Source organism: Ciconia boyciana, chromosome 17 (assembly GCF_034638445.1).
Source record: "Ciconia boyciana chromosome 17, ASM3463844v1, whole genome shotgun sequence".
NCBI lineage: Eukaryota > Metazoa > Chordata > Aves > Ciconiiformes > Ciconiidae > Ciconia > Ciconia boyciana.
This window is the reverse complement of record NC_132950.1, coordinates 5,315,474-5,874,184: the sequence shown is the minus strand read 5'-3', so window position 1 is coordinate 5,874,184 and position 558,711 is coordinate 5,315,474. Positions and strand designations below refer to the sequence as shown.

The following is a 558,711-nucleotide window of genomic DNA, read 5'->3' as shown; positions in this document are numbered from 1 at the left end:
GGCAGAACAGGAACACTATTTTGTGTGTCTTGCTGGTGATAATTCTGTCTAGACTCTCCTGTTTGTCATTTTTCACAGCAACTTGACTTCTCTGACTCTCATTCACACAGTGATCAAAAACGAGCGCCAGTCTTTTCTGCAGGATTGCTGCCTAGTCAACTCTATTTCTGCATCCTGCATGTGAACAGTTCATTATTCCTGCCTAGATGTAGAATCCAGTACTTATCTCTATTAAATTGCATCCTATTTCTTCCAAACCATTTCTCCAATTTGTCAAAATCATTCTGAGAGAAATAGAGAGATTGTTAAGGTCCCTTGGAAAACATGGAGTGTAGTAACACGGCCCTGAATTTCAGCTTGAACCTTGCCAGGTTGAATGTTTCGCTTGGATCTATGCCTGTCTCACCTTGCTCTGTAACACCTAAAAGCAAAATGTGGCCCCAGTGAGGGGTATTTTCACAAGCTGAGACACAGGCTGCCTCTTCAAAGCATACAGGTGTGCAAACAATGTCCTGAACACTGGGAAACATACTGCTATGGTTGCAGAACCACTGCTCAGGCTGCTCTCTCTGCATGCAAACCTCAGCCCATGCTGAAGTCCTTGCATGGTATTGCAACGTCCCTCTTCAGCTTGGCCGAAGTACCAAAACCTATGAGCACTGCAAGCAAAAGCAAAGACTCCAAAACTGGACCAAAGACTTAGGAAATAGCTACTCAAATGGACTCCTAAACTGACAGTCAGGATCTGCTGAATGGGCACCTGCCAGCCTGTCTGCTGGTACTTCTCCTAATGGGTTCACTTTTCTATATACAACAGGCAGCAGCAGTACAGCTGCAGCTGAGAGCCCCTATGGATATGGGTAAGACAAAGGAGGAGGAGTCTTTTATTAGATCTGCTTTAGAGTACACAAATCTTTGCATTAGGAACAGGAACATCAGACTCCAGGTGAATGAAGGCTGAGGTCACATATTGTCTGTCCCCTTGTTTGCACCCTCCTCTGCTCTAAAAATGCCAAGGGCCCCTCTGCCGCACTGTTCATAACATACATTTAAAAAGGAGCAGCCTGGCTGGAACAGACTCTGCTAACTCCAAGCTCTGAAGAAGCATGTAATGCTCAAATGCTTATCTATCTGTTGTGTTTGGACCTGCTGGATGATCTTATAGAAGCCATTTCCTCCTCTGTGAGTTTTCCCACATGCACATAAGACGACGCACCAGCTGCAAGCAGTATCACCAGTGGCAGTAACCGTACAGCCCAAGCTGAGCATGTATGGGCTGTCCCCCTTGCTCAAGCATCTGAATGCATCGCATTTTTTGTTTTCTTGACACCCCTGTGAAGGTGGGAGGAGAAATTTTCCCATCTCTCAAGCTGGAAAACTTGAGCAGAAAGAGATTTAACAATCCACCCATGGTTAGTCATAAGCAGGAGGCCACTTGGGGAACTAATACTATTTCTTAGTCAGGGGAGATTTTAAGTGTCGATGATCTGTGAAATGTTTGCCTTGAATTTCCTTTGGACCCAGCACAGAGCAGTATCTTATTCAAAAGCTGTATTTAAGAATGGCAATGAACTTTATTAGGTGTGTGCCGACAGCTTCACGGACACCCTCAATAAGAAAAGCAATCGGATTCCGAGCAATACGATACCTTGTGCATAGCAACAAGCCAGCTGGCTCTGAAAACCGTTTTCTCATGCAGACCTCATCAAAAAATGAAATGAGAAAATAAGTAGACAGGACTAGGCAGGGAATTCTCCTGCCCTTGTGCCCCAAGGGGAGTATATCCAAACTAATAGGCCTTTTCCACTGCTAATGACTCAGTGAAGATGTGGGAGACACAGGGCACATCATCACCTGGTGTAAATCAGTGTGTACCTGGAGATACTGCAGGAACAACATCAGATTACATTCATCTTAGTGTACAGCCCATCTTACCAGGGAGCCCACCTTCCCGTAGCACTGGGTTAAGCCAAAATCACCCTGGGAGTCCCTGGACCCTACCTGGCTCTCTGCTGGGAGGTATGCATAAGGATAGGGATGCTATTCAAAGCCTCCAGTTCAAAAGCCACACAGTGTTGTATTGCTACTGGTAAAATCCTTACCAATGCCAAATCATCCAGCATTGGGACTTCCACGCTCCTCTCTTGGGTTCAGCGATTGCCTGGAGAAAAGCTGAATTGAGACTGGCAGAGGAGAGATGCATGAGGGAAAAACAAGTGCTGTGATGGGATCAGCGGGCTGGAAGGGACTAAGAAAAGGTGCAAGAGACCCTGAGGTGTGCAAAGGGAGAAAAAAGGATAGATGTATGGGTGTGGGAGAGAAAAATGAGAGATAAACAAGGGATACAAAGTTTTCATGTCAGAATCCTCCGTGAGGGCAGATTTATCTGCCTTCTTTCTCTAGAAAATTCATTAGGCATTTGTGCCTCCCTCTTCTCCCTGGCAACATGCTCTAGCTTTGTCCAGGAACGAAACGGTAATTCATGCCCATGCGCTCTCCTCTCCCAACAACCGTGAAACAATATAGCATCCTCCCACCCCAGCTCTGCTCTTTGTCTCAGGCTTCTGCAAGGGGCTGATGGGGACCAGCATTCTGGGAGTCTGCAGATATTCCCTGAGGAATTTGCAGGACAAACAGCAGAAACTCTCTGGTCATGCCACAGGTTGGTGTGAGATCTGACCCATGGGTGAGCAGCATAAATGCATCCCTGGGAACAAGAGGGAAGAGGCTCCAGGACAGGCATGGTCTCTAGTTAGCTTGGATAATTTATCTATAACTCAAACTAAAGGAAATTGAAGTGGCCTGTACCAACATTGCTTAATTTGCCAATGAACTGGCTATGGAAAGAGATAAGAAATAAGCTCTGAAATCTTAAAAGAAGCCAGGAAAATACAGATGTGAAGACCAGCCAAAATAAAGCCAAATGCATGTTTGTGAGCCGATAAGATTCTGAACACTTCTTTCAGCAGCTGATAGCCAGAGGTATCAACAAGGTAGACAGATTAAATTCCTACAGGCATTAATTAAAAGAAGTCTGATGAGGAGAGAAATTAAGGCCCAAACACCGAGCAGAAATAACTGTTGTTTTTCCTCTTCAGAGAATGTTTAGCTCCAAACAACTGCTGTGGGGGGGGAAAAAAGCTTGTGGATGTAAGGTGTGAGAGGCAGATGGAAGATGTGGAAACACATCATGAAAGGATAAGGGCAACAACCTAGCTGAAACAAAAATAATATTAGAGTTAATCTGGTGGTGGTGAAACAGTAATGAAGAAAGACGAGAAGAAGCTGTCCACTGTGGGCACCCTACAAAAATGTGAATATAGAAAATGCAGTGAAATCCCAAAGATTTCAGGGGCCCAGGTATGAGATTCCCAAGACAAAAGAGAGTTCAGCAAAGCATCTCCTAGTATTCAGCTCCTCTGTGGGAAGAGATGGAGGAAGGCACAAGCACGGTGTGATTATAGCTGAAACAGAAGAACAGGAACCTGCTGAGATCGGTCACGCAGCTCTGTGTGTATAGAGCTCAGGAGAAAGGAAAAAAATCTCTGTTTATGGATTCTCACCTGCTTATAAAATTGGCTGTAGGGAGCCAGTGTGTGCTTTGTGCATAGCTGGCCAAGCAGGGATGTGTGGAGCAGATGTCCCATGGGCCTGAAGACATCTCTAGGCACTGCCACCCCATGACTATACAGCCAGAGAGACCTGAGAGGAGGAATAACCTTGTGATTAAGGCATGAGCTTGGGGATCGGCACATCCTGAGCAGACTCCTGGTTCTCCCACAGATGCTAGGTAGAAGAAAGGACTTGGGGTAAGTTGTTTGCCCTAGTTTCCTTTCCTAATGAAATAAAAGTGCTCTTCTCCTATGCTTCATCCTACTCATTTTCTTTCATACCAAATATTCTTTGTCTCTTAGTTGGTACATGCACGGTACCAGGACATGTCTGGACCCTATGTTGAAGCAAACAGGGCTTCCTACACCTGAAAGATTTGTGGCTGCCAAATTTATTATTCCACCTGCTGCAATGGCACAGGAGGGTAGCGATTTTGTCTCTGCTTCCCTATAACATTCGTGTGGGTCAGTGCTTTTCTGACAGAAAACCCAGCTTGTGTGGAAGTGCGTTGATTCACATTTAGCTGCAATCCTGTTTCCTCTGGAAGACACATCTAGCTGAAGCCAGACCGATTCCACCCACCACAACGCAGCACAGCTGACGTCTTGTGGCAGTCCCTTGAGGACACATCTCCAGAAAAAGAATCACACAGCTGCTCATCTCAGCTCCCAAAGTCACCACTTCTCTCCCCCCCGCCCGCCTTTTTTTCCTTTTTTACTTTGCTTTATTTACATCATTTTTCCCCCAACAGGTTGACAGAGCAGCGAATGCTTCGTGGCAGGGAGGGATGATACGGCAAAAGACTCACAAAACACTCAAGTGTCTTAGAAACACCCATACTTTGCAGCTACTGCACCGAACCCATGATCACATTATAATGCAGCTGCAATGTGCTACAGATTAAACACCAACTTTGAAGTTCACATGAGTGAAATGTCAGCTCAGGGGTTGATTTCATTCACCTGACATTCCTGTTAATAACAATGCCTAATTAGAAAGGCTTTTAAGCATCCGTTACATTAATTTAACGTGAAAATCTCATGGAGCTTTATTGGAATTTTTTTCCCCTGTAAAATTAACCCTGCAGGCTTGTTACACATGTTTTCATTAGGGACTGTGAGCAGTGGGGATATTTGATGAATTAGAATCAGCCCCTTAGTCTTTGAGTTTAACTTTGTATTCCAAGTTCTTTCATGCTGATAAAGCCCTGATTTGATTTCCGCCCCCCCCCATTAGTTTTAATACGTGCTACAGACTCCTCACACTGTGGCTGAGGGCTAGAAATCCAAATTCACTGCTGCCAATTTCCATGCAATGCAGAACAAAAGCCTGTAGTTCACAGCCTTTCATACCAACTGGTGCTAAATTCTGGTCTGCGGACCTGCTCTGCTTCATGGAGCACTTGCCGCTCACATGGCTTTTCTTCCGCACTTCCAGCTGCCAAGCCTTCTTTAGAGGAGCTGAAAAGCCATGATAGGGTTGCCCCAGTATTCTTTTCCTTTCTAAGTGTGATAGATGCTATCTTAGCCAGGACTGAGGCTTCTACCGCTAAGGGCACAGAGTGCTCCAGCAGGAGCTATAATATCAACCTCCTTTGCAGGGAGGGGAAGAACAGAGGCTATTAAGAGATCATACGCTCCACGGCTCAGCGGAGAAAGGGACTAGTAGTCCTAATGGCCTCCACGTTACACAGACCACTCATGCTCTTGCCAGAGTTTCAAACTGACTGCAATTATGCATGGCTTGGCCAAGTGCCCATGGGACAAGTCTGATGCAAGTCCCCTTTGAAAGCTCTTCTATACCTTGAGAGCCTACACCTTTGAAGAACGTCCTAGGTTATTTCTAGCACTGGGATTCATTAAACTGTGTTATTATGTTAAAGTTTGGACCTCCATTGAACCTCCCAGCTTGCTAGAACACCGAATACACTAGAATGATTTTAATGATGGATCCACTCGGGGATTTGAGGAAGAAAAGTTGGAGGAACAGAGGCAAACACTTGACTGGCATAAATCTATGGAATTGTTTGACATCCAGTGGAAATCTGACATGAAGCCAACTCCCCTGTCACACAGACTGTGTTACTAAAATTGAACCTAAATGGCAAAAGAATCACACTGTCACGGTGATGGAGGAGAACATACACATCACCTTGTTCTCTAGCAAGCCACTGCAGGATGGTTTCCCTCGTTATATTTTATACTGCTGCAGCTTCGCCAGATCTACAATTCCCAGCTGATTTCACCTCTCCCCATAGCAAACTACCCTATTGCCTAATGCAACAGATGTAAGAATATTTTTCTGATAACCACAGAGATTTCTCCTCTTATTAAGACTTTCCCTTGAGTCACTGAACATTAATATTACCCATCTGTGGTATTTATTCTATTTCAATATGCAGACACTTATCATGTCCCTCCTAGTTGTCACTTTGCCAAGCTGCACATAATTAGACTTTTTAAATTTTTCCTCATTAATCAGACCCTTTGAACTCCCCCTACCCCCAATAATTTTGTTGCTCTTTCTTGAACTTCCTAAGTTTGTCAATACCCATCTCATAATGAGGTGTGCAGAACTGAATGCAATATTACAGCTGTCTCGCAGAGAAAGGGAGTATGACCCCTGCCTCTCTGCATATAGTGCCATCAGTCTTCTTCTGCAGCCACAGCACATCTAATCTTTTCCCCCCTACAATCCCCAGATCCCTTCTGATCATCTTCTGGCTCCGAAGTCCTCCCAGGCTCTGTTGAAGATGACGGAGATCTTTTCTGCCAGCTCAGTTCCCTGCGACCTCCATCCTACCACTCATCATACAGATCAAGTTATTAACTCAGAACCCAGTTGGCAGAAAAAGGGATATACAAGGATAGGAAATGAAAGGCACGCAGAGATTCTGTATGCAAGTTTAGCTCCTCTGTACGCTATTGCATTGGCATTGCCTAAGAAACTAGTTCAGTTTGCTCCCTGCTGAGAATTTGTTTCTGGAAACCTGTCCTGCCTAATTTCCTAGACTTTCCAAAGCTGTACCCTTTGAAAAACAGGCTCCTCAGCTCCCCTCTCTCTCAAACTGCCCTCTACAAAATAGCTTTTCCTTGATCCTTCCCAACTGCTCAGTAACTGCTGCCTGGGTTAACCTCTTTCTTGCTGTCATGGGGCAAAATCCACCCACTGCTCTACATAGAAGCAGGCTTGGGCCAAGAACCATCAAACCTGATGTGAAGCCTCTATTTGGATTGAGACAGTGAGTGAGATTTCAGCTGAATAAGATCTGGCTGTAATTTCCTATTAGGAGGCTGTTGGCATCTGCTGAGAAAATTTTGGCACACCCCCCCCCCCAGGTCTGACAAAGGCCACCAGGACTGGAGCTCCCTCTTGCTAAGAACAGACAGAGGCTGTAAAAGGATTAGGAGTGGTCTGGAAATTCTGCTATTAGAATAGCTTTGGAGTCTAGAATTGGATAAAAAGCACTGAAACTCAGGCTGGCTGGGTTTCCCTGTCATTTACATCCTTCTGATGATGCTGTCTCTCATCCCTGTGGATGCTCTATGTTGAGATTTCTTAGAGGCTGAATCTCACCACCTGAGCTGACAACGCTTTATCTCAGCAGCTCAGCCAAGCAAGAGGACTCAAAGCAGGTGACAAAGGCTGAGATGTGCCTGCTAATAACGTGCATGCTGCTTTTCCATAGGATGGCAGGGCCTGAAAAGTGACAGACTAAAAAAAGCTTAAATCTAAAAAAACCCCTGACCCACAAATTACCTAACACATCTTCAGTCATTTGGAAGGGGAAAGGAAGCCTATTTCTGAGGATTTCCCCCAAATCAGAGAAGAAAAGAGGTGTAGGGGCATGTCAGAAGTAAAAGATGCTGAGAGATGAGAGAGCAGGAATAATCCAGAGGCTGAGCTTCTCATATGGGACATAAACCTCTGAGTTCAACTCCTGGCACAGCCCGTTCCCTGCCTGTAGAATAGAGATGCTGATACTACGTAGGACAAATCTACCTAAGATGGGAGGAGATGGCTTAGCAGAACCTCCCACTCACTAACAACAGAAGGTAGGAGGACATCCCTCCCCCCAGGAACTCCCAAAGCCTTCCCAGCTCCTGCACAGCCAAGCAAGGCTGGCTTTCAGGGAGACAAAAAGGCAATTCACTGCCTGCTTGCCAAGGGGCTGGAGGTCCGCAAGGCAAAGGATTAGTGCTGTGGGAAGCTCAATGATCTGAGAGCGGTGAGGGGCTGCACAAGGCTTTTTGCTCTTGCTGCACTGGAGAATGGGGTAATGATAGCGTGGCTGCTCGTGTTTGTCAGCTAGCACAGTGGCAGCCCCGGACTGGGTTTTCTTAGGCCTGTCTTCTCCCAGCAGGCTGTGAAGGGATTTACATAATAACGTGCCTATTTTAACTTTGCTTCATTGACTCCTGACAAGATACAATATTTTTGATTAAACAGCTTCCTAGGAAGGAGCTGCTGCCTTAAACCGCTCACACTCTCTCTGACCCCATGCGATCTCATTAGCGGTCCCCTAGACACCATCTGACGGCATCTTAAATTCCTCTTTTCCTTATTCCTCTAAACGAGCTCTTCAGGGTAGGGCAGGGCCCTCCCTACTGCTGTGCAGTGTCCAGCTCTGCAGGACCTAACTCTGGCCAGGGCATTCTGTCACTGCCGTGCCATCAGCCCTTCTGCCTTTCCGACCCCATTAGTCCTGAGGCCGGCTTTCTCTCCAGCTGCTTTCCTTGCTCAGTCCTTCTTCTCCTTTCTTCCTCTATCAATCTTTGATCTGCCTTTTCAGTTTCTCTTTATCTCATACCATCTGTCTCTTTCTTTTCTGCCTTCTTTTTTTCCTTCCTCTACTGACCAGCCCAACAGAGACAGATAAATCTCTCAAGCCAAGGAGACCATGTCCTCCATATATATTTGTGCGACAGTCAGATGCTACAGCGACAAAGATCAAATCACCAGCTAGCTCGACAGAGAGATTCAATAAAAGCAGAGAGTTATATTGATAGGAACAAGGCAAATGGATAGTTTTGATTTTAGTAGATTATTGACTGCTCAATAGAGGCAAAAAAAGTCTTCCCAGCAGCATGGCTTAGAGAGAACTCTTCCTGATGCAACACGGCCAAACAAGAGGAGTGAAATATGAGACAGGGAGCATTCGGTGGCATGTCTGACAGTCCCATCATCTGCGTGAGGAATGGTCCTCCCTGCCGGATGAACCACTCATAATACATAGGAAAAAAGATGAGATCTGCTTTCAGCTAAGCCTGAAGCGAGCTGTGCTGTGCAGAGCATCAGGGCGCACTCCCACGTAACTCCCTTGTTACATTCTGGCATCAGAGAAAGACTCCCCGTCTCTCAGAAGAGTCCCATCAGTGTGGAGACGGCTGGTCTAAACCAACGCAGAACTATACAGGAGGCAGGGTGGTGTTTCTCTTCAATCTGACTCTAAATACAGTGTGTGTCTGATACTTACACGGCACTCGTGAATCACCATGGTCTCCGAATGGCTGATACTCTGCAGTGAACATATCCTCACTGCTCTTTTGCCTGTTTAATGTTAGGAACCTGTGGGATGTGCACATCATTCCCAGAGGAATCTGGGTCAGGGCAAGAAATCATCTTTGGTTATGGCTCTTTACTGTCCAAATCACTCAGTGCAGCTAACTCTACATTCCCCCATGATCACATTTTGCACACACATTATCTGCTTACAGTCCTTCTGTAAGAGAGGAAGAAATTCTGATGCAAAGCTCAGACAGCAAGAGTTTACCTGCAAACACATGCCCAGAGGAGGCTCATGCACACAGTGAAAGTTGGGGAGGTAAGGTCTGCATAAGGGAACATCAGGTATGAGGCTACAGGTAGTATCAAACCCCACAATGCACATCAGACTTGGAGAATCAAGACCCAGGAAGATCTGTCTTACTATGATGTTTCCCCTAAAACATTCATGGGAAAGTTGGTGCATTTCACCTCTTCCACATCAACCAGTGTCAACTGCAATAACCTACTGGGCAGCAGATCCAGTGTCCAGCAGGCTTTCAGACCTTCCAGTCTCTCCAGCTCTCTTCCAGCCTACCCTCCCCATCAGCCTGGCAGCCCAGCCAACCACAGACCCACGCTTCTTGCTGAGGGATGGGATGGAAGGGAGCAGATGGAGGAAAGTAGTCGATTCATCCTCACCTGTGTAGATAGGCCTGGGTCACCTGGGAGCTAATGGGATACAGGTGCCCTGTTCCCATCTTATAGGGCTGCTGGCCAGCAGATACTTATGGGCATCTGGCTGTGTCTCCTCTCACTGAGTGCCACCACGTGGGTTGTGTTTAGCTCTGGGAGACAATGTCGCAGTGGGACAGTGAGTATGGTCACCAAACACATGGACACCTTGAGCTTTTCCAGCCATGCAGACCAGATTAGCAGCTCAGCTCCAGCCAAGTCCCTGAATGTCCCCCGAGCACCTGCGGGGCCTGCTGAAAACAGCCAGGAAATCACAGGAGCGGCTTCAAATTTGTATTGTGCATCAGACCAGGTTTCATGCTAGGGAATGACCTGCAAACAGCAGCCTGGCAGAAGGATGCGGGTTGACCTCCAAACTCAGTGGCTCACCCAGCCCTGAACAGGAGCAACCAGAACAGAGGAGCACGGATCAAATCACTTCACCCCAAGACCAGCAAGAAGCGGCAGGGGAATTAGGGAGTATTAAATAAACAAAAATGACAGGAGGTTGCTAAAGCATCTGTCTGAGAGCCTGGAACACTGCAGACGGGGTCAGGAGTGATGCGGAGCCGTCTAGTGCATTGAACAGGATTAATTGCAGCACCAGCAGGCTGAAAAGCTGGGAAGGGGGCATAAGTATGGGGTGTGAAGGATATTTCAGCGCTCTCTGCTTAATTTTAGCCAATTAGCACTCATCCGAGGAAGGGGGGAACTGTTAAGCACCAAATAACAAGAGTGTGAGCTCAAGTGTGAATGGGTACAAGCAGGAACAGAGCGCACCACTTTCAGCAGCATCTATGTCAATATTCAGAAAGGGAAAAACACCATGAAATTATTTCCTCTGCATTATGGGAAAGGAAGGAAATCTTACAGTACAAACACACTAATGGGCTACACAGGGATCTGAAGGAGGATCGTTGAGGTATTAGAGCAGGCTGCATTAGGGGAAAAAAGAGCAAGAAAAGAAACAGGATTTTCAGGGAGATTTCATCCAAATCGATTAAGTGAGAAATGTAAAGGGGCAGCATTCCACAGGGATGGAGCCGGTGATTGGCCCACGCAAGTCCCGACAGAGAAAAGCACTCAAAATGCATGATGGAAAGTAAGCACATGGCTGACATGTTTCCTTCGGTCAGAGGCCAGAAGAGACCATGGAGAGAAAAGTTTCTCCTATGCTAATCCTCTGCACAAACCTATGAAGCCTCCCTTATCTTCCTTCACATCCCTCCTTAAAAATCACTGCTACTGCAATGCCTATAAAACACCGACAGTGTCTTAGCAGCTAGTGCAGCAGGACCAAAGCTTATCACAGTAATCAGATACTGGGTATCACTGTTCCCACGTGCAAGTCCATGTGTTCTTTGTGTTGACTTGCCTGTCATCTCAAACTAAGCTCTTTTGGATGGAAACTGTCTTTATGTTCAAAATAGGGTACAGGAGGGGGGTTCATGTCCCCAGCGTGAGGCAAGGAAACACAGCATACGAGCTCTCCGCAGACAAGGGAGGGATGCTGCCACAAACAGAATTCAGAATGCAAAATTGTGGCCAGGATGAAAGTAGGTCCAGAGGGAAACAGACAGCACAGAAGGCCTCCAAAAGCATCAGATAGAGATTGTCACTCAAATTCTGCGTGTTTCTCTTGCATCAAGATATTTCTGATTTCCTCCCCCTGGAAAAGCAAACAAAACACTTATCCCTGTTTTCATATTTCCCTCTTCTTAGAAAAGAAATGAAAACTCAGACCAGGACAGGAAAAAAGCATCTGAAATGGCCAAATCCAGTTTTTTAAAATGCATTACTAAAAAAACCCATGTAAGTCAGGGGGGAAGGTTCATTAAAAGCAGCTCCTGACTGCTCCCAACTAACCTCAGTGGACAAACTTTTGAGTAAGATGGGACAGAGACGAGGAAGCTGCACTCTGGAAAGTGATTTCATCTGTCTCAGTGGATCCACGGGTAACACTGGCTCGGTTTACAGCTGAAAGTCTGGACAAGATTGTAATCATGGGCCTAAGGAAAAAAACCCCTTCTTTCTCACTTGTTTATTTTCAATATAAAATTATCTGAAAAGTGCCAAAGAGACTGGGAGTCAGCTCCCACTGTCCTCTGTCCCATGTAGATGTGCAGAACCAGCATCTCTCACGTGAATAAAATGGCAGGTCTGTGGGGATCCTGATTCTGCCTACGCATAACTTACTGCCATCGTGCAGAATAGCGAGGTCTCTGCAGAGGTCTTGTCAGCATTAGGGTTGTATTTTGGCACCTCTGGCTCTGAAATCTCTCAGGACTGACTACGGAAGAAAGCACTATTTTTACATGTACTATTTCTGGTTGTGTTTTCTGTCAAGTATTCACAAAATAGGTGACAGAAGGTTTGTAAATGATTAATAGGTGTTTTAATGAATGACTAATCAATGCTTACAGACTACTATAAAGCCCAAACAGTCAATAGGTTGCTTATAATATTCTGTAATACCTTCTCCTGACTTGCTTATAATCACCTGCTAAATTATGCTACTCATGTCTATAATGCCTATTAATCATTTATTAATCTTTTATAAGCCACTTGCAAATGAAACCATAATATAAACCGTGAGATCCTTTTCCTTCTGCCATCCATGAGCATCACACTTTCTGAGGGTTTAGGGAAGTGCCCGTCAAGAAGAGACAGGATTTGAGCCGAAAACTAAGTCTTTGCAGCACTGCTGGGCTATGGGTAATTCACCACCTTCTGCAGGATTTGAGAGGAGAGTGGGAATAGCAAGGGCAACTGATAGTTTTGTGGTTCAGATGATGTCAAAGTGGTGTTCAGAAAAGATGAAATAGTCACGCACACAAAAGCTTCAGGAAGAAAATCCTCACAGAGAGAGAGGGAGGAATTAACTTCAAGGCTTAAAGCAAGGAAAGGAAAAAAATATCATATCTGTAAGGACAGAGGATTGAAGCAAATGGACCACAGGTAGGTGAAAATAACCGAAAATCGTTCCAAGTAATCACAGTAAAATCAAAAGATGCTCTGGCACAAAGCAAGTATGAGAAAAAGAATTGGTAATACAACAGTCACATATTTCTCCCCTCAGATAGGACCAATTTTTATAAAAATATATACGTTTTCACAAGATCATACCAGGTTAGTTGGAGCCATGAGAAGCTGCCTCTGCTTTGTCACTAGATCCCCAGAGCTGACAGCTAGAGGCTGCCATTAAATTCTCTTTCCAATTACAATGCAATTACTTACAACAACCCGTTTTTAACCACTTCCAGTGCAAAGCTCTACACGATGTGTTACAACAGGATTCATCTCGACCATCTCACCACCTCCTCAGGACTACGCTGTGGAAATCCCTCTCCCGTCCCATGCCTATGGAGGCAGTCCAGAGGACACAGCCAGCGGCTGCAGGTTGAATCAGGCAATTTATCCAAATAGCCCCAGCGAGGAGGCTTTAAGCAGCGCCTGAGCTGTTAAACTGCCCTGCCTGGCCTCTTTTTGCCTGTCTGCCTGTAGACAGCTATTGCCTCTTGGCTGTTTCTTGTTACATCTTTGTACAGCACCTAGCGCTGCCCCACCCCACCAAGCTGGGACTGCTCAGTGCAACTGGAAGGATTGAAGAAGCCTCAGGAAAGGCAGAGACACAGAAAAATCAACTGAGGGGTAGGAGAAAGCATTGAACCTGCTTTCACATGGCTTCCCGTGTGCAAATTTTCCAGGGCCTAATAATGTTGTTTAGCTCCAAAGACTGCCTTTTCTTCAACAGGACACTAATTCAGATCTTTCCCTTCTGCCCATTTTCACCAAGCATGTAGGAATTTCACCTCTCTGAGCTCTTCAGCGCTCTTTCAAATTTGTTTCAAAACCATCAGGTTCTAAAAATTCGTATACATGGGGTGTGCCAAGCAGGCACACATGCACATGAAGTTGATTCTAAACCCTCATTTCCTTTGAGCAAAACCTACAGCCTGGCCCCAGCCTTGGGGAGCTGTCTCACTTTTAGGCCAATGCTCTCAAAACTGCCCAAGAGGCCACCAAATCCTCTTATTTCTTGCTGAGCAGCAGAGAAGGTTCATTAAGTAGGTGTCATCATGTGCTGCTCCTTCGTGATCCAGAAGATCCTTGTGGTATGAAATGCCATAATTAACTTGCATTAATTTCATTCCCTCGTTTCATGCCCTGCTCCTTTCTATCCCCCAGGTTGGCTTTGGGTGCTCCGCTGTGTCACCTACTGGAGGCATGAGCTTGCAGCAGCAAGTACTGTGAGGAGAAAAAGAAATCTTAGTGAGTCTAAATTAAAAAAAAAAAATACAATCCCCTTGATCAGTATGCCTGTCATTTTAGTGGCATTAAATACATTAAAATAGGATCTGCACACCAACTTAATTAAATGAGCCAATTGAAAGTTGCTGCCAAGTATTAGTTTAAGGTAGAAAATACACTTATTTTGGAGCTTATGCAGATTGAATTTGTAGGGCCTTGTGGGAAATGCTAAGCATTTTTTTTGGAAGACTCACAGTTTGGAAATTTATTGCGGTGATCTGAATTTTGTTTCATTACGAGTGTCAAGCACAATCACAGTTAGAAGAAGCCTCTTGGCTGCTTCCCAGGTTACAACATCCCTTTTAAATTGATCTTTTCTTCAAAAGTACTGCTGAAACGTATCTGGCTATCAGCGCCCAGGGGCAGATGACGTGGATTTGCCCACCGAAGAGGCATTTCAGGCTCTGAAAACAGAACAATTATGGTATTAAATGAGAGATGATATTTTGTGTCCAGCATCATTGTTTGATCTTCGCTCTTAGGTGATGTGGGGCCAGCTGCAATGTGATTACTGAAATGGAGCGCCTGGAACATGTAGCAAAGCTCATAATTTATTCTGGGCCTTTCTTATCCATGTAACACTGCAATCAAGAATTAGTTGAATAGCAGAACAATTGATTTGAAACTATTTCCGTAAATCAAACCACCAATTTCAGCTTGCTGTCGGTTTTACCCGGAGATGTGTCACCTCATTGTCAGTTGTCTGGAGGCGCAGCAGGAACCAAGGCTGCCTCAGCTGCGTTTAAAAGTTGGGGAAAAGGTGATTTTAGAGGCAGACCTGTGCAGTCAGGGTTTCAAGCAAGCCATTAGAAGAAATGCTTTTTTAGCTGGACTAAGACTTTTCCTCTAACAAAATTAAACCACTTTGCCTCTGCGTTTTCTTACTGAAACATTTCTTTGACACGGAATGAAAGTGGTTATTATTTTTGAGTAATATATTTTAAGATCTGGGTGTGGTTTTCTTAATGGGAAATTTAGGAAGCCTTTAAATACGTTGTTCCAAACTGATGAGTGGAAATGTTTCACTTCACAAATATCAGATGCTTTGATTTTTTTCTGATGTTTCATTTCCACTCCACTCTGAAAAGAACAATTTGGGGTATTCAGCAGGACTAAATGACTAAAGTCCTCATTGATGGCATTTTTCTCAGCTTTTAGTATTTTGATAAAATTTCAAAACTGGGAGGCTGGTAGGTGGAAATCAAGGGAAAAATCTCTCTAATGCTTTTTTTCCTATGTTCTTCATTAGGCAGCAGCCTGCAATTTTCACTTTAAGAAAGTTCTGAATGAAAACTTCACTCGGCTCTTAGCTACCTTGCCTGAGACAAGCAAGAGCGGTGATCTCTGTTTTAGACACCCTGACAAAGATCCACAGAAATTAGGAATGGCTCAGCTCCTCAGAGCAATGCCCAGCCCCAAAGGGAGCACAAAGTTGAGGGGTGGCTTCCAATGCAGATTTCGGCAGATCTGTGCTGTCTGCAGTCTCCCGATGGTGTGAAGACCAGGGAGGCATCTCGGGGACAGCCTTCCCCAGAGGTCACAAGCACCTTGTCAGGCAGAGAAGATCACAGCTGATGATTATTTGTGAGGAATAACTCACACACTTTGATCCTGCCCACCCTGCTCTTCCAGCATCGCTTCCAGCCTCTGTTCAGCTTTGCCTGATTCAAATCAGGCACCTAGAGGTTAGAGAGTTCTGTTGCTCCTAATTAATCACCTCCTGAGCTTACTTGTCTTTGCTGCCCTGAAGAACATTTAACAAGCACAGCTCACTTAGCTGATTTGCAGAACAGTGCTGGTAGAGTAGTCGTCCAAATGCCAGGTAGCCAAGCCAGGCAGTGTTTAGAGGACGGCTGGTCTGAGGATGCCACAGTCCACCAGCCTGGTTAGCACTGGCCGCATGCTGGCAAAGATTGGCTGCTCAGATCACCATCGGGAAGCTCAGGGATGATCCCTGCTGCCGAGGGCCGCGAGGGTGCTGTAGGCTGAGGTCTCCACCAGAATGGGACACTTGAAAGGTGAAAACTGAGCTCCAGACATCCTCAAGCCAGCCCCATGGCTGTGCACATCATGGTGAGTGCTGGGCTTTAGGTGACCTCACTCCATCTTCTTTCCATTAGGCAGCTGAGACATCACACTGTGGCAGAGCCAGCTGAGAGATCTCTGCTGCCTCTGAGCAAACCTCTGCTCAGGCTGAGTTTGCCTCACATCTCATTCACAGGAGCTAGGCCCAGACTGCCCCATCCTCCCCTAACCACCTGCTCAAAAATATCCATGCCGCAATGAAAACTTGCCTCAAAGGGATGACAGGAAGGCTAGCAGTGCACCCAGCCACCCCGCTCATGGGAGCCAGGGGAAAGCAGACGTCAGCCAAGCAGGGCCGCTGTTGGGCTGGATGTGCGTTGCTTGCACAGAGCTGGCTCTGCCAGGGACAAGCCACCCACCGCAAGGGACACGCTGTCCAGCTGGCTTCCCACTGCTCACCAAAGCTTACATGTCACGGTTTGGCTAAGTGGCTCTCTAGCTCTCTCACTTTTTGTCTTATAGTGCCCTGTCAGATGCACAGACAAACCATCTAGTCATGCTGCAGGACACAGTTTATAAAGAAATATAAAGAATTTCCATCTGTGATATCTCCCTGTCCCTATCTCTTCAACCATCCATCTCTTCTCCCAGCTGGATGAGAGTTATCAGGCTAAATACAGGTTTCTACATGGTAAATGTTTACCCTGCTCGAGTCACCTTGGGAGTCACAAAAGCGCCTGTCATTGCTAGCAGAGATGGGAGAGTGATAGCTCTTCTCTAAAGTGGGCATCTGCAGCTGGGCACATGAATCAGACCCTCAAAGTGCCCATTTTTCTCTACAGAGTACCCAGGGAGTGTGAGCAGATGGATCAGAGGGAGATGCTGACACTGCAAGGGTCTGAGGTTGTGTGTGATGTATCCCACCTTCTGCCCTTACCTACTCCCATCTCTACTGCCCTGTCTGCCACTAGCTGCCTGTCAAAAAGCAACTGGACATAGTCTTGGAAGACAAAATCCATCATGGGCTACCAAGAACCAGGGGAGCACCTCCAGCTCAGCACATCCTGCAAATCACTAGAGCCTGGGAGAGCCTCCTGGGTGGACTGCTCCCTTTCTATGCTCTCCCCAGAGCAGCTGCTGCTGGCCACTGCAGGAAGAGCATGTGGTGGGACTCAGTAGGTCCCTTCACACGCTCTGCCATGGAGATCCCCTGGCTCACCCAGTGATCTGTGCCTGCATCCTCAGAACTACACCCGTCTCTCTCCACACTTGATCCCTTTTCTTCTTCCCTTCTTTTGTGTAAAGCAGAAGTCATCCAAGAATCTCAGAACTGTTCTCTAGCCCTGACACACACTGTGTTCAAACACCATGAGGGCAGGGTTCAGGCATACCGATGGTATAAAACAAGCATTGTTCACTGCAACCTCCAAACCCTGTGCAGTTCTGGGAAGAGTTCGGGATCCCTCCATGGTGATCTCTCAGGCTAGGATCTGGCACGAGGACCAGTGCAGCAGCAATGCAGAGAAGCTCTTCTTGGACAAAAAGCTCCTCACACCCTGGGATAGGGAAGGCACATGTAACCTGCTTAGTGCTGGCTTTAGAAAATGAGCAACCTGGAGAGTTGCACGAAACCTCTACACGTGGGGATCCTCCCCACCCAGGTTAAATAAAGTACCACAAGGGCTGACCCAGCTCCAGCCATGTCAAAGGAATCCCATGTATCCTAGAGAAGTCTAACAAGCTTGTTCTTACATTACCAGGACAGCCAACAAGGAAATGATGGACAAGAGGAAGAATTAGAGAGTGAAGAAGGTTATGCAAAAGAAACCCAGGGCAAGGCACAGTAAAATCCCATAGCTGTGTCCTTTCTCCTTGTTCTTTACCTCTCAGGTCTCTGCCAGTCCTTTTTTCCCTTCTTTGCGCCTCTTTTCCCTGACTAAGCCCCACCAGAGACATACTCTTATAGTGCTGAGAGGTAGGTTATCTTCACTTCACTGTCTGCTGACCCCTCAAGGGAAAAGCCAACTTCAAGCCAGGTAGAAAACCAGAAGTAGCTCCTTTGATCCCACCTCTACTGTCTGGGTTTAGTCCTCCAACCAGCTCAGCATATTTGTTTTAACTACTTACTGTTTTAACTACTTACGCTGATAAATGGTTTCTCTGCTTGCCATGGGTGAGCGAGCACAACTGCTCATTCCAGGCCCAAAGAAAACGTGCAGAGAAACCGTAAGATTGTGTACTGACCTTTCAGACAATATGCATGCTAGTAAATACCAGCCAGCCTCTCGAATATTAAACAAGCCACAGTCAGCCCTGCATTTCCTATTACCCCAAAGTCCTTCAGACTGCATCTTGAGTCCAGCCCTGCATATGCAATGACCTGCCATTTCTTATACTTCTCTTTCACGTTGGACTTCAGGGGGTTGTCCAGCCCTAACGCAGTGACTTTCTGAATTGAATCCTGTCACAACTGCCACTAGTTCCACCACAGTGGTGAACAGTGCAGAACAGCCACTAGCAGCATGAAACCCCTGTGAGACCCCATCTGTATTGTCCAACATCACTCAACATTGTGCAGTTGTTCCAAGACTTGCTGCAAAGCTCAGGACTCTACCCTCTTTCCTGGAAAACCCTTCAATGGCTGCCCAAAATCTTCATTGTATTTTCCCATCATTACCTCAGAGAACTAGGTTAGTATGGACCAACAGGGACTCCAGAGCATCACAGAGAGGGGAACTTTGCAGAACACATTTTCCCAACTCTTGTACTTTGAGACCTTTAGACAATCCTCCCATGTGGGAGTCATTATAACAGGATCTATCCTCACTACAGAGTCACAGTCCACCCCAGGACACCTGCAGGTCTCATCCAGACCTGCATGTTATGCCACGTGTCATGTTATACCCATGCCATGCTATATACCGGGTGTCATTTCTATCTATGCCTGTTCTCTCTGCAGTGGGCTTATAGTAGCCAAGAAATGGCTTGATGTCCACAAATGAAACAAGTCCACTCAGAGTAGAGTTGGCACTGAATTTTGCTGCAGCTTTTTAAAACTCTAGTTAGTCTTTTTTCCCAGTTGTGTGCTCTGATTTCTACGGTTTGTGCAATCAGGTAGGCTGGAAAACAGAAAACAGGACCAAAGCTCAGGATTACCCTTGGGGAGATGGCTCCCCATTTGCCCATATGACCTCTTTGTGGCTTCCCAGACACCTGTTGCTGTTCCCTGTAATTTGTCGCAGACAATGTTTTATTGATGAGTGTCAGCATCTCCTCCTTGCTGGCGCTGACGGATGCTGTGCCATCTCATCTTTATGCCAGGCACCCCTTGGCCCATGAGCGATCTCACACGCAGCCTCCCTCTCATGGCTGGTCCTGACCTTCCCCACGTGGGACTGAATAAGAATTACACAGGGGTAGGAGGCTCTTCTGAGAGCAAGCTAATTTCTACAAAGGGTGGATATGAACTCGGAGAGAGCCCCCCACCGCCTCCCCCTCTCCGCTCTGTCCATTGGTACATGGCTCCCATGCCATTCACAGCAAGGAATGCACATGCAGAAGCAGGGTCAGCTCTGCTGACCGGCGATAGAACCTGCAGAAACAGCCTTGGATCTGGGACACGCAACATGCTCCCGGGGAAAACAAAAGCAAACAGCAACCCCCAGCACCCAGCGCAGCTCTCAGCCAGAGATCTCCACTCGCCAATTAGATTTCCCCCACCAATTTGTACAGGGAAAGACGAAGAGGAAATGCCAGATGCTGCTGGGCATGCGGAACAGATTCGATGCGTGCGTTTAAAGCACTAATAACTCCCTTCCTGCTGAAAGAGGGAAAAGACTTTCTCTTAATCCCTCCTTGCATCAGTAATCAGAGAGAGGAGCAGATGGTGCCAGAAATACAGTAATATGCCCATTAAAATAACCTCAGTAGCTGATGAGTTAGCACCAGGCCCCATGCAGCAAACACCTTTATGAGAGCCTCGCTCCAGCAGAAAACAGTGGCTCATGCAATGAGGCTGAGGAAATAAGAACTCACTGGGAATGACCTAGCTACATTTCAACAGTAAGGCCAGAGCTCTCACCCATAAACTCTTTGCTAGCAGATGGGCTCGGCAAGATTTGCCCTCCAGGCACATCTACACAAGGTGCATGTCCCATTCTCCCCCTCACTGACACTAGCCTGTGCCCAGATGGACTCCATGTCTCCCAGCTGAGCAGTGAGCATCTCCAGCACTGCTGCTGGGCTTTCCAGAGTCCATTCGTCCCTCAAGAGGAACAAGCAGATGGACAAGAGGCTTTCCAATGATGGATTTCTCTTCTACAATTCCCAGCATAAGGCCCGTACATAAGCAACCCTCTTTCAATCAGATACAAGTCATACCATTAATTTCTCAGTGGATTTGCAAGTTTTTGTCCTACTGCATCTGTCCACAAATTATATTCTTCTACATGGACCATCTGAGCATTTTCCTGCAAGTTTTCTATGGCACTCATAAAGAAAAATAGAAGTGTCAGCAGTCACCACACTGCTGACCTTTCAGTCTTGCATGGGCAACCTATCTGTTCCTGGACACAAAGTACTGATGTTTAAATCACACCACTTGTCTTGGCTGCGATGGACATAGGAACCAGCCACTACTGGGGGCAAAACCACTTTTACTATTCAAGGTCTTCATTTACAGTGGGAGTGCTGCCATCTCCTAAACCAGCATTTGAAAAGCAGCACCCTACAGTCCAGGTAACAGCCTGCATTCTTCTTTCTCTTTCTCTGACCTCATAAATCTTCCCGGCAAAATTTCCATCCAAATAGATGTGCTCCCACAAACATTTATGCCAAGTCACACTTATGCCAAGCAGTGTGTCTCAACAGAAAAGCAATGCATCCAAAATATTGCAACAACTCCAGCTTTGTGCCTCTAGAAGGGTGAACATTTCTTTATCATTAATTAACTCTTTATATGACATGACATTTATTTCATTATCTCACTGAATGTCACTGTCCAATTATCTCATCCCCAAGGAATGGGACCTAATTAACCAAGACAAGTAAACTGAACTTTAGCAACCTTCCTCTCCTGTAAATAAGTTGCTAGTACGTAATTACTCAGCAATAACTACCTCGTTAAAGCTTGAATAAAGATTCCTTCTTCCTTCTTTGTCTTTATTTTTAAAGACATTTCTAACTCATCTATTTCCATTTTGCTTGTCACAATGTCTCAGAAATCTGTAGGGTCAAAGCATGTTGCCTTCCAGCATCAACTGTATGGAAGTGGTCATACATAACAATACCTCTCCTTCCATGGCTAATAGACACCAGTTTGCTCATGGGGCAATGGAAGCTTTCCAGTGGCTGAAGAAAAGGCGTGCTAGCCTAAATTTGTGTCTATAACCCAGGTGATGCCCCACTCACCTGCTGGATAGACTCACAACCACCTCACTTCCCGATCAGCTGAATTCAGCTGCAAGAGGTATTAACTGCACAGAAAGCAGGAGGTTTCTTTTCAGCTCACTGTCTGCCCTCTAGGAGTCTGATTTGGTTGAGCATGTTAGAAATCTGAAAATACCCCTCCTTTCTTCATTGTATCTTTCCCAATTGCATGTTTTAGCTTTTTCAGTAGCAAAGGACCCCCTTCGCCCTTACCGAACTGCAGAAGGTCTGGAGCAGAGCTGCATCTCCATCAGCTGATACATCCCTTCTCTGAACTGCGCTGCTCTGAGATGTAACTCTAGGCCACCCTGGCACGACCACCCATGCAACTACAAAGGACAGAGGGAAAATTAATAACTCTCCCCAAGCTGATGCAGTGTGCAGCCCTTCGCTTGCAAACAGGTTATTTTCTTTGATTTTTTTTTCCACAGGTAGCATGCTGGGGCTATATTTTACACGGTACCTGATTTGAAACACAGAGATGAAGGGTCGTGAGATGAAAGGGAAGCATTAATCTCGCATGTTGCCTCAGCATCACAATAAATTTCATCCCTTGATTGCTTTTGCTCTTGGCTGGAGGTCAGCATTTTCAGGGAGGAATTCTCCCAAAAAAGACATTGTACAGGTACAGGAGCACTAATGTACCACTGCCCAAACCTGCATCCTGCCTGATAGTGCAAGGGTTTTCCCATGCCAGTGCAGACACACTTGGGAGACATCCCACAGGCTTGGGAGCAAGCCTTCCACAAACCAAGGCTGCACATCCCAAATTTCTCATTATTATGTTTGGCTTTACAGGGGACTGTACTTTTAAGCGGCTTCGCCAATAGCCATCTGAAACTGGCTGCTGCAATATGTGGAGGCTCACACATGGCATTGCTGAGCAGGCACAACGTGGGCACGGGCCTGGCCGGGTCTCTCCTGGCTCCCAGCTCTGAGCGATTGCTGAATGCTGCAGCTCTCCCCTCTTAGTGCAACACGAGGCAGCCTGGAGCCGTCACAGACAGAGCAGTCTCATAAACACCCCAGCCTTCCTCACCCATGCCACGCTGAGCTCCCAGTTAATGGGATTCAGAATAAATCATCAAAGACCATTTAATATCTGCCTTAAAAACCACCTCTCTACCTGTGTGGATCTTAAGGAGGCCAAAGGCACAAGATCATTCTCAGCAGGCGTCAAGCAGCAACAAGAGGAAGATCTGCCTAAACCCCCTCTCGGGTCATCTCCCACCTTGGGGATACGCTGCTGATCCACAGCATGCCAAGGGCTCCACTGCCCAGAGGAGCACTGGGAGTGAGCACTACAGGCTCACTCCCAAAGAGGCACCAATGGCAGGATCGGTCCTTGCTTGGCACTGCTTGCAATGGAGACCACTGGTTGCCTGGAGCACAAAAGTGTGTGATCTCAGAGCAGGATCCACAGAAGACAGAAAGAAAAGACCATTTAGACGGTGCTGCTACCTAGCAATGACTAATGACCAAACGCTGCTCTTGAGCAGGGGTGCAAAGGGAGGAGGTACCAGTTCTCCTCCCAGTTCCATTTATTTATTATTATTTTGTTATATATTTTCTCCTGGTGGGAAGCACAGTCATCTGTGATGATGTAAAGCACGTGCATGATGGCTGCTAGCATTGCTGGGATGGCAGGGTCAGCGTGATCAGATCTCTACATATGTTATTTCCTTGTTCTTCAGCTTAATGGGGCGTTCCACTTTATTATTGTATTTTTTTTTTAATTTTATAAGACATGTTTCATTAAATCTGAATTATGGCAATTCAGGGAAAGAAATTAGCCCATTAAAATTACAATGAAAACATCTTCTATAAAAGGCTGTCAACTGCCATTTCTGCTCTGCTGGGTGGAGAAATAAGGAGGAGAGAGAAATGTGACATCTCTGAGCGGGGACAGCACCTGCGAAAGGGGGATCTGTCTGCCAGGTGCTCTGGAACAGGAGCCCCTCTCGGGGGGAGCTAAAGGTCTCCTGGGGGCTGACTGATTTTTCATCAAAAGGCCTATTTCAGGTCTTTCAAAAGAGCTAAGAGAAAAGAGGAGTGTTGTCCTACATTCATGTTGGGTCTCACTTCCTTCTGACCAGCCAGACAGCAGAAAGGAGCGGGCAATTTCTGCTTGGATTTCCCTCCTGCAATGCCCCAGCAAGGCCTGAAGCCATGGCGATGTGCGCTGGAACTACAGCACCCTGGGGTTTTATGGAAGGGAGAAAGTTTTGTGCTGGAGAACAAGCACAGGCCCTGGCAGTCAGGGAACTGGAAGCAAGGAGTATCCCAAAAGCCTCATTCAGGAAGGTTTTGCACTTTTCTTTGAAACAGATTGCTCTTCCTCTTGTCAGAGACAGCTTGTACCACCAGGCCCAGGCTCAGGTGCTCCCATACATCACTTTGTTCCTTCTGCAGCAATGACATCCTCAGAGGAGGAAAGACATTTTGTTAGAAGTAAAAATGGAAAGAAAAATAAACCCCCTTAAAGCTCACTCATTTATGGTTATGTGGGGTAGAAAGCTCAGATCTATTCTCCAGTCCAACTGCTGTGTGATTACTGCTGCTGTCCTAAACTCTCCACGCCCTCTGAGCAAAATAGTGCTGCACCTCTCTGTGCTTTTCAGCAACATAGCAAAGGTATTAGCTGGAGGAAAAAAAAAGTCTGCCTGCAAGGGAATAAAGGTCAGTTCTGTTGAAATTAAATAGATTTTGAGACTGCATGTCAATTAGACACATACAAAAGAAACTAATAAAGTTAATCCACTAAACTGGAAAGCTCTGATAAAGCAGCCCTGTAAGATACATAGAAAGAAGGTGGGGAGGGGCTGGTAAACAGAAAGAGAAGTGAGGAACGGAATAAAAGAAAATACAGAAGAAGAAATAATGAGTAAAAGAGGAGACAGAGATAAATGTGATATTCATTCCTGAAAAGGTAAAAGCAAATGAAATGAGATCAGGATGAAAGGCAGAACCCAAATAATCCAAAATACGCAGTTCTGCTGTGTCGAACATAAGAAGGGAGAAGGTTTCTTCTTCATAGACGAGATAATTGTCTTAAGAGCCCAGGAGAGTGGATCTGTGTTTGAAAAAGAGCACAGTGGCAGGGGCAAGAGGAGGAGGGGATGCCTGTGTGGGGAGAGACTAGCCTGACCTCCTACATCCCGGGTACTTGTGCACCTGCCCGGGCAAAGAGCAACCACCACATCAGCACCCATCAGGTGAGATACACCTGCTGAGTCCGGGGTCCATCTGTTAGTGACACAGCCTTGTCTGACAGGCTACTTAGGACAGAAATGGGCAGATCCAGTAGTTCAGGTGCTCCTTTCCAGTGCAGTGCTGTACAGACACCGGTAACAATCTCCAGTCTCATGGATGCTCTTTGGTGAAGCAACGATCTGTACAACCCACAGATCCACGCATTGGACACATATGACCCATTCAACAGGGATCACTGCAGTGGCTGATCTTCAACCATCCCACAAGGAGCTGCTGAGGACACCAGAAAATCTAGCTCTGGTCAAAATGTTAACATGGGAAGCTGAAAATCTGGCTCTGGTTTTATTACTGATGCTTCTGAAGGCCAGCAAATGCTTGTTTGAAAATCTGCCCTCTCTGTCACCTTGCCTTCCAATTCTTTGATTTTTTTAAAGTGAAGATGACGCACTTAGACTCTAAGAGCACTTAGTCCTTGAAAGTCTGTTTCACAGTGGTAACTGCCTTTGTCCATTTGATCACCGATATGCAATAAAATTCAGTAGCAGTTTACGTGCATTGGGGAAATATGCTTGTAAAAGTCCCATTACAGTTTATTGGATGCTTTTTGCTTCCTTCTGCGGTTGAGGAAGAGTGGAAATTGTTCTGCTTAATGTATACACAGTAGATCAGGGTATGACAAGAGAGTTCAGCCACATCTGGGAAGCAGTGCCTTGCACACCACTCATGCAAGCAGACTTTCTACCAGCTGAAATGGCCTGAACTGGGAAACAGTGTGGTCTGAATTGTCAACCAAGGTAAAGTGGTTGCTCCACTGAAGCATTGCATCAGACCCGAGGGCAACTTAGATGGATCTTAGCCCAATATGGTCATGGATCCAGCATGGATCTTAACGCAGCATGGACAGAACTTGAGGGAATGACTGAACGGTGTAGGACAAGACTTCAGATGTCACAGAAAAGCTGCTGTTACATGACACAGCGTCATACCAGCCCTCAGTCTATATATCATACTTCCAAGTGAAACCATGGAGCTGGCTCCAACTCGCAGTTGACCTAAGATGGACCTAAGATGGCAACGTCAGTCAACCCTTAGATCAACTTTAATTTCTTCTGCCTATTTTATCTTTCCACAAAACTGACTGGCCCTAAAAAACTCTCCATCATTTCCTTTAGAGGAGTCTAGTCCAGGATTTGAAGAAGCAAACAGTTCACTCATGTTTTCTCCACCCTTTAGAAGCTGCCTCCAGCCCAGATCCTACCCTTGATTTGGCAATGCTTCTGGACAGAGGCCAGAATATGCTGGCTGGAGGTACGGTTCACCCAGTGAATGGATACCCTGCCTTGTCTTTCCACTTTTATTTTACTGTTGCAATTGGTACTGTGCTGCAGGGCATTTCCTGGGTTTAATGAACATCAGGTGGGCCTTCCGCCTGACGGTTCATTAGTGCCTCCCAACAGAGAGAGCACCACACTGAAGTCGTTATTGCTTTGTTACATGCACCACTGAAGGATTTCCATATGGAGATGTAGTCAGTTGAGGTGACCCTGAAAACATCATACGCCAAACAGAAGACATATGAAAGAGCATCAGGGAATTTGGTACCGTTAGCCTGGTGTCTCCGATCCAGCTTCAAGAATGGAGTGGAGGCCATGTGGCCGACGCTGTCCTGAGATTTCAGGAGCCTCACAGAGGCCATTGCATTGAATCAATTGTGTTTCTCAATGAGTTCTTACCCGTGGCACAGCCAAGACTCTTCGAGCTGTGGTCAGCAAAGAGCCTCCTGGGTACATCAGCCCAGATGCGAGAACTGAGGGGATAAGGGATTCTTTTAGTGAGATTCTAAATGTGGATTTCCAGTGGAAGAAAGAGAAGGAGAGTATAACACTTCACTGCAAGAGGCAAGCATCTCTCTGAGTGGCTCATTAGGAGAAAAGAAGGCCGATTAAAGCTGGAATCAAAGAACTGCAATACTAATGTTATAAATATATGTGCAAAGTGGTCCTCTAGCCTCACTCTCACACACCGGGTTTCTGTTCTCCCTTGCCTCTTTTAAAAGGAGAGAGAAGAACAGGCTGAGTAATAAGGCTACAGAAAAACAGAACCATCTCCAGAGAAAGAAATACATTTTGTTTAAACTCATTTTCCTATTTTTCTCCCCCCCCCCCCGAATTTTGACACTTAACTTTTCCCCTTTTCCTGTTTACTGTTTTAAATATAAAGTTTCTGCTTTCAAAACACCTTCTCTCTGTTTCCCCCCTCTCCTTTTTATTAATCTCAAAACAAGGGAGCAAGCAGGTTCTCAGCTCCTCCAGTGAGGGAAATGTTCAGTTCGAATTTTCTCATCAAAACCTGGTAGGTGTTTATCTGATTTTTGTCACACACACTACTTAGGCCAAAGCATGTCTGAGGAGGCATATTCATGATGTATATCAATATATGTTTATTGCAATGGCTTCCTCACCCTTTATTACTTTGCTCCTCTCTCTGGAAGAACTTTATTCAGCTTTACCCACCATTGCAAGCACTGCATCAACCCCAGGTTCAAATCAGAGTAGCACAGATGTGTAATAGGAACTGGCTACAAGAGAGCTGAAAGGGAGCCCTTGGGTACCAAACACCCGAGGTGCCTTGTACCTGACCAGGAGCATCCCAGTTTGGCGCAGTGAAGGAGCGGTGCTGGCAAAGCGAGCCTGGCGCTTCCAGCCAGGCCTGAAGCAGGAGGAGAGGACATGCCAGGCAGCCCCCTGAAGGGCAGCGCTTTAACACTGACGCAGAGTCATGTATGCTGTTGGGGAAAGGAAAAACAGGGGAAGGTAGTTTCTATTTGTTCCTGGAGAGGCACACTGCAAAACTACAAATGCTACTACTTTGCCCTGCATCTGTATCTCACAGACAGAAACACATGCACATACCCCGATGGGAAATTGGTGCTGCACTTATTACTTGCCATCTGCAAATGGCACCACGTGTCTTAGCAGGTAGTGGTGTGCATCTGGCATGGAGCAACCAAACATCCCCCTGGCCTGAGACATCAAGGCATGATCAGACCCAGATGCGTTGGGAAGATGCACCAGAAAGGACTGCAGGAGTGTGGAAAGGAAACACACAACTACGTCGTATGCCCTAGCATCTCTACCCACCCAGGGCGGAGTGTGGGGAAGCCCTGACACCCTTTTCCCGGTAAACTTGCACCTGTAATGGATGCTCTGGCAAGGCAGCATCTCACAGCAAATTAGAGAGCACTGACATCTGGAATGTAGCCTGAATCTAAAATATATATATTTAGCACCCCAAATGCAAAAGCATGACCCATTATTTACTAACTCGGGCCATGTTAATAAAGATAATACATAATTATTGCTGAACTAGTTCAATGTAAAAGTTCCCACAGTTATAAACATATCACATTTCTCCTCTGTTTGATGTCCTAATTACAAGTATCACCGTCCATCTGAGTTAGACCTAGATTAAGGCTCTGCTTGCATTTAAAGTAGCTGTTAGCACTGCTTAATAGTGAGAGATGACTAATTGGCCATCATGTTGGTGATGAATGAAGCTGAGATGCAAGGCAGTGCATGAAAATTACGCATGATTATTGCCAAAAATTAGACTGAAGGAAAAAAAACCATGTACACACCCCCCCATCACCCTCTTTGAACACCGAGGTTGATCCGAAACCCACCAACAGCTCTGAATACAAGTGGAGATGGGTTCATACTGTAGCAGGCAGCTGAGTGTCCCGTGTTCATCCCTGGCCTGGACTCACGCTCCTCCACCCTTTTCACACATGGTGGGGTGTGCTTATCATTGCAGGTGTGAAAGAAGCTGTTTGTCACACTGCAGCTGGTTCCTTCCCCACCATTGCCACAGAGTAATAATCTTGTCACATCTCGCAAGTTAAACGTGGTTTATCCAACTCTCCATGCGGCAGTGGCATCACAGTGGGCATCCCTCTTCCCTTCCAGGCTGTGGTGAAGTAGCTCCCCTGTGTGCTGTCAGGGCGTGTGTGTTGTTGCAGGTGCTACTTTTCCGTGGAAACAGAAAAAACAAGGCCCTGACTGCATCAGCTCATTAAAGGCTCAGTGCTGTGGGGAGCTAAGGGTATCAGCAAGGCAAGGACTGGTGAGAGAAGTAGTATCTTTCATTAACCTAGCAAGAAAGCTAACAAGCTTACAGGCACGTGAGGCAGATAAGGAGAAACCAGCCTGCTGCTTCTCACAGCTGTATCAGCTCCTCTGATGAAATTCATAAGCACTCTTCACAAGGGTGGGAAGGGGCTTTTAAGGCTATTGTGCGTGTAAGATACTCAGACTCGCTTCTTCCCAACCTGTTATTTCTAAGGCTACATCCACCTCTTTGGTCGCCAATGGTCAGTGCTCAGCTGTTAAAGCACCTTTGTGTTCAACCCTCGAGGTGGCTGCATTTCAGCTCAGGCTGGACAGTTTTGAAGGCTTTTTACTGTGACATGTTCACAAGTGCAAGTAGTACTCAGCGCAGTGAAGCCTTGCTTTTTTACTGGAGCACATGCTATGCAATGAATTGGTAATAATAATACACATTTCTGTCTCACCTACTCTCTCACCCCCTCCAAAATGACCAGCAGCACTTCTTCCCCTGTCTCTCCCAGTTTCCTGATATAAAGCGGCTTCAGATTAAACTTAAAGAACTTGCTACTGAAGCTAAGAAAAGGCTTTGCTCTACCTTGGTCTCATTGTTGGGACACTGGTGACTGCAGATATGCCTGATTAAGGTGGGAGGCCGGGACTGGACCACTCCATGCAAAACGTAAGGTTCAGAACATGAAACCATCTGTTCAGAACATGAAAACAACAAAATCTTCTTTGGGAAATTTCTAAGCTGACTTCTAGCTTGGACGTTCGGCCAGGCAAGTCTGGGATGTGTGATAAGAACCTGTAGCCTAAATTTTTACCTACTCCAGCAGCTCATGAAGAGAAGTTGCCAAAATGCATCACAGGAGGTAAAGTTTGCATGGCAGGAGTCTTAATTCTCTCTGGTGCATTGGCTCAATAAGACCAACCAGTGGAAACTGATATTTCCCAAACAAAATTATGGACGCTTGGCCAGGGTTGTTTCAGTTGATTTTTGGAATCAAGCTGTGAACTTTTGCTGAGGGACATCCTCCCTGTTGATGGTTTTTGACATCTTTTCACAGCAAACCCCCGGTTCAGAAACGGATGGGGAAAGGGGTCAGTTTTCTTATTAGAGAGTTCCTGCAAACACTTTCCACAGGAGAAAGGGCTTTGGGTTGAGAAACCAACAAGTGAGTCCATTAAACGTTCCACGTAATGCAACTGTTGATATAACGGGGCCCAAGATGCCTGAAACTGTCCCGGCGCTCTCCTCATCCATGTGTCACGTTGTTCCTGGTTGAAGTCTCACCCATCAGTGCACAGGCCAGCACTGGATGTGTGCTATTCTCCCGCACAGCGTGCTGCTCTCTCAAATGTACTGAGCTCGTGCTTGGGCAAGGTTTAAGGAGTGCTGTCAGCACTGCAGGGTTGCCCATGTTTCAGTCTGAGGCAACTAGCTTGTTGTGACCACCCAGAGTTGATTTAAAGAGGATGCAGACGTACAATGGAGTGCTACGTACAAGTCTTTATATCTATGTGGGGCACTTTTTGCTGGTGTGTGCAAGTGGGAAAGAAAAATGGTCATGACATCAGTATCCCTTGGGGCTGCTACAGTCCATGCTAGATGCCAGCCCACGTGAGATGCGCTTAACGGTCCCCAATCGTCTGAAAATTCATAAAACTCCAAAATTATCCTAATGGCAAATATACATCTTAAAAAAGCCCTTGCTTCTCACAGTCCTTTCATGCATTGCTTGGCAGTCAGTTTGTCCCCAGGATACGAGGAAGCATCTGTGTCTGTAGGGTGGGTGTGGGAGGAAACTGGCTTACCCATGAAAATGTTGCCAATTGCACCTTTTATTTCACACATTTAGCCACTGAGATGAAACAAAACTGTGTAGAAAAACTAATTTCATCTGCTGCACAATACCATTATTACCATAATCTAGTATAAAAGGGTGAACTTCACAGCACTGGTAAATACATTATGAGAGTCATTTAAGATCCCGGCTCAACAGCTGAGCATACAGAGAGGTTCACATTTTTGCAAACAAGGGCTTACGAAACTAACGCCTTCTCCCTGCTATGATCTAGACACTTTAGCTCAGACTTACCTGAGGAATAATGAAACACCTGAGCACACTGTTCCTTTTTTTCCAGTCTTGATTTTAAATATTTCTGTCTCTCCACCCTACCTATAGCCTGGAACTGCATCTTCTTCAGTATGGCAGCAAGGAAACTGCAGGAGGATAAGAGAGAAGACCTCGTCTATTCCTGCCTCTGCCACCAGTTGCCTTGCCAGACTTGAGAAAAACACTTTACCATGTCTGCCTAGCTGCATAGCACCCCGGGGCTCTCGCTCTCTGTTTGTACAACATGTAATGCAGGGGGGGAAAGCGCTGTCAAAAGGTGCCTGCAGCTGAAAGCATGCTAGTAATTAGTAATAGCCCATGGCCCCCCGGCTCCAGGCTCAGCACATCATCTGTCAGCTCAGCGGCCAGGGTGCACTTCTCTGCCCAGACAGTCTCTCTTCCAGGACAAGAACCAGAATGGCAAAATACGGGGCAAGTTGTGACAACCGGATGGCGACGTGTAAGCACACACCAGTTTATCCAGGGGCTACATTTTTCCTCATTGCTTCAAATGAAATAGTAAGTTTCTAGCAAAAGCTTTTATATGGAAACATTTTTCATTGCCCTTCCACCAGCCAGTATCACACCATATTTTTCTTATTCCCTGAGCTGTATCCAGGGGGTATTTTCCACACCTCCGCATGCCACAGACTGACTGGTGAACTGTGTATGTCTGATACCTCAGAATCCCAGAATCACAGAATCGTATAGGTTGGATCGTACATCACACTGAGCTTATGGTTTCCCTACAGTTTCCCTAAATCTTTTCTCCAGCTCAGCAGGGAATCCTCATCAATCATACTTTCTGCAAGGGTCAGTTCCTGACCCATCTGACCTCAGCCACCCGCCACGTGACAACACATTAACACTGCTGTTCAGGGGTGGTGCCCCGAAGGGCTCCCGAGACTGAAGCAGACTTGTGTGCTCACCAGAGTTAACTCTGAGATTAAAAGCAGAATTCAAACTAGCCAGATTTGGGCCTGTTTACAGACAGTGGTCACTCCTACAGAATGTATTAAAGGCACGATTGCCTAGTGGAGTTAAACTTTTTGCCCCCAACTCAAAATCTCCCAGGAGGGGTGTGAACTCCTCTGAAAATGTCACATCTGGAGGTTGCAGTACAGCACAGGTGAACTTGCTTTTCTTAAGCACCTTTTATGTACGCTGCAGAAGTACACAGCCCTCTGGGAGACTGCAGCACACAGCGAAAGCCACTGGGTCTTAGTCATCTGACTTCACTGAATATTGGCCCCAGTTAATCTTGTGTTGAAGATGATCTTTGAAGTACCAATCATACAAAAATCGACTTTATGTTTGAAGGACAAATGCAAAGTCTCTCTTACTGTCCTTTTATAACACACACTCCATCACACCAGACACAACCACTCCTGTCAAATATTGTAGTTTAAATAGCTCTGTTGGTAAATGATAAATACAAGAGCATACATTTGGATAACCTTACACCCTGGAGAGAAGATGGTGCCCTGGATTTATTGTTACAATGTTTAATATTGCTTCATTTTGTCCAAAGAGAAATACTGGAGTTGTTCATAAAGGTGAACCCTGTAAATCAATAAAGACATTCTTGGTAAGCCTGATTTTTAGCTGGGAAAGATTTTAGCCACATAGCTAAGAGGTGCAGAGGGGGGGAAGCTGTTTTTTTCCAAAAATGAAAAAAGAGCACAGCACGGAGAGAAGTGCTTTCTGCTTCAGGTGCCAAGAGATGGTAAGTCTGCTGGTCTGGAATACCTTCCCACAGGTTGTCAAACTCCCATGGTGTTCAGAGGCAGCAGCGCACAGCAAAAAGCACCAGAAGCAGGGGAATCCTTCCAGAACAGACCTCTGAGCTTGCCTGAATTTCTCTAACAGCAGCGCTGAGTTTCATCGCTCTATGCTCACGAGTCTGACCTGGTCGCGGCTGCAGCTCAAGCCAGGGTGGAGCACCCTAGTCCTGCTTTCCAAACGTCTCGCGTTGGCTGCATTATTGCAACAGAGGCCTCTGCACGTAAGCCCCGTGAGTAGGCAAGCTCCGGGGGATGTGCTGCTCTCTTAGAGAAGCATTCGTACACCGGTTTCCTCTCCTCAAGAGGAAGGCTGCTGGCTGGGATCTCGCCATGGGCACCAGTGGGAAGCCTCTCACAAGCTGAGCATTCCCACCCAGATTCCACCCACCAAAGGCGGGACGTCCTTTGCTATTCAGTTCAGAAGGTGAAAACATGAATGTAAACTCAGACCAGCATTTGATGAGCTAGGGAGCAGCGGCTGTTGATAAGTCTATCCTGGAAACTAGTGGAAGAGTTTCTAATTGTATTCCTACAGCTTGTTTATGTTGGACTTCACTGCTTGCTTCTTTGAACTGCCTTGATTTTGAAGGTTTGTTTGGGGTTTTTTGTTGTTTTTCTAATAAGCTATGTACTGCAATTTATTCTGTATCACAGAAACCGGAGAAACATCTCTGAGAGAAAGACAAGTCATGCAAAGAATGACTCAGACGTACATCCTATCCTGCAGAGAAGAACAATGCTTGTGCCAGTGCAGCAGAGCCTGCTAAAATCTGTAACAAGGCTGCTGGAAAACAAGAAGAAGGTTGGACAAGTTATAGAAACAGAAGCCAAACCCTCTGATCAAAGAATCGAATTAGAGACAAGAAAGGAAGAGAGAACTGGCTGACAGTCAACCAGACGCCCTGCGGGACTTGGAGAAAACAATTTAATCTCTCTTTGCTTCAGCTCCCCATCCGTAAAATGGCTATTGGCCACCTTATTCGTTTAGTCTATGGGAGGCTAGGGTCAGAGACGGTCTCTCATTATATGTCTGCACACTTCCTAGCCAAGTGAATCCTGTATTTCTATGAAGGTAAATAAAGAAGAAATTATTGAACACCAGGACAGGTAAATCAAATTTCTAAATGGTTTTGTGTTTCACTGTTAACTGCCTGTGAGCTCTTACTGAAGCTTTTTCAACTGGGGAAACATTCTGGACCTCTTTTTCCCATGAGACACACTGATGTAGTTGGAGCTAGGGCCTTTGAGCCTTACAAAATCCCTCTCCCCTTCCTCACCCCTACTTCTGTGAAACCTGCGTGGGCATCATCCCTTTTAAGACAATTACCCCTCCATCAAACAGGGCTGAAATTGGCTGGGATGTGCAGAAGTTGGTGAGTTGGACATGCAGCTGCACAACCTATTTCCAGGGAAAACAAACTCAAAATCAAGCCGGCTGGAGCAAAGCCAAACCAACTCTCCCATCTCAATCAGCAGATCAGTTAATGTCCTCTAAACAGTCCTGTCTCCTTTCCCATACAGTTTAAGTCCAAGGGGAATTATATCACCAGGTAAATGAGAAGACAATCTGGTTTTGATTTTTATTCACTCTCCATCACCTTAGCTGCCTTAATACACCGAGGACCCAGTGGCTGTATGCTGAGACTGAAATATTTAAATGGCATCTGAAACACAAATATTAACAGGGAGAGGAACTGTTCCCTGGAATAGCTGACTACAGAGCAGTGCTAATTCTCCGTCACTTAGATCCAAACCAGAAGAGCATAGGAGCAGCCACAACTTACCAGACTCAGTGCAGAGGTCAGTCACTGAGCTTTTCTGAGCTTGACGGGTGCCAGAGGCCAGAGCAGAGCAACACACAGGTTCTTTCTGATCGGATAACCTACAGGACTGACTCTTTCTCATACAGAGTCTCTGTTGCACTAGTATCAACCCTGGGAGATGAACTTGCACCACTCTTGGAGGCCACTAGAGAAATACACAGTAGAAAAGCACGAGACCCATGACTAGGATTTCAAGCCAAAACTGCATCATTTATGGCAACACAACCAGTCTGACCACAGGGTTTTCTAGATAACAGAAGAAAACTCTTTGTCATCCCACGCTCTTAAAGAGTTCATCCGCAACTGAATCCCTCCCACAGGCTGCCCAGCTTCCGCAAGCTGCCACCTCAGATGGGCAGCCCATTTCCAGGGACACAGAAACCCTGCTGCCCTGGCCGTGGTCTCAGGGTGATGGGCTCTGTCTCCGGCATGGGGATGTTTGGTCTGACACAGCTGCTGTACACACGAGGGAGCCTGGCACTCAACGCGTTAATGCAGATCCCTGCTGGAGACCATTCATCGATGTTGATAGCAGTCCACAAGATTCTTAACCTCTGTCTAATACTGTCACGCTGAATAGATGGTTTGCCCTCGTGTTTGCAGCTTTCACTGCCTTGTCACGTAATATCTTCAGGGGCCAGAGGCCACACCGCTGCTTCTATCAATCCAGCTGCGTGCCCTGCCTTATTGCATTAGTCCTTTACATCTCTGTCAGACTCTGGTAGGCAGTCAAGGATGTTTACTGATATCCGCTGCACAGTCAATCTCAGAGTGATCTCGGTATCTATGACCCCCCTCTTTACAAATCACATTGGTTGAAGGCTATAATTATGGGATATAATTAGAAGTGGAGTTTCATTTAATGGAGGCAGCAACATGTCAAGCGCCCCAAGAGTCCACCAAGCTGCAAGCTATGATTCCTCCTCACTCCCCTCTGCTGCTGCTGCTGTTTTGGAGCACATAAAATGACTGTTGCACTGAGGATGACCTAGATGATGCTGATGATCCTCCTTCAGATGTTGTATCTCCAGCTAAGAAGTAAAGCTCTAAACATGAATTTGGCCCATCATGACACCTATCAGATCTTACAAGCCAATGGATTGAATCCACTGGCTTTCAACTATTCCCATAGTAGGATCCCTCCCTTTTCCAAGCAAGCCTGTCCAACTGCCATGTACACTCAGTGCATGCATTTTTACTCCCTTCCCAGATTGCGAATTCAAGAAGAAATTAATATGGCAGTAGAGAAAAGTTCCCTGTATATGAAGGCATGGAAGATGATACAGTCTTTGTTATATTAATTGTCTTGAGAGAGGTTTGTTCTACCTCTTGACAATCCTCCAGTAGCAAACAAGCTCTGGGGACGACTCAGGGTACCTATGAATTTAGCTGTAAAATCTTTGGGAAGATGGAGTGCAGTCTTCATCTCTTGATCAACCTAAACCTTTCATGTCCTGGTAGATTCTAAAGCCAATCTTCTCTGGACTATCAGCACTACAAAAAGAAATCATTACCATGGAGCAGGAGCAAAATCCAAAGCAGAAAAGAACAAAAAGTACCTGTGAGAAAGGTGACAACAAACCAACCCAGTCAGCATATATTCCTCCTACACTGCACCACCCAAATGTCCAGCCCTGAATCACCAGGGCATAGTGAAAGGCCTCGGCAGCCTTTTGGATGTAGTCAATCTTTGGCCTTTCTGTGCAGCAGGCAGTAACAAGCGCTATGATTACTGAGATACGAGCCCTTGTCAGCCACGGGGATGAGAGCAGCAATGACTCTTGCACCACCTGGGAAACAGCAGTGAGTCCTTTCAACAGCACCACTGGTAACTGCTAGGAGGGACGTACTCATCACCAGGCCGTTGTGCCACCCAGGTCCTGGGACCTAGCTCCTCTCTGGGCACGGGAGCCAACACAACTCAGCCGTCCACAGCTGCCTGGGAACCAACATGTGCCAGCACAGGGCTCAAAAGTGCTGAGGCAACTCTAATGGGAAATGGCAGCAGTCAGACTATGGAAAAAGCCAGTAGGGTCTTTGTTCTGAGATAATTGGAGGACACAAGGAGCCAAGATCATTTCTCATCAAGTAAAAGAAGTGAAGAGCACATTCCTAATTCAATTGGTGTCAACAGGAATTCAGCTCCTATTCAGGCATTTGAAGTGGTGAAACTGCACCAGGAATTTGCTTTGCAGCCTGGGCAAGGAGCAGACGGACATGACGTATTTAAGTCCCAAGTGCAGCAATGAAGGGCATGCGAATACCATTACCCATTTGGAAATCTTTGGGGTGTCTTTGGACAAAGATAATGAGAGAAATTCAAAAGACAGCACTGACTGCACCTTTGACTGGCATTTGTTTACTTTTGTGCCTCTGAATAAAAACCACCAAGGGAAGAAATACAACCACCGCTGATCACTGCCAGAGAGAGATTCCCAAGGGCTGTCTCATAAGCAGTTTGAGTGGTGCAACCTGAAGAGCGAGCTGGAAAGAACCAACCCCAGCAAAGGTGTTTCTTGAGAGACCTGTCTTGCTCTGATGAAATAATTCCGGCCAACACTGGGCTCCAATCAAAGGAGAATTTTGGAAGCAGTTTCCCAGCCATCTTGTGTGATAATCCAGCTCTCTTTCCTTCACCCTGACAGAGCAGAGACTGGAGAAAATGATGAGGATTTTATAGCTCTCTGCGGTAAGCAGTTAATAACTCTCTGAGGCTATAGATCTGGGCTCCACTGCAAAGCTGGAATAATTCACAATAAAATATGACTTTTCATTTATCACTCTGACACTTAATAAATACTTCCTGGTGAAGCCCACAAAAGAGGAAGAGAAGGAGGGAGGGAGGCATCCCATGTTTGTGGTCACCAGGTGCTTTCAGTGAACATGGCACATGGTGAAGGACAGTGAGAGACCAACCGGGAAACACAGGCCTGGGACCTATTAGATGAATGGAGTGATGAGACCTCAGCTTAATAGGGATTCTTTTTGTCCACAGCCATCCTAAGAGGCCCCTTCTGAGCTCAGGCAACGCTGCTGTGGACACTGATGTTGTATAATACTGATAATGATGGATGAAGGGTGCAAATACCAAAGCAAACTGGTGTGTGGCCCTTTCTCCTCTCTTGTGCTGCCATCACCCCACTGCCACCACACGAGGAGGGCTGGTGCATCCCGTGGTCTGCATGCCGATGGCCCTGTGTGCCAGCCTGCTTCTGCAGCCACCTTTGCTTGGGTATGGAAGTGCCTCATGGACATACATCGTCATGTTGCTGCAGAGAGGCAGGAAAACATTGTCTGTGTTCTTCAGGAAAGGAAATAAACCTGAGGCAGAAACTTGCCCTGAGAGAACCAACAGCAATTTTCCTGGGGCATCTCTCAAAGTCCTCCAGCAGGTGGGCTAGCTCTGCCAAGAACATGTCTCTGCTTCCTCTGCAGGCACGAGCGATTCCCACTGATGTGCAACCTGAGATCTCGTGCCTCCAAATCCCACCTAGCCCCAGAAAGAAGTGGGAGCTTACCCTCAGAGAATGGAAAGTAAGCCAGCAAGTATCTCTAGCAGGAGCTGCTGTTTGCTCGAAGCCCCAGCTCCCTTGGAAACCACAGCTGCCTCCAAGGTGAGCAGCAGTGTTCCCACGCTGCCCACGTGCCGCGGGTCTGCCAGCAGGTTTGCTCCCAGGGCAGGCACTTGCTGCATGGGAGAAGCCTGCATCCACTTGTAGTTTCTCTCTGCTGGATTCCCTTTGCCTTGAGCTGTCAGTGGAAACAGCACAGACACCTGCCTTTGTAAATCAGATAGTGAGGCATGGTTCACTATGACATACAAAGCAAGGGATATTGGTGGGAACTAGATTTGCCTGTGGCTCTTTTATGTGGTTGCTTTGCAGATGGTCTGCCCACTGCCTCACATCTTCTTGAAGGCCTTTTTATCTACATAGATGCAATTTCCTTTTCAGTTCCTTGCATCTACACACTTTAGCAGATGATCAATGGAAGAGACCCTCATCTTCCCACACCCTGAAGAGGCCTGTAGCAGCTGCTGCCGTATTCACACAAAACACTGATGGACCACAGAGCCGCAGAGGTCCCTGGTTCCCCCCTCCCATCCCTAGCTGTTCCTCTCAGAGCGACGGCGTCCTGGTTTAGCTGAAGAGCTCAACCCTACAGGGGGGAGGTGAGGATATTGCTATATTGCTCTAAACACTCTGGGAGTGTTTTAGCAACAGAGGCAAACAACAAACATTATCCTGTGCACAATATCGACTCAGTTAATTGGCAAGTGAGGTGTTGGACTGGCCTCCTGCTTGGCTTAAATTGTATATGCACCAAACACTGTCTCCGCTTATCATGCTGTCAGTGGGAAAGGCTCCATACAGGGTAATCACATGCTGTTGCAAACTCAGTGCTCGGTAAAGCTGCAAATCAAAAGAAAATAGCAGACAAACAAAGAGGGGAGATGGGAGGGGTGGAGGGGCCAAACTGGAGAACACGATCAAACTCGCAGCCTGCAACTGTAGTTGCCCCTTCTGGGAGCTCAAGGATTAATGAGAAACTTCTTTGAGTTGGTCTGAGGTTCACGTATGGTGGCTACAGGCAGACCGAGCAGAAATGAACAGGAAGGAGAGAGCTGGGGAGCTGCATGAGTGAGTCTCATATCTTTCAGCCCTGGTGCTAACGGGAGAGGGGAGAGCTGGCGCTGGGGAGTAGCATAGTGGAAGAAAGAGGATGTTCTGCCACTGCCTTCTCGCATAACCTTGGGAAAGTCACTGGTACTTCCTTTGCCACAATCCCCACACAGCAAATGAGCATTGCTCCTTCCTGTGTCTCTCCCTGCTGCTTACTGCTTAAGGACCAGGTTTTCTAAGACAATACAGACCCCTGAGGATGCATGTGTGTGCCCAGAAGTATTTAAAATTGTTCTATGCAATTATGTGCCTAACTCACTTGGGTCTTGTCCCACTTCAGTGCAATCTCAGGCATCCACATGCCCCTCCAAATCTGACCCTCAGACTCTCTGAGGCAGCAAATTGTCTCTTACTATAACTGTCTGTATAAATATGTGTCTGTGTATGCATGCACACACACATTGCTGGCTCGTGGCATGGCACAGGTAACCAAAGAGCTACAGAGGTCTAAAACTAAAAGCTGTCTCCCAGGAGGTCTCAGGCCTGTAGCCACCTTGCAGTTTCTTATTGCAGGTGCAATATTGCATCTTGGCTACAAAACTGTGGATCTGATTGTCTTCCCACTTTGCACCCAGGCCACATGAGACCTTGCCTTTCCTGCCTGCCAGCGGTCAGGAGTTGGGCAGGGCCATGCTGATGGCCCTGGCACTTGTTGACTATCTAGAAGGGTAACTGAGTGCTCCGGGCCAGCAGACACTTCTCAGGAGCTAGAGTCACACAGAAGCACAAGCAGATCGAGGGGAGGAAAATCAGCTTGTAACCTCTTCAGCCCTGACCTGGGAGAAACAAAACAAAACCCACACACAACCCACATGCATTAGCAGTATGGACGGTGGCTGTCAGAGGGGGTTAATGAACCAGCTGCTCAATTCCCTTGCAGACAGGCATTTAATTTATAGCTGCCAGAAAATCCCACACATTTAGAGATCACATCCTTGGTGGAAGTGGTGTCACATCAAAGAAGCACAGGGCAATCTGGCCACTGGGGACAAGGCTGCTCTCCACGATACCAACTCCATTAAACACCTCTCCCCCAGCTCTGTACATGCCAGAAAATGTAGGGAGTTCAGGGCAGTGAAAATTTACACTCTCGGCTCTGACAGCCGCTTTGGCTAGAGTTTAGGCATGTTTGCTAGGGAGGTATTTGGACAAGGGTGTTAGCTTTTCTGTAAGCTCATGTTCAAAAAGGATGACAAAGAGGGGGAAAAAGCATGTGGGTGAGAGCAATCCATAACGCTGGAGCCAGGCCACATGGCCGGCAGGCGTATTTAATGTACAGATTAGTTCTTCACTTGAAAGCTGCAAACTTAATTTGTTAGTACAGGACTTACTCTCTGCCTTTGTGTATACTGTGTCTAACCCCAGTTCCCAAGTTCATCTGGAAAGCAGACGTTTCCATTAGCAGCGCTTAAAACTCGGCTCTGTCAGCACTTCCACTACAAGTTTGGAGGAGTTAACTCCCCATAAAGCATCCGCTCCCAGCTGGAACACAGCATACAAGAGGGGGAGATATATCTGCATAAGTCCCATTAGCGCTTAACGTTCGTTATCTCCTGGGCCCTGTAGTTGGAAAACACCTCCTGAGCCCAGTGCAGGAGCCAACATACTTACCAGATTTACTTTGCAGACATTTGGCTGGGGATTTTACTTAAGGTTTAACTCGATTGGCAGACATTGTTTTTCCGGATGGCTTCTGTTCCAGCTCTAGGTTTCTGTAAAGCAAGTATGAGATGCATTGGCAGAGTGTGCCGGGTGTTAATTACCAGCTACAAGCACACCCTCACATGCAATAAGATTTTTCATTCACAATCTGGAATGGAATAATGATGCAAGCAGAGCACCAGGTTGTGGAGAAGGGTGTTTTCTTCATACCTGCCATCAAATTGGATGAGAGTTAGGGAGCCAAGTGGGGAGAGCAGAGAAAAGGCTCTTTAGCATCAGTACAGCAGGGAGGAATAGACTTAGGAGAACACCATGACTCAAACTAAACACACAGCTTCATGTGTGTGATCATCTGCTGCAGAGTGAGCTGCACACTGGTACCCTATGAAAACCCGCCCAGGAAAGCACGGGATGCTACAAATCCAGGCAGATTCATTGCAGATATTCTAAGATTCTGGCTCCCCAACAGCCCTGCTGTTCCTCACAGCCCTTTATTTTGCTTTGTTTTGTGTTTTTCAGTTTAATGAGGAACAAGGACATGAACTATAGCCCACAGTGCATACATTCCTTAGACCCACTGCCTGCAGGCCAGGCAAATTTGGGAAGGCAGTACCTTATATGAACTTCCGCGTGAAGAAACAGGGGATCTATCCATACAGGAGCAATGTGAAAGCTCGGACTGGTTCACAGCAGAGAGGGAGCTGCTTCAATTCCAGGCAGAGAGAGGAAAGCAAGGAACAACCACAGCACTTTATCTACCAAACATTTCTGTGTCTCACATTAAATTGGATTTTTTCAGAGTCCGCATCTCCCTCCCTAGGAGTCAAGGTTGGAAACATCCTTCTGAGAAATGCCGACAGAGGCAAAGAGAAATCCAGAGATATTTCAGCATCACTGGTGGGGTTTCAAGGCTGCAGCAGAATTTCTCTCTCCTCTCCCTCCTACCCTTATCTCTAAAGCTCTTCATGTTGTGTAGAGCCCAGGACCTTGTGAATCCTAGAGCAGAAAATGATTAGGGAGCATCACCAGCAACAAGACTCTCATTAAAGATCCCTCATGTCCACATCTTGGAGCAGGCAGAGACAAATCTCTGGGAGCCTGCCAGCACATGGGGCAGGCTTTCCTTGAGATTCCTGGCTGGATGTTGAACTTCTCCTCCCTTTGCCAGTGTGATTACTGCTTGAGAGCAGAGAACACACTTCTCTCTGCCTTGCTTTTGGGAGGTCTCTTCCCAAGGGCAGCAGGGGAGAGAGGCAGAGAGGGAGAATTGGCTATTTATGTTGGCTCACACGAAGCCTCCCAAAACCTTTGTTCAGGCTGGAGGGAATGAGACTTCCACGGTCCTGCTAAGCACTCAGAGCTAAGTTTGAAGTCGTGGTGCTTAGAGTGGGACATTAAGTTGGATAAAGCAAAGGACAAGGAACAGGAGCTCCAGAAGCAAAGATGGTGTGTGTCGTACAGCAGTGCCTTAGAAATAACCAGGCTGAAGGGAACGCACTTCCACTGTGCTAGGAGCTGTACAAAAGACAAGCTCTGCTCCAAAGAGCTTGCAGTCAAAACAAATGAGGCAGGGCAGGGGGACAGGCAATAGGAAACCACAGAAATCAGGAAGGTCACTTCGGTGCTGCAAAGCGTATTGCGAGCCTCTGAATGATCCACTCCAGCCATGCACGCAGGGCTACTCACAAACCCAAGCAGGATTTAGGCCAGTCCATTACCAGGAAGAGAAACCTTTAAGAAAAAAACTTATCAATTGCTATTAACTCATTAGACGGCCCTCTTTGAGACACAGGTGTTAGAAGATGTGAAATATCATTTTTTGAGAAGAAATAAACTCAGTCCCTGCTCTCAGCATCTGTTTCTGTGCTGGATTTTTCTTCCTGCAGCTCCAGGTCTCCTGAACTTTGCTGGAGATGCTGCCTATTTTTAACCTGTCTTGGCACTTATGTTATCGTTCATGTCAGAATGAGGCCAGGCATTAAATATATCTTTCCACCAAAACTTCCCAGATTTTGTTAATTTAGGCATTCTAGTGTGATGCCTACCACACTTAGGGGAGCACTCAAGAATGAATGTCTCAGTCCTGCACTGAGACCAGACTCCTGCCTCCGAAGCAAGGGGAAGTTTCCTGCATGCACATGTACACAGCATGTGCTATTGCAAGGGAAGCTCCTGTTCCTGAGGACTATTTCTGTCACCTGCACAAGTCTCACTGTGTTTCAGGGGCCTCAATATTTATGTGTCACCAATTTGTCAGCTGCCCTGTAACATCTGCTACGGGTAGTAAATCAATACATGGCATTAGCACAGCCCAGTACCACACCTTTTCATATTAAAACCTCTCTAGATTCCAAGGCTAAGAGGTACTGAGAGCTTCCAAGGAAATTCCAGTGGTCTTGTATAATACTTACCAGCCTGACAGACTAATTGCCCTATAATTCAAACACAATTGCAATCTATACTGGAAGCGATTATATGCAGATGACTGGGGTGACTCTCATTTCCTCTACGATTTCTTCTGAGCCTTTTTTTCCGGTATCAATTCCATTGAAAAAAAAGTCTTGGAAATTATTAACACACAAAACCACATTTTATTAAAGCTTATTTTAGGAACTGCATGTTAAATCCACATATAGGCACAAAGGCTCATGAGGTATCACTCCTCCCGTTTAAGGTCTCAATACAAAAGCCTTCCTGCATTGCCTTCTGGGAATCATGCCAGCCAAGAGCCTGAGAAATGGTGTAGTAATAAAAAGGTAACACGATGTATCGTAAATTATACACAGGATGGGACTGATGAGGGAGGTGGTGAGTGTATTTGTCTTTCACCCCTTGCAATGAGCTCGAACACTGCCTAAGGTCTCTTGCCTACAAGAACTTGGGAGGAGACTTCTTACTCTGCTTTGCACCTGCAAGACTCCTCTGCAGAGGCATAGGCTGAGTCTTCCCCACACCAGAGAAGCAACGCTAATGGGGAGCAGCCCTTCGCTCACTGTGGCTGGAAACTCCCTCCAGGGTGAATGAAGCATGCCACGCACCAGCCCGCCCGAAGCTGCACATGACACAGAGCTCTGCTCATCTCCTCCCATGCCATCTCCTAGATGGTGACCTGCAACAGCTCAGGAGAGGACACACGTCTTGTCCCATCAGCTCTGCTACAGGGGAGATGCCCTGCAGCAGATAGCCTGGATGAACATCCCAATGTACTGGACGCACGAGGCAGCCCTCTGTGCCTGCCTTTCACACAAGTGTTACCCCAGGAGGAGGATGCCAGGACCCCCCCGCCGTGCACACAGACACACAGACACCCTGCCTATCTGCAAGAGAATTGCTCAGCAGCGAGATAACCCAGCTGTACACAGAAAGGAGACAATTAGAAATGCCTAGCAAAAAGGATTTGCCTCTAAATTATTATTTACAAAATATGCCAATCCCTCGCAGCTTAATTTCATTCTTCTATTCATTTTGCAGGAAAGATGAGGCTCTAGCATAGTCAGCAATCCTGTAACGAGGACATTTGCCTACTCCCTTGCAGGCAGGACAAAAGCTAAGGAGGGATTTAAGAGCCTTTCCTCTCCTCCATGCCACAACTTCTCCAGACTCTCCCAGGCTTGCTGTCTCTCATTTTTACAAAAACTGTTACAGTATCATAGTTACAGCCATACCGAGATCAGCTCTAAAAATCTCAGCTGTTTTGTGGGATGGAAAAGAGAATTTCCCTCCTCCAGCCTTCCAGACTGTCCCACAGCCCAACGCTGCATGCCAAACATCCCTTCCCCCTTGCCTGCTGACTCCAGGGACAGCTGAGGAGACCTGTCCCACGTGTGAGGCTATGGCCTCCCACATTGTGCATCTTCCCTACATTCATATTCCCACGTTTCCTTGGCATTCCCCTGCTATGAGGATACCGAAAGCAGTTTCTTGCAAGTACCATCTACATGTGCCTTGGGGCCACAGATGGAAGATACCAGCCAGGAGAAACCCTAATGAACTCAGCAGGAAGGTGCATAAAGATACCGGTGCCCAGGGATTTGCAACGCGACATGAGCAGCTCATTGTGTCTTGACCACTGAGGCTGGAAATCATGTGCATTTTAGTGACCTGAGGACAGGAGGACACATCATAATTTTGCAAAGGTCTGCCTGGTGCTGAGGGAGCACTAGGTCTCGCTGCATGGTCTGACAGAGGGATGTGAAGGGCCTTTAATCAGATCTCAGCAAGTAGAAAGCAGGAACAGACCGTATTTTTTTGAAAAACAGTGAATATATTGAAAGACAGATTTTGGGGGGGTACTATTCCTCTCCCAAATGTGGGAAATGTCTTTTATATTGTTTCAGAAATGCCAAATAATTTTATTGCACCAGTTCGTAAGAGCAATTCAGCACTTCACTTTGAGGCTGCCATTTTCAGTTTTACTGAATGGCCTAAGGAAAGTTACATGGAGCAAAATGTTTTCAGTTTTCAATTTTGACTCAAATGAAAGGTTTTTGGTTTGCACCCCAAACAAAAAGCTTTGCTCTTCTTGGCTCCAACAACAGTCTGTTCCTTGTTTTTTTGTCCGACTCCTAAAGTACCTCCAAACCCTATTGCAAAAAAAACACGCAAAGCCAGAGACCAGGCTTTGGTGGAAACTTGCCTCCTTGGCCTCCACTGCAAGTCATGTGTGCAATGAGGAACATCAGCTGAGCTCTCAGGCCGGGTGGATAACAAATAGCATCACTGATCTCAGAAGGGCTGAAATTTCACTGCCCCCCTGTATGTAACTCCTTCTGCTGGAACCATCCCCTCTTTTTCACCACCCTCCACTTGCTGCACTTCTGGAGCCAGCCACCAGCCTAATGCTGGAGGTCCTGCACCCCTAGGGAAGGGTGACACAGCCCTCACGCTGGAGCGAGTTAATTAAACCAACCCACATCGGCAGCCTTCAGGATACTGGGATTTAATTTATTTGTTCTTTTTATAATCATGACCTCGGTTTATTCACTTGAGAAACACAGAAAGACAAAGCAATAACATGAGCTATTTGAGGAACTGGTCACATCCTGACTCGTTACTTTGTCCTTCTTTGGCTTTTATGCACTGCGGCGCTGCTCTGTCGTGTCCATCTTAAAATGGTTGTACTGAATCTCTATTAAAAAGCAGCAGCTCTAAACAGAGTGTTAGGAGAAAAGCCGACTCCCTGCAGCAGGCAGGGACTGCAGACTGGCTCCTCTCTGCCTGCAGAACCGGAGCCTGCTCTTCTGTGTGGACAAAAATCCCTGCAGCTCACTACAGCGTGCAGAAAGAGCTTCTCGAAGGAGACAACTAAGAGGCTGTGCCTGTGGGACCAGGTAGAAAGGAGTCTAGGATGAGCCATCACCCAGAAGTCAAGGACATAGAGGTGGGAGGCAGATCAGACCGTCACGGGTCAAATGCAGCATATAACGAGGGAGAAGTGAAGGAAGGAAGACAACTCAAGCACATCTCACCTCTCACCAGAGAACTTGGGAAAGGCTGTTCCTCTGGGCCTCCATTTCCCTCCTCAATAAAGGAAGGGGAATGGTAATTCTCCTGCCTTGCAAGGATGTTATGGGAAATCTATCCTGCATCATTTTAGTGCAATTGGTTTCAGTCCATGCTTTTATATCCCCCCTGTACAGAGGGTGTTCTGCCCTGCAAAAGCCAGCGCAGAGTGGTATTCATGCCACATAACTTCCATGAAAAGGGTGGGGTTTTGCTCTAGGCTCTTTTTAATCCATTAGATTGATCAGCAGGAGCTGAATTTAGGAGCTCTGCATCATTCTCTGAAGAAATCTCTCTCCTTCTAGCCTGGGATGTCAAACACCTATGGTAAGTGGTACAAACACCCCTTCCCTCTATGTGCCACCCATCTGCGGCCCTGTTTCAGATGGAAGGAGAATGCCATGTAGAAATGCAGAGCTATTTTGCACACCCACACTGCATGGCAGACTGGACAGGTTTCACCAGCTCCCACTCAGGAGCACAAAAGGATTATTTTTTCCAAGACAAAAGCTATGAAAGCAGACACACCATCCAGTAGGAAACGAGAATCAGCCTTGCCAGTTTGGGCTGAGATTTTTCTTTACAAGCACCGTAGCGGTCTGGCAATTACAATTAAATGCAAGTCCCCTAAAACGGGCGAGGCTTCGGCCACTGCCCAGCTATGCCAGCATTACAGGGCAGCACAGAGGCCCCGCATGTTCACAGGACCAGCGCCAACCTCCTGTGCACTCCAGTCTTGCCCCCCTCGCTGCAGGCAGGAATCTGCTCGCTGCTGCTGACACGCAGCAGGCTCCGAGGGGGACAGTTGTCAACAAGGCAGCTGCTCAACAAGGCAGAGCCACACTGTCTCCCGCTGCAGCGGCAGTAAAAGTCCTTCGCAATTGTTAAAGCCAGACAGAAACTGATTTTTCTCTTTTTTTACAGCCTCTCATCCTCTCCCCTCCTTCCCTGGCTGGTACAAGACTGTACAAGACTGAGAAAAGCCAATTGCAATTAAACGTTTCACTCCTAAATGAACGGCTCGGTTTGTAAACAACAATAGCGACAAAAAAAAATGCAGCTCTCAGCAAAAGCAGCTCAGCTTTCTTTGCAAAATACCACAGGTCTCCAGTGAGAAACTGCTCCTCTCTACATCATTCTGAGCTCTCCCGGGGCACTCCCTTGCCCCTCCAACCCCTCTTTGCCCCAGATTTAGAGCCTGTCAAAGCTAATATGAAGAAGTGGATGCAGGCACTGAGACATCCTGGCCTGGAAGCCGTTCTTCTGAAAAAGCACTGCAAACCTGCTCCTTTAGATAAATAAATAGCGCATCCCCTGTGAGACATCATCTGCAAAGCACTATCGTACGATGCCTCCACTGTCATAATTCCCCATGTCCTTATTGCCCGACAGCCTCCATAAAGAGCCGGCAGGTTTATGTGCCACTTAAAACCAACCTATTACTAGCAGCAAACTTCCTTCAACAAGTTTCTGTGTGCTCTGACTCAAAAGCAAAAGAATCGTGTCTCAGTGTGACTAGCTAGTGCTACCCACACACCCTGCCAGTACCTCCAGAGACAGAGGGGCTACTGGTCCCAGAACAGGGTCTGATCCTCCACTGCTGTCTCTTGGGCAGCCACACTAAACCAAGTACAATTACACCAGAAGAAGATCAAACCCAGCATGCACAATTTATAAACCGCAAGACATGAATGATGCTTCCCTATAGGCTATGCATGAAGGGAAGCAGGTTTTCTGTAGATAGAAAGAGACATTGATATCAATGCGGTAAATGGGTGTTGCATCGCCCCACGATTTGATTCAGTGGGCACGTTCAGAGGCTGCTGTGCCTGAGGGACACAAAGAATGCTGGTGTGGTTTGCAGCCTTATAGATAAAGGTTTCAACCTTCATTTGGGATTAAATTGGAGGAGCTGCACTGATTTGCATGCTGCTTTACGCTAGCTTGCAAATACAAGCAGGTCCTGCAATATGCATTGATCTCTGAACAGTAAGGGGAATAGGTACCTAAAATCTCCTGAGCCTTTCCAGCCTCCCCATACATACATCTGTGGTTAAACACAGTAATTTTTATTTTAAGATACTGAGAAGTGTTTTTTTTCCTGTCAAACGAGATTATAACACAAAACACAGGGGCAAGCCAATTGCCCCAAACTGTCCCATCTCCTTCAAGATCAGATTTTATGTGACAAAGGCTAGAGTATTTGTTTTATTTTCAAAGAGCATATAGTTTGATTTTTAAAAGCTCAGCCACTCACCAGCGGGGCCAGCCTTCCAGAAAACCTTTATGCACAGCAGCTCCTCCGGTGACATGTGGGACTTTTTGAAAGATACCATCACCCAAGCTGGGTATTTGAAGTCCCTGGAAAAGCTGCCCGTGTTTGGGAGAGCTGAACAGCAGAAAAGCAAGCTGCCTGGTGCAGCAATGTAATCCATCTACCCAAAAAGCAAGGAAGACTTTAAACCAGAGGAAAAAAAAAAAGGCAGAAATATAATAAAACAGAAAGGGAAAAAAAAGAAAGGCAGGAAAGGGTTGAATAAATTTCCCCTTTGGTTTTAGACTAGTAACACCATAAACGCTACTGAATAAATCACCCACAGACCAGAGAGCTGAAATAATACAGGGGAAAACCTGACTTCCCATTCATCACACTCCCCCTGACATATAATAAATGCTTCTCATTCAGCCAAAATGAATTAGCATAGTCGACACAGCATGCTTACATACCGATGCCCACAGATTACCCTGCTCTTTGCTCTCTGAAGCCTTCTTTCCTGCCACCTCCATGAGAGATGCTAACCACCATTTCCTCCCTGAGGAAGGGAGCTGGCGGGTGAGCAGCAGAACTAGAAGTGGCATTTCTGAGTCCCACTACAGTGTTTCAGAGCCCAGACAGCAATGTCTCATTGGCACCCTGCTTTGCAAGATCCAAGATAGGAGGATGAGCCACTCGCTTGGTACCACAATACACAGGTCCAAGACAGCCCAGAAAATGGTGAATGTGCAGTCGTGGAGTGGAGTCACCCTCACACAACTCACAGGGAGTCCTTCACACCAAGCACAGACAAACTGCAGTCCTGACACCAGCCTGGAATGACATTCAAGACCTTGGGCCATAGCAGGAGAGTTATGGGAAGCCAGGTTTATCCTAGGAAACCCAAGCCAGCACCTGCCATGAACGTTATAATGGAAACACTGCTTTTCTGTGATGGAAACCGGCTCCAGTCAACATGGACTCAGCTGTGGCTGCAATGGGGCAGACACCTGTGGCCAACACTGGGGCCAAGATGTGACATGCAACCTCTATCAGCAAAGGCTCCATCACAAGACCACCCGTGCTTAGGCACCATGGGTGAGGGTGTGATGGGAAGCGCTCCCTCCGGTCCCTGCATGGCCAGAGCCAAATGAGAGAGCCCACGCTGGGAAATGAGCCCAGCCCACAGCAAACTGCATGTGGCAAGGGCAGACGGTGGGCAGCCGACAGCTGAAGAGCCATTTTAAAGCCAACTGGAAACAACCTTTACTCATATGCTGAAGTTTTAAAACCATTGTTGGTGGATTAAATCCATTTCAGGGGGAAATATCATGCCAGGTCTGAATGATTGCCCAGAGTAAGGCTTGAGTGATGTGAAAATGGGTGATAAATATTAAGAGAAGGAGATGAGAGACATATAATGGAATGTCTGACAAAACCTTAATTAGAGCCTTGTATATACTCTGAGGAAATATATTTAGCCGATAGCAGCACTGGGGGTTTGAGGCTTTCTACAATGTGCTTAGGTTAAAATAAACATTTATTTTAAGCACAAGCAAGTCATTCAACTAGTTAGTTTAAAGTTGAGGTAGGTGAATGGCTTACAGTAAATAATCTACTACATGCATTTATTCAAGCTTCTTTTTAGCCTAGATTTCCTAAGAAAAAAAAAAAGGCCTGTTATTGCTCTGCATTAGTCATTTCCTCCTAATAACTCTTGAATCTTTTGGCTGATTTCTCTGAGATTCATCACAGGAGTAAAGAGCTTGGAAATGCTACAGTCCTCCACGTGTGGTGGAAATGGGTTGCTGATGATCCCCACTCCTAGAACAGCTGCCAGAAAACCCAGAAGCCTTTGGGTTTCTTAAACTCATCTTCGCTTGTTTATAACTCTCCTGACTCCTAACACAAATAACTGCTCTCTCAGATAGCCCAGCACTGAACCTAGATGAATTTTGGTCAAGACATCATTTTCATGATAGTTTCTCATGGCTCCTTTTCCCTCCTGCCCTTGGCTATTAAAGGCAGGAACTCCACAGAGTGATCCCTGACTTAAATACTTCCCAAATACCCAAATACTTCTCCCCAACAACCGATGCTGTTAATTATTCATACAGCCAGCTCTCCCCATCACAGCCTCTGTGGAGAAAAGGGAGAGAGCTCTGTGTGTAACCAGTCCCTGCTCTGAATCACAGGTTCAAACTTGTCTCTCTGAAAGCAGACGGCAGTTCTGAACAGCTCATATAATGGCTTCAGCAGCTCCTCACCCACCTCTGCCTCTGAAATAGCCTGCAGAGCAGCTCACATCCCCTCAGAGGATGTGGGACCTCCCTCAGACAGTCCGTACACGGCGCTGGGCTCCACTCTCTCTGGGCAGACAAATTACCCTGAATAATTTATTGCCCTGGATGAATCCTGCTCTCTTGCAGGATGAGTAAGGGCCTTGGTGTGTAAGTGCCCACTCCTGCAGTGTCGATCACAGGCAGTAGCAGGCAGGGCTGGGAAGGACTTGAGAGACAACTGGTCCATTCCACTTGCTCCAAGGCAGGAGTCTTAACACCTCACACGTTTGTCAGAGCTGTCTAATCTGTTCTTAAATACCTGTTGTGACAGAGCTGCCACGCTGCCCTTACATGCCCTCCTCCTGTCGTTCATATTGTCACCTGCTGCCAGAGTCCTGTAAGACTAACGGTGTTTTTCCTGCAGAATGAGTCAATCCATGATGGGGTTTTCAATCCTCTGATGTGTCAGGAAAGGTCATACTCAATTTGTCTGCAAATGCTACTCCCTCTGTGATGTCCTCCAGGCTATAAGCTCTCACAGCCCAACTGTGTCCACCATGGGGCATCATGGACTGGGCCCCAGTTACCCACTTTTGTTTCCTTCCAGACTTTCAGGGCTTTTATAGAGGCCTGGAGAGACCATTATGTTCCTCTTCAGACCATCAAAGCAGCAAAGGCAGGGAATTCCCTTCTCTCCTCCTTCCAAATGCCTTGCACCCAGCCCCATGATGCAAGAGGTTTTGCAAGAGGTTCATGTGTTATTAGCAGGCCCATCTTTTCACCAATGCCAACTGCTTGCAACCCCAAGAGCTCAAGATACTGGGTTCCCAGTGACAGATCCAGCTTTCAACACAAGGACAGAGCCTGGGGAGATGGCTGGCGTGCTCAGCCACACTCCAGCATTCAGCAGGGCCAGTGTCAGCCCAGGCAGCTACGGAGTGCAGAAAGCCTGGAGATTGATTGCGTTGTCACCTTTGCCTACCGCTCCTTGGTTGCCAACCAGCAGAACGGATGTCCTGCTTTGCATAATGCTTGTACTGCGAATATTATTAACTTCATATATCACTGGGGAATGCACACAGCTCCCGTTCACAGGGAGCACCAGGGTTAGCCCTATTCAATCTACTTCTATAAACAGAAACAAGGACCATTTAATAAGCAGGAGGCAGCTGGTGTCTTCAGAGGTTAGGGGTTTGTGTTGATTTTTTTCCCCTTTACAAAAGATAAATATGCTCAGGAAATTTTCTGCTATGGATTTTCATCTTGTCAACCTCCCATAAACTAAGCAGGGTCAAGCATTGGTCAGTACTTGGTAGGGAGATCTCAAGGGAAAACAAAATCCACAGTAGAGGAGGAAGAGAAATACTTGTGACTTGGCTTTTTAGGGAGCAATGCTCTTCTCTCTGAACTAGCCCTGAATCCCCATTGCAGGCAGGGTTAAAAAGGCAATCACAGCTGCAGAAGGTTCCTTCTCCATATGGAATGTGAAACAGGGGTGGGCTGGCATCTTCAAAGGAACCAAAGGGAGTTAGGAACCAGAATTAAATGACAGTCAAGCATTTGAGCTCCTTTAAGAAAATACCAGCCTTAATCATAAAATCTCCTATCTGTCTCACTCCAACAACAGGTGTTAGCCAAGGGGTAGCTGTTTAATGCTCCACGTAAAAGTCATTCTAGCCTGCTTCCTCCCCAAAATTTAGGCAACAATTTTGTTTGAATCCAGTATGTTTGCTTCCCCTACTAAACTGACCCTCATGCTCAATGTACGTTTTCCAACAGTTCCCCACATACCGTTCCTGCACTGGCTGAATTTCCCTGGTGAGTAAAATGATTTCTATGTTCAGTAGCCTGTAAAGCACTTGGAAGTCTTTCAGATGAAAGGCCCTCATCAAAAAGTGTATAATAAGATTTCATTATTGTATCATTTATTCTCATTATCGCTAATAGCAGTGGTTGTATAAAATGTTCTTCCTGTGATCAGAACCGACTATCTAGCAAACACCCCAGCCCACGGAAGCTAAGGACAAAGAAGGCGTCAGGGAATAGGCATCCAGAGTTCACTCGGCTGTTCTCAGCTCCCCATACGTCCTCTCTGCTTCTTTGAAGATTTTAATTAGAAGCCTACGGAACGGTGTTCCAGGACCTGGAAAAGATCCAGAGGTATAAAGGACAACAGTCAAACTGGGAGCCTCCGCTCGTTGCGGGCATAAGGCTTTTTAGCACTGAAATGCACAAGGCACTCACAAAGGAAGCTGGAGACCAGGCAGTGCCGAGGTCTGGGGACACACAGCACATCCAGCAAGGAAAAGGGGATGGTTTGGATTTGCCAGGCTCTGGTTTTGGGGGGCAGGTTACCCATGAGCAAATAGGCTAGCTAACATCTAGGGTTCGAGGTGCGCTGGGGAGCGGAGGCAGCATTTCAATGAGAAATTGAGGGTGTAGGAAAAAGACGATTCTGAATTTAGCAGCAGTAAAATAGGCCAGAAAAAAAATTGGACAAAATAGCATGGAGAGGGAATGCAAAAAGAAAAGAAGGGGGAAAGAGGATGAAAAGCACTGCTAACTCAGGCTGACCAAGGAAGCAGCGTTCAGAGCTGTAGAACTAATTGCCCTAAATAAATATATGAACTATGGGTAGGATTTATAAGCAAGAGAGATACAAGAAACAGCTGACTGAATGGTGTTCGAATGGGTAATGGCAAGTATTTACAATGTTGGCAAAGCAACTTGACAGGCAAGAGAAGCCTAGTCATCATTTAGGGCAAGAAATAAAAGAGGTGACAGCTGTAAGATCTCTCACCACCTAGAGAGATTGAGAATGAGGGATTTCTGCACCATTCCTGCTCTTCCCCTGTGTGTCCCACGTGCTGTAACTTCAGTGACTTGTATTCCATTCAGATGCTTGTAGCCTTACATGTGTCAAACAGTGCAGTGACAAAGAAGAGATCTTCATCCAGCGGCTGGAGAAAACAGATGGGCAGGAAGGCATTTTGGACCTCTGTCATTCCAGGGTGATGAAGACCAGGAAAAAGCAATTAGAGCTGGATTTGATGCTGGAGCCTGGGGACCCTTCAGGCAGTGGCAACGTTTGGAGACAGTCCAGTATGAATGGAGAAGCCAGTTTTCAGACTGAAGGAGACGAAAGACATGGGACAGTTGAGATTGACTGCAGATTGAAGGGCACAGATAAGATATAGAGAAGAGAGCAGTTCTGTGTACCCTGTATTTAGTGAGAACAACAGGAAAACTAATATCCAGTTTCACAAGTTGCTAAAAACTCATTTTACTTGAACATTAAGTGATAGCAAAGAACATGAGTTGTGTTTTCATTCCAGATCATGGCTTGTCTCCAAATGAAAGGGGGAACCATTAAGTTTAGGCTTGGGTGATGCAGGAATTTCTTGTCAATTCCTCTTCATCAGAATCATTCAAAGATGACCCATTTTTCAAAGCTTAGCTACAGTTCCAGTAGCCTGACAAAAGGCATGACGTATGTGGCATCCACACTGTTAGGCCAGATGGGATCTGGTCCTTAGGGCCTCGGAGAAAGAGGAGGACACTGTGCTCAGCTATGAGCTGACAGGTATCCTCTTCCCAGGGTGACAGATCCAAGCACCCCAATGGAAATTTAAAAAAATACTCTCAAGATCTTGTCAGAGCTGTTCATCAGAACTGCTCTGATTAACAAGCATTACTGAACCACAGCTACTTTGTCCCTTTGATCACGACTGGTCCTCAATTCATGGATGAATTAAATATTTAATAGCCTGTGTGACAGCTCAGGACAGCTGCTGTGTCAAAATGGTCCTGGAAGGCTCCCGCGTACCTCGGAGCGGTCAGCAGACACAGGAACGCAGCAATGGTGAGAGTTAGCAGCATCCTTGGCTGGTCTCCAAAGAACTGAAGCCACAGGCCCTGTGGTTGGAGGAATCAGGACCTGGCAGCCAAAAGGATGGATCTGAGCAGAATGGGAGGATTTTAACGTCAGGATTTGTGCTTTTCCAGAATGTACAATATTTTCTGGGCTGACATCACACTGACAAAGGGGGCTCTTGCAAGACTTACCTAGTATTTATTCCACCATGTATGTCTCCATACAGTCCTGGACCATGAGAGCTCAAGGCCATGAGAAACAATTCAGAGACTGCAAGTCATGCAGAAGAGCTAGCACAGTGACTAATTCCCAACTCACACACGAAGAAATGCTGCATTGCACAAGCAAGAAAACACACTCTGCTTTGTACATGCAAGGAATGGTCTTGCTTATACACTGCATCCTAACTCTGCACCACATGCACTCTGTAGGTTGGATATGTCTGGTGTTGAACCTTAGACATTGAACCTTGGGGTGTTGAACATTAGAGAAGTCCAAGGAAAGGACTAGCACAGGTGGGGATGAGGAGGATTTGTGAATATGATGATCTCCTGAAATCCCTTTGGTACCTGCTGTTTGACGTTTCTCTGATTCTGAATATGGTCTTCTGGCTCACCCTCAAAAATTGAACAAATGACAGTGACTTTGGTTACAAAACAGTAGCACTTTAATTGCAACAAGGGCCCCTGCTAATTTAGCAGAAACCCTTTTAGCTCAGATAACTGCTCTGCTAATGAAATCAGAGCCATCACCACTTCTGGCTCCCCATGGTAAAACCTCTGTCCTTTCCAGGGAGTGAATCTCACCATAGCTTCAGATAGAAGTTTTAATGGGCTTTAGCAGCCTTCGAGACAAAGTGCTTGAAGGACAAAATAAATCATCTCTCTTACTGTACTGTCATAAAATCCCCCTTCCCCTTAATATTCTTCTTGAATTACCTTCTAGTTCTGCCACCTTCTCTCTTTCAAAGCTTAGACTTAACTTGAAAGAGCAGATCTAACCCAAGGGGAATAAAAAGGACCCCCCAAAGTTTCCACTCCTCAGGTCCAGGATTTGGGAGAGTAGAATAGCACTGTAACTCTAATCGACAAACTCATCTTTCCTAATGCAATGGGGAAACTGCTGTGACAGCTCTCCATAGGGAACATTTAGGGAAACCAGCTCCCTCTCCTCCTCTTAATGCTCTCTGCTGCTTTGGTGGGACACTCTATTGGTTATTTTGAATTCGCTTTGGCAAAGGTTTTAGTCTTCTGTGACTGGGGGAATCTCCAGCCAGCGCAGGGGCAGCACAGAGAGCTGTATAACAGTGCTCTGCAGAGGTCATCTCCAGGACAAGTCCTTGGAAGGATCTAGCTGGGCTGTTCCTAGACCTCAAGTACTGCAAGGCATAGGAAAATCTGTGGATATCCAGTGCAATCCATGCCAGACGGTAGGAAAGACAAGAATAAGGCAGCAAATCCACCTCTGCATCTCAGCTGTTCTTCCAGCACCAACAACAGAGATAAACTGGATCCCAAGTGTTGGCGCATATTTCCAAACACTTTCTAACCATTGCAAAGAACAAGTGCTTAAGGGCTTGGCTGTATTTATGCTTTTGCTTGTCTTTAATAAAAGCTGCATTTATAATGCATGATTAATTACTTTGCACAAGTCTCCCTTTTATGGGAACCTGTGAAATGTAAGTGATTTTTAATACCACCTCGCAGACATCACTCCTTCTTCCCACCCCCATTACCATTAATCCACGTTGTAGAAAGATGTAACATTTGTCACTGGTTTATTATGAAGTGCAATGTTGCGAGTTATTTATGAGCTTGCTATTTATTGAAGTATTTGCGGGTAGTTTTAGCACTTCAACTCTAGGGTGAGAATCAGCCACGTTTTACCCACTGCCTGGCAGAACCCTGTGCTGGTTAACCACTTCACTCCTACTCTCTTGCTCTGCCCTCACAGCACATCACCCAGAGATGTATTTTAGGGCAGCCTCTCAGCCTTGTCACTTCCAAGCAACCAGACAAGTAAGTTCAATTGCCTCTTGTTCTCATTCAGTGGAAGGGGATGTTTGGAAGGGACCCAGAGGCAATGGGCAGAAACAAGCAAGGAATGGAGACGTTACTGAATTCTGATTGCTGGAAAGATGGCAGTCTGGGGGTCTCACAGCATACAAGTGAAGCAACTGGCCAGACCACAGATCAAGCCAGTCCACTATTCAATGCCTAATAACAGATACCCAAGAAACAGCATGAGAACAGGACAAACACATAGCAACCCTCCCCCAGAGCATTCCCTGTGCTTCCAGCGATCTGCCACACAGGAACTTTCCATGTGAGAGCTTTGTGTCTGTCTTTAATAGCCCTGAAGAGATCTCTATTCCTTGACTGTGTCCAATTCCTCCTCAAATCCACATAGGCTTTTTTGTACCACAATGTCCTGGCAGCAAGGAGTACCACAGCTTAAATTACATGTTGCCTAAGAAGTATTTCCTTTTGCTTGGTTTGAACTTGCCATCGTCTCTTTTCAACCGATGCTTCCTTGTGTATCTGAAGCTGCCTCTGCACCGCAAGTCCAACAGAACAACCCGTCTTTGTTGCACTCCAACCCTGAAAAGAAAAAGCTGGCAGATATGCCAAACAGATGGAGGGAACGGGAGATAATGGCGTGACAATTAGGTGAGGAGGGTAACAAACGGCAGTCAAGAAAAGCATCTGTGAGCCCCAGTGCTCCTGCCACCCAGAGAACAACCGTCTCTAAGCCCATGCTCTGCTCTGCCTTGCACGTAATTGCAAGAGAACCCCTAAAACCTGCTGAGCCAAGTCACCCATGCCTAGCTGGGATCTTGCTGGGATTCACAGCTAGCACAACCCAGGAGATCAGGAGGATGGGAGACCTTAAGCGGTTTGTACAGAACAACTCCCAGCGGAACATAGATGTCACCACTACAGAGGCCCTGGTAGTTGTGCTGCGTTCACCTCTTTGGCCGGGAGCAGTACAACAGGGGGGGAAGCAAATTTAAGGCATAAACCTGGAGTAAAATTGCTCTACAGCAGCTTGGCCCCATGTTTGAAAGTATGCTCTGAATTTAACCAGCTGTGAATGCAATGCAATTGTGAGGTTCCCTTGGTTAAAGCAGCAGAACTCTATGTTTCAGCTATTGCTTTTTAAAAATTCAGGGTAGCTTAATTTGCCACAAGTGAACCTGCTCATATGACCATGATCATAACCTATGTTGCCCTTCTGAGCTTCCCACTTCTAGCACATAAATGAAAGGTGCAAGATCCCGAGCACTTATCCTGCCTCAGCCAGTCCCATGAGAGCAGACGTGAGCAAGAGCAACCACAAATTCACTGCTGAAACCTTGTGAAAATCTGGCTGCTTCTCTGAACACGTCCTACTGTCTTTCAGCCACCCATTTGACATTAGCATTCAAGGATTAACACTTTAGGAAACTGGCCATACAGTGAAATTAAGAGCAACAGTGGTCATTGCTTCTTATCAACAGCCATCAAATTAGTGAACATCACTATAGCTGTATAGCAAATACTTGCTGCAGCCAGAACAGCTAGTCCTAGGGCAGTCCCTGATGTTTTCCTCTACATTACATACAGTTTCAATACGAGAAAAGAAAGAACAGGAGCCAGTGTACAGCACTATGGCTCTCCATGAAGGAACAGAAAATAATCTCCTCCGTTTAAAGGTGCAGAAAATGAAATACATTGAAGTGTTATACTGTGGGGTTTAGACATGCAAGCCATGGAAACTTAACCAATCGGTTACCCTCCATTATCCAAGCCACAGTAATCATCTACAGAAATGCTCCTACTCCATGGCAAACATGGAATGAACTCATATTACCCCACGACGAACAGAAGAAATTAATCGAAGCTCAGACTGCTGACAAAGTGGGCTAAGCAAAGAGACCCCATACCTAGAACTGAATGCTCAAAAGACAGCTGTTAACTTGTAGACATAACTCACAGACAGATTATGAGCTGAAGTGGCCAGTCACACAGCTGACTGTGGTCAGCCAGAGGGATTTGAGCCGAAAACTCCACAGAAAGCAGAATATTGCCTTTGCTGAGTTCAGTGAGAAGGCTTCTGCTTTTATGTTTGCTTTTTATCAACTGCAGCTACCTAAGTAGTCAGTTTTCAGCACCTGAAATATCTTGCTGAAAACTGTTTACAACACTTAGCACTTTGTGCTGAGATCACTTCCTAAAATGAAAGCCCGTATTTTATTAAAAAGAGCACTTTGCAGGCACAGTTTTATTTCACTCTAACACCAGGCACTCCCCGGCGCTAGCAGGATACAGAGATGCTGTACTGGTATGTAGTTTGCTGCAGGTAGAGCATTTGAAGGGTGTGAATTAGAGGGCCACAAAGTCTGTTCAAAAGGTTTAGTAGCCATCAGCAGGTGGATTTGAATGCATTTGCTCTCATTCTATATATTTTTGTTCTAATCCTGCTGTGTGTGTGAGTGCTTCTGTTGTGTTAGCTATAGTTAAATTTCCCTACAACACCTTTTCTGACAGAAAATGCCAACTTGATTTTGATAAAAACTCCGTGTTTTAAGAGAAGTCTGCTGATTGGAAGCATTTTGTAAAAATCAAAACAAATCTGGGAACTTTGAGGTTTGGCTTCAAACTACCTTTTATTATAAATAAGTCGGGGGGGGAGGACCCACACTCCTACTGCATTTTTTAGAGCAAAGCACAGTCATCTGTAATTTCTGAACACTAAACGCTCTGAAATGCTGTGGCAGAGCATTTTGATACGGCTCGGTGATTGTTCCAAAGAGACAGCGAGACAGAAAACCACTCGAAGTCTTTTAACTAGCTTTTAGCAGACCTGTTCCCACCTGATCCAGCTGGCTCCTAGACCCCCTTCAGAGGGTCAAACGACATAAAACTTTCACTCAGTAGCATTTTATCCTGCACCCCGCACTAGGCCTGATTCTGCTGATGTGAAGTCAGAGTAATTTCAAAGTCATCAGAGCTACTACAGATCTACTGAGGCACGAATGAAGAAAGAAGACATTTGATTCAGACTCTGCAGTTGCACGGCCTCCACCTGGGGTTCAGTAAAGCAAGTTTTCCATAGTGAAAGCAAGGACCAGCTTCTCTGCATCAAAAGGTGGGTGTCAGTTCTGCTTCCACTCTTCGAAACTAGCCACTTTTTCTTTCACACTGTGCCTCAGTTTCCCTCTCTGCAAATCACAGCTCAGTAACCCTAATAGTTAAGCATTGCTACAGTTCCCTGGTGTGGCTGAGGTCCAGAGCCAAACCACAGGCTCCAGGGCCTCTTTCCCCATTTCTCCTGAGAGCCAAAGTGGAGAGGCATGGCAGGATGCTGGGCAGATTGCCACACGTTAGACCTTCTGGGAGAATTTTTTGCCAGTCAAGGACAAACTGGGTTGTCAGGAGCTGGTCAGAGTGGGGTGATGGGGTGAACAGCTTTGCGAAGAACAAATAGGATACTAAACCCACCTTAATGCCTACAGAGGAACACAATCTGATCTTATCTATATGCAAATTGTGGTGCCTTCTTCCTCCTCTTTGAGGGCAGGTGAGCTGGCTATAATGTGCCTGATAACAGCAGTGCATTTGCATTACACCAGACCTGTTAGGAACTTCTTTCTCCTTTGTTCAGTGACTTAGGCTGTATTTAAAAAAAAAAATCCCTTCTGATTAGAAAGCAGCTCCATTTGGCTGCCACCTGTTACAGAATCACCAGAGCCTCGGGAAACTTTCAGACACCAGCTCCCACACCCTTTGTCAGCAGTGTTTGCCTCCTTGTGTTTTGTCATCAGGCTGTATTTGCATGGAAACCAGCCTTTGGTGCTGAGGAATCCATCTGTTCCTGCTGTTCCCTCCTCACCTCAAGTCAGGCAGTCCTACTTACAGTGTTTTGGGCACCTGTCAGTTGAAAGGACCTAAGAAGTTAGAGACTGGGAGAAAAAATAAAAGTGAACAGCGCATGTTCTTCCACCATGCAGTAAGCTCAGGATGGTTCCCTGCAGAAGGAGACCTCAGGTACCCCAAAAGCAGTGTGCCACACTATTTTTCTTTCCAAAATTAGAGGTGAAATACAGCAGGAACTTGGCAGCATCTGCCCATACAAACTACTATATTCTCCAAGGTTTTGCACAAACCACTAAGTTCAGATAGGCATATGCATACCAACCCACAGTAAAATCCACATCCTCCATAAATCTACATAGCTCCCTTGTCCATCATCTCTTTCCCAGTTTCTTTGAAGCTACTCCATCTCCTACTGAGGACCAGTTACCCTGTCCCAAATGCGACCAGCAGTGTAATCACGCTTGCTCCTATCTCAACTAGTCTGCAGTTAGATGAAGTTTGGAAGGACTTCCAAACCTGGGGCATTCTGCTCCTCCACAGTCTGACATTAGTCTTACATGCTGGCCCACAGCTTTCAGGGGAAGAAAGTAAAAAGGAAAAGTAGTTGGATTGTTAGAGGAAAAAAAATGAACATCATTTTTTATGCAAATAGCCTTAAACTTTGGGTAGGGGCAAGAGAGAAAATGGGGGAAGAAATCCATTTAAAAACCTTTCTGCTTCTATTCTTTTCTCCTTTATGTTTTCAGTGTGGCTTTACTGGCTCTTTAAAGATGTACTACAAAGCTTTTAATAAAACCCAGAATGAAAGGCAGAATCCTCTTTAAGATCCTAAATCAGTCTTGCAATACGTGTCTAGACTCACACGTTACTAATACATTAACTTTTTAGAAGTGAGATATTGTAACACCCAGTAATCCCTTCAGCTTCTGCTAAATTCCCTGTCAAGGAGGCTGTGTGTTTCTGTTTAGATGGGAAGCAGCAACATTAACAATGACCCCTTCCAGAGAACATTTAATAGGCAAGTAGATCACTCAAAGTACTTTTCATTTCTGCCTCCCATTCATTTAGCAGTCCTTTCCACCACTCTATGAACACTGAGGGTATGATTGCTTTGCATCATGCAACCGCTGTACTCACTGAACAAAATATGCAGGAGTTTCATCCCAGTGCTGGGAGCAATGTGCTGGTTTTGGCACTGATCCCACCAAATCTAGGGTTACGCTTTCACAGCAATAGCCATTCCATCTTCACCAAGCAGAAGCAATTTCCTCTGGTCACAACTACCCAGTTTCTCTTCTCCAGGAATTCAATTTTCAGTGCTGCTGGCTTTCAAAAATGTGAGTCCAAGTAAGCCTTTCTCAGCCACAGTAAGCATATTCTCCTATAATTTGCAGTTGAGAGACATATGATAGTTTCTAGTTTGCTTCCAGGCCTAAATGTGGCATCTACAAATTGTCTATTGAGAAAAGGTAACAAGCAGTGTCTAAATGAAGTGTGGATTTTATTTTTTTTCTTAAAAAAGACACAACATTTCTCAGTCACAAGCAGTGGCTGTACTGCATCTGTTTTCAGTGGAGATGCTAACCCGCTGATTCTTTTGCTGGGGAATGCCAAGGGCAAAACAACAGGTCACTGAAAAATCACCTGGTTTGTCTGGAGCTACAGAAAGAAACTGGTTTTGAACTCAGACCCCCTGAGACCCAGCTCCGTACCTGGCCTCCCCACTTCCCGTACAACCACAGGCAAATCACTTCATTTCACTGAACTCCAGTTACCCAGCTGTGAAGCAAGGATAAGAAGAGCTTTGTTCATCCAGGCCCTTGTTTGACTTTCCTGTGCAGACTGCAAGCCCTGTGGGGCACAGACTCTCGCTCTTCCCAAGTATGTAGAACAGCTTTTTTTTTAAAATAACCACCAACGCACCGCATGAATCCATGGGCCCCAAAGACTTAAGAGAGGTACCTGGAAATATAACAGAGCAAGTGTGTTGCTCTCCTGTGTTGCCTGCAGCCTTTGGATGAAGATTCAACTTCTAAGCTACACAATGCTGCAAGCAACTGCCCCAGCAGTCACAAACCTCAGGAGCCCCAGGCAGGCTGCAGCTAAATTTAGATCCTGTCTTCCATGCTTCAGCTGGGATTTTCACAGATTGATTTTCTTTCTCCAGTGCAGTCAGGGCTGCTCAGAGGGATCCCTTGTTTCTCTAGTTAGTTATTACCCTCCTGCAGGGAGACGGGGCCCTGTTTACACTAGGAACACCAGACAAGCTGTTCTGAGCAAAACGGTGAATGCCGAGTCCCTTCATCAAAGCATCAAGGCTAGAAACAGCCCTGTGTGACAGTGACTATGAGGAACCACATGAAACCGTCACTTATGCTGCCGCCACTGAGACAGCCTCCATGCAGAGCAAGGGGAAGGGCCCAAGAGAGCAGAAATCCTGATCCAGCAATGGTTGAACTCCTCAGGTGCTCTGGGGCGCTTTGTGCAAAGTCCAGCTGTCTCCCTTCCCCAAGGTCACACAAGCCATTCGTAACCCACACACATGCACAACCTCATCCACTCCTCGAGGTTCGCCTGCAGCATCACTTTCTGTAGGGCTCAAAATTATCAAACCAAAGACATGTCCCTTGCCAGATCAAAAAAAGCTCAATGAAACCGAAACATCTTTGCCCTGGGGCCGCTTGATGCTTGCTTTAACTGCATCACTCCATTAAGGATGATAAGATTTAAGTCTGAATGTCTGGTTTGCATTAAGATTAATAGCAGTTGGTTAGCCATATTCCTTGGATATTAACGGCAGAGCTTTTTCCTGGTGATTTCTCATTGCTCCTAACAAGATGAAGGACTCCAGTCTCAGCAAACAGAAAACTAAGTTTGACTACTACCAGTAATTAAATGGTCAAAAAGAAAAAAGATAACCCTGCATCACCATTAAGCAGCCAGACACCAATTAGATGCGTTGCTTTTCAGGATCACCATACGCACCACTTTACCCAGGTTTCAACCTAAGCTGTGAAACAACATTTCAAAGACAATTAAAACATCATAAGCAATCATGTGTGAATATTCCTGAATGCAGCTACTAAATAAGAAACAATGACAGATCAGCAAAGGAAGAAATCATAGTTTAATCTAACCTTTAATGGGTGTTTATTAACTAAATTATTACCCCAATTTAGAACTAGCTGCTTGTTACAGACTGGAACTATATCACAGCTTTTTCCATGTCAAAGCCAAGGCTCAATGGAGATAGCACTCAACAGGTTTATGGGCAGTGAAAATGTGATATACTTACAGACTGAACACACCTGATCCCGCTAGATCATCCTGTGCCCACTAAATGATCTGGATGGAAGGCCACTGGCATATACTAGGGCAGCAAACCAGGGAGTCATTGTAAAAAGTGTGGTTAATATCAGAGTGCAGAAGTGAAAAAGCTTCATCCAGTCCCACATGCTGCAGAAGAGACAGAAGCATTTAAAAAAACACTCCCTGGAGGAAGAAGACTGGCTGGCTGAGAGAAGACCAAGGGAGCCAAGGTCTCGTGGGTTGCTGGTGACAGGTTCAAGTTTCTGAGGCTGAGAAGGGAGAGTAGGGCAGGAACTCGTGGGTGGAAGCTGGCCACATTCACTGCGAGAAACAGTGAAAAATGTTAACAGGTCAAGGTTACCACCAGCACGAGCTACTTTTGCTGTTCCCTCCAGCCTTTAAATCAAGGCTGGACACCCTTGTGAGAGAGATGGTACTCGGGCTGCAGCTACCAGTGTGACATTTTACGCTGTTGCAGGAGGCTTGACCAGCTCAGCGGCCACCCAGCTCTCCTGCCACTGGAGCACAGGCAGCTGGGCACAGCACCAGGGCAGCGTCCCCCTGCCCACCAAACTCCTGACTGGAAGAGCTGCAAGCCTACATTAAACAGTAGCAGTCAAACATCTCTGACCACACTCTTGCAGCCCCTGAGACAACCAAGGTGGCTTTCTTTGCCCTCAGACCTATAAGCCCGAGGCCCTAGTCAGTGATGGAGTTGATTAGCTTCAATTTATCTGCAACAAAGCCGTAAGCAGAGCAGCACAGCAATGGCTCTGGCAGGTCTGGCCAGCTCTGGATCCTGCTTTCTAATTGTGGCCATGAGCATTGGCCTGGGAGAGGATATATGGTAGTGCTGAACTTTATATTAGAGCGGGTAAAGGCTGAATAGGAAAGGGTCTAATCTTACATCCAAACACCGCAGTGATAGGGGAGGAATTTAACTGAAGAGAAAGGGCAGTGTTCACCCACCTTTCACCCTCCTCTAATATGCTCTGTCTTCCAGACAACTAATTCTGTTCTCTCAGGGATAAGTCAACATCTTGCTCAGCTATTTTTTCCTCCCCCTCAGCTGCCAGGGTGGATGCCTGTATTTGCAGCTAGTTCCTCTGGCAGTCTGAAACTCACTCAATTACCGAATCCTTAGGTCTTGGACTCTGCCGCCTCCTTCTTCAGAGGGAACCCCGTCGCTCCTCCCTCAGGGCCTCTGACCTGACACACATTTCTTCTTACCAAAGCTCACTTCATTAACCGAGCAGTACCTAACTCTCACTTTATTGCTTCCATCTTTGCTGCTTTGGGTTTAAGGTTTTCTAATGCTAAGGGTTTTATCAAAGCAGATAGTCTGCAGCTGATGTTAGTGCTGCAGCAAAACGGTCCACTAATTGCCCAGCCATCTGGAATTAAGCTTTCGGCCTCAGACCTGTCCAACAGTGTCTCCACACAAGGCAAAGTCAGTTCTTTTGTGTCATTGTCTTGACACTGGCCTGCGGTCGGAGATGGGGGGGGGCTCAGTCCTGTCCTCTGTTGATGGAAGAAGGGTAGAAAGGAGACACATCTCATTTGCATGAGTAACCACCCACCATGCCAGGCCAAATATTGTCATTGTTTTCATTAGAAGATTAATTTGTGCTTGGCAAGAAAAGATTAAAGTGAGTTGCCTTTACTGCACAGACAGGGTGAGGAAGAAAATTACATTAGTTGTGTCTTCAGCAATGGATTCACCCACCCGTATCCCAGTGGTACACCACTAACTCATGGTACTTGGACACAAACAGGACACCCTGGGATAACAAACAGTCCCACATGGCCTGCTTCTGCAATATAGCTCATGTCACAACTCAATGGATTGTTTTCCACTCAGATTTGTCTCCCAAAAGGAAAATGGTTAAAATACAATATTATGGGCACTTTTTTCATTTAAAGAAAAAATAGGTGATTTATATTAGGGGGAAAAGTCTGGAAGGGCACTAGTTTCTTTTTACGGTTGTACAGCCAGGGACATGATCAAGCACTGGTCTTGGTTAAGGCACTGTGGCTGCTCTTGCTCCCATCAGTCCTGCAGTATGGCAGGTACCCAGAGCCACTTCCAGGCCACTCCAGCATGAAGGAGTCACATTGGAGTTTATGTATGCTTCCTTTATCCTGTCAAGCAAGTGGGCTGTGTACACAGTTAGCAAATTCCCTGTCCCCATCACCTACTTCAGAAAGTTAAAATACAGACACATGGAGGAACAGAAATGAACTTCCCTGTGTTTAGCTCTAACTATCAGGGAGGGCTACCCACATATATCTTCCCTTTGTTTCCCCTATCTTGCATTAAACAGAGTCCCAGTAGCCACATACTACCTACAAGGATGCTCCAAACCATAAGTTGATCTCATCTACACATTCTACAGCATCCAAGACAATATCAGGAGGTTTTGAGTCCACATCCCTCCACAATACAGGGCAGAGACTTCATGGACTGCTTGAGCCCCCTGAACTCCAAAACCCCTTCCATCTAGATGACCACCATTATAAAGGTTGTTAAGCCTCTGCTTCTTTTCCCAGTGGGAAAAATAGGTGATCTGTGCATTCATTTTACAATAGAGATTTTTTTTTTTTTTTTAATGTATATCTGACGAGATCCAAGAGACACTCCCACCACTCAGCCCAGAAGGTGGAGAAGTTTGCGTCAATCTTTTGGTCATGAGGGAGTTCATCATAAATCCCATCTTATGACATGAGCTACAAGAAGTGTCACCCCAAGGCCAGCACTGCATGTGATACTATGACCCTTAGCCTTAATGTGCATATTAACACACCCTGCATGCCTTTGTAAAAGGCTACTAAGAATTAAAGGACATGTGAAACTGCTGTATGTTTGCAAGAAATAGATGTTTGCTCGCACATGACTTGCAATGCATTCTAATAATCACATAATTATAGCTACAACCCACTCACCCTGCCAGAGAGAAGAGGTGAAATTGTTTAAAAGAATTTTCTCCCTGAGGATCCTCACAGCTACCATAAGGTGACACCACAACACGGCTCCCAAAAGCCAGCAGGGGAACGTGGGGGTACCTCAGGAATAGCTGTGTTCACTAACACCCAACAAACCACCAAGCGCAAGCAAGGGACAGATGTCCAGGGACGAGACCATCTCCTATGGCACAGTGCTGTCAGGGGATCACCCTCTGAACTGAGTCCTCAACCTAGATATCTCTTAGGAAAACAGAAAGAAAATCAGAGCTGTATATGAGCTTCTAGGAAATAGCTTTATTGCCAGTTGCTTTTCTTGGCCTCATGTTTTCCTTCTTGCTGTAGTCCCAGTATTGCAGAGAGGAACGTAACCCTTTGCTTTACTAGAAAAGGATGCTTTGTCCTTTTCCCAGTGACTGCAGCAAGCACAAGGAAATGCAAAGCCCAACCAAACCTTCTAGGCAGCCTCAACCCAAGGCCAGTTTGGGATGTTCAAGAGTCAGAATAAGTTTTCCATGAAGGGAGTAATGTCAGTTTGGGGACATGCAAGAACAAATGGCAGGACATAGGGAGAAGTGACACATACCCATATTTTGAAAGTACAAAAAAGAACAGCAGGCTACAGTCTGTATTGGCAGAGCAGACAGACGGACATCTGTAGTGCAATGTGAAATGGAAAAGCTGAATGTTGACACACACATCATTTGGATGCTGAGGGGACAGGCACTTCAGCCTGTCTCATCAGAAGGTTCTTAAAAGCTAAAACCTGCTTTGCATGAGTATAAACTATAGACAGGGTGCATCTATTGCACAGACTCCTCTGGTGCCAAAGGACCACAGACACTCCTCAAGGTCTTCCTAAAAGTGTTAGATGGGTCCTAGATACCCCAGATGTGAGCTCAGACAACAGCAAGAAGATCGGGACTGATATGAACTTGAACTTGATTCAAATTGCATGGCCAGTCAGCCTGAAACTTAGAGGGAGAAAAAGCTACAGAGCTGATGAACTCTGAGTAGCCTGTGTTGCTAAGGAGACACATTACAGCATCCTTTAGTTGGAATTACCTAAGTGATGAAGGGCTCCATGCCCAGGAACATCACTTCACTATAGCTCAGCCCAAAGGGGATGAAGACACCAATAACCAAGGTCAGGTCATCATCTGGCAGGCTGGAGCAGAATCTCCCAGCCAACTGGACACAACAGAGCAAGCCTTCAGATGGCACCAGAGCCAATTACAAACATGAGTTTGTTACAGTCCCTCTGCTAGATGGCTTCAGAGAAGGATTTAGTGATATTACATCTTTCTCAGTGCTGCAGGTCACAAGTTCAGTCCTCGGCACCTTGGTTATCACACCTGGAGATAGGACAGAGATGATGGTAGGAGAAGGGGTGTGAAAAAGGCAACATTGGCCAGATGGTGGGGTGGTTTTATGTGACATTTCTACTGGCACAGCAAGCTGTGAATCTGTAAGGCTTCTTCCACCTACTTAGTGGCTATACATGGCTGGTTATTAATGCTGCTGCCAGATCAACTTCTCAGCAGATTTGCTTATCTCCTGCAGTGGATGCTTTGTGAAAGGCTGATAGCTTTTAGGATTGCTACTGGAGACTTCCAGAAGGAAGACGAAAGGTAGAATCAGGCTAAGCTGTTTCCCTGTTTACACAGCAGCTTCAGTTCTCTGCCATCAGAAGCAAGAGGTTACAGATTGATGGACAACACTCCCACAGTCTCCACGGTGCCTCACAGGGCAATTCTCCCAGGGGACACATCACACCTATGACCTATGCCTCATGTCCTCAGCCTGCAGCCAATATGCTCTTGGCTGAAAAGAGAAGCACTGGGGGACAGTGCTTCTGCATGCAAGAAGTCAACCTTGAGGAAATGTAGCAAAGCTTGTCTCCTGCCTGACCCTCCGGGGTGCAGTGGGGGTCTGGGCTCTCTCAGCTGAACCACTACTGGGTCACGTTGCTCGTCTGCAATAGTACCTAGCAGCCATGGCTAGGGGCTGGACCCCTCATGGAGCTGTACAAACACAACAAACTGGCAACTCTCCAAGCTGTTGGTTGCCAAACTCTTGGCAACCAACTCTGCTTGGACTTACGACTCCAAGTGGGAGACTAGACTTTTGTCAGCTTTTCTGTGGCTTAGTTGGGATTGATGCTACAGATCAGTCCCACTCCATCTCACACTCAGATGATGCTTTAATGTGCCCAGCACAGAGGCTTTGACAGCCAAAGGGCATGAGAACCTCATCCTACCAGTTCTGTCCCTCTCCCATATGCCTCATAATCACTAACTTGCACAAGCAAAGAGAACTCAGCAAACCCTTGGGCCACAGGTAGCTGCAAGGTGCTCTGGAACTTGACAGCTGCTGGGACGGGAGGGGTCCCCCATAAATGTCTTTTAAAAAATAGTTTTAATGAGGGAAAGCACACTCAGCATTCACAAACTCCAGGTTTTTTGTGTTATTGGTTCCTATTTCATCTATTATTTATAGGAAAAGATCTATCTGGGGAAAAAAAAGAAGCCCTGTCTTCTGAACTCTTTCCAGAACTGACTCAGCAATTTAATTTTTATGCTGGCTACTTTTTTGCTTCTCTTCTCTTTATTGCTAATTTTTTAAATTTTCCACTTAAAATCCTTATTTGCATGATAGCTCTGTCCAGCCTTAAGCAGACTTTTCTTGTCTTTGACTTTTATCTCATTCTCTCTTCACTCTTTTTTTTAATTAAAAACCAGCTTTGAATTAGTTCACTGAAGCATTCCTTTCCCCATCTTCCTCTCCCCCCCGAGAGCTCCTCCCACGGTAATCCTGCCGGACCTTTCTGCCATCTCAGCACATTGCCATCACAAGAGCAAGCCTTCAGCATGAAAAGTTGATTCAGATTCACCCCTGGATGTCAACTGCTGTCTGACTTCCAAGCAGATCCTAGCAGCACACAGGTGTCTCATGCTGGTCGCTCCCAGAGAAATCCTGCTTTGGCTATGAACCTGCCCCAGGTATTGTCCCAGAGGGAGTAGTAGCTGTAGTGCATTTGAGTAAATCCCTTCAACATGCAACAAAATGAGCACTTCATGCTTTCAAGGCATTTCCACCTCTGCAGGATTAGACAGGATCAGATCCTCTATACTTTGCAGAGGAACAATTTTAACAGAAGGTATGAGCCTTTCTGTTTCCACTACCCATTCTGCCCTGGCATAGCCTTTTAGATGACTGGGAGGAAAGGAAAGAAATCATTGTCAAGATGGCTCACTTGGCATTTGCTAAGATCCTAATGAGACCCAGTTTCACACCTTCTCTGACACGGTCTTAAGCGTTGCTGCAGAGACTGTTTGCAGAAGGGAGAGTGCAAATGCCTCATGAAAACATGTGCGAGCCGAGATGCCGGTAGCTACAAATCAAACTGGCACAAATCTGGGTAATGCTACTGATTTCAAGTGAGTTGCTCCTTGTTCACATTAGAATGAGTCAACTCACGATATGACTTTTTAAATTTTCCAGGTAATTACAGAAAAAGGCAGAAAGAATCTACATTGCTAATTGCTTTCTTTGCCTAATTCTGGATTGCTGCAGAGACCCACTGGATCTTGAAGAATGAGGGAACAAAGGATTGCATTGCTAATTTACCAACTGAAGTATCAGTGGTGTTCCTTCACTTGTTCCCACTCTTGAAATAGCTACTATTTAGCAGTAATACCAATATTTTTCAGCTCCATTTAATGATTAGCAGGATCACGCTTGCATTGAGGTCACAGAAATGACTGCAGTGTGTTGGAGAGGGAGACCCGTGTTGGCTTTTATTGTCTGTCATGTGTACCTGTATCATCCCAGCCACAGCAGCGGAGAAAGCCACACAGGCTAAAACCGATCTTGCTTTTCTGAACAGCTCTGTAATCCTGCTGCTGCTGCAGTGAGACTACTACCACTAGAACACAGGAACTGAAAAACATACAAGCATAGTGAGCAGTTGGGTCAGCCCAAACATCTGTGTAGCTATCTTTGACAGTGGCAAAAAACAGATACCTGGGAAAAGTACAAGAATTAATAGCAAACATACAATCTTTCCCCAAATAGTCTCTCAGAATCCAACCTTTGTGTCTCAGGGACATTCATAGTTGGACAGTGCTTCCATGTACTTAGTAACCTTGAGCAGATTTCTCTTCCATTAATCAGTCTAGCATCCCCTCAATATTGTATAAAACGCCCTGCAGCAAGGAGTTCCTTGGCTAAACCACCACAGCAAGCACCAACCTCCTTTTCTTTCTTTTGATCCTGCCACCTACAACGGGTTGCTTTACCTGGTGCTTTCTAGTTCTTGTGCTGGAAGTGGTAGTGCACAACCAATCCCTGACCATCCTCTGCAGGCTTCTCACAACTCCCTAGACCGTTCTCATACACACCTGCAACCAGGACTCTTTCAGATGGAGGAGTCAGAGCTACCTACTCACCCCTTGCACAGAGTCTGTTACAGACTTCTGATCACTTTTGTCACCCTCCTCTGAACCTCTCCAGGTTTCCCTAGATCCTTTATGAAATGGGAAGGCCAGAACTGCACAATGCAGGTGAGCTGCCAAAATTAACTCACATGGCAGTAGTTCCCACATCCCTGCTGTATACCATGATCGTTTCTAGGGCAGTGCTACAGCTCCCAACACGTCTTTGCTAAGAAGAGAAGGGATGAAAGTGGAAGATGTATTTGATCTCTGCCAATTGCTGGTATTCAGGAAAAGGGGCTGAGCAAGATCTTCCTAAGCAAAGGCTAAAAAATCAGTGCCCAGACACAAAACACCTCCCTGCAACCCTGGGCCCATCCCCAGTCTCCATTATTTTGGGGCAGGAGAGAAGGAGAGAGACAGAAAAGGATTAGCTATGCTCCACAGAGTAACTGGTGTGATCCAATTAGTGGCCTGTTCTAGGAACATGGCCACAGCTAAGAAGAAGTGAAGCCAATTGAATGCTGTCATTGCTCTCCTTTCATAATACATGCCAAGTCTAGACTCCTCAGCACAGCTGTCCATCACTTAGCTCCCCACCAGGCACAACCGAGCGTAAAATCCTGGCTAGGGGGATGGGAAGCACAATCATTCACCAAGGACTACAAGCAGCAAGAAGCAGATGGACAAAACCAAACCTTTCGCCTATCCCCTTTCCACAGGAGGCAACTGCACACATCCTGACAGGCAGCCATGCAACGCCAGCACAGAGCAGGCACTTCATTACCTATCTCCTGTGTAGCCCACCATCTTCAGCTCCCCGCTATCGCCGTACCGCCTCTGCAGCGCTTTGTGGAAAGCTGGTGTTTGGCCAAACGCAAGAGGTTCTCAGAAGAGAATCAGCCACGCAGCATTATCAGCTGACATCCGCAGTCTTATCTAGTCTCTTTGGAAAGCTCCTCAACTCAGGGCAACCTCCACCTTTTTAATTTCTAAAAGGCTGATGCTAAGTAATTGTTTAATATCTCTGCAGCATTTGCTCCCCTTTATCTTGGAATCCCTGCTGTAATTCATTGACGGAGCTGTCTTTTCTCTTTCTCTATTCCACCGTGTATGTACTTGAAAATGCTTTCATTGTAGGCAGAGATACTTGCTGCTAATTGATGCTTATTATTCCTTTTAAGCCTGTAATTGCTTTTTCTTGTCTAAATTTACTTCTCCCCCCCCCAGCTCTTCCTAAAATCGCTTTGGTTTTCTCTTCTAATCAGCCCAAATCCTGGTGTTTGAAAGATTATTTGAATGTGTGCCAAAGGTTTTGCTGTTGCTTTGACATGCTGGCTTTTCACTTCCGTGGAGTTTACTTCAACTTCTTGAGTATTTACAGGCAAATTGGGTGGCCTGCAACTGGTAATCTCTCAACCATCTTAATGAAGGCAGATTTTAGGTGTCAGCTTCCATGCAGACTTTTGATTAGAAGGCTACAAAGGGTCCTGAGATTATCTCATTTATCTCTTATACAACATGGGATTCCTGAGTCTATTCTCTCAGCGGATAATGAAACAAATGGAACAAGTGGAACAAAATGCAATTTTGTTTGTAACTGAAAGAGCACCTGTTCTTTCTGATGATCTCTGTTATTTCTTCCACAGGCCTTTACTGGACTAACCCAAAGGAGGTTCCAGCCCATCACTCCCTAGAGGACTGTATTCCCCCTCAGTGAGACCTTCCCAGAGTCATCCTCTGGATTCTTACCATCACACTATTCACATCCACCCTCACCTGCAATGGGACCACAGTCTCGTTTGGGCACTAAATCCCCACAGGGAAGAAATCTGGTCAGACAGGCAACATGCCATGGACTTTGCCGTCTCAGACTTTATGTTGCTCTTGGCAACTGATCCAAGGCACCGTGTGAAACGAAAGTAAACCCCTGCCAGCTGGGATTCACCTCCGCCGCAGAAGGCCTGTCGTATCTGCTTTGCTCAGCACCAAGCAGCAAGGACTTGTACCTGGGATACATTGCCCTGTGGTCACAAGGGAAAATGGGACTTCTAGCTGTGCTGCTGAAAACTTGAGAGGTCTTCTCTCTTCTCAGCTGCATCCTGTCCCATGATGCCCAGAAAGGCCAAGTGGCCTTGGGAGGCAGCGGCTGTAACGCCAGCTCTAGTACTGACCACTTGTGCCATTTTTAGGAAGCATCTGTGCCTTTGTTTTCTCTTCCCCTTCTGTTCAGCTGTGACTGCTCAAGCGATGCTTATGCTGATTTACTTCTTTAAAGTTTTACAAAGCCTATGGAGGTCTCCAGCTTCGTTCCTTAGCATAGTTATCATGCTGTATCTACCTGATATTTAGGTCTGACCTCAGCAGTTGCTTTGAGCCACACAGGCCATTCTTCCCAGCCTATTCAATTCCCTGCAGCCAGCACAAGAGCTGTCCGGATTGCCTGGACTGGACATGAAGCAGATCTTTCCCAGCAATGAGTCTCTGCTTTTCATCTAGGCTTGACTCCAATAACTGAAATAAGAGGAGGAATGCAGAAGGGCCGGAAGGAACAGTGGAGCTGATGAGCACAGGAAATCTTCCCATTGGGTTTATAGGAATGAGTAAGCTCTAAACATCTCTCATCAGGAAGGGGGGACAGGACTGAAATCGAACCCATTCAGCAGCACTCCCAGCTGCAGCAGGGGACTAGGTTTGCTATCAGAATGGCTTCTCAGAGTGCTTTAAATACTTCCATCCTGGAAACATCATCCATCATCTAGCTTATGTCTATATTGCAGTCTGAGAGCCAGTACAGCACAGCCCACCCAGGTCTCCATGGGAGAGAACGAGGAGTAACCATGGACTCGTGAAGTACCTAGTGAGTAGCTGAATCTATGCCATTTTAGACAGTCAGCCATGAGCAGAGACACCACATAAATACCCCCTGCATCTCAAAGTACCAAACCAGAACACAGAGGAACAAGAACAATTACTATCATACAGGAACATTTACTGCTGAGAGTTCGCTGCATTTCATTTTAAACAAGTTTCTTTTGCAGCTCTAGTGACCTGAGGAGCCAGGAATACGATCATTAACAAAAGAAACAAATAAACAACACATTCCAATTACAGCTTTAATAAGATGCAATGTGCTAGAAGTCCATGCGGATGCAACAGCAATTTCTAATTAAAAACATGCAATTAATTATTAACCTAAAAAAGTTCTAGTATTATTGCTGTGTGTTCAAATCCAAGCGTGCTCTCAGAGCGAATTCAGGATTATGATTGTTAATGCTTGGGGTGTTTTTCTGTTTGTTTGTTTCTAATCTTATCAAGGGAAAAGGTAATTTTTCAACCCGCAAAACTGTGCAGCTGAAAGGAGACCATTAGGAGCTGTTCTGATGGCTACATCACCCTCACGCTTCTTTAAAGGACTAATTCTGGCCTGTTTTCTGAGTGATACCTTCTTTAATCCCTCTCAGACACCTTTGTGAGCTGCAATCAACAGATGGAAGTCCCTGCTAGTGAAGGAAGCCCACTCCGTCTGAAGCATCCATTGACCATATCAGAAGACAGAGTCCAAGTGTTGCCTGGGGACGTGAGCTCTTGCATACACGAAAGCGCGACTGGAGAGACTACAGCCTACAACACTGTGCAGCCTACAACGACTGTGCAGCCCACAACACCACAAACAGGGAGTCCCTGAGAAGAACATGGCAAGAGAGATTGCTAAGGGCATCATGGGTACTTTGTGCATCTCTAAGAGGTTCTTTGTTTCGGGAATTAGTCAGGAAATTTGTGGCCATTCACCACCGGAGTGAACTGGGCCCACATCCAGCGTGATTCATGCCAAGTGAGAACTTGTTACCTACCAGCTGCCTTTTCATGGAACAGAACGATGCCACCAAATTTAAATCAACTCAAGTCCAGTAAGATACAAACACCAGAGGTAAGGAAGAGGATTGGTCATGCAATCAGCAAATAAATCTGTGATTTAGACACTTCCATGAAGCCCTACCCTTCCATGAAGCCCGACAGTAATTAGGATATTTGCCCTTGGAGCATGAATCTGACAGTAGACAGTCAAGTGGACTCTTCTGACATGTATAAAATCCGTGCAAAAAATTAAAAACTAGTGGCTCTGGGCTTCTAGAATGGAAAGCACCCTCAGGAGAGGCCTGAGGCAGTGGAAGTTTGGAGTCAGACATCAAGAGCTTTACATTCTATTGCAGGGGGGCAGATTCAGCCCTCATGGAAGTGAGCAATTTCAAACTAACAGACAGCATAGCCTGATAGATCAAAGATTTGATTGAGGCTTAGGAAACCAAAGCTGATTTTGCAGCTCTCCCGAGTAATCTGGCTTCTCTCTGTGCTTTTGCTTCAAGCTCAATGGAACAATAGTCTCCCTCCCTATGCACAAAGTACAGCACCTGGCAGCTTGGTCCTACCATAACGCAGAGGATATTAATAGAGGAGCTGCACTTCTGTATTTAGCTCCCCATTTTGGATGAAGATGAAAATGAGCTGAACTGTGAATCCAGCTAACAATGGCCAAAAGCTCCCTGGGTGGAACAGAGTGATGACAATCCTCAAAATGCCTGGAGAGATCTCCTGCCAGCTGAACAGCTTTTCTGCAAGAAAAAGGACAGATTTAGGGAAAAAAGAGAAGCCTAAACAAGAAGGAAGGCTAGGAGTAAAGATGCTGGAGAAATAGCTGAGGGAGTCTTTCCTCCCCTCCCCTATATAGCCTGCTAGAGACCAGCACACAAGCCACTCAACAGCAACACACAAAAACGACCACTGCAGCTGTTTGTCTGCACAAGTATAGTTAGCATCTTAATACTTGGAAGCTACTAAGAAGCCTCTCAGCACTATACACAGTGAGAAAAGCAGAGAGAAAGGAGGAGATGGGTACTCAACATGCCCTTTATTGATTATAGTTCAGTTCATCCTGCATCTCCATCTTTGGGGCCAAGTGGTCATACAATCCGGAGAACTCTTGGAAATGCCTTATGCTGAGTGTGTCTGAGCTTACGAGACATAAATAAGGCACTTCCCAGCATTTCCCAAGTCCCTGAACATTTTTTCCGTGCCACATGGAGTCCCAGGAGGCCCTAGGAGGATTGTGCCTTGTTCAGCCTCTTTCTCCAGTGAAGACCTTCAACATACAATGGATTGTGCCATCTTCTTCACAGATTTAGCTGTTTTTCAACTGTACTGTGTGCATACATTGTATATGTAGTACGTGATGTGTTTTGCACTTCTTCGGGATAGAAAGTTGTTATGGACTTAGGAAGGGCAAGTTCCTAAGAGTCCTAGAGTCCTGCTACCAATAACAGCTCTTGTATACACGTCTACTTGGGAACTTTCCTCTGAACCACTCTATGCACTGCACAAAAAATTATTTCCACACTCAGTGGAAATATACACACTTCAAGAAGTAGAATTACACAAGAAAGTTGCCCTTTTGGGTATTTAAGAGTGTTCAGAAACTTCCCAATTTCCACAAGACAAGCTAATAACCAGCAGAGCAGCACAGAACTTTGCAGCATCTCTAATGCATTTTCCCTCTCCACCCTAGTGCTTTTCATTATGGCCCATTTTCTTGCTTTTTTCTTCTCTTATTCCAAGTCAAAGCATTTCGACACCCTGCCCTTTGTGAACATTGTGTGTCAGAAGATCTACAAGGATGGCAAATTGGGCTTTCTTGTGTCTAATCTATGCAGGCAGCTGGACCACTTTCATCCACAATTGGGTGCCTCTGGGATAGTGTCACAGCGTACCAGTGGGTGGGTACCACTATAATGCAGCAATCCAGCAGAACTAGTAGGCACATGCAACGTATGATAGAGGAGCTGACCTAGACCTCAGTATACATACACCTAAAAATAGGAAGAGATCAACCTGCAGGAGCTGAATTTAGTACTAGGAGGTAGGGGGGAAATCACTTTTCTTTGAAGCCAGTAAGCAAAAGTCAGACTCCGTCAAAGAAGATGCACAGAAACGGCAGGAAAGCAAAGCTAGATGTACACCAGGAGACAGCTGGTATCAGAGTCTGTGCCACAGTAATGGGTGTTTAAGGCAGGGCTACCTTTGGCTTGGAAATGGCACTTAAATAGCAACTGGTTTGTTTTGCTTGTTTGTTTCAAACCTCTATATAATCACCTTCACCTCTGCTGCCCGCCATTCTAGTTTGGCAAATGAGACAAATCCAGATGTTTCAGCATTGTAAAAAGGGAACACATAAAGCAAACCACACACTGGCTTAAATAAATACTTCTCTTGGATGCCTCAGTTCTACTCATTTTTTGGTTTTTAAGATGGGTTTCTTATTTCAAAAACAATGTTGTTCCTCCTCATCTTCTCTTGCCACGTGTGGCAACTACTCAAAAACATGAGGGGAAAAAAGCAGCTTTGTTTAACACAAAACAAACAAGCATTTGCAGTTGCCAGTTCCCTTTGTACAAACCAAGGTCTGTGTGGGATTTCAGAGGAAAGGGGGGATTTACGAGGTAGGCAGGCACTCAAAGCAGCACTAACATGTTCTGACACCCTTGCTTCTGTCTCCCATATGATAGTCTTGTTTTACAGAGATTTAAACCACTCAGGCCTTCCCCCGCATGAAGGGACACAAGCATGCATGGCTCCCAGGCTTTTCAAAGAGCCCTGAGGTCCTGCATAGAGGCAGCTCACCACAGCCAGGTCATTTGGGATCTACCACCTTGATTGAGACAGGATGGGCTCAGAGGAAAGCAGTCCACACGTGCTGTGAGGGAGATGCAAACCAGGAGAGGTGAGGGGGTCCCCCTGCTTGGGGGATGAACCGAGGAGAAAAGGATGGGACGAAAGCCAGGAAGGGCAGATTTCCACATTGTCTTTCGTCCCTAGTATCTGCTCGTTCTTCTTATTTTTGCTCTTGAATAAGATTGAACGGCTTTGAAGGAAGCAGAAAATGATCACAATCCACGTGCATTAGAGCAAGAGGAACACGTAAATCCAGGATAAGTTCATTATAACAACCCATATCACACAGCAGATTTTCTTATTGCAAGTGCATAGGTACATGAAATAAAAGCCTTTCTTCATACCTACGGGCTTCACCATCCAAACAATCCCTCTTTTTCTGAGTACAGTGTTCTTAAGATGGTTTAAACCTTTGTTATTTGTTATGCACCATTATAATCCCCTTCTTTAACTCTGCGTTATTGGCAGGGATTTGAAGTCTGAACACTCAGCACAGACTTCAATGCCTTGCTGAGACATCTTCCTACTCACTAAGTAAAGAGGGCAGAGCGGCTGGGCCCTGACCTGTTTGTGAGGAGCCCAGTCTGGTTCCCAGGACAGGAGACTGAGAGCTGGGACCACACATGGTCCAAAGGAGCAGCAGCCCCATGTGGCTGGAGCCAACCCTTCCCATGGCACCACGGTGTCACTGATCCTGGGAGACAGTGTGGGCCCAGCTCTTTAAAAAAATCCTGTTTGGTTATTTCTGAAGATGAGGAATTTTTCCCAAGGAAAGACAGACAGGAAGAAAATTGTTATTCTTCATTAAAAAAAAGAAAAAAAAATAACTTCACTAAAGCCAAGCAAAATTTAGCAGTAAAAAAAGAAAAGCAGCCTGTGAAATTCTAAAAATGTAGAGACAGATGTGGAAAGACAGAATTTTTTTACAGTGTAATCTGTGAGGCCCCTAAACACGAGCCTGTTCCCTCTCCCTGTTCACCCAACACTGGAGCAAAATACATTGAAAAGTTGCCCTACTGTTGGGGCAAAAGAGGAAGAGAGAGGCCAGTTTCTCAATGTAGTGATGAAGGCAGGGAAAGCAAAGGAAGGGAATAGAGATCTGGTCCTCACCCAGCAGGCCACAGCCCCTTGTACAGCCCAAAGCACCAATAATTTTAAAAGCAGCAGCTCCTGACATGGCTACTAAACCAAATAAGGAAGGTGCGAGCTCTCAAAGGAGACACGAGAAGAAACTGCAGCCCTGCTTCAGCCGGTTCCAGCTGCTGGGCAAGTCCTGGGGTAAAAGTGGGAATCATACCACGGAGAAGCCCGCTGCAGCCCCTTTGCAGTAAGCAGCCCTAAAACCTGTAGAGAAACCTGTCTGGGCCACAGTGCTGACCCCCATGGAAGGCACTGCTACAGACAGCAGGGCATGCAGAGAGGCGCTGCAGGGACTGCTGGCCAGGGTTCCTCAGCTGATTCGCTTTTGTTTTGTGGATAAAGGAACAGGCATTTAGGAAAGGTTTTCAAAGGCCAAATGCTTGGAGCCCAAGCTCCTTCCCTGGCCCACAAAACTATTAATTTATTTCCATTCATTGAAGAGTACAGCCAGAGCCCCAGCTGCTGAGCGTGACCGGGAAGACGTGCATGCGTGTAGGGAGAGCTGTGGCCATCACACACTTCTGCAGAGAAACAACAGACAGAGCAGTCTTAGGGGAAGAAGAAAGGGGCTTCAGGTACCTCCAAGGGGCTTTCTTGAACTCCCCCTACTTTGTTTGCTCAGTAACAGGCCTCAGGTGGTTTTGGGCAAGATCCGTCTTTGTAATGGCCAATGAACTGCACGTCCCTGCTGGCTCCAACTGTAGAGATAATCAAAGCGTGGAGAGCATGGAAGAAAGGGCTGCAGGTTCCCTGTCCACCTGTCGTTACAGCACCGCCTTGTTCAGTATATAGGTGCTCTGGACTATAATGATGAAGAAGCAAATAGTCAACCAGCTCCACTCAGCCAGCAGCTGCACCAGGGTTTGGCTGCCAGCATTTATAGACACTCAGGTTTCAGGGGGACTCAGCAGGACGCAGATATTGGCAATGAGTGTGCAGTGAGGTCACCCATCCACCTACCCATCCACCTTCTCCCACCCCAAAAAAGAAATAAATTAGCAGAAAAGACACAATTACTGTCAAAATAGGTGTTACAGCCAGAAGATGGGCATCAAACTCCTAAACTCATAGCAAGATTCTGGACAAGGAATTTGCACCTGGAAACCATGTTGGACATCCGTGCTCAGGAGCAAGGCTGGAGCTCTCTTAGAGCAGTGCAGTGCCCATGCCTCACTGCTGAGCCTGAAGCAGGGAAGGAAGGACAAATGCAAAAGGCATCTTTGTGCGTTCATGATTTGATTTGGAAACTTGTCAAAGCCATTAAGGGATAAACAGCAACACTGAGTCTACCTGTGCAATCAGATAGGTAGCTGCCAGAGTTAAGGAAACAATACGTTGCTTCATTTTATTAGTTGCTTTTTTTCTTTTAATGAAAGCAAATTTTCAACACACACAAGCCCAAAGCTTCCTTTGCAAACAAATGAAATGCTGGGCTCTCTGAGCCTTCAGAGACTTGTGTGTACAATTAGAGCCACACTGTTGACAAAGATGTTGGAACAGGAGTTTCCCAAAGAAGCTGCACATGCTGTCTTTGATTTTGCATTTACGATCTATACTCAAATTATCTATATGCTTTGTTAGAAAGAAAGAACTCAACCAACATGCCACTGACCGTTTCCTGTTACCCCAATACTGTGATATGAGTGGATCTGACTTTGTAATCTCAGCACTGTTAATACTGATTAAAAACAAATTATTACACATTTATATCAACCCTGGCAGCAGAGTCTCCCTTGTCCTGCAGCATTAGCAAGTCAAGCTCTGAAGCAGCTGATGCCCAGAAAAGCAGATGATGACCCTGGAGAATGGAAAGTAAAGAAGCCCCCTGAGAAGGGAGGTGAGAATTGCTCCTAAAGTCAGTGCTGTTTCAGGGTGGGCAGTGTCTGAACTTCTGCAGAGCTTACCTGTGCCTGTTGCTCACTCCTCTCCCAAGGTGCTTTATCCTTTGGATGCAGTCACCACTGTAACACACCGGTATCAGGCACAGCGGATTACAGTAATTAAAAAGCCTGCTGCACTCTTTGCTGGAGCAGGTAGCAAGGCACAGAGATGCTGTCACATATGATTCAGTCTAGAGCAAAGTGATTGCTGTCTACAAAACTAATACAACAAGATGAAAGGTGCTTTGTACAGACTGGGGATTATCTCCTACTACCCAAATCCAGCACAATTTGTTCAAATCCCCAGACCTTCTCTTCTTAGCATATCCTGGGCTATTTACATTATGCTTAGGAAAATAATAAGTTCTTGGGAAAGCCAAATAAAATCCAAACTCTACTATAATTCCAAGCCCAGGTTAAAAACACAAGTAAGAAGTTTTATAGTAGTATCAGTGTGCCCTGGCCTTGATCACAGCCCTGTTGTGCTAGGTGCTATGAAAATGTGGAGTGAGACATCCCTTGCCTCAATGACACAGATGTCTCTTAGGTCTTCTAATCCTCTCTTTGATGAGACATGATGCAGCTTGACTGGAAGCCCTATGATTTAAAGTCCTGCAGAGGGGTCTAGCCAGCGAGAGTACAGGAAAGGCCCAATAGCTCCTATAAAGTATTTTATTACTGAGGAAATACTGCTAAATTGTTTTGTTGAACTGGTTTAAGATATTTCAAGTTTACAAAAGAAAAACAATTTTCAACGAGTAAAACTGTTGAGAAGTGATTTAATTATTAATTTTCCAACATGAAAGAGTCCAGTGAAACATCGAGTCAAATAGATTTCTACAGAAAAGGGTCATTTTTGCAGAACTGTCATTTTTCTCCATTGAGAAATTCAACATTCCTCGAGAAGTCACTATGTCTTGTCAATTTTTTCACCAATGAGATAAGAAGAGTCAGAGCCAACCGAAAGGTAAGAACTGTCTTTCCAAAAGAGTTACCCTTGCTCCCACTGAAATTTTGATTTTAGAAGATTTCACACGTTTCAAAGCTGGGAGCAATTCTAATAAGTTTTCCCCTACTCTATTTTGTTAAGTAGATAATTCTTCAAGCCAGTGACTCTTATAGTCTATGCACGGACTTTAACACAACAGAATCCTAATTTCCAACAGTGAATTAATGTTCTGGAAGTAATTAGAAAAAGTCTCATTTTTTAAAATCCTGATTTAGGATTGTATGGTGCTAGGGATGTTTGAACTTCATCCAAAACAAACTCTGCATCTCATTCCTCAAAAAACAGCCCAACAGGATAAGTTTTCTCCAACCCAAGGTCAATTACTCTCTTAATAAAAAAAAAAAAAAAAAAAATTTACAAAGCATCCAATGATACAGCTAACACAACCTAACACAACCCAAACAGCCTTAATTCTGCCCAAGGGCACTGTTAGCCCCCTACTTTCTGCAGCTCTGGAGAAAGAACTTAAATGCAAATTGCAAAGATCTTCTACGCTTATCTCTGACACAAGTATGGGACTCACACAGGACATTTCTACCCACCATGTTCTTTCCATGCTCTTTCCATGTTCTACCCACCCCACGCCTCTGGCTTCCCCCCTCGGAGAGGGTCTTGCATGAATCAAAACACAACGTGTGCTCCCAGGTGGAAATGGAAGGCCTTGTGCTCAGGGCAGGACAACAGCCAGCCTTCAGGAGGCTTTTATTTAACGAGGTCCTGTCAAGTGGCTGTTTTCTCAGGCTGGAGAGGCACTTAGGATACACATGAGCAAGACAGATGATCAAGAACAAAGCAGTGACTGCTCTGAGAGGAATGGGTGATGAAGGGATTACTTTGTCTCCTAGTTCCCGGTTGTTGTCGGCTCAGCTTTGGTATGGGGGCAGAGAGAAGGTCGTTCGGACACCATTAGATGGTGCTTTTGCTCATTTCCAGCGCTGCTGGCAGGTTTCCCAGCAGGCAGCACTCAGAGGCAGTCACACCACGAGAAGCGAGAAGAAAGCATCGTTCGAAAACAAGGAAAAGGGCAGGGAAATTCAGTAGAAATGAAGAGGTCTGAGGAGGTGCAATATTATTAACTCCTGTTGTGCCCACTCCAGACAGAACAGTCTTTGACATACGATCTCTGGGCACCTCATGTGGTTGACTTGACAAATGGCTCTCTCCAATTCTTAGAGGGGAAGAAAAATAATAAAAAACCCCTACCCTTGGGTCATGCTACCCATCCAACTTACAGAAATCATTTATCATTTATCTGATAGCTTAAGCATATCTGCATAATAAGTTACACGCAACCAGAGAAGCTCTCTATATTTCACAAATCCTTAGCAATGCATTTTTTAATAGAAAACATCAATCCCAAGTAGCCCGAAGGAACAATCCCTCTTTAATCATCCACCACACTGAGGACTAATTTTAGACAAAGGCTCAACTCTCCAAGTCACCTATAGCATGTAATAATGCAGATGATTCCTAAATTCACAGGGAAAGGTTCAATCACCTTTTCAAAGCTGGATTGCAGATCCTGCGTTAATTACTACGGGAAATTACATCTACAGTAATACTCAGCAAGGCTTTACAATAAATGCTGTCTGATCTATTCCTGCTCAGCCTTGAACTCTTTGTGGAATATTTGTAAATGTAATGGGTACTTCATTTTCACCACTGCTCCTGAATAATTCATACAGTGGAAGATCCTTGCATGGTTCTGTGAATCGAGAGACTTGGGGTATTTTGTTCTCTATAGCTAATGGATTAAAACAGTTTTTTTCAGCTATGGAACCAGGTAATTTATCACCACAAAAAGAAGCATGGTTCATACATCACTGGCTCAACCTAGAAACACATCTGTGACTATGGATAGCAGAACTTAACAACCAACAATTTTTAAATCATCCTGTGTTGGCCAAAAAGCCAACGAAGTTGCAAAATGAAATGCTGAAGAACTGCCTTGGATCAGTCAAAATATTTGATTTCCTTTTTTTCAGGCATTTCATTCAGACTCAGCCCTTTTTTTCCCAAAAAACAGGACGTTTTGAAACATCATTTTGAAACGAGAAAAAGAAACAAATCAAAACTCCTTTCCATTCAGAGAATGTCATAACTGGGAGCTCCAGCACTTTCAAGATACTCCTCCCCAGCTCCCTTCCAAGCAGAATTGTCAAAATCAGTAAGACTTCCTGAGCAATTTCTGTTTCATCAAAATGACATTTTTCAAGACAAAACTGTTGTGACAAAAAAAAAATCAAACCCAAAACTCAACAAACCTGAACATCTCTGATCCAATTGTCTTTGACAAAAAGAGATGTCTCAAAGATGCAAAATCTTTCTTTGGGTGAGTCCCAGAACATCGGTATGACACATCCAGGTTGAGCATGTAAGTTCCTCTTAGGTAACCACAAAAGAGGAATGAAAACAACCTGAACCCCAGAGGCCAGAGATACCTTCAAATATGTTCAGAGCCAAGCACAGACTTTTCTAGACTGGAATTCTTACACCAACTTCCCCATTTTAACTGAGGAAATTCCAGGTTCCAGCCTTAAAACACGGGGACAAGAATACTGACATCTTGTCAGTGTCCCTCTCTGGAGGTGTGCACTGACCTCTCTGTTCTGCACCAAGGCAGGATTTGGTGTTACAGCTCCATCCATGGGTGTTGGTGCAATTTGCACTTAAATCTCCGGGTTCCTGTCTGTTCTCAGGCCTGCAGTTTTACCCCTCACCAGGCACTAACTCTCAGTTCCCACTTGATCAATTAAAAGTGAGGAGTGCCCAGCCAAGTAAACAGCTGCATTGTCTCTATCAAATGAAGTTAATTCATCAGAGGAAAATCCAGAGCTGTCACACATTGTTGGAGTTTTTAAAGGCTGTGTTTCCAAAGCTTCGTTGTAGGGCACCACCTCCATTTTCTCAAGGTCAGCAACAAATCTGCTCAATTCACATGTTAAAAATGACTCCTGATACCCCTCTGCCAAGAGAAAATGCCCATGAACTCACTTGGGGAGATCAGATAATTTTCTCTTTGGCTCAGTCATCATCACCCGCCATAAAAAGATTCCCCAGGCCATGTCGGACACCTCCACAACCCCTTTACTGTAAAAGGATTGCACAGCTGTAGCTCAAGGCATAGGCACAAAGTCAATCAGGATATGTAGACAGCCCTCATTTGGAGGAAAGTTCATAATTCTGTTGGTTCACAAGGCAGAGAAGACTGCTGTGCTCTCCCAGAGCAGAGCTACTTCTGCAGGGATAACAGTGGTAAAAATAGTGAAAACCGCCTCTGTTTTTTTCCTCCAGCAAAGCAAATGTGACTCAGATGCTCGCTGTTTGCTTTCAGAGGAAGAAAGAGTCATTTCTACACAGTCACTCTGCTGACCTTCATCTCTCCAACAGTGTGATCTGGGTTTGGGTTTTTAAAGCGATGCCGTGTGTGCTGGGGCAGGATGGATGCTCGACCACTGAATCCCAGAGCAAGGAGGGAGATCTGAAATGGCACATTGCAACAAAAGGTCTGTCAAGCCAACAGGTGCTGCAGAGAACAAATTTTCCATGTTGAGTAGAAGTCACCCTCCCTCCCTCGCAGGTGCCAGTGAGGGAGCAGAACAGCTGCCTGTTTCCCAAGTTCACAGGGTTGGGTTTACCCTTTTAACCAAATTCCAAGCCCTTATCTTTGCCAGAAAAAAAATGTCTTTTTTAGTCCCACACAGATTTGCAGAGTTCAGGGGCAGAGAAGGCCCAATGTACCTCATTCCTTTATATCACAGACACCACATTTTTCTTGCTAAGCCCTGCAACAAACCCTCCCTGAACTGATGCAGCACGTCCTTAACCCACAGCAGCCAGCCTGAGCAATCTTTGTGTGAACAGCTATCTGCCTACCAGAGGAAAATTTCCTTGCAAATCCCAAAGCCTGTGGAAAACTCACCAGATTTTGCCAGTGATAAACAGGATAATGCCTGCCCAGCAGAAACAAGAAACTTGCCAAGACGGATAGCTCTAGAAAATGGAGCGCTCTGCTCCAATTTAATTAAAAAGGTATTTGGGAAAATGATAAGCGCATCACGGAGCTCAGTACTATCTGGGGTAGACACGGAGCTTTGCATGCTTTAAAAAGCAATTAAGACAAGACAAGAATCACCATTAGCCTAGGGGCAAACGCATGAAAAAGAAAACCCACAAGCCATTTTCAGCCTGCAGGCAAGAAAAACAGGGGGGAAATGCCACCTCCAACCCAGAGGTCAGCATGGCTACCAGAGCATCCTCCCCTTTGAAGTCCAGGCTGAGTCTGTGTCCTCCACAGCAGAGCTGTTCAACACACAGGAACACGAACAAGGACCGGCTTTTTCTGATCAAGCTTAGTCATGCTCTGCTCTTTGTGGGCAGCTCAGTTCAATGCATGACAGCACCATGATTTATTTACACAGTTTGGAAATTCTAGGGCCTAAAATGACTAAATGCAGAGAACAGGTTGCATGAAACAAGCAGGCAGGCAGCAGGGCATCCTTCCTCTGCCAGGCTCATTGGATGTCTCCAGCTCCCTGATTCATCTACCAGGGAGGGATGTTCAAGAAGACAGACATGTCAGCCCTGTCTCAGAGGGACCAAAGAGGACTTCTGTGCGGCTCCAGTCCAGAAACAGGAATCGATCTTCACAGCTGATACTGCTTCAATTAGCAGGGACCCAAGCAACACAGGGAGCACCGTGCTGATTGCCCCCGTTGCCCAAGAGTTGTTTAGCAGGGGGAGGGAAGATACTATTTTTGTTTCCTTTCATGCCTTTCCTGCTTTCCCCTCACACCATTTCACCTTTGCTGCTCTTTTTCCTCCAGGCGGGAACTTCAAAATAGGTGGGAAAATTGTCAGACCAGTCTGGAAAGAGAGATTTCAAGGGATCTGCCCCAGTTCCCCATCACGCACCCATCCAAACAGCCCTGAGCACCAGTTCACAGTCTGGGTGTTCACTTCAAACAGGAGGCCACTGGGTCAGTTCAGGCCCCAGGGTAAGCACCCTTCTGCTCACAAAAAAGGAAGAAAAGATCCTTCAGCTGGTACAGCCTATCCCACTCCAAGCTTTTGCACCAAAACTACTTCGGTTGCTGGAGCTGCTCTCCCAAACTGTATGGGCAGGAACCTCTTTTAGACAGAGACAACAGTACAGCATGATATCGCAGACCATCGGACAGAAAAGGAAACTGAGGTACAGCCATGGGCACAACCCACCCAGACTCACCTAGCAAATCAGTAGCAAAAGGAACAGCAAAGTCCAATATCTTACAGCAAAGTCCAATATCCTACATTAATTTCAGCAGTATTTTCACAACAGCAGCTCTGCTTGGCTGGAAAGAAATTAAAACAGTGGTGGTTAAGGTTATCATTACGTTCTGCAGCCATCTTTGACTGACAACTTAAACCAGTCCTTGCAGGGCTGGCAGGCAGAAGACAAGGAAAAAGTCTTCCTCCTGTCTCAAGGAAAGAGGCAGCTTGAGGTGGAACCAGAGGATTAATCTGCTACACCGAGATGCCAGGGTCATTGCTTGACTCTTTTTTGCAGGCAAAAGTGCACCCCTCTGCCTTCTATTTTGATCATCGCTTACGCCTTCAGCTTAGTATTTGGTTGTCAAGAACACACTTATATATTACCAAATACTCTCCACTTACAATAAAGTGAATTTTGGCGTTTGGTTTCAATTGCAGCACCATTAAATACCCAGAGAACCCAGACTGTAAGATGGCCCGTCTAAATGTCTGCACGATGAGACCGCAGCTAAAGAAAACACACCAGGGCCAGAGGTGAGAATCTGAAACGCTGGAATTCCCACCTGTAGGTAGTTCTGGCTGAACATCGACATCTGCTTTCATCATGAACAAAAAATTGAAAATCTCTGAATAGAAATGCCAAGAACTCACTTTGGAAGCATGCAGTTCCTCATTTCTGATAATTATCCAAAAAGCAGAGACATAAATAAAAATATGGTAAATGTGTTGTTTCCTTATTGCAACGTAAAGTAAAAATTATAAGTGTCTCACAAAATCAAAATAAAAGCATTTGTTTTGACACATTCCAGTTTAAAATTATGCTGGAAGAGACATGTTTCCATTCGATGTTTTGATTTTGACAAAAATGTTTTCCAAAAAAAAAAAAAGTTTTCCTACAGTTTTTTCTGCCAGCTCCCAGAGGGATCAGTCAAAGCTTCCTGAAGCTCAGAGTCATTAGCAAGCTGTCACATAGCTGAGACCCTAAAATGCATTTGACACATCAGATCACAGTTCTACCAGACCTGGCAAGCATGCCAGTGCTGGATCTTCACGTCTAACTCTTGGATCAGACTCCTTTAGGATTCACTCTCTTTTCTGATAAGAGCAAGAGAAAGGAAATTAGCCTAGTTCATCCCCCCAGCCAAAACCACAGGTTCATCTGCTGTGCAGAAAGACAAGTTTATGGAGGATCTCATGACATTCCCACCGTACAAAAAGCACAGTCACACACAGCTATTCAAGACTTCTAGGTGAGGGGAGAGCTGCAGCACCTCAAAAAAAGAGCAGAAGAAAACATATGTTTTCTTTATAAGCATGACGCTTATACAGAGACAGGCTCTTGGGGATCTAGTGGGCACACCACACTAAAAGAGCCTCTGCCTGGTAATGTCACATCCTGAAGATCCCATGTAAAAGCTGCAGAGTGCAAAACATACTGGTCTTGGCAGAGCAAAGGGTTGGAGTTGACCCATCTGGCAGTTGACCTTCTGTTTCCTACAGAGCTGAGATTGGCTGCTTAGATCACAAACCTCTCTGGCTGTTCTCTCTTTGAGTATCAAGATAATGACTTTCTGGGAAAAAGATTGTTCCTGCTCCAGTAAGCAAACCCAAGGCCTCCACAACGTGACCCTGCACTCAGTTTTCTTGTTGTAGTTGAAATAAACATATGTTCCAACAGCACTGATGCAAGTCTAAGTCCAGGTGGTCATACAGAGCTGTTGGTGTAGGCAGATGTCCCCATTTATTACAGGCGGTTTTCGGGCATGGCTTGTTTGCCTTTTTCAGACAGGTAATCCCATCAGTGCTTTGTGTGGATTTCTTGCTGCTTTCATGGCTGTGATATGGAGCTTGTCCCTATGTGGCAGAACTTTTGCCTATATCCACCCCACAATAGCATGCACCTTTTCCTGGCTTTTCTTTTCCTTCCCTGATAGACATTGGGACTCTTCCAAATGACAGTGCTCTCACAAGAGATCTCCATGATGTGCAAAAGGCAGAGCCTTCCAATTGCTGTGAAGTGGCACAACTCCCGTAGCACATCTGCAGCGCTCATCTCCAGCTGGATCCCAAGTGCAATCTCTTACTGTTACCACTATGATCCTCCCGAAAAAGAGATCAGATTCTCCTCAGATAGGAAGCATCATAAGGGGCATAGTGTCCTGTACCTTGGACATTAGACTAAGAGGTCAGAGCTCCAGCTCCTCGCACTGACCTTGTCCTCAATGAACTGGAGCAACCTTGGCTTTTTAGGGTGTAGACTTCAGCATCCTCTCTGGGAACATCCCACCTTCTTGTGTCCCATGCTCAACTGAGACTGAAGTTATATTAGTACATAAAAGTGTCTCATCCCAGATCCAGCTAAAGCTCTCTCTTTTCAGGAAAGGACATTTACTGGGTTCCCCCCCCCCTGCAGAAACTCATTCTCTACGAAGAAAACATGGAGTAAAACATAAACGAGGAACTGACATTCAACAGCCTGTCCAGCAATGCCAAAACTTATGGATGGATCACCCAGACCCTCTGGATCATCATTAGCTATCAGGGTATTTCAGTTAAGTTTGCAGGATGCTTTATATCAGTCAGGAGAGACTTTCTAATCAATGGACATGGTTTAAAGCATTTTGGATGGGGAAGCACGTACGTAGGAACGTGAGCCTGAGCACAGATGTATAAAATTGTAGGTGATCAAAGGTAGTGCATCCAAGGCAGGATTAAAAGACATTTAATACAGCTTTTCCCAATAAGCCTGAGAGATGAAAGAACTGCCACAAGGCCTTGCTGGAGGCTTAGAAATTGCTCTGCGAAATCAGCTGCAATTGGTAATTAAATAGAAACCTTGGGGGTGTTCTGAAGACTCTTTTCATAGCCTGGCATAAGGGAACTCATCTTTAAATTACGCAGACTTTTACCTTCCACAGAGGTGAAGGTAAAACACCATCCTGCTGTTCCTACACGTCCCACCTCAGAGCAGCTGGCTTCATGCACAAGCAGCGCTGGCTCCTCAGACCTCTCTGCAAGAGGGTCAGGGTGCATGATCCAACAGTCTGAGCCCCTCAGGACACTCCTGTCTTACCAGTGCCTGCCCTCAACTGACGTAGCTGTAAAATGGTAACTCACCATTCACACTGAGTCTGCAGGTGTGGCCAGGTGCCACAATAACTGTGCCCCTGCCTCTTGCAACACAGAAAATCAGCTATGCTATAGAAGTCTCCCAGCAGGTCCCAGAGGACCTCCTCCTTCTTGGAAGTGCACACAGCTCCTACACAACTTCTTCTAGCGTCGGTCTTTACTCTGCTACAGGGAGAGCCTAAGGCAGGCAGGAGATCCCTTGGTTGACTAGGGTGTGGGGAGAAAAAGGAAAATCCTGGTCCTGATAAAAGACAGGAGAATGACTGTGTTTTGTTTAACCGATTATGATCGATTGGGAGTTCTGAGCGTGCACAGGAGAATCAGGGAGGGAAACCAGACCACAGCAGAAAGCACAGCCTTGTGGGCACAGCATCCAAATGGACCTCAGGAGATTTTGGTCGGACTCTCAGCTCTGCTACCACTTTCCTCAGTATGGCTGAGACATAGCCCTTCACATGGCCCGTTTCCCTTCTCTTTTCAATAAAAGGGGTTGGTCTTTTTTGATCTACTTGCAAGAATGGATTATTTACTGTTTGTTTGCAGAGTTCCTAGGGTAACAAGGGCCATAAACAAAGTGAACCTTCTACTTCGGATCGCAGTTCTACAGTGTTTAAAATGCCTGTTTGATGCAAAGTGCTTTGTTTCTTGTTGTAGCCTTTCATTTCTAGATGGCACAACACTTTTACTCTGTGGCAAAGTACTCTTAGACAAAGCTGAATCTGCTGAAAAGTAGCACTGGATATCCCATTTTCAGCAGAACAACAAGCAGCAGGTGAGGGCAACTCAACTCCAGACAGCTCGTCAGCTGCTGAAAAACAAACTAAGATTAAAAAAGTTTGAAAATAATTAAAAGGCGGTTCAATTTAAAAAAAAAAAAGTGCTAAATCTCTGCTGAATACAAGGCAGGTAGCCAGAAATAGCTGCCACCGGGAGAGATCGACAGCTGATATAAATAGTAGTGACTCATGGTGTAATGGGGATCCAGTTCAGGGGAACAAATCCCTATCAGTTGCTCAGACAAAGCCTCCTACAGCAAACGCCTCTGAATGGCGCAGGCCTAAATACCTCTAGAAATATAGAGGTTGGGATAATACCTCTCAGGCAGAAAGCCCTTCATGCCAGTCCCTTGTCCACTAACCATCCACTGCTGTGGATGGCTTTGGTTTGTGGCCCAGGACAGAAGGATTTATGCAGTGCATAAGGATACTCTCTCAGACAGATGTCAGAAAAAATCTCCATGCATCAACTGTGCTCAGCTGCTGCTGAAACCTCTCCCCCAAGAGTCCCTCCTTGAGGGCCTCACACTCACACACACATTCTTTCAGGTGAATGTGACCCACACACACATACAGGGTTTGGGAAACAAGTAAGTGTCCTTTAATTTCCTAAGGACTATGCAAGCTCTGAGCAGAATGTAGCTATATGCCTTCCTAGCTGTGAACCAGAGCTCCAGGCCTTTCCACCGACTGGTTTGCAGAAGTTGCCTTACACCTGCTAGCAATGACACGCTACTTTTGTAGTAACCACTACAAAATTTTTGCCAGCTGTATTTGGTCCTGCAAACTCATATAGACTAAAGTTCTCCTGCACATGTTACACAGCCGCCAGTGTTCAAGTGCTAAACATTCCCAGAGGACATGGCCACTCACACACACACCGCGATTCTCGCTGCTGCCTGCCTGCAGTCAGAGCCCATGGGCAAAGCCAAACTGACCAGAGAGGAAGGAAGCAAGAGGGAGAGATGGAGTTATTCATCATGAGCAGAAGTCCATTGACGGCTGGAAGGCATCCCTGGGATGCCAGGTGAAATGTTGACTATCTGGCACCTTTACCTTCCTTTACCTTCCTTTGACTTTTAGGGTCCTGGTAGCTAGCCCTGGAGGAGATGCCAGGTCTTTGCAATCCAGCAATTCCAGCCCCTGAAATTGCTTCCTGCCCTGGGCTGATGTTGAAGTCAATCCCAGAGGCAGAGCAAGCCTGAGAAATAAAGAAGTATGAGCCAGAATGGGCAGGCCAGCAGCTGGGATATTGCACAGAAATGGCAGTCTCTCCAACACAGAGATGCTTTTCTTTCAGCTGCTTTAATTTTTTTGCCCCTCCATATAATTCTCTAATAATCACCCTATTAACAATGTTCCATTTGCCACACAACTCGGGATATTAATCCTATTAGTTGGTACTAATCCTCTGCAAAACAAAATCGAAATATTCACTCTCTCATTTTCTCAGGGTAAAAAAAAAAGGAGAGAAGAGATGGGGAAAAGAGAAGACAAAGATGCTTTCAGAGGTTTCCTGTTTTGTAAGTTAATTGAATGGAACTGGGTCTCCTGTGGTCTCCATACAGGATTCCATTATCACGTAATGGGGTGTCACATACAGCCTGTTGATAAGAGACAGTCTGTCAGATTAAGCATTAACTATCATATTTGGAAACCATGCATTTTTCTACCCATTGGGGCATCAAAACACAATATCCCATTTCCTTTTCCTTCCCCCAACTCCTTCTTCCTTTACTACACACTAATTAAAGAGCAAGGGGGGAGACTGGTCTGTGCTGCTGAGCCCAAGATAAACTTTGCTGAGTAGGGAAAAAGAAATGAAGTGAGCATCCCAGAGAACAGAGGTCTTTCCTATAGGCTTTCATTTTTCCTCCCACCCCCTCTTGTGCTGTATTTTTTCATATTTCTGTGAAGAATTGCTAGCAGTTTCCATTCTCCCCTGCTTCACAAGGTGAGACTGGCACCTACTGGAACCCGCCTGGAAAGGCTGAGACTGAGAACAAAAAAAACACCCTTTTCTCAGCCTAGTTTCATCTCCAGCTTCACATTATTTTCCCCCCTTCATCAGACAAACAAACAGCTCAGCAGACACAGCAACAGACAGCACACGCTGGAGTAAGGATTTGACACAGCTCCATTTTTTTAAAGGTGCTCCATTTTTAAACTGTTCTGTGGCAATTGGGGTAACCATCATTAGTCACTTCATTTGTGTCAGCCCATACGGAGGGAACCACAGGCACAGGTCCTGATAAAGCTCCCAAGGTTATTCTGGGTCTTTGAGGCTATTCACTCTTCTCATATGTCTGAGTACCTAATGGAAGCAAGAGCAAACATCCCTCCAGGTACAACATCTATCTTCATTAGTTTCATCTTCCTTTCCCCCACACGCTCTAGGCTGGTACTGAGGATTTCCTCATGTGATGTGTTCACATGCTGGTCCATCCTCTGAGATTTAGATTTAGACCCCAAAACGCTGCTCTTCCACGCTTCTCCCCTAGCCATAGACATATTCTTTGATGTCCCCCCTCCAAAGCCTCACTGGCCAACCTCAGTCGAGCAGCAGTTTGGCTTCATTCTGCCTCTCTGCCTCCTCCCAGCTCTCCTTGCCGGCCCTACTCCCCAGCCACAACACCAGCCTTGCTCCTACTCCAGACCTCCAACACAGCTTGTACAGACCTCCAGCAAAGCTCAGCCACCCACTGCTGGTCTCCAAGCTTCTGTGAGGCCTGGAGAACGCATCCTGAATCCATCACCATCTGATCACCCAAGAGAGCAGCTCTTTCACAAAGGTTCCCTGCTAGTTTTGCTCTGTACCACACTGTGTATTTTATCATTAACTTCAATACACAGAGCAACAAGCCTCCCAGCTCAGAGATCATCACACCAAAAGCCACAAAATAGGCACCACAGATTAAACGAAGGCACATAAAACAGGGGAGAGGACGGGCTGCATGCCACAGCATGATGTGGAAAGATCAGGGGAGAATAAGAGAAGAAAACAGAGCAAATCCAGCAGATTTTTAGCTGAACAAAGTGCAGCTGGAGGCTGGGAACATCTCGTGGACTGGAGCTGCCTCGATTATAGGGCTGCAGCTCTTATTAAGGGAAAGTCCTCTCTCTGTTTACACTCTGCCTACCCCCAAGGCTGCTAACCTGAGCACGCATGACTCACCATTATGAATAAAGCTGTCCCAACACAGGGCACCAGACACCTCCTGATTAGCAAGTCTCATCCTCCCTCTCGCAATGTCTCCATTAGGGAGCTCTGGCTCAACAGACTCCCCCTTTGTTTGAGAAGCAGCGGCTTGTCAGAGACCTGTCAGCACCAACAGATGAAGCCAGCCGGATGGAGCTGACTCACGTCCCCTGGCTGGGGATGTTTCAAACGGTCCTCTGTCCTCAGGAGCAGCATGCCTCTGCTTCGAAAAATACAGAGTTCAGCATGTCATAATTGCCATGGGCTGCACAAACAAATAGACGTTTGTTTGCACAACAGCTCTCCAGAGCGGCCTCGGCAGTTCTGTGTGCACAAGGTGGGGTGAGATGTTCTTCTCCACCTCCCAGATTGATCCAGTCTCAGCTGGGAAGGAACCAGAGGCACACGGCATGGAGACGCTCAGCGGGCTGCCCATGGTGTGCGTGTCTGGGGGTGGCAGAAGGAAATAGAGACTCCTCCTTCCTACAGAGCTTCAAGATGTCTTACTGCCTTTAGGAGCATATTGGATGTATCAGGAGGAATCAGATATAGTTGAGAGAAAAAGGGGCTCCATTACACTGACGCAAGCTTGAAAGGGCTGTTACAGCATCCGTGAAATTCCTCTGGATATACACCTGGATAAAATGGAGTAGATTCACCACTCAGCTGGACTGACTGATAGCATCTATCGCCACTGATGGAAACTGGGACAAAGAGCAGAATCGGGTCCAGGGGAGTATATAAGAGTTCAGCCACCAGCCAGCTCATTGCCTGGCAGCAATTCATAGCCTGGTTCTGAAATCAATAGAGGCTGAGAGCACTCAGCAGACAGACTAAGCCAGGTCTGTAATTTACTGTAATTCTGAGCTGCTGGATTACTTTCTTCAGGTTTTCCAAGAGAAACAGTTAGTCACAGTGGTGAGTTACTCCCCTTTGTAGTCTCTGTTTTCCATTTTTCCCCTTCCTGATTGTCACCCCAACTTCCTTTCCAGTCCTGGGGAGCAAAGAATGCTATTCCAGCCTCCCACCATGGCCTCAGTGCTGTCAGTCTGGGGGAATACTTAGAGTATAACTTACTCTCCAGTTTCATGGATGTCATTCCTTATCCCCACTCCGGCAGCTACACAGATATCTGAAGAGGAGCCAGCTCTACTGACACTTCCAGGAACAACTACACCCCAACCACCACCAGGCTTCTTGCAAGATCCCACAGCCTACGGATTCAGCCAAAGAGAACCAAATGCTCAAGTAGAGCATTTAGTGTCTTGGATTATCTCCTCACCTGTGTTTGACAGCACACACTTAGGAGACCCACCTATAGGCAGCACATACAAATAAGAGCTGCTCTGGAGAGGCCTAAGATAGACTTCATGAGAGAGCGTCATTCCCTTTCACAGGCCACATTTGGGATTTATTGCTCCAAATACCAACATATGCTACAAGCCTTCTCTTTTGCAAAATATGATGTTTTATTCTCCTGAGCATAGAAGACTTTTCAGCCAACTACCAGTACTGAGTTGTGACTGTCATTGCTCTAAAGATATCACTTTGTGTAGCTGGTGACAGAGCCCACTTGGGCTTCTTTTAGGAAGGAGAACCACCCCCAGCATAGTTCCAGATTTGCATTGCCAGAAAACCATAGCTGGCTATCTCGCTGCTAGGAACAGCTTGGGAAAGAAAGATTTTGACCTCTTTCATCTTGACTGGGTCAAGGGAACACTGACTCTGGTGATGGATGGTTGACTGTAATTCCTGCCTACTCATTTAATCAGCGTGAACAGTCAGAAGCACGAGCATGCTCAAAAGAGAAAGCAGCAGGCAGTGGTGGAAATCCCAGAGGCTCTACAGAGCAGGGAGGTGTGAAGGGGAGATGCTGGCAGGGGAGCGAGACACTAGGGCTATAGTTCTGATACAAGGGACCACAGGGAAGGAACCTGCGGCTTTTCCTTGGATGAGAGCTGAAAAACAAAAATCACCTCCGCTAGCTGTGCCATTTCAGAGGCTGAAACCATGCTGCAATGAAAGAACAGCCCCTAGAGTAGCATAAACCACAGCATGTGCTGCATCCTGCCTGCCTGCCTGCCCATGGGCAGCCTGCCTGCCATAAATACATAGGGGCATTCAGGCATGGAGGAGAAAGGAGGGGGTCCAGCCATACCCAAAGCTACTTTTGCAGTCTCGCAACATGAAAGCCAAATAAATCTGCTCTTAAAAGAGCCTCCCATCCATCAACAGCCAACACATGTACAGCATTCAAGGCCAGAATAGACCATGTGGTCTGATCTCCTGCCTAAAAAAGGGTGGCCAGTAAAATTTCTCTGGTTCTTGACCCCAATAACATGCCCCCCCAAAAAAAAGCACCCAAACTCTACCCCTCAGCTCAACAGCAGTCCTGTTTCCGCAGGACCCATGTAGCCATTAGAGCATTTTCAAATCAAAACCTGGTGGTGTGGTGTAGGGGGCTCTCCGCATGCTCCCTGGAGCTGGCACTAACCTCAGGCCCCCAGCCTGATGGCCAGTGGGTCAGACAAACTATCCCTGCTTACAGAGTGGCAGAGCATTGTGTAGCCAACGGGGTGGAAACAGGAGAGGCCAAAATGGCACTACAGCATTTCTGGGTTCCTGCACAACCAGCAACAAGGCAGCTCCACAGCTGCTGAAGCAGGGAAGCAGCACGACTGAACACATCCAGGTTGTGCTGTCAATGAACAGCCTAATCCCAAAGAAGAGGGACGCATTGCGAATCAAGTCCAGCCCTGAATGTCTATTTTTGATGTAGCAGGAGTACCCTCTAGTGGGAGAATAGCTTGGAGAAAGCCTTTAAAATCACTACATACACACACAAATGCAGGGTTTTAGATCTCAAAAAAAAAAAGCCCTGAGAGTGAGCATAAGACAGAAACAGAACGGGCTTGAAAACAGAGGGAAACATAATATCATGGGGAAATAAAGTCATAAAGTCTGATTATCACTTACAGTGTTATTTTTCACTTTTCCAAGAAAGCCATCTAAAAACATAGCCAAAACCGCTATTTCAAGTATTTCCGTGCAGGGAGAGTGCTGGGTTGGAAACCAGATACAAGTCTACTTATATTCATGAAGCCAGGCCAAGACTGTTTAAATACCCAAAGGTCACAGAAAAGCCTAGGGCTGTGTGTCTTAATCCTGCTTACTGCTTGAAAGCTTCTGGGTGTGCAAGTAGTCTCTGTACTCATGGCAGAAGCCCAACACGTTTCCTGAGGACATCAGAGCTGGTGAAGCCGTTTTGCTTTGGCTCATGGATGAAAGATTTTGCTGTTAGAGGAGGGGGGGGGAAACTGGGCAAGGACTGATGCGTTAGACATAAAAGATGCAGAGGATGCTGTAAACTGTATACAGATGGGATCAATATGCTCTCCCCAGTGACCCGCTCTAATGTCACACCGACACCGCAGTGACAGGTGCAGTACTTAGAACCTCAACAGAGTGGAATTATGTAGTACCTTCAGGGTCCTTCCCATGCAATAGCCTATCTAACCTGAATGTTATATATAGATCCCTTCATCCACTATTGAAATGCACCTGCCTCTAGGGAGAGGTTCCTGGTGTCTAAGCCTCCAACCCTTCTGATTTGGGCAAAGATAAATACAGTTGGGGAGTCTGAGCTCTTTTGTTTTCAGAGTAAAGATCTAAGCACTGTTTCCTGCAAAACAGTAATTGTAAAGGAGTGAGCAGATTTAAAGAAACATAGTCCACTTTTACAGCCAAGGATAGGAAGGAAACTAAAAAATCCATGCCAGACTCAAGGTGATCTTTTCTATAGAGATGTAGCCCAATTAAGCATCTCGCAGAAATCCATGCTGGTAGTCACGCAATCAAGGTGAAGCAGGAGTGAGAGCTGGGAGTGGGAATGCTTTGCAGGTCAGTTTAGAAATGGCGGGAGAGGTGACAGGCAGAGGAAAGCGGTGGGTTAAGCCCAGCATCCCTCGTGAGAGATGGCACAGCGCTCCCTCTGCATAACGTGTCATGTGCAACCCACAAGTTCCCTACTTTCTTCAAGCTCCAGTTACTCCCAGGAAATTTGGCTAGGGTCTGAGAGTCCCGATTTCTGGTTGTAAGTATCAAATTCCCCTTTGATCCCATGTTCAGTTCAAAGAGCCTCCTCCCAAAAACGATGCCCCCCACAGCAGCACTCACTGCCACCTTCCTGGGCTCACTGCTACCCACCTGGCTGCTTCAGCCCATGGGGACTTCCCACCAAAGCATTGACCCAGCAAGGCACAACATGAAAATCAGAGTAGCATAAAAAGATGCCAGTCCTAGGCACTGATTCCACCCTGGATCCTGCTTATTTCACTGGGAAGCCTCCTGGAAAAGATATTTGCGCATCATACAGAAGGGAGGAGCCTGGCCCAAGGTGACTGGGCTGCAGAACTGGACCAGAGCCCAGACCTCTCCCAGGGGTTTTCCTCTACCAGAGGCAGAGGGAGGGAGGGAGGATTTGGCTCTTTGGAGGGTTACTCTGCCTTCCAGAGCAGAAGGCTGTGAATTCCCCATTTCCCACACTGCATGCTCAGTTAAAGTGACAGATGACTGTATGTGTGCACAAGCCTCCATCACTGTAGAAAGGATAGTGTAGATCATTTCTTGGAGAGAAAGGAGAATTAAAAAAAAAAAAAAAAAGAAAAGAGGAGAGAAATTTGAAGTAAATGAGGAAAAAAGAAAGAGGAACAGATTCTCTAGATACAGAATGTGCCACTGCAGAACCAGGGACATGCCTAGGGAAATTTTTTAAAAGTTTAAAGGAAAAGCAAAGCTAAAAAAAAAAAAAAAAAAAAAGAAAAAGGATCCTATTAAGATTAATGCTTTTTGGCTTTCCATCTCCCTCCAGCATGGCTCTTCCATTTCCATAAACCCATTATCCTCACTGCTGTTTCACTTAATTGGAAAATGTCTATTGCAACCTAGCATGTTCCAAGACAAACCTTGGATGTATATGTAACAAGCACTTAAAAGTTTTCCAATATTTCAAATTTGCACAACACAATTATGTTAACAAAAACCCTGTGGGACTTTTTTTTTTAACAAAACAAAAAACACCAAAAAAACCAAACCCCACAATAGTCATAAAGCATGTGTTCACAGGGCTAGAAATGCTGTTACATTTATCCTGATTAGCATTCACTAAGCTTTTATGTGCACACACAGTTACTGCCAGGGTAGGGAAGAGGGGAGAGTAGGAAATAGCAGTAAATGATTTGGCTGGTGAAGGTCAGGGAACTGAAACAAGGATATTAGTTTCACTGCAGTGGCACAGTGACAGCACGCCAAACAGGGAGGTTGTGCTCCAAGTCCCTTTTGAGCAGCACCCTTGTGGGAAACCCCCGAGCTGTGCTTGGAGAGGGCAGGGGGGAACGGGGGGAGCGTTAGCGGCAGTGAGCAGAGCTCCAAGATGGCTAGTCAGGAGCTAACTTGGAGGAATTGGGACTTTCTGGTGGCACCTATCAGTTCTACAACTCTAAGAAGCAGACGAGCTCCTTTGCCTCAACTCTTTTTGCTGTCTTCCTTCCCCTCATCCCCACCAACCTCTCATAGAGTAGCCAGGAGCTACTGGGGTGACCAAGGCATCAAGACACATTATGTGGATTCAGATGGCCTCTGTGAGAGTTGGCTTGGTGTCAGGCACATCAGCCCACTCGGCAGGCTAGGACCTGGCTTTTTGTCACCAGCTACAGGACAGCAGGAGTTGTGGGAAGCAGAGCAGGAATCAGATAAAGTTTCCTACCCTGATAAGTGGTGGCTCTACTGGTTTTTAGCTGGTAAGGATCTCAGCAGAATATTTTGAAGTAGACTTGTGTGCACATATGCATGTAACAAGTTTACAGGGTCCTTTAGAAAATAATGGGTAATTTTTCTATTTTCACATGTCCCAGCTAGTCTCATCTTGGTTGTATTATCTTGATAATGAATAAACTCTGCTATTCTTGTTTTGTACAATAACCTCCACTCCATCATGCCACTAGTGCACATCACTATTAAGACAGAATGACAAAGATTTTAGCGAGCTTTATAAAGCTCTTTGGGGATGTGTCCCACTGTATTCAAGGTAAGTGCCAGCCCTGGCCCTGAGAAGCTGTGTTAGGGCACAAATCTCTCAAATATTTGCTCTGCTCTCTTTTCCAGCGCATCTAGGCTGCTGTCCATAGACATTATTCTCCTGCTTGACCTACCCACTGCGTAATGGTTCACACCACTTCGAAATACAAGATTTCCTCTCGCTATCTGTGCATCTGGCTCAGCCCAGCAATGCCTGTGAAGAGAATGCCAGAAATGCTTCCCATCTGCAAGAAATGCAGGAAATCCCCTTGATAGTATCTCTGAATGCATCAAGAGACCTGCCAGTGGTATTCCTGGCCCTGCACCTTCATCCTGCCCATTCAGTAAAGGGTCAAGAGCTGAATATGCCAGGACTTGTATCAAGTGTATCACAGCATCTGACCCTCCAACTTTGTTCTCCTTCCTCGTCTGCACAAACAAACACCTCTCCTCGGACCTGCCTTTGCCTTTCTGGGGGAATCCTGAGAGCATGAAAGCTACAGCACAGGCTGAAGGTAGAGGCAAACCATTTTCTGGCCGCAGCACACATGCACAGCATGTAACAGCAGTAACCAAGCTGTCTCCCGCAGAATGGCATTGCCTGTGCCAGGGCCGGGCTCTGTGTCCTCAGCTGGACATTTACTAAGATGGATAGCTGCTCCTCTTCCAGCACTGTTTAACAAGCACTAATCCTGCATGTAGAAAGTGCCTGTGTTGCATAATGCTCCTTGCAAGGCAATTGGAAACTACTAGCTCCTAAAGTCTTTTTGGAAGAAGAGTCATCAGGCCCAATGAATGAAACAGCAGCAACAGCGATGGAGACGATGGTGGATGGTGGTGGATTGCACGGAAGTCTGGGCATTCAAAGCAGTACCTAGACTTTGAGGACAGCTCCTGTTGGGTTCGTGTGTGAAACAACCACATACCTTGGGCTTGTTGCATTGCAATTGAGTGAGAGGTCTGAGGTGGGGAGGTGGCTACCCACACTTGGGGTGTCCAGGCTGAACTGAGGATCCCTCTGCTATAGGGGAACGAAGAATGAGAGGGCTGTCAGAGATAACTGTTGCCTTGGACTGACTATATCCAAGGCAGCACAGCACCTACAGTCCAGCTTTGTGTGGCACATCTGGCAGCTAGAGCTGAAAAACAAAGTCTGTGCCAAAGTCAAAGCATGAGGGGGCATGCAGTCCTAAAGGAGGTTGTGGAGCATTAGCAAGATCTGAGCACTGAAGGGGGAGGATCAGGAAGAAGGCGAAATGAGGATTCCTGCTAGCCAGGCAAGAGAGAACTAACTCAGGATGCTTCTAATAAACCGAAAAATTATGACACAGTGGGAGAGAAATTTAGCATGTGTTCCTGACAAGTACAATTTGATTCCAATGGTCCCACACCACACCAGTTCCATCTCTGTTGCCTCCTCCATAAAGGATTTAATAATCAAATGTTGAAGCTGCTTTTTCAACTAACGATATGATGCCATTGTTCATGCTGCTAGCTGCTTTAGATGTAAGTGTTACTGAAAGCCCCGATAACTTGCCTGTAAAAGAAACAAGACTCCTGAAAAAGGCTCACTTCTGCTGTGGAATAAGAACAGAAGAGGCTATGGAAATACCAAAACATTTTGCAAAAGCAACCAAGAGCTGCAACCTATGAAACAAGGATGTATGCCCTAGAGGGGACAGACTTATTACAGTCCCAGCTTCCGTTCAGCCACAGCTATATGATCTTTTTTCTCCCGCTTTATTCCTGGCTGACACTAAGGCCTGGTATAGCTGGTAGAAAGATCTGCTCAGTGCCCAGTCAAGAAAACACTCCTCTAACTTCTGCAGAGACTGCAGGGCCACACTTCATGTGGGAAACCCACAATTAGTGAGCAGCCTGTTCTGTGGCAATGGAAAACACACGTGAGGTGTGGAAGGTACATACCAAATGTATGTGCATGGCATGAGCAAATGTAGTACAGAGACTGAAATATCGTCACATCTTTCCCCTCCCCAAGCATCAGGTGCTGGCTACAGCCTCCCCCAGACAATCGGGACACAGGAAAAAGTCACTTTTGGTTTATTGGTAATTCACACAGAGAAGAATAGGCTAAGTTGTCCCAGTGACTACCCAAAAGCCAGGCAGGGAGATGTAGAGAAGAGCAGCAAATCAGGGGAAGACAAATAGAAATATCTCCCTACAATTCACAAATTCACACACTCACTGTTTCCTTCCCCCCACACTGCAGTTCTGCTTAACCCAAGAGACAAAATTATTGCTCAGCATAGATATCCAGACAGTGCAATTTATTGTTTCAAGACAGAAGCCAGACATTATAGGTCACTACACCTAGATTTTGGTTTTTTTAACTGCCAAGACAAAAGGTTATGATTTGGTCATGTTGGGAGCATGAGGAATGAGCAGGAAGAAACAGAAATTTTGGAACACAATCAGAGAAAGCAGCAACTAAACTGACATCTGATTTGGTAGCATAAATGTTTTGCAGGGCTTTGGACTACATAAGAAACTAATTCCCTCATTTAGGTAGCTCTAACTCTTAGTCATACCTTCTCTTCTGCTAGTTTCAAAATCACTGGCCCATCTAACTGGCATTTGAACATGTGCTATTCCAGATACAAACATAAGTGTTTTTTCTTAAGTCCAGCACTACATTTTTCTGAGGAAGAGATCATGTGCATGTTCCCAAAACAACAGGGGAGTTTTACAGTCCTGTAAGAGAGGAGGAAATTGAGGGCTGACCTGCGTGCTGCTGCATAGTGCAACATGCCTATGGCATGTGAACAACCAAACCCAGTACGTGTTATCTCAGCATTTTTGCACCGCCTGCTCTGAACCTGCTGGCCCATCACACTGACAGAAGAGCAACTCCGCTATCTATTGCCCTAGGGCTGTTCTTCCCTTCCCCACCCTCCTCTGGGTCCAAACACAATTTCCCAACGTGATTTCCTCCCTCCCCATCACAAGAAGAAAAAAGCTGCTTTGCTTTCTCCTCTAATGGAGGCTGCACTTGATGAAGCAGCACCGTTATTAGGGGAATGGACTGTTAACAGCATTTGGGCATTTCTTAGTAATGAGGGCAGTGAGATGGAAGGGGGGAAGTAATCAAAATACATGTACCAGATGGGCTATTTCAGACACAGTTCTCTCCCTTAGCACCTGTGAAGGGCATTGGCTTTCAGCAGGGACACTTTTTGTAATGAAGTTAAACCCACAGAGCATGGTGGGACAATTTGTATCTGCTCACAGACAGGAGGAGGGAGGGAAAAGCATTGTCTTCAGAGGAGTTTTCTGGCACTAAAGGGATTCTGCCTTGACTAGGCCCAGGGGAGGGTGCTGACAGCCCCATTTCTCTACCTGTCCCCACCACAAGCAGAGGTTGATTCAGTCTCCACAAGCTTTTCAATCCTTTCTCTGTTAGAAGGCAAATTAAAGGAGGACAGGGAACAGATGGAGAAGCTTGAGGCAGCTGCAGTTGCAGAGAGCATGACACAGTCGCACTGTGTCTCAGGCTGAGAAGCCAAAACCTGTACACAGCCCTAACACCATGACATTAACTGCTGCGTTAGCACAAGTCTCACTGTTCCCTCAAACTCCGCAGTGGTGAAACACATCCTTAGGACAGAACAGGGAGCAACTCTCCTTCCCTTCAGGGAGGCTCAAAAGTGCCAAACGCAGGCCAGAGTGAAATCCCCCTCCAAGTCTCTAGGAAGCCCAGACACTGCTCTGGCAAAGCCATGGCTACAACCATTTGTAGGGGATTGCCTGCTCTGTGAAGGAGCTGCTTAAGGGAAGTTGCTTCAGGCAGGGAGAAAGGATGTCAGAATGGTGCTGGAGGCCTCTGAATATGGACAGGTTTTGCAAAAAGATGTTTGAAAAAGGATGGAAAGGTAAGTCTTGGGTGTGAGATGCTGGGTTCGGGGGTAGGAAAGTGAAGTGTGTTTCACCACTGAATCAGTGCATCTTCGGGTAAACCAGACAACCACATAAACCAGACTCCACTAAAATCAACAGTATCGACATCAGTGCTGGGTACCATAGTACAGTACCTGTCTCCTGCAGAGATTAGGAAATTTCGTGGGCAGCTTTAGTACAACTGCCAGGACTGAGGCAAGAACTGTAACAAGCATTGAAATGCAAAATTTTTCCCTGCCAACCTGAAAGTTTTTATACCACAAGCTTCCAGCTTTCCATTACTTGTTGAACTGAGTGCATCTTCAGCCTTGAAAAGGGAATGGCTATAATTTCAACTCATGTTGCTGAGAGCAGAGCATAATAAGATGGTAATCCTACCATTAACATATGAGCTTTATTTACGCAGCTGTTACCTGCAGATATGACAAGTAACTAAGGGGCGCAGGGTGGAACAGGCAGAGCTCAGCGATGCCAACATGCAAAGATGTTCCATTATCTCTAAAGCTGACACAGTGAGGATGGAGCTTTAACATTTGTCTTCCGTACCATGCTGCAAAGACCCCCCGCCCCAATCTGTTTGAAAACCATCTCACAGAAAACGGATGCTCTAAAGTAAAACAATAAAACCCAGCTATTAATGTACTGTTTGTATGAACTAGGCAGCAGGAAATTGTGGGTAAAACCTGCCTGAGGTATTTGGCTTTGCAGGACAGCAAAAAAAAAAACCCAACAACTGTGCTTGCATTCAGAGGAGAAGGACCCGCAGCCACAGGGCTGTCAGCAACACGACTGATCACCAGAGGACTGCTTTATTGCTCAGCTTGTTTTGCATTTATACAGTGATAAAGTAGCAGGAGTTCTTCAAGCAGGAAATGGTGATATCAGCTTTACCTTTTTTTAAAAGGGAATTTAAGGTGAGACTTGGGAAAAGGTTGGTGCTCGCTTTATTTATTTGTATCCCCTTTCTGGTCCTGTTTGCTTTTGAGTCAAGAACTCTGCTTCTTCAGTGTGCATTCAATATTAAATTGCCTCTTAATGTACTAACAGCCAGACTTCTCTTGAAGACTATGCTCCATCATAGAGAATTCACAGCATTTGTCAAGGAGAAAAGGATTAAGTGAATAGGGACGCCAGCCAAGTTTTCTTAATTTTTTTTTTTTCCTCAGGTACTGGTAAATTAAAAGAATTACAAAATTTCCTGGAGTGTTTAGTTATTTATTTTTCCTATGCCTGCATAAGCACTTTTTTGTTGACAAAAACATCTCAAGCTCTCATCTCAGCCACGCCCATCACAAGCAGGACTTACCCAAAGTCACAGAGTCACTGGCAGGGCAGGGAATCAGACTCCATCTCCTGGATTTTAGCCTTATAAATCTGGCAGCGGCCAGATTCTCTTAGACAGGAATATCCTGAACTCGCTACCCCAGAGTTGATTTGGAAAAAGACTGAAATACCACCTTGATGTTCAGAAGGGGTTTTGACCCTTGAATTTAGTTGCAAGCATGTTCCCCAAGGAAGGCGCCTCACCGTGGGGCTGGCACAGGCACTGGAATGCAGTGCTTCACTGCTGACAGCATCTCCAGTGCTAAGCGGTGCAAAGACATTTCTCATCACAGAGGAAATGAAGAACGTCCCCATGGTTTCTGATAGGGAAGGGAACGATCTTCCAAGCCTACAAGGACTGTCATCTCTGGGTTCACCTTGTGATAAAGGGGATATTTCCCTCCCTGTATTTCAGAGACAGCAGTTGGGAAAAGCCGCCTTTAAACTAAGTTTTTAGACACACGAGCAGCATCTAGGGGGAGGCATAATGTGCCGATTCAGAAATATGACACAACCTTTGCAATCACTCTTCATGGCCTTGACTCCTTAAAACACCATAGGCTCCAGCAGCGTTTCATGGTCGGTTCAATTGCGCTCATGTAGCGCTCTGCTGCCCACGTCCTGAGTTATGGAGGGGCTCAGCTATATTTCTAATGAGAACCACATTAGCTGGTGGAATGAACATGGCTATAAGGATCCGCATCAACACTGCTTACTGCTCCAGAGGTTGAGATCCTCGGGCTGAGGGCAGGAGAGGGGGAATCCCCCTCTAAAACCAATGCTGAAGGAAAAGATCTGGCAAGCTAGATCCCAAATATCGAAGCAGAAATGGAGGGAGGACCTCCCTGCTCTGCAAAGGATGTGGTGGAGGCCTTTTGCAACACTCCTGCTTCCCATCCATCCACAGGGTGAGAAAGAAAGGTTACCTGGAGGGCTGCAGCCCTCCTCCAAGATGCAGAAGTCTGGAGAGGGAGGAGGACTCGTATTATGAAGGCAAAATTCCTGTTTAAAGCACACTGCCTCTCTGAACTAGGTCCCTCTTTTTTTATCTAGGGACTGCTGCCCTCCCTGATAGGACAAAAAATAATCAAGAGGGCTCAATCTGGAAATCCTAAAACTGCCTGCAGAGAAAAATGTGATTGGAAAAGTCCAGGTATGTTTATCCTCCCACAAGTCATGAGGCTGCCCCTCAAGCAGGACAACAGCTAATCCTAGGTATGAATCCCCCTTCCCACTGATCAAACACCACTGTAGCAAGAGCCTTCCCATTCCTATTCTCTGAGTAAGGAAAGCTTTAATCCTGTTTAAAAAGCCTTCAAGGCAGCCTGGCTTCCCACCCAGCTTTTCCAGCAGCAAGGCAAATCCCAAGTGCTTTTAACTCCATTGCACTGTAAACATGCGAGCACTAAACAGTCCTCAGAAGCATGTTTCTGAGTGAGCCTTAGGGACCTTGGGCAAAGTAAATAAAGTGGCAGAAAGCCTTTCTAGAGGTTTCATAGCCTCTAATTTCCTCACCCAAGAGTCACAAGTACAGCAGCTGTCACTTAAGGCTCTCAGCAATTCACACATCCCAATCCAGCTCTTGCTGTTCGGTGTTTGAGAAACACTCAAAGCTATCTCCTCAATTGTCTCCAGAGTAAATAAAGTTCAAGGCAGTATGACAAGAAAATTAGAGGCTGTGAAGTCTTGAGAAGCAGTTGTAAGGTAAACTGTCTTGCCCCGTGCGAGGTGCATTAACTTACAGCCCCTTGTAAGTCATTCCTCCCTGCCTGGAGTTTTTGCTCAGAAGAGCTAGCTACTCTCCAGGATACTCCAGTAAGACACCCAGCTGAACAAATCAAAGCACATACGGTGCTCAAAGGACAGAGAACTTGAGTGCCCATTAACGGGACTTCTCCAGCCCAGAGAGAAGGAAAGCAGAGGTGGCTCAAAGATGAGTGCTGGAATGAAGGTCTAGAGAGATGCTGAACTGGTGGGATGTGTCTGGGAAGGAGGACTGCTTGTACAGGAGGGACTCCAGATGACTGGAGGAGCAATGCAAAAACCTGCAAGCACAGAAATGGAGGAAGAGCACTAGCACAGAGACAAGGTCTTGTTATACAGCAGGAGTAAAATGGGAAGAGGACAAGGTTCTAGGAAGGGATAAAGGAACAACTTATAACAGGAAGGCAAATAAAGTGAAAGTACGAAGGAAATGAGCAACATGGCTAGAGAAGGGCCAGTGCTGCATTTAGACCAGGACCTTAGGCCTACCACACTAATGTAGAAGCTCTCATGATAAACAGAGAAAGGGCTGCAACAAAAACACAAACAAGCGTATGACGGTTGTGATCTCAACATCAGCAAAGATCCATTGATCCATCAGGTTTGACCACAGAAACTAAATGTGGTATGTTCAGGAACAAAAGTAAGAGGCAAAGGTGGGAGTACGGTAAATATGGTAGACAGGACAGAAGATGAAGACAGGAGACTTCAGTTTGGCTCAGTGTCATCTTGGGGAAAGAATTACTAAGGTTCTCTGGGTGGCAGGAGGCTGCTGGTCAATTTTGAATCCCAAAGGAGAAACTAGAAGGTATTCCTGGGTAAGAGTGCCAGATTTCCATGATCTTGGGCTGGGGGCAGGGAGTGAAATTTTCTTTTCAGGAGATCTAACCTGCTATTCTGTACAGCACTCTTCCTTTGGGGGGAGAAAAAAAACATACACACAAAAAAAAGTTAAGATGGAGAGGATAAAAGATGAGAAGTTAAGTGTAGGCAAGGAACCAAAAGAAAAAGACTACAAGGCATGCAGTGCTGTAAGGGGAGTGGCCAGGCTGGAGGAAGGCAATGGGTGGACTTCTGCCAGGAGTCCTGCAATTCACATGGTCTAAAAAACAAAGATTGTTCTGTGGTGCCAGAGTTGTTGCATTTCAGTTGTCACAATAACACAAAGATGGCAGAAATAACTGGGTGACCTTGAACACCTGAGACACAGCGATAAGATCAAACAGCCTAGAACAGAAGAGTTTTTGTCATGCATTCACTGCCTGCAAATAACAGAGCATCTAGATGAGTTTGGAGTCCCAGTCCTTCCAAGACCAGCTAAATGATGTGACTGTGACAGGCGCAAGTGTGACAGGGGCGAGGCATTTCCAACAGAGAAAGAGCAGCAGAGAAATCTCATCTCCTGTAGTCCTGTTCAAAGCCACAACATGGAGGCATAGAGGACCACCACCAGGATGTTCAATGGAACAGAAGGTTTAACAAATGGAAGTTAAGATTTGCAATATTTCCAGGTAGCTGCACACAGAGCCCCCAGCTCCTCCGCTCTCTTCCCCGTCAGGCTGCCCAGAAGCTGGAAAGCTGCACTGGCACAGCACGAGGCCTGGCTTAACAGACCTCCCCAGCAAATGGCCAAGAGGTTGAACTTGCTGTAACCTTGGCAAGAGAGATCTGCCTTTAATCATGCTTTGTGGCTGAGCTTCTGGGCTCCTTCCCTAATGCAGAGACATGGCAGAAAAAATTGCAGCCTAAAAGTTGAGCTTTTAAAGAAAAAAGCTTTCTCTGCTATATACATCATTACCCAACAACACAGAGTAGCTACTTAGAGTATCTCTACGTTCGCTGAGTAAGAGACCTGATTTTAAAAGCCAGCAGCTTTATCCATGGTGTAATGTATCAAGTGCAAGCTGAATTGACACTTATGCAAGTCAAAGCAAATGTTTTTAAGATGTGACAGCAGAGCCATTACCAGCTTCATATATTTCATTCTACTTTTGTGCACACAACCAAGCATATTATTGGCTTTTTATTTCCCTTCTTGTTTGCTTCAGGATTCTGATTAAAGCAAGGAAATATTTCATGAACTGCCAGGTTGTGCTTAAACCATTAGGTCCATCTATGAGAAATATTTATTGGTTTAGGAAATGGGGGAAAAGGGAAGCTGGAGCACTGGTGATACATCTCTTCCACTTAGAAAACAGAGCAAAAGCTTTTCAGATTCCTGCTAGCCAAAGCTCTGATTCGTGAGAGGCTGAAGTTGGCTCGGTATCAAAAGCTGTAATGGCCAGATGATACAAAGCCCTGATCTGGTCTAAAGCTCCTGGATCTGTTCAGCTTTGTATTGAAAATGTTAATGATGATAACAGAATTTATGCTTGGTTAATGTCTTGTAATAAAATCCCACAGGCCTCTGCAACAGTCCTTTTTTGTAGTCTCCCCTCTCCTGATGCTGTTTGAGGTCACTGTACGTGACTGCATGGCCCCCTTAGCCTTAAGACTGAAGCACTGAGTCTCCTTTGGCATGAGCCAGTGGAGTTTTACTGCTAGCACTCCTGAAAAAATGCTTGCTTTACCCAACATGAGATGGTAGGAAGGCAAGCAAGGTCCGAGAGTCACAACCATCTGCAGATCATAGTACAAACCCAAGCAGATTGGCGTGCAAGTGCTTGACCTGCTGGAGCTCCAAGGAGAAAGAGAACAGACAGTGCAGCAGTCCAATACCGAATGACATGATGTACCGCGGCACTGCAGAACAGGCAATCCCATGCTGGTACCACCAGGATCTTGTGCGCTGCTGTGCTGAGGCTCTGAAGAGGGCTCACCCGAGGGGCAGGGACTCCCAGCAGGCACTTGGCAATGCCAGAGCAATGCGCTCTGTCTCCAAGAGCACAGTTGCAGGGAGTCACAACTGACTGGGAAAGGCAGGACCAGCAGATACGGTCCAAAGAAGTCCCACTATGCAAAGGTATCCAGTATGATACAAGACAGAGTGAGATGCCAGGCAGCATGCCAAAGGCTCACGTCAGCACAGAGTCACTACTGTACCGCCTTGCTGACTTGGCTGTGCAACTGCTTTATTTGTACCCAGATCCAGAGTACCCCTGTGAAATTACAACCTGAAAGACCTGTCCTCTAGACAACTTAGCTAAGCAGAAGTGGAGCACATGCACATTCTCTCATGACCAGATATGAAATGAGACAGAGAAGAGAGGCACATTGTTTCTAGACTTGCTTGGGATAACGAGACACTCTGGGGTAATTAGGGTACTTTTCCAACCATGCTGGAATGAGAACCTGCACAGTTTCACTGCATCTTAAAGCTGGATGCAGTCTAAAACGTGAATAGCCACAATTAACATAACCAGCTCAAGGGCAGACAAAACCTAACCTTCACTATGGGAACATGTTGTCTTCCCTTTTCATTCTGTGGGGAAACACGGGGCACAACAGCAGCTGGTCTGCAATGGCACTAGTAGACACCAGCACATGAAGTTTCTGCTGTTCAAGCTTCCACAGAGGTGAGGGGAGAGTCACAGCTGAGGTTACAGCACACAATGTCCCATCCACATCTCCAAGGCAGGTACAGAGCTGAATGAGTAATGGACAAGGGGGAGAAGAAGAGGTGATTTATTTAAGAGCCTTCTAAATCAGTTCACCGAGATGGCTGACCTTCTGACAGTGACTTAATCAGCACAAAACATTTTCTTGATTTGTCACCATGGAACAGCAAAATATTCTCGGAAGAGCTTCATCTTTTATCTTAAGAACTATTTACATCAACGAGGTTAAGACACAGCCTTAACCACACATATAGCATAACCTTTGGAGCACAATCCGATTTGCTGTTCTTAAGAAACACTATCTGGGAACACAGTCTTTCTTGTCTTGACTTGTATCTGCTTATCCACAAAAGAAAAAGCTCTGTGTTGCATCATTTTTATTCATGAAGATAAAATCCATTGTGTATTATTCTAATGATCTCTTAAGTCTGCAATTTGTACCATTTTATAGCACTAAAAGTTAGAGATGCAGTAAGCCATGTATTTAAGGCTGGTAACTTAATGGGAACAGCATCAACTACTATTTCAGATTTTTAGTTATGTCCCCCTCCCCATCCTTTGTAATTACCTTGTTACTTAACAGCAGCATCAGCAATTTTATTGATGTGTTTTTAGCACAGGCCACTACCAGAGGACAAGTGTGCTGGAGCATGTTACAGACTCCAGAGTAAATTTTATCTCCTACTCTTTCTAAAAAAGTATGGGAGAATTACCACATCTCTCCCACCCTTAAAAATCTGCATGCATCAGCAAGGCCTGCTTCACAGGTATTTTTAGCTAGTCATCTTCTAAAAGATAAAAGATCACTTTTGGCCCCCAAATCAGAACCCAGGTTATCCTAATAGATAATATCCTCCAAAAAGCCTGACTTTCTTATTTCTCCCATAACCTTTTCGGGTGAGGGGATGGGGGGAACTCTGCAACCCCATTATGATCAAGTCTAATTCACGATGGAAGTCCTTTGAATAGGCAAACAGAAGTAAAGAAAGGTTTAACAAAAATATCATTGTGATCCTTCACTGATTTCTGACCTGGGTGATACTGGCCTGTGAACCTTGAAACGGCTCATGCTCACTCACCGGGCTTCCTGTTCCTCAAATGAAGGAGCGCCTGGCTCTGTGGGACCCACGTGAGCAGGCTGGGTGAGCATGCTGGGTGAGCACGCTAGGTGAGCACGCTGCGGGAGCATGCTGGGTGAGCACGCTGGGTGGCTGGATTCCAGCTGCTCTACCTGTTCCCCATGAACCTCTGCACTTGTAACTATTACAGATCCCCTCTGAGCTTCCTCGAGCCTCTGTCAGCTGAAGATTTGACAGGCTTACATTTCTGTTACAATTCACATGCTTAAAGGCCTTTTACTCTCCCCCTCCCTGCCCTAGCCTCTATTAGAGGCTTGGTAAGAGGCCTGGTAAGAGCATCCTCACACAGGTGAGGATGCTCTTACCAGGCCTCTTACCAAGGAGACACCATGCCCGCAAACAGCCAGCTAGTATCAGCACTTGCCAGCACTCCCGCCCTGCTAATCTACCTTCTCAGTCTTATAAGGCTGTCTTATAAACCAAATAATTCCACATTTGGCAGCGTTCAACCAGCATCTACCTTCATTACTGAATTTTCTGTACATCCCCACAGCTGCTGGGGAGAATGAACATTGTCTTGTATCAGCCTTTATATGACTGGCAACAGATTTGGGGAGTTGTATCCACACATTGTGCACTTTGTCCTGTACACATGCACGAGGAGAAGACAAAAGGTCTAGCACAGAGCTTATCAGCACATGGCAGGCATTTTAAGCCATCTAGCAAAGAAAAAAACATGTTGTGCATGTAAAAGAAGGAAATCCCTAATTGGAAACACAATTGTCTCGTAAGAAAGGCTCCAAAATCAACAGTCACTCCAATTTATATGGTGTTTTATCAAGCCAAATAGCCCCCAAGAGCTTTGCAAGATGAGACTCTAATAAGGCTTATAAAACTAGCCCTCTATAATAGAGGCTAGGGCAGGTAGGGGGGGAGTAAAAGGCCTTTAAGCATGTGAATTGTAACAGAAATGTAAGCCTGTCAAATCTTCAGCTAATAGAGGCTCGAGGAAGCTCAGAGGGGATCTGCAATAGCTTCAAGTGCAGAGGTTCATGGGGAACAGGTAGAGCAGCTGGAATCCAGCCACCCAGACTGGGCAGCTAGGGCAGGCTCTGATGCGGGACCGGGCACCACTCTCAGCTCTGTGACATTCCACTGTCTGGATCAGTGCCACATGTGCAGGACACACTCTCAGTCCATAGGGTGCAAGTTTGGTGGATCAGCTCAGAAGACCCCCCCCTCAAGTGGAGAGTGAAGGTCTCCTGTCTCACCAATGCCAGACCTCCCCGCGGTTTCTAAAAAGAAGCTGTGTGCCTTCATCCTAGCCATCAAGACATTTCACAGAAGAATGCAATTTTAAGGCTTTTTTATTTCCTCTTTCCCCCTCCACCCACATAAGAGGAGAGAGCCTGAAGGAAAAACAGAGGGGACATTTTTATTCTAGCCTTTATGGTATATTTGGAAGGCAATGAGATACTGTAGCAATGAGTGTGTGATAAGGAACATGAACAGGATGGGGAGTACCGACTCTGAAATGCGCATGTAACATCATCTGCAGGAGCACGTCCTTTGAGTACATTGTTCCATCATCACTGTCCTGTCCAAGTGATAATACATAAGTCAAGCAAAGCAAAACCAGACTGCATGCGAGTCATACTTCACTGCACAGTTCTGCAAACTGCACTGAAAAACCCTCAGAGGAAAAAAACATTGCACAACTAGTTTCAAGTCTATTTTGAGTTGAACACTGGGGTTGTCAATACCTTGTTTCTAGCAGTTCTACAGTGGTTTAAAAAATACATAAATTAGCCATGGAAAACCAAGACATAAATTTGTTGCAGAAAGAAATGTCTCCTTCTTTTTGCAACAAAGAGAACAAGTGCTTTAATTGGGTTTACATTTTCTGGTTGGTGCTATTTTGTGAGCAAGTCTATAATGGCAGATCTGTGCTTTGTGGTGATGAATCAAGAAGGATGTACCCTGGCCTGCTGTGAAGGTGGAAGGCTCCACATAGCCTGTCTTTTAATCAACACATGCATGTCTACCAGTAAGCTAACAGATAAGTAAGGCTGTCACTGGTTTCAATGTCTTTAAGGTCATCCTGCTGAAGTCTGCGGGGAAAAAAAATGTGTTTTAACATTTTCTTAGACTTATAAATAAGTGGTACATGAAAATCATTGTGGTTCCAAGGCTACAAAGCATGCCCATCCACAGGGAAAGATACATAATTTAGGAGCCACATGTTAGGGCCTCGAGTACATCAACAGGCTCTGCAATCTTCCCCATACATGCATTTAGGACTCCCCCACAGCTCAAGACTGGCCTCCAAACCTTGGCAGAGATTATGACCAGCCTATAGAGGCAGCTTGTGGCCCTGCAGGCTTCTGCAACACAGCCCTGCTCTCCATTCTCCAAGCCACTTCATTTTAGTCATGGAAAAGGGATGAGCTCTCTGCAGAAGTTCTCCAGGCAATCGCAAACATCCTGCTCCTGGCATAGCGTTGAACTGGCACCACCTCCCCCAGCCTGCAAGACCAGGAAGACTGCCTGTACTGGGACAAGCAGCTCAGCACCCAGAGGGACTGCTGTGAGCACGTGTCCTCCCCCAATGCCATGGCAGACCCACAGCCGGCCACCAGAAGACATAGCACCTGATTACCCAAGGGACAGCATTACACACACTTTTCAGCAAGTGCCTGTGCCTGGCCACATACCTTCCTGATCCTGACCCGCTGGCTTAACTTCCCAGCTTGACCTTGGACCTGCCTTGGCACTATGGACTTGGCTAGTGATTTTTGGGCTGTGGCTGACCCTGGGTGCTGTCACTAGACCTGCTCTGCTCTTCTTGCTGGGGTACCGTGGCACTGCACCGCTTGTCGGCAAGGCCACAGCCTCTGCTTGCCCTGCTGTCACCCTTGGCTCCCTGCTCACTCCCCCTCACAACATGAGCCTGCAATTATGCCTGGAGTTAGTAACGCCAGTTCTACAGAGGAACAGAAGCAGCCAGACAGGCAAGTAACTGGCCTAAATAGGAGACGAGCTTCCCCTGAAAGATACAACTCAGGTATGACTAATGCGCCAGAAAGCTCATGTCTCAAGTAATCCCCTGCTCAAGACTTTATCAATAATGCAAAATTGGATTGTGGAATACAAAACCCCTGAAACTTAATAAAAGAACTAGCTTAAGCACCACGTTAACATCATTGAAATTGATGAGTAAGGAGTAAGGAAGGACAGCCTCAAACAAATTACACCTCAGAGCCAGATAAGACCTATCTCCAGGAGACTGGATGAAAGACAAGGAGCTCAGAGTAGCTGTTCTCACATCCAAAGTGAAGAGGCTCTGAGTGGAAAACAATGGGTGTAAGAATTAAACACACTTTCCAACCAGATTCTTCAGAATTGAAGGGTTATAAATTGAGGGGGAGGTCTGTCTAATGCTATTTTAGACATTCCAGTACTTGGCAAAAATTCATCCAAACATGGTGGTGGGGATGCTGGGACTATGCTTGCATTGTGAAAGTCACCCAAAGGGCCACAAATCTAGGTGTCTTACACCCAGCTCAGTTTCCCCTCACATCTGTAGATGCCTGTGCTAAAGTCTTTCTGCCCAAATGCCCCGCTACTGTCCCAGCACAGGCATGTGCTCAGTATTGTCCTGAAGGCAGTAGTAGGGTCAGCCACAGCCCAGCACACTGACCCCAAACAGACTTAGTTTGGCCCTGGAACAGGCAATGCTGCCACAGGAGAACAGACTCTAAGGGAAACTGGGCAAAATCAGCACAGTGTAGCACATAGAAAGGAAACTTCAGAGGCAGCAGACACATGGGCTGAGAGAACAGGGAATATACACTGGGTACCGGTCAAACTGAAGCCAGGATTTTTGGAGGTAATGTATGAAACTGTGGATGGTGCAGAAAGAAGGGAAGAGAAGTTAGAGACGAACCTATGAAAAGCTGAGATTCTTAAATGAACACACACCATTAAATTATGCAGACTGTGCAAGCAGTGAACTGCAGAGGTAAAGCATGCATACCACACCCCAAGACCTGCCAACCAAAAATCCCAGTTTCTCAGGCTTATGGATGGAGCCTGATCCATCCATATCTTGATCTGGATCCTGATCCTGATCTTTAGATTAAGATTGGGCTGGATTCTCTGTTACCATTTCTGTGAGAGGCTTCTTCAGTGAATACCACCTCCCTGGCTAGCTGAAGACCAGGCCTGCTGTTTGGGTTGCACGTCCCTCACAGGATCCACCCTGCACCATGCCTCCCACTCACAGAGCCTCTTCTGAGGTTGTACAACTATTCTGCAGTGTCATCAGAAGACAGTGAAGGCATCAGCACTTCACATCACATCAGTTCCACCCACCCTGCATTCAGCACCCACAACGCGCACGCAGCAGGCTCCAACAGTACAAGCAGAGCACCACAGGAGCCTGTCAGGAGGAATTAGCCCCATACATCTCCCCCAGCGCTAGCACGAGCTAACAGGATAGCACGGACAAGCCCAGCAGTTCTCAAGAACACTTTATGCGTTGCAATCCAGGGTGAGAACATCTAGTCTGGAGCCAGGCTCCAACCCAGCTCTGAGTACCAACTGCAGGGAGACAGCTGAAATTAGAGCAACAAAATTTCAATATCCTCACAGAGGTAAATGCATTCACTTGCCTCAAGGCCTCTGTAATCATTAATTATTAACTTAATGTCTGTCTTCCCTGAGGTATCCATTATCCTGTGTATTAATGGACCTTCCAATAAGGCAGGGGGTAAACAGCTTGCAGATTATCTGATAGTATTAATGAAAGTTTGTAAATTGATTTGGTTGGATTAGAAAGTGCTTGGCAGTTAACTGATCTCAGAATTTGGAAAACAGCAGTGTACAATGAAAGATGTTTTCTTTCCTCTCAGCTTTATCTGCTCAGAAAAGAAGAGGAGCCAGGCACGGCAGTGCTGGCTGTTCTTTTGGATGCTTCTCTTTCCTGTCTCCCATCCAAAGTGTAATTAAGGAAAGCCTCAGGCAGAAAACTCAGTTGTAGCAAGAGGTAACATTAATGCTGCCATGTTCTAAAGGCCTCTTCACAAAAGTTAAGTCAATCTTATTCCTAAGACCCGGATATTTTCTTCAGGCTTCCATATTTTCACTGCCAAGCTATTGGATAGGCCTGAGGGGTCAGATTCACAAAAGGATTTCAGTGAACAAACTCCAATCCAGTCCAACACTGAGATCCTCAGAGCTGCCTGCCTCATACTTTAACTACCTCCAGATCCACAAACATGGAGTGAGGTAAGGGCGACAGGCTGAGTGTACAGACATTTACAGTTTGCACTTTCTTCTTGCATAAGCTGCTGCTCAGCTTATTTTCTGACTCCCAGAAAGCTGCTTTTATAATCCTCTGAAACATCTCATTTAACCAAAGGAGTATTTGTTCATTAGCATTACTTGCAGCAGGATGCACATGTCAGCGTAGGAGTTCAGTCCCTGAGGATATGACAAGACAATTCATACCGCAACACAGACTCTCAAGATGCTTCTGTTCCAAGTCTGCAGCTCAGCTCTCACCCCAGTTCCACTGGCTGCCACCTCCATCCTGGTCAAAGTATCACAGTCAATTCACAAGCAGGACAACCACATCTGCAGGCTGTTCAAGACAAGACTGACCAATATTAAAAGCAAGCATCTCCCCCTTCAAAAGACAAGGCAAGCCTGAGCAGATTACCATTACTATTTTTCATCCAGGATACCATATGCTTTTAATAGCTGCATGCACAACAAGCAGCAGTCACGTTTCCAATCTGCCAGGCACTTTGCTGGGCCCCTTGTGCTTGAAGAGAGATCTGTATTCTCTGATTCTATCTGAATGTCAGGGAGTGATTTAAAGTGAGACCAAGATAACAGTCTTTTCTTGATAGATTTTTGGATACACTGCAGTTTGCTATTTAGTCAGGTAGCATCTGTTCTTCAAGCAGAGGAACACGATACTGCTCTTTCACGTAAATTTATGGAAGAAGTTGTGATTTTATCCTATATCCTAATAAGGATTCAAACTCAGTTTTTAAAAGGAGAACCTTGTTTGTGCTGGAGTTTTGTGCCTGTTATTTTATCATAATTTAAAATCAAACTAGTCAGACACCAAATTATTTCCTGCTGAGAAATGTGCAAAAGCTTCCTTTATTCCTATATCCTCTTTACCACTGGCATCTTGTATTTATAGTGTAGATGAAGAACTTAACATCCATGTTTTTCCTTTTAAAGTCTCTCCTTTGATCTAGTCATCCATCCAGGAGATTGCTTTGATCCTTGCAGTTTTGCCAATTCCAAATATGCAATTACGCTTATCTCGTCCTGGAGGATCTGAATGTTTCAAGCTGTCCCTCATACACTGCTGGTTTACCAATACACCACAGCTCTAATCAAAAACAACTTGTTCTCACCCAGAGCACTACAGGCTACAGACTGCTCATCTGCCATCCTGAAAAACCCAGGAGACATCACAGGATGATAGGTGTCTTTATAGGAAGCAGATGGAGAACAGGCTGACCTACTGCCTGTGATAGAAGGGCATCTCATCATGCTGAAAACTGAGGTTGGGGAGCAAGTGGAAGAGTCCAGAGAGAAATGGTCACAATGTGGAACGGAGCTCTGGGCTCTCAGACAGCTGCACCGGCTGGAAGCCTGTTAGGTCACCTGATCATGCTGTCTTTCCCTCTCTCTTCCACCACTTTTCAGTCATTCAAAAGTCATTGCTTACCGAGCTGGCATTTGATGCCAGGAACCAGGGGGTATGTGAGAAACTGGACATCATGGTCCATGAGGGAACTGAAGTTAGTAGGGAAGGCAGCAAAAATGGCACAGGGAGCAGTTCTCCAAAAAGACAACCATATTCCCCCTCCCATCAACCACAAGGAGAGTGGGCTGAGACTCTGATTCCAGGCCTGTTTGTTGCTTGTTTTTAAATATCTTCTAAGTCATTATGCCACATGAATGAAGACTGGTTATCTAAAACAGCCTGATCTCTCCCCAGAGGAGCAGGGAGGGAGGCAGAAGAGGAGGAATGCCATTATTTCATTATAGGATCTGAAATAGTAGGGGATTTCCTTCCAGGTTCCAGAGGACTGAAACAAATTGAGATGCATCATCCTAATGCTTCATTGCTCAGTATTTTGACACCACATTATTGCTTAGCACCTGAAACTGATCTGATGGAAGACACGGCCACAGCCGTGTTTTCCTCTCTGCTACTAACTTCTTGTTTGCCATTGCCCATTCTCAGAAAGAAATTAGAATGTTTTCTAACGTGTTCAAGAGTGACAGGAAAAAATAAAAAAGGAAGGAGAAGATAAGACAATCTGAAGAGACAGCAAGTTGCCACAACTACGGTACAGCACTTAAATAATTTTCTTCTTACATGAACCCAGACAAGCCTGCCGGAGGTGCAGATTTCTCCCATCGGAAGATAAGTGCAGATTCCCTTCCCTCCCTACATAAAGGCTAATATTTCTGTTCTTGCAAATTGAAGGTCAAAGTGGCAGTTTCTCTGCAAAAGCTTCTCCTACCAATAGCACAAGGAAGAAAAATTACCTACTATGGCTTAGCACCACCCTGGCACTACCAGCAGCTTTTCAAGTGGCAGATTACACATGGAAGGTAGGGAGCCGAGCAGCTAAATCACCCTCTTCTATCCAGCAACCCCGTCAGCAGCAAGGCAAAGCACATTTTTCATGCTTTGCTTCAAACAAGACTGACAACACTAGAGCAGCCCCAACAACACCTAGTATTTAATAAGTCAGTTGAGAGATTAAAGAGGAATTTATTTTGCCAGTCAGCCCTAATGAGAACTACTTTTCAGGAGCTCTCAGTAGTTCAGACAGGTACGTGACTGAGGTTCAGTGTCTGCCCTCACAGAGTGAATCCTGATGCTACGAGGGGGTGCAAAGAAGAGGCTTGCAGCTGGGAAAAGACAACTGTTATGTGATGCTGTGTGCACAGTCCTGTTACACTGCTCTAGTGAAAACCCTTCCAGGAGAGTTGTAGCAGTGGAAAATGAAAGTGGTGGAGCTTTTATGAAGTCGGCTTTCCTTACCACACTGCAAAGCTCTTGTGCAGGCAGAACGTGCTTCCCACAGAACATCAGTGGCCACCATTACCTGAAGTTTCAGGCAGGGTCACTGCAATCTCTCAGCAGAGTTGTGTTTTGGAGACTGACTGCTTCAAAGTTGCAGCCTTCTGCACCAGCTTTTCCAAATTTAATTACTTGCCTGACATTTATCAAATCTCAGTGAATTCCCTTTGTAAACTTCATTCTTCATATTACAGAAATTCCCATCTAGTTTTCCTCCAGAAGAGCTTAACACTCTCTTCATGCTGCAACAGGGCTTCCTGCCCCAACAGATTTTAGAGTATTGGTCCTAGATACGAGGTATGCCTGTTGCATCTTTCTCAGCTTTACATACCAGTGTTTTGCCTAAAAGGGGCAGGTTAATCATAAGATTGTTTGCAAAGTCAGCGGGGGAGGGATGGTGTAAAGATACCAAAATCATTAAGCACTTCGAAAAGATTTTTGGTAGTTTTAAAAAACAGACCTGGTAACAAAGTTACACTTTTTGTGACTGCCAGTTCAAAAATTCCCACTGTTGTCTCACTACTTGCACCTTCAGTTTCAAAAATATTTGTTCTACTGTAACACCAGGCCTCACTCAGAGAGAGCGGATATATCCCAGACTGTTTGCTAAAAAGTAGGTTCATCTTACTCTGAAGAAAGATGACTCACTAGGTGATTCTACACACATTGAACTCAAACATATTTAAAACTTGGAATTGCAGAACCTCACTTTTCTGTCCTCAAAGAAACATTTGTCTGCACAGGTGGTGCACCTTTGGTGGCATGGGGTGAAAACAGAGGGAAAATGGGAGTATATAGAGGTCATGCTTCTTGGAAAGAAAAGAGGAAGGAAAAGAAAGAAAGGCAAAAAACCTACCATGGGAATACAAATTATTCCAATCTCATTCCTTTGCATAGAATATAAGCATCAGACGTGTAACATGTAACATGGTCCCAACCAAATGCAAGCACCTAACACACTCCATCTGCACAAGTAGCAAACAATCCAAGCATATTTTGGATGATAGATGTAAGACTGGCACGTATCTATCACTTAACTATCTGGAGATTTGACCATCAGATAAGCAAGAAGACCGTTAAAAAGCATCTTCCTCACAGCACAGAAATTTAGAAGCTCATACTCTGGAAGCTGCCCAGATTCAAAAACTACTGCATTTGATTTTCATGCCTGTTTTACCCTTAAAAGACAAATGGCTCAAAGTCACTTGACATTTGTACTAGAAAGCCAGAGCAAACAGACAAAGCTGGATAAGGCCTTCTCTGCTCTGTGTGCTAAGAAAGAAATGGACAAACATGTCAAGCCAAAAGCCAGAAGCTCTGGGAAGCATGTTCGGCAAGGCTGCAGCTCTTAATACATCTGAAGAGAGAGGCTGTAACAGTTTGTGTGGAGTGCAGCACTAGCAGTTACGTGAATTATTATCCTAAGCAGGTGCAGTTGGCACTGGTTGTTTAAGACACCTCCTGTGCTTCAGGAATGGCTCTAGAGGAAAAGGAAGGGATGGTAATAGAGGGAAAACTGGAAACTTGGCCTTCCATAGCATCTAACTGCCTTATGAAGATGCGAGATGATCTACACAGCCTCTGCATGCACAGTTACCCACCTACCAAATCAGCAGCTTCCAACCTTGATTAGACTGCAGAGCTGGATAGCATGGGGTTTATATTACAGATCAGAGACTTCTCACAGCTTTTTTAAAAATGCAGTCTGACCTCTGTTCTAAAGCACTTTAGGGAATCTTTGTCCCAGATCTTGAGAAAAAGGTAGAGCTATAAATTAAAATTGCATTAGTAGTTTCTTTGGTGGTCTGCAGAGCAGGAATGAGAGTAGCAGGGAATTTTTTTGCATTTATAAAAGTTATACCCCAAAATTATATGCAGTGCTTTAGCATGGAAACACAGATCCACTAAAAAAAAAAAAAAAACGTTTAAGCACTGTATTGCTCAACAGAGAGGAAATGGCATTACTGAAAGACCTGGTACGTTAATTGCTGTTTCTAGAATTCTCGTAATCCTATATGTCTTTGTGATATCTACATAAAAGCATAAACCTCTCATTCTTTCTGAAATAACTCTTTCTATGCAGTTTCATATACATGAAATGTACAAATCTGAACACTTTTACTTGCAGTTGGGACTATTTCCAGGTAATTTCTTGTTAGCGCTTAGAGAACTTTGATCCAGTTTTAGCTGGTCAATGATTTTTTTGGTGCTCATTCCGCATGCAGGGGAGGAAGGAATGTCCCATCACATTAACTAGAACACGGGTTCCCTGTAAGGATGTGGGTATCTGAAAGCAAGCCCAGGATACAGCAACCCCGCTGGTTTGAAGATCTACTCAGAATTCACATTAATTCAGGAAGAGGTACACAGATCACATGGAAATGCAGCGAGTCAGAGGAGACCAAAGCTCAGCTAAAAAAGCTACGCATAGGACAGGACAAAGTTGGGTATCCTAGTCCACTCTGAATTTTAACCAGATACATACAAGTGTCATTTGTTGTGTGGGAAAAGTGATCCAAATCATGTCATTAATTCATCCCACCTGACTCTATGCATGCAGTACAGGTGAGTTAAACTCTTAATCTAAGATGACTTTATGCATTTCACTGGGATTTCAAAATTCAGCCTGTAGATCTAAGCATTTCAGACAGATTCAAAAAGCAGTTACTTGGTTTAGTGATTTTTCTAGGACACAGACATTTAAGGTTGCACCATGGAAGTTTGGAACCTTTAATATTTTGGTGGTTCTTTGAACATGACAAAGCAATTCCCCCTCGCTATGCAAGTCCAAACCAACACTCCAGATTTCTCTTCCAGTCCCATTGGAGGATAAATCTAGCTAGAAACCCCATTTTATCTGCCTTTAGAAGGTAACTTTCTATCAGCAAAAAAAGCTAGTAAGATTATTTAATTAATCAAGAAAACAACAGCTTTTGGTTCATTTTCCTGGTCCTATTATTTCCCAACACTTTTCAAATAAGCCTTTGTTGACAGATCATAACAAGGTTTTGGCTGTTAAGAAGAATCCAAACAAAGTTTCAGCTCAGAGTACTCCTAAAGTAGGAGAAAATTCCCCAACCTGGTTCATCTGTACTGGGTGATGGGAGAATACACCAAGAGGTGGAGATCACTCTAAGCAACACACATCTAGAGAAATGGTCATCCTGGTTATCCCACTGAAGTACAAAGGCAGGATCATTCATCTGCTGTTTAGGCAAACTTTTGGTGCTCAAGAGCCTTGAGGGCATACAACATTCAAATTGGAAGTCTCTGATTTCAAAGTTTTGTCAATGACTTGGTCGCTTCTCAGCAGTGACATTAGCCCAGGCCACATTCAAGCTAGCATTAGCAATTCAAAGCATCACAAAGCAAGGACATAATCCTTACAGGAAGTGGAAACCTTCGTTTCCTACATTTTCTAGCAGCAAAATGGTAGAACCCTAAATTGACAAAAACAGGGCAAAGTGGGGAAGGTTCCCATGGGAGAGAGGTTAACCCGCTTGTTTCAGATTTCAGCTAAGAGTTTTCAACACCAGGGCAACCTCAGTTGACTGAGGGGCCTCAACTTTCTAGGTAGTGAACACAGCAACCAGACCTCAGCGACCAGCTCACAGCAATAACTCTCCTCACACATCGCATAATGAGGTCCCATCTATAGCCCCAGAAGTTGTTTAACCCTCAGAAGTGACTTATTCCAGGCTACCAGCCAAGTGAATGCTTAAGTAGAATATATGTAGCTATGATCTTCACAGGCTGGTATTCATCTTGTCTCAGAAATTGTTTAGGGCAGAGAGGTTAAGAAGAATAGAGTGCAGGTTTAAAAAAGATTTGTTTCTAAGAGACACTTCACTAGATTCATTCAATTTAGTGAAGAAACTAAGGTTAGGAGAATGCCTTTTAGAAACTATTGTCTCATAGTAATTTAATACATAGGTTTTCAAAAGAAGACAGAAAGCAGTTAAGAAATGTTGCAGTTCAGTTAGATAAGAAGCTATCTCATTAGTATGGATTAGATCTAAACACCTTAAGAATAGCTGTCAGCCTCCTTACAAGGCAAATCCTACACCCCTTCCTTTTAGATTCTACAAGCCAAGCTACCCAGAGCTTTTAAGGGGTCCTGTCATATCACAGACTCACTGACTAGTCTAAAAATACCCCTGAAAGTAAGGAGAAAAAGACAGGGATCTAGATAAGGCAATTAGACCTGGTTTAAAGAAAATTCACTGATCAGACAGGCATCATTCTCAAATAGTGTTATTCAGCACAGCATCTCCTATCATAAGGGGAAGGAGTCTTCAGAAAGACAGAAGAGAGAGTAAAACTCCTAACTCTGAGCCTGAACACAGCCCACACATCTCTCTCCCCAGGCAAAGAACCAGCAGAGCTGCTGCTTGGGGCTTTTATAACAGCATGAGGCTGGTTAATTGGGTTTCACCTGCAGCAGGTGGGTGTTTCCAACACTGTCGGCATCTGCTCAGACAGTTAATGTGACCTTGTATGTAAAGGTAATGGTGTAACTGCAAGCAGACTGTCTTTCTCCAAAATACCAACACAGACAATAACCAAGATAGAAAAGCTTTTTTTAACGTTGTTTTAAATGTCTTTGCTTCAATGTACAGGTGTTTTCACTCACTCATGTTTATTTCAATGATATTCCAGATTTGGAATAATAAAGGGGGAAAACTGGGAGCCAGGAAGGAATGGGATGAGAAGACAGAGGGACAGGCCAACCCTGGACTTTAACTGAGGGGCCGCAACAGTCTGGAGAAAGGGGCCAACAGGAACCTCATTAATTCAGCAAAGCCTCTCTACCTGGGACAGCTTAGTCTCCAAGTGCAGGCTGGGACCTGATCTTCTGGGCAGCAGCTCTGCAGAGAAAGACCTGGTGGTTCTGGCAGCAACAAAGTGAATGTGTAGGTATTCGGCTGGAGATACACGGAAGCTCCTCCGTTCATCTTAAGTCATTTGCAAAACCCTTAAGATAGAAAAAGGAGTTGCATTTCATTGAAAGCAAAGCAATAAGATATCCCAGGCAGCAATAAACCGGCATCCCCCAGCATGCTCTGAGGATACACAGAAACAAATAGCCCCAAAAGCAACATTTGCAGATAGGTCAGAGGTTCTGCATTTGCTTTGGCTTTGTTTTTAATCCCGTTCCCATGCCCTAGGGCAATGCAAGTGAGACAGAGGTATTGTGACAACCCATCCTCGCTCCAGAGGGGGGAACGAGGCACTTGGCAATCACTACGACTCACGCTGTTCAGGCACGAACGCAAAACCCCTGGCTCCAGCACTGGAATCTAGGTGCAGGGTCTTTGGAGCAGAAGCAGCAGCAAATAGCCCATCCCTGGAGAGCTATTCTCTGCACAAACAGCTGCATAAACAGCTCTGCAGTGGCAGTCACAATCTGGCTCTGGAGACTTTTATGTCTCCGGTTTCTAATGAGGATCAGTTTAATATTTTTTTTAACATCCTGTCTCCCTAATAAAAGTCAGCTCCAGTGTGGAATTGGCTCTAAGAATTGCAGTCCCCTGATCATAAATGCTTTCAAGAGATGTGGCATGGTGATCAACACAAAGGTTGGATTAAGGTTTAGACTGTAGCTTTTGGGAGTCATACAAGTCGCTAATTACACATATAGCCCTTAGCACAGCAATGTGTAACGCTGCATACTACTTTGGGAGAGATTCAAAGAGAAATAACATAGTTTAGCACTAAAGTAAGAAAGTTCCCTGTAACATTAAACAGCAGAATTTCTCTCCAAGCAGAGGTTTGTCTGTGTCTCCTTAGCAGGTGGCATCCTGAGGCTCTGTTAAAGCCCAGAGATAACAACTCCTACACTTGCTGAACAGCAGAGGCCAAGAGCTGGAGTCTCCAGAAGTCATCTTGTACCTAAATTTCCATCTGCCTTCTGAAACATGGTCTTGGCTGTGGAAAGCCTAAAGAGTGCTAATACTTCATATAGCTAAAGATATCCCACAGCCTCCTTGGGCAGAACAAAATGGAGCAACTGTCATTATTGCTACTCAGGTATCAGAGCGAGATTAGATCTGCCATCAGGCGTACCTCAGTCCCACATTGCAGGCAGCAGGGCACAATCTATACTGAATTTGTTTAGGAGTTTCTTTCATTTAACTGTCTTTGCTTTGAATGTATGACACCCGTACAGACCAGCTGTCGAGTACAGATTTGACAGATGTGGCTTGAAAGAACACAGGAAAGCGCGCAGCAGCCTTGGGACTACTTTGTATTAAAGCAGAGAACACAGATTACCTGAGACACAAAAAGAAGTTAAAACTGCCTCGGCCCTGCCTGTTCTGTATTGGCACACAGCTGCCACTTAGTATAATGAAGAAACAGAGAAGAGAAATTGGGAATTTGAAACCTGCAAGATTCCTGGCTGTTAAGATAATAAGCAGTGCTTTGCACGCATATGCTTTTAACACAACCAACCGCAGATCTGACGGGAACAATGAAAGGTAGGCACCGCTTAAATTGCACCATTTTCTTTCTGGTCACAAGTGTTACTTTGCAGGAGAACTAGTCAGAAGTGTTTCAATAAAAAGCTGTTTGCATTCAAAAATAGCCTTTTTATCAGAAGCCTTAAAGACTTTCCAAAAGAAAAAAGACTAAAAAGTTTAAACTTTTATAGCCTTCCTTGAAAATATTCATGTTTTTCTGAAACTGATTTTAGATGTTTCAAAGAATGGTATCAAAATGATCTCTAGGTTTTAGCAACAGTGATTGCCTAACAAGGTCAATTTAAAAAATTTCAGCCATGGTTTCAATCTCATTCTCAAGGATTCAAAGCTAAAATTTTCAATTAAGATTTTGAAAAAATCTTCTCCAAGCATGCAGAAATGACAAATTAATTTGGGAAATGCTTTGAAACAAACAAACAAAAAATTGTCAAGCTTTTATTTTAGCTTTCCTTTGTTTTCCAAAAGTAGGTGTCATCTTTCAATCAGCACCAACATATAGTATGAGATTTGTGTTCACTATACTTGCATGTGTAATGATGCTGGTATAATTTGCAGCAGATGTACATTTGGGGAGAAATTATTTTCCTCAGAATCTATTTGTGTGGGAGGATGAAGTATGGTTATAATGAAGGTGCTGTGGGAGCTGAATGACTTTGCATCTCAAGTACAGGTGCACTTGGGTGTAACTTAAACATAGTTTGCAATCTCTCTAAATGGAGCATTTATAGCCAATTACACTTGTCATTCACCTTGCAAATACGTCTATCTAACTTAACAGCATATGCAGTAAGCAGAAAAATAAAGGATATTCTGTTAGCTGACAGCAGAATAGAGGTGTAGATATCAGCATCTGTATATATTGCACATTTGGCAGATTTCTGAACCGAAATACAATGAATTCAAATAGTGGCCTCCAATGCCCTTATTCTCTCTGCATCAGAAGCCTCCTGTCAAATGTAATTTCCTCCAGGAAGACATGAACCTAGCCGAGACTTTCCAAAACCTGTCCAAGTGATTTGGACACTCACTTCTCATTAGTATTAACAGCAAATGGGCATGAGCATCTCCTAAACGCCTTTGGAAATCTCTGACACTTTTTTTGTGGCTGTTAAATGACTCTTTGGACAACCTGCACCAGAAATGACAAATTTCACATTTCTTTCCCTGTACTCAGATATTCATAATGTCCATGTACCAAATGTCAAGATTTTCCCTCAAAAAGACAGCCGAGATGTGGTAAGATGGAGGGGAGAGACAGACTTTTGCTGTGTTTGGATTAAAGGACAAAGTTCACATTCCAAAACTGTCTCCTCCGCAGAGGGCTGTAATACCAATTTCAAGATAATACCACATTCATTGCCATCTTTCTGTCACCGCCCTAGGCAGGCATGTCACTGCGATGGGAACAGGGATGCAGAGGGGTTACATGGCTGCATGTGTCACATGCACTGAATCACAAGCACCGCCCTGGAGAGCGCTAACATGGAGGGAAAGGAAAGGCGAACTACCGTCCGTACACCTGATAACATGTCCTGCAGAAGGGAACAGCTATTCTTTTGAGATCCAAATTTTTAGCATTACACCTTAGATCATATTTAGTCCCACGTACGGTTCCAGGAAACACCCTCCCTGTCCATAAGAACAAAATGTGAACTGAAGAAAAGCAAACTCATTTGTAAACTGACAACAGATTATATTCTCCCCTTTCCCCACCAAACTGAGGGCCAGAAAAGAGGTTTGTAAGAGATTTCATTCCTGTTATATCCAGCTTCCACTTCTCACACCCTTGGAAGCCAGCAAGCCTTGTAAGCCACCTCTCAAACCAAAAGCACTGCGAATCCTTTCAGACTGAACTGCCATCTACCACTCTATGTTTGATTTCACCATTAAGCCTCTAGTAGCTTTTCTTTTCAAAGCCCCAACAAAGTAAGACTTACCAACAAATATATATGCAAATAAGTGAGTAATATTGAGCTTTATAACTCCCTTACATGGCTTCTTGATCTGTTATTTAACTGACATCATTTCCTTTTTTTTTCAAATGTATTTCATGTATATATGTCTGTTTTCTATAATCTCCATTTCTCTTATCTCTTGTATTTTAATAAACCACATGTCCAGATTCAGTATCTTCTTTAGCAGCCAGAGAGGGAGATATATTTGTTCATTGCAGTTATTAAAATTCTAAACATCTCCCTCCCTTTATTTGATTTTAGAGAGATTCTGGGCATTTTCTCAATACCAAGAAGATTGGATTCATTGGAATTAACTCTGAAAGAAGTCTTGCATTGAAACTTTAATTTCAGTTCAAAACTGCATCAATTTAAGGTATCCCCAGAAGATATGGACAAGGAGAATATTTTTTTTATGAACTGTTTTCAACACTAGTTTAAGATTAAACTAAAATTGTTTTCTGCTTCTTAACACTGAGAAAAAAACCACAAACAAAACCTGAGACCATTATTTCACTTTCACGCATATTTTAACTCCTGACAGGACTCCTGATGGCCACTTTGCTTATGCAAGGACAGACTTAAACCTTTAAATCTGACTTTTTGGGCATTATCTTCCCTGTATTAGTGGAATCAACTACTTAAAACAGAGTTCTACTTTCCTAGGGGCTTTCCTACTAGTCTGTCACTGATGACTTTTACAGAGAGAGAGCATTATGTTAAGAGGCTCATCTCAGCAATTCCAGTATTAGCTACCAAGAGAGACACCAGCAGTGACTCCACTGCTGTTTCGCAAAGGATCAGCAAGATTTGTCTCCTAGTTTTCTCTCAGCTTTCTGTGAACTCAGTGTCCTGTAGTTTTGTGGAAAGACGCTCACTGGATATATCGCTCTATTCACAGCTGTTTAAATGTACATCTTGGCCAAAGTGGGAGTTGCAGTTTACTGAAATAAGACTGTAAAACCCAAAGTAATTTTAACTCCTCCCCTTGCAAACATACCTTCCCACTCAGAATAAGAACAGTAGATGCACATTGCAACTTCAGGGGAAGGAAGTGCTTATGTGGAAAACTTAAGAGCAGTGACCAAAATCAGGGCCCTTCAGTCCCATGCCAGTTGAAACTTCCCTATCACTTCCTAATGCCATCTCAGACCTGTTAGCCACAAAAAACTCAGAAGATGCATAGTTTCAACTTTCCACCCATTCCCTTGGGGCCACAGTGGAAGAACAGCAAAATTAATGATCCAGGCTGAAGAGTCTTCGCTACATTGCTCAAGAGAGCTGGAATTAAGAGTGCCCCAGCTTTGCTGCTGTTATTCCCAGGACTTTCAAAAGCAACCAATCATCAGTTGTGTCTGTTTCTCACTGAAGAAATTAATCTGAAACTCACACTTTCTCCCAGCAGCGTTCTGCCACCTGCCTGTGCATACTGCATTTCATCACTGGTCAGGTCATCAATCTCCAGTCTCAGCACAACTCTCCAGAAGGGAGCCCTCCTACTTCACGTACCTGTCCATGCTGCCATCTAAACACCCTCCAGACTGAAAAGAGCCAGAAGGCAAATCATCTCACCCTAACTCAAGCCTCTGAATGCCCTCTGCAGGTTCCTCTACTGATTATAGACACAGCTTAGTTTAGACCATGTTGCTGCCTTCCAGACAATAAAAGTTAAGGAAGCGAATCCTACCTCGGAGAGGTTGCTCAGCTGCCTTATTTAAATCCGATAACGATGCACTGCAGTGTCAGCCCTCGAGCCTATCTTCCCATCTCTTTTACCAGGCTCAAACACACAATGAATAAGAGATCTCACCAAAGGGGATGCCGTGAACACTGCACTGTGCTCTGTGCTCCCTCAAAGCTCTCGGAGCAGCGTAGCCACCACATCTTTTCCTGGGTTTTATCATTTTCTCCCCCTATGAGAGGTCAGTGTTAATGCAAACTCTTGCACCAGTCACTGCTGGTTCTGTAAGTAATTTCTCAATGGTACATATTTTTCAAAGCAATCTGAATGATAAAAAATTTAACCACATTAAACTTGCACACATACCTTAAACCCGAGTCTGTGCATGGTCTTGGGGCTGAATGCATACAGTCTTTTGGTTCAGCGTTTTAAAACGGGAGCATAGTGCTGGTCTGGATGCCTTCCACGTAAAGTCAACAGCAGTCGAGAAGTCCTTCATGAACTCCCTGAATCCTTCTGCAATTCCTCTTCTGTGACTCAAAGCCTCAGTTGGATTTGGTTGGGGGAGCTTGTTTCTTTCTTTTGTTTTGGGGTTTCCACCACTTCTGGGCCACGAGGGACAGGAAGGTGTGTTTCTATTCTGAGATCACGGATTGAACGCATTGTCCGAGAGCAAAGTATTGCAATGTAAAGTATTGCAAAGTAATGCAGACTGCTTTATAGCCAGATCCTGTTGATCAGAAATGCTTACCTCATGGACTTCATCTCAGCTTTGTGACCAGATGTAGTTGTTATGCTCATCCACAGCTCCAAATAGTGTGGTTGGTGTAGCTGGAGTTTGGTGTGCTGAGAAAAACAGGAAGACCGCCTGTAGCTCGCCCTGCAACTAGCTGGAGGCCAGCAAAAAGACACGTCTGGTGAAGCAAATTCTGTACCTTATGCCTCATACTCTGCCTTCAAGGTATAGCAAAGCAGGTCAGGGACAGCCCAGTCATGACAACCTACACAGTATCCTTTTCTGGGATGAAGGCAGGAATCCTGTTGGTGGTGTGTATGGCATCCACGCCAACTTCCTCAGCAGCCTCCTGGCACACCACAGCACTTCCATCAGAGAAACAGGGACAGCTGCCACCACCAGAGAGTCAACAGCTGGACTGCAGGCATGCGCCCATCCGTACCGGGATGAAGGGCTGTTTTCAGGGGGCTGGGGTGACACAGCAGCACCTCAGGGCCTGCACAAACACAGGAGAGTGCTCTTGGAGGGCCTCTGTTGGGAGGCCAAGCATAGGGAAGCACCTCAGGCCCACAGAAACATACTGTATGGCTCTTGGAGGGACAATTTCAGGAGGTCAGATGGTAGAGCAGTGCTTCAGGTCAGGCCTGTTGCAGGTAATACCGTAGCACTCTCGGAGGGCCCATTTTGAAGGCCAGATGACATGGCAGCACCTCAAACCTGCACAAACATGGCACAGTGCTCTTGAAAGGCCAATTTCACGAGGCTGGGGACAGGGCAGTAGTTCAGACCTGCACAAACACTGCATAGCGCTCTTGGAAAGCCAATTTTGAAGGCCAGTTGATACAACAGCACCTCAAACCTGCACTAACATGGTGTAGCGCATGGAAGGCCAATTTGGTGAAGCCAGGGATAGGGCATTCCCTCAGACCTGCCCCAACTTGATGTAGTGCTCTCGGAAGGCCGATCTGGGAGGCCGGGAATACGGCATCGCCTCAGGCCCGGCCACGCACGGCGCAGCGCTGCCGCAGAACCGCCCGTCTGCCCGCGACGCGCCATCGCCTCACGCGTGCCCAAGGCGGGAAGACGCTCCACAGCGCCTGCGCGTGGCGGGGCGAGGCAAGGGGCGGGGCCTGCGCTCGGGGGCGGGGCCAGCCCCGCGCGGGCGGGGACAACCGCCTGCAACGGCGCCTCACGCACGCGCACGACCTGCGCGCCACTTTCGGGCGGAAGAGGAGGGACGCGGCGCAGCGCGCATGCGCTATGCTCTACGGAAGCCTGCGGGCCGCCTCTAAAGGCACGGCGGTGGCGGCGGCTCCGGCCTAAAGCGAGGGCTGGAGGGTGTCGCGGCCGCCGGCCGGAGGTGAGGGCGGGATGGCGGCGCCGTGAGGATCTCGGTGAGCCCTTCACCTCCGTGGTCGGCGATGGGCACGGCGGGGGCCTGGGGCCTGGAGCGGCGGGAGGCTGCGGTTGGGCAGGGCGGGAAAGCGGCCGTGGGGCGGGCGGGCGGGCCGGGGCTCGCGTGTGAGGGGAGAAGCGGCTGAGGGCCAGAGGGTGAGGAGGGGGCTGTGGTGCGAGCGTGTGGAGGATCGGGGCCTATGGGGCAGGCTCAGGGGGTGATGGAGGCCGTTGGGGGCTGGGTCCCAGATGGGGAGGCAGCTGTGGGGCAGGCCTGGAAGACAGGGGTGAGGGCTGAGGGCTCCGAGAGGCCCCACGTCCCACACCGGGCATAATGCACAGGGCCCACAGGCGGCCGGGGGTGACTCAGTGTCTCCTCTCTCGGTTGCAGCACACGCCGGAGCAGGCTGGATGCCCGCAGGCAGCAGGACACTATCACAGGCTGCCCGGGCACTCGGCAGGGGCACAGGACTTCTCTCCCCCCATACACAGGTCTCCTTGCCAAGACTCTACCTTTGTTGTGTTGGCCTCCCCGGGGCCAGCCCCAATTACTGGTACCAACTGCTGTTAAGGAGTGTATCTTTCCAGTCCGCAGGCAGAAACGAGGGTGGTGGTGCTGGGGCTTTCCGTTTCTCCCTGCTTTTGCACACTTGGCTTCGCCAAGCCTGCACAGCTGCAGAGGACATGGCAGAGCAGAGGTATTGCGTAGACTATGCCAAGCGTGGCACGGCAGGCTGTAAAAAGTGCAAGGAGAAGATTGTGAAAGGAGTGGTGCGCATTGGAAAGATTGTTCCTAATCCTTTCACGGAGTCTGGCGGGGACATGAAGGAGTGGTACCATGTGAAGTGCATGTTTGAGAAGCTAGAGAAGGCCCGGGCCACCACCAAGAAAATTGAAGACATCACAGACTTGGAAGGGTGGGAAGAGCTACAAGATGGGGAGAAAGAATTAATCAACAAGCACATCTCAGGTGAGACACAAGGCAGCACCTGGGTGACTTTTCTACTTTACTCATTTTCAGGGTATGCCACTGATTGCCATGCAGCCGTGCCTTTACCACGAAGTCCTCACTGAGGTATTAGTATGACCTGGTGGCAAAGTGGGTAACGCTGCTCAAATCTGTGTCTCAGCCCTGTAGGAAAGGGAAGAAGTAGTTACTTCTACAATAGCACTTCTTAATTCATTTGTCACAACTGATTATGGAGAAGATCTAGGTGATTTAATTCACGTGCAGATGCGGGCAGATAAATCCCAGGAGGAAGTATCAGTTATTTTCCATTTTCAGCTTTTTTCCCATGATCTTTAGTAAATGATGTAGTCTTTTAACTTTTGATATCTGAAAAATGTTCCTTTGTTTTTTTTCTCCTCCATCCCCAGTTCTTTTAAGACTTGTTTGTTGCAGTATATGTGACATAAAATGTTGAGGGATGTATGAGATTATTTCTGACTGCTGGTTTGAACCTTGCTGTTTTACAGAAGCTAATTCCAAGGCTGCAAGTACACCGAAGAAAAAAGTGATAGTTCAAGCTAAGCTCACTGCCACAGGACAAATAACTACAAAAGATCCATTAGCTCTTATCAGTCCATCGCCAAAGAAGTTCTCTGGCTTCACAGGTAGGACTTAAGAAACTGATTCTGGGAAATCCTTCTCTTCTAATATCAGCGTCAGAGGTGTTTTAACTTGGCTCAGATCAGTAGTTTTTTATCTATAGAAGATGGTTTCGTTTTAATAAAATGGTTTAGTTTTAATTACTTTTTAAAAATCTGGTTTCCCAAAAATTGTTAGTGATTTCTTAGGCTGTCAGTCTTGAAAGAACTGATGTTTGAGTTTCTAGTATTCGCAAGGAAACAAAAGTTTATGCAGTAACCCACATTGTCAGGCTGACTCCACTACTGCCTTAGTCCGTTGGCCAGTTTCAATCAAACTGTGAAGGTATAGACTAAAGAGATCCCATGTGGAGCTCAAAATCTGTAAAAAATTGGTTGTGAGTGATTCCCAGTTGCAGTGTTCATGGAATGGAAACCTGTTACTCGTCAGCAGCTTGTCCTGAGAAACAGCTGCCAGCAGGACAGTGTGTGAGCACGGACTGACCTGACACAGATGTGTAGCTCTGAACCACCCAGAGCACGTGTTGCCACATACACGGCCAAAGAGATGAGTAGGAGTGTTAGTATTATGAGAGAAGAGGGGATGGGGACATTTTTTCCCCATTTTAGAAATTATCTTAGGATTTAGAAATTACCTTGCTGTGAAGGGCAAAGGCCTATAAAGTAGGAATAAAACAGAAGCATCTGTCAGCAGGAATTCCTTTTCACCGAAGTTTAATCATACTTGTCTGGTAGAATTAAGGTCTAGAAAATTCTGGTGTACTGTGAAGAGCAAAACTAATGAAAAAATAGTTTAAATTTTTTTTAATTATAATTAACATGTAAAGTCACAAATTTTGCCATAGCACACATCATTATTCAGTTCTGAAGCTTTGCCAGCATACTGGGATTGTTCTTTTCAGCTTGCCAAACAGAGGTGGCTTCAACTTCAAAATTTGCACCATATTCTACTTGTTAAAAAAGCAACTTCTTATGTCTTTGATGCAGCCAAGCCAAAGAATTCAGAAGATGTCTCTGCAAACTCTTCCCACAAGGCTAGCCTATCTGCAAAAAAATGTGATCCGAAGCACAAAGACTGCTTGCTGCGAGAGTTCAGGAAGCTCTGTGCGATGGTTGCTGAAAAGCCTAGCTATAATGTGAAAACACAGATCATCCAGGACTTTCTGAAGAAGGGATCTGGAGGAGGTATGATTCCTGCTTGGCATTCTCAGCATATGAAAGCCCTCTCAAAATCAACCTCAAAGTATTATTTCAAAAGCAAGGGTGAAATAAAATCTGATTGCTGTGTAGTCCAAGCTGTGTGCTGTGATGGTTTCTGAACTATGGAGATAATGTTTGCAAAGTGAACTGTTTATCCAAACAACAAATTCGGATAAGAATATCTTAGTCTAGGATTGCGGGGAATGTTTGTAGGTGCTGCCAAACTTAGTGCTGACATCAGATTTGGAGGACAATTGTGGGTGTTTCCCCTAAGAAATCTCCTTTCCTGTGAAGCAGAACAGCATGGTGGAAAAAGGAAGCCCCAGCTGCGGGATTTTTTTTCCCAGGGTCACGCTAATGGGCACAAACAACCAGAGCCTGTACATGACGATAAATTGTGACAGTTTCTAATGGTCTGTGCTTTTTTTTCCAGATGGTTTTCATGGTGATGTATACCTGACCATTAAGCTGCTGTTACCAGGCGTCATTAAAATTGTTTACAACTTGAACGATAAGCAGATTGTAAAGCTGTTTAGTAGGATTTTTAACTGCAGCCAAGAAGAAATGGTCCGGGACCTGGAACAGGTGAGTACAGACAGCAGTTCTCTTAATTTTTGCTGTTCAGTCCCCTTGGTATGGAAATTCTGTAATGTTTTTTTTTTTTACGCCTATTTGAAAGATTATTAGCTTGACTGTTAGAATGGGAGTTGGTGATTATTTTTTTTTGCTTTAGCAGTTTTCATAGCACTTTCTGCCATCTGAAACATTTAGAAAATAATGTTTGAACAGAAAACAAGATGTGAATTCACCTGCAAAACTTTAGAAAGCAAGACTAAAATATCCAAGCAAGTTGGGCTGCATCCACTTTGTCTAACCTGCTTTGTCTAGCGTATTCCTATGTACGTGATTGATATTACTTTTTTGTAACATCACGTATCAAAAACTGTGATTCAATTAACAGATCTGTTACTGGGACCTTAAGTTGGTTCATACAGTTAAGCTACACTCATACAATTGCAAGTGCTCACATGTGTGCATTTAATTCCTGTGCACAGGAGTTGGTAATTGACTATGCACACTCCTGATTTATTGCAAGATGGAGAAAATGAGTGAATTAGATAATGAAGCTAATTCTTTCACCTCTGTTCATTACCTTGGTATATACTGCCTTCTAGTGACATCACTAGACTGTTTCAGATCCTTGGATTTGCAAGTGGATTCATCCTGAGGAAATAAAGGGTCCGTGATACTGCAGCAGTGAAAAATAGAGCAATGAGATGATACTGGTACTCTTACTTAATCTTTTCTTGCAAGTGAAACAGCTGAGAAGCTTTATTCGGTGTCGTGGCAGCTTTTTTCTAATGTTTGATTCCAATTGCTTCATGCAATCCCAGCATCATTCCTATGCTTTATCCTACTTATTGGAGCCATGTTGAATCCCCAGTGGCGTCCCCATTCTCTAGCCATAGCTCTGATCCACACCCTTATTTTGTTTTTGGAGACAGGGAGATGTTTCCGAGACCATACGCCTCTTCTTTGAACAGAGCAAGTCTTGTCCTCCAGCAGCCAAAAGTCTCCTGACCATCCAAGAGGTAGATGAATTCCTAATCCAGCTATCAAAGCTTACTAAGGAAGACGACCAGCAAAGTGTGCTGCAACATATCACTCGCAGGTAAGGAAAGTAATCGGCCTCTGAAGGTTTACCCTAAAACTAGGAGTGGTTATCTACATATCACAAGCTGGAATGGGTGAAAAACTAATCATAAGCCACAGAGACTGAACTTAACATCTGTAAGCTGCTATTAGTGTTTGATTAAGACACCTTGACTGCTGACCAGCAATGGAGAACATGTATGGCTCCTGTTCATGCCAGAGAATTTCATCCTTGCTTGTCAAGACACTGTTCAATCAGTACTAAACAAGTGGCTTGCAGAACTACCTTAATGGTACTTAGCTGTTAATTAAGCTGCTGTTCTTAGGTATGTTGGGAAAAGCCTTCAAGCCATTTAGACATGTTGAAGATTCTTGGTCTGGCTCAGTTGGGGTTGATCTAAGGCCGAGGATGTTACTATCATTTACTCTTGATGCGTTAAGTGAATTTTGGAAGGTATGTCAACACTGAGGCAGAATTAATCTGCCTCAAACATAAAGATGCTAAAAAGCCTTTTGGATATCCTCTTGTGCCTCTGTGATGTTGCTAGTAACACATCCTCATTTGAGTTTTAACCCTATGGAAGGGGAGGACCTTTTTTTTTACAGGGGCCTGGATCAGGTTCTTTATTTCAGCTGGAATGTAGTTCAGTTAAATGTCTGCCATATCTGAATCTTCTCTTGCACTTCAGATGTACGGGCAATGACCTGAAATGCATCATCAGGCTAATTAAGCATGACTTGAAAATGAACGCTGGAGCAAAGCATGTGTAAGTCTTACCTTTTATTGTGAGATAAAACCAGAAGTGGGCATTAGCCTCATAAGCCAGGAGCAGCAGACCTGAGACTGATCCATGTTTCCCTCCTCAATTTGTTAAAGGTTGGATGCTTTGGATCCCAATGCTTATGAGGCGTTCAAAGCGTCACGCAACCTCCAGGATGTGGTAGAGCGAGTCCTGAAGAACCAGCAGGAGGCTGAGAAGATGCCAGGTCTGAAGCGAACCCTCAGTGTGGAGGCCTCTCTGATGACCCCGGTTCAGCCCATGCTGGTAATGTTGGCTCCCCTGCAATGGTAACCTTCAGCCGAGCAAGAGGTGGAGTCCTCATATGTACTCTGAGACCCTCACCTTTAAGAATCAGTAGGCGGACAAGTGACTGCATATAGTACGAGCTAATAGAGCATGCAGCGCTGATTTTTATGTTAAATGCCACTTTATAAAAAGTGGGTTTTGCCAAGAGGCCAGTCAGTGTTCAATGTACTCAGTACTTGCAGCTTCAGTGACACTGCAGAAGCTAAAATCTTGACTCGCTTTCCATCCAGAAGTGACTTTCTTGTTTGTTTGTTTGCTGTCATTCCAGAAGTTGATCCTTTGTCTGGAAATAGCATAAGCTTTTCATTGGATTAGAGATGCAAATAAGTTTGAGGTTTTGTTTGAACAAATCAGAGTTAAATATTTACTTCTGGGCTAAGCGCACTCCTACAAAAGGCACAGTACGTACACCTTTAAGTATTTGGAGAACATAAACACTGAAAAGCTATAATTATCTGGGCATATGCAGGTGATGCTAAGTAAATGACTAATTAAGAAAAAACTTGGACTGGATATTAGAGACCCTGGACAGAAAGATCTACAAAGGAATTGGTAGCCCATTCATTAAATTAGGTAAGGGTAGCTTTATTTGTAAATATATCAACTGAGTTTGTTTGGAATTTCTCTCTCCACCTTTCTAAGGCTGAAGCCTGCAAGTCAATTGAGTATGCCATGAAGAAGTGCCCAAATGGCATGTATGCAGAGATCAAATACGATGGCGAGCGGGTGCAGGTCCATAAAAATGGAGATCATTTCAGCTACTTCAGCAGAAGCCTCAAACCTGTCCTCCCTCACAAAGTAAGCACCTATAAACTGTCTGTTCTGTTGTGCCAGCATTTACTTTCCTCCTCTGTAAACACAACTGAATTTCACAACAGTTTCTATAGGCAGGGAGGATACCTTCTGTTGTAGACTTTTTTGTCTAATTTGTGTAGGTACTCGGAATCTGGAAAAGCAACGATTAATAGAATTGTAATCAATTCGTTTTGGTGGACATTAGGAGCTTGAAACTACAGTTAACCTATGTGCCTTAGAGTCCTCTTTATGCACTTTATGCATTTGGGGAGGCTTGAGGCCAGTTGCGTGACCTGGTTATATTTGTTCAAGACTCATTTTTCTGTTTGTAGACTGTGCTGTCTATACCACAGTAGAAAATAAAGCTATTGTAGATATGCCTACATGTGCCTCAGACATGCTTCTGGAGAAAACATCTCTTCAGCCAGTAGACATGTATTTTTCTTTTCTTTGTTTCCCAAGGTAGCCCATTTTAAGGACTTCATCCCCCAGGCTTTCCCTGGTGGGCAAAGTATGATCCTGGATTCGGAAGTTCTTCTGATTGATAACAAAACTGGCAAGCCACTTCCTTTTGGGACTCTTGGTGTGCACAAGGTAAAAAAAAAAAAAAAAAAAAGATCCTTTGTTGTGGTTGGAGGCTGTTATTCTGCTGACTTAAGTGCGCTAGCATGTGATCTATTAGCACAGGATAATTTAGGAGATCTGGTGCTTACTAGAGCATGTGGAGAAAAAATAAGATCCCTGAGAAGGCTGATATTAATGAAAAGGTACTGCTCTGATATAATAGATTTGATATTAACCTGATCACTAGCAGGACAGTAAGGAAACTTCAGCTCAAGATAAATACTAAAAAACCCTTGGAAAATCTTGCAATTCTGTTATTGCTTATCATTGCTTGTAGCAGTGTATGGCAGATTGGAAGACCAGAATGATGCAGGGAGTATTTAGTCCATGTGAATATTATGTAGTGCTTATGTCTAGACTAAATGGTGGTGAAAAAGAGGCCGGTAAAATGAAAATTAAATTGTAAGTGCTTTAAGTTAAAGTAGCCATTAATCTGAAGTCTCTGGAATGCTTGTTGGTTTTTTTGTTGCAGCAGTAGTGACAGATGTTATGTTGCCTGAAGTCATTAATATTTGTGGCATTATTTCCCTGTCACTGGGAAATTAGCATGTTTTATTTTCTTAGTTTGTGCTTTGACACATTCAGTCTAAATCTTAATTCTCAGAATACTTCTGTCTTTTAGAATAAGCCTAAGCTTATTGTAACTGAAAGATTATGGAGATAAAAATACATCCTTTTGTTTCTGTTATTTTTCTAAAACTCCATGTTGCTGCTTGCTATGACAGCAGATTTCTTTTAATAGATTTGAATTGTCTTTCAGAAAGCTGCTTTCCAAGATGCCAATGTTTGCTTGTTTGTGTTTGACTGCATCTATTTCAATGACATCAGCCTGATGGACAGGTGTGTATCTGGCACAGTGTCAGAGTAGCCTGACACGTTTTCCAGCATGAACTTTCTGGAATACACCACCACTGCAGAGGGAGCAGTTCACATTGGCTGTTAAGACTGGCCATCTACCCCTGTAAAATCAAGACAGCACGGGAGAATCCTTGCTGTGCTACGGAGTTTCACTATGGAGCTCCATCTTGCTCTGCAGTTCCAAAATATCAGGATTAACTGCTTTTCAGCTGAACTCAGTGTGGTTCAGTACCCAGCTCATCTTATGTCCTCTGAAACTAAATGCACTTTTAACACAAAACTTCTATTTTATAACTTCCTGGAGGAAATAAGAATTGATTGTCCTTTCTGGAACTCTGTAGGATAAAACCATTTAATTATTTAAATACCTTTTCTCAATGTTCACATGACTGGTACTTCATGTTGAAATTGCTTGCTTGTCCTTAATTATACTTACCCTGGTAAACAGGCCTCTGTGTGAACGTCGTAAGTTTCTCCATGATAACATGGTTGAAATCCCCAACCGGATCCTCTTCTCGGAGATGAAGCATGTCACAGTGAGTTCAATGTTACAATAGCATGCATGGTGATCTCATAGATTGCACTCTGGACGCTTCACTGCTCCTTTACCGCATGGCCTTTTTTATGATTAAGGCTGTAAATCCAGCGATTCCCTGCCTGCCAAAATGGTTCTATTTCTGGTCTGTGTGCAAGGCTTCTTGAGCTAGCGTTGTTCAAGAGGGCCATGCCTGTGCTCCCATCTTGTCTCGGCTACAACCACTTCAGTAGAGTCTTAACTTGTTCATCTCTTTTTTTGGCTTCTTAATGATTTTGTAGCCATTGTAACTTCGACATTGTTAGGAGGAGAGCTAAAGCCTGTTGCAACTTAGCCTGTACTGTGCAATGCTGAGCTGTGTAGAGAAGACTCAAGTATGATTGAAGGGAGCTAGACTGCTTCCAGTTCCCAAACTGGCAACTTCAAGTGCCACACAGCCCAGATACATCCTGAGTGCTAAAAACTGCATTTAGACAGCAGCATGCTCAGTTTTTCCTTTGATTGTTATGCACAAGTCCTATGTCCCATTATTTTTCCCCAGTGCTACTGATTACTGTAGCACCTTGGTTTTGGTGGAGAATGCTTGGACATTTGGGGCAGAGAAAGCATTTTGGGAAGAAGAAAAGAGCATAGGTCGCAAGGCAGTTAGAGAAGTAAGCAGGCACTGCTGCCTGAGGAAACTCTGATCTTGTATGTATGGGACATACTCAGCACACAGTCAGTGTGGCTACCTCGTCTCCGAGGAGTATTTTTTAACTAGCGAACCCTTCTCTTGGGGCATATTCTCAGCTTAGTCACTGGATGTGCAGCAAAGAGAACACGTATGGGACTCTCCTTGGAAAACTTTTATGAAATTGCCCGTTCATCTCTCTGCAGTTGCTTTGGTTTTAGTGTGCCACTGCTCCAAATAGAAAGCCTGAAGACCACAGCCCTCTGACAGTCTTGAGCTAACCATGATTCCTGTCCTTTTCAGAAAGCTTCAGATCTGGCAGATATGATCACCCGAGTCATCCGTGAGGGACTGGAAGGACTGGTGTTGAAAGATATAAAGGCAGGTTCACCTTTACTCTTCACTGGTGTATGCTGGGAACTGGGGAATAACAACAGACAGAGGTCTGTGGATGAAGCAGACAAGGCTGAGCATCCTTGAAACATCTTTGGGTTTTTGTCGATGCTGACATCCAATCCAAGTTGCCCCTTGTATATCTGAGCGCTGCTGTGCTCTTGTACCGCTAAGCTGGATAAAAGCAAGGGCTATTTGAGGAGACAGCTGTCCACCAGATGGTATTTCAGACTGGGGGTTCTTGCCTTGTTTTGCACAGGGTAATTATGAACCAGGAAAACGACACTGGCTGAAAGTGAAAAAGGACTACCTAAATGAGGGTGCAATGGCTGACACAGCGGACCTGGTGGTGCTGGGAGCTTTCTATGGACAAGGCAGTAAAGGTAAGTCTCTGGAGTTGGCTTAAGCCAGAGATCTGTGAGTTCAGAAAACTCTCAAGTTTTTCCCCATCCCAGGCCTCCTGTAGCATTTGGTCTCCTACCAGAATGAGACTGGCTGTAGCAGTGACTGTCTGCTGCAGCCCATCACATGCCAGGCTGTGAGTTTACTGTGGGTTAGTTGGCCCAGCAAAGCCTTGGGTCTTGGGCTGGGCTCTTACGCAGCGTAGAGGTGCTCTGTTCAGCTTTGTATATGGGAGCTGATGCTGTGAAGCCATCACAAGTCCAAAGCCCTTTAACTCCTGAAGATGGAAAAGGGTTTTGGTTCATTACTTTGCTTTTTGAAAAGCTGTGGCTTGTCCTGTAGCAGATGTGAACCACCCTGCTCTCCCCTCCTCAGGTGGGATGATGTCCATCTTCCTCATGGGCTGCTATGATCCCAAGAGTGAGAAGTGGTGCACTGTGACCAAGTGTTCTGGTGGCCATGATGATGCTACCTTGGCGCGTCTGCAAACAGAGCTGGATATGGTGAAGATCAGCAAGGTGAGAGGGGCTCTGGCATGGAGGCGATCAAAGGGATGCTCAGCAAAGGGCTTGATAAAAGCCGCCTTCCTGCTGAGCTACAGTTGAGGTGCTGGCTAAATGCAGAATCAAAGTGCTCTGCTGGGAATGAACAGAGGCTCAATTAGAGTTAAAGCAGATAAACTGCTCTGACACAAATGAGACGTAGGTGCAGCCAGCTCCCAAAGATGAGTCGCTGCCTGAGATTTGTACTCGGACACTGAGTGGGAAGCCAGGCACCATCTGTTTCCTGCTAAGACAAAGTTTTCTTGGGGAGAGCAGAGCAAGTACCATTTTTTTGGGGCATATTGAGATTGGTGAAGACAGTCGCTAGATGGGGCTGCAGGTGAGAAATGCCCGAGTCAGACTATTGTCTTGTGGCTAGACAACTCCAACAACCTGGCATGTTGGAGTTCAGACTTTTTGTGAGTGACTTGTTTAGGTGAGGAATCTTATTTTTCAAGGCGACATATAAACAGCTGAATTTTAATATTTACTTGATATCCTGAAAGGCATTGGCATAAAGGTTATAGAATCTTTAAAAATGTGTAGTTTTCTATGAATCACAATTGGAGCAACAATTTTCCTGTTTTACATATAGAATGACAGTAATTGAGAGCTGTTACAGCTAATTTTTGTGATTCTCTAGATCAGAGGAACTGCTGCAGACCAGTGCACCTTGCAATGCAGCTAAAGCAAGTTTCATCCGTACAAGGGCCATGTAATACCTCTATGCTAATCTACTTCTAGGTTATCTTCCAGCAACTTCTTTTGTAGAAATAGGTTCATATATCATCATACGTGCTAACATTTTGGTTTTGTGCTTTTAATTAATAGGATCCTAGTAAAATTCCAAGGTGGCTGAAAATTAACAAAATCTACTACCCAGACTTCATTGTCCCAGATCCGAAGGTAAGTGCTGTCACAGTCATTTAACTCTGTTTTCCATAGTTTTCCATTCCCCCCTGATAGAGCAATCTACTACACTTCATTTAAGTGTACAAATTGTCTCTGTTACAAGATTAGTCTTCATACTTGGAACAGGAAATTAAGAGCAAGTTTTTATCTCTGAGTCTTGCAGGTGCATTTGAGGCTAAGAGCTTCATGAAGAAATCATACCTGCAGCACTTCTGGGAAATATTCTTGTGCACTAAATTCCTTCCAGAAGTGAACTTACTTTAAATTTGGGGCATGAAAAATCTGACTTAAAACAGTTGAAGCACAACTGTAACCCAAAAGTTGCTATTGTTTTACAAAATTTATCAGTATGTTTTGTGCCATGTATGTCTGATTAGAAGAGGTGTTATTTAGAAATTGGCATTATATATTAGTTGAGGATCTCTGACTTGCTGAAAAAAATATAATTTTTTCTAATTAAGGTGACCAAGAAGGTCAGTTCGTATATATGGAACTCTGTGTGCTGTGGTGGGGAGGGGGGTTGTTGTAGAGGTAGAGGAACACAGATGCATTAGAGTTAGTTCATGAGAGAACACAGGAATGTGATGCGACTTCCTCAATACTGTGTTTAGAAAGCCCCAGTGTGGGAGATCACAGGGGCTGAGTTCTCTAAAGCTGAAGCCCACACTGCAGATGGGATCTCCATTCGCTTCCCTCGCTGCACCCGCATTCGAGATGACAAAGACTGGAAGACAGCCACCAACCTCCAGCAGCTTAAGGTGAGTTAACGCAGTATGTCTGCAGCGTGTGCGAGAATAAGTTCTGACAACAGCCTATATTTAAAAAGACAAATTTGGATAGCAGGGTGTGTAGTGAAGATATCTGCTGACTGGTACCTATGATGGCATGTTACGTTTCCCTTTATTCTAGGCTCAGGCTGCTTGCTGGATTATTTTGATGTGAATCTTATTCTTTCATGGGCCTCTCGAGTCTCTTGAGCTGTTGTGTTGCGCACTTTCAGGAAGGTCTGTGCTGGCAGCTAGTTGTATCAGCTCTTGTAACAGCCTTCATGGTGAGGAATTTCCTTCCTGAAAGAGGTGACCTTTATTCTCTTAAGTGTTTATGGTCATTCGGTCTCCCATTAATTGCTGAGATTGGGGGAGGCATCTGGGAAGTGACTGAGGGTGCCTGGCCCAGTTCCAGTGCGCAGGGGCCAAATGGCAGATTGCCAGGACCCCTGGGGCTGCACCCACCCCACACAGATTCTACGCCTCCTTTACTGATAGAAACCTGTTGGCTTGCTGCCATCCCCAGCAGTAAGTCAGCTGTTGGTGAGCTCTGTTCAGTCTAGTTATTGTCATTTGGGCTGTCTTCACACTGCCTACAGGGATACTGGCAGCAGATGTAAGTGCTTGTTATGCCATCGAAGCAAGGAGAGTGATTCAGCCCACCTGCTGTCCAGCAGTCTTTCTGGCTCCCTGTGCAGGTAGGGGAGAAAAAGGTAAAATACCCTCTTCAGACAGACTGTTCCCTGAGTGAGCAGTGGGTGTTGTTCATTTTTCAGGCTAGGGAGCCAGGCTCTGAAGAGTTAGTCTGTCTCGCTCTGTAGCAGATCATGTGAATATGGCTCTTGGTACCTCCTGGTATGGCTTCCCTTAATGTCAAGCAGCTGGGTGGAATGCAGAGAGCTTGAACAAAGTTGACAGGAAAATGGCTAAAGAGGTGCAGGAAGAAAAAGCATATGAGCAAACACTTCAGGGGGGAAACAAACAGGAGCACATGCATTACGGCTCGCGTCTGGTATCAGAGGTTTCACTGCGGCTAAAGGCAATGCTTTGTTTCTGGTGGGACAGGAGCTGTACCAACTCTCCAAAGAGAAGGCTGATTTCAGTGTTGTTGCTGGGGAGGAAGATGAGTCCACGGCTGGCAGCAGTGGAGAGAATGAGGGAAATTCCAGGTCCTCCACACCACACAGCGCTATTAAAACCCCCCCGAGCAAGTCACCTGCAAAAGCCCAGAAGCCAGAAGGTAAGATGGCCCTTTCCAGGGAGAGGAACCTCAGGGTGTGTTCGCTGCGTTTGGGGCAGGCTGGCTTTCGATCTTTGCCTTCTGTCAGATGCTTGAAGATCCCATGGCAGCTTTCATGTGCACGTCAGGGTTAATGGGCAAAGCTGTTTAGACCCTTGGTTTGGCCTGTGTTGTTCACAGCATGGATTGAATAGCCACAGCTCTGAGGTGTGCTGGGATTGAGAGAAGATGGAAACGGCACTGATGATGCTGTTCGGGTTGGTGCTTAGGCAACTCATTTAGACAATAAAAGCTCTCTGAGATTATATGCTGCTTAGAACCTAGCATATCTTGAACCTAGCAGAGTCTCAGTTATAGTGAGTACCAAAACTACTTTGGAGGGATTTCTCTGGGACTGCAGTCGCCTTTAATCTTATTAGATAAAGGTCCTTAGCAGACTGTATAAGACTGGTCTGAAGAGCAAACCTGCTGCTCCTGTTCCTGCAGGTCACATACGCTTTGGTTAGACATTTTTGGCCATGAACCAGTATTTAATTTTATTTGGATGAAATTCATGCATATAATAGGGCACCTGGATGGAGGGGATTTCCAGGTAGTAAATTGCAAAGCTGTGAAATGAGTTTGCTTCACTAGTGCTTTGTCACTGGGGTGTAACTTGAAGCAAATTTCTGAGCAGTTTCAAAAAGGCAGTGTGGTGACAGCAAGGAGGGAAGTTGAACAGCAACATCCTGGAGCTGAGGGCAGGAAGATGCCCTGCGCCATTTGCAGTAGAAAAATGTGTCTTACTAGTTACATTCTGATTCATGGATTTTTCAGAACGGGGGGGAAAGCCTTTTACCCTCTTCACTCTTCTCTCCCCACTTTAATACACAACCAGTATCTGGACAGAGAGCACAAATGAGACAAGTTTTTGTTTTTAGAAAGCAAACCAGTCATTGGATCCCCTCAAAAATCAGAGGAGAAACGAGGGGAGAAGCGAAAAGCATCTGAGATGGACGACAATGGAAAAAAGGTACGGACAGCTGGACAGCAACCACTTTGGGGTGGGAGGAAGCAGAGGCAGTTTCAATTGTCTGTTCACTTTTGGCTTCCATCTGGAAAAGTCTTTGAAATCTTCCTATAGGAGCACCCTAATTAAAATGAAATATAAAGGCAGAAATAGCAGCAACAAGCCCCCTTGTAAAGGAGGTGGATGGCTGCAGCTCTCTTTTCCTGTCTGCAGAGCTGGCATAACTGGATTTGTCATGTTAAAGGCCAGTACTGTGTGTTCACCCACCAACAATGTCCTGCTCCACTAAGTGGTGTGCTTGCTGAGCAGCTACTCTTCCTGACTGCTGCATACGGAAGAGTTGGGAGCTGTAAAAGGAGAGAACTGTCCTTTCTAGCCCATTGTGCAGCAAATTGTAGGAGTGGATTAAGAATCACTGAGCTACAATTTCCTGATAAGCCTGGAGTAGCTATTTTGATGTAAAAGCAGGTCCCCTCCCAGTGCGGTTATGTTCTCCTACTTTAACTAAGAAGCATTAGCTTGTAAAGACAAAGACATTAAGATCGTGTTTACTGGACCATGTCGGCATCATCACTGAGAGGAATAATGGGGTAATAATTCCCCTTAGCTGGGAAGCACTGTTCAGCTGTAACATCTGGCTTTCAGAGGAACTGTATGGGTGTTGCTCTTGCGTATGATTTAATGGCAGTCCAAAGAGCAACTTACAGTTATTAGGCATGGGATTAGAATGATAACCTCGGGAACTGCGAATGGACTCGTTCATGCCTCAAAGAATTTACTGTGCTTTCTAGACCGATCTAATGTTTTTGCCAACCTGTGCTTCTCATCCTCTTTCACAATATGCAGACACTGCTGGACATATTCACTGGTGTGAAGCTCTACCTATCGCCCTCTGTGAAGGACTTTGACAAGATCCGGCGGTACTTTATAGCATACGATGGGGATCTTGTGCCGGAGTTTGACACGGCCTCAGCAACACATGTTATAGGGGACATTGATGAGAATCCTGATGCTAAGCGTGTGTCTCCCAACTGGATCTGGGAATGCATCCGGAAACGGAGACTGGTAGCCCCATGCTAGCAATGTGGGGCAGCTGACCAGTCTTGACACAAGAATTCCCTGAAGGAAACAGCTGAGAACTAGGTAGGTGGAAGAAATGGTGAGGTTCCTCTGTGGAGACATGGATAGAAATAAAATGCCCAAGTCCATCAGAGGTAGTTACAAAGATCCATAGCAACCATATGGAATTAATTAAAACAACTCTCTGAAGACATGTCACTGCTGAATCCATTTTTCTGCCCACAATGTAGAACACTGCCCTTGTCTAGGTGCTAGCTTAGCCTCCTTGGGTTTTTAAAGTTTGGGTATTTTTATAGATAAAGAAATAAAACAGAAGCTGTTTCTCCTTTGCTGTCAGGACTTATTTTCCAAAGGTTATTCTCTGCCTGGACAGGAAAACAGACCACCAAATATGTGAAACTATTGGCTGTATTGCCAGGATAATTTTGCTGCATGGCTACAATTTACATGAAGGACACACATCCTCCTGGTTTGACTTTTCTTTCCTGTCTTTTAACATTCACAGCACAGGTCTGTATCCAGTAGCAGTTTATACCTCTGCCGTAGGTTTCATAATAAAACTAGGACACCAAATAAGCTTCCATTACAGCAACTGCTGTAGCATTATTGAAGCATCCTCTCGGAGTGTTTGTTTTCTAGATTATGTTGCTCATGTGTTCTGCTATTCATGTTTCTACATGTAAAAGCTGAGAAAGGAACTCTACCATCTGGATCTTTTAGACCTCCTTCTCTGAAGCTGTTCAAAACTATTCCAAGTACTTGAATATTAATGAAATAGGATGATAGGTTTTAGAAATAGGGGTCCTTTTTAACTGTTTTGCAAATGTGCCCTTCATAATCTTCACAAAGTTAAGATTGTACTGCTAAAAAGTTAGTGTTTTCAGTTAACGTTTTTCCTTCAACCTCTTCTGTACTTGTACCCCCACCCTCTAGTGATATTTAAGCACCTGGTATCCCAAGCCTTTTCTGGCTCAGGCTCAGAAGTAGCTGTAGGATCTCTGCTTTCTCTTAGCCTGTTGGCAACAGAGTCAGAAAACAAGGTTACCTAAATCACATTTCAACTTTATTATAAAATTATAAACCAAACTTCTGTACCAAAACTAGTAAGTTTAACCAGCATAGTACCAAGAGGATTTAATAGAGAATAACATGCCCTTTCAAGTAGAATATTAACTTTTAAAATATTTAAACAATGTACAGTGTACATAAAGCACATAAATATTTCCATTTACTTTATTAGTTCAGATCATTATATTCCGTTGGATCATTAATAAGCTTCCTCCAGATTTTTATTTTCCTTTAAAAACAACTCTATTATATCCATTTTTGCAAGAGAAATGCTGTGGTCAGGCAAAAAAGGAAAAAAAAGGAGAGAGTCCTCCCTTCAGAAAGCACATTTCAGAGTCATACGGTGGGTGTATCTTCTCATTCCTAAAACTTCAGGCATTGATCTGCAACTTGATTTATCTGCTGTAGAAAATAAGCCTACCCTCTACAAGTAAAAGTACATCTGTCCACAGGGGAATAATCTTCTTCCTGCTAAATTCCCCCAGCCCTGAGTTTATTGAAAAATATGACAACATGAATGTTCACAGTGAATTTACTAAATGAGGCTGTTCAACACCGTATGCGTGTCCCTGTACCTCTCAAAGAGGTCCCTGTGAACCTCTTGAAGAGTAAATACAGTTACTGCTTACCTGCAATTCTTTTTTTTTTTTTAACATGATGTATTGAATTGTACCAGTACTCTTCTCATGCTGGAAGCTGTTAAACTGTAAGCCAAAGATTAGAGAACAACCTGAACAGGGAAGGAGGTAAAACTCAGAATCTTTTTTAGTTCAATAAACCTCAGCAGCTGTTGCATTTCTGTGGAGTTCAGAGACCACCTCAATAGTGCAGAGGTTCTGCTACCTACCCATTTCTTCATCTTAAGTGCTTTTTTGATTCCAACTTGGAGAGTAGAGACCCTCCACTCCACGCCAATTGAGAAGTGAGTTGCTACTCATGCAATATTCCATGTTAAAGATTGCGGAAGTTTAATTTGCTGCTAACATATATTACCACTTACTGCAAAAGCAGATGGCTTTGGTGATCATTTCTGTAACTACACTTCCACTACTCCAGCAGCTGTAAGTGGACACTGTTGGGTTTTTTACGCTGTTCCTCTGCTGGCAGTGATTCAGTTTGAACACTGAGTCATCACCCCCACCCCCCATAAAGGGGAAAGCTAGACAGGAAAAAACCTGCAGCAGAAGGTACTCAACTTCACAAATGACTTGAAATGAAATGAGTATATAGTCCCACAGTGGCTGAAAACTTAAGGCATCAAGATTCTATAACTTAGCTGTGTTACCAGCCAAATGGAGTGAATGCTTGCAGGCCACTGAGGGAAAAATATGCCAGTAAGTTACAATTTTCTCTAGCAAGGCTTCCAAATGAACATACTATTCACGAGGATAGCTGTAAGGGCTTGCAATTGTCACGTATCAGATCACAGAATCTCCTATCCACCCTCACACGCAGAAAGAGTACAAAATAAATTGCTTTTGATAAGGAGTCTGAATGTAACAGGACTAAAATTGAGCAAAGGGGAGGATGGGGGGAAGCCGATTAGTAAACAGAAGCATCTACAATGATGATCACTCATTGATTCAAGGGAGATAAAGTTTGCTTTCTTTCATGCCTCCCCTCTAAAAAGAAAAAGTCACCTGTACTTAACTATGATTGTGTAGCAATGGAATCCATCCTGCTATTTAGCTGTATGTTTTCCTCACTAAACCCTCCAAGAGACCCAAGCCTTAGATTTGTAGCTCCTTAATCAAGTGAAGTCAGTTCAGTTTTAAAACAATTGCTGGCATATACTGTAAGGAAGCCTGTAAAGTCAAAGGAACAACAGTCAAACCAGAAATCTCCCTTCTCACTGGCATGTAAACAGAAAACCACCACCCCACAAGGTAAGGCTGTATGTTTCACAGAGTCTCGCTCCCCTTACATTTTTCAAGAACACAAAGTCCATCTTCAAATAAAATTACACATTTTTCCACAATTGCACTAGGCTAGAATTATGCTTATTCTAAACAGGGAATGAGTGGCAGTCTGCCTGTCCCGCAAGCATAAGAATTTAACAAAAAAAAATAAAATTAACAAGCACAGTAGAATTTTAATCTTTGAAAATAAAGTTGTTGCTGGGTGTATAGCCTAAGCAGCAAAACAAATGTCACTTTTTGAGACGCCAGTCCACTTCTGTTTACTATTCAGGGGAAAATAGGAAGCCTCTGAATCTGATCTTCATGGTGGGAAGCCAAGCATCCATTTATCCCCAACACTAGTGGATCAAGTTATTCTAGAATGTGGGTTGTTAATGATTTCTGTGTCTGCTGCTGGCAGTAAGCTCCAAGGAGTCCAGGCACTGTGGTGTAAAGCACTATAGTGGGAAGAGCCCAGCCAGGCATGGCTTGAGTAAGAGCAATTTTCCCCAGGCTTCAGCCTTCCCTTGCTTCCAGCTTCCAATGGGGTCCATATGCTAATCTCTGACCTAACTATCTGTAGCGACTTTGACCATTTCTCTTAACAGCAGATGAGGCTTTAAGGCATCACCAGTCTTCCTTACACACACTTAGGACTTAAAGACATGGACAGCCCTTATCACATACTGCCTGCATATGGGACATTCGCTCATCCGCTTCCCACACTTGGTGCAAGTGACCATGTGGCCGCATTCTAGAAGGACACAGTCAATGGGTGCGTCCATGCAGATTTTGCAGAGGTTGTCCTCCGTGCCAGGGAGCCCAGCACCACCTGAGTAAACAAGAGACCACAGTTTGCATGAGGCAAAGAAAGGTATGTCGGTTTTGTGCAATCTGTGAGTTGGCTTTATCAAAGGGCTTCCCTAACGTACTTTTGCACACTGAAGGTCTGGAAAAAAAATTCCCCTTGCGTCTACACTGATGTGGATATATCTGCTCCATCAACTGGCAAGGAACACAAAGTTTTAGCTTTTGCACAGTAATTTCTGTGTGATGCAAACAGAAATACCACTGAGATTCTTAGCAATGAGGCGAATGAAGCAACATGGGTCTTTTCCCAAGTGACAGGACAAGGGCAAACAGCCTCAAGTTGCGCCAGGGGAGGTTTAGACTGGATATTAGGAAATTTCACTTCACCGAAAGGGTTGTCAAGCATTGGAACAGGCTGCCCAGGGAAGTGGTTGAGTCGCCATCCCTGGAGGTGTTTAAAAGCCGTTTGGATGAGGTGCTTAGGGACATGGTGTAGTGGTGGGCTTGGTAGTGTCAGGTTTACGGTCGGATTCGATGATCTTAAGGGTCTTTTCCAACCTATAGGATTCTGTGATTGAGAATATCACTTACCAGTTTGATCATCAGTGTCAGAAACTGCAACATAAGAAGAGAAAGTGATTTGGTGAGAATAAGAGAAGCTGGAAAAAAAATTTACTCAAGCAGTATTATGAAGCAGGAGATGAAAGCCTTGAAGGGAGATTACTAAACCAGAACTGCTTTTTGCTGATCCCCATGCAGAGGTTCAAGCTGAACCTGATGAGGATAGGTTGTTCAACGGGCAAGAAACTTTCTCTTTTACTGAGCTTACACGATAGCTAATGCTTCACAAAGATAAGCGGCTATCTGAAGTGACATATCCATTTTTAAGGCAGCCTTGGAATTTATGCAGTGTTTGGCTTCCTAGAACTACACTTTCAGTAGCCCCTTGTGCCAGTTTCTTCGGTGTTACACAATCTCACCAATATTGTTGAGCACAGCTGAGATGCACAGGCGACAGTGATTAAGAGCAAAGGATAAATTCTGTCAAAAGCACAAGATACAATGAAAGAAGAATATAAAACCAAAGCACTTGTCTTTTATCATTCATAGAGGACAAAGCTTAGAGACATGTGCTTAAGAAAACAACACTACTTTGGACAACACTGAGAAACAAACCTATCTATGAAATCAAAGTGTTAAAATATGTTTCTCTTGTAAATAATTTACAAGTATATGTCTTTTTTAACTAATTACCTAGAATTGCAAACTGGCACCTGAAAGTCAAGCCAGATACATTCTCTGTGCACCTCTATCACACCACTATACCCGCATCGGTCAATTGTGCAGGCCCAGCAGGAACACTCTTGTGATCAAGAGGACAGAGTCGAATCACAGATAACCGCAGCTGTTCAGCAGTGGGAGCCACCATCACTGAGCACATGCCTGCTCCAAGTTGCCTGGCAGCTTTTAGGTGGCATGTTCCTGCTAGGGCAAGGCATTTTCCTGCTCGCTTTGCCAGTTACCGTGAGTCAACAGATAAGAGCTCACCCCAGCGCTTACAGCCATCCATCTGCAGTCGTGCATCAGCTGTTCTGTGGGTGATGCAGTGACCAGCGTGATCTGCCACAGCTATACAGAATCCCGAGATGAAGGGCACACAGTTCTCATGTGTTGCTACTACAGGGAAGTCACGCTCCAGACCTACCATAATGCTCTCTTCTTAAACAAGTACAAGTTGTGGTGAGTAGAGTTGAGGTACTTTCACTCTAACGTGCATATCAGAAACACTCCCTCCATTCTCCTCACTTGCACAAAACAGAAATGTAAGGTAAGTTCTATTCCATTCCCTTCTGCAACTGTCTGTAGAAAGGGAAAATCTGGAGAACAGGTACATGCTTGCTAAGTTTCTTACCTAGATGTTGAAGGTCTTTCTCTTTATAAAGACGAGTCACCCTCTCTAGCAGCTCCCACTTTTCACAGCAGCCTTTGTAGTTGACAAAGTTGCGAGCAAGGATTTCCTTCAGCTGTCGCACAGAGAGTGCATTGATGTCTCCGATGCTTGTTAGATCAGAGAGAGAAGCCTTCCTCCCCTGCACCAGGTTATCTTCTGAGTCAGTAGACTGAAAGGGAACAAAGATGGAATGATTCTTGCCCTCAACACCTAGCACTACAACTTAAATCAACTTTCAACACGTGCACTAGCAGGAATTCATGTTTGGATGTTCATATAACTGATTACTCTGTAAATTCCTTCATCTATCAGAAAGACAAGTCCTAGGATGGAAATAAATAATTTCTATTATTATAGTGTCCAAGTGACACCAGTTCTTTCTATGTGCGGAGGACAAGATGATGCTGAAGAAAAGGGTTCATTTGGTCTGCCAGTGGTCAGTCTGAATTACTGTTTGGCCACCCATCTCTGCAGTAATGATTCGGTGGTGTCAAAAACAGCCTAGAAAACCTGGTATTCTTTGTCATCTAATTCCAGGACACACAAACCTGTGTCTCCTCCTCTGTTGGTGCTTCTGCTGCATTTTCAACTCCTGTCATACCGACTTGGCTTGGAGGCACATAACCATTTGCCTAGAAGAGGAAATAAAGCTTTCACCAACAGCATATCTCTGTGCATCGAAAGGGAAATAAGCTCGATAGTTCAGCGTAACTGCAAACCCTGCCCACTGGAAGGACGAACTGCAGCACGAGGTAAAAACGAGGCACGCTCACAGAAGGTATTTCCTGTGCAGCACTTACAAGAACAAATAAACTTTAAACAAGTGAAACTTTTTGAAACTGAAGTGCAGCATCTGACCCTTTAAAGCCTCGTTTTATTTAAACCCTGATAGAGTACTTGTACAGTAAGATCCCACAGATCCCCCAAGTTCTTGTGAGGCTGGATCAGGAGGAGACCAAATTTATACACGTGTATATGTGTGTGTGTGTATATGTATGCAATCTTTCACTGGAGTGTTGCAGTGTGACATGGTGTGATATCACAGCTCTGATGGCACATCGGCTCTGTATAAGACTCCTCTGTAACACAGCTCAAAGTCTACAGGTCATCTTCAAAGTAACCATACAGAAACACCTCCTCAGGTGGGTTCTGGACTGGACAAGTAGGAGATACTAAGTGAAGGACCAGCAGCGACAAAGCTGGAGAATGAGAAGGGGCAGTTGCTTTGGCACTTGATAAAATGAAAGGAACTGCAGTGTAATTCTAACCGACTTGCCCTCGGCAGCTATCGGTCCCCTCTGTGGTTTCCCTACTGACAAAGACAACTGTAATGTTACCATCCTACTTATCTAAGTGGTGACTTGTTAATATTTACAAAGCAAAAGAACAACAACAATGAAAGAGCCTGAACTGTAGCAGGATGTCATGCAAGTAGAGACAAGAAGCTGAAGTGTATCATGGGGCAGTAAGGAAAGACAACAGAGCTGAATTTGCTGGTAAAAATTGGCATGGCAATATCCAGAAAACCAGAGAATGAAAAGGCCTTTTAATGATTTGTAAAAAATGTCCTCCCAGGAAAACTCTTCTTTTGTACTAGATGTACCTGCTGAGGCAGCAGAAGATACATACACTTTCACAGCTCTGGCCCACAAGGAACGAAATACACCTATTAACTTCATAATAGGACTAGGAGCAGATGTCAAACACTGAGTAAACTTCTCATACCAGATAGCAGAAAGACAAACAAAGCAAAGTCAATAAAAAATAATTAAGCTCTAATGCCCCTGACAAGGTTGGTCGGAACAGCAGGGTTCATCATAAACTGAAGACTTAACAACAGACTCAGGCTGTCTTCTATTGATCTGAGTGCAGAAGACACCAAAAACCTCAACCATCTCACAATCATCTTTCTCATCAGTTTCAGTTCCAAAATTGCTTTAAACCATCCTTGCCGTCTTGCACACGAATTAGAGAACAATAACAACCATTTCATCTAACATCTACATACAATTGTCAGAACACACAAGATAGACTGTGCACCAACACAGGCATCAAGTACCAGAGGAACCAGTCACAGGAGTATCCAGTGGCAATGGCAAGTGTGGACCAGAGCACCAGAGAAAACACATCTCAGAACAGCGATGTTCTCAGAGTGAATGTTCAATATATTCAACGCTGCTGCCCACCAAATTAAATTCCACTCGTGCGGAAAGGGAATAGCAAGTCAAAGTTGGTGACAGCAAGTCACAGTTTTACACAGCAAGGCAGTGTAAAATAACTCATTCTACTTTCCTAATTATTCTGTAAGAAAGTTTGAGGTCCCCACTTCAAAATTAAAAGCAAACCTGAGAAGAGCATGTATAAAATGCAACTGAAATCATCTTTCGTCATCCGTTCTAAACAGAAGCCCTCCTTGCTTTTTAAGCAGGCATCTTTAACGTAAAACTTTTTTGGCACCTTATCGACTTGAAAAACCTTGTGCAACATGTTAGTAGCTAATCCAAAAATAAAGATGAATGAGTTTGCAAAAGATGCTTCTGTCTAGAGACTGTACCTGTTGATGTTCCTGAGCTAGTGAACTTGAGACGGGATCTGCAGCCACGGGAGATGCATCATGTGAGGTAGAAGATGCTATGCTGGTTGGTGGGAGAATCACAAAGTCTTGCTGTCCAGAGGCACTAGTATTAAATGGATTTGTTCTTATCTGATCTTCCTGGGTAATTACAGGCTGCTGGCCAAGAATCAGAAATACCAGGTCCTCCTTTTCACGACACAACTCTGTGGAAATCTCACGGAGTGCCAAGTAGTCTCGCAGATCCTTCACCTTCATCTTTATCAACTCTTCCCGCTGAAAAGCTGTGGCTCGGAAACGCTGGCATAGATGGCAGAGAAGGGGACCACCTTCAGGCTGGTTTGAGCAGGACGTACAAAAATTCTTCTTGCAGTCCAAGCAGATGTGCTGTTAAAGAGAAGGGAACAGAATCAAACCGATCCACCGTGACCGGCGCCAGAGGTGCACAACAACCACAGGCAGTGCTCCCCTACCATCTGTGAGCCAAAGTAAGTAGTAGCCTCTGTTATTTAAAAACCTTCTAATTTATGAAAAAGTGCCAAGTGTGTTACTCATGTTCCTAGATGAGGAAAAGGATTGATCCCATGAGCAGATCACTAGATTCCTCACAGTTCTTAGCAAAGCACTATTTACACTCCATTTACCCAGAATGAAATATTCTGTTCTTAGACAATTCCCTCAAATGACAGGAGTTTTCTGCACCTTATTCCAGACCTGTTCATCCAGTTTAAGCCACAGATGAAGTCAGGAGATATCTATGAGGCAGCAGACTTTCAAGTAAATTACAGCTAGTTATGCATTGCTTTATAAAACAATGAAACATTGCTCTGTGCATTAAGAAAGCCCTAGCATTGGAGGGAACTACTTAAAAACATTTCTCTATTTCATAAATTTAATACTTGCTATGAGTGACTTCCCCCCCGCCTTCCCCCCCCTTTTTTTGGTCCCTCCAATTTGCTGCAATCACTCAATGAATCTTTTTTTCACCATAAGAGGAAAAGGAAACAGCAAGGCTTAGTATCTGACAGACATCAAAGAACTCAACATTTATTTATGCAATAAAAATAGCCAGCTTATTTTGAAAATAATATGCACAGTGTGTGCCAGTTAGGTGCTAGACAGAAAGTGTTGGAAGTTTTGGAAATATTAGGCCCCAGATGTTTAAAAACTTTACAGATTAAATTCTGTTGTTTCATGTTTCTATTTTATACTGTTCTGGTCTCGTCACTCAGGGCTCTATTTTCAGAAGTTCCAAGCACTCACAGTCCATGTTGACTTCCGCAGAAACTTGACTGTTCAACACTTGGGAAAGTCAAATTCTACGTTTTCCAATAGGAATAGCAGCAGAACAGCCGCATTACGTGCCTTTTAAAAAGTCCTGAGGGAAGAAAGAACTGGTTTCAGTGCTGGTTAAAAATGCTAATTCACAGACTCAGAGAAGACAAGCGTCTCTATGAAATCCTGACATCCTGACCCTTCAGAGCTGTGCAAGGAAAAATACACATGCAGAGTTGGAGAAGCAACAAATACAAGCTCGGAGACAAAAAAATTGTTTCACTAATTGCTTCTAGTGATTAGAAGACATTTTTAACGTCACAGTTCAAAGAAAGCAGATGTTTCTCATGTTTTAAAATGTGTAATACGTACTTGCTTACATAAGCTCCTTCTGATCCCCTTTACAGCCTGGCAGCCCCCTTGCCCCACACACAGCCTTACAATTATAACCGACAGACTTCTCATTTAGGCCCTGTAATAGACTTACAATGACAATTAGTGGAAAGAATCCCAATTTCCTGCCTAAGCATTTTAAGACATGAAAATTTCTACCACAGAGAGAATTTCTGGTCATGCAAACTTGAAACCTCATCTCAAAATTGCTGTTTGGGGGCCTGCCAAGTAAAAGTGACTCATCAATCACAAAGCAAGACAGGAAGGGCAATTTCCACATAGCATCCAGTTTTGAGAAGTTTTCCTTAACTTGGGCATTATAAAAAACATTAGTATGTAACAGACTTTTTTTGACCCTACGATTGCAGGAGCAATCCAGTTTCTCGGGAAATTTTCAGGGCAGAGACAGGAACTTCTGGTTGTGCATGTGTCTAGAGCAGGGGAACAAACACTCCACAAAGGCAGAGTAATGGAAAATAACCCCGTTGACAACACTTTCCCTTTCTCAGTCACCCATCTCTGACAGGGGAACAATCAGAAGAACTGAGGAAAAAAGAAAAACCAACAAAACCCAAAAAACAAACAACCCTGCTTTACTCTGGCAGGGGGAAGCGTCCCCCGTGCTGTGCAGCCTGCCAAACTGGCTCCAAAGGGAACCGCTGTATGGCCAAGGACCTTCCAGCCAGAAAACCCCTACTTGAGTACTGACACGTTTAGATATCACGTAAGCGAGCACAGTACAAGGGCTGCATTATCCAACATGGTTTTTGCAAGCAATTAACAGTAATAACGCGAGTCTGCCTTAGTTACCAAATGATACCTTTGAGAAGTCAAAACAAAACTAGGCATGTCTCTGGCTTACCAGTTCACCACTAGGATTCATCTTCAGAGAAAAAAAATTCCCCAGCCTGTATCTGAGCATCAAGTATTTAAACATGCACAGAAGTTGTTTGCTGCGTCTCAGTATTAAGCAGCTTTTACAGCTTCGATATATTTGTTGAACTCTGACTGAAAGGGCGACAACTGAAGACACCGTTCTCTTCAGTACAATTAGTTTCAAATGTTCTTGTAAATTAAATCCTGTTACTAGAAGGTCAGACCACTTCTGAATGATGCTTACGAACTGGCAGCACAATCACAGGATGGTCAAACAGAAGCAAAATACTTTAAATCAGAAGCCTGTCCAGAATGGAAGCTGTTCCTGGTTGTTTGCTCTAACAGCTAGTCTCCCAGAGATACCAGGATGGGGCTTTGATACACTTGGCTCTTCTCTGTATGCAGGATAAAATGAAGAAATGCCAACATTCAAGCTTTCACTATGGCTACTGTTGTTCGGGGAGGTTTTTTTAATCTTAGACTCTAGCTTGCCAGGAGCTTTTTCTGTAAGTATGCAAAGAAAAGCATCTTCCTGAAAATGTCAGCCAATTTAAGGCACTGAAATCAGAAAATGGGGGAGGAAGGAATAACAATCTGACATATCCACCAAGAATGCCTGCCATAGCTTTCTATCAGCAGAGAGGGAAATGAAGAATGCTTGTTTTAAATTTAAAAGATTTTGTGGAATCAGTTTGCTACAGAAAACCAAGATCAAAAAAGTCATCTAAGAGAAGGAAAACACCAAAAAAACCTCAGAGATTTTTGCTACCATGATTAAATTTTACATCCTTTAAAGATGCTCCAATGGTTAAAAGCATCTTATAAATACATGCTCCATTCAAACCCCCCCACCCTAATCCGTTTAGTAGGTGCCATGTTATACAAAAATTAAAATACAATTATGACAAAAGACCAAGGACCTAAGAGACCGTCTTTCGGGGGGGGTGGGGGGGGGGCGGTGCAGGGGGGGGTTGCTAGTTGGTTGGTTTTTTTAAAAGTAATCTAAGTTATCCTTATGGCCACCAGTGCGGAAGGAATCAATTTTTATCTACTGTATTTCAGTATAAACATTAACCTAACACTAGAGTTCAAAGCTACTGCCTCTCTTGGGACAAAACGCAGAGTTTTCAGTACTCTTGTTGCAGCAACGTGAGATTTCATACACGTCTTGGTCCATATCAACAGAACTAAAGAATTAACATGACTTACAAACATGACAGTGTTTTACAAGTTACGTACTCAGTTCTTGATCTCAAATTCTCTTCTGGAGACCAAGGACTGGCAGATGAGCTAGCAGACCTTCCTGCAGCTGTTTAAGTATTGCCACCTGTAGCCATCTAGCTCAAGTCAGTCCCAGTCAGTAGTTGTGGTGGCAGAAGGAAAGTTTAGGAGCCCCCCTTCACAATACAGAATATAAACCTCAAACTCACTGTCGTTGATAGTCTGTACTGAATAGGAGCAGCTGAGACACAAGCACACATTGTACTCTGCGGCCCCAGTTACACTGCCAGCCAACGCCAGCAGAAACACGGGGAAGTCTGCTGGGGGCAGAAATGTCTTAAATTGCTTTAGCAGATCCTCTACAATTTGCACACCAGAGCTTTACCTAGCCCCAATCGGTCAGTATGTTTTCACATATCTGGAGCGGTACTGATGACTCTTATACAAAAGACTGCTTTAAAGACAGCGTATATTAGAACATATGTTTTAGAAGATACCAGGAAAAACGGGACCGTGGTTCTAGCACTGCTACTGTATAATCCACACTTAACTGCATAAATTGTTTTCATTTCAAGAGCAAAATTGTGTACATCCACTATTTGCCACTATGCAGAAGAGTAAGCACTGGATTCAGAATAATTCTTTCCACAAGTGTTTGCAAAGATACATCCCATTAATGAGGACAACGTTAAAGGCAATGCTATGCAGAGTCATGTGCAGTAACTGCACCATTCCCACCTCACCCAGAATCTGCCTACTGTCAGAAAAAGTCTAGGCATACTTACATACCCAAAATATATTAACATATATACCCAACCCCCAAAATATAATACCAAAATTTAAATTTGTAGTGATTTCTGGAGCAATAACACTTCTCAGTGCAAAAATGCATAAACACCCCTGTTGTTCTGTGAGTAGAAAGCAACAGCTCTGCCAAGACTTACCCTTTCTCAGATAGGTGCCAGCATGCATGAAAAAGGGTGCGAGACAGAACAATTTATTAATTTCCCCATCTAATCTAAAAGGGCTGTGGCCAAAATTCACTGTAATTTTTAAGTTCTCACATTACTAAGTTCAGTAACATGCTATATAGAAGACACTCTTAAGCCACAGAGTTTGAACTCTGAACAACTTTCCTCTCTAAAACATTTTTCAAGCAGCATTATAGGAACAACCGTGTCCAAATAATGTCCCCAGACAGGCTTTGCTGTCTAATTAAAAATCTACTGGCAACAATTATTTTGGCATCTATATGCTCACAAATGAAGTTTACAAACAAGATAAAATGGATTGTACCTTTTTTTTTTTTTGCACCAAGCTTCAGCAATTCAACACACACCCTCAATAAACTTATATGGCTTTTTAGTTTGAGCAACAATAGTTTGGGAGAGAGATATGTAGATCTTCCTTTAAGTGAAAGCAGAATCAGATTACTAAACTTCTTGCCGCAACTTTTTTTTTTTTTTAAAGGACCTTAGTGTTTTAAAAAAAACAAATTTAAAAAACTCATGTTCAAGTTAATGCTCCTTTAAATGATTATAAGCAGTTTGGCTTGCTTCTTTCAGCACCCAGAAAGCCAAGTCTACTGAAGGTTAACTACCACATTTCCAGTCATCTTTAACTATGTCTGCTAATTGCAAAAGAACGACTAAAGACACAGAAGCAATGGCAATCTGTCTTTTCCCATATGGTACGTCCTCAAATCGGAGGCCTCTAATGTGCACCCGTTTCTCTTCAAATTGGCTTTTTGTAATGAAAGTCAGATGGCTTATTGCAGTCAAACTGAACGCTCCCCTAAGTCAGTGGCGCCAGAGCAGGCGTTTGCGACTCACCTTCCTAGAGGAGCTGTCGAAGCGCACCCCACAGCCTTTGCAGCTCTGTTCAGAAGCAGTGGGAGACGGGTAGGAGCTGTACCCAGGGTTGGAATAGGCTTGGGCTCTGGCTCCCTGCTGCGGCTGCGGCTGCATCTCTTCGGGTGAGCCATCCAGACAAAACCAATTACAACAGCTTGCCCACATAGTAACTGAAAGTGGAAAAGATACACATTAGAAATGACATGGGAAACAATCTGTCAGCTACAGTGAGAACAATGCATAAAAGGCGTATTTAAATTTCCCACCAGCAATTCATTTTTGAAAGTGTGTTTGCAAGTTTTGATCTTTCCTCTAACTTATAAGCACATGCAAAAACCACACACCCCATGCAGCATGGTACGCCTTTGGTGAGAAAGGACAAGTAAAGTTCAGGATAGTTATTACTGGAATTTCTTAGAGTTAAGAGATTACAGCAAAGATAAGATAAATTTTATGTTTCAGTTGGCTGTACAAGACTCTGTGATCAAGTTTGCTGTAACAGGCTGTCTCTATTCCATGTAAACTGTAATACGCTGACTTTGTTTTTTGTGCATTGGGAAAAGCAAACAGAAGCTCAAATTATGTCTCATACATTATTTAAATAAAATCAGCAGCAAGATCACAGATGGCTATTCTTCAATTTTATTCTAAATCCCTCTACAGATTTACAGCTACAAATCTAAAAAGACAAAATAAAAGACAAGGACAGTGGAGCCACTGATTTAACATATGCCAATTCTCAACTGAATTTGCAGCATTACAAGGCTAAGTCATCATGCAGCAAGTAAATGTCAGTAACTTTAAAAAATCAAATATTTGCTTCTAGTAACTTACTTGGGAAAACAATTGCATCTGAGACACATAATCGCTTGTTTATTTTTTTTGCAAGCCAAATAATTACATATACACACACACTTACCTAAAATCCTAACAGTCCAGTTCAAAATGCACAGTTTTCTAGTATTCTAAGACCACTCATGCAGAAGTATTCCAGAAACACACTGCTATAAACTTGAATTCAGATTTTTTTGTAAACTCCCAAAAGCATCTGGGCATTCAGTTTCTAGAGCATACACCATGTGTCATCACTTACTGGTAAACAGCATACAAATTGCCTCCTCTGCATTTCTGCATTCGCACTGTAGTTCCTGGACTGTGTTTCTTTTATGTCTTGAAAATCAGGTCCATCACTGAGTGTTGGACTGCTCGATTTTATAAACTTCTGGAAATAAAACATCTCTCAGCTACACAGCCAATTCATTTCTTTCGCCTCAGTAAGTATTGCCACTGTAAAAATCCAGATTCCCAAGGGAAGGGGGTTGGTATGAGTCCTAAAGGTTATTTGGTATACTATACTAACATACTGTTCTGTTGAATTTTTTTTTCTAAAGCTGTGTTAAGTCTTTTGGGTTGATGTACTTGAACTGGGAAGCTTTTGCAGTTTGGTGCTGTTCCAGTATCTGTAGCTTTAGTGGCATCTTTAATCCTTTCAAAATCTAGCTGAATTTGGCTCGTCAAAGTCACCGCTGTCGCTGCAGTGGACGTACGCCTTTCAAAATCCACAATGGTGAGCTTACCAATGAACTCTGCCCTGCAGGCTCAGCAGATTTTAATGGTTAAGTGAAAATCTACCGATTCATGACAGATAAACAATTCTTAGTGTAACTGATGTGCACAATGCTGTGGTGTAAATTGCATTTAGACTGGCAAATAGAGCTCTAATAACAGAACAGTAACAGACTAAAAGGGGCACCAGCTGGCTGCTGGAAGGACGGGGTGACCAAAGGCACGGCAGAGACACACAGGGCACAAGACTATTACTGCAGATAGTTGTGATACCAACGCTGTCAAATGCTGATTCTACCAAACACTGAAAATCACAATACTAAAGCAGCATCAATATGTTCATCCCCTACAATCCTCTCACCGAGTGCTGACATAAAATTTTGGGGTGCCTTGATCATCCTCCTCCCACATCATTTGGAGCTATTCTCAGACATAACAAGCAAGCTGCTGTGCTTCCCCAGCAGCTTCGGACAGCAAACTACCTTGGCAGGAACGTGTGTGCTCTGCACAGAAAACACTTGGGATAGTCACCACCCAGCAAAACGACGAGATCCTTTAGGCCACCAACAACTTCGATTTGTGTTACATCCCTGTGTACAAAACCTGGTGCCAGAAGATAATAAGCTTAAACACAGTTATTATTTATAAGCATAAACAAGAATCAATGAAAAACAGTGCGAGTTCTTACTGACACACAGGGATCTGAAGCCTGAAAACATTAATGGCACAACTGCAGTGTCTTAGCCTAATCACGTGCCACAGTACTCATCCTGTATAAGCAGGGGTAATGATCACTTAATACATGGAGAGAAGCGTTCCATGAACAGAAATAACATATCATCCATTTGTATTAGCTCTGCACCGCGATCAAAACACATACCTTAGATATCATATGTAAAAGAAACGACTCTTTCTGCACATTAATTTTCAAGCTATCAGTCCCATTCAGAAGTTAATACATCCTTTCTATCACAAAAATACTGAATTTCTATTTTAAACTATGCTGTTTGGAGGTTTAATTTGTTCCTAGGAATTGCAAATCTAAGCAACGTGAAAGCTCCACAATCAAACAAGTATTCACAACCTCTGCAGCAGTGGAAAACTGCATCCGTAGTTAAGTTCCCGTCCTGTTTCAAGGACCCCTGCAAACTGAAGGCCACCCACGATAACAGAATACACAAATGCTACTGCCTGCCCCAAAAGCTTTGTTTTCCTAAAAAAAGACAGCCCACTAATTCACTCCGGAACATTGCAACATGTCAAACATTGGGAAGAAAAACACAAGGGAGTGCACAAACGTGGATAAAATAAGACAGAACTCAGCATTCAGCTGGAGCTGTAGTTTTGTGTAATTGCCAGGAAATGAAAAGGTTGACAAAAGGCTCAGGTGTTGCTTTAGAAGAACTTTAATCCTGCTCAACTACAAAAGCATGGAAGGGAAACGTCCATAAACAAACAACTAATAACCAGGACTGTCCTCTAAGCCAGAATGTTTTTCCAAGGGTGTCTCCCATCTTTAAGAGAAAGGAGCACATAGAAACATGACAGCCATTCATACAACTCGGGCACACTACTTCAGCCTGTACCACTGTATGTCAGGTTTTAATTATTTAGGGACCTCTACATACAGGTGTAAGTTTAAGTTAGGGCTTGTCTACTTGCAGCACATTTCCATTGACAAAGATGCTTCCCCGAAAAACTGCTTTGTGGTGATGGTTGACAGCCACAGAGAAACGGACAGCTCTCACTTCACTATCAGCATTTCGGGAGGCTGGTGGGTTCCTGCTGAGCACGTACTTTGCACTGTGAGCAGGGACCCCACGTTTCTTTTGTGCCACTGTCAGCTCTTAGGCAAAGCGAGATTCTCCTTCCAGGCACACCGAGGGATACCTGCCAGCCAGCAACCATCGTCTCTCAACACGGCGTACAGATCGGGAACGGCCCCGGGCGATGCCGCAGCCTGCTCCAGCTGCAGCTTGGACTGCTCCAAGTGCAAGAAAAGGAGCTTACAGACGTTTCCACCTCTGCCCATACAGCGGCCATCATGCTCTGCATCTCAGTCAACATTGCCCCAACTGATTTTGTAGATACCTGCTATCATTTCCAAATTCCCAGGAGACCACAATGGCTGAAAAGCAAGAATTACGCTGTTGATACCCGGAACATGCAGTGGATGCTACATGGGAACTTAAAATGCTGCCACCAGTTAGACACAGCTTTGCTAACTGGCAGCTATACTACCAAGCAGATATGACTGAGGCTTCATATGCTAAAACGTCTCTGTCTACAGCTGCCTTAAGACAACACCAAGAAATGCAGGTACGATTCAGCAGCTGCTTCAAGAGGGATTTTTCCCTTGTTCTGTACAGCATCAGTTTTAGACCTGAGGAAATAAGCACCACCAGTGGGAGAGGACTGGTAGTGGCAAGCAGAATTTCACGGTGAAATTTCAGGATGGCAATTTCCTAGATCTCACCACAATGTTTGCTACAGCCTAATTATTCCCTTATTTATTTTGTTACCCATTCAGAGGAATGTGGTCAGCAGCATCCAGAAACTGGTAATTTCCATAAGCAATGCTTTGACGGATGGGTTGTTGGTACCGATGTGATAGAGTTTGAGCATCATAACTAGAAAGCACTGCCCCATGTAAAGCCCGTCAAGCCTTTGCAGATGAATGGCTGTTCTGCATGCAAGGAGCTCCCCAATTACACTGAAGCAACACATGAACACCCAGCCACAAAATTTACCAGCAGAAAGAGCTACTACTTTGTTGTGCTCCAGAGCTTGGTAAACACTTACAGTAACCTGACTGGTATTAATATGTCGGTTTGGAAAAGTTAATGACACCATAGATTTCAGGAATTCTCAAGCAACTTATTGAATAAAAGATGCTGACTTACTGGCATGACTAACGTTACAGGCATTACTGATATCAGCAGTCTTCATTATTCTTGGACCTGATGCTCATACTGGCCAATGGCAGCCACAGAAAATAACTGTTTTAATTATGCAGCTGAGCGTGGTTTTGGGAAACTGAAATCTATATGGCAGGTGCTCAACAGATGCCTTCTGGCAGGCAAAAAGTACCTGCCCTAAGTTCTAACTGCACGTTGTGCTTGGAGCATCTGCAAGAGCAAAGGGGGAAGGAGCTTCACCAAGGGTGGAGATGCAAAATTAAACACTCCATCCTGGACCTGCAAACACATCCACCCACGCGGCAATCATCATGCTGGGCTTGTTTTTGGGAAGGGGAATTGTTTTATCTTCTTTCTTGAGTTTCTTTCAGGAAAAGCCAGATGAAATCCAGTAACTATTGGATGAGGCAGGGAGTTGCTTGCCATGGTCTGTGGGCAAAGCAGTGCTAGCACACTACCACACTCTTGATGGACTGCTTTTTTTCTTTTATCAGTATGAAGCTGTGAATGCTGTGACTTGCTTCACTGATTTTAAACAGAAGAGTGAAATTCATTTCACCACCTGTTCATTAACATGTTCTATACATCACCGTGAGTTTTGTATAAATTTGCAAGCATGATTTAAATCTGGAGGAAATACCAGTGATGTCAAAGTTTTCCTCCCATACACTGTTGAAGACAGTATTCATAATGCAAGCCTGGATTTCTATACTTTCCATCTTCATTAAAAAAAGTGTTTGAACTCAGGTTCTCACTATATATGCAATATTAATGCCATAACCTTGCTGGCTGGAGTATCAGAGATCACTGTCTACATACAGGATTTATGACACATGCTTTGTGGATTTCCAAAGCAGGGTACTAGCTACCAGTATAGGAAAACTGTGGTTTATGTTTGAATATAAAATTTCCCTTTATTCTCCTAAGAGTGCAAACAATAAGGGACTAGAATAAGCAAAAAGAACATCTCGGAAACATTGAGCTTTCGGCTCTGTATAATAAAGCTCTCTATGACTGTGTCTGGCTTCTTTTCGTGACTGCTGAGGAATTTGGAGGCTGGAATGCAGTAGCACCAGCAAGACACTTGAGTTAAGGGATCAGAAGGAACTGAGCTCCCACGGGCAGCTGATTTTGCTCCCACACAAGGAGAAGCCACAGCAACAAGTACTCCTCCTCCTCCTGAGAGGCCTTCAACCACTGGAACACTAGGGCTGATGACCCTTGAAGCTACTGCAAATGAAGAAGGGTGCCAAAAAGGGAGGGAGATGCAAGACAAATAGCAGCTTTGCTAGGGCATGCTTGCTCATTAGCTCTATCAGCTGCCCTTGCACCTCCTAATTTAGAGGAAGACTGTTCACCACAATGAGCTGCTTTTCTATTAGCTCCCTGAACCATCAAGCTCCTCTTTCCATCTCATTCATCGGAGGCCATCCTCCTTGACTACCTTCTCACTACCTTTCAGAACCCCCCTATGATCCCGAACTGTCTTCTCCTGTTTCTCAGCAGTTTCCCAGAGATTACTGCAGAGCGTCTCAGTCCTCTCTCTCCACCTTCCCTCACTCTTTGCCAAACATCAGGTAACTGCCAAACTGCAGAATCCAGTAAGGTCTGCGTGCTTCACGTATAGATGCCATACAACAACACATATCCAACCTGTTATCCATTGTGTGGCCTCCACAACAGCAAAACCACATTCACTGGTAAGACACCACTTTCAAGACAACACACCAAGGCTGGAATTAATGTTATTCACAAAAGCAGTAGTTTCTGCCATTTCTAGTAGCTTGAAGATCACCAAAATCTATTCAGGAAGCCAGAACAGGGCAGTGTGGCTTTAAACTACTGATGTCTTGCTAAAGCACATTTAAAATTATTATTTTTGCATTATTATTCCATGCTGTATCCCCTGCAAAATTCATCAGATCCCACTTTCATGAATGCTGTTTTGCAATGATTTAAGTATTTAATGACTTAACCATCTTGGTGCATCATTAATAGCATTGCACAGTTGCTTATTGTTACAATTTACTTTTTTTTTTTTGCCTTCAGTAAACCTGCACAGATAAGAAATGCCTTGCTAAAATTAGTTTCACTAATAACCTACCACTTACAAACTGAATTCACAGCTTGCTTGGTCAAAAATTAGTATTTACTTGATAACAGCGCTATAGAATAATCTGCTTAAATGACTTTTGTGCATGAAGTATTATTTTTATCAGCCTGTCTCACAGGCACACAAACCTCAGTTATGATAAATGGGGGCAACCATATGTTGCGACAGGTGGAAAAGTCAGCAAATTAGCCATTCGGAGGAGGCACAAGGGAAGGAGGCAGGATGCCAGTCTGAGCATGACATTTGCAGAGGTGGTGTCTTAACCAGTATAAAGCATAAGAAAACGAAGAGTGGGGACCAGCCCTGGCTATCACAAAGCACGTAAATCTAATTCGCTATATACAACTGGTTTGAACATATTCGATTTTTACCTAGGGATAGAAAAAAATACATTTATGAGTAAAGGTACTAGTTCACATGTGCCTAAGGTGACAACACGCACATCTTGCAAAAATACGTAAATAAGTATCAGCACAGCTAGAAACATGAGTGTTCAGAGAGAAGAGAGACTGAAATCTTGGTATGGAGGGAGGAGACTTTTTTCCATTTTGTTCTGTGCCTTCAAAATGTCTGGAGACATTTCGCATCTCTAATCATCTAAGTATGCAATACCAATAATCTTTCCAAAGACAAATATATGATTGCTCACCAGTCCGATCAGCAACTTTGACGTCCGTCTAAAATTTTTCAGGTGAGAAACTGGCCAGGCGCAGAGGACAGAGCATTCAGGTCAATCTGCATCGACCATAGTCTGAACTGGATGTTGAGCTTAGTTTCTGTAGCGTCTTGGTCAGGCTTCTGTGCATCCAAGAGTGCCTACGCTGTCGGGCGCATCAGGGCTAGCAGTTGCACTTGAACAGCACCTGCATACTCACATCCACTGGCTGCTTTCGATGGACAGAGCAGGCTGATACTGTGATACTGGCACCCCATGCCCGTACGCTCTCTAGACCTTCCCCGTTGGATGTGGACAGTACACGGCTGCTAGTTCAGCTTGTGCCTTCTGGTAATCCATCTTCAGACCCTCTTTAATACAGCATGACACAGCTGCATCTGTGCTTCTCCACCTCGGAGATGCTTTCAAAAGCCTCTACGTGTGGGCACCAGGCATCTCAGAAGGCAGGAGACGCAGCACATCCCAACGCATCCAGCCCGGAGCCAGATCAAGGAGCGTGGCGCACAACTGGATTCAACAGCGTGGGCGCTTACTAGGTGCGCTGCTTCTCCGAGCGTGTGAGCCCAAAGGAAGAGCCTTTGGCTGCGCACCAGCATTTTAATCAAGGAAGTGACATCCATTTACCACAGAGCAGAAAGTAAACAGCGGAGCCTGTTGGGGCAGGGTGCAAAGCAGCACAGGAAAAAGCTGGAACGGGGCCGCAGTAGTTCAGCACGGAGACAGCCACACACAACTGCAATGAAATGCTATCGCCTTAAATTATTGCCGCTTCCAAGAGAAGTACCAAAGTAACTTCCTAGTTACATGGTACAGAGGAAACCATCATGCAGACAAAGATCCTTTTACACTGCTATAACCTGGTTTACAGGGGAGTAAATAATTTGCAAGGTAAGCCCTTAGAAAATTCGCTTAAAAGAGAGGAAAATGAAGAATTAGAGTTCTCGAATACATGCAAAAAGTACAGTGGGTAGTCTAAGAACATTTTGCAGCTTTACCAGTGTTTATCAGCATGCTACGTTACAAGTAATTCGCAAGCTTACTCTCAGCAACACTTGCCGGTGTTCTGTTTGTTAGAAGATTTAGAGATCTTCAGTGAAAGGCTTTTGCCCACCAGCAAATCCCACCAATACTGTTACAAGCACAAAGGATCTAAGCTTCAAGCACCTCTTCGAAATTGGAGAGCTGCAATTTTCATTTTAAAATTGAGAAAATGGTTTTAGAAAGCTGTGTGGTTTATAGAGCATTGCACGGGAAGCTAATTCCAAAGGCAGAAACAGAAACCCTCTCACTTGCCTCCCAGCCTTGCACCTTAACTGCAAACTCAACACTTGCCCACTTTCTCTCTCTGTAGCCCAAGTAAAACCAAATGATTTTTCCCAATTTTAACATGAGAAGCTTGGAAATCCTGTTTTGTTTTAAAAGGAACTGGGTACCTGGGGTGTGTATTATTTCAATATAAACTGTTTATTTTGACCCAAAATTGCACTTTATATATTAAAAAATATTTAGATAAAAAGTTCTTCTTGCTATTAACTGTAATTAGGTCTCTAGACATCTGCCAAGATGGAAATTCAGCAACAGCCTTTTTCCTTTGCAAGTCAGTGACATTCTTCCAGCAAGTTAACACAAAGCAAAACAAAGTGATTAATGAAATCATGTGATGAGTCTTAGAAAATTATTTATCTTACCCAGTCTATCTTAATTCCTTAGTCCCATACCTCTTCCCAAGTAATATGCTGTGACCTCAGACAGGCTATCTCCCTTCCACCCTCCTGCTATGCTGAAAAACAAAAAATCCGGCGCACTCTTTCACACTAGTATGGTATTCATCAGGAAGACAAAATGAAGTCAGCTGTAATATATAGCATGAACCAAGTCAGAAAGAGAAGAAAGAAAACTTTGGAGAAATAAGACTCCAGCCTGCTCCATTTTGTTACCGTTCCCACCCTCCTAGCATCCTGCATGGGTGTACGTGTGTCTCTATCCTTTGTCCCACACACAAAAGTGGCGGTGAAAGTGGAAGCTCTCTGTCAAAACTTTAGCAACAAGCAGTCCAGGAATCCTAGACTATCATGTACCATTTCAATCAGTCCTTTTCCTTGTGGGGAAAAAGGTCAATGCTGGCTTGCGCTCTGAATTTTTTTCTCTGTTCATTCACATCATCACAAGTCTTCCTTGGATTTCGTTTTAGCTAGCTGGTTTTTTTCAAGCAGTGGGTAGCTGCTAAAATTGCCATTGCAATATGTAGCAATAAACTGCTAAATGAAAACCTGAAAATTCAAATAACTGTGTAGCTTCCTTAACCAGCTCTATTCAAGGGAGGTAATCATTCCATACTCCCCAGACTTCATCTCAAAACCCACCTAGACCACTGTTCTGCGACAGCCACGTGGCAATAGCTGGGGGAGGTTAGCTGGATCTGTGCCCACCTGAAAAACAGAAGTGGTCTCCAAAGGTACAACACAAGCTTTTCAGGGAGTCTTCCTCCTCATAACGCTACAAATACCTTGCTCTCTTTGCAAATTTTACGTTGCCCAGAACAGAAAGTTACTCTAAGTTTCTGCTGCGCTGCGAAAGACTGGTATGACTTCAGCATTCAGATATTACAAAGAAGCAGGAGCAATTCCACAGTTGGGACATTGTGGGGATTCCAGGGACATCAGGGGAACAGCTTTGAATCACCTCAGCTTTCACCATGGAAGAAGGTAACCACTGTTGGATGGCTTTAATGATACTCTTCTAAATGGGGGGAATGCAGGGAGCTGGAGAATAAAGGGGAGGAAGAAGGATGTCAAGTTGTATTTTCATCATATCACTAGAGTTCCCGCTTCAGATAAAAAGAGATCAAGCTACTTCCATTGAAATCCTTGGCCCAAGAGGCCTATGATGACAGCTGTACATCTTGTTTCATTGTAACAGGAGGTTTCTCTCCAACTGGATAAATTACATATTCATTGCCAGTGCATCTTTGGAATGAAGCACAAGCATATGGGGGCAGTTGAACAGAGGAGAAAGAGAGGCATTATCCCAGACACAGCTCCTCCAGCTTATAAAAACTCTTACCCCCGATCTACAGAGGCAGGGTAGTGACACAGAAAATAGGAGGTATCTCACCACAAATTGCAGCAATGTGCACAGAAACTCCCTATCCCACCTGGTGTACAAAGATTCAGAGAGATGAAGTACTATAAAGCAGCTGTTCCCAAAATAGAGACAGTTGTAAGTACAGTCTTAAGTCTTGCAGTGTTACTCATCCAACAGCTGAGCTTGGCTTGGAGGTGGTACAGTATCAGCAGTCAGAATTACATTAAGTTTGTCTGAAATTGGGATTGCAGTTGGCACTAATGCTCTAAAGACTCCATGCTATCACTGTCTCTGAGACACCCAGAATTGAGAGTATTTGCTGATAAGCCACAACACCAGTTGGAAATCCCGTAAATTACTTTTCATGCCAAGCTTAGGGTTTATTTTTTAAACAGTAAACATCTAAATTTTTTTTTCTTCTTTTTTTTCCCCCCAGAAATCAAAAGATAGCCTCAAAATTCCTCACACACAAAACCTACTCTCCCCCCCCCCCGCTCCTGTCAGGAGCTGTTAGGAGAAAATCAACCTAAACCCCTCGGAATTCATACATGTGGAAAAGCGCACGTTCAGATCGATGATGCTGCAGTAAAATTGCATGCAACAGAGATTTGTGTAGACTGGTAGGCAACCTCTAACCTATTTAACTGTAGCTTGAAAAAAGATAATTTTTATTTGGCTAGACTGAAAAAGATCTGAATGTATATAATTGAGGCACATCATAACAAGTACAAACACTGCAGACTCATTTCTTAGCTATGCCTGTTCCAAATTAATCTCAATTCAAATCCAAACTAGGTGCTGAAATAGAATAAAATGCAACTGCATATCATCTCCTTCGGTAGACATGTACAAATACCAGCACATGCGTCACATCTGAAACGGCGTGGAAAGCTCTGTTCTCCCAGACTGCAGAAATACTTACGACTTTGTCAGCAGTTAAAGAAGGGTCCAGGATACTGAATACAGCACCGAAAAGCAACAAACCTGAATACTAGTTTTGTAACTGAGACAATAAAAGGTATTGGAATAAAGAAGTCAGTTTATTTATGGCTTAGTCACTTCATCTGTGGACGAGGAAAAATACCCCACCCTCATGTGAAGTCAGTCAGTACAGGTGAAAGTTTGAGAGAGACTTTGAAGTTGCACTCTTAAAAGCATTTCCATAAATATTAACTATTATTTTTGTGCCAATCTCCATTTAGCACTGAAGGGTTTGAAATTCAAAATTGCTTACACGCAGCCCTGGATAAGAGCTTGAAAACTGAGGGAAAGTTCAAGCCTTACCATCCAGTGTCTGTCGGTAGGACTAGCATGAACTACTTGTAACATTCATGGGACAGAGGTGAAATAGTCCATTTCCAACCATCAACAGTGTTTGTTTCTAGGGCTGAAAGACTCTAAATTGGTTGCTTTACCATTGCCCTTGTTCAACTGCCATGCCTGTCTCCTTCTTCCAGCCTCAATCTCTGCAGAACATTATGGACTAGTAACCCCAAAACAATGCAGACTGAAATCTGGGCTTTATTCAAACTGAAACATCAACAAACCAACAACCATCTTGTCCTGTATTTTTGGTTACTGAGTTGAAGGGTAACATCCCTAGGAGATTCAGAGACTGAGAGGATGCTAGGTAATTAATGCTTCAAATGGCCTTTAAGGACCTGCATCTTCTGGATTCCCTACCTTTGTCATGAAGAGGAAATTTCCCATATATGGCCCAAGCTGACAAGCAGACTAGGGTCACATTTCAGTTCACGGCTTTTGGCAAGCCCAAGCATTCAGACATCATGAGTCAGTGAATCACCGGGTTTTGTAAACCAATAAATCTATTTAATTTGGTTTTTTAATTTGCCTTGGGTTTGCTGGCTTTTTTTCCTCAACCTTTGCAGTACGCAGGCATCATCACATTTTCATTTTGCTTCTCTGTAACTGGGAGGAGCACTTTTTTCCATTCTGGGTTTGTTTGCTTTGTAAAATGACAGACAAGATTTTCATATTAGACTAAATCCTGGCGTTAGGGCATTAAGGAAAAAAACCATACCAACTATCATGGAAGTTGGGAACAGATACTACACTGTCTTGTACTTTCACACAGTCCTTTAACAAGAAAGAACACTTACTTTTTAAATTAAACCTCAAAACATCTTCACTTCTTTTCTCAGATCCCAAACAAATAACTTATCTGGCATTTCAGCACAAGCAGACATGACTTCTGCTGCTAAGAAGCTCCCTGCGACACAATCTGTTCCACCAATAACCTGATAACTTCAACATGAACTTTCTTCCATTTTGAGTTCTACTTTTCTTACTTTAGCAGTTCAGCAGAAACCACACCATTTTTGATTACACACACAAAATCGCATACCACTTATTCCTATTTTAAAAAAAGACCTGAAGTTCAATAAATTCTATTGGGTAATTACTTTCAGATTAGTAATGGGATTAATTAATATGGGACAATTGGGGCTGAGGATTTTTGGTTTCAGTTTCTAGCTCTGTTAAGGACGCTCTGTGCATCTGGGCCACTTCAATTCTCCGTGCCTCAGTCTTCCAGACATAAAATACAGATAATACCTCATCAGGGAATGGAATCAAGTTAATCTTTCATTTCTTCAAAGCAGTACTGTATTCATAATGGAGTTAAATACTTTCAGAGAACTATCACAGCTCACGGAAGTAAGGCACTTCTGGGAAGAAAGGCTTACAGTGAACGGCCTGCTTGCATTTTTGCAGAGCATCCTAACAATTTAACATTAGAACAAAACACAGAAATATTAAAAAAAGGACAAGACAAGATTATTTTGAGGCCAACTTTGTTTCGCACAAGTGCAAAAGACAATGCAAGTCCAGTTAGTTTTTTGGTCTTTTTTTGTTGGGGTTTTTGTTTGTTTGTTTTTACTCTTTACCAGTTCACAGTGAAAATTATGGTAACATGCAGAATAAAATATTGCTCAAAAAGTTTGTTTTTACTTAATGGGGCATTTTAACTTAAAAAAAAAAGTCTCACTGACAAATGTGGCCTTGTAAAAAAAAAAAAAAAAGACAGACATTCTTCGTACTTGAGACAAGAATAACATCTGAGGGAGGCATCATGCTATGAAATTGCTGTTTAGAAAAAAATATAGGATTTTAGATTTCAAATCTTTTGTGGATGTTGTAAAAATTCCTTTTTATTTAAAAGTTCAGAAGCTTCAATAAATATTTTTAGACTGTTTCCTCCATAATCAAGGTTTAAAGCTGATCAGTCAAGTACATAGTAGACAGTAATAGTTTATATCCTTTTCTTTACATTTGTTTTATTAGGGGAATTTTTAGGAAATACTACCACGTATTACAGATTTAATGTCGAGCTTGGATCTGTTATACCAGGCAGGGCAATAAAAGCCTTAGCTTGTATTACTAAGAGACACATCCAGAAGTAAAAAAACAAGCTTAGGCCTCCATAACAGTATCTTACCAAGTTACTTAGGTTTTCAGCAGAACACGACTTGGAAAATACTGACGAAGAGACAGGACTCATTCCAAGAGCGATCATCTTACTCCACTTAGACAGAGTAAAGCCTTTCATGAATGAGGCTTGGGTTTGGCCTACATTCTGTTGTATGAAAAGGCTTCATTATATGCAGTTGAACACATTGTCTGAAAATGCGATACAAATGGCATTTAACACAGCAAAAGGTGAACAAACTAAAATGGTAGAACTGTATTAAACATGCTATATATTACCTCTAAAATATACACATTTTGAAAATCTTTAAATAGGTTTTCACCCACGGAAGAGTTCAGAGATGATATCAGCACCACTCCTGACTATCAGGTAAAGCTATTTACAGATTTAAGATGTCTCTGAAGGCAGATGCCAGCAGATAAAAAGACATGCTGCAAGTACTTTGTCTTTAAATGCGTTACTTTGCTATATACAAGTAGTCAATTACTGGTGCTTTGAATTCCAACTGCATTCTCTATGCACATTTTGTAGGCATTGGAATTCACTTCTGAAGCTCCAGCAGCAAGCTAAACAACATATTTCAATTCTTTTCAGGAATTTCTTACTTCACTCAGAATGCCATTCTTGATTTAGTTATTTCCATTGCAAAAATCAGTCTGCGATCTGTCTTCAAGTCAGAGAAGCAAGTAACAAGAAGCAAGAAGTATAAATAACAACGGAAATAGAAAGCATAATAAGTTTGTCAAAAAGGAGGCTGAGGTTTTGGGCTTTATTTTTATTAAAAGTCTGCATCAACTCCCTCTTGCTTCTCTTCTGCATATGAGACGAGATCTTACTCCTCTTACCCGAGAACCCTTTGCACAAAAAGACGCACAACGACAGACTAGAGTTGACTGAACTGCCAAGGAAATCCATGATCACATCAACGACTGGTAAGCCTTTCAATCCGAGAAACATAAGGTATGAATTATGCAAGTATCAGCCTCTGACTGGAAGAAACCTGCGTTCTGAGCTCCGAGAGCATAAATCAGTCTCTATATAAACACCAGCTTCAATTTCTACTTTTTTGATTATACAGTCAAAAGGGACTTTGAAATCTACACTTTATTTGGAATCTGAAAAATAAACTGTTTCCAAACTATTTTGTAATGCTTGTGTAATGGCCTCAAGACAGCCAGTAATTTAGACAGCTGTGCGACTAGCCACAGAAGCTGCATTTTAGAAATCGCCCTTCTTTGGAACAATTGAAACTTTCTCCAGGACGAAGTCCACACACAGAGAGCAGTGTTTCCCTGCAAGCATATAACAGTTTCATTATTGTTTAACTACCAAAAAACAGCTCCAACAATCTATCAGGCTTGACATTTTATCTGTCTCTGCTGCTAGCCCAGAATACAGGAAGGAATATATAGGAAGAGGTTCAAGGATTCAGTAAATTATTTTGTTAATCTAAACAGGAGAAACATTTCCCTTCTTTTAATGATTAATTTGCCATTTTAAAAACCTGTTCAGGAAACCACGGGCCTGTTTGTCCTCCAAATTATCAAATCCAAGTGTCCATAAAGAAATCTATTCCACCAGATGAATAAAAGCCCCATTGTAAGATACGTATGAAACAAATGCAAAGGCAATCCTATAGAGAAGGGATTCCTCACTGCAACAAAGCAGCAGTACCAGTTGCGGTTCCAGTCCAGCCGTGATTATTGTAACACCAAAATACAGCAGAGTATTAACTTGCTGCTCACCAACCCTGCCATGCCAGGAACACCACTGCTCAGCAGGTTCCCAAATAACTGTGGCTCAGGCAAAGTCCTAAGAAGCACCAACATGTTCACGGAACAAAACTTAACAATGCACGATGCAGCCTCGCAGAGTATGTGCTCAAACACAACATCGGAGAAATTACTCATCTGAGTGATTCTAATGACTCAAAGTAGCTGGGTGAATGAAATGTGGAAGTCATTCACTGACGCCACTGCTTTCCGAGCAAGGTATTTTGACATCAACAAAAAGCAGCGTCCCATCAGTTTCAGTCTGGACTTCCACGGGATGCGTTATTATGGTTTCTGACTCATTTGGGGAGCAAGCCAAACCAGTATAAGCTCATGCAGATAGTAAGCGGTATTGATTTAATTATGTCACTTGTGACATTGCAATTTGAAATTATCCGTGTATATATAGAATATATAATGCCCAAAGGAACTATCCTTCTGCTGTAGAGGTTACTATGCAACAAGCTACGCCCAAAAGAGAATATTTTAAATTTGCCTGTTTGAAATCTCACTTAACATCAGTCTATAGGCTAAACTAAAAGACTGAAAGCATATGCTGATTAAATATATTCTTATAAGCATATCCCACAACCTTCTGAATATAAATAAAAAGGTGGCAGCATGAAAAAAAGCTGATGTTTTAATATTTTAGTCTACACTGAAATACAATGTGGAAATTCCTATTCCAAGACTATTTGGCAGAGAAGCCAGAGTGTATTAGAGAAAGACACCTAATTAATATTTTGAAGTAAAGTGAAAACCTCAAGAGCAATTAATGTGAAGAATTCATCAATTTTGCAGACACTGAGAAGAATAAACAGTGCCTCAGAAAGCAACAATTATTTTTAAAGAAAGTCCCTTATAGGAACATAAATTTTAAAAGCCAAAAAGGGCTTTCTGAGGTTAGAATAAGCCATCTCTCAATTCTGAGGAAACCGGCTGAGAAAGAAGGGAGACACTAATACAAAATTTGAATTCTTGATCTGACAGTCATACTCTGTTTCTTAAAGAAAACTGTACATTTTTCAACCTTGCAATGTTCTTTGAAGACTGCATAACCGATTTCAGAGGGACATACCATCAGGTGGTTAGAAGACTTGGCATGCAGACAAGTTCCGTTTCTGACATCAATTAAGCAGTGATGTGATCCTCCCCACCTGTGAAACAGAGGTTACACTTATTCATCCCTGCAAAGTGTTCTGTGCTCCCTGAATTCCAGTTGGTGCGAGTTCAAAGTACTAATTTCTGGCTTCTTCTAATGACCATCTCCGGGAAGCGGAGGAAAACAAGAGTGATGTGGGGAGAGGCAGATAGGTACTATCAAGACTAATAACTGGAATTACTTTGGGGAGCAGGAGACTGGCTGGGGTTTCGCAATGGAAGCGGGCGATCAGGGGAGGGCTGGAGAAACATTTGCACCACATGAATATGTTTAAGCGCAGAGCGCAATGTGCAGGCAATAATATAAATTCTAATAAAATATATAAACTGTGCAACTTTTATATAAGAGCGCAACGTGCAGGCAATACCTGCAACACGCAAGTAAATAGCAGTGTCATCGCAGCAGCACAGACCTTACCACAGCATTGACTGTAACACTTCCCCGAGAAGTTAGATCAATACTCAAGTATTTAGCCCACACCAGACTGCTAGCAATATTCAGGTAATTTAAAGCCATGCTATGCCTGTAGTCAGGGCTCAGACTATAGAGAAGTAGTGAGTCCCCTCAGTTTTTACTACCACGTACCAATAGGTCCTCTTTCCCTGGTCAGCAGCAGTTCACACACAGTTGTGTCCAAAAACGGGACATGTGCACGCAACTATCTGCATCTCACGTTATCCTTCTGCCAGCAAAGTGTTTTATTAAGCACCAAGTACTTGGTTCAACATACTTTCTAATTTCTTGTCTTTGGATCAGGCTCTGTATCACTCAGGACTGGTGAAAGGCTTTAGAGAAGAGGCGCTCTGAGATATTCTACATACATATGAAAATGAAAATGCACTCTTCCTATAAGGGATGGGAAGGTAGCCTAAACCTAATTAAACACACTTTTTCCTACATGTATTACAGTGAAACCAACACACTCTAGATGAGGACAGCATTTTACCTGGCTAGACATGAGGACACAAAGCTGCAGTACTGGGTCAGGCACACAGCCTGTCTAGCTCTATAGCCTGCCTCCAATGCAGGTCTAGGTGAGTCAGCGGCAGGCACACAGACACAAGAACACCACAGCAGATGACTGCATGAACATCTGCTTACACCCTTCCACCATGCAAAAGCTGGTTCAAAGCCTAAAGCACAAGTTTTAATAACCCTTCTATATATAGTGCTGGAGATTGAACTCAAATCATGCTCTAGCCTGATTGAAGAGTGTACAATCTAAGTTGTTATAAACAACAAACCGTGGTACACAGTTGCATAACAAGTGAAAATTACACAATTTAAAACAAAACAAACCAACACAAAACCATACTGAAGTCAACCACAATAAAGAGAAAACTGAAGGCCTGGAGAAAAGAAGATAGATTTCGGTCCTAAACTCAACTAGTGACCACCAATTCCAAAATATAATTCATATATATTACTGCTTTGTACTCTCATTGCAGACTATTGCATTCGGCTCCCATTTTAAGTTAACTCCTGAGAGCCCGATCACATGTACCTGCCAATGAGAAAGACTAAGCCTCCCTGAAAGTCAGCCTACTTTTTCTACCCTACAATTAAACACAATATTTTAATGATGGCTTTACAACTAATCTAATTCAGCAAACACTTGAGCAATTAAGCATTAACCCATGAACACCAATGTCAAGGCAATCAGCTTTTAATTAAAAGTTCAATTGCTACCAGCCAAGGGGACATGCAAACCACAGAGTGCTGCAGCTGGGCAACTCTGCACCAGGATTCACACAAGCAGAGAGAATTGCCCATACTGGAAAACACGACAATAGCCTAAGTAAACGGTTTTGTTTCATTAGACCCAATTGTTCTACCAAAAGCAATTATGTTTACAAACAATTAATACAAGATCCCCCTCCCTGAACACAAAACCTGTTAAAGAGATAACAGTATTTGACGGGTGGTGGTAGGTAAAAGCAAGGATCTGGAATTCGTAAGAAACAACATTTGAAGCTCACAGCTTTGTGTTCCACTTCTCAGCTCTGGAAAAACAAGGTAACAGTGGAAATGATCACAAAGGGTAAATACTCTTTTTGTTTGTTTGTTTCACGTAATCACCTATCTGCCTTAATGATGATTTATCTTAAAATGTGAGCTTCAAAGTTTTGCAATACAACCCACTACAATGTAAACACAAAAAATGCCAACTTAAGTATAACGCACCTGTCATTTACTATCCTAATGAAATGGAGAACTAAAAAAGCATTTTGTAAATGCAGTTAAGTTCTTTACTGATCCCCTAATTGGGTTAGAAAGAACAGAAAACTGCCACAAGTTCCTAGACTGCCATGAAACAGTTCCCCCAAAACAACGTCCAAGTCCTCCTGTGCTACCCATGAAAGATACGTTCTGTGTCAGAGAGGAGGAAGTGAGCTCAAAGAAAACACAAAGAAAACACAAACAAAACCGTTTTATGCCTCAGCAAATTAAACATTACCCTGAACGTATCTTAATCAAAGAACCATAAAACTAAAACATTCCTATCTACGCTTTAATATTATACTTACCTTTACAGTATCTAAGTATGCCTGGCCATCCTTGCAGTGTTTGAAAACACGTGAAACGATCAAGTGCAACAGCTTATTTATCATATAGTCATAACATTGAGCGCATTCATCCTTAGCTGTTTTGCCAAGTCCCTGATCTGTAAAGGCTCATGGACTGCATGCACGTTCTCACTGCAGAGAATTTACATTTATTAACCTGCAATCACATGCTGAAGTACTGGTAAGAAACCGATTTGACGATATGTCAACACTTTCTCCACAGGAAACACCTTGACCAGTTTACAGGAACAAACTGTTCTGAAGAACACTTGAGTACTTTTATTTTCTGAACTCCTTTTGCCTTCTTTGGCAAAGGAAGGACTTTCTTAGCTTTCACTTTGCCATACCCCCCCGATTTTGAGCAGAAGCGGGGCAGAGTTCCTCATTAAGAAAACAACTTGGGTCCTTGCCACCAAGGAAGCATCACCCACCCCAGGTACACTGCCACCATAGCACACAAATTAGTACCTTGGACACGATAAAATGCAACGAGACAACAATTTAAGCAAAGAGCTGTCCTGAAGGCTGGCGCGTATCCAGAATTCCTCAGTTCTCATAGCATTTTGAGCAGAATAACCTACTGAACCTCAGAGTGCCTTTGGGAGCATAACTCAGAAAAGGAAAGAGTTTCTGAACACCACTTTTTAAACAAGAGAAAAGAGGCTGTACCCGAGTCCCACCCGCCCTGTTAGGGAAACCCTGCAAGCGCTCCCTGTGAGGGAGCCCCTTCACCCCATCTCCCCAGAACTAAAACCCAGGTGCTCGCAGCCCCCTTCCAGCCTCCTCCTCTCCCCCTGCCAGCCCTGGTCCGCGCAGCCCCACGCTCCCTGCCCCGTGCCCCCCAGGCCCTGGCCGCCCCCTCCCGCCCCACGTCCCCCCACACTTGACGACACCCCCAATCCACAGCTGTTCCCCCACCCCACAGCCCCTTGATAACCCTCAGTGGCCACTCCACTGCCCCACGGCCCCCACATTTCCCTGCCCCCCTGACCCCATGCACCCTCCCTACTCTGTCAGCACCGCCGCTGCCCCACACCCCCAAACCCTGGCACCCCCCGAAGGCCGCACCCCCCCCCAACCTGGCAGCCCCCGCCACAGCCCCCACCCCCAAACTCTGGCAGCGCCCCAACCCCCTCACCTGCCTCCTTCGGCAGCCCCGTCCCGGAGGGGGCGGCGGGGCCGGGCCGGGCCGCGGGTCAGCCCCGAGCCCTCCGCTCGGCGCGGCGGCGGCGGCGCTATGGCAACTGCCCGCGGCGGCGGCGGCCAGCCACAGAGAGGCCGGCCAGAGCGGCGGCCATAGAGCGGCGAGCTAGACAGCACCGGGCGGCCCGCCCCTGGCGGCGCGGCGGCTTCTCTGGCGCCCTCAAGAGGCCGAGAGGGCGGCACCGCCCGCGGGGGGCGCGACGGCTCCGAGAGCCGCGAGTTCGAGACCCCGTCCGGGCTGCGGGGAGGGAGGTGGGGGGGGCCCCATGTGCTTCGGAGGAGTTTCTGCTGTGTGCACGGGGGCTTAGCTGCATTGCACGGGAAGCATACATATACATACAGGTACACCCAGATACAGATATATACGCACAGCCATATATACACAGACAGGTACACACACCCCCATATATACATATAAACACACACTTATATATGTATTTTATGCATATCAAGGGCAAATGAGCCTTCAGTGCCAAAAGGCATCCCCGCTGCTTGGGGTGAGGGCTGCCCTGTCTGCCCTGGGACGGGTTTTATCACCCCGCTCCGGGCCTTCTCAGCAGTTTTCCAGCTGATTTAGGGAAGGAGCAGGGAGAGGGGACGTCCCGTGCGCGCTGGTGCAGCCAGGCCCTGTCTTACAGGGTTGCAGAAGTGCCTGTCTGAGCATGGAGGAGAAAGGCTGAATTAGGATATTTAGGTCAGAAACTCTTTTCAGCCTAATTTTACTATGCAAATTTAGGGCAAAGCAGCTTGAGTAAGAAGTCAAGTTTTTCCAGATCGGGTAATAGATTCCTGTAGCCTGAACCCTTCTGCTGTCCCCGCACCAAGCAATAACCAGCACCCACAGCAACGCCTTCCCTGCAGCAACACAGCCAGAAATTCAGGACATCACCATCACCTCGCACGCACGCTGCCTACCTCAGCAGCGAACCCAGGAGCGGAGGAGCTGCCACCCGAAGCTCAGCCATCCAGTCCTCCCCGACCCATCCAGGTGTTTCTCAAGAGGGCATAAAACTCCCACAGCTGCAATTAGCCAATTGCCAAACAGAGAAAATCCTCTGGATGGGTAACTTTGGAGGAGCACAGCCTGTGCATCGTCACCTTTCCCTGGTCTCTTCCTGACCGACTGGCACCATCCCTGTTGAATCACCATCCCATGACTGTTCCTGGGTGACTAAGTGCAAGAAGGGAGTTTCTTCTGTCATTTCCTGGGGGCCACAGCAAAGATACACGCTGGGCGCATGGCTGGTCTCATGCTGAGGCTGATGCCAGGCTCAAGGTGGGCTGTTCCCCTTCTCATCCTCCTACTAGTTAGGGGAAGGAGACAGCGAGAAAGCCCCCTTGGTTCAAATATAACCAAAGAGGCTTCTATTTGGCTCTTCCCCCGCTCCACACTCCCTCACGAGAGCTTTGCTTCCCCTACAGAACCTCAGGCAGAGAGATAAAATAGTAGCACACAGTTTTGGTTGAAACTTTTGTGTACCAGCTCTTTATTCACAGCTTCAAGAAACATAAGCTAAATTTTCTGCTTGTAAGGACCAGCCACACCAGCACAGGTCTCCAGTGGACAGGAAAACCATCCTCCTCCTTGCCCTAGCCAGCCAGTCTGCAATCCCTGGGGCCAAACCTCCCCTCCCAAGCTTGGAAAGCCCAGACATGCAAATAAATACATTTATTTTTACTGAAAACTGTCTAATGGTACAGCTCACATGGCTTTGGCACATTTCCCTCCTTGGGCAGGACCTGCTGGGAGCACAGCCTTTCCCACAGCCACGTCCACGGGGCTGCGGCGGCTGTGATGGAGGAGGTGGGACCTGCCCTGTAAATCACAGCCCTGGGAGCACCGAGAGCTCGGTTTCGCAGGAAGGACAGCTCTGACAGATGTGCAAAACAAAAATCTGTGCTGAGACCTGGCACTGCCTCTTGGGAAACCAAAATGCTTGTTCACATACCCCTTTTAGCTGTCCCTTTCCTACAGCAGCTATTTGCTCAGGAATACAGGGCTGTTATGTCTACTCTGGAGACATCAGCACCCAAATTCTGGCTAAATCAGACTCCTCTTTGCCCAGCACAGCCTTAGAAGGCTCCAGGAGCTGTACTGCTGTGTTATTAGTTTAACGAGCATGCCCTGATGAGTCCCAGCTCCCACAATCTACATCAGCAGCCTTGGAAGTGCAAGCCATAGCTCAGCTCCCCTGCCAATGAGGCTTCTTATTCAGCAGAGGATGAGGGTATCTAAGACATCTGGGATCAAGAGGAAAGCACCATCCCAGCCTCCCATTCCCTCCCCAGCACTGCACAAGCCTCCAGGAGGTTGCCCAGAGCAGGCAAGAGCAGCTGGAAAGCACTGGAGCAAGGAGAGATTATTTTAAACTTCACCACATGCAACTGAGTAGGTCCTTGAGCATCAGGCAGGGCCAGGTGGTGTCAGTCAGGGCTCATCCACCCCAGCTGATCCAGATCATAACCTTCATCAATTAACAGCAATTCTTCATGCAGCACAGCAGTGCCCCAAAAACACCAGCAGCTCCCTACAGGGCTTGGTGTTACTCTGGGGAGAAGGCCAGATCAAGCACCCGATTACATCCCTGCTTATCAACAGCCTGTCCCACCCCAGTCCTGCTAGGGACCAAACCTCAAAAGTTTAATTAAGTTAACAGCAGTCGCCATTAATTGAATTCCAGCTCTCAACAACCACAGCAGTATGCAACATCTTTTTTTAGTTTCTGAACCAAGACCACTGTGGCTGCCCAAGGACGATCAGAGCTCCGGGACCAGAGGGCAGCGAGTTATGGGGGGAACAAAACCACCATGAGGAGTCAGGGGTTCGTGCAGGGACGTGCCAGCTGGTCCCAAGCCAACACCTTAAGACAGGGCTGGCTCTGCTGGTTGAAGACAAGCCTGCAGCAGAGGAGAGAAGCTGGTTATCATGCTGCCCACACAGCCCAGCCACTGCAGGCAGCATCTGCTGAGGCAAGGAGATCTCCGGGGAACCCCATGCTCATTTTCTCCCCAGCGCAGAAGAACAAGAGCTTCTTCATGTTGGTCCTTCCCAGGGCTGCAGCACGCAGAGGCAGTCTGTAAAACCTTCAGTGTGCTTGCCTGCTTTTTTTGCAGCTCTCTTGGACCTTGACATTTGCTTTTCCACCCGGATCAGAGCCCCTGTGTGGGTGTCACTGGGCTTGGCTCCTGCACATCGCCATTTCCAGTATCCAGCTCCACCTGTATCCCCGTGGGCTGCAGGGAGAAACAGAGAGGAGCTTAACCTCACCCTGCTGGGACTCTAAGGGCAAACCTGTACATCACTCCACCTGCCCCAGAGCCAAAAATCCCCAATTACATCCCCTTGAGGATTTCTTTCTGCTGGTGCCCTCATTTTAATTGGGTCTGCTGAACACAGAGATTGCATAGAGAATGCAATTTCATGAAGAAAGAACATCTTGCTCCGAGATATCCCCAGACACGCTATTATTTAGCACATCCAGGATGCGTTTTGCTGCCCAGCATGCCACCACATCCAAACCCATTTGGATCAGGCTGCAGAGCGGGCTCAGAGCCAGGAGGTTCAGGCAGTGCTGCCCCATACGCAGGCAGGATTCAAGCCAAAGTCACCTCTGCAGGTGACCTGGGTCATCCAGTGAGGCCTGATCCTGCCCCATCCCCAAAAGGAGCCTCCCTCTACTCCAAAGCCAGGTCCACGTCACATAGCTTCTCCATGACCAGAGGGGCCGGTCCAGGGAGCCTCACCTGCCGGGGTGATTTCGCCAAGGAAGCGACGCGCTGCGTGGTGGCTTTCTCCCAGGTGGCTTCTTTGCTCTCCAGCAGCACCCGGGTGCTGGGCACAAAACTCCAGGAGCGGCCGAGAGCTGGCTTCAGTGGGCCAGTGCTGCTGTCCCTTGTCACCTGGTTAGTCACCTGCAGCACAAACAGGCTTATCAGTGCCCGGGAAAAGCAGTGCCAGTCAGTGTAATGAAACACTGGAGATCACCAGGAGATAATGGCCAATCTGCTACTTCTGTGAAGTTTTTTCTTCTCCATCCTAAGCCCTCCTTCTTGGCACACCCATGCCATCCCCTCTAAACATAGCCCGTGCAACTGTCCCAGATAGGCACTCAGGTAGGAGCTCACTCATATCTGCAACCTGCAGCGACTCCTGGTGCTGAAGCCACCTGCAAAGTTTAACTTGGAGCCTCCAAGCGTCCTTCCAGGCACCCTGTCCTTGTCACTTTATTGCTAAGCAAAGCAAAGGGCAGGACTGTCTCAACACCTTCCAGTGCCAGCAGACCACCGTGTTCTGTCATGGCCTTCCCAATTCAAAACACATTAACTGCAGTCACAGCAACCTGTCTGGGCGCATCGACACAAACGCAATTGCTTGGCCAAGAGCTGGGGAAGACTAGAGCAGAGCCCCTTCCAGTCCCCAGCTCCTCCTGGATGATGCAATGCCCTGCAGTTCCTCCAAGGCAACTAAGCAAGAGGTTTACTTAGTAAGCTGGCCAGCCCCTTATATGAATGGTGTTATATCAAAAATAAATACAAACAACCTTTCAATCTGTCTGTACTTAACTCTACCTTGCTCAATCAAGTGAACGCCGTGTTGGCTGAGGACAGCAATAAAAGCAGGCAGCAATTCAGCCTTGTTCTTGCTCCACGCTTGCTGGAACAAGACATCCACAGGCTGCAGAGAAGCAGAGCTATGTCGGGGAGCGGAGCGCTGTGGGATACAGGCCTCTTGCTCCTGCTCAGCTGGGAGTGGGGTCCCCCCTCCCAGGGGCTCCAAAACATCTCCAGGGCTCCTCGCCATGGCACACGCCAGCACGCGAAGGACAACATGCAGCAACACTCACCACAACAGCAAGGCTGAACTCCCTGGCCAGTGTCTTCAGCTCCCTGGCCAGCTGCATCATGATGGCCAAACCTGGAGGAGGACAAAGCATTTGCGTGTTTGGGGATCAACCAAAACACAGGGAGCAATCCCCACAGTGCATCTCGGAGGCAGGTGACATCTGGAGTTACATGAGCACTAGATTTAGTGCCACTCCTGGTGTTTATGGGCACCTTCAACCCATTTCCATTACCAGCACCCCAACGTACCCATTGCACCCACACTCCAGGGCACCTCGGTCGAATGGATGTAGCATGAACAGACCAATCCCCAAGTTGTCCCACCCCCTCCTTTCCCATCTGAGAAGCCCTGAGGCCAAAAAAACCTACAAAAGCACCAGGAGGAGCTCCAGACAAATCTGGCCAGGCTGATTTAGCAGGTACAGGACCCCTCTCTCCAGCTCACAGCTTCATTTCCTACCGGCCCACAGCTGCGAGCGGACCTCCTGTGACAGCACTGGCTGCTACCCAGGTGTGCAAGACCCTCTGGAAGGTGTCTGAGGGGCCTCCTTAGCATCTCAGCAAGCAGAAAGCCCCTCACTCCTGATTTATGGTCCTTTCTGGCAGAAGGAGCCTCAGGAGAGCTTTGCAAACTGTGCCAGCAACCACGATGTATCTGTGACACTGTAAGCAGAGGTTTTACTCTGCGGGCAAACAGTTCAGTGCCTCCTCTGTCCCCTGGCCAGGTTTCAGACCACCGTCATGAGCTTGCACAACCACAGCCAGCTTGATTTTTTGCCGATAACACTGCAAACAGACTCCCCTTTTATCCAGTCACAAAGGAAAAGCTAGGAGCAGTTGCACCCACATCCATCCTGCCCCAGCTCCAGGCACAGCACACGCAGGAAGAAGATGCTCTTTCAGGACGAGCAGAGGTCTGCAACCTCATTGCACGTCCTAACTAAGCAGCTCACCCTCTGACTGCCTGCCGCCCAGCAGTGGGTAAATCACAGCAGAGACAGAGTCGATCACCACAATCTTGAGAGGTCCCATGGAGCTCACGACCTGAAAGGAGGCGGCACTGTGTGCAATGTGGAGTAACAAATCCAGCAGTTTTGGAGGTCCTGAGCTGCACAGAGGCTCAAATGTCCCCAGGACAGGGTGATCTGGTGTCACTTGTCAGGCACGTAAGCCTCGCTGCCTTCCTTGCAGCTTTGGGGAAGGGAGAGGGGCCCAGACCCTTGCTCCTACCTGCTGGGAGAGGCGATCCCGCAGCTCCTGCAAGGCACTCAGCATTTCATAGATATCGAACGTGCGGACCACCTGGATGCGCTGCAGAGCCTCCAGCTGCAGCACAAAGTGGCATCAACAACAGCCTCATCCTCTCCAGGACCCACCATATTCCACCTGCCCAGCTACTACCAGCTCTTTGCATTTATACCATGCCATGGAGCCAGGGACCCTTATTTCCTCCACATTTGCCTCCACCCCATGAACACTGTTGGCTCCACTGCACTGATGGAAGAAGCAACGCACATTGAGCTCAGGGAGTGAAAACGTGAGCAACTACAGCAAGCCCTTCCCTTCTCCCCAAGAAAACAAAGTGCAGTGTCTGTCCCTGAGCACAGCACCCACCCAGCCCTGGGAGGAAGAGTTTAAACCCAAAAAAGCCCGTGAGGACAAAGGCAGAGCAGGACAGAAAAACCATCTCTGGGGGTTGTCTGCAGGCAAGAGCCAAGGCAGTTTTAGCATGAGTGGAGGAGCAGCAGCAGGACCAGCTCCAGGGGAACTTGCCTGCTCTTCCTCATCCTCTGCCCGGGATCGAAGCATCTGGTAGAGACGGGAGGCGGTGAAACCCCCTGTGGAGTCAAGAAACACGACGTGCTGCTTGAGGCCAAGAGACACGCTGGCCGCAATGCCCAGGCACACCTGGAGAGGCAGGGAGCGAGTGTCAGCCAGCCAGCCCCCCAGGTCCCTGTGCTTCACACACCTGAAGGCATCTTCACCCTACCTGTCCTCTCCCCTCCTCTGTCCCACTCACCTGCGTCTTCCCACTCCCTGGTGCTCCCATGAGCTCCGTCACTTCCCCCGTGTACAGCCCGGAGTCCAGCAGCTGGTCCAGGCTACGGGTTGAACACAAGGCGGGATTATCAACACATCTTCAGCCAGAATGGCAGGGGCATTGGGAAGCAGCAGTCCCCAGATATTTGTCCCTAGAGTCCCCTTCCCAGATGCAGACAAGTGCCTCAGGCTCTGCTCCTTCCCTCCCATCCTTAGCTCTCTCCACATTGTGGGCAACAGCAGATCTGCAGTGTGGTGGGTACAAGAGGACAGTCCTGAGCTGGAGAAGAGCTGCGGTCCCAGGAGCAAGGTTTGAATACCCTGGGTTTCTCTCCATAGTCACTGTAGCAACCCAGCAAGGAGATGGGAGAAAAGAATAAGGACATGCAATAGAGTAACTCATTTCCATGCCTGATCTAGACAGTTTGGACCATCATCACTCAACAGTCCTCCCAGATCCATAACCCACCTCTCTGGAGCCCTCAAGGGAAAGGCTGAAGGCAGCATGTTGTCTAGTCTAGAAGTGAGACACGCAACCGCTTCCCAAAAGGTACGCAGGCTCTCGCAAGGACAACAGCTATGTCATTCCCTCAAGGGACACAGACCAGCTGGCTTTGCAGCCACAGGACACGAAGAATAATCATCTCTCGCTCACAAAAGGCAGAGCCAGGCTGTAGCTGGAAGTTTTTAGAACAGCTGCTGGGGATGGTCTGGACACCACTGAGCCTGCTCAGGGCATCACCACACTGAAACCCAAAGCCTGCGTTGGGCAACCATGGCCTTTTGCAGCAAGGTCAGCCGCGGCAAACCTGCTGGCTTGCGGGGCAACGTACCCACCTTGGGCTCCCAGTGGGCAGGATGGCCGTGGAGCTCTTGAGCTCCTCGTAGAGGTCTGCTCCATTGGCGGGAAAGGCAGAGAACTGGGCCAGGAGCACACGTCTCACTGCAACGAGCGCCTGGTGGGCAGAGACACATCTGGAAACGGGTGGCCCTCTGAAGTCCAGGGCCACCAACGTCCGCTGCAGAAGATCCCCCCAGACAAGCCCATCCAAACTGTGAGCTGAACAGCTCTGAGCTCCCCCGTTAACATACCAGGATTCTGGAGTCACCCTTTACCTTGTACGACAGGGAACACTTCTGGGCAACATCCTCCAGGTCTGACGACACAAAGTCTACCACTGCAAATAACATGAGGGACAAGAAGTTGGAAGCCAAACCTGGACAGACCACGAACACCAAAGAGACGAACAGCTTAGACAAAACCTGCCTGCATGCACCAACAGGCAAAATGCCTGTGCCCTCTGCCAACACTTGAAGTGGATGAGCAGGATGCCCCACAAAATGGAGTACTGGAGTTTTTCCTCTGAGATGGCCCCACTGCCCTCTGCAAAACAAATTGTTTCTTGCAAAACAGATCAGAGAGAGAAGCTGGTAAAAATTCTCCCTGTTTTGCTCAAGAGCTGCCCAGTGCCATCAGACAGCTGGGGCCAGCCAAGAGAGTCCCCTTCTGCCAGTGTACCACAGTCTCAAGGGGCTAGTGACTGACCCAAGTGCCAGCCCTGGGCATGCCAGGAAGGGCTAAAGCCACAGAAGTTAGAAGAACTAGTGGCCCCGTCTCTGCTCCCAGAAACCACTCCATGATTCATTTTTTCAGATAGTTGTGTATGTTATTGGTTAAAAAAAAACCAATGGTATAAAGCAGTTCTTATAAGGAAAACAAGGATTACAACATCCACGGCTCCAGCATGCACAGGATCTCATGGACCCCATTTAACAAGAATAAAACACTGTTTTTCTCAGCTCTAATCCAGTTTCTCAGAGCAAGTAAAGAGTCAACCTGAAGTCTTTTCCTTCCCCTCTAAGAGCAGGAGGTGCCCAGGCTGCAGTGTGCCAAGAGCTTGGGCATTTTTCAGAGGCAAAATGCACAGACCCTCCCAAAATACCTTCTAAAAGCCATAATTGATTGTTCCTCAAAGAGCTTCTGCAGAGACCCCTACCATGTCCTAACACTGTCCTGCTCCTATGGAGAAGTCCTGACTCATCGTATACACCCGGACGACCCAGAAGCCATCCAGTAAGGAGGACACAAGAGGGACATCGCACCAACACCGCCCTTCCAGCGAGCACGACGCCGCGGGAGCAGGGACTGGAGCTGCAGGGCCCCAGGCTCCTGCAGTCAATGCCCAGCATTGGTGCTCATGGCAGACAACCTGCGCCCGCCCTCCTTTTCTCCCTAAGAAAACTCCCCGCTGCAGCTTCTGGGCTGCAAGCCAAAGCCACAGAGGCAGATGTTTTCCAGGGGCTGCCCCACAGCCCAGACCACCCAGCCTGGCAGATGGGTCCCTGCAGAGGAGGAGAGCGCGGTGCCACCCCAACTGCGCGGGGAACGCCGTACCCCAGCCCGAGACCCCGCTGCCGCCCCGTTACCCGTCCTGATGCCGTTCGCCCTGAGAAGCTGGATCATCTCTTCGGTGAGACCAGGGCAGAGCCCAGCCCGCAGGACCACCATGGCCCTGGCCAGCCCCGGGCCGGAGCACCGCGGGGCCGGGAGAAGAGAGGAGACCTGCGGAGGAGCGGGGAGAGGGCATTTGGCACCGTCCTGACACGGATCCTCCCCCACGCGTGCAGCAAAGCCACAGCCTGAGCCCGGAGCTGCCGAGACGCTACCCAGGCTGTGTCTGGGACGGGTGGCTGCGGTCAGTGTTTAGTCTCCCTTTAGGGCCAAAGAGCCCCAAATCCTGCCAGCAGGCTGGCCCAGGGCCACGGCTCAGCTCCCGCGCCCGGGGCGGCGCGGCGGGCGCGTCCCCATCCCGGCTGCCTTCAGCAGAGCCCCTGGGGCGGGCACGAACACAGAGAGCCCCACGCCGAGTTTCCCTCCCCAGCCTCACCGCCCTGCCTTCCCTTTGCACCCCAACTGCACCTCCCGCTCGCCCAGGCACCCCGAGCCCGGCTGCCCCGGGGCCCCGGTCCCTGCCGCTGCCCTTCCTGCTTCCTGCAGGCAGCGGAAGGGCCGGGCACGGCGCGGACCCGCGCTCCGGCCCCGCACCCAAACCCCCCGGCAGCCGCCGGCCCCGCGCTCCCCAGCGAGGGCTTTCCTCCCCCGGTCTGGCAAAGGCCCTGCGAGCAAGCGGGTCTCCCGGCCCTGCTGGGGGCAGCGCTGCCAGCCCCTGCCTGCAGACACCGCTCCGGGGCCTCTCCCCTCCTCGCTGGCCCCGGCAGGGAAAAACCTCTCCCGCTGCTGACACCCAAGGGTGCTTCTGGAATCGCACGCAGACAAACGGGGGTTTCCAGCCCACAACACAGCCCAGGGCCAGCGGGGACACTGGGAGGACCAGAGCCTGCTCGGGAGCCGCGGCAAAGGAAACAGAAATGGGAGTTCCCCCTTATCTGTAGGGACTCCCCCAACCCCCGGCTGTCGTTAAATGACCATTAGCACAGGTGCCAGCAATGCCATAGCTCCCGGGCTCTGTAAATAACAGAACCAGAGTCTGGCCTGGTTGGTTGCTGCTGGAGAAGGTGGAAGGGGGGGGGGGGATCAAGGAAGCTAGTTTAAAAATTGAGACAGACTGAAGAAGTAGGAGATAGAGGTGAGGCTGCTCCAGTCTTTTCTTACAGAGCTCTGAGCAGGGCTTGTTTCACTTCTAAAAGCATAGCTTGTGTTCAGAGCTGGGCTCTCTGCTGCTGGCATGGCTGGGCAGAGCCATGGTCTCCTGCTGAGCTGGTGGGGTCTGAGTGCTTGCTGGGAGAGCAGTTGATGTGCATAGGGAAAAAAAAATTAATTGTAATTTCTGAAGTTATTTTATGAACCTGAGCTCTATGCACATGCTTTAGCTGCCCTCAACTTGCATTAGGATTTTGGGGGGCAGTTCCAAAACATTGCATGCAGCTTTACCCCAAGGTGAAGGTCTCTAATGCTGTGTTGGAGAAAAGCTCAAGCCCTGGGTGCTCAGCACAGCTACCTCTGCAACCACGCTGTTGCTCTAGAGCTACTGGAGCTCATCCTGGGATTTTCTGGAGTGTAATTTCACTGTGGACCTTGCCAGCTCTCTGCAAGGTCCTGGATTAGAAGGTGGCTTGGAGCCACGAGGTAAGGTGGGACCCCGGGACTGGGCTTGGTTAGACTCATCAGCCAATGCTTGCAGTTGGGGTTGCAGGGTGGAAAATGAAGGTGCATGGAGGGGTCTTTGCTGCCCTGCAGATGGGGAGAGCTCTGTCCCTGAAAGGGGCTTGCTGCAGGGGAAGCCCGGAGGCTGTCCCCCTCCCTGGCCGCCTGGGACTTGAATTTCCCCAGGAAAAGCTTTTTTGCCCTCCTTTCTCAGCCGAGGCCTGAAGAGGACCCCTTGCACTCGCTGCTGAGACTGCCTGCCCTGCCAGCCCCTGAGGGGCTGTCACAGAGTGCATCGACACATCTGCTCCAGCTGTGGGAAGGCACAGGGATAAGGTAACTCCTGGGGCCAGCCCCCGTGTCCTGGGCAGCTGCTGCTCTTCCCTGCCAGTGTGGTGTAATCACCCTGTCCAAAAGTGCAGACCAAGGGGAGCTCAGGTTACTCGTAGCTCTGCCTTAAACATTAGCAGCATCAAACACAATTTTATTTTGTAACTTACTTTACTTGAAGTATCTGCAGTGCTGCTGCTTGTGAAAGTGAAGCCTTTATTCTGGATAACTTGAGATAACTATATACACCATGAGTACTGAAATGAAGCAAGCTGACCCTCCTTGCCCTATACCTAAAGCAATGTGGGAAGGGGTTTCTGGCATGTTAGTCCACGTGAGTCCTAGAAAAGCCACTGTACTGAGTCTATCCAAGGCAGAGATGGCCTCTTACACCCTCCACAGATGTGGTCCTTGTGCCTTGGACCTACCCCCAAAGAGGTGAAGGTGTTTGAGCTGCCTGCAACTGCTGTGCAGGTGATGTGCTGCAAAGGGACCTACAAACTGCTTTGCAATCGCCTCCTGCCCAGATACCAGGGACTGAACAGTGCTGCTGGTGCAGGGTGAATAACATGGGAGACCTGAACAGGGCAGTCTTGTGCCAATTCTTGCTGCATAAGATCCACGAGCCACAACACAGATCATCAGTATTAAAGAGAATTAATTTTTTTTCTTGGTGGTGTCTCAGTGTGGAAGTGTGTCGTCTGCTATAGCTCAGCTCTGTGGTATAAGCCTGATTGGGGCAACTGAGCCGATACCGGTCAGCCCGTGTTCTCCTCGGTCATTTCCCCATCCCTACTGCCAGTGCCCCCATTTGCTTTATAGCTGGGATGCCCGTAGGTACGCTCAGGAAGGCAAGGCCTGCCTTTTGGGGGAGGAAAGTTGCAAAGCGTAATTCCTGATTGACCGTGACCCTTGGGAAACAGGGGGGTTTGAAAGGCTCAGCTCTTTTGGAGCTTGGTGCTGCTCTGTCTACCGGTGTCACTTGAATCAAGACCTGAAACTCTCATCACAGCAGTGGGCCAGCATGCTCCAGTACAGACATCTGTGTTAGTGTGTGCCGGCGGGCTGTGAAACGAGGGGAGGTGGCAGTGCCGGACACGGGTGGGTTTTCCAGTGGGGTGGGCTCCCAAAGGCCCTGGGAGGAGGAGGCAGCAGCGGGTGCGAGTCAGCTTTCCATCCCAGGGCGTTCTGGAAGGTGCTGGGCGCTGCTGCAGCTGCTGGCATGGGGCCGCTTGTCCCCAAGGCTCAGCTGTCTCACGCTTCCTTAAATAGAAAGGGAAAAGGGTCTGAGCATTGCGATGGGGGTCAGCCATTCCAGCCGTGGGAGCTTTTTTGGCATGAAACCCCCCTGTTCCTGCTCCCCACACCCTGTGCAGCTCTGCAGGTAGAGGGAAGCTGGGATTTGCCCCGGCGGGTGGGAGAGGATCCCCTCTCGCTGCAGAGAGGTGCTGCCCGCTTGCACGCAGGGGCCCCCCCGAGCTGGGCTGGCTGCCGGGGGCCCTGGCTCGCAGCCTTCCCCAGGCGCTATATAGCACGGGAGGGGGACAGCCTGCGGTGACAGGTGACGCTGACAGACAGCAGGAGCTGCCAGGTCCTGCCCAAACTTGGAGCAGGAGGCGAGCTCTTTCCTGAGCCACACGGACCCTCCGTGGTGCTGGCGAACTTCTTTAATTCTTCTTTTTTTTGTTGTTTTTCTTTCTTTTATTAATTGACTCCTAAGGATCTACAGCTGTGGGAAAAGCTTCTGAGAAGCCGCAGCCTTGAGGAGCAATTTAGGTCTTCACTTTCCGAACTCTTCAGCCTGGTAAGCTGCTTTTATTAATGTGTGTGTTAATTACATATCGGTCTCATGGTGAAGCTCAGCTTGGTGGAGTAGGCGGGCGACCCCAGTGACCCAGGCAGCTGAAAATAGGACACAAATTGGTGTTTTTCCTTAAAGCTCTCCAGATGGAGGATCCCATCCAGCTGAAAGAGGAGGGCAATAAATATTTTCAGGCCAATGACTATGAGAAAGCCGTTCAAAGCTACACTCAAGCCATAAAGCTCAACAAAGACAAGGCGCTGCAGGCGGTGCTGTACAGGAACAGGGCAGCGTGTTTCCTGAAAAAGGTGAGAAAAGCTCCTGGCTTGCCTGGGCAGTGCTCGAGGGGAGAAGAGCAGGGAGGCAGCCAAGGGCGCTCGCCAGCTGTAGACTGTGTGGTCTGTCCATTTATTGAATAGAGCGTTTGGAAACTGGTCTGAAATTATTTGTTCTGGGCTTGTCCTGGAGCTGCAAAGCTGCCTCCCTGCTTCAATCCTGATGGGGCTGAGCATGCCGGTTCAGCTCGGAGATGGTCCCACTTAATCGCTTTGAAGCTTTTGGGAGCCAGCCTGCTCCATGCTTACGGGAGAGCTCTGTAAGCCACGGGTTGGGGTGCAGAGGCATTGCTCTTGTTGTCTGTCCCAGCACAAGAGAAGCAGACGTAGATATTTAGCAAAACAAAAAGTTATTGTTATCTGTACCAAAATTGTCTCAGCTTCCTGCAGTCAGCTTGTAACGACCTGCTGTGGGATTTTAGCAGATTGCTTGCATGTTCCTGAATTTTCACTAATCCAGGAGAAGTGACACCAACCCAAAGCAAAATGCAGATAGGCTGTTGTGAGTATCCCCTCTTCCATCACTGCCCGCAGTCTCCCGCTGCATCAGCAGCAGCCTATGTTGTCTCACCTGCATCACAGACCTTTTCCTCTTCCCCCCCGTCAGTGATGAAAAGGTACCTAAACCCCCATCTTTCCTTCTGTAGGCTGCTGCTGATTTCACTGGGGTGTCCCGTTAGTAAGTGGGAACAGAGAGGTGCATCAGCAATGGGGACGTGCCCTGCTATTCCACTGCTAACGAACCACTCCTCCCTTCTGGTTTAACAGGAGGAATATGCCAAGGCAGCCTCGGATGCATCTAGAGGTAAGGAGGGGGCTGTTTTGAGAAAGGAGAGCTGCGTTGCTGGGTATGCTTGCTCCAGCCTGCTCTCACATCTGCTTTTGGGGCGCTGTGGTCTTATTCCTTGATGTCCACTAACACCCAAGTGCTGAGGCCACAAGGGAATTAATAGAGGAGGTTCAAAAGAAGATGCACCAGTTTGGTGTGTTGGTGCAATCGGTGCTAATCAGGTACCAATTCACTCACAATGTTAATAACAGCTACATCTCAAGGAGCTGTAGTCACTGTAAAGCAAATCACAGTTTACACAGAGGATTTCCAGGAAACAAACTCTGATGCCTGGTTTTGGATCGCTTTCCCAGCTATTGACATCAATGCTTCGGATATCAAAGCCTTGTACCGGCGCAGCCAAGCTCTGGAAAAATTGGGGAAATTGGACCAAGCATTCAAAGATGCTCAGAAATGTGCCACCATCGAACCCCGCAACAAAAACTTCCAGGAGACCCTGAGGCGACTGGGGGCCGACATCCAAGAGAAGGTAAATGCTGGGGGAACAATCCCAGGTTCACAGACCAGCTGTGGGAAGTCCGTGCTCTGGGTTACACTGATGGATTGTTGGTCATACTGGAAACTTATAGCATTGTAGGTGGATAAATAGGCTCCGTTAACTGGAAGTTCATACTTGATGCATGTAAATCTGAGGATCAGATTGAATGGTTAAATTAAAAAGCATGGCAGCTTGCTCCTGAGGCTGGCCTGGTCCTGAATGTCTTGGTAAGGTCCTGGCAAGGAGCTGGACCAGCGTTGGACTGGCTGTTGCCCAGTGGGGCAACTGGGTCTGGCAGTTGCAACGTTGACTTAGTTACCTTTACAGGGGTGCTGTGAGGAAGCCCCTGCATCTTTCCATACCACGAGGTCTCAGAGATGATGGCTTAGCGTTGGCTCTGCCCTTGCCCAGGAGTCTGAGATGGGTAGTCAATGCTGGTCGCCGAGAAGCGATGCCTGTTTTGTTATTCAGCTTCGATTGTCTGCGGTTTGAGGGTCTGTGATGTCCTTGAAGTGATAAAGGAGAATTGCTCCTCGATTTTTCTCCCTCTGATGCTCCATGCACTCTCTGTTGGCACAGCTGCGCACTCAGTTCTCCACAGACTTGAGGGTGCAGAAGATGTTTGAAATCCTGCTGGATGAGAACAGCGAGAAAGAAAAGCGAGAAAAGGTGAGAACTGTCCTGGACTTGACCGGACAAATTGCTGTTGTTTAATGTCAGAGGCTGCACTGGGGAGCAGAAGGCTGCATTCCCTTCCTCACCTCCCCTGGATGGAGGACGAGGTAAGGAGCTGGGAGACGAACTGCACTCAGAGACAACCAAGAGGGGAAATGCCCCAAAGAGGCATCACCCTTGTGCTGTGGGAAGGTGGACCAACCTCCTGGAGTTCCAAAGGTGGGATCAGACTGGACTTCTGCTCAGGCCCGTCTCTGCCACCTTCCCCATGCTTCCCTCCAAGCAGTGACCCGCTTGTCTTGGGCAGAGCAAAGCCAGTCCCCAGCTGCCCCTGGAGAAACTGCCTGGTGGGGTCAGACCTGGTCCACTGCATCCGTCGGGAGATGGCCACCCCACAGCTCCCACCAGGACATCCCAGAGCTGCACGGAGGTGTTTTGGAGGCTGCCGGCAGGGCCGTGCCGCTGACCCCTGGTTCCTCTGTCTCCCACCCAGGCTGCAAACAACCTCATAGTCCTGGGGCGGGAAGAAGCGGGTGCCGAGAGGATTTTCCAGAACAATGGGGTCAGCTTGCTGCTGCAGCTGATAGAAACCAAAAATGCTGAGCTGATCCTGGCAGCTGTGAGGACGCTTTCGGGTATGTGCACGGGACATAAGGCTCGGGTAAGTAATGGGGAGCTTGAGACCTTCACTGCTATTGCCTTGCACCTGAGGGAGTGGAAAATTGCCACAGTTCACAATGTTTGTGAGCAGTGGGAAAACATTAAATCCTACAAATAAATTTTTTCATTCTGGGGAAAAAAATACAAATAAGCAAGTGGGGTTAACACAGACTATTGAAACTACCTCTGTTACCGTGCTCCTCACCTCCAGGGTCAAAGCTGTACGTGTTCAAGTGATAGGACGAGAGGAAATGGCCTCAAGTTGCGCCAGGGGAGGTTTAGACTGGATATTAGGAAATTTCACTTCACTGAAAGGGTTATCAAGCATTGGGACAGGCTGCCCAGGGAAGGGGTTGAGTCGCCATCCCTGGAGGTATTTAAAAGCCGTTTGGATGAGGTGCTTAGGGACATGGTGTAGTGGTGGGCTTGGTAGTGTCAGGTTTACGGTTGGACTCGATGATCTTAAAGGTCTTTTCCAACCTATATGGTCCTGTGATTCTGTGATTGACTTGGGATACACCCAGGTAAGTACTTGCTTTGTACAAGCTGAGCCTGACCTTTCTAAAGCATGCGGGAAGGAAAGGCTCGTACCCTTCGCTAACAGCTGCCCTGCTCTCTCCTTTCTGGGGCCAGGCCACAGCCATTCTCCATTACCTGGGCATTGACAACATTTGTATGTGGATGTCGGTAGAGAATGAAGAAATCTCCCTGGCTGTCTGCAACCTCCTGCAGACCATCACTGACTGCTTGTTGGGCCAGGGGAAAGAGGAGCATCACGGGAAGGAGGAGGCTGTAGTGCTAGGTAACGGTGCATGACCGGGTGGTCCTTCAGCCTTGCTGGAGGAGAATCGGGGCGAGCAGGGAGGGCTCTGCTCCTGGGACGTCCCCCTTACTCCTTGGTGAAGTGGGGACTTTACCCTTCAGCTGTCCAGGATCACAACCTGCACACAGCTCTTGTCTCATGGTGTTAACTTAAATACCTATATTCCAGCCACGGAATGGCTTTGAATGGTTTTCACTGGGTTCACTTGCTTTCAAAGATAATTTCTTGTAACTGGCTGCTACTGTTTTGCTTCTGTGTAGATACTAAAAAAGATTTGAGGATGATCACAATGCATTTGCTGGATATGCTGGTCAGTAAGAAAGTATCTGGGCAAGGGCGAGACCAAGCTCTCAACCTCCTCAACAAGAATATACCGAGGAAGGACCTGAAAGACCATGACAACAGCAGGACCATCTTTGTCATCGACAATGGTGAGTCCTTCCCCTCCATCCTGTTTAGGTTTGAGATGTGGAGTTGTGTATTCTGCCTGAATACCTGTAGGACTGATCCTCTCTATAAAATAAATCCTCTCTGGCTTTTTTTGGTGCATGCAAGCCTGGAGCAAAGTTAAACTTACTAGCAGGAAACATTATTAAAATTAAGAGGAAAAAAAACCCCTGTGTATGAGAAGAATTTTTCAGTTTCTAAAGGACTGACTTAACTTCTCTGGTTAGTTTATTCCAAAGTATTTGCAAATGTTAGGAGGATTTGGCTTGGATAAATTGTCTAGCTTAGACAGGATGAGATAAGCACCTGCTGAGCTTGCTGGATCCTTAAACTAGTCATTTCTAAAACTGGAAGGGGGTGAGGAATTTGTGTGGGGGGTGTTTTTGTAGTAGTTCCAATGCATATGTGTGTTACCATTTTGGAAGTTATTAAATAACACTTTAGCAAAAGGAGGGTTAAGACATCACTTGAAAGTCACTGACTTTTCCTCAGTCAAAGCCTCCAGCCTCAGAGGTCAGTAGATTTAATGCCTCCTGACAAAAATAATTGATCCAGCCAGGGAACAAATGCACAGTTTTGCTTGTCTCACTCTGAGAGCTGGATAAAAACCTGATGCTGCAAACCTGTAATCTCACCAGCAGAAGCTCCTCCCCAGTAAATATGCGAGTGCCTTCTTTGTTTAAGGCTTATGTGATTAGGCTGCAAAGTAATGGAAAATCATCCAGGCTGGCTATTTCCCTGCAAGAAACCAACAAATAGTATCTTGAGTTTTGTACTGACCCTCTCCCCTCTAACAGACGTATCTCTCCATTGTTTCCAGGCTTAAAAAAGATACTGAAAGTGGTGGGCCAGATTCCTGAGATGCCTGACTGCCTGCCACTGACAAAGAACACCCAGCTGACTGCCTCTGTCCTCCTAAATAAACTCTACGATGACCTGCGCTGTGACCCGGAGCGTGACAACTACCGGGTGATCTGCGAGGAGTACATCAAGTGAGTCGGGGCTGGCTTGCTGGGGCTGAGCTGGCCCAGAGGCACAGGAGCAGGAGGTCTTAAGGATGAGATAAGGCACTTGCAATCCGCTTGGATGCCAAATTGAGGCCCTGGGAGATAATGATTTGCTTGAGATCCTGCTGGATCCTTCAGCTGGGATCCTCAGATCCTTGCATTGTAATCCTACCTGCTGGATCACAGCCTTTGCATGAATTTGGGCTCAGCTGTGCCCCAAATACCTATATATTTCAGCAGTGGAGCTCAGTTCCTGATCTGAGGGAAGATGTTCCCTGCCCGAGGGAATGAGAACTGTAAGCAGCTACTGTTCCACATGCTGACTCCCTCTATCCCATGCAGGAGCAAAATTGACCCACAGGACATGGATAAGACACTCCATGCCATCCAGATGGTGTCTGGAGTTCTGCAAGGGCCCTTTGACTTAGGCAACAAGCTGCTTGGCATGAAGGGAGTCATGGAGATGATGGTTGCCCTGTGTGGGTCTGAGAGGGAGATTGACCAGCTGGTGGCTGTGGAAGCCCTCATCCATGCCTCCACCAAGCTGAGCCGGGCTACCTTCATCATCTCCAATGGGGTGACACTCCTGAAGGAGATCTACAAGAAGACCAAGAATGAGAAGATCAAAATTCGTGCCCTGGTGGTAAGGATGGCAGCCCCTGCCTCTATTGTTGGCCACACTCACCAGCTTAACCCCAGACTTGGGAGAGGGGGGAGGTCCTGGGAACATGTTGAGTTCCTTCACCTCAGCCAGGGAATGGTTTACGGTGCTTCCCCCTACAAGGAAGGGGGAGATGGCAGACCAGGAGAGCACATGGATTATTGGTAACTTTGAAGGCAAAGCTGGTTAATCTTCCATTAAAGACACCCAATAAGAGCACAAAACCTCACTTTGCTGTGCTACAAGCTGAATGATCTACTGGGTATTAGAATGCTTCCTCTTGGTTAGAACTGACTTCAAACTTTGGATATGGATTAGGCTGGTTTGGGGCAGCAATACGAGAGGATTAATGAACCTTTCTCACTGGTGTATCCTCTTCGTCCTCCTCAGGGTCTCTGCAAGCTGGGCTCAGCAGGAGGTACAGATTATGGACTGCGGCAGTTTGCTGAGGGGTCCACGGAGAAGTTAGCCAAGCAGTGCCGAAAGTGAGTGATTTTACTTTTTTTTTTTTTCTTCTGTTGTTCCATACTTTGCAAGATACAATATGCTCCTTGACCCAGAGATCCTGCCCACACATTGCCTTCATTTACTGTTGCTGCCTGACAGCTGACAGTGCCCCAGGGCCATTGCACTGCGACCTGGAGCTCTTCTGTGCCTCAAGCAACCATATGTCTCTCCTGCCTCAATATCCAGATGAGCGTTCTCCTTCACTCACTTCCCATGTGAGACACCAGACATGGTGCCTCCCTCTTTGCCAGAATGGTACAGCCTAATCAAGTGCTATCTAGAATACTCACAAGTACCTTCTGAAGGTGAATTTACCAGGTGGACTAAGCAAGGAGGTGGGATGAAGTTGGGAAGGGAATGGGTGATCATTGCTGCTGGCACTGGATAGCAGGGCATCACGTGTTTCATGTGACGGTGGAGGCAAAGCAGTGCTGAGTAGCTGTTCTGGCCTGTCTTTCCCTGCAGCATTTAGATCCTTCAAGTTGGGCCATGGGAGGAAGGTCATGTCTCAAGGGAAGCATCCACAGTCTTCAGGAGCTGCAGCAGAACCCTGAGTACCTGTTCGGGCCTGAAACCATCTCAATATCTGTTTTTCCTCCCTCTTCTCCCAGAGAAATTAGTCCTGGCTCCTGAGACAGACATGCAGATGTTTTTCTCTCTTTCAGATGGTTGTGTAACACCAGCATTGATGCCCGCACCAGGAAATGGGCTGTGGAAGGGCTGGCATATCTAACCCTCGATGCAGATGTGAAAGATGACTTCGTTGAAGATGAGCCAGCTCTGCAAGCTATGTTTGAATTAGCCAAGGTTTATCTCCCTACCTCATTCTGTTATTCCTCTGGTAGCATCAAGTTCTCCCAGCTCTCCAGGCCAACACTGTCTTCCCAGGCAGGAGGAGCTATGACCCCAACCCCTCACCTCTAGTTTAGCAAAACATCAGTTTTGCCTGGGCCATGGAGACACCTCAAGGTTGTTATCGTCCTGCTCTTCTCCCAAGGCTGAGGAAAGATGCTCTTACCTTTACTGTCAGCAACTGCATGAAAACCACATGCATCAAGGTGTTGACAGCATCTGATGATGTCAAACAGCCTTTTTGACCATAAAAACTTTTGTTTTTTCCTGCCCTGGGCTATAAAGCTGGGGATGAGCCTAAGAACGCTTCAGCTAGTGCAAATCACCATGATGGCAATCCTAAGGGACCTGTTTCCTTGCCAGGTCCTCCTCACCCTCACATAAGCTTTTCTTTTTCTGTGCAGGCAAGCGACAAGACTATCTTGTATTCTGTGGCTTCTGTGCTGGTGAACTGTACCAACAGCTATGATACCAAGGAGCTGGTCCCAGAGCTGGTGCAACTGGCAAAATTCTCCAAGCAGCATGTGCCTGAGGAGCATCCAAAAGTAGGTTTTCTACAGCTGGGGAGCTGTGAGGAGATGCTTGGATCTAAAGACTTTCTTCAGTGTATCCATTGCCACAGACCTCAGGTCTCCTGTCTCTGAGGCTGAAATTGCTTTGCTGTCTTGGCTCTAGTTAGCAGGATGGCACCTGCTAAAGGGCTAATCCCTTTCTAATGTCCCCCCTTAGGACAAGAAGGATTTTGTGGTGAAGCGGGTGAAGCGGTTGCTGAAAGCCGGCGTCGTCTCCGCCTTGGCCTGCATGGTGAAGGCAGACACTGCCATACTAACGGACCAGAGCAAGGAGCTCATCGCCAGGTGCCTTCATTGCTGTCGTGGGAGCTGGGAGTGCTGGCCAGCCCATGTGCCACTGAGATGGGCACCTGGGCTGGCTCCTTGCTTCATGGGGTGGTGAGAAAAGGGAGAAAAGGTTTAAAACCAAAGTTTTTCTTGAGCAACATCATAAAAATCCATGTTCTGACCTTGAAGCTGGCTTACAGGGCTGCCTTGCCAGGATGCATTTTTGAATTTCTAGTCCTCTGTGCTGGTTTTGGCTGGAATAGAGTTCATCTTACAAGCCTGGAAACTTCTTACTGTGCCATTTGTTGCTTCCTCCTAGAGTGCTGTGGGCACTGGAATTTACCTGGTGGATCTGGCACCCCTGCAAAGCTTTAGCTCACTTCTCATGCGGGACGTGGGTTATTGCCTTCCCACATGGCTGTTTCACTAAACGATGCTGTGCTTCTGCAGGGTGTTTCTTGCCTTGTGTGAAGACCCCAAGGACCGCGGGACCGTTGTCGCTCAAGGCGGTGGAAAGGTGATTGCTTTTATGTTTGCAGCCCAACCTGATGTGCAGTTAATGTCTGTTGGGAGCCTGCAACGTGTCTACAGTGAGGGAATGTGGCAGAAAAGCATGAGCTGTCGTGGTAGCCCCTGGGGCTGGTAGCCCCTGACACTCCAGTCCTATCTCTGCAAGCCTCCAATGAAGCAGTCTTCTTGAAACAACTGTGTGTGAGCTACAAGCTCTGGTGTGGTGCCTATTTGAGAACAAAAGCAAGACATCGTGGTTGGCTACAGTCCAGACCCATTTCTTCAACAGACGCAACTTTAGGATATTTTTAACTTATTTTATATATTAAGGCCATCCTGTAAATCTTCTCGGAGGCACTGAATGCTTTCCTGTGTATCACTAGGCCCTGATACCTCTGGCTGTGGAAGGCACAGAAGTTGGCAAGATAAAGGCTTCTCACGCTCTGGCAAAAATTGCTGCTATCTCCAATCCAGACATGGCATTCCCAGGGGAGAGGGTAAGCTTAAAAAAAAGAATTTTAAAAAATCTTGGCAATTTTCATTTGCTAAAGGAATTATCAAGATCTGCGAGCTGGAAAAGCAGTGACATGCCTTCTCTTCTTAGGTGTACGAGGTGGTGAGGCCCCTCATCAGCCTGCTGAACACAGAGAGAGATGGCCTCCAGAATTACGAGGCTCTGTTAGGTCTCACTAACTTTTCAGGAAGAAGTGATAAACTTAGGTGAGTTTAACTGCTTTTCGACCTTCTTTCTTCCCCAGGAGTGAATGTGAATTTCAGTTCAACGCTTTTCTTTTAGGACTATGAAGACTGGTCAGTTTGAGCTACCTTTGGCAGAGCTACAAAGGTCTCAGAACTAAAAAATGAATAAAATAGCCAGGAAGAGGAGTATGGCACATTTTCCTCTAGAAGGAGGAAAGACATGAACCTAATCTTTATTAGATAGGGAATGAACCACATCGTGAGCTCCAGTGCTTTGGACTGATTTGTTTCAAGGCCTTCCCTGTCTGCAACTAATATTTTATAAATTGGTTATTGCTTGTCCCATGATGTATTTTATTTGGACTGCTCTTCAACACAGGATGAAGATAGTCAAAGAGAGGGCCCTGCCAGATATTGAAAACTATATGTTTGAGAATCACGACCAACTTCGACAGGCAGCCACAGAATGCATGTGCAACCTGGTGGTCAACAAGGAGGTAACTCACTGGGCATCTCAGACTTGACTGTGTGCACCAGTTTGTGAGCCACTGCAATGAGGCATTCCTAAATGTGTTATCTCTGGTATCGTGGGGGTTTTTTTAGGTTCAAGAGCGGTTTGTGGCTGATGGAAATGACCGGCTGAAGTTGGTGGTGTTACTGTGTGGTGAGGATGATGAGAAAGTCCAGGTTGCAGCAGCAGGAGCCCTGGCCATGCTTACAGCAGCACAAAAGAAACTCTGCTCTAAGATGACTGAAGTGGTAAGACCATAAGTCTGATTATTAGCAGTATAGACATATCCTTGGAGGGGCCTGGCTGAGTCATAAAAATGCCTCTCAAAAGGAAGGTGTAGTCCACCAGTTTGATAGTGAGGAGCTTAGTGGTGAAGCTGAGACCTGGGTGTGCATGCTCCTAGTCCGTCCCTGCACAAAGTAAACCAGCCTACCTTATACTAGACTTCATCTCGGAGCCGAAACATTTTTATACAGCTATTCTTCAAGCTAAGTCCAGAATCTTAACTGTCAAGCAAGGTTAGGAATGCAGACTATTATTCTATAGGCCATCAAAGCTTTTGATAAATAACTTGAAACCCAAAACTTGTTTCACTCGGAAATGAGAAGAGCTTGATAGATAACCTATTGAGCTTTACAGATCCCCAAACCTCTCCATTTCCCACACAGATCTGTATATCCTGAGAACTCAGACCCTGCATAGCTGAATATCTGCAAAGAGCTGTGGTTGAGAACTCATGAACCTTGTTGTGTTGCACACACGCTGATGTTGGACACGGGGGCTTGTCAGAATCAAAATTATTAATCAAGTTCAGGGCTTTCCTGGGCCCTTGAGGGGCTCAGGAAAATCAGTGGGGGGAGTGGGTGGTCTGCTTCTGGTCATCTCAGCTGTGTCAGTACTCTGATCAGATTCTTTGCACAGAGATTTGCAGCAGCCTAAACATGAAACGTGTTTCATGTGGTGCTAGTGCCATGAAAGCTTCTGACTTTAGTGTAACAAAAACTGGGTTCAAAAGTTTGGAGCTAGGTTTCCTTAGTTGAAGAATCAAATAACCATACCTGGCATGAGTATGAAGGGTGAGTCCCTGTGCTTCCTTTGCTGAGAAACGCCTTGCCAAACTCACATTCTTGGTTGCGGTATTCTTCAGATCAATACTAATGATCTCTCTCTCCCTTGAAGACCACCCAGTGGCTTGAAATCCTGCAGAGGCTCTGCTTGCATGATAACATGGAAGTGCAGCACCGAGGACTGGTCATTGCTTTCAACTTAATCAGTGCTGACAAAGAGCTAGCAAAGAAGCTGGTGGAGTCGGAGCTCCTAGAGATCCTGACATACATTGGCAAGCAAGAAGATGACCCCAAGAAGCAGCACATCATTAATGTAGCACGTGATTGCCTCACGAGGTTCATGGATTATGGGCTGATCAAACCTCTCTCTCAGGCATGAGGAAATGAAAAGCACCAAAAAAAGGCTGAATGGGGGGGGGGGAAAAAGCTACTGAGAAATGTGGGAAAATGAGAGCCATGAGGAAAATCTAGTGCCATTGTCAAGGCACAGAATAATTTGGGGACAACTTTGGAGGATCAGAAACTGTATGAGGAAAAGGGGGACATTTGCCTGGGAAATTTGGGAAGTGTCCATCTGAGTAATTCCCAGATGGTGTAAATCCTTTCTTTGCCCCCATTCAGCTGATAATGATGAAAGCTTCAAGGCACAGCTGTAAAAGAGTTGGTTGTGTTGGAAATGTGCCGGGGGGCTGTTGGAAGGAAACTCAGCTGAGCTGAAATCTGTTCTGCAGCCATCTACAGCTCCTGGTACTTCTGGAATGTCTAGCAATGGTGGAACAGGGAGGGTTAAATGCCTTCTATCCTGTAGTCAGAAACAGGTTGGGTGTTAGCTGTGTGCTTTTTTGTTCGTTTATGGTATTTTTAAACAGCCTTAAGTGGTGTGCCAAAGTGTGAGGATGGTGGATGAACTCTTAATAAATTCACTACTTTGTTCCATGTGGAATTCCTGTTCCGCTTTTATTAAGCAAATGGAGAATCTAAGGCAACTCCCACTTGCAGCCTTGCATCATACCCAGGAAGCTGGAGTCATTGGTAGCACAGGCTGAATTTTCACCACTTGCAAACTGTCCAGTGCTGCTCAAATGAACGTACAAAATCACCATGAAAGGCTGTACGAGGAGGTGGCACTAATGGGTTAAGCTGAGGTTCGCACCAGGGCACAGTGTTTGGTTCAATGGGGGATGTTGCAAATACCTCATTTATGGAAGATATTTATGGAAGAAGCGGGATGAGAAGCAAACACACCAGTTGGTCATCACATTAAACTTTATTATATAAATGTTTACATTGAAGCACAGATTCTTTATGCATGCTATGGATATCAGAAAATCACAGACCCTTGCTTTAGTCCCCAGGGGGAAGAAAAGCTAAGCATATAGTAAATATCTTACTCAGCAATTATTTAAATGTGAATATGAGTGCATTAAAATATTTCTGAGTATACTAAATGTCAGTGATCCTCACACGATAGGCACGGCATGATTAAGTGTTGAGGTTTGGGGGTTATGAAAGGAACCATGGGGATAGTTTTTTCCTTGTACATTGATTAAGGAAAAAAAAAGAAAAGTGCCTCTAGCTTCCTGAAGTTAGAAAACCAAGAAATTTTAAGGTAAAATGTAAATTTATTTGGAGAGTGATTCCAGCTGTGTACAATGTTTTCTCCTTACCGTAACCATGTTCAGTTAAATCACTGGTGATTTATAATCACACTAGGAGGGTATCAGACTGTTCTTCCAAATTAAATGAACCACAGGTCATTCTGTAGTGGAAAACAATAGGGTTTGTTTTCAACCAGCCTTCAATTTTGGATACCCAGTTTTAGGAATTTTGGATCTGTCTTTCAAAAGTACTCTGTATCTAACTATACAGAGTTTTATCTAACCAGCATGTCTGAAACCAAGACAAAAAATGCCATTGGTATCTTAAGGCGGTTAGGCAAAGTTTTCCCTCTCCCACTAAAGCCTCCTCTTTGAAGTAACTGGGTTCTTCTAACCCGTACAAACTGCTGAAATTGAGTGGGGAAACTACTTCTGTAAAAGCCATTTATTTGTATTTCTTAGCTAAAACATGGACAGAAGGCCTTTTTTTTTACTTTCCTAGCTATCTGAATAGAGGCTGTCTTTTATAAAATGGCTTCTAACACTGGAACCTTCTGCTGTTTGGGTAACTTTTCTGAGCAGTACTATGAGTATGGGAGCGAGCTGGTGAAAGCCGGAAAGTCTTCCAGTTTCCTGTCTTGGCATAGTGGCTTTCGCTTGGCAGTGCACCTGCATGCAGTGAAAGGCTGAGCGTCAGGTATTGCAAGTGCTTGAAAGGAGCCTTCAGGGAATGACGTAATTCTACTGACATTCAAAGTATCTCTTTTCTCTGCATTATTGAAACCTTACATTTGATTTAAAACAGACTGTAGAGGCTTCCCAAGAATGTCTTGGCTTTTAGAGAGGACCAGACATTACAAAGCAAATCCTTCTACTTCAGATATAGAGTAAAAAAATTTCAAACATACATAACCGTTGACCTATCAGGGCTTGTTGGGATCCTATGTGGTTACCTCTTCTTCGTGATGAAATAACAAGTGTAGATTTAAATTAGCTCTGGATGCTACACAGACCAATATATTATTTAAAATTTGGTCCTGAAATGGAAACTGTTGAGGAATAATACCAAACACAATGCTTCTTTCTAAGCCAGAGAAACGACGGACACTGTCAAGAACAGCATGCTCCTCTAGCCCTTCCTCCATTTTACTTAATGATATGTTTAACTTTGACTTCCTCATTTCTGATATTAGTATTCCACTGTATGCTTTTACTTCTTCATCACTGTAGCACAGAATAGCAATATCTTTCTTGGAGTAACCCTTTTTAAGATATTCATGACAATGTTTTGCCACATACTTTGCTATTCCCTTTCTGTCTTGATATTTGTTTATTTCAATACAGCCTTGCACAGCATGACAACATGTGGCTCTGTGTAATAAGTTTTCCAAACGTTGTTTGGGAATATTTAGGGTAGAGTGCTTTACAACCATTTCCATTTCTTCTTTTAGATAGCCATAGATACTGTTAGCATTACGAACCACTTTGGTTAGTGACTCAATAGGATCGTGCCATGTTGCTTTTGGAAGACCAGTTGAGAAGCAGTGACTTGTCTGTAAGTAGTCCAAGAAAATCCAGAAAAAGCCAGGCTCAGGGAGATCTGGTGATGAAGTTAGACTCAAGGCTTTGTTGTACCAATCACCTTCCCCATGCTGGAAATTCTGTGCTTCATCAATTATTATGTGCTTCACATTATCAAAGTGTGCCTTCAAAAAGGCTACTCTTGTCATAGCTTGGCAAATGTTTTTCTGCCTACAGAAGAGATACGAGTAGATTAAAAAAAATCTCTGCGTTGCAAACTACTGGTGATACTTGATCAAAACAAAGTGAATGCCCATGATATCAAAGTCATATTTATTATTAGACGCTCAGGATGTCGAGAAAAGAATTTGAGCCTTACTAAAAACACATCCCAACTACCAACTACCTACTTCAAACACTGCAATGGTGGTTGACCAAATAGCATACCAAATATACTAATCAATACTCAGCTATTTAAAAATGCTGCTGAAATAATGGGATGTTGAAATGAATAATCGGAGGAAATACTTACCGCACAAAATCTCTCAGAGGCTGGTTCTCACATATATAAAGGATTTCCGTGTTTGTGCAGTTCAGCATAGTTCTTATTTTCTCTATGATCTTCAGGGCCACTATAGTTTTCCCTGTTCCTGGTAGACCATAAACATACAGCTTCTTAGTTTTGTGAATATTTTCTGACAGCAGCTGGTATTGTTTGATGGTCAAGAGGCTCAAAAACTCAGAACCCACATGATCACTTAAAAAGGACTTGAAAGTCAGCAGAGCTACTGTGAGAGCACGCAAGAGGGTCTGTAAGTTGTAACTGTTGATTAGGCTGTAGTTTTGGGGATACAATTCTTGAATATTCAAATCCCATTCTCCTCCACAGTTAATTTTGGGAGGCAAAGTCAGTAGCTTTGGTATTACACACAATTTTTCAGCATAGCTCCCAGTGTTGACTAATTTCTCCTTCAGCTTCCAGGCTATGCATCTTGTGTATTCAAACAAATTGCTTGAGATACGATGCTTACAGATTGTATAGAGGATAGGTGGTCTATCTATGGCTATTAGGAGAACATCACAAATTATGTCTTGGTTTTCTGGCAAGCCAACCTCAACAGCCCAGCTTCTGGAAAATATCAGAACTCCCTTAGAAAGCTCCTTCAGTTGATTTTCCATTAAAATATCCAATCCTGGATGCTCTTGGAGGAGATCTTCACTGAGTTTTTTTGGAGTATATATTATGCTGTGGGATCTCACTACCAAGGCAAAGCAGAAAAACGGTTAGTGTTAGTATAAGATATGCAAATCCAGCCCTCTGAAATGATTCAGTGGGAATTAATACTGATTAAAGGCTACAAATACAGACTATAGCTGCCTGAAATACCTTTTTTGCTTCTTCAGAATTTTCCTTAACCACTCCATGTGTTTCCAGATTCTTTTGCAAAGACTACTTCTTCAGGGAACTCAATCCTCATCTCCCACCCAGGTCTCAGTCCCTTTGCTAAAAATGCCAACACAGGACCAGCTGTTGCCAACCTTGTTTAGGAGAGCTGGCAAGTAAACAAAGAAACAATAACAGCTCAACAGAAAAGCCCTCGGACACCTGGCTGATCTTGCAGTGCCACAGAAACATTGGACTGTGACCGGCAGCAGACTCTCCACTCTGGTCGCGGCCCCAGTCACTTTACGTTTTTACATTGGGCTGATTCCAAGTGACCTTCTCCTCCTGCCTTTCCCATTTTTCACTGGGCTGCGAAAAGACGTTGGCATGGCTGTGCTTGGTCCCCAGAGAAGTTCAGCTAGCTGGGCTCCATCATGTACATGTGTCAATAGCTGGCAGAAGATCAGTCCTTGGGGAAGGGGGTCACCAGGTGTTTGAATGCAATGTTGCTGTCAGATCTGCAAACTATTTCCATCTCTTTCACCTGTTTAAAGAATGTCTTAAAACTCATCTTTGACCTTGACCATACCCTTGATACTCATGTTGTAAACCTACCAGACAGTGAAAGCAATGTGCAGACCTACCTGGAAACAGTTGCTTACAAAGATCACCAACATTGTCAAGGCCCTTGTGTGAATAAACTGGCTTGGCAAGAGGTGACCCCTCTGTCAGACTGAGCTCTAGCCTAAAGGTCTCAGAAAACTTTGAAAGATCTGGAAAAAAAGAAATAAAAACATGTGATACAGCATGAGCATTTGCTGTCCCTCAGTGCAAGAGCCACAAGCTGTCCTCAATGCTGGTTTTAAATCTTTTACTCTTCTTTAAAATAACAAATGCAATGCATAGACAGACACCTTGCAACTCACTTGGACAGCAGCTGATTAGCAACAGAACAGGCTCAGGTCATGGACCATGGAGCTGCTCTTGGTTTTCTTATCTCATTAGCTGCTGTTGTGACCTCTAACTGTTAGTGATACCCCTTTCACTGCCCAAGAATTGGCCAATGAACAGTTTATCTGTTTATCTATAAGCTCTCAGCTTAGACTGGCAGCAGCAGTGGAGAATGCCCCTAAAAAGCAGGAGGGAAAGTATAGATTAAGCCTGAAAGCACATGGCAATTGCCATGGACTATGGCAATTATGTAAAAAACCACATGCACTGGGGTCTAACCTCAAAAGCGGTCAACTTGAGGCATGGAGACCTCATGCTGCAAAAGCAGGCACTAACACTGCTGTTAATAAGCTGCTAGTCACCAGGACCTGCAGTCACCAGCCTGAAGCAAGCATTAAGGAATGTAAGCAGCAGAAAGAGAGGTATTTAACAAGGACCTGAAGCAGTCAAATGGGGTGGTTTGATCAGGCCCTCAAAGAACACTGAAAAGCAGGTAAGCCTATCTAAGGCAAACAACGCTGCCAGGCCAGGAGCAAGAAAATAAAAGGAAGTATCAAAAATGGAAAGGGATTGTCCCGGCTCTTTTGGACCTGGATCAGTGGCAGTCATCCACACAGCCCACTCGTCCGCTTCCAGTCTCCTGAAGGTGCTGCCTTCCACTAGCCACGAGTTCGGGTTTTCGGGAAACACGACGCAAGTAAACGGCTGAATCTTCACAGCGCAGACGTAGCCACAGTGATCTTCAGCCTCGCTGTATACTTTGAAGATTTTGTGTTCATACCTTATCTTGTGTGTATTTCCACTCTCGCAGAAATGGAAGGGGGTTAATTTGCTTTTAATGGAATTGATTATTAGACTTAATTTTTTAAGGTCCTCATCATCACTGCTGAATCCCTGTACTCTCCTGCCATCGTCCACACCGATCCATAAATACCCACCGCCTGTGTTTGCAAATCCAGCGATATATTGAGGTAATATCTCTTTGACACGAGTCAAAAGATGATTATCAGTTGAATAGTGCTTAAATTCCACATGTTCTGACTCTGCGCAAGTCAGTATCTCTCCATGTTGCAGTTTGTCCCTATTAAACAACTTGTCAAGAGTGTTATTTAAAATATCTGCGTCTTCTTCAATAGTCATTGTCTTCCTGAACTTAGCAGGTGGTCCTAGGCTAAGCTTTCTCCTGGCCTCATCTTGCTTGTTTTTAAGGAACGTAAGAGCTTCAATAGAGTTCATGTGGGAAAGAGAAGCGCCACTTTTTGCGTACAACCCAGTACTCAGGCTACAGATCGGTGGATTTGCACTTGTAGAGGTTGAGGATTCGTTTTTCCTGCTCCAAGTTTTAATAAAAATCAAAAGGTAATTATCTCGCTGTTCAAAGTCCAGGTATTTTCTCCACTCTGGAGACAAAAGAAGAGACCGAAAAGTGTCTTCTAAATCTAGTCCGATATTATCTCTCTCTAAGTTGTAGTTTTCATTTTCAATCTCTGCTTTTACAACACCTCCCCCAGAGTTCAGCAAGGCACACAGTGCACAGGCAAGGGTGTATTTTTGATCTTGTTTTGAATTTTTTGGTATCTTTTTTCTTGCTTTTTCACCAAAACATATTTTTCCAACACACAAAACTACTTCAGGATACTCTGTTGCTAAATTAACGCAGACCTTCTGCTGTTGTTGATGGTCTTCAAGAGCCATTCTGGGCCTGAAACAATTGTAAAAAATTACCTTTTATGCTGCAACATCAATCTTCCAAAAATTTCCAAAAACATTAGCTAAACAGTGGCCATCCTTTGAACAATAAATATACAGAGTCACAGAGATGACAGCAACAGGAAATTTCCTCCACTTCCAAAATAGAGTGCTTGCTTAAAACCCAAATTTGTCCTCAGTGCCCAGGTGTTTATTTTTCTGTCCTTGAGCATGAGGGGATGTAGGGACCTTGCTGCCATCTGTCCCTTTGAACACAGAAGCAGCCTCAAATAGTTTCTCTACAGCCAGGCTTGTTACTGCCTTCCACACCATCCCTTTACATATTCCTGGACTGCACGCCCCCTCCTCCTCCCCTGTACTGACTCAGGAAAGGCTGTGCTAAGCCTCACCTCAATCTTAAGAATCCAGTAATCTTACCAATTAATAATCAATAAATAATAACAACTGACCCTTCTACTTTCAGCTCTATTTGGCCACCCTTGCTAGTAAGGCGTCTGAATCTCGGCTGATTGCCATTTGGCACTCGGACTGCAGGCAAATCTGTTGAAACGGTGACAAACTGCATCTGCATCACATTTAAGCCAATTCCTTAAAATGAAACCCAGTCCCCTTGCTACAAAACACATCTGTGGTACAAAAACACCTGGAAATAAATGAAAGTGTGCCTAGAAGAGATCTCGCCTGTGACAGGAGAGCAGCTTATTTCCAGTAGCACAGATTTGCCTTCCACATGGCCAAATATTAAGCCAGAGAGCTGCAGGGCACAAAAACTCCAATGTGCGTCTCCTCCAGATCTGATACAGGACACAAGTTTTCTGCCCTGTCTGCCTCTCCTCCGAGTTAGCTCTGCTGAGGGACGTCGCTCTGCTCCTCGTAGCTTTGAGTAATGGTACAATTAAAGCAGCAAGGACGTTAGTGTGGGCTAATTTTTGCTACCAGGTAGAGGAATTTTTTTATCCAGTTCCATGAGCCCCCCTCTAGCTTGCTGCAACAGGGCAGCCTGGCTGACTGCTGAGATCTGAGACTCCCCCAGTGTGACAGAGAAAAGGACTTATCCCACCTCTTCTTCTTAGCTCTGGGCTAAAACATCAATATTTGAAATACCAGTTTTAAATCCTTAAATATTTAAGTCCCAGAATGATGCGCAGCAGAAAAGGGGTACAAAGCGTCCGGAGCATGTTAGCTGTTTTCTCCTCTGCCCCCTCCCTCTACTAAAATCTACAAGAAATGAAACTTACTTTGTTGCTGGTTTCACTTCTTCTCTGCCAGTTTTGTTTTCTTCTCAGTGTTTCCTGGATGAAGTCACAGACTTCACTGGCTCTTTCTAGCTCTATCTGAAGTTCAAAACCAGTTTTTGCTGGGAGCCCACCCCTCCGGAGCTATTACTTCCCTCCCCCTGCCACTTTTCCAGTGGCCAAGCCTTTCAGAGGAAAGAGACAATTAAAAAAAAAAAAAGTTTAGAAGAAATCCCCCAACTTACAGCATTTACATATGTCATTGCTTGTTCAGTCTGAAAAGCTGGTGTTCCATTAAACTTTTAGAGCTGCCAAGTCAGAGATACAGTTCTGGAAGCTGGGAAGCAGGATAGCAAGCTACAAAGTCCTGTGCAGAAGATACGGTCTGCGTATCTCCATTTACAACATTTGCAATACAAAATTCAATTTTCTTACCTTTTTGTACTGACAAAGCACACTAAAGCTAATAATTTTATACTGAAATCATGCTCCTATACAACTTTCAGCTGAAATAATTAAAGTTATGGGTTAAAGCTGCCTCATAACTTTTCCCCATGAAAGAGATGCATGCATGGAGCCACTTTGGAGCATCCTCAATGTTGCCTCCCTCCTTGGGGCAAAATTCCAGCAAAGGCACTGAGATTGGGGCAATAGCGAGAGGAGTGAGAGCAGGGGAGGATGTGGGCTTGATTGCAAAGCCTTGAGAAGCCTCGCACGGCGGTGGATGAGTGTGCCCTGGGTATCAGCTCAACAAAGTTATGTATTTTTTTGAGGAGAGATGAGAGAAAATGAAATAGTGCAAAAAGAGCAAGCTAGTGCTGGACTGTGGAAACTTGCTTGCAGAACAGGAAGGAAATAGAAACATACTCTGTCGGCAGGATTACAGCTTCACGTACAAAGTAAAAATGCTTTTTAGCTTTTGATTTCGTACTGTGTAAAAGAGAGTCTCCTGCTCAACCCCTTGGCAGGAGCCGGTGTGCTACCCCCCCTTCCCTGCTTCGCCCCTTGTCTTCTTTCTCTTCGTCTCCCTCAGGATGCCACTCTGGTATCCCGGGCTTCTCTTTATTCATTACAAAGCACAGTTTTTCCCAGTTTAATTTTTCATGGTGCCCACCACCAGTTCCTGAAAGACTTCCTTACCTTCCTCACAGATTTCTCCTCTGTGGGCTGCGCAGTGTCAGAACAAAACCAACAAGTGCACGGGTGTGTTAAAAAGCTTTCGTTTCTTGAACTCTGAGTCTCCCTACGTACTTACTACGTCACAGGGCTGTCTTTGTGCCTCGGACTGGATCCTCCTCTTGATCCCACACAGACCCCAGCAGGGTCAGAAACCCCCTCCCCAGGAAAACCACCACACACAGGGATTTCTTGCAAACGGCTGCCCAAGGAGGAACCAACTTATTGCTTTAAAACAACAGGATGAATTTACCCATCTGGCCTTAAACAAGCAAGCATTTCACTTTAACTTCTATGTTAAATCATGATACTTTTCCTTCCAAAGCACCTTCTGTTCAATTGTTGGAATATTTTTATTTCCCCGACAATTTTTTTTTGTTTTATTTCTTCCCTCTTTTTTTTTTTTGTTTTATTTCTTCCCTCTTTTTTTTTTTTCTTAGTTGTTGTCACGGTGGTACCCCACTCCTCACGCTGCCCCTTGTCGTGGGGCCGTTGCTACACAACACGCAGCCGGGAGAGCCGGGCCCTCAGGCCTGGACTGGCTCCGTCCCGCCGGCCGGGCCGGGCCTTCCCGCCCGCTCAGGGCCCTCAAGGCGGGAACGGCTCGCGCCGCGCCGAGCTCCGCTGACGCGCTTTCCTTTTGGCGCCCATCCGGCCTCGCAGGCAGCGCCGCGCGCTGCCATTGGCTGTTGGCCACCGGGGGGTGGGACAAAGGCGGGCAGCTCCGCCTCGGCGCGACTGGGCATGCGTGAGCGGGAGTGCGGTGGCCTGGGGGGAGGGGTAAGGGTAGAGGGCCCTGATGGGGATGGGGATGGGGGCCCTGAGGTGCCGGGGGGTGAGGAGGGGTGGGGGGAACCAGGGTAGGGCAGCTGAGGGCTCGGGGTGTGGGGAGCCGGGGCCAGAGAGGCTGAAGGGGTGCGGGGGGGAGCTGGCTGAGGGGGGGTGGGCCCCACCGAGGTAGGGCATCTGGGGCTGAAGGGGTGTGGGGGTGATGAGCGAGACGGGGGGGAGGATGTCTGGGGGCAGAGGGCTGAGCAGGGCAGGCGTAGGGCACTGGGGGCTGAGGGGGATTGGGTGGACAGGGGCAGAGGATCATAGAATCATGGAATGCTTTGGGTTGGAAGGGACCTTTACAGGCCATCTAGTCCAACCCCCCTGCAAGAGCAGAGACATCTTTAACTGGATCAGGTTGTTCAGAGCCCCATCCAACCTCACCTTGAATGTTCCCAGGGATGGGGCCTCCACTACCGCTCTGGGCAACCTGTTCCAGTGCCTCACCACCGTCATTGTAAAAACTTTCTTTCTTAAATCCAGTCTAAATCTGCTTTCCCTTAGTTTAAAACCATTGCTCCTTGATCTGGGCACTGAAGAGCTGCAAGGGGCCTGGGGGGACAATGCAGGGAGGGTGATGGGAAATAGCGTGCAAATGGGTGGCATGAGGGAAGGGCTAGATCAAAATAGGCCCCTGGACCCTTGGAGAGCCACTGACTTCAGCAATGTTTAAGGTATGACAGGTTTTTTCCTCTTGGTTTTGCCTGGTACTGGCTCTCCTTGACCTTTTTGGAACCGCAACTTGTAACCTATCTTCCCTAGCTCCAGCTTGGTTCTATCAGGCATGTCACCCTCCTCCCTTCCTTTGCTCCCCTACTAAATGTGCTTCATCCCCTTGTTACCTGTAACACTAGAAGGTGATAAGGGAGAAAAACAAACCCTTAATTCATGGATGAGCATAAAACTCAAATCAGCTCCTTTTATCTGTTGTATGCTTGCAGATCAGCCAAAGCTTTAATTAATGCCTGTTCTCTTCTGCCTTGTGGGGTGGCAGTAAAAGGGACCAATGAGTATAGGTGTGTCAGGAGGAAAAAGAGGGGTTTTGCTGGCTTAGCTAATGGTGTTTGGGAAGGGGAAATGGAAAGCTTTTGCCTGTGTTACTCTACCAACATGGCTTTGTCATGCACACAGCTGAACAAACAAGCTCTGTTTGGAGAGAGTACATCTGTCCATAGTGATGGTGCAAAGTCCCACCTCCTCTGTGCTGCTGTGTGACAGAGGTGGGTACAGGAAGGTAGAAAAAGCAACTCGGGGCTCATTTTTTTTCAGGCTTGTAATAGCCACTCCTGTCTCATCTCCCAAGGGTCAGTGTTAATTTATTGCAAACTGTCCTGTAGAAAGCCATGTGATCCTGAAAAGAATTAACCCAGAACCCAAGTTAATCTGTGTTTGTTGGGGGTGAGGAGGGGGGTGTGTGTGTGTGCGTTTGCTTGCTTTTTCCTCTAGAAAAAAACCTTTTCTGTCCTAGTTCCTGACGTGGGAGCAAGCTCTATATTGAATGGAAATACATTTGCCCGAAGCAATGATGAGCGAAGTATACTCTGAACTGGTATTGCTGAGACTTTGTGTCTTTGCTCTGACCAGGGCATGATCACGTAATCTTCTCTCTGAGCTTATTTAGGCTAAGCTCATCTAGAGTAAACAGCTTTGCTTCTACTTGAAATTTTTGATGCCCCTAAAAAATATTGAAAAATTATTAAGAATTTTTAGCAATTTCTTTTACTGGCAGAAAAACAAAACCTTGATTTGAAAAGTGAGTAGTGCAAATATTTGTTTGGATTTGTGTATCTTGCTGCAACGCTGGATTTAGTACTGAACTTGCAGTGAGAGGGATGTCTTGTTTTTTCTCCTATGTGCAACATGGCTTACGAAACTCCAGATATTCTGCCACTGTTATCTTCTCCGTTTGTACATGCAATGCAGGCTCCATAAAATGGAGTTTGAGCTGTCTGTCCCCTAGACACCCATTAGCAGTTGGTTCAGCTGTATTATCATCTAGTGATGGCCAGCACTGAGGCAGGAGTATTTTTGGAAGTGAGTTGTGGTGCTGGGCCTGGCTCTGGTGCTCTGCTCCGGATGAAGTGCAGCCCTTTTGGGGGTGGCAGGGGAAAGGCTGGGCTAATCAAGCAAGTACAGGAGAAGATAAGGAGCTATTCTCTAACCTAGTTCTCATTCTCTTCCAGGTCTTGGTGACAACTTTACATTAATTTCTCTCTTCCTGTGGAGAAGGAAGCTTCTATGGGGAACGTGTACCTAGGAGTATAGTTATGGTGGTTTTCTCTTAACAGGAGAAGCCCCGTGGTTTCTGTTAAGGAAGCAGGGAAAGCAACTCAGTTGCTAATGCACTAATTTTTTAAGAGTGTCTAGATGAGTTGTGAATGTGGCTTAGGCTCACTAAGTATTTTCTGAAAGACTTGCAAAGTCAAGTTCCGACAGTAATGTATTGCGCAATTCCAGTGCTGCTGTTAATGTTGATGTAATTATATTACGGAACAGAACAAAGCCTCCTGAATGCATATATGATACATGACTGTATAGAAGTCACAAATTAGTAGGCAAGTCCAAAGGTTGATTTAATAAAGTTGGTGTTCATTGAAAAATATCTTTTCTTGTCCATCTTTAGACCATCATGGCTTTAATAACACTATTACAGTTAAAAAGCAGATAAACGGGAACGTTTGCATAACCCAAATGGGTTTTGTAGCTTTGTTTTAGAGCAATTAACTCAATAAACGGGTATGTATTTGGCTACTAAGGACAGGAGGGTTAGAAGAAGCAGTCAAATCCAAGTTGGTATTCTGCAGCCATCTGCAGGAAGACTAATAAAATCTGCCAGGTAACTGCTGAGCCTGTCACCATTGTGGGCTTAATGCCTGTTAGTCAGCTAGGCATTAAAGAGCAATTTAACATTCAAAAGAGTAATTACAGCTGTTCAGAACTGTGAGGCTTAGATGTGGGTGGTTCCGTGCAGGTCTCGGAGCTGCCCTGGAGTTGCCCAAATCCAAGTTTGGCAGGGAACAGTGTTGTGGAGCGTGGCGTGGGGGGAGGTGGAGTGGAAGGCGGCCAGGGCCCACAGGCGGGCATCTGGTGGCCATTCTGGAGACAGGACGAGAGATTAACCCTGGCAGAAGGAGGTGTAGAGGCCCTGGAGCAGTGTGCGTGCAGGCAACTTGGTCGTGCTGTTCAGCAGCTAGTGAATCCTTCTGGATTACAGGGGACGATGGTGCAGAACTTGCCCAAGAGCTGTGCAGTGCTGGCAGGTGAGTCAGCATCGGTCAAGTCTTCTGTCCCAGGTCTGCCCAGCTTCTCACTGAGCAGCAGACAGATAATTTGGAAAGTGTAGGAAGGATAAAAGGAAAATAAACCTATCCTGAAATGGAATCATCAGTCGAGTCCTTCAGCCTTTATTTCAATGAGCGGTTGCACTCCAGTCAACAGGACAATCAGGCCCACACCTGTCTAATCAGACGGTTATTGTACAACTGTGCAGCAGCAGTGGAGCATCTTGGATGCTGGTTTTTCACAGAGATGATGATCTGTGTGTGAAGCAGAACTGATGTAGCAACTGATGTGAATCAATATCCAGCTATGTTAAAAGTGATTTGGAATCTCAGAAAATCTCATACCTTGATGTGATTTCTTTTCCAGCAAGATGTGTGTGCTCTGACTGGCTTTCTAAGAAGAGAATGTCTTTATGGATCCCATAACTACTGGAGAAAGGAGAAATGAGACAGTTTTTATTATTATTCCATAGTGGAAGGATCTGGAAGCTGTATAGAGATAAGAGGACAAGTGTTGGGGACAAATCTCATTTGTTACAATAGGTGTTTTCCAGAGCATCTTTGGGAGGATGCAGATTACTGTATTTTTCCATGTTATTCAATAACCTTGCTATCTTGCTTACAGGTGAGGGAGGATATTAGAGATTTTTATCTTCTGAAGCAGAGCTAAAGTGGGGGGAAAATGAGATGACTGGTTCAGTGGATTAAATGTTAGAACATATCTCTTAATCTGGAAAGACCTTGTACTTTTTGCAGCAAACTTTGCTCTTCGTATTCTATAAGCAGTCACTGTGATGTCTGGAGTAGCTAACTGCTGCTCCCTAGAGCTGAGTCAGGAAAAAACCTTCCATCGTGAAAAATCAGGTGTCAAGCAAGAACCTAATGTCACACAAGTTTTCTTTTCTCCTCTGTTCAATGAAAGGATGCTTTCTTATGACATAAATATGCTACATGGTTGGGACTGGAATAATTGCAATGTAATACTTAAAGCAAACATAGACATTAAAGATTCCCAGCCTACAAAATACTAATCTTATATTCATTATCATCATCTGCAAAGATGAAAGCAGCTTTAGTCTAGTCTCCCTTATGTAAATAGAGCCCCTAGAGGAGCAAGCTCTCTTTTTCCAATCCTCAGAAAAGAAATAAGTTAGGTTCTCAATCAAGAAAGAATTTTGCTTTATAAAAGCAGATAATAACAGATTCAAAGACTTATTTAACAAAAAACAACTCTCATCAATTGGCACAGTTGCTGCTTTAATCTGGTTTGTCATTTTTCTCCCTTGTGCAGAAAAGATAATGTCCCTCTTGTATCCTTGTTGGTACACATCATCCCATGTTCCTTTGAAGAGTCACAAGTCTTAATTTAGAACTGTCAATGGGAATTAAGGGTGTGATGTTCTCAATTCAAAGGTGAGTAGCCTGAAAATGCAGGGAGACTCTTAAGAACAGGATGATCAGAGCAGAGGTTTAAGCCTGTCTCTACCTCTTTGACAAGCACCAGTGCCAGAGCTCGCCCCAGGCAGCACGGGTGCCTGGGAAGCTGCTAGGGGAGGAATAACTCGCCTAGAGAATTTTCCCTACCTCTTTAATTTGCTGGCTCATGCCCTCGAGCAGGACTTTTACTAGGGATGCTCTTTGATCCTCACATCTGCATTCTTCTTATCCAAATCAATGTTTCTTCCCTTTCGGTTGGTCTTTGAAGGCATTTCTGTGCTGGCTGACATATTGTGGCTGTCCAATCCCTCTGAAACTGTCACAGGATGTTTGAACAGCTAATAAACAAAGGGGAGAGCCTTACCAGAATTCACAAAGGCAGCAAAGCTCTGAGGTACCACCACGTTCAAAGGAGCTTTAGAGCTCACTGATGAGCTGTAGTGGTCAAAACTCTTCTACGGGACATAAGAAGGGGCGAATTTAGGCTCACTGTGACCCAGCTGCCAGCCTCAGAGGTGCATCTCTCTGAAAGCACGGGGCAGGCTTTTCAGCTCTCGGGAGAGTACAGTTTGACAAGGTGCTGCAGCTCCGTGGCGTAGCCTGTGATTGGGCAGCGCTGGTGAGTTTTCACATAATTATACACACAGCGGTAGCAAAACACAAAGCCAGACGTGGACAGGGCTGTGGCATTGACACGAATTTTGTGGCACAGAGGGCACATGGTCTTCAGTTTGGGTAGGAGAGCTGAGCTGGCCCCTTGGTCAAGGTGCACGGGAGGTGGAGGAGTTGGGAGCGCTGTCAGAGATTTGATCGTCTCTTGGTTTTCTGAGGAGTACCACCACTCCAGGAACTGGAGGAAGAACATGCTGACAGACAGCCCGGTAGACAAGGAGAAGGCAATGCCACCCAACGCTTTCCTCACTGCTGATTGCACTTGTGTTTTAATGCTGTAGCAGAGAGAGAAGGTATGGAGAAATTGTTACTACTGCACATTTGTCCATCTGCAAACCACAGCAAAAAGGACTTGGGGAGTAAGTCACTGCTTTATACAGCTTCTTAATGCTAAGGAAGTTGGTCAACATTTCCCATGTTAGTAATGAGGCATCTGCTAGGATGTTTCTCCCAGATTCTTTGTATTTTAACAAAGCTTCAAGGCCTGTTTTGTTCAGAAGTCTAAATTGGAAGAGTTTGGATTGAGGGGACCTGGACCACAGAGTGTTTCACTCGTGGATCATCATTTTACAGGACATTAAGCGTGATCATGACTAGCTGCTGCTCAGAAAAATCAAAGAGCTAAGTTTCAGTCCTTTTAGCAATACTGTTGCAGTCTACTTCCCTTGTTAGAAAAGTGCAGGTGAAGACTGGACAGGCTAAAGGCTGGAGTGCCAAAAAAGACCCCCAAACATTGCAATTTTATTACCACAAAATCTTGTGAAGCTAATCCCTGCTACTTGTTTCCTTATTTACGCTAACGATACACCCTTTTGGAGCACAGTTTGCCAGAGGTAAACTTAACCTTGAAGAATTTCTGCAGAACAAGACTGTTTTCCTTGCAGCATGACCTCCAAATTAATGCACCCACAGAACCCTCTAGAAAGCAGCAGCTCAGCAGTGTTCTGACATACCTGTGTGTTTGACTTGAGGTGGCTCCAGCCAATTTCTTCTCCAGGGCCTGGATATCCTCTGCAGTCAGTCTGACCAGGCGAACGCCAGCCAGCCACAGCATGGGTGAATGATGCTGAGCTTTCCCGAGGATATAGCACAGTTGCTGGATAAGAAACCAGCCCTCCCAGGTCATGTTTACAAAGGGGTAGGCAGCTAGAAAGGCTCTGTAAAAGCGCTTCCAGGACGACGATGGAGGGTGGATGGAGTACTCGTCTTCTTCCCTCAGGCTGGACACCAGTTTCTCTAGCTTTCCTTTCAGGTAAGGAACAAGAACCAGCAAGAGGAGAGACTTCCAGTGCTGCCTCTTTGGCAGGCCAGCAGTGGCCAGAGGTTGCTGTCTGCAGTCTCCTATGGGTATCCTCTTTAAGCTATAGAAGTTTTCAGAAAAGGAGGCACTGCACCTGGCCAGATAGTGCTGCTGGAGCAGCACGTCCAGAAGGACGTAGATCTCATCAAACCAGCGCCAGAGGAAGCCATATCGGCCAGGATTAGACTCAGCAAGCACCTATTGAAAGAGACACAAAACGGAAGGAACTGGAAGCGGAGTAACGTGCTACATTACGGTAGCTATAAATTATGCCTCCAGTTCATAAAGCGAGCTGGGCAGGTCAAAACTGTTATTCTAGCTTGTGAGCGTGGCCAGAGGTGAACCCTGGCGACGAACAGCTCAGCGCAGAGCTGTGCAGCCCCTCCGGGGTCTCTCTCTGAGGCAGTTTCCCCACAGACTATTCACCCTCAAGACACCGTTCACCTCAGTGTCCCGCTCCCCGCAGCGCGGGACCCCCAGGCCTGCAGGGAGGAGGACGCCGCCGCCCCCCCTCCCGTCTCCTCCCTCGCCCCCGGCCTGCGTGCCTCGCCCTTACCTTGACCAGGTGCTGCAGGGCGGGTTTCACGGCGGCCATCAGGCTGTCCTGGGCCACCGCCTCGAAGATGGAGGGCCGGTCATCGCCGGCCGAGGCGGCCGTGAGGTGGGCGCCGAGCTCCGCCATGGCGCCGGCTGCGCCCCGCCCCGCCGCCAGAGGGAGCCCCAGCCCCGCAGGGTACCCCCGTGGCGCGGCGGAGCACGGCGCGGAAGCGCAGCTCTATGCCGGAAGCGCGGCGCGGACGGCGCTCTGTCTCCTCCCGCGCCCCTCTATGGTAGCAGGGGCGCGGCCGCTCTCGGCGGGGGCGGGGTTTATTCTCGGTCCTCGCGAGTCCTCCCGGCCCCTCCGCTCCGCTTCCGGTTCCGCCCCCGCCCCCACAGCGGTGTGTCCATCCCGCCGCCGTGAGTGGGGCCGGGGCAGCCGCTGCGGGGCCCGGGGGGGTCTGGGAGGGGTCACTGGGAGGGGGGCGGCACTGGTGGGGGACTGGGAGAGGGTGGGGAGGGGCACTGGGAGGGGGCACTGGGAGGAGGTGAGGGGTACTGGTGAGGCACTGGGAGGGGGACTGGAATAGGGTGGGGAGGGTCGCTGGTGGGGCACTGGTGGCGTACGGGGAGGGTAGTGGGATAGGGTGGAGAAGGCCACTGGTGAGGTACTGGGAGGGGGTGGAGAGTCACTGGGAGGACTGGGCAGGTGGGTGCAGAGGTACTGGGAGGGGCACCGGAGGGGTGAGGGTGAGGGGTGGGTGCTGGGAGCGGGGCCTGGGCCGTGGGGGCACTGGGCGGGGGTGGGTGCTGGGCCCTGGGAGGAGGCGCTGGGCGGGGTGTGGTGGGAGGGCAGGTCTGGGGGTGGGGGTGCGGGGGGTGGGCTGGGATGGGGCTTGGTGGAACTGGGGAAGGGAGATGGGGGGGGGAAAAGCAGAGCAAGCTACTGGGATACTGGTGGCCCTGGGCAGGGATGAGGGCTGGGGTGCGGAGGAGGACTGGGCAGGCACTGGGGGAGAGCTGCTGGAGCTGGGACCGCTGGGGACGGGAGCTGGGATTGGTGAGGGGTACTCCTGCAACTGGGGGATACTGGGAGAGGTCTGGGGGATGCTGCTGAGGGGGGAAGGCTGGTAGGCAGGGGGTTTGAGGGGGCCCGGGATGCCTGGGAGGAGAGTGGGTGGGTGCTGCGGGTGGTGGAGGGGCTGCGAGTCCTGCTGTGGGCTGAGGCTGGAGGCATGTGCCGTGTCAGGGGCTGGCAGCAGAGCTGGGACGAAGGGTCTGAGGAGCGAGGAGGCGATAGGAACCACAGGGCATTGGAGAGCGGGATGGGGAGCACCAGACAGGTGTTTGCTCCCCAAGATGGAAACAAATTACCTGCTCCTAGCACATGCTGTTAGGGCTGCGGGTTTCTAAAGCTGAGGCGCTGCTTTCCCTTTGCAGTCAGTGTTCAGCCTCTCTGTATCGTTTCCTGATGCTCTGGCGGCCCTGAGCCACGCTTGGGCTATCGTACGGCTACTCGAGAGGCTTTGCAGGCAAGATGGGTGCAGATAAGAGATGGTGGCACCAGCTGGAGTGTAAGCAAGGTTAACCTGGGGATCACTTTAGAGATTTAGAGGTTCAACACTGGATTGTTTGAATGCTAGGGAGCTCGGATCAATACTGAGGCCTTAAACCTGCCACCTTCTTGTTTCCACCTATGTGAAATCAGTGGTGGAGAGCTGGTCAGGCTGTCATTTGGAGTCATGCGTGGGGCAAAGTGGGTGTTGGTCAGACACAGGATCCAGTTTTCTCTGTGGTTTTGGGCTGAAGAGGCTTATCTTTCTGGTTATGATGGTTCCTTAGTCTTTTCATTTAATCATATTTTTGGTTCAGTCTACATTTAAATGTCAAGCCAATGCTTATAGCATCAAGCATTGCCAGAGCTTCTGGAGAAATTCCTCTGTTTCATCTCTTCTTGTTTGCTGGGGTTGGAACAGGAGCCTTTTGCTGTCAGCTTGGAACACCTCTTACGTGTTTCCACCTTAGCAAGTGCTGGACACAGAACGATAGTAAGGAAGGGGCAAGCTAATGTAGGTTTTCTCCTTACAAGGATGTTCATGATGTTTTCATAATTTATCTTGGCTCTCTTCAATTTAGGTTTGGGTACAAGAAGCTGGCATTTTCTTGAGTTGTTTGAAACATTGCTATTTGTATATCTGGGCTATTTTGGTTTTGGCCTTCATCTGGGACTTGCTGTAAACCACGCTGAGTTTGTTTAGTGGATGAGATAATACTCAGTACTGCTAGCAAGCTGTCTGAACAATGTGCAAAGCAAGCTCTGACATACTTGAAGGAAAAATCTGTGTGCTCATGAGAGAAAGAGCTTTCTTCTGTGTTGCACTTGGAATATGGTAGTTTGCTTTTTGACCTAAGCCAGATCTCGTTTACATGTCTAAACAGGTTGTAAATACACGTGCTGTGCTTAGCCTTATCTGAGTCTGAGTGTTTCTAGGATTCTTCATATTTCCAAGCGTGTGATCTGAAGTTAGAAGAACAGTGAAATGTCCTGCTTTTGCCTTTAAAGATCATCTCTGAAACTCAGCAAGGTTTCTTCCTCTGTGTAGCTTTATGCAACTGGGATGATGTGTATGGTGGGTTTTTTTCTCATGGATTTTCTCTATAATCTGCTGTTCTGGCCACTGTTAAAACAATATTGGACTAGCTCAGCTGGGAGGTATGATCCAGGTTGACAAATCCACATATAATGCAAACAAAGAACAGCAAGGCTATGTTCAATGCCTTTGGCATGGCACCATGCCAAGTACTCTCGTAGAGGAAAACATTTAAGTCATCTTTTAAGCTAGGCTCAAATCTGAAGGACTGTGTCAGCAATAACATTGCAGCTGAACATGGGCTGTGTTTTTAACTATAAAACAAGACCCACAACAGCTTCTTCTTTTGTGATGCTGTGATTTTTTTTCTGGAAAGATCGCAATGTTGTGGCTCGTGCGGCTTTCCACAACCCAGCCTCTGTTTTGGAAGGAGGGCAAACCTCTCCTGCAGGAGGAACGTGCTTCCAGAGCTGTCCCCAGGCATCGTTTGCTCTCCAGCTTGGCAGGAGCAGAAAGGGAGACAAATCAAACCAAACCCAGTAATAACGCCTAATTGGGATGAGGCGGTAACCACGCAGGCACAGGGCAGGCAGGAGCTCAGGGGAACTGGGCTGAGCAACAGGTTGTTTCTCATCTGGTTGGTTGGCAGTTGGACAAGATTACAACTGCTCTGCATTGCCATGCTGTAGAGCGTGTTGAAGGTGGTAGAAATTGTGGCATTACCACTCAGCTGCTGCTGATGGGAATTTAACTGCTGAGGTATTAAATTGATTGAGGGAGATGGGGGGAGAAAAGAGTGGTAGTGGTGTTGGGGCTGGTTAAGGGCTGAGGAAGGAAAGTGTTAAGAAACACCAAGCTGATTGCACTGCTGGGCAGTGTCTTGGAGTTCAAAGCTAAGCTTGTCCTTTGGTTGCTGAGCCAGCAAGACCTGCGAGGTTTAGAGGCAAGAGGCAAGACAAGCAGCGTTTAGGGAACAGATGACTTGCTGCTTTGCTGGCAGCATTTAAGGTCATGGAAGTACGTACAAGAAAAGGGGAATTGGGCAAAAAAAAATAGAAAAAGGAGGAAAGAGGTAGGAAACCCCTTTATTGGGATGGTTTTAGGGTGATAGGTTCTTAGCACTGGTGTAAACTGTTTCATCAAAAACAGTAAAGCTGTCCGCTCCTGTGCTTGTTTTTCAGCCAGTACTTGAAAACTGTTTGAGTCATGTTTGTCACAGAGCTGGCAATTGTAAGAATAAAATGATGGATATCCACATATGTTTGGGAAATCCCTGTATTCTAAGGTATTAAGAGTTTGGTTCTGCGGAGCAAGAATTGTGCTGGTGAGACCGTTCTTGTGGCTGTGCTAAGCACTTGCTGTCCCAGCGGCATTTTTCAGTCCTGTCCACGAAAGTGCAGTGTAGCACTGAAATAATAAGCTTGTGTGTGTCAGAGGTGGGATGTCAGATCTTGGCAGAGAAAGATTTCAATTTCAAGCTTGAGAGAACTGAAAAGTAATGGCTTTTCTTTTTAAAAAAAAAACTGCTTTGCATCTCCGGGGAACAAAAGAAGGGAAATAAATGAAAGGGCCTCGGGGTGGGTATTGCAAGTAGGGTTAATTGTTCTTTCCATCAAGATGCAACACAGGAAAGTATCGTTAGGGGGAGTTCACAGTTTCCTTTGTCTGCAACATGGACTTTTCGCTTCCAGTCGAGATATTAAATGTGCAGTGCTTTATTTGGAAAATGAAATTGTGTACCCAGGGGAAAGACAGCTGCAGAACATGTCAAGATCTGCTGATTATAAGGAGTTAAAACTGCCTTTTCTCCTCGAGACTGAAAGTTTAAAAAGCTGGGCTGAGCACCACTGCTTTCCCAGCCTATCCGCCTCAGGCTGTTTTGTTTTCACTAACATTGTTCATCTGAGCCCTTTAAATCCCTGGGTTTGCCAAGTAATATCAGCAGCAGGTGCAGAATGAAGATTGTGAAACTTCTGCCTGTGGATGTAAAGCATTTGCTTCTTCCCTTACGTTACGCACTCACCAACCGTCCTTTCTCTGAGTTCCTGCCTTGCAAACTGGGTGTTGTCAGCTCCGCATGCTGTTTGACTGCTTGTTCTTTTTTTATTATTATTCTCAGGTGTTTTAAAGAACTGGAACCATGACGGACTCCAAATACTTCACGACCAATAAAAAAGGTTAGTGTTAAGCTGGTGCAGTGGATTGGAGGTGGTGGGTGGCTATTTTTACACAGCTTTTTTAACTGCATGCAGAAGAACTTGTGCTTTTCTGTTAGCTCTGTCCCTGTTTCTTGTCTTAATCATCCAGGGAGAAACTTCTAAAGTAGGTCACACGGTGACAAAAGACAAAACTGATGTATTATACGGTTTTGTGATGCACAAATGACCCAAATTGCTGCTTTTTCAAGGATCAGAGAACAAAACATTGGGATTTGAGTGCAGATCTGGTCAGAGACAAAGTTTTAGTTATGGACTAACAAGTTCAAGACTGAGGATGGTTGTTCGTTGCGCATCACAGGATTAAGTTGATTAAGAGACATTTAATATTTAAGGTATAAGTGTATATTTCTACATCAAGCTGTTGCAAAGATAATGGGATTTCCTATTGCTGCTTCCTTCAAAGCTGCAGTGCTCCGTTTGACTTTCCCTTGGTTTTACTGTAGGTGTGGTGGTCACCTCACCTCAGGACAAACTGCTGCCGTTAAAAATGGGAAGACAGGAAAGTATCTTTGGGGGTGTTTTACCCATTCACCCATTTCAGTGGAGGACTTGTTCTGCTGAAACCATCCCAGCCAGACTTTTTTTTCCTAACCTGTTCTTAAACAAAACAGTGTTTATCCCAACTCTTGCTAGTTGCAATTTAAGCCTGATGTTGCTTATCTTTCTCCAGTAGCTATGGAAAATGGTTCACATTAACCTCTCCTTTTCAGAATGACTGAATGTTTCTGATGAATGCTTGCCAGGAGAAGAAACTACAGCATTTATCTATTTATGTTTCATTAAGCTTCAGAATGAGCTCATAAGTTAAACAAATGCAGTTCACATCTTTCTAACGAACAGCTCTCTGTAAGTTCAGTCCTAAAGTATCAGGCAGATTTTTCTGGGATGGCTGCAAGAGGCCAGCCTGCACTGTCTGAGCTCTAGTGAGCACGCTGCTGCTGGCTCAGCTCTGCTCCGGGCACCATCTCAGTGTGAGTAATGTGAGCATCTCTTTCTCAGGCAGGAGGTATTACAAGTGGTCACTGCACTGCGTTCTTCAGAACAGTAACTTCTTTTTTGAAGTACCTATTAGTCTTTCTGTGCCAGGCTCTTCAGTAATTAGTGCTACTGATCTGACAACGTGGCATTGGTGTGTAGGAATTGAAGATTAGGGGCTAGAATGTGTTTTGTGAGAGATATTTTGATACTTGTAATGTGTCCTCAGCCTGTGCCTTCCAGTGGGAATATCGCTCACTGTCCTTCCTGGGGAAACTGTCTGTCAGAAGCATTATCCTTTTCACACCACTTGCTCTGTCTGGAACAGGTCTGATAAGCTGTCTTTTGGACGTGTAGCTTTATTTTGCAAACTTGCTTTGCCACTCTTATGATCCAGCCTGAACTGACTTTCCATGCAATAGTATCTGGAAGAGTTAGTGTCATAGAAAAGGCTGCTTTGGCAACCTCAGAATCCAGGTGAGCTGTGTTACTTGCTGCTTTTGTTAGTAGTAGCTCTGTCTTTCTAGCTTGGAAGGAATTTATTCCACTGGACTAAATTTGATTTCCTGTTTCTGCCACTGTGTATCACAGCATTTTGGCTACACTGCAGTCTGCTGTTTTCTCATTGCGTTTGCAGGAAGCAGGCGATGATGAGCAAAAGTTAAAAAGTCTGGGCAAAATTCCTAGCTAAGTTAGTTTTTTCTTGCAGGCACTAATCTGGCATCTCCAAATATCTTTTCATCCTGGTTATATAATAGTTGCCTCTGAGAAACAGACGCTACAGTGATGTGGTTTAATGTTCTAGAAGTGGGAGAGCTGCAACATGCAGCGTGGTTCTTGTTAACTGCTTTTTCGTTAGCGAGTTATAGCCCATATCATTCTCTGAGTGTCACAGCTTTGCTTCTCATTGAACCATGTTCTCCATAAGGTCTGACAGAGCTTCCACATGTTGCTGTACCAGTTTTATGGGAACAACAGGCCGGGAAAGTGAAAAGTCACTTTTGAACTATCCCTAAAGCAAGATCCTTTTCTTCTCCCAAGAGGCTCAATCTGTTTTGTCTTCTGCCAGGAGAGATTTTTGAACTGAAGGCTGAACTCAATAATGAAAAGAAAGAGAAGAGGAAAGAAGCTGTAAAGAAGGTTATTGCAGCCATGACCGTGGGGAAGGATGTCAGGTAAAAGCAACTTCTCTTGCACCTGTAGCAGCTCTGGTTCTCCTGGGACTCTATCAGGTGTAGTGGCACACATCTCCACGGAACAGCTCTGAGCTTGTCGCCTCAGCTGGGTAGTGAGTCTGGCTGAGTCCTTGCCTATGCTATGCCTGAGTCACAGCTTTTTCAAGCTCCTTCATGTTACTGAAAGCAAAAGAAACAACTGTTTTCAGTGCCGGTTTAGCTAGGTGCCTATTAGCTGTTTTTATTTAAAAACCCACCCAGGATTCAACCATTTAATATGTCACTTTAGGTGATGCTTTCTCACTGCTTGCTAGCCTGGGTTTTAGTGTTAGGAAAGTAATTCCAAGTGTTTTTCTTAGCCTTACTTATCGTAGCATAAATTCAAGCTACACTTTAAAATGAGTGGTTTTTAAACTGAACCTTTGCCTCGTAGTGACTAAAGGACACAGGCATTTACCTTCTGCAACACTGTCCCCAATACTTTTTTGTGTCTTTGCAGCAACCAGAAAAACTTGCTTGAGTGAATTCTTTCTCCCTTCCAGCTTCTCCTGTTACTGGAGTCTACCATAAAGTTGCAGTAGTCCTGGATTCATGGCAGTGTGGTCTGTTGCCACGGAAATTAATATAAGGTTGCAAATTTAGCATCATGACTTCATTGTAGAATGAAGGAACAGATGAACTGGGAGAAAGAAAAAAATAATCTTTTTGGCCAACAGCGCTTGCCCTTCACCTTTAGATCTCTACAGCATACCTGAGAGCTGCAGATATCCTTGTGTAACTTCCTGTGTTCTTCTGCAGTGCTGCTTACAGATTGCTGCTTGATATTTGAGTGAAACTCAGCTTGTCAGTGTTTAAGCTCCTAATGACTCTAGAGTTTACTAGTCTGAAATTTGGCAGGTTCTTTGTAAATGTCCTGCATCACCAAAACATTTTTAAGCAGCTTTTTTTCTTGTGGGTTCATTTCCAGGCCTGGCATGGTAAAGTTTTCTTGTTTGGTGAAATTGCCAAGTAAGACACTTTTAGGAAATTGCATTAGCTTTCACCTGTTCCAGAACTGACCGATGTTAAAGCCCTAGAAGAGTTTAAATGATAAAGCTATTAAAAAAAAAAAAAGCCATTGCAAACTGTTTTGGGAGGGAAGTTGACCTCTCATTAGACAGCAGGGTCCTTAAAGTGGAACTCCAGTTTTCCTGGCTTCCTTGATATTGTTACGAACCCCTTTGCGTACCATGTAATCTCACTGCTTTTTCTCTGTTCTCACTTACTGTTGTCTATCCAGTTCACTTTTTCCTGATGTTGTGAACTGCATGCAGACCGACAACTTGGAGTTGAAGAAGCTGGTCTACCTATACCTGATGAACTACGCCAAAAGTCAGCCAGATATGGCCATTATGGCTGTCAACAGCTTTGTGAAGGTAACTTGCTCCCACAGCTCATCAGAAAATGGTTCAGCGTGGTGGCTGTCACCACGTCTCCTTTGTCTGTTAGCCTTTCTGAGCTGTTGTTTATCTCTGCTTTTGTACTTGAGTCTCTGGGCTGGGGGTGCTTGTAGAGGAGCAGAAAATGAAGAGTTGGCATGCTGAATCCAACAGGTCTGGGTCCTCTCTCTCACTTGCTGCTGCTAGTTATTGCAGAGGAGATGACAAGCACCCCGTAAGTGGTTATGAGAGAGCCTGCTCCAGGAAAAGCTCCTTCTATCATTTTGCTTATCATTAAAGACCAACTTCTGATATTGGATAACAGAATTTTTTTTTTTTCATCTTCCAGCCTTTGTAGTATCTCTGTCATGGATATCTGCTTCTTGTTTGAATGTTTCAGCTGTGCTTTGTGTGGAAAACCTTTCTCTCTGGTGAAACTGAATGATGGTTCACTGGAAAAATAACAGCCTGATCGCTGTATTGCCTTTAATTCTGTTGTCTAGTTGCCTCTCCTTATCTAGGAAATGTTATTTCAGTCCCGTGTTATGTAAGTTAAAACCCGGTGCTTAGAGAAAGTTTGAGATTCCTCCTAGAGCATTATAAAATCCGAGAGACTGGGAAATCTATCATGTTTTAAGTTTCTAGCATGGTGCCTGAGGCTGAAAGAGGTGAGAGGACCTAGACTTGAGAGCAGGTCTGCTCTTCTCGCCAGAGATGTCTCTACCTCCCTCTCTGGAAAAAATATTGTTGTCTGTCATGTCTTTAAAGTGTAATTCTGTTAGAATGGACTAACAAAAACCCATGATATTTTCCAGCTTCATGCTTTTCCATGCAAGGAAATGTCTGATGTCCCTTTTGACAAGTTGAGGGACAAGTGTTTGTAAAAAGAAAATGTTGACACTAGTCTGCACTAGCTCAGCACGCAGTTCACAGTTCAAGGTGTTGAATGCACTGGTAAGAGATGTCACTTCTCTTGTATGTGTTAAAAGTGATGCACTCAGGTGTTTTTTCAGCTGTAGGAAATTTAAACAGTGAAAGGTAAATGTACCTTATGCTTTTGTAGGTCATCCTGCATCCATCCTTTTATGGGCTGATTTTGGAGGAGTGTTGCTCAGAGACATAGATGGATTGGATGTATGGAAAATTATGTAGACATGAAGTATAAAGTGTTAGATTCCCTTCTGTGTGTGTTTTTTTTTTTCTCATCAGAAAAGCACCTGTAGAGTAGCCTTTGCCTAGTTCTTCATATGTTGCAAACTTAAGGGATGCTTGCGTCTAAACTGATGGCCTGTGAGAAATAGACCTTGATGACTTTTGCATTGTGTTTACTCGTTGACTTTTCCCATTATATTCTCTTTCTCCTTTAAACCAGTAAGGCTGGAATCTGGTATTTTATTCTGTCTGAAAGTTGCCTGTGGCTAGCTTTTGAGTGGTGAGAGCTGCCTCTCTAGCTTATCTGTACTTTGGATTTGTCTGCTAGATCATGTTGAAAGAAGCTTTGCCTGGGGAGAACCAAGGGACACCGAGATCACAGTTTTACTATTTTACAAACTTTCATAGCCTGAAAACATTTTGAGATGGTGTAGAATGTTTCTGTGAACCAGTAAGATCCATCTTTTATCCCTGATCTGAAATAATTGCCTTTTTTTAGCATGTAATCAGAGAGAATGCTTTTTGTTTGAAATAAGAACAGCCTGAAGATACCAGTGGCTAGAGATGCAGATTTGTTTACTGCGTATTCTGTCCCATTGCAGGACTGTGAAGACCCAAACCCTCTTATCCGTGCTCTGGCCGTCCGTACAATGGGATGCATCAGGGTGGACAAGATCACAGAGTATTTGTGTGAGCCTCTTCGCAAGTGTCTGAAGGATGAAGACCCGTACGTACGAAAGACCGCAGCTGTCTGTGTGGCAAAGCTGCATGACATCAATGCCCAGATGGTGGAGGACCAAGGATTTCTGGATTCTCTGCGTGACCTGATTGCAGACTCCAATCCCATGGTAAGGTATATGTCCTTCCAGCGTATTGCTTGAGTTTGTAATGAGAAGATAATCAGAAACATGAAGGCTTTTTAATTGCAATTGATGCACTGTGATGAATGCATTGGTTAGAGAACACTTGTTGCCTCAGAAAATAGGAAATACCTTCTATTCTTAGATTTCTTTGTGCTTTTGCCTGTCTTGCCTGTCTTGAGTGCTGCAGCAATAGTTTAACTTCCTGGTCAGATGAGTCAGAAGAGCAAGAAATACTTGATGCTGCTATGTTGGTGACAGCTTGTAGCTGTTGCCTTCCTACAGGCTTTGGCTGCTCTTGGAGTAAGAGGTTGGATGAATTCATTCACTAATGCAGATAAATCCGCTGGCCTGTAATGAGTGGGGAAAAATCAATGCTTATGTTTTTAATAAAGTTAAATCAGTTATCAGAGCAGAGGTGGAGATCAAGACCAAGAATTTCACAGGAGTAAATTACGTACTAAACCAGTAGGTCATCATGGTTGATGAAGGGTCCATTTCCACAACAGGCATCTTCCACTATTACTTTGTAACCAAAATACGGTGGGCAATGGATTGAAGTGTCCCACTGCATAATCCTTTCATGCAGTATTTTTTCCTGTGATCTACCAGAATCCAGTGAGCATATCCATATCGTTGTAACTCCTATCAGGAAAGCAAACTTCTGCACCTTGGTTTAACTCAGTTTAAGGATGTGACTGCTACTTTTTTAGCTCTCTTAGAGCACAAATCTGATTGACTCTGCTTAAAGACATAATTTCACATTGTAAGGGCAAGTCTAACAGCTCTTTCTATGGTTCATGAATCAAACCATATAAAGCAAATTGCTGTCCTGTTATAGCTGTCGTTGGGCAGCTCGGGATAAGTACAGGTGGTAAGGTACCATCCCCTTTAGTAGGAAAGCGAAGGCTGCTGATTGCATTTTTTATGGTTTTCTAAAGACAGTAAAACTAAAGGTGTCTGGCTTTCACAGGCACAAGTCTGTGAGTGGTGGTGCCTATCAGAAGAGAGGCACCTATTGCCTCTGATATCCGTCTCTTTTACAAGCTGTTCTTTTTGTACGCCTCCCTGATATTTATTTTTTTATGCCAGGCTTCTGCATGAATATTGATGACTACCTGAAGATGCTCTGTCTGTCTAGGCAATTTTGAGGCATATAGGGGAACACCTGCTTTTTTCAATTTAATGTTGAGGTTGGGCCTTGCGGCCTCTGAAAGTACTTGATTGGGCTGCTTTAGTTCCGCTTAAACGCTGGCCCCTGGCATTCACTAGCTCACAGACAGCAATGGAGTGTGCTGTGGAAAGGGATATAACCTACTCTTCTCCTAGCCTTGGTTCCAACTCTTTAATTTTCTTCTGCTGATTCCAGCCACATGAATATGAGTTGAGGAGCTCAGGCTGAAAAGACATGGTACTTCAGGAGAAATTAATAAGGCTTTTCTTGCCCTTTCTGCTCATTGATCTCTATGAAACTAACTGTTTTGGTAAATGAACCATTGGCTGTTATGAGAGCACCGATATCTACTTCAAAAGTACGTTAACTTAATACTGACTGAATGGAGAGGAGAAATACCAAAGGGCAGTGTATGCTCCATTTGCTAAATAAACCACCAAAAGTAGCATAGGGGTTCCTAATAAAACATCAGTACAACTAATGAGCTCCTTGGTGGCAAGGAGGATGGGCTGGGACAGCAAAACCTTTGCAGCTGCTGCAATTGATGGCAGCTCTACAGCTACTGAAGCTGTGCAGGATCACAGTACCTGCCTCACCTGATCTTCCCGAAGATGAGGATTCACAGCAGGGGAATGCAATTTGGAGGAGTGATAGTGATGGAGAGGCCTGTGGTGTGTTTCCAGATCTGCAGACTTTGAGAGGATGATGTGGCTGGTGTTCAGTGTCCTGGTTTCCCAGATTTTACTGTAGACAGGGCATTATATTCTTGCTTTTTAAGGGTGCATGGGGAGAGATTTTTATCAGGTTTGGGGCTCTTATAGCTGCTGACTTAATACAATATTTAATCTGGTTACAATTTTTAGTAGCTATAGACCTTCCTTCTAGTTAAGTTTATTGCTTTGGTCCCCTTTGAAATTCATGCTTTAGTAGCACAGTGATTCCCTCAAAAGTACAGGAGCTATCCACCCCTAATTAAGGTTCGTCTTCCTAGTCAAACCATCCAGCTCATTGCTGCTTTCTCCACGTGAAACTCCAGTGGGGGTTCCTGATGACCAGGAGTTGTGCTTGCCAGATAAGTTATATTTGTGTGCAAGTTGATATTTATTAACATATTTCTCCATGCTCAGGTGGAATATAGCCCTGCCTGGAAGCTCTTTTTAAGTAAAATGTATGTATCAGTATCGGCTTTCAAAAGAAAGATTACCGAAAAGAATGGTACAGATGGATCTACCCTTACGGCCTATTCCTCTGTGAATGGTGCATCTCAATCATTGCAACCTGTTATCTAAACTCATTCATATTTAGAATATAAATGTTTCTCCTCTTTTGATGACTTATGGAAATAGGCAACATTAGACACTTAATGAAGCAGAATTTTGTAGGCAGGAAATCCACACTTGTTCTCTCTCCTGAGAAAGGAGGATTTTGAGCAGGAGCTAAAAAACTCCTGTTGAAAAATAGTCTTCAAGAAGGGTTTTATTATGGTTTTGTAATTGGCTGCCTCTAGCACATGAGCAAGCACTAAGCATTCTAGCTGGGTGCTGGGTAGAGTAACAACTCCGTCTGTGGCTTGCTAATTGCCCTGTAATTGTGCAGAGATCAGGGTGCGTGTTTCTATCAGCTTAAATCACTGTCATCATAACAATGCCTGACTAAGTTGGAGGTGAACTGGTCAGAAACATTTTGGGTTTGGCTTTTTCTTTTTTATATTTTTGGACTAATGGTTTATTATCATAGAATCGTGTGAACAGAGATTGGGGATGTTCAGGGCATTGCTTTGAAGTCCTGTTGAGGTGCTGTCGGTGCACAGCCAACGTGCTTTCCCCCTTTATCTGGGCTTTTTGTTGTCAGGATCTGGCCTTTGTTCAAATACAGTAATAAAGTGATCTTTTGAACAGGTGTAGGATTGCACCCTTCCAGATGAGCTGGCTGTAGTTGTGATTAAAGGACTGACACCCGAGTCGGTGGTTCACTAGCTTTTTCTGAAAAATCTCTATGGTAGCTTTGCAGTTTCTCCTGGATGAATTAATTCAAACTTCTAATTGCACATATATTGATATGGATATATATGGCAAGTTACCAGATGGGTTGGTGGCTTACTACGCTTCAGCTGAGTTATCTGAGATGTCTTACCTTGTGCAGGCAATGGGCCAATAGCGCATACAAGGGCATGGTTCAGTTACTGGGTGGTTACACTGCAGAAGTTTGATTGTGGATGGAGTCTTTAATCTCGTTTTACAGATGGGCCTAATGTGCTCGTGGCTGCCCTTTGTCACTTGGGATCCTGCCGAAGAGTTTCCCTCCATAGAGGGAACCCTCGTTTCTTCCCAGAGCTGTCTTAAGGCAAACGCTTCTTTTTTTGCTGTGCATTTCCTTGCACGAAACTCAGCAGAACCAGGTCTGGATGAATATAAAGCTAGGGCTTGGCTGCTTTGGGCTGTCAGTGTGCTGCTGGACTTACTCAGTCCTAAGGGCCTTTTTTGCTGGTATAGTGCAACTCAGAAAGCATGTCATCCCATAATCCTCATGTTGTTCTAACAAAACACAGTTTCAGTATGACATCCCAGGATTTTTTGTTCTTCTCATACGCGGGATGGCAAATTACTGCAGAACACCATTCACACCCAGCAACCAGTAGATAATAGTGGGGTGAGAGAGGTAGGTCTGTTATACACCTACTGATGGCCAGAGACTCTCTGAAATCTTGGACAAACTTTTCTTCTTTTTCCTGGTACTGTCTTGTTCCGACATTTGTGAATCAGACCTAATGACTGATTGCTCACCGTTGGAGCAGGCGCTGAGCCCTGGTGATGTAGAGCAAGACCACGAGATGGCAGCAGTTTAAAGCAGAACCAAAGCTGTTGATCGACACCTTGTTTTGTAACTAGTGCCCTTCTGGCTTTTATCACTACACTTCTTGATTTTCTTCAGGAATGTAAATATTAGCAGAAAAACATAAGAGGAAATCCATCTTAAGCCTTACTGGTCTTTTCATATCTGAATGGAACAACCTTTCTCTCCAAATATTTTCAATCCTCGACCTTCTTGGGGTAACTTTTAACCCATGGAATAGTTTTCTTGTCAATCTACCTGTTATCCACGTGGCTTAAGTTAGGTTGATGTCACCTTCTCCCAGTTCTTTTCTTGGTGCTGTTGGGTTTTTAATTCCTTCTTGTAGCGTTTCTTCTTCCTCATATTCTGCGTTGTCACTGTGATGCACTGGATCAAAGCTTTCACAGGTGTGGCTGTTCTGCTCCTGTGTTTTCGTGGGCTGTATAGGCATAGCACTTGTGTGCTGTCCAATAATATGTCATGTTTTACACCATCTACACATCACAGTTTATTGGGAGAAACACTATTGTGAATCAATATGGCGTAAACTGAGATCGCATAACAAGCTGATGAGTAAATACACTAAGTGTGTGGAATATAATTAAACTCTTTTGTTGTGCTTGTTTTTTTTTTTTCCTTTAGCATTTAATAACCTGCACTAAGAAGGGAATCTATTGAGCTCTGACAACTAGAGGTGGCAAGGTCCATCTTGATCTCATCAGAATTCCCTCTAGCAGTATTGAGTTTCTATAGTTCACAGACTAGACTAAAAACCTATTGATATAAATCACAGTGCTTTCTTGTCTCTCCTGCTGTGACTGCAAGCCATGTAGGTTCCTTCTCTGCCAGCCAGAACTTGAGGGTATGTTTGGGCTTCCTGGATGACCTTATGGAGGAAGAAGGTCCTCATTTTGTTCTTTTTCCTACTAGCTGGCAAGCAGTATGTCTTTCTGAGACCATGTCCTGAGGAATGACCCTGCTTAGAAACAGAAGCAGCTTTTGCCTCCTGGGCTGCCCTCTGCTGCATACTTTGCAGGAATTTTATACCCTGGCTGCCTCACTGGCCATAAAGTGTCCTTCTTCTTTTCAGACTAGGTGTTGCAGAATGAAGGCTGTATCTTGAAGTCCCCCAACCATGTCTGTGTTGGTCCTGTGTGTAGTTTGGGGTTTTTAATCTGTTTGTACTGCAGGTGGAGATAATGTTTCCTTTTGGGAGACACCTGATGGCATTTGTAGGCATCAGTAGCTGGAATTTGTTTACCCAGTGTTGGATATGTTACAGTGAATGAGACCTTTGCTTATGGGCTGATGGAGAGTGGTAGGCTTCACTTTGGGGCTCTTTATAGGGCGTTCCTGCTCTTTACATAAGGCTGCCCAGGAGGGAGAGCAACACTTTTTGCAAAGTAAGCAGGCAGCTAGCAGTAGCAAGCTGGAAATTAAATAGGTAGAGGTTGCAGAGACTGTATAAAACAGTGGCTATGTTAATGTATGTGGTGGGATGCTTGAAAGAGGCAATGTGGGAGATTACCAGGGGAGTTCAGAAGCCAGCTTGTGTGTTTGTGTTGCAGCAGTCAGGCTGCAAAGATTTAAACTGGGGGAGAAGGGAGAGCTGCCATCCGTAATCGATGGCACAGCTTCTGGTTAGCCACTCTGACTCCACTTGCTCTGCCTGTGGAAATCCAGTTTAGGCTTCGGGCTGAGCTCCTGCAACTGCTTCTCCAGAGGAAGGCTGCAGTCTGACTTACTGGGTAGCTAGTTTTTTCTCCAGGTTGTCATCCTAAACAGGTCTGAGGGAATTTCAAGCCTGTATGTGGGACCTGATTTTGTTTCTTTTTGGTAGGCTTGTGGATGAGGGATGCTGGTCTTGAGTACTTTCTGTAGAAGCCATGCTTTTCCTTGCCTTTTGAATACTAGCACTCTGGCAGAGAGATGCAACGAGTTTGTATGATAATGCATGAATTTCCATGACTCCACGGAGTCTGTCCTCCCAGACCCCTCATTTATAAAGCTTAATTGACAAATTCATCCATCAGAGACCTGTCTCTTTCCAATTACTGCCACCAGTATGTGTCTAATTTCCAAAGCGTTAGTCTTGCCGAATAGATCATTCCAGGATCTCTAATATCAATCAGAGTGCTGGGGAATTTTGTTGACATGTGTCTAGATGTTACATTTTCAATCGGAACAGACACTTCTAGCTATTGACAAGCACCATTTATCACAAAACACTGTGGCTATGATGTTTTGTAACTCTGCACCCCCTTTTTTTAGGGCTACATAAGGTTTTTGTTGATGCTTAGCTGGTGCCTCTTTTCTAAATAGCTGCTTGAATGAGAGACAGCCCTGTTTGCCACTGGATGGTGCCAGTGAGAACCTCTGCAAGGAAAATTGCAAAGGGCTTTACAAAAAAACCTGCAAAAGAAACCTTCCTGGTGTGTGATAGGTGCCTGATCCAGGCTGGGATCAGACCACGGTGCTTTCTGGAAGAAGCATAGGGGGTTGCAGACCCTTGGTGGCTTCCTATAGAGCTTAGTTTCCTGTACTGGGGGGCTCAGCTGTACCAAGGAGAAACCCTTTGTGTTGGAGCCACCCCTGAACAGCTTCTTGCCCACCTAGCGCAAGAGGTTCAACAGTTGGGGGAAGTATCGTTTCCTGTCTTACAACTAACACATTCTGATTTTGCAAGGACATGAGAGCAGGAGTGGTGTTTTAGTCTGCCACAAAGTAGCATTTTTCTGCAGCACATAGTAGGAGCAGGGAAGTGCAAAAACCAGTTAGGGCAAGCACGCTGTGGGAGGCATAACGCTTTGACTTCCCTTCCATTGCCACCTCCAGAAAAATTCATCCCACTTGCAAAAAGCAAGCAGGAGATATTCCCCACCCAGGCAATTTTTGGGACGTGGTCAGGAGCTGAACACGTATACAGCAGTGCGGTTCCAGACTTTTAAGCACTAAAGTACAACCTCCTGCAATGGAATTAGTGGAAGATGAATGACTTACCCAGAGCCCTGGAAATCTGTCACAATTAAGGCTGAACAGGTGAGCTGTTACTTTCCAAGTCTATTCATAGACTGCAGATGTGTTAGTCTCCCAGGGTTTTAATTTAAAGCCGTACACATTACATGCATTAACAGTGTGAGAGGGTCATATAGGCTCTCTGACTTGCCTGCTTAGGCCATTTTAATAGTTCATAGACCATTTCTAGGGAAGCAAAGTAAAAGGGCAGCTTGTAGATGAAAGATATAATTAACATGAGCAGAAGTAGGGGTCCTGTACTCAGGAGAGAGAGCTTGTCTGTGTTGGTTCTTGTTAGGGACCTTTTAGGCACACGGCATCATCTGTGGCCATGAAAACAAGTGTCCCTGTGTAAACACGCATCCGTGCAGATGCCCCTAATATCCCATCTGGGAGTCTGTGCTTAATGACACGAATGTACTGTGCAAGCTCAGCGTGCTCTTTGAAAATGTCAGCACCTCTCCGTTCTTGAAAACATCACGTGGTGCCTGGCTCTCTTGAGGGTAGGAGCCTCCAGCTATGTGGGGAAGGCTGCCTTTCCTCAGCATCTTTTCAGAGCCTCTTAATTTTTCCTCCTTTTCTTCATTTTCTCCTCATTTTAATGGGATGGTAAGCCAGAGGTTCCTGTTTTAAGCAGCAGAACGTTGTATTTCATTAACTCCATTACACACTTGGTTTAATTTCCAATTAGCCTGGGATGCTAGCAAAATAATCTGATTGCTTTGACTGTTTGCCATTCTAGATCTGCCTAGCTTCCCTCTTGTCCCCCCACCCCCTGCAAAGCTTTTCCGTGTGGGTTGATAGGCAGACACTCAGGTTTTCACCCACCCCCTTTCCTCCTTGTTGATGTATTTTATACCATTTGCTCTGAGCTAAAGATTTGAGCTGCCAGAAGGAATAACTGGCAAATCAGTGTACCTACCTCTGCAGCTCTCCGTGAGGTCGGATCTGGTCTCTCTGGCTGCAGAGGGGGTTTGTCTGTAGGTGGGTTTAAAAATGTTGGGTTCTTGTTAAATCTGTAATGTAGTTTTAAGTGCAGGGTTTGTTTGTTTTTTTTTAATAAGAGCCTGTGAGATTTAGTTATCCTCATCCCAATGACACTTCTCCAAGAGTCTAAATTTGTTGGGAAATTCCAGCCAAAAAGCAGGTTATTGTCATTCGGCTCAACTGTGCTCTAACGGGATGTCGCTGTGACTGCATTTGAATAATGTTGAAGTGTACCCAGGGTGTACTGATTTAAATCAGCAAGCCAGGGACCTATTATTATTATTATTAAATCTTCAATCTGCTCTGCATTTGTACTTCCCAGGTGTTTTTTTAGGCTGATTCTCATTGGTATCTGTCAGCTTAAAGACGGTGTTCTTAATTGCGAGTCAAGCGAGGCATTCTGCCATGGAGATAACTTATAAGTTTAAGCTTTTAAAAGCTTTTCCTGTTCATTAATTGTTTGGGCTCGAATATCTTTGGCTAGTGGGTTGACCTCAGTTTTTTTCATTATTTTTGAGAACGAAAGACTGTACTAGACGTTAGTTTCTTGTCCTTTTAGTCTCCTTCTTCCAATAAGTTATCCAACTCCTGATTTGTTTCTCATCAAAATGAACTGGTTGCATGTTTTGAAAAGCAGAGAATGCTTTGTTTGCTAAAGAAGCTTATGGCTTTTTTTCCTCAGCCAAGGTATGGCATTGGCTGTGAAACTTCTCCAGTTCTATGGAGGTTGTCCTATACCACTTGTAAAGTTTTAGCTTTACTTTTAGTATGTCCCCAGCAAGTACATCATTATTGCTATTTATTTTCAAGGTAAAAAAACCCAACCTGTTGTGTAACTTATTTTATCACTTTGTACCTTGTACTTGCTGTTCAGTGCAGTTGGACTTCACTATCTTGTGTTGCTCTGTTAAGGAAGAAGTATCAACCAAGTTGAAGACTTCAGGTTCAGCTTTGATGTTGTAGATTTTCTTTGGCCAAAACATCTTTCTAAATATTTTTAATGACACTTATGTGACTGCCAAAGTATATACTAGGTGATGTAATACATGAATTGGTGTTGACAGGTTCTTAATGGACTTTTTTTCTATACCTGAGTGATAACTGTTAGTATCCTGACCTGTGGACAATGCTTCAGTCTTTGTTTACATGTTGCCTGAGCCATCAGTTAGAGGTGTCAGCAAAGTAGGAGTCATTGTGTACTGGAATGAAACCATGCAGTGACGGCTTGTATTGCTCTATGTTCCTGCCTTGTAATGAAGCCAATGGCAGTGCCAATGAAGAGAGGTGAGCGTGCATACTTGAACCAGTGTTTATGTTGGACTGGTTCCTGAAATCTGTTTTCATTTCAACTGTGCTGCGGCTGTGTAAAAAGCCTGGAAGATGCTAATTATTTTTGTTGGCATACCGTTACATATCAATATGTTCAATGTGAATCGCCAGCAAGTACTTTTTTTTTTTCTTAATAAATGTTGCTTAAAGTTTGAAGATATTCCCCATCCCTTCCCTTATCCCCTTTTGCTTCATTTATCTTCTTGTCACCAAGTTGACAGCAGCACTGTTCTGCTAAGGTAGAAGATGAGGACCAGATGTAATTGTGGACTATGAGATTGTATATCCCAGCCCATCTGGCAGAGCTGAGCTGCCACCAAATGTTTCACAACCCCTTCCAGTCCTTTCTTTGTAACACACGAGGAGACCGCGGCCCATGCTCTTAAGTGTATCTTGCCATCTGATACTCTTCTTCATGGATGCTTTTAATGGAAATCCAACATCTAGTGTGTTGCCATGTAGGGTCCCGTCCTCAGCTTTGATCTGGACACGTGCATTTATGCTGCCATGCTAGTTCCTGGAAAGAGCACAAAAAGATCCTAAAAGCAAGATGTTGTTCACAGTCAGGTCTCTGGGTTGGAGCTGCTGTGTACCAGGCAGCCCGTGGTAACAGCATTTCTGTGCATCCTTTGCCTGTGGCAAACTCAAAGTGATAGACTTCACTTACTCTGCAAGGAAAGAAACTTAAGTGCAGCTGCTTTGACTTGTACTTGCCCCAGGGTTTAGGATACCCACACGGCCCAATTACTGCAATGAAGGTAGTGCCTGGCAGTGTGAGTGCATTTGCCAAAGCTCAGTCCTGTTCCTTAGTACAAGTGACAGGTACCTTTCTGCGATGCTTTGGCTCTGTCACTTTTTTTATTACTTCGAATTTTTTTTCCAAAGTCCTCATTTCATTTTATAAGTGCTTTTTCATAATGGTATTGAACTTTTCAGTTGCTTTTATGATTTGTCTTCACTTGTAAACTTCCAAAATATAATGAAATTAAAACTGTATTTTACTTCAGTTTTATGCTGTGTCACATTAACCATTCGGGAATTAGGCAAATTAATGGGAAGAATAAGCAGCATATCTTAATAAGTTACTCATTAAAACAGTACAAGAAGACAGCAGTTCTGATTGCTAATGATTTTGGTGACAGAAGGCTCATTCAACTAATGAAATTCATAAAAACTTGGATCAAAATCCTATCTCTGACCTCTAGGTGTGAAATGCAAAACAATCAACATTACTGTGCTTGTGCAATGACTTTGGAATATATTGTTTTAATGACAAGCAATGACGGGAATAATGCAGAGAATTTTCTGGTCTCGCTGTTCTTGTTTTCAGTATACTGCATCAAAAGCATCTTTAGTCATCCAAAGAATCAGACGATTTTAGATAAGATGTTTCTTTGCCTTAATCCCATAGAAAATAATGCTATAAATCTTCATTTTAGCAGGTATGAATTGTGACTTGGGCTGGACATGATATACATTGTAAAATATCCTGAAAATGCCTTTTCATAGGGTATATCAGTTTTGTGTGTCAAGCTCAGGCTTAAATCCCTTTTCTAGTTAGTTAAAAACAATAAAAGACTTTTGTCTCATCTACAAATTTTCTATTTTTGTCTATATATTCTGCAACTCTTCTATTTTAAAAATCTTCACATGGCATCTGTTAGGATAACTGTTGAACTTGAGTATGGAACTAAGAATTAGAAATTTGTGTTGCATTCCCACTTCTCGCTCTTGTCAAGCTGGACCCTGGACCTCCTCTCTGCTTCCTTTCATCCATTCTTAGAAAAAAGAAGACCTTATATCATCTTAAATGTAGCAAGAATATTTTCAGTGATGAGTTGTGCTGGAGTGCTTGCTTTAAGGGAACTCAGTAAAGCAGACAAGTGGATGCTATGGAGACTATTTGCAATTTAAATATGCATTATTAAAAATTTAGTGGGAGTTGTCCATTTTAGGGAGATGGTGTGTTTGCTTTCCAACTGGGTGGCCTGACAGAATTGCTACAGAGCTGAAGGCTGCCTAGCACCTAACATCTCTTACCGAGGAGATGGGTCTTCTCATTTCTCAGATTGCATTAAGCAATGTGCCACGGGACTGCCAAGGGGAAACTAGGCAAGAGCCATCTGTTCCTGAATGAGTAGGGCAATTAGAGGTTTTGAGACCTTGACTATATCAGTTGAGCATCTCCTGGAAGTGGGGGGAGATGATGCCTACTTGAAGCAAGCCAGGGTGGAAGTCTGGAGCCTGCAGGAAGGCGAGATGTTCTTGTTCCGTGTGGGCACTCTGATGCCATCTCTAGCTCCCTCCAAAGTCTCTTGTGAGGTCCTGGTCCCAGGTCCCCATTCTGTCCAGAGGCAACTTGAACTTTTGTTTCTCTTCAACAAAAATACTTTCAAGTTGTAATTTCTGTAGCAAAATGCTCTTTGCACCCATGCTGGCTTCTCGTGTTTCCTGTGTGTGTCAGCAGCCCGCTCCTGCTGTGCTGCTATTCTTTCACTTCCTCCCCAAGAGACTCTTCAAATGTTGGCAAAGAGCAAGGTTACAGCCAAGCTTTGGGCTCTCCAGATTGTTGTGAGGTTGTACTGGGTCCCTGAAGGCTCCGATGACTGACATGGCTGCTGCTGCTGAGCAGCTGATAGCACACCCCAGGATCTCCGTGTTTGTTTCCCATGTGTAACCCATGCTAAGCCCAAGTTAATCCCTGCCAAGCCACTGATGGCATACTAGCAAAGAACTCATCTTCTTGTCTCTTCTTCCAGGTGGTAGCGAACGCTGTGGCTGCCTTGTCGGAAATCAGTGAATCGCATCCCAACAGCAATCTGCTAGATCTGAACCCTCAGAACATTAACAAGCTGCTGACAGCTTTAAATGAGTGCACGGAGTGGGGCCAGATCTTCATCCTGGACTGTCTGTCCAACTACAACCCCAAGGATGATCGCGAAGCTCAGAGGTATGCTTGTTCCTGCTCTTTGCACGGGCCATTTAAGGTTATTTGGTAGCAGGGCACTTGCAGGCTTCTGATGGTGTTGCAACTCTGAAAAGGGCTTGTAATAACCAGGGTCTGTTCAGGTCTGTAACAGCAGAAATGAGACTTGAAGTAAAAGAGGTTTGAAATGGAGGCAACTTCTGGTAGTTTGGACTGATGCTGAAACCTGCCTCTTCCCTTTGCAGAACCACTTTCTCTGTTTATCATTAGCTTTTTTAAAAATTTTTTCCATTTAAAAGGCTAGTTCTTACAGGAACTGGCACTACTGAGAAGGGATCAGCCTAAGACCAAAACTATAATGATGGCTGACCCATCTGGAAGCACTGTTTGGAGGATTTTCTGTTTTAAAGCAGACCTTTCAAATCTGGTTTTGCTACTTTGAGAGGCAAGAAGCCCTTATAGGTTTAGGGACTTCCAAAGTACTGCAGGTCTGAAACTGGAATATTTTTTCCAACTAAAAACTAGTCTGTGATATGATAGAACTGACAATAAAGGTAAGAAATTATTTTTCTTATCACTCCAAATTCACCCTTGTGCTTTTACCTTTAGTTGCAATGACTAAACCTAAATACAAAGACGTTAGGGTTTAGGTAGTGGGGTGTTAATTTGTGCACTTCAAGCTGCCTCCTCATCTGTGTCCAGAATCACAAAGTCAGATCCTGTAGCCAAGAGAACAAGGAACCAGCAAGGAAAATTACTTGGAACAGAGAAATTCTCAGACTTGATGTATTTCCTGTAGATGATGTGGAAGAGGATGAAGGGGCACAAGCCCACATGCAAAATCCAGGGCAGGCCTTTTTCAATTTGATGGGTTTCTTCATTGACTGTTTTTTTGAGGCCCAAGAGATAATCCACTCTTTTAAAAAAGCCTGCCAGTAGTCTTGCTGATTCCCCCCCCCCCCACCTCCTTCCCCCTTGTGCTCTGTTTCTGTGCCAGAAACAGCTATTAATGAGTGTTAGAAACCTGCAGAGATCTCCAGGTTGTCAGGCCAGTATTATCCTAGCTTTGTCAGAAAGGGACCGCTGGTTTGAACAACTGTGAACATGTGCCAGTTCCTTATCCATAATTCCTCTGAAGAGTGGTGTATAAAACTGGATGGGCAGTAACTACTTTTACTCCTTTGTGTGGAGTTTAACTCTCAAAGCCTGCCTTATTTCAGATAGGAGAATGACAGCACCTAGTTTTATTTAGTGTTCTCCTTCACAGCAAGGCTGGTGTCATTACCCCTGTGCCTGGAGAAACTGAGGCACAGAGCGATGAAGCAGCTTTGGCATGCCAGGTGACCTTGGGCAGCGGCAGCTGCGGACTGCCCCCGGCATTGACTTATAGCCTCCTCTGCTCTTCACTTAGCCATGCTGCTTCCCTTCCAGGGTGGCTGAAAGCAAATCTTTCAGGGAAAGAAACTTTGAGGCACAGATGGGAATAAGATTGTTCTGGGTTAGCAATATGCAGGAGGGGGTGGGAAGAAACTTGACAGATGCTGTAAGAAAGACCATATGAACCCAAACTTCCTTTCTGCTTGGGATGGGTTGTTTAGGATGCTGTTGATTATAGGATCCACTGAGGCGAGTGGTGAAGCTGAGACTTGGGAGGGTTTTTAGGTCACTCTTTCCCTATATCTTCAGAGTAGCAGAAACCTTTTTTTGCAGAAACAAATGGTTGAAATGGCAGCAAACCCCCCCAAGCAAGCCAGAAGCATGTATTGCCTCTGAATGATTATATGGGGGCTAAAGTGTTTTTCTGATAGCTGTTTTGTTAAAGTTGTGTTTGTAAGTGACAGACGAGATCACAGAAATAGAGAATACCACCAGGCAAAGGCAGAAAAAGTTGATAACTGAACATGCGTTGGGACTGTAAAGCTGAGAACTGGAAGAGTTCCTGAGCTAACTGTGGCAGGAGAGAAACTTGAAGCTGTGAGAGAAGTTGTTCTTGCTTGCTTCCTGCTATGTTCAGGAAAGTAGGACTTTACCTGTTCTTTGTGAACAAAACCAAATCAAGGAAGTGTCTGAGGAAGCTGTTTTCAGCTAAATCTCCTAATTTCAGATAAGAACTGAAATATTTGACGTTATGAAATAAATGTGAACCCTTTCTTACTCCTCTGTCTCCAGTATTTGTGAACGGGTGACCCCTCGGCTGTCTCATGCCAACTCGGCAGTGGTGCTGTCAGCGGTGAAGGTCTTGATGAAGTTCCTGGAACTTCTTCCCAAGGACTCTGACTATTACAACATGCTGCTGAAGAAACTTGCCCCTCCACTGGTGACCCTGCTGTCTGGAGAGCCTGAAGTTCAGTATGTTGCCCTGAGGAACATCAACTTGATTGTGCAGAAAAGGTAAAGCCTCACAGGGGTGTTATTCCTGGGTTGTCTGATTATCTCAGACCTTCAGATATTTCCACATGCACAGCATTTCATTTAATCCAGGGTCAGATCCCTCGAGGGATGGATTAGACACTCATGACTCTGGTAGCCTGAATTAATTTTCTTCACGGCATACTTGTGATACCAGTATCATACAGTATTTCTTTACCTGCCTCTCTCTTCACCACCTTTTTAAGAGCAGTAAGAACTACCCTCTCATTAGACTATAAATCAGGTTGCAAATAGGAAGGAGAGTGTAACTGTACAGTTCGTAGTGACCTGTAGAAATTCAATGTGCCTATGCTAGACTCTTCAGCATAGAACCACCAGGCTGGTGACATACTGATGTACAGTGGCTTGTTTTTTTCACCAGTTTACTTCCATGTGCATGTTTAAATACCGTTGTTCCTTGCTGGAAAGGTGGGAGAGGTTGGATAGCACTTTGTGATTGTATTCAGAGCAGAGTTACTGTGCACTGGCATCTTGCAAGTGAAAGCAGAAAATGAGTTTGTAGGTGGGTTTTGCATTGAGATGAGGATGTTATTCTTTCACTGAAAACACTGACGTCCACTGACTGCAGTCGTTGGCTCAGCAGTTCAAATGGAGGAGGCAGAGATGTAGGCATAGTTAGACTTGAATTCTGCATTTTGTATTTAAACAATCTTTTTCTCCAGCCTTCTAACTTTCTGAAAATTTTTCTTCTCATATGTTTGTTTGCATGTCCTGGACACAAGATGACACCATTCTGTTTCTCAGTGAATTGAATGTTTGGGGTCTATCCTAACAAAAGATACCTTTGGTTAGGATAGACCCCATTGTTTTTGCCAGTCTTGAGTGAAACAATGTTATGTTCCCTCCAGGCCTGAAATCCTGAAGCAGGAAATCAAGGTGTTCTTTGTGAAGTACAACGACCCCATCTATGTCAAACTGGAGAAACTGGACATCATGATCCGCCTAGCTTCCCAAGCAAACATTGCCCAGGTCAGCTGAGGAACTTCTGATGTGTTCTGCATGTGTTCTGGGGATGGAAAACCCTCTCGTGGTCCCTGCATGAGGATGTACGCAACTACTGCTAGTGTCGTCCTGACTTTTAGGCATCACTGTCCCTGGCCTAGTGCTCTTTGCAGCTACTTAATGGGAGGTGTTGGAGTTTCCTCCATAATTTAAATGTTAATAGCATGGTTATGTCTTGCATCGTGACCGTTGGGTAGATCTTGTTTTACAGATCACAGTTCCAGGAGGAGAGCTGATGTCTCCTGTCAAATGAGTCACTGCTAGCACTGAGGTTGGAATGAGAGGCTTGTTTCAAGTGAGAAAGGTGTGCCTGTAATGGAGGCATTCAGAAAGGCCAAACATTACTGAAGTGTGAATTTCAAGTGTATTAGTTAAATTGTTAAACCCTTGCACTGGCACTCTTCAGAGCTAAATAACCTTTATTTTGCTTAACTTGCTTCCAGAATAAAAACTGCACAAAGCTAAAGCTAAACTGAATTGAGACTGCTTTACAGTGTAGATTTTCCTTGGATTTGATGTAGTTTTAATCCTCCCGATTCCTTTCTTAAAGGAAGTGTTCTAGAGTGCCACTCTGGCCACAAGACCTAACACTAATGCAGAATGATTAATGCCTCTGGTTAGTGCTATTATTGTCCTATCCTAATTGTCACAAAGAAATTTCATTTAATGTGACATTTTTAAGCAGCTCTCTTCAGCTCTCTCCTCTGATGTTTTTTTGGAACAGAGCAAGGTAATTCACACCCTTTTTGTGCTGGGGACATGGAAAACATTTTAAAAATCAGTTGCCATGAGAATGTATTCAGAATTTTCTATTTACCCTTGGTAGGCTCCAAACCAATTTTAATGCATAATGTTTAGATAATGCAGGTTGTTTGGATGAAAGGCAGTGGTGTCTGGAGGGCAGAGTCTGGGACTGGGATCTGCAGACTAATGAATGAATCTCTTCCTGGTTCTAAAGAGGCATTCCTAAAAACAACCCAGGCTTCATCAGAAATATGCCCTGAGATGAGACCCAGGGAGAGCAGGCTTCTACCCGCATCCTCCCTGTGTGGAGCCTCTTCATCTCCATGCCCGTTCTAGACCAAGGCAGCAGACTAGTTGAATCTGAGGCACTCAGACTTGGGCAGTATTTGAAAAGCATAAACTACTAAAACAGGGTTTTCTAAGTACTGTGCAACACAGATCTTCCAAGGAAATAATAAAACTTCAAAACACAGATGTCCTGTCTACTCCTTGCAGATTTATTTGTCTGCAGTCTGGCCCTTCAAGGCCTCTTTATCTTGTCATTGTTCTGAGCAATTGGCATTGACTAGAGATTTTTCAAACAACTGTTTTGCTTTGTGCTGTTCACCTCTCCCTTGCACTCTATTTGTGACATCACGATGAAATCCCTAATGTCATGTTTGACATGAGAAACTAAAATGAGATTTTGAGGAAATATAAATTGCATAGGGTCTCTTATTAAAATATTTTTTTCTAAGCTAAGTGATTTGTTTAAGACAAAGTAGCTTTTTAGTTAGTGGTCTGTAAGATCCTAGCGGGTCCTGGTTTAAGCCCTTGTTCAGTTTCCATTAGCAAAAAGACTGAGACAAAATAGTAAATCTTATTCTTAAGAGGGGAAATATCTTCACACTGTTGTTAATCTCTGTATAGGTGTTCCAGGGTGTCCTCAGATCTCCTCTGCATCCTCCTTTTGGATCCAGCAGGGATCCAGAGGTTCATCTCAGCCCAGAAAAGGAGAGATCAAAAATGGTTGTTGCTGAGAGCTTTGCGTACAGTGAATGTAGAACAATAAGTACAATAAACCGTACATAAAATCTGTGTGCATGGATGTGAGCCCTACTTGAGTATATTTTCAATGTAAGAAGTAATAGCAACATTTAAGTTTGGCAGGGCTGATTTTGTCCCCAGCTTTTGTTCAGGGGAATTTGAAAATACTCTAGACTGAGCCATCTTTTGGCTTTGGCCAGCCTAAACCAACTCTTGCTGCCTAATCCAAGCTAGTGGGTTTCAGAGATAGAGATTGATTGTAGAGTTTGACTGTGTTAGCTTTGAATGTGTGTGGCTAGCTGTAGAAGAATACATCCTGCCTGTGTTCTGGTATTCAAGTAGCATCAGTTGTCAGAGTGGGATGTTCTCTCTGTGTGACCCCAGGGACTCACATCAGTGCGCTTTCTCTGCAGGTCCTGGCAGAGCTCAAGGAATACGCTACTGAGGTGGACGTTGACTTTGTGCGCAAGGCTGTCCGAGCAATTGGGCGCTGTGCCATCAAGGTTGAGGCAAGTATCTGAAACTTGAGGTTTTCAGTGGCTGTGTGTCTTCAAAACAATGATGGGCTTCGCCATCTCGTTCCCACATTACACAAATTTTCTTTGCTCCCGCGTTGGCAGTCAAGTGACCTGGATACATCATGCTCATGGGCAAAGCCCCAGCTGAACAGTAGGGCTTGTGAGCTCCAGCTGAGTACATCACAGGAAGGTGGTGTGCTCCTCTCAGACCTCAGCTTGCAGGCGGAGCAAGGCAGCTAAATCATCCTTGATGGAATACTTTACTGTACTGGCTTCAGTGGAACAATGACCGCTTATCCATGAGGACCTCCTTTAATAGCTGTCGCCTGACCTTTTGAAGGGGGAAGGAGAAGAGATTGTGCAGAGGAGCTCAGTATTATGAAATGTTTTGTGTCCCCCCTGTTTCAGCAGAATAGAACACATGCGTAGGTTTACAGAGATCTGGGGCACTCAAGTGCAATTTGCACAAGCATAGAGTGACCCTATCTGCTTATCTAGTGTTAAAGGTCCGTATAGCTTGTAGCTTCATTTGGAGTGTGATTCCCATCTAAGTTCCCAAGAACCTCTGCAGTTATCCAAAACAACAGTCTGAAATGTCCTCTGCTGGTTGAACGTCTACCAAAATGCTCGTAATAGAATATTATTGGGGGATTTTTTAGCGATGTCCCTGTTAATTTCCCTGTAAATGAATCTGGTATGCCTGACAGGAGCTCAGAAAGCCTGTGAAGAGAGAGAAGACTTATGCTATGGTGTTGGTACTTTTCAGTAAACTGATAACTGAGTGCAAAATGTCACAGAAGTGGTCTAATTTCAGCTGAGCTCATTTAGCTTTTGCTAAAGTGTGTTCCCATGAGCATTGCCTGACAGCAGATTTAAATAAAAACCTAATCATGCCTGGCTGAGTATAGTGTCAGTGCACAGGTTTCCCTTGTTTCAGCTAAACTACTGTAAGTCTATGTAAAGAGGACACCAACTTCTGTCCTCTTGAGAGAATCAACTGCCCATGCAGCCTTCTCTTCCTTGTTTCAGCTCTTCAAGGCTTATCATTGCCATGGGTTTTCTTTTAAGGGTGGCCCTTGTGTGCAGGCAGGAGGCTGTCTGGATGGAGCCACAGCAGTGACAATAGAAAATGCTCTTGAGCATGGAAGAGGGCTACTGAGAAGTTAAAAGGAAGCTGGTGGCAGCCCTTTTTGTAGCGGTGCTTGTGCTGGGGAGTGGGAGCTTGCCTTAGTTCTCAGTAGGGACGTTCTCGCTAGGATTTGGCCATGTGTCTGTCCTAGTTTCACATGAAAGGTGGTATATTCCTGCAGTATCAAGGTGTTTTTAGAAGTTTTTACTCTTTCCTGCCCTCATCCCTTACATTCTTTCTTCCCATCCCTGATGCCGTGACAGTCATATTCAATACACAAAGGACTAATAACAATGTCCCAGCAAATTTGCAGTGACCCTCTAACTGTGTAACTGTGTCTCTCAGTAAGTTGTGTAAACCTTGATTTTTAGCAACGCTCCTTTGAAAAGACACTGCAGCTAAAGATGCTGTCTTTTTACTCCTCTGACAAGAGCCAGGTTTAAAAAGGGCAAATATAGAACAACTCATTACAGTGTCCTCATCTCTAGGTTAATTCCTGTCCCCAGTGCATCTGTGTTTACTAGAGGCTGTTTGCACTGTGAGTTATGACTAATGGAAGAGCATTCTCTCAGCCATCAGTGTCCAAGTTCCCAAGGCTTAGAAATCTGCTTTTTGACATAGGGCACAGCTGGCAGGAGCTGTTGATGAATGAGTATTCATGGGGAACCTCAGCTCTGCCTTGAAGGAGCCTACCTTTTGTCTAATTGTCTCTCCTAGAAGAGCAAGACAGTAAATAATTTTGTCTGCTGTCATGTCTGCCGTAGAGCAAGCCTGGCATTACCTTTGCTGTGCAGAAGTGCGTGGTGCTAACAGCAGAGGTAGTGCTCGTTTTGGAAGTGTAAGCAATACCCATGTTGAGTAGCAAGGCTGATGGATTTTGCCCAGGCTTAAGTAGCCATATTGGTTTGGAGGATGTCAGAACAACGTCCTTTTGCATGGATAGACTAGCTGGGCTCAGAAGTAGCTTGAGTATGTCTACAGCAAACTGTATGGTGTTGGTAGACTTGACAGCATGAGGTGAAGGTATCTGGCTTGTGCATCGGTTTGCTCCACTGACAGCACTAGATGAAGAAGTCATCTGATGCTTTGATTGTAAGGAAACAAAGCACTACTCCTATGGGAAAAGGAAATGAAGTGGATGCAGTAAGAACAGTGATTCCTCTCGAGCAAAGGAGAAGCAGAAGGAGCCATATTAGAGGGGGATTTGTCTTGGTCCCAGGAGATTCTGCCAGTAGCCCAGTTCTTAGAAATCATTGAGGCTTATGGCTGTGAGCATGGTATATGCTACTTCAGTAATCTTGCGGGCTTTCATTTGGTTTCTACAGAAAAACAAATTGGTTGGTTCTCCTTCCTCACTCCACCTTGAGAGCTGTTCTCATTGGGGCACTCTTTCATCAGTTTGCAGAGCACTGCAGTCCCCAGGGATGCCCACCTTCAAATAGCAATGTGTTTACAAGGGATGGGGTGAGCTGAGATGTATTTTGTTACAGGGAAATTTTGTTAGAGAGACTGCTCTACTGTGCGTGTGCCCACATGACTGCTCACTTTCCGAGGGATTCTTGGGCTAAAAATCAATACTGCATATTTCAAAGTGGATGTTGTGCTCTTCCGGGAAAAATCACACTTTGAAGTGTCTAAAGAAAAGAAAAATAAACCTTAATTTGCTTTTCCTTGAATTCTGCAGCTCTTTAAGCTTTGCTAGTTGTAGGCTCTGACAGGGCTGGACTGCTTGTTGGAAACTGACTGATGCTGTAGGTTCTGCAGAGTAGAGTTGGCTTAGGACAGATTTACCCCAAGTGCCCCTTAAGGCCACTTGTTAAAACATCTAGTGAAAGTTGTTGAGAAACTAGTAAGAGATGAAATTGCAAGCCCTGAAGCATCTATCTTGCAAGGACTTTGAGTGGGGTTCCCACTGTGAGCAATGTCAATCTGTGTGGAGCCAGGTCCATGGTCAGTCTCCATGAAATGGAAGAGTCTTCTGGGTCACAGGCCCCAAATCTCTTCTTGAGCAGGAGAAGAGATCAGAGTAGGACATTGTCAGATTGCCATTTCACTGCCTCCGTAGTGGCATAGTACCTATAAAGCCATGCTAAGGAGGGAGAGGTATAATAAAAAAATATGATACCAATTATATAATTTTATGTGATACATCTCCTTACTCTGATACCAATTGTATTGGATTTTTTTCTGTTTGGTGTGAATTTGAGGAGCGTCTGTTGGCCTTTACTGCCAGTTTGCAAAGACAGAGCAAATGCTGGTTTATCGTGTCTCCTCTCTTGGCTGATCCCTATGCCAGCATTGCCACTGTTTGCACTCATAGGCTGTGTTTAAGATACCACAGCTATAGTCACGAAGGCAAGAAATCACCAAGAGGCTTTACTCTCTGCTTGTCCCAAATTCAGCTCTACAAGGCTTGAGGTTTGTCCTTGAGATTTTTGCCCATTTTCAAAAAACTGATTCCTGTGACTTAAATGCCATTTCATTCCTCCTCCTCCTGCCCAGCCTTCAAGTGCTCTGAAAGTGAAGGGGACTATTAGCTCACTTGAATTGAAAAATCCACCTACGTTGCTATTGTTTGTGCCCTGCGATGTTTGTCTCGATCCTGAATGCTTTATGAATGTTCTGATGGTGACTGCCTAGGCAGTGTCGTGAGCAGTCTGCTTCTCACATTAATCACCAGCTGTGTAACGAGGCTTCATATGTGCTCTACTAATAGCCAAATCGCTGTCCTTATTTGAGACTCGCCGATGCTGGAGTTGGTTGCTCCTGTGATGTCCTGCCTCACCGTGCTATTTGGGAAGAGACCTCCCTGGATTATATGCCTCCAGTTCTGGTTCCTGGAGCATGCCAGTGTCTAGTCCTTGTTATCTTACAGTGCCTGTGGCTGGGAATTTTGAACTAATTAATGTGAAAGCTGTGTTAGCAACAGCTGGATTTCTATTTATAGCTGTATCTTCACATGTTGCTAGTGACCTCACCCACAAAATACTGAACCTCTTCCTGGTGTGAGCTGCTTTTCGCTGCTGCTCTTGCAGCGTGATTGACAGCATGGTTTTCTCCTGCCTTCTAGCTTCTCCAGACACCTTCCAGCAGTTCCTGTCAAAACTCTCCCAGCTCTGGTTGCCACAGCTTGGGCAAGTCCAAGAGAGCTCATTTGGTGGCCTGTTTCAACTGCTAGCCAGTTGTGAATATAAGTAGTAATGATATATCACCCTACTACTTATTACTACTTGTAAGTAGTAATGCAGGCCATGTTCTTAAGGTCTCTTGTGTGGTGATCCAGCTATCTAATGGCACGGTAGCTTCAACCGTTACTTTTTGCAGGAGCTGGAGTCAGCTGGTATCTCCACTGTAATACACAAGCACTTGTCAACCCGTAGGTTTTTTCTGGACACGCATATTGAGTTGGTAGCTGTTGTCCTTTTGTTTTCCCTTTCTTGGCCTTTTCTCATATGCATGCCTTGTTCCTCAGCGTGTGCTGTGGGCTGGGAAGGAGTGTTTCTTCAGCTTGTTTTAATTCTATTGCTCTGATCTCTCTAGCAATCTGCGGAGCGCTGCGTGAGCACACTGCTAGACCTCATCCAGACCAAGGTCAACTATGTGGTCCAGGAGGCCATTGTTGTCATCAGAGACATCTTCCGCAAGTACCCCAACAAGTATGTGAAAGTAGCATAAGATTTTTGGAAGCCCTTGTCGGCTAGCATCAGAATAGAGCAATGTAAAACTCACTCAGCATAGCTTACCAGGGCTCTGAAGCAAAGGTGGCTGTTTTTCTGAAAAGCGGTGTCCATTCTGATTCTAGCTCCTAGTATGGTAGGATTCAGATGTTGGCTCTAGATGAGGTATCAGCCTGACGCATTATTAGTTTGAATTGAAAGCTTTTCCTTCCCCACTGCTCCATATTGATGCTGAGTATAAGCCTTAATCAAAAGCTAGTAAAGCTCTTGCAGAGAATACTAAAAGGAAAATTTGGCCAAGTTTACAGCATCAGGCTTCTGGTTTTGCTTGTCTCCTCTAGAAGGCTTATATACAAGGCCATGAAAGTTCATGGCTCTCATGGTCTGAGATCCCAGTCAGATTGTGCTGAACAAAATGCTGCTGGCTTTCTCCATCGAGTGTTCTCGCTGGCTTGGGCGGTACTTAACTTCTTTTAAGCTGTTTCTGCAATAAGGTTTTGTCTCTTCAGCTACAGAACAGCAGCAGTGTCTTTCAGCAGAGACTTCATGATCACCTAAAAAGTAATATGGGACATCTGCAGGCTTCTCTGGCAATTTCTGTTGTCATTTACAAGATAGATTGCCTGCTTATGACAGGAATACCCATGCATGGGAATAGGGGAAGCTAAATAATGAGTGCGGGGCATTGTCTGTTTTACAGCAAAGCCTTTGGGGAAGTGTAATATCCAGTTTAGAGTTACCAGTCTGAAGACGCCAGCGAGGCTGCAGGATCTGATACAGACTCATGGTTTGAACTGTTGGATCAAATGTTCCCTTTAGCAAAACAGAGGGAGGCAGTTTTGTCTTGAATTCCACATCTGCGTGGTCTTGCTGATTAACAAAACTGCAAAACTCTTGAGGACCCTGTGAGATCTTAGTGCTCAGCTTGGAAAAAGAAAAAGCCTAGGAATAGCTTCTGTAGTTGAGTGAAAGTGCTGCTTGTTGCATAGAAATACAAGACATTGTAATTCAGTGCAGAATTCTCTTCAGAATGATGTGGGCAGAGATGGAGTAACACAAGTTGAATTCACCCCAGTAATCCACCTGCACTCTGACAAATCAGGTATGAAAGCATCATTGCCACTCTGTGTGAGAACCTAGATTCCCTGGATGAACCAGATGCCAGAGCTGCCATGATCTGGATAGTGGGTGAATATGCAGAAAGAATTGACAACGCAGATGAGCTGTTGGAGAGTTTTTTGGAGGGCTTCCATGACGAAAGTACTCAGGTAAAATTGTGTTGTGCATCTTATCTGTAGTGTTTCATGCTGTGTATGTATGGGATGGACAGTAAATATTATTGCAGTGGTCAGAAAATACCTCCTAATGAAAACTTCAATATTTGGCTAAAAACTCTTGGGAGTCTGTAGACTTGCTCTGTTGTCTATCTCCCAAACTTCTCTTCTTGGAAGGATAAGACAGAACAGGAGGGGTTTCTAGATGTTGCATACTTCTTGGGCAATAGCCCTGGTAGGGACCAGAACAAACAGAAGAATAGTGATGAGATGCATAAATGTAGGACATACATCGGGGACTTGTCTGTGAAAGTGCTTTGCAACAGGCAAGAGTCTGAGTCTCACTGTACTGGGTTTCACTGACAAAGAATAGTGTAATGCTGTTACAAAGCATAAGACTCGAGTTTCATATCAGTAAAGGATGTTGAGACTTGAGAAAGCAGTGCTAAAGCGTGGATGAATTTTCTAATCTCTGGCGTGTCCCTTTCTCTTAGGTGCAGCTCACCCTACTGACTGCTATAGTGAAGCTGTTCTTGAAAAAGCCTTCTGAGACACAGGAGCTGGTTCAGCAGGTCCTCAGCCTGGCCACGCAGGTAAGCCAAGATACCCAGTGAACCAGAGCCCTCCAGACAGTGTGTTGGCCTGCTGTGTGGTGTCTCCCATCTGCCAGGCCAATCAGCTTTGCAGTGGATGGGATTCAAGCGTGTTCCCCTCTCTCCCAAAGAGACGCCATTTAAGAGCTGCTCTGTGCCTGTTACCATGCCATCTGGCATCTACTCTCTCCTTCTTAGCTCTTGCTTCATCCTAATTACTTCCTTGTTCCCCCACCAAATGAAAAGATAGGGACAGGGTAGAGTTATGAAGAAACCAAAATGCTTTCTCCTTGAAGGTGTCTTGCAGTTAAAACATCTGGAACTATGACAGAGGGAAAGGGCCTGGCTAAGACTTTGTTCTGTGAACAGCAAAGCTTAAGCAGTGCTATGAAAAAGAAAGAACTGAGGTTTGAGGTTTTCTCCTTTGTACTTGGATGCTGTCAACCAATGTGGCAGCTTTGCTGGAGGCTGTAACAGTGGGTTAAGATCCCGGATTCATTATGCATGAGGTGCTGAGTTATGAGCTCAGATCGCTGCAGGCGTGGCTGGGCTTGAGCTGGCAGACAGAAGTGCTGTAGTTTTGGAGGACAGAAGTGATGTCCTGCTGGCAGGAGCGGGTAAGACCTCAGCCAATCCTCCTGTGCTCCATGGCTGTAATGACTGGGGTAAATGTGTGATGGCGTAGTCCAAAAAGAGCAGCTCCTCTCCAGACCTGCTGTGTCAAGTGATGACAATAGTCTCCCAGCTGCTCTGAATGGGCTGTGATTGTTTCTGAGCAGAAAACCTGGAGTCAATCATCAGCTGGCCTTTCTGGTCCTCTTTGCTGCAAGAAGTCATGGCTGTGGACTTATTAGTACTTAGAACTTTTATTTTTCCCTTTGGGGGTGTTGCATTGGTCAGTGGCAAGAAATCTGTGGCCTGCTTTTGTTGCTTCAAAACCTGCTGTTAGGCAGGCTCTCAGCTCCTCTTTAGAGAGGGGTGGGCCAAGGGCATGCTATATCATTTGTCTAAGCCAAAAGAAGAAAGGTACTGAGTGTTAAAACCCACTATGCTGAGTCACAAAACACTTAATGGCACCCTAGGAATATAATAGGCGTCTGTTTTTTCTCTGTTTGTCACAAATGTTGATTCAGTCTGGCTTCTTGTATTTTATATGAATAATAAGTCAATGTAGGATAACTGGCTGTAAAACACTAAAAAGCCTTATGCTTCAAGGTCTGATTTCTAGGTAGAGATACTGTTATTCATTTGAGTGGGAGAGTAATTACACGTGTGTTTTTCCCCAGCTTAGGTGTTGTTGCACTTTGAGTGTCTCTTAGGGTATGTCTGCACAGCAAACTCCAGGTGTGATTGTAGCAGGAGCCAGCTTAATCCAGCCAACACTGGTAAAAATAGCAATGAAGCAGCTGGGGATGGGAGGGACACATGTGTAGCAGTGATCAAGGTCCCTGGCAAGCCCATAACCTAATGGATGGCACAGAGCCTCTACATGTCCATTGCTGTTGTCTGTCTGGCATGGTGGGTAACTAAGCTAGCATGGGTTCATTGGTATGCACCACAGGGGTGCGTGCAGACCCTGGAGAGTGAATTGGGAGAAATGTGGAAAGGGAAGATCTGAGCCTCTTGTTCCAGTAGATTTGCTAAAGTTTCAAGTCTGTTTATTTGGCTGTGAGAAGAAACAGTCAGTCTTGAATCTGTATGTGCCTGCAAGTAGATAGGAGCACGTGGTCTTTCATGTCTGCCCTTGCAGAAGCCCTGCCTGATCTTGAACTGCCTGCTGCAGGCAGGATGTGGAGATTCTTGTAGGAATTGTGAAGGGTATAAAGAGTCCATGACTCCACCATCAAACTGAAAAACGGCACTGCAGAGAAATCTATCAGTTGACCCAGACATTGTATCTAGGTCCTTACGAGCAAAATGAGCCTAGCATGCTCAGTCTCATTACAAACAGAGGTTTTGCTGTGTGCCTGAGATGTCTTGAGACAGAGGGCAGAGAGGCAGGTCAGCAGCAGTGTGAATGAGATCACAGAAGAGGAAAAGAAATGCCAAGGATGAAGGCTAATGAGGTGTATGATATGTTGCCAGAATTTTATGGGAAAAAAAACTCAGAAACATTACCCTGTTACTCTGCTGACAAGGGGATTAAAAATCCCAGCTCCTGTTTCCATGAACAGTTCAAACATGTTGCACCACAACATAAAACGACACCACCTCCTTTTCCCTAGAAGATTAGCTGCAAACTATCACCACTCACTTTGCTGCTCTGGGCAGAGCTGTTTGAAAAGGAGAGAAATAATTAGCGCTTCATGCAGAGGCAGAAGTATCTGCAGTAAAACAAGGGTATTATTGACAGCTGGAGAACTGATGAAGTATCCTAACTGTGTGTCATTAGCATTTTTCCGTACTTCATTAGATAACTAAAAGGCAGGATAAATAAGATCTCTCTTGGTATGAAGAATACAGCTTATTAAGATCCATCCTGTAGCTCTGCAGGGTCTTTTTGTCCAGCAGTGCCCTTGAGTAAGTTACATATTTCCAGGAATCTTGGCTCATTCTGTTACAATATGCAGTATTGCATGTCTACTCTTAGTATGTGACAGTCATTTCAACTCGCGTTCTTTTCTCTTGTCTACACCCCCTTGGAGTTCTCCTAATACTTACCATTATCTTAGTGGCAAGAGAAAGCATTTGATAGCTCTGTGGGCTGGGGCAACTGTGGGATATAAATCCTGGGCTTTTTGCTCCCTGACCAGCTGAGCAGGAAGCTAGGCATTCATACTTTGGTTCTCATTTTTAATTTTGGGATGTTCATCACAACGAGCAGTTTGTAACATCATTCTGAAATTGGTGACTGTGTCACTACTGCATGCCTGGGGTTTTTTAATCCAGCAGAATCACTGCTAGAAAAATTAAGTGATTACAGGTGTTAGTCCCCTTCAAACCTGTGACTGATGTATTGCTTTGTCTCAGGATTCTGACAACCCAGACCTGCGGGATCGTGGCTACATCTACTGGCGCCTTCTTTCCACGGATCCAGTGACTGCCAAAGAAGTGGTCCTCTCAGAAAAGCCACTTATTTCTGAAGAGACCGATCTGATTGAACCAACTCTACTAGATGAGTTGATCTGCCATATTGGGTCTCTGGCTTCTGTGTACCACAAACCACCCAACGCTTTTGTGGAGGGGAGCCATGGGATCCACCGCAAACACTTGCCAATTCACCATGGAAGGTAAGCTGAGGCAACTGTGGTGATAATGGACAGGATTAGTTGTTTCTTTCTAGCAAACAGTCCAAAAGATGCAAGGATCTTTTATAACACTAGTGGTTTTTTCTCGATTGTGTAGGGGCTTGCAGGTCATTCAAGGAGCCATTTCATTGGAGCATTTAATCCTGGGTATGTAGTTTCTGAGTTCCTGGGTCAGAAGACAGAAGAAATATCAAACTTCTTGTGTGAGGAGAAGCTATAATCTTTTTTGGAAAGACACTGGCTATAAGCCCTCTTGACATGAGAGTTTGAATAAAAAAGCAGAAGCTTTGGGTAACTGGTGCAAGGGCATACTTCCAGGAGGAGGATGACTGTGGTAAAAACAAGCATCTTACAGAAGGATACACTTCTTTGATTTTGTAAGAGCTTTTGCTTTAGCAACAGCGCAGCTTTACAAGCCTGATTTATGTAGAATACCACCAGTTTCCTGGAACTGGCAAGTACAGGGATCCTTTGCTGTTGGAATACAAAATGGGGAAGGACTGGTAAAACTTACCTTTCTGACTTGGTGCCTATTAAGTGAGGGAAGTGTAAAAGCCATCTAAGCCCCGTCACTGAAAATTGTTTGGGCTTAAAAGAAGATAGCTAGACTGATATGGCTCTGTCTCACCTTTGGTGAGCGGGGGGGAAAATGCTTTGGCTTATTGTCTGGAGCTTTAATGCTTCCCTGTGATCACAGTCCTGGAAGTGGGTTAGATCTGCAAGTAGTCCTGTGCTGCAGCGGTGTTGCGTTGGGCCTGTTCCCATGGTTCCTCATTCAGGTAAGCAGTGCTATTTGCACTAATGGTATTAATTACAAATGTAAGTGTGCTTTACAGCAGGAGGCAGAGTATCCAGGCTTACCTCTTAATAATATTCCCAAAGTGACATTTGGAGTGCTATTTTTTGCTGTTGCACTGATAAATCAGTGTGCGATGCTGCTCCTTTTCTATTTTCTGACACCACTTTTCTGCTATTCTTAGCAACTAAAGCTATTTATGTAATGACTAGCTTTGGGAAGCAGAGTTGTTTTCTCCCTGCCTATGAAATCAAGTCTGGCTGCATTGACCCAGGACCAGCAAGCACACTTGGACAAGAAATGCTGTGGCTGCTTTCTGCAGCTAGCTCTCCTAGTCAAAGATTTGCCTTAATAGCAAAAGGAGCTGGGCTGGGGGTAGCTTTGGTCTCCAGTGTTACCAGCCTTCCTGTACACTGTTGTTTCAGGTCACTACAGAAGCTAACATTTTAGGGGGTTTTAGTCACCTCAAGGAATTCAGCTTTTGCAAGGAGAAGTGGTCTTTTTACTAGCTTCTTGCGCATACTGTGTACATGGCTTGACTCTTGTAGGTCACGCTCAGACAGTCTGCTGACCTCAAATCTTTTCTGACTATAGCAGTATTGTACATTGCCCTGGTGGTGTTTACTACTAAATTACCCATTACTTCAACGTAAAACCTTCAGGCCTCAATCAGCAGTGGCAAGCTGAGGAAGCCAGAGCTGGGGGAAGGTCTGAAGGGTGCTCAGCAGAGCACGCTGCATACTGATGCAGTGCTTTAACCTGTTTGGTAAATTATAAAAATGAGTGGTGTTACTTAATGGCATACCAGGCTTCTCCGATGTGAGCTCACCTCATAAAGAGGCCCCGTTATTATCGTTTTCTGCTTTACTGTTAGCAAAAGGACAGTAAAACCTTACAAGCTGATGCCAAGGCCTCCTTGTACAATCTCACAGCGTACCAAATTGCCACTTTCAGCCATGAGAATTACAGCGAGCAGCTCCACAGGAGCATGGTTGTGGGGAGCCTGAATTTGTGCATCCAGTATGATTTTACTGATTACTAAGAAATTCATTTGTCTCTTTCTAGTGCTGAATGTGCATGAAAAGATACATGAAAATCTGTTAGTTTAAGGCAAGTTAAGGGTGTCCAGTGAAAGATCTCCTCACCTAGCTATTTGGAGTTATCTTCATTTCTTCTGCACTCCAGTAATGACCGTTCTGGTGGCTGACCCGTCTGCTAGAGACTAAGGTTTTCCTTCAGATTGCACAGTGAGATAGAGGTGGAAGCATGGAATTGTGGAGATGTCCACAATGAATGTGGCTTAAGAGAGTCAAGATAGCATTGCCTTGAGTAGATGGGCAGAAGTAGCCAGATGAGTGGTGCTTTCCTGGGTATAAACCTAGGAGGAGTCAGCTATGGTTGGTAGAATACACTACATTGTATTTTGATTCATTTCATTTTCATTCAAAGCAGTGTAGGACAGGTTCCTTTCAGCTCTCAGCTGATGGGAAGACCCATTGAACAGCTCACAGATGGCAAAATGTTCCTGCCTCTTCAATGAGCCCAAGTGTCATAGAGTTGCAGATGAATCCTAAAGGTGGGGGAGAAATCTCCTGATTGCTTGGTAGTGTTTCTTCATGTGGTGGCTCCCACCACCCCTGCTTGGCTATAATGCAGCTGGGAAATTTGGGGAGATGTTTACAGGGCTCCTGGGAGAGGAGGAGTCTGGTTAGACTCTGGCAGGAGTCCCCATTCCCACACAGGTGGCTGCAGGAAATTTTTGATTCTGGTTCAGGCTGTGCATCCCTTGTGACACCCAACATCTGGGAATCGCTGGAGGCTGAACTCATACGAGGGCCAAATCTCCAACTCACGTGGGCAAATCCAGCTGCTAGCCACTGCCCAAGACTATAAGGGAGAAAGCTTATATCAAGTCTTTTTGCCCTTTAGAACCCACATATTCTTTATTCATTTTTTTTCTTTCAAAGGAAATGCAAAGTTGTTTATACAAATCTCTTTTAGAGGCCCATTCTGTACAGGAAATGGAAGGCTTGGTGTTTTGTGTTTTCATACAAACTGACTTAGCTTTGTCCTTTCCTAATTTCTTGTTGGGCGTTGGGGCAACTGCAGTTACACAAGACCTTGTAGGATTGCTTTATCTCCATCAGAAGAAGGATGAGTAAGTGCTGAAGAGGTGTAGTGTTAAAGGGATTATATACTGGGAACGTACCAAGTGTGTGCACTACCGTCTTGTAATGTGCCTCTGCTCATACATGCTGTTCTTCCCCGTTCTCAAGGTTGGGGGTGGGAGTGGATCACAGTAACCAGTTGCTCTTCAAAAATATTTTAGTTAGCGGTTCAGCAGACTCAGAAATCTCCCTGCTGAAGGCAGAAGCAGAAAAGACAACTAATATTAGTACTATTAGGGGTCTAAAGCTCTTAATGCAAAGAAGCTTTCAACCCTTTCTGTCGCTGCCTGGTAACTAATTCATTCTGCAGTCCTTATGGTACATCTTTTCCTCTTGGCACTGAAGTTGGGAGCAGCTTATACTCTGTTGCTAAAGCTTTCCCCTCAGTAACTGAATAAGAGTAAGGAAGAAAATCTTGGCTACTCAAAATCAGGAGCTGCAATCCTTACAAAAGAGCCACAGTGTTAAACACCTTGTCAGGACGCCAGTTCCCATGGCATTTGTGTGCAATTACCTGTTGGCTGCATCTGCAGTAATATGAGCTAGAAATAATTTTGTCAGTTACTGCTGGCAACAGGATACAAAATACATTTTTAGGTTATCTAAAATATTAGTGTCTCTGGATGTAAAGAATAAATACATTGTAATGAGATCTCCAGGAGCTACAGTCAGTCTTATGTCCCCCCCGCCTTGTTGTAAAATTCAGTGGCAAGTGAATATAAAAGGTAGACAGACTGCATATGATGAGAAATTTTGGAAGCTGTATAATGAACATTTCTAGACTAGTAATTAGCATGCCTGCTAACTCAGAGAAAAGGAAATTATTGATAGAAGGGAGGAATCAATTTTAGATTGAGGTCTGTAATTAGAAAAGAGTTGTGGAGCTTGGTGCTGGTCAGTAGACAGTGGTTAATCCAGATCTGTGGGGAGTGGTTGAGTTTGCACTGGTTAGAGTGAGGTCTCAAGGTTTTTATCAGTGTTAGGTCTCTGAGGAAATTTGGATATTTTTTTTTTTCCCCCATGTTTACATGTAGTTCTCCAGGCCTAGTGGGCTAAAAATCATCTCTCTAGGTTTCTTCTGAGCTGGAAAATAATTATTTTCAGTGCTGTAGTCCATACAGTACTCATGGCTCACTGTTTTGGAGGGGTCTGTGATTCTCAGGGTGGGCAGATTTCACACCTTGAAGATTCCCTTTTCTGAACTGAAAACCATGCACGATGCATGGAAAGTCTTTGTTCTCAAAGCATGTGTTGAAGAATGACTTGCCATAACACACTGCCTTGTACGTGGCAGTGGTCAGATCAGCTGCTAGGATAAGCTTTTAACTGGCTTCTGCTCATGAGCCTCCTCTTGCTGTGTATCCCTGTGCTGCAAATCTGAAGCTGGAGACCGAAGGTGACTAATGTTTCTCTCTTCTTCTTCTCGTTCCTCCCACCCATAGCACTGATGCAGGCGATAGCCCCGTGGGCACAACGGCCGCTACAAACCTGGAGCAGCCGCAGGTCATTCCATCGCAGGGCGACCTTCTGGGTGACCTTCTCAACCTGGACCTGGGACCCCCAGTGAATGTTCCCCAAGTGTCCTCCATGCAGATGGGTGCTGTGGACCTCCTGGGAGGAGGGCTGGACAGCTTGGTAAGTGGCATCCTCTTTAGCTTCAGCTGATGTGAAATAATTGAAGCTGTGCTTATCTCTGCAAAGCCTTGATCATTTGTGCTTGTAATGCTTGGATCACTGAGCTCCCAGTGCTGAGTCCTAACACTCCGAGAGGATTTAACCAGCACTATTGTACCAACTTTCAGCAGCTTTTTCCTACTATAAAACAAATGTCGCTGCATGCTGTAGAATCCCCATGGTCAGCGGATATATTTGTTCCATGCTTTTTCTGTCTGTAGAAGAAAACCAAAAAGTTGTTTTGAGGATGTAAAGTGTCCCACTGTTTTGTAATTGATTCAGGCTCCCTTTCAAGAAGGCATTTGTTCCACCCGGTTCCCAACCCTACTGAATCTCAGTGCAGAACTCTCAGGGCTGCAGGCTGTAGCCCCGTGTCATCCCATTTGTATATTCTCCAGAGTATGTCATGGTTTAATATCGGTGACATTTTAATTGCAGTTAGGTCAAGAGGAAAGCACTCTGCGTAGTCCTCCCCATGCCCCAGCTGCTCACGAGGAGGTATTCTAGTACTGACAGGGTCAGGCTCCAGAGTATGAGTAATTACACATGGCTTCTGCTCTGGGGTGTGAGCTGCAATGAGAGAATCACTTAGCAAGGAGACCGCAGCAGTGGAGAGGGGCTTGGTGCTGTGGTCTTACCCTTGGGGCAGCCGGGCATTGAGAAGTGGTGAATGTAATCGTCAGCCTGGGAGTTGTTCCTATGGGGTGGAGCACAGCACACAGATCCCTAACACCCTGCTGACTTGCCTGCAGGGGTGAGAAGCAGTCTAGGTGTATTTGCACCATGTAACCTGAGTAAGACTACCCCAGTGAACATAGTTGGGTGTTTTTCAGACCTTCAGTGGATTTGTCTTGCTTTGGTTTGAGGTTTGGCTTGTGGTGAAGCTGGGTTGGGTTATCTGTGTGCCTGGTTTAGGTGCGCTTTCAGTTCTGAGTCAAGCTCTGAATAATAGAGGTAGGAGGCAGCTGGATGAACCCCAATGCAACAAATCCTTATTTGTCAAAGATTTTTTTTTTTTAAGCTGCCATAGTCTTATTAAAGCAGACATTAAACACACTTCCAGCTCCAGCGCTTCATGAGCTAATGAACTGGAAACAATCTAACCCTTAATGGCATTGGTGTTCACGGAGGTCAGACGTGCTTTAGCCTCTGTGCCATCTAAACAACAGTTTGCTTATTTAGCAGGGAGACTGCTTTTACGCTGGGGAGATAGGGGATTAGGGAAATGGCTTAAGCTGAAGTTGCTGGGAAAGCAGACAGTGAGCCCGGAGCGGTGACCTTTGCAGCCTTTGCCCTGCATTGCAAGATGTGCCATTAAGAAACTGGGATTTTTAATTGTGTTAAGGCATTGCAGAAAATGGTGCTATCTGTGGCAGCTCAATGGTTAGGAGTTAAATTCCTCTGTCTATACTGTCTTCCAGGCCACTTATAGTAACCCTTTGTTTCTCATTAGTGTCGGAGACAAATAAATGGACACAGCAGGAGGACTAAAACTTGGTTTTGGGAAAAGAGTTGTCTTGCAGTTGGCATTAATGGGCTTAATTTAGTGACCTGCTTTGGCAATAGAGCTGTTAGTTGATATGGTACTAGGCTTTTACTTAATATTTTTCTCAAGCCTTAAGTAAATCCATGGGGCTGTGGAGTGTGGTCTAACAAAGTGATCATGTCTGGGCAGGGAGTAACTGTGCCTCGGGCTGCGTGGGCCCGTGCTGTCTTAGCTGAGTTACTAGATGGGGTGAGCACTAAAATATCTGAATGGCGGTGGCTTTTTTTTTTCCCCCCTGGAATGCTTTTTATTGAAGTGCTGTTGCATCAAATGTCCTGTCTTCTCCTCATCCCTCGCATGTATAAGTGAATCTTTTCCTGGTAAATCTCTGTTTCTCTGGCTTTTCCTTCCCTAATAAGCCTAATTAGTGCGTGAGTGAATGTGATCTGTGTCTTTGTTTATTGTTGTGGGCATGTGTTTAACAAGTATCAAGCTGAGTTAACCCTAACCTGGTATTAGCTAAATTGCTAGGCAGTGTCTCTTGGCTGCGTGGCTAGCCAAGGGGATTAGCATTTTGATCTTAGGCTAATATTAAGCCACGTTTGTGCAGTGCCAAAACCACAGTCTCACACTGCAGGTACGCACATGCCTGATTTCTGTATGTGGTGGGGGGGTGAGACGCATCCCAAGGTGCTCCCTTGAAGAAGAGCTGAGCTCTTCACCCTTCACCAGAGATCAAAACCGGCTGGGAGCCAGGGATGGCAGTCACTTGGGCTGCTCGTCCAGTCAATTAGTGGGGCTGGAGACTGAAATAAAATCTTCTTCCTCTGTCCTTATCAGTGTTCTGCCTGTCGGTATATCAGTAGGTGTTCTGGCTGTTGGCGTAGCAATCCCTTCCTCTTTCTCCTCCATATACCTTACACACACACTTTCTTTATGTTATATCACTGCCTGATTCGTTCTGCTTTGAAGTTGCCCTCTCCATTACTCCTAAATTCTTTTTTTAATGCATTTCTTCCCCTGCTTTGTTGGGAAGACTGAGGCTCCCGTACTCTTGCATGAAGCATGGAGTAGTGTGAGCAGTCCCTCTCTCCTCAAACCAGACAGAGTTTACTTCACTTTGGGCCCTTGTGCTACCAGAAAGTAACCCTGTTTGGTTGTGAATGCCAAGGCAGCTGTCTTCCTCTGTGTGTGCTGCTTTGGTCTTTCTTTTCCCATCCCTCCTGTTGTCTTAAGAGTCTAAGTAAGAGTACTGGAACCAAGTGTGGTTGGGGTCTGATCTAAGGAAGGGCTGAATATGTGTTTTCCCAATAGGAATTTGTCTAGTGTAATTTTTTTAAGGCTCCTAGTGATGGAGTTTGTACTACCTCTACTGTTGATCCCTGTTTTCTGCTCATCGCTAGCAGATCCCTTTTGGATCTGAGGTGACCTGAGAGGAGATAGGGGAACATGAGATATTTGAATGCAGCATATTCTCTGCATTGTGCCTCTGGCATTATCTCTCCGCCTGAGCGGGGACGTAAGTTGCTCTACTGCCAGAGTAGAGCAACCCCAAACCCCACTTCCATTTTCCAAGCAACTGTTTGATATGTTAAACAGCCTAAATAAGCCTCTTTGTTACAGTGGAAGAAAATGGTTTGGGATGTGCTTGAGTTGATGCATGAAATCATGGTCTGTTGCTGTGATGGTGAGATTGCGTCAGTACTGCGATTGTCTCAAAGGCAGTTGAAGGTCTGGAAGAGGCTGCTGGCAGGATCTCAGCCAGCTTGTCACATTCACTCAGTGTCATGAGTTGATCCCCTCGGATACTTGTTGCAGCTCTTGTGTATTTGATAATGCCTCCTTTTTCTTTGGAAGGGGTGTCTGTCTTCAAAGGGATGCTCTTGCAGTGAAAGTCCCAACAGGACTAACCCAGAAAGATTAACAGCAGTGTTAACTTCCACGGCAAATGTCATTCTGCATTTCCATTTCTTAAACTGTGGGGTTTTTTTTCTTCCAGGCATTTAAATAGACACTGCATGGTGTAAAACTGGATAAACACCAAATTAATATTGTGCATTTGAGTTTTCCTCAGCATTGCTAGATATTTATCCCTGTGACCAGTGAGACTCCAGCTGCTTGATAGGTTAATTTCTTTAGTGAGTAACTCTTATTTTATCTCCATAGTGAGTCCTGTAATTGGTATTAAATGTAACATTCATATTGTGCATGCACAGATGCTGAGCATGTGTTAACAATTTAAAAAAAAAAAGGGAGAAAAAGGGCCTTTAGTACAAGAACAAGATATGCTTTGCTTATAACCAGAGCAGACTCGCTATATGACTTAGCTGTTCTCTAGTGAACAGAACCAGCACTGAGTCTGTTCCACGTTGTGCCCCTGTTTGCCACCCTGGGCAGATCTTGTTGTTCTCTGCTTTGCGCTCTTTTCTGTAAAATGGTGACCAAGCCCACCGTTACAAAGCTGTTTGAGATCTCCAGCTCCACAGTGAAAAGTAGCAGTACCAGTCACTAATGTGGGAGAAGCAAAACTTGCTTGGACAGCAGATTGCCGGATGCGGAGTTGTGCATGCTGAGAGCTGGAGTTAGATGCTTTATCCCCCTAAATCCGGCTCTTAAGCGGCTAAACTTCATGCAGATTATAGGCAGCCCCCCAACTCCTGGTTTACTGTTGATGCAGTGCTTTGTAGGATGTCTATCCATGCTGTAATGAGCCAGGGTCATTTTGCCTTTAAACCTTTTTGTGTGTTCATTTGCTCTGAAAATCCATTGGGCATGAAAGCTCCGCGTTGCCCGGCACATTGTGCAGCTCACTGTGAGCCCGTGCGTTCAACAGGAGCAGGGCACTGTGGCTGGGAGCCAAGGAGGCTGGCTTTAAACCCAGGGGCAGAGCAGTAAATCTGTAGGAATGGACAGACTTGGATTGTCTGTTATGTAAGGATTTTATTTAATACTCTAGCCACTCATCTACAAGAATATTATTGATTCAAGGCTAGCAGCTGGTCAGACTGATTTATGTCCTGAATTGTAAAGCTGTTTGATAAACACTGGATATCCACAGTTTTCTGTAATACCTGGACTGGTTTGGGCTGTTCCAGGTGGAGCTGTGCCCCTGAATGTAATCAGGTTGGATATAGGGGGGTCTGACCCAGGGCTCTCTTCTGCATGGTTCAGGGCTGTCCCACCACTGTGCTTGCTCTGAAGTGTGGTGGAGGGCTGGGACCTGAGCACGCTGACCCTCTCCTGCAGGGTGTCCTGGGCTCTGAGCACCTGTAGGCTCGGCAGCCTGGGAGGAAATGCCTGCTCCAGCAGTCCTGAGTGCCTGCCTCATCCGAAAGGCTACTTCATTTTCCTTTTCCTGGAACTACAGTGTGAGAATGGCTGTTAGGTCAACCCCAACATCCATTTATGCAGTGGATGTGATGCTTCCACAGGGTGCTCCTCCAGCCTCCAACAAGGGGCCGAGTGTCTCCTTTCATCTAGGCTGTTCTGATTTGATGAGCTACAAAGGACATCTGTTAGGATTTCTGACAAAGGGCATGTGTCCATTGCTGGAGCAGTGCTGATACGGAAAAGGAGCTCTTCTGGTGGGTCACTCATTCATGTCTGTTTTAAGGCTCTTGTTGCTGTAACAGTAATAGGACTGCTAGAGTTTTGTAGAGCTGCTTTTTTACACTTTAGAAAATGAAAATGGTTAGTACTTAGTTTCGTTTGCTGATGGAAATCATTCAGCAAGGTAAAGCATTAGCAATAAGTGGTACTGAAACTGGTGGTTGTGGTATTGGCAGCATGACCTGTCCTCCACCACCTTTGACGCAGCTGTCCTTGGTTTGGACAGTAGCCCTTCATGCCGCCAAGCCAGGCTTGCAGAGCAGAAAACAGACACATAAAATAGGCAGCAAATGAGGTACTGAAAATGCCTCTGTGTGAGCCACAGCAGAGTCTGCAATGAGATATCTACAGCCCATCAGGAGGTCAGAAGATGCAGACCATGCATGATCTGTCCTGCAGTTAAGATGTCTCTAACAGGATTAGCCCAGATCAAGTGGCCTGCTAGCAGCTGTGCTCTCAGCATTTCAGTCAGCCCCATCGTCTGATTCTTGTTAGGTAAATGCCTTGTGTTCCTTGCTGCTGTGTTACTGAGTGCATGCTCTCATCTGGCTCCTTGAGCTGTGATGCTTAATTCTTGGTTTGGGGTGTGAGGGAGGGAGGAGTTAGCAATTGTCCCCGTTAGCCCATGAATTATGGCTCCATGAAATGCATTAGCTGCTCTGAAAGCCCTGGCTACGCTATGGGCGCAAGGCAAAGTGGTTCCTGAGCAGTCAGTGATTGTTGCAGCTTCTGTCCTTGGCTCCACCCTCCCTGTTATTTTTTGGAGCTCTAAATGCCTCACGTCATGTTGCAGAAGTGATTGTAACCCCTCTGGATCACATGAACACTTCAGCAGAGTCACTTCATTACAAGCTGCTGTTAAGATGCAAATATACCCTCCTAATGCAGTAACTCCAGCACTGCTGCACTTCATAAGTCAGCATAACTGCTTACACGGAGCTGAAATTACAGGGCAAATGCTCTTCAACTGCAGAGCAGCTGCAATGCTGTCTGAGCCAACTAATACAAAGTAAAGATGCCGATGCAGTTCGGGAAGAGGTGCAAGTACTGGTTTTGTTGATAGAGGGTCGAGCCCAGCCTCCTCTTTAAACCTCTGTGGCTGCTTGAGTGCTGTTGGGGCAGGATGGGTTTGGAGGGAATAAAGAGCATTCCTGTTTGAAGAACTTTGTGCGTTTGGTGGCCACGGCTCCCTGTTCATCCCCTCCTCATCTCCTGAAGCTGGCAGCTCTTCATCCTGGACAGAGGCTTTGTGCTCTTCAGCAAGAGGCAAGCCTGCCAACTTTGGGCTCAGGATCAGGGCTTTGCAGTGCTGCAGGTTCCCAGCCAAAAGTTCCCCTTGGCCATCCTGAGACCAAGTGGCACCCCACCTTCATAGCGAGCGTTTCAGCCTGGGCAGGGCTGGCAGCTGTATTAACGTGGTCCTTTTCTCCGCGGGGCTCTTGCCTGCTCCCATGTAAGGCAGATTCACGTTGTCCTTCTGACAGCAGTGTCTTCCCACCCGTGAGATGAATGGAAACGGTTAACTAGAGCTGCCAGCCCTGGGGAATTGGTTCAGCAGCACTTCATGCCTGACTAATATCTGCTTCTTTCCTTCTGCACTCTGCCTGTCACTCCAGATGGGAGAGGACACTCTGTGGGTAATTGGTTCCTGTTCCCTCTGTCTTCCTCCTTCCCTCACACACATCGCTGTTACGGTTTCTTCCATCATTTGAGTTTGGAATAAAGTTAGATCTTGGGCATCTTGCAGGAGGATTGGGTAAAACAGACATGGAGTTTCTGAATGGGGAAAGCATTGGTGAGATAAGAGGGTGACAGGCAAGAAAAATGGAGAGAGGGACTTCTGTGCTGCTACGACGGACAGTGCACCCTGGATCTGATGTGGAATTGATTGTATTAGTTCTTTATTAACTTTTCTCCCCTTTAATTTCTGTTGAAGTACTTATGTTGCCACTTCTCTTTTCACTATATAGGCAGAGCCAGCTCTGCCTGTAGGGACATGCTGAAGCTGCCAGCTCCTTGGAGCTTGCTCTGCGGCTTTGTAGTACACATCTACAGTGCTTGGTCCCAAGCATAGGAGCCAAGACAGTGGCAGGCTGCTGTGTGCAGACCCCTCTTATGAGTAAAGTGGGGCTTCAGGAGGAGCAGGTCAGAGCCTCCTGGCACTGGAAAGAGAGCTTCTCTACCACAAAGCAGAGATGCTGGGTGCAATCTAGAAATGTAAGGAGGCTCATGGTAAATTCTCTGAGCCAGTGAGGTTTTTTTCTCTGCCTTGTAGGGGGTAAGAGCTGGAGTCTCGACTCAAAACAAGCAATAAATCCAAATTCTACTTTCCCCCAAGGCCAGCTAGGGAAAATGGATAGCTTGAGGAACCCTAATATGTCATTCCTTCCCTCCTTCACAGTGAGCACATGCAGATACCAGTGTACGGGCTTCTTCGAGGTTGGATTTCTAGCCTGCAGCTTCTTATGATGAGTGTAGTAGCAAATGGTAGAATAGTTAACATCTGGCTTGATTATGCAGAATTATTCAGTCATTTCCATAATACCCTTTGTAAAATGCTTGCTGCTTGATAAACCAGTCTTCCCCCTGCTTCAGACAACAGTACCGGAAATCCTCTGTGCAGACGATAATATCTGGAAATGAACTGGATTCTTCACCTTTTTTCTTTTCCTCTGGACTTCACTGCCTGTCAGTATAAAGTGTGAAGTGCATCTACGTGCAAGACTATGAATAGAGATGAGGTGTAATAGTTGCATTTATTACTCCTCAGTGAGCCAGTAACAAGATGTAAATGATCTGGTATATTAATCTAAAACATGGCTTGGCTTAAAGAGCAGTCTGTAGAACAAACCTCTGCTCTGCCAGGCAGTTTCAGTGGGGAGATCTGACAGTGTAATAAGCCCTGTTTTATAAGCTCAATATTAATTGGATTTGCATCCTCTGGCTGGCTTTCTTTGGTCTGTGACTGATCCTTCTTTTGACTTTGGAATCGCTCACTCTTATCTGTTAACTCTTACGTAAGCTAAGAAAAGGTGGACTTGCACGCTGGACTTGCTCACTGCACTACTGTGGGCAGCAAGAGGATGGGTTGCTGTACGAAGCGGTGGCTCTTGCAGAGGAGGGACCTCCTATAAATTTCTGCCATGACTTCAAGTAGGGATAAACTGAGTCTCACACAGGAAAAAAAAGCTCTTAAGGCCTCTTAACAAAAGGCAAATTGTGTGTGATTTGTACTCCTCTAACACCTACTTATGGTAGCTAATACTGCATCAGGTGGCTCCTGTGGGAACTAGGGGAAGGAGAGATGCCAGGGGATAGAAGGGGGATCCAGAACAGCACAGGGATTTGTCAAATTTTACAATTTTTTTGGAGGCTAGTTATCATCTAGTAAGTCACTGTCTTGCAACTTTCACTGCTGTTCTCAAGGCATTTTATCCTTTTTATCTGTGCTCTGAGGGAGAGAAGTATGAAGCTTTATGGTATCTCTTGACCAGTGTAAAATACATTTGCCATGAGATCTCCCAAAGAGCAGGCTAGCGGGGACCAGAACAAAGTTGAATTTCCAGGTCTCTGGTGCAGAGGGAGAGGCTTGGAGCCTTTTTTGCTTTAAGCACGTGCACTACTAGAAGCTTCTGCTTTAGCTGTATGGTGCGCTTTTTCAATATCTTACCACATCAGCGTATATTTGAACAACATACCTAGAGCCTTTGTTGACCCAGTTTGTCAAATGCTCTTTTAAAGCAAACAAACCCCCCAAACCCTGATGAAATGGAAGAGCAAAGCCATCTACGAGGCGAGCTCTGCTGTTCTGGTCTGCCAGTCCATCCTTTTTCCCATGGGACTGGCTCCTGCCTCACCCCTGCACTTGTTTCATCCTCTGTGCATGTTGTCGGGGCATGTTCCTAGTCTGAAGGTGACGCACAAAAACCCTGCACTAGGCAAAAAACTACCATGGTCTTCTGAACAAAAGCCTAGGACACGGGCAAGCCTAGAGATGTCTCTGTAGTGAATAACCGCTGTAGATCTGTGCTTGTTTCCTCCTGGCTATCAGTCATCTGTCGAGTGCTTTATAAATATTCACAGGAGTGATGTTGTACTCACAAACAGCACTTGTAGTCAGCTTTGGAGTCTGTCCTGATCGCCGAATTCTCTCAAGCGTGTAGAATGGCGTGGATGTTTTAAAAAAAAAAATGGGCTTTATCACAGAGAAAGTGGTCTGGATGCTTTGTAAAGGGAGTTCATGGTAGGACAGCTTCTAGGTGGGCTGCAGGATGGTTTGGCAGAAGGGCTCCAGGGAGGATTTAGTGTTTATGGAAGGTTGCGCGGGTGGTATACCATGGCTATTTCAGTCACTTCAAACTGTAGCTGTGTAGCTTGGCAGAGATCGTTACTGAAATATCCTGGTGCACCATAAGGCCTCTCTACTATTTGAGTGGCCCATTAGATCATGAAGCTGGTTTAGTCCTCTCTAAGGGAGGGGAGCATCTTCAAAGGGAGGACAAAGCCCACCTGTCTGAGCTGTTGTAATAGCCGGCACACATCCCCTTCTCTTTCTTCCTGGTTATTGAAAAGAGCCGCCTGTCAGAGGAACGTAGCCAAGATGCATTGTGTTTTCCCATAGTTCGTAGCTGTTCCCTAGAAAACTAAAGCTTTCAGGAAGTGAGCTTCCTGTCAGTTTTATTTTTATTCCATTTCACAGTTATCCCACTGGGTTTTGTGGAGCTGCTCAGGACTGCTGGCAGCCGGCGTGGTGGGTTGAAGGGAAAGCACTGATGCATGAAACATGAAGAATTGCGCAGAGTTTGTGGTACAGATGACAGGAGCAAGAAAGGATGAGGTTTTGTTCTTATTAACCTGCAAAACACTCCTGTCTGCAGTAGGTGTGTGGGGTAGTTCTCCAAATAGCTCTGCTCACACAGCAGCAAAAAAGCCCCTCTGTTCCCTGTGCTTTCCCGTCATTGCATTTCTGTCTGTCCTATACGCAGCAAGCAAGTGAGACTCGCAGCAGTGCGGTCAGCTGAGCTCCACTCTGGCCATCTGACACTTGGCTTAAATGAACTCGGTCTTTCTCTCCTCTCTCTCCTTCTCTCTTTCAGCTTGGCAGTGACCTTGGCGGGGGCATTGGAGGAAGCCCGGCAGTAAGTGCCATTCCGTTTTTTTCCCCAGTTTAAAAAGCTGCTCAAAGCTCACGGTTTTTAAATACAACTTCACCTATTATGTGCTGGAAGATGCTTAAATCCCTGAAGATGTTTGAAAATGGACAACTGCAACTGAAACACACAGGTCCCCACTTATGTTGATTTGAGTCCAGCTGTCACCTGGGCTTTCCTAAGAGCAGCCAGGGCCAGAGCTGTCGACTCTATCTGCTTAGCTCTTCTTTCTCAGAGCTTTTAGTTTGAGCACCAGCGTTAACATTGGCAGTACCCCAGTCCTTGTGCAACTGCTTTGGCAGCTGAAAGGCCAAGGATGCTTACCTCTCTGCTCACAAAGCCTGTTCTGTTGTAACCCTAACCCAGCATCACCACGGGCTTGTCTGAACTCAGTGCTTTTCTCCTCCCAAACACCATATAAGATTTTTCCTGGACATCAGGATCAAGTGCTCTGAGCTTCCCTACTACGTGTGGTCGGTGCTAAACTCTGCCTGCCACCGGCCTCCTCCTCTGTGCCTGTGCTTTGTGAGTGTCCTAGTGCCTAGAGCACTTGCCAGGACATGGGAGACTTTCAGGCTGCTTCCAAAGCACCCTTGGCTTCAAATGCATACCAGCTTCTTCCAGGAAAGCATGGGAAAAGGATGCAAGATGACTTGGAGACACGGGCAGGAGGGAGCGTGCTTCCAACCCACAGCCAAAAGCAGTCTCCTGGAAAAAGCTCCAGTTCCTCTTCCCAGGACTGTGTAGCCAGTAATTCAGTGAGGAAAGCATACTCAGTTCTGGAGTGAGGGCTTTTCAGAAACCCTTGTTATGGCTGCAGTCGTTCTCTCTCCTTCTTTCCCTGTGAATCTTGCATTCCTTTCTAACTTCATCATGAGGGCAGAGGAGAGCTGGTGGTACGGTATACCTGTAGCCCCCAGGCAGTACACACCAGGACGTGGGAGATACTTACTCTGTAGAGATCATACCTACAAAGCCAGGTCTCTGCCTTCCTGGGCCAGCATAAACCCACCAAGCAGTTCTGTAAGACCACCAGTCCTTCCTGTCCAAAGGGTTGATTGAAATACCACATCTCAGGTGGGTTCCTGAACACAGAACAGCAGTGAGACTTCAGACCCAGACCTGTCATCAGTATTTCCTATTGCCTGCCTTAGTCATTCTGCCTGTTTCTGGGCTACTGACTGTGGTGAATCCTATTCTCAAGCATGTAATTCTTCCTGCTCACAATAACGAGGAGAACTGGGGAGTCTAACTTGAGTGTGACCGTCCCACCTGGAGCTGGGCACCTAAAGGTTAATTTTCCAGGTTTGGTGCCCTCATTTAAGTACTGAGGGGGAAGGATTGCCCTTCCTGCAGAAAGGTTGTCCTCTGGTAGACAGAGACAACTAGTTCTGCTTCACGTAATGAACCTTTTGGACCACAGTGCTGAGAATGCAGAGCTCTGGCTTTGGGTGGGAGTACGCAATACGGTCATGACTCCCTTGCTATCTCTGGATATGCAAAATCTTGCAGATTCCTGAAGACTGTCGTAGTTGGGGGAAGAATCAAAGCATTTTTCTTTTCCCTGGGTTTATGTAGGGTAGATCCACAAAGCATATTGTCTTTATGAGAAGGAGAGATGGAGAAGAAAGATTCCTTTACAGTGGGAATAGATAACTGGAGCTATAAAAAATGATGTGAAAGATATTGCATGGTTGAGGTGACAGCCGAGTGTAGGGATTAGTTGCCAAGAGCTTTGGAATTCAAATGCATTATTTAGCACTATTGATAATTCAGCGGGGAAGCTGCAAACGCCTTTAAAATATTTAGGATATTGCCCAAGTTCATGCTTTATTTAATAAGTAGTGTTCTTCATATGTGATGTTAATCGGTGCCTGTTCTTTCTAACTCCTCCAGGTGGGGCAGACCTACATTCCCTCTTCCGTGCCAGCCACCTTTGCCCCTTCACCCACCCCAGCGGTGGTGAGCAGTGGACTCAACGATCTCTTCGAGCTCTCATCTGGTATAGGCATGGCTCCTGGAGGATATGTGGCTCCAAAGTCTGTACGTAAGGAAAAAGAACATCCTCAGTATGTTGCCTTACCTTAGGCTACAAGAAGTCTGAGATTGCTCGCTTGTCCCCTTTGTTGTTGGTCTCTGGTGCTATCAGGACACCTTAGTTCAACTCAGTCCCATTAGGGATGCCCTGGGTTTTTCCCAGGCAGAGTAACAGTGTGTTGGAGACCACGTTAGTTGTTAGTTACAGACTTCTGGTTTTTTAGCAGTTCCCTCATTTTGCCTGTAACAATATTACTCTAAAGAATGGCTTATATAAGATATGAGAATTTCACTTTTGTCAGAGCAGCTTTCCTGGAGACGTACTTCTTAGCAAGTTTCCCCAGGAAACTGAGGGCAGGATAAAATTTGCTACAACTTTCATAGAAGATTTGTTTATTTGGAGGAATCCAACATGACAGTGAAGATAGTCACGTGATTGGGATGAGCATGCCGCAGTGTAATGCGGATAAATGCTCTGTTAGTGACAGAGATCACAGATGCACTGACTGAAGCATGCTTAGTCTGAAGCGTTCGTGAGATGCAGAACATGGTTCTGGTAACAGGTTGTGAGTAGCCACAGGGAGCTCGGGGTTAGCCTTTCATACCTGAAAGGGAATAAACAAAAATTAGCGCTCTTATAGTCAATGGATGAATAAACTGAAGTCATCCTATGAAATCTAAGATCTCAAGGTACTGCAGAGCATACTCAAAGCTTTTGGTCCTTAGCTGCTTGCAAGTATTGCACCATATATAAGACCAAGTACAAAAGAACCCGGTAATTTTGAGCTTAGTACTTCGTTTTGCACCCCTCAAATTTGAGTCTGGGTTTTTCCCACAAAGATGATTTGGGAATCCAGAACCCAAACAGCTAATAGTATCAGCCCTGTGATTTTATTTGGTTCAAACTTTAGTATTGTCCCGCCTCTAATAGCCCAACGGATCCTTGGAGAAGCCTGTCCATCAGCAGACGGTAAGTCTCGCGTTAGTGTGATGGACACAGGCTTTCACTGTTTCGTGTGCACATTAATGTTATAGTATATTTGAATTCTTATGTGAGTGCCGCAAACAAATGCAGATTAGGAGCAGCAAGCTTATTTCTCATTGGTGAGCTTGATCCTTTCAACACCCCATGTCATATCTTCCCTGTAGTGTTTCTTTAGCATTTGTGGGCTTAACATGCCAATGTAGCTGGATTTCCGAACTCGGGACTTTTCTGTTGTTTGGAAAACTGTGCTTGTTTGTTATCTTCAGGCCAGACTTCTTGTGCTGAATGACATCTCTTGTGTTCAAGGTTTGGTTGCCTGCAGTGAAGGCTAAAGGATTGGAGATCTCGGGCACGTTCAGTCACAGGCAGGGACACATCTACATGGAGATGAACTTTACCAATAAGGCTTTGCAGCACATGACCGACTTTGCCATTCAGTTCAATAAGAACAGGTAAGAAATCAATACGCTTTGTCCGCTATGTTAAAAAGGTTGCATGCTCCTATGAAAGCAGTCTGTGTCTACGCTGCTAGATACAGGGAGGACTTCTATGTAGGTATATAATACAGTCATGGAAACAGCTGGATGATACAGCCTGAACTCTCCATCACACCACAGTTGTGTGAAAGGGCTGAAATTACAGACTGATAAATCTGTGAGGAAACAGGCAGCAGACGGTCCCGTCATTCTCCTAGCTCTGAAACAGCATCTGCCCCATTTAATTTCTGCACAGTTTTAAAGCAGCCTCATGAGTTGTTAGGCAGGTTAGTGGTTTTATAGCCAGTAAGTGCCGCAAGGAAAGCAAGAGCATAAACAGACAAGCATTTGAGCTGCACAAGTGTCAATCCGTAATGCCTCTACCTCCTGACTTAATTGCTGTGCTGCCCCTCAGACTCTCTGGAAGTACAGGTCTCGTTAATAAAGCTATTTGTCAATGAAGAAGTTGCAAGGTAAGAGCCTATGGCACATGTTTTCCCTGTAATTGGCAGCAGAACAATTTTGTCAGAAGGAGCAGCCACTTGAATGTTTAGAGCATACAGATTGTTCTCAGAAACCCTTCTCAGCCAAAAGACATGACATGGCAGTACAGCCACGGTGTCTTCCCACTAATACCCTTCTTGGTCAGAGAGCTTATCGTGTGGTTTGCTATATGTTATCCGAGCAAGGGCCAGGCTAGTTCTTATCAAGGCTGTAAAGAATATCTTGGACTGAAATGTTCCCCATATTTCTTAATGTCCCTTCTCTGGAAAAGGGTTCTCTATACCAAAGGTCCACTGAAACCATCTCTTTAATATCACTGTTAGGCTTGCAAATTTGGGATTTCTTGGGACAAATAATATTTACTTACAAAAGACATTATGCTAAGTAAGTCTTAGTAAATGTTCTCCCTGGACTGCTGTATTTTCTGGAGAGTTTTGCTAAGCTGCTATATGCAAATATTTCATGCAAATTGGCCTGAAAAAAAGATGTTTTGCTTGTGATTTTTCCCCATACATCAAGCTGTGTTCTAGCCACACCTACATGGTACTTCTCAAGCATGTAAGAAGTTTAAATACTGTACAGTAAACCAGCAGTTTCTCCTTTTGCAGCGTATTGGCACACACTCCGTATACAATCTACTACTATTTACTTTTCTACAAATACTGTTCTCCTGTCATTGCTTTCCACTGTGGCTGGTGCATTGGAAAGAGCTGCAGTGGGCTGGCTCTTTAGATTTAAATATTAAGGTTTGTGATTGGGAAGTTTCTATTGCTTTTCCCCCTCTCCTGCTGCTACTAATCACATTCACTGCAGTTGTGGGATAAAGTATTAAAAAAAATAAAAGAAAGCTAGAGCTCTAGTGTGCTGTAATACCACAGGCACTTTGTAGCAAAATACAACTTTCTTTCCTTCTGAGTCTAAGGGAAAACACTAGGGCTTATGTTCCCCAAGGTGAAATGGCTGCAGAAGGCAAATCACATGGCTAGGCCCTTGCTGAGAGTATTCTTATTTCAGCTCCCTAGAGCTGAAAACTGTGGAGAATGAAGAATGGGGCATCTGCTGGTTTCTGAAGGAGTGACATACCCAATATACATGCAGCTGGCTCTGTGCAGAGGCAGTATCAGTGTTTTAGTGCATAAAATAAAAATACACACCTATACATCTTTGTTCCTGTAAATGCTCTGTCACCTCTGAGCTAATATGAATTGTGCTAAAGAGAAATGCAGTCACAAGTGTACACCAAAACTGTCTTATGCATCTGAACTTCCATCTGCTTTCAGAAAGAAGCTGGTATGTAGTACCGAAGTGTTACGTTAAATGTTAGCTGCTTTTCCCCTTCTCCACACTAAATAGAGGTGCCTGTAGAATTAAATGCCTCTTGGACTGAAGGGGCAAGTAAACATTCGCTTTGCTGTGGTGGTATATGTCCCCAGCTGAAGGAGCCTCAAACCAAGCAACAGAGCCAGACGCTGTCATTCGGGACCAGACAGCTGGCTGCATTGATTCATTTGTTCTACAGTGCTCTGTTACAAACCACGTACTCCTCCTTGGCTATGTATTTGTTCTGTGTTGGCTCCAGTTCCTTCTTCCATGGCTCCCAATGATATAACAGCCATGCAGTGTGTGATATACTCTACTTCTAGTGCTCTGCAGCTCTGTAAGAGAGCCCACGAGCCTGACTCTGAGTCCAGGTGCCGCTCCTTGCTGGGCAGGCTGCTGCTCAGCACGTAGACCAGTGCCGTGTGGGTAATGGAAGAGTTCCCAGATGCTGGTCCCCTGGGCAGGATGGTGCATGTTGTCAGGGAGACCGACCTGATTGAGTTTCCCGTGCCTTGTCCTACTTTGAGTGTCAGCTGTGGTGCACATTGAGAGCTGTGCTCCTCCCCTGGAGTAACAGCAGGGGCAGCTCAGAAGTAATGGGAAGATGACCCAGCTTGTGCTTGGCAAAAGGGCAATAGATGTTGAGCAATGCAGTGCCGCTCTCATCACCTCTGTTTTTCTCTTGCCAGCTTCGGGGTCATCCCGAGCACCCCATTGGCCATTCACACACCTCTGATGCCAAACCAAAGTATTGATGTCTCCCTGCCCCTCAACACTCTGGGACCAGTCATGAAAATGGAGCCTCTGAACAACCTCCAGGTAAGGACTGTCTTGTTCTGGGCAGGGTGGAGATCAGGAGGTGCTCAGCCCAGTTTGTTTGGCTCAACACAAAGTGTAAGACTCTAGTAACAAACAAAATACCATGCATATAGGGTAAGCAGGCAGACCTCATGGATGTGGGCCATGAGTCCAGCCAAAACATCTTCCTGTTCCTTTTTCTAGTCTCTTCCAGGAGGACTGAAGCAGACACTTCTTGAATTTTGTGAGTTTGCTTTTTCATGCACCTCAGACCCACTGCCTGCATCTGTGTAGATTAAGGTCTTTGCTCCAGTAACACTATTCTGTAAACTGGGCTCGAGGTTTGATTGGGCTTATGAACTGGAGCTGGTCTGAACAGAGAAAGTGCATGCCTGTGATGGAGCAGGCAGAGCGAGCTGTCAGCAAGAATTGAGGCAATTAAAGGAATTGCAGGAAAGATGGCAACTGCTGAGTGATTAATATTTCTCTAGTGCTCTTAACTTCCAGGGTGCTTTACAAAGGCACTGGCACGTCCCTGCCCCAGATAGGTGAATCCAATGCAAACAAGGTGTGTTCCAGGAAAGTCAGGGGAGAAGTGATGTAAGCAGCCAGTGTTTCGTTAATGGCATTGTTGGTGTGTGTCCGGGACAGCATTCCCTGGAAGAGGCTTTTTATCAGATTGGGCTGCCAATCTGATAAAGGCACGACAGATCCAGGGAGATGTTCCCCCGTGGTTTGGACCAGAGACTGTCTCTATCAGTCCTGGCATGCCTCAGGGGCATTGGTCTTGAAGTGTTCATCAGGTAGACAGTTCTTCCTATTGCTGCCATGTGCAGCTGCTCTGTGGAGCGCAGCTCAGCGAGTGACTCTTCTCTGCTCTGTGTAGCTGGGTCCTCCAGGATGGTTTTCCCAGTATCCCAAAAGTGCAGTTAACTTGCACTGTAGCATGTCTCACTCACCTCAAGTCTCCAGGAGATGGAACTAGGTTGGGTTCCTGTAGTGTAGCAGCCCATAGAGGGGAATATTTTGAAGCAGCTCATTCTCTTTTTAGATTAAGAGAATGCAATGGAAGTTACTATTTATTCTGCCTGAGCAACTGTTTTTTCCCTTCTTTTGACTTCCATTCTGGGGCTTATGACTTATTGATGAGTCTTTGGGCAAACAGCTTGAAATAGCTTCTCTGGCGCTCAAACGAGCAGTCCTACACTCCGGCGCTGAGCTCAGTCATGCGATGGGGGAGCGTGCGGACAGTGAATGAATTACATGTGCTTGTCTTCCACAGAGGGCCCTTCCAGCTTGTGTAAAAGCTGGATTCCCTCTGTGTCCAGGTCACGAGGATGTGGTTGCATCACTGCATTTGGGTCAGCTGTGGTAAAACCTACCTCCTGCTCTGAAGCAAATTTGGAAGTCTCTAGGAGGTAACAGTCCTGATCTGCCTCCATCGCACTGGGGACTCTCTCAACGATGCATTCTCAAGTTGCTGCTTCCTTTGATCAGGAAGGAAGTGAAGTATTCGGGTTATTAAATCTCTAAAGGAATCGGAACACAGTTTGTTTCTTGTAGCATGTTCTGCTAGAACAAAGCAAAGAGAAAACATGCGAGGAAACCTCCAGCTACCTTCTATTGAGACAGCGGAGCATTCATTAGTGCCAGACTTAGTTGCTAATTTGCTAGCTCTCTCATTGCCATAGAAGTTGGCTGCCCTTTTACAATTGGGGAAGCTGCCATATGGAGTAATAGTATATTTCTCTGCAAAGAGTTGAATCATGATAGCAGATGCCAAGTTAAAAAGAGCACTCCCCTTACTTTTTTGACAGCAGTGGGTTTGATGGAGATCTGTCATTGCCCTGACAGCCAAGGCTCTGGTTTTGTTTTGTGAGTTCATGCAGAAATTATCTGTCTTGAAACATTCAGAAATCATTTTGGTGACCTACTTAGGGAACAATTTATAGCATAATATAGGAGTAGAGGATACAAATGTTCCTGTATTCATTGAAGAACCAAAACACTCATCAAGCTGAATTTGCTTAATGTGGTTTTTCTGAGCTGGGGAACATTGAAGGAGATGCAGGGCTGGTTTGAACCTGAGGGCCTTATGTTCATCTCCTATTCTGGTAGGGGGTTTTTGGTTTAGCAACAAGAAAAATAAGTCCTGAAGTAACCAAACTGATAGCTTTCAACTTTTTGTCATGTTAATTAGAGACTTCAAAGACTAGTTGTACATTCCTTAGGCAACTGTTTCAGAAGTAATGAATTCAAGTCTTGTTCAGGTTATTTTTATTACCGTTTCTAATCTTTCACCCGATACAGCTGGTTTAATCTTAACATTTGTAATCATGGAAAGAAACTAAAATATTTGACAAGTTCACAAAAAAGTCGTTTTTACAAGAAGATGAGGAAGACTGAAATATTTTCAGAGGCTTACTTAGGTAAAATATAACTATGGTTCCCAACTGAAGAGTCTTCTGTTTGCCAGTCACCTTGCATCTTGTGATAATGAATAGCAGGCTTCTCCCCCCCCACCCCAAAGCAGTGATGATAATTTTCTTGACCTGTTGACTCAGATTCAACCTCCAGTCAAGCAGTGATTTATTAAAAGGATAAAGCCAAAGTTAGACTGGGCACAGCACTGTAGGGCTGAACAGACTCCAGTCCCTGCTCTCTGGTTAATCTTTTTTACTTCTTAAAGATTAAAAAGCTGCTGTCGGGATGTCTTTGGAGTGTGCCTGTTGCTAAAGAAAATCCGACTTAGGTATTTGTGCGCTGCTAACTTCTGCTGCGGGACACTCTTGCGGTGCCTTGTCAGCCTTTCGGAGGCTACCTGGCACTTGTGGGTGCTGTGGTTCCCCTGTGCAGAGCTGCCTCTGCAGAGCATGGCACTCGTAAGCAATAACAAGCTCTTGCCCAAAGGTGTGCGAGAGGCTGCATTGAGCTTTGCAAGTATTTGATAGCCGTGGCTCATTTGCCAGCTGGGGAGGTGGCTCTAGTAGTTATACAGGCTTGCTTGGGTCCTGGAGTTGCCTTTTCACAGTCAAAGCAGTGAAACCCCTCTGATGACGTGTAGGCTCTCAGTCGTACCTGCTAGAAGAGCTCGAGTGGATGGGGTATCTTTGCCACTGTGTGTGAGCCCTTGAGCTCTCAGAGAGGAAAATAGGTTCTGAAATAAGGATTTGCATTGGTGAGGAATCTTCTTTCCAGATACTTCTTTGGCTTCAAGTCAAATTTGGCTTCAAGTCGAATAAGAAAATGCCTGGGAGGAGAGCCTTTCTATGCTAAAGAGAACCACTGTTCCTAATAAATGGCCTTTCAAGGGCTGTGAAATGCTGTGAAATCAGAATACTCAATTTTTTCATTTGGGTGCATGAGAATTGCTGCCCTAACCCTGGAAATAGGTGAAGTGGAGCCAGCCTGCTGTGAGAGTTTCAGAGCTCAGGCCTGGCCTGTCATGGCACGAATACGATAATCTCTTCTGTGAGATGGTAACCACTTGCAGGAGACAATACAATCAAAAACAAGCTGCAGGGACTCCCGGAGCAGTCGCGAGTCTGCCTGAATCTGGAGCATTGCCATTCTCCTGGGATCCACATTCAGAATTGACAATCAGTACGTTGCATTCCCCAGCGTTACCTGCTGTCAACTGCCAGGGCTGTTTGTTGCAGCTACTGAGCATGCAACTGAAAGAAGCATAGCTTCAGTTTTCTAAAATGCCCGTAAAATGATCTGGCGAGTATTGAAAGGGAAGGATCTGCCAGCTGCATTTCTTCCTGAAAAGTGACACTTGAAAGCACAGACCTCTCCCTTTCTGCTAAGCAGTGAGGTGCAGAACATTTTTGTTTCTTCCAATGAGTTTGGCAAAACATTTCTATAAAGGCAGATGAAGGTGCAGCTTCTTAATTAAGAAGAGATCGGTCCTGCTAATGCACTAGATCATATTATCCTTCCACACTCAGTTCTGCTGTAACTCATCACCTGTGCTCCTCCACTCTTCAGTGTCTCGCTTGCAATGCAGAACCGCTGGAGCTCTCATTCATCAGAAGTGTTAATGTATCTCGGGTCACAAATGCAGAGCTCTCGGTACTTGGAAACAGATTTCACACATTCAACTCTCCATAAAAACAAGGCTGGGAATCGGCGTGAGCAGCAAGTCCAGCCAGCAGATGTTCTCTCTTCAGAGCCTGCTTGATAAATGGGATAATATCTGCCTGTGTGTGAGCTGTGTCAAAATTGCTGGACCAGCCACCACAGAACAGCCTTGGGTGACTAGATGTGGAAGGTGGTTTCTTGGGTTTGTTGCCTAGGTTACTTTTTTAACAGCCTCTATTAGTGAGGGTCTTATTCTAGCAAAGAGAACCCTCCTGGGAGCTCCCTGAATTAAGGACTCAGATCACAGCTTGGTGTCTGTGGCCAGTTCCTAGCTCAGCTGCGGAAAGCTGTTGGCTTGCTGATTAAGGGCAGGTCTGCCACATGGTACAGCATATTTGATAAAATGTATGTTTTGAACTTCAAGTACAGCCAGGCACACACGAGGAGCATAACCCTCCCGGTAACTCGCTGTTCCCTGACCATTGACGTAGGTGCCGTGCCTGGAGATGACAGCCGCAGCCAGGGGCGCAGCACCCAGCCTCGCTGTCTGCACACAACTCCGCTGCCCGGGCTTGAGACTTGTGCCTGTAGGTAGAGCATCCGGCTGGCAGCGGCTGTCAAGCACCCGTAGGATCCCGAGAACCCTACCTGTCAAACAAAATGAAGTGAAGTAGCTAGCACTCCCTGGGGGCATCTGACAGTCAGAGCAGCAGACTGTCACGGAATAAACCATGACCTTGTGCTGGCAGAGGTAAAAAAGACTCTGCAGAGGAGGGTTCTTCTTGCCTTAACAGTTTCACTGTTACCAGGCTCTAAAGCAAAACCCAACTTGAAGTAAATCCTTAATTTAGTGTAGGTGCTAATGGGATTCCAAGTGGGTATGTTGTGTACTTGCTGCTGATGGAAAGCATCTGTGTTGCTTTCAGACTTGACTTTGAAAGTCAGTTCTTATGCTCAAGTCTGGGATTTAAAGCATCAGAAACCTACACTATTGAAGAAAATAACTTAGAATTGTTCTTATGAGGTATCTCTTCCCCAAAATACCATGCCTTGGCTATCAGAGGGTTGCACTGCAAGAAAGGACATCAGAAAGGTGCTCATGCTGCAAGGTGAGCAAATATGTTCCAGGGGTTATTTCTAGAGGTGCTGCTTCCTCTAGTCAGATCCTGAACAAGACGTAAGTGATTGGGAACCCTGTGCCAGTTTTTAGTGGGCTCACATCTTTTCAGCAGTGAAGCATCACATGAAAATCTGGCACCTTTTGACTTTTATCCCTCAGAAGCTTTGTAGTCTGCTTGACTAAATTCATAAGGTAGTAAATTTTTTTTCCTCCTTTCAAAAAGATCATAGATGGAAAGCCCTTTTTATTCAAAATGCTTCTTTTTCAACCCTCAAATGTCTGAAGCTGAAGGTCTTGTTAAAGATTTAATAGTTCATGTTCAGGTTGGCAGGTTAAAGCTGCAGAGCCACAGGCAAGGTTAGTCTGGACTGGAGTATTGAATGCAAGTGGAGGTGCCTTTCAAGCCTGTCAAACCTGGAGAGACTTATCAACTACTGGTACCACTTTAACTGGCATTGATTGTCTCAGGCCGATGTTCCCACCTAAGGAGCACTGGATTTTTTTGGCAAGTCACTGTTATTAACTACTCAGTTTCTCAGAGGTGCTGCTGCGGATCTGCTTTCTGCCTGCGGTTGCTTTGGTAGCCTGTCAGATGGCATTGGATGCTCCTGATGTAGCAGTGCAAAGGTTGAAGCGTGACCTTGGAAAGCTGTTATCAACTGGTAGGGCCTCTTAGCCTATTCTTGGTGCAAGTTTCCCATCCAGGTGCCTTTTCATGGACCAGATCTTGGGGACCACAGCGCTAACAGTGCATGCCTGGCTGTTCGGGGGAAGTATGTGGTGTTGAATGGTGGAAGCTACTCTTGAAAAGCTTACCAGTCTTGTCCTAGTGCTATAGGTTTAAGGAGACTGTAGCTTTTTCCTTTCCTGTTTGCAAAAATTGTTTGTAACAGCTGGTTTCTGCATCATTACAGATACTTGCAAGGTGACACGTGATGTCATTACTGAACCCAATGATGTAGTTTGGGAGGAAGGCTGGTGTGTGGCTTGCTTTTCTTTGCTGGGAAGAAATTGCACTTCAGAGCATCTTAATTGGGTAGCTCTCCAGAGTGTAGCCAAAGCAGCTTACTCAGTATGTTTCTGCAGAGTTGAGAAGCAGGTCAGCAGATACCTTTTTATAGCATTCTTATAACTGCAGGGACAGGGTTAGCATATTAATTTGGAGTGTGCCTCTAGAACTGTGACTGGAGAGAAGGCACTGCTTTCCAGCCCCTCTTGTAAGAAACTGCTGTTGTATGGCAACAATAATTAGCTACAAAAGCTAAGTAATCTCTGTTGTTCTAAGGCAAGGCAATTAATCATTAAATCAGAGTTGGAAAAGATCTTAGGTCACGCAGTGTAGTCCCTGATATGCTTTGGTGTTTTGCTACAGTTCTTCTTATTGAGAGCATTGTCAAGGCTGATTTTAAATACTCCAAGCACTGGAGCTTCTCTCTTCCTCAGGAGAATTTACTGCTGCTTAATAATCCTTGCTATCGAGTTTTCCCAGACGTTTAGCCTAAATTTTCCCTCTTCTGGCTCATCTCCATGACTTATATCCAAGCATAGCATCTGGAATGGCTACACTGCTGTCCCTTCCCCAGCTCTCCCCTCCCAGATTCAGGGGTGTGTTTTTGGCTACTCACCCTGTCTGTTCAATCACATTTTGCAGAGGTGAATCACTTAAGTCCATCCACCAATCTGCCCTTGCCCCTCGGGAGTTGGAGTGTCTAGTGTCTGAGCTAGAGGCACCAAGCCAGAGTATGACGCTGGCAATCGAAGCATGTGACAGCTCCCTATTACAGAGGACCATTTCCATTTTTTTTCTAGGTTACACCATCATTTACATGGTTTTAGTGGGCTTTAAACTAATCCCTTCTTAAGCTGGTTTGCACTGTGGGAATTAAATATAAGCTGCTACCTTTAGTGATGGCTGAAAGTAGAAACCCCACAGACTGTCACATCTACCTTTCTGCTGTTCTTTGCACTTCTGGGACCTTCCCAATTGCTAGAAGAGTTTATTTGGGAGCTTGATCTCCTACCACTTGTCCTCTAGCTTGCATGTGTGTCTAATCAGCTGACTTGTGTTTGAATGCTCTGGTTTATTCCCCTCCCTTGTCTATCCGCAGCTGGTTTTACCGACATTTGGGGGTGTCTTTCAAAACCTGCCACTATGGGACAATAGATTTTCTTAGCAGAACACTAATGTATGTAATTATTAATGTTGAATGGAGTTCGTCTTGGCATAAATCTTTGTAGCAGCAAATTTATTTCTTTGGCTCAGCATTTAGCATGGTCTGGTTTGTGTTTCAGCAGGGTGACAAATTGGAGAACTCCTTCTGGGATTTTTCAAAGGAAGTAGGAGCTCAAACGGCTCCTGAAATTCAGGGCTCCACACACGACCTCAATTCTAGATCTCTCCTACAGGACAAGTTTCCTTCGTTGCAAGCAATGGCAGGTGCCTTCTGAACTGTACTCCCGTGACAAGCTATCCCTATGCGGGATGATGTGAGGAGAGCGTGAGAGGCATAGAAATGAAGCCCAGAGCTACCTTTTTCTGTGCTGTATTATGACAGTGCACTTTCTCACACCTCCGGTTTGCTCCTGCTGTACCGTCAGCTCTCAGCCTGGGGAAAACTGGAAGTGAGGTTGCTGTCTGTGTTAGCAGAGATTAGTTGGTAATGCGGCAAGCATGTGTTATAAAAGGCAATCCAGTGCATCTCCCTGGCTGGTGGGGTTTAATGACACTGAGAATTAAGTCTTTTGTCAAGTGATCTTTTTTTTTTTTTACCTGCCCTGATTACTCTGTAGCAGGGCTGCTTCTTCCAGGAACCAACACCTGGCACGTGTTCGCTATATAGCTTTCACAAAGGTAAAGGCAGGAGATTTGGGAGATGCTGCAAGGAAGGTGCAGGCAATGGACCAGCTTCAGGTTTTCTAGAAAGTGTCTGGACTGAGATACGACTAATCAAGGAGTCTGCGTGTTCAGACATGACTAAGAGCTGGGGGTGAAAATAAAGAATACACAGCGGTTTGGAGCTGGAGAATTACAAGAGTGAGATGGCAAAGAGGGGTGATGAAGAAGCTCGTGTGCAATATGACAGACATGATAGTAGCTGTGTGCAGCCAAGAGAGATGAATGTATATCGGAGGTGGAAGAAGTGAGGGGAGGGAGAGGCTGAATGAGAGCGAAAAAGAGCAAGAACCCTTGCCTGTGATGAGGCTGTGACCCCATCAGTGCAGCTGGCTCTGAAGCAGCATCGTGAAAGCAGCAATAGGAGAAGATTGAGCAGCTTTTAGTGGAAACGGAGTGAGCACAGAGGGGTGGGACTGATCCTTGCCTGAAACTACCTAGAAGCTCAGCGACATCTCTCCAGGTAGTCTCATGTTCAGAGCTGGCTTCTGCTCAGAGAGAGCACTCCAGGGTGCGTGGGCAGGCAATGAGTCTGCGCAAAGTCTTGGGATCCCTTTGGACTTCCAGCTGATAGAGGAACTTTAACCACCCCTGTTTCTTCTGTAACAGGTGGCTGTGAAAAACAACATTGATGTCTTTTACTTCAGCTGCCTAATTCCTCTCAACGTGCTTTTCGTAGAGGATGGCAAAATGGGTGAGTGCTTTTAGGTCTGTGGTCAGCCTCCCTCGGCCAGACTGTGCTCGCAGTGCCCAGCTGGGTGTAGTTGTCCCATGGCTGAGATTCACATGGGCTTGGCCACAATCTTCATGCCAGTGCATCTCAGCAGCCTGAATTGATCTGTAGTGGTTTGGTAGCCTCTCCCTGTTGTCCTGCAACTCCAATAGTTACCAGAACCCAAGTCTTCTGCTCTGATTCTCTCTGCCAGACAAGGGGTGGATCTGTTTTCTTTGAAGCTGATTTTTGGGGGGGGTTTTTTGGAGGGTTTGATTCACTCAAACGGGTCTAGGATTTGCCCCCATACCACTTTACCTGTAATTCGTGTGTTCCTGGTCACCTTTATTAAATTGTTGTTTGAGTTGGCTGGGAAGTTGCTTGAAAAGCAGCTTTCACTAATGTAATCCTAGATGTGTGCATCTCCTTCCTTCTTGTCAAATCCCGCCTGTTCTTGGTTTGTAAGCAGCTCATATGATAAAGACTGTCTCTGGTTTGGGGGTTCCAAAATCCATCAAAGCTTTCCTGCTTTTACAGTTAGACTGAGGTGGTTATAGGAGCAAATCCTGGATCTGTCCACGGCAGGGCAAAATGTGACCAAAAGATCTTCTGCGTGTCTACCTTGTAACGTTCTGCGTTGAATTAATTAATGCTACGGTCCTGTGAGGATCCAGGAGTGCTGATCATCTTTCTCATTTCTAGAGCGCCAGGTCTTCCTTGCAACATGGAAAGATATTCCAAATGAAAATGAGCTTCAGTTCCAGATTAAAGACTGTCACCTGAATGCTGGTGAGTAGCTTAATTCTACCACACTGAGAGCACTTTTGATGTATGGTCAGTAGATATCACCTTGTTAATAGCATTGTCTATGGCTAACGGATAGGTGGGTATTGCACTTATGAACAGAACAGCCTTGGATCCTAGGGCTTGTTTCAGCCAAAAACTTTAGCTGGGTCCCTATAAAAGCACATCTAAAAATCCCAAATCTTAGATTTTACCTGTCTGTTTCTTCCTTTCATTCTGGATCTTGTATTCTTGTTTTCTCTTTTATACTTTGCTTCTCTGCAAAGCTGCTCTTTTAAATAGAGCTGAATACGGTTTGGGGGCTGTTCAGCAATCCTGTCCTGCTACTGTGTGTTTCAGGCAAGGTGTACCAGCCCTGACTTTAACCTACTGCATAATCCCGGGCCAGTCACTTCACCTTTCAGCATCTGCTTTCTTCTTTCTGTTGTGAAAGAGTAACCCTAGATACCACTGTAAAATGTTTTGACATCTATGGAGGACAGGCCATGTGAGAAGAGTTGTGATCTGCTGTTGTTAGCTGCTATATTGATGCATTTTGATCATACTCTGTCCCGTTTAGCTCCATGTTTAGCCATCTAGCTGCCTCTGTGAGCATCCTACTTGTACGTATGACCTTACTACTGCTGAAGGATGAGGGAGTGTAAAAAAAGTGGAACGGGGCCAGCGTAGCAGCTTTGCTCCTGTTCAAGAGGTTCTGGACAGGAGCCAAGCGATTCTACCAAAAGCTGCTATGTTTCGTAGAGGAAAAAAGTGTCCTTATTGATTACAAACCCTGTAACCTTTTTATTCTCTCGTGTCTGCTCTTACACAATGAACACCCTCTTGCTTCAATTGCAGACAGAAACCATGGGTCTCTTTGTACTCATAATTATTACTATTTTGAAATATAAAAGATGGAGCACGCAAGAGGGGAAAAAATAGCAGCTGTTGGACCTTATGACTTGATTTCACTGTGGGGTTTCAAATGAGAACCACCTCTGCACCTCCCCCAGTCCTCCCTCTGCTCCCGACCGAGCTTGGCATAGCCTCTCCCCCTGCACTGCAGTGCTGCTGCCAGTAATGCCTTCTGCCCTGGCCGTGCCCTGAGCACACCGTCCAGGGCTCTTTATAGCTCAAATCAGAAACGTTGGTAGCTTCTCATGCGTGGCGCTGGGGTGTTGCGGTGCTGGCTGGCGGAGGATGTAGTTGGGAGGGAGAGAGGGGGTGTGCGTGGCACGGAAGATGAGCACTGGTGATCCTGCAGGCTGGTCTATGCCCCCTACTTCCTCCGGAAGAAAATGTTAGAAAATGTGGAGTGACAGGCAGTGCTCCCCATTCAGGAAAGGTTTGCCATCCTGGATCAGACTGCATGCCCAGGCCTGCCTGAATTGGTGATTCTCAGTGGAGAACGTGTTACTAGCTCGCAGGAAGAGCATGGGAACGCTGGGCGGTTTCTCTGCAGTGGTATCCGCAGGCATTGCCAGGGCTCAGACAAGAAGACACTTCTCTTGGTGCTTTAGCAAAAGCCCTGGATGCAGTGCCTCTCCCGAGCACAATCCGTCACTTGGGATGCTCGGGGGTGTGCAGGATCTGCCAGCCTCTTTGGCTTATGTACGGAAGAAAGTGGGTCATGTCTCATAAACAGATTTCAAACACTTCCATCCACTGAAGCTTCTGTTTCTGTATTTCTGCTGCCGACACCTCCTCCTCCTTGCAACTATACCGGCCGTTTCCTTCCTTGACCACCTGGGCTTCGGCAAGGAGCAAGCCAGTAGCTTGCAGGAGGGAGAACTAGGGAAATCTTGTGTGCTTGTCTTAGTCCCTTGTATTTTAACTACCAATGCAACCCTGACTCAGTCTGCTGCTCACCTTGATTTCATCTAAGCAGTAACCTCCTCTAGTACAGACCATGCTAAGAGCATCAAACCTGCCTGTACAAGGATCAGCCGGGCCCCAGACCCCATGGAGGGCTGGGCTTCCAGCATCCTCAGGGATGGAGACTTCTCGCAGTGTGGCAAGTGGCTGGTAGTGCACACCGGGACAGAGGCGAAATAAACTGAGCTTTGATGACAGCTGAATCCATCTTGCTACTAGCTTATACCAGAGAAAGGGTGCATGTCTGGCCATGTGCCGCCGTAGGGCGATAGTCTTTCAAGATTCACAATCTTGATCATTTAAATCCAGTTAAAATAGCCCTGTTTTAAGACACCTCCTTTCTTCCAAGAATAACAGCTCTGGGTATAAAATCTTTAGGAACTTGATCCTTGTGAAGGAAAGACTGGTTCAGGTTCAAAAGACTGTTTTGTAGGAGATGCCTAACCAGAATAAAGCTCTCGACTTGTGCTGTCGGCGGTTCTATTGTTCACCGATTAAATACCACCGTGTGCAGCTCTCCTATCACTGCATAAAATAAGGTATGCAACGGCTGCCGTGGCAGAGCTGTGCAGAACAAAGTCTGCAGATTTCAGCCACTCCTAACTAAAACTTAGGAGGTGCTGGGTTTTTGCAACCCTTTGGTACAGACTAAAAGCTTCTAAGCGCCACCGGCTCCGCAGAGGTGTGCAGCCGCCGTGTGAATCGTTATCCCTCCTCTGGCATCCACTCAGATAAGTAATTCATGCCTAGTGTGAGCCCACCCACTTGGTGGCGAGTTGCCGTTGAGGCTCGGGGACGCACCGCACCATTCATGCTTCGGTCTAACCGATTGCAGCCCAGTGATGCGAATTCAGCTGTGAGCTAAAAATACCTCTGCTCCCAGCTGATGTGCCCTAATCACAACACTACCAGCCACTTAGAGCCGCACGGCTGCGGCAGGCGTCGGACAGATGGAGCAGAGCGTGCCGAACGGCGTGCGGCTGCCGCTGGGCAGAGGGCTGATCAGAAGTGTGGTCCCTGCACGCTCGGTGCCTGGCTTTTCTTCTCCTAGCTGCAAAGAACCTTTGCTTTCCTGAGGGCTCAGATCTGCACTGTTTCTGCACCACCTGAGAAGTGGGGCTGAAGTTATGTGCAGACATGCAGGAGGCCCTGCTGAGCAGCTGAATAGGGGATGCTGATTTTCTTCAATGGAGAACCTGAAATTTGAATTTCTTTTCCTTTAAACCAAAGTGAAATGGGCTTGGAGCAGGGATTTTTTTTTAGGAGGCTGAGGTTTTATCTGTCAAGAAAGCAGCTTGTGCATTTCCTGTACATCCAGAGCTGTCTGTCACTGTGCAACAGTCACCTTACAGCACCTCCTGTGTAAACTGCAGGCTTTTCCCCAGGTTATTTCTTTTGTTCCTTCAAACAAAAAGGAGATAAACACAGTCCATCAGTGGAGATGCTTCTGTGTGAGTCTGTGCTCCCAGGCCTTTGTAGGTAAAAGATCTACCCTGTGCCCACAAGGCAAGCCAAATAAGATTGACTCGAGCTTTGATGGTTTGCAACAGGGATGGTAGAAAAAGGTCCCGTCCCTGGCAGCTCACCCCATAACAGGGCACAGAACAACCAGAAAATCTTGGCTGCTGCAGGTAGCCCACAGCACCGCAAGCTGAAGCCTAGGATAAGGTGCCAGGCTGTGGGGGGAGGAGCAGGTATGCTTAAATGGTCAGAGCTTGCCACTCTGATCCCTGTCTCCAGCATCTTTGTTCCCAAAAAAAGCAAATCCTGGACCCTTGAAGGTATTCCCACAGTTCCCAGTGGCTCAGTGAGAGACGAGTGTTTAATTCTGGATGAGGGATTTGGGGCTCAGGTTCCCAGTGGTAAGAGCTGGCACTGGCCTGAGGCTGTTCTTTGGGGCTGGAGTATGGCTGTGGAGGAGCAAGTCTCTCTGGAGTTGTATCATGGGGCCAAGGTGTACGTAGGATATGCTGCACATCCTGAATTCATTAGAGCTGTTTCATGCATCTGCCTCTGAGAAAGAGGTTATGATATTTCCATGGAGAAAACCATATTCAGAAATACAACTTGTAATGAAAACACAAGGTCATGGTTATACCCCAGCATTCTCATCTCTTATGAATCCAGTGCTAAATTAATTGATTTTTGGATTTTTAAAATGCAAATATAAGAATTTACTGCAATGAAATAGATTCCTAGACTGTTATAGCTCAAATAATCTGGGTGCTGTTGGTGCAACTATACCAACTGGGGTTTCCCCTGCAACTGAGCATGCGCTAAAGCTCAGTTTGCCTTGTTTACACTGTTTTTTCAACATGCTAAGTTTGATTAAATTTTAAAGGACCACTACATTAAGCTAAGATGTGCAAATCAGATTAGCTAAATGCTTTTCTTTTTTTAAATTCTGCTTACCCAAACCCACAGAGTGAAAGAGGACAAGCTGACTTGCACATGGAGATTGAATGCCACTAAACAGGAGGCAATTAGTTGCTGTGCTGTTCAGCAGTTCTAGGAGCTTTGGTTTTGCTTGCTTATTACTGGTCCACAATTTGGTGTGAAACAACAGCTTTAGTGTTCGGAGTTGAATATGGCTTTATTGGTATGCAGTGGTCACTTTGTTTTCCTTGCCCTGTGTAATTTGCTAATGCTGGAACAAAGAGAAATTGGATTTTCTTGCTGGAACAACCTGGGGGACAGTCATACACAAGCTTCCCTGGTATATTTTTTTTCTGTATGTGCAAATCTAGTAACCTGATGGTTTAATAAATTATAGAACCCGTGCATACTACATGTCTTGGAAATGAATGTACTGTCATAATATTGACCAAAGTGCCTCCCCACTGGATCAGAGTCTGCAGACACATTTGGTATTTGAATGCAGTTCTTGGCTGGATGCTCAGAACCGTTCAGGTGTTGCTAGAAATGGCATGGGCATGTTCTCAGCTACCACAGCATAAAATATAGTCATTAAATTTTACTTCCTGATATCCAGTGCATGCTGCAAAATGCCAGGAAGGTCCAAGTTCAAAAAAGGTATATTGTCGGTGTTGATTCCGAGTTGTGCGTGTCCTTTGTGAAAAGTCCCATTGTTGCCAATTGGTCATCTTGGCTGTTTGAGTTGGGAAGTGAAATTTTTGAGCTGTATGGGTAAAAGATTTAAGCATGTCCTCTGCTTTACCCAGAAGGAAAGTGCTGTTGAAAAGAATTGGATTACTTCAGTGCAAGGGAGGAGACCTTGTCCAGCTGTTCTTCCCTGTGTGCCTGTCTTTCCAAGTGTGCTATTTAGTTGTTGGACTGAGGTAGGGTAAAGAATTCTGTTTAAAAAGCAAAAGAAAAAGAAAACAAACTCCACAAACAAACAAAAAAACCCCAACCGTGAAAGATAGACTGGTGTCCCTGGCCTTGGTGATGGGGAAACCTTTCTGTATCCTTACATTGTGCTTCAAGAGGGTTTTGAGAGTAAGCATTGAGCCAGAAGAAAAAGCCCTGTGCAAAGTTGCTTAGCAAGGTCAGATGTAGACTGTGCCATCTTGCAGAAGGACTCGTGTGGCTCTGGTTTGCAGAGTCACCAGACCCCACGTGTGCAGGGAGACGCGTGCCCAGGCAGCTCGGCTCAGCCCTCCTCCTGCCCACGCCGGGCACTAACCAGAGCTCCAGTGGGTGCTGCGCGCTCGCTCGGAAACCAGCAGCCCTGTTCAAAGCTGGGCTCAGCGCTCTGCTCCCAGCAAATATCTGCCTTTTTTAAAATTTTATTTTATTTTTTTTCAAAGGCTGTGCTGTCACATGGCATTAGCGGTCCTGCCTTCAGCCAGGCACAGCCTGGCACTGTTGCTTAGCAACTCTGCCCGATCTCCAAAATCCAAAATCCTGACACTGGGGAGCAGAGGAGGGATGGGAGCTGCTACCTGGCGGGAGAGGGGGTAGGCTCTCGCCAGTCCCCAAATCTGTGCTGAGAGAGGGGGCAGGAGGAGTCAGGCAAGCCAAGCACCAGCACTCCAGCATGCTCACAATTGCTCTGGGTGTCTGGCTGAGACAGGGCATGTTCTGGTAGGGTTTCTTGCATTCTTCAGAGGGTAACTGGGGTCAGACAGAGAGGTAGAAAACAGGCTTTCCTAGGAGTTGCCCTGCCTCAGTTTCCCTCTCTGTACCCCCCCCTACAAGCACGTCCCTGCTCGGTAATCTGCCCCCCAGCAGAGGCAGCGGCTGTTTAAATTGCAAGAGATGCCATCGCACGGTTGAAGGCTTTGGCGTAAGAGCAGCTGCTCTGCGGCCCCGTCTCACCCACTGTGCCCCCAAAGCACAGCTCCCCGGGCAGCAGGAGCGCTCCCCTCCTCTGCCATCACACTGTGTGATGGGATAGCAGCCCCACAGCTGCCAAAATTACAGCTTCCCGCTTGCAGCCTTGCTTCTGACCCTGCACCCATGCTCCCCGGGGGATGCCTTTGCTCTGACAGCATCCCCCAGTGGAGGGGGAGAGTGCTGCTGGCAGGTATAAAGACTGCTGGAGAAAATCTCAAACCCTTGCCAGCAGTTCCACTTCCAGGATACGTGTCCAGAGGGGCTTCAGACCGGTGAGGTTTAACCACAGCCTGTTAAAAATGGGCAAACAAAATCACATTTAATACCAATGTCCCTTGCAAACAAGGATGCACTCTCTGAGCCGGCACTTGTGTTGAACACCGTGCCTTCGCAAAGCCCTGGAGGCTGCTCTTGCTGTCTGGGGGGGCATGAGGAGATGGGAGTTTGGGCTTCATCCCTAGTGGGTGATGTCCCTCCAGCGCGGGGGTCTCCCAGCCACGCTCCCTGCGAGCAGGGGACTGCTCTGCGTTGCCCGTTTCCCTAATCTGGATGAGTTTGTTGTATAGCGGAGTAGAGGTGGGAGGAGGAGACGGAGGGAATGAGGGTTTTTAAGCAAAGGATCTCATTAGTTACTTATATCTGCCAGTTTCCATAGTAACTGGAGAAGAGAGGAAACCTAAATCTGAGTGTGCCTGGGTAGCTGGATGCCTGAACCCTCCTCGACCTGCACGCAGCCATTCTGAAGCCTGGGGAGCAACGGGGTTCAGCCCAGCCACAGGCGAAGGGTCCAGGCTGCCCGTGGAGCTGCTCCGCAGCTCTGGCTATCAACGCTGCCCTGGGGAGAGGCAGCGGGTCCAAGTCTCTGCATCAGTGTATGGACTTGTGGGGCCCTTTCTTTCTTGCTTCTACCATTCCCTGGTGCATGAACAGACTCTGCTGTCCCCTCTCTAATCCCTCCGTGCACCAGCACAGACTTGTGTCTGTTCTCAGATCCGGCACCGATGCCAGCGCACCTTGGTGTTTGTAGGTGCGGGGATGGATTAGAGCTGCTTTGTGCTGCTTCTCTGCTGCTGTCCTGCTCCTCACGCTCCTTGAAATGCATCCCCCGTTTCCAGTGTCTTGGCTGTCAGTGCAAATTGGTTTGAGGACACTTCTCTCCCTTGCTTTCTGTGGAAAGTGCCCAACCTGCTGATAATGGCCCAGCGTAGACAAGGTGTTCCACCCTGCCCCGGCAGAGAGCTTGAATGAGTTCAATTTCTCCTGTTGAGCACCAGGAATGGGAATTTGCCAGTGATGCTTGTCAAGTGTAGAGTCCTTCCTGAGCCTTCCACCCGAAGTGTGAATGTGCCCCTTTTACTGGCTTCCAAAGACTGAGGTTTGCTCTGCTCTGTGCTGTGCTGAGAAATCCCTTGGCATCCAGACGCTGCTGGTTTGGGTTTTTGTGTTCTACATATGTGCCTCTGTTCTTGTTTCTTAGAAAGGTCCCTTAGAAGTAACGTGTGTCATGGTTACATCCATACAGGTCTCCAGGTGAAATCACACATCTGTGAGTGCTGAGGTGAAGTTTCAGTGTGCTGAAACTGTATCACAGCCCTATGATGGCTAGAGACAGATGTCTGTGGGTTTTACCTTTCAAGTGATTGCTTTAAAAAAAAAAAAAGGAAAGGATTTTTACTACCTTGTAGTAGGACATTGGTTTGGCCAGAGGCATCTGTGCGTGCGGGGGGGGAGAGCAGAAGGGAGCTGTCGTGGTTGGACAGGACCTCAGAACCCACCACCCGAGCGAGCCTCAGGCAGGATCTTTGTTCTTTTCCGCCTTCATCTTCTGACTTTTGGCTGCCTCCAGGTTAGCCTGCCGGGGGCTTGTTGGGGGGTTATAGATAGAGCAGAGTCCTCTTACCCTCTGAGCTGCAGACTCTTGCTTTGATAAAGGCAACAAGTCCTGAGTGACCCAGGACAGTGAGCAATAAGTGAAAGCCCTGTGAGATGGGCAAATACTTCACAAGAGATCACAGCCTGAAAGGAATGACGTGGGTCCATGGAAGCACATTGGAATTTTTTCTCCTTGTGTCATGTCTGCTCCTGTCCCTGCGGAAAACTCTGGGACAGAAGTCAGCATTTCCTTGTGTGCTTGCATCCTGGGAACGCTCCTCTGGGCTCTCCTGTCTCTGCAGATGATGAATCTGAATTAACAGATGTGTTTTTCTTCCTTCTCTCTGAAGATACCGTTTCCAGCAAACTGCAGAACAACAACGTCTACACCATTGCCAAGAGGAACGTGGAGGGCCAGGACATGCTCTACCAGTCTCTGAAACTCACCAACGGCATCTGGATCTTGGCTGAGCTTCGCATTCAGCCAGGGAACCCGAACTACACGGTGAGGTGTTGGACTGCGGAGGGCACGTGGCGCAGGCTGGGATCCTTCTAACTCGCCTCGCACGCAGAGCAATTTCTCCCTGCTTTGCCTAACGTGCTTGTTTTGGGGGAGATCCTGTTAATTTGACTGGAGGGTTAGGAATGCCCACTGAACTGGAAAAAAGTGAGAAACAATAGAATTACACTGCTCTGTTACCAGTGAGCTGGGATAGTGCCCACTCAGCAATGAGCAGTTACTTGCCAAAGTTACCCAGAGATAAAGCCAAGAGACATTAGTGAGAAAGCATTGCCAGGATGCCCTTCCCCCTCTCATAAACAAGGAGAAATTTATGCCCCGCCGCGTTCCTGCAGCGGAGACCGGCTGTCTGGATGTCAGAGGCGCTTTGGCCTTGTGCTGGCATCCGCCTATGGCTGGTGGGAAGGTGTGCTCTGTCCTGCATCATGCGCTCCTGTAGCTATTCCCTTTGACTTTGCTCCCCTTCTGAGGACCTGTGTGTCTGGCATCCTGGTATTAGAGGATTTATCTCCTGTTGGAAGCTGTTCCAGGAGTTTCAAGAAAAATCCATGGTCTGGACACCTTCGGGGTGAAAGCGAGCGTTGGAAGGTGATTTAAAGTGTTTGCACAATGATTGATGCTGCAAGCCTGGTCTCAGCCTGATCGTTGCTTTAGAGAGGGGTGACAGCCAAGTTTGTGTCTGTCAGGACTGAGCAGCAAATCATTAGAAGCCCCCAGGTTTAGTGCTGTGATTTACAGCATGAGGGAAGGCAAGTCCCTTGTCTCAGTTTGGGGCAATGTCCCCTTCCTTCATGCCTGCAGAGGCACCTACATTTGTTAAGGAATTTGGGAACCCCACAGTGGGATTTTGCTTTCGTGTACCTCCTCCTGCTTGTGGCAAGCTCTGTAAAGGCAGTTTGGTATTGGTGATGAAGAAAGCAGTACCCAGGAGAAATATTCTGCGTGACTGTCATCAGCCACGTCCGTGATCTGTCCAACCCATGCTGTAGGTCAGACGTTTCCACTTGCCTTCATGGAGATGGTAGAAAGCTCCTGCCTTCCTTTGCACCACTGCTAACCTCTCCTCTCCTCTCCGCAGCTCTCCCTGAAATGCCGAGCTCCCGAAGTGTCCCAGTACATCTACCAGGCCTACGATGCCATCTTGAAAAACTAACAGGAGATCAGCCTGTGCCTCACCCTGCAGAAGGAGGGGGGAGAAAGGGGTCCCCAGATCCTCCTTCACCACTGGTGCGGGGAAAAGCACTCTTAACTGGAAGCAGCTGTATTCATGTGTAGGATTTCAGTCAAAGGCACTGATTAAACAAGGTAGCAATTAGTATCCACGTGCTAATGATGATAGGGAACAAACCCCTTTGATATTTTTAGCGTCCATGGAGTTTGTAACCACTGCTTCGACTACTCCCACGTCCCCCTCGCCCCTCACTCGTCCGTTCTCGTGGGCTTCTCCATTTTGTGCCAATGTTCAGTGTTTTCTAAATGGCTTTAGGCGTAGTTACAATTTTGTAAAATACCGCTCATTGAAAAAAAACAAGCAAAAACTACACGTCGGTTCATTAAAACAAGGCAAAAGTGTCGAAAACATAACACTGCACTTTATTTTATATTTTTATACATTTTTTTGAGTTTTTCTATTGTAATTGGCTTAAAGGGAAGGCGATTCCAAGGAAGTAGTGGGAGCCCTGCAGGGACGTCAGGCTCTAGCAGGGTGAGCATGGCCTCGGGGAACTAGGAACAGAGCCATCAGTTCGGTCCGTGGAGGCGGATGGAGCCCTAAAGAGAGGGGGTTTTTTATTATACTTGTGCTGGCAGACTCAGCTCTGCTTTTGATGGTGTGTTTTCACTCCAGCCATCTCCCTGGCTCATTAGCTGCTGATTTGAGAAGTCAGGTTGCTTTTTTGTGGGGAGGAGCTGCAGACCTAGATTGATAACGGGACAGCAGTGGATGAAATGAAGGAAACGAGCCGTCTCCTAGAGCAAAAGGCTCTTGCCAGAGCTCCAGGTATGGTCTCTGCATCCTCGCCCACCCACAAGCCCCTCTTCTTGTTCTTTCCATGCCTGCTGTGGCCGAACTGCCTTCTCGGCCATCCCCTGAGCTGTGCCACCTTAAACCCGGCGCTGTGCTAACCCCTGGCAATCCCCAAGGCTCGCAGTGGTAAATCCGAACGTGGCAGTGCTGCTTCCCTGCTGGGGCTGCAGGCACCAGCCGTGCCCCTGCGGAGAGGGGCCGCTGCTGGCAGTGTCCCGGGGTGCCGTGGGGAGCGGAGCAGCGGCTCTCCCTGTTCCTGTGCTGTCCCCCAAAACCCAGGCTGTGGCATGATGGGAGATGGTTTGGGCTTGGTGCTGTTTGCACTCTGCCTGCCTGGGGGCTTCAGGTCCCGGCTGGGCTGAGAGTCGAGCAGATCGTGGAAGCATTTCTTCCATTTGCAGCTTGGCTCTTTGTGCCCAGAGACACACGGTAACGAGGGCCAGTTGGGTTCCTGCTCTCGCCCCCTGTCCCAAGCAGCCCTATGCCCTGGCCCCTCTTTTCCGACCCGTCCTCAGGGCCAGGACTGCTTCCCTTTCCAGTCAATGGCTGTGGACTCGCCACATTGCAACCACTAAGTGCTGCGGCAACAGCAGTGAAAGCAAAGCCTCTTGCATGTCCTTGTTCCATCCATAGCTTGTCCTGCTTCAACCAAGCCACTAACCAGAACAGCTTTGCCCTCCCCAGCATGCTTTGACGCCATCTCCTCCCCAGCAAGCAAAGCTCTTACGCATAGCAACGCCCATGTTATCTTTTTAGATGCCATATTCAAAGTCAGTAAATGTTTTACGGTGGGAGATGGTTCATCAGGGCTTTGGCACTGTCTGCAACCACGAAGCCAGTGCTGGGAAAAGGTCACAATGCCCTGGAAGAGACTCCAGCGGGGCACCGGAGCTGCAGGCCCCCGAGGAACGTGGTGTCCCTGTGCAGGAACCCCTGTGCTCTGGCTGGGGAAAAAGTGGGGCAGAGCTGCAGCAATCCAGCCCTTGAGCCCTGCCCACATGTGCTGGGAGGCGATTTGCTGCAAGCCCTGCGGGGGCACTGCAAAAGTCATTAACAGAGCAATTAAGGAAGCACCAGTGGCACTGAGTGCAGTGCTGCGTCGGGGCAGGGAGGAGGTGGTAGAGGGTCGGGAACAAACGCTTAAGCCTTCTCCACTGAACAGCCAGTGTAGCTCCGATGCAGGGAGGGGTTGCTGAGCTCCCCCTTCTCTTGCCAAATTTCTTCCCAGCTTTTCGGGCGCGTGGGTGTCTCTGCACTGCAGGGCAGAGCCTGGGCTCGGTCGGTGGCATTTTACCCTCCTCTCCCGCCGCGCCGCTCGTTTGAGTGTTCGCCGCGTAGTTGTGTTGCTCTTCAGGCTTTACCTGCTGTCCGTGTCAATAAACTCATTTCCACGATGCTGTGGCTGTGTGTGGCTCTGTAGGGCTGGGGAGAGGATCCGATTCCCCTGCTTTTGGCCCTGCCCGTGGGAGCAGGCAGGGCTGCAGGCTGGAGGCTGTTTGCTCACAGGGAGCCTTTCATCCTCCTTTCACCAGCCACTTCTCTTCTGTGCGGAGACCTCCCAAAACAGGGGCTTGCAGGGTGAGGAGGTAGCAAGCATCCTCAGTCTCTGCCTCTGGCTGCTGCTCTCAAAGGGCAGCAGGAAAGGGCCCTGGCTTGCAGGGGGCACTGGCACCTCGGCACAGCCAGCCTCTGATGGCGAGCAGAAGATGGATGTACCCATTTAGCCCATTCTGGGCCCCAGGCGGGCTGTGTAATGTGACCTGCTTTCCCTGTGGTGAAATGATAAACTCCTGTGAGCTGGTGATGCATTTGGATTGCTCTGGACTAGTGCTGGCATTTTCCAGAGGGCTTTGCCATTGCTGGTCCTGTCTCGGGCAGGATGGATTGGGCTGCAAAACCTCTGTACTGGGCCAGAGCCAAGCTCAGGCAGTCCCAAACTCAGCCCTCAAAGTGGCCAGAAATGCAACCGCACAAGAAGCAGGTTTGGGAGGTGCTGCTCTCGAGCAGAACAGCTCCTTCCCTCGCCCCTGCCCAGCCTTAGCGTAGGGGCACTTGGAGATTAGGTGACTCCCACCCTCCGAGGACCTGGGGTGGCAGGTACCGTATGAGCCCATGATGCGCTGCACTGGGATGCTTTTGTGTTAGACGCTGGTGTATGTGTCTAGTAGCAACAGTGACAGGCTGGTTTGGGGTCACTGATGTTGCTGTTGTGTCCCTTCATGCACCCCTGGTGTGCCTGGGATGGGCTGTATGCCCAGCTGTCGGGGATGGGATGGGATGGGATGGGATGGGATGGGATGGGATGGGATGGGATGGGATGGTCGTTCCCCGCTGTGGGTCTGCTCCTGGCATGGTGCGGGGTGTGAGCCTGGGGCAGCATTTGGCCCAACAGGAATAAAAGCTGCTGCAAGGTGCTCGGGGCTCTGCCTTGTCGGCCGCTGTCCCCTTCATGTCCCATGGCAAAGGGAAAGGTTTTTCCTTCCCTCCCCGTTCTCCCAGGGGCTCCTCAGGGAGAAATTGGTCTTTCCTGCTGCTCTGGATTTGCAGGCGCACTCATGCCCCGTAAATGGGGACACGCCAGCCCCTGGCCGTGCTGTACCTTGCAAACTGGGTTTGCTTCATTAGCATCGTTAGCCTCCAGTGCTGGGAGCTCAGGGACCACAGGTGATGCTCCCTGGGCTGGGAGCTGCCACGGGGATGGATGGTCCCCACAGCCTTCCCCGTTCCTGAGGCCCTCGCCGTGGGGCAGGGACCTCCCGGGTTGCTCCTTGCTGCTCTGGCTGTAGATGGGGCCAGCCCTGCTGTGCTGGGTGGGCTCCCCAAAATCCCTGCTGCTCCTGCCGGCCTCGCACACATCCTGCGCCACGCCAGTGCGTGTGCTAAGGGCCAGCATCGGGTGCCAGCAGGGCCCCGAGCCCACGATGCAGCACAGGGAGAGGCAGGGACTTGCCCAAGGATTTTGGAGGTTGTGGCAGAGGCAGGGGCTGACCACAGCCCCCCAAGCCATCGGCTCTGCCTGTCCCCTGCTGCTGCCTGCGTGCCAGGACACAGGAACTGTTTGACGGATGATTTTAGGTTTGCGTCGGTCTCCTGTCGCTGAGGCTGGGATAAGCCTCCCAGCCAGTGGGGACGCGCCAGGATCCAGCCCCGCTCCCCTCCCCCCTCTCTCGTATATTAAATTTCACAAATAAAACTGGAAGTGAAGAGCATCTCGGAGGGAACTGCTAAAAATAGCCCCGAGGCTGGAGCCTGAATTGTGCAGGAGAGTTCATGTGCAGCCACGATCCCTGCCCTCTCCCAGAAATATTCCAGGGCTCAGGGCTGCTTTATGGCAATGCAGGGAAGGGGAGCTGGGGGGCTGTGGAGGAAGAGCAGCATCTAGGGCTGGTAGTAACCCCCAGGGCCACCTGAATATTCCCTAGCTGTGAGCATCAGGCAGCTCTGCAGGGAAATAAGCCCCAAATCTCTGAAAGCCTGGGTGTCATGTGAGACATGGAAAAGGGGCTCTGACTCCCTTTGCCTGGCGCTGATCTCAGCCCCAGCCTTGGTGCAGAGCGGCACAAAGGCTGTCCTGCATTTTGCCAGCTGCCTTTGTCCCCCTGAGCCGTGGAGCTGTGTCTGCCATTCCCTTTTCCCCCAGGAAGGATATGGCAATGTGTTTGCACTTGTACCCCCTCCTCACCCCGGAGAGGAGCCCCTGGAGATGATGTTTTTCCTGGCCAAAGGTGCTGACGAGGCTGGGGGGAGCCCGGCCGTGCCGTGGCTGGTGTTGGGGCTCAGCCAAGCCTGTGTGATCGCAGCCAGACCCACCGAGACACCCCGGTGCTCGCTGGTGTCACGGTGAGCTGGAGCGGGGTTTGGGGTCTGCTTCGAGGAGCAGAGAGGCGCGGGGAGTCCATCGGCAGCGTGTCGCAGGGGCCTGGACCACGCTCCCCGGAGGCGTGCCCAGCATCTTCCTCGCTATCCGGCGCACAGGTAAATGCTCGGTGCAGCGTGTCCCAAAACTGCAGACACCGCAACAGAAATGTCCTTCCCTTGGTGGGGCCTGGCACCACCCTGGACGGAGAGCACTCCCCGGTGACAGCGGGCACAGAGAAATCCCCAGCCCTGCCAGCTGGACCAGGGGCTGGCACAGCAAGGAGGTGGAGTGGATGTGCCCAAGAGCATACCGAGCAGCAGTGTCAGAGGAGGGAAAGGCTCCCTGGGAGGGGTCCTGCCCTTCTCCCCCAAAGGAGTCTGGTCTCAGGGGGCTCCCACGGGGTGGGCATGAGGGCACAGAGGCTGCTGGGCGCCGGCGAGGGAAGGGGTGACGGTGTTGCACCCAGCACACTGCAGGGGGGACATGGGAGGGTCTTTTCCCATCGGCACCTCCCCAGAGCCCCGGGAGAAGCCGGTGTGCCTCCTGGCTTCCTGCGACTCGGTCTGGGCATTCCCTGCCTCCTTTCCCGGGCGCTGCCTCCTTCCCTGCCCGGGCACCGCCTGCATCCCTCCCCGGGCAGACCCTGCATCCCCGCCTGGGCAGCGCCTCTTCCCTCCCCGGGCACTGCCTGCATCCCTCCCGGGCATCGCTGCCCGCATCCCCGCCTGAGCAGCGCCTGCCTCCGCGCCCGGGCATTCCCTGCCTCCCTCCCCGGGCACTGCCTCCATCCCCCCGCGGGCGCTGCCTGCCTGCCTGCCCGCCTGCCCGAGCACCGCCCGCCTGCCTGCTCCCCGGCCCCCGCCAGCCTCCATCCCCGGCCCCCGCCCCCGCCGTGCCCCGGCCGGGCTTTGCGACCCAGCGGGGCGGCCGCGCTCCCCGCCCGGCGCCCCCCGCCGCCGCCGCCGCCGCCGCCGCCCGGCCCCTCGGTAGCGCCGCGCCGGGCGGGGGCCGGGCCGGGCCGGGCCGGGGCTCTGCAGCGGGGCCGCCCGCCCCGCGCCGGGCTCGCCGCATGGCTCCGCCGCCCGCCGGGGCGCCGCCGGCCCGGGCCGCCGCTGCAAGGTAGGGGGGCCCCGCCGGGAAGGGGGGACGGGGGGCAAAGTTGCCGCTGGGCAGGGCCGGGGGAGGGGGTTGGCCGGGGCAACGGGGCCGGGGCAACGGGGCCGGGGGGGGCCCCAGCGAAAGTTGAGCGGCGGAGCTCCCGCCCCCCCCGCCCCGCCCCGCCGGCCTGGGGGGTGCGTGTGTCCCCCGGCACCCCCCGGCCTCCTCCAGCCCCGGCACCCCCCTCCCCGCGGGCCGGTGCCGGGGACGCTGCGCTGCCCGCCGCGGCGAGAGCATCCCCCCGGGAGGGTCGGGGCGGGGGGCGGGGTGCGGGGTGCCGCCCCCGCCCCGCGGCCGTCAGGGCTCGCTCCTCCGGCTGCCCCCGGCCCCGCGGGGCGGCGGGTGCGGTGGCGGCGGGGTGCCCAAGGTCGCGCCGGGGGCCGGGGCATCCTTCCCGGGAGCTCCCTGCGAGCCTCCGCCCGGCCCTGCAGCCCGCCCAGCTCGGCCTGGCGCCGAGCGCCGGGGGCCCCCCGGCCGGTCCCCGCCCCGCCACCCCACCCCGGGGCCGCCCCGGCTGCGGCCCCCTCTGCGCCTCAGTTTCCCACGGTGGCACTCGGGCGTGAGGTGCTCATGGGACCGGCAGCCGTGTGGTCGGCCTCTGACACTTTAGGGTGCAAGCCCGCTTTCTGGGGCCCGTGAGCCAGCTTTCCCCGTGCATGGTCCCCATGTGCCAGCGAGGAGGGGGACAGGGGTTTTGGGGTGGCACGGCAGGGCGCAGCCCGCTCCGCAGTTCAGGGCAGCCCCCTGGGTGCTGGGGCTCCAGCCGTGTCGCCCCATCACCCCCCGGCCCCGCAGAGGAGCTGGGGCTGCTTCTGCGGGGAGGAAGGGTTTGTGGGGACGGGGTTGTCCCTGCAGCAGAGTGGCCCCCCGGGACTTGCCATGACAGTGCTTTCTGCTGGTGGAGAAAGGCCCCGGCAGGGCCAGGCGTGGGGGCTCCTGCACCCCCCCCCGTTTCCCTGCATGTGGCATGGAAATGCTCTCGCCGCCGTGGCTGGGGTGAGCAGGTCCCCAGTGGCGGTCAGCACCCCAGGGGACGGCCCCAGCAGCACTGCGTGCCATAGTCCCCAGCCCTGGGCACAAACCCGCCCTGCTGCCCTGGGGCTGGATCAGGCCCTGCCGGCCCTCGGCCCCGGTTTGAGGAGGACGAGGATGGTGTGAGAGCCGTGGCCCAGCTTGGGAGACTGTGGGAAGCCCAGCCGCCCCGGCACCCAGCAGCGGGAACCTCCACGGCCGGGCTCTCCCCGGGGCAAATAACCTCTATCAAACAGGCAGGACACGGTGGTTTGGACCTGCCGCTTTCTGCCGGCTCAGAGACCACTGCCCTGTGCTTTGGGGATGGTTTTCAGGGAAAACGGATCAGAGCATCACAAATTGATAAAAGCATCCATACTTTGGGATGAAGCATAAGCTGCTTCCTAGAGATTGGAGCGAGCAAAAGTGGGACCCAGCCCCTCACCCTCGCTGTTTCCATCGCAGCTCCTGGTTGGGAACCCTGTGCCAGCGGGCGTTTGGGCTCCTCAGACTTGGTTCCCGCATCCTTGGGTGGGGGTTATCACCCCGTGTCCCCCTGCACACGTGGCCCTGCCCCGGGGCTCCTCCGGCCTCAGCACGTGTGCCAGCGGCTTGTGGGCTCACCCTGTCAGCTGGCTCGGAAATTAGCCTCCATCAAGTTAATTGCCAAACCGCTCAAAGCCTGAAATTAAACATTAAAGCTGTCGCTCGCAGGCGCAGAGCTATTTCCCCCCTGCCCCAGCAAAAGGCAATTCAGGCTGTCCAAGCAGAGGGAAGATGGATTCCCTGGCTTGGGGCAGCACCGGGATGCAGCAGCCAGTGCCGGTCCCCACGGGTGCTATGGGACAAGTCCCCAGCGCAGCCCGGGACCCCGCTGCTGCCGGGCTGGGCAAACCCTGAGCCGCAGACAGTCTCTTTCCCAGAGCTTTCCTTCCTCTGGTGCCAAAAGGGCTGAATGTACCTGTGAGAACCTTCCTGGGATAAAGCTCGTTCAAATCCTGGCTCTCCTTGGCTCTGCAGGGTGGGAGCCTCCGAGGGGGACCCTGAGGTCTCACAGTGCCGAGGCCCCCACTGGGGACGTTGCCCAGCCCTGGGGGATGCTCCTGCTCCCCGAGGGCAGATATAACCCTTTTCCATGGGCTCCTGCATGGAGAAATATCCCCTGCAGCACTAATGGATTAGGGGTCTGCCAGGGTGTCTCTAGGATCTGACCAGCTTCTCCTTGGCCTTGCAGTGACGGGCTGTCCCGGAGGGGAAATGCATCCTGAATGGGGCTGAGGCCCCCTGCGCGGGAATATGCAGCCTCGGCACCGCGGGGGCAGCACCAGGGCAGCGGCCGGCACGCGGCGGCATGGTGGCAACGTTCAAGATCGCCGTGCTGGGAGCCCGGGGCGTGGGCAAGAGTGCCATAGTCCGGCAGTTCCTCTACAACGAGTTCAGCGAGGTCTGTGTGCCCACCACGGCCCGCCGTGTCTACCTGCCCGCTGTTGTCATGAACGGCCACGTCCACGACCTGCAGATCATGGACTTCCCCCCCATCACCGCCTTCCCCGTCAACACCCTGCAGGTAGGGGTGCACCTGGCTCGGTGCGACGGGACCCCCACGTTGGGGGGTCTCCGGTGACCTCAGTGGGGTTTCGCTGTATGACCCTGCGGGGTCCCAGTTCCTCCTCTTCGGGGGATGCTTCTCCCTCCGCATCGGGGTTTGCTTGCTGAAAGCCTGTGCGAGGGATCGCATCCTCATGGCTACTGGCTGAGCAGGCCCAGGATAAAGTGTCTTTTAAAGCTTTTTCACCTAAAATGACGGCAAACGCAGGAGGGACGGTGTCCCACGCCGAGGACCATGGCTCTGGCGATGCCCACGGCCCCATCCAGCTGGGCGGTGGATCCCGGAGCACTGGGATCCAGTTCCATGGCTGTCAGAGCTGGTGCCAGCAAAGGGCTGGGGGAGCGTGGCCAGAGAATTTGGGTGAAAACCAGGGGTTCCTGGAGAGCCAGACCCCGATGCACCCACTGCCCAAGCCAGATGGAGCGGGGCTGCTCATCCCCTCCCAGGGTGACTGTCACCCCCCCAGCATTGCCTGGGCTTGTCCCCGGAGCGCTGAGCCCACCAGCTCCTCCTCAAACCCCCAGCGCTCTCAGGTGCTTCCAAAACAGCCTGAAAAGGCAGCGTGGGGTTGGAAAGCGTTGCCACCGGTGCTGACCGCTTCAGGTGGCTTTAATGGGGGAAAAGGGGATTTTAAGCTCACGCCATAGCCCCGACCCAGGGGCACAAGTTGCGCCACCGCAGCGAAGAAAGGAACTGGAGGTGCCCAGCCACGGCCACAGCCACGCCGGAGGGCAATGCCACCGGTGGGGCACCTCCGCAGGAGCTGGGCTCTCTTGTATTTTTGGTCATTATAATTACATTGCTCCCATGCCCGGCGGGGATGGCGTTATAGGGGCGTTGTAGTGCTCCAAGTTTCCCCTGTGCTGTCAGGCAGGAGGCGAAGTGAGCGCTCCAGGGGTGAGGAGGAGGTTTAAAAATTAATCGGCGTGTGCAGGGAACGAAAGGTCAGCGCGAGAGACAGCCCGAAATAGCAAAGGGTAATTTATTGACACGGCAGCCGACGCTAACATACTCGATTAACTCCCTGCCTCGCTGTGCTCAAGAGGAGGCGGCCGGTGGGAACAGATGGAGGTTTCCAGGGAAGAGAGGATGGTCCGAGGGATGGCTCCGAGGGGAACGGAGAGGACCACGGTGAGGGATATGGCTCTGTCTGCTGGGAAGCATCACCGGGCTCTGCTCCGTGCCTGGGAGCAGCAGCCCTGCAGCGATGTCCTGGGACAGGAGCCGGGGCTGGCGGCTCCCTATGTCCCGCTCCTGCATGGAGCCAGGCGGGATGTGCAGCACAACCCTCCTCCAGCCCCGAGCATCCCGGGAAACCTGCCTCGCGTGGGGAAAACCATCCCGACGACTCGGCGCCAGAGCAAGCTGCACCCCAGCGTGGTGAAATAGCTGCAATTTATTAATCTCCCAGGTGTATCAGGACTCAGAGTAACCTGAGACACTGCCTCTTCATCTGCCTGCATCTCCCTGATACCCCGGAGCTACACATCATCTCCTCCCCTCCGTGGACGGGACAGGGGCTGTGTCGTGCTGCTCGCTCCCAGCTCCTTCCTGTGCCGCAGTCTGCAATGGAGACCAACCCGCACCCCAAAACTTTCCTTCTCCCAGTTTCCTTCGGTCCTAGGTCTTCTCATTTTGCCTCATTCCGATGATAAACTCAGAAAGGGATTCACAGTACTGAAGAGGTTTGCTCGGGGAGAAGTGATGCCTTTCCTCCTCCGCGCAGCTTTCTCCTCTCCCGTGGCACTCGGGCGGGTTTGTGGTGCTGCCTGCACGGGCTGCCGTTCCCCGGTGTCTCTGCAGCCTCGGTACCACTGCTGGCCTGGGAGAGCGGCTGGAAGTGGGGCAGATTTTCACTCCTATGGCATGGAAAAAAAAAATCCTGTTATTCCTGGAAACCCAAAGCTTTCCTAACAACATGTATTTCTTACAGCTCCAAATTTTGGCCGTGGAGAGGCCACCCCCGACTGCCTCTGCCCTGGCTCCCAATCTCGCTCTTGCAGACCCCCTCCCGAGCAGCCGCTGCTCCTCTCCTGTCCCCATGTCCCCTCCAAAGAGCCCTGCTGTCACCTTCCCACTCTGACCCACGAAGCTTCTGGTCCATCGCCCCCAGCCCCACGCAGCCGGGGCCAGGCTGAGCCCCACTCAACCCTCAGCGTCCTCCTCACCCACCCTGCCCGAAAACCAGGTGCAACACTAATTAAGACACCTAATTAGCAGCTCTGGAGGGTGAAGCTTTTACATCCAGGGCAGGGGGTTGCGTTCAGTCCTGCTCCCAGCTCACCTCCGGACCACCGTGCATTAGGCAGGTGTTAGGCAGGCTGTAATCCTTGCTCAAGAGAGGAATTGGGGCTGACAGATCCCGTTCTCTCTCTTCTGGATTAACGAGGGGGATAAGGGATCTCCAGGGATGCGGGGGGATGGCTGAAGGGCCGCGGGGGGCAGACGCAGCCATCGCAGGGACAGGTCGGGGCAGAGCAGAGGTGAGCTGGGTGCTGGGCGTCAGGGCTGGAGAGGGTGCAGTCCCCTTGCTACCTGCCGGCGTAGCAGCCTCCGTGGGGTGCCCGGCCCTGAGGCAGTGTGGGACATCCCCCGGGCACGGCGGTAGGGCTGAGCCAGGATTGATCCCTCTCTGCACCTTGCAGGAGTGGGCGGACGTGTGTTGCAGGGGGCTCCGGAGCGTCCATGCCTACATCCTGGTCTATGACATCTGTTGCTTTGACAGCTTCGAGTACATCAAAACCATCCGCCAGCAGATCCTGGAAACAAGGTAAGGGACCGCTTCGCCAATGGGTGCATATCCCCGCCGCTCCCAGCGGGGTGGTACAGCTTGCCCCAGCGCTCCCCTGCCCTTGACATTGGAGATGAGATATTAGAGACTGGGGAAAAGCCCCTTTGCAGGGCTGGGGGCCTAAAAGCAAAAGGAAAACTGGACCCGAGGGCAGGAGAAGGAGCAGGAGCCCGGGCAGGTATCCCCTGTGGGCGAGGGCAGCCATCCCTGGGAAGGCAACTGGGGCTGGCACGCCCGGTGGCTGGCCACAAAGAGGGACGAGGGGACAGGCCAAGAGGAGGCACGTCCCTCTTGGCAAGCCAAAGCCAAGTGCTGGTTTGGGATGGGTTGGGGTCCGTGGGTCGGTCCATCGTTGCACTGTGCCCCGTCCCCTTCTGTCCTCCTTCACCGCTCGCCCTCCCCAGGGTCATCGGCACTTCGGAGACGCCCATCATCATCGTGGGCAACAAGCGGGACCTGCAGCGGGGCCGGGTGATCCCGCGCTGGAACGTCTCCAACCTGGTGAAGAAGACGTGGAAGTGCGGCTACATCGAGTGCTCGGCCAAGTACAACTGGCACATCCTGCTGCTCTTCAGCGAGCTCCTGAAGAGCGTGGGCTGCGCCCGCTGCAAGCACGTCCACACCACCATCCGCTTCCAGGGTGCCCTGCGCAGGAACCGATGCACCATCATGTGAGCCCCCCCCTGCCCCAACGGACCCCCCCGGCCATGCCCCCGTGGCCACCCATCCTCGGGGACCGCCGCTCCCCGGCGAGCGCTGGCGTCGCTGCTCTCTGCAGGGGTGATGCCGTGGCGGGAGCTGTGCCGGAGACACCTCGGGGTTTGCTTCCCCACCGGCGCTGGCACCCTGTGGTGACATTTGGGGACAGTGCACCTTGGGCGCTGCTGGGCAGGGTGATGTGGTGGCCACCGGCGGGTCGGACCGGGTGGGCAGCCGGGCTGCCTGGAGGTAGCAAGGGGTGAGGGAGGACCTCGGCTAAACCCCCGAGCCCTCCCCGAGCCTCCGGCGCTCAGGGCCAAAGCCGTCCCGGGGGGTTTGTGTCTCTGCCGTTCCTGAAACGCTGCGTGGCACCGGGGGGGTGGAGGAGATGCCTCAGAGGGTGCCCAGAGGTTGGCTGTCGGGTCCGTCCTTGCCGGCTCCTGCCCCGGCATCGCAGGGGCAACGCTTGCTGCTGCCTCCATCACCTGCCCCCTGGAAGAAAATTGCCCGGCGCCTGTGGCCCGATGTGCCGGGGCTGGCTCCATCGCATCGGGGGTGGCTCCATCGCCGGGGCACGGTGGAGCCGGGCGTCCCGTTCTCCTCCCCATGGAGCTGGGGTTTCTCCCCTCGGAGGGCAGAGCAGCCTCCGGCAAGAGGCCAGGTTACACAGGCTCTCTTTTGGCTCGGTTGGGTCAGATTTCCAGGCAGAATTTCTGGATGAAAGCAAGAAAGGGGAAAAAAAAAAAAAAAAAATAAAGCCCCCATCCTGCCCCTTACATCCCTCCAGGGTGCCGGGTGCTGCTTCCCCAGGGCTTTCAGTCCCCGTTCTGCTCCGGTGCAGCCAAGGAAGGCTTCTCCTCCCCCACCAGCCTGTTGAACACCAAATAATCTCGAAACACTCCTTGCCGGGCAGGTGACCCCTCCGCTACCTCGCGTCCCGGGCTCAGCGGGCGACCGGCTTTGCACGGCTCCGACCCAAACCCCCGGCATCCCCGGGCAGGCAGGCGGTTCCCCCGCGCCATCACACCCCACCAGCGGTGCAGTGAGGTGGGTCCGACCCACGCCAGGCTTTCCCACTGTGACGCTCGCCTCCATCCACATGAGACAGCGACAGTGTGAAAGCAGCCTCCGAAGCAATAGGGAGCTGGAGTTGCGTTTCCAGTTGCATTCCTGTTTGGTTTTTTTTTTCGTAATTCTGTTCACATCCCTAATAGGAAAGTGAGGCCCCTATTTTTTTTTTTTTATTCTTTTTTGATCTTCTGGCTTGTTTTTACACCAGACTTGCAGCTCACCCGCGTCTTGTCGCGCAGGGCGGGCGGCAAAGCACAGCCTGCATTAGCAAACGGTGTCGGGGTGGCGTGCTGGCGAGGGGCGAGCAAGAGGCTGAGGGGGTCGTGGTTCCTCCTGCTTGCCTGCTCCCTGTGAGACACGGGGAAACGCCTCGCCCCTCGAGGCAGGGTCTGAGGCTGGTCCGGCAAAACCATCTCAGTGATTTCTGGTGTAAGGAGGGGATGCAGGTATTCAGCAAAAGGATGCCAGCCCCCTGTCTTCCTCCATGGCCAGGTTTCCATCTGACAGAAGCACCGCTGCGCTCTCGGTAACACTTTCTATTAAGAGTAGGTCCAGCTGAGCTCCGGCACGGTGCATTTCACCGCCCTGTCCCCGCTGCCAGGGCCATGCACTGCCCTGCAGCCCCAATGCCGGGGGGTTGGGGCTCACCCTGCTCCTCCCTTCCCACCCCCAGCAGCCACTTCGGGAACCAAACCCTGTTCCCCTTGCTCCAAAAAAAATAGGGAAAAAAAGAGGAAAGGTGATGGGGGGACACGGGTCCATCTCAGGTGGCTGCGAAAGCCCCGGCTGGGGAAGGGCAGCGGCACTCATCTCCATCCCTCGCCTTCACGGCAAACCTACCGGGCTTTGCCACCGGCCCCCCCGACCTCATCTCGTCAGGATTTATTAACACGTGTAAGTCCACGTTATCGGTCTCTGGCTGGCTTTATCCCTCCAAATTGTTTGAGAAGGAAACTCCTTGGTAAATGCTAATAATAAAGCATTTATAAAGTGCTCCAACGTACACATATCAACGACTAAGCCAATACATTGTTTGTTATAACCCTGTAGCCTGCAGTTTATAGCACAATTAGTTACAGGTTTTTATAGCATCTATTTAGTATTTTGGAAAAAAAAATGTTATAAATATAATTGTTATATTCTATTGTACTTTATAGACAGAGAAAGTTATATTAGTAATAATAACTCTCACTGCTTCCACAGCATTTCCCAGCTCCCAAGAAAAAAAGAGGGCTACAAAGAGCTACTTTCCCAAGAGCTCAGGAGGGGGTAGGCGGTGGTACCCGCCGGGTACAGGCAGGGAAACCGGGACAGGGAGGTCCGGCACACGGCCAGGCTCGCAGGGACCAGAGCAGCCAGGAGCACAGCAGCAGCTACATCCGACCCGCGCCTTGCCCCTGCTCACACCCTTAGCACAAAGTGTTACCGCTCGCCCAACGCCACCCTGGTCCTGCTAAAAATAACCTGCTCCTGAGCCTGGGAGAGGCTGAGGCTGTCCCCAGCACCGTCCCAGGGCAGCGCCGGGCTTCTGCCCCCGTGCACGTGGTGCCACAGGAGGCGATGCCTGGGCTCGGCCCAGCCCCGGCGAGGATGCTTCTCTCTCCTCCTCCTCCTCCTGCCCCGGTGAGTGTTCCGGTTGCCTGAACTTGGCTTTCCTTTCCCCCCGGACTTCTTGTCGGAGATTCCTGAGGTGTCTACACCGCCTGTAACGCCCTGGACCCCCTTCTTTGAAATCCAATTAAAAATCAGGTCTGTCCCCCCTTGTTCTGTACCCGCCTCGCTGCTCTTTGCCCCTGGCACCAGATTGCTCGCTGCCCCGCTGCCACTCTCGCAGCCCTTCTGCGGGAGGCAATGGTCCAGGATGGGGGAATTTGTTTCTCCCCTGCAAAAGGAGTATTTTTTTGCATCCACAGGGCCCTGGCGCTCGCCTTTGTTGCTTCTCTGCAGGGGTGTGGGTCTGGCTTCATCCTCTCTTGGAAGACGGGGTCTTCTGGCCCCCAGGGGCTCTCGGAGGGACGTTTACTGTGCACACAGATAGCAGACCAGCAGCATGAATTCCCTTCTCCAGCCATGACCCCCCCATCAGGATTATCCTCTCTCCCTCCCCACCCACACAGAAAAGATGCTGAAACAGAAGAGCTTTGGTATATCTCTATTGCACAAACAACATTGCCGGGTCCGTGGCTGCAGGCTCGGGAGTGCGGCGGTGCCTGCAATGAGCCTTGGTGACAGCCATCACCGCGACCATCACTGCCCAGGTGGCCATCGACCCCCCGACTCTCCCGCCTTCACCCCTAAGGAAGCCCGCGGGGCTCAGCAAGGGTCACTTCCTGTGACCCCTCTGACCTGAGCAACTCAAACACTCATTAAGGCTCTTGGTGCTGTAAGACATGAGGATCATTAGACCCATTGTACAGACGGGGAAGACTGAGGTACAAGATGGTTTGCACACTTGGATGCCAGGTGCAGGGTGTCCCCACTTTAGGGGGACACCGTATGGGCCAGCTACACTCCTCTTCCCTGCAGAAAGTGCCCCATTCTCTCAATTTGGGGGCGGATTTTTCCACCCAAACCAGTACAAGACCGCCTGTTTAGGAGGAGAATTACCAGTCCAAAAAAAAACCCCACGGGGAAGGAGGGGGTGCCTCTCTGAAGAGCAGGGGGGAGTAACCCCCCCAAGTTGCCTGGGAGCAAATCCATCGCGCTGCCCACGCCGACCTCGGGCACCGCAGCTCCGGCTTCAGCATCGCTCCCACCTTCGGACCAGTGAGGGGTCAGTCCCCACCGAAATTTGGGGTGGGGGGGTCAGACCCACGCCTCCTCGTCGTCCTCGGTCAGCCAGGCACCGCTGTCGGCCGGCGAGGGCTTGGTCCTGGGGTGGGTGCCGCCGGGCTGGGGGTGCCGGGGGGGCCCCGGGGGGCGATGCTGGCCCCGGGGGGCAGGTGGGCGCTGCCCCAGCGGGGTGGGGATGCGCGAGGGCCGCTTGCCCGGCCTGTGGTCCCGCCGGGGACGCGCCTTGGGCCGCAGCTTCAGCTTGTAGATGGAGGGCACGCGTTCGGGTTTCTTCAGGCACCGCCGGGGCTTGGGGACGTTGCTGGCCCTCGCCCCCCGCGGGGTCTGGCCCCCTGCTCCCGGCCCCTCCATTTCCCCCCCGGCCGAGAGGCTGGTGGGCTGCGGGGCAGCTTGCGGGGACATTTTGGGGACCCAGCTCCCCAGCCCCACGGGGCGCAGGGGCTGTCGCCCACGGGAGAGCTCCTCCACCACCCTGCTGTAGCCGGGGGGCTGCGCGTGCCCCCAGCACCCCTGGAGCCCCTCGCTCTCCCCACCGGGGCCACAGGCTCCCCCCGGTTCATCCGCCGGCACCTCGGGTCCTTCGGCACCCCCAGCCCTTGGGCTCGGGGCTGGGTGGCACTGCCGGCTCCCCTGGGGACCCCCCCCAGCAGCACAGCCCCCCTTGCACCCATCTGCAAGATGGGCCGGAGGGGTGGGGGGCCGGCAGACGGCCGGGCTGGCTTTGACAGGGGGTTTAACACTGCCGTCCTGTTTCGGAGGCTGGCTGGGGGAATTTCGGGGTGAGGGCGGTTGGCCCCGGCTGAGGGCTCCCCGGCCCCCTTCCCGTGGGCTTTTCTGGCTCTGTGAGTCTCCCCGGGCATCCTGGCGCAGGGAGGGGGCACGGACCTTGATGGGGCTGGGGGCACGGGGTGTCGCTGCGGGGAGGACCCCCCCTTCCTGCGGTCTGGCAGCCACCACAGATGATTTGCCTCCTTTCTGGGTGCTTTTTGGCGGTGCTGGTGTCAGCCGGGTGCTGGGCGCCGTGGCCCTGCCCCGTGTTGGTGCCGTAGGGGTTTTCCCCGGGGTGCTCCCACGCGGCGCCTTGGGCACCCCCACGCTGTCCTGCGTGCCAGGGGCCAGCTGGGAAGGGGTGGGTGCCCGGCACGTCGCCCCACGGCCAGGGGAGCTGGGTCGAGCGGGTGACCGGGATGGTGGCGGCTGTGTCCCCGAAGGGGTAGCCGGTGGCTCCCGCGTCCTGCAAGGAGAGAGAGTGGAGAGGGGCCGGGGAGCTGCTGCTTCTCCCCACCATCCAGCCTGGTGCTGGGCACCTCTGGAAGGGAGGGGAAACAAAAATTCAGGGATGTGAGAAAAACTGTTCTGAAACCAGGTGGTTTGGGGCACGAAGCACCGCTGCACCTCTTACCTGCCCGAAGGGACCCTCCGGGCCTGTGCCGGCTCCCGGCGAGGGCTGGCACCCCGTGGGTGACCCAAGCCCTCCGGTGAGGGGGTGGCGGGGGGCCGAGGGCCGGGAGGGACACGGGACCCCCAGGCCACGGGGGGCAGGGGGCTCTGCGAGCGGCTGACCAGCAGCACGGGCTGGGGCTGGCTGCGGGCGGCTGCCTTCGAGGCCGGGCACAGCCAGACCTCATGCTGCACTTGCTGCTGGGGGGTCCTGGTTTTCCAGGCTTGTTTGTGAGCTGCGGGGAAAACGGGGGGGGGTGTTCAGCACCCCTGTCCATTGCACCCACTCCCGGGTGCAGCCCACCCAGCCATCGCTCACCATCCAGCTCCCCGGGGATGCTGGTGCAACCCTGCGCTCCCTGCAAAGGGGCTTTTGGGGTCCGGCTCCATCCAAAAGTCTGCCGTGACCTCTAGTGGCCACCAAAGCCAAAGAGAGTCCCCCAAAACCAGACATTTCCCAGCAAAGCAAGGAGGCATCGCGGTAACGAAGCCTCCCGCTCCTGCAAACGGCCCCAGGAGCGGTGAGACCCACGACGGACCCCCCCTCGCCCCAGCCACGGGGTTTGGGGACGCAGGGACTCACAGAGCGAGGTGCAGCGGCACGGGTCGTGCTTGTCCAGGTAGTGCTCCAGCGTGTCCCAGCCGCCCCCGACCCGCACCATGACGTGCTCCCGCAGGATCTGCACGGTATGCCACGTGCCGTGAGGCCCGGAGAGGTGCATGCGATGCACCCGCGGGACCCCCACCTCTTTTTAAGCAGCCGGGGGGTGGCACGCCCAGCCAGGCTTCAAGAGCCGTGGGCTTGATCTAAGTGCCACCAGGTCTCCCAAAGGACAGCTTCATCCCCGGCTCAGCACCACTGAGGCAGGGAGGGTCTCAGCTCCTGCTGCCATCCCAACAGGCACGTTTCATCACCCCAAGGAGAGTGGGGAGCCTTTTGGCAACCCCTCTCCACCGTCACGTGCTGAGCCCTTTGGGAAGGCCAGGCTTAGGGACGGATCCAGGCAGGGACGGAGCATCCCAGTGTTCCCATCGCTGGGTAAGACCTGGCTCTGGCTTGGCGTGGGACGGCAGCTTTTGTCCCATACACGTGGATGGTTACGTCCATGCAAACACGTGCTGCAGGGCCGAGCTTCCCTGCTGCCCTGCTTTGGGGATAATAGTCAAAAACCCCACACTGGCCTCATTTGGGGGATGGATTATGGAAGAGGCTTCATGGCAGCACAGCAAGATTCCTGGTGCCTGTGCCCAAAAAGCACGGGGCGAAGCAGACTCACCCGGACAAAGATGAGGGTGTCAGAGTCGCCCACGCGGTATTTCCCTTCGGATATCTTGATCATGGGGAACTGGACGGGGCAGGTACAGCGGCTCACCAGGTGCTGGACCTGTGGGCAGCAGGGAAGGGTCCTCACCAGGGCTGCTGGGAAAGGTCCTGGGGTGGCCATCCCTATCTCCATTCCCATCCCCATCCTGCTCCATGCCCCTCCATACCATCTGGTCAAGGTTGTGGAGGTCCCGTGGTTTCCTGGGGGGCCGGGGCAGGGGGGTGTCTGCGGGTGGCAGGTCCAGCTCCTGGCGGAGCTCCTCCTCGATCTCCTCCTCCATCTGCACAAGGGTCGGGGCAGGCATGCCGAAGCGGGCAGCGCGGCGTGCCAGCTCCAGCAGGCACAGCACGAAGTTCTTCTCGTTCTTCCTCAGCACCAGGTCTTCCGTCTCAAACATCAGGACGTCTGGGGCAGGGCAGGGCTGGGCTGAGCCAGGGCAGGCGCGCGTGGATGGGGACAAAGCGGACGGGGGGCACAGGCGGAGTCAAAACCCGCCCTAAGGGATGTTATTCCCTGGAGCCATCCCGCTAGGATGTGGTTGGGTCCAACAAGAGTTGGGATAAATCAACGGAGGAAGAGACTTCCCCTTGGGCATCTACATGCAAAGGCACTACGACTGTTTCATGGCATCCCAAAGACACAAAACCCAGTGGCTAGGTGCACTGAGGATGTGTCACCCCAATCCTATGCCCTTCCTGGGCACCCGCTGGTGGTGGAGACAGGGTGACAGACCCTTTGTTCAGAGCCAGGACCGCTCCTGATGTCCTTACGGCCGAGATCGTGCCGTGCATGGCAGGGCCATGCTGCAGCACACGCCCTTTCCATGTCCATCCCCCCAGCGCATATTTGCACCCAAGCGAACACACCCGCCGCATGCCAGCGCCCTGCAAAGCTGCTGCCGAGCCCAGAGGAGCTTGTGCAAGAAATCCCAGCTCAGGGGTTTCTTGTGTTCACGGTGCTGCCCGATGCCGGGGTGGGCACCAGCTTTGGGGGACACATGGGGAAGCACCCGGGGTGATGCCAGGAGCAGCTGGAGGGGAATTGCACACAGGGACACGGGGCAGCTGGAGCCCAGCATCCTACCTTTAATATCCATCTCCTTCCTGCACCACTGGATGAAGTTGGAGATGTTGTCCCTGGCCTGGAAGGTGCCCGGCTGTGCCGTGAGGTTGCAGGCAACGCCGGCGGTGGGCAGGCGGAGGTGGCGGGCCACGCCGGGGCAGGCGCGAGCAAACTCCTCGGCCACATGGGTGACGTTGTTGGCGTGGGAGCAGAGCACGGCCCCCGTCTCCAGCACCTCCAGGAAGGTGCCCACCTCGATGTCTAGGTCGTACAGCTCCTTCAGCCACTCGGCCAAGTCCTCCTTCATGGCGTAGAGGTACTGCTCGCTGGACCGGTAGGGACGGATGCTCCGCACCGCAGCACCCGGCGTCCCCCACATTTTGCCATAAGACTGGGAGGAGACTGAGGGAAAGGGGTGATGGGGACATGGGTGATGGGGACATGGGTGATGCTGGGGACATGGGTGATGATGGGGACATGGGGAGCTGCCCTGGGCCGTGTCCCCAGCCCACCTCCCCAGCAGCCATGCTCACCTGGTGCCACTTGCTCTCTGCCACCCGGGACGGTGACGCCGTCCTCCCGGTGCCGGGAGCCCTTCTCAGGGTCCAAGGGCTGTACTGCAGCGTGGGGAAAGGAAATCACCCTCCTGGGCAGTGGGTGTTTTGTTTCCTTCCCAAGTGCTGTTCCCTTCTCCTTGGTGACAAGGGACCGGCTGCAAACACTCCCCGTTAACCCTTCAGCACCTGCTCCTCTGCCGGGAGCCCTGCTCCTTCCTCCCCGGCTGCCCCAGGGGTGGATTTTTTTCTACCAAGGTCCCCAGTTCTGGGGCAGGAGGGGGTGAGAGAGCAGCTCTTCAGCATCCCAAGTTGCTCACAACCCCAAAAGCGGGGGGATTTGCCCCCTCTCTGCCACCCCTGCACCCACCTTCACCGCAGGTGGGGTGACCTGGGGGCCCCACAAGATGCATCTTCAGGGCTCGGTACCACTGAATTGATAGCCCTGAGGCAGCCACATTTTTTCACCCATTTTACAGACACTCTGCTGAGATGCCACCATGTGCCATTGCAAGCCCAAACACGCCATGGTGAGAAGCCCACCTGAGCAGGGGAGCCCCAGCATGGGTGACCCCGAGCATGGCTCCCTCCTCCCTGGGTGGGGTGCCCAGAGGGATGGGGAGAGGCTCACCTCTGCAGCTCTGGTGTGAGGACCTCCGAACACAACAGGGGAGTGATGTTCAGACCGGTCCCTCCTGCCCTCCACACACCCGCCCTGGGGCACAGCGGCACCGGGAGCTGGAAAGCCAAAACCCGAGGCCAGAGCTTCCCAAAGCTGTACGGATCGGAGCAGAGATCCCTCGGAGAGAGCTGGTCCTGATGGAGGTCGGGCTCTCAAACTCCTCCGCTCAGCTGGCCCACAGGGTTTTCATGCAACCTGGAAACATCCCAGCGGGGAGAGCCAGAGGAGGAGGAAGAAGAGGCTGAAGAGCTGCAAGAGGTAGAGGGTGGCAACAGAGACACCACTGCCATCGCTTGCTCTGCGCTTTCCACCAAGACACGGCGCAAGGGGGTGGCCTGAGAGCCGAAAAGCCCCAAGGAGTCCCGGCCCACCCCACTCTGCCCCCGGGTCCCCCTCCACCAGCCCCTCCCACCCACACCCCCGGGGCAGCACTCTCAAGGAAACACCCCCATGCTGTTGCAAGCATCTTCACTCACTCTCATCATTTCATTTCATTTCCTGCTAAAAATGCCAGTGGTCGCTCATGTTTGGATGTAAATCCCTACACTTGACCCTAGGCTCATCCCTTGATCCTGCTGCGGGGAACAGACGGGTCATCTCACCTCCAAAGGCTGGGGGCCAGAGCAGGTCCTCGCAGGGACCCCGCTCCCCGGGAGCCTGGTTCGCTCGAGGGCTCTTACCAGCCCTTAGTGGGAGCTGGGAAGCCCTGCAATGTGTCAGGGCTCAGCCCAAGCTCCAAGGAAATGCAGTAGCTCTACCTGCAAATCACAGCACAATTCCATCAATCCTCTCCCCCAAACCTCTTTCTGGAAAAAAAAAAAAAAAAAAAAAAGCATGAGGGGGTTTTATTTGCATGCCCACCTTGGGGTGTGTCTGCCCTGTGCGCCCTTGCAAACTTCATCCCAAATTGCCCACAATTGCGAGGTCTTTGGCAAAAGCCAAGCTCCTCCACGGATGGCGTGACTCCAGGAGCTGGGGCTTTAAGAAAATAACTACACGGGTGAGTGGGCACTGCTGGGAATGTTGGAGACTCCCTCCCTCACCCAGGGCTTGCAGAGCTGCCCCAGCACCCAGGGACTTCTGCAAAAAGCAAATCTACCAGGGATGTGCTTGCACCTTGGGACTGAAACGGAGCCTCTCATGGGGCTGGGGGGCTTCTTGCTGTGCAGGGGACCCCGTCCTCTCCCTGGAGCCAGCTGCCGATGCTCACTGCAGATCACGGTCCAGCCGGTGTCATTTTGGGGGAGGAAATGCAAGAATCCCAGCTATTCCCCCGGGCTGGGGAATGCGTGGCAGGCTGGCCGGAGGAGTCTGCGCCTGGCATGTCCTGCCAGGGAGCCCAGCAGGAGAAAAGGACCCTTGTGACACAGGATTTTCAGCCAGGGCACCCAGTGGGGCCAATCGCATGGCTCAGGGCGCGAGTCCACCTCCCCCAGCTCCCCCCACACTTGTGGGGTGCAGGCGATGCAGCACGGTCACCCCATCTCTGCCAGCAACGCCGTGCTCAGCCCCAGCCCTGGCAGCATCACTCTTGACCCCAAGGCATCCTGACAGCACACAGCCCCAGGAAACGCACCACGGCAAACAAGAGAGGAAAAGGAAAACCCAAAAATGGGAGAGGAGTCGAGGTTTTGTCCCATCCTCAGCCTGCAGTCCCACGGCAGAAGGGATGTCTGGCTCTCTCCTCAGGGGACACGGAAGGGGACAACGACCTGCTGCTTCTCGGCAGAGCTGCAGGCGTGGGGTACCCCTGGGGTACAGATGGATGCATAAATCCTCCCGTCTCCAAAAAAGCAGTACAGGGACCAGCCATCACACTGCTCTTCTGACCCTTCTCAGTGCCCAGAGCAGACGTCTTGTCCTTGTCCAGTGCCAGCCTTTCCCCTCACCCCCCCCATCACCCCCATCGATCTCCCCATCATGCCACAGATCCCATATGGCCGGTGGCAGCCGAGGGGGCTGGAGAGAAGCGGCTCCAGGCAGGAGATGTGAGTGGGGACGGAGGCAGGACCATCTCTGCAGACATCGCAACACCACCTGCGCCAGCCGGTGGGTCCTTCCCCCTGCAGACAGCACGCTGCCCGCTCAACAGGCAGCACAGGCAGCACACCCCGGCGTGTCGCGGCATGAAGCAAAGCACACGGGAGCAGTGAGGAAGGTTTCGGGGTGCTCCCTGTCCTGCGGGAGGCAAGGACCCCTCTTCACACACCGTGATGGGCTGGGGCGAAGGTGGAGACCTGGAGGGCCCCCCTCGGTGTGAATTCATCCTCCACACTGGGAAAAAAACCTATTAATTTGGGATGAAGCAGAAAAGAGTTTCCATGTTTTCTTCACTGTCAGCATCACGCGCTTCATACAGTGATTTTTCAGTGGGATCCATCCCCCTCATTTGATCCAGCAAGCACATAAGCTGAGGTCAAATTCAGCAATACCTACTCCAATCCCAAACACACACATGCGTCTTAAATACAGCCCTTTCAGGAAACAGGAGAATGGCTTTAAAAAAAAAATACGAAAGTGTGACATGAAAACAAGCAGAAATCCCAACACCGCATATCCAGAGGTTCATTTTAGTGGCCATCAGGTCTCCAAGCCCATGGGACTCCCTCAAAGCAATGTCACCTTATTATCATTCAATTCAAAATAAAAATGATGCGGTCCCGTCTCTTTGGAAACATTGAAAATGCCCTGAGATGTTAGACCATGAGCTGATGAAGTCCCCATGTCCGTGTCTGCGCAGGAAGGGCCCACTCACAAATATCATGGCAAACGGACAGAGCGTTGGCTCTCCATCCTGCCAAATCCACATCTCAGCTGGCATCTGGCAGCATCGAGAGCCCTCGGGAAGTACCAGCCCTGGCACCCCGCCTGGGGCAAGCCCGGCTCCTGCCTTCTCTGCGGGGAAGGTCTAGGGTGGGCGAGGGTGAGCGGAGGACGCTGCGCTAAAGGGAAGAGTCCTCGAGGCTGCTGGCACTGGGAGAGCACCCCAGCGTGGAACCCCAACACGGCACCCCAGCACGGCACCCCGGCACGGCATCCCGGCACGGCACCCCGGCACGGCAGGACCAGCCGCAGCCCGGTGCCGAAGCCACCGACCCGAAGCAGGGTACCCCGCACAGGGGCCGAGTCCTGGGAGAACCATCAGCAAAGCAGCAGCCCACCCGTGTACAACCCCAGCATGGTGAAAATCTCCAGCTCTCTCAGATCAAAGGACATTTGAAGAAAGCTGAGCCCTGTCCTGGCCAGCACTGACGGCTGGCGTTTGCTGCCAGCACTGACGGCTGGCGTTTGCTGCCACTCAACTCAAGCCGGGGAGACGATGGCCCTTTGCAGACGTGGCTGGTGACTCAGTGCACAAGAGCCAGTGGTGTTTCCAGGTGGGGGGTCTGCTTTGGGAAAGGAATGAGGAGTATGCAGCCAAGCTGTCCTTGTGAGCCTGCATGCACAGACATGTCCGTCTGTCCTGCTCACCCTCTCCTTTTCCCCTCCTCCCCCAGTAATTTTTCAAGCCAATTCATCCGACTGTGGCAGAGGGGCACGGGACTCGAAAAGACATTGATCCCATCTCTTGCAGAGACAGAGCAGAGGACACTTTCTCTGCACACAAGAAAGGCTGCCAGGTGAGCACAACCGTTATTAGACACCAGAGAACCCACCCAGCCACCCCAAACCCATCAGAAAGCCAAGCTGCAGTGCTCCTGCTGCCCTTGAGCTGCACAGCACTGGCCCACGGCGACACGGTCAGCAGCTCAGCAGTACCTCCCCCCTCCCTTCACCCCAAAGAGGCTCCTACACCAAAACCCTCTGCTTTCTCCCCAAAAGTCCCATGGTGTTGGTGTCTCCAGCTGGTGCCTCACCAGAGAGCTGGGATGTGAACGCAGCCCAGCAAAGCACCCGCAGGGAATGGGCTCAGCCTCCAGGTGCCAACCCTCCATCCCTGGGGCAAGGGAGGGGAGGGGGCTCTGCGCACGCAGCGGGGGCAAAGCTCAACATGGACCCGTATTTTTGTCCAAATGTCTCTTTTCTTTTTGCTTTAACCAGGAAACATCCTAAAACGCCCTGAGCCCCAAACCAAGCAATGGTGAGGCACTTCTCTGCCAGATCGCGGGAGAATGAGAGCTAAAGCATCAACAAGCCCCAGTCCTGGTTTGAAAGAAATGCGTAATGATATTCTGAAAGTTTGCAGGAATGGGTGCGTTTGCAGTCTCCATGGCTTAATCGTTTTTTTGTGGTCTTTTTTTAAAAAAAACATTGTCTCTCAAAGCTTCCAGCCCACCTGGCCGCAGCAGACCTGCCTGGGCTGATGGCTGCCCCGTCCCAGATGCATCCCTGCTGCACTGGGGCACCGCTCCACCGACCCACGGCTCTGGCCATCCGCGGGCAGCCCCGACCTGCCGGTCCCTGCCAAACCATCCCTGGACAGAGTCAAATAAAGAGGGATCCAGGCAGCAGCGAGCGAGGTGGGGTTCAGCCCCCCCGTTTCGTCCCGGCACCCTCTGCTCAGAAGAGGACCTGCCCACTGTTTGCATCCCAGCAGCCCATCCAGGGCAGCTGGGTGGCCCATTTGCCAGTGGCCACCACTTGCAGCTTTGCCCGGTCAAATTGCCAATACTGGTCGTCCCGAAAGAAGTAGACGAAGCCGTCGCGGTGGGTGAGGGCGCCCGCCGTGCCGGGGGGCAAGCCCTCCCAGTCCTGCAGGCTGCGGGGGTAGTAGGGTTCCACACCGAGGGTCTCCTCGCTCACCACGAAGTACTTGGGTCCTTTGAAGAGAACCAGGCGCCGGAGCTGCTGGAAGTAGAGCGCGGTGTCGGGGTGCCGTGGGAGGCCGCGGGCACTGCATTTCTGGGGGAAACCTGCCTCCAAGGTGGAGCCCGTGTAGCGCCAGCATCGGCCACCTGGGAAGAGCCGGGGAGAGGGGTTAGAGCCCACCCCAACAGGGTCCATCACAGGACCAGCTCCAGGAGACCTGGAAGGACTCGGCCACAGGGCCAGCCTTGCAGCCCAAGACATGCGTCCGTGACATCCATCCCACTGGTGACCCAACTGGCACCACCACAGGGCTGCCCCATGGACCAGGCTTGGGGGGGGGGGGGGGGGGGGGCAACTGAGGCAGGGTAGCTCAGGGGCTTGAAGGCATGGAAAGGGACCGCCAGGGACAGAGCAAGGCCACCACGCCATCCGCTAGCCCGTGCTGCTCCCTTGCGAACCTCCCTCCTGTTCCTGCACAGCGAGTGGGACAGATGGACCCAGACCCCTCTGGGGCTGGGACAGCCAAGAGCAGCACTGCAGCAGCAGGAATTGCAATGGGGGCCGAGTGCTCGGCCATCCCTGCAGAGCTGTGTCACTGCAGAGCCCTGTCCCCGCAGAGCCGTGTCCCCACAAAGCAGGCAGACAAAAGCCCCTTTCTGCTCGCAAGCTGCGGCCTGACCCAGCCCCGGGGAGGGAGGGAGCGGCCGAGGGCTGGGGAGGGAGAGGGGCTTTTGGCTCTCACCCAGCCGCAGCAACAAAGCCCCCTTTCTGATGAGCCGGCGACTGGTTTCCATTAAAAGCTGGGGCTGACCCTGGCAGCTGGGCTGCCTGGTTTGACCTTCCTCTACGCATCCGGCTGCGGCATGCCGCCGGGCAGCTTGCGGACGGCATTTCAACTCCCTGCGGCAGCTCAGCCCCCGGCACAGTGCAGGGAACCGCGTGCACCCTGAAAACGCCACACTCAGCTCAGCTCCCCTGCGGCCACACGCCTTTGGGGAGCGTTTTGTCCCAGGGACTCCAAAGGACTCGATGCATCTGGTTTTATTTTCAAACACAGGTGAGCGCTGCTCTCCTGAACACGTTAAAGGGGAAACTGAGGCACGAGGGGCTGATGCGGGCTGCCAGGGCAATACGCCCAAGGCCGTACAGTTAATCCATGGTAGGCACCGAGCCCACGGCTCCTGCGGGGTTTTGCATATGCAGGACCCAGCGATGCCCCAGCTCAGCCCTGGGACGGGACCAGAGGGAGGAGAGGCGACAGGGGCAGGAGAAGGTGCTCCAGCCAGACCAGCAGGCAGGGCCAGTGGCAGCCCCGAGGGCAGCTCTCCTGCCCACGCCTCACGTACCTTTGAAGAAGTAAAACTTGCCGCTGAGCTGGGACCAGGCGCAGGCGTCGATGCCGGCGGGGAGGCCGGGCCAGCGCGTCTGCAGGGGCTGCGGGTCGCTGGCATTGCCGCTCGCTGGCACTGCCCAGTAGTGGCTGCCCTTGAAGATGTAGAGGTTGTGATCTGCGTCTGTGGGGCAGAGGGAGGAGTGAGGGGGTCCCGGCCCAGAGAAGAGAAGCCTCATCCCACCTCCCAGCCACTGCTCCCCGGTTCCCCTCTCGTCCCCGCGCAGCTCCGTGGTGCTTCGGGGAAGCTTGGTTTTTGGAGGTTCCCTTCTGCCTTTCCAGCCGCCCTCTCAGCTTTCATAATTCATTGCCTCCACTCCAGCCTGGAGAGGACAAAAGCTGACCACAGCTCCCTTTCAAGGCTTGTCTTTCACAGTTGAGCTCCTGCAGCAAATAAGCCTTGCCATGGCCCAAGTTTTAGGATGTTTTCCTCTCTCACAATACACCAAGCCCTTGCTGGATCCTCAAGATGCTCCACTCTGCGGCAGCAACGTGCGTCAGTGATGCCACCAGCCCCTGTGGGGAGCACATATGGGGCTATGGACCAGCCAAACCCACCTCTACCATTGCTGGATCTTATCAGAGCAGAAACAGGCTGCTGCAGCACTGGGGCGAGGTGTAGGGGTGCATGTTTTGGGAGAGGGCTGCACTGACCGACACTCACCAGCAGTTATGGCGTCGAAGAAGGAGTGGCAGTAATAGGCGCTGAGGCTCCTCTGCTGCCGGTCCCCACCATAATTGTCCGTGCTCCAGTCTTGGAAGTGAGTGAAGACCTTTCCCGGGAGCTGGACGGCCGAGCCCTTGGAGGGCTTCCCTGGGACAGAGCAGGGAGTGGTGAGTGGCGGAGAAGGGGCAGGGAAACAGCTTTCCCCAGAGCACTGCACGAGCACAGGGCTGGGGATCCCAGGGCTCCAAACACCCCTCGTCCCACTGTCTGGCTCCTGTTCCCTTCTACACAGTGCTGGCAAAGACCCCTTGGTACCCCCAAAAAACATGCACCAGCGTTTCCCTGGTTGCAAACAAGTGGGCAGCAAGTCCAACCCTCCCTGCCCTGGAGGACCTGGTACCCACCCCACACGCTTTACCGCATCTTCCTCCCCAGCCGCAAAGGGATGGGGCCCATCCCCACTGGGACCCTTGCATGTAGTCCTCTCCCCTTGCTGAGACCTGCTCCTGTCCCTGCTCCTCGCTCTCCATCCCAGGGAACAGCCCCAGAGGAACTGAGGGATGCTCAGGGAAGCCAGGCTCACCGTACAAGTTCTGGATGGCCAAGATGTCATCCCAGCTGAGGACAAAATCCTTGCCGAGCTTCTTGTAGTAGGGAGACATCAGGGCGCTCTTGACGGGGGAGTGCTCCAGCCCCAGCGTATGGCCGACCTCGTGTGCCACCACGACGAAGAGGTTGCGTCCTTTGCCGCTGCGCAGGGACCAGCGCTCGGCGCTGTCGAAGTGGGCTTCTCCACGCCGGGGGAAGAAGGCGTGAGCCAGGGCACCTCCTGGGGGTACGAGAGCCATCAGGGACCGTGGGGCAGGAGAGGACCAGGAGAGCCACATCAGGGGCCATGGGGCAGGGGAAGACCTCAGCCACAAGCCGAGGGGCAGGGGGGCACAAGCAGCTCTGGTTTGCTTAAATATGCATCAATTTTAGCTCTTTGGGAGGTCTCCTGAGAAAGAACAGCAGCTTCCCACAGGAGGTACAACCCAAATCTGTTCTGCCTTCTGCTCCTGAGCACACGGGGGCTTTGCCTGCTCTGTGGTTTATGAGTTTGGTTTCTTGCCCTGGGCTCGGGCCAGGGACTGAAACCACCACAGTGACCTGTGCCAGGCAAAAACTCAAGAAGAGAGAAAACCTGGGCATGTCTGGTCGATAGCACCACGCAGAAAGGCTTATCTGGAAGGAATGAGCTCAGGTTTGGAGGGTGCTGTCAGGGTGGGGAGGGCTCCTTGAAGGCCATCAGCATGATCCTATAACGAGCATCTCAACCGCCTCGCTGGCAGACACCAGTTGCAAAGTTGGGAGTGAGGACACCAAATCAGAAAGCAAACTGGTGCAAACTGGGAGGCGTCCTTGGTTAGAGGGACTGCCGGGGCAGAGCCTCGCCTCCATCGCCCCCAGCGCATCGCCACCCCAGCCCTCCTCCCTGCCGGGGAAGAGCCCACGTTGTAAAAGAGAAGCTTACGAGGGGGAAGCGACCAGCACCTGGTCCATCGAAGGCGTTGTTGAGTCCATCGTTGTGGTCCCCATGGAAGAAGGTCAGGCGGATGTCAGCTGGGCCATCCAGAGCCTCCCAAAACACCAGCGAGGACACGTTGCTCCAGAGCTCGAAGGCGGCTTTCATGGCCAGGCGCACCTCATGCTGTGGCAGGTAGGAGGGCCAGTTCACCACCCGGTAGGTCAGGTGCCGCTTGTACCACCTCCCGCCTGCAAGAGGGGCAAGCTCAGCACGACGATGGGGACTTGGACTTGTTCTTCCACCCAGGGGCTGCTCGGGTGGAGGAAAGCTTCCCGGTGCTGGGAAAAGCCATGGCTTTCTCAAGCCGAAGCTGAAAGTCAACCCAGGTGCCCCACCAGCAGCCACGGCACCCTGCACCGGCAGCAGGACCCATGAAATCCCTCTGAAGGTGCCACCATCAGATCCCACCCCAGATTCCCAAAGCTGGAGCTGCAACCAAACCCTAAGAGAGGGGCCAAAACCTGTTTGAGAAGAGGAGAAGCTGGGGCAGCCAATTTGATCTCCCTTGCCTCATCAGGTTTTCCAGGGCCAAATCCAGCATGGGACCCTGACCTGCAGGGCTCCTGCCTGAAGCCAGCTTTGCACCCAGAAGATGTAGCCCAAGGACTGGCTTTCAGGGAGAGAAAGCAAAGCCACCTCTGAAAACAAGTGGCCCAAAGGCCACTTTGGAGCAGGAAGGGCTCTCAGCAGCACCTTTGGGGCACAACGGGACTGCGGGGATGGGGATGTGGGACTGCAGCCCGGCTAAGGCAGATTTGCCAAGAGCTGGGCACCAGCCAGAGGGAAAGAAGAGCCGATCCTCAAGGGGAGAAGCAGTCAGGTTTGAAACACATCACCAGGAAGGAACAGCACCGACCACCATGACGCTGATCTCCATCACATGCCCAGAGACCCCACAGATGTCCAGGGCTTCATCCAGCGGGCCGGCGAGGGGAGGGCAAGTGCCTGTTTCTAGCAGGGGGAGCTGCAGCAGAGCCCTGCGGCTGGTCCCTGCGGCTGGTCCCTGCCGTCGGTCCCTCTGCACCCTCTGCAACAAGCCCAGATGCTGCAGGGACACCGAAACCAGAGTGCGTGTGTGTGGGGCTGCGGTTCCCCAGCACCCAAAGCTCCCTTGGCGAGAGGGGGCTCCTCCCTGTCTCCCCGGAACTCCCTCCCTGAGTCCCAGCCCCATCTGTTTTTTTTAGGGGATCTCTTTTGGTCCCCCCCCACCCCATACGTGTAATTTCAACACGGCAGATACCGAGCCAAGGCAAGGAAAAGGAGGCCAGCTCCCCAGTGGTCAGGGATGTGTTTTTTCTGTTTTTAAGGGCACCCTCACCATTTCCACCTGCAGAAGATGTTGCCTGCAAGCCCAGCCGAGAATATCCCAGCAGGGACAAACCACTGTTCACCATTCATTTTAAAAGCATCATTTTACCATCACCAAGGATTTTACTGCCCATGGCTTCCTTAAAAGCTCTGTCCTTTCAGGGCCGACACAGCCCCGATGCCACCAGGGCAGATGGTGACAATGACGAAGAGGACAAGCCCATGAGATCCCCGTAAGCTCCCCACCCTCCTCCCACCACGCAGGGGTGCGAAGATACGTGTTCCCGCAGCCGCCGCGCAGCATCGCAGCCCCCTCCTCCTCCTCCAGCACCCTCGGCAGCTGCAGGGACCCCAGGGCCCCACGCTTACGCCTGGTCAGGGGCGTCCGGGAGCGGGAGAGAAGCTGTGGGGCCGCGCTGGGAAGATGTGGGTGCCAGAGCCGGTGCCGAGGCGTGGGAGCGGCAACAGACCTCCAGCAATCGCCCCTGCTCCAGATGTGCGGGGAAACAGGGGGAACGGAGCCGGCAGCACGCCGGGGCTCGCTGTCGTGGGTCTGAGCCAAGCCGCTCGGCAAAGCTGGCAGACATCCCATCCCAGCTCACCCACCCCGGCCAAGGGGACAAGACCCACCAGCTCTGCTTCCTTCCCCCCCGGCTTCTGAGCAGCCCACGGCAGGGGAGGCTCCGGGGGCAGAACCGCCCCCCCCTGCTCGTCAGTGCAAGAACAGCCTCCAACTCAAACGGGACATGGCTGCACTTTCCAGTGCCCAGGAGGGCACTGCCCTGCGTGGCAGAGGCTAAATACCTGCCCGGATGGCCGCAGCCCTAAGATAAAGCCCCAGCATCCCGCCCTTCCCTCCACAGAGGCAGAGCATCTCCCCATCGGAGGAGGAGGGATGGCACCAGCAGGCAGGGCTGGGCAAGGCGAAGGAACTGGCTCTTGAGGAGGGCTGGGTGCCGCACTCAGATGTTGAACCCGGGACAATTGCAGGCAGGGAGTTCCCTGAGGGGAAATCCAGGATGCCGCTGCCCGACATGCCGTCTGGCTGAGGACCTGCCGGTCAGCAGAGCTCCTGGCCAGCTCCGGTGCCTGGTAAAGCCCAGCAAGGCAGCTAGAAGAAAGTCCTCTTCCCAGCACCCTCCACCGCAGACCCCTTATTTCCAAACCCGGTCCCTTTCTGGAGGTAAACGGGACCTGTCCCCAAACCTTCCCAGAGAGCAGAAAGCCTTGGGCTTCGACTGCAGAGGGGAGGTTTTGTTTAGAGGCACAGAGAGGGGCGGATGCGTCGGACCCCGTCCCATAGCAGGGAGCTGATCGCCGCTGGGCTGGGACCGACCTCGGGAGCAGCGGGAGGGACGGACAGAAGCCCTCCCCAGCCCCACACTGGCCATCACTGCCGGGCTAACCCAGCTGGGAGCCAAAGCTGAACCGGGGCTGGCTTTTGCCCATGGGCCGGGGTGCGAGCGTTGCCCAAAGCCGGTGGGATGATGGACATGGCGGCTGCCCGGCAAAGCTCCTGCTGGGAGAGAGGTGGATAACAAAGCACTTTGCTGGCTCAGCTGCAGCGGCTTCCTGCTTCAAGTAGGATAAACAGCCAACTTAGCACAAAGCCTCCGGCCTTCCTGGCTGGTGCCGCCGGCCGTGCGGGCACCCCCTCCCTCCCCTCCAGCCTGGGGGCACCAATATGGCGTTGTTCCCATCCCCGCTGCCTGCCGGTGCTGCCGCCGGTGGCATCCCAGCTTGCTGCCACGGGGGATCTGCCGGTGCCAGACCACCGGAGCAATAACCGGTGCCACACAGAGCTCTGTCCTGCCTGGGCTCAGAGCCACTGGGTGTCTCTTGCCACCCACCCACGGACCACAATCCCCAAAAAGGAGCCCCATGAGCCCCATGGCACCGCTGCTTCTGTTCGCCCATCTCCTGCTGCGTGCCCTTCCTGGCTCTGCCTCATTGCCCTCCTGCCCGGGGCACGGCAGACCCCCTGCCCAGGACGGTGCCTGCAAGGGTGATGCTGCATGTCCGGGTTTTGGAAGGAAAGCCAGAGGCAGGAGGAGGACGATGGGGCTGTCTCCTGGGGCCGTTCATCACCAGCCCTGCCAGATGCAGAGACAGCCTGACACGGCACAGAGCCCTTTCTTAATCTCGCCTTCATTTTTCCCATGTCCTAAGCGCAGCTGGTCCCAGCCCTCTCGCTCTCTAGGAATCCAGTTACTCATCCACAAGCCCAGGGGGCAGCTCATGAGAGAAAAGAGGCTCAATCCTGGACACACAGCAGCAAGAGAGGTTGCTCAGAGCAGAGTTAAACCCCTTAATGTGGGTGAAACAGCTCCCCGTGGCCAGGCAGCCCAGCACCAGCAGGTTTTGTGTTACTGCTGGGTGGCTAACACACATTAGAAGTCTCAAAGCTCAGCAGAGCCTGGAGATAACGTCACTGTGTGCCAGCCCCTGCTCTCCGGATCGTGCCACCACAGATGTGCCCAGGGCTATGGTGACCTGATAGCTCCCTGGGAGATGTCCTGGCTCCCTCAACAGCAGTAAAACCACCCCAGAGAGCCAAATTTCCCCAAGAGTGGGAGCTGCATCTCTCTAATCATTGCTGACTTCAAGCCATACAGAACAACTAAAAATAAAGAGATTTAAAAATAAAGTGGTGCAAAGGCCAGGCAGGTCCTGGGATGGATGCTGTGCCTGCAGGGCTGCACCTGCCGGCCACGGCAGCATCTCCAGGAGCCAGGATGGAAGAGTTGGACTCCCAGCACCCCAGAACCCCAAACCAGGACCCCTGGGGCTGACGCTCACCGTGCTGCGTGGCGCGCCTGCGGCGCCGGGTGGCAGATGCCCGGCGTGCCCAGGCAGCGCGACTCTCCCCGTCGCCTGTGCCGCACCGCGGCAGAGCCATCTGATGGAGCGTGGGGGCATCCAGGACCCCGCTGAGCGGGAGGTGGGTCACCCGCTGGAAGTCCCTGGAAAAGGAAGGGAGACGTCAGCACCCACACCCAGACCCTCCCGGGGGTTTTGGTTGTGTTTGTGCCGGGTGTTTGACCTGAGCCAGGGCTTTCACCCAGCGAGCTTCGTGCCCCGCCGTCAGGAACGCATCCAGGTGATAAAACAAGAAGAATTTGTCTCTGCAACCACATCTGACCATTGAGCCATGTCCTAGCAGGGCAAAAGTAGACAGGGGAGCCTAAAAAATGCCCTTCCCAGTTTTTAATTCCAGTTGTTGGACTTTGCACTTGACTTTGCCCAGGGTCAGGCCAGGGATGCTCCCAGAGCCAACGTAATCTCGACAGGAGAAGTCCAAGCAGGGCCTGTCAGCTCAGCCCCCTGACATCTCCCAGCCGTCCCCAACCTCGGCCTCGCCGCAGATATTATTGTAAGGAGAGCATCGGGCCATAAAAGGCAAATAAAGCAGCGCAGCGAGGCATCGGACTGCCAGCAGCCAGCGTCCAGCTGCGGGAGCTGGGTACGGACCGGCATTTCCAAAAAGAACTAGTTGTGCTTTATCATCAGACCGTGCGAGAGAGAGCCTCTGGCTGCAGAAAGACCCCCTTGGCTGCAAAAAGACCCCTCCAGCTGTGAAAAGACTCCCAGGCACTGGCAGCTCCCACGCAGCCGGACCTGCTGCATTTCTGCTGCGGTTTCGAATAAAAGGCTCATACCTCACTGCCTCCGTGAACTCGGCGGGGCTGTGCGTGCTGGCCCCCGGCTCGCCGAAGTAGCCGTATTTCTCCAGGAACAGCTGCAAGAAGAGACACGGGAGAGGCGCAGCTCAGAGCACGGGCAGGCGTTTGCACATGTTGGCTTGGGAGGGGGCGGGGGGAAAGAAGGAGATGCGACGGGAAACAGGGCAGCAAACCCAGGGCTCTGCAGAAATGCCCAGTTATTTTTTTCCTGAGACCTCTGCACCCCAAGCAGCTACACCTCCTGCACTCATACAGCTTTCTGTGTGTCTCCTCCCCATCATTTTTGATGGCTCTTGAGTTTTTGGCCATGACATGATGGCCAAAGAAGGAAACATTGCTATCGACAGATCAAAAAAACCCTGCTGCCATGTCATCCGCAGCCAGAGGCTTCCAAACCCGCAGCTCTAATCACCTCGGCTCAACGCAATGACTAAAATAAAGGTTACAGTGCCGTGGACATGAGTAGGGTGGGGTGAGATGGCGTCAGGCTGCAGCCTCCCCCTATCCCCACGCAGGATGTGCTGCTGCAAAGCGGAGACACTCCGGGGGCAATCTGCTCTGCCAAACCATTCTTCTTCTTATCGGCCATTTACATGGACAGAGATTGTCGCTCTGAACTCGCTCCAAACACATAAATTGCACGTTAAAGAAAATAAACGGCTTCCCTCTGCCCAGCCTGCACCCCCAGCTTTCAGAGAAGTTAATAGCCACAGTCGCAGGAATGCTCCACACCCGCCTTCCCCGCCGCCGGGGATGTCTGCAGGAGACAAACAAGCCACCCAGCATCCTGTTAGCGCAACAGAGTCGGAGTTAAAGTAATGAGGAAGAAAAAGTGAAAGTGGCTGCTTCGTTTCCCGCATCCCAAAGGAGAGGTGGGCTGAGCACCAGGACCGCCACGGACTGCCCTGGGACAGCACGGCCGCTGCCCGCTGGAAAAATATGTGCTTTTAAAGCTTCTTCCCTCCCTGCTCACCTGGGGGTTATTGACGGGGAAGAGGGCAGGGAGAAGAAGGGGGTTGGTGTTGCTACTGCTGCACTCGATGCTACTCCTGACCGTCCACCTCGGGCGGGCGATTCAATCCCCGACCGCGTCCCCACGGAGGTGGCAGCATCCCTCCTGGGCGTGGGCAGCACCCAGCCGGCCGCGCTTTGCCGGTCGCCTGGTGGGGAGCGGGAATGGTTTCTGGATATGGCAGCCCCAGGGTGCGCCAGGGCCTCTCCCTCTCCTCCTCCTGCCCAAACCCTCCGCTTGCCATTAACAGTCATCTTCACGTCGGCCCCAAACACGTCATCCTCCGCGCCCGCCACCTCCCTGCGGGCAGGGCAGGCACCTTCCACGTGCTCTCCGCCTGCTGCTCACCCCTTTGGAAGCCCTCCCTACCTCCTTCCCCGACCTTATCTCCTCCAGCCGCCAAACCGATCTCCTCCTTTACACCCCTTCTACATGGAGGATCCCCCTCCGGCTGCAGCGCAGCAAGGACCGGCACAGCTTCCTGCCAGGACATGCTCCTCATCCAGCCCCAGACAAAAAATTTGGCCCCGTTTCCCACTGAACCGTTTACCAGCTGCCTACCTCGGCTGGAGGCGGCAGCACCTTGTAGCAGCATCAGGCTGCAGCAGTAAAAGCCTGAGCATGGCCGGAGTCACCCAGCCACGGCGCACCCGGTCCCGGTGAGTCAGAATAAATCAGGCGTGAGTAAGAGCCGCGTCAGCAGGAGAGAGCATCGGTTTGTCTGCTGGGCAAAGCCGCAACGTCTCTGCCCGAGGATGGACTGTATAGCCTGGATATGCCATCTCCCCAGCCATACGGGGATAACTGCCCCCTTTACATGGGTACCAGGAGGCAAAATACAGCAGCGACTTGGGATGCTGACACAGGGGAGGAGGATACGGGGATGGGGGAGCCTCACGAGGATGGGGTGGCAGGGAGGTTTGGTAGCCCTCAGAGAGTACTCTGGAGAGGAGAAGGTATCTGGCCATCTTTCTCAGGTGTTGTGTTTTTATAATGTTCTCCTCCAGAATTAGAAAATCGCCAGCTACATATATGGGTGTGGGGTGATAGTCCCCAGCGCTTATATCGCTGCAGATAAATGTGAGCTACAAAGCACCCAGACAGAAAGTCTTGAGTCTCAAAAGCATGGCACCGTCTAAACCTTTTCTACCACAATTTTGCTTTCACTTAGCATCTAAAACATAACAACTGTAAGCTGTTTCCTCTCCTGTAACCTAACACAATCTCATTCTTACAGCATGAAAATGTTTTTTCCCCACCATGATCTCACGAATGCTTGAAACCTCATCTGGACAAGTCAGGGTGCATGGCAAAAAAGTAACAGCTATCACAGCAGCTGCTCTTGCATGGCACCAAAATGTACACAGGCCACTGGCTTTATTATTCCTGCCCAGACGTCCTTGAGCTTTGAAAGTCCAGGCAAAGCGGCACTTTCCCTGTAGTTTCTGACCTGTGTCATGTTGAGGTTCTTGCACACAGGCACCAGCTCTCAGGCTGCAAAACCACCAGGAGAAATTTTATGACATTTTCTAGACGCAGTTATGGGGAGCTCCGGGCGATGTGAGACCTGGAAACACAGAGCTACAGGAGAGGGATGTGCTGATCCTCCCCTGTGCAAGGTATTTATTAGACAGCAGAGCATATCGAGTCCCCTGCACCAGGGACTTTTCAGGGCGACAGGGGAATGCAAGAGCCCCGTGCCATGGCGTCCTGTGTCCGAATGCGTGCTCAAGACCCCCTCCAGCACTGCCCGTGCCCTGCACACCCCCAGAGACCAGCCAGGCTCTGGAAGGGCTGGGTGGAAGCTGGCACCAGCCCGTTAAACCTCTCCAGAGGCTGCAATGCAAAGACTGGCCGTGCTGGGAAAACCCCCTCCCTCCTGCCCCAGATGGGGAAATGATCTCTTCCATACAATGGGAAAAGAAAAACAGCAGGAAACCAAGAGCTGAGCATTAATATGAAATATGCCCGGCTCCCCCTCCACACAAGGGAGGGAGAAGAGGAAAGGTCCGGCTGCCCAGGAGCCAGCGCCGGGGCAGAAAAGCCTTCGGGGCTGCAGCAGGGACAGTGGGAGGACGGTTTGGGGGAGATGGAGGGGCCCTTCCCATCTCAGGGCTCTGACGGGAGCTGGTTAGAACCCTGGAAATCATCTCAGCTGAGAGCTAAAGCCAAGGAAACACCTTGCCCTTGACTGCAGGCATCCCAGGTGGAAGACGGCCAACAGCAAATACAATTAGACCTCCCTCCCTGGAAACTGGGATAACAAGAGTGCAGAGACAGTGGGCTCCGGTCCTGCCTGCCCTCCCCTCCAGACACTCAGCTTCTGGCACCTTTTCACCAGCTAAGAATCGGAGAAGCCTCACGCTGGGCTCCCGTTGACCGTGGCCCCTTCTGCTCTGCCTGGACACAAACCCCATCTCTCCCCTTCATTCCCTGGCAGTGGAGGGAAGCGATCCCATCCTGCCAAAGGGCGGGCAGGCGTTTCATGCCGCGGTTACAGAGGACTTTTCTTTTTCTTTTTTCTTTTTCTTTTTAAGGAAAAGGAAAAGGTCTTTTTCTTTTCCAAGGTCTTTTTGTTTTTAAGCAGGAGACACCAGCAGCCCGGCAAGCCAGCCCAGGTGTGTCCTGGGCCGTGGAGCCCAGCAGCCCCAAGCTCCATCCCGCATCATTTCACCACCGAGACGGACACCGGGGAAGCTGCAGCTCCCACTTTTCAGCCTCGTTTCCCCCCACAGCACAAACACAAGGAGAGCTGGTCTGGGACGAGCACGTTTGGGCACGGCCGCAGAAGGAGCTGCCTGCCAGAGCGCTGCCTTCGGAAGATGTCAAAGCATTTAAAAACGTTCATTTCTTTCCACTCTCCCAAGCCGCACTCCTGCCTGCAGTCGCAAACCCTTAGGCAGTCCTTGGGTCTCTTCTGTTTAAGTGTGTGTATAATTATCTGTATAAATATTATATATCTATATATACACAAGAAGAGAGATTAGCAAGTACAGAGCTTGGTTGTCCTCCTGCTGAAAAGACAGCGAAACGTCAGCTAATTCTGTATGTTAATGATGGAGGCTGATTAACACCCCAAGCCCCATCTCATTGCTGGGATGCTCCCCTGCTGTGCCTAATCCGGTCCTGAAGGAATCTCCTCTCCTGCCTACGCCTCCTGAAAATCTACTTTAGCTGGAAATTATCTACTTGCCACTGAAGATGTGGAGCTGGGGAAATACTGTGCCCAGTGTCTTTTAAGCTCCTTTAGTTTTCACACTTCATCTTCTGGAGCTGAGAAGCAGGGGCAGCAGGCCAGGACTGCAGCAGGTCTAACTAAAACCCCTCCTGGTTTCAGTAACCCTGATCTTTGGGATGCTAAGCTGGAGCTAGCTCCCTGCCTCCCCTTCTGCCTGGACCGGAGGGATGCTGCGGGACAGGAACAATAAATATTGCATCACTTGAAGGGAAACAAATGCCATGAAATGCACTGGGCTTGGTGTTACCTGCCTGTGGGGCTGGCAGATCGCTCTGCTTGCTTGTGTGTTAAACACAGGAATATCTCAACAGCAATTCCTACAATTCACCCCTGCATTTGAAACCAGCTCTCAGCTTTGCCCCGGCACCCCAGGCACCCCACGCACTGGGTAGCGCTGGGCTGCACCACCCAGCTGCAGCTCCGGCAACACCGAAGCTGTCTGAATGTGACCCAAAGCACTTGGGGAAAACAGGGAAAAACACCGGGCTTGGCCAAACCTTCCCCTGAGAATACCAGAGCAGCTGACAAACCAGTTTGGTCACGCAGACTGGTTGTGCTTTCACGTCTAAGGAGAGAAAGGAAACAAGACGCTTGGTCTTCGCCCTCCATCAGGACGGGAACCAGGGGGAAGGCGACGTGCCCACTCCCAGCGGCCGCTGGCCCCTTCCCTGGCAGGCGTTATTCGCCGTAACAAGTGGGGATTGTTTGGGGGGAGAGCAGGGAAGAAAGCGGGGCTGTTCACGCTGCGGTGACTCACGGGGCTGTTAATCGCACCGGGGGACCGCCGGGTGCCTTGGAATCGCTTGCCACATCCCCACTATCGGCAGCAACTCAGAGCCATGATCTCATGGGTTTTACATGCTCTCCCGGGCCACGCAGAGCCCAGCAGTGCCTCGCAGGGGTGATGGCACCTGAGTAATTCCTCCTCCTCTCTGCATCTCCTTGCATTGCCCTGCTGAGGCTGGACAGCAGGGATTTTTCCCAGGAAGGTTTTCTTCCCTTTATTTCAATCAGGGGGAAAATGTGGGGGTGCCCCTTTCAGCAGGAGAACCTGGGGCTCTCAGCCAAATGCCGAGCCCCACCACGTGCTGGGTGGTACCCAGAGACCCTCGCTCCGGCCAGGCTGCACTCAGCATCCAGCATCCCAACTGGCTGCCCGCTCCGTAAAGGAGCTCATCCAGACACCAGAGCGTTTCTCAGCACAAATACAGCTCAGAGCCTACGCTAAACGCAAGCCTTTGGGTTGCAGAGGGGGAAAAGTCAAAGGCCAAATGCCACTGCAAGAGAGGGAGAGGAAGAGCAGGATGGAAAAAAAAAGTAAAAAAAAAAAAAATCCTAAATGATGTCTCGGTCCCTGAATCTCGCTCTCCATTTCATTCCCTGCTTTTCTCAAATTTCTAACCAATTTTTTCTTCCCATCGCAACAGACCTGTAGCTTCTCATGCAAATCACTACAGGGACTTTGTCCTCGGCACCAACAGCACTCGGCCACGCTCTTCACTCCCAGCACGGGGCGAGGTCTCGTGTGCCACGGATTTTCACAGTTCCCCCAGGATCAGGGAGCCTCGGGCATTACCACACACCAACTGCTGTGCTGAGCACAGCCCAGCCAGGAACCAGCTCTGCCAAACTACGTGCTATCTAGCATCGGACCTTCTCCTATCTGGAGCCTGCAGATAATAAGACGATTTAACATACAAATGTTTCGAATTACATTTCCAAACTTTCCTTCTTTTTTTTTGGACCTGCAATTGATACAAATGCAGTGAAAACAAGGGCACAAGCCAGGAAAATAACACAACTAGACATTTTCTCAGACTTTTGCATCTAAGTTTACACAACCCATTGTTGCTAACTTTGACTATTCTAAAAGCAATAAAAAAAGCTTCAGAAGCAAAGCCTGGCAGTGGTCTGAAAGCCACAAGTAACTACAACTATTTGAAGTCATGTGAGAATTTCAGCTTCCTCTTAAAAGCAAAATTAACTGCTCAGTTTATTTAGACAAGCTTTCTTACCCCAAGTCTCTATACATTTCCATTGTATATATTGTCCCAAAGTCCCTGGCCAGCGCAGCATATTGCACTGGGGAAACTGAGGCAAGGAGGCAGGAAAGTCACTTGCCCAGCACCCCTCGCCTGGGATCTGCCACGATCCTGGGACCTGCTCTGAGGCTTCAAGGGAAAAGTTCTCAGAAGTCACCAGTGAGGAATCAAAAGGCAGACTGGAGCTTTTAAAGCTCTCGCCCCCAATGAGCTGCTTTTCTTTTTAAAGTGAATTTTAAATTATTGATTTTCTGAGCGTTAAGGACTTTGCAGATTTATTTTTCTCCAGGCGGCATGAGGGGCCGGGCTGAGATTTGTGCACACTGAGACAAGCACGCATATAAATCACCTCTTCGAAACAGCATCTCCCAGTGTAAGAAGCCTGCACATTAAAACAAACCTCTGAGCATTTATGTGCACTTTTCATCTTTGAGCATGTGAAAAATCCCAACTAATCCACCAGAATTTGCTAGAGTTTTAAAATCAAGCGTCTGTGCAAACGTACAGTGGATCGATGCCTAAACAAGAAAAATAATCCCCAACATTAACCTTTGTTCGCCAGCCACATCTCATACCTCGTCCTCCCAAACCAAACAGGAACGGATGGTGGCACGGCGTGACGATGATACGGGGACAAGCAGAAGAAATCCAAACAAAGGCAATGGGGACAGCCCTGGTGAGAGGCAGGGCAGGGGAAAGACTGGCTTCTGTCCCATCCTGATTTGTGGGAGATGGGAAAGTTTCCTAGCGCAGGACGTCTATTGTTGTCAGAGCTTTATGGGAGGGTTTGCGTACGTACATCACCTGTGGGGACACACCTCCATATACAGCATGCGTGGGCACACACCTCTGGCACTCCACGCACAAACCTATGGCACGAACACATCTCCGGCAGGCACGGCCGCACGCCTGCGCCATGCACACGCACACCTCTGGCACGGATGCAGCACCAGCACGCACGGGCACAAAGCTGCGGCCGGCACGCACACGCCTGCGCACGCAGGGCTCACCCTCGCCATCCACGCCTGTGCCATGCACGCGCATCGGGATCCACGGCACGCACAGCTACAGCGCGGATGCACACGTGCGGGGCACGCACCTATGGTGTGAACAGACTTTGGGCGTGCATCACACCTATGGCATGCACACACCTCTGGCATGGGCACACCCGGGGCATGCACACACCTGTGGCATGGGCACACCCGGGGCACACCCGGGGCACAGAGACACCTCTGGCACGGGCACACCCGGGCACACCCAGGGCACACAGACACCTCCGGCACGGGCACACCCGGGCACACCCGGGCACACTCGGGGCATAGAGACACCTCCGGCACGGGCACACCCGGGACACCGGGCACACTCGGGGCACACAGACACCTCCGGCACGGGCACACCCGGGCACACTCGGACACACCCGGGCACACCGGGCACACCCGGGCACACACACCGCTCGACGGCCGGGCGCAGGGCGGCGGGTGGCAGCTCCCGGCCCCCCCCCGCCCCCGCCCGGCCCGGCCCGGCCCCCCCGTGCCCCGGTGCCGGTACCGGTCCTACCTCCGCCTCCCGCCGCTGCCGAGCGGCCGGTCCGGGCTGCGCCGCCGCCAGCAGCCCCAGCGCCAGGGCGGCCCGCAGCGCCCCGCCCGCCCGCGCTCCCATGCCGGCCCCGCTCCGCTCGCTCCGCTCCCTCCGCACGGATCGGCACCCGGCGCCGCGGCCCCGGCTCGCCTCTCCCCGCCCCAGCCCCGGGGGCGGCCCCGGCCCGCCCCAGCCGCGGCCGAGGGCTGGGCCCGGGGGCGGCGAGTGCTCCCCCCGCACAGGGAGCTCCCACCGCCCGCCCGCTGCCCGCACAGCCCCGGTGCCGCCTTCCCTCCCTCCCTCCCCGGTATGGGAGCAATTGTTCCTTGTGCATCCTCCGTCCCCTTCCCCAGCCCTGCCCTCCGCATCCCTCTCGCACACGCACACAGTTTGTGAATGAGGGGAAAGAGAGCTGCGCTCGGGGCAAGCGGGCAGCTGTGCCGCTGGGACAAATTCCCCTTGGGATCTTCCGTCCACCGCAGCCCCATCTCCACTCCACACCTTGGGGAAAGGCTGGGAGAGCCGCCCCGGGGACCCACCCTGCACCCGGCTCACTCCAGCGTAGCATGAGGATGGATCCTCCTCGGCGTCCCCCCATGCAGCACCTCTGCTCCGCGCTCAGGCCCGCTGGGCATCGCTAACTCACCCCGTCTATCGCAGAGCGGGACACGCACAGCGGCCGTGTCAGGACGTGTCCCGCTGTGGGTGCCCTCCCTCCGGGCTGGATGGGGAGCAGAGCACGGGCAGGTGAGGGTGCTGGCACAAACCCGCTAGCTGTGGCAGCTAGGCTTGGGCTCTGCCCAGTTTGAAGCTGGGGGAAAGAGAAGGAGAAAGACAGACCGGCTTTTCCTAAACCCGTGTTCACCGTTGGTCCAGAGCATGCGGATGCAGAGCGGACGAGGGCTTGGACACAGAGGGTCCCTCTGACAGTGGCCAGCAGCAGCCACGAGCACAGCAATGCAGGAAGCTGCACAAGCAACGCTACCCCTCTTCAGGGGTCTGGTAAAAACAAGCCCACGTGTACGAACAGCACAGTCTCAAGCTTTACAAAATAACCCCCCACTCAGGGTTGTTGGCTTGCACTGTTCATGCTTAAATTTCTTTCCTAGGCATGGGACTTGGTCACCCACGGACAACGAGGGGCTGTTCACCACCCAAGGCAACACGATGCATGTCGGCATTGCAGCTCTCCTGCAACGCGTGCGCAGCTGATGATCTTGCAGTTACCAGTGACAAGTTAACAGCTCTGTTTACTCCCTTCAGTATTTTGTTTGACTATTTTGTTTTAATTTGACTAAAGCAAAAGGATGTTTTGATTCTGCTTTGGTTCGGGGGAAAAAAATAGGATGTGACTTATATCTGCTTTTGTTTTCATGCCAGCTTCAACCACACACCTATTTTAAAGCTCACAGGCCTCTTCCTCTTCTTTTTAATCATGCCAAAATCTGAAGTTACAGGAGCACCTGCTGAGTGCAGCCTGAAGAGATCCGCAGGGATCCTGTAACACATTGCTTTTCAGCTGGACAGGGATTAGCATTTAGGGAAGGCAAGCAGGATTTGAAGGAGAGAGAAAGGGATACACATGATGTGGCAAAGCAAGGAAGTCACTGAGCCACAGGGAGAAAAATACAGATGGGAGAAACGAAGAAGGTCATGGCTGGGCTAGTAAGCGCTGACAGATGGGCTGCTGGGCAAGCACGGTGGGCAGCTGGCACACCGTGAGGGGCTGGTGCAAGGGGAATACTTGGCCTTGCTACAGAGATGGAAGGGCCGGCCACTCCTCGCATAGGTCAGCCCAACGCTTCCTTTCAAAACAAGAGCAGCTCTGTCTGCAAACGCATCCGTGTTTGGTTCGTATCTAGGAAGCGACTGATCCATCTGCTCTTCCACTTAAGAATATGGATGATGAGAAAGTGACTGGCTCAGCTCCAGTGGGAGCAGGAAACTCCCTCCTCTGCTCATTGTAATGCGGAGAAGCCTCTGGGAGGGCACCTGCAAGCCCCCAGAGCAGCCAGCTTTCCAACCTGGCATTTCCCGGGGCTGCTGCATTAGTCCTTAGGGTCTTTGGGATTCAGACGGAGAAGAATTCAGTTCAGCCTTGGAGATGCCAAAGCATAGTTCTCTGCAGACTTTTGGCTCAGAGTGTAAAGATGTTTATCCAGCTGCTGTAATCAGAACGGTATCAGGAACAGAAAGGTGGAAAGGTGAACAGATTTCCAACTCTTTCAGCGTTAGGTAAAAGCTCAGAAGTGGGGCAGAAGAAAGAGTTGGAATCCTTGTAACTTCTACCCCAAGACTGAAACCTGAGAAGTTAAGCCTGTGGCAAATAGCTGACTAAGTAAAACTGTTTTTACTAAAAAACATTCTCAGAAGAGTATGATAAATAGATCCATACAAGCTCTGGTTGCCTAAACATTCCTGATTTCTTGGGTTTCTAGACAAAAATCCCACCTCCTTCGAATTTAACGCAAAAGGTCTCACTGCAGTCAGCTACCTTGATTTCAAAACCCTTTCCTAAGATGCCTCCACAGCTTGAATTTGGAGACCCAGAGGGTTCCTCATGTAGTAACATTAGCATATTAACCTGAAAACATCACGGAGAACTAAATGCTGTTACCACAGACACGGAGTCTGGAATCACAGAGACTTGTTTGTCAATAGAGTGGTTGAGCGTTGCAGAGCCAACAGCTGAACCGCCAGTGGATCACCGCCTGCTTCGGGCAGAGGTGAGCTCCAAGAGGAGTTTATAAACCAACATTATGAAACAGCACTTGAGTGACACGAAATTTCTCAGAGCAGCTTTTAATGTTTACCACAACTGATAAGCAAATAGCAACACCATTACTCCTCCATGGCAGTTTCTACCCAGGATGGATGTAATGCACAAGAACTGCCAGTTAAAAATGTTTAATGCTTTGCACTAAGAACACGTTCAAGTGGTTCACAGTGGTTCCATTTCATCCACTCGAGACACCGCCTCTGGAGAGCGGTCATTCTTCAAATGTTTGTTGCTCAACACCACCTGCAGCAGCTGGGGAGCAGTAGGATGGCTCGCTGGGTGCCATGTCAGGCAATGTCAAAAATACTAATCCTCCTGCTGAAAGGTGGCCAGATCTGGGACCACTCCAGTTTAGATCAGACGGGCACAGTCACAGAACCAGCTGTCCCTCCTGCCCTCCGGTACAGGCAGCAACCCTAGCCTGCAAGAGTCACATTCTTTAAAAAGGCACAAGAAGCTTACGTTCCCCTGGCTCTAGCTGTCACAGGGGCAAAGCTTTTCTGCTTAGACACTGTTTTCTTGGGTACTTCATCTGTGCACGGTAAGTTCTGACAAGTCCACAGACTTTCCCCTGTCTTTAATGTGTTAGGTAAGTCTATCTAGCCCGGCATCCTGTCTTCAACAGCACCAGGAACAGATACTTATCACAAGGGTGTTTAGGAAAAAAAAGAAAATGCAAAACCTGTACATACTATCCTTGGGCTGTGCAGAGTTCCTGGAAAGTCAGTGAGGTCAAGAGAGGCTGCATCCAGGTCACGAGCCGTCCTACAAATACATCAGCACAAGTTGTGCTGTATTTGCTGGAGCAGTTTGATTGAATCTCACCAGTTATTTGCTCAGAGGACAGCTAAAACCATGCCTCTCTCTTTCTAGCATCAGGGTGTCACCTGAGTTCCAGCAGACATCATCGTATTAGTACGAAAAATGGACTTCTAAGCCCTTCTGCAACTTCGGGTGCATTCTGACAACTGTGTTTTATTACAACAGCTTTACAAGCAATTTCTACAGCAGCGTTAGCATCACCATCTACTGGGGACAACGTCACACGAGCTCTTTGTTACCCTGGAAATGGGAATTATCATTTCTAGATTAGGCAAAGCAGCACTGGCTGAATCCTGGCCTCAAAACCCCAGACTCAAGCTATTGGCTTCAGTCACAGCTTCCATATCTCTCTCCAGGACTGTGGTATTTGAGCAACTTATTAAGTTGCATTACTTCTTAGGGTGAGGTGGGTTTGGCTGTATAGAGCCAGCATGGAAATTATTTGGCTGTCTCTTAAATTGTTTAGCTATTTTTGTTGCATTTCAGCTCTGTAATGATCATATGCCTCTTCTACATTGGCATCCCTGTTATGCTTTTCTCCATAAAGTCATTGTTGAGCTTGGCAAGTGCTAGATGTGTTTTTATAAATAAACCACCAGCATTCCATACAGGACTGATTTCCAAAACGAAAACCTTGCCGTTCAGAAAATGTATTGGAGGATAGATCATAAAAAGACATGAAGGAAGCAGAGCATAGCTGTTCCCAGCTCAGACAACCTGAACCCATTCCTTCTGCTGACATAGCCTCTCTTGGTTTTCTACCTACTGACAGATCTGCAGCCCTGTCTCTCCTTAGTTTGCAATTTTGTTACATGAAGTTCTAGCAAATTCTCATAGAGCACATACTGAAGATAAATTCAAAGTAGGATTCGTGAAATACGCCTTTTGATTCAGCTGTTGGTCTGTTAAAAGATTACTTGTCAATGGACACCTTCCTCACCCATTTAAAAAGAAAAAGCAACAATTCTAGCATCTGTAAAACCCTGAGTCTTCTTATGAAGAGTGCTGACGGTTAGTACAGCATTTTATTCACATAGTATTACAAGTAAATCCCTAGAAACAGGATCAGCTAGTCGCAGTGCCAGCAGTGCTGACTTAAATATGCAACCTGCTCAGTTTATCTAACTAAATGCAGGAATATTCCTAGCACAACTGTAAGGCCCTGTATTTAAAAGAGCAGTCTGCTTAATCAGAGACCAAGTAGTTAACAGCAAATGTTACCATGTCAGGAAGAGCTAAAATTCATTCAATCCTTAATATACTAGTTACTGATTTTTTTCTTCTAAGCTTTTTACTTTTCTTTTACCCTCATCAAGGCTTACCCTTCTGAACTTTAGGCAGTTGCTGAGAAAAACTGCAGTGCTAAAGGACTTACCGAAACAGCTGGAGGGCAATGACATAGTTAAACCGTCATCTGGGGTTACAACTTTTATAAAACATCATTTCCCAGGCCTCTCTAATTTAACTCTCTCTACACCAAAAGCAACTAAAAAACACATGTGCCATCAAACTAGTACCACCCTTTCTCTGTCTGACCCGCTAGTTTTCTGTAAGACAAAACAGCTGGTGAAGATGATGTCTTCACTGTCTTAAAAAACACGTAAGAACACAGGTTGTGTTTTGCCCTGATGCAGAATAGAACATAAACAAAACAAACGTTCAGCATCGTTGCCAGGCTGGAAAAGCTGTGAAGGTGGTGACAGCTCCAGCAGTTTTGTGGGTTACTTGAATACTGGTCTACTTAGTAATCCAGTTGGGTAGTGACTGTTTAAAGACATAAGTGCTCTTAGCTTGGAGGAGAAAGCAGGGTTGGAAGTTGAGTCAGCATTAAAGGGAGCTAGAACTGTTGCTCCCAATATTGAAAGTAACAGCTTTTTCAACCACCATTCCTTTCCCCAGGAGGGAAAAGACGAGAGTCCCACCAGGCAACTCGTGGGACCAGACAGGCGACACCGCGCCTGCCGGGGTGCAGCTGGGTTTTGCTCAGCTCGGCCATTCCTACCTCTCCCTGCACAGCTTTGAGGGCTCAAGGTGCGGCCCCAAGGCGGTGTGTGCACAGTGCGACGTGCCAGCGCAGCTGTGTTGGGGAAGAAACCTTAGGCAGCGACACATCCCGTTCTGTCCTCAGCTGCTTATCACTGCTTTCCTCTTTTGCCCCATCCAGCAGCCACTGCTGCCTCAGATCTGCCAACGCAGCTGCATGCAAGAGCACCCTCTCGCCTGCTTCACTCAAAATAATCATGCTAGCTTAAAAACGATCAACGCTCGAACTTTTCTAGCCCAGCTCATTTTTGACAGAACCAAGTTAGGAGTGTCAGGCCTCAGATCTTAAATCTTAAGCAAAACAGCAGATACTGAATTTATTTGTCTACAATTTGCCTAAAGCCTTACCCACACCTTAAATTTTATAATGTCACTAATACACATATACCTCAAATTCCACTGTTTTAAGAGGAACAAGCCGTCCAGAATTCATGACAAATGCCTGTTCTGACAGAGCAGCGACAGTACCCATGCTTTCCAGGAGAAACCTTAAAAAGGCACAGCATAGTTATTACATTTACAGCCACAGGTAATGCCTGATTTGAACTTACCGTTACCATGACCATGAATGTACACCAAGCTAGGGAGTTGGCTTACAAACATTAACAAAAGTTATTTTTGTTCATTTCTTTGTGAGAGGCCATGGATATGGTGCCCAATTATCAAGATTGTAACTACAGACCCCGAGAACTTGCATTTGTAGTGTTTTGCCCACTGGCGTACTGGACAACTAGATATTCTCTCTTAAAGGCTTGTGATGAAAAGGTAGCACTGGACACAAAGCTGACTGTGGCAGTGCTAGCTTCTCACAGATTCCCACCAACCCACCTCTGCAGCGCGCAGTGACACCTAGTCCAAGGAGGAGTGATAATTAACCTCCCTTGTTTCTTCAAACCTTGGCTTCAGCGCTGAATCCCAAATGCTTACAATGTGTCTACAGGACCTCGCCTGCATCTTATCTTGAAGATGAAACGGCTGCACACACTTGTTTTCCATCACCCACACTTCAAAAGCAGCAACTAAAAGGTACAGCAATATGTAGCAAATTACCTTTTTTTTTTGTGAAGCCATCACACCTTGTTTTTTGAGTTATCCTGGCCTGCACACAATATGCTCCTTGGCAGCACGAGAACACACTGCCATCTGCCTGCTCCTCGTGAAGGCTGCGGGGCACACAAAAGCACACGTAGCAGGAAACGCCGGCAACACAGGACTTCGGTCTCAGAGGGAAATAAGAAAGGAGCAGGGGACAAGTCTGGGATAGAGGGCATGGATAGCAAGTAGGCTCACCACCAACTTAACTGCAGATTTTTGCAAACAGCACAAGAGCTAGGGTCAAAGCAGCAGTGCCATTTCAAACAAGACCCTATTTACTACTTGGGTCATACCACAGGAAGACAGGGAATATGTAAGGAAATGCATGCAGCAGAAGTAATTGTGAAACAGTAAGATTTCACAAATAAAACAATCAGCATTTATTGTTGTATTACAAAACACTTCATATTTTGGCAATATTTTACAGTTTATCCTTTTCCTTCTTAGGGCCTGTTGAAAAGGTATGGGGGGGAAGAAAAGAGGAGAATGTTGAAATCAAGATTAAATTTCAATGTCTTGCTTAAAAAAAATCCTCCCAAACCGCCCCAGTCCCTCCCACCAAAATAAAAATCTAGTTTCACTCAATTCCACTATCCAAAGAGGCCATGGGTGAAGCGGCAGGCAAAACTCTGGCAATTTCACTATCAAACGCATCAAGAAGACAAACAAAACATTCACAGTGGTCTTCAGTATGGTCTGTTGCGTTGATCATTTCTGAAATCATTTCTGAAAGGGAAATAAAAAGTTATAAGGAATCCCTTAAGCAAATAACAAATAGTCCCTTCAGCCAAACATCTCTGTGCCGACTTCTGTGTATTCTTCTATGTTTAGATAGCCTTATCCAAAAATGCTCACAAAACACACTCAACAGGCAATCACTGGCTTATTTTCTCCAGAAGCTCCTATCTGTAGTTAATGTTTTCATAGCACAGTCGTGCATGCACACAAACAACACTTTTCCCACAGTCCCTATCAATTCCACAGTCCGTACGCTACACAAACAAGTGAGGGCAAAGAAACCACTTACCTTCCTCCCATTTTACCACCATAGCCACCTCCCCGATCACCGCCTCTGCCACCACGCCCTCGATACCCTCTTTCTCCTCCATAGCCACCTCTCCCACGAAAATCTGGAGGAAAATGCAAACCGACACATCAGCCAGGTTTTTCAAAAAGCTGCAGATGTCATTAACACTTGTAACGCTTCAGAAGAGATGCAGTTGTTTTTACAAACCTCCTGATGGACGTGAATCTTCTGGTCTGGGCTCACCACACTGGTTGCAGGAATTCCTGCGAGCGAAGTTCATATTACCACAGGCCCTAGAAAAGACAAGGATTTCCCAGACTTAGCTGCTGAGAAACTCAGAGAGCATACATGAAACACCACTGCCCAATTAAAATGACACTTACGGGTTAGGACAAACCCAATCACCATTTTTGGGTTCCCCACTTCTACCCTGGAAGCCCCCACCTCTTCCATATCCACCTCGTGAACCTGTAGACAAAATTATAATCAGAATAAAGGAGGGGAAGTGGCTATGACCTATACATGAGAAACATTTATTAAGGACTGTCACTGGCATCAGAACCCAAGTGACAGACAGACTTTTGAGGTGGAAGAAAGAGTAAGTGTTTCATGTAAATATATCCCTACTAGGCAAGCCTCTGAAACCATACTAGGAACTCTGACAGGAGCAGGTAGTGCCAATGACGAAAATTGTACCACTGTAGAATTCAGCATCTACTAGCTGATTTACTACTAGCTACAGGATAACTAGAAGACTTGGGCAAATGACAACAGAAGTTTCAGCCACCACCAAATCTCAACAGCATTCTATGTCCTGAAGTTAATGCATCTGCACAGCTGAAATACACATGTTCATATGGAAAGATATATAACCTAGGCAGATGGGGAAAAATAAGAAGCAAGGATAGCACATGGTGGCCAGAAGAATTTGCTCCACTACATGTCTTTTAGAAATTCTTTTTCAGGAGTAAAAAAAAAAAACAAACACAAAAAACCCCCACAAAACTTGATCCGCTTCAATTGCCAGTAGGTAAATATAAACCCACTATGTGCATTAATAAAATTTCATAAAGATTTCACAATGTATAATATAAATCATATAAGGCCAGACTTAGTTACAGAACAAAAATTTAACAAACAAACAAAAAATCTTTCTGGATTAATCCCAGGATGCATCTGACACAAGCACAGGGACAACACAGTTCTTGCTTTCTGCATCAAAAAGATTAAGAATTTTTATACCAATTGAAGTTCTTGAAGTATAATTTATCAGCCCACAGAACTGCCCGATTTAAGAACTCAAATTCGTTGACAGCCACCGCACAAAGCATGCTTCCTGTAAAATGGTAATTAATATTCAGTGGACTACTGACAATCTGTATTATGCAGAGAAGCAGGGAGATTAACATCTAATTAAGGGAGTCAGACATCCAACTGCTGCTCTAAGTCAGTAGCAGTTGAATACTTTACCCTGCTTAATACCATCTGGAAACATCAGAGTATCCCAAGGCTTTGCTATAATAATCAAATACTCACTGGGAATTCACACCTATATATGGGGAACCTGTATAGCCTCAACATCATTGTTACACTATCTCTTTAAAAGCACTGCTGAGACATGATCTGGAGACTTTCCAGTTCAAAAGGAAAGCATAAATTCTATGCTGTGCAAAAGAGATTACAGATTTCAGTTTACTTAACTGGGTACACTCCTTATTACTCCCTGTCATGGCAGAATCCCAAAGGCCCATATACTTTGATGAATCACTGCTTCAAAGTCAGCTTCTCTTTTATAAACCAATAATAGTTAAAAAGCATTTAACTATGCAAAAGCAAGGATTCTACAGATTTTAGTCCCACCTCGACGTCCACCACCTCCACCTCCTCTCATGAATTCAGGCCTTCTAGTTGCAAAAGAAACTTTGATAACATTGCCATTGAATTCTTTTCCTGTGGAAAGACAGAAAGTGAGCGAAAGATCAGTACAGCTCCCAACAACACAGCAGCAGGTTCAAGAGAACAGACGTGAATTTGCACATACAGACTGAATACAAAGCTCTTAAGACACAGGGAGTCTGGAGTAAATCTCTTATTTTTGAAAACAGTGGTCCAAATGTGAGATGGCAAATACTGAGGTACTTGTTAGGTTCTCCATAAACCCACAGATATTTCTCTTAACTTTAAATGCAATCTGCAAGCTGCAATTTAACTAGACACATAAGAACATCTAAAAGATTTTTGGCCATGTTCATGGATAAGTAGTTCGGATGTTAGAACTCTGTTCTTCCCCCAAGTCAGGCAACACTGCTTTTGTCCAATTCAACAGCCAGCACAAAAATTAAATACTCCCAAGTAAGTGAAAAACAAGAACTTTTAAAATACAAAGTCTCAGTTCTTCATAGATACAAAGTTTATCACACAACAAACAGGACTGCAATATGTGCCTAATATAGTCATATTTGCTTTACCCTCCTAAACAAAAGTCAATTTGCATTTTATTAACAAGATATAAACCATCAGATAGCATGCCATGCCAGATTTCTTACGCACTACCATTTCACACCAGGTGCAGAGTATGTCCTTTTGTTTCTGCCCAATATTATTAAAATTCTGTGAACACACAAGGTCACAGGAGCAGGCACTTCCTTCCCCCCCTCAAGTCTACTAGTACAAAAGAGTATCACTATTTCCTGCATCAAGTCTGAAGAGTTTTATATCAGTGTGTTTCTGGGATCCGCTCTCTTCCTCCACCAAACCCATAATTTAAAAAAACCCTTGCTCTTCCCTCCATATATACAAAGCACTTTGCACAAGATTGCCATAACCATTGCCAAACTAAAAATACCACCACAGCACTAATAATATCAAAACAACACTGTAGGAAATCCCTCCAGCTGCTAACACTGGTTACAGCTCTATTGGTCTGAACAAGAAGTTACAATCTCCCGAGTGACATGAACGCTGTCTCTCATACTTTGTGCAGCGATGACTGAGGTACAGCAGCAAACCCTAACAGTTTCATTACACATTTTTGGTCTTAATCACTAGCTGCTGTTCCACCAAATGAGAGAGAAAGCCAGCACACACAAAATACCATGAAATAGAGGTCTCTGTTAACCAAAAAAAAAAAAAACCAAACCCAAAACCAAAACCCACAAACCAAAAAACAAAAGCCAAACAAAAAGTAGCATGCGGTTCCCAATGCGGTTATTGATTTGCTTCTTCCACTGCTTGTTAGATTCATAAATAACAAAAAGAACATGTACTCTCACCCACCGTCAAACCAGTCAATTGCTGCTTTAGCAGAAGGAGGGTCGTCAAAAGATACCGTTGCTTCTCCCTTTGGTTTGCCAGTATCCTTATCTGTATAAAGATTTATCATAGGTTTGCCAGTCTTTTTGTTCGTCTGAAAAGAAAGGTCGTACACTTAGCATAGGAGAAATATTGGTAAAGCCAGTTCACTGCATAAACTGTAACAGCTAACTGTCATTAGAAAGAAGATTCTCTTGGAGCTAGCCTGCAGAAACAGATGCTTTTGACTGAAGGATAGTGACTGGTTGTTCTCCATGAAGTAATGACAGGCCCATTTAAAAAAAAAAAATAAAAATGAGGTCAAGTGCAGGAAACCCTAATTTAGAATTGCAGAAACAGAAGAAACAACCACAGAACACAGAAGCATACTTGCTGAAGTGTGAGGGTGGTACAATGGATAGAGTGTCAGTGCTAAGGGTTATGAATACTAAAGAAGAGATACAAAGCAATCTAAATGTCACTAGAAAAAAGCTGCTAGTGCTGCCAGCTTACAAAAGAGCTGTCATCTGGGAACTCAGATAAAAATATTATCTACAACTGCTGGGGAGTCAGAGAGAGCATCTGCCTTGAATGATACCAGTACATTTCCAATACAGTAGCTCTGCAAGTTCTCTTCCTTCTTACCAATGATTTCTCATTTCACATACCTTTATAATACCAATTTGTTTGAAATAGTCTGCCACTTGATCTGTTGAAACATCCTCTCCAAGTCCTTGCACGAAGATAGTGTTGTTATCAGAGTTGTCAGACTCTGTATCTATTAAAAAATAAGCTACATTTACCATGCATCTTTGTGGTAGCAACATTTTAAGCTCTGGTCTATACTGCCCAGTAGCAGACCCTTAAATCCCAAAGAGTCTTGTGTGAAGTGATCAGAGAGCACAATTCTGAAGTTAACATCAGCAACTTCAAAAAAAAAAATGCATGCACAGCACCTTCAGACACTGCAGTACATCAGAGACTGAATACATTCAACAGCTGACCAGCTGTCTGCCACACACCCAACTTGTCCATGCAGCTAGGACATCCAAACCCATCAAAGTAGTGTATGTTTTAAATAACACAAGTTTAGCAGAAGTGTTATGGCAGTGAAAGCAGCTGCTTGGCTCAAGCAGATCCACAGTTCATCAGCAAATTCTTACTTGCTGCATGAAAAGACATCCAAAAATTCACATGCACTTGAATAAAATAAATTTATTTCAAGGAAGACAAGCTTTAGCTAAATTTCTTTTGAGCCATGGGAACTGTAGCCACATCCATCTTTCTAGACATACATTTTAAAAGCAATGACCTAAGAGCTACAATCCACTCCCGCCCACTGCCTGTTTTCTTACCAGCATCTGATCTCGGTCCATAATCCCTTTGACCTATGAAACGGGTTTTAAAAAAAAAAATTAAAAAAAGAAAAAAGAAAAAAAAAAAGAAAAAGACTATTTTTAGCAAAACATTTTCAAGCAACTTTTTTAGAGACAAGAAAATATTTAAAGTATGTATGTAACGCATCTAAGATCTAAAACATTAACTGGAGATTTAGAGAATATTTAGATTAAAACGTTCAACAGAAGGTGTCTGTAGGACGTTAACATGTTCTTTAACTTGCAGCATGTGGCAGTTGCCACACTGATGCTGTGCTGGTGTTATCTTGCAAATGCTGGTTGTCAGATCACCAAGCAGTTTACCATTTTTTTTTTTTACCTCTAGTACCTTTCTAAGAAGCATTTGTAACAAAAATTTAAAAAAGAAAAGAAAAAAAAAATCCGGTGAACATCACTGTCTCCACAAATTCTTTCATGCAATTTGACAAAGTAGAAATCCAGTTTATTGCTAAAAGTTTGGCTATTAAAACTCATGAACACACCAGCCTCACCAAAACGCTATAATGCTTCTACTAGATAGTAACAAGATATTGGTGGCTTTTAGATTTATAAAGAATTTCCACTGAAACATTTTTGGATACTCGGCACTTACCACCATAATTTTTGAAGCCACCACGGTCACCACCACTGCAGAGGAAAAATTGAAGAAATGATTTCTTCCTTAAGTCTCTATGTGCTGAGCCCAAGGCTCAATCTACAGTTAACTGATCATAAGTTGAGAGTTACTGTCTAGCAGCTAAAGCACCATCTCTGTTCTCCTCACTACTCATTCATGTTCAAAGATTAAATTACATGAAAGTGAATAATCGCACAGGGTGCTGCACTGGAGAAGAGAAGCCCTAAAGAGTACTTTAAACTAACCCATACACATGTCGTTGTTTCAATACTTTCTCCCACCCCATAAGCCAAAATGACTGCTATTAAAAACTGGGTTTTAAAACAGAAACATCATTTTCATGAAGGTTAATGGGCTTTAATTGTAGATATAATTGCTACTTTGGAATAATTTGTACTTTAGTACTTTCCTAGAAGTAAGAAGAGCTAAAGTTAATTAACCTGCATTGTTATGCATTTATATACGAGGGACAAATTAGCAGTATCAGCCATTCTCTGAGAAAGTGTCTGTGGGGACCTACTGTACTATTAGCACTTGGCATTACAGAGAAGGTGTGTGTATGTGAGCTTCAAAAGCAGAGGCCGTGAAGTTTTATTTCATTCATTCTGAAACCTGTGGCACAAAATGTAGACCAAGTTAAGAGATTACACATATCAATTTTCAAATGTTAGAAGGGGATTTTAAACAGGATGTTACACCTCCAATTATGTGCATGAAAATAAACCCTCACTCTTTTCAATGTAAATGTTCGTACTCGGAGGATTTTTCACGACAGCATTTTTAATTGCATCCATGTTATGAACACAATATAATCAATATTCAAAGCCTTCAGGAAAAATACAACCACTGGATTTTTTTAGAAAGTCAATAACCAAGTGTCAGAAAGACTGTCTCGTACTGCCACGTACAACTGCCTGCTTGCCCTCCTTCGCATGGGGGACACAGCTGCCACCTGAAAATTAGGCCGCTTCACCTAATCCTGATAGCTTTCACACTTAGCAGCTAAGATAAAGCCAGTGTTAGGTTCAAACCCTGATGTAGAGGGCTACCTCTAGGCTCTGGAACCACTGTGCCAGTACAAGTAGCCTCTTCGCTGATGCACTTTATAACTGGAAGTCAGTCCAGGTTTTAATTCAATATATCTGCCAACACATCAGAGTCCAAACATGGGACACAAGCACCCCAGCAAAAGCCAATGAAATAAAATTAGGAAGTAACTTCTTTGGCACTCTGTATATCTGTTTTCTGTTACAGCAAATGCAAAGTCATGAATGGGAGGTACTGCACACTTAACATTTATGAGAGAAGATCTGCCCAATGCGAGGGACAAAAAAGAAATAAGGTTTCAACAGATATTATCAAAACTGGATTAAGAGAGACATTCTTTGAAGGGTGACTGACATTCTGTGACAGTACATGTAAGGAGTATTAGATGTTGGTCACAATAGACTATCACTTTTACTGAGACTTTTCTTAAAGTAAGTTTTTGCTGCAGATTTTAAATTGCTTCTCCACAGAAAAAAACTGAATGCTAAATTGCAGTGTCATTTACTTGTAAGTAATCCATTCTGCTCATTAAAGAAGTAAAATGAATGAATTTTATATGCAACGTCAGAGCTGGTCTTTATTCAAGGCTGACTATTTTCAAGGACTGATGATAAAAACACAATAGTGATCATAAAATTTACTGTAAATATCTTTCTGCCACCTCCAATCCACTTTAGCTTAAAAAAACTTCATTATAACACAACAATTTTCAGTAGGATGCCTGCTGAATCTTCTAGGATTTTAACTCAGAAATAACAAGAGTGATATTTTTAACTCAGAAATATCTTTTAACTCAGAAATAACAATAACATTTCCATCAACCATGGAAATGTTAAAGTTTTTCCAACCCTAGATTGTGGTCCCAGTTCATCAGGACAGCATTATCCAGCACATTTATGTTTTCTGATTTGAAAGTATACAGCAGCAGAGACATACATTAGAAAACCCCAACAATCTAAAAACATACAGAAAACAAGTTTGTGATCAACACAGCCAGGATTTTACAGGAAGTGAGGATTTTGCCAAGATGCTGGGGTAAAATGTGCACACCATGATTCTGAGAAGTGATAGAGTTGGATATATAAAATGTAAAGGAAGTCATAGTCAAATGCCTAATTTCCAACTTTGTGATACAGTAATTCTGCACACTGCACTCACAAGTGCAATCCACAATTTTTAATTAGTTTTTTAATTAATGTCTGTAGAAATATGTTTTTGCCCAAGTATGCTTCAGCACATTATCTTCTGCTTAGTCTCACATACCCAACCAAAAACTGTATCAATTCAGTGACAGATACCTTTGATGATAGATTCACGCTTTCCTCCATTTTTAAGTCCCATTTCATATGTGATTTATAGAGCTGCAGCGTGTTACCTTCCTGAGATCCCCAGGAGGCATGTGGATATGCTGCAGCAAGCGAAGTCAAACACAGAAACTGGTTGCAAGCAGCCGATGCCACAGTCTCAGATAGACCCCTTGCTGAGACATGAAATGTAAGTCTCAATCTCAGCAACTGAATTAGTTCCCACACTATTGTCATAGAACATGTGGAAGAATGTAATTGCAGTGTTTCACAGTCTATTGCTTTACCAGTCTTGCACACAGACCAACTAGATGGGTGACCAGGTAGAGTCTGGGGTTTTAACATCCTATGTTAGAATCATGGTAGCTAAAATTCAGCAATGCCACCAACAAAGATAATAAAATAAGAGACTGAACCTCAAGCAGCCAGAATGTGTACGTGGCACCATTCATAGTGACAAAAACTTACTGCTATGAAAGAAACGTCATCAGATGCTCTTTTCTCCTATATTCAGTCATATATTTAAACATCACCTACTTGCGTGTAAATGGAGTTCATCAAAACATTGCTTACTTCAGCTGGGAATAACTCTTTAAATTACAGGCACAGTTACATGGAGAGCTGAACATTACAGATACAAGAAATATACTTTAAAAAGTGATCAGATATTGGCATAGGTAGCATTAAGAATTCAGGAACCAAATTTCAGCCTCCAACATGCATCTGCGTCTTGCCAAGCATGTGGGAGTTACATGTAAGAATGTATTTTTAAAAACAAGAAAGGAATGCTTAGTGCACCAATAAAGTAACTGACAGATAGCTTTATTTTTTGGTGCCTATATTTATTGCCTCTGTCATGTTTTTCCAAAGTCTATATAAAGCTAAGCTCAAGCATATACATTACAAGTCAAAATATTCATTCTGAACATAAACCGCACTGTTGTAAAAAATGTTTGCACTAAGTTGTAGTTTCTTTATATCACAATAAGCTAATTCCCACTCATAATAGCTAATATAGCAATTAAGCTCCATAGGTAACTTTTGTTTATAGTACATCAACATCAAATCTGCACAGAGGAAAAAAAAAAAAAATCTATGCTGAGCAAAGTTAGGATTTTTATGACAAATCCTAACCCAATGGTAAATCCTTTTCTAAACTGCATCTACGTAGTTCCACCAACACAGACTGCATGAGCAGATTCAAAGGCAAAGCCTCTCCCATTTAATCCCCAGACTCTAAAAGAAGGGCAGTGCCACAGGTATGGCTACCTGACTGCCTGCACGGCTTTCCCAAGATGAGGGAAAACAAACCTGCTTTGTATTGCTACTGTATTTCCCACTTACATGCTTAACCAAAACAATTCAGTCCCACAACCACAATAAGCAATTAATTCCTTATTTTTCGGATGAGGACTAACAAAAAGGTGACTAATTCTACAAGGAAACTTGGAAGAATAACTTAAGAGTAAAACTCTGCATTCTCAAGACCTGGTGTACCTGCTTTCTAACCAAAAGAGCTCAAAGATTAGACTCTTCTATTATGGGTTTTAAAAAAAGAAGAGTCTGCTTCTTAGTCGGAATACAAATTAGCAAGATCATCAATTTTTCAAGCTCCAAAATTAAAGGGTGGAAAAATTCTGCTAAAAATCCCAAAAGATCTAATTCAAGACCATTAAAAAAAAAAAATATGAAGAATAATTTTGAAACCCAAAGTTACTAAGATTAAAAAGTGAACATCTGACACATAAGAAAATTAATGTTCTCTATCGTAATAATATCAGCTAGGGAATCTGAACACTAATTTCTCGACAGATTCTTTCTTCTCAGTGCTGCGTGACTTTGCACAAGCACAAAAGAAAAATGAGTGCTGAAAGCATTCATTACAGTACGTATTCAAGGCATTCTAGTTTTCAGAATAACAGTTCATACCTTAACATTACGAACTATGTTTTGAAGTACTTTTATAAAGGTTATTCAAAGAAATGAAAGCTCTCAAAATTTAAAAATGCTAATTTGATTCTGCCCCAAGTATTCCAGAATAATTTTTTGCACTTGCAGACTGCTCTGAGAGGTCTTACACACAGGGTAAGTTTATACGGGCCAATGCAACTCTCAAGAATCTTGTGGGAGAACTGATGTTGCAGCCCAAGCCACTGTATCACCAGTACAGGACAGCAGCAAGTCAGCGATGACGCCTATAACAGGATGCACTGATGACCAGCACTATAGAGCAGATTAGGCAATACAGCTGTAAGAACACCAATGACTGGGTAAAGCTCTTACCGATGAACAGCAAGTTGCAACAAGTTCTCCCTGCATTCAAATGCCAGTCAAGACAACATTTTTATTACTAGCTAACACAGAAGAGATTCATTCGCTATAGTCTCAAGTTAGCTATTAATTTTTTTTGTAATGTCAAGGAACAATTTATTTTGTGTGTGTGTTGATAGAACTCATTTACACATAATTTTCTAACCACTATAAAAATCAACGCCTACATTACTACAGCAGTACAAATACCTGTGTAGACAAGTTTTTTAGATAGATGATTTCCTGATGGCTATGGAATTTCCACAATTTTATGTTAAGCATTAAAATGTGATCGAAGTAAAAAAATTAAAGTAGTAACTAGTTACTGGAGATAGACTTGACATTCCTACACAAGCTGCTTTTAGGAAAAAAAACAAAAAATGAAACCCAAGGAGACAAACCCAAAATACTACCCTGAAACCCCCATTTTCACAGGGCTAAACATGATTTCTTACCTTATTAGAAGTTATTTTCCCCTTGATTATACAGTTTCTTATCTACTTTAACCTTTTACACTTTTCTAATAAGCATGACTTTGGTAAACTACGTGTATCAGAAGCAGAATCCTCCATCATAATATGCAGAAAGACTGAATAAACATATATGACACCGTAGTTTCAGAAAAATTTCACTGCAAACAGCATTAAAGACTGCATCACTTAAGAGAAGCAGACAGACTTCCTAATCAATGCCTTCCCACTTTGCCGTATTTTCCCCCATTTCTCCATTCACCTCCACTCTTTTCCTTCTTTTGGCTTTCAAGTCCACTGACGTACCATTATCTACATGGATGTGTGAACAAAATTTTTCTTACATTTTGGAAAAATATGGGAAGAGGCTTTATTTTCACAGACATTAATTTATCTTTCTTCATCTTTCAAAGACAGAAGTTTGTTTCCAAGTGACAAAATCTACCAAAAGTATGTTTTTTGAAGCTCACATTCATTCCTCTTATTGAAAAGGGCTCACCTATAAACAATTTTTTAAAAAAACAGATTTTATCATAGGAATATGGAAAACCCTCATTCACACAGAAAAGCTAATTTTAAAAAGCTGTTCAGTTTTAACTGAAAACGAACTTAGGAATTACTTTTCTAGTTAAGTTTATATTATATAAAACCCCAGCAAACTGTAACATAAAATAACTATTCATATGCTTTTGTAATTGCGCTACCACACCTAATTAGGAGAGATAGGGTCCGCCTACGTCATCAAAACAGCAAGCCATGAAGTACAATTTGGGACCACCTTAGGAGCAGGCAAATTTTAAATATGGTTTAAAAAGAAATACTTTAAAAAGTAACCAAGTCTTAACACACTGTTGGATTATTTTATTTAAATTAGATCAGTTCAAACAAACAGCATTGTATAATTAGAGTTCTTCATCCGGAGCTGTAGCAATAACCCAGAACTGTGCAGCCTATTAAAGGATAAGTGGTGCTGACAAGCAACACTTCAAAGCTCACTGGAAGCTTCAACATTCTTACTTTGCATCCATGAGCACTCTACACCCCCAACCATTTCACAGAGGTATGTAAAGGGCAGCCAATTGCAACAGTTTATTAAGAAATAATAATGTCATCTGGCTAATTCAATAGGATTTAAAGCAAAGGTCCCAATCTCTCGGACCTATGCATGAGATCATCTGCAAGCACAAAATTAAATATGTGCATAAATTTTCTTTACAGGAACAGGGCCTAAGGCAATGGCAGAAGGGGTAACAGTATTGTTAGTATTTAAAATCTACCTAAAATAAATGTGTTTAGACTGGCAGCTAAACCAATAATAAAAACTGTCTTGTAATAGAATTTTGAAACTGAAAAAAAACCAGTAAAGAACAAGTTATGTTATTACTAAATTACTCCTAAATTATTTAGGAAGCAGAAAGATAATTAACCAACCTTAGTGTAATGATCTGTCATTGTAAAGTCAAAATACTTCCCTGCTAAAATGTTAGCTACCTCAGCTATGAATTTTATATAACTTTCTCAATCCTTGGCTGTTGGTTTTCTTGTCATTGAAAAGAAATTTTTACAGGTTTTCAAATATCTTATTTCAAGGGATGGGCTCAGGCAGTTTTTGTATTGCAACTCATGTAAATAAAATGCAGCTATGTGTCATAACAATCAAATGCTTGTTCTCAATCTATCTGAACCTAAAAGCTTTTCCTAGGCAAAATGCATTTCTGTGCAGTACAGAAAGGTTTAATTTTAGAAACCTTCCATTTTTTGAAGTCTAAATCTGAACGACAGTAGGAATAGACTTATAGTAAACAAAAATTAAAAACAGCTAAATAATAAGAAACAAGGGTAAGGAACTGCAGGCACTGGAATGAGATCACTTACCTATATCCAGACATATGACCTCTTCCATCCATGTCATATCCCCCTCTACCTCCTCCCTGTGACCCGCCATATCCTCTATTATCTTCTCCATACCTACTCTTTTCACGACGATCATCTGAAGGAATGAGTAAAACAAAACAAAACATGAGTAAATTGTAGTGCAAACTGCAGTGCAGTGAAAATTCCCACCCCGCATTTTTTTTCGCCCTCAGGTCTGCCATTTAAACCTGGAAAGCACCAACTCCTAAATCTCTCTTACATTATCTACGCCAAAAAGTAACAGAGCAAAGTTTGATTTTTTTTTTTCCAGTTATCTCCCTTGGCTTCCAGAGTCACAAGGTATGTCGGAATGTAAACACTCTGTACCTTAATTACACTCCATTTTCCAAACATAAACACATACTGTCTAAAATATACTTTTCATTCTACTTCCATATAGCCTTCCCAGTTTGCAAAAGACATCACTGAAGACAGAACAAGGATAAAGAGTGTGGGTTGTGCTGCTTGTGTGAAGCTACTGCAAAAAAACGGTTGATCTTAAACTTCTCATTTCCTTCTATCTCAGAATTCACCTACACAGCATAAAGCTGGAATGTGAAGTGCAAAAGCTCTTCATGACTGATCAAGACATGTCACCCTCATGCAGGAAGAAAGTACAAAATAGCTTAGAAGAAAATTCTATCTAGAATTTGCAGAACTCAGGGACATGGACTCCCCAAGGCTGCCTCCAACAAATGCAAATGCAACAATTTTGGGGCCCCAACAGTTTTTCATCTCTGCATAATGTTTTGAAAGTCTTAACAAATAAAACATTCCCCAAGAATATCAACATGGAAAAAGGGCTTTAACTATTCATCAAATCAGCTGTCTGTGGAAGGAAATCCAACTATTTCACAGTGTGTCTGCTCAATGTCATTAGCCAATATTGAATTCAACCTGTGAATTTTACCTTGGCTGTTGTGGCTATAGCTTCCCTTCTGAGACTGGTAGGATTGCTGAGAATGGCCATATGAGCTTTGGTGCTGGTTATAGCCTGACTTTTGGTCATACGAGCTCTGGTGGCCATAGCCCGACTGCTGGTCATATGAGCCCTGGTGGCCATAGCCCGACTGCTGGTCATATGAGCTTGACTGCTGGTCATAAGAGTCTTGGTTTTGTCCATAGCTTGACTGCTGGTCATAAGAGCTTTGGTGCTGACCATAGTTTGACTTTTGTTCATAAGAGCCTCTTCCACTTAAAATAAACAGAATTTGTATTAATAGCTAAATGTTCACAGAAGAGAGAGCAAAATAATGGCTGAAAATTCATTACATTGCTAAAATTTCCTAGTCACAGTTACCTCCCAGTCATTACTGGCATACGGATATGAAAATACTCTAGGTTTCATCTCTATTGGGATATATCTGGCTTCCAAGAAAAGCAAGGCAGAAAACGGTATGTTACCATCGCTTTCGAGACATCTTCAGTTTCCACTGTAAATGTAACTTAACAGCAGCACTCCCTTTACACACCCCAGTACAATGCTTGCTTTCTCCCCTCTCCCCAGTAGCATGACAATGGCTGACCGATAGCCCATGACCTGCTAAACGCCAAATCCTTCTCTACAGAACTGCAGGGAAGACCCCTGCTGCGCATGTTGTATGGTGCAGCTGATAATTCCGCCTACAAAAAAAAAATCCCAAAATTTTGCTTTCACTGAATTGCAATCTGTCTTTTTCTGGGCGTTCTACCATTTTGCCAAGAACTTTTCTAACTCTTGTCACATCCTCTAACATACTTGCAGTTCTTACCACTTTAGTGCCATCTATGTATACTATGCCACCAACTTTCATCAGCAACATTGACCAGTATCACATCTAGGATACTCCAACACAACGTGGCTATACATTCTAAGAGGGAGTCGTAACTCTTCTCTGACTAATAACAACTTCATAGCAATCACAAGGAAATCTCACCTACCCCATACTTCCCTAGGCTACTTCAGTGTCCAAGGTAGAAACAAAAGTATTTTGAAAATCCACGTATAAGAGAATAGTTCCAGTTGAGTTACCCTTTCATAGCAAGACGTTATATAGATTTATGAGAAATAAATTGCATCCAGGAAACACTGGCTGTTACTCATACCTTTGTTTTCCCCCTGGGTACTTAGTTGCGGCTTAACTGTATTATGTTTTCAGTAATTGAAATTAATTGCTGACCTCTGCCGCCCTTTCTTTTCTTCCTCCTCCCTGCTTCCACCCCATTTTCAAAAGATGAGGCACTACATTTGCCACCCTCCAGTCTTTGGCAATCTTACTTGCTAGCCAAAACGTCTCAGAAAAACAAACAAACAAAAAAAATCTAAGAGCCTACAGAAAGTTTCCACCAGCTTTTCAAAGCACTCTAAGATGAAGTCCGTTGGTCCAACCAATCTCAAAATATCCCAGCAGTGCAAATACCATCTAATCTGCTCTCTCCCAGTTCTAGCCTAGACCTTAGCTTTAACATAACTAATCCCAGTGGCAGAGAGATTACGAAGATTTTTGTTAATATCTTCAAAAAAGCAAGCTCCACTTTAGCCTTTGCACCATCACCAAAGGAAGCATCATTGAGAGCATTCACTATTTGCTGGTTTTCCTTCCTTCCCTCCCTTAGGATGCGAGAGCTACGATTTTGTGGCCATCCTCTTCAAAGTTGCTATAATTTAATTTCTCAGTTTCTCCTTACTTGTTACAACCATACATTGAAAAGTTTCCCTCCAATGTCTTTTTTCCATTTTCTTGGTCAAAACCAACTTGTTGGAGAATCTATGCCCTACTGCATTTTTTTCCCCGATAGATGTCTACAGAGTTAAAAACTACATTATTGCCTTGTCCTGTACCTTTGTACAGCCCTAATAAACACCCAGAAAACAAAGCAAAGCAAAACAAAACTTAACCATGTTCCTGCCTTCTTTAGGGATGCAAAAAAGACACTCTGAGCGACAGCACCTACTGCTGACAGATTAAGACCTTGCTTGTTTATATTAAGATGTTTTGTAATAGTAACTACAAAACCAGAAACCAACTACAGGTTTGCTGAAGTCTAGATTGTTTTATCAGCTTGCAAAAAAAATACAAGAAATATTTGGACCTTGGACACAAGAATGAAGTTTAGTACATGACAGTGTATTTTAAAGAGATCACATGATCCTCAATAAAGATCTAATGCAAGCAGTAACCCTGGGGTGTATGCATGAAGCTTGTAAATTAGATAATAAAGTGGCCTTATAAGTCATTACGGGAAGTTCGGTTGTATTTTCCAACATACTTTAAAAATTGTACCATTAATCCTCCTGAAACTGGTTCGAGTACAACATTACTTAACAAGTAAAATACATTTGTAGTAGCGTGAAGTCCTGAATCAGAGTGCAGTATACACATGCATATTTAAGTTATTGATAAGGATACAAAACCATGATGTTTTGAGAATCCTACTTAGTTGGAAAAAGAAAAGATATTTCTTAAATTATATTTCCGAATCCTTTCCCCTTCTTTCACCACAAAAAGGCATTCTAAGACAGATAAGAAGTCTACAAATCTAAGAACAGCTAAGAATTTCCTTGCTAACAGCTTATTTGAAGTTAATAAGGAGTACTGTAAGCTTATACAAAAGAATGTGACTGGAGAGGTAGTCTACCTACCTTTTTCTTAATCAAAAATACTCTCTACCAAGTCCATTCCTCATTGTAGTCACTAGCCAAAGATTTTCTAACGTGTATCTCCCTGTACAGCTTGACTTCAAAATAACTGCATCCATCCTCCTTACATCAAGGAATATTCTTCCCTTACCTCCTGTTCTTTCAGGCACTAAAGACGTCTTAAGAATGTGGATTTTCAGATATTTGTCCTTTTTTTAGCAATGATAGCAGGAAATTTGTTATATCTCTAGCTAAGAATGTACAACTACTAGACAGTACTTTAAATAGATACTGTTAATCTCAGCTTCCTTACCCTCTAGACGACCCTTTCTGCTGCCCCTGACTGCCGTAAGACTGCTGGTTGTATGAGCTCTGATTCTGATTTTCATAACCGGATTCATCATCGTATCCCTGGGAATCTTGTCCATAACCTGCAAATTGAGGAAGAGAATTTTTAGCAAATATTCACCTTTTAATTACTGCCAATGAATGTAACAAGCTAGCCAAACCTGTTTGATTTTGTCCATAGTTCCCATGATAGCTTCCATAGTTCTGTCCGTAGGATGAATTGTCTCCACTCTGCCCATAACCAGAATATCCCTGTAATTTAAAGAACATACTCAAATAAGTGTCACTTCCACAGCAGCTAATTACAGTTTTCCTTCACTAGACACAACTGCAAACATCAAGCACAGCTGAGAATGGACTTCTTCCTGGCCCAGATATGGTCACCCAGGAACAATTCTTTTTACTCAAGGAACATCTGCTTTGAAAGACACAGTGTTGCTTTCAACTTACCTGTGCTTGTCCATAATTTTGACTGCCCTGATTGCCATAGGACGAATAGCTGCAAGAGAAAAATGCATTTAGTAAATGCTTACAGTGCCCTCCACATGGGTTGGAAAGCAAAGGTATTTTTGGTGATATTCTAAGTTTGTTTTCATTCCAAAATAGGTGTTTAATACAAGTACTGCAGTTGTAGGCATATCAGAACTGCATCAATAAACTAACGATAACCATAGTTGACTGTCAGAAGCCAGAAGAGCTTATTTTAATTTCTGCTCTGTTTCAAGTGTAAATTTAAAGTACATGAAAGTTGGGCTTACTGTAATTTGACAGATTCTTCAGAATCACAGAAAACTTCATCATATGAAACCAAGGCATTTTAAGTTTTTCAGTATATTCTTACAAAGTTAATTTTAATCAATTACTGTCAATTTGGTATATGTTGGACTATTCAACAATAACATCATCAAAAACCACACTAGCCTTAGATTATACTTACTCATTATTCTGCCACTTTAAGACTTCGTGAACTGACAGAAGAACCATGTGCTGAAACTCATATCATACTCAGATATAAACTCAAACTCACACGGTGCTATGTGCATAGAACCTTGGGACCTTCATTAGCACAGTCAGTATCAGCCGTGATTTTCATACTTCCATAAAAACACTTTTGTTTCACTGATTAAAATATCCCCCCCAGCCCCAAACTTGCAGCTATTTTATGAACTGGATTTTAAATTTCACAATTACGACCAGTTATCAGAGGGTTTCAACAAAAATTTCCCTCCAACGGGAAAATAAAATGGAAAAATAAAATTTTACATCTATATGGCCCATCATCTTTACACTTGTATAACCTTTGACTAAAATCTTAGTGAACAGCTTAAGGCAGTCATATGAAAAATATTTCTCTATATTCATGACATTTCAAAAGTTCTTACTATTAAAAGATGTCATTCCAATTTAAACCTGCTTACTGTCTTCCCTTCAGGAATATAAATTTTTTTCCTGTTTTATAAGACATCTTAATAAAGAACCAGGGCAGCAAGCTTTCTGCACCTGTAATTCCAAAAACGTATCAACACTGTATCATGCCCAAAGATTCAAACATCATGCTGGGAATCTTAAATGGCCTTTTATTTTGCAGATGTAATTGCTAACAGCAAAAAACCTCACACATACCTCTGCTGGCCCCCAGACTGACTGTAACTTCCAGAATCTAGAAAAAGAAGTAAGTCATATTGAGAACTTCCAATTAACATTTTATTCCTCTACCTACTGCAAGAGGAAGAAATTTGGGGAGAGGGAGAAAGGTTCAAGTACACTGGACAATGCAGCTACTTTCCCTGCAGAATGAGACAGCCTCCTATTTATTAACAAAAAAAGAAAACGCTAAGAACGGGACAACAGGAGCACAGGGTGCAGGGGACACGACACAGGTATAGCCGCTTTGAACTTTCCTTTTGAAGGATCTGAATTACATTTTCAAGGCTCCTCTTCAAATATTCGGGACTGCACAACCCCCTCTAATGGCTATCAAATACAGTGCCATCGTCAATGAACAGAACACAGCAGCTTAATTACTCAAGTGAAGCTAAGGAGCTCAGTCCTACTGAACCCCTTTTTAAGATGCCGTAAGAAAGCTCTGCCTAGCAAAAGGGTGCAGACACAGGCAGAATCTGGGTACGTAAAATCAGGGATGGAGGAACCATGACATTTCCCTTCTTCTCTCACATTGCAAAAAGAGAAACATTACTGATAGCTCAAACCGTAAACCTTATCACAGAAATTGATTCTTGAAACACATTGGAAGAATGTGAATTTCAAAATATGACCTCAAGTTAAAGAACAAAAAATTCATTTAAATGGTTTGACTTGTATCGAAAATAGAGCATCTAATTTGTAAAAGCTATCAACGTTACGAAAAACTCTACTACCGGCTACCTGGAATTCAGTTCTTAAATAGGGTGCTTTGTCTTTACTGAATCAGCTTATCACATTATTTTATCTTGTTAATTGCACAATGATGGATTTCCTTGTCTTCTGCAAAACTGCAAATTTTTATGTGTTAAAAGCTCTTACTATGTAGGGGAAAGATTTTGTTTCCCAAGCCAGCTGCACCTAACAGGTGCAGACACACAGAACACACACCATTGCTCCATCAACCTCAGACCCTTCAGAATTCAGCTGGTCACGAGCAGGGTTCACCTCTTCAGAGGTACCACATGCCCCAAGCTATTCTGCGCCCTACCAACTTCTTAACTACATGGCCTCTGTCAACCTCGCTTTTCTACACAGGAGTCTCGATTCCCCTTGACATTTTTGCTTGAAATTCCCACCTTCTTGTCAAAAACCAAACACTTTCTTCCTTTCTCTACCAGCCTCACCAGTACTGTCACTCTGGATAACAGCCCTGCAATTTTCCTGTTCCTTTCATATCACTTCAAGAATTTGTACAAATATTGTGGTGTCGCGGTCTAATAAAAACTATTAAGAACTTCCCTGTTTTCATTCCTGATTTCAGTCTTTCCCCCACTCACTCTCTTCCACCTCTACACCTAGAATTTACTAAAAAGCTGAAACCGAGAGTGAATTACAATGCAGGGTAAACGTCATAAACTATAAACAACTATAACCATTTTCCAATCAAAACACCCATCAAATTGCTCAAAGTCTGTTCATTATACCTCTCTCAGCTGGTTATAAATCCAACCCTGCCAGTACTTACACATATACTTAAACACAAGCACATATACTTCCAAGATGAGGATATCACCTAAGCTATTCAGACATTTTTTAATGGTAAAGTATCTCCTCAAAGCAACACAAAGCATCAAATTTCATATTCTGTTAGAGAAACATTTACCCAAAGCTAAGATGAGATGAAATAATACTTCATTTCACATATCCTATAAAGCAGTTTCACTCAGATGTGAAACATTCTCCTCCTTCTGCACTGCTACGCAAATATTTCAGTGCCTCTTCATAATGAAAAGCGATTAGAAAAACCAACGTAAAAGTGCAACTCAAACATGTTTATTGTTTTTAATAAGATGAAGGTCAAATTTTTACATTTCAATTTCAATGATCACAAAGATTACTATTAAATAGGTAACCACATTTTAAAACTATGGTTTAACTCTAAAATTTATATGCCATTAATGCTGCTAATTAAAGCAAAGAATATTAATGGTTCTATCAGAAAGAATTCTTGAGTAAGAATGTAATTAACTATAAATTGAAGGACTACATTTAATCTCCTTAGCTTCTCCCTTACGAACTTCTGCCAAACCACAAAATTTCAGAAAAAGTTTGCAAGCAACCACATAAGGAGCCTGTAAAATATGAATACGCAGAATCAGAGGAATTTCCTTTATTCATACATTTTTCTACATCCTTTGTTGTACCTCTTGGTCTACAGACTTCTGATCGATTTATTTTGGTGGGCTCAATGGGGACAAGAGTCTGTAAATATTTTTAGAAACAACAGATAGGTTATTCTGGAAATTCCTGGATACACAGACATTTTTTCTGAATGTTTAAAAAGCTCATGGAAATATTTCCTGTGAATGAAGTGGGGCATAGCAGCCTAGTCACCTTGCACTGCTGAGGAAGTGTACTCCTCTTAAGACAGAAGAATCTGCTGCGTACATTTGAAAACTGAAGTTCTTATACAAAGTAATTCATATAAAGAAGCAGCATTGTTTCCGTAGCATTCTCAACAGAAAAAGAATCTCATGTTTGAGCACCGCCATAGAGTAAAAACAGAGGAGACGCTCAGGTGCTTGACTTGAGGTCTGTGAAGAAAGTGGTTTTAGTTTACTGCCAAACTTTACTCATTTAGTAGAAGAATTCATGGTCTGAACTCATTTTACAGTACCTTTGGACATGTTTTATTCTCATGGTAAAGAACTGTTCCTTGCATTAAAGGATTCCTTTAACATACCTTGCTTTGTTTTGTTTTCATTCTCTATCATTCATATACGTAACGTGAGACAACACTAAAATGGCTCAACCCTAACAAAACATGGCTCACTCCACAAAGCACTTACAGCCTTGGAACTCCTTCTCCCACTTTGGGGTACACTACCTATCCACGGCTTCACCAGGGCATCACTGCTGGTTGGACCGAAACATTTTCGCCTCAAAAAGCATGAAGAAACAGCAACACAAGGTGCTCGCAGAAGCCCCAGGAGAAGCTGGGCTGTGCGAAGTCATCTGGGACAGCAGACATACTGTCTCCATACTCAACTAAAGGCCCCCATTGGGAAAAGAATTACATCCAGTGCATTTTTAAGCCCACATCAGGGGGGCTGTGAAGCTACCCCCTTCCCTATGCTGGCACCCTCGGGGTGGGGGGGGGGAGCACTACTAGAGCAGAATGCAGAGCAGATGCAGCAGATACGGGGACACAGAGGTGGGTCCCATGCCAGGGGTAGGAGGGCATGGCCCATGCTGGGGGACACGACCCAAGGGAGGGGCGTTTGCATTCCATGGGGGTGTTGATCCAAAGGGGAACACACAAACCATGCTGTGGGGGTGGTACGACTGAAAGGCAGGGCCACATCTCACACGGGGAGGGGGACGGACACACACATACAACCCAAACGGGGGCCCACACGGGGAAGGACCATGACCCAAAAAGGGAGGATTACATCTCACACCGGGGGTACACGGCCCAAAGAGAGGGGGGGGGGCTACAATGGGGGGCATGAACCAAAATGGGGTCCACATCTCACGCCGGGAGGTGTGTGGCACAAGCCAAAGGGGGGTCCCACACGCGGGGGGTGGGGGGGCCTAGACCCAAAAGGGGGCCTACCTCCCACACAGCACCCGAGCGGGTGACCCCAATGGGATCCTGCCCCCACGCCCCCCACCCCGTGGCGACACGGGGGGCGTGGCCGGCTTGACCACGCCCCCGGCCGTAAAGGGGCGGGTCCGGACGGCCTGACGGAGCGGGGCTCCCCGGGGAGGGGGCGTGGTCTCGAGCGAAAGGGGGCGTGGCCCCGGGGCCATCAGCGGGGGCGTGGCTCCCCTCCCCCTCCCCGTCGGCAGGGAGCGCGGAGCGGGCGAACGGGGAGGGTGTGTGAGGGGGAAGGGGCCGCGTCTCCCCCCTAACATGGCCGCGGGCCTTTTCCACCTGCGCCACATGGCGCTCGCCCACCCTCCCGCGCCCCCCACACCCCGCGTTTAGGCGACGAGAAACGGAGCCGCCACCAACATCCCCTCAGCCCGCCGGGCCTGGAAGCACCTACCCGAAGCCATGGCGGCGGCGGCGGCCGCTTAACCGGGCTGAGGGAAGGAGGGGGAAGAGAGAGAAAGAGAGAGAGAGAGACCAAGCGCCGCGCCGGCCGCGCGCACACTGAAGCACCCGCAGCTCGCGCGGACTGCGGGGCCGGGCAGCCAATCCGCGCGCGCGGCGCCTACCACCCGCGTGGGGAAGGGAAGGAGGAGATGGGCCGTACCAAGTCACCGCGGTCGGAGGGGGGGAGCGGGGTTGTACCAGCGGGAGGGGGCGGTGGCGGGTGCTCGGCGCTGTACGGGCGTGCTGGGTTGTACGAGGCTGTGCAGGGAAGCCGGGAATCGCTTGAAAGATTAAATTAGTTTAATTAATAAGCACGCAGGGTATGGTCGGGGTGCCGAGAGGGAACCGGGGGGGGCTGCTGGTGCGGAAAGCTGGGCGGATGCCTGGCTTTCCGCACCAGCAGCCCCCCCCGGTTCCCTCTCGGCGCCCCGATTGTGCATCGCCATTTGGGCCGGAGGGTGTTTTACGCTTTCCAAAAGAGAATTCGCCATGCCAAACTTCACAGCACCCAGGGGGGAAAGTCCTTGCTACACCTCAGGCGTGCACAGCCAGGAAAAGAAGCGAGATGCTGAGATGGAGTTAAAGAAAACATCCAAAACCTGGGTCCTAGGGAATAAAAATAAGAGGTTTGCCAGAGTTTCTGACTCTTAAAAAGCCAAATATTGACTTGGAGAATAGCTTTCTAAGAAAAGGGATCGTGATCCTGGGAAGGACATATATGAAACAGGAGACATTGCTTCAGAAAGGAAGATTAACGAGGACCGAACTGAATTAATGAGGAATGAACTGAAACGTCGGCAAAAGCAACGTTGGTTATTTCATCCGATTGTTTTTTAGCAGTCATATTTCTTGTTTCAGGTCAAGCTACCTTCTCACAAGACTTGGAGAGGGAAAGTTAACAGTTGCACGCTTTCTGGCTAGTGACAGTCTGCGCGTCTATCAGCCGGGGAAACAGTGAGCGCTGCGAGGTTTTACCCTGGTTTTTTTTTAAAGAGCATTCTCCGATTTCAGCTGAATGGATTGAGCAGATTTGCAAACAAGTTGGGCTGTTTCTTTCCCTCCCCGGGCGTAGCAGCGGGAGGCAAATCCCATTGCCACAGCCTAAAATAAGTTTCTGCAAAACAAGCAGTGACTAGAATGATTAATTTAAAAAAGGGGTTGAGCTCTCTCCCCGCCTTTCGGTTTCTCCTTGAAAAACTTCATCTCCTCCAGCCGCGAGGTCTTCTCCCACACCATTAGCCTTCCACTGTCTGCGACAACCTGGGACCTCTCACAAAGGCTGCCTTTGGGATTAGGCAGATCCCAAACAATGCGTAGAGCCTCTCAGTGCCTTTACGTTCCTCAGAGATGGAAGGATTCTCATAAATGGAAAATGGCATTAATTGAGACAAGAGTGACAAGCTCACGTGTCCGTCTGCCTGCTGATAGATCTGTGCTGTGCTCTCCTGTTGCTTTCAAAAAACTTTGAAGCTGGGGTGGGGAAAAGATGTTGGACTCTCAGCCCTCTGCTCATCCCACTCGGCTGGAAGAGATCCCAGCTGCTTCAAATGCTTTCCCCACTTTGCAAAATCAGAGGGGGTGGGGGAAGGTGTGTTTCTTCTGATCCTTCCCTGTAGATGAGACCTCATGGGCCTCTTGTTAGACCCGAGCCAGCAGCCAGTGACTGGGGTCTTGTCCGGAGGAGGAGCTGGTGGCAGGGGAGCGTTTCTGACACGTAGCTGTTCATGGCGAGCGGATGCGGGTCCAAGCACCAGGAACTGGGCAATGGGAGCCACGTCCTCTGCTCACTGCTGGGGGCCTCCCACCACACTTGGAGCAAAGCCTCTATTTCTCCCTGCTTCTCACTTTTTTCCTGCACGTCCCTCTCCTCACGCAGAGGCGTCTCAGGGCAAGGGGCTCCCGTGCCAGAGCACCCCTCCATCTGCCGCTTCCCTTCAGGCAGTGGTGTGTTCGGCCGGTGCACGCACAACACTGTAGATAAACAGCAAAGCTGATGCCGTTTCAGCAGGTTTAGCCTGGTGTGTAACGCGCTGACGTGGAGGAGGCCTGTCTTTCGGCAACCCCTCCGTTTGTGCCAGCACGGGTGGGCAGACGCAGCTCTGGTGCAAGCGCTCTTCTCCACCTCCATCCATCACACCTGAAGGGAAACGCTTGGCCCTTCCAAGCAGCCTAACCCCGCGGCACGGCAGCGGGGAGCGGACGGGGGTGTACGGGGCCTTCCCGGCTCGGCGGGGCCGGCAGGGCCCCCCGCGTCCTGGGGAGGCTGTGCGTGGCGGGGGGCTGGCAGTAACCCAGCCTGGGGTGGGCTTCCAGCGATAGCTCACACCTCTCCCCGGGGATATTTTTCCCTTCCGGAATGGGGAAAAAAAAATAATGAAAAAATTTTTAAAAGGAGGGGGAAAAAACCCGAAACACCCCCCGCCCGTCTCCGTGGTAACGGGGGCGCCGCAGCGCCTCGCGTTGCCACGGCAATGGTCCAGGCCTTCCGGCGGCGGCCGGAAGCGGGGCGGCGCGCGGCAGCATGGCGGCGGGGTGCGGGCGCCCGCCGGCCGCCGCTGCCCTCACGCTGCTGCTGTCGCTCGGGGCCTCCGCGCCCGGGCTGCTGCAGGGAGCGCCCGCCGCCCGCTCCGCCGCCTCGCTGCGGCCCGCCGCCCTGCGTGCGGGGGAAGGTGAGCGGGGGCCGCCGGGGTGAGCAGCCGCTGCCTCCTTGGCGCCCCCGCCTCCCCGGCCCCTTGCCCTCCCGTCGGTCCCCCATGCCAGGCCTTCCCCAAATCCTCCACCGAGCCTTTGCTTCCCTCCTCTCCGGGCCTTCCCCGTTCCCTGCCCTGAACCCCTTGGTGCCCCCTCCTCAGCCCCCGTTTCTGGGCACTTCCTCGAGTCTCTCGCCGAGCCTGCTGCTCCCGCCGTGGCTGCCTCTCTGGGCCTTCGCCATGCCCCGCTCTGTGCCCCTGCTCCCCCCTCTCCAGGCGCTTCCCCTGGCCTGCACCGAGCCTGCTGGGCATCCATCTCAGCCCCCCTATATCAGGCTGCTCCCATCTCTGGCCCTTGATGCTGTGCAGAGTGGGGGTATGCTGCTAGGAGCTTGGGGGCTTTGCTTTCCTCGGTCCCTGTTGATAATCACAGAACGATTTTTATCACACTGTTAATTACCACGTTTCTGCTCACCAGCATGGAGTGATTTCTTCTAGCAGTCCAGTGCTCTGAGCTGACGGGTGAACTTGGCCATCTCCTCGCGCGTCTCCGGGGGGCAGCCAGGTCGCACCGGGTTACACTCGCAGCTGCTGTGTTTCTTGCCATCGGTCTGAGGTTGATGGGAGGGAGGTGGAGAACCCTTTGCCTCAGTCCTTGCTGAGTGCCCAGGAGAACAGCTAACCAGAGGGCCTGGGAGCACTTCTGAGGTCTGATAACCTCCGGGCACTTTTTGTGAGAAAACAGCCTTCTAGCAGTTTAAGAAGTGTTTATCTTTTGAGCAAAATCATAGTTACTATAACAGTAATTTTTACGTCTCTTGCCTTCTCTTTTAATGCGACTGAAATTTACTACAGATACTGTTGCTTTTTTCCAGGCAGCTTCCCAGGAAGCAGCAAGAGTCACTCCATATGTCTGCGATACCCAAGATAGCACTTGTTTTAACTCTATTTGGTTATTTACGCCTGGTTTTAAAGGCCTCAGGTTCCTTCTCTTCTACACCAGGATAGAAATGAAGGCTATGAATTAATCCTGTACACTCACTCTCCCTCTGCTCAAGCATGTCATTGCAGTGGTTTAAAATAAATTCATTGCTGCCTCTGCCTTCCTAACGTGCTGGTGTGCTCAGTTCACAGGTTAGTTACCTACATCTTTGTCTACGAAGACCTGATATCCTTGACCTGCGGTGCCATTATCATCTGGTATTTTGCCGGCAGCTTTGAGAAGAACGTTGGCACTGTGAAGCACTGCTTCCTCACCGTCATGTTTGCCATCCTCTCCGCCCTCCTGTACCTCTTACTCGAGACTGTCGTCTCGAGGGTGTCAGAGGTGGAAGATGCCAAAGGATTCATGCCAGTAGCTTTTGCTACGTTGGGTGTGTCCACCACCCGCTCGCGGATGAAGAGGACGCTGGTTTTTGGGGTTAGAGTTCCAGTGGTGCTGGTGCCATGGTTTATGCTCTGCGTAGCATGGTTTATCCCCCGCTCTTCTCTCTTGAGTAACCTGTGTGGGCTCCTAGCTGGGGAAGCCTGTATCCTTTCCAAGTGCGAAGCCCTGAACTAGAGTGGGATTGCTGGTTCGTGAGGGGGAGGTCATGCTGTGGTTCTCATTGCCGAGATGCACTGGCTTAATGGTGTTTCCTGGGCTCTTGCTCTGCATCAAACTCTCACTGTCTTTGCCGGTCCTCATTACGCTCAGTTCTGCATTTGTTTTTCACCTTGCACTTCCACTTCCCCTGTGGCTTTCATGCACGCAGAGAACATGGAGCTGAGAAGGGCAGTGGTCTGTGAAGATGGCGCTGGGTAGAACTGGGAGAAATCTCCAGGGAAAGTGGTTTGTGGCCAGAGGGGGACAGTGTGTGGCTGTGTTAGAAGTGAGTGTGTTTGTCTGCAGTCCTCCTTAACATGCTGCTGACTTCAGATGGTCTTGGCTACTGTTTCTGCTTGGATTTTCCAGAGTCGGTGGGCTCTAAGCTGGACCGGATGTTCCCTTTCAGTCTGCTGAAGAGGATACCAGGGCTGAAATATATCCCGGGGTCCTTAGCAGAGAGAAGAGCCTTCGAAAGCAGCAAGTAAGTACAGTAAGTGTGAAAGACCTCATGATATAGGGGAATTTGGAGGCATAAGTGGAGGCATTAAATCACCTTTAAAAGCTGTATTGTGCTTGTCGTGTTCATACTCTGGGTGTTTAGGGGAACGTACCGACCCATTGACGTTACACTGGTGACATTACTGTGACTAATACGTTATCACCCATTAACTCAACCAAGTCTTTCAGTGAAAGTTAACTTGAGGTGAAAGACCTCTCATTTGCTGCAAGGGCAGTGTGAACACATGCGAAGGTATTGCAGCTTGGCTGATGTGAAGGCTAAGTCATGCAGTTCTGCCCTGACATTAGGACTTCTGGTGTTTGTTCCTGGCTGTATTGCTCCCTGGGCATGATCTTTATTTTTCTTTGCCCCACCTTGCCTCCCAGGAATGCTGTAGTGAGTCATGTCCAAATCTGTGTAGGAGCAGAGCATTATAAATTAAAGATGTCACTTACGAAGTTCAATGTAGACCTTTCAATGCATGTTTTCAGTGTCAAGGCAAGATTGCTTTACCAAAAACAAACCTTGGGGCCTGTGGCTGACATTCAGGAATGGTTTTAAGTTTCTGTATATTACAAGCCATAAGAACTCACTTGTATTCTAAAAAGCTTGGAAATCTGGGTCAAATTTTTCCCTGTTCTAAGATGTCATTTCAGTTTCACAGAGGCAGGATGGTTTTCTATTAAGGGTTAAATTCTATGTATCGTTTAAGTCATCAGCTCACTGTAAAGTGTTCTTTGAAGTGGAAGCACTCCCAGTGTGTGCATCTGCCCTCACCCAAGGGGAAACCATAAAAGAAACCCTTGCTGGCAGCAGGAGTGTACCCCAGATCCATTAGGGCACTCAAACGTGTGAGTGCTTGCAGGGGAGCCCAGGCAGATCCAGCAGCATTTGTGTTTTTACTCTCCTTCTGTGCAAGTGCTGCTTTTGGGAGGAGGGACTGTCTTGCTGCATGCTGAGCCTGCACCAGTCTTCTGGCCACACGCTTCTGCTAATAACTGTTGTGCACAGCATCTCAGCTCTGTGTCTAAACCTGCTTTCTTTAGGTGAGATGGCATAAATAGACTGTTCTGGCTCAAAGGTATTTACATAAACATTTGACTATCAAGCAGGGCGTGGGAAGGTGTTTCTAGGATGTTTCCATTTCTGCAGCTAAATTTGCATGTCTCTGTGTCTTAGACACAAGTTCTATATGTGCTTCTGGGGCTTAATTTTTATTATTTTGATTCTTATTCCCAAGTAAGAGCTCTTGATGGTTTGCGTTTTGCTTTTTTTTTTTTTTTTTTTAATTTTCATAAGACTTCAGGCATCAACTTGCCACCAGACAGGAGACATTTCTAGGAGGTCCAGGCTTTGACATCATCTTTGTGTCCACAAATAAAACAAAAAACAAACAAAAACCAAAACCAAACCCACACCCCACATAAGGGAAAAAAAAAATCCAAGCCTGAAAACCCCAGCATAAGCCAGTCTCTTATGCTTGCTGGGTATCTGGCGGTCAGGGTCTTCACGAATATTGTCTTGATTCTCAGCACTCATCTTAGTGTTGTGCGTGGGCTGAGCAGTACTCCTGAAGTCCCAGAGGCTTTGGCTTCTAGGCAGATCACTTCTCTCTTGATACGTTTTGGCGGGATGAGTCATGCCTTCTGTTGGCAAAGGCTGTTTCTAGACTTTGCTTCTAAATGATTAATTTTATTTGTAACTCTCTCCTCCTTCCCTTTTCACTCTATCTCCTGGGCTCTTACTCGCACCAAAGGCCTTTATGGCTTCTTGATAAATAACACTTGGCAGCTGTGTCTTCTCCTGATTAATAACTTAGCAGATGTGTCGTTCAGTGGAAGGCAGGGAGGATGTGTACGGAAATCTTAAAGCACATTGCAGTTTGGCTTGTGTATTCCCTGCGCAAGAGAGACTCAGGGCCAAGAACCGCGTTTGTTCAGTGGGCGTGGAATTGGTGTGGGTTGGGAGTGGGAACATCTGTCCTGGGAGACCAGTAAACCTATTTTTACTCAAGGGCTGCTTATAATAAGAGCTTCTCTTGTTGTAGAATCTCTTTGATGGATTGCAGTGACCTTTCTGAGCATTGGTCAGGAGGAAAACTACCCCCAGGGCACTTCCAGCGCTAATTAGGCAATGCCAGTTTTGAACACAGTGTAACCTTCTGTTTTCTTCCTGCACAGGATTAACCCTGCACCAGGTGCCTACCCCACCCAAAGCTACTATTGCTCTTCGCCTCTGGCTCATCCTGCTTTCCAGATGCAGCACCCCAATGCTCAGAGCCATGGGCTTCAACACAGCTATGCTCTGGGACACGAGGGATCTCAGCAGGGCCATGCTGCAGGACACGGCCTCCCTTCTTCCCCATACCAAGCCAGAGGTGCCTTCGGAGAGTGTTACGTGCAGGCCCACGCTGGAGCCTTGCCTGGACAGTGCTGCCAGCTGGGCAAGTTCTCTCCCCCACAGCACGTGTGCCCGACTGATACACAGACACCTGCAGGCGTGGGCCCCCTGGCTGGAGTTCAGCAAGCATCAGGCTATCCAGCAGCCACAGCAGCTCCTGTTTCAGCTGAATTTTTGAGAGTCCAGGTGTACTGATGCTCCAGAAAGCAGCAGGACTCTCATACTGTGGCAGGACCGTTGTGTGATGCTCACGCAGCAGTGCGTTGCTGGCATCTTTGCTGTATCTGGGGTGGCTAGTGGAATGGGTTGGTAGCTCCACTGTAGGCCATCCCCCTGCTCCCTGGCACAGGCTACTTTAATTATATTTCTTTTATTTTTTTTTTTTTTACTTTTTTATATTGCTGGGGGGATGGGGACTGTATCACTTCTGTGCACTTCTCATCATTTTGGAGTCTTTTTTCATTGCTGTATTTAGCAGCTGCCTTTTTCCACACTGCCACTAGAGTTACAGTGCATCAGCTCCCCAACTCAAGCTAGGAACCTAATTGTCAAAACACTGGACTGATCTGGGGTTTAACCAGGCTGCAGCAATAAGGACATGTCCCGTCTACACTGAGGCTCTTAGCTTCCTATCTTGTTTACAGATGTGATGTAACTAGGACCCAAAAGAGGTTGAAATCGTTAAAGCCTTAGTTTATAATATTTGAGTGGAGGAGGACAGATGTCTGTTTGACAGTGACTTCTCCGCTAAGAGCCTGCCTTGAAGGGGGCTTGTTAAACCAGGGCTGGGGCAAGAGGACAGAATACAGAAGACCCTTTTCTGCCCCCCAAAACACAGCTCTAAAATGCTGAAGGTCCTTCGTAGCTGCAGTCTGTGCATGCGTCAACATATTGCCTACGTTATCTGATAGCACTGCACTAGCTCAGCCTCTGTTGCCGCGCTTGTTGATAAGGCAACCTGAGATGAGTGGAAGACCCTTCAATAAGGGATTTTGGCCATTTGTGGAGCAAATGTATATAAATCCAAGGAACTGGGAGGGACCTTAACAGTGGGTTAGAAGAATTAACTGGAATGTAGCAATTCCATTGGTGGTGTTCACACTGCTCAGCTTTAGATGTCTCGCCCACCAATATTACCACAATCTCTCTCTGTTTGCTTCAGAGCTGGTGGAAAGGTGTGTGGGAGAGGGGAGTTTTCAGCAAGGGATTCAGAGCAGGATGCAGTGTTTGGTGCCTGTGGCAGTAACAAAGGAGTTTGGTCAAGTTGGTAGGACTTGAGCTTTATTTCCAGCTGTGTAGCTGCTTTACTGTGCTGTGCCCAGGATGAATCTGCTGTCTGTGTGTCTGTAAATCAGCTGGGATCTCAACTATTGCCCTTGACTCTTTGCTTAGAGTTTTGTTGTGCTCTAAAAAAAAAAAGTGCTACATGAAGCACGGAGTGCCATTACTGCTCTTGGAGATGTTCTTGCAGTGCCTCACCTTTTCCCTGGAAACCGCGATAGCCTCGGGGCTCTTCCATGCTACCAGTGAGCCAGCGTCATAGGCAGCATTGGCAGCTGCATGCTCCAAAGCACGTACGTGCCTCTTTCTTTTTTCCCTTCTTCAGTGTCTGAAGAAGCCCCATGTTGCCGTACAGCCGCTGACTTCTCCGGCAGCCCTTCTGGGATGACTGCCACAGTTACGTGTGGCCTCGCAGGGGCTTGCTTTGGGGGAAGACCAAAGTGAATGCTGAGGACTTAGACCTCAGATGCGCATTAGTAAGAAGCTCTGCTCACAAAGGTAGGCACCCCTGAGCAGGGGCTTTCTGCAGGAGGATGCAGCAATTTGGGAACCAGCCTGGAGTTGGTGGCCAGCTTCGTCTCATCCCTGATTGTTTCACCCCTCCATGGGATCACAAATGGACTTGACTTCATGGTCCTGTTTTTCCTGCTGACAGCAATTGCATTGTTAAATGTTTAGTGTGGAGCAAGAACAGGATAAGGTGCTTGTTTGGAACTTAGAAGCATGTTTTTAATACCAGGAAAGAAATGCTAGAGGTAGCATTGAAATATTGATACTCCGCTCTCATTAGTGCCTTGATTTTCTTCCTTGTGAGATCCTCACCTGTAAATCTAGGAATTTTATCACTGTTTTTCCCAGAAGTGTGCAGCAGGGTGATGAGGACTGGTAGCAATTGCAGATGTTGTATACCTCCAAATTGTAAGCTTGAAACACAATCTGAAAGACAAACTACTACGTCTCCAGGTTTGCTTTCAAGTGAGGAGCTGGAGCGTTCCCCTCCAGGTGGGGGGCCAGGTGCGATGGGGACTGTGGGGCAGGCTGCGGGTGTCTGATGGGTGCTAGCTGCATGTCAGGCTGGTGACAAAGGACGTGCACTGGGCATGAGTGGTACTGCACATCGGAAAACGCTTGTGGGGCTGGAAACCAGTTATTTTTCCTTTCCGACTCTTATCAGTTGATCTGGTGAAAGATTCACTCTCCCCGCAGAGCCATCAAAGGGATGGTGTGTTTCCAGTGCGCAGTTTCACGGCTTTACAGTGGTAAAGGAAGCCCTGGCCTGTCACCGTAGTGTGTCTGCTGGCAGGGAGAACAGCCCCAAGCCTGGCTGGTGTGGGGAACAGACAGCAAACCTTCTTCCAGGAGGTAAGGTGGGCCCCTTGGCCCCGGCAGTGGGGGGACATGCCCGTGTGTGAGGGAGCAGGTACCAGCCACTAACCTTTCCATGCTGGGGGCAACTGCCACAGCCTTCCAGGTGAGCCCTGGGGATGGGACATGGCAGGATGGGCACAAAACCACAGTTTGGGGTTTTTTCCTTCTGCTCCCAGCTCTTCTGTGAGCTTCCTGATGACCTTGGCAGATCACTTGGTCTCTCTGATCTCTACAGCTTCCACCATGTCCCCAGGGCTGTTCCGAGCCCAGCTGCATGACTGCCACGGCACCTACCTGTCACTTGCAGTGTGGTGTACCTGTGTTCAGTGGCCTTCAGATGGACGTTTGCAAAGATTTTTTTTTTCTAGTGAAGTGTGTTCCCTGCCTTTCCTGAGGGCAGCTGTTTCACAGTGAAATGCTGTTGTATAAATCAGCCAAGGACCTTCTGCTTCTCCAGCAGTGGAGTCTGAGCACGTCCCGGGTCCCCAGCACTGGTGGCAAACTCGGAACTCCACGCCCAGGGAAGGGAAATTGCTGGGAGAGAGGGAAGGGGTCGGGATGAGACATTTGCAAACGTGTCTGAAAGCTGAAAGGAGGAATTACATTTGTAAGAGAGGGAGGTAAAACTTTACAGCTCATTGGGATTTGGCATTTGTCTAACTAAGCTCATGGCAGCGTTACTGATCGCACGTTGCAGTACCAGGTCATTTCCTTGGAGGGGAGACAGAGAATGAAAGTTCCTACATCAGGGGGAAGGAAAGAAAGAGGGGGAAAAAAAAAAATCTATAAACCCCCAGTTCAGCCTGGGATGGCTGCCCCTGGGGAACATGCTGCCCCTGACAGTTTGTTATTTTGTGCATCTGGTGCGTTCCCAGTAAAACTGCCACTTCTTTCAGTGTCAGGATGGCATCTGCCCTGGAGGCGGGGTGCACAGTGCGTCCGGGAAGCCCCTTGGGTTGCCCTGTGTCCTCAGGGGGTCACTGCAGAGTGACGAGAGTCCGGGGACAAGTGCTGGGAGCTGAGCGGGCCGTTCCCCTGTGCTGGGGGCAGTGGTCCTGCCGCGGGAAGGATGCTCTGGGAGAGCCCAGCTCCATCCCCTCTGCGCTTCTGCACCCACCATGGTGCAAGAGAACAGGAGTCGGGGGTACACGAGGAAAGCACAACCGACTTGGACCTACATCACCGCCCTGGCTGGGAGCAAGCAGGGTCCTGCAGCACGGGGAGGCCTGGCAGGAGACACCGATGTCAAAAGAAAAACGGGTCTGTATTTCTTTGCTTTCCTGTTGCTCATTTGTTCGTGGCAAAGCACACGCGTGCAGACAGTTATCCTGCACTGGGGGCCAGGCTAGCTGTGCCAGGGCACTGCCAAACACGGCCACCGTGGCTGTCCCACTGGGTCCTGGCTTGTTTGCTGGCACCATGGAGGCTCCACGGCCAAAAGTTCAGCCCCAGCCTGTGCTGGGGATGGAGGAGAGCCAGAAAGGTGTGAGCTCGCGCATGCCCTGCACCAGGCGGGAGAAATATGTGTGGAGGCAAAGCACAAACCGAACAGGTCCCTGTGGGCTGGCGGGGCTGGGCTTCGTCATCCACCCAAGGGGTTTGGGCCGGGTGCGATGAGAGTCCAGCTCCTTCCCCGCCGGGAACAGAACGGGATGGGCTGTGCCATAGTGCCCGTCCCTGCTCCGGGCACCTGACAGACCGGGGATGACCCCAAACCCTGGGCCAGCTTTGTCCTGCCGTCCCCTCGGGGCCGGTGCAGGCGCATCCTGGCCCCTGCGATCTTTAATCCGCGGCCGTTCACCCTGCGGGGGACGGTCACGGACCGGAGTCACCCCGGGAGCTTCCGCAGGGTCGATCCCAGAGCTGCTGTGGGCAGCAGTGGTGCCCGGGTGGCCCCGCACCCCCGGGTCCTCTGCTCGGATGCTGTCATGAAAGGGGGTGTCCCTGCAGCCCCGGGCACCACTGCCCCACAGCCGGTGCTTTTTGGGTTGGTGCCCCCTCCTCACACCCCTCCTGGCCCCTTGGGTGCCTGCCGGCTTAGCCAGCGTGGACTTTGCACCTTCCCCGAGGGTTTTATTGACTCTGAAGCGAGCACCAACACAGCGATAGTGGCAGGACCGTGACCTCGGACGTGCCAGTGCCTGGCCGGCCATGGGAGGGGAACCAGCCCCAGGGTGACCCCAGGCATGATGCCGGGGGCCGGGGCCTGGCCGCGGGGCTGCTCGGTGGGGTTAGCAGAGTCATGACCCAGCTTCACAAAAAACGGAGAGAGGAGAGCACCAGTCCCTCCGTGCCCGCGGGAGCTGGGGTCTGGGGGTCTGGATTGCGAAACCTCTCTGGCCGGGACCGCTGGGGATGTTTCCAGAGCTGCTTGTGCAACTCCCTGGTGGCAGCAGCGCGAGCGTTACGAGAAGGGCCTCCCCAAAACATCCGAATCATCTGGTTTGCAGTTAAATCAGGCGCGTTCGCTTGCTCTGGCTGCAAGCTGGCCAGGCGGAGCAGCCCCTCATTTCCCAGGGAGGGGTGGCGGTGACCTGCTGCTGGTGCCAGCCTCTGCCCTGGGGTCCCCGGCCTCCTGCGGGGCCCTGCTCCGGGCCACTGGCCTCGGGGGGGGGCTGGGAGTTCCATACCACCTCCATGCACACCCAGGCACTGTGCACAGCCACGGCTGGGGGTCCTGGTCCAAAGCTGCTTCGCACCCTGACCTCAACCCTGACCCCACCTTGACCCTCGCCAACCCCAATGTTGGCCCCAACCCTGACCCCCACTTTGACCCCTGACCCCTTGCTTACACCCCACTGTGACCTCTGACCCCTAGACCTCTGCACCCTGACCCCCCACCCTTAACCACACTGCACCCTAATCTAACCCCCTCCCCTGCACCCCCAGCCCACCCTGATCACTGGCCCCTGTCACCCCTGACCGCACCCTGAGCTCTCTCCTGACCCCCACCTTGACCTTTGACCCCAGCACGCCGCCCTGCCCCCAATCCCGACGCCCCCCCCCAGTGCTCCCTGTCCCTTTAAGACCCCCCTGCGCCGGGCGCGGTGGGGCCGTACCAACCGCGCCGCAGCAGGGGGGAGGGGGGGAATCTCCTCCAGCCGGCGCGCTCGCAGCCCATTGGCGGGCGGCGGGGGCGGAGCGTGTCCCCCCTCGCGCCTGTGCCCGAGTGGTGCGATCCGCCCTACGTGCCGGCCGCGCCGGGGCTGTGAGGCGCCGCCGCCAGCGTCGGACGGGCCGGGCTGGTGGGTGCCGGGACCGCCGGTCCCCCGTGCTGGGGCCGGGGATCGCGGGCGTCCGTGGTGGGGCGGGCGGCTCCCGGGGGAGCCGGGGCCCTGGGTCGGTCCCTTGTGGCTGAGGGGAACCGGGGTCCCCTGTGGCTGAGGGGAGGCCGGGCCTGGGTGTCCCCTGTGGCTGAGGGGGGCCGGGCTCGGGCACCTGGGTCCTCGGTGATGGAGGGGGGGCCGGCATCCCCTGATGGGGGGCTGGGATGAGTGGGCCCCCTGTTATATGAGGGGGGACTGGTGCGACTGGGCCACCTGTTACTGGGAGGACTGGCGTCCCCTGTATTGGGGGGGGGTGAGCGGTCCCCCTGTTATTCGGGGGGAGGTTGATGTGACTGGATCCCCCGTTATTTAGGTCACGCCAGCCCCCCCCAATAACAGGGAGCTCTGGTCATCCCAGTCCCCCTGTTATGTGGGGGGTGCCCCATCATGCCTGGCTCCCCGGGGGCTGTGGGCAGGGGGCTTGCCAGCACCCAGGTACCGGGGTCCCCGCCGTGGGGCTGGGGAGGGGGTGAGGCAGGGCGGGAGCCAGCGCTTGGAGCCCTGCCTGCCCCGCAGGCTGCTCCCTGCCGGGCCTCTGGGCAGGTCCTGGGCTGGCAGCCTGGGAGAGGGGTGCTCCAGGCTGATGTCCGCCCTGCCTCGCTTCCACGGTGCGCTGAAGGGTTGCTTGTGCTTACCCCATCCCAGGCTGTTGCTGGTTAAAAGCCTTCAATGAACTTCTTTTTCTGGCCCTTCTCTGTAGAAAGTTATTTCTGGCATCTGACACCTTTGCTGCATGCTGGGCTGATTTGCTGTCGTTCCGCCTATTTCTCTTTATAAACTTTTGTTTTGTGTTGGAAGACTGTTTATCCCTGTCTCTTCCTGATGGAATTGCTTTGGAGAGTGAAGTTATCCCCTTAGGGAATGTGCTTGTCAAAGGAGATAATGGAAGATCCCCTGTTTGGGAATATTGAAGCTGGAGGGGGTGAAGACACCTGGATCGAGGTGTTGGGAGTTAGTCATCAACATGGAATTGATTCTTAGGAAGTAATCTTATTTGCAGGAGTAAGCACAGCTGGTGCAGCTTGGAGCGTGCTTTGGTCTGCCAGTGTTTAGACTATGGGTTAGCTTGGGTTAGCTTTCAGAGCGTGAAAAGAAATAGTAATGCTTGGTGGAATGCATATAGAGAAGAGGGATCACTGAGGTTTTTTGCCTCATCTGAATGAAGCTGAAAACCTGAAATGGGTTTGTAGTTTTACAGCTCTTTTTAAAAAGCAGAAACATATATCCAGTTGAGAAGCTGGAAGAGTACAAGGAAGGATCAGGTCTCTGTTTCTAAATTCTGAAAGTCAAACAGTGTTGGTGGGGACATCCCTCTTTCCATAGGGCTTTATGCTTTGTGTGGACCGTAGTGAGGAGCTGCAGGATTTAATTTTATTTTTTTGCTGCTGTTAGCCAGCAGAGCTGTGCTTAGTGGAGTGCACCGATGCACGCATCCTTTTGCTAGATAGAAGGGAACGTGCTTGCTTTCAGTAGTTCTGTAGTTGTCTGAGAAATCCTGATGAGCTGTTGTGCACATGCAAAGCAAACTTGCAGGTTAATCTGCTGCAGATGAAGAAATTGGTGTTTTGTCAGGGAAGGGCTGGTGAGCCAGGCCCCTCCTGCAGAACCTGAAGTTGCCCCACTGCAGCTCTTGATTTTCCTTTGGATGTATCTTGTGATGGTTGATTGCTCTGCAACAGGGTATGCATGGCACAGAGTGTCTGGATTCAGAGTCCTCTGTGTTGCACGTGGACATGATGGTGCATGAGAACTGTATTTGCAAAACACTTTCACATAAAGTGGGGAGGAAGCAGGGAGGATACCAGTGCTACAGGAAAAAAACTGACACAACTGAGTGCTTTCTTTTAATCTAGTGTAAAAGCCTTGGAGAGTAAGGTGAAGAGTGGGTGGGAAGGAGGAGGTTGTGTCACACAGCTGGCTTAACCTTCTGTTAATTAGTCCTGCTCTAATTGTGACAGTAAAACTTCTTGTTTTGCCCTCACTTTGCAGTTGCCTCCTGTTCAGTCAATAATCTCTGGGGTGATGCCTTCTGGGTAGCCAGGGTTAAGCAAGTAAGTGCCTTCTGCAACTTTAATTTTGTTTCTTCCAAAGCAGCTCGACAGGGCCATACGACCAAAACTCCTTGAGGGAGGCTTTCCCCGCTGCTCACCACCCTTCGTGCTGGAGCTCACAGGGCCCGTCAGTGCTTGCTTGCAGAGCCGTTAGTGCAAGGTAACCTCTTTCTTTTGAGCGTTGCAGGTTGCGGAGCATCTGTGGGTGCAGTCGGGTTTGGGGAGGTCAGCTGGCAGCGAGACCTGACAGGCCGGGAGCGATGGTTTCTCTACCCAGTTTACCCACAGCAAAAGCAGCACGTGGAACTGTGTCCGGACTGAAATCTCATTTGATCTTTATTCTCTCCTTTGGTTGCTGTGACACAGCCTAAATAACGTGTTTGCTCAGTCCCGAAGGACTAGGGAAAAGGCTTCCCTGCTCAGGTCTGCACTCCTGCCATCTCCTCCCCATCCGTTTCCTCTGGTATAAAAGAAAGCCACCCGGCAGTTACCTCGCTGACACTGAACTTTGTTCTGTTTGCTGACGTGGACTCTACTACCTCTAAAAACACAATTTGTAGAAGTTGCATAAGTTGCTTTCCCAATATGATCATTTGATCCGAGTGGTGAGATTACTTTATACACGCTATTGTTGAGAGCGAGTCATGAGCCCTGCAGTGACAGGTGCACCTCTGCCAAGATTGGGGTTTTTTTTATAGAGTTTGAAATTTCATATATCGGAACAAATAATTACAAGCTGCTCATAATATCTTGCTGCTTCTCCCCAAGTAAACATTCAAGTCAATTGTGTGCTGCTGATCGCTCACGGAATCCAGAAAGAGCAGAAGAGGAGCGCTTGTATCTCCAGTGGCTTCTCTAGGGCCACAAGTCCAAAGACTGGCTGAGTTTGACCTACGGTGGCAGATTATTGTAGTACTCTTGCTTAGTTATCAGCCACTTCTGGGCCTCCAGTTATTCCTTTGCAAGGAATAAAGTAGAATTATTGACTAATTTTCCTTTCCGTCCTTGCTGTATGGAGTAGGAGATGGGGAGGTTTGGAGTTAAAGATGGAGTTGGATTTTTCTCCCTGGAAAATCTGGCTCTGGCAGTGCATGTGCAAGTCTGCTACAAAGGTTTAGTAACCAGCTTAGGGAGCTGGTAGGTCTGTCTTTGAGGCACTGGCAAGTATGCTGGATCTTGCTGCATGGTTGCTTGTGAAATGCATCTATTGACGTGCTTTCACGGGTCATTGCCAGCATCTCTCGGTTCTAGCTAACTCCAAGCTTTGGAGGAGCAAGCTGATAAAATGCCTGCAAGGATTGTGCAAGCCCTGGTTGTGTAACAGCTGTATGCATAACTGCTGGAGGTAAGAGGAGCAGCTCGTGTTAGGAAGGGAAAGAAAAATCCTGTGTCAAGTATCTTCTGTTTATGTTGACCCTACTGGGGTGGGAGTGTGGAGTTGGAGAGCTGCAGTTTTTTGCAACTCAGGATGAGCCTTTCAGCCCGCGACCCCACTTACTCCCTGTCTGACTTGTCTGTTGTCCTGTGGCCTTGTGTCCCTTTTCGGCACAGGGATATACGCTTTGGGAACGGGATTGATGTTGTGGGGTCTGCTGGTGCACGCGGTTGTGCAGGGGACTGGGCTGGGTAGTTGTCTGTATTTCGCGAGTGTTCAAAAAAAGTAAGATACAGCTCAGATTCCCTTACCCATAGCAGGCAGGGATGTTCATAGTGTGACTGCACACACTTCTAATAGTGATGCCTGGGTCTGGGACCAGGAGGACAGCTCTCTTGCTGAGTTAACGTGTGACGTAAGGATTGTGCAGTTAGACCTCCTTCCCTTACAGCAACGTAGGAGACAGGCATATAATATCTGAAAAACTCTCACATCCTCAGAGGAAAGCTACCTTATAAATACAAAATGTCCTGATTCCATACAAACAGTGCTTGGTTTTCTTTAAAAAAAAAAAATAAAATAAAATCCCTAAAACATACTGGGCAATCGGAGGTCTTTACAGTTCTTAAACCTTTGCAGGATCTGTTTAACCATGTGCCTCTGATGCTCCTCCAGCTGTTAGTTTCAAAGGAAACCTCCCAAATGAGAACAGCGTTAGAGGGTTTTGCTGTCCAAACTCTTCCTGGTGGAGGAGGTCAAAGTCTGTGGCTACCAGCCCTGTCTGTAGTGCTCCCCTCCCTGTAGTGGCTGCAGGCAAAATCACAGCTTGTCACACGAACCCTCAACAAATGCAGGCAGGGGGGAAGCAAACGGCCAGTTTGGAGGAGGATGGTTTTCACTGAACTTCCACCTGTGGCAGCATTGGGTACAACACTTGGAGAAGAGGCTGCTGAAAAAATACCATATTCCCCTCTTGATCTTAAACAAACATCTTCAGCAGGACCTGAACCATGCAAAATACAGGCCTGAATGGGTTGCTCCTGAGATTTTTGCAGCATAGCCCTCTGAGCAATTGGTTTGACTGAGTAGTCCCCACAGTAGTTGATAAAAGGGTGGTCTAAAGCTCCTGCGGACTTGTCCCAACTCCTGAATACTGGTGGTGTTGAGACCCCTGTTCCACTTTCAAACAACACCTGAAGCACAATGCACTGGGAAGGGAGGCTGGGGAACAGTATTAGTTAGCAGGGGGGTTCAGTTTACCTGCTGTTCTCAGGTTTTGTTTATCCTGTAATCCTCAACACTTGTTTTTCTGTGCTGGCTCATGTTAGTCTGCGTGAAGGAAGGTGGTGGGCTTCCTCCTAAGCTGGTGAGAGGCCTCAAATCTTTGTTTAAAGTTGAGAGATGGGCTTTCACCCGGTGAAAGAAAGTGTGCAAACTCAGTAATTCTGGGTTGCTTTCTTTTAAGGCAACTTGGCAAGTCTGAATTCATTTTTGTGTTGGATAATGCCTTAAGTCCTTTGGGTCAGTGTAGTGGGCTTACTGCATAGCCCCACCTTGCTATATCTGTAGGGTAGAGTTGCTTTCTGCCTCAGTAAAACCGCTCCTCTTGTTGTTCTCTTCCTTGCTTTTACAGCTGCTCTGCTGTCCTTGAATAAGACCTATTGGCCAGAAAAAAATCCAAGCGTGACAGTGAAAGTTCAAATATGCAGTAGTTCAAGCTCCAGACTGACTGATGCATGCTTAGCATCTGTCCCGTGCCTAAAATAGAAGTTCTGCCGACGTCTGAGTTGGTGTGTCAAGGTCTAGCTGGAGGAGACCTTGCACAGCGAGAGTAATTTGTTCTGTTTCACCAAAAAACCCCAGTTGGGTGTGTGTTTCTTACCCCTGCTCGAGGTGTTCCTGTAGCCAAGTCCTCTGTTTAGATTGGGGTTTCTGAGTCGCTGGAAGTGCTGAGAGGCCCATGGAGAGTCACTTTCCTTAGCATTGTTTGAGAGAGAGACTGCTGCTTTCCACCCTTCTTTACTGAGCTGGTAGTGGTTAATGGGAAGTGGTGGGATGTGCTGGGATTTTTTTTAAATACGTGGGAAGAAAGTGATACAGAAGTGCTAGGCATAGTGAAAGCCAAACCTCTTTGTGGCAGGCACTGGTGAAAGTCAGCCCTGGATCGCTGCTCGTTATTGCTGTGATGAGGAAAGCACACCTTTGGCTTGCCATGTGCAGTGGCCGCCCTGTTTCACAGCAAGCACCAACACGGGTGCTCGAGCTGGGGCTCACGGAGCAAGGAAGCCGTGAGGTTTCCCACCATGCTTTCTTTCCCCAGTGCAGCCTCCAGGAGCCCAGGAACTTGCCTGGAGGGTGAGCCCACCCAAAGCAGGGAGCCTGTGCAGACCAGACCAAGCAGGGCCATTCATCTGGCCAGACCAAAGGCATCGTACTGAGAGGAAATGTGATCTCTGTGTGAAAGAGCTACAGAGAAAAGGCTAATCCAAGGGCTGTTGAAGGCAATGTTAAATAACCTGGACCTGAGCACCAACTTCAATGGTCTGCTTTTGTTTTGGAAAGGACCACTTTTCTTGCCAGGTCTCCTTTTACTAAAAAGGAAGGGAAAAAGAGCTAATTTGAGACTTGCTGAGACTGGCACAGGCTGATGTAAACAGATTTTTTTATTCTAATTGGTTGCATTCATACCCAAGGAGGAATGAGAGAAAATCTATTTTTGCCCCAAGGGTCTCCTGGCCTAATACCACACACTAGCACGCAGCGAAGTCTTTGCTGCAGTGGGATTCAGAAGAGACCAGGCACAGGATTATGGGCAGAAATGCCATCTCCACCCCAGCCCTGCTCTCCTGCTGCTGCTGCCTCTCCCTCTCCCTCTTCCTCATGGGCTGTGGGGATCCTCTTCCTGACAAACATCAGTAACCCTCCTGTCTTGTATCTTTAGTGGGTGAAAGAATAAAACCCTTTGCCGGTCACAAGACTGCATTCCTGCTTGTAAGCAAGTCTCTTCCTTTTCCTCCACTGTCACTGCTGTGCAGAGCGGTGGGGGCTTGCCACGGCTTGCTTTTGGTGCTGCCGTCTGTGCGAGCTCTCGACAAGCTTTGCAGATGCTGTGGGGATAGAGACCTATGAGAGGGTCACCGGGTGGTATTCTTTTTTCCTCCCAGGTGTTTTAGTTGGTTTTAAAGTTAGTTTCTATTTATTTTGCCGTTGTTTCCAAAGCTCGGGCTGCAGGTTAGTGCTGTACAGAGAAGGAGTCTCTATTTGCTTTGGCTGCTCCTTTCCATGCTGTGTCTTCCCTCTGTCCTGAAGCTGTCTTTTGAGGCCGTGCCATGATGCCAGTGGAAATAACTGATCTCTGGTTTAAAACTGTGGGGTTTTTTTAAGGCTTCTTCTTGAGGCTGATCATGTCCCTGATCTATGTTGTGCCATGGTCCCATGCAAGGATGGTCAGCACAAGAGGAAGGGTGATCCCTGGGGCAGGCCAGGCATGTGGTGGGGAGGAGTCTGGTCATGCACACCCACCTGCACTTAGGGAATTCAGGTCCTTCTCGATCAGAAAGGTGGCTCTTGCAGATCTCATGGTAATGCTGACATCCCCAGCCCCACAGAGCTTCCAGCACTAGAAATCATGACAGCTGTGCTTCCGCTTTGTTCACGAATGCAATGCATATGCTGAGTCAGTGACACGAGGGTCATCATCATGTGGCTGCAGAGAGCAAGAAGAGTGCTCTGCCAAGTCAGCTCTGCCAGCAGTGCCCCTTTGTCCCCTTCCCTGGCGTGGCTGTGTGGGGCTTTTACTGGGAGTCTGAACTGGAGAAAGCCAGTCTGAAAGAACTGGTGGCTTTTTGTGTGTGTGTTGCTGGTAGAGGTGGTGGTGACTTGCATGGATTCCCGTTTACAAGAAACTGGAAAGCAGTCCTTTGGTAAGTGTCCTTGCTGGATGTGAATGGCCTGGCTAGCACGGAGGGACTGGGCGCTCCAGGGCTTGCATTGGCGGTGTGATGGTATTGTTGTGAGATGTGTGGGAAGCTCGTTCCTGCAGGCATGATTTGACTTAACCAGCTACCTGGTGTCCCTGCTAGCAATTAGCTGAGACAGCTTGGACCTTGCTGCGGGCTGGGGAAGGCTTGGCTGCCTGTGCCCTACTGAGCTCCCTTTGAATGGTGCCTGGCACTGGTGTGAGTGTTGGGCAGAGGGTGACTAATGGCATTGCATGCGTTTATATCGCTCAGTTCCTCCTTTGACTCGGTCATCATAGATTTTAGCGTGTACATATTGCAAAACAGAGCTTCTGCCTATAGCTCCTGTGCTTATCTGCAGGTGTCCAAAGGACACCGATGCCACTTGGTTCCCATTGGGAGAACTCTGGCTGTTTCAATAAGCTTAGGGGCATGGGAGGTGGGGGTGCAACCTCTGTGCTGCCCCGTGCCAGGGCAGGCAGAGTTCACAGGGCACAGCAGGACTTGTGCCTGTTGCCACATGGTTGTGTGCAGGTATCATGGGGAGCTCTCCCTGCTGTGTTGAGCTGAACTCAGGGGCTTCTTGGTGCTACAGGCTGTGATCAGCTGACTGGCTGGAGCCTGGGCATCAGTTATCGGGGGTAGGAATAGTTAGCAGCCCGGAGCTGTGCTTGGTCAGCAGTCTTCCTTCTCCTTTCCCTCTCACGTGAGCAGGGCTGATGCTGTAGGTCACGGCATGCTTATGATAGCACAGGGCAGAGGAGAGTCAAGCTTAGAGCTTGGTCACTCATTTTTGGAGCAAGAGGCGCAGGCCTCGGTCTTCGTCTGGGACTGGGAAGCCAAATTGTCCTGAGATACTTGAAACTCATTACAAACCTTATATAAATAAAAGGCTGCTTCCACTCAGAGAGCCGACTTCCTGCCCAAATTGCCAACTTGGCTTCAGAGACAAGGCTTTTTGGTCACTAGAAGATACTACAATGTGACTCGCAGAAACATCCTTGTATTGGCAGAAAGGGAGACCTCCCATCCGTGTTTCATGACCGTGATGCTGCCCCTGCCAGTTGGAGGGGAAGGCTTCAGTGTGCTTTTGGGGGCATCTGCTGCACCACCTCCTAATGCTGCCATTGGCTCTGTGCAAGAGAGGGGGAAGAATAGATCTCTTTGGGTTGCTGACCATTTGGCTTTTAGGGCACTCCCCATCCTGTCTTGTTTGTTGTAATACTACTCTTATTTATATTTTAATATTTTTAACCCTGTGACGTGATAGCACCTTTAGTTCACGTGGAAGTTGTGGGGGATTTGAGGATGCCTGACGCTGACAGCACTTGCAGTCCTTTGCTTCAGAGATGTGCATGAGTATTAGGATTTTTTTTTTTTTAATATGAGAAGGAAATGCATCTGTTTGGCAGGATGGAGATGTGCAGAGAGGTTCCCTGGTGATTTGAATGATTGCAAGCTGCTGTGTAGCAAGCAAATTCCCAGGTTTAGAAGCTGCATTCAGAATCTGAAAAGCTGTGCTAAAATATGGCATCGCTTGATTGCAGTCTTTCAAAATGTTGTGACTTTTCTGTGTGATGTAGATGCCTTGCATCTCAGCTGAGACTGATTGCTTTATACCAGATACTGTGTGCATAAACAAGGATCCAGGAACTGGGGCCATGACTGGGGGGGGGGGGGGGGGGGCGCGAAATAAAAGGAAAAAGGGGAAATGGAAGTAATGGAAGTCTGTCTTATCTTGATTGAAGGTATAATAAACATTGGAGATAAAATAACTACCCTCGAAACTGGTGTCAGGAGAACTTTTACTTCTGCATAATATATTCCCCCCCCAAAAAAAAACCAACCAACCAACCAAACAAAAACAACCCCAACCAACCAACCAACCAAAAAATGAAAAAACAACCAACCACCATCTGATTCTATTGGGGTCCTTCCAGAGACTGCAGAATTTCCAGGATAGCTAAATTCCAAGTAAGAGTCAGGTTTCTTTTCACTGAAAGTTAGAAAAGGATATATATTTGAATTTCTGTGAACTTCTGGAAAATAATTGTTACAGCCAACTAGGTGAGGCTGAGATAAATTGAGGAATAATCTTCCTGTGCTAGGTGAAGTGAGTTAAATAAATAGTTCCTGAGTTATGACAACCCTTTAAAAAAAAAGTGTGAGGTCTAGTTCCATATCACTTGCCTTTCTCTTGCTACATCTAAGCAAACCTTTTCCTAAGGGTGGGCATGGTGAAGGGAGAGCAAAAAGAAGAACCTGTAGCTAGGATATAGGACTTGAATAACTGTCCAGGACCAGATGGAGCCCATCATCAAAATTAAAGCAGTTCTTGTGCCTTTGGTTCCATCACTAGAGAATGGCTGTGTTTCCTTCCAGGGTTAGAGGTCAGTATATAACCTTTACGCTATGGAGACTTGTGAATGAAAAGAGTAAAAAAACTTGTCCATGCACCAGACCCATAAGCCTCCAGAAATGGTGCTCTTCCCTCTAGCCCTGGGTGTGGGGAGTGAGCGGGTGGTCCGGCTGCTGCTGCAGCTGGAGGGTTCCCCTTTGAAGCGTTGGAGAGAGCTGCAGCATGGAGCCAGGAGATAGTACGGCTTCCTCCCCTGTGTCTGTCCATGCTGCATCCCCAGGAGCTTCTCCCCCCCCCCTCCCCCCCGAGGATGTCTCCTTCCAAGGCATCACTGTTTGGGAGAGCAGACCACCTCCGGAGGCTTGAAAAAGCAAAACCCCTCACGGCTGCTGCTCTAGGAGGCCAGAAGCTCTGTTGCTCTGGGCATGCCAATAGATTGCTGCTGGAGGTGTAGCCCTTGCCTTGCTGATTAGCCCAGGAACTCATTCTCTCGCCCTGTGTAAGGGCAGCTGGCGAATATCCATGTCTGAGCTATCTGGAGCTGGGAGGGGAATTCCTGTGGGGCCAGATGTACGCAGCCTGAATGGGTTCCACCCTGGGCTGGCTGCCGCTCACCAAAGACATGTCTAGCTTGAAACTGTCCTCCACGTGCAGTTTGTTACAAGGGATGCTGCTGTGCTGTGTGCAAGGAGGCTTTCCTAGGGCTTGGCTGCTGCCAGCGCTGGATTTGGTGCTCAGAAGGGAAAGGTGGAGCTCCTGCCAAAAAACAGCTGAGCGTGGTCTCCACCAGCCTTGGGTTTTTTTTTCATGGCTTCCTCTGAGCAAAGGTTTGTCATGGCCTTATGTGCCATGGGAAAGGACTTGTGACGGCAATAAACCAGCAACGTTTTTCCCCCCACCAATGTGTTCCCTCGGTGTCAGTTGCTGGACCTGCTCCTCACTGATTTACTGGAACTCAATACGGAGGAGGAGAGGGACGCTGCTGGCAGCTGTGCATTGTTGGCAACTAAGTTCCAGTTGTGGAGGCTTTAACTTAACAGTTTAGTCTACAGTTGTACAGAAATAACACCCAGCTCTTACTTGGTTCTGAGATCCAGCGATGGAAAGCCTGTCTGCAAGGGAGGGAGGACAGGGTGACCTGCTTGATGGAGAGGAACAGGCAATTTACTTGTCTGCAGTCTCATCGCTAACATTTTTTTTTTCTGCCCCCCTGAGTAGTGTCATCTCTGGGAACCTAATGGAAAGCTTTGCAGTGGTGTTTCCATGCCCTTCATAGTACAGTCGCTTGCCAAGTTCTCCTCTGAATGAAACTTGTGGGGCTGAGAGCTGCTTGGGCTGCAAAAATACAGAGGAGCCCACCCATGATCACTGCCAGGTGGCTATGGACTTCTCCCTGCACTTGCAAGGCTGCCTTTTATAGCTGGTGGCCTGTGGCAGAGTACTTTGTGTTCTCCGGAGCTGGACTTTTCCTTGGTGAGGTAACAAGGGGTTCTTATTTGCTGAAGACCTTACCTGGTCTCCCTCATTAGCGCTTCCTAAGCATCACCTTGCCTTTTCTTCCCAGCTCCTGAATGCATTAGCATAACCTTAAACTTCAGTCAGTTTTATTTCTCAGCCCAGGCACAACTTGGAGTTTGCTGCTTCTCTTTCAGCCCCCCAGGAAAGCTGTCTGGGAGCTTTTCTCCGGCAGGCACAGGTTTGCTGAACAGGTTAACTCTCCCCTCACAGCTCAGCCATGGGACGTGTCCTTTCTCTCCAGTGGCACCTCCACAGCTCTGAGTCGCTTTTCAGTGTGCAAGATAAAATGTCCATGGTCTCCTGGGTTGGCAGGATGCCCAAGTACAAGAAGAAAGTCACTTTGCCCTTACAAATCAAGTTTTGAGTTAATTATCTGTTTGCTTGGACAGAGTGTGTCCTTGTGCTTCCCTGTGTTGGGAAGATAATCTTGCGATCTGGACTAGGGTCAGAGGAGTTCAGAGCTTTGGCAGAGCAGCAGGAGGGAGGGAGCAAGCGATGGGTGACTCCCCAGGGGAAGGACAGGGGCCATAGGGCTAGTTGGGGACTTGAGAGCTGGGCGCTCATCCTTGCGCTACCGCGGATGCTGGGTATGGCCATGGGCAAGCCACAAGTCACTTAAACTCTGCCTTGGCAAGTGGAAAGAAGTAATTCAAAGAGATGAAAGTTAAACTGAGGAAGATAGTGGAGGGGACTGGGAAGCCAGAGGCCCAAAAAGATGTGGATAGTAAATCTAATCTGCATGCGGAGGTGGATAGTAAATCAGAAGTATTCATCACTTGTGTTGTAACAACCTAATATGGGGATGCTCACAGAATTACTATGCCACACTCCTGCTCTGCGGTTTATAAGCACAGTAGTAGGTCTGGGGCATTGTATCACCTTGTGGAAAGGAGGGAGAAAGCCCCAGATCTGTGGGGTGACTGGAAGAGTGGGGTCTTCCCCCACTAACACCCTGTGGGCTCTGTGGTAAGGGCTTTATTAAAGGCTGGCCATGAGTCCCTGTTGAGTTTTGCTGGGGTGTTAGTAGGAGCCAGGTTGGGCTCCCTGGCTGGAATGTGGGGCTGCTCCGATGGTGCTGGCGGAGGGGAAGCAGAAATCACTTCTGGTGGATCAGCATGAATGCAAAGGGAAGGGAAAAGCTTGGTGGGACAGTGAGATACCTTGGGACGCAAAAGGATCTTGCAGTATTGTGGTGCAAAGTCTCTCTCCAAAGAGTTGTTGGGCTGCCTTGTGCTCCTAGGAGTAAATGTATAGGGGAAAAGCATGCTCTGAATGTCCCTTAATGCTCTTGTGGTCTTCTGTGGCACTGTGTGACTGCCGGTGTTCATTTGTTTTTCCTTGCTCACAGTGCCTCTGACCATCATGGGGGATGCTGGCATGGAACCGAACATCTCCCCTCCCGACAACACTTCACAGCAAGACTCTCTCTTCAGCATGATGGACGTGTTTCTCATCTCGCTCATCACTGGGCTTTTTACTTACTGGTTCTTCTTCCGCAAGAAAAAAGAGGAAATCCCAGACCTCCCCAAAATTCAATCAGTGTAAGTAACAACTCTCAGGCAGCATGGGGTGAGTGTAGCTTTCCATCTTGCTTATGGTGGATCCTTGGAGGCTGTGTGGGAAGTTCATCTGGATTCTGGGAGGTCCCCAGGCAAGGGGACTTAGTCCCAAAGTGCATTTCTCTCCCCTCGCCTTTCTTCTGAGCTGTTCACCTCGCAAGGCAGAAATCCCCGAGGAAGAGCCAGGCTGCAGTTCTGCCTTACCCCACCGTGTGGCCCAAATCAGTAATTTGCCTTTCCCAAGCAAGGCAAGGCAGAAAAGCCCCTGGCTGTACTTCAAAACTCTTAAGGATTGCTTTGACTATTCTCTGCGTTTTCTGATAAAAGTCATTTAGATAAATCTGGAGAAAGGTGGACTTGCTCTTAAGCAGGTTTCCTATCAGAAATCTTATCTACCCTTAGCTATGAAGAGAAGAAATAGTCTCGGGGAGCTGGGAGATTGTTCCTGGGCATGAGCTGCTTGGCAGCTCTTGTGAAACTTGCTTGGCTTTGATGCCAGGTTACTGCAGCAGCAGGAGACTGGATTTGGAGAGGGAGAGGTCCTTGTTCTACCCTGTCTTCTGCAAAGGGCTTAGGGCCAGGAGCAAGCTGTGTTGGTGGAGATCTGGGTGCATTTAGTTCGTTCTCTCAGTCGCATACCAAACTTAACTGCGGTTTTGGCTGGCTGGCTGGCTGCTGGGCTTTAGCTCATTCCTTCTGTTTCCTCCTGGAGCATTGGTAAGAGCAGTAAAGAGGTTTGAAACCCACTGCAGCAGAGACTGTAGGAGCTGGCGTTGTGCAATACCTTTCCCTTCAGTCTCCTGGGATCTGGTCCCTGCGTGGGTGCGGTTTGCCCCAGAGCGAAGGCCAGCCTCAGCCTTAGCCCAGCTCTGCAAATTAGGCCTTTGCAGAAGGTAACCACACAATAAAGATGAATCCTCTGGGTTTGTAATGCTGACTGTAAATTCACTGTAGGCTCCCCACCCCGGTCCTGAGCGGTTGGTTGTGAGGCCATGCTGTGAGGAGGGGAAACGCGATGGCTCGCTTTTCTCACTCGCAGTAGGTCCAAGATTTAACACATACAGTTGCACCAGCAAGGTGTCCTGCGTGAAGTGGGTTTCTCCCCATGGCACTTAGCAGGTGCTGCTCTGGCAAGAAATACTTGTCAGTCCTTCATTTCAAAGTGTCACAGCCTGGTGTGGAAAGAAGCTGTGGCAGGACCTGTCTGTAGGCTGCTCAGATGAGGATGTTTGGTGATAAGTGAAGGCATTTCAGCAGGGGATTGATGCTCCCGTTACCCTGTGTGTAAAAGCTAAATCAAACACAGCAAGCGGTTGTGGGTCTGTTATCTCAGCCCACTAAGGTAGATATACAGGTCTATGCTGCTTTCAGTTTTCAGGGCTCATCATCCAGTGTTTGTGTTATAATTCAGGTCATAATTGAAAAGGAGCAGGTTTGGTCTCATCATTTCCGCTTTGGTCAGATTATGACCCTCTCCTGTGGTGGCAGAGCCCTCTACTTGAAGGCAAGCCTAGGATGCCAGGTCTGTTGTGAAATCCCCAGGTAATGGGAAGAGTAGCACACAGCTCGGAGCAAACCCTAAGGCAGGCTGCACGCACTGGTGTTGCAGGAGGATGGAAAGTGCATTTTCTGGCTGGGAGGGTTTTAGAAGGAAGAAATGTCCCTGGCTGCGGTCCCTTGTGCAGACAGGTGTGCATGAGGCTGGTAGCAACCCAGCTATCTGTGCCAGCCCGGCCTTACCTTGGGAATTTGTTTTGTTGGATTGGTCGAACACTTTCCCTCTCGTGCCTGCAAGAGGGCTGTGTATATTAGTGTGTGTGGTTGCCTCTGGAGATTGTAATGAGAACTGCTGTGTTGCAATGAGAGCTAAGCTGGCTGGAGAAATGGCACTATCAATCTGAAATTAGATCCTGACATAGCGCAGATTGACTTGGAGAGCTCCCGTGCCCACCGTTCTTGTGACTGTTTCCACCCACCGTTCTTGTGACTGTTTCCACCCACCACCCATCACGTGCAGCTCTTCCAGAGGCTGTCATGACCTTGCGGAGAAGGCACACTGCAGATGGGCTTGCTAACCACCCCGGGTGTGTGTTACCACCTTGTCCTGCTGCAGGACCTCAACGTGTGGGTTTCTATCTGAGACTAGCTGGAGGTTTTGGCTTTGAGTTGACTCACGGGTATTTTGCCCGTGTTTCTTGCGTGGGGTCCATGCTGCCTCCTCTGTCTGCGTGGGAGATGGCTGGCAGGGAGCGCTGTGTGCAACTGCTGCTTGCAAGAGTTGTGGAAGAGCAGCACCTCCTGTCACTGATAACCAGAGAGGGGTGAGGTTGCTCCGGACCTTGTCTGACACAATTAATTTTGGAAAAGTGACAGCTAGGCAGGTGAAGAGCACAAGAGGGGTCTTTAAAGCAGTTTTTCCCATACATTAAGCCTGACCCTGCCATTGTCTGCTGCAGCCCTGTTGTGGTCATTGTAGCAAGCTGGTCTGAGGGCAGCGTGGACTCATAAGCCAAGGCTGTGGCTGGTGGCACATCCATCCTCTGGGACGGAGACAGCAACTTCCTGCAGCTTTTGCAGTGTTATTTTATGGGACGCTTGGAACCAGGAGGGAAATGAGTGGGGAAAACAAGCTTGTTCAGCCTCGAGTTTCCTTCCCTCCTGTCATCCTTGAATCTGGGGTGGAGTTTCCTTTCTGATGAACAAGCAAATCACCAAGATACAGGATTACACTGTCAGCCGCTGCCCGTGGCTGGCTGGATAGCAAGCTGGTCCATGGGCAGGCAGGGGCAGGCCCATCTGCAGGCAGGGAAGCTGTCCCGGACCCATGAAGGCAGAGGGCCCTCAGCGGGGCTGTCTCTGGCTGAAGTGGAGAGCCTCGACCTTAAGAGGTGTTGCTTTTCTTCAGCACATTTTCTGCAGCTCTGCCTTGACTCACCAAGCTGTCCTGAACTGCTTTATCTGATGGTATTGGGTGATGGTTTCTGTCATGTTGTTTCGGCCCTCAACATCAGCTTCAGCCTCGGAAGACTGGAGGATGAAAGTGCTGAACAGCAATTCAGATGTGTCATGACGGCTACTGCTTTAATGGGTTTGCTTGCAACGTGAGAGAGTGCAAGCAGCGTCTCTGACCTGAACACAGCGTCCAGCACCTTGGTGCCTTCCTGGGGTTTTTGGGAGCTACCGCTGAGCAGCATGCCTCGATCAAGCCATGTCAGCTCAGCAGGGTCTCCAAAGGAAATGCTGCTTCTGCAACTGCCCTTGATTGTGGAAGACATAGATGCACGGTCAAAATACCCCGTTCTGGATGGCATGTGGGCTGGGTTCACTCTGCATGGCTCTGCCAGCCCGTGTGTGGCCTGGGAATGGTCATGATCTTGCCCTGACGATGCATCTCTGGGTTAATCTGCCTCTCGGGCGCTTGCTGATCCCTTACCCTCACAGCCAAACGGAGCTGTTCTCCTGCCCAAAGTCCCCCAAGAAGAGTCAGAGCCCAGCATATGGAGAGGCTTGCTGCGTACAAGATGTCCTGTACCTGTGTTGTGTAACACACACGTGCATGGGGCAGGCCAGGATACTGCTGACTGAGGATTGCTTATGTTTTGATCGTTTTCAGACTTAATTGAAACCACTGGAGCAGCCTTCCCCGTGGCCTGCTCTGCAGACATCATTAGGGAGAACAGCTCTCGATCGCCACGCAGCCGTGGCCACTGCGCTTCCTCGTGGTGCTATTGCTGGGGAATACACTAATTTATTTTTATTCTTTGGCTGCGCCTTCTCTGCATGTTTCTCAATCGCAGATTTCTTTCCTTTCTCATGTCCCCGCTCCGGAGTTGTGCAGACTGTTGCCCCGGGGACACGCAAGCGGAGACATCGATTGGTATGCTGGGTGTCACACCCTCCCTTCTCCCCCCATCTTTAACATTGTTTGGGGCAAAAGTTGGCTTATCTCTATTCTGCAGCTATAGAGAAATCTGTTCCCTGGTGCTTGTAGGGCTTCCTGTGGCAGGAATTGCTCCAACTCCTTAGCCTGATTAGCTCTCCTTGCTGCCTGTGTGTGTGTTAGAGAGAGAGAGAGAGACCACTTCTAATTTAATTTAATAGGATCCTGAAGAGAACAAAATCCTTTGAGCTGCCTCCGTAATGGCACTGCCATAGTTACCCGTAGCGTTGCTCACGCAGCGTCTGGAATCGTTTCATTCAGCTACAGTGTTGACTTTTTTTTTTTTTAAATAATATGTTTAAAAGCAGCTGTGATATAAACAGTTTCCAAGGTAACAAGGCTGAGGGAGGGTTTTGTGTCCCGTCCCCCTGCTCCACGCGGATGGGAGAGGGACGTGTGCTGCAGAGGACCCTGGGAGGTTTCATTCTCCACTCCTAATTCCGTTCTGCCACTGCTGCCAGATGTTGCAGTTTCTCAGGACTGCACGGATCCACTCGGTAACTTCCAAAGCCCCGCCACAAGGATCTGAGCGGACAGGACCACTCCTGCTATGACCCGTGCCGGGACCTTTTGTGCCGGCTCTCTTCTCCTTAACAAAAGGCTGACGCTTGGCTTTAATGCCCAGGAGGAGCAGAATGGAAAGGCCTGTGTACGTGTTGCTCCAGAGCTAAGTTAGATCCGTCCCCCCACGCCTCCCCTTGCAGACAGACACGGCTGCCCTGCGACTCTTTGTCTGCCTCTTCCCTGCCCTGACCATGGGCTGCGTGTACTCGGCCCCGCGAGAAGAGGCGGCAGTGGCGAGGTGAGTTGATCTGCCCGATGGGCAGGTGGGATCGCTCTGACTTGGAGGGTTGCTCCTGCCATCCCAAAGCTGGGCGGAGTGGGGTGCTTCTCCCTGCTGGGGCAGGAGGAGAAGGAAGGGGAGAGGCTGTGCTCGGAGGCAGGCTGCTCCAGAGGAGACCCTGCTGTCGGAGCTCAATTTCTCTGCAACGTCCAGGCTGTGTTCTCACTTCTGGATGTACGTGTGCTTTCGGGAGGAAAGCCACAGGCATGAGAGCTTTCTGAAGGAGAGGTGTTTGGCTGAGACGGAGACTTTGGTATCGTTGCTGAGCTGTCGGGAACTTCCTCCCCCCTCCTTTTTTTTCTCCTGAAATCAAAGTGACAGAGAGCCCTGGGATTTGCTTGTGCTGTGGGCTCTCACCAAGGGTGGGCAATCTGTACAAGCTAAAGACTCACTCCAACAATGGAGTTAATCCCCTTTCCTCCACCTGTCACTTCTAACTCTTAGAGTCGCTGCCCTGAGCTATCTAAGCTGTAAAAGCAGTTGTTGCTGAAAACACGCTTTCTCTTCTAAGTTTTGCTGGCTGAGTGGTAAGAATTAGTGTCATTTCTGTCTTCAGTGTCTGTGTTTTTGCAGCAAAGATTTTCAAGCCACCCTGATGAAGCAATTTCAAGGAGTTGTGTAGCCTTTTTTCAAAAGCCAGACTCATTATTTCTTCTGTGTCTGAGCCACAGACTGTTCTCCACCACAACACTTCAGTGCAGGGTTGCCTCCTTTGAAAACAGACGAGCTCCATGTGCTGCACTCTTTTCTCTTCCAAAGGAAGCTTGCTGAAAGGATCTAAACATTTTTTTTTTTTCCTCCTTTAAAAGCATTTTGTCTAGCAGTTGACCCAACAGCCATTTTAATTGGATCTCATTTACCGAGAGCGGTATACCAAAGAGGTTCATCAGGGAGCCAAAAGCGAAGTGAGAGCTGAGTCTTGTAAGCCAGCTGGGGGGCAGCTCTCCCAAGCCCCCGTCCTGGCAGTAGCATGGGCAGGGCTGGGGCTCCTCTCTAAGATGCTTGTGGTACCCCTGTTCCCAATGAAGCACAAATGACAACATGGGGACACCGTTAACTGCTGAGAGAGCAAAGTGGGGCATGCGAAGCAACACTCTCCTGGGAGCACAGCCTCCTCAGGTAGCTTTTTTGGGTAGGGTTCACTCGTCTTCCGCGTGTGCTGTATGGGGCTGTGTCAGTGCTCGGAGCTGTCAGGCCAGGTTATGGAGCTCCTTGATACCTTTGGGTAGAAAGGGGTGCTTGAAGGCGTGCTTTGCTGAACGTCCCCCACCCTGCAGCTCTGTGTGTGTGTGTGTGCTCTGCAAATGCCTCAGCACATCCGCAGAGATCCCTCCCTCTGGGCTGCAGAGTTTAGGAAACTGTTAGTGAGCTCTGCACATTCTCACATGGGCCAGAGCCAAAACCATTTGTTTTTTGCCTGGAGGCTTCTCTCTTCCCACAGGAGACCCAGCCTTGCATTCTTCCACTGTGAAAGAGAAACGGGTCCCACGTTCCTCTTCCCCGCTACCGAAGCTCCAGCAAGTGAGCTCCTGGCACTTGTCCTCCTGCCTTGAAAAGACCCCAGCGCCTAATCTGACTGTAGCTAGAGCCACCTCTGCTTGTGAGGCTCCCAGGGTCCCCAGGGCTGGGTTACTTTCACCCTGTGACACTGAAAGTCCACGGGTGTGCTTAGGATAGCAAAGCCTGTCTGGCTTCCTACCTAGTAGGGTAGCCATAGTGGTGTGAATCTCTGCCTCGATGCTTCTGATGCTGCTGCGGTTTGTCCCTCTTTTGAGATAGAGGAGGCTCTTTCCCTGTGATAATACAAACTCTCTCTATGCTGGAGATCCGCACTGGGGACGGAAATGCCGGCGTGGGAACGAGCCCTGTGGGACCTCGGCAGTCAGCGGTCGCCTTGCTGGAGGCTCTGTGGGTCTGATCAGCTGCGTCTGTCTGCTCCGCAGGGCTCTCCAGCTCTGGGACTCCTGTCTGGCATGCTGTTTTGAGGTTGGAACATCTGGTTTTTAGCCCTGTCTGACTTCAAGCTTGGGGAATCTGCCCTGGGGGGGCATAGCTTAGGACTGATCCCCTGCCTGTCTGCTGTGCTGGGCAAAGCAGGGACCTCTCCATTCCCTTCTCTCCCACCATGGCTTGGCCTCTGAGATTTTTCTGGAGACTTACTCTTGCATCGTAGCTCTACGAGATCCTCAGCTGTGAAACTGCTCAGAGCAGTTGATAGAGTAAAGGTTTCCTGACACTCAGGGCTGAGTTCCTGGGCTTTGCCTGTGGGAGGATTTACCGATGGAGGTAAGGCAATGTGTCAGCTATTCGCCTGTGCTCTGAGAGTCCCTGGTCCATGGCTGTGTGCAGAGGAGAAGCCCTGCAGCTGAGCGTTGGGTATCCCTGTGACAGGGTAAATAAGAGTGGTCGATGGGGGCTCTCACCACTTTGGGTAGCCTTTTGACTGATATGGTTTGGGGGCCACTTTTTCCCCCCCACTTGCTTATTCCTGACCTTAAAGAATGAATGTGCCCATCTGAAAGGAGGTTCCTCCTGTCTTTCAGAGCAGCTCCAGTGAGAGACAGCAGCTTCATTGAGAAGATGAAGAAGACGGTAAGCTTCTTCCTCTGGCTACATGGGGTGCTGGGAGGGTGGGGGAACTCGGATCCTTCCCAGTTTCCTCTGGAGACTGTCTAGCTGTCAGCAGGGGGGACTGGTTTGGATACAGACACATATCTGCTGCGAAGAACATCCAGAGGAAGGTTGTGTGGACAGGCAGGAATAGCTCTTTCAGTCTATGCCTGAGAGTTGTTCTTAGAGAAAAAATTGAAGTGAAAATTTGGTGCAAAAAAAGTGTAATATGAGATCAAAGTCAGGAGGGAAATGGCAGAGACTTGAAAGTCACTGGCTGGCGGTTGTTTATCTGTGAGGTTGGTTCCCAAACTGGCTCACTCTGGAATGGGAATTGTTATACACAGAACTGGCAGCTTTTGACTCTGCTGGACTGGACACAAGAGGAAGCAGAGGAAGAAGCAAGGGCTGGATATATTTTCCGTTTTACTTCAAAGTAGCTGGCTTGCAGCAGAGCAGGAGCTCCGGTGCTTAGGCACTTTCCCAAAGCTTAGGCAAGTCTGCTTTCTCATCCAGGGAGTTCCCTGTTTCCAGGAGTCACACTGCAGCCTTGAGACTGAGAATAAATCTTGAGGGTTTGCTCTTTGCTTTGGGTTTTAGTCTGACCTGAGTCACCCCTCTGAGACTGACAAGAGTCATATTCTTCTTAACGGCTTAGCCTTGAGTTTTCTGCTGCAGACCTGGTGTGGAGTCCTGTACAAGTGTAGACCCCTAGTTGCCTTTAGGTTGCAGTCCAGGGCTCCTGATCCCAGGCATTTCCTTTGTCTCTGACAAGATGTGTTTTGTCTGTGCATTTGCCAAATGAGTAATCACCATTTAACGGGGATTTCTTTTTCTCTCCAGGGGCGAAACATAGTGGTTTTCTACGGTTCCCAGACGGGTACAGCAGAGGAGTTTGCCAATCGTCTCTCCAAAGACGCTCATCGCTACGGCCTCCGGGGCATGGCAGCAGATCCAGAGGAGTACGACTTGGTAATTTAGCCATGAACAGCCTCAGGATAGGTAACATCCTTTTAGTGTCCCCTAGCAAAAAAAAAACAGAAAGAGCCTGGCCAAGAGACAGCTGCCCTTTTAGTAGTGTCATTTAGGGGAGAAAAGATCAGCCTGAGAGATGCAGAGATGGGCTTGGTCCTTGCCATTCTGCAGATTTGGAGTGAACGCTGCAACGTGACTGAAAGAGAAAGGTAGCCTGGAGTGTTCGGGAGTTGCGAGTCATCCTTTGGCAGCATAAAACTTGCTCTGTATTCCTTCTGTAGTTAGTGTTGGTCCCATACTGCTGCAGTCTTGGATGGAGGCATTGACATTGTGGTGTTCTCCAGAGTGAACAATGATCCTGGTCCCTTAAAGCCTTGTATGGAAAATCCCATTGCTTTTCTGGTGGGGTAGAAGTATTGACTTGCAGTTCAGAGAGGGTAGTTAGCTTTATTTCCGCTGCCATTTTGGGTGGGTTTGGCCTTTCCCAACCCCTTTAGTAATCACCTGTTTGACGTTACATGGTGCTGTTCTGCACACCAGAGGCAGCTGTATTGTAGCAATAGGCTTGCCCAATAACCATGTTGTGGGATCCTTGAGGGTTTATTCTTTCCTTTGGTTATAGTCGGACCTGAGTCGCCTCTCTGAGATCGACAAGTCCTTAGCTGTGTTCTGCATGGCCACTTACGGCGAGGGTGATCCCACAGACAATGCCCAAGACTTCTACGACTGGCTGCAGGAGGCTGACACTGACTTGTCGGGTCTCCGATTTGCAGTAAGTGGCTCAATTCCAGTTTATGTTGCATTTGGGCAGGAAAGTCAAAAGCCCTCCGCTGTGCCTGCACGTGGCTTGGGTAAAGGCACAACGTGATGTCTATGCCTTGTATGCCTGGGTCGGATGCGGTCCCTATTGTCTTCCTCTCCAAGCTTCGTGGATGCTTGCAAACATATATCTGGGGGCTTTAAATGCAGATTTCAGAGTACTCTCTCCACTCCCTAAATCACAAGAGTTTGCTGGTAATGTCTTGCCACAAACAGCCCAGCAGGCATTGAATACAAGGTCTGTAAATGAGTTACAGGCTGCTGCTGCTGTTCAGAAGTTAATTGAGCAGCCCCGGGCCAGTTCTTCTCCTGCAAATTAAATCACTCAGAGGAGTGTGTAGCGCTCTTCCTGTGCTAAGCTGAATAATAGGCTGAGATACAGCCACCTCACCTAAACCCCAGCCAGATTCCTTAGGCAGCATAATAATTGCAAGTGAGGAGAAAATCCACTGCTGGAGATGTTAAGCTGCTCTGTATAAAGCAGTGAGCAAACATTTGCTGAGTGGTTTGTGGGAGGCAAGGGACAGCAATTGGTCTCCAGGCAGTCCAGACTCTTACTGGTCCCTCGAGGAGATGACACAGGCAGCTCTTGTGTGTGCATCCTCTTGACATGCCTGAGGGCCTGGCTCAGGGGAGGTGGTGGTGCCTACTGACCAGACACTCTCCAGTGGTGGGTTCTTACTCAAGGTCCACAAATAGCTGACGGGGAGCTGGGAGGGGTCTTGCCGTCTTTCTTCAGCATCCTTTGGTGGGTGATACTGGCCAGAGGATGCCAACTGGATGGGAAGAGTCCAGCCCCTGCTTCTCCGCACTCAACAGCGTTCCCTTCCAGGTCTTTGGGCTGGGGAACAAGACTTATGAGCACTTCAATGCCATGGGGAAGTACGTGGACAAGAGACTGGAGGAGCTTGGAGCCCAGCGCATCTTTGAACTTGGGCTGGGAGATGACGATGGCAAGTGAGTAGCTTGGCTTGAAGGGCTGGTCAGAGCTGGCTAAAGCATCGCGGAAGGGACCTTGGCAGGGAGTTGGCTCCACTACGAAGACAGAAATAAACTCCATAGGGCTAGCTGGGGGGGCTGACACGTCTCTGAGTGTGTGTCTGTCTGCTCTTTCTCCCGCAATCAGATCCCTGTACATTTAGAGTATCCTAGGGGATCCTGTGTCTGGGAAATCCCACATCAGCTTTAAATGACCATACTTATATACTTGAGGAGGCTTTGCAGCCTCCTCTGCCTTTGCCCTGCTGCAGCTCCATTGCTAACCCAGCCTGTATGGGTTGCTAACCCAGCCTGTATGGGTTACCGACCCATCCCTGTGGAGTAGGCAAACCGACCCATCCCTGTGGAGTAGGCAAACTCCATCTCTTTGTGAACTGTTTGTTTTATGGTGGAAGGCATCAATTTTCCAACTTGGACAATGATTTTTTTTTTTTTTTTTACCTCTCTATGCTTACCTGAGCACCCTGTGGGTAGCAGCTTAACCTGGAAATTACATCAACCTGTGGCTTTACCTCTAAGGGCTGCAAGATCTGATGAGAGGCATGTGCTGTGTGTGGGGGGCTCTGAGCTCAGAACAATAAGCATTGCTGTGGTGGAATCTGCCTTCTAGGAAAGTGACCTAATGCCAGGAGTGGGCAAGGGGGAGCTGAGTTGATTAAAGACTGAGTCTGAATAACAAAGCCCTCCTTGACAGACCTGGTGAAGGGAGGCGTGGCTGGTATAGCAACAGTTCCCTCCCACCCACTTAGTGATCTGAAGATGCTCTTCTGGTGATCCATGGGCATGTAGACGTACCAAAACTGCCTGGATCCAAGGATAAATGCCTTTTCCCATGGTGAAGGAGGAAGTCTATAGGGATCTCAGATGGCTCCTCTGGGAATACCCCTTTGTTCCCCCTTGGGCAGGGTTATTGAATCTCTCTTGCTCTGGCTAGCTTGGAAGAAGACTTCATCACCTGGAGAGAGCAGTTCTGGCCGGCGGTGTGTGAGCACTTTGGGGTGGAGGCTACAGGAGAAGAGTCCAGGTGGGTATGGGAGCAGGTTCTTCTGGGTGCCAGAGAGATTGGCCACCTCTGACTGGTGGTTGTGCCATCAGCCCTGGGCCACTGTCCCCTTTCCTGTGCGCTGTCTCCCCTTCCAGACTTGAGAGGGCACACGTGAAGTAGATCAGTGAGTGGGGCTGTTTGGACTGAGCCTGTCCTGGTGCAAGTTTCAGCCCAGCTCTGGATTTCTGTTCTGAATGAGGAAGTGATGGTTTTGTTTCCTTTGTGGATTGCTTTGCTGGATTGTGATGCTCCCAGTGAAGCTGATGTTTCCTCTTGGTTTGGGCTTTCTGCATGGTCTTCCTGATCCCTAATGTCTTGAGAGGGGCAAAGGGGTGGAAGTTGCACTTGTTTTTGAACTGCAGCAAATCCAGCAAAGCAGATGGTGGTTCCAATGTACATTGTGATTTCCAGATTGACTTTTTTCTCTTTTCTGTCCCCCTTCCTCCTCCAGCATCCGCCAGTATGAGCTGGTGGTGCACACAGATGTGAACATGAACAAAGTCTACACCGGTGAGATGGGTCGTCTCAAGAGCTACGAGAACCAGAAGCCGTAAGTGCCAGACTGCCCTGGGCAGGGTGTTTTTGGGCCAGGCTTCGGCCAGTGGAGTCCTTGATGTTTCTAACAGCATGTGCTATGTGGGCAGTGTCATTTCTGCAATGTAGCCATGTGGCAGATGTCTGCCCAAGAGAAATGGGCTCAGATCTTCACTGGGACTTTCAGGGATTCCCCAATTAATGAATCATTAGTATGTGAGAAGGTGGCCGTGGTCACATGTGCTGTTTGGCTGGTACATTTGCAGCATCTGTCTTGAGGTCACTCAGAGCCTTTCCTCACCCAAGGTAGCTAATGCGTGATGGTTGCTTGCAGTTTTGCTTTGGGGAGATTAGCTGTATAAATTATTTCCAAACTGAAGTATTTCTTTGAGATGTGACATCCCCTCCAATCTACTTTTGTGTCACTTGTTCTTAATGGGATAGAAGCTGTTGACTGCTGGGCTGTGCTTAGAAGGAAAATGATCAGTTTTCTCTGCCAGTGTGGGTAGCAGCGTGATCATAATTTGGTTTGTGCTATGGTGTACTTTGAAACGTGAGCCAGGACAGCCCCACGCTCAAATCATGGGAGCCTGCTCTGGAGGCAGAGGGAACGTGCTTGGATACAGAAAGCACTGTGAGCCTGCAGGAGAGTAACCCAGAGGATCCTTGTCTTTCCTTCCAGACCGTTTGATGCCAAGAACCCCTTCCTGGCCCAGGTTACAGAGAACCGCAAGCTGAACAAGGGTGGAGAGCGACACCTTATGCACCTGGAGCTGGATATCTCCAATTCCAAAATCAGGTAGTTTCCCATGGGAGACTGCTCCTCTATTTTGGCAGAGGCAGTCTGCATCAGGAGCAAAGAACAAGGATGTGGCACTGCCCTCACCTGGCACTTCAGGAGGGGACCTTGTTCTCATAATTACTTAACACTGTCCCTCTGGGCTTCCGTACCACATACGTGGTACCCCATGTCAGGACTTTGTCCCAGCTCTTGTGCTGTGCCTGGCCATGCCAGCTGGGTGCTCTGGGTCCCTGCGGAGCTGGCTGCACATACCTGTCCTACCTGAGCAGTCCCAGCTGCAAGAGTTCTCTAGAAGTCATTCAGAAAATGAGGGGGCAGATGGGCTGTGAGAAGAGGGGAGAGCTGGAGATGGCTCATGCCTGGATTTGCCTGGCTTAGGTGTACCAGCACAGGGGGAATAAAGCCTTGTTCTTAAAAACGCTCTTGCTGGCTTAAATTCCTCTGTGTGTGCTTGTGAGAAAGCTATGAACCCAGGTGGCTTAACATAACAAAGTACTACAGAGGTTTTGAGCAGCTTTGCTCCTTGCCTGTCAGGGAGTTGGCCTGTCCTTGCTGGAAGTCTGGCCTCGTTGAAGTCTCTGGCAAAAGTGCTGTTACCTTGGAGGTCCCTTGTAAAAATACCTAGTTCCACAATGGTCCTTTCTGCTATTACTGCCGGCTCTTTGTGATCCCTGATTGTGCAGGCACTGTGTAGCAGCTCGGATCTCTGCTGTCCTACTGCCCCTTGCACCAGCCCGCTTGTCTTCTAGCTGAGCAGCTCAGGCTTGGGGAGGACGAGAAGCGGTGCTGGTGTTTCATCTGCTCTCCTCCTGCTCTCGTGCCAGGTACGAGTCTGGGGACCATGTGGCAGTGTACCCAGCCAACGACTCCTCTCTGGTGAATCAGATTGGTGAGATCCTGGGCACGGATCTGGACACGATCATGTCCCTAAACAATTTGGACGGTGAGTATGGATCACCCCTGAGCGTCAGCAGTTGTCCTTCAGCTATGGCCTCTGTCCTTCCCACCAGAGCAGGAGCCAGATCACCTCCAGGTCCCGTAGGGCACTTACAGGCAGAGACGTCCTGTGGCCGCTCCGAATGCCTTGCCATTTTAGCAGTGGCACAGAGCCCGCTTGCTGAGAGCCAGCTGAAGTGGGTCAGTTGTGAAACGTACTTAGTGTGCCCATTCAACAACAAATTATGTAACAGCACACTCCTAATTACAGAGCATCAGCCTGCCAGAGCATCCCTCTCCCGCAGCAGCCCCGGAGCTCAACAGGGGCATTAATGTCTGAGATGCTGTTATTCAGGCCTTGGAGGAGGCACAGGCTTGGGGACTGAACTGCCAGGAGGGAGCACTTGTGCTGGTACAAAGAGCTGCTCTTGGGCAGTGTTCCCAGCAGAGCTGGCCTCTGGCAGGAGGGAGATGGCAGCTGCTGCCCATCTTACTCCTGAAGCAGCGCAGCCTGACCTGAGGTGTCAGATGTGCTGGCCCAGAAGCCTAAGAGAGCTCCTGGTTTCAAGAGAGCAAGTGGCTTTAATGCACTGCTGGAACCTGCGGCCCCCTGTGCAGTGTCCCACGTTGTCTGGCCTCACACTGTCGTTCCTCTCCCTTATGGACCTCTTAATTTGCTGAACTGAATGGCTCCAGCCTTGACTTTCCCAAGGGGGCTCTGAGCACAGCTGTCCATGGCTGAAGGAGACTAAGAACACTTTTGAGGCCAGATCTGAAAGAGGTGTAAGTGCATGAGGCCAAATTAGGTGTGGAGAACAGCTCTCCTGTTTGGTCTAGGAGTTTGCTGGGTGCCTCTGTGCATGCATATCTCGGGGCAGAGAGCCCCATTGGGGAGCACGGGGTATTTTTTTGCTGATAAGCTGTCAGGCAGCATCTGTGAAACACAAAATGAGCTACTGGGAGACGTAGCTGCCTGGGGAGGGAGCTGCCCTGTCCTGGAGCTGCTTCAGTGTGGGATCAGGGCTTTGGCCAACAGGCTGATTCAGCCCTAGGGCTGTTCTCTCCTCCCTGAAGCCCGTTCCCCTGCTCTGTCTCGAGCTCTCATACACTGCATGTAGCTGCTGGCACAAAATCTCTAACATAACAGCATGCAGTTGCTGATTTTTTTTTTTTCTCTCCTTCTCCAGAGGAATCAAATAAGAAACATCCCTTCCCCTGCCCCACGTCCTACCGTACAGCCCTGACGTACTACCTGGACATCACCAACCCGCCCCGCACCAATGTCCTCTACGAGCTGGCCCAGTACGCCACGGATGCTGGCGAGCAGGAGCGCCTCCGCAAAATGGCATCGTCTGCTGCCGAGGGGAAGGTGAGAGCTGTGGCTTTCCCAGCAAAGCTGCTGGGTTGAACTGGGTGCTGGGGGATCCCTAAAAGGGATCCAGGACTGTTAGGCACCACATGCAGAGAGCTGAGGGAGTGTTTGCCAGCTGCATAGGGAAGTCGTCACGTGTATGCCCTCCTTGCCTGCAGGCGCTCTACCTCAGCTGGGTGGTGGAGGCCCGGAGGAACATCCTGGCCATCCTGCAGGACATCCCCTCGCTGCGTCCCCCCATCGACCACTTGTGTGAGCTCCTGCCCCGCCTGCAGGCCCGCTACTACTCCATTGCCTCCTCCTCCAAGGTGAGCATGCTTCCAGCAGGGACTGAGGCTGCTGAGAGACCGCTTCAGCTGCAGCTCCAGCGTGCCGCGGTCCCCCCCTCAGCTGGGGATCGGACATGGGGAACTTGCCCTGGTGACACTTTCTGTGAGGGGGGCAGCTTTAGTTCTCTCTGTGCATGAGAAGAGGGGGTTATCCCAACTTCCGCAGGGTCTGCAGAGGGTCCCACACTGCAGCCAGCTGTGCCCTGATACCACCACCCTCCCTGCAGCCCTGCTCCTCTTCGCCTGTAGGCCTTGCTTTCAGGGCTTGGCAGCAAGGTGGAATTTTAGGGGTTGGTCAAAATTCACTCTTTACTTTGTGCCTGAAGCCCTGAGGTTGTTGGCAGTACCAAGGGAAGCTGAGTGGTCCTGTGATGAGTCGGGCGCAAGACAGAAGCCACATGTGGGGCGTGCTGGGAGGTTTGATCTGCCAGGGGAGGAATAGCGGTCCCAGCGTTAACATTAGGTTAAACTTCTACCCACCCCTGAGCACAAGGGACTGAGCTGTGGGGTTGCTGGGGCTCCCTCTCTGCCTGGCGCTGACATTCCTTCCCTGCAGGTTCACCCCAATGCCATCCACATCTGTGCCGTGACAGTGGAGTACGAGACCAAGACGGGACGCGTGAACAAAGGGGTGGCCACCAACTGGCTAAAGAACAAGGCGCCCGATGAGAACAGGAGCAACTCCCTGGTGCCCATGTACGTCAGGAAGTCGCAGTTCCGCCTGCCCTTCAAACCCAGCACGCCCGTCATCATGATCGGACCGGGAACTGGCATAGCCCCCTTCATCGGCTTCATTCAGGAGCGGGCCTGGCTGAAGCAGCAAGGTGAGTGCCCAGAAACTTCCCTGGGGACTGGAGCTGCTGCAGGACAGTGCTCTGTGGGGCCAGCTGGTGCCTCCAAGGTGCAGCTTGTGCTGCTCACATCGCTGAAGGGTCTAGCAAAAAGCAGAGGCGGTGGAGCAGGGTGAACAGCAGCTAAGTGTTTTTGCCCAGCACGAGGATGCTTTGGCCTCCTCTTGGCCACAGAGGGTGTTTGGCAGGGCAGATAGACCTGAGCCAGTTCCCTGACCTCTGCCACCACGTTTCTGAATAACCACAGTCAAGTCACTTGTACCCGTGTGCTTTAGAAATGAGTCTTTCTGGGAGTCAGTCTCGAGCTTCCCCTTATAAACAGAATCACAGAGTCGCAGTCATGCAGCTCTGCCTCCTCTGGGTTGGTAGGACAAGGGGAGGTGGGGAGGACAGGCTTGGGAGCTGCAGAGGGCCAGCTGATGGGCGCCGTGTGACTCTGCAGGCAAAGAGGTGGGCGAGACGGTGCTTTACTATGGCTGCCGCCATGAGCATGAGGACTACCTGTACCGTGAGGAGCTGGCCCGCTTCCATCAGGAGGGAGTCCTCACCCAGCTCAACGTCGCCTTCTCCAGGGACCAGGCCGAGAAGGTACCACTCTAGTCCCCCAGCCACTTGCTCGTGCTGCCCACCTCGCTCCCAGCCGTGGCAGCGGGGGAAGAAAAGGCCCCGAGGGCTGGAGACTCCCAGCCTGGAGCCTCGCTGCTAGGGAAGGCCCATGGTGGTCGTAGGAGCACCCAGCACCTCCACTGTCTTGTGGAGCCACGAGCACAGGCTTGGCTTCCCCTCCCTCACCATGGCCTGTGGCGGGGGGGGCTCTGCTCCTCTCGCCTCACTCCCACCTTGTTTCCTGCCAGGTTTACGTTCAGCACTTACTGAAGAAGAACAAGGAACATATCTGGAAGCTGGTTAATGAGGGAAATGCTCATATCTACGTGTGCGGGTAAGTCTGGTGGCAGGGAAGGGACTTTGGGGAAACGGGCCTATTCTCAGGAAAACGAGTGTGACTGAGTTTACCCACTTGTGCGTTACAAGCCCTGGGAGGGTTACGCTGTCCTTGTTCCGGGGGAGGGCAAGTGGCCAGGCAGATGGGCTGGGGTGGGCGAACCGTCTGTGTTCGGGTGTTGAGAGGCGACCGCGGCTCTGTGGCTCTGGTGTGTTACTGCCTTGCTCACAGTCCCCTTGTTTCCAGCGATGCTCGCAACATGGCCCGGGACGTGCAGAACACCTTCTACGAGATCGTGGCCGAGTTTGGGAACATGAGCCAGCCCCAGGCTGTGGACTATGTAAAGAAACTGATGACGAAGGGCCGGTACTCTTTGGATGTCTGGAGCTAAGAGCGGGGCTGATGGGGCCAGGGAGAGAACGGGTCCCCAGGCATGGGCCCGTGGGAGGTGGAAAGTGCCTGCTCGCCCGCTGCTGCTGTGGGTGACAGTGTCGTCCCCAGCCCACAGCTACCCCAGTGTCACTCCCAACCCCTCCTGGGTCACAGCAGCCCCCCGGGGCAGGCTGTGTACCCTGGGGGCTGGAAGGGGTTGAGAGGGGGAAGGGGGTAGCTCGGGCTGTTGTCCAGGAGCCACAGTGCCCCCAGCACCCCAGGGAGCACCTCATGGCACCAGCGTTTGCCTTGAGGTCAGGGACACAGCTGATGTGGGCCAGGAGGGATGGACGGTGCCGGAGGAGCCCCAGCGTCCTTCCCTGAACACGAGGTGTTGCCTTATCCCCGGGGGCTGGAGACCACCCTGGCCTGCTGGCACGGGCAGCGTGGGGATGGCAGAGGGGTGGAGGAGCCGGCAGCCCCCTGTGCTGCGGGTTTGGTGTGAGGGCAGGGCCTGGGGCAGCGATCGGTCCTCGCCTCCCTCCCGCCCTGTTTGGCCAGCTCTAGGATGTGGGGCTGGCAGCTGGCTCTGGACACAGAGCTGCCCCACGCCACCAGGACCCCACTGACACCCCGCTCCTTTCCCCTGCTGCCCGCCTTCGCTCCAGCACGCCGTGGGGAGGGGATGGCTCCTCTCCCCTCTGGAAGAGACCTGGTCTTGGCGGGTCTCAGTCCACAGGGGCCCTGCTCGCTCCCTGGGGTCCTGCAGCCGGCAGCTCCCCTGTGCCCAGCCCCTCCCTCATGCTGTGTACTGTCATTTTTTTAAACAGTTTTTATTTTAACATCTTTGTGATTTAATCATGGAAAAAAAAACAAAAACAAAAACCAACTTTCAGGCTGTCCAATGACTGTAAATTATTTAAATACATTTGCCCTTGGAATAAAAATACTGTTTCTGTAGTTTGCTTCCTGCCCCCTCTCTGCTCAGCCAGCGGGAGGCAGGAGGAGCAAAGGCTGCTCACCAGGAGGAAGCCTGGGGACCAGGCAGCAGCTCTGGGTTTAGGCTGAGCTGGAGCTGGGGGCAGTCCTGACCCTGGGGTGCTGAGCCCTGGCCGGGCGGTGAGGACGGCAGCGGGGACGGACGGCTCTGGGCTGAGGCACAGCTGTGCTAGATGTGCTCTTTGGTTCCCAACACTTCAGGAGTTCCTGGTGGTAGTACAGGGCTTCTCTTCCCCCAGTCTGCAGGGACACCGAGGTCCTGCTGGGCTCTGCTGGGCTCATTGGGTGGCCAAAGCCGTGGCCACAGCCTGTGACACGGGGCTGTGCAGGCCCGGGGGTGCCACGGGAGGGAGCTCGCAGCACTGCCCTCCTGTCCGCACTGCACCCTGGGCTGGCGTGGGGGCACTTGGCGATGGCTTTTCTTCCCTCCCCCTGACACGTCGTGTCAGGGCCCAGTGCCAGATGAGCCAAAACCGCAGAGCAGAGCATGCAAGCTGTTCCGAGACCACCCTGGTGACCCAAGGCAGCACCTTCCCTTTATTTTTACACGCGCATCCTCCAGAGATGCGAGCCCAGGGTGCTGTTTGTACAGCTCCAGCGTGAAGCCTGGTTCAGGCTCATGGTGCTCCCACCCCCCCAGTGCCACAGCTCCTCCACCTCAGCCCCCTCTGCCCGGCAGCTTGAAGGTAGGGGAGGAACCAGGGTATGACACACCCTGGAAGCCAGCATTTTTGCACAGCCTCCAGCGGCCCTTCAAAGTAAAGAGGGCTGCCAGGGGAGCGATTGCTTTTGCAGCCTGTGAGATGTGAGGGTGTCTCTGCCTCCAACACGCAGGGGCTGCCCTGGCTGCAGGGCTGGGGAGAGGAGGGGGAGAGCCTTGATCACCCCGGGGGCTGTGCAAGAGGCAACTGTTAGCCCTGAACCCCGCCGTGTCCCAAGGGAGCTGACACAAGCCAGGCACCCCAGGCTGCTTGCGGTGGGGTGGGGAACGCTAGCAGAGCTGGGCTTGGCCCCAGAGAACCATCTTGAGGGCAGAGGGAAGGGGAGCAGCTGTCCCAGGCACCCTGCTCTCCTGGAGGAGGAAGGCAGACGGGACAGGAGTTGCAGGGTGCTCCTGACTCCAGGCGAGCGACTCGGGCACGGATCCAGCACCACAGTGAACGCAGTCTATTTGCGAGCAGGCCCCAAGATCTGTCCCATGCCCAGGCTTCCAAGGAACGGTGAGACACCAGAGTCCGGACGGCATCGAGGAGATGGGGATGGGAGATGGAGCCGGTAGGAAGAAACAGTCCTGGCCCCCACGCTGCCCCCCTTCAATTCCGCTTCGTGTTTTTGTTCTGAAACTTCTGGTGGACTACACGGAGGGTGGTGAAGAAGTTCCCCAGGAAGAGGATGAAGAAGGGGAGGCCGCACATGAGGACCTGCGGGAGCCACAGGGGCACGAATCAGCAGGAGGGACGGGCCTGGGGCATCCCCCTCCCCAGGGCAGCTGCCTGGGAGCCCCCTTACCTGCCACTCCTTGCATTCTGGGTGCTGGATCATGCGGAAGAGGGTGACAGCGTTGTAGAGCTGCCAGAACTGCAGGAGAGAGATTTTAGGGGAGTTTCTACTTTCAGAGGATCATCCAGCTGCTTCCTCCGGGCACAAACCCCAGGCAGACCTCGTGCGAGGCCAGCCCGCCCCAGCATGCACGGAAACCCCGTCCAGGCTCAGGGCTAGAGGACTCATCCCCAGAGGAGCCCAACTGGGACATCTGCCCCTTTCTTGCCACCTTCTGGAGCCCAACGGCCGGGAGGAAGCCTCAGACCAGCCTACTGCTTTTGGCCATCGGCCTAAGTGATCTGACCAAGGAAGAACTGGACCTTCAGCAACAGCAGCTCACAGCTGAAGCTCAGAAGGGTTTTGGAAGGATTCTCAGAGCCGGCCCCTCTGCTGTATTTTGCACGTCACTTGAGCACTTGGCAGAACTACCCCAGGTCCTCCCCATCTCACTAGCTGAGTCGTGGAGATGGTGGGTGCTTTGGAGGAAAAGAAAAGGCTCAGCATTTGTTGAAAGCATTTTCCTGCCCCTGCCATCTCCGTATCACAGGGCTGCAGCAGCCTGCAGGGACCTGTGTGACGGCCAGGCTGCCAAGCGCAGCCGGGAACGCGGCACGATCCGCTCCCACCTGAGGCTCTGGCCTCTTGCAGGTCCCCGCAAGGATCGGTGCACACTCACCTGCCCAAAGAAGAGGAAGGGAAGCAGGAACGTGAGGCCTCTCCACATCCAGGACTGGAAGCCCTCTGCAAAGGATGAAAGTTTGCATGGGGACCCGAGAACATGCGAGCTGGGGGACTGGACGGAGCCCAGCTCCTGAGGTCGTGGGCAGGGAGGTTTGGTGGCCACCCCGTGCCTGGCTGAGAGGGTCCTGCCAGGCTAACGCAGCCTCGCCATGGGCGCTTGTACTCGCAGGGAGGATGGCGGCAGGGACTCCTGCCCTAGGCTAACGTGGGCCTCTCTGGAGGAGGCTGCTCTGGCAGAGCTGCCCTCGCCTGCAGCTGCTGTCCCTCACTTGCTGTCTCAGGGGCTGGGGAGGTGGCAGCCTGCAAGTACGTGGGGTGTTGGAGGGATGTTTCATGCCTGAAGCAGCTTCCTGGGGGAAGCTTGGATGCCAAGACTCGCATCCACCGCTACCTCACATCCCGAGGGAGCCAGCCACGGGCTGGTGGCCCCAGGAGAGCAGGAGGAGGAGGAGGAGGGAGGCATCCAGCCTATGGGATGCTGCTGCCTCACAGGAGATGCTGCTTTCAGAGCTTTGGCTTTATTTGTAGCTTTTACAGTTTCTGCCACTGACAAACCACTGTCAGACTAACCTCAAAACAAAAATAACTGTCACCGTCGCCTTTAACAGAAACCACAGCTCCCAGTTAGCTGAGCACCAGTCTGGTGCTGGGAGGGAGGCTGCTAGCAGCCACAGGCCCTGCAGCAACGGCAGGTCCAGTTGGACTGGGACAATCAGTAAGGGAAGATCCCGCCTTACCCACAGTCAGATCCATGTTGTGCCTCTCGCCCAGCGCTCGCAGCCGGTACAAGCACCCGCTCTGATAGTAGTACTGGAGGAACTGCACAAAGCCTGCAAGGAGAGCGTGGCTCCCGTCAGCAGGTGCCCAGGCATCATCCCCTGGCCCCAGCATCAGCCCGGCTCCGAGATGATGCTGCACACAAAGCCTGTCCCAGCGCCAGGGTGGTGGAAAAGGGCCGAGGGAAAACCCAGGTGAGCCAAGAGCTGTGAGCAGCCTCAGCCGGGTCTCCACGTGTCACAGCCGCGGTCCCAGCCCTCTGTCCCAGCACACGTGGCAGCACTTACTCTGGTACATGGAGAAGGAGAGGAACTGGTTCCTGAACATCTGGTACATGAGCCCGTCCGGCCTGCAGAGAGACGATGCTGGCTGGGGATGTGGGGCTGAGAGGGGACGCGGCCAGCCCTGCCTGCCACACAGCCGGGTAACAGCACTCTGCCTCACCCCAGCTCCCACCAAAACAGGGGTTTGAGACAGCCCTTCCCCAAGAACTGCAATGCAGGGGATCGTGACTCCCAGCCCAGGGACCCTGCCTGCTCTGCCTGCCGCGTGAAGGTGCTGACGGCCGCTTTTGTTTAGGGTGCTTGGGCCTGGAGAGGACCGTGCGGAGCTGACTGTTAGACCACGACATCCGCAGAGCAGGACTGCGGCCATGGGTTAGGGCAGTGAGGGCTCCTTGATCTGAGCTGGCCGCAGCCCGAGCAGCCGGGGTCTGCGAGAGATGGGGGGGACGCAGACTTACCACGTCAGCATGACACCTGAGAGGAAGGTGGAGACGTAGTGATGGAAAACCCACCAGCCTTTGATTCTGGAAGGCAGACACAGAGAAGGGGTGTCAGGTCTCGAGCGTGAATTAAGACCCAAACCCGCACCAGGAGAGCGGCGGCAGCCCAGTGCCAGCCGCCCTCCAGCTCCCGGGGTAAGGCGAGGAGCAGGGCTGGTTACCCAACGGCCCTGCGTGGAGCAGGACCCAGCGCCTGCGGTCCAGGCGGCACCCAGGGGCCGGGCCTGCTCCAGCCACTGCTCCACCTTCCCGCACCGCCTCTGCACAGGGAGTTCCTCCCGCCCCTGCAGCTCATTACCAGGGTGTGCTACACACCGAGTAGGAGGGAGCTGCTCCCTTGGGAAGCGCGGAGCTACGCGATGGTTCCCAACTCCCCCGCCTTGCAGAGAAGGACCAACTCACTGCACGCCCCCCTCCCCAAGCCCAAGGGACTCACTTGGATCCGTTGTTGATCAAGATGCTCTCCCGGATGGTGAGGGTGCAGTAGTACCACACCAGGAGGAAGTTAAAGACAGCATCTGTCACCCTGGTGGGAAACAAAGCAGGATGTAAAGGCGGCAGCAGAGCCACTGCCTGTGCGTTAGGGGCACAGGCACCGAGACAGCCATCGCTGCAGGATGCCCACCCACCCTGCGGGTGGGAGACTTGCTTCTCCACCATCCAGCATGGCCACAGCGAGACTGCAGCAGCCACAAAAGCCACCCCACCTTCAGGGCAGTGGCCAGATCCTTTGTCAGGATCTCCTGTTCAGCTCTGGACCTTTTAGGACGGGAGAGGAGATCTCTGCCCGGCATCCAAGCCAGACTCACCTGGAGTTGAGGAGGAACCGACAGGAGAAGGACACGATGAGTAAGATGATGGTGAGGTAGAGCTTGAACTTCTCATACTCATCTTTATATGCAAACCTGCAGGGAAGCACAAGGACAGGCTTGGAGCAAGGTGGCTGCTGAAGCCTCTGCCCTCCCATCCCACCTGGCTGGACAAAAGTGATGCTCTGTTGGGAACCTGTGGGACACGCTCAGGAAAAACCTCATCCCCTGGGTATTTCTGCACACCAGGCTGCTTTCACGCAGGTGAGATGGCTTCAAGTCATCCCCCAACCACACCAACCTAGCGAGTGGCCCAGAGGGCTCTGGGGAGCTGGGCAGGTTGGCGTCTGCTCAGCTCTTCAAGGGGAGGCCTGGGGAACTGGGGGGACACACACAGGCTCCTGGCTGGGCACCTCTGGCATTAGTGTCCCGGCCTGTGGGGAGCTCTTGTGGGCCAAAATCGGCCATTGGTGTTTCCCAAGGGAAGAGGAGGGGGCTCGCCAGTGGCTGCACAAGTCTGTCTCTCCTGGAAGTCCCGAACATGGGGGAAGCTCGGACACAGCTTTGGTGGAGGATCCTCTTTAGCTTGTCAGAGCTAACGGTCTGTCGGGAGCGTAAGGGGGAGTCAAGCACTCAGCTGGTTCTGGGAAAGGAAGCAGCGGACAGCCCGGGAAGGGAATCTGCACCAGGCGAGCCAAGCCAGCCACGTGTCTGCACGTGCGGCAGCTCAGCCCAGGAGTTGTTGTTTCCCGGTGACAAGGGAATCCCAAGCCAGGCAAAGCACACGGCAGTAGTGACGAGAGCGCCGTACTTGGCCTGCTTGCTGAGCAGCGTGACGTTCACGTTCCCGAGCACCAGACTCAGGTACAACCTGGGGAGAGAGCAGAGGCATTAGGACAGGCGCCTGCCCAGGAGCTGGCAGCGCTGCTGCGGAGGCGAGGCAGAGCCGTGCCCTGTCGTGCCACCGCTGAGGCCGTGGGGCTGGGAACGAGCCCCCAGCTGTTTTCCACTCGGAGCTGCCAGGCGGCGTGACTGGCACAAACGCTCTGGCATCTCCTCCCAAGGGCAGGGGGACAGGTGGCCGAGCACACGCCCCACCTCCCACAGGCACCGGGGTGTTCACCGGGGCTCCCCCCCGCGCACGGCTGCCGTTCAAGGGCAGGTGAAGGCCACGAGCAGGCAGAGCAGTGAGGGGGACGAGGGCAGCGCTGCAGAGGCTCAGCCTGGCTCCTGCCCGGGCATCCTCGGGGGAGCCCGAGTGGGGCAGCATGGCTGTGACACCACCGGGAGCAGGGTGACAGCAGGTTGTGCCTTGCGGCGTTACAGCCGCAGGGAGGCAGAGGGAGGAGCTGGTGTTTCACCCAGAGACGAGGCGTCTTTTACCCGTTCTTCTTTGGCAGATAGGCCTCCATCTCAAAGAAAACATTCTGCCTCTCTTTTATTAGGCTCTGGGTCTCTTGGATGGACTCCTCCTGTTCGGGACTCACGTGGGTTTTGCATCTGGGGAGGAAACACAGGCGCTGGCATCAGGATAGCCTCCGAGACACAATCAGCACGTGCTGACGCTTGATACAGGCCTGTCTCAGCCAAGGACACCCCAAGGACAGGGAAGATGGACTGGAGGCAGTCCACAACTGCATCTGCAGGGTGAGCTCCGCTGTCAGGCTGGGATGTTGCTTGAGAAAAGGAAGCAGGAATGAGAGCGAGGTGAGGCCAGGCGGGTTTTCCCCTCAAGGAAGGATGGAGAGAGCTTTGTGCAGGATGGGGGGCACTTCAAGTTACCTGCAAAGCCCTTGCAAGCTCTGAACTGCAAACAAGGCTCAAACTGGGGCAGAGGAAAGGGAAGCTGAGGAAGATCTGCCTGGGTGAGTCCAGACCTCCACAGCACTTTGCTATCAGTGAGGCTGCAGTAATGTTTGTATTGGAGACAGAGCCACGAGATGAGTTCAATAGCCCCGTCCTTGCCGCTCTCCCCTCCCGTCCCGCCCCGTGCCATCGCAGGACACCAACTTACTTTTTGAGGGACAATGACAGCTCCTTCAGCCGCTTCTTCTGCCGCGTAATGGAGCTGGAGATCCCGTCCTGGAGCTTGGTTAGCTCCTCAAGTTTCTGCTTGTACAGCTTGTGATTATCCTGGGAAGGAGAGACCGACATGCATTACAGCTGCCTGCCCAGCCATCCCTGTCCTTGGGTCCCCTGTGGGGGCATCTGTTGATGTATCTGTTAAAATTTGTCTCTAACTTCACCTGCACAGCAGGCTGGGTAAGACAAGAGGCGGCTGCAGAAGGCCAGGCATGTTTGGGGACAGCCTGCAGCCATCCCTGCTTCCCTGGGGGCAGAAGCAGCCGCTGGGGACGTCCATCCCCAATCCCAAGGAAGTTATCTACAGGTACAGGCACATCCCCACGGCACAGCCCGGTCCTGCCCTTGCACATGGCTTCTGTCCGGCCCTCCTCCAGCTGCGGGCTGTGAAAGTCCAGCCCACAACACGGTCTCGCTCCGGGGATGCTCCCGTGGTTGGGAAACCATTTGCTGCGGCACAGGGGTAGGAAAGACTTGGGGAGAAAACACTGCTGGGGCCAGGGCTGCAACCGAGGGCCACAGCCACCGGGAGCGGTGGCTCTGCTGGGACGGAACGAGCGGCTCGCTCTGCCTGGAGCTTCGTGCAGCACCTGCCGCTGCCCCGACTCGTGGCTCTGGGGCTCCATCCCGAGCACCCCCCAGGGAAGCTGGAAGGAGCCCGTCAACGAGCCGGACAAAGGGGACAGACTTGCAGCAGGGCTGCGGCCAACTGCCCAGCTCCTCGTGCGGCGGTAACCCAACCGCACCTGGGTAAGGCTAGATGCCATTCTTCCACTATATTTAGAAAGGAAAGGAGAGAGCGTGCTGGATCAATGCTTGTTCTTGTCCAGGTCAGCTGGAAAACAGCCTCACCTCGAGCACGGGCAGCCTGAACGCCACCTCCACCAGGGAATTAAATGCTGCTCGCAACAACCCTTGGACTAGACCTTGACACACACACGTTTTAGCCTCCGTAGCTCTTATTGAGCACTTTATCAGCAGATCTCAAAGCTGTTCCCAAAGGAGAAAGGTGAAACCGAGACGCAGAGGAGGGAAACAACTCGTTCTCCCTCCGGTGACAAGCAGCAGCAGGGTGGGAACGGATCCCAGATAGCCCCGGCTCCCCCAGCAGTGATTTATGGCCCCGATCTCTCACGGGACGTTCCCTGCTCGACCATCGAGCTTTCCTGCTCCCATCTAGAGTCACCTCCTTCTCTTGCTCTGGTGTTAACTGAGAGCAAGCGGCTTTTGTGACAGCTCCTTTAGCGGTGCCAGCCCGGGCCCCGCTGCTCTGCACGCCATCCGAGCACCACGCGTGGACACAGCCTCGATCAGGAGCCACCCCAGGAGAAGGTTTCCAAAGGAAAGGGCCGTCACGCTGCGAGGGCCGGCAGCGCGTGGCCGCATGCAGGGTTCAAAGCGGGCGGCCCCGGACATCCACGCAACCCCTATGGAGCAAGAGGAGGTTTCTCAAAGCCTCCCTTGCCCCAGATCTGGGCACAGCTGCGGCGTGTCCGCAACAACATCCGCTTCGCCCTGCTCCCTGGGGGGAAGGAGGGGGAAAGGGAACTGGTGCAGATGCAGCTGACTGATCTGAACCGCAGCAGAAGATGGTTAGCCAACCTTTTCCTTGGGTGACCCCGGTCTGAGCTGAATCCTGCCCACTCCTTCCCCTGGCAGCGAGTGCCCCGGGGATTACACAAAGCAGGTGGAAACGTCTCCGATACCAGTCACCTTCCCGGCACAGAGCCCCCGGACAGCCCCGGCGGGTGACGGGGCACCGCAGGGAGGGTGCCCAGGGTCGCGGGACGAGGCGCCTGGCTGCAGCGTGACCAGATTCCTGACTGCCTCTGCTCCGCTGGCCGGCTCCCCTGCGAGGCTGGCTTCGGGCTCGCAGGAGCCGGGCTGAGAGGAGCAAGAAGGAGCGTGAAACAGCATCTGCACGCCTCGCTCGTGGCCGTGCCAGGCCAGGCCAGGCAGCGCCGCTCCCAGCCTTTAAAAGCCCGGAGATCTGGCCTCTCCAGCCACCTCCCTGGCAGGCCGGGTAATTAGCCCGACCAGCCCTGGCAAGTCCCCGCTCTCGCCAAAGCCCCGCGTCCAGGCGAGGCTTTAAGCAGGTCCTCGGCGGTGCCCCGGCGCAGCCTGGCACCCCCTGCCCCGCCCGGAAACCCTTTTCCCAGGGCACAAGGGCTCGTTTGTGAGTCGCAACCGAGGGCTGGGGCAGGGCCCCACGGGGAAAAGCGACCGGCATCCAAGCAGGGAGACCCCCGGCTCCCGTCGGGGATGCTGCCGGGGCACCCGTCGCCTCCGCCCCCGGTGACAGTAGCCCCGGGGTGCCCCGGCTCGGCGGGAGGGGTCCCTCGCCCAAACGCTGCCCCGGCAGAGGTTAACGATCCCCCGGGCGCTTCGGGGGCGAGGCGAGCCCTGATGCAACGGCGGCCCCGTCCCTCCGCGCACGGCCCCGACCGCTGCTTGCCCGACCGCTGGCTGAGGTCGCCGGGCCGGGGTCTTCCGGGGCAAGCGGCCGGCCTCCAGCGCGGGGCGGGGGGGGGAGACACGGCCGGGAGCCGGCTCCGCTCGGGCTCTCGGGGACCGTGGCCGGCGGGGAGCGGCTGCCCGCGGCGGCGGTACCTGGATGTGCTGGTAGCCGTCCTGCAGCTCCTCCCACTCCCGCAGGCACTCGGCGGCCGAGGCCCCGCAGGCCATGGCGGCGATGGCGGCGGGCAACCGGCCCCGGCCCGCGGCGCTGGGCTGCGCTGGGCGGCCGCGCCCCCCGCCCCGCTTCCGGGCACGCCCCGGCGGGGGCGGGGCCGGCGCCAGAGGGGGCGGGGCCAGTGTGAGCCCGCTGTTCCCGGTAGCGAGCAGCCGGGGACAAGGAGGGAGAAAACCCAAACCGCAGGCCCTTTCCCGGGCGCACAGGGCTTCTTCGAAGCTCGGAGGGCCGGCCCGCTGTCTGCTCGGGCGGTTCTTGGCGTCAGCGCCCCAAGAGAACGGTAAAGGCTGGCTGGCTCCGTCCCTGACCGCGCGCGTTTGAATTACAAACCGAGGGCGATGATCTAAAATGAAAAACCCCGGTAAATCCTTAGCACGCAGTGCAAGGAAGGCCCAGGAGCGTGTTCTGTAATGTTTTATTCTGCGATGTCAATGCGAAGAATTTACGGCGCGGTAAGAGAGAGGACAGCGCTGAGTTTAGGTGTCACGTAACGGGATCGATGCTGCGAAGTTGCCGCCCGCGCCAGGAGCTGAGCTCGCTGTATTAGCAGGCGGCAAGCGTGGTCTTGCTAGACAATCCAGCCGCGAGTGTGCGAGAGGCCGCGTCCGTGTCTGCGGGGACCTGAGAAGGCACACGCAGAGTGGAGGAACTGAAACGGGGAAATTCTGCTGTCACCTCCCCGGGCTGGAAGCGGGTGCAGTCAAACTCTGAGTTTACCATCCCAGTCAAACTCTAAATTTACCGTCCCAGGCTATGGATCGGGGAACCTTTTCAGAGATAACCCTAATGACCTCCCCATAGCTGGGGTAATGAGCATGCCTGATGACACGGCTATAATCCCCTTCGCTTACAAAAGAGACGAGCGGTGCGTAATGGGCCACATCCTGCAGGACTTGCTTTCCCCAAACTGCCACCTCCTACAGCAGAGGTGACTTCCCTTGATGGCTCCAAAACTTGACCCCAAACAATATGGAGCTAAAGAGGAAAGCCTTTCCCTTACATTAAGATCTCTTTTCAAACTGTTCAAGTAACTTCCTGCCAACACGGTGGTACGGACAGGGAAGCACCTTTCCCCCGGCTGTTCTCTTTGCTACCTGTCAGTAATTTGGTTCAGAGACGTCTGTGATCGTTGTCCCATAGATTTGGGTCTCCCAGTCCGAGAGCTGTTTCACAAAGCCCCGGTGTGGTCTCATGTTTGTTTTGCATTTCAGAACATAGTTCCAAGCTCTCTGTAAACAGAAGGAAAGCAAAGGGGTGTTAGGAATTTGAACTGGAAGTGAATCTTGGGTATTTACACGAAGCAGCTACACTTGCGAACAACACAGCTTTGTATTTACTCCCTGTGTTGGACAGCAAGAACCTGCAGGTAAGACTTTGTCTACCAAAGCAGGGACAGAGTGGATGAAGGTGTGAACTTCAGAGACGCCTGTCACCTTCATACTCTTCTCTCCTGGATATGAGGACAGCTCAAGCTGCTTTCACTACCTGGCAGGTATCTTGCGTTATTTTACAGCGATGGAGCAACGCAGTCCTGGATTTTCTGCCCTAAAATGCTGTTTCTTCCATGGATGATAAGCAAAGCAGTGAAGTATCAGCTATTCACAGGTAAGCAACAAAGGTTATCATGTTTCTGGATTGGTGTGACCTGTTGTGGCAGAGCAGCTATGAAGCTCCAGTTATCCCACTGCATTAATTACAGGCATCTTAATTATTTGTTAGTTCCATGTAACCAGCTAGGAACCCTGCTACACACAGGGCAGATCCACCGGCATTACTCTGCTTTAGTCCAGCCGCATCCTTGGGTTTACCCACTAGTGCTCGTCTTCCTGCTTTTAAAATAGAGTGCCCCCCGCACTCGGAGGATTGCTTAAGTGCAATGAGACCAAAGGTTAGAAGATAGTGCTCCATTGGTTTGTTTTTCTAATCTCAGTGATTCTGCAGGCTCCGAGGCTGAGCTTCCAATATTTACTCCTCTGGGCCCATGGTGTGGATGTCTGTAGTTCCCCTGAACTCAACAGATCTACTCACATACCAATTACTAATAGAATAAGGGGCCGCACATCCCAAATCTGCTTTTCTTTTGCAATATCCCCGTCTTTCAAAGCTTTCAAAGATCTAGATTGGGTAAAGGATCACACGGGAATCTGTTGCACTGCTTTTGTCTGCAAGAAACAAACTTGTCTGCCAGGGTAGTCCCCCAGGAAAGCTTTGCCTAGCCAACAGTGGGCAAGCACTGCCCAGGCCAGCCGCAGCACGCCACTGCCATGTCAACCTTTTCTTCTTCTTTTTTTGGCGCTTAGTAAAATGCTGAGTCCAACCTCTTGATACCAACTGAGAGAAACTGGAAGGATCAGCCTTTGACTTTTGCACTGCCGTTGCAAGCACCTCCAGGAATTTAGCGTGCAAGGGAATGGTTATCAGTGTGCGGGAGCAATCACACCCAGCATTAGTAGCAGAGACCAAATAGTGTCTGCAGCCTGTTGGCACGCTCGCCCTGAAATTACCCGTTGGCACACAGTGATGGTAAGAGATTTCCTCTTATGTTGCGAATGTTTGCACAAAATCAATTAAATTAGATACAGGCCCAGCTTCAGTGAAGCTTGGATCAATCCTTTCAAGCTCCCGAAGGAGGAAACACTTTCCAAACAAGGACAAGATTTTTAAGGAGATGGCCTTTCAGTTCCCATGGGAACTAGCCTGCTCTGTGCTGAGCAGGCACCACGATGCCCATGCGCTGTATGCAAAGGGAAAAAGGGCCTGGCACCTGGGGAGAGGCCACCAGGCTATTGCACAGCCGGGTCATTCTCAGCCATCATTGATTATTTTTCTTATGTTATTCAGAGCTATGGAGCAGAGTGTACTGGCCATTGAACCTGTACATCCTTCCTGGGCTAGTATTATCCCATTCCAGATTTCTCTACAGTACTACCTGTGGGAGGGCATTGCTTCTGGAGGAATAAAATAGGATTTTGGAAGAAGCCAGTGCTGCTGAGCCCAGTGGTAAATCAGAGCCCTGCAAGCACTGGGTTCTGAATTTCCCTGTAACCCCATGGCATTACGAGATGGGATTAACTCCAGTAGCTTCGAGATAGTTTCTCTCTCAGATCCAGGAGAGCAGAAATACTCAGTTCTGTAACCACAGCTTTATTTTTGTAGCCCCGTAGTTAAGTAGGGAAATGCAAGAATATCGCAGGTGCCAGGGAAAGGACTCACAGATCCAAAATCACACCTAAGCCACCTCCTTCACGGTATAACGAAGATACAATCTGCTATAATAGAATCAGTTACGTTATCAGGTGGAGAGTCTGCATGAAAGGACAGATAATGTCTTTCTCATTACTACAGTATTGAGGCTTCAGAAACAGAAATAAACTGCAGACCCAGCCAGTATCTGTGGGAAATATGACAGTGATGTACCTTCAGGGAAAACTGGCAGGAATGCATAAGATAGGCCATGGTTACTGTGCTGCTCCGGCTTATCCCCAGGCTGGAGAACACCAGCACCGCTCCACGATCCAGCTGAGCGTCTGAGTAAAGAAATGCCAATCACAAATTAGTGATCTGGGAAATCAAGCTTCCAATTGTACAGTCAAGCGCTCGTTCAGTGACAGCTGACAGGCTAGCAGCCAGAGCGACAGCAACCCTCATGAACCCTGACAGCAGCAGATGGGCACTGCCAGCTCCCTTTTCTGTAAGCATTTGCTTTTCTTAAAAATCCACTGAGTTAAAAAGTGGCTTTGAAGAGCAGAACCAAATGACAATGAGCAGTCAATGCTTCATTACAGATCAGTGTCGCCTTTACATCAGGTAACTGAAGAAACGTGGCCTACCATGACCAATCAGCTGTGGTCAGCATCGCATCAGCTACTCAAACTCTTCCCAGAAAGGTTTAAAGGCATTGAAATTTCTGACGAATGCAAGCCTAACTGTTCACCACTGAAGGTGGAGGAATCGGCTCTCAAACTGGAGGGACTGAGACTTCAAATCCCTTACCCCTCCACAGGGATCACCAGCAGGAGCATGTACGTGCCAGCTAGGGCACTGGTTTTATGATGTTTTTATGATGGATACTTTGCAGTGAAAATTGCTAAGATCAGCAAACTCTTTTTCTACAAAAGCTAAGCCCACTTGGCTTTAAGATGATGCTGTCACTTGCTCCTAACCACATCAACCTATGCCTGAAAGGTTCTGTATTTTATTAATAAAAGATTAATGTCTGCTCCCTCTCTAGAGCAGACAGCATGACATGTTTTTGGAATATCAGCAACTGAACTCTAGAATTCATAGGGCAAAGCCTCTTTTTTTACTGCTGTTGAGAGGTTGTGGGGTTTTGTGTTTTTTTCTTCAAGCTCTAAAACAGAGTTTTCTGACTTATTTCTACCACGAGATACTAGTTCTTTTCTAAGACTTGAGTAGAAATGGCCTCACTCCAACATACACCTGGCATGAGGAACACTCACACTCCTCTCAGAGTACGTGGAGAGCTTTAGTCTAGCGTTCACCCATAACCGTTCCAGTTTAAGTAATCTACGCTAGCCTGTCAAGTAAACAGTTTCAAGTAAACAGTATACACTTCCACAAGAGCTACAGCTAATAAACTCTTATAGTCTGTTTTGGAAACTTCCATAAACAGTGAGGAAGAAACTTTCTTTTGAAATACTACTGGGAAAAAACCTGGGGCAAAATGAAAGGCAAGCAAGTGGATTTCGATACTGGGGTTCAATGCATGCAAATGATGACATTCAGTTCAGGACTACAAAATTATATCCTCGAATATTGTTTCCTTGTTTCTTTGTGTCCAGTTGTCATTTCTTATTTTGTACTTGGGTATTTAAGTCATTTCTTATTTTGTACTTTTGTACTTATTTTGTATAAGGTCTGTGGGGACAGGGTGGTCTTTTGCTTCTGGGTCTGTACAGCGCTCAGCTCAGCAGGGCCTTGGTCTGTGGCAGGTGTTATTTCATAAGTGTGATAAAAGCTAATGGCACAGTTGGACGCCATCACAGGATGGAGCTGCGGGACTTATGTCTGCTGTGCTGCTGCAGGCACTGAGCTGGAGAGTATGTTTTTTCTTGCCCTCTCTGATGTGATCAGCTCAAGGCAGGTTTATGCTGTCCAACCTGAAAGCCTTCCTAGGCCCTACGGTAGGTCTGCACTGCAAATCACAAAGATTAGCAGCGTCTTGTGGTAAGTTCTCCAAGGTGTGTCACGCTCTTGTTCAGATAAAGCTCTGGTGGTTGAAGATTTGAGCTGGTAAAAGTCAAAGGATTGTATTTTAGAACAAAGGAATAGGAGGGAATCCTATGAAGCCCTGGTAGACATCCTGCAGCAAAGCCTTTCCAGATCAGGTGGAAAGCTCACTATTATCAGAGAGTGAGGTATTCTGTAAAGTGAGTAGGAACATCAGAGTCAGATGCCCTGTAAAATCTCCTCTCTGTCCACCAGGATGGTTAGTAAGGCAGCTCTAGTACCCGTTAGGATGTGGGCTTGCCTGGGAGCATATTGATCTTGAAAGATTACGACCCTCGTGTCTGAGCTTCCTGTTCGAGTGAACTGCAGTCACTCCCATCTCATATCCTAGAGTGAGCAAGGTCTCAGGAATTCCAAATCAGGAACAACTCACCTATGAAATGACAAATGGTGCCAAAGGTAGAAAAAAGATCTGCTTCGAGCGAATCTGGAACAGATATATGGAGATTTTTGTCGCCTTCTGCAAACCTGGAAAAAGAGCGCACAGCATGACATGGACCAGAGAAGCAGCTTTGAAAAAATGTGTTGGAGGCAAGCTGATAATGTTGTTTGCTGTTACATGTGTGAGTTTTTCATCATTGTCATCATTAACATTATGATAAGGGATTTGTTATGGTAAGACACTGAGGTGCTTGTAATACAGAACCAGTTTAATTACTGATTTTCGATTCCACATGGTGTCAGCATTGATGTCTTAACCTAACCTACAGCTTCCTTTATCTGGGAGCTAAATGAAAACAGATGAACTGAAGGCAAGAGTGCCTTCACAGCATGCACGTTGGCAGTTTTGTGAACGTAGCCCCCCAGTTCACTTCATGTGGTTTTTTTCTATGACAGCATCCTCCTCCTTCCACAAGCTCAGAGAACTCAACTCAGAGAACTAATGGAGAAGAACATTGGTGAGGAATTTCTGAAATGTGAAAGCACGTCATGCAGAGGGCATGGGAAGATTACCCACAGTGTAGAGACCTTTGAATATTTTCCTGTGAAGGCACAGGCATGAGAAATGTCTGCTGGTACACATGCACTGGGGTAGGTAAGTGGATTTGTTACTTCCTTTGTTTTGGTCACCACCTTGAGAAATGCCACTGGATTTTGCACTGTGTGAAATGGCATTTCCAGCATGGCCTACAGACTGAGCTGAATGGTCATGGACAGGTGTAGGAAAGGAAGGAAGACCAACAATGTGAAACAACGGTGGTTTAGCTTTTACACTGATGTGTTTGTAAGATTTTGCTCTGAAAGTTATTCAGAGATGTAGGTTCTTCCCAAAGGATGGTGGTATGAGATAGACTCAAAATGCCAAGGGCCTCGCAGTCCTCCTCTCACCCAGTCCGCCCATGTCATGGTGGAGGGCTGCAGGACTGCATTGCTGCTGTGCTAACTCTGGAGTAGGGATCAGAAAAATGAGCATGAAGTAGCACTCGCATCTGCAGTGAACAACAGAGGTTTCCCTGGAAGTTCACAAGCACTGACTCCTCTGTGAACGGGCTCTGGTGCTGTGCCACCTCACTTTTTTCACAGCACAGACATTGGTGAGGGTACACTTTGAACTGCTTAACTTACAGTGTGGTAGGCTGTTCAGAGATGTTGACTTGTGCTTTGATTTTCAGATCTTTCTGAATTTGTTGGTCACAGGCCTGCTTGAAATTGCCCATATATAACTTTGCAGGCAGTATTTCTACAGGGTATGGTTGGAAGTTGTCTAGTTCCTGCCGGAGAGAAACCATAGGCTCAGTTTAGAGAGTGTATTTACTCCTATTAGCTTGGTAAGTTCTTAAACAGAAGTCACATGAAGAATTGAACACACACTTAGTCAAGCACCCATGACACACTCTAGTGTAATGACTCATTTAATCACCTGGACTTTCTGTATATTGAAGTCTTTGCTAGATTTAGTGAGAATAATTAACAGCATTGCTGTCATGGTGGCATTACTTGAAAAAAATCCTAACTAAACAGGAGGCGGCATATATTCTTTACATTGTCTGGAGGGACTGCAGCATAACAGATTCATTTGATGTTTTCCCCGGTTACTGTTTGCAAGGCTAAATGAAATCATCTGCCACCTGCAGAGCTGCAGGTGCCACGTAGTGGCACCACACGAGTCCGCAGCTGCTTCCGGTGTCTGCAGCGTGAAGGCTGAGAACAAAAATACACAAAAGCCAACCGTGCCTCTATATCCCTCACCGATACTCGGCTAATGCTACGGCAGAACAAAACAGCAGCCTAACAATTTAAAGCAACAGAGAACAACAGCTTAAACTGAGAGGCAAGGAGGTACTCTGTGTCCAGTTGAATCTGACAGGGAAGTTCAGCAGTTTGCTACCCATCACAAAGAAGCACTAAGTGAATGGATTTTTTCTCCTGCGCTGTAGCATCCCACAGATTAGCGCTGTGTTACGGGCTATTTCATGTGAACCAGAAGTGAACAGGAACGACGGAAACAAAAGACATGTTGCAATGAGATGCTCTCTGCTGTCCAGTGCCCTCTAAATCTGCCCTGCCTCAGGTCCTGTCCTAGATGTGAAAAAGGGGTAACTGTTTCTCATGAGCTAAAGAGAGCAATGTTTGTAGGTGAAAGCAAACAATTAGGATACCAGTGTTCCAGTGAATGGCTGTTTTCTTTCCGGGCCTGTTGAAACACTGCAGCAGCACTTGCTTTGTGATCCTTCCCAATGAAAAGCTTTATAGACATGGAACCCAGTGCTTGATAGGAATTGTACTTCCGTCTGAAAACATTTACTGTGTAACATCCCAGATAGTCAGAGAGGAACCTGCTTCTTTCCATCTTTTGCTACTGTTTGTTTAGTTATCTGTACTCTCCAGTAGGCCAGTTTCGGGGTTATCAGGGAAACCTTCCCAGTTTGTTTTCATGAGCTTTCTTTCACGCAATAGAAGAAGGATAAAAAAGGCAAAGTGAGGCTGTAAAAGAACTAGTGGTGAGACTCAGAGCAAGCACAGTAACTCAAATGACATTTAATTCCTTTGTTTGAAATTACTCTGATATCAGGCTTACAACACCATTTAACTTGAATTCATTAGCCATCATCAGTTGAATATGAATGCTAATGTCTTCTACTTGCAGATTAGTGTCATCTCACCTGAGGCATCCACAATATCTTCTGAGTCCTCAGAAAATGATAGCAAGCTGAAAAACGCTTGTATCCTCCCCTCAGGACGAGCACGGGATGGCGGGTGAACTGCTCGAAGCTTCTAGCATATCGGACGGCAGTTCCTTCCTCAGCATCTAATGAGATCAAAAAGCTATTTGCCAGGGCAGGTTTAGAGTGTCTCCATTGGCACTGGGGTTTAAATCTGGCCCACTGACACCGACAGCAAACTCCTTTTCATTTCATCTAATGGTCTGCAGAAAGCCTTGTTAAAAGCTAGACTTATTCTTTAACTGTTGCTGCAGGTCAGTAATGGGGCATGCTGCTTTTCACCTCTTGTCCTGGTCTTTTATTCCTCTCCTGGTTTCTTTTGTAGGTCTAGATAAAGTTTTTTTTCCCTCCCCATTATTCTTTGGGAAATGCTTGTAATAAGTTCCCATAATAGGGAAGTATTATTAATTTCAATCTAATAATCTTAGTTTTATGGAGGCCCTTTTCTTTAGTCTGCTTTAGGCAAAGGGGGAGGTATCTTGGATAAATTCTTCACAAGTGTTTTAAACACTCCCCTCAGTGAAGCAAATTATGTGAGACGGCTGCTCCCCCTCCTTCTCCCAAGGGATCCATCCTGCTTGCCTCTAGCTATGTCTGCATTAGAAACAGATGAGCACAATAGAAACCTGCTTCTGATTCTTCACACCTTCCCTTGCTACTGTCTCATCACCGAGCATTTATAAACACGCTTGCTTTATTCATTCCCCTTACACTCCCAGATTTTTTCGTAAAAAGATGATGTAAATCTTTGCTAAAAGTATAGTAGCCTTTACAAAGCTAATAGGAGCCAAACAAACATACAGAAGTGGTTCTGCATATGGCAGGACTCCTTGCGAAAGGATGTGTGAAAGCTAAACATTTCCATGGTTCAAGGAAGACTGAACAATGGAAAAGTTTGAGCTCTTCACATTTCTCAGTGAACTCCCTCAAATGGTCACCCCCATTAAAGCTAAGTCTTTTAAAATATGATAAAGTCTTTTTAAATATGATAATATGACCTCAAAGAAGGAAGTACTCACTCTGTGAACATATGGAACTTGAGTCAGTGTTTTCAATCTCTGAAGAAGCACTGCTCCCTGAAAGGCAATCGTTGAACAAGCCCAGTCTCAGTGGAATGTGAAAAAACAAGAATCCATTCCTCACACGTGGCAAGGGACTTCAGAAGGATCAGTCCACAGATAGGAAACCAGACCTACCAGGAAGCTTTGAAATAAAATCTGGATTTTTGAAGCCTAAGAACATATGCAACACAGTGAAAAACCAGAGGTATAGCACAGATGTTAGTTTTGCAAGTAAAACTGGGTAAATTTGCATCTCTTCCAATAAGCTCATAAAATGAAATGAGGAATGGGAAGACTATCTGTCCTGCAGTGAGGTCTTGACTGACATGGGTCACAGGTACCTTTTTCTTTGTCCTCTTCCTCATAGTCACAGCAATCCAAAGAGCTGGTCTCGCAGTCATACACCACACAGTATCTGACACACCCCAACTCCTCGGAATCCGGTACTAGATAGTCCCCCGTAGGACTCTACCAAAATCACAGAGGAATTCTCTCAGGAGGCCAGCTCCACACTTTTCTTGTGGCATCAACGCTACCAACATCTTGCAAGTTACTACTCTTCAGCTACGGGATGGGTTTGGGGCTATGTCTGTACTTGACTCTGAAAGACCCGGTTAGAATTCAGAAATGACACAAACTATGCCGGATGGCTTCATCAGCCGCAGCGGTAAAGATGCCAACACTGTCCTTTGTGAGACAAGTCTAAAATATGTTAGTTCTTGTGCAATATTTTTCCTGATATACAGCTCGTATGTGCCAATCCTTTGGGCTGCTGCAGCCACCTTCGCTTTGTGACAGAATACATCCCCCCAGTGGCAGAAGTGGAAAGTGGCTGGAGCAGGCAGGGGAGGCTGGGACAATTCCCTTGGGTTTTAAGCCAATTTGGGTTTACTGCTAATCGCTAAATCCAGGGATGGTTCACACAAACGGTAATCCCCCCTCACCTGTTCAATCCTGCGTGCTGTAATAATATGGCTCTCATCGTATTCACGCTGGGTACGAGCATCTGAAAAAAACAACCAAGACAGAGCAATTGGCTTATTTGATGCTTTTAAGGTAGAATTGTGTTCGTAATTCAGTCAGTGGGAAGTCAGGCACTGACATCAACCAGAGAAAGAGGTTCCGTTTCTTAGAAACTGAGACTTTCTGATGTGAATGTAACGAACCCCAGTGCTGGTGTGAGTCTACGTGTAACACCAAGTGATGCCAGCAGCTTTAGTCCTGACCCAGGTGCGGTACCGCAGCGTTCACAGCGCCTGTCCCGTGCTCCGTTCTGCTCTGCCCTCTGGCCTCGCCTGGCCCCACTTGCTGGGCCTGCTCTGTCCTCCCGGCACCCAGCGCCTCTGCCTCTGTGCTGCCCTGGCGACGGGGAGAGGGGCACTGGAGAGACCCCAACCCCACTCCCAAACTGGCTGACTCCCTCGCCAAAACATTTAATAATATCGCAGTATCAGGCACCCTTTTTTTGGTAGTGGTGCTATGCAAGATGTAAATGCTTATCAGCAACCTTTGCACAATGGTCAAGAAATCTTGTCCACCTCTCAAACCTCTGGGAGCAGCAGGGGAGAGCGTCAGTCCCTGGGACGGGTCAGAGAAGGAAGCTGGGTGCCAACATGCAAGTGAAAAGGCAGCAATAGGCAGAAAACTTCCTCATTCACATCCTGCTGTTGGGCTGAGCGCCAGGAGAGGCTCACGGCCGCACGTATTTAGCACCGCTGCTTTCTGCTGAGCCTGCGGGATGAAAGCCGGAGCAGTGCCGGGTCACGGCGCCAGAAATGGGATGGGAGAAACACCCCAAGAGCAAGGCCCCAGTAATTACAAGGAGTCACGTGTGCTCTTCCCCCTACGCCGCAGCCCACAAACCCCATTTTCTCGGGAGGCCCGCCCAGGCCGGCGCGGGGGCCCGGCTGCAGGCAGGGTCGGGCAGCAGGCCTCCCGCCCCGGGCTCACCCAGCAGGCACAGGTAGCCGGGCTCCGCCAGCCGGGGGACCCGCCGGTGCTGCTGGAGGATGTTGTAGAGGTGGCCGGGCTCGCAGAGCGCCAGCCCCGCCATCCCGACGCAACCCCCGACCCGGCGACTGTCGCCGACCGTCCTCGCAGCCCGCCTCGCCCCGTTGCCGTGACAACGGCGGCGCGCGCCCCCTCACACCGCCTGGTTGCCAGGGAGGGACGCCCGGCGGTCGCTAGGGGTGACGTCAGACCCAGAGCTCGCGATGCTTCCCGCACCCTCCCTCCCCCCTCCCCCGCGGTGCGAAGTCTCGCGAGAGGGACGGGCGGTCCCGCGCATGCGCCGCGCCGTGGAGGTCGTTGGAGTCACCGGAGCCGCCGCGCCATGCTGTCCCGCCTCGCCCGTCCCGCCGCCGCCGCGGCCCTCCGCCGGGGCCTCGCCACCACCGCCCAGGTACGCCCCGCCGCCAGCCTCCTCGCTGGCCCGCCCCCGTGGCGGGGGCGGCGCAGGGCCCGCACCCCCTCGGGGCTGGGGCCGAGCCCAGGCCCTCCTCTGTGAGGGGGTCTCCGGCCCTCCCGTGCGCGGCGGAGAGGGGCTGTGGGCGTCTGTAGCCGCCGGGTGTCACCGCCTCGGTCGGGGGGAGCGGGCGGTGCAGTGCTGCGAGGGAGAGGAGGAGCACAGCTCGTGGGGGTCTCGGTTCGCGGGGCGCTGGGGTTGATGCCGTGTCGCTGCCTGGTGAAACATCCGTGCTGCTGGGCATCGCTCGGGGCCGGAGCCTTTCTCCGGACGGGTGTACACTGACTGGCAAATCTACTGGTTCTAGATGAACTTCTCTGTCTGATGGTATGTCATGGATGATGAGCAGTTCTGCTTGCTGCTTCCTTTCTCTGCTGAAATATGCCCCTGCTTTCAAAATGTATTAAGAATTAAAGCTGGCGGTTGGGGGTTTAACAGTAATCTGTAATGTGCTGAAATCCATTGTACGTGACTCTTGATACCGGGAGAGGACTGCTACTACGTGGTAGGTGGGTAGAGACCGACCTCTTTCTTCTAACATAAATGGGGCCCAGTGGCATATGACAAAATGATTATCATAGCTATAAAGATACGGTTTATGAGAGAGGTTCGTGTAATTATTTTGATAGGTATTAACTTTATTAGCAATGAGATTTTGACCTCATTGGTATCAGCTCATTCATAAACACGGGGCGTAGCAGTGACTAATGCTAGACTTTGCTTCCTCTTGGAGAGTTTTATGCTAAATTACATTCGTTACAGTAGCAAGAAAACTGAGCCAGGCTTAGGCTGATCGAGCTTCTGGGTAGATTATTTCTTGTCATAGAATAATAATTAAGCTGTTCATGCAGGGACTTGAAGCTATTATGGCTTTATCTGGTAAGACAGTGTGATAAAGAACGTCCTTATCAGCAGTAATTGTATTACTGTGTTACCTCATACATCTCTGCAGTAGCCTGTGGTTCTCCATCACTTTGGCAGAACATTGCATTTTAAGATTGTTCTGGACTTTTAAAGTAGCTTTCCTCTCATCTAGGGGCACTTTCTCTACAAAGAGGAGCGCAGGCATTTTCGAGAGAAATAGCCTTCTTCTAGAGAGCACGTTAGAGTAAAATTGGTTCACCAGGGCAACAAAGCAGAGTTGATTTTACTTGCTTCTCAGCCATACTTGATCAAAGCTGGAAATTATAATCACTTTATGTTCTCAGGCCTCAGTCTTGAGGCAGCTGCAGGTACTATTTTGAATCTATTTCAGGCATACACGTTTTTTTCCACATATATACAATGATTATTACGTTTATTGTAGTTCATTAAATGTATTGATTTGACAAACGGGAAGGCATGCTTTTTTGATACTGGCAAGGAAAACTAGAAAAACTGCATAATAGATTTTGCCTTAAGTCAGACCTAGGTCCACAGGGTAGCAGGCATTAGCCTGAGGCAGGCGTTTCCGTCTGAAGAAAGATGATCCTTCCGGTTTCTTTGCCTAGCTGTGCTTCTCTTTTGAGCTTCAGATCGCAAAAGAATGTTTTCCTCTAACTTGTCCTACCAATAAACCTCAAGGATCTTTGGGAGACTGTTGTGATGATCGCTTTCTGTGGGCTTAGGCAATCAAGTTTGCATAGTGCTTGATAAAAAAATTGAGAAATAGAACTAAAAGTAAAGAAAGTGTGGTGAAATCCCCAAGGTCACTACTGCAGTAACTACCAGAACATCTCTTCAATGTGTTTGTCGTCTTTTTTCCTCAGAACAATGCCAAGGTAGCAGTGCTGGGGGCCTCGGGAGGCATCGGCCAGCCTCTCTCCCTTCTCCTGAAGAACAGCCCGCTGGTGAGCAGGCTCAGCCTTTACGATATCGCTCACACTCCAGGCGTTGCAGCTGACCTCAGCCACATCGAGACAAGAGGGAATGTTAAAGGTACCGCTGGAAACGATCTGTGTTCTGAAGGGCTCCTCTCGGGTGTCTCTGACACTTGGAGATGTCTGTTGCTGTGCTCGTGAAGGGGAATCTTCACATGATCCTGAAGCCTAATATCAATTTAATAGCTTTTTCTCAAGCAGTGCATGACTAATTAAGGTTTAGCTGATTAGATCGATATGCATGGAGATGAGAGTGGTCTGTGGCTGCACTGTTGAAGGGGAATTTGTAATAACTGGCAGGAAACATTCAGTAAAATCTTGGAAAAAAAGCTTGAGCATTGAATTTAAAAGTTTGACTACAAATAGACTTAACACTCCCTGGGTGTCTACATTAATTCTGCATGCATCTTTTCTGAAGGGACAGCTATCACGTTCTGATGAAATTAAACTTAGTCTGCTGATCTTCATTTTCTTTGAAGATCACCAAGAGGTTACATTTCACTTGAATGTGGTTTTCTGTAATTCTTTGGGGGCACTGATTGTAGTGCCCAGCTGGTGTCTGTGGAGAGTAAATATACATAACAGGAGGAACCGAGGGTTTTCAAAACAGATGAATGTGAGGTCCACACCGCTCTTGTTCTGTGAGTTTTGAAACAAGGATACAACATCAAATAGAGTCCGTCCATAATTGTGTTGCTTTGCTTTTCAGCATAAGTCTGAATTGAAGGCTAAATTAAAAAAGGAATTGGGTGCCTGTAGGTGTAATTTTGTACTTGAAAGTGTCAGATATTTAATAACTGGCAAAAACATAATGCCGGAATGTCTTCTGTTTCAGGCTTCCTGGGACCCGAGCAGTTGCCAGAATGTCTGAAGGGGTGTAATGTTGTAGTTATTCCTGCGGGAGTCCCTAGAAAACCAGGTACGTTCTCTTTGTTAAAAAGCCCCAGGGCTTCATTGAAGTGTATCTCTGTAGGACTGTTATTCAAATAGAGCTGTATCTGGTGCTTTATGGTAGTGTTGGCTTGGGATGTAAGTGGTCTGTTAATGACACTGACCTAGAGCTTGTTGTAGTATCAGGCAACTCATTTAGCCTCTGTCTTAGATCGTCCCTCCTGAAATGGGCAGAATTGATTTCTGGAGTTCCTATGTAGGGGTGAGGTGCAAAGACTTTTAATGCAAGTGATCCTGAATCTCCCTTAGTGTTTTTTTGCCCAGGGCAATGCTCCAGTAAAAAAACTGGTTCTTTGTTTCATTTCTCAGCAGAATAGAAAGAATCAATTTGTTTTGCATTAATTGTATGATAACTTCTCAGGGCATCTCTGAACGAATGCTGTTAAGCCTTCCTAGAATGTCTCTGACCTACTCCATTTCTACTCTGTTTTTCAGTATCCTATTGGGAATGTAACAAAATTCTAGACTTTAATGCCTAGCTCTTCCTAATTCTTCGTTTTTCGTGGTTAAAGTAGTTGCTGCAACAGAAACAAGAGGTGGCATTTAACGCAGCTAGCAATATTTTGCACAGAGCAGTTGGCATTCAAACTGTAGCTGCGGAGGTGACTGCAGAGGGGGAGGAGAATTCATCTTGGGAGCAGTTACGCTGAGCACCACTGGTATACTGGTGTGGGTCAGCATGGTCGCACCGTACTTCAAGCTGCCTAGGTGAAATACATCCTGCCAATTGACAGCTGGTTGCTCCTGAAAAGGGCCGATCTATCTGAAAGGGCAGTAATCTTTTATTAGCAAGAGGAGTTACCTTTGGAGCCAATTCATTACTGCAGCTGGAGAGTTTTCTCTTGATATATGAAACCAGAAGCTGATATATCTCTGTCTAGAGCAGAATATTGTTTTTTCATTGGGTTGCTTGCCCATTAATGAGTAGACTATGGGTAACTTAAAATACTGTACTGGATGTGTTTTAGGTATGACCCGTGATGACCTGTTCAACACCAATGCTAGCATTGTTGCTACTTTGACATCTGCCTGTGCAAAGCACTGTCCGGAAGCCATGATCTGTATTATTTCTAACCCGGTAAGCATTTTCTGGAGACCTTGAAAATGTAGAGGAAAAAAAATCCAGACTGAGAATACTAGAGCAATCTGAGTTCCTATGATTTTTGATCAGTGTCTTTAAGGTCTGCAGTGTATTTGCAGAAAAGAACTAAAAGCCTGGTTCTACTAAGCCATTTTTCTTGGCTATATTTAAATCAGAGGAAACTTGGATGTAAAAGTGCTTAAGACCTCAATGTCTGTATGACTATGGCGTATTAGCTGGCGTGTTAGCTGGAATAGAAGTCTTAGCTCACTAAGGGAGGAGCCTTTGCAATGTGAATGAACAAATTTGTTGTCTTAATGGTTATTTAAAATGGGTGATTTTTATTCCAGCCTGACTGTAAATTGCTCTTCAGTTTAGGAATTAAAGTAATTGGCTACAGTTTTGATACAGACTTGTATCAACTTAGGAAGCCAGCTTCCTAAGTGGGAAGTATACTTTGGGCTGTTTACTGGCCTGTTCAGTTCATGCATTGGCTTCATTATTATACTGGTTTTAATGAATGCTTGCCTATTCTTGCTTATAGGTAAATTCAACCATCCCGATAACTTCAGAAGTCTTCAAGAAGCATGGTGTGTATAATCCAAACAGAATCTTTGGCGTTACAACGCTGGACATTGTCAGAGCGAACACGTTTGTGGCTGAACTAAAGGTAGGTCATAGTAACAGATGCTGGGGGAGGGACACTGCCTGCTTTGCTCATCAGATCTATCAAAAATGCTTTTAAAATCACTGCCGAGAGCTAAAGGAGCTCAGATTTCTGTGGAGCTAGAGCCGAAGGCAACATTCCCTGTTTCCATTCTCTAGAGGAGCCTGAGGATAGGGTTTCCTGCAAAATGTGGTTCAAGAGACTTTGACCTTTCCTTTTCATAGCTGTCCCCTGTGAGTGAGCTACATGTTCGCCTTAATTCTGTTGGCATTTTCAACCCTGCTGGTGCAACCGGAGGAGAGGGTTGAATTGTAGTATGTATTTGCAAGTCAAACTCTGTGCTGCGTGTCACAGGATATTCTGCAAAGTATCAGGAGGTGTAACAGGTTCCTGCTCTTAATAGCCCTGGTGGAGTTTGTACTTTTGCTGCTGTTTATCTGAACTTGCATTAATAATATCATGTAACTGTCTAAAGTTAGTAGAGTAACCTGGAGTTCAACTCTGTAGATCTGGCTTTGTGAGATCTGGGAGTATAGCTGCCTCCGAAACTCCTGCCCTGTGTAGCACTGGGTTATAGATGTGTCCAAATACTCAGGGCAGAAAATGAAATACGGTGTTTTTAAATGTTTTTCTTGTCCATATGCTTCAGAAGCTGGAAAGTTTCATGTTTCCCTTAGGGTTTAGATCCAGCTCGAGTAAGTGTTCCGGTTATTGGTGGCCATGCCGGGAAGACTATCATCCCTCTGATCTCTCAGGTAAGTCACAGTAACTGCCATGTGTGGCGTTGCACTGTATGGTATTCCTCATCAAAACGTTAGAGTTGATGTAAAGTGCCTTTGTGATGGCATGCAAGGTGCTAAAATACAGCAGAGACAGTCTTCCCTGCTCTTATGGCTGCTTGAATTCTGAGATGAGGTACAAGGTACTGGAAGGCAACGAGCTAAATCTAAACTCCTCTGGGTGGTTTAAATAGTTCCAGCCTTTCTCCTGCAAAGGAGTTTGGGAATAAGACCTGAGGTGTGATGTGGGCATTCAAATGTCTTGGCACTGTTTGTTTTGGTTTTTATTTTTTGTGACAGGTATTTCATGATATGAATACCTTGCTTCTGCAAGAAAATGAAATTGATTTTGCCATGGTGGACTAGAAACACCACCTCAATATGCAGCATTGAAATGACGAGGCATAGCTCAAGCTGTGCGGGGAGGCCTGCTTCCGTAATGACTGGTAGTCAGGGAGAGGCTCCCTTTGGGCACCTAAGCCAGAATGAAATGCAGTTCTACAGCAGGCTGCAGCTTCATGAGGAGATGGCTAGGATATGGCCAAGGAGCAATCTGTGAGAAAGGGGAAAAAGCTTTCCTCTAAGTGGGGAGTAAAGTATCCTTCACAGAAGGATGTTCTTAGGGAGTAAGAGCAAGGGCTTTAGAGCAGCTGAATGCTGAGAGGGTGCTTTCGTTAGTCAATCGGGACAGTGGCAGCTGCACTTAACGTACTTGCATAGCTGTATCTGAAGGTTCAGTAACTTCCTAAACGCTGCTGGCAGACTGGATCCTTCATAAGGCTCTTGACTTCCATAATGCCACAGTGACCCAAATACTTACAAGGTGGCTTTTTGAAATTCCTAAGGCCTGTTACATGCTTGGAGGGCATCTGTCTAGTGCAAAGGACTACACAGTAGCGAGTAACCATGGCAAGCCCTGGTTTTGCTGTCAAGTTGCAGTTTGTCCTTGAGCACTCTGGGCATGGCTAGGTTCCTGTTACAGTCTATGCAATAACCAGCAGCCTTGGTGAACGCTTGCAGCTGGTCAGTGTGTCACAATCTGTGAGCTGGGGTAACTGATTTTCCCAGTTGAGAACTGTTGGTAGCAACTGTAATGGTACAAAAAGCGTCGTGTGGGTGGCCTTATGCTGAATCTGGAGGCGTCCTGGTATTTGATAGTACCTTCTTTTTTCCAATCTAGTGCACACCAAAAGTGGACTTTCCTCAGGATCAACTGGAAAAGCTTACAGGGAGAATTCAAGAAGCTGGCACTGAAGTTGTCAAAGCTAAAGCAGGAGCAGGTTGGTTCTTGGAAGCTGTAGTCAAGTAATTCTTGTTGGCCAGCTGAATGGATGCAGTCCTCTTCAGTTTAATCTTATTTACAACTGTGATGCAGAATTACGAACTGCTGATTAGAAATCTAGCTGCTCTGCCATGTCAGTGACTGCCTGAACTGTGGTACTAGAAGCAGCTCAGTATGTAGGTAAGACTAAACATTAACTGATCCCACGCCATGGATGGCTTTAAAAAGGATCTTCTCTGTCAAATTAAGCTGTTTCTTCTATAAATTTGGTCAACGAAATAGCATGTAGCTGGCCAAAAGCTGTGAGTTATCCAACTAGCTGTGAGCTTGAAGTCAATGACACTGCAGCTCTGTAAACATATCAGTATGGAAGCCTTTGATGCTAAAGAAAGTATCAAATTTCAATGTGGTCTGTTCTAAAAGTGATTTAACTTTTACAGGATCTGCCACCTTGTCTATGGCCTATGCTGGCGCTCGATTTGTGTTCTCTCTGGTGGATGCAATGAATGGAAAGGAAGGGGTTATTGAATGTGCCTTTGTTCGATCGGAAGAGACAGAGAGCCCGTACTTCTCTACACCTCTGCTACTGGGAGTATGTACTTTAAATGCTGAGGCTTATGAACAGCAGCTACTGATTTAGTCTTGTGGTTTTTACTCGGTGATTTCAATTTAGTCTAATGCTAGGTATTGCCACAGTTAACAGCTGAGCGTACCTTAAGAGTTCTTGAATATTTGGGTATTGTACATATACCTCATGCTTGACAGGGATTGCTGCTGCTTTCATCTGCTCCGAGACTGCGGGTCGCTGAGTAACTAGAGATTCAGATTTGTCTTAAGAGGTCACGCTTGCCTCAAGTCAGTGCTTGTTTATGAAGGGCTTTCATATGATTAACCAGAGTCAGCAATCCTGTCTCCTCGGCTTGATCTGCTACAAGCAAATCCCTCAAACTGAGGCACATGGGGAACTGCAGCATGGACTAGGATTAATAGATTGCTTTCAGGACCTCTACTGAACTCTGAACGAAGTGTTCCTTTTGTCACCCTTACCCTGTGGGTGGAGTGAAAAACAAGGATGCTGCAGCCCTGTCGTGGCTGCTGGGATGCAAAGGATGGTGTATGCTGTCTTAGGTGCTAGCTGGCAAGGGAATGGAAGTAGAGGGGTATTAAGGGGGGAGGGTTTGGATGTAGGCATGAGATCTTGAAAATGTAGGAGTGCAACTCTGAAGCTGTTTCACATTGCAAGCCTGTGGCAAGCGAAGGGCATACACCAGAGAAGAGAGATTATATTGCTAGACGGTGGGTTTGAAGGTAGGAAGAGGCATGAAGGAACAGTTGGTATTAGCATCCTCTTGAAGGGCTGATGGGCTAGCTTCAAATGTCACATTTGTGAACAGTGAATGAGAAGTTTGTGAAGGATGTAGAAGTTGCTACAGATAATAAGAGGCTTCCAAGCCTTGCCAGGAAGCACAGGGTTGGCAAACCAGAGATGACAGAGGTCCCAGGCTGGGTCTCCATCTCAGCTGGATAATACTTAATCAGAGCTGTTAAGTTACTCTCTAGGTCATTGAATGAATGGTTAATCCTTAAATCCTCTTTCCCTCAGAAAAATGGAATTGAGAAGAACCTAGGTATTGGCAAGATCTCCCCCTTTGAAGAGAAGATGATTGCTGAGGCCATGTCTGAGCTGAAGGCTTCTATTAAGAAAGGAGAGGAGTTTGCGAAGAACTTCAAGTGAAGAGTTGATGATGGAGAGAAATTAACAACTTCCTTAATTTATTAAGGCATCATGTCACTTTACGACTTCTGATTCAAAGCTCATGCCTTGATTGAAGTCTGTCTGTATTAGCTTAATGATTGTTGCCAGCGCAGAGTCTAATCATCAATAAAATGGCCTCATTTTTTCAGTGTACCATCTGGAATTGTCCTGATGTGCTTGTCTTTTGAAGGTAGAAGCTGGAGGTCTCTGAAAGGTTATCAGTTTCTGTAGTGATGAAGGAGTCTCTTAAAGTGGGTGAACTGATTGCTCTCAACTTTGCTGCTGCTTGGGTTTTGGCTTGGGCTACTTGTTCGGTGCAGTGGCTAGGAAACCACGCGTGATCAAATAAGATCAAGATGGGGTGAGGAGGCTTGCAAAAGGGGGATAACTGAGTGAAGTGATCCAGGAAGTGTTTTTTCAGGAGGTGGCGTTACCTCTGTTTGTTACCTTGTGTTGCCTTAATCTCTTACGTAATTGGATTTTAAAAGACTTAGTAAAAGAGCACAGTGGTTGAAACGTCAGTCCTGCTCTAAGAAAATAATTAAAATGCTGAGAGTGACTTCTTTCTAGGTAGGAACAAAAGCCTTGATTTAGCATCTACATAAATTTCTTTTACATTCATCCTCTTGTGACTATAAAAATAAATGTCTGCAAGAAAACGGTGATGACGAGTTCTGTTGCTGACTTCTTTGAAGGTAAGCTTTAATGAAGGAAGCTATTAATTCGCTCTTCCTCCGTGCTCTGTGGGCTGCTTACCCTATTGCTTTGAATTGCTTTAATCCACGTAGGTTGAATTCTAAGTTGAACAGACTTTATTTTGATTAGATGAAGGAAACGCCAAAGCCCAGCGCCTCTGGAGGAATTGAGGGGGGTGTTGGTTTGAGCGAGAGAACCTAGTGTAGAAGCTTCTCTTAAGGAAGAGACCTAAAGGTGGTAGATGCTGTTTGGTCACTGGCTGTTCTCCCCCCACTGCTTGTATTCTAACTCTCTTCTGAGCTATTTTATTTTAATCTAGTTCGTTCCGGACTGGATCACACAGTTGTGACACTGAAGATGTCTTGAGAATAAAGTGCTTGGCTCTTTCCCTGCCCTGTGGAACATGTAGGCAGAGAGAGGACAGCAAGCACAGTTCTTGTCACTCCTCTCTGCAGAAATTCAATGTATTAAAGCTCAGTTTCTTTACAGAAATAGTAGTGAAGCGTCGGCAGTCATTACTCAGCAGGCTTGGAACAAAGTAATTATTAGGTGGTATTAATAGAATTAAAGGTTAAAGAATTAAAGATCACGTTGGAGCAGGGCAGGGGAGGATGTTGGAACTGGAGGACACTGAGAGGAGGAGTGACTGGCCAGGCCTAGTAAATAATAAACGGAAAGCGTGTGGCAGACTGTGATGAAGCGGGTTGCTGGATGTAGGGGTCCTGCAGGCCTGTTAGCAATTTTGTGTCCAGAAATAGGCAGTGCAGGTTATTTAAAAACAGGGTGTGTATCCATCTGCCAGAGCTAGTGGTCTGCACCCCCGGCGTGGGTGCCCCGGTGGTCCAGGGGAACAACGACATGAAGCCGCCGAGCTAACGGCTGCAGGGAAAGCCTTGCCTTGCAACCAGGAGGGAAATAACATAGGCTGGTTCTAGTCCTGCTATTTTAAATACAGCAGATAGAGCAGATTTCTGAGGGCTGGAGATTTTTAGAACTTGGTGTTCATAGTGTGGCTTAGGTTATTCTATCTTTTTCTTGTGTCAGCAGTCCAAGTCCAGCGAAGTCTGGGGGAATTGCGTGGACAAGCAGAAAGCTTGGCTTATACCAGTAGGGACTCGGGGACAGGATGGGTGAGTGGAGCTGAGGTGGAGGAGGATTACTTCCCAGCACCTGCTGACTCGTAGGTTCTTCAGGCTCTCCTTCAAATCCCCTTAACGATAACACTGGCCATTCCCTTTCTGCACTGTTTGGTTTTTGGGTTTGGTTTCCCAATCCCATGCCTCATCCTTGGAGTTGCAGCCGTTCCCTGTGCCTGGAAATCTGCTCTCCTTTTGGGAAGGGAAATGAGACACCATTCTTGCAGCTTTCTGCAGTGAAGGCAGAGACCAGGAGGACACTGGATGAAGGTGAGAAATGAACTTGTGTTGGTGTTCTCCGCTTGGTCAAAAGCGCTGTGCCCCTGGCCGAACACTGCTGTGGTGGATAACTTAATCGCTATGAAGACTGAAGGTGGTTTGCAGAGGTAAGTGTGGACATCCCACCCCTTCTCTTCTCTCTGAACAGATTCCCCAGAGGAGGAAAGGAACTGGGGCGTACCCCTCCTTGGGAGAAGTAGGAATTAGCCGGGGGTACCTCGATAAGCCAACGCTTTGCCCTGGAAGTTGTTTCCTGGTGCTGAGACACACGACCTTCATCCTCTCTCCTGTAAGCTGTTGTGGTGTGGCTGCCTTGCTGAGTCATGGTGCTAGGTCCGGTGCCGGCAGCCTTTGGTTTTATCTCTTGTGGAGGTGAGTAACCAGGCTGCTGTGGCTGGGTCTGGAGGAGATGGAAAACCTGCCCTGCTCAGAGCTCTTGGGCTTCATCCTGTTTACTGAGTAGACTTTTGTCTTGATGGTCTTTAAGCATCTGACATCTTCCATTGCAGCATCATTTATGTGCACGGAGCTGCCGCCTCCTCAGGCAGCCCAGCTCGTGCTGGAGCCCAGATGTCAAGATACAGAGGAGATGCATATTAAGAGTAATAAATAAAGATACTCCAGATGGCCATATGTCAGGTCACTTGATCCCACCTGCCACTCCTGTGCTGCTGGGGCACACGATAAAGTGCAGGAGAGGATAGAACAAGGAGAAAAGCAAATGGTGAACGTTATGGCTCAAGTCTTTCATCCTGATCGACCTCAGTGCCCCAGGGGGGCTTCAGGTGGGGCGACTGCAGGAGCAGGGTGCAGGCTGGCAGCCCCGTGTCCCTCATTCCTGGGAAAACTCTTTTTCCCTTCCTGGCTCTGTTTAAGTGCTTCGGGGCGGGGGTACAGACCTGCCACCTACTCACCCCGGGAGGGCTCCGGGTGGCAGGAGCTGGGAGGTGGCAGCAGCAGCTTGCCTTGGGGTAGGGCTGGTACCCCCCGCAGCAGGTGCGGCCAAGCCTGGGGACAATCACTGGCATTTTGGTGATATTTAGGAGGAGAAGCAGGGGAAACAACAACAGGAAGACAGTTGGGTGCAGCCTCTGCCTTGCCAAAGCTGGCTGCCTTCCCAGCTCTGGGAAAGGAGCAAAACGGGAGGGGCTGGAGGTACCTTGCAAAGATGCTGGTGTGCCTCTGTCACTGCTGCTCAGCCTCTGTTTACTGGGGCTGGCGATTCATGGCAGGCTTTGTGTGGCTGATCCCCTTTTGGAGGCTTCGTGCTTTGCTCAGCAGGTGTAGTGAGTTTCTCGCCGGCTGGCAGAGCGAGCTCCCACTTGGCTTCACCGGGACAGATCCGGCATCCTGCTGCCTGTGGCCGTGCAGAGCTCACCCGGCGTACCAGAGCGGTGCTCTCGGGCAGGGTCGGCCCCAGCAGAGGTGTAAAGGTAGGGGTGAAGGAGCCTGGGCCGGGCTCTGTGCTGCATGCAGAGCATCCTCTGCCCAGGGAGATGGCAGGGGAATAGGGAAAGGAGAGGGGGAAATGCACCCCGGGTGGGGGTGAGGGCAGATCTCCCCTGCAGCCAGCTCAGCTTCCCCCTTCCCTTGCAGGGCGATGGTGGGAGGCTTTAATGTGAGCAGGAGGATCGGAAACCATCTGATCTGTGGTTCCAGCATTGCAGAGGCCTCTCCTCTCCCCTCGCTCCCCGGCTCTCCTGCTGGCCACAGGCAGTGTTAAATCACCACCTTTGCATTCGCTGCTCTTGATTTACTAAAATGCCCGTGAGCTCTTGCTTCCCTCCCGGGTGCCTCAAAGCAGATCTGGAGCATGGCGCCGAGACAGGAGGGTTTGTTTGCATTTACAGGGAAACCTGTTAATAAAGGAGACCAAAGGGACTGCTCTTTTCCTGGCTGCGGGAACAGATGGCTGGATAACGCAGAGCAATTAATATGCAGGGACTCCTGCCGGGGCGGGGATTTGATTGCCTGTTAGGAGAGGTTAGTGCGCTTGAGCTGAGCTCTGCTACCGCTCTGCCCGTCCCTGGCACCTGCTGCCTGTGGGGGTCCTTGGGGACCCTGGGACAGATCGGATGGTGTCACAGAGCAGGTTGTGGGAGCTGGTCATGGGGAAACATGCCGCGGGGGACTTATGGCCAGCAGCGGGTCTCTGCTTTTTCCGTGCTGGGTGATGCCCTGGGAGGGCTGCCCTTCGGGTTTGAAAAAGCAAAGGCTGGCTCTGGTGACAAACGACTGCTCAGAGGTCCTCTCAGGCTGGAAGGGGTCTGGTGGATCATTTTTTCCTCCCATATTAATTTCTCCTCTGAGTCAGGAGGTGCCAAAGGAAAGTGGCAAACGGCAGTTCCTGAATGAGCTGAGGGATGCGGGTGCCAGGACCTGGGGGTCTCCTCGCCGTGGCACGCTGTGGGTGCAGAACGTTTCCCACGGCTTCTAAGAGTGGCCAGACAAATCCATGGGGAAGAAAAATCCCTGCCGAGGGCTGGGAGGCTTAGGGAGCCCCGAGGGGCTTAGGGGCCGAGCAGGAGAAGACCCAGCAAACCCACCCAGCACTGAGCAGGGCCATGGGGTCGAGCCCAAATCGGTGTGAGCCTCCAGCTGCTGGGCCATGATCAAATAGCCCAAGGTCACGCCGGCACACACAGGACTGTTCAGATGCCTGATCCCCATCGCACCCCCGGCTCTTGTGGGAGACCGGTGCCCCCCAGCCCCTTCCCCTTCATGCCTTTGCTTTGCTCCCCCAATTTGCTGGCGTTTCCTTCCTCCCCGCTTCCTCGCTGGCTCAGGCGGGGTTGCTGAGCATCAAGAAAGTCAGTGCCGGGCTTTGATCAGGGGCTATTGCCTGTGCCGCACCAACAGCACGCTCCCCACGTAGCCGAGCCGCTCCCAGCCGCCCTTTCTTCTGTGTCAGGAGGCGGCTGGTGGAGATGTCGAACCTCAGTACGAATCCTTGCAATTAGGCCTGTTCTGCTGCCTGCCTCGTTTGATCTCCTTTAATTATTTATCGCCTTTTTTTTTTCTCCTTCCCGAATCCTCAGTTTCTTTCTAGTGATTATTTTCTTCCTCTCCCCCAGCCGCGGCTGGCTCTGCCTGTTTGCTTGCAATTACCATCCCTTCTCCTGGTCCTTCCATCTCTCCCCTTTTGTTCTCCACCAGATCATCCCTTCATGCCGCTCTCCCGTCTGCACCCCGCAGCTCTCTGCCTGCCTGGCAGCTTTTTCTTGCTGCTTTTCTCCATTTTTCTCACCTGGATGGCTATTGCCTTTCTCCATCCTGTTCCAGGCATCGTTTTGGCTATGTTGACCACCGGTGCCAGCTCTCTGACGGGGATCCTGCACCCTGGCCTGGGCTGTACTAGATCTCCCATTGCTATCCTCCCAGGCTGTTGTCCAAAGCCCGACGTGGCCCCGCTGCAAAGCCCTGGCTCCCAGCAGCGCCCAGCCAAGCCTGGGGAGCCCCGTGGGGCTGCTGCCCCCCCATGCCAGGGTCTCCCCGTGCTGCTTTTGCTGCTGCAGGGGGGACCCAACCACATCCCCCCCATCCTCTTTGTTTCCCAGGGCCTGATGCATTATTCAGCGCTGCGGACGCTGTGGGTGTTGGAAAGATAATGGTGGTGCAAAGGGATTGCCCTGGGGGTGCTGGATTTTCCCCGTCATGGGCTGTTTTCTCCCTCCAGCATTAAACCAGAAGAGGCCCCAACCATGCAGGAGGCTTCTCCTAGGAGGTGGCATCTGGTCTTGTCCCAGGAGGACATGGCAGGGACGAATGCAGGAGCAGGGGGAGGCAGTGGCAGCCCTGGGGATGCTCCAGGGGCTGCACGGCAGCTCCCACGCCCAGCCCCAGTGCTTGGCCAGAGTTTAATATAGTCAGCCCAATGCATGGCTAAGCCCCTTGTTTATGTAGTCCCTACAATAACAGCCTAGAGAGGCTGCAGCCTGCGCTCGGCCCCTCTCCCACCCCAAACGACCCTCTCCCAGCTCCTGGGGCTGTTTTAGGCAGGGACAGGCTGCCTTGGAGCTGGGGGGAGAGCAGCTTGTGGCATCTGAGTGTGTGCATATGTGTGCGTGCGCATGTGTGCACGCTCAGGCAGCCCTGCCACGGCAGGACACAGACATCCCGCACCCCATGGGTGGCTGCAGGCGGTGCGTGGCTGGTGCTGGCACGGAGCAGCTCTCTGGGAAGTCTCCGTGTCCCCAGGGCACCGGCTGCTGGTGGGTGTCCCCGCTCGCCCAATGCTTCTGTGGCTGCAGAACCCCCCGCCCTCGGCCAGGCTCCCACCCGTGGCTTTGATCCACCCGTGGCTCCCAGCCACTCGCTCCCCTCCGGGCAGGCTGCTTGGTTCAGGGGTGGTGATGCTGGGGAGGTGCAGGGGCTCTGGGCATCTGGGGTGAGCTATACCCCAATCCCACCCCCCCTGTGTTTAGGGGGGTCTGGCCCAGCCCCTGCGCAGGCAGCAGATGGGGAGTTTGGCTACCCTTGTAACGCCGCCCGTTTAACTACGGGAGAGGGTGATGGATAAGAATGCGGGGGACAGGTTTGGCAGGGCAGCCGGTAGGAAACAACCCCAAATGGGTGTTTATTCCTCGTGGAAAGAGGATGCTCGTCCCCTCCACCCCGTTTGCAGCTGGGCTGTGTCCCTCCCTGGCTGGACCCGTCCCCATGGCCTGCTGCCACCTTGACCCATGGGACCCCCTGTCCCTGTGCACAGGGATGGGAAGGAAGGTGAGGGATGGGAAGGAAGGTGTGGGATGGCAGCTCTGGCCGTCGTGAGTGATTTTGGGCTGGTGACGGTGAAGCGGTGCTGCTGGGAGTGGTTCGGTCCCTGGTCTGATCCTCCCCAGAGCATCTCAGGGAGCAGAGCATCACCCAGCTGCCACCCGCAAGGACATCTGCACCCAAACGGGTCTTTCCAGCCTGGGCTGCCCGCAAAAGCCCCCCCTTAGACACCAGCTCTGGATCCCCATCCCTGTCCCTCCCTAAATCCCCCCTCCCAGGCCAAACCCACCGTAGAGTGACACCTGGGTGCCTTTGTTAGCTCTCTGCTTGGAAATGAGCAGCCAAATTAAGGAGGGAGCTGTAGCCACAGCGGGTGCACTGCCTGTGCAGTGCAGGGGAAACTGAGGCATGGGGGGGGGGGAGGCAGGAACTGGGGGACCAGGTGTCCCCAGTTGGGTGCGTATGGTGTCCCTGCCTGGGGCCCTGGCAGAGCAGCTGGGATGGTTTCAGGGTGGTTTGGGCAGCCCAACCCTCGCCGTGACCACCGTGGGTGGTTTCAGGGTGGTTTGGGTAGCCCAACCCTCGCCGTGACCACCGTGGGTGGTTTCAGGGTGGTTTGGGTAGCCCAACCCTCGCCGTGACCACCGTGGGTGGTTTCGGGGTGTTTTGGGCAGCCCAACCCTCGCCGTGACCACCGTGGGTGGTTTTGGGGTGCTTTGGGTAGCCCAACCCTCGCCGTGACCACCGTGGGTGGTTTTGGGGTGCTTTGGGTAGCCCAACCCTCGCCGTGACCACCGTGGGTGGTTTTGGGGTGCTTTGGGTAGCCCAACCCTCGCCGTGACCACCGTGGGTGGTTTTGGGGTGCATGGGTAGCCCAACCCTCGTCATGACCACCGTGGGTGGTTTTGGGGTGCATGGGTAGCCCATCCCTTGCCATGACCACCGTGGGTGGTTTTGGGGTGCATGGGTAGCCCATCCCTTGCCATGACCATGGTGGGTGGCTGGGGGGTGCTTTGGGTAACCTGTCCCCGACCAGGACAGCACGGCTTGGTGTGGGGTGCTTTTGGGGGGGCTGAGGGTGGCCCCGAGCATCGCAGGGCCGGTTCAGCGCTGCCGCAGCGGCTTTCTCTCTTTCTGGTCCTTTTGGGGATTTTTCAGTGCACCTTCCCTTTCCGCAGTCACCTGCCGCCCGGCTGCATCCCGGTTGAGCTCTCCTCCTCGGGCCGGATCCTGCCACGCTGCTGCTCAGTGCCAGGCTAACTGGGACCAGAGCTGGTGGCACTGGTTATACTGGGAGTTTCCCCTCACAGATTCACGAGCTCCCGGCCCACAAGGAGGGCGAGTGCTGGGCATGGCCAGAGGAAATGTGAATTAATTATGGGCTCGTTAACACCGACTTATCACCTGTGCAGCAGCACTGGGCAATGTTTCGGTGGGGACCTGGCATGTCCCGCATCACCCCAGCCCCCCCGGCCAGCCCAGGGGGTGGGGGTGCCCCAGGTGGTCCCGGGCAGCGCTGGTAAATCAGCCGGGAACGGGGAGGGGGTGGGCAGGGCTGGGCTGGCACTGGGGGCGAGGTGGGGCATCGTGGAGAGGAGGTAAGGTACGGGACGGGGTACGGGGTGGGATATGGGATGGGATGGGATATAGGATGGGATATAGGACGGGATGGGCTATGTGTTGGGACGGGGTACAGGGTGGGATACAGGGTGGGATGGGATGGGATACGGGGTGGGGTAGGGGATGGGGGATTTTCTGGCAATTGCATCCCTCTGGAGTGAGCAGCTTGGCCAGAGCAGGGGCCTCGGTAGCCGGTGTTTGGCTCTGTACCCCAAGGTGAAGCTTTGGGGACTGGGGGACTGGGTTTGGCGCTGTACCCCAAGGTGAAGCTTTGGCTGTTGGGGGCTTGGGGGCTTGGGGGTGCAGGTGGATGTTGAGATGGGGGGGGCACCGGGGAGAGTGACGAGGTGCTGTGGGATGGGGGCGGAGGGCTGTATGATAAGATGGGGGTGCAGGTGGCTGGCGGGGGGGCTGCGGGGGGGCTGCGGGAGCACGGGGCTCTGTGCCGGGGGGCTCCAGGGCTGCGGGCGGCTCCGCGGGCGCCGGCGCGCCCTCCGCCCGGCAGGCGGCGCTGTGCGGTGCCGGCGGCGCGCTGGCGCGGCGGGCGGCTCTGTGTCGCGGAGCTGTCCAGCACTTCAGGAGGGGCCGCGCTCGCCGCGCCGGGAGCCGCGCCGGGAGGGGCCGGGCCGAGCGGGGCCGAGCGGGGCCGAGCGGGGCCGAGCGGGGCCGAGCGGGGCCGGGCCCAGCGGAGCCCAGCGGGGCCCAGCGGGCAGCGGCCGGCGGCGGCGGCTCCGGGCCGGGCCGGGCCCGGCGGGGCGGCGGGGCGAGGTGAGGCGCGGCGCGGCCGGGCCGGGCCTGGCTGGCGGGCCGGCACCGGGCGGGAGGGGCCGGGCAGGGCCCGGGGTGTGGGGGAGAGGGAGTCTGGGGGGGCGGTGGGACCCCACCGGACACGCCGGGCGGGGGCGGGGGGACACTGAGAGGTGTAGGGGCTGGGGACACCCGAGGGACAGGGGCGGGGGGCTGTGATGCTCCCTGGGGAAAGGGGGCTGAGGACCCCAAAGGGATGGGGATGGGGGGGTTATGCTGCTCCTCAGGGGGCAGGGAATTGGGGTCCCCCCCCAAAGGGATGCAGACGGCAGGGCTGAGCGCATTCGTGGGTGCTGGGTGCGGTTGGGGATGGGGTGATGGGTGGTGAGGGCATCCCCTGGGTTTGATGCTCCTGGGGGTGCGGACGGGGTGAGGAGCCTGGAGGTGAGATGCTTTTTGGGGCACAGGGGGCCCCTCCGGGGACGTGGATGTGTCGGGTGCTCCCCGGTGCAGGGGGGCTGGCTGGGGGGCACCCCATGTCCCTCTCCCCCGTGCTGTGGGGAGAGGGGATGGGGGCAGCGAGCCACCCCTTTTCGGCTCCCACCGCAGGGCTGGGAAGGACGGGACAGGGGTGAGCCCCCAGCAGATGCTGGCACCTTGTGGGGTGCGGGTGGGAGACGAGGCCGAGATAACGGCCCTGAAGCCCCTCTCTCTGCTGTGCCGACCCCCAGGCCGTGCCGGGGAGGGGGGCTCTGCGATCCGGGTTTGGCTGGTGAGATTTCAAACCCTGCGGGTGTTGCGCGGGGGAAGGAGAGGGGCAAGGCTTGGCAGCCGGGGGAGCTTGAGCGGCGGCTCGCTGGCTTGCCTTTCGGGAGCGTTTTGTGCTTCTCCTTCCCAGGTTTGGGAGGTTTGTCTCCAGGGCTGTGCCATGTAGGGGGCTGGTGGCGAGGGGTCAGGCCATGGCTGGGGGGGAGCAGGTGGATCTCAGGGGGTGCGGGTTCATTCCTCCCCTCTGGAGCAGAGATTTCAGACTGTGGATGTTTCTTGGCTTGCCCGTGCTCCTGCTGCTGCAGGGGGGGTCACTTGGGCGCTGCCAGAGTTTGGGGGTGTCTCCGGTGGATGGCAAATGCCGAGGACCATCTCATGGGGTGCAGGCGCTTGTGCCCCGGCTGGTCTCCTGCCCTGGCACGTGGGTTCATCTGTGGCAGGAACACGGGCACTCCCCAACAGGGGGGATTTTGGGGACAGGAGCGCGTGGTGCTTGTGTCCAAGCACACAACATCCTCTCGCCGTCCCCCTCTGCCAGCGCGGCATCACGCGATGCCACCCCTGCGTCCCGCCTGCCTCCCCCTGCCCCAGGGACTCATTCTGGCAACACAGGCAGGGAGAGGCGGGGGCCTTCGGAGCCAGAAGTTGGGCAGCTTTTAGGGGAACCTTTGGTCCTTGGTCGCCACTGAGGATGGGGAGCAGGGGCTTTGCCAGGCAGGCGGAGGGGCGCAGGGCTCTTGGTTGGTTTTGTCCCTAGTGCCGAGGAAATGGTGCTTTCCTGCCCGGGCAAAGGGTCTCCTGCCCCAGGGGCCAGATCCTGCTGTGGGTGGATGCGTGGCAGCGGGTCCCGGGGGCTGCTGGGGGGGGAGCAGAGGGTGCCCACCCCACGTCTCTGGACAGGGGGTGCCTGCAGGGTGCAGGTCACCCCACGGATTTAGTCCTGGCTGCTGGGGGTCTGCTGGCTGTGGGAGTCCCCGATCCCAAAAGCCCTTCCTCCTCCTCCTCCTCCTCCTCCCTGTCTCCTAGCTCCCGTTTTCCCTGGCCAGGTGGCCCGTGGCTTATATAATGTGCTCAAACCCCGGAATAGCTCCTCCCGTTACACAACCGCCCAGCCAGCCACGGGGGGGGCAAGGGGAGGGGGATTCCCAGCTGGACACTCCCCCTGCACCAGCCATGCCCCCCCTGTATGTGCAGTGCTCGGCCCTGGGGGTCATTTGCTGGGATTGTGTCCCCATCAGGGAACGTGACCCCGTTGTGACAGTCATCCCCCCTTGCTCCTCCGTGTGCTCAAAAATTGCTTTTATTATTATTATTTCCCCGCCCAAGAAGTGGTGCTGGGCCATGGGGCTGCCTGTGCCTCCTCCTGACTCCTCACCCAGCAAAGCAAATGACCCCAAGGATGCAAAACCTGGGGGGCTGGCTGTTCCCCTCCTCCGTCCTCACCCAGAGATGCCGTTATTTAAACGTGTCCGGGTTGGCGAAGGTCTGCCAGGGCAGCGACTGCCCAAGCCCTGCCCACCGGGGCTGCCCTTGGGTCTGTTGGCCACCACCAAGGAGCAGCTGGTGGCCGTGGTGGCCCCAGGGAGTTGGGGAGAACGTGGCCGGGGGATGCGGGGTTGGGGGGTCCCGTAGAGGTACCCGTTGCCTGGACCTGCTGCCTCTCCGCTCAGCACGGGGGGGTTGGCTGCCGTCACTTGGACGTTGGATGTTTCTCCTCCTTTCTCTTGGCCCTAGCTCGGCAATGGGATCGCTGCAGGCGTCCCGGGGTCCCCTGGGGATGGTCCCCATCATGGTGTGACCCCCTTCCCATCAGGTCTCCTCCAGCCAGAGCTGGGAGCGGGGCTTGCTCGGCCTCCCCTGGCAGCCCAAGGGGTTCAGGCTGGGGGGGCTTCGGCCACGGCCTTTTGGGGACAGGAGTGAAGCCCGGCTCCTCACCCTCCATCGGGCCCTTTTCTCCAGAGCATCTCCCAGGGGAGCTGATGGTTCTCCACTGCCCGCACCCCTGTGCGGTGCCCGTCCGGCGGGGTGGACCGGTCCCCACCCCTGGCTCCCCCATCCCTACATCCCCAAGCTGGGAAGGAGCCCGGTTGCTTAGCAACTGTTTAGCTTCTCCACCAGCCTCCTCATCTATTTAAAAAAAAATATATATATGCACAGACGTAGGTATGCACAAGCAGCAGCGAACCCTCGCCCAGCTCACGACCCCCCCAGCCAGCATCCGTATATTCTTTATTAATTGCTTTAAAGTCTGCGAGGCGTCAAATTTTGGTCAGGCAGCTAGAGCAAAGGATGCTCCAGGCTTGGGGTAGGGAAAATACGGATGGAGGGGCTGGGACGGGTGTAACCAACCCCTTCCTGCTGCCCCTTCCCGCAGGCAGGATCCCTGCCGGCTCGGGGCTGGGAGGCAGTGCTAACGAGGCCCAGACCGGCTACACTTTTAAAGCCAATTTTGCCTTTTTTTTTCTCCTTCTTGGAGGTCTGACTCACGGTTTTTGGCACTCAGGGGCTGGTGAAAAGCAGCTCCGGAGAAGGTCAGCCCAATTAACGGCAGCAACCGCGGACTTTTCCTCCTTGTAATTCTGGCCAGGTGTTTAGAGGAGGCCAGCTGCCTTGCTGTGATGTTCTGGCATTTTTTGTGTAGCGAAAAAAAAGCCCCTCTCCCAGCCGTCCCCACGGCACGGGCAGGGAGCAGGCTGGGACGGGGCTGTAAACACTTCGGGGACAGGGTTATGATTTCAGTAGGTGGTGGTGTGCCCTGATGAGACCCCGGCGGGCAGGGGAACCGCGGGGGGCCCCCCCTCTCACCCTCCCCGGTGGGGCTGGAGGGTCCTGGCCCTTGGCCGGATTGTCCCCTGCTTCTTGGGACTGAGCTCTGGCACGCTTGGTGCACGAGTGGTCCAGGGAGCCGTTGTCCCGGGCTCGCCTCCTGCATCCTGTGCCCGCATCCCCGGCAAGCGGGTGCTCGCCATCGCCCTGGCTGGTGCAGCTGGATGTGGTGAGAATTAATCGAGCACCGGCCGGAGGCGGCTTTAATTAGCGCCGAGGCAGGGGGGGAGGATGCCCAGGCACCGCTGCCGCCTTTCCCCGCTGACGGGGAGATGCTGGGAGAGCATCCAGGCACCAGCAGCCCCCCGCTGCCATCCCCGCTTCCGCCGGGAAAGCGGCTTCATCCGCATTACGGCACGGCAGGGCCCTGCGGCGGCAGCGGGCAGGAGTGACGGGCAGCTGCCTCCAGCACAGCCCCATACCTGGGGTGCTGCGGGTACGGCCGGGGAGCCGAGCGGCACCCGCGGGGGGATTTGAGCAGAGTCAGCTGGGAAGGGGTTTATTTCTGGGCTGGAAAATAAAAGGGCAAAAGCAGTTTGGTGAAATAACACTTTTTTTTCCTTATTTTCCTTGTTTTAATCTTTCCCTTCGGGCAGGAGCTCCCAAACCCCTGAGCTTCCCTTCAAAGCCCAGGCTGGGACAGGGGGATGGCCACGTCCCGGGGCCACCCCACCAGGTGCCCGGGGGTCCCAGCCTGCAGGGAGGGAGCTCGGTTCAAAGCTCGGCTGGAAACAAGCAGCCCCAAAGCCCGGCAGGATGGCGAGGCTGGTCCTTGCACCCCAAGCTGGTGGGGCCTGTCCTGGCTGTGTGTCGGGGGCTCAGCACGGTGTGTCTGTCCTTCTGTCTGTCCTGGCCTCCATCGGCCTGACAACGCCGCACCCTGGGTGTGATTCAGCACGGCTGGGAAGGGAGGGAGACCCAGTGTGCCAGGCTGGTCCCTGTGCTTGGGGCAGAGCGTGGGGTGGGGATGGGGATGGGGATGGAGGGTGGGGATGGGGATGGAGGGTGGGGATTGGGAAGGGGGATGAGGAGGAGGATGGGGATGGAGGATGGAGATGGAGGATGGGGATGAGGATGGAGAAGGAGGATGGAGATGGAACATGGGGATGAGGATGGAGGATGGAGAAGGAGGATGGAGAAGGAGGATGGAGATGGAACATGGAGATGAGGATGGAGGATGGAGAAGGAGGATGGAGGATGGGAATGAGGAGGAGGATGGAGATGGAAGATGGGGATGAGGATGGAGGATGGGAATGAGGAGGAGGATGGAGATGGAAGAATGGGGATGAGGATGGAGGATGGAGAACAGGGATGAGGATGCAGATGGAGATGGAGGATGGGGATACATATGAAAGATGGATATGGAGGTTGGGGATGTGAATGAAGATGGAGATGGAGGATGAGGATGGAGGATGGGGATGGGGCAGCTCTGAACATTTCCAAAAGCTCTAATCCAGGCAGCAGAAAGTGCCTGTGAGCTGAAAAGCTGTTTTGACCACCCCAAGCCCCAAGGTGGCACGTGGAGCGCCAGCGGGGGGGATCAGGATCCCAAAATGCATGGCTGAATGGCTCTGCAAAACGGGAAGAGACGGATTTGCTCAGGAGTTTCCCCAGCAGGAGAGGAACCCCTCATGCCTTGGTGCTGGGGAGTTTGAGGCCTCCTGGGTGGCACTTCAGGGATTAGGGTGGTGGGGACGGATGCCAGCGGCTGGGCACGGCCTCGTCTTGCAGCCTTTAGGAGTCCGTGGGGACACAGCGCTGCGCTCGCCCCAAGACACCTCCTCTCCCTCTCAGCGAAGCGGCCGGGCAGTGGGCTGCCAGTGCTTGATGATTTGTGGGTAATTACTGCAGATAATGAAATATTTAACCATCGTCTTTATTATCGGGGGTAGCGCTGAGCTAGGCAGGAAGCCGCTGCCGTTCGGGCAGGGCCGTGCTGCCTTTGCTGAGGGGTTTGGTGCCGGGTTTGGTGCCGGCACAAGCTGGCAGAGCTGGGTGGTCCCTGTGTGGCGGCCGATGGATGGAGGTTGTGGTGGTGACGGCCACCCCATGTCCCCGAGCTGTCCCTTGCAGGTGCAGGGCTGCCCCTGTGCAGGGCGTCACTGGGGGTCTCCTTTGGGGACAGGGAGGGCACAGACCCAGCCTGGGGCACGTGGGCTCCTTCTGCCCCCATGCCTCGTCCCCGTTGTCACCAGGGCTGTAGGACTGGCTCTGTGTTCCACCCAGGGTTTTGCCTGTGGCCCAGCTTTGCTATTGATAGCTGGAGGGGGTTTGCGGGTGGTTTTTCTCCTCCTTTGTTTTCCTGCCCGTGCTGTGGCTGTGGCAGGGTGGCTGGTACCAGCTCTCACGGTGGATATTGCTGACGGCTGAAAGGACATGGGGACGCAGTGCAGCGTCCATCCCTGGGCCGGCTCCACCTGCCTGGCCCCGGGTGCAAGGGGGTATCTCCAACCTCATCCATTTTACGGGGTCGGGGAGCGTTTCCCGGCGGGATCTGCATGCGTCCCCCACCATGCACCCTTACCCGCAGGTACCCATCCAGCTGCCGGTTTCTCTCACATGCTCCTCCATCCACCTGCCCAGCTGTATATCCCACACGCTCTCAAGGTTTCACAGCAATGAATTTACCCACTGCTGGGCTCAGGATAAAATTAATTCCCACTGGGGAAAAGCAAGCAGCGGCTGCTGTGGAAAGCATCCTTTCCTTCCCCGAGCCCCTCGGTGGCTGAGGGCTTCCCAGTGGGGAGCTTCCCCCATTCCCAAATTTCCTTTGAGGTTTTTGGCTTCATGACCTGATGGGAGGAAGAGGAGCCCCCAAGCCAGGTTTTTCTGCAGCATCTCTCCCATCTCTGGCTCAGGACCACCCTGGGCCATGGAGGGGGCTGGGGTCAGGGGTTCCCCCCGGGCAGGGAGGGCTGAGTGGGGCAGCTCCTTGCTGTGGGGTGTCATGGGGCTCGAAATGTGGGTGCTGCCCTGCTGCTGCAGGCAAGGGGGGACCAAGGGACCCTCTGGTTGCTCTAACAGGGCTGAGCATCCAGGGGATGCAGAGCCCTGGCTGGCTCCTGCTCTACCAGCAGCATCTCCCACTGCCTGCTCCTCTGTGCCTCTATGGAAATAAAGGCTGCTGGCTCCTCTCTCCATGGTAATAATGGGTAAAAAAAGGAAAAAAAAAAGCCTTGTAATTAAGCAGTCAGCTGCCGTCTTCCCTGGGCAGGCTTGTCAGGAGATAAATGAGTGCGTGGGGCAGCCGGTGGCAGCGGGAAAGCCGGGGATGTCCCTTGGGGATGCTGCGGGGTGGGAGATGCCTTCCCGCCGGGCTAGGACCCCCGCCACCCTGGGGAGGGCTCTGAGGCTTTTTCTCTCCTCAAGCAGCAGAGAAACGTCCCCGAAGCCTCTTGCAGGTGATCTGTGCTCCCACCCCGTCTCTGTCCCACCTGGCACAGCCATGGAAAGCTCTGAACTGCCTGGTGTCCCACTGGAATGGCACAGCGGGAGCGGCGAGCCCTCCCTGGGCTTGAAACGGTGCAGATCAGTCCGTGGTCCGTCTGTCCTGCCTTCACGCCCACGCTTGGCTGAGGGATCCCTCCTTCCCTGGGCCGGTGTTCGGCCCCATCCTCCTTGGGCAGCATGTGTCAGACACCCCGGGCATCGCAGGCAATGACATGCAGGCAACACCCATCCTTGAAAAGCCTCTCCAGCAGGGTCCCTGGGATGGAAACACCCCAGAAACGCGGCTGCTGACAAAAGCTGCATCTCCGAGCCCAAAGCCAGCTTGGAGAGCAAGGGAGGGTGCTCTGCCTTCACCCCCGATCGTTTCTCTTTGTGTAGGACTTTACAGGAGAAGCGTTTGTGGGAGCCCCTGGTAAAGCCCAGGCGCTGCCTCTGCAGCCTGGCTGCTGCTGGTGATTAAGGCAGCGGATCTCCAGTGGGAGCATCCCGTGCTGGGGAGAGGGCCGGTGCTTTGGGCAGGGGAGCTGGGGCATCAGAGGATGGGGAGACCAAGGAACAGGCACTCAGCCGTGCCCCGATGGCCTGAGGTTGCTGAGACAGGGTTGTTGTCTGTCTGGTTGATCCAGGAGATTTGGGAGCATCTCCTCCCCCAGGCTCGGGGAGCATCAGCCGGAGCCTCAGCACGGCAGTGCCGCTCGGGAACGGTTGTCCCCTTCCACGGGGTTATTTTTGGAGCCAAGCGAAGGCACATTGACTGTGGTGGCTGAGGAAGGCAGCAGGGACATGTGAAGGTGAAAGAGCAGGGAGAAGGCAGGCGGGCAGCAGTGACACTTGCTTGGACAGGGAAGCATCTGGAGGGGAACCTCACCTCCCCTCGTAGCCCATAGCCGGAGGGTGCTGGGCTATTGCCGGAAGGCATCAGTGGGCATTCGCTGGCCGGCCCGAATGCCAGGATATCCCATGGCCACGTCCCAGTGCAATGGGCTATCCAGGGTCTTTGGGTCCAGCCCCTTGCTGGCTGGGGACAGTGCCCGGGGGTGTCCCCAGAGGGCTGTGAGGATGGATGCCTGTCCCTGCTCTGTACCCGTGCTGGCTGACAGCGGGGTCCATGGGCCTCAGAGGGACCCCTGCCCTCCCATCCTGCTGCTACCGTATGGCTCCGGGCACCACAGACCCACGCTTTGCCAGGCTTTCCCCGGTATGAGGCTGGCGCAGAGCATCCTCCTCTCTTTCCCACGAGCCAGCCCTCATGGCATGGCGATAGGAATAGCCCCAGCCTTGCTTTGCAGATGGGGAAACTGAGGCAAGGGGCAGGAAGGGCGCTGGCAGAAGACCCAGATCTCTCAGTCGCTGTCCCCATCAACCTGTGTGCCCGCACCTCTTTTGAGACAAATTTTGCCTTCAGGTCCTGGCGGGGTCCCCTCGCCATCGCGGGGTGAGAGGGAAGCCAGGGCAGGGAGTGACCCCCAACTCTTTCTCTTCCTCCCAGGTGCTGCCGGCGGCAAGGCCGCCCACGTCGGCATGGCTCTCTACAACAACGGGGCCGACGTGCCTTCGCCGCAGGAAGCCTCCAATGGCTTCTCGCAGCCTGGTGCCTCGGGTACGTGGCACAAGGGCGAGGAGGAGGTGCGGCTGGTGGAGCCCAACCTGGTGAAGAAGGCTCACCGGGAAATCCTGGACCACGAGCGCAAGCGGCGTGTGGAGCTGAAGTGCATGGAGCTGCAGGAGATGATGGAGGAGCAGGGGTGAGTGGCGGGTGCTCGGGGCTGGGCTGGAGGTGGACCCCCGTGGCTTAGGATCCTTTTGGCCCACTTGTACCTTGTTGTCCCCCTTTTTCCTCCCTAAAAAAATACCTTAACATGGCAAATGTCCCCAGCTGGAAGTAAATCCAGTTTTGGGTGTATCGGGCAGCTTTGGGGTGAACTGGTGGGTTGGTTTGTGAAACTAAATGCCTCCAAGAAACGCAGACCTAGGAGTGCATCCACACACATGTTGGAGGCTTGCTCCGGCCCCTCTGCTTGGAAATCTGGGCTCCCAGCTCCTTGTGCCAGGAAAGTAGAGGCAGGGAGGAGGCAGCCATCAGTGCTGCCTGGCCCATGCTCCACGTGCCTGGGATGGGAGATGGTCCTTCTCTGTCTCTTGTGTTGGGGAGATGAAGGAGAGCTGGGGTTTAGTCCCAGGCAAGGCTGTTTTGGTGCTTCAGTTTGTCCTGCCTTCCTTCTCTCCCCCCAGTTTTGGGGTGAGAGGATCCCCCCGTCCTGCCATGCCCCTGGCTGTGCGCCATGCGCTGCTCCCCAGCCTTTGCTCTGCCTTGGGGAAGCAAAGGGCTGGGGGAAAGCCCGAGGGGCTGGAGAACATCCCTGCCTGGGTGGGCAGGAGGGTCTGGGGGGCCGGTGAGGAGACCTCCATCCCTGCCGGACCCATGGCCATGCTGCTGGCTGCCCCAGAGCTCCGGCACCAGCCGAACAGCCTGATCCCACTGACAACTTGCTAAAACCTGATGGATGGAGCAAATTCTTCAGCACATGTGGGTAGACGGGGACTGGTATCAGCTGGGGAGAAGGAAAATGGATTGAGGGAAGGCTTCTCCAAGGCTTTCATTAAGAGTGCAAGCGTGACCTAGAATTAAATTGTCTCACACAGACTGGAATAATGATTGTGCCTAATTTGTCGTTATGGAAATAAATAAGGCTGACCTGGCGCCTTGGGGAGCCCAGAGCCTCTTGTCGGGTTCCTGCGCCCTACTAGGGATCTTACTACTAGTAGTATCATTACTGCGATGGGTGATAGCAATATTGCAATCGGTATTGTTGTTATTGCTATAATTGCCTTTGCTATTATTAAGGCTATTAATAATGATGATGACGGCGATACACCAAAATGATAATATAATTACAGTAATAATCTTGGTCCACCTGGTTAATCCTCTGCCTGCTCTTCTCCTCCGCACAGGGCTCTCCGGCGGGGTTGCATGGGAAGCGCTTTGCACCCCTGAGGTTTCTGCCTGGGCCGGGGGCTACGTCCTGTCCGTGGCCTGGGGGGAGTTATTGGCAAGGGCAGGGCCCCCGGGATGAACGGGTGTGACAGCAGAGGAGGTTTTGCGGGGATTTAAGCGCTCCCTTGTTTCCTTAAACGCGGATGGCTCCTCCTGCCTGCGCTGCACCCGGCTGCTGCTCGCTCAGGGCTGACTGCGCCATTATTCCCTGCCTGCAGGCTGGATTTCTTTTGCGGAAAAGAAGCGTCAGCAATTTTTCTTTCTTTCCCAAACCCATTCGATGTGTTAAATGCAAAACCAAAATCCCTCCAATGGGGTTATAAGCAGCTCCAGGGGGTGCAGGAGGGAAGGGTCTGGCGGGGTGCTCCTGCCTCCATCACAGGATTGCAGGGTGCAGGGGGGGTTCCTTGCCTTGGCCTTGTCCCCCGCAGATTTGCTAACGGCCCAGCTGCGGTGGCCCATCTGTCACCTCCTGTTTGGCCTCACGTCCCCTCTCTGAGAGCATCAGTCATGTTCGTAATACGCTGCAGCAAATGCTCATCTTCTCGGGCAGACATCTTCCTGCTGCCGCCGGCCGGCTGATGCCCTGTGGGATGGCCGGGACTGGTGACTCCATCCTCATGGGATGCCCACGCTCTGCCCGGCTGGCTGCACCGGTGGTGAGGGTATGGTGCAGAGCAGCATTTGGGGGTGCTGCCCTGTTTTCGGGACCCCCCATGCCCAGGCAGGGTGCAAGGCGAGGGGAAGCGGCTGGGACTGCCTCCATGCCTGGTTAGCCACCCTCCTGCTGCACAGGAGTCCTTGCTGGCTGGGGAATTAATGAGAGCCTTTCAGTGCAAATGAGCTCGTTAATATTAATTCCCCTCTCCTCGCTGTTCCCTTTCATGGGCACTGCAGGGGGGGTGGGTGCTGCTGCATGCCCCCCTCTGCACCCAGGGGCACCCAAGGGCACCCGGGGCACCCATGGTGCTGCGAGGGGCATCACCGTCCCCAGCATGGTCTCTGTGAGGTGCCAGCCTCGGGGACCGCAGGGCTCAGCCAGGCTGTGACACCCAGTTTTCTGGGCTCGTTAGCGGTGATGCTGATGGGACGTGATGGCGAGGCTGGGCCATGAGCCGTCCCTGTAGATGGTGTGGGTGAGGATGGGGACATACACAGAGCCCAACCCCTTCCCTCCCCTGGTGGCAGCGTGGTGGTGACGTGGGGTCCCTCTCCCTTTGCCCTGCCCCAGGGACAATGCTGAGAGCACAGGGGGTCCCTCCGCCGCATCCCTCCATTTGGATGATTTTGGTTGAGAGGAATGCTCGGGTGCCCTTGTGCAGCCATGGGATGTGGCACAGGACTGTCTCCCAGGGCTGTCACCTGTCCCTCCCTGGGGACACCTCGGGGATGGCTGGAGCACTGTGGTTTGCTGCGGCTTGTTCTCAGATGCCAGGGACAAAGTGATTAGTGTCTCTCGTTAATAACCCTGCAGCGGCCTGAGTCAGCGTTCAGCGTTAGCGCAGAGCTGGCTCAGCTGCCGGGGCCCCGGTGCAGCACGGAGACGAGCGAGGGAGGCTCGTGATGGGACAGAGTGGCCTGGCATGAACCCCGGCCTCGCTGGCTGCGATGCTGGCACTGCCAGCGGAGGTTCAGCGGAGATGTGCCCCAAAACCTGAGGCAGTGGGGGGAAATGGCAACCCCATGGTCACCCTCTTCTTTTACCCCTTCCTGATGTCCATTCCTCTGCCAAGCACTGCTGGGAGGGGCAGGCAGGAGAGAGGAGGGCATGGAGGGTGGTGGCAGGGGACCAAGTGGAGGGACCTGCTCTCCTCCAGGCCCTGATGACAGTCACCATGCCACCTCTCCTTCTGACTGGCCTCGTCGGCCACATGTCACTCCCAAAGGTATGGAGGTCCTCAGCAGGTCCCTGGGGAGCCCACGCTCCAGCCACGGCAGCCCTGACCGCATCTTTGCCCATCCAGGTACTCTGAAGAGGAGATCCGACAGAAAGTGGGGACCTTTCGGCAAATGCTGATGGAGAAGGAAGGCGTGCTCACCAGGGAGGACCAGCACGGGCGCCAAATGTAAGTGAGGCAGCTCCGAGTCAGCGCGTCTGTGCATCCTGTCTGTCCCTCATCCCAGAGAGGCACATCCCAGATTGCCTCCGAGTGTCGATGGATGGGTGTGTGGGTGGATGGATGAGTGGATTGATACAGAGAGGGTATATATATAGGGGTGGTTGGATAGATGGATAGACATAGAGAGGGTATATAGGGTTGGAGGGATGGGTGGGTGGTTGTTTGGATCATTGGTTATTTGGTTGGATGGTTGGTTGATGGTTGGTCAGATGGTTGGTTGGTTGGATGGATGGTTGGTTGATGGTTGGTTGGATGGTTGGTTGGTTGGATGGATGGTTGGTTGATGGTTGGTTGAATGGTTGGTTGGTTGGATGATCGGTTGGTTGGATGGATGGTTGGTTGACGGTTGGTTGAATGGTTGGTTGGATGATTGGCTGGTTGGATGATTGGTTGCTCGGTTGGTCGGTTGGTTGGTTGGAGGCAGGGTTTGCCTCTCTGAAGCAGGATCCTACATCTGGAGAGGTTAGCGGTTATCCTGCACTGGTCTTTTGGAGATCTCAGAGTGCTGTACAGAGAGGCCAGCGTTGCAATGCTGCTGTCACAGATGATGCAACCGAAGCACAGAAGGTCTCGATGCTTGGCTCACCCCACCAGCCAGCGGCAGAGACCAAGCTGCAGGTTTGCAGTGCCTCACCTCTGCCGGCCTCTGCGACAGGTCCCCTGCTCTCCCCGGGGCTGAAATCGCAGCTTCTGCCTCCAGCCAGGCAAGGGCACCGGTTTCCAGTCCTTGCCCTTAACTCCATAATGCAGAATAGCCCTCCTGTCTCTGGGTGTGAAGCTGGCGTAGCTCACCTCGGCTGGCAATGGTTTGGCAGGCTGGCTGCTGTTCTGTAACCCTAGAAATATTAGTGTTAGCAATAATAATAATCATTAGTAATAGTAACAATAATTTCTGTTGCAAGGGGCCCAGGCTGGATAGGCAGGGCTCGAGCCTGCTTCTCACCTGGGTAGACCCAGAGCCTGTGTCTCCATCAGGCTGGTGTGACCCCAAGGGGCCCCATGGAAGAAGCTTCTCCAAGGAGCTCCTGCCCCGTGCCTCTGCCTCCTAATCATGCCCCACGCTGCCTGGTCCCTGGGGGGCTTGGGGTTCAGGTTAGGTGTCCAAAGCAGCCCAGCTCCTGCTGGGGATGTGCCACTCGCTCCTCCTGCCCTGCACAGGACTGTCCCCAGCCTCGCAAGAGCCCGTCCTGGCTCGATGATGATTTATCTGTGCAATGCTTAATGGCCCAGGCAGCGTGGCTGGCCCGGCGTGCACCATCCATCAGCCTGGAAACCAGGTCACTTGGGACAGGAATAGATGCTGCAGGTTCACTGAATATTAATGCTTCATTAGGGTCAGGAAATCAGGGCGAGCGGGGAGGCAGGGAAGCCGTGGCGGTGGGGAGAGCCTCCCTCCTGCTGCTCCACCGGCACACAGGGCAGGGAGGGACACAGCTCGGCTGTGCCCAGCCCAGGATGGGGTGCACGGCCCTGGGGCAGCCCAAAGCGTTCAGGATCCTCCTCCAGGCAGGAAAAACCAAGGGATGGGGAAAACCAACCTGCCCAGGTCACCGAGCATCAAGCCTGATATGTTAACAAGTGGCCTTTGCCCATGGGGGCACGCGTCATCGCCAGGGCATCTTCCCCGGCAGGCTCATTAGGGAAGCCAAACACAGGGAAGCCAAAGGTGCATTAAGGTTACCCAGGCAGCCCTAGCTGTCACCTTTACCGGCTTGCTTTTGCAATACGAAGGGTAATCATTAAAGATTAGCCCGGGGGCTATAAATAATAGTGCTGAGCTGGAAGGAGCAGTCTCAAAGCAAAGGATTGCTCGGAGGAGAGCAAAGCCGGAGGCGCTTGGATGAGGCTGGTAGGAGCTGGGTCCAAAGGAGGTGAGTCCTCATGCAGCGAGGACCTGAGCTGCTGAAGTCTCTGCCAAAGGAAGTCCTGGGTGCAAAAGGTCTGCGCTGGCTGAAGAGGCTGGACAAGGGAGTTAAACTTTAAATAAAGAGCCCCAGCCCTTGTGGTGGCTGGGAGAGTACACAGCAAAACATCTCATGGGCTGGTCCTGCTCCAGCACCTCTCTGGACTTTTACAGCTTGGTCTTTGGCTGCCAGGACTATGAGTCTGAACCAGCTGCTCTTGTTTCAAAGCCGATGTGAAAGCTCAACATCATCTGCAAAACTCCCCAGGGGAAACTGAGGCACCAACCAGAGCTGTGACCACCTGAGTCCCTGGCTTGCTCTCTGTGCTCTTCCAGCTCCTGTCTGTGCCTGCACAGCCCGGCGATACAGCCCGGTCCCCAAGGAGTAACTGCTTGACAGACAGGCTGGTGGGATTGAAAACAAACACGAGCGTGTGTTGGGCGGGGAGGGATAATTGGGGCAGCACAAGCCTGTCTTGAGCCGCTGAGCACAGCTAATGGGTGAGATGCTGGCAGCAGGCTCTGGCGTGGAGCACTGCCCGCTCACGGAGCAGGGAGTCCAACAGGGAATTATCCCCGCTCGCTCCTCTCTTTTCCTCTTTTCTCCCCCTTCCCACGGTTGGGTGGGTGGTTGAAAGGCCGTTCCTGTCCTTGGGGCATGGCCAGAGCAGGAATCACTTGGAGAGGACCCAGAAAGCCATGGCTGCAGTGCAGAAGGGAGCCTGAGACCCGCTTGAGTGATCATCCGCCGTCAGGAGGAGGATGCCTTGCTTCTAGTTTTGCTCCAAACCATTTTTAGTTGGGTTAAACAGCCCAGGGCCTGCCTGTGGCCAGGGACGCCAACATGTGCTGCTCTTGGATCTACGGTCTGGGGCTCGGAGCATCCCTTCGCTTGGCTGGAGGCGCTGGCCGGGCTGCCAAGGGACCGGTGCCGCAGGGGCTGCGCTTCTCCACCAGCATCCCTGGCCACACACCTCCGGGCTGGGAGGGGCGGAGGAGCCCACATCAGTTTCTGAGGGCAAATCTCCCTTGGGAAGCAAGCACCCGGGCTGGTGTGATGCTGGGCACCCTCCAGGCACGGCCCCAGCTGCTATGGATCCCTCCAGACCACCTGGATGGCCGTGTCCCTCCCGGGGTGAGATGTCCAACGTCCCTCGAGAACAAACGAGAGGCCCCCGGGGGTTTGATGCTGCTCCTGGGGCTGATGGCAGAAGAGAACCGGGGAGGTGTGGGGTGGCAGGGAGAGGCTGGGCAGGGGACTGCTGGGTCCGTCCTGCCTGCCTGGTCCGGCTGCCAGGCCTCTGCCAAGCCCTGCCCGCAGCCCCGGTAGTCAATGGCAACCTCCCGCCGGTTTCCATGGCAGCGGGAAAAATTAATGCTGACGAAGTTCTTCAGGAGGGAGAGGAGACCCTGGTGGCTTCAGGCCTGACATCACCCCACCCCATCTTGGCTGGCCCAGGGGACACATCACCCATCACCTGTCTGAAGCTCCGGTGCCGAGCCGGCGGCACCTGGGACGCCAGCCTGAAAACCCGGATCATCCCGGGCAGCTCCTACCGGCGGGCGGATAATCCCCCGAATCCCCCGAGCCTCCTGCCAACTCCTCTCACCCTAATCCGACCCCACCACCTACCTGGGCTGACCTCAGCCCCCTGCTCAGCCCCGACACTTGGGCAGTGCCGAAAGGGGCTCCGAACGATGCCAGGGCTGAACCCTGCGGGGAGATGGTGACCCAAGGCCCAGGGTGTCCCTGTGCCAGCCTGGCAAGGATTTGCTGCAGGGACAGGAGCCCCGGGAAGACCCCGAGAAGACCCCCACCATACGGTGACATCGCGGGGGTTTGCTGCATGTGGACCTCAAGTGATGTGACCAAGGTCCCCTGGGGATGCTGTGGCAGAGAGGAGGTCCCCCAGCTCCTGCAGCTGCACTGGGGCTACCCCAGGCTTCCCCCCAGCCGCTCCAGTGGAAAACAGGGAACAGGGAGCCCCGAATTAATCCTGCGCTTCCTCCTTCGACAGCGTGATAGAGAACCATCACGGGGCAGACGGGGACGAGTACGCGGCAGAGTACCCTGACTACGGCGAGGGCTGCCTGCTGCAGTGCGACTGCTCGGCCGAGTGCTACCGCGAGGACAGCGGCCACCGCGAGTACAGGTCTGGCTGGAACCCCAGCAGGGATTTTGGGGAGCGGATGTGCACAGGGGGGGACATCTCCCTGCCTGCCAGGTCCGCACTGAGGGACACGGAGGCCAGGAGAGCCCCAGGTAGCCATCCCTTCTCCCCCTGACCCTGTCTGCCTTCTCCTCGCAGGCTGAAAAGACGCTCGAGCAGCTCCACCTCTCCTCCGCCCAAGAAGAAAAAGAAAAAGAAATCAGGTCACCGCCGGAGCCGGTGAGTCCCTGGCTGTCCCTGTGCTGTCCCCACACTGTCCCCTTTCCCGGGAGGCTCACCCCTTCCCCAGGCTCCAGTGGGGCAAGTCTCTCCACTTTGAGGGGCAGCTCACCCCCAAACGTGCACCCTCAAGAGGTGCAATGCATCTGCACGCACCGGTGGTGCAACACACGCACGCGTGTGCACACACGCACGGCGCCGTGGGACGCGCCACCAGCCCACCCGACTGCACACGCTGGTGGGACCTCGCCCGGTCCATGCTGGGAAGGAGCTGGCTGCCGCAGGGCACAGCACCGGGCAGGATTTGCCTCCCTGAAGGGTCTGGCTCCGTCCACCCACTGGTCCCCTCCCCGGTTAGTGCTGGCTGGCTGGGCAGGACGCTATCCCTAATGTCCCTTCCTTCTCTGCCTTCCCCACGGCAGCAAAAAGAGGAAACCCGGCTCGGAGCGCAGGTGAGTGCCCGCCGGGCTGCGTGGGCTGCGGGGTCCCCACCGGGCATGCAGGGTCACCGGGCACAGGCTGGCCTCTGCCACCCACTGTCCCCCTCTGAAATCCCAGTGGGAATTGGCCACCCTGTCTCATGCCGGAGGCTGCGGAGCCCACGAGGTGGCAATGGGACACAGTGGGATGTGGGCGCTCCAGCACCGAAGGCAGTTTGAGTCCTTCTGCTAAAAGCCCCTTTCTATCCCCCACCCCAAATCCCCCCAGGAAATAATTGCCATGCGATGGTCGTGCATCCCATGGGCGGTCCAGGGGAAGCAGGGAGCGGGGGGGCAGTGGGACGGGGCTCGCCTGGGCCACAGGGATGGGGCTGGGAGGTCCCTTGCTCCACCCTCAAGGGCACCCACTTTTTTTTCCACCCTCCCAGCTGCGACAGCTCTTCACCCATCCGCAAGGAGAAGAAAAAGAAGACTGGAAAGAAACACAGACGCGACAGGTAGGATGGACACCACGTCGGGTTGGGGACAGCAGGGCTGGTTGGGGACAGCGGAGCTGGTTGGGGACAGCAGGGCTGGTTGGGGACAGCAGAGCTGGTTGGGGACAGCAGGGCTGGTTGGCAGCTAGCCAGGCCCTTGGGCTGGGGTAGGATGGAGGCAGGGACAGGGATGGATGCTGATGGCTTTTCATGGGGCCATCACCTCCCTACAGCAGCTGTCACCTGCCCCATCCAGCAGCCCATCTCAGGGCCACCCCCCTGCCCTTGTACCCATCCCCTGAGGCTGCCCGGCCTTCGCTCCCTGCTGGCTGGCTCAGCTTGTCTCCTTCATCTTTGCCTCCTCTTCATCCCTCAGGTCTGAGTCGGGGTCACGGAAGAAGAGAAGACACAGGTGAGAGTGATGGCTGCCGGGAGCCACCCCACTGCCGTCAGCACTGGCTGCCGGTGTCCCCCATCAGGGACCCCCCTTCCCCTGCCCTCCCGCTGTCCCCATCCCCTCTGCCCATGGGGACAGACCCCATGCCACCGGGCAGGGGATGAACCCGTTGGGCATGGTGGGTGTGAGCATGGGCTGCCATCACCCACTGTCCATCTGTCCATCCCTCGCCTGGTGAGTGTCCCCCTCACCCCATGGATGGGCACCGCTGGGCATCCCCTGCTCTTGGAGGTGGCATGGTGCCACTCTGGGTGCCTACAGGGTCCCACACAGCCCCAGATGTCCCCCAGGGGACAAGGGGTGACATTGGGCAGCCGTGGCCAGGGCAAGCCCTGGGTGTGCCCCGCTCTGCAGATGGCCTCTGCCAACATGGCTATTTTAGGGTGAAAGAAGTAAAAATCAGGCAAAGGGTGCCCGGGCGGGCAGAGGGGCTCAGAGGAGGCTGACGCAGGGCGAGGTTAGCGGAGGGGTGACAACAGGCCCAAGCCCTGTGGATGCTGAACAGAGCCGGTCCCCCCCTTCCCACTGCCGCCGCCTCCCGCCCGGCCTCGCCGACAGGCACGTGGCCCCCACGGTCGCCCCAAAGCCAGCCGGGACCCCCACCACAGTTTGAGGCTTTGTGGAGCCCAGCTCCAGGCAGGTCCTCCCCATCGCTCCTCCTGCAGCCTTGGTGGCTCGGGGGGGTCTGGGGAAGTCTCCAGTCTCTTCAGCTTGTGGCTCTTCCCGCAGGTCCCGGAGCCCCAAGAGCAAACGGAAAGAGAAAAACAAAGAGCGCAAGAGGTGAGGGGCCGGGATGGCGGGGGGAGCGGGGCAGCGTGCCCCCCTGCGTGCCCCTCCGCGGCAGCTCAGCCTGCCCCTCGGCCCCCCGGCCGCCCTCTCCGCAGGTCCCGCAGCGAGTCCCCGGCCTGGCGCTCGCACCGGCACAGCTCCTGCAGCTCCCACAGCGCCTCGCTCTCCTCCGACGACAGCGGCTCCAAATCCCCCAGCAGGTAGGAGCAGCCCAGGACCCCCGCCCCCATCGCCAGCGGCCCCCCAGCCTTCGTTTCAGGGGGCGAGGAGGAAGGTGGCAGAAGTGTCCCCATGGTGGGGACCTTTGGGGATGGAGGCTGGGGAGGCAGGTGGCAGAGATGGCCCCAGGATGGGGACCCTTATGGGATGGAGGGCACGGAGGAGGGTGGCAGAGGTGTCCCCATGATGGGGACCCTTGTGGGATGGAGGGAAGGAAGGCAGGGGGCAGAGATGTCCCCAGGGTGGGGACCCTCGGGGGGATGAAGTGCAGCAGGACGGTGCTGTAGCATCTGGGGGGGGTTTGGGAACGCGGTGCCTGGTCGAGGTTTCAATTTTGAACTAGAGAAAGCACAAATCACCAATTTTCGCGCCATTTCTTGCATCGGCAAACCCTGCCCCGCCATCTCAGCCCAGGCTTGCAGCCGGCAGCCCTACCGGAGCCGGGCGAAGGGCAATGCCATGCCAGGCTCAGGGCAGAGGGGATGCCAGTGGCTCATGGTGCGGTGCCCCGCAGGCTAAGCCCCAAGCGCCGGCAGGATGGCCCCAAGGGCAGCAGCGCCCGCTCCAGCCGCAGCCCATCCTCCCCTTCGCCCCGCCGCTCGGCCTCGCCGCACCAGAACGGGCACAAGGGCAGCGCCCAGAACGGCCGCCACAGCCACGGCGCCCCGCTCCCGGAGCCCTCGGATGTACGTAGGCTTTTCTTGGATCACCGTTCGCTTCCCTCCCATCCTCCCTCCGCAGGACCCCCCCACCCCAGCTCTCCTCTCCCCTCCTTCCCCACTCGCTCGGCTGCCCCCTCGCCCAGCTGGGGCACACGGGGGGATGCGGGGTGCAGCACCCCCCCAGCACCCATCAGCCTTCCGCTGGGTGCACGGTCTCCCTGGGGGAGCCAGCCCGTCACCTTGGGGCAGGTATCGGGGCAGCCAACAGGTCATCCCCCCCGCAAAGCCACACATCACTCTGCGGATGTCACTCCCCGGGGACGAGGGCTCGGCAAGCCAGGGTCACTGCCGGGCTCAGCACCTCACTGGGAGTGGATTGAGCCCAAACAGCCAAGGAACGGGTAAAGCTGGAAAATTCTTGCTTCTCCACCAGCCCCAACCCTCCCCAGCGCAAAGGTGCCAGCACCAGCGCTCAGGACCCCAGCACCCAGTTTGTGCCCAGTCTGGGGACTGGGGTTAGGCCAGGCTAGGGTTTGGAGGGGGCTTGGTGCTGGGTGCTCAGGCTTTAGGAACTCAGGGTCCCCGTGGTGGGTGACATCAGAGCTAGGTGTCCCCGGCTCTGCCTCAGCACCCCAGGGGTCCCGGTGAAATCCAGGGGCCTGCTCCCACGCTGAGCGGGGCACAGCCCTAACCCAGCGGGACCGGGGAGCCAGCCCCAGTTTAACCAGTGCCAGGGTGGCGAGAAGCCCGCTGCGGCTAGCAGGGTGCTGGAGGCGGGGCTGAGCGAAGGCAGCACTCCGGGGGACCCCACTAATGGGGGGCACACAGGTCCCTGCTCGCCCCAGGGGACTTTATTCCCACGGGCGAGGTGCTGCAGGGACGCTCCTGGGCTGGAAGCACCCAATGCTGCCACCCTAGCACTTGCGGGGCCGGGGGCACCCCAAAAAATGGGGCCAGGAGCCCCCCACCCCATACTCACATCCCCTTCGCCCTCCCCGGCTCCCCGTCCCCAGCCCAGCATCCAGCACCCAGCACCCCCCAGCAGCACCCAGCACCCTGCCCGCCTCTTGGGCAACTCTCTGCTTTCTTCTTTCCTGTGGTTTTGGCTGGGGCGTGGGGGGGTTCGGGTGCCGAGCACCCGCCCAGGCACCCGGCTTGCCCCGCTCTCCCCCTGCCCACCACCCCCAGCACCCAGCATCGCCCAGGCCGCCGAGCTCCCACGGCTCCCCGGCACCAGTGGGACTTTTCTCCGACAACTTTCTCTCTCTTTCTCTCTCTCTCTTCTTTCTCTCTCTGGTTTCTATTTTTTATTTTTTTTTTCTTTTTAATCCCATCTGTGTTTTTCTTTAGCCTCCCATTTGAAAAAAACCCAAACGGTAATATACACTTCCATTTCTTGCTCAGCAGAAGCAGGGACGAGGGGGAGGGACGGGCAATGAAACGTGCTTTTTTCCCCCCCTTGTTTTAGTTTCCTTTCTCATGATTTCTTTTCTTTTCCCTTGTGATGTACAGAAATGCAAACGATATATATCTCTCTTATTCCCCCCCCGTCATCGTCGTGTTGTTCTAGAATTTTTTGCTTTTGTGTGTGTTAATGTGGAGAAGAAAAAAAAAAAAAGCAGATGTGTTTTCTAAATATTTACGACCGCTGAACATTGTATTTCCATTTTCTATATTTTGAAGAAGGAATTTAAAAGGGAAGATAACTGAGCAGCTCTACGCCGCGAAGGTAGCAGGCTTGCTTTGATATCGCGAGCAAATTGCCCTTTGCCTCCTGGAATTGGCTGCTGCCCCGTTGCCTCGGCTGGCGGCCGGATCCTCCTGCCGTGGGGGTGGTTTTCCTCCACGGCTGCAGGATGAGGCCGTTGGGTGCTGGATTATCCGCCCCCCAAGCCGAGCACCCTGCGGCCATTCCGCACCCGGGCGCCCGCATCCTCCATCCCGGCAGGATGGGTGCTGAGCATCCTCAGTACCCGGCCCCCCTCTGCCTCGTGCAGACCCCCCAAAAGCTCCGGACTCAGCCGACCCCTGGGCGAGCCGTGCCCCCCCCAGCACCCCCAGAGCCACCGGGAGCAGGGGGTACCCCAGGGTGCTGCACAGCGTTGCCTTCCCTTTTAAATACCCAGTCCCGTCTCCATCCATCCCTGCTGCCTTCCCCAGCCTTCCTCCCGGGTCTCTCCTTCTCCTCCTCCTCCTCGCCCACACGCACCCTCTGGCGCCTCTTTCTCTCTGGTTTTCTTTGGGCCAACATAACCCAACAACCCTCGCCGTGTCCCGCCTCCATCCATCGCCTTCCCTGCATGTTATCCGGGACTTTGTCATGTTATATAGCGACTTTCTAAGAGCGAAACGCAGCCGGGTTACAGACACCAGCCAGCAACCCCCCCCTGCAGCCGCCCCACTCGGCGGCCAGCCACAACCTTTCCATTTAAAAAAAGAAAAATTAAAAAAAAAAAGACCAATTTTAAAATAATTAAGAAAAATCTAAGCAAAGCAAACGGGATTAGCCGAGGGGTCTGGATCGCCGTACTAAAGAGTCCTTGTCTTTTTCCCATTCTGCCCTCCAAATGTGGAGATTATTGTTTTCTTTTTTTATTATCGCATTCCTGTCACTGCCAATTGCAAAGGTAGGTATTTCGTCCACCTCTGCACGTTCACTTCTGCAGATGAGCCTGTTGAAAAGCACCGTAGCTTGATTTAATGTTATTTTCTCTTTCTTTCTGACTTTCTTTCTCTTTCTTTCTTGCTCTCCTTCTCTGTCTCTCTTTCATTTTGTCTCTTTTTGGTGGCTATATATAATTTTTTTTTATTTGTATGGTTTTCCCCAGTTAGCTGCAAAGCCATGCTCTTCTCTTATGTTCTATATTTATATTTTTTTGCCCTGTCCACGTAATATTTTTTTCTTTCTTCCCCCCTTTTCTCTTCCCCGTCTCCTCGTGCCATCGGTAGAATGCATTTCTGTGTCTTTCAGCCCTTCGACTTTGTGTTCGTTTCCATCCAGGGGCCAAGCACGGCTGCTCTGTTTGAGTCCCCCCTTAGGGGCCGGGTAACGAAGGCGAACATAATTAGCAAGAAATAGGGGCAGCGGCCAGAGCCCACGGGTGGGAGCAGCAGCAGGTCCTGGGCACGGGGGGTTTCGGGGTGGACGGATGGGGCAAGAAATGAGAAGTTTGGGGAGATGTGTGGGTTTAGCCCCTCCTCGGGCCGTGGCGGACAAAAAAAACCCCAACCCAGGGAAAATGTTGGGGGGCTGCAATGGGGAAAGGTTGAATTCTTCCTCTGTGGAGAGAGGCAGGTCCGGGGCATCACGGTCCCCGAGGGGCAGGGGACGGCGTCCCAACCCTGGCCGTCCCATCCCTGCAAGCCCCCAGCATGTGTTTTCCCTTTGGGGCCGGGCCTTTGCGATTTGGATTTATTTGGGATGCTTTTCCTTTTGTTGCCTTCCTGCACACCTGCGCAGGAGACCCCTCCGCCCCCGCCCCAGCGTTTGGGTGGGAACCCCGCATCCCGCAGCCCGAGCCCACGGCATGGCCAGCCGGTGCTCAAGTGCCACCCTGGGAAAGAGGAAACCCCTCTCTTTCTCTCTTCTTCTTCCTCTTCTTCTTCTTCATCTCTGCTTTTATTTTTCCCTGCCCGGACGTGGGGCTGGGCACGGGCTCAGCTGAACCCCCCTTCCAGGGCTGCCGCATCCCCTTGGAGGGGTCCGTGTCCCTCGGCACGTGCAGGGCAGCGCGTGCCATGGGCAGGGCTGGCCGTGGCCGCCAGCCTCTCCCCTCGCTGCAGCAATTGCAACAGCAGCAGATTGTTAAAAAAAAGATGCTCAAATCCCCCCATTTTGGCTCCAGCAGGCTGGTGTACAGCTGGAGGGGTTGGCTTATCTGTGGGGACAAGGAGGTGACGGGGGACACGCCACCAGTGGGGTGCGGAGCGGCTTGTGCGACCCCCCTGCCTCGGGATGCTCGGGGACGTGGTGGCCTCGCATCCTTTTCCTTTGTGGTGGTCCCCAGGCTCCCACCCTGGTGCCTCGCCCCATTCTCTTTTGGGGGAGAAAAGTGGCATTTTAGGAGGTGCTGGGGCGGGCGGAGAGAACCTCGTCCTCCGGGATTGACTGACTGGGCACAGTTGGGATGACAGGCCAGCGGGGAGTTGGGGTCACAGGCCCCCAGCTTAGCCCCGGGTGCAGTGACACAATCCCGGCAGCACCCCAATCCCCCTGAACCCTGTTAGATCCCCTCGGCCGGGCTCGGCACTGCCCTGCAGAGGATTTACCCCTCCAGGGATGCTCAGGGACCCACGCAGGGCTGTGGCCAGGGGAAGGAGACCCCCCCGAGCCCCCTGAGCCAGGGTTTGCTGGCTCGGTCGTGGCCAGCGGTGCAGGAGCCGTTTCCACCCATCTTTTTGGGCTAGCGGTGTTTGCAGAGATGGGGGGAAAAACCCAGGCGGCGGCTGCAGCTCGGAGGAGCTCAGATATTTGGGAGCCGCTGCGTGCTGGATCCCAGGGCCAGGCAAAGCCCCCAGCTCTCGGCGAGAGCCCGGCACGGGGCCTTGGCCACGGCGGTGGCCCAGGGTCCCCCCCCGGTAGAAGTGAGTTGGTTTGTTTTATTTCTCCTCTCTCTGACTCTGTCTCTGTCTCTCCTCCTTCTCTCGCTCTTTCTTTCTCTCTTGCATTTTTGTGAATCTAATGATGCACTTATATTGCCCCGCTTTTCCCTTCTCTTCATACCTTACCTACTAAAGGAGGAAATGCCACTTTTTTGGTAAGTGGATGTTAACCAAGAGGGACTTAAAAAAAAAAAAAAAAAGCATATAATGGAAAAAAAAAAAAAGGAAGCAGAAAGCAAAGTCTGTGTTGAGTGCTGATGAGGACTTAGCAGTTCCCTGCAGAGTCACAGCTAACAGCTCAATGCGTGTCCCAGGAAGAGCTCAGAGACATTCGTTTATCTCAGTAACGAGGACATTTGTGAAGTTTTGCTTTGTTTTTTTTTTTTTATTTTATTTTATTTGATTTGGATGGTTTTTCTTCTTTCTTTTTTGGTTTCTTTTTGCCTTCTCGCCCCTGGCCCCCCGCCCCCCTGCCTTGCCCTCCATTGTCGCTCTGTGCCGTCCTCCTCGTTTCTTGATTTGTTTTAAGCTGAAAGCCGTACTATCTATAAAAACTACACATATCCGAACATATATCTCTCTATATATGTGCATGCCTCTGTGTGAGCAGACCCCGCCATCACCTTCAGCCCTCTTTGGTTCGACCCCTTCCCCTCGGCTCAGTCTGATTTACTCTCCCCCACCTCCCCACCTTCCCTCCTCTCATCTTTTCTTTTTTCCCCCCATTTTCCTCCCTTCATTTGGGTTTTACCCCCCTTTTCCCTTCCCCTTTCTTGGTCAGGGTGGGCGGGCACCGGGGTTTGCTTTATCCCCACTCCAGGTGTTTTCAGGGGGGTGTTTCTTTCCCTTGAGGTCTCCCTCCCCGACGACTTGGGGGTTTCTTGGACTTTTTTTTTTGCTCCCATCCCACCCCTTCCTTTGGGTTTTTTTTTAATTTTATTTTAATTAATTTTTTTGGCGTTTTGCATGCGGAGGTTTGCATGACCCACGTTGTTGAGGGCGAGAGGAAGGTGCAGGGTAGCGTCTGTGTAGCCTGCCTTATGCGATGTGCGTTGACGTTGTGAACCGCGCCCCCGGCCCGCGCCCCCCATTAAAATCCCCTTTCTCCTTCTTTCTTCTCTTCTTCCCCCTCCGCCTTTCCCCCCTTCTCTCTCTCTCTCTCTCCCCCCTTGCCAGAGGCCGGCCTCGGCGTCCTCCTCTCCGCGGGCTCACGGCAGGACGGAGCCGCCGTCCCCACGCACCCGGGGGGGCCGACACGGTGCCCGCAGCCCGCGGTCGCCCACGCCGGAGCGGGCCAAGCACGGCCACCGGCATCGCTCCCGCAGCGCCTCGCCACCGCCCCGCCACCGCGGCCAGAGCAAGGGACGGCCCCCGGCCCCCCAGGAGCCCCCGCCGCCGCCGCTCAGCCCCGCCGGCTACAGCAGCGACTCGGAGGGCTCGGCGGGCTCCCACCCCTACCACCCACCGCTCGGCCCCGACAGGAACCACGGTGCCCATGCCAAGAAGTAAGGGGGTCCCCAGGATGGGGTCGTGCCATCCCTGCTGGGACACGGGAGATGACCAAGCCTGGCCTCTGATATTTGGGGTGCAGCCCCATGCAGGCACCCCGGTTCCATCTAGGCAAAGCTCTGGGGACCAGGTTGGGATGCTCGAGGGATGGGGATGGGGACGGGGATGGAGATGGGGATGGGGACATGGATGGGGATGGGGACGGGGATGGAGATGGGGATGCGGATGGGGATGGGGATGGGGAAGAGCCTCAGTGGGTCGATGCCGGTGCACTGCGGGAAGGGTGATCCCTGCGAGGGATTATCCCAGCGCCTGAATGGCTGCAGGGCATTACAGCATCCCGCAGGGTGCAGGATCCCAAGCGGGTGAGCACCCCATGCTTTATAATCAGGGATGCAGCCCAGCCAAAAGCTGGGGTCATGTAGATGCGCCCGCTGCTCCCCCATGGGAACCTGGGGTCCCCAGCTCCCACGGGGACGTCCTGCCAGCCGTGGCAGGCGAGATGCGAGGAGGTGCTGGGATCTGCCTTCGCAGGGTGAAGGAGAGGCACCACCGGGGCCGGCCCAACAGCAGCTCGGAGTCGTCGGCCAAGCACTCCCGGCACGCCTCGGAGCGGAGGAAGAGCCCGTCGCCCAGCCCCGGCCAGCGCAGCAGCTCCTGGAGCTCCAGCGGCTCCCTCTCCAAGTCCCGCTCCCGCTCCCGGGAGAAGAGAGCAGGACGCAGCCGCTCCTGCTCGCCCTCACCGAAAAAACCCGCCAGCAGGTCAGCCCCCGGGGGGGCTTCATCACGGGGGGTGCAGGCACCAGCAATGGGCTCAGAGAGCGTCCGTGGCTCAGGGTGGTCCTGGCTCCCGTGGGGCTCAGGGAGGGGGTTACGGGTCATTGCTGTCCCCGGTGGCACTGGAAGCGCCAGCCCAGAGCTGCTGTGCATGGGCTGTCCCTGCATCCCCCCCGGGACCCCAGCCCTCAACCCTGATGCTCCTCCTCCTCCTCCTCCTCCTCGTGGTGTAGAGAGAAGGACAATGAGCCCCGAACACGCCATGGTGACCCCGATCCCGCCCGCGCCCGGCGCCGCTCCAGGAGCTACTCCCCCATCAGGAAGAGGAGACGTGACTCCCCCAGCTTCATGGAGCCCAGGAGGATCACGAGGTGGGTCCCGGCACGTGGCGAAGCCTCTGCTGTGGCCGCTGGCACGGCCCTGGGCTGAGCAATGCTGCCAGACAGCCCCGAGGGATGCGTGGGTGGGTGGGTGAGTGGATGGATGGATGGACAGATGGATGGACAGATGGATGGATGGACATATGGATGGATGGATGGATGGATGGACGTATGGATGGATGGATGGATGGATGGACATATGGATGGATGGATGAATAGATGGACGGATGGATGGATGGATGGACGTATGGATGGATGGATGGACGTATGGATGGATGGATGGACGGATGGACATATGGATGGATGGATGGATAGATGGATGGATAGATGGATGGATGGATGGATAGATGGATGGATAGATGGATGGATAGATGGATGGATGGATGGACGGATGCATGGATGGACAGACGTATGGATGGACGGATGGATGAATGGATGGATGGATGGACAGACGTATGGATGGATGGACGTATGGATGGACGGACGGATGTATGGATGGACAAATTGGTAGACAGATGGATGGATGGATGGATGGACGTATGGATGGATAGAAGGACGGGTAGATGTATGGATGGACGGATGGATGGATGGACAGATGGATGAGCAACTCTGGACAGATAGATAACCCAGAGGATGACCAGCTGGGCAAATCAGCTGGCCCAGACAGACGGATAACCAGGCTGCCTCCAATATTACAACCTTCGCATCTCGTCCCATTTTGAGGCACGAAAACAGGAATTTGTTTTAAGCTGCGTGTGCTTATTCCAGCAAGACATCCGGCCACGAGCCTGTCTCTCCCCTGCCCTCCAAAAGCCGGTTTCTCCTCCTTGACATCCTGTTGCCTCAGGATCCTGGGCTGTAAGATGGGCAATATTTAGTGCCAGACGAAACACCGCGTGCATACACAGTACCTCGTCAGCACGCAGCGCTGGCGCCGTACCGGGGCGAGCTGAGATTGCCTCCTTCCTGACCTATTTGTCTCTTCTGCTGTCAGCTGGGAGATTGGGGCCATGGGGTGGAGGAGGCTGGATTTTCAGAAATCAGCTCTGGCTCGCTCTGGGAGGGGCTTTATTTTGCCCGGGCTGGACTGAAGTTGTAAGGAGAGAGGACAGGAGAAATACCGTTCACATGGTGGGTTAGAGCTCCCTGCAGCCCTCCCCGATGGGTGCCCTGTAAAGCTGCTCCCAGCCCAGAGGAAGGTTTCCCAGCCCGGGTACCACCGGCTGGTTTTGCATCCCTCCCGCTCCGTCCCCGAGCTGGGTTTTGCCGGGATGTCCCCAGGAAGGTAGCAGGGCCCAGCTGGAGGACACAGACCATGGTCCCTGCAGGGACCGTCCCCCCACCCCCGTCACCCAGCCCTGGGGTGGATGGGGAGGGCAGTCCCGGCTCTGCTTGGCGCAGAACCGTTTCTGCCAGGCTTGGAGGACGCTGCGGGGAGGGGGCAGCCAGGGGAACCCCCCAGCCCCGCTCACCTGCCGAGCGAGAAGCCCAAGGGCCTTTCCTTGCCCTCCTACCCTGTCCCTGGTCCCCATCACCCCCCACCACCCCGGGGTCCATCACCATGTGGTCCTGTCTCAGTGATGCCAACTTCTCCTTTTCCATTTCATCCCAAGGTCCCTCTCGGAGAGCATCGCCGCCAGCCTGGCTCCCAGGGTAACCTCCCCCCTTCCTCCTCTTCCTCTTCCTCCTCCTCTTCCTCCCGGACCCCTCTGTGTCTCCTCACGCTCTAGGATGCCTTCGGCACCCAGCCGCCTCCGGGCCGTGCCTGTGTCTCTCTTTGGTCCCACTAACACTGGGCCGGGAGAAGGGGGCAAGGGGCCGGCTCCAGACGTCGCTGCCCCCCGTGTCCCCCCATTCCTGCTGCCCCCCGTGCTCCCCACGTCCCTCCTCATCCTCAGGCGCCAGCGGGCCGCAGCTCGCCTCCCGCTAATCCCGAACGTCTCTTTTTCAGCAGCTTTCAATCTTTGGTGTCTGGGAAACACAAAAGCCACATTAACCTGCTCACTTTCTGCCCTCGCCGCTGCCTAATCCAGGACTAACACCCCGGGGGGGCTGGGGAGGAGGAAGGGGATGGAGGGTGGGGGGTGATGCTGGGCGGCCACATCCTGACACCAGGCAGTCGGTCCGAGCCTGGCCACCCTGCAGGGTTGCTCGGCCGCCCTGCGGGGATGCTCAGCCGTGCCGGGGAGCCAGTGCCGGTCCCCCTCCCTGAGCTGCCGCCGGGGTCCTGACTCAGTTTCCCTTTTCCATTTGCAGCGCTCGCAAGCGTCCCATCCCCTACTACCGCCCCAGCCCCTCGTCCTCCAGCTCGCTGAGCACCTACTCCTACAGCCGCAGCCGCAGCCGCAGCTACGACAGCTACAGCACCAGCCGCAGCCGCAGCCGGACTCGCAGCCCCCCCAGCCGCTCCCGCAGCCCCAGCCGCAGCCCCAGCTACAACAGCCGCAGCAGCTCGGAGAGTGCCGGCTTCTGAGCCCCCCCGGCCCCCGGCCGCAGCCCCCCGCCATCCTGGCCGTGCCCCCCCCCCGATGCCACCTGCACCCCTGGGGGTACGGGGACCACCGGGGAGGTGGAAAAGAGCCGGGGGCTGCTAAGGATGGACCTGGCGGCGGGGGCAAGTGAGGGCCGAAAACTCAAATAGGTCCTTGCATCGCCCCGGGAGGGGGTGATTCCCCCCCGAGGTGTTTTGGGGGTCGGGATGGGGTGGGGGGATATCTTTTTATTTCTGCGAGCGCCGGGGTGGGGCGGGACGGGGTGGGTGACCACAGAGCGAGGGAACAAATTGCTCAGCAGAGACCTTGGAATGAGCGGGTGGGGGCGGCTGGGAACCCCCTGGGAGCCCCCCGTGCTTTTTTGGGTAGGTCTGACTTTTTTAGCACAAGCTTATCATGGGGGGAGGGAGTGGGGGAGCAGGAGGGGGCTTCTCCAGCCCAGGCTCGGCTGGGGGCCGCAATGCAGGCCAGGGGCGAGCCCCCACTTTCCCCCAGCAGAGGAGTCACCGTGTCCCCATGGTGTCCCGGGGGACATGAGCACCGCGAACCATTTTGGGACCCCCCAGCCCAAGCACTTGCCGAGCCACGGATGAACAAAATACGGCACTCAGCAGCACCCCGCAAGTCTCTTCTCGAGCAGGGAGGGCTGGGGGGGGCCACCCTTGTGGGTTAATGCTGCTCGTCCCGGCTCAGGAGCTGGCCCTGGCATCCATTCATCTCACCCAATTTTGCGGGGGGACCGAGCCGTCACCCCCAGGAGGAGGGAGCTGCGGGGATGAGGGCTGGGCTGGGGATTTTCCACCCCCAGGGCCACATCCAGCCATGCTCCGGCTTCGGCATGTCGAACCCCACCTTTGGGCTCGCAGCCCCCGGCCACCTCCCGCTCTGGGGCTGAGCGGTGGCTTTTTAAACTTAATTACGGAAAGAGAGAGGCAGGAGGGTCCCGGGCTTTGCTGGCAGCCCTGCTTTTGCAGGACTTTGCTGATTTTCTGGAAAAGAAAAAAAAAAAAAAAAAAAGCCTCCCCGGGCACCGAGGACGGTCCTGGCCCCCCAGGGCTGTTGGTGTTTAATCCATGCGGGCCCCACATTTTCCAGCCGGCTGGAGCAGGACGATGGGGATGAGCCTCCCTGGGTGGGAGAGCAGCTGCCCGGATTAACCCGCTGCCCCCGGATGAAAAGCCGGGCTTTGGCAGTCCCGCTTGACACTGGTTTCCAGCCAGCCAGGATCGGAGAGGGCAGGGGATCCTTTGGACTCCAGCTCGGCTGGGAATGCGACGGCCTCGTTAGCCGGTGGCCTGATGAGCTGGAGGTCCCGGGAGGGCAGGGATGCGAGCAGAGGGGTACTCCAGGGTCGTCTCCCAAACCCTGCGCGTCAAGGAACCAGGCTCAGCTGCAGGCTGAGGATTCACCAGCCCTTGGAGAAACATCTCCGGGAGCTGGGCCATGCCGGGTGCCAGCCCCTGGGTGTCCCACCCACACCCTGCTCCGCTGGCAAAGCCGCCGGTTGCCCTCTGCGGTGCCCGGACAAGCGGAGCGGTTAGAAATGGGGTGAGCAGGTAAGGAGGGGACATGGTCGTGGCTCTCCATGGCTCAGCTTGTCCCCGTGTGCCAGGCCTGGGCAGGGCGGCAGCTCTGGATATGTCCGTGGCAGGAGGAGACGAAGGGTCCCGCTCCCCCCGAGCCTGGGGAGATGAAGGGCACGAGTGCCCCCAGCATCCCTATGAACCCCTGAGCCACGTGCTCCGAAAACCATCCCACCCCTCCAGCCGCTGCCGTGGCAGCCCCCGGGCACCCCCCAGCCCCCATCCCCCCATCCCCCCACGGGGAAGCTCAGACTGGCCACGGGAGCCCCAAAACCCTGCTGGGAGAGGTGGGGGGGCGTCCCCTAAAACATCCGAATTCAAGCCACCGGCAAGGGACTATTTTGCCAGTGGCCGCAGCCCCCAGCCCTGCAGCCCCCCGGGGCCACGGCTCCCGAAAGCCCGAGACCCGACTGCAGCGCCGGCGCAGACAAGCCAGCACATCAGGGAAAATTTCCAGTCTTCCTCTTTTACAGTCTCTGTCTCCTGCCGCGGAGGGAGCTAACTGGAACAAATACTCTGTAGAAATACTTCAGTATTTTCCTCTCGCGCGTGCGCTCTCTCTTTTTTTTCTGGGTTGTGAGTACAGCTGTAGATTCAGTGAGCTGGTTCAATTATAATAAAATATACAGTATATATTGTAAATGACTCTGCCGGGCACGGAGCGGTTTCTTCACGGGGGGGGCAGCACGGTGGGGTTGACCTGCTCCCTCCGTGCCAGCTTGGCCTGTCCAGCTCCGCACGGACCCATCCTCCTCTCCCCCTGCCCTCTGTCTCCAGCCGCCCATGGCTCGCTCTTCCCCGTGCATCGGCCTCTGGCTCCGTGCAGAGCGGCGCTGGGCGCCAGTTGTGAGCCTGATCCCCCAGAGCACCCTGCTACGGGCCGGGGGAAACCCTCTGGGGAGGCCCCGCTGCTGGGGCAGACATCTCCCCTTGCGTCCTTCCCGTCTCCCTGCAGCCCTCCTGGCTCCCTGCATCCTTCCCTGCAGCCCTGCCACTTACCTGCAACCCTCCCATCCATCCCACCCCTCCTGCATCCCTCCCATCCCTCCCTCCATCCCTCCCTGCATCTCTCCCTCCATCCCTCCCTGCATTCCTGCCTGCATCCCTCCCATCTCCCTGCATCCTTCCCTGCAGCCCTGCCACTTACCTGCAACCCTCCCATCCATCCCACCCCTCCTGCATCCCTCCCAGCACCCCTCCCATCCCTCCCTGCATTGTTCTCTGCACCTCTCCCTCCCTCCCTCCCTGCACTCTCCCTCCATCCCTCCCTGCATTCCTGCCTCCATCCCTCCCATTTGCCTGCAACCCTCCCATCCCTCCCAGCATCGTTCTCTGCATCCCTCCCTCCGTCCCTCCCTCCCTCCGTCCCTCCCTGCATCTCTCCCATTTCCCTGCATCCCCCTTGCATCCCCCTGCATCTCCCCACTCCCTCCCTGCGTCCCTCCCACCCCCTCACCTCCGCAGTCCCTCGCCCCCTCCTCCCCGGGCTCCCCTCCAGCCTGCGCCAGCCCCCGCAGGACACGGCCCCACGGCCTCCGGCCCCGCACGGCTCGGCTGCCTTCGGCCCTTGCCCCCACGCCGTCCCAGAGACAACGCGGGGCTCTGCCCCAGACCAAGGGGTTTGACAGGGGCCGGCGGGGTGCTGGCACCCACTGCAGCCGCGGGTGGGGGGCCACCCACCCAATCCCCTCCTCCGGCCTCCCCCCCCCTTACTGTGTCCCCTTCTGTGCCCTGCGCCCCACGAGGAGGGCTCCCCAGGGTCACACACCCCTGCACTGAGTGCGTCGGGTCTCAGCTACCTCCCGTCTCCTGCTGCCAGTCACACGCTTCCTCAAAGCAAAGCAGCCAGAGCTCAGCCCCGGGGTCACGTCCCACCGCGGTGCCTCTGTCCCCCACAAAAAAGGCCGGTCCCACTCCACAGGGCTGGGGGGCAGAGGAGGATGGGGCAGAGGTGGTGGGGTCCCAGCGGGTGCCAGGCTCACGGGACTGGGAAAACTGCCCCTCCCTGGGACCGGGGGCCTGGAGTCTGGCCCCAGACGGGAATCCCTGCCTGGGTGCCAGGAGGGCGTCACTGGAGAGACGTGTTTGGACGTGAGGGCAAAGGACTAAGGGCAGGACCCACTTTCCCCCAACCCGAGAGGGTGCTGCCCCCTCCAGCCCCCCCGGCCCCATCAGTGCTATCAGCCCCCGGCCCCCACCAGCCCCCATGAGGCCCCATCAGCCCCCCATTGCCCCCATCAGGTCCTGTAAGCCCCCATCAACCCCTACTGGTCCCATTGGCCCCCGTAAGCCCCGTCAGCCCCATAGGGACCCCCACCCCCAGGGGCTGGAGCAGCCTCACCCCAGCTTGGTGCTGGGGGTTCCCCGCCGCGATGTTGAGCCCCGGGGGCCACGGGGGCGCGGGGGAGCTGGGGGGCTCCAGAAGCTTCTGGCTGGTGGGTGACGCAGCAGGCGCGGGGCCGCGCACGGGCTCCTCCACTGACTCATCCCCCCAGGCGCTGGCCCAGCCCCAGCCCCCTCCCCACGCCGCTGCGGGGCTGCGCATCCCTGGGATGGTTTTACGGGCAAGCGAGGCAGGCAGGCGGGGACGAGGCCGGGAGCAGCTCCAAGGGCCATCCATCACTCCCAACCAGACAAACCTCCCGCGGCGAGAGGCAGACGGACATTTCTCTGGCAGGGGGAACCCGGGGGGCTGCCAGCCCCATCCCCGTGCCGCCCACCCAGTGCGCCTGCGTGCGGCCGCCCCCGCCCCGGGAAAGTTTCTCGTCCCTTCCCTGGGCCCTGCTGCAATTTCCATTAATAGCCAGCTGAGCCGTCCGGCTAAAAATAACCGCCGGCCCTCTTCATAAGTGGCCGCGGCCACCTCCCCGGCAGCCCCGCGCACCATGGCCGAGCGCCGCGTCCCCTTCACCTTCCTGCGCAGCCCCAGCTGGGACCCCTTCCGCGACTGGTACCATGGCAGCCGCCTCTTCGACCAGTCCTTCGGGATGCCCCATATCCCCGAGGATTGGTACAAGTGGCCGAGCGGCAGCGCCTGGCCAGGATACTTCCGTCTGCTGCCCCGGGAGAGCGCGCTGCTGCCGGCCCCCGGCTCGCCCTACGGGCAAGCGCTGAGCCGCCAGCTCAGCAGCGGCATCTCCGAGATTCGCCAGACTGCCGACAGCTGGAAGGTCACCTTGGACGTCAACCACTTCGCGCCCGAGGAGCTGGTGGTCAAGACCAAGGATAATATCGTGGAGATAACCGGTGGGTGCTGGGGATGGGGTCTGTGGGTTCCCCCCCTGGGTGTTGTGCTGGGGCAGCTGCCCCGGCGCTTGCTGGGGGAAAATGGGGTGGAAAGGCAAAGTGGAGCGGAATAAGTGATGGGAAGCAAGGGAAGGAAAAGCAAAAGGAGATGAGGAGAGGGAGGAGAGGAGAGGAGAGGAGAGGAGAGGAGAGGAGAGGAGAGGAGAGGAGAGGAGAGGAGAGGAGGGGAGGGGAGGGGAGGGGAGGGGAGGGGAGGGGAGGGGAGGGGAGGGGAGAGGAAAAAGGGAAGGGGAAAGGGGAAAATCAAAGCAAAGAGGAAGGCCCAACATTACAAGCTCAGTCTTGGGGCGCATTCTCACTGCAGGTGTTGCACAGGGTGCAGAGACCCCCCCAGCCCTGTATATTATATATATAACCCCTTGCTGCTGTCCCAGCCAGGACATGGGGAGGGGACACCCCCCCGGCCACAGAGGGATCTGGGGGGTGACAGTGGAGTGTCACGAGCCCCGCAGCCCCCCGTGATCCCCCGCAGTGCCCTGGGCCGCTCGGCCAGGGACACCGTGACGAAGCCCAGGCCCCGTGGCACGAGGCCAGCAGCGTGCTTGGTGCCCGGTGAGGGGGGTCCGCACGGGGTGGGGGCAATTCCCCAGCCAGCAGCATTCAAGGGTGCAGCCCCGGGGAGACAGGGGTGCTCAGTCTCCAGCCCCGCCAGGCTGGGGAGCCCGAATGAGGGCTGTGGGGCCAGCCGGCAGCGGTTGGGTCCCCTTGGCCACCGCTGGCTCCTGGCACCACACTTTGTTCCCCTTGAATTTGGGGAATGGTCCCACAGGGGGCCCGCTGCCCCAGGCTGATATTAAGGCAAAGAAAAGCAGGACGGGGTAGGATCAGCCCCTCCCCGGTGTCGGGCGATGCCGGGATCTGAGGACTGGGGCAGGGAAGGGTGCACCGCAGGCACCGAGACCTTCCCAGCTCCCTGCCCACCCAGCCAGCCCCTTCCAACCAGCTCAGGGTCTGGGTTTTTTTCCCTTCCAGGCAAACACGAGGAGAAGCAGGATGAACATGGCTTCATCTCTAGGTGCTTCACCCGAAAATACACGTAAGTACCAGGGAAGAGGGGAGGTGGGATCCTGGCAGCCCCCCCAGAGGTCTTTGGGGACCTCTGCCCAACCCCTCCAGTGCCCACTGGCCAAACTGGGGATGCCGCTCGCCCAAACTGGGAGCGGGGCAGGGCAGCAATTCGGAGCTGAGCATCTCTCACCGGTCACAGCATCGCACCCACCGCGGTGCAGGGTGGGCGGTGGGTGCCGCAGCCCTGACTCCCCCTCTCCCCCTGCAGCCTCCCCCCCGGCGTCGAAGCCACGGCCGTGCGGTCCTCGCTCTCCCCTGACGGCATGCTCACGGTGGAGGCCCCCCTGCCCAAGCCGGCCATCCAGTCTGCCGAAATCACCATCCCCGTCACTGTCGAGAGCCAAGCCAAGGAGCCAGCCAAGAAGTAGGTGGCAACGAGGAGGAGGAGGAGGAGGAGAAGCCGCTGCCGCCCGCCTGCATCCTCACACCCGCCCCTGCTCACAGCCCCCTTTTTATTGTCTATTTTGTACTCGCCCGGTCACTGAGTGCCTTGAATAAATGTGAAGGAACCGATAGAATCAGCTGGAATAAAAAGCGGTGAAAGAAACCTGTCCCCATGCCCTGTATCTGTCCCTCGGGAGCCCCGGCGGCACCGGTGCACCACGGCTGGGCCGTGCCGGCTGGGAACCGCGGGCACCGGCTCCCTGCTCCGGCAGGGCTGGACCAGAGGACTGGGACAGGGCTGCCTGGGGCCAGCGTGGCCAGCAGGAGGGCCACCAAACCCTGCTCAACAGCCTGGGGTCAGCATCCAGGGGTCAACATCCCCAGTCTTCACATCCCGAGTCTCCCTATCCTGGATATCCCACATCCCAGGTCTCCTACATCTCAGGTCTCCATATCCCAGCCTCCAGCATCCTGGGTCTCCAAAAATCTCCGGTCTCCACATGCCAGGTCTCCAACGTCCCGGGATCAGCATCCCAGTTTTCCACATCCCGGGTCTCTGACATCTCCAAAATTCTGGGCCTCAACAGCCCAGGTCTCCAATACCCCATGAGTCCGACATCCTGGGTCTCTGACATGCCCGTTCTCCAAAATCCAGGGTCTCCCACATCCCAGGTCTCTCAAATCCCAGATCTCAGCACCTTGGGTCCCACCATCCCTGCTCTCCATAACTCTCGGTCTCAGCACCCCGGATCTGAACACTTTGGGTCTCAACTCCCCAGTGTCACCACCCTGGGTCTCTACATCCCTGAAAAACAAGCGCACCCCTGCCGCGGGTCGCAGGGGAGCCCGAGAGCAAACAGGGGCTTCATGAGCAGAAGCTCTGGCCAGGAACCCCCCCATCCCCTGCAGCGTGTCCCTCCAGCCCCAACCCTGCCCCCCCGCGTACCCCCTTCCTTCCACCCCATTGCGATGGGCTGGGCAGGTTGGGGGGGGTTCAGCTCAGGGGCTGCAGCCGTGCTGGGGGGGCTCAATGTGGCGGGGGGGGGGGGGTCGAGGTCCCGATGCCTTTTGGCCCCAGCTGGCCCCGTGCCCCCCACGCCTCCGTGCCTGCGGGCAGGACCAGCCCTACATGGCCAAGGCCGGGCCCGCGGCTGCCACGTTCCGGCTCCGACAAATCCCACTAATCCCCCCTGAGTCATCCCAGAGGCAGACGGTGACCTGGGAGGAATCCTGCAGCTGCGAGGCTCCTCTCCGAGCCCGGGGGGCTCTGAGTGCCCCCCAGCCCCCGAGCCTCAGCCCCTCTGCCCTGTCACTCTCAGGTGCAATGAGTTTGGCAGGTCTCGTGACTCCCGGCAGCATCCATCCATCGGGCTCCAGCATCGGGGACAAGGCAAGCGGGCAGTCCCTGTGGCCCCCTGCCCGCAGGGGAGGGAGATGGGCTGGGGGTGCCAGGCGGGGGCTGTCGTGTCCCCCCCCAGACCCTCTCCATGTTTCTGCCCTGCCCCAGGCACCGCACCGCGGCACCCAGCCCTGGGCACACGTAACACCCCATTTTAGGGCTAAATCCTGCCCGGCAAGGGGTGAGGGGGCCCCTGCCCGCCGGCTCAGGCTCTTTCCTTCCCTCTGTGTCCCTCTGGGTGACACTGACACATGCACACCCACGCACACGCCTGCACACCCACCCACCCACCCACCGGGACACTGCTGATGCCCGGGGCAGCGGGCACCGCCCCAGCCTGGGGGATCCATTTCCCCCTCCAGATGGGGAAACTGAGGCCCTGCCAGCGAGGGGAGGAGGGGGTCAGGACGGGGGAGATGCGGGGCTCATCTGGGCTCGGCAGCGCGCTGGGCAGGATCGGGTCCTGCTTCCACAACACCCCCCGGGCGGCGCAGCGGCCGTCGGCCGGATTCGTCAGCCCAAGCCTGTCTCCAGGGGAAGAAGCCCCCAAGGGGCATCCCCAGCCCCCTCCCCTCTCCTGTGGCTGGAGTGGGTGGGCACGGGTGGGCACGGGTGCCAGGCAGGCAGAGCCCGTGGTGGCTCTCGCCTCCCAAAAAGCCACCCCCAGCCTCGGCAAGGAGGCCGTCAGGGCGCAAGGGTGCTGGGATGGGCTGCTGCCCGCGGGGCGGCCCTCCCTGCGTGGGGGGTGCTGGCCGAGCCCCCAGCCCCTCCGTGCCCCCCCCCGGGGGTTGTCCCAGCCCCTTCCCCGGGGGTGCCTGTCCTGCACCCTCCCAGGGTCCCTGGCAGGTGCGTGAGCCAAGCCACGTTCACGGTTTATGGTTTCCGAGGGAGGGGAGTATTTTTACAGCGTGAGTCACCGCGCGTGGCTTCGAGTGGAAAAACCACGGGGGAGGGAGGTGGGCAGGCGGGGAGGCACCCACCCACCCCTGCTCCCACGGGGGGCACACAGGGACCACCCCCACGGCTCCCCCAGGCCGGGACGGCGTTCGCCTCTGCCCCGGGAAGGCCGGGAGCCTGGCGAACCGTGAACCCGCAGGGACGCGGAGCACGGCCTCGGCTTCCCCGTGCTCCGGCGGAAGGGAGATGGCCCCCGGGGAGCAGAAACAAGGCTCTTGGCTGCTGGCCTTCGCTGCCTGCCCCGGCTCCCGAGCCCCGAGGGCGAGGGGGAGCCCCCCGTCCCCAGCTCGACACAGGCGATAACAATTAAGCAGCGCTGATGTCAGATCTGTAAGTTTATTTGCTCAATGTACGACGGCTACATAATGACTCACATTCATGATATTCCATCACTGAGGAAAAACTGCTAAGAATGGTCCGTGTGTGAAATAATTCCTTACAGAAACACGGAGTTGGAAAAATAATCACTGATTAGACCTTAAAAATAGTTCACTGCATAACATGACAAAAAGCACAAACAAAGGCTCATTCAAAGAACACAGTCATTGTTCTCCTACACTGTAATAGTTATAATTTCACCATGACGAACACCAGACATTAAGATTAAGCTAACACTGGTGTTTTCTTTTGCTTTTTTTTCCTTTTTAAAAACAAAATCATATATAATTGCATGTCACTATAGCAACATCCATAACAGATCAGTTTGTTACGATCACTATTTGGTAGAGCAAACTTTACCCCCAAAAGAAAAAAATAAATTAAAAAACTTTAAAAAATTTTTGAAGACTATTTTGTCATAGGAATACATAACATCTACAGTATAAGTTAATAAATTTCAAGCTACTGTATAGAAATACGACACTAGCATGCACAATATTGTATCAATAGAGTAATGGAGCAGTAATCATTTCACTGGAGAGACAGTATCATAGGCAAGTGCATCTCTTAAAAAACAAAAGAAACCATTCAAGCTGCTTAAAAATCAAGTCCCTGACCCCCACTCCGTTTTTAGCCCTCTTGTGCCATCTCTCCTGCATAAGTTTCCTAAAGCAGCCAGAGCAAAAGCCGAAAAGAAGAAGAAGAAAAAAAAAAAAGATAGGTTTTGTAATTCCAGTAAATCACTTCCAAATTATACAGCTGGGACAACACTGCTCACGGGACACGAGGGTCAATCAAAGGAAGGTAAGAAGCCTAAAGCGATCTTCCAGTCCACGGCACGTACCGGCAGCGCGAGCCTCTGGCCGCGGGATGCTGCACACCGTACACCCGGCGGATGCACTTGCTCGCTCGCCGCGAGCGAGGCTGGGCAGAGCTCTGCATGCGAAGGCATCCTGGTCAAAAAAAAAAAGCTTTGCCGGGGCGGTATCTGGAGGCCGAGCACCGGCCCGGCTCCGCTCGCTCCCCGAGGAGTCGGGGTAGCGGCTTCGTTTGACCGCGGGGAGGGAGCTGGAGCAACGTCTCCCCACGCAACCCGACAGCGGGAGCGGCTGTACTGCGTGTGCAACACCACGACGCGCTGCTTGCGGACTGACTCTCGAAAGGGACAATGAAAGCCTGTTTCCAAAAAAAAAAAAAAAAAAAGTAATGCACGAGTGCGATTTTTCCTTACTGCGCAGCTTTGGGTGAAAAGCTACGTGGCACAGCACTCCGCGAGCCAGAGAACAGCAGTGAACTTCCAACAAGAATGTAAAAATAAAATTTTAAAATAATAAATTTACTCAAAATGGGGTAAATATTACCTGCTAAGCAACTCAGATGCCCCGACTCCCACCCCCAGCCAGATCAGACAGACTCAGAAAAGATTTTGCTAAGAAGAGAACTAAGTTCCTGGGCTCCCGATGGTTGATAGAAATGTCTATGATTGTAGCTCTTCCCTTGAGGATTTCTCTACCAAATTAGTTTCTAAGCTCCTGAAGTTCACTCATTACACCACAAGCTTCCCCAGGAGAAAGGAAAACGCACCCGGCTTCCCTGGTGACAAACAAGGGAGCCTGGGTGCCGGAGATCTGCTGACAAACCTCATGGTACAGTGGGAGAAAGTCAGGCAGAGTGAAATGGCAGTGCAATCCCTGAGGAAGCAGCTGTGGCACCTTAAATCAGGATGGTCTTTTGAAATACCAAACACAGTACATGACATACAGACCTGAATGCTCTTTTTTTTATTATTTTTTATTTAAGTGGCATTTTAAGTTTAAACACTTCCCCCTTGTCTAATTAAGTTCTTAAACCTTTTGCTGTGGACTTAAAATAGTTGAAACAGCCGCTAGCCAAGCACCTGTTAAGCTGTTGACCAAAAAACTAGAGCAGCTTTGATGTTCCTCGGGCGGGCGGTCTTCTTGCCTTGGGCGACACAGAATAGCTAAAGCCAGTCCACAGGCGAGGACTGATCAGGAAGGCAAGCCAAAAGAACTAGCAAAAGAAAAAACAATCAAAGGCTTGATGTCATATGGCTGTAATGTAGAAATACTGTAAACTGCAATTTAGTGTTAATACTGTAAGCTACCCTAATAAATATCTTAACAAAACAAACAAAAAAAAGATTGGATGGCCTAAATCCTGGGGCTTTGCAAGCCCCAAATTCTTTATTTTTTTTAATTCCTTCTCAATTTGGGGATTTTAAGCTACGCCCTGCCAGGCAGAGCGCTGCAGAGAGACGCCCCGTGGCGTGGTACGGACACACGGCACTTGGACTGAAGAAACAAACGCACGAAGCCTTACTGGAACCACAGAACTCTTTTTTTTTTTTGCGTTGCTTTCCTTAAAAACGAGGGCCATTCCATCCACGCGAATTCGTCTTAAAACCCTTTTATTTCTAGCGATAAAGTTAAATTAAAGACAGCTCCACTTGTATTAATAATCTACAGAACAGTCCATATGCCAGTGAGGCTGCTATTCCATACCAGCACAGCCAGCCTGACTTCCACTAGTGGTGTTTTGGCAAAAATGTCAACGAGGCAATCAAAGACAGGTTGTGGGGGGCCTCCCTGGGAAGGTGTCCCCTCCCTTTCCCTCCCCCACCCCTGACCCCCCCCCCACTCGTGGGAAAAAAATAAAGACTGCAGTAGTTAGCATCAGCGTGCGGCTGCCAGTCCATCGGGGGGGTCTAGTTGTTGCCTTCTCCACCGTCGTCGTCTTGCTGATCGCTCGTCCAGAGCGTTAGGTTGTCGCGGAGGAGCTGCATGATGAGCGTTGAGTCCTTGTAGGAGTCCTCGTTGAGGGTGTCCAGCTCGGCAATGGCGTCGTCGAAGGCCGTCTTGGCCAGGTGGCAGGCCTGCTCCGGCGCGTTCTGGATCTCGTAGTAGAAAACCGAGTAGTTAAGCGCCAGACCGAGCCGGATGGGATGGGTCGGCTGCATGTGCTCCTTGCTGATCTCATGGGCTTCGCTATAGGCTTTCTCCGAAGACTCCACCACGGTCGCCCTCTTCTCGCCAGTGGCCACTTCGGCCAGGTAGCGGTAATAGTCCCCTTTCATCTTCAGGTAGAAGACTTTGCTCTCGTACTGAGTCTCGCTGCAGTTCTTGATCAGGTAGTTGTCCAGCAGGCTCAGCACATCCTGGCACACCGCTTCCAACTCCTTCTCGATCTTCTCACGGTAGGCCCGAACCATTTCTATCTTCTTCTCGTTTCCATCGGCAGAGGTCTTCTGCTCGATGCTGCTAATTACTCGCCAAGAGGAGCGCCGTGCCCCCACCACGTTTTTGTAGGCAACGGACAACAGGTTCCTCTCTTCGTTGGACAGAGGCTCGTTCAGCTCTGTCACCTGCATCGAGAGAGGGAGAGAGAAGAGACACACTTGGGTTAAGCCCCAGTCACTTGATGTTCCCGTCACATGTTCGGGTGCTCCCATGCATCTCTAGCGAGACGCAGGAGAAGGCAGCCAGCTCGCAAAGTCATCTGGCATCCACTCCCATCCCAGAGGGAGCCAGCTGGGAAATCACACTGTGATCCGGTCCCCCAGCAAGAGGGGCAGGCTGGGTTTTATTCGAGGTATTCTCCATCTCTTAGAAGGTCAGTGTTTTCCAGAGTAAGAAAAATCCTCTAGGAAAGAGACACCTTTCACCTGCGGGATGAGAGTCGGACTTTGTGATGCAGGTGAAAGGGACAAGTCAAAGCAAGAGGGTGGAGATGGTCTAGGTTTACGAGCTAGCCGCATGGATTAACAATACCATAGCTACGGGGTGTTCATCTTTTCCGTTTCCCATAAGCACAGGGCATGCTTTGAGATGCCTAAAGAATACGTTAGATGTTAAAATTACAGCTGCCTAAGGCATCTGCACAGATAAGGACTTAAAAGCTCACATGGTAAGAGTATGTTCATCCCACACAGGATTTTCTTCATTGAGGATAGCGGTGTTAATCCATAGCATCACTTCTACCTGCCTCACATGCTGCAACAGAGGGATTAAGGAGACGACGGAGCACAGAGCCATCTCACGAGCGGGCTGCCAAACGCCACCTCAGCCAGTTCAGTTGCTGGGAAGCATCACACTTGATACTGCAATCATCTCATTCCAGCTCCCGCAACGCCATTGCTGGCTGAAGCCACCCAGGCAGCACCTCCGGCAGCAGCGAGGCAGCCGGCCAACTGCTGCACCAGCTGCCCGGCCTTACGGGCAGCAGGCAGCTCGGGAAGGGCTCGCATCCCCCTTGTCTCCGTGCTGTGCCCCGTACGTGGGTCTCTGCGCCCTTGGAGCGGGTGCAGCAGCCCAGGATGCTGCGGCAGCCAGGCTGCTCCATACAGCCGCTCAGCGGGGTTGCTACACCTGCCAAATGGCACTTTGAGCCTGGATATTCGCTGTTGTCCCCTTCCCCCAGGGGCACGCTGCCCCACCACATACACACTCTGGGTACAGCCACGTGGGAAGTGGGCCAGCAGAGCAGGAACCTGTAAGCCTCCTCTTGGCAGTCACTTCTCACAAGGATCAGGTTATGGCTTGGATGTGAAAGGCTTCAGCAAACACTGAGTCATTTTCACAAGCATTTGGAAGGACAAGGTTTGTTCTGGGCCTAGATAACCACATTTGTGGTGGTGACCAGGAGGCCAAGGGCTCACGCTGGAAGGTGTAGGACAGTCCAGCCCAGGACCTCGTTTGAGTAGCCTGGAATGACTCACCCTCGCTTACTGCATATTGACCTGCTCATTCCAGCAACATCCACTCCTGCCTGCAGCTCTCCTTGCAGCTGTTCAGCCATGGTCTGCCTAATGTCTTCTCCCAAAACGAAGCTACAGCTAAGCCTTAGTTTCCCATACAGCAAACAGAGTACTCTGGTCTCCGATCCAGACCCCCTCTACTCCTTTCCTCAAGGCAGAGGCAGCAAGAAGAGCCTCCGCTCCCCCTTCCCACTCTTGTGCAGACCTGTGCTGCTCCACGAGATGCTCTCCAGCCTGGCAGGGGAAGCAGCAAACAGCCCATCTCCATACAGAAGAGGGTCTGACTATGTAAACCAGGCACAACTGCCCTCTGTGTCAAGGGCAAAAGGTGGCTGAAGGACCAGGGAAATGGGTGTCACGTTGAAGAGGGCAGAGTCTCCTGTGACTATCAGCAGCCACCACCGATTCAGGACAAGGTGCACGGGGCAGCGTGCCAAGGCAGCTCCCAGCTTTCACGCCCCAAGGTAAGTAGGGTGTGCAATGCCCGGGCCATCCGGCAGCTCCCGGTGCCAGGGGACTAACCCACATCCCACCTCTCCCAGCCAGGCTAACGGCGGCTGTTTAACCACACGGCCCTGGGTTGTGTGATATGCTGCTTCCCGCAGAGGGCCTGGGGCAGAGGCTCAGCCCTGCACGCAGCCCAACCGCAACACGCTAAAATACCCTTAGCAAGTTGTTTAAATGCTGCTTCCAGGCTGCCTTGTGCTCCAAGTTCAAAGGTCTCTAGTTGTCTGTATTTTTACAAGACTTAACTTTGAGATAACTCCATTCATTCTTCCCTCTGAGTGACACCTGCACAAACATAAATTAAAGATACTGTAAGGTTAAAGCCATCTTTGAAAGACACTGGAGCACAGTGAAGGTGTCCCCCTGCCCTAGAGCTTATGGTTTGTCTGTCCTTGGAGATACTCAAAACTTGATCAGGTTACTTGGGGTCTTGTCCCATCTAAGTTGCCCTGCTTTGAATACGGGAACTGGGACTAGAAACATCCAGAAATCCCAGCCTGACTTATTCTCTTACCTTCCAGCTGTAAATGGAGTGTCCAACATCGACAGCCATACTACAAGAGACTCGCCAAGTCCAACAGTTTTCTGTCCTGACACTGGTTATGAAGGTCGATAACCACATGAGGTCTTGCTTTTAGTGAGATGCTCTCTGAGCAGAGATACCAGTTTTAAGTGTGGACCAAGCAGGTGACTTTAAAGCTGCCCCACAGCCAAGTCTGCAGATATTTATCACTGCAGAAAGAAGCAGATTCACCTCCTCTCACCAGAAGAGTCTCGCTGGAGGACAGATTTATTAAAACTACAGGGAGTTTTGTGGGATTAGTGTTGCCATAAACACTTTAAAATCGAAGCTATTAAGGATTATGGAAGAAAGTTGCCTGTCAAAATCCTTTCAACAAACTTGCTGACAGATGGAAGGCACACCTGTGGAGAAAGCCAATTCCTCCAGGGAGCTGGCAGGGAACTTATCAAAGCAGAAAGGGAACCTTGTTAACCGTGTAACTCCTTTCTAGCAGTACCCAGGCTCCCAGTAAGACAGAGCACTGCAGAGAAATGCAAAGGTGTAACATGGCTGGAGACCAGGACCACATCCCTCAGCACTAGGAGTGGGGAGGGAAGAGCCTGCAATCCTGCATGTATTTCAGTTTGCAACTGACCGAGAGAGGAAGAAAGGAAAACCATCTGGCACTTGCATTCCCAGTAGGAAGAAAATGCAAGATGCCCAGGACACTAGATGTGGGACAGCAAGGGTACACTTAGCTACCTTAACCAGAGAGTCACTGGAAGGTGGAAAAGATGGTATGCCAAGTTAAGCTGCCTTTGAGAACTGCCGTCATCCCTGCCTCTTGGTCTGCCCAGAACCTGCCTGCCACGTCTCAGCACTACAGCTAAGATGTTGCTGCCCAGTTGCCTGCCCACCACATCGCCGAAGGATGGGCTGGCGGCTTCACGTGATCTGCCACGATACGTGTGGCACTCCAGCATGGGACTGCACAGTCACCATCGCGCTGCTTTTGCCAGCGGCGCTGTACGGGTGAACATCTCCAGCAGAAGACCATCCAGAAACCGCTGCAGCAACTTGCCAAGTGGATGCGGGTCTGTGCCTTCACCATAAGCCTGTGCTGGCCAACAAAATGCTGATTTTTCCTTACACTGCAGGATACCAACACAAAGTGAGTTCAATCAAGCCAGAGGCTAAACAGCAAGCTCTGATACACTTAATTTATAGCATTGCATTGAATGCCTCTCATGTAACATCAATAAGGCAATATCCTGCATCAGGCCTGGATTACATTGCAGCGGTCATGTTACAAGCCCTTTCAGAGAACTTTTGCTAATGTTTGTTTCCAGCATCTAGATTAATATTACCAGAACCCTCCCCCTTCTTAACTCAGGCCCTGGAGGGGTGTCACCTCCCTTAAGAAGGGCAGCACCCTCCCGTACAGACCAACCCTATGAGCATTAGGTCACCTGATGCCATTCCCAGCACTGTTACATGGAGTTAGAGACTTCAAATATCCAAAGAAAAAATCTCAATTTGGCGTTAAGAGGGCTTGGCAGGAACACAAAGCCATCAGCCTCTGGCTGGAAGTCTACCTGCTCTCTGCAAAGCTCAGTCATTTTGGAGTTTTACTTCCCTGGTTGACAGCAGAGAAAAGCAGAACTTGCACCACAAGTCTCAGTAACTGTCAAGCCTCCTTTCACCCTTGTGCCCCCGTAGATCGGGGCGGGGGCAGGAGATGCATGCAGCTGAAATGGAGTCAAGCCTTGCACGTGGCATAAACAGCCAAGCGCAAAGAGCTAGTCCACACACGCAGCTGGAAACTTGATAGATGCAAACCTTTTAGCTATTCGGGGGGGGAGGACCTTTTTCACCTTCCTTTCTGCTTCTTCACCCCAAACAAGCCCAGCCTGCAAGCCCAGCCACAAGACTGGCTCTTTATTGATGCAGAGCAGCAGACCTCAGCTGTGGTGCCTCTCATTTCCCTGCTAGCCTGCAGGCAAGGGTCTTACTTGCAAGAGCTTCCCCCATGTCCTGTCACAGCACGTGACACACGTGCCAGGAGCCAGACCCTTCGCACTGCAGGCAGCCCTGTGCTCGGCAGAAGCCCTGCCTTAGGGCAGGAGCAGAGGAGAAGACACCTAGCCAGGGAGCGCAGGTCTCCACTGGGCTTGGCACGGAGCAGCCTACGCTGACAGGCTTTGGCTTGGAGGCACACTCTACCACCAAGCTTGAGGACGCTGCCAAGTTCCAGTCTCACCAGTTCCTGCAGCCTTTGAAGGTGCAGCGTCTGCACCACCAAGACTCAAGTGCCCTAAAGCCACAGGGATAGTCCAACGGTTCCCGTTAGACAAAAACTACTGGAAGTTTAGGGTTTCTACAGCTTGAGAGTCCAGAGGTTTGTACAAATCAAAACCCTCTGATTTGCAACAAAGCTCTTCAGAGGCAGCACAATCTCCGAGAAGGTTCTCCCGATTTCTCCACTACAGCTGCGAGCTCTGACTCAGCACTCTCTCCAAAACCTGGCAGGCTCCCGGCATGCCCAAGTATCACATTGCAGCCAGGGGAAGGTTCAGCCTCAGGCGGAGAAGCCAGGGAGCATGCAAAACTTTACCTGCCCCTAATGTCAAGGTCTGTGCTCTCCAAAAGCCCAAGGGTTGGACCTACTGCACCTTCTTTCCAGAAGCCTCCTAATTAGCAGGCTTTTGAGACCTACAGGGGAGGTTTGCTCCCAGCCAGCAGCAGGCTAGTTTGCTTATGGGGCTTATTCCAGGACTCTTATCCTCCACTTCTCACCTTGCATCAGAGGTCTGAAGTAATAATTTCTGAGTACATCATGAAATAATCACTTTTGAAGACCCTTCAGTAGCTGAAATGGAGATCCATCCCAGGATTTAGTTTTAGCTGTTTATCCTTATACACATGGATTTTCACCTGGTTTTCACTAAGTGCCCACCCATTTATGGCTCCTACCTAGCTTTGATGTCTTATCTTAAAGCATACAGCAGAGCAAGCCGAGCAGACCCAGAGATTCTTCCCTGGGGAATACCATCAACATTTGACAGTTTAATCCATGTTACAAAGCCTCAACACTTTTGCTTTTCTGATGTCTAGAAGAGATCCCGAGTCCCTGAAGATATTAGACATCTACAAAGCAGCCAAGCTTTCCTGGAGACAGACAACCATGAGAACCTCAAACTGTCCGCTGAGAACAGCTTTTGAACATCACCAGAGCTCCTCTTCCACCAGGATACACAACAGCCATCTCTTCCTCAGCACTTGCATTTCCTCTGTTCTATCTACAGCTTCTGCACCATGTAATTAAGTATGTTATCTCCCAACAGAAACCCTAGCAATTGCCTTGTTTTCCTTCACACGCAGCTTCTTAGTCACACTGAGGTCTGGCCTGAAGGTCCCCTTTTCTGTTTCATTTTTTAAAAGGCAAATGTGTTTTTGAAACAACTTTCTGGCCAGAAGTCCCACCACTGAAATTCTTACTTGGTCTGAAGCCACCAGCAAGGGGAGCAACCAGCACGCGACCACTTCAGGCTCAAGCAGCTGATAAACGTTCATGACTACCTGCAGCCATGCCACCTTTCCCCCCGCCGTCTCTAGCTGCTGTCTCGTGGTGGGACCCCATCACCCGTCTGCAGGCACCAGACCACCTTCAGCAGCCCGAGTGCTGTCATTTTGGAAGTGACATGCCAGAGAGACTGCCTGGTTTTTCTGTCCCCATCTCACTCTATGTCTAGCTTCTGAAGAAATAGCTGCCCTCAAGCACATTAAATTGTCACCATTACCTGGTGGCTCGATTACAGTCACGACTAGATGTCACACAGCCTAGTCAAGAACAGCTTTTCCTTGTGTGCTCCAGAGCGAGCTGTCCTATGACACCATCGCAGCAGTCAGAAAGATGCTTTCGTAAGCACTGTCCTACTTCGATACAAAGTAGGCGTGTGTTAAACTAGACCTAAATCTAAAATCTTACCAGATTTCACTGGTTTGGGTCTCCCCGCCCCCCCGCCCCGTACTCTAGCATTCTCCCCCGTATCATACTTCCAAAGCGGAAGTCACACCATAACTACTTCTCTCCTTGCTGACCCCTCCACTGTCCTCTCTGCTCATGTTTTATCTCAGCATGGCCAGGGGGATTTTCGGCTGCAGGTCGAGCCCTTCCTCTCATCTCAGACAAGACCAGAAAAGCACAAGCAGGCTGCGGGCAGAAGTTAGTTCCCCACTGCTGTCTCCTTTGACTGTTTCAGTATGAATAATCATATGCTAGTTCCCATTTTTTAAGCTGGTGGGGCTGGCTCTCATCACCGGACAGGGGCTGAAGGCACATGGGATGGTTCTGCCATTACGTTTCAAATTGCTCCAAGTGCATCAAGGACCAGTGTCTGCAAAGTAAGATTGTTTATTGCTTGTAGCATAACTGGAGCTCAGAGGCTACTTAGGCACTCTAGACACTGATTAGGATATCTGCATGCTCCTACAGTTAACAGCGGCTTTCATCCCACTCTGCAGCCTTTATTATTTCAGGCGGCTTTGAACCACCCGAGACACAGTCTTCCAAGTGGAAGGGAGACGTGAAAACCAAGAGCTCATTTATTTCACTGGCCTCTGTAGCTTAACAACTACTTAAGCCAAAGTGAATTTCGTTGCACTACATGCAGGTTTGATCAGTCCTTGGAGCCTGCAGATGTACTCCAGTTTCAGTCTGGCTCTGACGGGTTTCAGCTAGAGAAAAAGCAAGTTTTAACTGCTTGGGTCATTCCTGCATGTCGTAAGGGAGCCAAGGCGACAAAGCCAGTGACAACAGTAGAGCTCTGAGCTGTTCCTACTCTGCGTTTGGGAGCAGCATTTCATGTACCACCCCTTATCTGCAGCACTGCAGTCCCAGCGTTTGGTCTAACGGCTCAAGTTTTTCCTGCTGAACACCTGGGTGCCATCGATTTGCCTCACCAGCTTCTTCTGCAGCTTTTGAGATAAGGCAAGCATAAGGGAACATCCGCCTGCCTTCCATACATGGCTTCCAGGCATATTATCAGACCTTGCAATCTGCCATGGCTACCGAGTCGACAGAGGGCAACCCAGACACATCGCAATAACCAGCTGGAAGGAACAATCCCAGCTTCCCACCATGGGCATCGTGTATACTCTTCAAGTGCATCAGTGTAGAGCTACAAACCATTTCTGAATTAGCATTGCACAGTCTTGTAGCTGGGAGCTGCTCCTATAGCTAGTATCTGCTTTTTGAGCCATTAAGGAATTATGCCCAAATTCTTCTTGTCTTCCTTATTAACACCCTGATTCTTGTTAGCCTTCCTGAAAGACAGGCTATTAAACAAGATGAAAACTGGTCGTAGGACAACTTGTTTCACTGTCTTGCTGCCACCAGCTGCCTCGTACCTATTAAAAACTCTTGGGAAAAATAATCAATCTCTGTCGGTCTAGTGCCTTCCTGCCACCAGATGGAGAAAGCAGCAAGTCGAGCCACATCAGTCCCAGCATTTAAGAGGACTGTCACTCAGGGCTCATCACACCATCTCCGGCAGATGGGATACCAGCACCTTTGCCTGCTAACTACAAAGCAACAGAAGGGATGCCAAGCTATTCCTTCCCCAAGATATGGCAGGCTGGCAAGCATCATCTGCCCGCTTTTGCATTTCTGCAAGCGCCTTAGCAGCAGCCCAAGATCACCACCCTGCTCCATCACCCAACAGCCTGGGGAGCTCTCCTGCCTCGGATTATCCAGTCTGTTCCCTGCTGATATGCCTTTTCTCCAAGCTTTCTGCGAAGCGTGTGGAAGACCAGTGCCACAGCATGCCACTGCCATGGGAGCTCAGATGTGCTCCTGGAGCACACTGAAACTTTCAGGAGCTCAGCGTAGATTCTTCTGAAAGGAGCATGACAATTCAGTGATTTCTATAGGCTCTTCTGGGCTGCATAAACTTCTCCAGGTGTGAGTTGAAAAGCTCTTGAAGAGTAACTGCAGCTCTTTCCTCAACAGCATTTCTGTACAAGTTTAAAGACTTGATTTCCCCCCCCCATTCAAGCATTATTCTTCTTCAGAAAAGTCCATCCGCTCACAGGCTTTTTAGCTGAAGCAGCCATCCATGGGATGACCACTGGTCATTTCTAGAGTCTTAAGACTTGGTCAACGTAGGGAAAGATTGACTTTTTTTTTTTCCCCCTCCAAGTTACGGCAAAACAAAACCAAGCTAGACAGACTTCAGGGACTCCAGCATGTAAGCAGGGACACACGAGATAAATGAACCAAGTTTCATGTAGGGAGGGTGTTTAGTGCTGCTGGGAGCATTAGCTGCTTAAAGACTTACCTCACAGCTTCTAAGAGTACTAATCTGCCTCAGATATTAGTGCTTTCTTGCTCACCTCCCACCGCATTGCCAGGCAGTAAGTACCCTGCCACCAGAAGATCAAATCCTCCCTGGAGCCTCAAGCGCCAGGACAACACAAGATGCTTGTCCTTAAATCATGGGCTCAAAAAATGACAGCGTTACGCTGTACCCATGACCTCTATTCACTTGAGCCAAGTAGAGAGAGGAGAGACGATGTCCCATGGGCAGGACACCCTGGGAAAGGTTGAGAGCAAGTTCTGGCTGTTGAGCGAGCCTGCTCCCAGGCCTGCCGGAGCAGGATGAACTGGGCAATTCTTGGCTGCTTGCATGGCTTCCTCCTGCATGGCAGAGCCACTGCTGCCACGGCAGCTGGCAAGCTGCTGCTCCAGCAGGATGAAATGGGAGAAGCTGCAACCATGCAAACAACTCCCTGTAGCTAGCGCTTAAGTTTTTAACCACTTCATGTCATTACCCCAAACACTTTGGGAAAGCCTGCTTGTTGCACATCAAGGCAAGGTTCTGGAAATATATAAAAAGCCCCAAAACAAAACAACATTTTTGCTCTAGGTCTTTTGGTCTGCAGAACCAGAAGTTCCTTGCAGTGTCCGAAACATGTTTTACAGATTAAGCAAGAGACTTTCCAGAACACCCAGGTGGACTCCAGCATGCCAGCTCCACAATAGGTTTAATTTCTGCATCAGTGAGTAAGGTGATTATCCCTCCAGATGTACTTTACCCTCCCACTGCTTCAGGGATTTCAGGCTTGATCGTACACACCTCTAGCAAAGACAATTTTGTTTAATTTCTTAAATGAACTTGCAGAACAGAAAGTCAAGTTTTTGCTCTGGCAGCTTTCTGGAGCACTGCAGCCAATTTTAAATTACAAAGGAGGGTCACTTTACTATTCTAGATCTGACTGTGGATTTAACAACCCTCGCCTGGCTCCAGCTATCTCCTCCCAGCCCTCTTTTGAAGCCCAAGGGACTACTACCACAGATTTGACCTCAGTTCATCACAGGTGACAGAACCCCTCAGGCACCGACATCTTGACACCACCAAATGCAAGAAGCCAAGCTCCCAACTTCAAGGTAATGAAATATTCATCCCACATAACAAAGCCCAACAGCATAAACAGGCAAAGCTCCAATGCCTTCCTCAGCTGGGTGTAAATCAAAGGCTGTTAATCTTCCCCAAGTTCTCATTCACTGCTGAATACGAAGCATTAGTCTTTTACAAGTGCAGAGCTCCTACAGCAGTTCTCAAGTGTATCTGTTAGCATACAGCACAGCAACAGCTTCTCCAACTACTATTAATAAACTTTACGCTGCAGAGCACCGCAACTGTCCAAACAACATGTCCATCAGAATCCTCGTTAACGCTGAAGCTGAGACTTCTCGCTGGTATTTTTCTAGAGCCTTGCTGAAACCATCTTAGAGAAGAATCAGAAACATACTGACATGCCAAGTAGCTTTGCCTGGTACGTAAGCAAAGATACATCCCAAGCAAGCCAACCCATCCAGTAAGATCAGAGGGAATTTGCAAACAATTAAGGAATGTTTTGTACTTTGAGTCTCTGCAGACTTGTGTTCATCCAAGTGCAGCTGCCTCAAACACCCATAAGACTGACTCAAATCTAACATTTCCTTTATAGAAAAGGAAACATTAAGTACTCTAATCCCTAATCTGGGGATCACTTTAAGGGAATCTCATGCCTTCATCAGCGACATGTTCTCTAGTTACTCTCCTACTGCTATTAACTAATGCACTGCCCTTGGTCACTAGATCACTAGTTTTGGGCCAAAACCCAGGTTTGTTTAATACCTAATGGAGCATGTGCTGGGTCATTCCTGAGATGTGACTAAATCTGAGCTAGCACAGAAAAATCTGAGATTAGGGGAAGTTCGTACTTAAATAGGCAGACAAAGGCTTTTGTTTCACCAGCTACATGAAGGCATTGCTTTTGAGAGAGACAGTCTCATCAGTGTTTCCTGCAGCCTGAGGATTGCTGCCTCATCATTTCAGCTCCGTTTTCCAGAATTTACCATTTCTGAGTGTTTCCAGACCCCACCAAGCAAACCGGCACTGCAACCAGGGTGAGACTCCTGGGTGAACATCAAGCCCTGTGCTCCACCAGCCCCAGCAATTCCTGGGGCTCTGGCCCACCGGAGGGGCTGGAGATGTGGCAGGTCGGGCTGACCATCATTGTGCACTTGGAGAAGCCCAAGAAAGCCATGCCGCTGCCGAGCTCCTCCCCGAGGCAGGCTCCCCCCACAGAGCCACAGGAAGGAATCCAACATCTTGACATCTGGACTCTGGTGAGAGGAGTCAGGCCTCTTAAAAAAAAAAATTTAAAGAGCAGAATGAAGTCCTTTTGTCACAGTTTTCCTTCATTTTAGGATAGCAGGAGGGCCTTTGCTCATTAGGTCAAGCAGCCAGGGGAACGAACAAGAGAGAGCTGGCTATGACAGCACTGGCCGTGCCCGGCCGAGGAGATGACACACCACCAAGTTACACAAACCCCACAGCCAGCTGGTCGTGGGTCCGTATCCTTCCCCTTTCCTGCTTGCTCCAGACCAAGCGCAGATTTGTGAAGTCCCCCACAGCTGCTCAAAGTGTGCTCTGCTTTGGAGGGGGGAAGGTGGGAAGAGGCAGAAGCAGAGACCAGGAGGGACCTCAGCAATGCCAGTGCACCACCCGCATCCTGCACAGGAGAGCAGAGCCATCCTCCCTCACAGCCCCACTCATCTTGCAGGGTCCTCCACCACCCATGTGTAAATGCACAGGGCGTTCAGACAGCATCCTGCAAGCCGTGGGCTGGGTTCCCACAAAGCCATTTTGCCTCCACAAGGGAAGAAGAGTTCCCCCATCTGCAAAGACCGAAAGCTGCACCAGCAGGAGCACAGGCAGAGCCTGGCAGCCAGCAGCCATGGCAGAGCATTTTATCTAACTACCACCAGCGTGAAACCGGCTGTGGCTATTTATCTGAACAACATCCTGGTCAAGCCAAAGGTTTCAGAGGTTGAAAGATAAAACCACCGTATCTTCACCAGTACAGTGACAAATTCACAGCTGCTTCCCCTTTGTTTTAGCAGGTGCTAAAATGGGTTTCCAAGCTATCACTTTCCAGTGGCAACCGTCGCTTGCAGAAATGAATTGAGTAAATACTTGCTGCTGTTTTCATGAAATTTTTGCTTTCTAGACATCAAATTGCCATTTGTCTTCAGTCAGGTGAATCTAATAGGACGGAGGCAGACTTCAGTCAAGGACAGGTTAGTTATCTTCCCAATAAAGAACAGAAGTTGGTTAAGGCTTTCAACCTTCCAGAAAGAAATAATGAAGGGCTGGACAGCAAAGGAAAGAGGGTCTAAGCTGGCTCCAAACCAGTTAGCACAAAAATACTCCTAACAGCATTAGCTTTGGAAAAAAGCTATCTTGAGTTGCAGGGCACTGAAGCATCAAAGAGCACCTGGAAGCGTCAAGGGTACATCAGCTATCCAGAGACGACCAAAGCCCTGCATCACAGCTTTGCCACAGTGAAGTGGAAGATGATGCCTGTACCCTGTCAAGACTGTCAATGGAGAAATGCTTGGGAAGCCAGGCAAATCCTGTTTCACCATGCTTTGTACTGCAGTTATTCCACTTCGCGTTCGCTCTTCACTGTCTGTCACAGGTCACGAGATGGAACTGGGCAGAAAAGCAGAAGGCAGCTTCAGATCTGCAGAGTCCTAAATGCCCCAGACACCGATCCTACTGAGGAAAGGCTCTCTCAGGTCAGACCGTAGGCATTTTCCAACCCCCTCTTCCTCTGTACCTGCCTCTGAACAGCCCGGTGTCTGGCTGGGATACACCGAGCAGCTACCTCTAGTCTGAACTAGTCTGACAATCCTTTTTGCTCTTCCCTGCCGGACTGGTATTGAGGTCCCAACATGCTACTCACCTCTGCCAAAGGAGAGCAGCAGCACCGACGAGTCCAGCAGTGCTCCGCATCCAAGGACATGCCTGGGCTCAGACAAAGCCACCTCCCAAGAAGCAGCCGGTTACTCAAGCATCAGCAGTTGGACACACAAAAGCTTGGATTGTTTATTTTTCCTAAATATGTACCCTTGCACACAACTTTCTATGCATTCGTTTGCACATAGTTTACTTGGCATGAAACTGCTCAGAACAGAAGCTGAAGAGTTCAGTTGTAGAGTTCATGCATTATACCCTGCCAGATGCATCACCGTCCATGGAGGTTTCTCCAGATGTAAAGTCATGGCTACCACTCTCCTCTCCCAGCCCCTGCTCCATCAGCTGCACCTTGAGACATGTTTCTTCTTGTATCCTCAAGAGTCACAGCTAGTAGATCAATTCCTAACTACAGGTATGCATCAATCAAAATGGTAAACATGACAAGCACTTCTCACCTTTTCTGACGCCTCGTGGTGTGAAGATCTGCACACTCAATGCCTCGCCCTACCCAAATCTGCAGTTCCACAACACCCAGATAGGCTGACTGGCATGTGCTCACTCGTGTTGTCCCAGAGCATTTAGTGAACCCAAGGCAGCACAAATTCTTTAGAGATTTAAGACAGAAGACTGTATCCAAGGTTAACTGACTCCTCACCAGTACAACGATACCAGAGGCCCCTGACCACACAAGCTGACAAAGCTCCCACCACGTGCATTTTGCCGTTGCAGAGTCCTTTCATTGGCACAGCTTAAACCCACCCTGAATGGCACAAATGATCCCATCCCAGCATTTCAGCGGGAGGCAAAAGAGCACCTTGCTGGTACAGCTGGAGTCCTCCATCTATGCACCATACTGTACACACGGACAGACATCTTTCTCCATCTCAGTCCTAACCGTGCTTCTTCCAAGCATGGGACACCCCAGTATGGAGTGGTGCAGTGAAATATCAGGCTCTGAAAATCCTTGTACTTATGACTGTGAAGGGGCTTGGGGTCACCCACCAGCCTGGGAACAAAACCCTGGTCCAGCCCAGGCCTCCCCATAGGCTACTGGGGACCATCAGGTCGCTCTTACTCCACCTCCCTGATCTTAAGCTCTGCAAGGCTGAGAATTCTTATTCCTACCCAGAAAGCCAAGCAGACCATGCTCCTGACTAGCTTTAACACTGTTGGCCCAGACACAAAAATGAAAACAGCTTAAAAGGAAGTGGTCCAGTAACACACAGTGAAGAAGAGATGGGGCAGAGGAAAAAAAGTCCAATGGGGATCCTCAAATTAAGGATAATCTTCCTTCTACCAGCAACAGAAGGCTAGGAAGAAGCATGTTCCTCACCTCCCCTGATCACAATTCAGATCCCAGAGAACGGCCATGGGCAGTGCCAGCCATCACCCAGCGGTAGGAAGAGGAGGCAGAGGGATACAACAATTATCTGGATAGCCCTCACTTCTCTTATGAGCACCATCCAGCACACTCACAAGAACTGCTACGAGGATGCCAAACGACATCATCCAGTTCTGATGAGACAAGCCAAGAACAGAGTGCATATGCTCCAGAGGTGCAGGAGTTTTCAGTTCAGAAAACACTTATGGAGCTGAAGTTCTGTGGTTGCCCTTAAATTGCTGTTCCTGTAGCTTCTAGGAAGCCCAAGTTCACATCACCAGTGCCCGAAGAGTCTATTCCAGAGAGCAACTTCGGGATCAGCTAGTGAACAAAGCTTGGGCAGATAGGGCTTGTCCATACATATTACAAAGCTTATTTGGTGTTAAAAAAAAAAAGTTTCCTGTGAGCCAGCCATCTTTAACCACAAGAAGCAGTGCAAGAAAGAAGGGGGAGGGAAAACAAAAAAAAATAATCAAGACAACTCCCACCAACCTTTTTGCATTTTCAGGGCTAGCCACCATCCAAAAGATCTACTGGCTAAGCCCAAAACATCTAAGAGCTCTTGGAGAGCCCTTGCCCAAGAGCTTTACTGCTTCTGTATACCTCAAACATCTGCAGAGGATTCAACAGCTATATTCTCCACCACAGTCTCAATATCACTTTTGTTTAGTTCAAAAAGTCTAATCAAGTCCACACCAGGCTGTTACACTTGGCCAACTGAGAGAAACCCAGCATGGTCTCACAAGTCAGTGGCTTTGCCTAAAGCTCATAGATAAAGACTTGCCAGGAGCTCAAAGGGGAATTTCTAAGAGCTTGAGCTGCTGAAGACTCACCAGTTAATATAGTTAATGTGTGCAGCGCCCACTGTACTCGCGTACAGGGCATGTTGCTACCTGTCTGTGGCTTAAGTGCAGTTGTGCGACTCAGCCTACCGCTACAAGGTCCTGAGGCCGATTTACACAGACACAACCCACGCCGTGAACCGTTACGAGCTCGGAAGCATGACAGGATGGCAGTTCCTGACAGCAGCCATCCTGCCCTGATCCCACAGACCTCCAGGAAGGAAGCCTGCCCATGAATCACACTGTCTTAGGCCCCCACCACCATCACTCAGGTCTGAGGAAGCCCTCACTGCTAAAGGGCGAGAGGACTGCTCCTCTGTGCGCAAGAGCAGGTCGGGAAGCACGCAGCCATGCAGCCCCATGCTGCAGTGGTCCAGGAGGCACCACGAGGCTGAGCAGCATTCAAGACGCCTGCACAAGGGACAGCGGCAAGAGCATCGACGCAGTCATTAGATGCCAACATACCCTCTCCACCTCGGCACTGGAAATGGTTTCTCCAAAGCCTCCCCCAGCCCCCCTGGGAAGTGCTACTACAGCAGCTCGCACTCCTTGCTCCCTTCCTACCATCACAGATGGCCTGCCCAGCACTCCTCCTGGAGAAGCCTTTCCACCTCACCCTTTTGTCTCGTTTATGCTGCAAAGCAGAAAGCAGCTAATCATCCCTTTTCCACTCCCCTGGGACTCTCCAGATAGAAGGGATTTGTGTTACCTCTCCCTCTTTCCAAGGGTGAGCCTGCTATCTGTGTGAAGCCCTGCTATCTGCACTAACCTGGCCACTGGACCTGGAGGATGATAGCCTGCCAGGCTGGTGAGCAACACGGCAGAAGCCCACAGACCCCGAGCCAGGGAAGGCCTGCGGTCCCCACTCGCTCTCCTCCTCCACCCACAACGGCCATTTACTGCACCAAGAGCCAGTTGTGTCTAAAGCTTGGGCAGCAGCCGTCTGCTTTTCAGCATCTCCAACGTTCACTCCTCCACACCCACCACCACCGCAGCTGATGGTCCTCATGCAGCACAGCCCAGCCCTGCTGCAGTGGTTGGGTCCCCAAAGTCAAGTAGCCAGGTGTTCCCCTCACAGGGGACCTTCAGGTGAGCTCAAGGAGTCTGCCATATGGTCCCATACCTACATGATACATAGGTGCAATGTAATAATCCTCCCCCCACCCTTTTTAGGCGACTTATTTCCTGCAAAAGTTATTGCAATCATCTTGCTTGTCTACCTGCGCATCCCCCCCATGCTAAAGGTCTACGGGGAGGCACGTGCTCTGCTCCCCAGGCAGCACCCGCCGGGGGCTTGGCAGGGCTCCACCTCCAAAAAGCCTCCAGCAGCATCACTGCTCCCCAGCTAATGGATATCGATCCACAGCCCTGGCGCTGGGTCGGACGGGTAAACTCTTCATGGAGCCAAACCAGACAAAAAGGCAGCTTACTTCAACCGCAGGCACCGTGGGCAGCAAAACCCCAGCGAGTTAGGAAGGAAATCGCTGGTGCTGGCTGGGCACGGCATCAGTTGGGATGGCAAGCCTAAGCCCAAGGCCAACACCTGCCCACTGACCAGCAGGCACAGCCACCACCCTGGGGACCAGCGGGGAGCTTTCCTGCTCTCCAACACATTATAGGGCTGACTGTACCCCCAGACAGCGCTGAGGTGACAAAGGACATGACCAAGGTCATGTGCCATACCCTGGACCGATGGGCCCAGCCCCGCACCCCTCCTGGGTGCGGCATCACCTTCTGCTCCCTCCGGTAGGTGAGGGGACTGTCTGCTGTGTTTTACTGAGACACCCCAGTAAACCTGTCACGTTTGGGGGCTGAAGGAGCAGTCCTGCTCCCGCAGCAGCAATGCGACTGCACGTGCCAGTTAGGGGCACTGACGGCTGGCACTTACAGCAAGGAAAGAGCTAGAACTTTATATATATAATGTTATTTGGAAGAAACTACTGTGATCCGGTACATCACTGTGGCAAGCAGCACCGGGTGAATCAGCAGACAGTAAGAGCCCCAGTACACCATTTCCATTTTAAACCATTAACATAAGCCATTCAGCACAGGCTCCCAAGCAGGCAGGGCTGAGGCTTGCTGAACAACACGCCCGGCTGCCATGTCACCACCCATGAGGCAACCACCAAAATGCAACGGTGAGATCAAGCTGCAGGAAAATGAACCTCTTTTATGCACATCATTACCACGCCAGGCTTTAAAGAAAAGCCGTCCGGCATTTCTCAGCACGGTGTTAAGGAAGCCAGCGGATGGCTAGCTTTAGAGGGCAGGAGACAAAACGGCGACGACCACGGGAATGCTTCTGCATCACCTTAGCTAGACGCAGCCTGCATGCTCTCTGCTACCACCTGGGTGCATTGCAGCTTGGACCATCGCATATGACATCACTAGGCGTTGCTACGGAAATGAGTGCGAGGTCATCAGCCTCCTGCACAACCGGAGCTGGGGGATGGGCAGCACACAGGACGGTGACAGGGATAACCGAGTGTGACATGCCCATCACCACCGGACCGACTGCGCCGGAGTTTGGGCAGCATCGTGCAGAAATGAAGAACAAAGCTCTGCCTTTTGTTTGCTGTCGTGGGAGGCGTCAGCACTCCCGCTGTGAATCATTTTCTTATGCCCAAACTACACGGCAACTGATAAGCGGCATTAGCCCGGGTTACTGTTTCACCAGGGCCAGTAAGGACTAAAAGGAAAAAAAACATATATAATCTCTAACAACACCTTTGGTTTAAACACCGAGCCCGGGTAAGCAGGCTGGGGAAATTCGCCCCGCGGGAATACTGCAACACGGCTGTGCATCCCAGGCATATCCCTGTTGGCTTTGTCATAGTGGCTGTATTATCCGTAGGAAATGAGCTGTAGGATCTGCTCACACAGCAGGCTTTGCTTTAAAATGAATAGATGCCGTTATCAGAAATTGGTCTAAAAGCCACAGTGCAGCAGAGGAATAGCCCAGTCGGTTTAATATGATAATATCTTGTTCTGATTATCCATATTTCATTTCTTGATAAGACATCTCCTCCCTCCCCATTCTCGGGCTGTGACAGTTTTGTCTGTTTGATAAATGCAAGGTTATTGACAAAATGGTGCAATATGGGCAACAGAGCTGCACCCACAGCAGACTGCGACATTCCTAGATCAGCATTCACTTTTCATCAGCCAGGGAGGACACCCCAGCTCCTCGCAAAGGTTCAGACCTGACTAAGAAGACAAACATAAAGAACAGTTTTCCCCTTTAAAGCACCCCCTCCCTCCCTCCACCCAGTCTAGCCTCTCTGCAATATGACAAATGCAGAATCTTCTGGAATGACTTGATCCTGCCTCCCACGATTGCTTTGTTTGCAAGATCAGATCAGAGATATGTTTTTTTTTCCCTTCTTATATTGTCAAAATGTCAGTATTGAAGGGGAGCGTTCAGTGTCACAAATCAGATCAGCCTGCTATATGCAGAGTCTTTATTTTAAGAGCGTGAAATGAATACAACATGACTCAATTCATAAATCTCCAACCAAGTGCAGTAAAAATAAGAGCTTTGGCAGTGAAAGGGCTCCCGATCTTTGGGGTCATGAGCACACGCCAGCCTCGCCGACCGCGCGCGGGAAGGGATGCACGGGAGCGATGGGGGGGTATTTCTGCAGCGGGCAGAGGTGTGCACGCAAACCGCCCTCCGGCAGGGCTCCCCACAGCCTCGCCCCACGGGGCTTGGCAGCCCCCCCGAGCTGGCGTGACCCCTCGGGGAGTGCCGCACCCCAGGGCTGGCTCCTCTGCCCCCTGCGCTGGGGCAGGGCGGGGAGCAGCGGCGGGGATGGGGGCACGGCAGAGGATGTGTGGGGCAGGGTGGGGGGCCTGGTGTGGGGGGCAGAGAAGGAATGGGGCAGGGAGGCGATGCGTGGGGCAGGGTGGGGGCTCTAGGGCAGGGGAGAGGGTGTGTGGGGCAGAGTGGGGGCAGCAGGACAGGGCAGAGGATGTGTGGGGGTGGCAGGGCAGGCAACGCATGGGAGCTCTAGGGCAGGGGAGAAGATGCGTGGGGCAGAGTGGGGGGCTCTAGGGCAGAGGAGAGGGATGCGTGGGGCTGGGTGGGGGCTCCAGAACAGGGCAGAGGATGCGTGGGGGACTCTAGGGCAGGCGATGGGGGTCGAGAGAGAGCAGGGCTGTCCCTGGGCAGGGAAAGGCGAAGGGAACGGGACCCGGCGGGGGGTGTCGGGGGCAGCACAAGGACCGGAGCCGCACGGAAGGACGGCGAGGGGGCGGTAAGGGCGAGGGGCCGGGGCCCGCACCCCTCCACGGCGCGGCCCCCCCCAGCCCAGCCCGGCCCGGCCCGGGCCGAGCCCACCGAGGGGGGGAAGCACGGGAAGGGCGAGGGGAGCGCGGACCCGCACCCCCGGGCCCGGCGGGGTGGGGTGAGGGGGGGAGGGCCGGAGGGAAGGACGACGGACACGGGACGGGACTCACGTTCTTCATGGCGGCCGCCATGTCGTCGTATCGCTCGGCTTGCTCGGCCAGCCGGGCCTTCTGCACCAGCTGCTCGCGGTCCACCATCTTCGCGGGGCCGGGGGAAAGGGTAAAGGAGGCTGCGGGCTACCGGGAGGAGGACGAGGATGAGGATGAGGAGGAGGAAGGGCGGCGACGGGAGGAGGAGGAGGAAGAGAAGGAGGAGGAGGAGGAGGGCGAGCGGGCGGGCGGGCGGCAGCTCCTGGCGCTGCTGCGGCTGAGGCGACGGCTACACCCGGTGCTGTGCGCGCGCCGCGGGCCACCACAACCCCCCTGCGTCCGCCCCGCCCCGCCCCGCCCCGCCGCCCACCGCCCTCGCGCGGGGCACGACGGGAGATGGAGTCCTCGGGGTGGGGCGGCGGTTCCCGCCGCCCCACCCCGAGGACTCCATCTCCCGTCGTGCCCCGCGCGTCAGCGCCACACCGCCCCCCCGGCCCCGGCCCCCGCCTCGCGGCCTCGCTCTGCCCCGCCGGGTCCCGCCCCGCCCCGCCCGTGGGGCCCCGCCCGCTGCCCGTGCTGATTCACCGGGAGCGGCCCGCGGGGCGGGGGGACGCGGGCACCGGGCTCGCCTCCGGGGGTAGGCCTCGCTCGGCGGGGAGGCCGCCGCCTGCGCCCGTGTGTGAGCCAGGGCCGCTGCTCGAGCCGCGGGGAGACACGCGCGGCCCGGGCACACACGCAGGCAGGGCCTACTCACAGCCCGGACCCACTCAGCCCGGACCCACTTACAGACGAGGCCCACTCGCAGCCCGGACCCACTCGCAGCCCGGACCCACTCACAACCCAGGCCCACTCACCACCCAGGCCCACTCGCAGCCCAGGCCCCCTGACACCAGGTCCCGCTCCCAGCCCGGACCCACTCACACCAGGTCCCACTCCCAGCCCAGGCCCACACGGGCCCACAGCACCTGCGGGCATGGCCTCTGCCACGCTGCCGGGCGGCTGGGGCTGCCCCGGGGCAGGCGGTGCGCAGGGCCCACCTTGCCCTCCACGCCCACGGAGGGCTGTGGGGTCCGTGACGCCGCGATGGTGCTGGGCCAGGCCACCGTGCCGCAGCTTGGGCCAAACAACTGACCCCCCCCATTTTACCCCCGTCCCCTTCTCCCCTGCCGCGGGACGGGGCCCTCCCAGCCAACCCACGGAGGAGAGCAGCCCCACCGAAGAGCGACGCTGGATAATTTATGAGCGGCCAGCTTGGGAGCGCGGTGCGCTCGCTCATCGATAACACATGAAATAAAAGCGCACGTCCGCTCGGGCCTAGCAGAGCTTCTGCCGTGCATTAGGAACTCCGTGAGGAGCCATAAGAGATCCCGCTTTCCTAAAAAGCCTATGGATGAGGCGATGCTGAGTGGACGCCGCGGCACCGGGGGAAAGGAAAGGGGTCTAACGAACGGGGCTGCGCTGATCCCGACGGAAGCGCTGTACCCCAGTCGGAGGGAGCCGCGCGGTGCTGACGCGTGTCTGCGTGGGCGAACACCGTCCTCCCCCTGGCACACTGGGCGTGCCCCAGCCCGCACACCTCGCGTCCCCGGCCCTTCCCGGTGCCGCTGTCCCCGCGTGGGCGCCGCGGGAGGTGTGAGGACCATCTCGGAGGACGCAGCCGTCCCACTTGCCGATCCCCACGCCCTGTGGTTTTCTTCTGGACCACCACAGGATCCTTGGTGGCACTGGGACGTGCCGGTTTCCGCAGGGCAATACCACAGCCACAGCCTGTTAAAGCCCGTGGGCCGTGGTCTCACCCAAGCGGGTGGGGACAAATTGGTTTGGAAATGCTGACAGTGCTTTATGATGACGAGCAACACCGTTCTGGGGGGAGATCTCCGTCTTTATTGTGGTTTTAGCACTGCTTTACCCATAACAGAGAATCGTATTGAATGGATTTGTTTTACACAAAATACCTCTTTGTTTACAGCTTCCGAGAGCAGAAGAAATCATGCCTTCTGAGAAGTAAAACTAGAAATATGCCCAGATCCTCTCTATTTCCTTTATAAAATAAAACACTGTCTCCTTGCTCGCATCCCTGGCCTCACACCCCGTGGCGCATGTGGTTCTGGTGTGAGAACAGCCTTTGTGCCCGGCTTTTGTTTACCGCCGCGGCGATCCCAAGGAGAGCGCCCATAGACAAGGGCAGTTTATTCCTCTTTTCTGATAATGGCGCATTCATTCTTCTGAGGAGGCTCTCACCATCATCTCTGGAGAGCTCAGCAGCGGGTTTTTGCATTGTTTTCTGTACGACGCCAGCTTTGGGGAGAGAATTGGAGTAAAAAAGTGTAGAATGCAAGAGAATATTAAAGTAGATCGTGGATCCCAAACTGTTTTTTCAGCTATTGCTACCATTTCTTATTGACAGTCTGGAGAATTTCTGTGGGACATCACCCAAGCCAAGCAGGACTATCAGATCTCGGGGAACAGACCAGAGCGGAGCTGCCTGCTCTTCCCAGACACCTTTTGAGTGATGATCCTCCATTTGGGTTGGATGTGTGTTTCCTCTAACTTGGAAAAAATAATATTAGCCCTTGGGTACAACTCCTGGATTCTCAGGGACAATATTGAACACAAGCCTGGACCTGAAGAAGCTCTTGTGTGCCTGGAAGCTCATCTGGATTCTCCAAATATATCAACTGGCCTAATAAAAAATATTGCTTCTCCATACAAACCTTATGACACTTATCTAGTAATTTACATAAATACGGCAGGTTCTCAGCTAGTCCGAATCACCGCAGCTCTGCCGATTTACGGTGACCGTGTACGTGCCCCAGACCGAACAAATACTGATTTATTCCTGTCAAAGCACCATAGCAATGAATACATTTCACAACGCATTTGATTTCCTTCCCCATCACAGGTCAGAACACGATATTCACAATGCTGTAAATTCTTCAGAATAGTGATCTGGCCATAATATTTATCTGCAGTGTATCCAGCCCCTTTTTTGGGCTCCGATGCATAAATCAGCACCCCTTGCCCCACTTAATTCTTCTGTTTTACAGACCGGGCAGTGGTGGGATGAAGGCTAGGTGGTGAATGGCCGGAGTTAGAAGCTTCTGGTGGGCAGCCCAGGCAGCTGGAGGGGTCATCGGGCTGCCCATCACTAAATGCCCCTCTCCCACCTCTGCCTGATACCTATAGACACCCCGCAGCAGGAGCTCAGATGGCTGCTGGGCTGGGAAATCACAAAGACCCAAAGGATGCGGGTCTGTTCTGCAGATGTCCCAGAAAAACCTAATAACCCTGATTCCGCCTACGGTATTAAAAATACTCCGGCGTGTTCAAATGTGCCACTTTGTTAATGCCTGCGGCCTGGAAGACGAGTCCTTCTCTTCACATTTTCTTGCCTTCCCCGTTACTTGCTGTCAATGCCTTGTGACACCGCAAGGGAAGGCAGTAAATTCTCTTTGACTTGGAGGTTTGCTTGGGTTAGCTGCTGACTGCTCCGAAAATGGATCCAGAAATCCTCACCCCTCGCTTGCTGTGGGAGAGCGACGGTCGTGCACCCCTTCCCTCCGCGCTTGCTTGCTTGGAGCGAGGGGGATGCACGGCGAGGGGGATGCACAGTGAGAGGGATGCACGGCGTGGGCGATGCACGGCGAGGGGGATGCACGGCGAGGGGGATGCATGGCGAGGGGGATGCACGGCGAGAGGGATGCACGGCGAGAGGGATGCATGGCGAGGGTGATGCATGGCGAGGGGGATGCAAAGCGAGGGGGATGCATGGTGCAGGTGCCCCAGCCTGTCCCCACGCCGAGGGCAAGGGTGGTCACCGTTGGTCCACAGGCATGCCTGCAACACCTCACATCAACAGCGAGCAGTGACCCAGTGCTTGGGGTCCTGCGTGTCTTCAGCCAGCGGGTGGCAAAGCCAGGCAGAGCAGGGGACACAAGGTGGCATTCCCCAGGGCTGGTGCACGGAGCAGGGATGGGTGCTGTCCCTGGGATGCTGCCCTGGCTCCTGCGCAGCCCCGGGGCTCCCTGGCTGGGTGCTCACCCTCCAGCCTGGGTGCTCACCCTCCAGCCCTGCTTGCCTGGGCAGCTGCTGCTCGGGTTGCCCCGAGGAAGGTGCTACCTGCCCAGGGGAGCAGTTTTCCAGCTTTTGCAGTTGAGCTTGTGAAAAACAAGCTAAGGAAACCTCTGGCTTCGGTGACCCCTTCCCCACAGGCTGCAGGACAGCAGTGCCCTCATGTCCTCCCTGCCCGGCGCCTTGCTGGGCCAGACTGCCCGCACCCAGCACCCCAGCACCCCGACACCCCAGCACCCTGGCCCCTCTTTCACCTTGCTGCCGCGAGCCTGGCTGCGCGACACGGCAAGGGAAGCATCCCAGAAGCAGGCCAAGGGCGTCCCTTCTCCCCCTGCACCCACCAGCAGCGCTCCCCAGCCACGGTGCAGCCTTGGTCCCAGCCCAGCACCCCTCCAGCCCGCCACGCACCAAAGCTGGGGGATCCCACCAGCCCCAAGGAACAACCCCGTGCCCAACGCCTGAGTGAGCTCGGGGGTGCACCAACCCTCCCCAAAACACCCCAGAGCCAGGACGCTGCCTCACCTGGGGCAGGAGGCGACGGAGGGGCCGTGGCTGATGGGGCAGCCAGCAACGAGCCTGCCAGACCACTGGTGCTTTGAAGGGGAACTTGCTTCCCCCCATCTGCAGAGCCGCAGCACTTTGTACTCAGCCTTGGCCTTTCATCTCAGGGTTTCAAAGCACTTTCCAAGCCCAAATGAATTCTGCTGCAGCAGCTGCCCTCCTGCACTGTTTAGCATCAGCCCTGCCACGAAGCGGGGCTGCCCGTACCCCTCGGGGTACACAGCCGGGCTCCCAGGGATGATTTTCCCTGGGACCACCTCAAGCCACTGAGACGGGATGGGAGGGCAGCGCGCGGTGCCTCCCACCCTCCCCTTATCCCTAAAACCCACACAAGCTCCACGGCGCTGAGAACCGCAGCGATGCCCGTGCCGCAGCACCCCCCACTCTGAAAATCCCCCCCCAGCCTTTCTCCCAGCCCCAGGGAAGATGCTCCCATGCAGGACGTATGCCCATGGCAAGCTGGGGTGCCCTGGGGTGGCCAGGATGTCAGCCCTTGTGCCGGGTGCTGGTGGAGAGCTGGGGGGACCTGGGGCGTGGGACCCCACCAGGGACCTAGCGGGAGGGTGGGCTGGGGCTAGCCGGGCACACCGCCTCCCCACGGGGCATTAATAATTAAGCAGGCGCGTCCGGCTCAGATGGCAGCTCTTATTTAAGGAGACGATCTAAATACCGCCCAGACGGCACTTATGGAGCACCTAAAAAAAGCCCTGGCTGTCTCGGTCCCTCCAGGAGCAGTTCCGAGCTCTGTGGGGCCGGTGGGCAGCACCGGGCAGGGTGGTCACCAGTGTCCTGCATGGACGGGGCTGCCCCAGGCTCTGAGCGTGGGAGGTGGCAGCATCTGGGGCCAGTCCTCCGAGCACCTGCTTGTGCCTCAGTTTCCCTCTGCAGCGGGGACCTGCCTCTGCCCTTTGTCCCGTGCGGTGGCAGGGGTGCTGGGGACCCAGCGCAGGGCTGGATGCTCAGCCCCGTGCCCTGGGTTGGTGGCACTGGGTGGGACCTGGGGGGGGTCTCTGCTAACCCACCCCCCCGTGCCAAGGGGAAAGCCACCCCATGTTCCAGCGGTTGCCAAGTGCCTTTCTGTGTTTGTGCTGGCAGTGAGTGGCCCCACGGCCCCACTGTCCCCCCGGTCACGGCTACCCGGGGAGACCCCTCCCACACTGGGGTCAGGGACACTCATCCTCCAAGGAGAGCTCAGTCCTCCCCCCTCCCTGCCCGGGGTCCCCGGGACCCCCTCCCCAGAGCCGCCCCATCCTTATTGAAGGGGAGGGGGCCAGGGAGGAACAAGAAGGGCCGGGAGCACCGAGACAGCCACGAGCTGGGGCGCAGCGGGACCCCCCAGCCCGGGCATCACACCACCCCCCCACCCCCCCCATCAGCATCCTGGACCCCCAGGAGCAGGCGAGGAGCCGGAGCATGCTGCGAGGGGGGGACGGGGCTGTCACATCGTCCCCGTTGCAGGCGGGCGGCAGCGAGCCGCTTGCTGCAGTCCTGCTCGCTGGCTCTGCAGCGTGACTCAGCACAGCCTCACCCAGCTCCCAGCCCCACCGCCGAGGCCCCTTTCCCCAGCCCCGGGGGGGGGCACATGCTCCCCACCTTGCCGCTGCCCTCCCATGGCCCCCGTCACCCCCAGAGCCACCCCCCAGACCCCTGTTCCCACCCAACCCCGTCCATCTCCACCCCGGGACCACCGGCTGCTCCTCCAGCCCCACTGCGGGCAGGGACCCCGCTCCAGGGCCAAGTGGGGGCTCCAAGCGATGGGGAAAGGTGGGTGTCAGCCTGCCTGCACCCAAGAATCTCTGCCGTGCCCTTAGGCAGGGGACGGGCAGCATGCTGGATCGGGCCCCGTGGGTGTCCCTGCCCAAAGCCCCGGCTCGGGGTTTGGGGAGCTGAGCACCGACTTGTGCTGTGGCACCTCCCCAGGCACTGGGAGAAAGGATTTGGGGTTTTTTTCTGGGGGATGGGACTGAAAGAGATGCTGGGGTCACATGGGAAAGGCTTGGGATTTTTAAAGGGATTTTTTGAGTCCCACTTTCGGGGTGTTTGGAGCCTGCCAGGATCAGCTTCTCGCAGCATTTTTGTGCACGTCCCCTCTGGCCATGACCTGGAGGTTACTGGGAGGCGAGGAGGGAGGCCAGAGAAAGCAACCAGCGCTGGGGGAGGAGGGCTGAGCACCCTAACTGTCCCCTCTAACTGTCCCCACGTCCCCAAGGCACGAAGGCACAGGGCAGGACCCCACTGTCTGCTCGTGCTGTGCCCCAGGGACGGGTGTCCCTCCGTTGTGACAGCAGCACGTGGCACGGCCCCATCCCCGGGACGGGGGACAAAGGGGCTGTTGGGGCTGCGCAGCCGGATGGCTGCATCCGAGAAGATGCAGACCGGATTAAAGCAAAGGCACAGCCGGAGGCAGAGCGCCCAGGCACGGCCGGACCCCCGCTCCCACCCGGGCAGTCCCTCGCCCGCGGCATCGTCATGGGAAGCACGTTGCCGGCATCACTGCCAGCTAATTGCTTTCCTGCCTCTCTCTAAATGCAAGTGATGGCAGCGAGGCGGCAGCGAGCTGGCTTTTGCCAGCGTTCAGCAGCCCACGTGGGGCGGCTCCTGCCAGGGGAACGAAATAAAATTAAAAAAAAAAAAAAAAAAAGAGGCAGAGAGGAGGAGATGATGGATGGGAGGATTTGCAGCCGTGGCCCTGTACCCTGGCGGAGGGAGCCCTTGAGCCTGCAGGCACAAGGAGAGGCACAGATCCGCCGGTGCCCATGGGCCATGGCCACGCAGCCCCCCGGCACGGCACAGCGGGGGCACGGCGTGGAGAGCAGCCGGCCCCGCGGCCCCCCCGCCGCCCCGCTCCCTTTGCCAGCGGACTAATTGCGCCAGTGACTTTGCAGTTCCCAAAATAGCTCCTGGCTCCGGCGGGGTGACGTCAGCGGGAGCCGCGGCAGCAGGCCCAGCAGGAGCGGGGAAGGAGGACGCTGCCCGGCGTGGGGTGCAGCGGATGGCTCCTGCACCCCGCCGCGGTCCCGCTGGGTGACCTTGGTGCCCTGGACCACGCTCCTGAGGGAGCAAGACTTGCTGTGCCGCAGGGACGCTGCAGGGAGCCCTGGTCCTCATCCATCCCGTCAGAGGAGGAGGTGGTCCAAGGTAGTCCCCGACCTGCATCCCCGCCACGTGGGTGCCCACATCTCTGGGACCGCCCGCTGCAGGGGATGGGGCAGGCTGCCCCAGCGGGGGTAAATCTGCCCCTCGGTGCCCCCCGCGGGGTAAGGCGTGCCCCCAGCCGGGTCCCTGCAGCTCCCCGAGGGTGCCAAGGGGTGAGCCAGGGCCACCGTCCCAGGAGCCCCCAGGGAAACTGAGGCACGTGGAGGGATGCAGAGGCAGCAGGGAGAGCAGAAGGGGGCACGGCAAGCCGGGGAGCGGAGCGCAGCCCAAGGTCACCCAGGTGGTGCTGGGCACAGCAGAGCCTAGGGATGCTCTCCGGGCCAGGGCTGCCTCCAGCAGTGACTCACCCCTGCGCCGGTGCCCAGCTCCTCCGGTTACAGGCGCAGACGGGATTGCCTTAATGGGGCACGGCGGGTGGCAGGGCTGGCCTGGCCTGAGAAGGGCACCCCTGGGACCAGGCACCGACCCGCGGGCCCCTCCAGCCAGCCCTGCGCTCTGCAGCCTCCCCCCACAAGCAGTGCATCCTCCGTACCACGGCCCAGCCAGCAACACTGCTTGTACGGGTCTCATACTGGTCCCAGAATGGGACTCCCGTCTCTCCCAGCACAGCTGGGGAGGATTTAACCATGAGCGCCCCTTCGCCTGCCCCAGTTCTCGGTGAGCAGAGCTCCCAAGCCCCACGCCAGCACTCGGCCGGAGGGCTGCCTTATTATTCTGGAACACGGCGAAATAATTAAAGCCTCCTCCATTTCCCCTTGCTCATTTGTGCTCCTTCAGCCTGGATTAATGGGTCTCCTCTCCCCAGCACAGACTCATTCCTTATTCCTAATAGCCCATAAATCCCGGCCCCGAAATAACCCCAGCTTTTGCCTGGACCTGCTGAAATATTTATTCTCTCCCCCCTGCTGCCCCCCGCACCGTCCCCTCTCCAGGGATGGGGAGAGGAACTAATCGATGGCATCGACCAGTGTGGAGCTGCAGCTGCTCCAGGCATGGGGAAACAGCTGACGTTGGCAAGAGGAGAAGAGCCGGGCAGGCACCGCGGCTTCTCCCGGCTCCCACGCAGCTGCCATGGCCTGGCTGTGGTCCCACAGCAGGATGCTCTCGCGCCATCGGCATCCCCCCATGCGGGTACCCTGCTCCAGGGCCAGAGCATCCCCCGTGCTCGTACCCTGCTCCAGGGCTGGGACATCCCCGTGCTCGTACCCTGCTCCAGGGCCAGAGCATCCCCATGCTCGTACCCTGCTCCAGGGCTGGGGCATCTCCCGTGCTCGTACCCTGCTCCAGGGCTGGGACATCCCCGTGCTCGTACCCTGCTCCAGGGCTGGGACATCCCCGTGCTCGTACCCTGCTCCAGGGCTGGGACATCCCCGTGCTCGTACCCTGCTCCAGGGCTGGGACATCCCCCATGCTCGAACCCTGCTCCAGGGCTGGGACATCCCCGTGCTCGTACCCTGCTCCAGGGCCAGAGCATCCCCATGCTCGTACCCTGCTCCCACCCTGCCTGTCACTCCCTGCTCCCATGGAGATGTTGCCCAGCTTGGGCATGGAGGATCTGGGGGGATCCCTGTGGATCCCAGCGCATCTCAAGCTGGCTGCGGGAGAAAAGGCTGGAAGACAAGGGAGGAGGCTGCTGTCTCTCCTGCCTGGAAACCCTTTGCTTGCCAGATTGCAGGTCGGGGAAGGGAGAAGCCCAGGGAGAGCAGTACCTGCTCTTCCCAGCCCAAAGCGAAGAGCAGCAGGGTGTGGGGTAACACCAAAAACCAGCCCGGCTTTGCCGGCTCAAGGCCCAGTCCCCAAGGAAAACAGGGAAAACCCAGCCGGCCTTTCTCATCATCCCTCCCAGGATGCCCCAAGAGGCAGCAGCCTCCAGAGCAGCTCCTGGCCACCAGCCCCCTCCCCACCTCCCATAGCCACAGGGAGCGGGGGGGCAAAGCTGGTGGAGCCCACAGCACCCTCTGACCCGTCCCCAGCTGGCGGGGGCTGCGGCGGGGGGGGGGGGGGCAGGGGCTGCCGGGGACAGCTCTGTCCCCCTCCTCTTCCCGGCAGGACGCAGGCATTGCCCAGCTGTCCCGGAGGCGGGAGGCGAGGCGGGAGGCGGTGGTGGTGGCGGGGGGGGCGAGGAGGCAGCAGGGTGGGCAGCCGAGCGTGCAGGACCAGGGAACTCAGTTAAATGAGAGATTTTATTCCCACGCCGCCTCCCTGCCCTCTCCCAGGGTCCTGGCAAGCCCACGTCCAGCTGCGTCGCCACGGCCTGCCTGGAAGATGCTTCTGTGCCTCAGTTTCCCCACTGGTGGAAATCTGGACTGGGAGCAAAGTGCTGGGAAAGCCCTGCTCGTGGGAAGCGGTGGAGAGGCAGCCAACGTCAGCCCGGTGCTGGCTGCCGCAGCACGGGGCCAGGGCCACCCGAGGGGACCTGCACCAGCCTGGGAGCTGCGCGGGGACGCGTCCCCGATGTCCGCAGAGGTCCGGCAGCTGGGACGTGCCATCTCACAGCACGCCGCTGCCCAGGCCACCGCCACCGGCAATCGGGGTGCGGAAAAGCCTCGCTGAATTGGGGAGCCCTCTCTCCCGGTCCCCAGCCCCGCGGTCACAGCCTCTCCCTGCAGGCAGCAGCAGGCAGCAGCAGGCAGCAGCAGGGGCTGCAGCTCCCAGGACAGTCTCTCTTCCCATCTGCTCCTCCGTTGTTAGCAAGCAGCACCGAATTTACTGCTGTCAGCACTGCAGAGCCCGTACAGCCGCACAACGGCAACGCACCGGCTTCAGCAGCGACCCCGCAGCCCACGGGGCTGCCAAATCCCACCGGGAACAAACCCGGAGTCAGACCCAACCTCGCCCCCTGAGCCTGGTGGGGGTCAGGGCTGTACCCCCGGAGCTGGGGGGGAGAAGGGTCCAAGCTCGGCTCCCGGCTGGGTGTGAATCGAGGGCTGCTCGGGGGCCAGCAAGGGGTTTGCACCAATTTTTGGCAGCAAGAGCTGAGCCCTCGCCTCTGGGCTTGGGGCATTGCCTGTTCCCCAGCCGTTTCCTCCTGCCTGAGCTTCGAGGGGGTGGCAGGGAAGCAAGTCAGGTCTCAGCACACTTTTAAAGGGCTTTTATTTATTCACAAAACAAACCCAAACACATATAAGAAAAATGGGGGGGGGGGAAACCCCAGGAATATGCACAATCTATTATTAACAAAAGAATTGCACAAATAGAGGAGCGAGCGCGGCGGAGGGAGCAGCTGGGATGTGCTCTGCGCCGCTGCACGAGCCCTTCCCCGCCCTCGCACCCCGTCCACGAAAACACGAAGATCGTTTTGCCGGTGTCCCGTTAGAAATCAGAAACAGTTGATGGTGAAGGCGGCTGGTGCTGCAGGCTGGGTCCTTCCACCTGAGCTGGGAGGGAAACAGCTTTTACCCCAAAGGCACGGCACCGGGGAGCGACCGAGCTCCTGGGTTCAGCACCGTCGCCATCCCCTCGTGCTGGGCAGGGATCTGGGGTTTTCCCTGTGGTTTTCTGTCTGCTCCTGCCCTGCCTGCCAGCTCCCTGCCTGCCCCGGACACCTCGGAGCTCGGAGCATCACGGAGCTCCTGGGAAAGAGCAGCCAGAGCTGGTCTGGACCACGCAGGATGGAGGAAGGATGGGGAGGCTGCGCGGAGCCTGGTCCTTCCCTGCTCCCCAAGGGCTTTTTTGGGCAGGGACTGGCTGTGCCAAAGCCCCCAGGGAAGGGAAATCTCGGCTGAGCTCTCTGCAAACCCAGCAGCGTTTGCAGAAGAAACAGGAGGTGAAACGGGCACGAGGAAATACTGGGCAGCCACCACGAAGCGGGACAGGGTTGCAGGCGGTGTGAGATCCAACACCTGTGTTCCTGCTGCATGGAAGTTAGTGAGGACTTGGTATTTCTTCTGCCAAAATGGGAAGAAAAACCTGGTATTCAGATTGCTGGGGGGGTTGCAAAGCAAATTGCACAACAGCAGCAACTCACTGCAGAGCCACTGGAGTATCCTGGTTTGATTTCAGTCCCCTTTTTTCAGTCCTCATTTTCTGAGTATAATCTAATGTCATTTTCACAGCAGAAAATCCATTTTTCTCTCCTCATCTCTCAGATGAAATGGCTGAAACCAACCAGATTTCACACCAAAATCGGGTTTGTTTTTCCAAGGGGCAGTTCAGGGAGGGGAAGCTTCAGCCAGTATTTTAGGAGCTGAGGAACGCCCGGTCTTCACCCAGCTCTTCCTACCCTCAGAGCCCAAACACCCACGGGGGGCCTAGCCAGTGCCACTGTGGGGTGAATGGGGAAACTGAGGCAGGGAGCCAGGGTTCAGCCCCTCTCCGTGGGCATTGCCACCAGCTCCCTCCACTGTCACCGTCCCCCCGTACCTGCACGAGGGTCCTGGCAGGCGGGCGGTCATAGAATGCCGCAGACGGCACCGGCATCCTCGGAGTGGTCGCAGTTGTGGACGTCCCAGCGGATGTGTGAGCAGCGCAGCAGCGAGGGCTCGTGGCCCTTGCACTTGAGGTTGTCGAGGAAGATGTAGCCGGTTCCCTGGCCGTAGCGTGCCTCTCCCCAGGCCGCCACGGCGTGCCCGCAGCCCAGCTGCCTGCACGCCACCTTGGCGTCCCGCAGGTCCCAAGCGTCGTCACACACCGTCCCCCACTGGGACAGGTAGAACATCTCCACGCGCCCCTCGCACCGGTGGCTGCCGTTCACCAGGCGCAGAGACCCTGCGGAGGGGACGGGGTGAGGCAGCCCCGGGGGCAGCCCCTGCCCGTGCCCACCCCAGCGCTGCATCCCCCTCTCCCTGCCTGCCACCACCCTGGGGCAGCAGTGCCCACCCGGCTGGCTCCCCGGGGCTGGCAGAGAAGGGGTCCTTCCTGGCCAGGTGGCCCCAGGGCAAGAAGAGCACGGGTCTCTCCAAGGCTGGGCGGATGTTTGCTGCTCCCCACGGCTCCGCCGCTGCCTCTGCACAGGCGAGAGCACGAGGGGGTGACCACTTGCCAGCATCGGAGCTGGGGCTGGCCCCCAAAGCATCGCGGAGGATGTTCAGGTTGAAGGAACAGACAATAATCCCTGTTGCCAGCTCAGCCCTGTTGGCCCATCACCTCCTCTCCCCACCGAGGTCCAGTACCTGAGGTCCATCACCTCCTCTGCCCGGACCAGCCTTGGGGGCACCGGGAGAGGCCATGGTTTAACGGTGCCACCAACATGGCTTTTCCCCTCCTGTGGGCTGCTCCAGGTCAGTGCTTCAGGCACTGCCGAAGCCGGTGGCTTCCACCCAAGCCGCCTCCGTTTCCACCCTGTGCCGGTGTGGAGCGTCCCCAGGGTGATAACTCGATACCTACCATCCTTGGGACGGGTCAGGGTCGACGTGGTGGTTGTAGCAGTGGCTTCTTGGAAATGGTCTCCAGCATCGTCAGTGCCTGGCGCAGCAGGGAAGGGGTGGGAAAAGCGACTCAGGGGACCCCTGTGCCCCCCAGGGCTGGGTCAGAGCCCCCCCAGCAGCGGCGTGGGGCTGGCTGGGGATGGACGCAGGGATGCGTGGGTTGGGATGTGCAGCCACTGCGCTTCCAGCAAAGCGCACAAGCGGAGACCAGAGGTGGTACCCACGCTCCGGCCAGGGTCACCATGGCACCCGACGGCCGCCGCTGTCCCCCCGCGGGCAGGAGGAACCCCAGGTCTTGGGGCTCACGTTCACACATCACCCCATCGCGGGGACTGCCTTTCCCGCGGCCAGCGTGCCTGTGGCTGAAATCCCGTTATCTTGTGGGGTTTCCACAAGAAAGCCCAGCTGGGCTTCAGCGGCGACCTGGGGAGCCCCAGGCAGTCACATCCATCCCCCCTCTCCCACCCAGCTGGCAAGGGAAGACCCTCAGGTGGGAGCCAGTGGCCACCGGGCTCGCTCCCGCTCTCACCTCGGCAAATGACCCCGGCGTCCTCGTGGTGGCCACAGTTGTGCTGCCCCCAGCCCAGATGGAAGCAGTCAGCCAGGCGAGCCTCGCCACCGCCGCAGCCCACGTTATCCAGCAGGACGGGCCCGCTGCCGTAGCCGAAGGAGCCGAGGACGGTGGCGGCGAGGGCCGTGCCGCAGCCCAGCTGCCGGCACACCACCTGGGCGTCGGGGAAGTCCCAGTCGTCGTCGCAGATGGTGCCCCAGGTGCCGCGGTGCCGCACCTCCACCCGCCCGCGGCAGCTCCCGTTCCCGTTCGCCAGCCGCACGCTGCCACCTGCGTGGGGGGCCCCGGCACAGGCACGCCGCCGGGGGGACCGGGGCTCCACGGGGGGTCCGATGTCCCTTGACGACCCTCCGGGGGCATGGGGTGAGCCCCCGGGGAACATGGGGTGAGCCCTGGGGATGCGGGGTGAGCCCCTGGGGTACAGAGTAACCCCTGGGGACATGGGAGTAACCCCCTGGGGACATGGGGTGAGCCCTGGGGATGTGGGGTGAGCCCCCGGGGACATGGGGTGAGCCCCTGGGGTACAGAGTAACCCCTGGGGACATGGGAGTAACCCCCGGGGGACATGGGGTGAGCCCTGGGGATGTGGGGTGAGCCCCCGGGGACATGGGGTGAGCCCCTGGGGTACAGAGTAACCCCTGGGGACATGGGAGTAACCCCTTGGGGACATGGGGTGAGTCCTAAGGATGTGGGGTGAGCCCCCGGGGACATGGGGTGAGCCCTTGGGAACATGGGGTGAGCTCTGGGGGCATGGGCTGAGCCCCTGGGGACACAGGGGGAGTCCTGGGGATGTGGGGTGACCCTGGGGACATGGGGGACTCCCAAGCAGCATGGGGTGAGTACTGTGAGCATGGAGATGCGGGGTGAACCCCTGGGGGGGTATGGAGCGAACCCTGGGGATATGGGGTGAGCCCTGGGGATGTGGGGTAACTCCCTGGGGATGTGGGGTGAGCACTGGGCGGATGGGTTAACCTGTGGGGATATGGAATGAGCCCTGGGGGCATGGGGCGAGCCCTGAGGATGTGGGGTGAGCCCTGGGGACGCAACTCCCTGGGGTACTCGGGGGACATAAGAGAGCCCTGGGCATGTGGGGAACATCCTGGGGGCATGGGGTGAACCCTGGGAACGTGGGGTGAACCGTGGGGTGCCAGAGGTCCCCTGGGAATGTGGGGTGAGCCCTGGGAGAATGAGGTGAGCCCGGGGGGTGTGGGAGGTCCCCTGGGAGCATGGGGTAACTCCTGGGGCTGTGGGGTGAGCCCTGGGGATATGGGGTAACCCCCCAGGGACGTGGAGCCCGGGGGGCCGTGCCAGACCCCGTGCAGGGCTAGCAGCGGCCGCACACTTACTTTCCTGCTCGACGGTAAGGAGAGCGGTGGTGACCAACTCGGTGGCCTGGGAGGGCTGGTCCCTGCCATCTGTCACTGCTGGGACAAACGCGGGGACACGCGGGCATTGGGGGGGTCCAGCTCCAGCACCCACTGCCCCTGCTCCGGTCGGTGCCACAGCGGCCACTAGCACCGTGGCAGCCCCATGGCAAGCTCCTGCCGTGGGCAACGTCACCCCCCGAGCTTCACCTGTGTGGCAGGACCCCAGGGTGACCGAGCTGGGGCACGGGAGGTCACAGAAGACACGGTCCCCCCAGCGAGCCCCCAGCCCCGGCTATGGTGCAAGGGTGAGCCGGGTGGCTGCCAGTCTCCTACCTGTGGCCGTGGCAGTGAGCATCTCTTTGTAGTCCAGGGCCACCGAGGTGGTGAAGGACGTGATGGTGGACGTGTCCAGCCCTGCGGTGACACAGAGGGACAGAGGTGACACACGGGGAGAAGCTGCAAAGCCGTGAACTTGCTGACTCTGGGAGCCAGGCCCAGGGTGGTCTGGGTGCTCCAGGGTGACGGGGACGGAGATGTCCACCCGCACGACCCTGCTGCCCGCCTGCTGGAGATGGTGCTTCTCCACCCTAACCCAAGTGCCGAGGTCCCACCTGCAGCACCGAGGGGTCCCTCGCTCCTCCGCATACCCGGGAGGTTTATCAGGCAGGGTTCATTAGCTCTAAAGCTTTGTTTTTCCCCTGCCCCACCAAGCAAGGGCCGTGCGTGCGTGGTGCGTGGTCATGCCATCAGCTGTGCCCGGGCAAGGTGCCAGAGGGGATGGGGACATTTAGGGAGGAAAGGACCAGCCTGAGAAAATTGTCCCTTTTCTCCTGCATCAGCCTCTTTGTTCGGTAATAGTGGGAAAGGGAAAGCGCCGGCACTTAGTGCTCCCGTCATTAGCCGTGATAATGAGGGAATTCAGGGGGATTATTAACATCATAAATGGTAATCAGTGGAGAATGGCAGAAATACATCATCTGGGGAGGGAAGGGGAGGCAGGCCGGCTCTGGTGGTGTGCCTGGCCCCTGGCAGCCACTCGCTCCTTCCGGACGCCGGCAGCTTGTTTTCCAGCCGGCAGAGCAGGGAAATGGCAGGCAGGCAGATGCATTTCCCTTGCAAATTGCTGCTCGGGCCGTGTCCCAGGCTCTCGGCGCGGCGTCGCAGCCTGCTCCGGAGTGCCAGGATGACGGCAGACAGGGAGAAAGGATGCTCCCGCAGCACAGAGCCCAGGTCCCTGCCTGACCTTGGGCACATCAGCATCTCTCTGAGGCCATTTCTCCTTGGGGACCAGGATGTCCCTGGATTTTTCCCCTGCCGGGGGACAGCCCCGAAGGCAATGCTCTGCCCCGGTACCTGTGCAGATGACCCCGGCATCCTCGTGGTGTCCGCAGTTATGGATGCCCCAGCCGAGGCTGTAGCAGGCGGAGAGGGAGGGCTCGCTGCCGTCGCAGTTGACGTTGTCCAGGAGGATGCGCCCCGTGCCATAGCCGAAATAGGCGTTGCTCTTGTAATCCAGGGCTTGGCCGCAGCCCACCTGCTTGCACACCACGCTGGCATCGCTCAGGCCCCAGTCGTCGTCACAGACGGTGCCCCAGTTCCCGCGGTAGAAGATCTCCACCCGGCCTTGGCAGGTGTCGGTCCCGCTCACCAGACGGATGCTGCCGTCACCTGGAGGGTGGCAGCACGTGGTGAGAAGGACGTTGCCTTCCCCGGGAGGTCACCGCACACGCCACAGCACAGCGATGCCACCAAGCCTGGACCTGGCAGCGCCCATGACGGCAAAGAAACCGGGCGAGACGCTGCGGGGAAGGGGCGATGCTTTAGGGCAGCCCGGCTGATGGGAGCCTCGGTGAACCTCTGGGACAGGGTTTGGTCATGGCCGGCAGAATGACGGGGTCCCCGGGGCTCTGCCCCTCGGAGGCGGAGAGTCGGGGTGCTTCTCGGAGGGGCAGCGGGTGACGGGTGGGGGACGCTGCTCTCTACCAGCCCTCAGCCATGATGGGCCCCCAAAAGCGACGGCCGAGCAGCTTACTTTCCCCATCCTGTACCGAGGCTGCGAGGGTCCTGCTTGTCGGTCCTTCGCTGGCTTGCGTGGGCGAGAGCTCTGAAAAGGGAAGTGGAGAGACGGCACCCATTGCTCCGTCCAAAAGCCGGCTGTGAGCAGTGTGCCCGCACGCCGCCCGCCCCGCTGCTCCCCCCGCTCGGGCACAGCGTGCACACGCGCTGGCAAGCACACACCACGGAAAGCAAGAGGGTTTGCACCAAACCAGCCCTGACGGGGAAAGAAAGAGGGGTTTGCAGCTGCACTGCTCTGCCCAGTTATCTGCCCGGTTGCAGGTGCAGGGAGGCGGATGGAGCCAGGAGCTTGGCTGCTGGCACGGTGGGGAGTTGTGCCTGGTAGCACGGCGTGGGGACCCGGACTAAATAATGACGCTGCACTGAGCTGTTGGGAGTCAGGCCCCCACCTATCATGGGATTTGGATTCAAAGTCATGGCATAAATATAGAAAAAAAGCAGTAATACCTTGATTTTCCTGCTGGTTTTACCTGTATTTCTTTTGCTAACAATGTTTGTTCAAGCTACCGTATTGCCCGTCTTGTCCCAGCTCCTTGGCTGGGCTGGTGAAATTATCTGGGGGTGGTGTGGGGAGCTGGGTGGGAGCGGAGCCCAGCGGTCCGATCGCTGGCCACACGCATGCCTGAGGGCTGCGGGAAGCATCCCGGGAAACCCAGCCCACCAGCACGGCGAGGAGCTGGCCGGCTCCACGCTTTCCTCCGTAACCACAACCGACAGAAAGCTGGCTCTTGAAAGCTTCCACGCGGCACGGGTGGGAGCACCTTCCCTAGGGGTCTGGTGCTTGGGTCAAACTCCTGCATCTCCTCTGAGGGCCACTGCAGAGCATCTCCTGCTCTCCTTCGCCAACCAAGCCACAAACACCTAAGGGCTCAAGCCGCTCCTCTGCCCTCAGACCCATCTCCCCCACCTCCTTCTTCAGTCCTTCTGCATCTCCTCTCCAGCAGCTCCTTGAATTGGGGTTCCTGCTCAATCCACGACCTCCTTTCCCTGGTTGCTGCTGGTCCAACCCACCAGGCAACCCAGCACCCCCCCCTTTCCAAGCCCCGCTTCTGCAGGACGCAGGGATTCACTGAGCAGTTGCAGCCGTGGCCGAGCTCCGGGTCTGCACAGCCTCACGTTTACCGGTCGTTGATGCATGGCTGGTGAGCAAACCCTACGTAGCTATGCAGGAGGAACATGTAGGGTACATAGGGGTCGGCACGGAGCCGTTCCACTTCCACATGCCAAGTTCAAACGCTTTCCACTGCTTTTCTCACCTTTAGGAACATTTCCTACTGAAAAGCTCAGCAATTTAAAGAAAGCCAACTCAAAAGGGGAAAGAGCAGTTGGGCAGCAGCTGACTCAGAGGCAGGAGCGTGGGTGGCCATGTGCTCTTTCCCCAGGGATCGTGCTGGAGAGGTTGCAAAGTCCCTGAGCTGGGAGTGACAGGGAACACAACACAGGCTGGTCACTCTATGGAGCACAAGCGTGCTGAGCTGGGAGGTGACCTGGATTGAAGAAAGGGGTGGAGGAAGGATGCAGAGGAGGTTTGGCTGACCCAGGCTCAGAGGAGCAGGCTCTGAGATACAACTCTTGGGCTCCCCCAAGGTGTCTGCAGACACCAGGACTTGCAGCACCGCAGGCACCCCCCACCCCCCCGCTCTCCTTGCCCCCAAGGAACCGAGCCTCATTACCGTTGCATACGACAGCCACGTCCTCGTAGTGGTAGCAGTTGTGGATGCCCCAGCCGTGGCTCCAGCACTCGCTCAAGGCGGCCTCCCGGCCTTTGCAGTCCACGTTGTCCAGGAAGATGGGTCCGCTCCCCTGGCCGAAGGTCATGGCGGCCGGGAGGGTGATGGCGTGGCCACAGCCCAGCTGGCGACACACGACGTTGGCATCCACAATGTCCCAGTCGTCATCGCAGACCGTCCCCCAGGAGCCGTTGTAGAGGATCTCCACTCGCCCCTGGCACCGGCTGGGCCCGTTGGCGAGCCGTATCTCTGGAAGGACGGGCAGAGAGAGGTCCCTCAGCAGGCAATGAGCCTGCCCCAGGGCCAGGAGGTGGCAGATACTTGGTGGGTGTCACAGGGAGGGCGGGAGCCCTCTCTGCACCAAATCTCTGCTCCTTAAAGAAGATGGTGACCCTTTGCTGCAGCACAAGGCAGCTGTTGGCTTGCTGCTGCCCACCTGATGGTGGGGCATGGGTTTCTCTTCATCTGCTGGAAGCGGCAGACATGAAGACTCAATACAGCTCAATACATAAATGAGATGCACCATCACCCCATCATCTTGCCTACTAATGGCCTGGGCAATAACCCAACGGGAGAATCGGACACGTGGCATCACATGATGACATATGATGGGTGACAAGTGATGAGATGCAATTAGCAAATTCTTATTAGCCTCAATGAACACATCCGGAGCTGGTCCCATGTGGGAGTTAGTGGGATGGAGATGATCTCTCAAGCTGCTGGTGATGGGGAGCAGGCATCTAAGTGCCCCTGGCCTGTCAAATCAAGGGAATTACTCTCTTGGGCGTGACGAATGGCACAGGGACAGAGACTCAGCAGAAGCTGGCAAAATTCCCCTCTCGGGATAATAAGCAGAATAGGGATAATGAAGAATCTCTATTTCCTTTCTGTAAAAGAAGTTTTGCCTTTTGTTGCCACTTTTTGTTCCAAACCAATATGCTTCCTTTTTGAAATTCCCCAAACCCCATTTTTAACAAAAAAAATTATGCATTTTTCAACTACAAAAATTCCTAGAGAAAAGCGACTTTAAGAGAAGAATCTCACCTGGGAATGGCAACAGCGCGGGCTTGGAGGTGGTGCCTGCGAGGGAGAAGAAAAAGGCTCAGCTCTCCCCAGCGAGCAGAGGAGGGATGCAGCTCAAAGGGTGACAGCAGCAGGGATGCGGGCGGGCATGGTGGGGACCTGGTAGCCCCCCCCAGACCCACCCCACATGCTCTGCAGGAGTCCCCCCCTGAGCCCCGGGAGCACTCACACCCTACCCAGTTAAACAACTGGAGTGCTGGAGCCAGCGTGCTCTCCCAGGGCAGGGCTTGTCTCCAGGTTCTTCGCAAGGACAGTTGGGTTCATTCTGGGAGCACTGAGAACTTGAAATTTTCCTATAAATCACTTGTCCCCTCCCTTTTCTGCAAAGACCTGAGGTTTGTAGGGTTAAAAATAAACGCCCTAGCCCAGGGCACCGTTTCATCTGCTTCTCAGGTGAGGAAGCTGAGGCAGCAGCATGTGGTGTGAGCGATTCGGCTCTGCGGTGGGACTGTGCTTTAAGCACCGGGTTACACGTGTGTGTGTCCCTGCCCTAAGTCCTGGTTATCCCGAATTCCTGCAACTCCCCGAGATGAAGCGTGGCCGAGGGGTGCCGAGGGCTGCCATTACCAGCTCCCCGACAGCGAGCTGCTCCCCGGCTGGGACGGGGCGTTGCTGCTGTCAGACAGAAGGAGCTTTTCTTTCCCCCTCTCCTTCCTTCCCCTCATCTCGGGTCAGCAGCTCCTCGGACGGAGCCGGTGGCTGGCAGCAGCAGCCCCAGGTGGGTCGTGCCTTGGGCCGGGTCTCAGGGACCTTCGTGTCTCCCTGGCTCTGTTGCTGACTTGCTGTGGGTCCCAGGCAGCTCCCGCATCCTCCTGCCCATGCCCCATCTCCCTACGGAAAACTCGGGGCGTGAGATGGGAATGAGGAAAACCAACCCTGCCTGGCACGGGAAACCTGCTGGAAGTCTCCTGATGGAAGACGCTGCACTGGGCATCCCTATGTGCATTTTAATTGATTTTTTCTTTTTTTCCCCAACAAAGTCTGCTTTTGGAAGCTCTATATTTATACGCATGTACCATGTCGTGGTTTAGCCCCAGCCGGCAGCTCAGCCCCACCCAGCCGCTCGCTCACTCCCCCCTGGTGGGATGAGGGAGTAAAAGTGAGAAAACTTGTGGGCTGAGATAAAGACAGTTTAACAGGGAAAGCAAAAGCCGCGCATGCAAGCAAAGCAAAGCAAGGAATTCCTTCACTCCTTCCCATGGGCCCGCAGGTGTTCAGCCATCTCCAGGAAAGCAGGGCTCCATCACGCGTAACGGTGACTTGGGAAGACAAACGCCATCACTCCGAACGTCCCCCGTTCCTCCTTCTTCCCCAGCTTTATGTACTGAGCATGACGCCATATGGTCTGGAATAGCCCTTTGGGCAGTTTGGATCAGCTGTCCTGGCTGTGCCCCCTCCCAGCTTCTTCTGCACCCGGCAGAGCATGGGAAGCTGAAAAGTCCTTGACTGGTGCAGCAACAACTAAACCATCCCTGTGTTATCAACACTGCCCTCAGCACAAATCCAAAACACAGCTCCATACCAGCCACTATAAAGAAAATTAACTCTATCCCAGCTGAAACCAGGACATACCAACACACCCGTTGATGGGGTGCAGCCACTTTCCAGGATGTAAACAGGCAGAGCAGAACTGCAGGCAGCCCCTGCTGCAGGCCACCGGGCAGGATCACCCTTCTGGTGCAGGCAGGGCAGTGTCCTGCCTGCTGTGGGGCCCGGGACGAGCCCTGCTCTGCAGCCCACACGCAGGGCCACGGCCCATAAAATACCGGTGGGTCCGGCTGCACCGGACTGGTGTGGGGACACACAGGTGTGGGTGCCCGTCCCCTCACCTGCCACCCTTTCGGGGTGCGTGGCACCTCGCACCGGGTGCTGGTGGCACCAGCGACTGCTCAAGGAGAAAAGCCCATTGAAAACTGGGAGGGAGTGGAGCAGAGCACGGAGCACAGCCGTGGCCACGGCTCCTCGGCCGGGAACCGAGCCCTCCCAGTAACCAGAAACCAGGAGATGCTGCCAAGGGCTTAACAAGAGTTTGCCGCAGAAATGTCCTCCCGCAGCCGGGAAGGAGCTCAGTGGAGCAAGAGCTGGGAGAGGAGGGACGACTCCGTTGTCTTCCTGATTAAAAAAACCTACTTTTGTGTAGTGGTGGGGGTAAATCAGAGGAAAGCTGCTGGTCTCCTGCAGCACCAGGGCCGGCGTAATCCAGGGGTGTCAGAAAGTCAGGATGGGGTCTCTCGTTCCCAGCCAGCGCAGGAAGGGCAGCAGCAGGTTTGCGATATGCAGTGTGCCATCGTGCAATAGCTGGGGCTTTCCTTTGAGTCCCGTACCTATGTTTATCCTATTTCTTTCCATCTGTTTTCCAGTGAGCCTCAGCGCTGCAGGGAATCTGGCTGTTGTTCGCCACCCAAGGGGGCTGACGGGGTGAGAGCTTTGGGGACACAGACAGACCCCTGGTGATCTCTGCCTTGGAGCTCAGCTGCGCGGCCACACGAGAAATGGCGCTGCCACGGGGCTTTAATTCCCATTTAATTCTCAGCCCTCTCCGACCAGCGTGAACAAGCAGCATCCAGAGGGAGCTGAACGCTTGCAGGATGCGTCCCCATCCCAGCAATAAGGGCTCTGAAAGCGCCCTGCCAGCAGCCCTGCATCCGCGGGTACGGATGCTCGGGGGGGCCATGGGCAGAGCCAAAGCTCCCCCCAGCAACCCGCTCCCCCTGCCCCAAACGCCCAGTTTGGGCGTTATTTGGGCACAAAACCCTTCTCAGCTCCAGTTCTGAGTGATGCGGGGTCCCCCCTGGGATGCTGCCGGCACGGGGCACTGAGGTCTCCGGCTTGTCCAGGGGGTCACGGCAACATCGTCATGATGCCCCGGGGCACGATGGACAGGGACGGGTGGCTGGACCTTGTGGATGTCACCATCGCTGCCCCTGCGGGTGCCCCAGGAGTTTGCAAGCCCTCGGCAGATGCCTGAGGCCAGCTCGCAGCGAGGGCAGCACAGATGTCCTCGGGCATCCAGGGCACCTCTTGCTTGAGACCCCGGCTACACAGCCCTGTCCCATGGGTGACACCTTCTGAGCAAATGAAATCCGCCCACGCTAATTACAGCAGCCAAGGGCTCATCAACACTCGTGGTGGCTCCGTGGCCTCTTTTCCTACCCCTGGCTTGGACCAGCCCTGTCCTGCTTCAGGCTCAGCCTACGAGCAATGACGTGAAGGTCAATTCCTGCCACTCTGGAGGCAGATGTTACCGCCGTGAGAAGCAGCGTGAGCCTGGAGGGGACGGTCAAGCAGATGAACCCACCTCCCTTTTGCCACGCTAGGACGTGGCCTGGGAGACCGTTAAGTCAGCTACAGAACAGGGCTGCCAAAGAAAGACCTAGAAGCCCCAGGAGAACTGAGAGTAAGGCAACTGTCTGGCTGTAACCATGACTTAGCACTCAGGAGCAGGGGCTAGGGGCGAGGTGCCACCCGTAGCTGGGATGAACAGCAGCAGCCAGGGAGCTCCAGCCGTGGTCGGGCGCTGCTGCCCTCCCCAGCTGGACCCAGGCAGGCTGGAAAGTGATGCTGCAACGCCAGCAAGAACTGGGGATTAAACAGGCGAGACCGAGGGAGCAGAGAGGCTGGCTCGCTGAAGGAGAGGATGGGGAAGGACACGGCAGCCCCGTGGGCTGGATAACAGGAGAGAGGTAATTCAGATCACCCCTCCACCAAAAACATGGAGATGCGAGGCTTTTTAGGAAGAGCTTTTGATCCTGGTTTGTATTGATTTTTAACACCTAGTCCACTCCAGTGCCGTAAAAGCAGGGGATAAAAAGGACATTGTTAAATATTCAGTATTCATCTCCCTTTAAGTCAAAATCAAAGCTCTGAAATATTAATTTGAGAGCATCCTCCAGCAAAGTCAAGAGAGACCTGAAAAAATATGCCTGGTCTGTCTACATTAATGAGGAAGGAGAGGAAACCAGTATTTTTTGCAAAGAGATAGAGCCCTCCACGTTTCTCTGATCCAGCTTCACAAAGCCAAAAGAAAAGGGGAAACTAGCTCAAGTAAACACCATCCCTTTCAGGGCACAGTGCTAAATAAAACCACCAAATGGGAGGACAAATTGCCCTTCCTTAGCGACTTAGCCGTGCCCATTAATGAGGAGAACCAGGAGAGCCCGGTGGTGCAGGGGACAGCGGCAGAGCCACCGGGGTCCCCCCGGGGTCCCCACACCCCGACCGCGGGTGCAGGAGCTGCCACCAGCAGCTCGGGGGGGGACACGGGAAGCTCCAGCTGAGGGGGTGGGAATTGTAAAACCTGATTTAATCCAATTACGGTGTCTGACTACACCTTAATTGCCTGCTTTCTGGCTGGCTTTGTCTTGGTGGGGCTTTGTTGAGGCAGGAAGGTGTTACCAACCGCCTGGCTGTAATTACACCGATAAAGTCACACCAGGATAATTACGCTGCCGCAGCGCTTGTGCGGACCCTCGTTCGAGAGCAGGAACGGCTTTTTCCAATTCATTTTAAATGCTCCCCAGCCTGGCCGGACAATGTCTGCCGGGAGTGACTCGGGACCAGTGTCCTCAGGGGACGGGTGCTCATCCCACCCATCGCCTCGGCAGGACCAGTCCCACAGCTCCCACCCCTTGGCCGTCAGCGTCCTCCCAGCAGCGCTGCCTGCTCTGGGGCTCAGACCTGCGCCGTCCCCATTGCTGGCAGCTGCCTGCTCCAGCCGCCGGCCGGCCCTGGATGCTGAACTTGCCATCACGCATGGATCATGGTGGGAGGTAAGAGCTGAACTTGCTCCCTCCATCCCTGTGCACGCTCAACGCCATTGGGGACATCATGATATTCCTGCTCATGGCTCTCCATGCAAAAAATCTCCTGCCCGCAAAGCTGAGGCCAGGATGGAGATCGTGGGTGCCTAAAATTCCCCCGCCTCCCGCCACACCACACAGGAGCTCACCAGCGGGGCCGAGGAGGAGGAGGAGTGTGGCTGGCATCAGGGAGAGAGGCAGCACCCCAGCGTCTGGCCTCCCCACGCTGTGCCGGCTCGCTGGCTGGGGACCGAGTCTCATTGCTGCGCCGTGGTCCTCCCGCAGATGCGTGTCCAGAGGAGGTTGTCCCTGAAACATGCAGACAGCAGCGTTAGCGGTGATGGCCAGGAGAGCCTTTGTCCCACCAAGGGCCACGCAGGACCTGCAAACAAGTCCCTCCTCGGCACTTGCTGGAGCAGTGACTGGGAGACAGATGAAAAATAAGTCAGGTTGGATTTATTGAGAACAACAGATACTTTTCTGAGTGGCAAGATGAAGCTGCAGGGCTGCTTCTGACCTGTTGAGACAAAACTGGAAGCAGCGAGAGCCTCAGGGCTGGGCTGCTGTACAGGCAGGAGGTCCTGGACCTAAGGATGGACCTCAGATCCACCAGGACACCTGAAAGCTGAGCCTCAGAGCTGTCCCCCAGGGTCTTCAGCCCCCAGGATGTTCAGGGAACCATCCTGTTTGCATCCACATGGAGCTTGTCCTCCTGTTACTTCTACCTGAGGTTACGAGCAAACCCCATGGCACATATATACCATATAACCCCTACCACACATGGGCAAAGTGGGACACACATTAAATCCAGATAGAACTGGGAAGGAGCTCCCCATCCACACAAGCCTGAAAGGCGCTTCCAAAACCACAGACTGGACCTAGTACTCCAGCAAGGCACATCACACAACCCCCTTTGGAAAGGGATGGTGCTTCACTTCACCCCAGCCAGGCTGCCTGCCCCATGTCCCTCCTGCAAGGCTCTGCTGGTGACAAACGCTCATCTAAAGCCCAGCCTGGACACAGCCATGGCCAGCCCTCTGCTTTGCCTTGGCTCCTCTCCCTCCAGTGGGCTCCTGGAGACCATGCCCACCTCCGCCTGACATGAAGAAGGGATCTGCTCCACGGGTGACACAGCCTCCCCACTCCCAGGAGCCCTTCCCGGCACCCAGCCTGCACAGGGGTCCCCATGGGGTCCCTCCAGGCTGGACGTGGTCATATATAGCACTTGAGTTACCAAAACACCCCGTCCGATGCCTTGCACCCATCTTTCTTCATCACCCCGTGATGAATTAATGCACCCAAGAGCTCTCCTGGACAGCTCTAATTCCTGGCCACCGAAGTCCCCTGAGACCTCCCCGCCTCGGCTGGCACGTTCCCGGGGCTTCACCCACAGGCCCCCGTTGTCTCCGCTCTTCGTCATCCCATGGGAAAAAGCAGGGAAAGGCATTTCTGTGGGAAGACAGACATTTCTGGGGTCTGATACGACAGCGTCATTCACCGGGGGGATGGAGACGCAAACTCAGCGGGGATGAGATGGAAAGCAAAGAGGGGAATGTCAGGCAGAAACCAAGGAAGAGATTCAATATAATAAGATGCCATTTCCCTTTCATTTACTGCTCCCTTCAGAAATTACTGCCGAAGGGGAGGATTTCCAGCTCTCTTTCACTCACACCCTGTTGGGAGCGGGATGGGGGCTGATTCTGCTCTCCCTTACACCTCTGCGAACCCAGAGCAACACCCCAGTGGTCCCAGCCGTCGGCCCGACGGCAGCCCGGGGACAGCAGCGTGCGCTGGTGGAGGAGTGCCATCGTGAGGATGCTTTCACACGCTGGCTCTGAAGCTGGGCTGCAAGTCTCAGCTAAGCGGAAGCCTAAAATTAGTCCCTCCAGCCTACGCAAGGCACAACATCTCCTGAAGGGATGGGCACCGACTGCTGCTGCTTGAAGCATCTACTGATGGTCAGAAACTTGGGAACGGATGTTGAAATCCGCCGTATCGGTGACCAAACAGCCTCCCTATGGAAACCCCTCACCAGCCTTGCGCCGCTCCTGATTTTCCGACATGGAGGCACGGGGTGGGAAGAGCTCCCAGGTGGGACCATGTGCCGGTGCCGTGTCCACCCAGCCAAGGTCCCTCAAGACCATAGGTTGGGTGGGCTCCCAAGCCTCCAGACCAAGCCTTTGCCTTTGTTGCCTGCACCGGCAAGAGATGATGGTAGACCAAGGCTTTTTGTGTGCACCAGGAAGAGCGATGGTAGCACAGCGCTGGAGGTGCAGGCTGGAGCCACCATGGATGGGATACGGCCCCGTTACACCTCCCTGCTCTCACCGCTCAGCTCCTGCTGACCAGGCCCTGGGACGAGACCCGCCAGCAGACAGACAGCTCGCTGCCGGGGGATGAAAATCAATCTAGTCCCTAAGGTGGTGTTTCTCAATACTCCATTCATCCCTCCTGCCGCCCCGAATAATGTCGCCTTTTGTCCTGCCGGCCCTCCCCGCTCTCCGGTGCGGCAGGGCTGACAGACGGCCCCTCCGCCGCCCTGCCCCGGCCAAGCCCCCGCATCGTGTCCTGCTCTTGGGGACGTTGTCATCGCCGGCCACTTTTGTGCTGGAGCCAGCGCGTTCCTGCACCCTGGCAGGGCGGCAGCGGGCGTTAACCGCTGCAGTGCTGTGCCACGGCCGACCCCAAAAAGGTAAAACCCGACTTTCCTTCTCTGTCGGTGCTTTTCCACCCGCTTCTCCATCCTCGCCCCAACGCTCGGGGTTCGGCTGCAAACTGAACCCCCTTTCCTTGCACCCAGGGGTGTTGGGGCCCTTTAAGAATGCCTATAGATTAAAAACTGCTTTTAAGCCATAATACGCCGTCATGGCACTGTAGCAAAGCACAGCATCCCTTTTGAAGGGTTGCTGAATGTGGGTTCCTTCAAACTGAGGTCTTTCAAGCTGTTAGGTGTCTCGTAAAACAACCCCCAACCACGCACCCGATGGAAGAAGCAGCGTTCCCCGCATCAGCCCCCATCCTGCACAAGCGCTGACCGCGCTGCAAAACTGATGCAAAACTTACAGGGCTCTAACACGGAGCACAGAAAGTCCCTGCTTTTGCCCCCAATAACACCCACCACAGCAGACACACTGTGCCCAACCAGCTCTTTGCCCTCTGTGAAAACTCCTTCCTCCCGCCTGGACACGAGACCCCACGGGTCCTCTGGTCCCCTCTGGTCCCCTCTGGTCCCCCTCGGCTGCGGCTGGACCACCCCTCCTGCTCTCTAGCTGCCACTTCTTCCACTTTTCAACTATTCAAACAACTTCACGAGAAATCACAGTCTTTCAGCCGCCACCGCCGCATGAGATCGTTATGTGTAATTACCATGCTGACCTAAAAACAACCATCATAAATCCACATACCTGTTTGGTATTTTCTTTCCAGTATAAAGACGGGTATATTGAATCCCAGAAATAAATATTCTCTTTTGAAGTAAAGGAAAGAGCTAGCTAATTAGTTAAAAATGTTTAAAAAATAATTGTTGAAATGAATATTCCCTCTTATCCCAGGAGAGAGGTGATGGGGATAAGGCAGGAATTTTTTCTTTAGGTGAGATTTTGCTTAGTAAATTAAAAAAAAAAAAAAAAAGAAGGAAGATAAAAAGGACCTTATCCATCAATCGAGCAGCTCCAGCCCGTCATCTCTTTGCACCTTTGGGGCCGGGAGGTGGCTGCTGCCAGCTGGGTTACAGCTCTAGCGCAGGACGGCAGCCCTGCATCCCATCCTGGGGCAGACCCTCCCGAAAGCGAAGGAGAAAGAGAGGGAGGAGGGGGAAGAAGAAGAGAAAGAAGAAGGAGAGAGGGAGGAGGAGAGGGAAGACCTCTAAGGAGACATGGTGGGGAGGGAATGGCTCGGGTTTCAGGAAGGCGGGCAGGGACGCATCCTTCGAGTGGGTGCTGGTGGAGCCTGGGTTACGCCTGGGGGAAGGGAGAAGCTATTTCAGAGGATGTGGGCTTTCCAGCTCCTTCCCACCCACCTCCTCTGCTTTCTGAGTGCCCACCTGGAGAGGAAGCCAGCAGTAACCATCCGGCTGGAAATATTTCTGTCGGTGCCTGAGCCAGCACCGGGACACAGCGGGAGGGGACGGTCCCAAGCCTCCTGCCCTGCCCAGGGGACGTGGGGACCGCTTGCCAGGGGCCCCGCTCCTCCTGCAAACCCTGGTCCTCCCTGCCTGTTCCTGGGCAAGAAATTGCCTTCAGAGGTCCTTTTTTTCAGGATTTTTCCTGCCCGGCCACCCAAGGGAGCTCTGCTGAGGACTTTAGAGAGACCTGCCACTTCCTTGCAATCTCAGCCCGCAGTGAGGGATGCCCATACCCCAGGGCTGGAAACCTTTCCCATCCGCCTCCATCACCTCGTGTGCTACACATTCATGTTGGCTCCTTCAGCTCCCAACCGGGGCATCTCTATTTTAAAAGAAAGTGTGTGTTTAGCCATTTTTAACCGTTATAGCCATCTTAGCCATCGTCACAGGTAAAAGCCTGACAACACAAGACATTTGGGTCTCAGCAGCCTTGAAGGCAATGGAAAAAGGACCCCCAAACATACTGGGTTTCTCAGCCTTGTGAATTCTTAGGCTCCCCAGCAATTTTAGGAGTCTGGCGTGCTTTTGGCTTTGAACAAGTCGATCTTACAATCAAGAGGATTCCTGCCCTCGCTTTCACAGGAGGCAGCAGTTGCCTCGTTGCTCTTGCTGCTGGATTGCTCATTTGCTCTCACGCAAAGCCCAGACCCTTCAATGCCCTTAAACGCCTGGGCTTCATGTTTTAGCTCAGTACAAAGCAGGCTCTGGCTACAGCTGTTGCTAACTGCACGGTTACCCATCTGCCATTACTTTCCTGTAGGGATTCAGTAGTTAGCAATTAGGCATTTACTTTTTATTTCCCGGTAGCAGCAAAGTTCTAATTAGCCAGCTCGCAAATGCAAGTTTCAAAGGTGCCTTTTAAGTCTGTTTTGCCTAAACTTTGACAAACTCGCTGCCGTCCTGGCTAGCTGCCAGGGCCCACAGACTGGAAATCATCAACTTCAGCATTGATCCGCATGCAGACTTTGAACACCAGGAACGTAAGCCTCCGTGAATGCAAACACACGGGGGTAAGGTCAGCAGCCCACGGTGCTCTCCACCCTGTCCATGATTTCTCGGGCCGTTTGAGCAGCATCTCAGACATTTTCCATGTCTACATCGCTACCGCATGTGCTTTGAGTGGCTTGGCAGTATCAGGCTACGGGCTTACGCTGCGCCGAGGAAGAGAAAACACAGCCAGCCTTATTCAAGGAACAGCCACAACATAAGAAAGGCTAATTATAAAATTCCACAGGGCAGCAGGGGTGTTCTCTTGTTTGCCAGGAAAAAAAGCTCTTTTTGTCCTTCGTGATGGTCCTGCCACCTAGTCACTCAGGGACATCCGTGATGCTCACGGGAGCTTCTGGAGGGGTCAGGGCTGAGCAGGGCCATGCCCACGTCCACTCAGCATCTGAAAGGGACCACGAGCAGCATCTGCCACAGCTTCCTACAGCGGCGGGGCGGATGGCATCTACAGCAGCTGTCACCAGAGCTCTCTTCTATGGTAGCAGCTCGGCCATGGGTGGAAGCAGGGGAAAAATAGCAGCTCACAAATCTGCAGAAAACACAGAGCCTCCAGAAAAAGAAAAGAAAGGTTTCCCTTTTCAGTTAGCTCGGAAAATACAGAAGGGAGAGATAAACCCATGTGTACGTACTACGCCATTGCCAGGAAATATGTTGGTGATTTAGAAAAAGAGCCCTGTGCAATATAAAAAAGCCACAAGCTAAAACAAAAGGCATCTTTTTGCTGGCAGGAGGAAAGGACGGGGCTGTTCCTCAGGACACCAGTGGCTGTTGTGAGCCATTAGCCGGTTTATAATGAACGACAGGTTTCCCCTGCTGATTGCTGAGCTAAATCACCAGGTATTTACGGGTTTCCTGCCCGCTGCCGCCTGCACTTTGGGGAGCACCAGCACGAAGGATGCTGTGCCTGCAGCTGGATGGAGCCTCCCCTCCTCCCATGCCCTCCTCCGCTCCTCCTGCTGCTCCAGGGCAGGGCAGCAGATGGGACCCTGCGACGTGGGGTCCCAGGAGAGGAGCTCTCACACCCCAAACCAGCCGGCATCCAGCAGCCTTAGGAGAAGGGAAAGGTGTAAGAGCAGTACGAGAGCATTTCGGTTCCCCTGTCCTGGTGTCAAGCCCTGCCTCAACGCAGCTGGAGCTGTGGTCCTAGCACACCTCTGTGCTATTTGGTAACCCAAGTGCTAATTTTAATGTATTTTCTGGCAGCTGGTAAGCGCCGAAGGACGGGCAGGGCTGCGGAAAGGGCAGCTGCAGTCCCCAGAGAGGCTCAGCACTGCCCTTGGCTGCAGCGAGCTGGAGCTCAGGGAGAGGTACCTGTCCCCTCCCTGGACAAAATCACCTTTGTTCCTCCCAGTTATCTGCTTCCTGACCAACGTGCTGCAGAAACCACCCCAGCCAGGTGAGAAAGAGCAGCCCAAGGACACAGCGCTGACAGGCGGCTCTGCGGAGGGCCAGCCGATCCGTGCCACGGGCTCCGGCCAGCATCCAGGGCTGCGGAGGAGCAGGCACGGGCCGTAGGGTGGAAGAGGGGATGGGAAACAGGGAGCTGGGTCCCCTCGGTTGGTCACAGCTGTCCTGGTTTCAGCTGAGATAGTTAATTTTCTTTATAGTGGCTGGTATGGGGCTATGTTTTGGATTTGTGCTGAGGGCAGTGTTGATAACACAGAGATGTTTTAGTTGTTGCTGCACCAGTCAAGGACTTTTCAGCTTCCCATGCTCTGCCGGGTGCAGAAGAAGCTGGGAGGGGGCACAGCCAGGACAGCTGATCCAAACTGCCCAAAGGGCTATTCCAGACCATATGGCTTCATGCTCAGTACATAAAGCTGGGGGAGAAGAAGGAACGGGGAACATTTGGAGTGATGGCGTTTGTCTTCCCAAGTCACCGTTAGGCGTGATGGAGCCCTGCTTTCCTGGAGATGGCTGAACCCCTGCCTGCCCATGGGAAGGAGTGAAGGAATTCCTTGCTTTGCTTTGCTTGCATGCGCGGCTTTTGCTTTCCCTGTTAAACTGTCTTTATCTCAGCCCTCGAGTTTTCTTACTTTTACCCTTCCGATTCTCTCCCCCATCCCACCGGGGGGGAGTGAGCGAGCGGCTGCATGGTGCTTAGTTCCCGGCTGGGGCTAAACCACGACAACAGCAAAGGCACTCGCTGTGGACCATTAGCTTTGGGGTACACCTCTAAGTCCCTCCCTTTTCTGTGTCCCCTCTCGTGACATTACCTCTCTGGGGTGAAACCTCACCCTACACTGGGCTCCTGGCAGCCGGACCCTATGGGACAACAGCCGCTTATATACGATGTGTCCGTTGGGACTAGCACTCGGTGGCTTCTCTGCCCGCATCTGCCAGCACCGGGGAATACAGGCAGCCCGCTTCTGCTGAAGCACTCCTGGTGTTAGACGGGACTGCTGCAGCCACAGCTTAAGTGCTTTTAAATAAAGGCCAGCTAGCTCGAACCGTGCCGAAGCGTGTGATTGAGAAGTGGTGACCTGCACGGGGACGGACAGACTGAGGAGACAGACGGGGCGGATGTCGCTGCCTGCTAGTGCAGAAACCTGCGTGGGATGGAGATGCCGTGTCCAAGCCTGACGCTTCTTCCAGCCTGATCCAGAAAACCTCCAGCTTCAGGGGTGGCCTGAAGGACCTCCGGAGGGATGGCTCGCATTTTCGGCTGCCACACGGCTGAGCGTGCACTAGGTGGCACGCATTTTCAGGAAGAAATGCTTGAAAGAAATGCAGCTGAGAGAGGGGTGGGTTTGGGCAGAGAGCAAAGCTCGAACAGGGCCAGCCCCAGGGACCTGGGCAAATGGGCAAATGGGCAAAGCAACGGGCAAAGCGGGCATAAGGCAGAGCAGGGAGAAGGCTGCCTGTAATTAGCACTGATGGCGAGGTGAGGGCAGCCAGGGCAGGCGGGACGAGCGCACGACCCAGAGGACCCAGCGTCGGCGGTTTCTTGGCTGGATTTTGCAAAAGCAGGGATGAAGAGAGACTCTTTACCGGGGTCTGTAGCGACAGGACAAGGGGCAGGGGTTTTAAACTGAAAGAGGGTAAATTTAGATTGGACGTAAGGAAGAAATGTTTTACGATGAGGGTGGTGAGACACGGGAACAGGTTGCCCAGAGAAGCTGTGGATGCCCCATCACTGGAAGTGTTCAAAGTCAGGTTGGATGGGGCTTGGAGCAACCTGATCTGGTGGAAGAAGTCCCTGCCCATGACCAGGGATTGGACTAGATGGTCTTCAAAGGTCCCTTCCAACCCAAACCGTTCATGATTCCATGATTTCCCTGGAGAAGGCAGGCAGTGGGGCACAGGGAGGTTAGCAGAGCTCACAGAGCATCTCCCACCACCAGCAGGGACCAGGGACATGTCCCCTTCAGCAGCCAAATCCCAGGTGTTGGAGAGCAAGGTCACCCGGTAAGAGCAGGATGGCTGTAGCAGATCCCATCTCTGCTTTGTCTAATCGGTCCCCAGCAGGGACCGGCAGCAGCTGCTGCAGAGGAAAATGAAATGAAATTTCACCTATTATCCTCTGCCTGCAGAGGAATTTCTTCCTAATTCCTGTCACTTCGGGTTTGTCTGCTCAGGGAAATTAATCTGAAATCAAGTGGGCTGTGAATTCAGGGTGCCGCAGCAATCCCAGCATAGCTTGGCCAGACAGTTTTCTAAGTGGCTGGGCTATTCCCCAGAGCACGAGGCTAACCCTGGCAATTTAACAGAGCCTCAAGCAGCAGGTTTTATATACGTTAGTGTAGGACCTTGAGTCAAAAACCCATGAGATGGAGCAGCCATGGGGAAATTAATTCGACAGCCTTCCAGCCTCGCTGCAAGAAAAGAAACAGGGAGAAGACAAATATTTGGCTAGTGACCCCGGTGTGTGGATGGCTCAGAAGAGGATCCCATGTTGGAGGACTCGCTGCTTTGCATACTGATTTGGGGAGCATGCAGAGAAGGTTGTTTCAGTGTGTGAGCGCGGGAAATAGGGGATCCAGCTGAAAAAAAGGATAATGGTCTGTGTTTAAACTCTGTGGATCGTTAGGGTAAAAATCATATCAAATATAATTTCAAATATTTTTGCAGGCAGTGAGGACTATGAGGTCTGCATCCCTGTAAATAGTAAACAGGGTCTGTAGGGAGAGCTGGACACTGAGGGTCACCTCTCAAGCTCAGAGAGCATCGAGCACCTTTGCAGCCACCCTCACACAAAATAGTTGAAGGAATTTGTGCAGCAGGGTCTGATGGTCTCGGCTGTTCGTCAGGCCCAGGATTCATGTTGGACGTGGTGCCTCGGCTCTGCTAACCCCTTCCAGGGTGTTGGACCATCATGGCATACAGCTGTGACTTGGACAAGTGAGGGAGAGGCATGAGAAGAGGATGACAGGTCCAGCAAAGCGCTTGTCTTGCTGAGATGAGATACCTTAGCCATCTACCGTGCCTTGCAGAGCCCTCCACGTACCCTGATGCAAGATGTCCTACCAGATCAGCTCATGAATCCCTGCTCAAAAATAAATAATAAAACATAATAATAAGAAGAACGTAAATCCAATGCACTCTAGACTCTTCCCACAGCTCAGCCACCACCCGGCTGGTTTATGCCCATTGTACAGCCCTTCCCTTTTCCTGGTAACTACACCCAGTGCCCCTCTGCTCTTCGACACCCTGCAGCCCTTATCTGTAACACCCGTCAGACCCTGTAGCATCGTCCACAGCCCTCGCCCAGCTTCCCTCACCAGCCAGGACTCCTTGTTCCTCACTTGCAGCATCTCTTCATCTTCCAGCCATGCCGTGTAGCTCTGCCAGGCTCAATATAATCTATTCTTCACCATCCTCGACTCTCCCTGAAACCTTTTCCTGTTTAGGATCAGAGGATATTTAATGTCTGTCCACTTGTGCAACCACACGGACCAGAATCTGCTCCCAGCACGGCTTTATAAAGCGTACCTATCTATTTTTCAGGCTTGTGTGTATCGAGGTAGGAAGGAAAAAAATCTCTGCGTTGCTCTTCGGTTCCTTATTGCAGCCGCAGGAGACAAGAATTCTAAGCACCTGAGTTGTAAATGTGAAACTTATTGCTTAAAGAGACACATTATAAGCAGGCTATCAATCACATTTGGCAATTATTAGTACTTTGTGAGTATTTTGAACTCAAGTGTGTGACAGTCTCATCCATCCCGGTACAGAGAAATCCATGGGCATTTGCATACGAGGCTGAACTGCAGGGAGATACAGCTCCGGAGGATTTTTACTGCAGCTGCAATGGTTATGTGCTCGGCGCTATGCATTTTCTGGAAGCAGAAAAGTGACCCTATATAAGCTCTGTAAAGATGAGTCCTGTGTATTTAACCCAGGAAGCAGAGTTCTATAATATCCCTCCATGCCTACGGTGTGAGGTGGTTCTATATGGTACTTTTGCTGTAATTCTTGAGTCCAAGGATAATGTACTTTATTTTCATAAGCCTTTCGGAGCACCTCTGGAGCAGGTGTATCACAGCACGTCGCGTTTGAATCGGTGCTGCTGGGTGTAAAGTCTGGGGAGGTTTAAAGTCATTTGATAAGGACTGGTGAATGCTTCCTGATTTTGAAATACCTCGGTGGTGGTTTTGACTTCTGCTGCTGAAGCACCCATCAAGGGAAAAACCCAGCTGGGGTCTGACCTACCTCTAACACAGTATTAAGAAGTAATCCACCTATCTGCAAGGTGTTCCAGAATCCATGTAATCTCTAAATAAACACGTACGTCTCGCAAGGGGTCTGATCAAGATGAAGCAGGCAGCTGAAGGAAGCAGCGCTCTGTCGTTAGAGATCTCTGCTGCACACATGCATTATATCTAACGATCCTCACCCCGTGCTCAAACAACAAACACGGCAGTAATCTCCAGGGGGTTGTTTCTGATTTACATGAATGTAAATGAAACTGAAAATAACTCTCCTCGAGGCCGTAGCTGAGCAGCTGATCAGTCCCAGCTGAATGGGGCTCGGGGCAGTCGCAGCCCCCCCAGGAGGCACACGCCACCTTCAATGGCGCGAGTCAGTGTCTAGAAAGTGGCTCCCGCGCGTTAAGCTTCATTAGAGGCTGCACCTCTAACGAGATGTAGCTGTCACGGGCTCTGCTGAACCACGGGGATAGAGGTAACGACACCGGGAGCGTACGTGTGTCTAACGTTTCTCTAAAAGGAGTGAATTCTGTATGCTGGACCCAAGATATTGCAAAGCAGTGGCAGGAGAAGACCCCGGTGCCACATGTCCTGGGGAAGCCCGCGGCCCGTGCTCTGCTCCGGAGGGGGACGCACGCTGCTCCCTGCTCTGCTCTGCCTTGCTCCGCACAAAAGTCCCAGCAGAGGAGCGGTGCAAGACGGAAGGAACCCAAAGCAGGAGCAGAGTGGGATCAGAGCCATTCAGGGCATGGGGGAGAGCAGGGGCTGGGTATCGATCGCTGAGCATCAGCACCAACAGCTCTCATTAGGTATGACCAAAAAAAAAAGGTTTTAACAAAATAAAAAGATCTTCAAAGCTGCAAAAGCAAGCAAGGGCAAGGCCATGTTAGCTCCAGCTCTTTTCTTCTAACCCTGCATCACTGCTGCAAAGCGCGCGGCTCAAGTTGCCCCAGGATTTTCGGCAGAGAAATGACAACCTCCCTGTGCTTCTCCCCGTTTTCAGACCTTTTAAAGCCAGAAATCTCTTTCTCTCTTTGTTGCTCGCCCTTACAGTAAAAATATATTTTAAAAGTCCTTTAATCCTGCAGGTGATTCCCTCTTTTTCCGTGGCTTTCCCAGCCCTGCCTCTACCGCCCGCAGGCTGGCCCCCGTCGCCTGTGCCGCCAGGCTGCTCCTCCAGCCCGGCTCCGGGGGCTGCCGTGGATTCCAGGGGTTGAAGGGGGACGCGGGAGTGACGGGCACCCACGCGTCTCCCCGAGGGCGCTGGGCGATGGACCCCACGGCAGCGGGACTGCATGGCCCGCGGGGCTGGGGGTGTCTGTGCCCTGGCCTGGGCAAGGGGTGACGCTGTCCCCACAGCGTCACTGGGCGAAGCGGCTCTGACCCAGCCTGCCCCAGGCGCGGGGAGGCGTGCGGGGGCACACGGGGTGTGCAAGGGGCACAGCCGGCACCGCTCTGCCCCCGGCTCCTGGGGGGGGGGTGCTCATAGGGGTCACAGGGGTGCTCGCAGGGGTCACAGGGGTGCTCATAGGGGTCACAGGGGTGCTCGCAGGGGGTGCTCACAGGGGTGCTGACAGGGGTGCTCGCAGGGGGTGCTCACAGGGGTCACAGGGGTGCTCATAGGGGTGCTCACAGGGGTCACAGGGGTGCTCATAGGGCTGCTCGCAGGGGTGCTCATAGGGGTCACAGGGGTGCTTGCAGGGGTCACAGGGGTGCTCACAGGGGTCACAGGGGTGCTCATAGGGGTCACAGGGGTGCTCATAGGGGTCACAGGGGTGCTTGCAGGGGTGCTCACAGGGGTCACAGGGGTGCTCATAGGGCTGCTCACAGGGGTGCTCATAGGGGTCACAGGGGTGCTCGCAGGGGTGCTCGCAGGGGTCACAGGGGTGCTCATAGAGGTCACAGGGGTGCTCATAGGGGTCACAGGGGTGCTCATAGAGGTCACAGGGGTGCTCGCAGGGGTCACAGGGGTGCTTGCAGGGGTGCTCGCAGGGGTCACAGGGGTGCTGACAGGGGTGCACGCAGGGGTCACAGGGTGCTCATAGGGGTCACAGGGGTGCTCGCAGGGGTGCTCACAGGGGTCACAGGGGTGCTCATAGGGGTCACAGGGGTGCTCGCAGGGGTGCTCACAGGGGTCACAGGGGTGCTCATAGGGGTGCTCACAGGGGGTGCTCATAGGGCTGCTCGCAGGGGTGCTCATAGGGGTCACAGGGGTGCTTGCAGGGGTGCTCGCAGGGGTCACAGGGGTGCTCATAGGGGTCACAGGGGTGCTCGCAGGGGTCACAGGGGTGCTCATAGGGGTCACAGGGGTGCTTGCAGGGGTGCTCGCAGGGGTCACAGGGGTGCTCATAGGGGTCACAGGGGTGCTTGCAGGGGTGCTCACAGGGGTCACAGGGGTGTTCATAGGGCTGCTCACAGGGGGTGCTCATAGGGGTGCTCGCAGGGGTGCTCGCAGGGGTCACAGGGGTGCTCATAGAGGTCACAGGGGTGCTCATAGGGGTCACAGGGGTGCTCATAGAGGTCACAGGGGTGCTTGCAGGGGTGCTCACAGGGGTGCTTGCAGGGGTGCTCGCAGGGGTCACAGGGGTGCTCATAGGGGTCACAGGGGTGCTCGCAGGGGTCACAGGGGTGCTCATAGGGGTCACAGGGGTGCTTGCAGGGGTGCTCACAGGGGTCACAGGGGTGCTCATAGGGGTCACAGGGGTGCTCGCAGGGGTGCTCACAGGGGTCACAGGGGTGCTCATAGGGGTGCTCACAGGGGTGCTCATAGGGCTGCTCGCAGGGGTGCTCATAGGGGTCACAGGGGTGCTTGCAGGGGTGCTCGCAGGGGTCACAGGGGTGCTCATAGGGGTCACAGGGGTGCTCGCAGGGGTCACAGGGGTGCTCATAGGGGTCACAGGGGTGCTTGCAGGGGTGCTCGCAGGGGTCACAGGGGTGCTCACAGGGGTCACACGGGTGCTCATAGGGCTGCTCACAGCGGGTGCTCATAGGGGTGCTCGCAGGGGTGCTCGCAGGGGTCACAGGGGTGCTCATAGGGGTCACAGGGGTGCTTGCAGGGGTGCTCGCAGGGGTCACAGGGGTGCTCATAGGGGTCACAGGTGTGCTCGCAGGGGTCACAGGGGTGCTCATAGGGGTCACAGGGGTGCTTGCAGGGGTGCTCACAGGGGTCACAGGGGTGCTCATAGGGTCACAGGGGTGCTCGCAGGGGTCACAGGGGTGCTCATAGGGGTCACAGGGGTGCTCAGGGGTCACAGGGGTGCTCGCAGGGGTCACAGGGGTGCTCATAGGGGTCACAGGTGTGCTCGCAGGGGTCACAGGGGTGCTCATAGGGGTCACAGGGGTGCTTGCAGGGGTGCTCGCAGGGGTCACAGGGGTGCTCATAGGGGTCACAGGGGTGCTCATAGGGCTGCTCGCCGGGGTGCTCGCAGGTGTCACAGGGGTGCTTGCAGGGGTCACAGGGGTGCTCATAGGGGTCACAGGGGTGCTTGCAGGGGTGCTCGCAGGGGTCACAGGGGTGCTCATAGGGGTCACAGGGGTGCTCGCAGGGGTGCTCGCAGGGGTCACAGGGGTGCTCATAGGGGTCACAGGGGTGCTTGCAGGGGTGCTCACAGGGGTCACAGGGGTGCTCATAGGGGTCACAGGGGTGCTTGCAGGGGTGCTCACAGGGGTCACAGGGGTGCTGACAGGGGTGCTCGCAAGGGGTGCTCATAGGGGTCACAGGGGTGCTCGCAGGGGTCACAGGGGTGCTCATAGGGGTCACAGGGGTGCTCGCAGGGTGCTCACAGGGGTCACAGGGGGTGCTCATAGGGCTGCTCGCAGGGGTGCTCATAGGGGTCACAGGGGTGCTTGCAGGGGTGCTCACAGGGGTCACAGGGGTGCTCATAGGGGACACAGGGGTGCTCGCAGGGATCACAGGGGTGCTCATAGGGGTCACAGGGGTGCTCATAGGGCTGCTCGCCGGGGTGCTCATAGGGGTCACAGGGGTGCTTGCAGGGGTGCTGCAGGGGTCACAGGGGTGCTCATAGGGGTCACAGGGGTGCTTGCAGGGGTGCTCGCAGGGGTCACAGGGGTGCT

At 49.9% G+C, this 558,711-nt stretch overlaps 20 protein-coding genes, 3 long non-coding RNA genes and 1 other non-coding gene across 84 annotated transcripts; 12 read left to right on the top strand and 12 right to left on the bottom strand.

Moving 5' to 3' along the window:
* Window positions 1-132,511: 132,511 nt before the first annotated feature.
* On the top strand, window positions 132,512-148,351 carry LIG3 (DNA ligase 3). Of its 4 annotated transcripts, XM_072882242.1 has the most exons (21): window positions 132,518-132,652; window positions 133,045-133,145; window positions 133,242-133,623; window positions 134,130-134,267; window positions 135,249-135,446; window positions 135,895-136,046; window positions 136,967-137,133; window positions 137,804-137,881; window positions 137,992-138,160; window positions 138,845-139,000; window positions 139,460-139,591; window positions 140,382-140,461; window positions 140,928-141,015; window positions 141,988-142,065; window positions 142,337-142,460; window positions 142,855-142,997; window positions 143,853-143,927; window positions 144,545-144,691; window positions 145,766-145,940; window positions 146,861-146,952; window positions 147,796-148,351. In XM_072882242.1, the coding sequence occupies exons 2-21, from the start codon at window positions 133,065-133,067 to the stop codon at window positions 148,027-148,029; spliced, it is 2,889 nt and encodes a 962-aa protein (XP_072738343.1). In that variant the 5' UTR covers window positions 132,518-132,652; window positions 133,045-133,064; the 3' UTR covers window positions 148,030-148,351. The 4 variants fall into 4 exon arrangements, with proteins under 4 accessions (XP_072738344.1, XP_072738343.1, XP_072738341.1 ...); XM_072882243.1 differs by lacking the exon at window positions 133,045-133,145 and having other exon boundaries at window positions 132,512-132,652; XM_072882240.1 differs by having other exon boundaries at window positions 133,045-133,623.
* Window positions 148,352-148,991: 640 nt separating this feature from the next.
* RFFL (ring finger and FYVE like domain containing E3 ubiquitin protein ligase) lies at window positions 148,992-185,681 on the bottom strand. 7 transcript variants are annotated; one of them, XM_072882264.1, is made up of 8 exons: window positions 182,391-182,575; window positions 178,602-178,680; window positions 161,926-162,116; window positions 156,311-156,715; window positions 154,305-154,388; window positions 153,718-153,925; window positions 152,397-152,420; window positions 148,992-151,827 (listed from the first exon to the last, which is right to left on the bottom strand). In XM_072882264.1, exons 3-8 carry the CDS (start codon window positions 162,109-162,111, stop codon window positions 151,646-151,648), a joined length of 1,089 nt encoding a protein of 362 aa, XP_072738365.1. In that variant the 5' UTR covers window positions 162,112-162,116; window positions 178,602-178,680; window positions 182,391-182,575; the 3' UTR covers window positions 148,992-151,645. The 7 variants fall into 7 exon arrangements, with proteins under 7 accessions (XP_072738365.1, XP_072738364.1, XP_072738367.1 ...); XM_072882263.1 differs by lacking the exon at window positions 178,602-178,680 and adding an exon at window positions 163,040-163,168; XM_072882266.1 differs by having other exon boundaries at window positions 182,395-182,575.
* RAD51D (RAD51 paralog D) lies at window positions 185,555-192,572 on the bottom strand. Of its 12 annotated transcripts, none has more exons than XM_072882250.1 (12): window positions 192,509-192,572; window positions 191,765-191,900; window positions 190,605-190,721; window positions 190,454-190,515; window positions 190,175-190,356; window positions 189,318-189,399; window positions 189,071-189,205; window positions 188,528-188,623; window positions 188,251-188,341; window positions 187,300-187,370; window positions 186,200-186,367; window positions 185,555-185,689 (listed from the first exon to the last, which is right to left on the bottom strand). In XM_072882250.1, exons 2-12 carry the CDS (start codon window positions 191,844-191,846, stop codon window positions 185,606-185,608), a joined length of 1,170 nt encoding a protein of 389 aa, XP_072738351.1. In that variant the 5' UTR covers window positions 191,847-191,900; window positions 192,509-192,572; the 3' UTR covers window positions 185,555-185,605. The 12 variants fall into 12 exon arrangements, with proteins under 12 accessions (XP_072738351.1, XP_072738353.1, XP_072738350.1 ...); XM_072882252.1 differs by lacking the exon at window positions 192,509-192,572 and adding an exon at window positions 192,258-192,371 and having other exon boundaries at window positions 190,175-190,293; window positions 190,430-190,515; XM_072882249.1 differs by lacking the exon at window positions 192,509-192,572 and adding an exon at window positions 192,258-192,371.
* On the top strand, window positions 192,345-207,383 carry UNC45B (unc-45 myosin chaperone B). Of its 3 annotated transcripts, none has more exons than XM_072882247.1 (22): window positions 192,345-192,775; window positions 193,657-193,778; window positions 195,493-195,576; window positions 195,712-195,881; window positions 196,677-196,713; window positions 197,052-197,227; window positions 197,816-197,905; window positions 198,405-198,572; window positions 199,205-199,373; window positions 199,655-199,825; window positions 200,662-200,833; window positions 201,191-201,491; window positions 201,900-201,994; window positions 202,682-202,823; window positions 203,273-203,413; window positions 203,598-203,725; window positions 204,158-204,224; window positions 204,601-204,714; window positions 204,822-204,937; window positions 205,296-205,413; window positions 205,520-205,675; window positions 206,607-207,383. In XM_072882247.1, exons 4-22 carry the CDS (start codon window positions 195,720-195,722, stop codon window positions 206,871-206,873), a joined length of 2,790 nt encoding a protein of 929 aa, XP_072738348.1. In that variant the 5' UTR covers window positions 192,345-192,775; window positions 193,657-193,778; window positions 195,493-195,576; window positions 195,712-195,719; the 3' UTR covers window positions 206,874-207,383. The 3 variants fall into 3 exon arrangements, with proteins under 3 accessions (XP_072738348.1, XP_072738347.1, XP_072738346.1); XM_072882246.1 differs by lacking the exon at window positions 192,345-192,775 and adding an exon at window positions 192,904-193,424; XM_072882245.1 differs by lacking the exon at window positions 192,345-192,775 and having other exon boundaries at window positions 192,904-193,778.
* A 371-nt stretch (window positions 207,384-207,754) lies between these two features.
* SLFN11 (schlafen family member 11) lies at window positions 207,755-216,172 on the bottom strand. Of its 4 annotated transcripts, XM_072882342.1 has the most exons (6): window positions 216,034-216,129; window positions 214,897-215,078; window positions 212,539-213,650; window positions 211,642-211,770; window positions 210,146-210,872; window positions 207,755-209,844 (listed from the first exon to the last, which is right to left on the bottom strand). In XM_072882342.1, exons 3-6 carry the CDS (start codon window positions 213,641-213,643, stop codon window positions 209,034-209,036), a joined length of 2,772 nt encoding a protein of 923 aa, XP_072738443.1. In that variant the 5' UTR covers window positions 213,644-213,650; window positions 214,897-215,078; window positions 216,034-216,129; the 3' UTR covers window positions 207,755-209,033. The 4 variants fall into 4 exon arrangements, with proteins under 4 accessions (XP_072738443.1, XP_072738442.1, XP_072738445.1 ...); XM_072882341.1 differs by lacking the exon at window positions 214,897-215,078 and having other exon boundaries at window positions 216,034-216,172; XM_072882344.1 differs by lacking the exons at window positions 207,755-209,844; window positions 214,897-215,078 and having other exon boundaries at window positions 210,798-211,541; window positions 216,034-216,172.
* Window positions 216,173-217,139: 967 nt separating this feature from the next.
* On the top strand, window positions 217,140-219,500 carry LOC140661069 (uncharacterized). The gene is made up of 3 exons (XR_012045587.1): window positions 217,140-217,574; window positions 218,032-218,120; window positions 219,084-219,500. It is a non-coding gene; the product is annotated as an uncharacterized lncRNA (long non-coding RNA).
* On the top strand, window positions 218,418-218,515 carry LOC140661074 (Z30 small nucleolar RNA). The gene has a single exon (XR_012045591.1). It is a non-coding gene; the product is annotated as a Z30 small nucleolar RNA (small nucleolar RNA).
* On the bottom strand, window positions 219,463-224,415 carry PEX12 (peroxisomal biogenesis factor 12). Of its 6 annotated transcripts, none has more exons than XR_012045583.1 (5): window positions 224,147-224,415; window positions 223,244-223,788; window positions 221,766-222,565; window positions 220,527-220,610; window positions 219,463-220,436 (listed from the first exon to the last, which is right to left on the bottom strand). XR_012045583.1 is itself a non-coding variant. In XM_072882667.1 (3 exons), exons 1-3 carry the CDS (start codon window positions 224,270-224,272, stop codon window positions 222,166-222,168), a joined length of 1,071 nt encoding a protein of 356 aa, XP_072738768.1. In that variant the 5' UTR covers window positions 224,273-224,415; the 3' UTR covers window positions 220,618-222,165. The 6 variants fall into 6 exon arrangements, 1 of the variants encoding a protein (XP_072738768.1); XR_012045585.1 differs by having other exon boundaries at window positions 220,527-220,607; XR_012045582.1 differs by having other exon boundaries at window positions 219,463-220,610.
* A 40-nt stretch (window positions 224,416-224,455) lies between these two features.
* AP2B1 (adaptor related protein complex 2 subunit beta 1) lies at window positions 224,456-305,001 on the top strand. Of its 4 annotated transcripts, none has more exons than XM_072882663.1 (22): window positions 224,456-224,547; window positions 228,838-228,895; window positions 230,982-231,087; window positions 232,367-232,502; window positions 234,260-234,505; window positions 246,614-246,804; window positions 248,950-249,171; window positions 250,059-250,179; window positions 252,396-252,491; window positions 257,170-257,285; window positions 258,409-258,574; window positions 259,075-259,173; window positions 262,144-262,403; window positions 266,828-267,020; window positions 277,251-277,292; window positions 279,201-279,347; window positions 280,633-280,778; window positions 283,316-283,445; window positions 292,130-292,214; window positions 292,935-293,021; window positions 301,412-301,566; window positions 302,660-305,001. In XM_072882663.1, the coding sequence occupies exons 2-22, from the start codon at window positions 228,859-228,861 to the stop codon at window positions 302,732-302,734; spliced, it is 2,856 nt and encodes a 951-aa protein (XP_072738764.1). In that variant the 5' UTR covers window positions 224,456-224,547; window positions 228,838-228,858; the 3' UTR covers window positions 302,735-305,001. The 4 variants fall into 4 exon arrangements, with proteins under 4 accessions (XP_072738764.1, XP_072738766.1, XP_072738767.1 ...); XM_072882664.1 differs by having other exon boundaries at window positions 224,506-224,528; XM_072882665.1 differs by lacking the exon at window positions 277,251-277,292.
* Window positions 305,002-308,102: 3,101 nt separating this feature from the next.
* Window positions 308,103-317,595, top strand: RASL10B (RAS like family 10 member B). 4 transcript variants are annotated; one of them, XM_072882417.1, is made up of 5 exons: window positions 308,103-308,585; window positions 310,870-311,202; window positions 313,970-314,014; window positions 314,440-314,706; window positions 317,009-317,595. In XM_072882417.1, the coding sequence occupies exons 2-5, from the start codon at window positions 310,987-310,989 to the stop codon at window positions 317,216-317,218; spliced, it is 738 nt and encodes a 245-aa protein (XP_072738518.1). In that variant the 5' UTR covers window positions 308,103-308,585; window positions 310,870-310,986; the 3' UTR covers window positions 317,219-317,595. The 4 variants fall into 4 exon arrangements, with proteins under 4 accessions (XP_072738518.1, XP_072738519.1, XP_072738517.1 ...); XM_072882418.1 differs by having other exon boundaries at window positions 308,446-308,585; window positions 313,890-314,014; window positions 317,009-317,213; XM_072882416.1 differs by lacking the exon at window positions 317,009-317,595 and having other exon boundaries at window positions 308,446-308,585; window positions 314,440-316,959.
* Window positions 317,555-325,539, bottom strand: GAS2L2 (growth arrest specific 2 like 2). 11 transcript variants are annotated; one of them, XM_072882404.1, is made up of 11 exons: window positions 324,778-325,539; window positions 324,523-324,639; window positions 324,138-324,419; window positions 323,611-323,910; window positions 322,959-323,137; window positions 322,447-322,827; window positions 321,530-321,789; window positions 321,316-321,423; window positions 320,622-320,718; window positions 320,001-320,274; window positions 317,555-319,907 (listed from the first exon to the last, which is right to left on the bottom strand). In XM_072882404.1, exons 6-11 carry the CDS (start codon window positions 322,802-322,804, stop codon window positions 318,611-318,613), a joined length of 2,394 nt encoding a protein of 797 aa, XP_072738505.1. In that variant the 5' UTR covers window positions 322,805-322,827; window positions 322,959-323,137; window positions 323,611-323,910; window positions 324,138-324,419; window positions 324,523-324,639; window positions 324,778-325,539; the 3' UTR covers window positions 317,555-318,610. The 11 variants fall into 11 exon arrangements, with proteins under 11 accessions (XP_072738505.1, XP_072738511.1, XP_072738510.1 ...); XM_072882410.1 differs by having other exon boundaries at window positions 317,555-319,832; window positions 324,523-325,539; XM_072882409.1 differs by having other exon boundaries at window positions 321,530-321,768; window positions 324,523-325,539.
* Window positions 325,540-325,974: 435 nt separating this feature from the next.
* MMP28 (matrix metallopeptidase 28) lies at window positions 325,975-345,044 on the bottom strand. Of its 4 annotated transcripts, XM_072882413.1 has the most exons (9): window positions 344,875-345,044; window positions 337,002-337,081; window positions 336,142-336,305; window positions 332,001-332,222; window positions 331,051-331,296; window positions 330,465-330,614; window positions 330,240-330,316; window positions 329,757-329,924; window positions 328,256-328,556 (listed from the first exon to the last, which is right to left on the bottom strand). In XM_072882413.1, exons 1-9 carry the CDS (start codon window positions 344,974-344,976, stop codon window positions 328,401-328,403), a joined length of 1,365 nt encoding a protein of 454 aa, XP_072738514.1. In that variant the 5' UTR covers window positions 344,977-345,044; the 3' UTR covers window positions 328,256-328,400. The 4 variants fall into 4 exon arrangements, with proteins under 4 accessions (XP_072738513.1, XP_072738515.1, XP_072738516.1 ...); XM_072882412.1 differs by lacking the exon at window positions 330,240-330,316 and having other exon boundaries at window positions 325,975-328,556; window positions 344,875-345,041; XM_072882414.1 differs by lacking the exon at window positions 330,240-330,316 and having other exon boundaries at window positions 325,975-328,556; window positions 332,001-332,157; window positions 344,875-344,936.
* A 2,651-nt stretch (window positions 345,045-347,695) lies between these two features.
* Window positions 347,696-350,957, bottom strand: LOC140660795 (uncharacterized). The gene is made up of 3 exons (XR_012045484.1): window positions 350,928-350,957; window positions 348,367-348,736; window positions 347,696-348,095 (listed from the first exon to the last, which is right to left on the bottom strand). It is a non-coding gene; the product is annotated as an uncharacterized lncRNA (long non-coding RNA).
* A 1,018-nt stretch (window positions 350,958-351,975) lies between these two features.
* TAF15 (TATA-box binding protein associated factor 15) lies at window positions 351,976-374,814 on the bottom strand. 2 transcript variants are annotated; one of them, XM_072882012.1, is made up of 16 exons: window positions 374,674-374,814; window positions 370,601-370,637; window positions 369,428-369,476; window positions 369,139-369,229; window positions 368,943-369,060; window positions 365,921-366,204; window positions 364,972-365,086; window positions 357,942-357,976; window positions 357,308-357,340; window positions 356,621-356,730; window positions 355,938-356,067; window positions 354,522-354,611; window positions 353,045-353,129; window positions 352,869-352,954; window positions 352,662-352,764; window positions 351,980-352,360 (listed from the first exon to the last, which is right to left on the bottom strand). In XM_072882012.1, the coding sequence occupies exons 1-16, from the start codon at window positions 374,681-374,683 to the stop codon at window positions 352,321-352,323; spliced, it is 1,416 nt and encodes a 471-aa protein (XP_072738113.1). In that variant the 5' UTR covers window positions 374,684-374,814; the 3' UTR covers window positions 351,980-352,320. The 2 variants fall into 2 exon arrangements, with proteins under 2 accessions (XP_072738114.1, XP_072738113.1); XM_072882013.1 differs by lacking the exons at window positions 357,942-357,976; window positions 370,601-370,637 and having other exon boundaries at window positions 351,976-352,360; window positions 374,674-374,807.
* A 2,317-nt stretch (window positions 374,815-377,131) lies between these two features.
* RHBDD2 (rhomboid domain containing 2) lies at window positions 377,132-384,205 on the top strand. Of its 2 annotated transcripts, none has more exons than XM_072882274.1 (4): window positions 377,132-377,411; window positions 378,541-378,942; window positions 379,332-379,482; window positions 381,681-384,205. In XM_072882274.1, the coding sequence occupies exons 1-4, from the start codon at window positions 377,195-377,197 to the stop codon at window positions 382,093-382,095; spliced, it is 1,185 nt and encodes a 394-aa protein (XP_072738375.1). In that variant the 5' UTR covers window positions 377,132-377,194; the 3' UTR covers window positions 382,096-384,205. The 2 variants fall into 2 exon arrangements, with proteins under 2 accessions (XP_072738375.1, XP_072738376.1); XM_072882275.1 differs by having other exon boundaries at window positions 377,146-377,392; window positions 381,681-384,151.
* Window positions 384,206-387,698: 3,493 nt separating this feature from the next.
* POR (cytochrome p450 oxidoreductase) lies at window positions 387,699-419,008 on the top strand. Of its 3 annotated transcripts, none has more exons than XM_072881912.1 (17): window positions 387,706-387,794; window positions 389,967-390,086; window positions 400,486-400,678; window positions 408,024-408,072; window positions 408,934-409,062; window positions 409,688-409,837; window positions 410,717-410,841; window positions 411,818-411,907; window positions 412,380-412,478; window positions 413,145-413,261; window positions 414,089-414,207; window positions 415,388-415,569; window positions 415,731-415,880; window positions 416,458-416,725; window positions 417,195-417,340; window positions 417,607-417,692; window positions 417,942-419,008. In XM_072881912.1, exons 3-17 carry the CDS (start codon window positions 400,500-400,502, stop codon window positions 418,084-418,086), a joined length of 2,034 nt encoding a protein of 677 aa, XP_072738013.1. In that variant the 5' UTR covers window positions 387,706-387,794; window positions 389,967-390,086; window positions 400,486-400,499; the 3' UTR covers window positions 418,087-419,008. The 3 variants fall into 3 exon arrangements, with proteins under 3 accessions (XP_072738014.1, XP_072738013.1, XP_072738012.1); XM_072881911.1 differs by having other exon boundaries at window positions 387,714-387,794; window positions 389,970-390,086; XM_072881913.1 differs by lacking the exon at window positions 389,967-390,086 and having other exon boundaries at window positions 387,699-387,794.
* A 1,228-nt stretch (window positions 419,009-420,236) lies between these two features.
* On the bottom strand, window positions 420,237-428,568 carry TMEM120A (transmembrane protein 120A). Its single transcript, XM_072881914.1, has 12 exons — window positions 428,412-428,568; window positions 425,734-425,852; window positions 425,103-425,219; window positions 424,531-424,590; window positions 423,720-423,815; window positions 423,347-423,436; window positions 422,869-422,934; window positions 422,414-422,475; window positions 422,087-422,179; window positions 421,285-421,349; window positions 420,576-420,644; window positions 420,237-420,487 (listed from the first exon to the last, which is right to left on the bottom strand). Exons 1-12 carry the CDS (start codon window positions 428,484-428,486, stop codon window positions 420,380-420,382), a joined length of 1,020 nt encoding a protein of 339 aa, XP_072738015.1. The 5' UTR covers window positions 428,487-428,568; the 3' UTR covers window positions 420,237-420,379.
* Window positions 428,569-428,791: 223 nt separating this feature from the next.
* LOC140660859 (uncharacterized) lies at window positions 428,792-435,328 on the top strand. Of its 2 annotated transcripts, none has more exons than XR_012045513.1 (3): window positions 428,792-430,098; window positions 430,794-431,016; window positions 434,581-435,328. It is a non-coding gene; the product is annotated as an uncharacterized lncRNA (long non-coding RNA). The 2 variants fall into 2 exon arrangements; XR_012045512.1 differs by lacking the exon at window positions 434,581-435,328 and adding an exon at window positions 432,279-434,462.
* STYXL1 (serine/threonine/tyrosine interacting like 1) lies at window positions 428,901-440,134 on the bottom strand. Of its 7 annotated transcripts, none has more exons than XM_072882193.1 (10): window positions 439,919-440,134; window positions 438,913-438,974; window positions 438,310-438,436; window positions 437,927-437,983; window positions 436,848-436,993; window positions 435,310-435,455; window positions 434,117-434,211; window positions 431,911-432,020; window positions 429,588-429,722; window positions 428,901-429,142 (listed from the first exon to the last, which is right to left on the bottom strand). In XM_072882193.1, the coding sequence occupies exons 1-9, from the start codon at window positions 440,019-440,021 to the stop codon at window positions 429,591-429,593; spliced, it is 978 nt and encodes a 325-aa protein (XP_072738294.1). In that variant the 5' UTR covers window positions 440,022-440,134; the 3' UTR covers window positions 428,901-429,142; window positions 429,588-429,590. The 7 variants fall into 7 exon arrangements, with proteins under 7 accessions (XP_072738294.1, XP_072738293.1, XP_072738292.1 ...); XM_072882192.1 differs by having other exon boundaries at window positions 428,901-429,114; XM_072882191.1 differs by having other exon boundaries at window positions 428,901-429,722.
* Window positions 440,135-440,231: 97 nt separating this feature from the next.
* Window positions 440,232-448,965, top strand: MDH2 (malate dehydrogenase 2). Its single transcript, XM_072882189.1, has 9 exons — window positions 440,232-440,369; window positions 442,181-442,349; window positions 443,127-443,210; window positions 444,211-444,320; window positions 444,868-444,993; window positions 445,668-445,745; window positions 446,950-447,049; window positions 447,492-447,643; window positions 448,655-448,965. Exons 1-9 carry the CDS (start codon window positions 440,301-440,303, stop codon window positions 448,784-448,786), a joined length of 1,020 nt encoding a protein of 339 aa, XP_072738290.1. The 5' UTR covers window positions 440,232-440,300; the 3' UTR covers window positions 448,787-448,965.
* A 17,601-nt stretch (window positions 448,966-466,566) lies between these two features.
* On the top strand, window positions 466,567-487,237 carry SRRM3 (serine/arginine repetitive matrix 3). Its single transcript, XM_072882282.1, has 14 exons — window positions 466,567-466,790; window positions 470,005-470,106; window positions 474,082-474,216; window positions 474,373-474,453; window positions 474,876-474,905; window positions 475,322-475,390; window positions 475,746-475,781; window positions 476,556-476,606; window positions 476,711-476,815; window positions 477,349-477,520; window positions 483,275-483,603; window positions 484,142-484,369; window positions 484,618-484,755; window positions 487,021-487,237. The coding sequence occupies exons 1-14, from the start codon at window positions 466,567-466,569 to the stop codon at window positions 487,235-487,237; spliced, it is 1,917 nt and encodes a 638-aa protein (XP_072738383.1).
* Window positions 487,238-491,399: 4,162 nt separating this feature from the next.
* Window positions 491,400-493,731, top strand: HSPB1 (heat shock protein family B (small) member 1). The gene is made up of 3 exons (XM_072881921.1): window positions 491,400-492,085; window positions 493,118-493,181; window positions 493,422-493,731. The coding sequence occupies exons 1-3, from the start codon at window positions 491,725-491,727 to the stop codon at window positions 493,579-493,581; spliced, it is 585 nt and encodes a 194-aa protein (XP_072738022.1). The 5' UTR covers window positions 491,400-491,724; the 3' UTR covers window positions 493,582-493,731.
* A 2,544-nt stretch (window positions 493,732-496,275) lies between these two features.
* YWHAG (tyrosine 3-monooxygenase/tryptophan 5-monooxygenase activation protein gamma) lies at window positions 496,276-519,368 on the bottom strand. Its single transcript, XM_072881861.1, has 2 exons — window positions 519,106-519,368; window positions 496,276-499,713 (listed from the first exon to the last, which is right to left on the bottom strand). Exons 1-2 carry the CDS (start codon window positions 519,190-519,192, stop codon window positions 499,057-499,059), a joined length of 744 nt encoding a protein of 247 aa, XP_072737962.1. The 5' UTR covers window positions 519,193-519,368; the 3' UTR covers window positions 496,276-499,056.
* An 11,894-nt stretch (window positions 519,369-531,262) lies between these two features.
* On the bottom strand, window positions 531,263-558,346 carry SSC4D (scavenger receptor cysteine rich family member with 4 domains). The gene is made up of 10 exons (XM_072882611.1): window positions 557,911-558,346; window positions 539,027-539,062; window positions 537,926-538,231; window positions 536,209-536,280; window positions 535,530-535,844; window positions 534,510-534,590; window positions 534,156-534,230; window positions 532,768-533,079; window positions 532,198-532,275; window positions 531,263-531,579 (listed from the first exon to the last, which is right to left on the bottom strand). Exons 1-10 carry the CDS (start codon window positions 558,344-558,346, stop codon window positions 531,263-531,265), a joined length of 2,028 nt encoding a protein of 675 aa, XP_072738712.1.
* Between the last annotated feature and the right edge of the window lie 365 nt (window positions 558,347-558,711).

Bases quoted from the DNA above. Each gene is read 5' to 3' on its own strand.
- POR (XM_072881913.1), top strand. From the start codon at position 400,500: ATGGGGGATGCTGGCATGGAACCGAACATCTCCCCTCCCGACAACACT. The intron at 417,341-417,606 runs GTACCACTCTAG...GTTTCCTGCCAG, and splicing joins CCAGGGACCAGGCCGAGAAG to GTTTACGTTCAGCACTTACT. The intron at 417,693-417,941 runs GTAAGTCTGGTG...CCTTGTTTCCAG, and splicing joins GCTCATATCTACGTGTGCGG to CGATGCTCGCAACATGGCCC.
- MDH2 (XM_072882189.1), top strand. From the start codon at position 440,301: ATGCTGTCCCGCCTCGCCCGTCCCGCCGCCGCCGCGGCCCTCCGCCGG. The intron at 443,211-444,210 runs GTACGTTCTCTT...GATGTGTTTTAG, and splicing joins GGGAGTCCCTAGAAAACCAG to GTATGACCCGTGATGACCTG. The intron at 444,994-445,667 runs GTAGGTCATAGT...TGTTTCCCTTAG, and splicing joins CGTTTGTGGCTGAACTAAAG to GGTTTAGATCCAGCTCGAGT.
- SSC4D (XM_072882611.1), bottom strand. From the start codon at position 558,346: ATGAGCACCCCTTGCGAGCACCCCTGTCAGCACCCCTGTGACCCCTGT. The intron at 538,232-539,026 runs GTGAGATTCTTC...CCGTCCTTCCAG, and splicing joins CGCGCTGTTGCCATTCCCAG to AGATACGGCTCGCCAACGGG. The intron at 535,845-536,208 runs GTAAGCTGCTCG...GCCACCCTCCAG, and splicing joins CTCGGTACAGGATGGGGAAA to GTGACGGCAGCATCCGTCTG.
- GAS2L2 (XM_072882405.1), bottom strand. From the start codon at position 322,804: ATGTGGGGGACGCCGGGTGCTGCGGTGCGGAGCATCCGTCCCTACCGG. The intron at 321,790-322,446 runs GTAGGATGCTGG...GCCCTGGCTCAG, and splicing joins GAAGGAGATGGATATTAAAG to CCCAGCCCTGCCCTGCCCCA. The intron at 321,424-321,529 runs GTATGGAGGGGC...TGCTGCCCACAG, and splicing joins TCCACAACCTTGACCAGATG to GTCCAGCACCTGGTGAGCCG.
- YWHAG (XM_072881861.1), bottom strand. From the start codon at position 519,192: ATGGTGGACCGCGAGCAGCTGGTGCAGAAGGCCCGGCTGGCCGAGCAA. The intron at 499,714-519,105 runs GTGAGTCCCGTC...CTCTCGATGCAG, and splicing joins TGGCGGCCGCCATGAAGAAC to GTGACAGAGCTGAACGAGCC.
- PEX12 (XM_072882667.1), bottom strand. From the start codon at position 224,272: ATGGCGGAGCTCGGCGCCCACCTCACGGCCGCCTCGGCCGGCGATGAC. The intron at 223,789-224,146 runs GTAAGGGCGAGG...CTCTTTCAATAG, and splicing joins CCCTGCAGCACCTGGTCAAG to GTGCTTGCTGAGTCTAATCC. The intron at 222,566-223,243 runs GTATGTCAGAAC...TCTCTGCTACAG, and splicing joins ACCTCAAGTCAAACACACAG to CATTAAAACACAAGTGCAAT.
- SLFN11 (XM_072882341.1), bottom strand. From the start codon at position 213,643: ATGGCTCTTGAAGACCATCAACAACAGCAGAAGGTCTGCGTTAATTTA. The intron at 211,771-212,538 runs GTCCAAAAGAGC...CTTTTTTTCCAG, and splicing joins GATGACTGCCACTGATCCAG to ATCTTTCAAAGTTTTCTGAG. The intron at 210,873-211,641 runs GTAGGTCTGCAC...TTGCCTTGGTAG, and splicing joins TTGTAAGCAACTGTTTCCAG to TGAGATCCCACAGCATAATA.
- TAF15 (XM_072882012.1), bottom strand. The intron at 357,977-364,971 runs GTAAGTGATCTC...TTTCCTCTGCAG, and splicing joins GGTCATATGTCTGGATATAG to TGGTGGTGACCGTGGTGGCT. The intron at 352,955-353,044 runs GTAAGTGTCATT...TGTCTTTTCTAG, and splicing joins GATTGGGTTTGTCCTAACCC to GGCCTGTGGTAATATGAACT.
- AP2B1 (XM_072882663.1), top strand. From the start codon at position 228,859: ATGACGGACTCCAAATACTTCACGACCAATAAAAAAG. The intron at 252,492-257,169 runs GCAAGTATCTGA...TGATCTCTCTAG, and splicing joins GCTGTGCCATCAAGGTTGAG to CAATCTGCGGAGCGCTGCGT. The intron at 262,404-266,827 runs GTAAGCTGAGGC...TCCCACCCATAG, and splicing joins TTGCCAATTCACCATGGAAG to CACTGATGCAGGCGATAGCC.
- RAD51D (XM_072882248.1), bottom strand. From the start codon at position 191,925: ATGCCCTCTCCCCGCTCCTCCGCAGGTCTCCTCTCTTCTCCCGGCCCC. The intron at 190,357-190,453 runs GTAAAGGGTGAC...GATCTTCTGCAG, and splicing joins AGTGTTCCCTGTCGTACAAG to CGGACGTTGGTGGCCCTGGA. The intron at 186,368-187,299 runs GTGAGTGTTGCT...TTTGTGCTGCAG, and splicing joins AGTTCAGCCTTGCTGTTGTG to GTGACTAACCAGGTGACAAG.
- RHBDD2 (XM_072882274.1), top strand. From the start codon at position 377,195: ATGGTCCAGGCCTTCCGGCGGCGGCCGGAAGCGGGGCGGCGCGCGGCA. The intron at 377,412-378,540 runs GTGAGCAGCCGC...TGGTGTGCTCAG, and splicing joins GGTGAGCGGGGGCCGCCGGG to TTCACAGGTTAGTTACCTAC. The intron at 378,943-379,331 runs GTATCCTTTCCA...TGCTGACTTCAG, and splicing joins GCTCCTAGCTGGGGAAGCCT to ATGGTCTTGGCTACTGTTTC.
- RFFL (XM_072882261.1), bottom strand. From the start codon at position 185,588: ATGTCAAGGTCCAAGAGAGCTGCAAAAAAAGCAG. The intron at 153,926-154,304 runs GTTTGTGTGTCC...GTTCCCTTTCAG, and splicing joins CAACAGAGGAGGAGACACAG to TCTACTGACTCAGAAGATAA. The intron at 152,421-153,717 runs GTAAGAAACTTA...CTTATGTTGCAG, and splicing joins GAAAGACCTTCAACATCTAG to TTTCTGACACTGATGATCAA.
- STYXL1 (XM_072882191.1), bottom strand. From the start codon at position 440,021: ATGGCGGGGCTGGCGCTCTGCGAGCCCGGCCACCTCTACAACATCCTC. The intron at 436,994-437,926 runs GTGAGTACTTCC...TGATCTCATTAG, and splicing joins AAGTTCCATATGTTCACAGA to ATGCTGAGGAAGGAACTGCC. The intron at 434,212-435,309 runs GTAAGTTAAGCA...CTCTTTTTCCAG, and splicing joins TCTGAACAGCCTACCACACT to GTTTGCAGAAGGCGACAAAA.
- TMEM120A (XM_072881914.1), bottom strand. From the start codon at position 428,486: ATGGCCTGCGGGGCCTCGGCCGCCGAGTGCCTGCGGGAGTGGGAGGAG. The intron at 422,180-422,413 runs GTAAGTGCTGCC...CTCTCCTTGCAG, and splicing joins CTCCTTCTCCATGTACCAGA to GCTTTGTGCAGTTCCTCCAG. The intron at 421,350-422,086 runs GTAAGGCGGGAT...CATCCTTTGCAG, and splicing joins CAACATGGATCTGACTGTGG to AGGGCTTCCAGTCCTGGATG.
- UNC45B (XM_072882247.1), top strand. From the start codon at position 195,720: ATGGAGGATCCCATCCAGCTGAAAGAGGAGGGCAATAAATATTTTCAG. The intron at 199,826-200,661 runs GTGAGTCCTTCC...CATTGTTTCCAG, and splicing joins CATCTTTGTCATCGACAATG to GCTTAAAAAAGATACTGAAA. The intron at 205,676-206,606 runs GTAAGACCATAA...TCTCCCTTGAAG, and splicing joins GCTCTAAGATGACTGAAGTG to ACCACCCAGTGGCTTGAAAT.
- MMP28 (XM_072882412.1), bottom strand. From the start codon at position 344,976: ATGGGAGCGCGGGCGGGCGGGGCGCTGCGGGCCGCCCTGGCGCTGGGG. The intron at 336,306-337,001 runs GTATGAGCCTTT...TTCCTTTTCCAG, and splicing joins GAGTTCACGGAGGCAGTGAG to GGACTTCCAGCGGGTGACCC. The intron at 332,223-336,141 runs GTGAGCGTCAGC...CCCCTCTTGCAG, and splicing joins CAGGCGCGCCACGCAGCACG to GCGGGAGGTGGTACAAGCGG.
- LIG3 (XM_072882240.1), top strand. From the start codon at position 133,065: ATGCCCGCAGGCAGCAGGACACTATCACAGGCTGCCCGGGCACTCGGC. The intron at 141,016-141,987 runs GTGAGTTCAATG...TGTCCTTTTCAG, and splicing joins CGGAGATGAAGCATGTCACA to AAAGCTTCAGATCTGGCAGA. The intron at 142,998-143,852 runs GTGAGAGGGGCT...TTTAATTAATAG, and splicing joins ATATGGTGAAGATCAGCAAG to GATCCTAGTAAAATTCCAAG.
- RASL10B (XM_072882416.1), top strand. From the start codon at position 310,987: ATGGTGGCAACGTTCAAGATCGCCGTGCTGGGAGCCCGGGGCGTGGGC. The intron at 311,203-313,969 runs GTAGGGGTGCAC...TTGCTTTGACAG, and splicing joins TCCCCGTCAACACCCTGCAG to CTTCGAGTACATCAAAACCA. The intron at 314,015-314,439 runs GTAAGGGACCGC...CGCCCTCCCCAG, and splicing joins CAGCAGATCCTGGAAACAAG to GGTCATCGGCACTTCGGAGA.
- SRRM3 (XM_072882282.1), top strand. From the start codon at position 466,567: ATGGCTCTCTACAACAACGGGGCCGACGTGCCTTCGCCGCAGGAAGCC. The intron at 466,791-470,004 runs GTGAGTGGCGGG...TTGCCCATCCAG, and splicing joins GAGATGATGGAGGAGCAGGG to GTACTCTGAAGAGGAGATCC. The intron at 474,454-474,875 runs GTGAGTCCCTGG...TCCCCACGGCAG, and splicing joins TCAGGTCACCGCCGGAGCCG to CAAAAAGAGGAAACCCGGCT.
- HSPB1 (XM_072881921.1), top strand. From the start codon at position 491,725: ATGGCCGAGCGCCGCGTCCCCTTCACCTTCCTGCGCAGCCCCAGCTGG. The intron at 492,086-493,117 runs GTGGGTGCTGGG...TTTCCCTTCCAG, and splicing joins TAATATCGTGGAGATAACCG to GCAAACACGAGGAGAAGCAG. The intron at 493,182-493,421 runs GTAAGTACCAGG...CTCCCCCTGCAG, and splicing joins TGCTTCACCCGAAAATACAC to CCTCCCCCCCGGCGTCGAAG.